This window comes from Bufo bufo, chromosome 3 (assembly GCF_905171765.1).
Source record: "Bufo bufo chromosome 3, aBufBuf1.1, whole genome shotgun sequence".
NCBI classification, from domain to species: domain Eukaryota; kingdom Metazoa; phylum Chordata; class Amphibia; order Anura; family Bufonidae; genus Bufo; species Bufo bufo.
In genome coordinates, this window is record NC_053391.1 from 188,208,176 (window position 1) to 188,784,891 (window position 576,716).

General features: G+C 45.0%; 4 protein-coding genes across 5 annotated transcripts; 2 read left to right on the forward strand and 2 right to left on the reverse strand.

The window, feature by feature from the left end:
* The first annotated feature begins 45,371 nt into the window (after positions 1–45,371).
* CCDC181 (coiled-coil domain containing 181) lies at positions 45,372–98,749 on the forward strand. Of its 2 annotated transcripts, none has more exons than XM_040423840.1 (6): positions 45,372–45,625; positions 79,983–80,122; positions 80,658–81,497; positions 82,942–83,088; positions 93,649–93,800; positions 98,359–98,749. In XM_040423840.1, exons 1-6 carry the CDS (start codon positions 45,616–45,618, stop codon positions 98,513–98,515), a joined length of 1,446 nt encoding a protein of 481 aa, XP_040279774.1. In that variant the 5' UTR covers positions 45,372–45,615; the 3' UTR covers positions 98,516–98,749. The 2 variants fall into 2 exon arrangements, with proteins under 2 accessions (XP_040279774.1, XP_040279775.1); XM_040423841.1 differs by having other exon boundaries at positions 45,372–45,500.
* Positions 98,750–127,690: 28,941 nt separating this feature from the next.
* On the reverse strand, positions 127,691–155,457 carry BLZF1 (basic leucine zipper nuclear factor 1). The gene is made up of 7 exons (XM_040423842.1): positions 155,392–155,457; positions 151,781–151,836; positions 148,656–149,083; positions 131,479–131,678; positions 131,168–131,296; positions 129,002–129,221; positions 127,691–128,794 (listed from the first exon to the last, which is right to left on the reverse strand). Exons 2-7 carry the CDS (start codon positions 151,785–151,787, stop codon positions 128,612–128,614), a joined length of 1,167 nt encoding a protein of 388 aa, XP_040279776.1. The 5' UTR covers positions 151,788–151,836; positions 155,392–155,457; the 3' UTR covers positions 127,691–128,611.
* Positions 155,458–155,504: 47 nt separating this feature from the next.
* On the forward strand, positions 155,505–393,950 carry NME7 (NME/NM23 family member 7). The gene is made up of 12 exons (XM_040423843.1): positions 155,505–155,621; positions 245,175–245,282; positions 256,034–256,200; positions 260,924–261,034; positions 267,383–267,433; positions 304,458–304,665; positions 311,794–311,899; positions 330,780–330,844; positions 334,507–334,575; positions 336,856–336,957; positions 369,304–369,411; positions 393,359–393,950. The coding sequence occupies exons 1-12, from the start codon at positions 155,619–155,621 to the stop codon at positions 393,389–393,391; spliced, it is 1,131 nt and encodes a 376-aa protein (XP_040279777.1). The 5' UTR covers positions 155,505–155,618; the 3' UTR covers positions 393,392–393,950.
* Positions 393,951–394,026: 76 nt separating this feature from the next.
* Positions 394,027–405,067, reverse strand: ATP1B1 (ATPase Na+/K+ transporting subunit beta 1). The gene is made up of 6 exons (XM_040423844.1): positions 404,744–405,067; positions 402,665–402,793; positions 397,549–397,704; positions 396,490–396,674; positions 396,314–396,388; positions 394,027–394,798 (listed from the first exon to the last, which is right to left on the reverse strand). The coding sequence occupies exons 1-6, from the start codon at positions 404,841–404,843 to the stop codon at positions 394,532–394,534; spliced, it is 912 nt and encodes a 303-aa protein (XP_040279778.1). The 5' UTR covers positions 404,844–405,067; the 3' UTR covers positions 394,027–394,531.
* Between the last annotated feature and the right edge of the window lie 171,649 nt (positions 405,068–576,716).

The window sequence follows — 576,716 nt, forward strand, 5'->3', positions numbered from 1 at the left end:
ATAAGTATAGAATAGTTAAACGGTGGAGGAATTGCGTTTTTTACCACTTCCCACTACATTGTATGTCATAATTAATGGTGACATTAGAAAATACAACTAGTCCCGCAAAAAATAAGCCCTCATACAGCCATGTGAACAGAAAAAGTTATGGCTCAAGGAGGATAGGGAAGAAAAATGAAAACGGAAAAAGAAAAAAAAACTCTGGTAGTGAAAGGGTTAATGATCTTGTAGAAGGCTTGCACAGTAAAATATCAATCTTTGCAGATGACACTAAACTGTGTAAAGTAATTAACATGGAAGAGGACAGTATACTGCTACAGATGGATCTGGATAGATTGGAGGCTTGGGCAAAGAAGTGGCAGATGAGGTTTAACACTAACAAATGTAAGGTTATGCACATGGGAAGGAATAATGCAAGTCACCAGTACATACTAAATGGTAAAACACTGGGTAACACTGACATGGAAAAGGACCTAGGAATTTTAGTGAACAGCAAACTAAGCTGTATAAACCAGTGTCAGGCAGCTGCTGCCAAGGCCAATAAGATAATGGGTTGCATCAAAAGGGGCATAGATGCCCGTGATGAGAACATCGCCCTGCCACTTTACAAATCACTAGTCAGACCACACATGGAGTACTGTGTACAGTTCTGGGCTCTTGTAAACAAGGCAAACATAGCAGAGCTGGAGAGGGTTCAGAGGAGGGCAACTAAAGTAATAACTGGAATGAGGGGACTACAGTACCCTGAATGATTTTTAAAATTAGGGTTATTCACTTTAGAAAAAAGACAACTCAGGGTAGATCTATTAACTATGTAAAAATATATCAGGGGTCAGTACAGAGATCTCTCCCATCATCTATTTATCCCCAGGACTGTGACTGTGACTGTGACAAGGGGACATTCTCTGCGTCTGGAGAAAAGAGGTTTGTACACAAACATAGAAGCGGATTCTTTATGGTAAGAGCAGTGAGACTATGGAACTCGCCGCCTGAGGAGGTGGTGATGGTCAGTTCATTAAAAGAGTGCAAGAGAGACCTGGATGTATTTCTGGAGTGTAATAATATTACAGGTTATAGCTATTAGAGAGGAGTCGTTGATCCAGGGAGTTATTCTGATTGCCTGATTGGAGTCGTGAAGGAATTTTTTTCACCTAAAGTGGGGAAAATTGGCTTCTACCTCAGTTATTTTTTTTGCCTTCCTCTGTATCAACTTGCAGAATAAAAGGCTGAAGTGGATGGACAGATGTCTTTTTTCAGTATATAAACGTGGCGGGGAAAAAAATCCTGAATGATCGTGATCGGCGATCATTTAAACGTTTGGTGAAATCAAATCGAAGAAAAACAGTAGAACTTAGGGCTATGTTTAATAGTGAAAGTAAGAGCATTTCCACACGCACAATGCGAAGGGAACTCAAGGGATTGGGACTCAACAGCTGTGTAGCTGTAAGATAATGTAATGACCGACGTCACGCACAGGGAGGATAAAAGGGAAAGCCCTGCCCAAGGGAGAGGGAAAGGTGGTGACCCCTAACTCACCTTGCGGCTGGCACCTGACTGCCCTGACGTCCCTAGACGGGTTCCTCACCCGTGCGGCGATCACGTGCCTAAACCCTGGCTTTCCCTAAAATGAGCCCTAGATAGTGAACGGGCCGGTGGGATCGCTAGTCCGCACCACTATCACTAAGAGGGAAACACTAGGGAGAGGACAGACAAAACAGACAAACACATACACCCAGGTGGGCGATCACAATAGACCACCAAGGTCCAACAGGGATCCGGAGGGTAGCGTTCTGGACCAACTACCAGAGAACGCAGCAACACAGCTCCAGAAGGTCAGAATAGATGTCCAGGCAAGAAGTTCTATCTCTGGCAACCAGAGAAGTGTGAGAGAGGAATATAAGGAGGTTTGGGAGTGCTGGACAAGGAACAGCTGAGGAGAAGGAGCTACGGATCCCTGAGTGAGCCAAAAAGGGTTTGCAAAGCAAACCCAGAAAGCTACCATAAGGAAAACAGCCCTATCTTAAATAGAGCGTGCAGCCAACCGCTGCGACTTCCTGACCCAGGGTATAACGGAGTCAGGCGTGGTTCTCGATACCCTCGTGACAGTACCCCCCTCTCTACGATGGGCCTCCGGACACTCAGGACCAGGTCTCTCAGGATGAGAGGCATGAAAAACCCGAACTAGCCTGTCGGCGTTTACCTCAGACGCAGGAACCCACATTCTTTCCTCGGGACCGTAACCTCTCCAATGCACCAGATATTGAAGAGAGCGGCGGACCCGACGAGAATTAACAATTTTGGATATCTGAAATTCTAGATTGCCATCCACGACAACAGGAGGGGGTGGCAGCGGTGACGGTTCTAGAGGTGGAACATATTTTTGGAGTAACGACTTATGAAAAACATTATGAATTTTAAAAGTCTGAGGTAACTCCAGGCGAAAAGCCACGGGGTTGATGATGGCTACAATTTTGTAAGGGCCAATAAACCTAGGACCCAGTTTCCAAGAGGGAACCTTCAATTTAAGATTCCTAGTAGACAACCACACAGTCATTCACTCCTAGGTCCGGACCTGGCGACCGTCTCTTATCAGCCATGCATTTGTATTTACCTCCCATATTTTTCAAGTTAGCTTGCACCTTCTGCCATACCGATGAAAGAAATGACGAAAACCGTTCCTCTTCGGGAACCCCAGAAGACCCCCCCTCTTTGAAAGTACAGAATTGGGGATGAAAACCATATGCACCAAGAATTGGTGACTTGCCAGTGGATTCCTGACGACGATTATTTATGGCAAACTCAGCTAACGGTAAATATGATGACCACAACTCTTGGTTTTCAGACACAAAACATCTTAGATATGTCTCAAGGTTTTGGTTGGTACGCTCAGTCTGTCCATTCGACTGAGGATGGAAAGCTGAGGAAAAGGACAAGTGTACCCCCAAACGGGAACAAAAAGCTTTCCAAAATTTAGAAATAAACTGGGTACCCCGATCCGAAACAACATCGGAGGGGACCCCGTGAAGCTCCACGATTTCACTGACGAATACCTGAGCAAGAGTCTTAGCATTAGGTATAGCGGGTAACGCAATGAAGTGTACCATTTTGCTAAACCTGTCCACTACTACCAAAATAACAGTTTTACCCGCAGACAAAGGTAAGTCAGTGATAAAATCCATTGACAGATGTGTCCACGGTCTATTGGGAATGACGAGTGGTAATAGAGACCCTGCAGGACGTGTATGTGAAACTTTTGCGCGCGCACAGGTAGAACAGGAAGACACAAAATCCAATATATCCTGACGCAACCTTGGCCATCAAAAACGACGAGACAATAGCTCCAAGGTTGCTTTACTACCCGGGTGCCCAGCAAGTGCCGAACTATGATGTTCCTTTAATAATTAGAAACTTAGGTTCAACGGTCCAAACAATTTCTCTGAGGGGCAAGAGACCGGGGCGTCCCCCTGGGCCTCTAACACCTTCCCCTCCAAAACAGAGTGTACCGCAGAAACAACCACTCCTCTTTGAAGAATGGGCACCGGATCACTCACATTACCCCCTCCAGGGAAACAACGAGATAGTGCATCAGCCTTGGTGTTCTTTGCCCCAGGACGATAGGTAATCACAAAGTTAAACCTGGTAAAAAATAGCGACCACCTAGCCTGTCTAGGGGTGAGACGCTTAGCTGATTCGAGGTACAGAAGATTTTTGTGGTCCGTAATCACAGTGACGGGGTGGACTGCCCCCTCTAAGAAGTGACGCCACTCCTCAAACGCAAGTTTAATAGCTAATAGTTCCCTATTGCCAATATCGTAGCTCTTTTCTGCTGCAGATAGTTTTTTAGAAAAGAAAGCACAAGGACGCCATTTGCCAGGAGACGGACCCTGAGACAGCACCGCCCCCACTCCCACCTCTGACGCATCGACTTCAACAATAAAAGGCTGAGAGACCTCAGGTTGGACTAGTACAGGTGCTGAGGTAAACCTCTCTTTTAGAGAGGAAAAAGCAACTTTCGCGGTCAGACCATTTAGAAAAATCAGTCCCCTTCCTAGTCATGTCAGTGAGCCGTTTTACAATAAGTGAATAATTTTTTATGAATTTCCTATAGAAATTCGCGAAGCCCAAGAACCGTTGTAGTGCTTTGAGGTTCTCAGGAAGATCCCAATCTAAAATTGCCTGGACCTTCCTAGGATCCATACGGAAACCTGAAGCAGATAAAAAATAACCTAGGAATTGTATCTCCTGAACGGCGAAGACACATTTTTCAATTTTAGCATATAATTCATTCGTCCGTAGGACCTGCAGTACTTGTCTGACATGCACCTCATGTGTTTTCAGATCAGACGAATAAATTAAAATATCATCTAGGTATATTACCACAAACCTGCCGATTAGATGACTAAAAATGTCATTAACGAAATGTTGAAAGACGGCAGGAGCATTGGTCAGACCGAAAGGCATAACTAGATTTTCATAATGCCCCTCAGGGGTGTTAAACGCTGTCTTCCACTCATCCCCCTCCTTAATACGAATCAGATTGTAGGCCCCCCTAAGATCAAGTTTGGAGAACCACCTAGCACCCGCAATCTGGTTAAACAGGTCAGGAATTAGAGGAAGAGGGTATGGGTCTCGGATGGTTATCCGATTTAATTCGCGAAAATCTAAGCAAGGACGCAGGCCCCCATCTTTCTTTTTAACGAAGAAAAACCCTGCAGCCACGGGTGAAGAAGAGGGTCTGATGTGTCCCTTAGCCAAGCTCTCAGAGATATAATCTTTCATGGCTTGTCTCTCTGGACCCGAAAGATTATATAACCTGGTCTTGGGTAATTTTGCGCCGGGAATAAGGTTAACCGGGCAATCATAAGGACGATGAGGTGGTAACTTCTGACAACCCTTTTCAGAAAAAACATCCTCAAAACCCGAAATAAATGTAGGTAGGGTAGTTATGGAGGCGACTAAGCAATTGCTATTTAAGCAATTTTCTCTGCACTGCTCACTCCACTCCAATATCTCCCTGGCCTGCCAATCCACTACTGGATTGTGCGCTACCAACCAGGGAAGACCCAGCACTACCGGAGGGGGAAGCCCCTCCAGAACATAACCTGAAAGCATCTCGTTCTGGTGGTCCCCTACCCGAAGGTGTAAATTATGAACAATGTGGGTGAGGTTTCTCTGAGACAGGCGAGCAGAATCAATAGCGAATATGGGAATGGGTCTCTGTAACGTACAGAGAGACAAACTCATAGTGCGGGCAAAATGGGCATCTATCAAATTTACTCCTGCTCCACTGTCTAGAAAGAAAGAAATAGTCTTATCACCAAAAATAATAACCGCTGGCAACACAAATTGCGATGTACGTATGGAGGAAACGTATACCCCCCGGCTGACATCCTCCACACAGCCTGGGGTTAGTAGTTTTTCCGACGGTCTTTTGTTTCTGAGGAAAGAAGGACAGACATTAATGAAATGACCCCTCTCCCCACAAAAAAAACAAACCCCACGCCTATGGCGAGCCTAAGGAGGACGGACCTGACGAGCAGTTCCTCCTAGCTGCATAGGCTCGTCTAAGTCCGTACAGACTAACTGCTGCTTGGGAGGGGTTACCAATTGCTCCGGTTTTTTCAACCTGTCCCTAAGGCGTCTCTCTATATGGATAGAAAGGGACATAACCGCATCAAGGGAAAAGGGGGTCTCATATAATGCAAGCACATCCTTAACCCTTTCGGATAACCCAGAGCAGAACTGACTCCTGAAAGCCGGGTCGTTCCATTGGGTATCCGTAGCCCACCTACGGAATTCAGAGCAATACTCCTCTACCGGCCGCTCTCCTTGTAAGAGTCTCCGTAATCTTGATTCAGCCAACTTGTCCCTTCCCCCAGAAAATCTGTCAGGGAGAGGGACCTTGGGTTCCCCAACAACCTGGTTACCAGTAGCAACCGCTGGGCTTGCGGTCAGTTGTAATCGCTGCTGTTGCTGGAGGACAGACGCCTTCAATCCTGCCACCTCAAAAGACAGGCCATGAAATTGTTTGGACAGAGCAGCAATTTGATCCATACTGGATTCTAAGTAGGTAACATTTTTTTTAAAAAATTTTTACCTACACAAAATAAGGGCCAGAGATAATGGAATGACCGACGTCACGCACAGGGAGGATAAAAGGGAAAGCCCTGCCCAAGGGAGAGGGAAAGGTGGTGACCCCTAACTCACCTTGCGGCTGGCACCTGACTGCCCTGACGTCCCTAGACGGGTTCCTCACCCGTGCGGCGATCACGTGCCTAAACCCTGGCTTTCCCTAAAATGAGCCCTAGATAGTGAACGGGCCGGTGGGATCGCTAGTCCGCACCACTATCACTAAGAGGGAAACACCAGGGAGAGGACAGACAAAACAGACAAACACATACACCCAGGTGGGCGATCACAATAGACCACCAAGGTCCAACAGGGATCCGGAGGGTAGCGTTCTGGACCAACTACCAGAGAACGCAGCAACACAGCTCCAGAAGGTCAGAATAGATGTCCAGGCAGGAAGTTCTATCTCTGGCAACCAGAGAAGTGTGAGAGAGGAATATAAGGAGGTTTGGGAGTGCTGGACAAGGAACAGCTGAGGAGAAGGAGCTACGGATCCCTGAGTGAGCCAAAAAGGGTTTGCAAAGCAAACCAAGAAAGCTACCATAAGGAAAACAGCCCTATCTTAAATAGAGCGTGCAGCCAACCGCTGCGACTTCCTGACCCCGGGTATAACGGAGTCAGACGTGGTTCTCGATACCCTCGTGACAGATAACCACTAATCAGTGAGGCAAACCCCAAAAAAACAAAAAGGCGTATTGGGTTGCTCAACCGAGAGTATAGATGGGTAGGAAAAAAGGCTTTAATTTGCTAGGGAGCATAAAGACTGGACTCTGGAGCAATGGAAGAAGGTCATGTAGTTTGATGAGTCAAGATTTACCCTATTCCAGAGTGATGGGCGGATCAGGGTAAGAAGAGAGGCAGATGAAGTGATGCACCCATCATGCCTAGTGCCTATTGTACAAGCCTGTGGGGGCAGTGCTATGATCTGGGGTTGCTGCAGTTGGTCAGGTCTAGGTTCAGCAACAGTATGTGCTCCAAGAATGAGGTCAGCTGACTACCTGAACATACTGAATGACCAGGTTATTCCATCAATGGATTTTTTCTTCCCTGATGGCACAGGCATATTCCAAGATGACAATGCCAGGATTCATCAGGCTCAAATTGTGAAAGAGTGGTTCAGGGAGCATGAGACATCATTTTCACACATGGATTGGCCACCACAGTGTCCAGACCTTAACCCCATTGAGAATCTTTGGGATGTCCTGGAGAAGGCTTTGTGCAGCAGTCAGACTCTACCATCATCAATGCAAGATCTTGGTGAAAAATGAATGCAACACTGGATGAAAATAAATCTTGTGATATTGCAGAAGCTTATTGAAACAATGCCACAGTAAATGCGTGCCATAATCAAAGCTAAAGGTGGTCCAACAAAATATTTTTGGTGGCGACTTTTTTTTTTGGACGGGCAGTGTATGTATATATAGGAAACTGAACAGGAAAGTAGTGAAAGTATCTTATTGTCAGTGTTTACTAGCACAGGTGCAAATGTCCACAATCGAGTAATCCCAAAAAATATATTGTATTTAGTCGCAGGTTGCTTAAAGGGATATGCCATCATCCTCTGGGACCCCCACGGATCCTGAGAAAGGGACATAGTATCACACAAATTCTGCATACCCTTCATTCTAAATTTTTCTTGCACAGCGGATCAGCAGTGCTCCTGGAAACCTGGCTGTGCAGGGAACTGTGGCTGACCCCATGCACTTGTCCAGGAAAAAAAACAGCATTTACTTAGCTGCCTCTCAAAATTGCATTTATGTCCCATCCTGAAGCTGTGCACTTAAGTGTAGTGCAGATTCCCGGAGAAGAAGACCAGGGAGCGGTGAGTAATACCAATGCTAGGACTAGGAGCACCATACTCACCGCTCCCTGGGCCATGAAAATAAATTGTCCTCCCAGGCCACTTTCTGAATTCAGGCCCCATAGCAGCTGCTTCCCCTGCTTCCATGGTAGCTACATTCCTGCCTACAGATCATAAGGTGACAGCCATCTCTTTATGATATAGAAAAATTGTTAAGTGAAAGATTGGCAGGGTGGCAGGAGTATTTGTTTCCAGGGCCAGTCTTATGCAGACAACTGTGGCTAGTCCTATTCACTTGATTGGATCTAAATAGTTCCTTGGCATAGCCAGGTTGCTAGGGGTTCCTTCAGTTCTTCAAATTCCAAACTATGCACTGCACAATGAGTACCAGACAATTACAAACATTGGAATATCTCACATGAAATAATGATGAGAAGGGCAGATAACATAATAGGATAATTAGCCAAAGAGCATGCAGCTTTATTTTTTCAGCAGAAAATCAACATCTATGCCAGACCTCCATCAAATGCAATTATAGTGAATGGGCTCTGGAGATGTCCGGCTATGCTGGATACGGTTAACTCCAGTAGTCTGTTCTACTACTGGGACAGACTACCTGAGAACAAAACGGAGATGTGAGCAAAGCTGACCATTTCTGCTCATCATAACTTGTCTGAAAAATGTGTGAAGGCAAGTAACCTTATACCACAAGGTCATTATAACGTAAAGATTACTGTTCTAAATTACCAGTTACCCAACACCATGCTACTAGGTCATCTAGGAAGAGGAACAGTGCCTGGCTTACTGTAGGTACTCTCCATAAGGAGATATAGTATTTCCCAGAACTAGATCATCTATTCATTCTGCCAGTGGTTCAAGAGGAACTAGACACCTTCTGGGTCTTCACCTCTACACTGAATCTGGCATGCTGTTATTGCCTACAGCGTAATATATTTTTATAGTGGTCTGGACCAATCATGTGTTTTTAAATTATATAAGTTGCCTCTATATTAATTGTTGTTATATATAGGTAGGTATTAGTTAGGGCCTATGGTCATTATTTATAGGTATATTAGAGAGATATTTTTTCGATAATATTTGACCCCACTATTCTACCTAATATGAATTTTCTTTAATTTTTTGCGGTTAATAAATTGTACAATTATATATTTTATTTGAGTGATTTATCTATGTAACTCTGTGATATATAGTTCCTGTCACCTGCACCTGCACTATTATTGATATTCCTTGAACATACAGCCAGGTCCATAAAGACAAAACTGAAGGGAAAATGCCCCAAGAACAAGCAGGAACTAAAGACAGTTGCAGTAGAGGCCTGGCAGAGCATCACCAGGGATGAAACCCAGCGTCTGGTGCAGGGCCGGACTGGGGATAAAAACCAGCTCTGGAAAAAGTTGCACACCAGCCCCACAGCATTGCGTCATTATTTACTTGTTTATAAAAGGCAAAAGCATTCATTTTAAAACACGTGTGTAAACACGAATATGAATTTTGCCCCACAATAGCTCTTTTGTAGAACCCCCATTGTTTATATTATCACAGTAGACCAGCTTTTCCCAAACAGGATGCGATAACGATATGCAATTCGATATTTTAAGGGAATTGTGCTAGAGGTCTATTTGCAGTGTTATGGGGGATCTGTGGGTGACACTGTTATGGAGGGGATCTGTGGATGACACTGTTATGGAGGGGATCTATGGATGACACTGTTATGGAGGGGATCTGTGGTTGACACACTGTTATGGGGGATCTGTGGATGACACTGTTATGGAAGGGATCTGTCGATGACACTGTTATGGAAGGGATCTGTCGATGACACTGTTATGGGGATCTGTCAATGACACTGTTATGGAAGGGATCTGTCAATGACACTGTTATGGGGGATCTGTGGATGACACTGTTATGGAGGGGATCTGTGGATAGCATTGTTATGGGGGATCTGTGGATGGCACTGTTATGGAGGGAATCTGTGGATGACACTGTTAAGGAGGGGATCTGTGGATGGCACTGTTATGGGGGATCTGTGGATGGCACTGTTATGGGGGATCTGTGGATGGCACTGTTATGGGGGATCTGTGGATGGCACTGTTATGGGGGATCTGTGGATGGCACTGTTATGGGGGATCTGTGGATGGCACTGTTATGGGGATCTGTGGTTGGCACTGTTATAAAGGATCTGTGGATGGCACTGTTATGAAGGATCTGTGGTTGGTACTGTTATGGGAATCTGTGGTTGGCACTGTTATGGGGATCTGTGGATGGCACTGTTATGGAGATCTGTGGATGGCACTGTTATGAAGGATCTGTGGATGGCACTGTTATTGGGGATCTGCGGATGGCACTGTTATGAAGGATCTGTGGATGGCACTGTTATGGGGGATCTGTGGATGGCACTGTTATGAAGGATCTGTGGATGGCACTGTTATGAAGGATCTGTTGATGGCACTGTTATGGGGGATCTGTGGATGACACTGTTATGGAGGGTATCTATGGATGACACTGTTATGGAGGGGATCTGTGGATGACACTGTTATGGAGGGGATCTGTGGATGACACTGTTATGGAGGGGATCTGTGGTTGACACACTGTTATGGGGGATCTGTGGATGACACTGTTATGGAAGGGATCTGTGGATGACACTGTTATGGAAGGGATCTGTCGATGACACTGTTATGGGGATCTGTGGATGACACTGTTATGGAAGGGATCTGTCAATGACACTGTTATGGGGGATCTGTCAATGACACTGTTATGGAGGGGATCTGTGGATAGCATTGTTATGGGGGATCTGTGGATGGCACTGTTATGGAGGGGATCTGTGGATGACACTGTTATGGAGGGGATCTGTGGATGGCACTGTTATGGGGGATCTGTGGATGGCACTGTTATGGGGGATATGTGGATGGCACTGTTATGGGGGATCTATGGTTGGCACTGTTATACAGGATCTGTGGATGGCACTGTTATGAAGGATCTGTGGATGGCACTGTTATGGGGGATCTGTGGTTGGCACTGTTATGGGGGATCTGTGGATGGCACTGTTATGGGGGATCTGTGGTTGGCACTGTTATAAAGGATCTGTGGATGGCACTGTTATGAAGGATCTGTGGTTGGCACTGTTATGGGGATCTGTGGTTGGCACTGTCATGGGGATCTGTGGTTGGCACTGTTATGGAGATCTGTGGATGGCACTGTTATGGGGGACCTATGGATGATGCACTGTTATAGGGGATGTGTGCTATGACACATAGGGCCATGAGGGGGTCCTTCATAAGATGCTATATGTGTGAATGAACGCACATATAGCATATTATGCTGGCCCCTCTCATGGCCCTATGTATCACAGCATTACTTTATTAAAGAGGACCTTTCACCGATCCTGACATTGTGAACTAAGTATACAGACATGTAGAGCGGCGCTCAGGGATCTCACTGCACTTACTATTATCCCTGGGCGCCGCTCCGTTCTCCCGTTATGTCCTCCGGTATGTTTGGGGACTTGGTTATAGTAGGCGTGTTCTGCTGGGCGTCTCCTTCTCCTAGGCTGTAGCGCTGGCCAATCGCATCGCAGAGCTCACAGCCTGGGAGAAAAAAAACAAAGTCTCCGCCTACTATAACCAAGTCCACGAACATACCGGAGGGCATAACGGGGGAACGGAGCGGCGCCCAGGGATAATAGTAAGTGCAGTGAGATCCCTGGGCACTGCTATACATGTCTGTATACTTAGTTCACAATGTCAGGATCGGTGAAAGGTCCTCTTTAATGTCCCCCCATGTGTCCTAAACTACACACATAACTGGCTTTGTATGTAAAGTCTTTATTTACTGCTGAAACAATCGCTCTCCTATTGAAACTCCTATTGATATTGAAAATCACCAGTCTCTCTGTACTCAGCCTCCTACCTGACACACAGCCCTAAACTGCTGGATGACAGCTCTGCACAAGCAGCAGCTAGCAGGCTAAAGAACCTTCTGTGATGTCATGATCATGTGATCAGTCACATGTGTGGGAGGAGTCAGGCTCCGGGCAATGTCCGTGCTGGAGCCTGCTGTTGGGGCCCGGAGGATGGGCTTCTCTCTCTGTCAGTCACTCTGTGTAATATACTGCACCAGCCAAGGAGCCTCCTTGGGGTCGGCACGGCCGGCTGTGCGGCAGTCAAGGCTACCGGCCTAACGGGAATTTTCCCGGTATCCCGGTAGGCCAGTCCGGCCCTGGACTGGTGATGTCTTTGCGTTCCAGACTTCAGGCTGCAATTGATTGCAAAGGATTTGCAACCAAGTATAAAAAAGTGAAAATTTGATTTATGATTATTATTCTGTCCCATTACTTTTGGGCCCTTAACAAGTGGGAGGCACATATGGGGCTGTGCACACGAGCGGTGATTTTCACGCGTCACTTGTGCGTTGCGTGAAAATCGCAGCATGCTCCTCTTTGTGCGTTTTTCACGTAACGCAGGCCCCATAGAAATGAATGGGGCTGCGTGAAAATCGCAAGCATCCGCAAGCAAGTGCGGATGCGGTGCGATTTTCACGCACGGTTGCTAGGAGACGATTGGGATGGAGACCCGATCATTATTATTTTCCCTTATAACATGGTTATAAGGGAAAATAATAGCATTCTGAATACAGAATGCATAGTACAATAGCGCTGGAGGGGTTAAAAAAATAAATAAATAATTAAACTCACCTTAGTCCACTTGATCGCGCAGCCCGGCTTCTCTTCTGTCTCCTTCTTTGCTGATTGCAGGAAAAGGACCTGTGGTGACGTCACTCCGGTCATCACATGATCCATCACATGATCTTTTACCATGGTGATGGATCATGTGATGGACCATGTGACGTCACCACAGGTCCTGTTCCTGCACACAGCTAAGATGAAGACAGAAGAGAAGCCGGGCTCCGCAATCGAGTGGATTAAGGTGAGTTAAATTTTTTTTAATTTTTTTTTAACCCCTCCAACGCTATTGTACTATGCATTCTGTATTCAGAATGCTATTATTTTCCCTTATAACCATGTTATAAGGGAAAATAATACAATCTACAGAACACCGATCCCAAGCCCGAACTGCTGTGAAGAAGTTCGGGTTTGGGTACCAAACATGCGCGATTTTTCTCACGCGAGTGAAAAACACATTACAATGTTTTGCACTCGCGCGGAAAAATCACGCATGTTCCCGCAACGCACCCGCACCTTTTCCCGCAACGCCCGTGTGAAAGAGGCCTAACAGTCACATTAAAATTGGAAAAATCCTCCCAAAAATGTCACTTTTTTATGGTAGATTTTTAACTACTTGATCACCATAGTGTTTATCCCCCTTCCTTACCAGGCCATTTTTTCAGTTTTTGCAAAGGTCGTGTCTAACTGCAAAAAACTATTTATTTTCTGAGCCAACCTACATGTATTTGATATTATTTTTCATAGGACACCTTAGACCTTTCTTTTATCTCATTAGATGACAGATACAAAACTGTGAAAATTATAAAATAAAATGTATATTTTTATATTCTAAGGCTACTTTCACACTGGCGTTTTGAATTCCGTTTGTGAGATCCGTTCAGGGCTCTCACAAACGGTTCAAAACGGATCAGTTTAGCCCCAATGCATTCTGAATGGATAAGGATCCGTTCAGAATGCATCAGTTTGCCTCCGTTCAGCCTCCATTCCGCTCTGGAGCCGGACACCAAAACATGCAGCGTTTTGGTGTCCGCCTGGCGATGCGGAGCCAAACGGATCCGTCCTGACTTACAATGTAAGTCAATAGGGACCGATCCGTTTTCACTGACACAATATGGTGCAATTGAAAACGGATCCGTCCCCCATTGACTTTCAATGTAAGTCAGGACGGATCCGTTTTGACTTCGACTTTTTTTAAAAAGAATAATGCAAACGGATCCGTTCTGAACGGATACAAGCGTTTGCATTATAGGTGCGGATCCGTCTGTGCAGATACCAAACGGATCCGCACCGAACGCAGGTGTGAAAGTAGCCTTAGCAATATTTTTTAGCTGTTACAAAAGATTTCAAGAAAAAAACATGTCTAAAACCATTACTGTATGTGTGTACTATGAAAATGGATGCTATTTGTGAAGTTTACATACTGGCTGGGTGGTTACCACATATCATGAAATTATAGATTTTGGAGACTTAATTTTCTATTGCTGATTTTATGGCACCATACCACCAGAACACATGTTGTACAGTACCACAACCTTACAAAAAAAACACAAAGTGACTACTTTTTAATATGTTGACCCCCTAAGGTATTCATCTTGGGGAAATTTGGACATTTTGCGCTTTTGGCTTTTTAGGAAAATTTAATGAATTTAGGCTACTTTCACACTAGCGTTCGGAGCGGGTCCGTCTGATGTTTCATCAGACGGATCCGCTCCTATAATGCAGACGTTTGCATCCGTTCAGAACGGATCCGTCTGCATTATAACTTAGAGAAAATTCTAAGTGTGAAAGTAGCCTGAGCGGATCCGTTCAGACTTTACATTGAAAGTCAATGGGGGCGGATCCGTTTAAAGATTGAGCCATATAGTGTCATCTTCAAACGGATCCGTCCCCATTGACTTACATTGTAAGTCTGGACGGATCCGCTCGCCTCCGCACGGCCAGGCGGACACCCGAACGCTGCAAGCAGCGTTCAGGTGTCCGCTCGCTGAGCGGAGGCTGAACGCTGGCAGACTGATGCATTCTCAGCGGATCCGCCTCCACTGAGAATGCATTAGGGCTGGACGGCTGCGTTCGGGGCCGCTTGTGAGTCCCTTCAAACGGAGCTCACAAGCGGACACCCGAACGCAGGTGTGAAAGTAGCCTTAGGTGGACAAAATGAAAATGGAATTTTTTTATTTATTTAGTGGCCTATCTTTCACTTTCACTATGTGACCTTGAAGAAACACATATTACCACACATTCATATACTCCTGTAGTTCGGATCAATACTCTATATGTGTTTTTTACAGATATTTGAAGAAGAAGAAGAAGAAAATCCCTTAATTGTCCCTTAGTGGGAAATTTTATGCATAACAGCAGCAATCACATTCACAACAGGAGCAAAAATAAGAGTAATTAGAAATTAAAGAGTAAAAATACAAGAAAAACATAACAGAATTTACTTTAAAAATTCTCTACTGGGTTTTTTGGGAACAGTGGTGGTTATAAATCCTAACCGCTGCTTGGAGGAAGGACCTACAATAACATTCCTTCGTGCACCTAGGATGCTGCAGTCTGTCACTGAAGGAGCTCTCTATATCCACAACAGCTTTATGCTGGTGGGAGACATTGTCTAACAGTGATGTTAATTTTGCTAGAGTAATTTTGTCACCCACCTCTTGCACTGGATCAAGGGGACAACCTAGGACAGAGCTGCCCTTCTTAATGAGCTTATCTAATCTCTGTCTCTCAGCCACAGATAAGCTGCTCCCCCAACAAACCACACCATAGAATATGGCTGATGCCACCACTGAGTCAAAGAAGGTCTTTAGAAGCGTCCCTGCACTCCAAAGGACCTCAGTCTCCTCAACGGATAGAGTCTGCTCTGACCATTTTTGAAAAGAGCATCAGTGTTATGGCACCAGTCCAGTTTGTTGTTCAGGTGAACACCCAGGTACTTATAAGAGTCCACCACCTCAATGTCTGTTCTCTGTATGTTCACCGGAACCAAAGCAGAGAGCTTGTGTCTGCGGAAATCCACCACCAGCTCCTTGGTTTTGCCCGCGTTGATCTGGAGCTGGTTCCGCTGACACCAGTCCACAAAATCCTGTGTCCCCTGTCTGTACTCTGAGTTGTACTCAGCTGTGATAAGGCAGACTATGGCAGAGTCATCAGAGAACTCAACTCTGAGATTTAACAAACTGTGGGCGTTCTGTGAGGTAGTCAAGTATCCAATGTGACATATGGTAGTCCACTCCTGCCATCTCCAGATTGTCCCTCAGAAGTCTAGGTTGGATGGTGTTAAAAGCACTGGAGAAATCAAAAAACATTATCCTCACAGTGCTTCCAGGCCTCTCCAGGTGAGTTAGAGCTCGGTGTAGAAGGTAGATGATGGCATCATCCACCCCGATGCTAGGCTGGTATCTAATGAACACCTCACCGGGGAGCGAAGATGGTCGAGGGTCTTCATCAAGTTTGAGGTCAGTGTTACCGGCCTGTAGCTGCTGAGGTCTTTTGGGTGTGAGGTCTTTGGCACTGGTACCACACAGGAGGTCTTCCACAGCTGTGGTACCTTCCCCAGCCTCAGGCTCATGTTGAACATGTCACCCATAATGCCCCACAGTTGGTCTGAGCAGTACTTCAGGAGCCTGGAGCTGATGCCGTATGGTCCTGCAGCTTTACGCACCTTGATTTTCTGTAGTTCCTTCCTTACCTGGAGTGTGGTGAAGGACAAGGTGGGCAAGTGGGGAGGGGGATGAACGATAGAGTCCTCTGGTGTAGGGGGGCTCACTGAAAGACTTCAAAGGATTCCAGCACATTTTGGAGGCCAACTTTTCTATTGCTGATTTTATGGCACCATAATGCCAGAACACATGTTGTACAGTACCAAAACCACAGAAATAACCACAAAGGGACTACTGTTTAATATTTGACCCTATAAGGTATTCATCTAAGGCCCCTTTCACACGGGCGAGTATTCCGCGCGGATGCCATGCGTGAGTTGAACGCATTGCACCCGCACTGAATACCGACCCATTCATTTCTATGGGGCTGTTCACATGAGCGGTCATTTTCACGCATCACTTGTGCGTTGCGTGAAAATCGCAGCATGCTCTATATTCTGCATTTTTCACGCAACGCAGGCCCCATAGAAGTGTATGGCCTCTTTCACACGGGCGAGTATTCTGCGCGGATGCGATGCGTGAGGTGATCGCATTGCACCCGCACTGAATACCGACCCATTCATTTCTATGGGGCTGTTCACATGAGCGGTGATTTTCACGCATCACTTGTGCGTTGCGTGAAAATCGCAGCATGCTCTATATTCTGCGTTTTTCACGCAGCGCAGGCCCCATAGAAGTGAACGGGGTTGCGTGAAAATCGCAAGCATCCGCAAGCAAGTGCGGATGCGGTGCGATTTTCACGCATGGTTGCTAGGTGACAGTTTATTCACTGTATTATTTTCTCTTATAACATGGTTATAAGGGAAAATAATAGCATTCTGAATACAGAATGCTTAGTAGGTGGTCAATTGAGGGTTAAAAAAAAATAAAAAAATTAACTCACCTTCTCCTCTTGTTCGCGTAGTTCCCGGCTCTTCTTTACTTCTCAAAAGATGAGCTATCGGCTAGGACCTGTGGTGACGTCAGATCACATGCTCCAATCACATGGTCCATCACCACGGTCCATCACCACCTTTAAGGATGTGACAGGGAAAAAACAGTTATCTATCCACAGACAGCTGTTTCAAGAGTTTTGCCCCTCATCAGTGTGGAGTAGGATTCTAGTTAAGGGTACTTTCACACTAGCGTTATTATTTTCCGGTATTGAAATCCGGTAAAGGGTCTCAATACCGGAAAAAAAACGCATCAGTTTTGTCCCATTGCATTCTGAATGGAAAGCAATCCGTTCAGTACGTATCAGGATGTCTTCAGTTCTGTCCCTTGTACGGTATTTGACCGGACAAAATACCGGAACACTACCGCACTTGCCGGATCCGGCATTCATTTCCATTGAAATGTATTAATGCCGGATACGGTACCAAGTGTTCTGGAAATTGCTGCATCGCCGGATCCGGTTTTCCAGTCTGTGCATGCGCAGTTCTTTCTAGCTTTGAAAATATTTAATACCGGATCTGTTATTCCGGATGATACCAGAAAGACGGATCTGGTATTTCAATGCATAAGTCTAACAGATCCGGAAAAAAAAGATATCCATTTGCATGCGGATTTCCGGATTCTTCTAACGCTAGTGTGAAAGTGCCCTAATCGGGAGCAATGCCTTGGAGACTACTCAAACAAAACAATAGCTGATCTAAGGGTACTTTCACACTAGCGTTTTTTGATTCCGTCAGTCCGTGTACAAACGGAAAGCTTGTTTTTCCGGATCCGTTATACGGATCCGATGAAATACTGTATCCATTTAATCTGGTATCATCCAGAATAACGGATCTGGTATTTAAAGATCAAAACAAAAATAGCTCCTCCTATGTCCCGGCGCATGCGCAGACCAGAAAACCGGATCCAGCGATGCAGCATTAGTACCGGATACGGCATTAATACATCTCTATGGAAATTAATGCCGGATCCGGCAAGTGCAGTATTGTTCCGGGATTTTGGCCGGAAAAAATATCTCAACATGCTGCAGTATTTTGTCCGGTCAAATACCGTACAAGGGACGGAATGGAAGACATCCTGATGTATTCTGAACGGATTGCTTTCCATTCGGAATGCATTAGGACAAAACTGATGAGTTTTTTTTTGGTATTGAGACCCTTTACTGGATTTCAATACCAGAAAAAAATAACACTAGTGTGAAAGTTCCCTTAGGCTCAATTCACACCTGAGCGTTTTACAGCGCGTTCCTACGCGCTGTAAAACGCTCAACAAGGAGAAACCAATGCTTCCCTATGGGAATGGTTCTCACCTGGGCGTTTTACAGCGCGTACGATCGCGCTGTAAAACGCCCGACGCTCACACAAGTACAGGAGCGTTTTTTTGGGCGCTTGTCGCGCGTTCCCGTACATAGACTTTCGGGAACGCGCGACACTGTGTGCACACTTGTCTCTGTATGCGCGCTTGTAAACGTCCGTACAATCGCGCATACAGAGCGCTCCTTTCAGAACGCTCAGGTGTGAATTGAGCCTTAGAGAGACCAGCTACGAAAACACTGTGTGAAGCCTCATTTAAGAGTCTCAACACAGCAATCCAAAGTGCAAAGGTCCATGGGAAACAGTAATATGCAAAATAACCGTGGAGCCCCAGTTATGGGTCTTCAACACAGAGAAGGCCAGATATCCCTCCAGGGAAGGAAAACCAAACAAAGGGGTGTCTCCATTATAGAGATCACCAGATCCACCATATTAAATGGGCCCTATGTCAAGACCCAACTCTTTTACAAGCCAGTTATCCATCCACAGACACCTGTTTTGGGGTGTTACCCCCTCATCCGTGTGGAGTAGGATTCTGGCTAACCGGGAGCAATGCTACTATTCAAACAAAGGAATTTCACTGTATTTACTTGACCTTCTCTCCCTATTTTTGCATGACAGTTTAATTCTGCAAACCAGTAAGCTCTGCTAAAAATGTTTATGAAGTCATATGGAAATGTGAGCTTGAAGGGACACTTCCATAATTTTTTTTAAATGACATATTAAAGGAGTTGTCCAGTTTCAGGAGGGAACGGGACAATACAGGGGATCCGGCTACAGATCCTATATTGCCACTCTGGTTCTCACAGCTGGCATGTTTACCTGGCTGCAGCGATGAGCCACATCGACAACACGTAACCGCTACAGCCAATCACTGTCCTCAGCTGTGCACTGCTGTAGCTATATGGTTTATAAAGCCCCAATCATATTTTATAAAATGGCACTAGTGGGTCGTGTTTGGAGACTGGAAAATGTTAAAATTAGAATTCTAACGAAGCAGTTAAATTGTGTAGTTTTAGCTCCAAAATAATGCTGTGGAGTTTCCACTAACATGCCTAATTGGCTTAATAGGAAATTCATCGCTGTGCAGAAAATCTATCTAGATCCCAAATTGGAAGACGTAATAGAAGAGAACAGAAACATGATGCAGAGGGTACTGCATGGCAACAGTAATCTTCCACTTCATAACACAAAGCCTCAGATGAACTGGGCTCTTAGAAATGCTTTAAAGTATTTAAATATGGAAATATCCCTGCTGCAAGCTCCACTATTCATAGGACCTAAACTGTGTTTTATGTAGGCATTACAACATCTTATATACTGTAACATGGATATAAAATTACATGAAATCCATGGTTCATAGGAACGTTCGTTCGATGAACGAGCAACCCCTTTCATATTTTCTCTCCATTAATGAATCCCAGATTTTGGCTGCATGTAACTGAATGCACTGATTTTTAGAACCAGGAAACCTTTATTATCACCATTATCTCCCAACCCTCATAGAAGTAGGATGATCTGACTATAAGTTAGGTAAATTACTGGGTTTGTGCCACTCTCTCCCAAATCATTATGGCCAATGCTAATCAGAAAGCCCTGAACTTCTGTGGTCCAACCTCTAAATATTCTTCTTGCTGGTGTTATACAGTAAAAAAAACACTGATAACTTATGTGTTCTCTATTCTTGTAACTAAATATGACATTTTCCCCAGAAATTGGAGGGATATGCCTAGCACACAGTTGTCTAAGGTATACATGCAGCTTTAGTGCTCATTCAGACGAGAAAGTGTAGAACAGACAGCACACAAACTGAATACTGGACCATTGTAGCCAGTGGACCCATTCACAAGCCCAATTTTCCACACATAAAACTGGAGAAAATCACAGCATGCACTATTTTGGTGCAATTGTTGCGCAAGACTTCAAAACAATGAGTGCGAGATAAAAATGGATGACACACGGACACCATCGTTTTGAGATCCTTAAAAAAAAAATCATTCTTTTGAAGCTTATTGGAGTCCTTAGGGTTTGCATTATAAAATGACTAGTTGATTAAGTAATAGAGACAGGCACTCTGCACTTGTAATCACCCAGAGAGAATATCAAATTGATTCCTATTTAATATTACACATAATATACAAGCCACATCCTAAAATCAGTTCTAAAACATAATTATACATTAATGGAATTTAAAATATACACAAAATATACAGGAAATAATAATAAAAAAATTAAAAAAATAGAGAAGAGGAGAATCAAGTATTTTATAATAAGGGCATTCCAATATATAGGCAATACTTATGCCTCCTATTGATTGATTGGCAAAGACCAAGGCTATAAAGTTGCTCCAATTAATTGGCCCTTAAAAGTAACAATAATAGCTTAATGATGATGTCTGGTTTATAGATATAATGCTATAAATTTGATCTCTATCATGCCCACATTAATTTAGGTTGCACATACAGTACAGACCAAAAGTTTGGACACACCTTCTCATTCAAAGAGTTTTCTTTATTTTCATGACTATGAAAATTGTAGATTCACACTGAAGGCATCAAAACTATGAATTAACACGTGGAATTATATACCTAACAAACAAGTGTGAAACAACTGAAAATATGTCATATTCTAGGTTCTTCAAAGTAGCCACCTTTTGCTTTGATTACTGCTTTGCACACTCTTGGCATTCTCTTGATGAGCACTCTCTAGCGCCGCCCGCACTGCCTGCTGTTTTACCAGAGCTAAGAGTCAAGACAGAGTAAGATATCCAGTAAAGAGATTAGCAATGATTAAAGTTAAAGTTAATGATTTGTTTATAAATGTTCTCCTGTGAGCGTCGGGGAGGGGGATCTGTTGATGGCACTATTTAGGGGAGGGGGATCTGTTGATGGCACTATTTAGGGAAGGGGGATCTGTGGATGGCACTGTTTAGGGGAGGGGGATCTGTGGATGGCACTGTTTAGGGGAGGGCGATCTGTGGATGGCACTGTTTAGGGGAGGGGGATCTGTGGATGGCACTATTTAGGGGAGGGGGATCTGTGGATGGCACTGTTTAGGGGAGGGGGATCTGTGGATGGCACTGTTTAGGGGAGGGGGATCTGTGGATGGCACTGTTTAGGGGAGGGGGATCTGTGGATGGCACTATTTAGGGAAGGGGGATCTGTGGATGGCACTATTTAGGGAAGAGGGATCTGTGGATGGCACTGTTTAGGGGGGAGATCTGTGGATGGCACTGTTTAAGGGAGGAGGATGTGTGGATGGCACTGTTTAGGAGGGAGATCTGTTGATGGCACTATTTAGGGGAGGATGATCTGTTGATGGCACTATTTAGGGGGGAGATCTGTGGATGGCACTATTTAGGGGAGGGGGATCTGTGGATGGCACTGTTTAGGGGGGAGATCTGTGGATGGCACTGTTTAAGGAGGGGGATCTGTGGATGGCACTGTTTAGGGGAGGGGGATCTGTGGATGGCACTGTTTCGGGGAGGGGGATCTGTGGATGGGACTGTTTCGGGGAGGGGGATCTGTGGATGGGACTGTTTTGGGGAGGGGGATCTGTGGATGGGACTGTTTCGGGGAGGGGGATCTGTGGATGGCACTGTTTCGGGGAGGGGGATCTGTGGATGGCACTGTTTCGGGGAGGGGGATCCGTGGATGGCACTGTTTAGGGGAGGGGGATCTGTGGATGGCACATAGGAAGGGGTGGGGTTTAGAGAGAAAGGGGTTTGGCCTTGACAGGAAGGGGTGGGGTTTAGAGAGAAAGGGGTTTGGCCTTGACAGGAAGGGGTGGGTCAAATTTATATTAGGGGGGTGCCCGAGTTTAGTCTCGCCTAAGGCTTCAGCAGTTCTAAGGCTTCAGCGAGAGTCCTTAAGGAATCTCCTGGAGATTGGAAGGGCGTCTGGGCTAAGGGAAGTCTCCCTGCCTCCTTCAGCACCCGTCGGAGCTTGTTGCTTGTAGCCGGCAGCCTTCGGCGTTCCAGGCGCCATTTTAGCTTCCCTTGCCACATATGCAGTAGCAGCCTTCTTAAGGAATTTATCCATTTCTCCGGGCTGGGTCGCCGTTTTAGCAGGACCGGAGTGTTCAGCATTCTTTTGACCTCCGATTTTGACCATTTTCGGTCTGATTAGCTGATGATTAGAGGCTTTGAAGGATATCTAGAATTATAACCCTGTTATAACGGAAAGCCATAACGGACTTCATAACGCTAGTGTCAACCCACCCTAACTGATACAACAGGTTCAGTTTTTTTTATAGGATCCTGTTTTTTTTTTATTTCTCTCTTCTGACGGATCAGAAGAACGGAAAGCTAAACGGTGATGTGAATGCACCCTAAGTTTTACACAATAACAGCATTTTTTTAATCTCCATAGTTTTTTTTATTTTTTGGGCGATTGTCTTAGGGTATCATTTTTTGCGGGATGAGGTGACGGTTAGATTGGTACTATTTTGGGGGCATACGCCTTTTTGATCGCTTGGTGTTGCACTTTTAGTGATGTAAGGTGACAAAAAAATGTTTTTTTAGCACAGTTTTTATAAAAAAAAATTGACGGCGTTCATTTAAGGAGTTAGGTCATGTGGTATTTTTACAAAAAAATGTAACTTTATTTTGGGAAAAGGACGCTTTTTTTTATTTACATTTTTTTTGTAACTTTATTTTTTGTCCCACTCTGCGACTTCAACTTTTGGGGGTCTGATCCCCTTTACAATGCATCAAAATACTTCTGTATTGTAATGCATTGGCTGTAAGTGTATTACAGACTGTAATACACTTACAGCCTGTTTGCCTGTGAGATCCAGGGGGCTGGATCTCAAAGGCTGTCATGGAAGGCAGCGACGATGCCTAAGGAAGCATCGGGCTGCCTTCCCTGCCATCGGGTCCCCGTCACAGCAGCGCGGGGCCCAATGGCTGCTCTTTCACTCCCTCCACACATTGCACGTGCCGCGGTCAGAGGCGACCGTGGCCCATCAAGGGTTAATGCGCCGGCATCGGTGATTTCACCAATGCTGGCGCATGCAGCAGGGGTCCGGCTATCAGTGACTGCCGAACCCCTGCCGCCGATTGGGCGGGTGCATCTCCTGCACCCGCGTGAACACAGTGCCGTACATGTACGGTGGTGGTCCTCAAGTTACGGACATCTGCGCCGTACATGTACGGCGCAGGTCCTTAAGGGGTTAATCCCTTGTAGTTATGCTTACATAGAATCTAGCTGTCATTTTTGTATACATACAGATAGATACATGTACAATACCCTTGTTTACATCTCTTTTAATTGCTAACCTAATCCACTTTACCTAATTTTATAAAACAATGCTTATCCTCTTTCTGTATTTAAAGCCGCTTTCAGAAAGGATACACGCCCAGTACCACAACAAAGCACACCCATTTGCTATCTACTATCACTATGTATTTATAACAGATCTTAATTACCAAGGATAAGTACATAATAATGTATGCCTGTACATCTGCCCATATTTGTATAGTGTGGCTGTAAACACTGGTAGTGCTCTCGGTCAGTACATTCAGTTCTCACCATGTCTCATTTTAGTCAAGTCATTCATTTCAGTGCACCATAAAGGCCTCGGCTTCCTCATCCACCCACAGCTACAGCAGAATACTCAGGCGAAGGAAAAATAATTGAGAGCTGGTCATATGAAAGGTCATATACAAACAGATATTTTCCACATTATGATTGATTTTTCCAAGGAAAATTGTCAGTGTGAGAAATATTGTTTGTTCACATGTTAGGATAATAATGTTTACTATTAACCTCTTAAAGTGGTGCTGCACTTTTTAAAAAAAACTTTCGATATCAGAGGTTTTGATCAGTGGGGTTCTCAGCATAAGATGCTAGAATGAGGAGGAAGAAGTGGTCACATTGCGTTTTGCCTCTTGCGGCTTAAAGGGATTCTGTCACCTCTTTTTAGCTTATAGAGCTGCGGACATGCACGGCTAGATCGCCGCTAGCATGTCCGCAATATACCTGTCCCATAAAGCTGTGTCCTTTTATTGTGTTTAAAAAATTATTTGATAGATATGTAAATGACCCTGGTAAGGAGCCCAAGGGGCTGTACTAACCTTCTTGGAGCCCATGTAAGTAGATGCTTGGGTACGAGCTGCAGGTTACATTTTTTGTAACTGGAAGTAGGGTTTCTACCCCGTTTAGTATGCAAAATAAACTCCAGTACATCAAAAGAGGTTTTTGCTTGGTGCTTTTTATTCAATATGCGGCTAGAGTGTGACGTTTTGGCTTTTCACTGCCTTTTTCAAACTAAAGCGCAAACAGAAAATTGTGTACAATTAGTGACAAAGGTAAGTGTATACATCAACAATATGGTCTCGTATATTGCAGTTCCATTAGTTACACAGATTGATATGTCATAACGGTTGACACATCTACCAGTAGAGTGACCTGCAGAAACACTTAACATGGCATTCGCATAGCATATTCTCTCTTGATACTTTTTTCATAGTTCTCTATGTATCGTGCCATAGATGCAGTCAATAAGTTGTATATAATCTATAATCCATAAGTTCCATGAGAGCAGAGCTCCAAGTCAAAACAGTTGGTTGCCCGAGTTCTGGATCCAGAGTTCAGGAAAGCTATCTGAAAAGGTTCTGTACATTATTGATTAGAGAAATAGTGAAACAAATAACCTACATACATCCTGGGACATGTGCTCTATAATGGGTGGAATGTGACAATACCTGGTGCCGCTCTGTGGTGGAGAGAAGAGGATGGCAGGAGCAGATGTGTGCAACAGCACTGAAGGAAGACGCCATGCCACGCTCGTTTGGTTGGCGCCTATTTAAAGGTAGTTCGCGCTTGTATCCCTAGCTGCTGCGCATGCGCCAGGTCCCTGTGCGTTCCACACCTCGTTTCGCTGGGTAGACGTCTGCATTAGCGCTCAAGATCTCGCGGGAGTATGCACATGGCCAGTGCACATGCGCGAAGTCCCTGTGTGTCATGTGCGTTCCAGGCCTCATTTTACAAAGACGATCGAAGTCTTGCGGTATTACGTGCGTGTATATCATAATGTGTCTGTTACATACCGAGTGCATTAACAGGTATGTGGTGAAGAGTAAGCGGTCATGTTGGTAGTATGAAATACATAAGGCTAGGAAACATGGCATCGGGGAGTCATATCCAGGAAAATAAAATTGGATGACAGATGAAAGAAGGAGGAAAAAGGAAAAAGGGAGGATAAAAAGGAGGGGGGAAAAAAAGAAGGGGGAGAAGAATAGAGATGAAAGAAGAGGAGGAAGGACTTACTATTGGTTATAAAGGATACAGCATCCACGAAGGCACCAGGCAAGCACAATATTCTAAATATTGTGAAATAAATTGATAACATTAGTTTATTATACGTGGTAAGGTTGATTATAAGACATATGTCAAATGCGTATGGTATGAGTGCATCCTAAATATTTATGTCAAACTCTGGATCTCGTAGTCTCTATTCATGCCTTTTGGTTCCAAGGTGTCCAGTCTGTGAATCCAAAAAGCTTCCCTGGTTTTCAACATTTTTACACGGTTTCCCCCTCTCCTTGGTATAGGTATATGTTCTAGTACCTGGAATCTGAGTTGTGAGACAGAGTGGCCTGCTGCGTGGAAGTGCGCCGGTACTGGTTGAAGTAAGTTTTCCCGTCTTATGGTCGATTTGTGTTGGCAAATGCGATCGCTGATTTTTTGTGTGGTTTCCCCTACATATGCCAACCCGCACGGGCATTTAAGTACATATATGACATAGTTCAAATCGCAAGTGAAAAAATCGTTGATCTTGAAAGGTTTACCTGACTGTGGGTGATAGACAGATGACCCTTTTTGTATGTTCGAACATTGAAAACAATGTAGGCAAGGAAAAGTTCCTTTACGTTGGGTGGACAGGACAGTTTGCCTAGTAGTTGATCTTAGGGGCCCGATGTCCGCTCTAAATAACAGGTCTTTCAGGTTTTTGTTACGACGAGTGCAGGGTAGAACCGGATTTTGAAATTCCTCTACTTGAGGGTATGCCTTGTGTAGTAACGGCCAATGAGTTCTAATGCTGTTGAGTATTTTATTGGCTGCTGGGTGAAACGTGTGGACAAACGCTACCTGTTTAGAATTTTCTGGTCTTGGTAAGATTGTTTGGTCTGGAATTTGTACTGCCTTTAGGGGGTATCCTCTGTCCAAAAATCATTTTTGCATCTCTGTGAGCCTTGTCTCGCGTGTAGGGGTTGCTTTCACTATACGTTTGATCCTTGTGTACTGAGATTTAGGTATTGACTTTTTTATGTAAGGTGCATGAAAACTTGAAAAGTGAAGAAGATTGTTGCGATCTGTCGGTTTACGGTAGAGATCGGTATTCAGGGTGCCTGTGGTGGTTTTGAAAACTGTAGTATCTAGGAAGTGGATGGTGTCTGAGTGGTATTGGATGGTGAACTGAAGTTCAGGATAAACTGAATTTAGAGAAGTATGGAACTATAAAAGTGTGTCCAATGTTCCTTCCCAGATACAGAAAACGTCATCGATGTAACGTTTCCATGTCATGACATGGGTGATGAAGTGCGGATTAGAGTATAGGAAAGATTCCTAAAAGCATGCCATGTAACAATTAGCGTAAGGGGGCACCACGTTAGACCCCATTGCGGTCCCCTGCAGCTGCAGGAAAAAGTCGTCGCCGAACAAAAAGAAATTATTGTGTAAGACTATGTGTAATAGGTCCATGCATGAGGATATGGTTTCAGGGCTTAGTGTGGATGTCTGTAGGATCGATCTGACCGCTGCTAATCCCTTATCGTGTTTGATGTGTATAGACTGGTAATGTCCCATGTGACTAGGATGGTATCTTGCTTCAGCGGAGGTAATTTGTCAATGAGTTCCAAGAAAGATGATGTGTCTAGTAGGAATGAACGTGTGTTCTTGACTAAAGGTGTCAAGATTTTCTCTAAGAAAATTGATAGAGGGGCCAGGATTGAGTCTGTAGAGGCTACTATTGGTCGGCCTGGTGGATTGTTCAGGCTTTTGTGGATTTTTGGCAAAATATAAAAGACAGGTGTTATCGGATGCGTGTTGGTGAGAAAGGTGGTGGTGGCGGCATCATCTCTAATGTTAAGGTTCCGGTAGTGTGTCAGTATGGTGTTGATTTTTGTCGCAATGTTAGTGGTGGGATTGTTTTGTAACCTACAGTACACGTTCGGATCTTCGAGTTAGCGGTAAACTTCTCTAGTGTAGGCTTCTCTATCCATGATCACTACTGCGCCCCCTTTGTCTGCTGCTTTAATGACGAGATCTTTCCTTTGTTGTAATGACTTAAGGGCCTGTTTGTCACTATTTTGTAGATTGTGTGTAAATTAGAATTTTCCTCCACTGAGGTCCCTTTGAAATTTGACTAGATCTTTTTTTTTATAAATTTGATGAAAGTTTCAACTGCAGGCTGATTTTTCGGGGGATAAAACGTACTTTTGTTGTGTAAACCCAGGTTACTGATTGAGATCTGTGGTGGGGGGGTAGTGCGATTTGTGCATGAGGTGTTATCTGGAAAGTGTGCTTTTAGACTTATGTTCCTATATAATCTTTGTAGGTCCATTTCAAGTTGGAAAGTATCCACTTGTCTGGATGGACAGAAAGAAAGTCCTCTTTCAAGTAGAGAGAGGTCTGCGGGTCCTAATTTGTGGGATGAGATGTTAACAACCAAAGATTCTACCTGTGATCGCGTACTGGTGCGCTGGACTCCTCTTGAGGTCTGGGGCACTCCAACTCTATGGCCTCTGTTTCCTCTCGGGGGGCGTTGTTCTCCTTGTCGAGATTGTGGATGCTCTGTACTTGAACCTGAGCGTGCAGATTCAGATGATGAGGAGCGCCATCTTGTGGGATTGGGATACTGGTTTTTAGTCTCGGTCCATCTGTAGACTCGTTTGTACCTATAGTCCTCGGTGTAGGAACTTGTTTCTTTTTGTCGTTTCTACTTCTTTTCTATGTTGTGACAGAGTGGATTCGATCCTAGTTTTCAATTGATAAAAACTGTCTGTAGGAAGGAGCCCAGCCACACACCCCTGTGAAGGAGCCCAGCACCTCCTGCGTCCTCCGAATCTCCTCCTTGCTCCCAGTTAGATTGCCGTAATCTTGCGATGTGCGAGCTCGCACAGGGAAGGAACACGATACCCGGCACTGAGTTCACGCATCGCGAGATTATGGCAATCTAACTGTGAGCCAAGGAGGAGATTCGGAGGACGCAGGCGGTGCTGGGCTCCTTCACAGGGGGGCGTGGCTGGGCTCCAAGAAGGTTAGTACAGCCCCTTGGGCTCCTTACCAGGTCAATTACATATCTATAAAATCATTTTTAAACACAATAAAAGGACACAGCTTTATGGGACAGGTATATTGCGGACATGCTAGCGGCTATCTAGCCGTGCATGTCCGCAGCACTATAAGCTAAAACGAGGTGACAGAATCCCTTTAAATAGAAGGTCTATAAGTCTGTCTCGATTCTGTCATTCTGTCTCCTGCTCTGTGTGAGATCTTCTCATTCTAGCGTTCGATGGGCGTCTCAGCACATTGAAACCTTTGATATATCGCTGATATATTGAAAGTTTTTTCAAATTACAGGTAAACTTTGGCCTTAAACGGGATTTCCAGGATTATGGCCCTTTTTAACTGTCCCCCTGCAGTATGTGGTACCTGTTTAAAAACCATACTCACCTGCACCCGCACGCCGCTCTGGCTCCCTTCAGGGGTCTTCTATTCCCTTCCTGTAAACTTCTGGATGCCACTGCTTGCTCACATGTCTCTTGGGAACATGTCACAGCTGAGGCCAGTCATTAACTGTATGGTGTGAACGTGGCCACATCCGTACATTTGGCTGGAAGGAAACAGGCTGAGGTCTCTAAAAGGTGCCAGGGCAGTGTAATGGAGCAATGGGGAGCAGAAGAGTTTTCATTAGGTACCACATGCTCCAGGACATAGTTAAAAAGGCCATTATTTTGGAAGGACCTCTTTAACCTCCTAACAGTCACATAAAATTGGAAAAACCCTCCCAAAAATGTCACTTTTTTTATTGTAGATTTTAAATATGTGTCTGAAGTTAATCTTGTAGGGCCGCACAACCTCAGCGGACAAAATTGCATTTTTTAACCCTATAGTGACATAACTAATTTATCCTTAAAAGGATTGGCCTCTTCATACAGATATTGGTGGGGTACCAGAGTTAGATCCCTCACCAACCTACCATGAGATGAGGCCATCAATATGAAAATCCCAGAAAACCCCTTTAACCTGAGGCCCTCAGGGTCTTACTGTATTAACTCCAAGTCCCCAATGCCTTATTAACCCCTGACTCCAGTCATCCATTGCCATATATCATACTCACTTTGGCTAAAAATACTCCTCAAAAATGCTGAAAGGAATAATTATTACTCTGCTGGAAAAAATATAGTGCGATCTCTGAGTGCAAATTAGATAGCATCCAGAAAAATAATAATGGCGCACAGATTATCAGATTGCCCCACATGGTAATAGTGCCATACACAGTGCTCCCCTAAACATCCTATACAGTAATAGTGACCCCTACATACTAATAATGCCACGCTTGGAGAAGAGTCCATCAAAACTGGTTGTAAAGGAAACCTGGTTAGTTGTCCTAGTAACCAATCAGATTCCAGCTTTTATTTTTCAGAGCTCCTTTGGAAAATAAAGGTGGAATCGGATTTGTTCCTATGGTCAACTAAGCCAGTTTTCCTTTATACTAGTTTTGATAAATCTCCCCTTTTGTGCCACTAATAATGCCCATTATCTCCACACATCAAAAGCGGTCCCTTTGTTGCCCTACAAAGTAATAGGATGCTTTTTGAGCCCCACGTGTCTCCTTTGAATCCCATACATTAATGACTCATTTGTTCCCCCTATAAAGTGTCCCTTTGCGCTCCACCGTATCAGTGCTCCCCACATATTATTGATGTTTCTTTACTGTGCCCCCCTCCGCTGTATTGGTGCCCCCCACAATGTAATTAATGTAGTGTAGTGGCCGTGCCAGCATACTACAGCTCATCTTCTATTCACATGACCACTCAGCCATCACTGCCTTTAGAGGTCATGCATGCATCAATGGAAAATGACTGCTGAGTGCTGTGACTGGCTGAGAGGTCACATGAACGATGGATGTGACATCATCACTTCTGAGCTGACAGAGACCACTGCAACAGAAGGAACCTTAAGATGACTTAAAGAGAACCTGTCCCCTTTCCTGAATAAGAGTTTTTAGTAACTACTTGCAATTCTGTCACGAACCAGCAGGTGTGAACCCACTGTGCCCACGTGTCCCTACCTCCTCTAAGGGCATTGTCTAAGTGACCCCATGATCTCGCAGTAGCCCTGATGGTGAGGATAGACTCACGACTAAACGAAGGATTAGGCAGAGGCGAAGTCAGACAGGCAACTAGGTCAGGGAGGAGTCACAGGTACAGGTCAGGCAATCCGGGTCGGCAAAAGGAGAGTCAAATCAAGCAGGCAGGATCAAACAGGTAGCAGAGTCCAGGAACACAAGTACTGAGTCAGGAACACAAGAGGATATCAGGAATCTTAGCAGGATACAAGGACTTTGACACTATGGCATCTGGGAAGACGGCTGAGCCACTTATATATATATGTATGATCCAACCCATAAAACACAGGAAGTAGATGCTCCGTTCCGGCCCTTAAGGAAATGCTGCAGAAACAAGCAGCAAGCATGCTGTGGCCACGGCTCGCAAGGAAACACTGAAGCAGATCACCGCTGAACACGGCACCCAGGACCGCGGGTGTGAAATCAGGGGAACAGCGACGCACAGCAACCACTGTTATAGTACCCCCCTCTTCTTGAGTCCACGACAAGACAGAACCTTTTTATCAAGTTTGGAGCATGAATGTTCTCGTTCTGGTTCCCAATACCTCTCCTCAGGAACAAAGCCCTTCCAGTCCCAAGATAATAGGTCTTCTTGCCTCGCTTCCTGATGTCCAGAATGTCTTTCACCTCAAATATCTCGTCAGAATCTTCAGATACCGGAGTTGGAGTAGAAGGAGCCATCGAGAAAGCAATTAAAGAACTACTGCTTTAGTAAGGCACACGTGAAAGGCATTAGGAATACACAGAGAGAGGCAGACGTAACTTATATGTCACTTCGTTGATCCTCCTCACTACTTCAAAGGGTCCAAGGAACCTAGGAGCAAACTTGAAACTGGGAACCCTTAGCGGATGTTTTTAGAGAAGAGCCATACCTTATCTCCAGACGAGAACTGAGGCGTTTTTTCTTATACTCTTGTCTGCATTTGGTTTTCATGCGAGTGGACCGCTTTGTTGATGCAGTCCTTGGTGTTACGCCAAACCTTCAAAAAATCCCTAAAAGAGGAATCCGCAGCTGGTTACCCCATAAGATGTAGGACAGGGAGAGGAGTATGAGGGTGTTGTCCATAAACGACAACAAATGGAGAGGTCCGTATACTCAATAGAGTGGTTGTTATAGGAGAATTCCAGTCCAAGGTAGCAATGTACCCAGTTGTGTTGGTCTGAAACAAAATTCCGCAGAGATAGTTATCTCATATATGATTGACCCGCTCTACTTGCCAGTAGTTCTGGGGGATGATAACCGGAAGAGAAGTCCAGCTCAATTTCGACAAGCTGGCAAGAGCCTCTCTAAAGCTTAGAGGAAAACTGGGACTCCGCAAATCGGAAACAATATGCCAAGGTGACTATGCAAGCGAAATATGTGTCTCACAAACAGTTTAGCAAGTTCAACAGCCGAAGGCAGTCCAGCCAAGGAATGCAGTGCGCCATCATGGAGAACAGGTCCACGGACAACCCAGATAGCTGTACATCCGGCAGAAGGCAGATCTGTAACAAAGTCCATAGCAATGTGTTGCCATGGGGTATTAGGAACAGAAAGAGGTAACAGCCCGGGTGGTTTGGTTCTAGAGACTTTATTCTGAGCACAGACGGTGCAGGCAGACACATAATGTCACGGATGATGCGGTGTGGGTGGGAAACGCCACACCGAGCACAGGAGGAAAGGGGACAGGAACTAGGGCTGGAAACTAGGGTAAAGGAGAAGGTCACCTCCTAGAACAACCCTAATCCAAGTCCTGATTAACTATCAGTATGAACTGAGCTCGATGGTAGGAAAGTTCACACAGGAACCTATAGCCCTAACACACCCTGTAGGGCCCTGGTATAGTGACAGGACTTGAAACAACCTATTCCTCCACCAGAAGGATGAAGAGGAGTCTTCCTCAGGCCTAGATACAAAAGACAGGGAATCACAACAAACAAAATACAAATAAGGAAGACAACACTTAACTTCACGTGGAGCAAAGGCAGCGCCAGGAGCTTAACCGAGATCCAACAACCAGCTAGCCCAGAGTCCAGAAACTGAAGCTATAAACTGGACCCCCAAAAGCGGTAAGCAGGAATAAAAAGGGGAGGTTAAATGACCATATCAACAACACCTCAGACAAAGGTGTGGTCATTACCAAAACAACACAGATATAAATTATCCACAAAGAACCAGTTAGATTAACCCACGTGTTACCAGTCTCTCTGATCTCCTGTCACGGGAGCGTTCGTGACAGTACCCCCCTTCTACGGGTGACCTCCGGCAACCCAGGACCGACCAACCCGGGTGAGACCTGTGAAAGGCTTTCACCAAGCGACTGGCATTTACGTCGGATGCCGGTACCCACATCCTCTCGTCCATAACCCTTCCAGTGGACAAGATACTGAAGAGTTTTACGGAGAACTCAAGAGTCGATTATCTTGGTGATCTGAAATTCCAAACTACCATTCCACCATGATAGGAGCGGGTGGCAAGGAAGACGGATCCAAAGGTTCGACATATCTCTTTAACAAAGATTTGTGAAACACATTATGAATTTTCAGGGCTTGAGGAAGTTCAAGATGAAAAGCTACAGGATTAATGAAGGCAGTGATCTTATATGGACCAATAAATCTTGGACCCAACTTCCAAGAAGGTACCTTCAACTTAATTTTTCTTGTGGACAGCCACACAGAATCACCCACACTTAGGTCCGGACCATTCATACTTTTCCTGTCAGCCACACGTTTATATTTGTTGCTCATATTTTTCAAGTTATTTAGAATTTTTCACTATATTGATGACAATGACGTTCTTCCTCAGGGATACCAGAAGTATTAGAACCAGAAAATGTGCCAAACTGCGGGTGAAATCCATAGGCCCCAAAAAAACGGCGACTCACCAGTGGACTCCTGACTACGATTGTTTATGGCAAACTCTGCCAAAGACAAAAAGGAAGACCACTCCTCGTGGTTCTGAGATACAAAACATATCAAGTAAGTCTCCAGACTCTGATTAGTGCGCTCCGTTCGACTGAGGATGAAAAGCCAAAGAAAAGGACAGTTAAATTCCCAGAGGAGTACAGAGCGCCTTCCACAATCTGAAAACAAACTGAATCCCACGATCTGAGACATGAGGGAATGCCATGAAGTTTCAAAATGTTGTCAACAAATACCTGTGCAAGGGTTTTAGCATTAGGTAGGCCTGGTAATGCAATAAAATTTACCATTTTACCAAAAGGCAATCACCCACTGTACCAGCAGAATAACTGTCTTTCCTGAAGAATTACCGTATTTTTCGCCCTATAGGACGCACCGGCCCATAAGACTCACCTAGGTTTTTGAGGAGGAAAATAAGAAAAAAATAATAATTTGAACCAAAAGGCTTTGAACTAATGGTAGCCTGTGAATGACACTATTATGGGGGATCTGTGGATGACACTGTTATGGGGATCTGTGGATGACACTGTTATGGGGGATCTGTGGATGACACTGTTATGGGGATCTTTGGATGACACTGTTATGGGGGATCTGTGGATGACACACTGTAATGGGGGATCTGTGGATGACACACTGTAATGTGGGATCTGTGGATGACACACTGTAATGGGGGGGTCTGTGGATTGCACTGTTATGGGCGTCTGTGGATGGCACTGTTATGGGCGTCTGTGGATGGCACTGTTATGGGCGTCTGTGGATGGCACTGTTATGGGCGTCTGTGGATGGCACATCTGTGGACGGCATGACACTGCTATGGGGGGGATCTGTGGATGACAGATGAATAGCATCTTATGCTATGTGTCATCCACACATATGCCCCATAACAGTGTCCCTGTGTATTGTGAATGACACCCAATACAGGGGGTGGGGGCTGGCATCTACACTAGTTTTGTAATGGCAGCGGGCCCAGTGCAGTCATTGTATTCTATTGCACCGGGCCCCGCTCACTGTACTAATCGTATCTAACTGCAGGCAATGTTTAACTATAGAATATCTTCAATCCAGCAGCCTGTACTTACGTCCGTAGCAAGTAGCAGGCAGGAGACTGGGCGGGTGGGCAGTCACTGGCAGCGTAACTCACTACATCACATGCCCGCGCCGCCTGCTTCATTCATAAAGTGGGCGGAGCAGGCGCGTGACGTAGTGAGTTGTGCTGCCAGTGCCTGTCCACCCGCCCAGTCTCCTGCCTGCTACCTGCTACGGACGTAAGTACAGGCTGCTGGATTGAAGATATTCTATAGTTAAACAAACATTGCCTGCAGTTAGATACGATTAGTACAGTGAGCGGGGCTCGGTGCAATAGAATACAATGACTGCATCGGGCCCCGCTGCCATTACAAAACTAGATGCCGGCCCCCAGCCCCTTCTCCCTCCTCGCTGATACACCTCCGACCACGCTGTGCAGCATGAGGTCGGCGGTGTATCAGTGTAAACGGCAGCATTCGCCCCATAAGACGCACTGCCATTCCCCCCCCCCCACACTTTTGGGAGTGAAAGTGCATCTTATAGGGCGAAAAATAGGGCGAAAAATAGGGTAGGTAGATCAGTGATAAAGTCCATGGATACATGAGTTCATGGTCTGAATGGAATTGGTAACGGAAGTAAAGATCCAGAAGGCTGAGTATGTGTCACCTTGGCACGTGCACAGGTAGTCCAGGCTGACACATAGTCCTTCACACACTTACGCCACCCTGGCCACCAGAATCTATGAGATATGAGGTTGGCAGTGGACCTTCTCCCAGGATGTCCTGTAAGAACCGTACAATGATGTTCCTCCAACACCTTGTGACACAATTCCGGTGGCACAAAGAGTTTCCCAGAGGGACACGAGTCCGGTACATCTCCCTGAGCATCTAACACCTTCACTTCAAGTAATTTAGTAAGACTCCTGTACTCCACTTGGGTTTCAATATAATGCTTTTATTTTGTGCGGTTTCCAGTCAAAAAACGTTTTCAGCTAGACAGCCTTCTTCAGTACAACTGGAAGGGCATATAAGGTATCACAATAAGTGTGCAATAGTCGTACAGCATATCAAGTATCACAATAAGTGTGCAATAGACATATAGCACATAGTATATTGGTTATAATTTTAACAGAAGAAGAAAAACATATTGATATAGCCAGGGCCGTCTTTAATATTGATTGGACCCTGGGCAAAAATTTACTTGGGCCCCCTGGATCCAGCCTTCCCACACCTTAGCAGGCAATCACGCCCTCCACCACAACACACACACAAAAAATCCACACATCTGGTAGAGTACAGTGAATTACTGTAAATACTTCCAGTTCTGAAGACTCCAGCGGCTCAGGGTCAGTGCTCTGGGCAGCTGGGCTCAGGCTGGAAGTGGGCACCGCTCTGCAGGAAGGAGACCAGGGCTCGGCTCACCCTAGTGTTACAGTGCACCCCAGCACCCCACAGTATGCAGTATAGCACCCTATAGTATACAGCAACCCACAGTATGCAGTATAGCACCCTATAGTATACAGCACCACACAGTATGCAGTTTAGCACCCCACACTATACAGTACCCCACAGTATATAGTAGAGCAGTATAGCCCCCCACAGTATACAAGCCCCCACAGTATACAGCCCCCCCCCCACAGTATACAGCCCCCCCATAGTATACAGGCCCCAACAAAGTATACAGCCCACCACACAGTATACAGCCCACCACACAGTATACAGTCCCACACAGTATACAGTCCCCCACAGTATACAGCCCACCACACAGTATACAGTCCCACACAGTATACAGTCCCACACAGTATACAGCCCCCCACAGTATACAGCCCACCACACAGTATACAGCCCACCACACAGTATACATCCCCCCACAGTATACAGGCCCCCACAGTATACAGGCCCCCACACAGTATACAGTCCCACACAGTATACAGCCCCCACAGTATACAGCCCACCACACAGTATACAGCCCACCACACAGTATACAGCCCACCACACAGTATACATTCCCCCACAGTATACAGGCCCCCATAGTATACAGTCCCACACAGTATACAGCCCCCCACAGTATACAGCCCACCACACAGTATACAGCCCATTACACAGTATACAGCCCCCCCACAGTATACAGCCCACCACACAGTATACAGCCCACCACACAGTATACATCCCCCCACAGTATACAGGCCCCCACAGTATACAGGCCCCCACACAGTATACAGTCCCACACAGTATACAGTCCCACACAATATACAGCCCACACAGTATACAGCCCCCCACAGTATACAGCACCCCACTATACAGTAGTTTACAGTATATTAACATAACAGCCCCTGTCACCTTTTTCTGATGTAAACTTCACACAAAAAAGTTCCACAGTTAACTTCTGCAACACTCCACAGGACCTGTGATGACCTCATAGCCATGTGACCAGTAATTGCTAGGTTACTGGTCACATGGTGATGATGTCATTAAGGTCCTAAATCACAACTTTAACACAGTACGATCATGATGCCTGGAATCCTGGTAGAGCTGACAGCCTGACACCCGGGGCAGTGGCTAGCAGGGCTCAAGAGGCAGCTGCCTTGGGCCCCCCAGGAGCAACTGGGCCCGGGGCAGCTGCCCCTTTTGCCCCTTGGTAAAGACGGCCATGGATATAGCATATTGAGAGAACGCAGTCCGTCATCTGGGGACTAGGATCTGCGTGGGTCACTCTGTTTTATCCACTCTGTAGCTGGGAGTGGCTGTGACACGTACAAGTCCAGCCTTGTGTAATTGGAAGAGGGGCAGTCCTTGCCCTGAGAGGGAGAAAATCTTGCCAGTTTCTCCATACCCGTAGGTCATATTAAGAAATAGAGTCCATATTTATAATCAGTACCATTTTACGCATCATCTGATACCATATATGACTGGAAGACAATACAGGGTGCCTGAGAACCGTCATATCTCAGAGAGGGAATTTCCGATTTGTTTGCGGATTTCCAGGAAGGTGTGTTAGAAGAACCAAAACAATCTCTGAAGAGATGGTTCCTTTCATATTTCCCTAACCCATGAAATATTAGGAAAATATGGGAAAAATATAAAGTCTATGGATTGGAGGTGACTTTCAGGTCATCTTCCATCCTGTACCAACCAGCTGTGCGATTAGGATCTGTCCTTTTCTTCTGAATCTCGCTGCCCAGGCTAAAGGTGTGAGACATCCTGCGATGCTGGAGCCACACAGACTGGGAATATGCACGTTTTATGAGGTTTTGTCACGATGATATCTGATTGATGGATGTATCCTGGCATGGGGGCAGGAAGATTCTTTTGGCACGGAGATGCTAAATTTACTCTGATCTCTGAGCTGTGCTAGCAAGGTGAATTACTTCTGGGTTGAAAAAAGATTTTAACTCTTTGTGTGCAGGAGAGGGCTCTTGTGATTTTAAAACCGGACGCATTCGCGATTTCTTCGTATTGCTAAGATCGCGAAGCGTCACAGTAGCTTCACCCAAAGTGTCAGAGGAAGACGATACGTTATGTCATAGAACATCCTGAGAGAGTGGGCCCTTCGATCTCTCTCTTAGGCGTCTATTAATACCTACAGCAAGAGACATAGCGGCTTCCAAAGACTCAGGATTCTCATGAAAGGCCAAAGCGTCCTTCAGCCTCTCAGATAATCCCTAACAGAACTGACTACGGAGAGCTGGATCGTTCCACTCAGTATCCGTAGCCCACCTTTTAAACTCAAAGCAATAGATTTTCGCAGAACGTTCTCCCTGATGCAGGCCGCGTAACTTGGTCTCAGCTAGGGAGGTCCGATCCGGGTCATCATAGATGAGACCTAAAGCTCTGAAAAATTCATCCACCGATCTGAGGGACTGTGATCTGGTCAGCAGAGAAAAATCCTAAGACTTGGCGTCCCCTTTAAGCAACAAAACAATCACACCCACTCTCTGACTCTCATCCCCAGTTAAATGTGTGGACGTAGCTTAAAGTACAATTTGCAAACTTCCCTGAACCGAATTAAATTATCACTTCCCCCCGAGAATCTATCAGGGAGGGCAACTTTAGGTTCAGGACAAACCTGGTAACCAACACTAGGATCAGCAGCCTGTGGTCTCTGAATCTGTGAGATGGTCGTGCGGAGGTCAGCTACCTCCAGAAACTGTCCCTGCAGCTGTCCGGCTAGTGCAGCGATAGCATCCATGGCAGAACTGATACAGACAAACCAAAATGACGGTTATTCTGCGGTTTATAATGTCACGGATGATGCGGTGTGGGTGGGAAACGCCACACCGAGCACAGGAGAAAAAGGGGACAGTAACTAGGCCTGGAAACTAGGGTAAAGGAGAAGGTCACCTCCTAGAACAACCCTAATCCAAGTCCTGACTAACTATCAGTATGAACTGACCTTAATGGTAGGAAAGTTCATACACAGGAACCTAGAACCCTAATACACCCTGTAGGGCCCTGGTATAGTGACAGGACTTGAAACAATCTATTCCTCCACCAGAAGGATGAACAGGAGTCTCCCTTAGGCCTAGATACAAAAGACAGGGAATCACAACAAACAAAATACAAATAGGGAAGACGACACTTAACTTCACGTGGAGCAAAGGCAGCGCCAGGAGCTCAACCGAGATCCAACAATCAGCTAGCCCAAAGTCTAGAAACTGAAGCTATAAACTGCACCCCCAAAAGCGGTAAGCAGTAATAAATAGGGGAGGTTAAATAACCATATCAACAACACCTCAGACAAAAGTGTGATCATTACCAAAACACAGATACAAATTATCCACAAGAAATCAGTCAGATTAACCCACGTGTTGCTAGTCTCTCTGATCTCCTGGCACCTGTCACGGGAGCATTCGTGACACATAATCACGCACATCCTTAGACAGTGTGGGTCACCAGTAGTGGCGAGACAAAAGTTCTGTGGTCTTGCGGATCCCTGGATGACCAGCCAGTTTGGAGTTATGCCCCCAAGCTAGAATACGTTTTCTCTTGGCAGATGGCACGAATGTCTTCCTGGGAGGGATGTCTTTTACCAGGATAGAAGCCACTGTGATCAAGCGAGCAAGGATCTACAATGTACTGGGGCTCCTCCTGCTGGTTGGAGAAATCAAATGACCGAGACAGAGCATCCGCATTGATGTTCTTTTTGCCCAGGCGAAAGTGAAGCTCAAAATCAAAACGGGAGAAGAAGAGTGCCCAACTGGCTTGGCAAGAGTTCAGACGTTGGGCCGTCTGCAGATATGTAAGGTTCTTGTGGTCGGTGAAGATTATCACTGGATGCTGGGCCCCCTCTAATAGATAACGCCACTCCCTCCAAGGCAAGTTTTATGGCCAGAAGCTCTCTGTCTTCTATACAGTTATTCTTCTCAGCAGGGGAGAACAACTTGAAGAAAAATCCACATGTAAACATCTTGCCCTTGGAACCTTTCTGTAGTAAAACAGCACCAACTCCTATGGAGGAGGCGCCCACTTCTAAAAAGAATTGTCAGGAGACATCGGGATGATGCAGAACAGGTGCAGAAGCAAAGGATCTCTTTAATTGGACGGAGGCGGCCTCCGCCTCAGGAGTCCAGACTTTGGCATTCACCCCATTCTTAGTAATAGAAGAGATCGGAGATGTAAGAGATGAAAAAGTCGGGATGAACTGACGATAGAAATTAGCAAATCCAAGGAAGTGCTGTATAGCACGAAGACCCTGTGGGCAGGGCTAGTCCATTACTGCATTCAATTTTTCAGGATCCATCTGCAACCTGGCATCTGAGATTATGTATCCGTGGAACGTTATGGTAAATTTTTCAAATATGCATTTCTCGAGTTTGGCATAAAGTCGATTCTCTCTCAACCACTGTAAAACTAAACGTACATGCTTCCAGTGAGTGGTCAAATCTGGAGAATAGATCAGTATATTGTCCAGGTACACTATCACGCAGACATAAAGCAGGTCCCAGAAGATACTGTTTACCAACTCCTGGAATACTACAGGAGCATTGCACAGACCGAAGGGCATGAAGACATACTCGTAGTGTTGTGGAGACCTTAGCTCCCCGGATCCTGTCAAAGAGTTCTGAGATTAGCGGAAGAGGGTATCGATTCTTGACTGTGACCTTATTCAGACCTCAATAGTCGATACAGGGCCATAAGGATCCATCTTTTTTCCAACGCAGATCCTGACCAGAGTGCCAGTCCAGAACTGGAGTGTATTGACGGAGCCAGGGAAGACCAAGGATAACCGGATTCACGGACGCTGGCAGCACATAGAAGGAGATCTTTTCTGAATGCAGAACCCATATTTGAAACTTAAAGAGGACCTTTCACCGATTCTTACCCTATGAACTAACTATACAGATATGTAGAGCGGCGCCCGGGGATCTCACTGCACTTACTATTATCCCCGGGCGCCGCTCCGTTCTCCTGATATGCCCTCCGGTATCTCCGCTCACTAAGTTATAGTAGGCGGAGATACCAGTCCCTAAGTTATGGTAGGCGGAGTCTGCCCTAGCGCTGGCCAATCGCAGCGCAGAGCTCACAGCCTGGAAGGTTATTTTCTCCAGGCTGTGAGCTCTGCAATGCGATTGGCCAGCGCTAGGGCAGACTCCGCCTACCATAACTTAGGGAACGGAGATACCGGAGGGCATAGCAGGAGAACGGAGCGGCGCCCGGGGATAATAGCAAGTGCAGAGAGATCCCCGGGCGCCGCGCCACATGTCTGTATACTTAGTTCATAGGGTAAGAATCGGTGAAAGGTCCTCTTTAAGGGGCATAGTAACAGAAAGCACAGGTTCGGGAAGTAGCAGTCCATTTACGGAAACCACTGACAGATGCCTTTTTAGATGGATGGCACGAAGCCGGTACTGATGGACCAGAGCTTGCTGAATGAAGTTACCGGCTGACCCAGACTCCTATAATGCAGGCACAGACAGTGTGACTCCCTTGTGAGAGAGTCACCAGAACTGAAAGTTTCGAAGAGGACTTTTCCTTGTCTAGGACCACCTCTCCAACTGACCCTAGACATTGGCGTTTCCAAGCTTCTGTGGATATTTACGCACAAAGTGGGCCTTGTCTCCACAATAGAGACATAAGTTCTCTGCTTTGCGGCGTAAACGTTCCTGATCAGACAATCGAAGGCGCTCTATTTGTGTGGGCTCTTCAGATGGGATGGACACTAGAGGAAGAACTGGACACTAGAGGAAGAACTGGCCTCTGGAAGGATGGAGCCAAACGGGATGGTCTTCTGGTGCCTGCAACCTCCCTAGAACGTTCCCTAAAACGCATGTCTATCCTTGTGGCCAAAGTGATCAGGTCATTCAGAGTAGAGGGACAGTCGTGACCAGCTAATTCATCCTTAATCCGGTCAGAAAGGCCCTACCAGAACACCGCCAGTTGAGCATCATTGTTCCATGAAAGTTCGGCAGCCAGGGTAAGAAACTGAATGGCGTACTGACCCACAGACGAGGAACCCTGTCGTAGACACAGCAGAGCTGATGCAGCGGAGGACGTGCGGCCGGGCTCTTCAAAGACCAACCGGAAGGTAGCCAGGAAAGACTGCAGATTAGTGGTCTCTGGACCTCCATGTTCCCAAATAAGATTTGCCCAAGCAAGAGCCTCATCAGACAGCAGGGACACAATAAAGGCAACCTTGGACCGCTCAGTGGAAAACTTCTGCCCATGCAACTCAAAGTGGATCAGACACTGGTTCGGGAATCCATGACAGGTTTTTGGATCTCCACCATAGCGTGATGGCAGAGGGAGTTGCACACCAGCGGCACACAAATCCGGATTCACCGGTGTGGGAATTGCAGGAGTAGCAGCAACTGACGACCCTGCAGTAGCTGGAGAAAAGATGGCATCCAGACGTGCAGCAACATTTTGCATGAACTGCATCATGACATCCTGACGTTCGCTCTGACGCCTCACTTCATGTAACAATTCCTGAACTACAGGCTTGGGGTGACCAGAGGGGTCCATGGTCTCAGTGTACTGTCACGAACCAGCGGGTGTGAACCCACTCTGCCACGTGTCCTACCTCCTCTAAGGGCGTTGTCTAAGTGAACCCCTCGATATTCACAGTACCCCTGATAGTGGGGATAGACTGTCCCGAGGGGAACACCAGGTCGCTACCTCTTGAGGAGGATAGGCACACGAGGCACCTGGTCCAGGCGGACCAGGAGGTACCTGATAAAGGTACCAGAGGTACAGGCGTTGTCAGCAGGCTTAGTCGTTACCAGGAGCAACAGTACAAGACCGAAGGATGAGGCAGAGGCTAAGTCAGACAGGCAATAGGTCAGGGCAGGCGGCATAGGGCAGGCAATCCAGTTCGGCAACAGGAGAGTCAAGATAAGCAGGCAGGGATCAAACAGGTAGCAGAGTCCAGGAACACAAGTACGAGTCAGGAACACAAGCGGATATCAGTAACCTTAGCAGGACACAAGGACCTTGACACTGAGGCATCTGGGAAGGGGGATGAGCCACTTATATATGTGTAGGAGGGCTAAGATTGGTTGGCGTGGTCACATCCACCCCACCCACCCCATAAAACACAGGAAGTGACGTGTGCCGGCCCTTAAGGAAATGCTGCAGGAAACAAGCAGCAAGCATGCTGTGTCCAGGTCTGAAAGGAAACACTGGCAGCAGAACAACCCTGAACACGGTGCCCGGAACTGCGGCGGTAAGCAGTGGAACAGCAGCGCACAACAGCCACTGTTACACATTCCCCATTTAATACCAATTCTGGAGCATCTATTCTTATGGCTCTATGGTGTACCATTCCTTTATTATTCCTGCTAGAAGTTTACAAATAAATTGCCATCAGTCTGCAGTAAACGAACTGCTGGGTATCAACAGTAGAGGGTGTCTGACTCTGTCTATCAGTGCTGCTGGTGTTAGACTGTGCAGGGACACACCCCCAAATGGTAACAACCTTCTGTACCTTTTCCTGCAAGTTGCTGACAATTAAGAGGACCTTTCATTGTTTTGTATTAATTGCGATAAATACCTTTACTTGGGGGGTACCAACGATGATGCTGCCCCCCTGCCTGATTTCTTTAAATATCGCTCCTACTCCCTGCTGTGCCCCCAGTTTTCGCGCTAAGTAGGCTAATACTGAGCATCGGTACAGGGTGTAGGAGACGCCAGGGTTTCTCAATATGCGTCTCCTTCTCCCTGGCTGTGCCGCGATCCAATCACAGCGGATAGTGTCACAGCCAGGAAGATATTCTCATATTCTTTTAATATGGTGATCCTTTGTACCACCTACTGAAATGACCCTCGGCTGCATGCCATATACTGCATTTACCACTTTGCTGACGTTGTAGGACACATTTACAATAAATAATGGGCCTATGTTATTATGCTGTAGTGGCCAATGCGCCATGTTATTGAACACCTGGGTACCCCTTGTTGGTGATCCACCAGTATCAACAATGTGTCCCAAGGGGTTTATTCCTCCAAATAACTATTATGCACAGATCTTCCATCAGTATGAGGGTTGGAATTAGGGCACATGGAGCGCAAAGGGGAGGACCTCCATTTACCCTCTCCTGAGGCAGGACCTTCTTTTACCCTCTCCATACTGACTCCTGAAGGAGGACCTCCTTTTACCCTCTCCATACTGACTCCTGAGGGAGGACCTCCTGTTACCCTCTCCTGAGGGAGGACCTCCTTTTACCCTCTCCTGAGGGAGGACCTCCTTTTACCCACTCCTGAGGGAGGACCTCCTGTTACCCACAACTGAGGCAGGACCTCCTTTTACCCCCTCCTGAGGGAGGACTTCCTTTTACCCACTCCATACTGACTCCTGATGGAGGACCTCCTTTTACCCTCTCCATACTGTCTCCTGAGGGAGGACCTCCTTTTACCCTCTCCTGAGGGAGGACCTCCTTTTACCCTCTCCATACTGACTCCTGAGGGAGGACCTCCTTTTACCCTCTCCATACTGACTCCTGAGGGAGGACCTCCTTTTACCCTCTCCATACTGACTCCTGAAGGAGGACCTCCTGTTATCCTCTCCTGAGGGAAGAACTCCTTTTACCCACTCCTGAGGGAGGACCTCCTGTTACCCACAACTGAGGCAGGACCTCCTTTTACCCCCTCCTGAGGGAGGACTTCCTTTTACCCACTCCATACTGACTCCTGAGGGAGGACTTCCTTTTACCCACTCCATACTGACTCCTGAGGCGGGACCTCCTTTTACCCTCTCCTGAGGGAGGACCTCCTTTTACCCTCTCCATACTGACTCCTGAGGGAGGACCTCCTTTTACCCTCTCCATACTGACTCCTGAGGCAGGACCTCCTTTTACCCTCTCCATACTGACTCCTGAGGGAGGACCTCCTTTTACCCTCTCCATACTGACTCCTGAGGGAGGACCTCCTTTTACCCACTACATTCTAGCCGGCTTTACATAGGAACAGGCTGACTCCAGAGGGAGGAGCCATTTTACCACTATATTCTCGTCTCACCGCTGCAGGTGCTGACATTATCCCCTACAGGGCAGACCGACCTTCAATTCTCGCGAGAACCCCATGTAACGTCATGGCCTCGGTCTCCATGGGGACGCGACAGCTTTGCTAGGGATGAAATCCCTGTAATCTGCGGCGGCTCCCGGGACACTCATGTGGTGTGGCGGCTGCCGGGACCCTTCCTGCATTACATCGTCACAGACCGTCCGCGGCAGCCAGGCTTCCCAGGTAAGAAGAGAAGCTAGGAGCGGAGAGAGTGGCTGCTTGGGTCGTTGTCATGGCAGCTGTCATTAATGTCCCCAGAGCCCTTATAGCCTAATGGTGAGGGTGTGCGCTTGTGGAAATGACTGTGGGTAAGTAGAACAGCTTACATCTGTATATAGTACGTATATTACATGGCTTACATCTGTATATAGTACGTATATTACATATGTTTTATTTGTATATAGTACAGACATTACATGGCTAAAATTTATATATAGTACAGGTATAATATGGCTTACATTTGTATATAGTACAGGTATTACATGGCTTACATTTGTATATAGTACAGATATTACATGGCTTACATTTATATATAGTACAGGTATTACATGGCTTACATTTGTATATAGTACAGATATTACATGGCTTACATTTGTATATAGTACAGATATTACATGACTTACATTTGTATATAGTACAGGTATAATATGGCTTACATTTATATATAGTACAGGTATAATATGGCTTACATTTATATATAGTACAGGTATAATATGGCTTACATTTGTATATAGTACAGATATTACATGACTTACATTTATATATAGTACAGGTATAATATGGCTTACATTTGTATATAGTAAAGGTATTATATGGCTTACATTTATATATAGTACAGGTATTACATGGCTTACATTTGTATATAGTACAGATATTACATGGCTTACATTTGTATATAGTACAGATATTACATGGCTTACATTTGTATATAGTACAGGTATTACATGGCTTACATTTGTATATAGTACAGGTATTACATGGCTTACATTTGTATATAGTACAGATATTACATGGCTTACATTTGTATATAGTACAGGTATTACATGGCTTACATTTGTATATAGTACAGATATTACATGGCTTACATTTGTATATAGTACAGGTATTACATGGCTTACATTTGTATATAGTACAGATATTACATGGCTTACATTTGTATATAGTACAGGTATTACATGGCTTACATTTGTATATAGTACAGATATTACATGGCTTACATTTGTATATAGTACAGGTATTACATGGCTTACATTTGTATATAGTACAGGTATTACATGGCTTACATTTGTATATAGTACAGATATTACTTGGCTTACATTTATATATAGTACAGATATTACATGGCTTACATTTGTATATAGTACAGGTATTACATGGCTTACATTTGTATATAGTACAGGTATTACATGGCTTACATTTGTATATAGTACAGATATTACATGGCTTACATTTGTATATAGTACAGGTATTACATGGCTTACATTTGTATATAGTACAGATATTACATGGCTTACATTTGTATATAGTACAGGTATTACATAGCTCAGATTTGTATATAATGCATATACCCCTAAGTGAAAATGACCAAATTGTGCCCAATTAGCCATTTTCCCTCCCCGGTACTCGTTAGTGTTACAAAGTCTCAGGTAGGGATGAGCGAATCGACTTCGGATGAAACATCCAAAGTCGATTTGCATAAAACTTTGTTCCAATACTGTACGGAGCAGAAGCTCCGTACAGTATCAGAATGTAATGGCTCCGATGAGCCGAAGGTATTACTTTGCGAAGTCTCTCTAGACTTTGGGTAATAACTTCATAAATTGATTTCTACTGTAAAAAAACATTTCCCGAACTCGGGTTCGGTTCCAAGGTACCACTTGGAACCAAACCCAAGTTCGGGAAATGTTTTTTTACAGTACAAATTAATTTATGAAGTTATTACCTGAAGTCTCGAGAGACTTCGCAAAGTAATACCTTCGGCTCATCGGAGCCAATACATTCTGATACTGTACGGAGCTTCTGCTCCGTACAGTATTGGAACAAAGTATTATGCAAATCGACTTTGGATGTTTTATCCGAAGTCGATTCGCTCATCCCTAGTCTCAGGTGTGTTACATTTGGTGTTATCGCTCTCACACTCTCTGATACTGGTGACTGGTTCAAATTGGTACCTTATGGCAAAGAACTCTCTGAAGATCTGAAAAGAAGAATGGTTGCTCTACATAAAGATGGCCTAGGCTAAAAGAAAATTGCCAACACCCTGAAACTGATCTACAGCACAGTGGCCAAGACCATACAGCGGTTTAACAAGACAGGCTCCACTCAGAACAGGCCTCGCCATGGTCAGCCAAAGAAGTTGAGTGCACGTGCTCAGCGTCATATCCAGAGGTTGCTGCAGAGGTTAAAGGGGTGGGGGGTCAGCCTGTCAGTGCTCAGACCATATGCCGCACACTGCAGCAAATTGGTCTGCATGGCTCTTCTCCCAGAAGGAAGCCTCTTCTAAAGATGATTTACAAGAAAGCCCACAAACTGTTTGCTGGAGACAAGTAGACTAAGGACATGGATTATTGGAACCATGTCCTATGGTTTGATGAGACCAAAAATAAACATATTTGGTTGAGATGGTGTCAAGTGTGTGTGGCGGCAACCAGGTTAGGAGGACAAAGACAAGTGTTTCTTGCCTACAGTCAAGCATGGTGGTGGGAGTGTCATGGTTTGGGGCTGCATGATTGCTGCCGGCTGTGGGAGCTACAGTTCATTGAGGGAATCATGAATGCTGACATGTTCTGTGACATACTGAAGCAGAGCATGATCCCCTCTCTTCGGATACTGGGCTGCAGGGCAGTATTCCAACATAACGACCCCAAACACACCTCCATGACGACCACTGCCTTGCTATAGAAACTGAGGTTAAAGTTGCTGGACTGGCCAAGCATGTCTCCAGACCTAAACCCTATTGAGTATCTGTGGGGCATCCTCAAACGGAAGGTGGAGGAGCGTGAGGTCTCTAACATCCACCTGCTCAGTGAATAGAGCGGTAGCTGCGCTTGCGCGGTGCGCAACCCGTCCGTTTTATTGGGTCTTCTGAAAATAACTGATCTGCTCACCTAGGCACTCCCAAATAAATCAATGGTGGGCAGCTGCGGAGGTACCATGCACCCTCCTTCACTTTGCAGGTTGGGTTCTAGAGATAGTTGTGGATCCCAGAGGTGGCACTCGCACCTATCAGACATTGAGGGTATATCCTAGCAATATTCTATGCCACCAATGAATGAGATGGGCCAACCCCTTTAACTTTAAAGCTTGTCCTTGGAGTGTTGAGTGTAAGACTGTCACGGAACCATGAACCAGACGTACAACAAGAGATAAGTGAAAATAAGAAGGCTTTATTGAAAATAAAGCTGTAAAGCAAAAGTCCAAACGGATGGTGAAACCGAGCAGAGTCTTTGCGAAGCCAGAGGTCAGGAACCAGAAGGGTAGTCAGACGAAGCCAGGATCAGGAACCAGCAGGGTAGTCAGACGAAGCCAGGATCAGGAACCAGCAGGGTAGTCAGACGAAGCCAGGATCAGGAACCAGAAGCAGCAGCAGTCTTAGAAGCATGTGAACACAAGAGGACCAAGCAAGGAACTGAAGCCACAGACCTCCTATATATATGAGCTAGGCATCCAGCTCCTCCCAGTGGGAAGGAGGAGCCGCAGGGTGGAAGGCTACAAGAAACCCAGAAACCAAGATGGCCGCCAGCACATGTCAAACGAAGGAGAACAGCTGGAAGGTAAGACCATGACAGTACCTCCCCCTCAAGGGCCCCTCCTCCGCGGAGCACAAAACGGTTTCTGAGGGAAGCGTGCGTGGAAGGCTCGGAGCAAGGCAGGAGCATGGACATCTGCGGAGGGAACCCAGGAACGCTCCTCTGGACCATAACCACGCCAATGGACCAAAAACTACAACCGACCGCGGACCAGGCGTGAGTCCAGGATATTGCTCACCTCATATTCCTCACGATTGCCCACTTGGACCGGACGAGGCCGAGGAACCGAGGAAGTGAAACGATTACACACCAGTGGCTTCAACAGGGAGACATGAAACACGTTGGAGATCCGCATGCCAGGAGGAAGCGCAAGGGCATAGGCTACCGGGTTTACCCTGCGAAGCACTCGGAAGGGACCAACAAAGCGAGGCGCCAGCTTGGGAGTGGGCACTCGAAGGTTGAGGTTGCGGGTGGACAACCATACACGGTCTCCGACCTGGTAGGAAGGAGCAGGCGCTCGTCTGCGATCAGCCTGGAGTCTCTGGCGCTGCGCAGAGACCTCAAGGGACTTCTGGATCTGTACCCAAGAAGCACGTAGGACGGAAAGGTGATCCTCCACAGCCGGAATATCCTGGGGAGAGAATACCTCCGGTAACACGGCAGGTTGGAACCCATAATTGGCCATGAAGGGAGGCGTCCCAGAGGAAGAGTTCACCGCCGTGTTCCTGGCAAACTCAGCCCAAGGCAGGAGGTCAACCCAATTGTCTTGGTGATCGGAGACATAGCAACGAAGGAATTGCTCCAAGGCCTGATTGGATCGTTCTGCGGCCCCATTGGACTGAGGGTGGTAGGCCGAGGAGAAGGAGAGATGAATCCCCAACTGGGAGCAAAAGGCGCGCCAGAACCTGGACACAAACTGACTCCCCCGATCCGACACAATCTCCTTGGGCAAACCGTGCAACCGGAAGACCTCCCTGGCAAAAATCGTGGCCAACTCTTGTGCAGAGGGTAACTTCTTGAGAGGAACACAGTGGCACATTTTGGAAAACCGATCCACAATCATGAGAATGACCGTATGGCCTCGGGATGCAGGGAGGTCCACAATGAAATCCATCCCCAGGTGTGACCATGGGCGCTCCCCGGTGGCTATGGGTTGCAGAAGGCCCAACGGAAGGTGCCGAGGGGACTTACTCTGGGCACAAACGGAGCATGCCGCTACATATGCGGCGATGTCGGAACGTAGGGAAGGCCACCAGAACAGACGTGAAACAGCCCAGGACAGCTGATTCTTTCCAGGATGCCCCGCGGTCTTGGAGTTATGGTAGGTTCGCAACAACCGAGTGCGCAACTCCTCAGGCACAAATCATCTGCCGTTGGGTCTCCCAGAGGGAGCACCAGATTGAGCCGCCAAAATCTGCTCACCCAGGGGAGAGGTCAGGCTGGTGCGAATGGCGGCCAGGATCTGATTCGGAGGTATGACCGAAGTCGGAATCGACTCCTCCCTGGACAGCTCGGAGTACTGCCGTGATAAGGCATCCGCCCTGATGTTCTTGGAACCGGGTAGGTAGGAGACCACGTAATTAAAACGTGACAAGAACAGAGCCCATCTGGCCTGACGTGGTGTCAATCTCTTGGCCTCAGAAAGGTAGGTCAGATTCTTGTGGTCCGTCAGGATGAGAACCGGAACCACCGAACCCTCGAGCAAGTGCCTCCATTCTTTAAGGGCCTGCACGATGGCCAATAACTCCCTGTCACCAATCTGATAGTTGCACTCCGCGGAAGACAGTTTCCGGGAGTAAAACCCACAGGGAAGCAGAGGACCCTCTGGTGTTCTACGCTGAGACAGAAGGGCGCCTACTCCCGTCTCAGACGCGTCCACCTCGAGGACAAAGGGCAACCCAGGGTTGGGATGCGACAGAATCGGAGCCGACACAAAGGCGGACTTTAGGGCCTCAAAAGCTCGGATGGCCTCGAGCGGCCAGACCTGGGAATTACTGCCCTTCCTGGTCAGATCCGTGAGAGGCTTGGCCAGCATGGAAAAGTCCCTGATGAACTTCCGATAATAATTGGCGAAGCCCAAAAAGCGCTGCAGGGAACGAAGACCACTGGGCTGGGGCCACTGTAAGACAGCCGAAACCTTCTCAGGATCCATGGAGAACCCCTCAGCGGAAATGATGTAACCTAAGAAGGTTACCTGGGATCGGTGAAATTCGCATTTCTCAAGCTTACCGAACAGCTTGTTCTCTCGTAACCGTTGCAACACTCGTCTGACATCCAGAATGTGGGCCTCCATGGATTCAGAATATACCAAGATGTCATCCAAATAGACCACCACACACTGCTGCAACAGGACACGGAAAACATCGTTGATGAATTCCTGAAAGACTGCGGGCGCATTGCACAACCCAAAGGGCATAACCAAGGATTCATAATGACCGGTCCTGGTGTTAAACGCGATCTTCCACTCATCGCCCGCCTTGATCCTTACCAGGTTATATGCCGCCCTCAGGTCGAGTTTGGTAAAGACCGTGGCCCCTTTAAGGCGATCGAACAGCTCGGAAATCAAGGGTATCGGGTAAGCGTTCTTGATCGTGATGCGATTGAGACCCCTGTAATCGATGCAAGGCCTCAACTCACCGCCCTTCTTTTTCACAAAGAAAAATCCAGCCCCTGCCGGGGACGAAGATTTGCGAATGTGTCCGCGTGAAAGCGCCTCCCTCACGTACTCCTCCATGGCCTCATTCTCCGCTACCGACAGTGGATAGACTTTGCCACGAGGAGGAACGGCACCAGATTGTAACTCTATGGCACAATCGTATGGGCAGTGCGGAGGTAGGGCAACCGCGCGCACCTTATCGAATACATCCCGGTACTCCTCGTATTCAGGAGGCAACAGAGAGTCCGAGGAAGTACACAGCAACTTGACAGACCCATGGATGCAACTAGCCCCACACTGCGGTGACCACGAGAGGATCTCGACCGATCTCCAATCGAAAGTCGGATTATGCTTCTGGAGCCAGGGGTACCCCAAGACCACCGAGTAGTGTGGAGACGAAATAACCTGGAGGCAGACCGACTCTCTGTGAACGGCACCAATGGCTATCCCCACTGGAAGGGTCTCATGAGTCACGTGTGGCGGCAGAAGGGGTCTGCCGTCTATCGCCTCAAGAGCCAGTGGGGAACCTCGAGCCTGCAGAGGAATGGAATTGGCGGCAGCGAACACACTATCAATGAACAAACCACCAGCACCAGAGTCCACCAACGCCTGGGTCGTCACCGAGCCCCCGACCCAGGAGAGGACAACAGTGATCAGTGGTTTGTCAACACGGGAAACCGGGGACGAGGAGACTCCACCCAAGATCTGCCCCCGACAGGATCTCAGGTACGAGCGTTTTCCCGGACGGTTCGGACATGCCAACCGAAAATGCCCACCGAGACCACAGTACATGCATCGGCCCTCGCGTCTCCGGAGTGCCCTCTCCCCCTCGGACAGGCGAGCAAACCCCAGCTGCATGGGTTCACCCCCAGACAAGTCATCCCCAGGAGGCGTGGGAGGAGAGGGAGGCACGGGTGGGACAGCAAACGTAGGCACCAATCTGTTAGAAGACCTCCGCAGGTTCTCCTTAAAGGAAGGTCTCTCCCTGAGTCTGGTGTCAATCAAAATCAGGAAAGAAATAAGAGACTCGAGCTCAACTGGTAGGTCCTTAGCTGCAACCTCATCCTTCAAGGCATCCGAGAGACCATGAGAGAAAGCAGCGACCAGAGCCTCATTATTCCAGCCCACCTCTGCTGCCAGGGTACGAAACTCAATGGCGTATTCAGCTACGGATCGTGAACCCTGTCTGATGGACATAAGGAGCTTCGCAGCAGAGGCAGCACGAGCCGGCACATCGAATACCTTCCGAAGAGAAGCAACAAAACCGGAAAACTCGGCAACCACCGGATTGTTGTTCTCCCATAAAGGGCTGGCCCAGGCCAAGGCCTTGTCCGAGAGCAGCGAGATCAAGAAGCCCACCTTTGATCTCTCAGTAGGAAAGGCATGTGGCAGCAACTCGAAATAAATGCCCACCTGGTTAAGGAAACCTCGGCACTGAGTTGGCTCTCCCCCAAAGCGCTGTGGAAGAGGGGCAGAACCGGTCATACCCCGAAACACCGCAGGCGCAACAACAGGTGTCGGGGTAGACTCTGGCGCAACAACCGGAGCGGCAGTAGGAGCGAGCCCAGGAGCGACAACCGACCCATCGGCAACGGGAGCGAAATGAGCCGTGCGTTCAAGCAGGGTTTGCAACGCCACAGCGAACCGACCCAACAGGTGATCCTGCTGATCAAGTCTGGCAACCAGCGTGGGTAGCGAGGATGGCCCTGTACCGTCAGAATTCATGGCTTGGTCCTAATGTCACGGAACCATGAACCAGACGTACAACAAGAGATAAGTGAAAATAAGAAGGTTTTATTGAAAATAAAGCTGTAAAGCAAAAGTCCAAACGGATGGTGAAACCGAGCAGAGTCTTTGCGAAGCCAGAGGTCAGGAACCAGAAGGGTAGTCAGACGAAGCCAGGATCAGGAACCAGCAGGGTAGTCAGACGAAGCCAGGATCAGGAACCAGCAGGGTAGTCAGACGAAGCCAGGATCAGGAACCAGAAGCAGCAGCAGTCTTAGAAGCATGTGAACACAAGAGGACCAAGCAAGGAACTGAAGCCACAGACCTCCTATATATATGAGCTAGGCATCCAGCTCCTCCCAGTGGGAAGGAGGAGCCGCAGGGTGGAAGGCTACAAGAAACCCAGAAACCAAGATGGCCGCCAGCACATGTCAAACGAAGGAGAACAGCAGGAAGGTAAGACCATGACAAAGACGGATAGCACCTGCAGTGAAAACTGACCCAGGAAAGTCAATGGGCAGATTTATCAAAACTGGTGTATAGGAACTCTAGCTTATTGCCCCTAACATCCAATCAGATTCCATCTTTCAGTTTCCTAAGGACCTCTGAAAAATGAAAGGTGGAATCGGTTGCTATGGGCACTAGTTTTGATAAATCTTCCCCAAAGGGTTTATACACATAGGCATTTTTTTTCTCATTCAAGTTCGCTCTGCATTAAAAAAATAAAAATAAAACAGCCTGTTCTTTTCTATAGAATTTTTCAGGCAAGACGGACCCCATGGAAATTAATAGGTCTGTGTGTAAGATGCAAAAAACCCAGCGAATGGTGGTCCTGCTTTTTATTGCACCCAATAGTCTTAATAATTTGGCTATAAATTCCCTAAAGATCCTTGGCGTCTTCGTCCACAAAAGCATTCACACCGTTGAAAATGCACTGCAGCGCCCGTGTGGCCTGCGCTGACGGACTCAAACCCATTCAACTTGAATGGGTCCGCATTCGTGATATGGTGTGCAGGCGGCAGGTTCCTCCTCTATATTGCGGACCCGCTTTTTGCGGGCGGCATTGCGGCCGTCATGAGCCCTTAGATCATGGATCATTGTAGCAAGTGATAAACACAGCTCTGCTGCATTTGTCCTTTATGCTGACTTGTGATCTCTGCTACATCTACACATCCTTGACTGTATTATTTTTTTTTTTACCAAACCATAATGTATCCATAGTGATAAATGCATACAGCCTGTAAACAGTCCTGCTTGTCCTAGCAGCCAATTTGTTTAGACAGATTAGGGAGAGGAAAAGTCATTATTTGATTAAGTGGGTAAGAAATGGAGAGGAAATATTTGAGATAATTTGTGGTTCAGATTACACAGAATAGATCAGGAGGACACAGACTGTGGAAGTAGACTGGGTTGCTTTCCGAGTCCTGAGACCCTCAACATCAAGCATTTCTGGCTCGGGTTCGAGATTAGAAAAGTGCATTCTCTCTTTTTTCCCCCCAGAAACTGCGGCACTGTTGTCCATGGGCTGTGTCTGGTGGTATCTGAGCCTACTTCACTTCATTGAGGTTACAATACCAGGGGAGCAGCTGACAACTCAGGGGGCAGGTGCAAAACTTTGGCGTCCCTGACACCACACTAACTCAAAGTGGATCCAGCTGGACAGCAGCAGGGACTAGCCAGTTCACCGTGTTCGCCCGCAAACACATGCGGGCTGCCATCTTAACCACTTCAGCCCCCCTAGCTTAAACACCCTTAATGACCAGACCACTTTTTACAATTCTGCACTACACTACTTTCACGGTTTATTGCTCGGTCATACAATTTACCACCCAAATGAATTTTACCTCCTTTTCTTCTCACTAATAGAGCTTTCATTTGGTGGTATTTCATTGCTGCTGACATTTTAACTTTTTTTGATATTAATTAAAATTGACCAAAATTTTTGCAAAAAAAATGACATTTTTCACTTTCGGTTGTAAAATTTTTCAAATAAAACGACATTTCTTCATAAAAAAAATTCTAAATTTATTGTTCTACATGTCTTTGATAAAAAAAAAAATGCAATAAGTATATATTTATTGGTTTGGGTAAAAGTTATAGCGTTTACAAACTATGGTACAAAAATGTGAATTTCCGCATTTTGAAGCAGCTCTGACTTTCTGAGCACCTGTTATGTTTCCTGAGGTTCTACAATGGCCAGACAGTAGAAACACCCCACAAATGACCCCATTTCGGAAAGTAGACACCCTAAGGTATTCGCTGATGGGCTCATGGAAGTTTTTATTTTTTGTCACAAGTTAGCGGAAAATGATTTATTTATTGATTTATTTATTTTTTCTTACAAAGTCTCATGTTCCACTAACTTGTGACAAAAAATAAAATTTTACATAAACTCACCATATCCCTCACGGAATACCTTGGGGTGTCTTCTTTCCAAAAAGGGGACACTTGTGGGGTATTTATACTGCCCTGGCATTTTAGGGGCCCTAAAGCGTGAGAAGAAGTCTGGAATCCAAATGCGTAAAAAATGCCCTGTGAAATCGTAAAGATACTCATTGGAATTTGGGCCCCTTTGCGCACCTAGGCTGCAAAAAAGTGTCACATATGTGGTATCGCCGTACTCAGAAGAAGTAGGGCAATGTGTTTTGGGGTGTATTTTTACATATACCTATGCTGGGTGAGAGAAATATCTCTGTAAAAGTCAACTTTTCCCATTTTTTTATACAAAGTTGTCATTTTAGAGAGATATTTCTCTCACCCAGCATGGGTATATGTAAAAAGACACCCCAAACCACATTGCCCAACTTCTCCTGAGTACGGCGATACCACATATGTGACACTTTTTTGCAGCCTAGGTGCACGGGGACTTTGTAAGAAAAAACAAAAAAAAACAATTTCCTAACTTGTTCCAAAAAAAAAAATCTTCTATGAACTCGCCATGCCCCTCAAAAGTGATCTTAATTTTTACGGTGTTTTTGCAGTGATCAGAAAAAAAAAAATTCTGTCACTGCGGTGGAGCGGACTGAACGCAAGTGTGTGCACAAGATCAGGCCTGATCGGGCGAACACTGCTTTTTTTGTTGAGCCTATAGAACATGTCCTATTCTTGTCCGCAATTGCGGACAAGAAAAGGCATTTTCTATATAGTTCTGGCAATGTGTGGATCCGCAAAATGCGGAAAGCACATTGCCGGTGTCCGTGTTTTGCGGATCCGTGGATCCGCAAAACACATACGGACGTCTGAATGGAGCCTTACAGGGGGGTGATCAATGACAGGGGGGTGATCAAGGAGTCTATATGGGGTGATCACCCCCCTGTAAGGCACCATTTAAACGTCCGTATGTGTTTTGCTGATCCGCGGATCCGTAAAACACATACGGACGTCTGAATGGAGCCTTACGGGGGGGTGATCAATGACGGGGGGTGATCAGGGAGTCTATATGGGGTGATCACCCCCCTGTCATTGATCACCCCCCTGTAAGGCTCCATTCAGACGTCCGTATGTGTTTTGCGGATCAATGACAGGGGGGGTGATCAGGGAGTCTATATGGGGTGATCAGGGGTTAATAAGGGGTTAATAAGTGACAGGGGGGGTATAGTGTAGTGGTGTTTGGTGCTACTTTACAGAGCTGCCTGTGTACTCTGGTGGTCGATCCAAGCAAAAGGGACCACCAGAGGACCAGGTAGCAGGTATATTAGACGCTGTTATCAAAACAGCGTCTAATATACCTTTTTGGGGTTAAAAAAATCCCATCTACAGCCTGCCAGCGAATGATCGCCGCTGGCAGGCTGTAGATCCACTCGTTTACCTCCCGTTCCTGTGAACGCGCGCTCCTGTGTGCGCGCGTTCACAGGAAATCTCGCCTCTCGCGAGATGACGCATCGACGCGTCTAGGAGGAATAACACCACTGCCGCCAGGATGCAATCTTGCGTTAGGCGGTCCTGGGGTGGTTAACTCACAAGTCCGGCGATGCACAGGTAAGCCCTTACCTGTGCCTGTGCCGCGAGCCGGTCTGAAACAAATGCGGTCACCGGGAGCAGGCAGTACCGAGAACAGACGCCGGGGGCCTTGATCGGGCTGTTCTCAGAACTGCCTGCTTCCGGTAACCGCATTTGTTTCAGACCGGCTCGCGGCACAGGCATAGGTAAGGGCTTACCTGTGCATCGCCGGACGGGTGAGTCAAGATTGCAGCCCGCATGTGTTCGCGGGCGAACACTGCGAACTGGCCATCACTGCTAATAGCCTTCAACCCCATATCCACGGCACAACTTGTCTTCTGGGTCTGTCCATAACTTCCTGCTGCATCACTGATCCATTGATGCAGAACTGGCAGCCAGGGGCATTACCAAAGCTATAAAAGATCAGGGGCCAAAAAATAATACAGTCACCAAGTAACCATCAGATACCAGCTGTATAAAATGGAAAGTGAATACAGCACAGTGACATTCAGCAATTCACAAGTAACGTCTTCTCCTATTGTAGTCATTCAACTTCCCTTTTCTTCTCTAGCTGGGCCCAGACCACCATGGAGACTTCTTCTGTCTGCTCCTACAACATGGAGACTCACACTAGGATTAACTGTAAGGAATAGTTTGCGTGTATATTATTTATGATTTTACTGCCTGAATAAACGCACATTACGGCCGTAGCACGCGGCCGCTCAAAGCCGCTCTCATATCAAGGTAGCCACTCCCACTGGGCGGAGCTAGTCGGCATGCAGATACGTCACTTGGGGGAGTGGAAAATCAACTTCCTCCGCTCTGCCCATTCTAATTGTGCTGACCACGTGGGACGGGGACGTGGACGTGGGGGTAGTGAGATGGGCAATAGAGGTGGTTTTTTAGGGTCTATGCCAACAACCTCGGAATACCAACTGAGGAACAGGAGGGGCAATTAGAGCCAAAGAGAGAGACCGATAAACTACAAGTGATAAATATCTCTAAACATCCCCTTAGTAGTGTTGAAATGGACGTTTTATGCAAAGGCTTGTCCTTTGTTCCTGATTGCCATTATAACCCATTTAATTGGTTTAAGGATCTCAACTTATTTATAAGGAAGTTAAAATGGCGCAAATCTTTCCTTACGAACGACAAAGAACAATGTCACAAATCAGGCATTGAACCTTAAGAATTACAGGATGTGAGGCTTTTAGCTGGCCTTCTAGATGAAAGTGAGAGAGAAATTGGTCAGGGCCCATTTACAAACCTCCGTCTACCGTCCCGTAGGCCCCCACCAGTTAATGAATATTCTACCTTGGATGCTTTCCTTACTGTGACCACAGAAAAATTGAAGTCACTCCACATGCACAAATCTCATATGTCCAATGTCACAGAAGAGGAAAAAATGGCATTGGATATGTTAAAAAAGGACACCACCATAGTTATCAAACCCTCAGATAAAGGGGGCAATGTGGTTGTCCTGGATGATGATAAATATGTTGAGATGTGCATGCGGATACTGAATGACAGGTCTTGCTATAAGCGATTAGAACACAACCCAATGGAGGTGTTTAAACGTGAACTTAAAGAGGACCTTTCACCGATTCTTACCCTATGAACTAAGTATACAGACATGTGGAGCGGCGCCCGGGGATCTCTCTGCACTTACTATTATCCCCGGGCGCCGCTCCGTTCTCCCGTTATGCCCTCCGGTATCTCCGTTCCCTAAGTTATGGTAGGCGGAGTCTGCCCTAGCGCTGGCCAATCGCATTGCAGAGCTCACAGCCTGGGAGAAAATAACCTCCCAGGCTGTGAGCTCTGCGCTGCGATTGGCCAGCGCTAGGGCAGACTCCGCCTACCATAACTTAGGGACTTGTATGTCCGCCTACTATAACTTAGTGAGCGGAGATACCGGAGGGCATAACGGGAGAACGGAGCGGCGCCCGGGGATAATAGTAAGTGCAGTGAGATCCCCGGGCGCCGCTCCACATGTCTGTATAGTTAGTTCATAGGGTAAGAATCAGTGAAAGGTCCTCTTTAAGGGCATCTTAAGCAAGGCCATGCAGCAGCATCTGATAGACAAGACAGAGTTTGCATTCCTGTTACCTGAATACCCTGTAACAGCAGCATTTTATAGTATACCAAAGATTCACAAGGGGCTGAGCCCTTTAAAGGGTAGACCCATTGTGTCAGGAATCAATGGTTTGACTGAAAAAATCAGTCTTTATGTAGATGAGGTGCTGAGAGCGCTCTTTAGTATAGCCCGATACCCCATGATAGGGGTTGCCAAGCTGTGGGGACATTCCTAGCAGCAAGGGGATCACATCTGGCGAATCATAATGGGTTTGTGATTGAGTTGCTTGAATTTATTCTGAGCCACAATGTGTTCACATTTAGAAACATAGAAACATAGAATGTGTCGGCAGATAAGAACCATTTGGCCCATCTAGTCTGCCCAATATACTGAATACTATGGATAGCCCCCGGCCCTATCTTATATGAAGGATGGCCTTATGCCTATCCCATGCATGCTTAAACCCCTTCACTGTATTTGCAGCTACCACTTCTGCAGGAAGGCTATTCCATGCATCCACTACTCTCTCAGTAAAGTAATACTTCCTTATATTACTTTTAAACCTTTGCCCCTCTAATTTAAAACTGTGTCCTCTTGTGGTAGTTTTTCTTCTTTTAAATATGCTCTCTTCCTTTACCGAGTTGATTCCCTTTATGTATTTAAAAGTCTCTATCATATCCCCTCTGTCTCTTCTTTCTTCCAAGCTATACATATTAAGGTCCTTTAACCTTTCCTGGTAAGTTTTATCCTGCAATCCATGTACTAGTTTAGTAGCTCTTCTCTGAACTCTCTCTAGAGTATCTATATCCTTCTGGAGATATGGCCTCCAGTACTGCGCACAATACTCAAAGTGAGGTCTCACCAGTGTTCTGTACAGCGGCATAAGCACTTCACTCTTTCTACTGCTTATACCTCTCCCTATACATCCAAGCATTCTGCTGGCATTTCGTGCTGCTCTATTACATTGTCTTCCCACCTTTAAATCTTCTGAAATAATTACTCCTAAATCCCTTTCCTCAGATACTGAGGTCAGGACTGTGTCAAATATTCTATATTCTGCCCTTGGGTTTTTACGCCCCAGGTGCATTATCTTGCACTTATCCACATTAAATTTCAGTTTCCAGAGTTCTGACCATTCTTCTAGTTTTCCTAAATCCTTTTCCATTTGGCGTTTCCCTCCAGGAACATCAACCCTGTTACATATCTTTGTGTCATCAGCAAAAAGACAAACCTTACCAGCGAGGCCTTTTGCAATATCACTTATGAAGATATTAAACAAAATCGGTCCCAGTACAGATCCCTGTGGAACCCCACTGGTAACATTACCTTGTTTTGAATGTTCTCCATTGACTACAACCCTCTGTTGTCTGTCACTCAGCCACTGCCTAATCCACTCAACAATATGGGAGTCCATGCTCAATTACTGCAGTTTATTGATAAGTCTTCTATGTGGGACAGTGTCAAAAGCCTTACTAAAATCTAGATATGCGATGTCTACTGCACCTCCACCGTCTATTATTTTATTCACCCAGTCAAAAAAATCTATAAGATTTGTTTGACATGATCTCCCTGAAGTAAACCCATGTTGTTTTTCATCTTGCAATCCATGGGATTTTAGATGTTCCACAATCCTATCCTTTAATAGGGTTTCCATTAATTTGCCTACTATTGATGTCAGACTCACTGGTCTATAGTTGCTCGATTCCTCCCTACTACCTTTCTTGTGAATGGGCACGACATTTGCCAATTTCCAATCTTCCGGGACGACTCCTGTTACTAATGATTGGTTAAATAAATCTGTTAACGGTTTTGCCAGCTCACCACTAAGCTCTTTTAATAATTTTGGGTGTATCTCATCAGGCCCCTGTGACTTATCTGTCTTCACCTTAGACAGCAAACTTAGAACATCTTCCTCTGTAAAGATACATGCATCAAACGATTTAATAGTCATTCTTTCTAGTGGAGGTCCTTCTCCTTTTTCTTTTGTAAAAACTGAACAGAAGTATTCATTAAGGCAGTCGGCTAGCCCTTTATTCTCTTCTACATACCTTCCGTCCTTTGTTTTTAATTTAGTTATTCCTTGTCTTAATTTCCTTTTTTCATTTATATATCTGAAGAATGTCTTATCCCCTTTTTTCATAGACTGAGCTAGTTTTTCTTCTGCCTGCGCTTTAGAAGTTCTTATAACTTGCTTGGCCTCTCTCTGCCTAATCTTGTAGATTTCCTTATCTTCATTGCTCTGGGTTTTTTTATAATTACAAAATGCTAGCTTTTTATTTTAAATGATTTGGGCCACTTCTGCTGAGTACCACATTGGTCTCCTCCTTTTTTTGCTTTTACTGACGAGTCTAATGCAATTTTCTGTTGCCTTCAATAATGCACCTTTTAAGTAGTCCCATTTCTCCTGGACTCCATGTAATCCGTTCCAGTCTGATAAGGACTCATTTATGACTAATTTCATTTTTGAAAAGTCTGTTTTTCTAAAATCTAAAACTTTTGTTTTTGTGTGGTGGGACTCTTTCACAGTTCTTATATTAAACCACACTGACTGGTGATCACTAGATCCCAAGGTTTCGCCTACAATGACATCATATACCGAATCCCCGTTTGTGAATACCAAATCCAAAATGGCCTCCCTCCGGGTTGGCTCCTCAACCACTTGTTGTAGAGATAACCCCAGTAGGGAATTTAGAATATCTGTACTCCTGGTAGAACTTGCTATTTTGGTTTTCCAGTTTATATCTGGAAGATTGAAATCTCCCATAATGATAACTTCTCCTTTCATTGTCATTTTAGCTATTTCTTCAACTAGTAGATCATCTAGTTCTTTAACTTGACCAGGTGGTCTATATATCACACCTACACGAGTTACTGCATGGTTAGCAAACTGCAACGTAACCCAAACTGACTCTATGTTGGCCTCACCAACTTGTATTAGGTTAGATTTAATGCTATCTTTCACATACAGGGCCACTCCTCCTCCTTTCTTGCCTTCTCTGTCTCTTCTGTATAAAGAGTACCCTGGTATGGTTATGTCCCAGTCATTTCTTTCATTAAACCATGTCTCCGTAACAGCCACTAAATCTACATTCTCAGATGCCATTATTGACCCAAGTTCATTGATTTTTTAACCTAAACTGCGAGCATTTGTAGACAGGACTCTGAGCTTATCATTTCTTAACCTCAGTGCTTCTGGCCTGTTCTGGCATTGTTTCGGGGGGCAATTGGACTCTTTTATTTTCACTCTTTTGCCCCCCCTTCCTTCCATTTGATCGAAAGTTCTACCACCAGCTCAGGGGAGTGGCCATGGGAAGTCCATGTGCCCCTACGTTTGCCAACCTCTACCTGGGCTGGTGGGAGAGAGAACATGTATTCAGCGAGACCATGGAACAGTGGACGTCGTCTATTGTCTTATGGCTCAGATTTATAGACGACGTGTTCATCTTGTGGAATGGCACCAGCACGGCTTTTAGTGAGTTTGTAATACAGCTCAATAAAAATGACCTGGGTCTATTCTTCACAAGCGAAATTGATAGAACTCAATTGACTTTCCTGGATCTATCTATATGCATTGATGGGTCCAGAAAAATCACCACTAAGATGTTCCGAAAACCCACTGCTACTAACACATTGCTGAGATGGGAGAGTGCACATCCCACCAAATTTAAGTATGGTATACCAAAAGGGCAATATTTAAGAGCTCGACGCAATTGCTCAGAGTGGGTGGATTTCAAAAAAGCATCCTCTGATTTACAAAAAAGATTTAGTCAGCGAGGGTACCCTGGTCCTTGTCTTGCGGAGGCATATCAGCATGCCTCAGCGAGTAATAGAGATGATCTCCTGGTCCCTAAACAACGGACAACGGATAATAAAATCCGAATCATAGGTACATATGATCAGGCCAATAAGGAGGTCCGGAATATTATCAAGGAGAACTGGGGCATCCTGAAATCAGACCCGGTGATTGGACATCTTGTGGGTGAATCTCCACTCATTACGTATAGAAGAAGGAGTAATTTGAAAGATCAACTGGTGCACAGTCTGTACAGTCCCTCAATACTGTCCACTTGGTTACCCAATAGACCACCCGGTACGTTTAAATGCGGTAAATGTGTTGCATGTAAAGCCATTAAAAAGGGCAATATAGTAAAATGCACCACAACAGGACGGAACTTTGTCATCAGGTCCTCATTAACTGCAAAACGGTAGGGAGGGTCTATGTGGCTACATGTATCTGCCAAAAACAATATGTGGGTAAAACCAAGAGGGAATTTAGGAGACGGATTGGAGAACACTTGCTGAGCATTAGCAATGAGGATGATACTCCAATTGCCCAACATGTTATGGAATGTCACCCGGGAGTTAAACAATGTATTTCCTTTCAGGGTATTGAACATGTTAGAGGCTCTCCGAGAGGTGGGGACATAGACAATCTGCTGCTGCGGAAAGAGGCGCAGTGGACATTTACACTGAGAACTGTAAAACCCTTTGGTCTAAATGACTTTATCTCCTATACATGTTTTATCTAAAAGGAGAATTCCCGTTGATTTATAAAATTGGACATCCCAACGCTTTAGGGATGCATACCACAGTGACCCGCTGTTTGCTAATGGTGATCCCAGACATAAACTGAGGTGAGTACATGATTGAATTTAAAACATCTCATATATATCCCTTTAAAAGACTCTGGTTTATATGTGTCTTATGAGATGTAGACTATTATACCTTCGGGCACATCATATCTCCATTAAATATGTCACCGATTATCTGGGTGACTTTGCTATGTATTGGGGATATGGTTAATAGTCGTAAATGTTAGGTTGTTGTGATTCTTTTCCATTTACCTCCAGGGCGATGCTGCACCTCTCAGTACATCCTCTGATATGGTAGGCAATTTTTCTGCCAAATAAAATAATACCCACTGTAGCGGTCAGCACAATTAGAATGGGCAGAGCGGAGGAAGTTGATTTTCCACTCCCCCAAGTGACGTGTCCGCATGCCGACTAGCTCCGCCCAGTGGGAGTGACTACCTTGATATGAGAGCGGCTTTGAGCGGCCGCGTGCTATGGCCATAATAGAGCCGGAGGCTGTGTATTTGTGTGCTGCACGCGCGCCAACAGGAGCGTGCAGCGTCCATTACCTGCCGGCAGAGTGACAGTATTCGCTGAATAGATGGGGCGAACTGCACTCATGCCAACGTACTACTCTGCTCCTGAGGACATATCACTGTAATCAAAGTGATATAGAAACGCGTCGAGCAGACGCATGAATAGGCAGGGACAGTTCATGTTCATGTAAATAGCAATCGGATCTAACAATAAGTGGGATTGGAAAAGCAGGCTAAAGGGTAGAGCTTTATTAACATCGCTCTCACTGCATTGTTTCCATCCTACTTCGCTATCTACATATGTTGCTGGTGTGATACACTGTTGCAACAAAGTCAGTAGTTGCACTTCAGTGTACAGCTGTTTTTAAAAAGTGTATTCAGCGCACCTTTGAGCAACTATTACAGGGTGTTTGGATATTTGGACAGGGTACTATATAAACCCTGACATATCCAGTTAAACACACTGTTTTATTAAGTGTGGAGGATTAGGCTGTACCCATACAATTGTGGTGTGAGCCACTCCTCCAGACTTAGCCCGATGAGTAATTCATGTGGTGGGTCGCCACTATTTTAAATAAGATATTAATAAAGTTATTTTAAGCGTTTATTAAGGCAGTAAAATCAAATTACAACATGGAGACTCAGAATAAAGTTATTTGTACTTGATACATTCTCATGTAACCATGTCTTTGTGAATTGCACTGCACTCTCTGTACACTTTCTGAGACATGACCAGTCCCTGTAGCTCCTGTCTTTTTGTCTATGGATTGAACATTTCCCATGATGATTGATGGTACAAACGGTTTAGCTTTTTTCCTCTTTAGCTTCATTTTGAACACTGACCTGCATCCTCTGTAAGGTCCATTATCTATCTCCATAGCTACTGGTATCTTATCTCTGGCCAGGGGCAGATTGGCCATAGACCTTACAGGGAAATTGCCCGGTGGGCCGATGCCCAGGGGGCCGCCTGAGCCCTTCTCATGGCTGGCCAGTGGAAGTTTTTGGGGATGTATTTTGTGCTGCTGGCAGTATTTTGTGATGGATTGTAGTATTTGGCTCTATTGGGCTGGTATAATTTGCCACAATATGGTATTGCTGGCCCTGCCTTCCATCAATTCTAGGACTACTTTAAGTTCCCTGTCTCTGGCTATGTGCCTCCCCAGGGATTTTAGTTGGGCCTTAGTATAGGTGATCTTGCCGGTTCGAGGGGGGGGGGGGGGTCCTGTTTGGCTTCTGTCCCGCATTGTCTCTCTTCACCTCCCCAGCCTACCTTGCCGCAGTGTGTCTGTTTGGAAGGCTATGGAATGTGTGGTGAGCATGAATACGTGTGTGTTTGCTGGCCCGTTGGAGTTTGTGGGTAGTTAAGTGTTCGCTGGTCCCCAGCTTGGCATAAGTCATGTTATGTCCCTGGTTTCCCAGATTCAGGTCTGACAGCTGTCCGCCAATTGTGGCCTCTTTGGGCATATCCCACCCAGTAAACATGTCTTCTCAGAGGTGAGGCTTACTGTGACGCCTGAGCGTTCCGTGTGGCGTCCAGACCCAGGATGGTATGCAGTCATCTCACTAGAGGCCTGGCACCCACCATACTGTGTCTGAGCGCCTTAGACTGGATTTCCCTATTGACTTTATCCTATTTGGGGTGTACCTTTCCATGGCATCCTGACCAGTAGCGTCCAGGGACGTCCCATGCTTTGTCCTCTTGTATTCTGTAAGGCTGCTTGTCTGTTTGCTGGTACTAAATTATTGTTTCTGACGGTTGGACCTAATCCATCATGGGAACACTTATTGTTCACACTTTACAATTTTTCTATGTTGTTAGTGGTAAACAGTACAATCATTGCATTGATTTTACTAGTCGGAGAAATATACACGTGGGACAACATACATGGTACCTCTGTTAGGAAATTGATTTGCATTGTGGGAAATTTCACTCCTGTATGTTACTTTCCGAAGTCCTGATTGCAAAAAGAAATAGTAACTTTTACAGTCCAAGAGTATTTGGGTTTCTGTGAATAAATATTAAAGTATACCTAAATGTTCAACTAAAATTTTTGGGAAGTGTTAAAAATACCATAAATTTTTTTTTTCTAATATACTATACTTTACCACCAAAAAAAGGCCCCTGAAGTTCGGGCTTCCTGAAACGCTATCCGTACACCTCAGCCATGTAGGAGGTGTACAGATTCTGATCTGTACAATATGTGCTGTAGTAAGCTCCTCGCTGCATCTGCCTCTACCCTCCACTGAAAGCCCTACCATAGAACATCAATGCAGGATACACTACATCCATGTTCACCACCCAATTAATACCAGACAGAAACAAGTCACAAAAATTGCTGACCCACAAGACGTGGAGCCACTAATACTACCGAAAATTGAACCACAATCTTCACGAGGTGAAAATCGAATAAACTTTATTGACAATGTAAGAAAATTACATACATAATGGTAAAAGGCAGCACAAAAGTGAGATACAAAGATGAGGAACAAGGCCCAAGAGGGGGCCGAGAGGTCAGCACACCAAGAGACCAGGGAAAAGAATGATGCAGGATGAGAAAAATGAAAAGAACCACCAAGACCGCTATAAACAGTAAGCCCCAAGCTATGCATCAGCAAAGGCAAAATATAAGGGCAAAAAGCTTGGTTATTAGAGAAAGATATTCATACCCTGGATGGTGTGTCGATCTCTCAGCCGCCTCCTAACCCAACGCCGTTTCGCCAGTAACCTGGCTTCTTCTGGGGAGTGCCTAATCAATGACCAGACGCAACACCTTGTCATATATTAGGCATACCCTCCAGCAGTCCTTGCGCCTAGACTGAGCTAGTCAGAGCTGCCGTAGATTTCAGTCTTCTTCTACGTAAGAAAACTCACATAAAATAAGATAAACTCATTGGCCACGCCCCCTCTCTGCCCTAACCATGTCCCCTTTCCAGAAAAGTGGCAAGGGTGGTATAGAAATGCCACTTGGCTTAGATTTAGACACAGTGGCATTTAAAAAGTCGCAAACACAAGGTTTGTAACTTTTGTACGCCAGAAAACTGGCATGGGGAAATGATAAATTTCACCCTTGTTGTCTATTTTTTTTAATGGCGATAACTTTTTTTTTAGCTTGTTTTTTTGCAGGGCGACTTGCATTTTTTGTGTCACCATGTTGGAGTACATATAACTTATTGATTAACTTTTTTTAATGTTTTTGAGGTTGTAACGGGAAAATTCCGCCATTGCTTTTTGCCCTTAAAATTCACTGTATTCACGATGCAGCATAACTAACATGTTACTTTTATTTTATGTATCAGTCGAATTACCATGGTACTAAATATGCATAGTTTTATATGTTACTACTTTGGCACAATAATAGCAAGTTTCTTGCAAAAATAATACATTTTTTTTTTTTTTTTTTAATATCACTACATTTCAAGAGCCATAACATTCATTTTTCCACTGATGTAGCTGTATGTGGCTTGTTTTTCACTGGATGAGATGTGGTTTTTAATTATGCCATTTTGATGTAGATGGGACTTTGCATTTTTTTGCTTTTAAATTATGTTATCTTTATTATACAGGTTGCAGCAAACACACTCGTATCATACATGTGTGTGTTTTCTACTACGTTTGCAAAATAAAACTTTATGTAAAAATTATAGTATTTATTTTTAATAAACTTTATTAGGCTAGTTTCACAGTAGCGTCTCAGAACTCCGATAGGCTGTTTTGGCAGTGAACAGCCTGCCAGAACTGTCTGGATCCAGCATTGCGAGACGCTGCCTAATTGCCCGCCAGCCCCATTAACTATAATGGAGACTGGCGGACATCCGGCTACAAACCGGCAAATATGCTGAGAATTGGACGGACTAAAACCACTCTGGAAGGCTGCCAGAACAGCCTGCCGGAGCTCGACAACTCTAGTGTGAACATTGCTTTTATAATGCACTGATATACTCTGTATATCAATGCATTATAGACTATCACTGCAACAGTGACAGGCAATGTATTAGGCTGAGGCTGTGGCACAGTCTAATAGGCATACAGACATGGCAAGCCTTTGGCTGCCATGGAAAATCATCGGGACCCCATGATTGTATTCGCCTGGGCCAATGCTGGTAGAGGGAGCCCCCTGCCTGTGTCTGCCTAGATGCCGCAGCTATTGACAGTGGTATCTAGGAGGATAAGCGGCTGGGATATGAGCTCTTTCCAGTCCCGGTCTTTACAGCAGAAGACTGGCTTCCTTCAGTGCTGGGCTCCCACAGTGATCTGGAGCATTGAATCAACACAGCCTGTGTGGGGTCTGTTCAGTTCCTGCCACCTACGCCTGTATTAATGGTGTGGGTGTCAGGAACTGAACAGACCCCACACAATGAAACACTGTAGAAATATCTTGCAAAGCATGAAATTGCTTATGACTCTGGAGCTTACTGTGCTACGCTCTTTCTATAATTTGTGAAAGAGAGATGGATAGAGAGTGTATAAGTCACGCATAATCTTTTTTTCCAGGATGTCCCTCCATGACAGCACCCACTGGAACTGGAATATGTCCTATTGGTCTCTGTAGGGACAGGAAACGAGAGAGATTAAAAGGCCCCTCCCCACCCCCACTCTCCAGTGTTCTTCCTGTGCCCACGGGGATAGGCGCAGAGAGGAGTCCCTGCTAAGGGATGAAGAAAGAAGATATGTTAGGAAAAGGCTGAGGCTGGGTCGGGGGGTTTATGCCTCTCCTCTCAGCCTCCGGTAGACTAGGCTAGCACCCCTCTGGGAAGGGGTCCCCTAGCTCTTCCCCGATACCTGAGGGTCTGGGGCCATTCCTGGACACCTTCTTCAAACCCCTGTCCGGGTCATGTAAGCCTCAAGTTTGCCGCGGTATCGGGGACGCCGATGCCGCTTCTCCTGCTTTGGGAACTCTGGGCTCGGCTGCGGCTCCTGCGCTCCTCTAGGCGCACACTGGTGGAGGATTGCCGAGTCGGCCCACGTGACCGGAAGTGCGCGTTCGCGTGCGCCGGAAGAAGATGGCGGCGCACATCGCATGATGAAGGCCTCGGTAATCTGAGGCCGCACATGGGGGTTGACTCTTCCTTGGAATGAGTCCCCCAGGAAGAGGAGGCAGAGCTGCATGGCGGTGGGGGGGGGGGACGGACCAAAATGAGGTAAGTCCATTTAAGTGATGATGGCTGAATGTTCAGTTGTGCATCATGGAGGTCCAGATGTCTTTAAAGCAGAAGGCTGGTAAGTAAGTTACACTCCCTGCACTGTTTTGCCCGGTGTTATAGAGAGTTCTATAGTTCTATATGAACCTAGCTCTCTCTCTCTCTTACACCTTAGGCTAAGAAAGAGACAGGACACAAGTCCCATGGGGATTCAAAAAAGAAAGCTAAAAAATGTGCGACATGTCCCAAAAAACTGGAGTCATATAAGAAACCTCTATTTCCGGACTGCTTTTCTAAAATTCTTAAAGAGGAACAACCTTCCTTTATGTCAGAATTAAGAGCTATAATAAGAGAAGAAGTCCAGGCGGCAGAATTAAACCAGGTCCCTACTCCAGTCCCCTCTCCACCACCCTCCAAACGACTCAGGGTTCAGATGGACTCTGATTCTGAGGATGATGGCTTATATTACTTAGAAGAGATGGAAGAAGAATATCTCCTTTCCTCTCTCTCGGATGAACCAGGAAGATACTTCTTTTCTGGAGAAGACCTCCTAACAACAATAAGACAGACGATGGCAGTCGAGGAGGAGGAGCAGGCCCGAACCATTCAAGATGCAATGTTTGGGGGCCTGAGAGCAAAAAAGAAGTTTTTTCCAGTGAACTCAAATCTGAAGCAATAAATAAAAGACGAATAGGAGGAAGCAGAAAATAAACTATATGTTCCACAGGAATTTAAAAGCAGACTGCTCTTTGATCCGGAAGAGACAAAATTATGGGAAGAGATCCCTAAAGTCGATATTCAAGTGGCAAAGAAAACCACAATTCCATTTGAAGATTAATCCCAGTTGAAGAATCCGATGGATCTAAAAATAGACGGCTTATTAAAAAAAGCATGGGAATCTTCGGCTGTATCCATTAACACAAATATTGTGGCCACATCCGTGGCCAGGGCGATGTTTCTGTGGCTTGAACAACTGGAAAATCATCTTAAGCTAAAAACATCCAGGGAAGAAATTTTGGAGTCGCTACCATTATTAAAGATGGCTACTTCTTTCATGGCAGATGCCTCAGCAGAATCCATCTGGTTTTCAGCAAGGAATTAGTCACTAACAAATACGGCAAGACGGTCAGGGGATATAACTTCCAAGAATAGATTATGTGCAATCCCCTTCACTGGCTTTTACCTATTTGGACCAGTCCTGGATTCTATTCTGGAGAGCGCAGCAGATAAGAAAAAAGGCTGTTCAGAGGAAAAATCAAAGAAGCCGCAGCTCTTTCGTAAGCCCTCTAGACAATTCCAAAACACAACGGCTAGAGGGAAGGGTAAGACGGGTAGATGGAGCTATCCTAAGGGAGGAAGAGGATTTCTCTTCAACCCAAATACAAAAACAGGAAAACAATGACACTAATAACTCTAGGTGCGTTTCTATGCACCATAGACTTAAAGGATGCTTACTACCACATCCCCATACATCAGCAGTACCAACAATATCTATGATTTGCAATCAAATACAAGGGAAAAAATTACCATTACCAGTTACACTGCCTGCCGTTCGGGATATCCTTAGCCACACAGTGATCACAGAAATGATGGCCTATTTACGGAAAAACCAGGTATGATAGTACCTTACCTAGACGATTTCTTACTCCTAACATAATCAAAACAGCGTCTGGAGGATCACATTCAACAAACTCTTTTCCTGCTAAAAGAGTTGGGATGGATTATAAATTACAAGAAATTGGACCTGCATCCGGACACCAAAAAAAATTCCTGGGAACCCTTCTAGATTCAGTGGAACAGCATTCCTATCTCCCAGATATAAAACAAGAAAGGATAAGAGAAAGAATAGTATCCTTTAAAAGGAAAGAAAATCATACCTTAAGAGAGTGTATGCAGATCCTGGGCCTAATGACCTCTTGCATCTCTTCTCAATTATACCTTGGCACAGTACCACTCAAGAACATTACAAGACGCAGTGCTCTCATCATGGGATAGAGACCACCGCTCCCTCAACTCCAGGACAATCCTCTCAGAGAAGTTAAAGAACTCCCTATCCTGGTGGGGGAACCCGGAAAATCTAAAGAAAGGAGTTCCCTGGAACATGTCTCCAGGAATAGTAATTACCACAGAAGCGAGTCAGAGAGGCTGGGGCGCCCATTTGAGAGATTGCTTCTTTCAGGGAAAGTGGTCCTTACAGGACAGTCAGAGGTCATCAAATTTCAGAGAGTTGAAGGCGGTACTGGAGACGCTAACAGCAGCAGAGCATCTACTTCAAAGACAACATATCAAGATACTTTCAGACAATATGACCACGGTCTGTTATCTGAAGCGTCAGGGAGGAACAAGAAACCCTCTCCTTCAGAATCTGGCAAACCAAATAATTACATGGGCAGAAAGGAGAATCCTTTCCATCTCAGCTATTCAACTAAAGGGAGCATTCAACTCCACAGCAGATTTCCTGAGCCGACATAAATTCAACCCAGGAGAATGGATGCTTAACAGGGAAGTATTCCAATTGATTTGTCACAGGTGGGGCTGTCCACAAATAGACCTTTTTGCGTCAAAAGAGAATTCTCAGCTGGATTGTTTCTATTCACTAAATCTAAGAGACAATTCGATGGGAGTAGATGCTTTAGCTCAGGGGTAGAATATGGACCTTGGATATGCGTTCCCACCTTTACCTCTGATTCCTGCGGTCTTAAAAAATTGAAAGTGAGTTCAACAATTCTAATCTTGATAGCACCAGTCTGGCCCAAGAGAGGCTGGTTCCCAATTCGGAAGGAGATGTCTATTGTGGATCCAATATCCCTTCCAAAGAGACAAGATCTTCTACAAGGTCCTTTAAAACATCCGGATCTCTATAAGTTGAATCTAACAGCCTGGATCCTGAGAGGCAGACTCTAAAAAAGAAAGGCCTCTCAGACAAGGTAATATCAACATTGCAAAAATGTCGCAAACCAGTAACTTCAGCCATATATAACAAAATATGGAAGAAGTTTACTTCATGTTTGTCTCTTACTCATCCAGATAACACTTCACCTTCAATAGGTTGCATTCTGGATTTCCTTCAGATGGGATTTGATATGGGACTAAAACCCAGTACCCTAAAAGTCCAGATTTCTGCATAAGGTTGTTTTCTAGACACCCCATTGGCAGATCACAGATGGATAAAAAGGTTTGTAAAGGCAGTGTCCAGGATGAGACCTACTTTTAGACAGACGGTTCCTGCTTGGGATTTAAACATAGTTTTAAATGGCCTTTGTAGCCACCCTTTTGAACCAATTGATCAAATTTCGAATAAGATGTTGTCCCTTTAAGCTGTGTTCCTGGTAGTGTAGAATAGGGGAGATCCAAGCCCTGTCAATAATGGAGCCATATTTAAAGACTCTAGACGATTGTGCTGTTCCTTTCATATTGAATTTCTGCACTGTATTATTTCTTGTTTTTACCTATGTTGTTTAAATCTATTGTTCTCTGCTGCCATCTGCTGGCCGGAATTTGTATGCTGCACGCTTCGTTCGTTGTCTATAAAGTTTTCTCTGGGCGTGGTTTTAGCAGCCTTGGGCCTGGTCACTTCCTGTAGCCTTTTTCAGTGCTGCATCCTTTGTGACTGGAGACACACACCTCGGCTTGTGAAGGCATCAGTTTTTGACCAGCAGTTGCCTCAGCAGTTGCCTCAGCAGTTAGCCTCAGAAAAGACATCCACATCACAGCATCTACTGTATTGCATCACTGTATGTCACTGCTCTGGATCAAATAAACCCACGTTTGATTGCATCCTCATGTCTACGTCTGGATCCATCTAACCTGAGCATCTGCCGGTCCGGTCTGCTCCACTGCTTGGATACGAAGGTAGGCCAGTCACAAAGCCATTATCAGTTACACCTTCATTCGCCTTCATGTGGGGACAGAACAGTCAAAAACTGCCTTAAAGCCTTATACCCCAATCAATATCTGTCTGAATGTCCAATGCCCGGCTACAGGTTCCCTCAGAGCCCAGTGCCACACTCAGGAACCTCCTCTGCAACAGGCCCACTCCCAGCAAATCTGCCCAGCAACAGTGCACGTCCCATAAGCCTAAGGGGAAGCACGGCGTGTCCGCAGTAGATATACTCTCGCCTGGAAGTCCTCCACTACTCACCAAGCCACTTTCTACATCCTATATTAACCCTTGCTCGCATGATATAAGAACTGTTCACGCACGCGGGGCCTCCCTTATACCAAAACCCCGCAATTCACTCAAAACACCTTGGGAAACTCATCGGGGTGCCTCATCTGAGCCGCACTGCAATTTTCAGCCCCCAATTCAAAAGTTCATTTTCTTAAAGAGACAGCGCACCTTAAATCAAAATGGCCGAAAAGGACCTCGTACAGTTCCCCAGTGATCAAATAAAGCAAATGCAACCTGATACTGATCATTATGAAGAGCTGGAGGTAGAACCCACACTTCCAGCAGACCAAGTCACGCGACCAAGGCGCTCTCTCAAACCAACTATAAAGATCACAGAAAACTATCACACCATGAAAGATGAGCTATGTGACAACTTGGAAGAGCTATGGGGACGAGTTTCCTCCCTCATATCAGGACTTAAGTCCTCCTCAGGCGACACCACCAGTTTACAAGTTGCCGTCGGGCGGCTGAATGCAGCCCATGAAAGATACAAGAGACTGTCCACAAGGTATATAACCTTTCTAAAAGACTCTAATATTGAAGAAGCCCCATCAGAATTGTGCAAGGCAGAATCAATAGACAGACAAAGAGACGCCATGGTGCTGGACGCTAAAGATAAAGTGGAACTCCGCATCTCTCATTTACAAGAAACCAGATCACACAGATCGCATTCATCAAAACATTCCTCGCGGTCCTATAGATCATCATGCTCTAGAAGCTCCACCCTGAGCGACAGATTACTAGAGGCCCGCATAAATGCAGAGCAATCCAAAGTGAGACGTTCCTTCACCGAAAAAGAAGTCCTTGCGAGGGCAGAAGCACAGACAGCAGCCAAGAGGGCTGAAGCGGAGGCAGAAGCCAAGAGGGCAGAAGCAGAGGCGGCGGCCAAGAGGGCTGAAGCGGAGGCAGAAGCCAAGAGGGCAGAAGCAGAGGCTCGAATAAAGATCCTTGAATCAGAGAGGGAAGAGGAAATTGCATTAGCAAAAGTAAGACTACTTGAGCAAGCATTGAGCCAAGGCCTTGATTCAGTCTGCTTACCACCAGAGGAGATAGACGATCCAGCTGATCGCACCAGCGACTACATACTGAAACAGTTATCTGCACCACCCCCAGTGTGCAGTACTGTCCAAGCCAACAACACTGAAACCTCCAAGTCAGCTCTACCTGCAGGGCCAGTGACACCCACAGCACCCGAGCAATCCAATAACAGTTGCCCAGACGCGCTCTCTCAAGGGCAGTTATTACAGCAAGATGGCTACCAGGTGTTTCCTGGCCTACCTCCACAGCTCAAGCAGCAGTCATCAGAATCTACAGAGGCTAGACCACAGCTCAACCCTGCAGCAACATCATTCTACCCGGAAGCATCTCACCCTTTCACGCCACGCAGCCTATACGCCCCAGGGGCATCACAAGTTGTCATGGCAACAAGCAGTGAGAAATCAGATATGTCTGAGTTTGCCAGGTTTATGGTGAGCAGAGAGCTAATTAACACCAGTCTCTCAAAATTTGATGACCGTGCAGAGAGCTACAGAGCCTGGAAGGCAACCTTCAAAGCCGCCATCGCCAACCTCAACCTAACTGCAGAGCAGGAGCTCGACCTCTTGATCAACTGGCTGGGCCCAGGCTCCACAAATCGGATCAAGAGCCTTAGAACTGTCTATGTGGGACAAGCAGAAGCAGGTCTCGCTGCAGCCTGGCAGAGACTCGAACGCACCTTTGGCAGCGCAGAAGCAATAGAGAAGGCACTATTCAGGAGACTGCAGAACGTCCCCAAGATCAGTCTCAAGGATGTCCATAAGCTTCAGGATTTAAGTGATTTGCTCATGGAACTGGAGCTCGCCAAAAGAGACCCTCGTCTGTCTGGGCTGTGCTACCTGGATACAGCCCATGGGGTGAACCCAATTGTCGTGAAGCTACCATACAGCCTGCAAGAGAAGTGGGCGGCATCAGTCTCAAGGTACAAAAGAGTGCATGACGTCACCTTTCCCCCATTTATTCATTTCTGTAGATTCATCGATGAACAGTCCCAGATGAGGAATGACCCCAGCCTCGACTTCCTGGAGTTCAATACTACAGCCTCAGTGACACCATCATCAAGGTATGAAAGTATTGTACATAAACACAGAGACTTTAAGAGCAGCGTGAATGTTAGAAAGACTAACCTACCATCATCTGCAGTACCCACTGGTAGACAGTACACTACCTCATCAGGAGACAAGGCCTTCAATCGTGAATGTCCCATTCATAAAAAACCACACTCACTGAACAAATGCAGAGGATTTAGATCCAAAACCATACAGGAGCGCAAGAAAGTCCTGACCGAGCTTGGGGTATGTTTCAAGTGCTGCGCTTCATTGGAGCACATGGCTAAGGACTGCAAATCCATTATCAAGTGTGAGGAGTGTCATAGTGATAGACATGCCTCAGCTATGCACCCAACTCCACTCACAAGGGATTCACCTGCTGCCGTCACCACCAGTCCTGCTCAAAGTCATGGCGGGGAGCCCCAGAACCACGCTAACACAGCCACTGCTGTTTCCTGCTCATGCTTGGACGTATGTGGGGAGGGCCAGAGTGAGAAATGTTGTGCCCGCATATGCCTAATCAAGGTCTACCCGGAGGGGCTACCAGAAAAGGCAGTAAAAATGTATGCCATCATTGACGACCAAAGCAACCGCTCCCTAGCAGGACCTAAATTCTTTGAAGCCTTTGGAATAAAGGGACCGTCAGAACCCTACATCTTAAACACCTGCTCGGGTCGCATAGAGACTAGCGGCAGGAGGGCACAAGGATTCATCGCTTGTTCCGTCAGTGGAAATACAGAAATACCTCTACCGACGCTGATCGAATGCGATCAAATACCCAACCATAGGGATGAAATTCCTACCCCGGAAGCTGCATTTCACCATCCACACCTAAGGCACCTAGCCAACGTTATCCCACCTATGGACAACAACGCCGAGATTCTACTCCTGCTTGGCAGAGACAATCTAAGGGTACACAAGGTGCGTCAACAGTGTAATGGTCCCGACTATGCACCATACGCCCAGAGACTGGACTTGGGATGGGTAGTCATAGGAAATGTATGCTTGGATCAACCAAAAATCCGCTCATTCAAAACGTACGTGCGTGGAGATGGACGCACAACTTGCATTAAGCCTTGCCCTCATCACTATGAGGTGAAAGAGAAGCCTCCAGACCTCATACAACCACCTGACGACATTCCTCCCTTTGCTGACAACTTGGGAAGATTAGTCTTTCACACAAGCAAGGACGATGATAAAGTAGCTTTGTCAGTAGAGGACAGAGAATTTATCAAGATAATGGACAATGAGTTCCTTAAAGACGAAACCAATCACTGGGTTTCTCCATTACCCTTCCGAGCTACCAGGGTGAGACTCCCGAACAATAGGGAACAAGCTCTGTCTAGATTTAACTCTCTTCAGCGTACCATGAACAGTAAGCCTGAGATGAGAGAACACATCGTTGCCTTTATCGACAAAATATTCCGCAACAACCATGCAGAACCAGCTCCATCCTTAGGGAAGAACGACGAGTGCTGGTACTTGCCTTCATTTGGAGTGTATCACCCACGGAAACCTAATCAAATTAGGGTTGTTTTCGACTCAAGTGCCAAACATCAAGGTGTATCTCTTAATGATGTCCTTCTCACAGGTCCTAATCTGACGAATAACCTAGTTGGAGTGCTGATGAGGTTCAGAAAAGAGCTCGTTGCCATCACCGCTGACATTGAACAGATGTTCCACTGTTTCGTAGTCAGAGAGGACCACCGGAATTTCCTCAGGTTTCTGTGGTACAAGAATAACGACACCAACGCAGAGATGGCAGAATATCGTATGAGGGTACACGTATTTGGAAACAGCCCTTCACCTGCCGTGGCAACTTACGGCCTTCGGCGAACTGCCTTAGAGGGAGAATCCGAGTACGGTAAAGACGCCAGAGACTTTGTAGAAAAGGACTTCTACGTAGACGATGGACTCAAATCACTACCGACTGAAGAAGCGGCTATCGATCTGCTCAAAAGGACTCAAAGTATGTTGTACCAAGCTAAACTTAGACTACACAAAATTGCTTCAAACAGCCTGGCCGTTATGAGGGCCTTCGAATCAGGCGATCATGCACCAGGATTCAAGGACATTAACTTGGGACTGGACAGTCCACCTGTGCAGAGGAGCTTGGGCCTCAGATGGGATCTCTCGGCTGACTCCTTCGGTTTTCAGATAAGTTGTGCAGACAAGCCATTCACAAAACGAGGCGTCCTATCAGTGGTAAACAGCCTATTTGATCCGCTGGGATTTGTAGCGCCCATCACCATACAAGGTAAATCTTTACTGAGACAGTTTTCTGAAACAGTCAAGGATTGGGATACCCCACTTCCCTCCGTGAAAGAGCAACAAACCGAAAGGATTGACTGGCCTATCGGACTAATTTCAAAGGTTTTCCCTAGCAAGGATGGCAAGGTCCGGAAGGTGGAGTTGAAGATCTTCAGGAAAGGCGAGCTCAAAACGTTCTCAAGACCAATCAACGAACTCATTTTAATATTGCCCATCGAGAACGTCCCTGCAGGGTGAACAGGACTGTATCAAGCTTCGCAGATCTTCTCCATTCCAAGTTGGAAAACAGGACTAATCTTTTTTGCATTCTAACATGTTTTTCTTTTACAGGTTGTTTATATTTTATGGACATTCGTCATAGTGAAATCCCCAAAGTGAATTTCAGACGGGGAGTGTGCTGTTCCTTTCATATTGAATTTCTGCACTGTATTATTTCTTGTTTTTACCTATGTTGTTTAAATCTATTGTTCTCTGCTGCCATCTGCTGGCCGGAATTTGTATGCTGCACGCTTCGTTCGTTGTCTATAAAGTTTTCTCTGGGCGTGGTTTTAGCAGCCTTGGGCCTGGTCACTTCCTGTAGCCTTTTTCAGTGCTGCATCCTTTGTGACTGGAGACACACACCTCGGCTTGTGAAGGCATCAGTTTTTGACCAGCAGTTGCCTCAGCAGTTGCCTCAGCAGTTAGCCTCAGAAAAGACATCCACATCACAGCATCTACTGTATTGCATCACTGTATGTCACTGCTCTGGATCAAATAAACCCACGTTTGATTGCATCCTCATGTCTACGTCTGGATCCATCTAACCTGAGCATCTGCCGGTCCGGTCTGCTCCACTGCTTGGATACGAAGGTAGGCCAGTCACAAAGCCATTATCAGTTACACCTTCATTCGCCTTCATGTGGGGACAGAACAACGATCGTATAATACTGAAACTGGATCCGTTTTTTTTACCTAAGGTAGTTTCGCCCTTTCATAGGGAACAGGAAATAATGCTTCCTTCATTTTGTGCCTCCCCAAAAATGCACAGGAGGAACGATTCCATTGTCTGGATGTTAGAAGAACAATTCTGGCTTACCTTCAAAGGACAAAATCCGGGAGGAGATAGACTAATCAGAGAATCCTACAGACTTCAGAATATAGTCTGCCCTTTAACTATAAAAGCCCACTCAACCAGAGCCATGGCAGCAACATGGGCAGAGAAAGCCGAGGCCTTGGTTAATCAGATTTGCAAGGCCGCAGTCTAGTTTCCTGACTTTTGCTAAACACTATAGGCTAGATGCTCTAGCCAACCAAGACCTGGCATACGGACGGAAGGTCCTCCAGGTGGTGGTTTCCCCCTAGTTGGTAGTTCTCCAGTGGGTGCTGTCATGGAGGGTCGTCCTGGAAACTAAGGTTTAGTCTTACCGGTAAATGGTTTTCCAGGAGTCCGACATGACAGCACCCGGTATTCCCCCCCCCCCATCCCCCATCCCCCCCCCCATTTGCTTTGTTTTTTGTTTGGTTGATCTGACTTTATGTACCAATGCGATGTTAAACATGGTGATTTCAAATAAATAAGTTGCATCCTATCCGGTGTAGTAAGTTGGAAAACACTGGAGAGTGGGGGTGGGGAGGGGCCTTTTAATCTCTCTCGCTTCCTGTCCCTACAGAGACCAATAGGACATCCTCCAGTGGGTGCTGTCATGTCGGACTTTGGAAAACCATTTACCGGTAAGACTAAATATTAGTTTTTCAATTTATGTATTTTTAGGAGAACAGCCTAGTTTATCCAAAAACATGAGCAATCAGGAGGAGTCGGATTCTGATGGGGTTCCAGAGTATGATGATGATTTTGAGAAGGACCTTGACTGGTTAATAAATGAAGAAGATGAAAAATCTAAAAGTTCACAGGTATAATTAACATAATGTTTCAGAATATTTTCATACTTTTTTTATTTTTATTAATCAGCATGACTGCCCTTGGTTTGAATTAGCACATACTGTATGGATGGCCCCACCATATAAAGTATAGCCTGATGACCACATAAAAACATGGGTGTCAATGGCACGTGTGTCACATCTATATCTGTGCCTGTTGAGGGAATACTACAGAGCAAAAGTGTTCCCCCATTTTCTAGTAATAGTTCTGCCTTCCATCTACTTCATGAGAGATAGAGGCGGAGCCTGTGGCCTCTGAGATTATCCACCTGTTCCTTTTGATATCATTGGGGATGGTGGTGCAACATTGAGGTATGTGACTAGATATAATTTATCCATGTTCATTGAGACCCTTTGAACCACGTGGTAACAGCTCTTGACTTTTGGTCACATTTAGCTACGTCTCCTTTGCTATCATGGTTGGTACTTTTTTTTTTAAAACTGACATTTCTGATTTTCACATCACATAGTAATATATTCACTATTTGTATGTTGTGTCTTATTTAAGAGTCAAGAGGAAGAGCTCAGTGATTTGAAACTTGACTCGAGGCACTCAGTCAGAGAGGAAAATAAAAGCGACACGTCTTCAAGCAGTGAAAATGAAATTGTTCATGTTGAGCCAAATACAGTTAGTGAGCTTGCACATGACTCTATGTCTGAATGTGAAGAATCTGACATAGAAGATGAAGAAGCAAAGCGATATATTACAGAGAAGATAGAAGAAGCCAACAAGAAATTGGAAATGGAAACAGTAGATGAAAATCGAGAGAGGAAGCTCAAATTCAAGGAAAATTTGGTTGATCTAGAAGTTCCTCCACTAGACTTCCCCAGCAGTGATAGAACTGAAAGTTTCACAGAAGATGATGTTGTAGATGGCATGTCTCAGTTGCAAGTAGATGAAGCTTCAGCAGATGGCAAGGAACATAATGATAAAAAGGGCGGCACTGGTGAAGAACCTAAGGATGCAAAAGTATTGGTTGAGAAAGATGGAAAGTTTGAACTTGTCAATTTACGAGACATTGAAAACCAATGTTCTTTGCCTCCTATAAATAACACTAAAGACAGCTCCAAATTGTCATCTCATTCAGATAAATTTGTTTCTTCAGCTAATGGCGATAAGAAATATTCAACTATCAATAACGTGAATGGCTTCTTCCCGCAACCTCCTACTGGCCCTAAAGTCAGACCCAACTCTGCTAACCTAACAAAATCTTTGCATAAAGTAAAGCCACAGCGGAGAGTGCAGTCCGCAAGTGTGTCAACCAGAAACACCACATTCAGCCTCTCTCCTGAGCAAAAGGAGCTACAAAAACGGATTCTCGAGAGAAAGGAGAGACTTAGGAGGGAGGTAAATATATAAACCAAATATTAAATATTATTTTTATGCATTTTCAATATTTCATCACCCTTGTTATTTCTAAAGGAGGACATACTAATGGCCAAGGGGGCGGCCATGATGGATAATTTCCTCAAAGAGTCTGCATGTTTAGCATGTGGATTTTGCAGCGCATTTACCATGAATTTCACCCTTCACATTGAATACAAACTGAAAATCTATGGCAATTCTGCCATGCCTGGACTAACCCAAAGGCTACTAAAATCTAGAGACACATAGCACTAACTACAATCATAATAATTTAACATTTATATTGGTAATTCTTGGGAATGAGACTTTCGGGTCATTTATTATACTGAAATACACCTATATTAGGTGTATTTAAGCGCAAATGGCGGTGCAACGTTTAGTTGCGCCGCAATTTCCGACTTCTTATGCCAGGTCTAAAAAAGTAGGCTGGGAAAGGGAAAAGCCAGCAGGCCCGTCTTATTCATCATTTTCTATGCCTGGTTTAGGTGTAGAAAATGGTCTAAATGTAAGCCAGCAAGGAAGCTGGCTTACATTTAGAAGCAGCGCTGGATGCGGCGAGGTTATGTAGAGGCTGTGTCACGAGGGTGTCACAACCTATCGCTGATCCTGTTGTGCCTGCGGTCAGAAGGTCGCAGTGGGTGGCTACGCGCTCGGTTTCTCAAGACATCAATCCATGACCTAATGGTGAGAATAGATTCCGGTCTAGGTTTTCCTGCTTAAGTTTGCGATCCTTTTTGTCCCATTTAGGAATCTGTAGCTTTTCCTTTCAGCTGTTCTCTGTCAGCCACTCCCAGCTACTATATATTCTCCCTTTTTGCTTTCCTTGTTACCAGATATAGACCTTCCTTCCAGATCTTCTATTCTGACCTCAGGTGGACAACTGTTGCTGTTGGATCTCAGGTTCACTCCTGTTGTTGTTGTCTCCCTTCGGGGATTGTTTGTGTTGTTTGTCTTTTCCCTGTTGTCACACTAGGTGTCAGTGGTGAGGACTAGTGCTCCCACTGCCCTACTCACTACCTAGGGCTTATTTCAGGGTAAGCCAGGGACGAGACACGTGATCGGCGTACGGGTTAGTAGCCCGTCTAGGGATGTCAGGGCAGCCAGGTGCCAATGCCAGACGAGCTAGGGGTCACTACTCCTCCCTCTCCCTAGTGGAAGGGTACTCCTCTTCCCTCCCCTCTGCACCTCTCAGACGTGATAGTGATGGTGAACATAACTACATAACTTAGGCAGATCCACCGCCAGCGCAGGGGCTTTATTAAGACTGGCGTCTAAAACACCGGTCTTAATAAATGACCCCTTTTAAATACAAAAGATAGCCCATCAATGTTTTAATCTTGGAAAACAATTTAACTGATTTTGTCAATTAATAGACATTTACATGCAAATTGTAATCATAACCCTAACCAATATCATTTGTGGATAGGATGAAGAGCGCAGAAAAGAACAAGATGAACTAAAAAGGAGAGAAAATGAGATGGCCTTTAAAATGTGGCTACAAAGGAAAAGGTCACAACTTATCGAAGAAAAGAGAGTCCAGCAGGCAAAGGAGATGGAGACAAGCAGCACGCCAGTGAGTTTTGTTATTCAATCTGCATTGTTCTTAAAGGCTATGGACACCTTTGGAGCCATTTTATATAATTGAGTTGAGTTAGATGTATCTTGGGTTAAAGACATAGGAAGGTTTTATTTAAGAAAAATTGGTTTGTTTGACTTCTGCAGCTTCTATGTTTCACATGAGATAGCAGCTGCAGAATGTCATTCTGTGATAAACATTGTCAGACTGTCGGTATTACAGCTCATTCTCCAACCTCTCTCTCTCCACTCCTGAACAATTTTCTAAGTTGATTATTGACAAAATGAAAGTTTAGCTTTGAACTTGTCAGAAATCCGTTTAGAAGATCTTCAGGAGTGGGGAGACAGGGTGCAGAATGAACCATAGGACAGCCATCTACTAATTTTATCACAGAACAACATTCTGCAGCTGTTATGTGCTGTGAAACATAGAAGCTGCAGAAGTCAAATTATTTAAGGGCTTGTTTTTTTTCCATTCACTTGAAAATCTGTAGATCTGTAGTTTTCTTTAGAAGGCAAAAATTGTTCATTTTGAGTGATATTAATTACTGTTCTAATTGCCCTATGTAGTCTTAAAACAAATATATTTCCATACTGATAAATGATTTGATCAAAATATTTTCATGTTAACTTAGAAATGATAGGCAGTTTATGCGCAATAATGTCACATGTATTACTAGAATGCAGCTACAATACAGGCTGTTAACTGACCATTTTATGTCGATGTATGTTTAGTCAATCAGAGGCCAAATGACTGTACTTCAGGCCTCTGTCTGGCTGGTATACATCCTTAGGGCTCATGCACACGAACGTATTTTCTTTCCGTGTCCGTTCCTGTTTTTTTTGAGGACCGTATGCGGAACCGCTCACTTCAGTGGGTCCGCAAAAAAAAGTAAGTTACTCTGTGTGCATTCCGTAAATCTCGCTCCGTTCAGTATTCGGGGCAGGCGCAGTGAGGGAAGGACGCTCGGCGGCTGCTGGCTTCCTCACTGCACCTGCGCCGAATACTGAAGCTGCGAGATTTACACTGCAGACATGGCCAGCGGGAGAAGAACAGCACTGCCTGGCCCTGTCAATCAAGAGCACAAGGGAGTGAAAAGAGGTGGGCAAACGGAGCCTCTAGGAGCAGGTTCAACGCCCCCCATCCTGCTCCTAGAGGCTAATTAGCATATTATAAAAGTTTGTTTTTCTCAATAAAGGCTTTAGGCAGTGAGATGGCAGTAATATAGTTATGTTCAGCTGACATTAGCACATCGCTAATGTCAGCCAGCTTAATACCCATTTTTCAGGTGACAGAAACCCTTTAACCTCTTGCCACACACCTAACGCCGAAAGGCGTCATCGCGGCGGCTCTCCCAGGCTACACTAACGCCGATTGGCGTCATCTCGCGTGAGCCGAGATTTCCTGTGAACGCGCGCACACAGGCGCACGCGTTCACAGGATCGGAAGGTAAGCGAGTGGATCTCCAGCCTGCCAGCGGCGATCGTTCGCTGGCAGGCTGGAGATGCGATTTTTTTAACCCCTAACAGGTATATTAGACGCTGTTTTGATAACAGCGTCTAATATACCTGCTACCTGGTCCTCTGGTGGTCCCTTTTGTTTGGATCGACCACCAGAGGACACAGGTAGCTCAGTAATATGTAGCACCAAGCACCACACTACACTACACCCCCCCCCTGTCACTTATTAACCCCTTATTCACCCCTGATCACCCCTGATCACCCCATATAGACTCCCTGATCCCCCCCCTGTCATTGATCACCCCTTGTAAGGCTCCATTCAGACGTCCGTATGATTTTTACGGATCCACTGATATATGTATCGGATCCGCAAAACACATACGGACGTCTGAATGGAGCCTTACAGGGGGGTGATCAATGACGGGGGTGATCACCCCATATAGACTCCCTGATCACCCCCCTGTCATTGATCACCCCCCTATCATTGATCACCCCCCTGTAAGGCTCCATTCAGACGTCCGTATGATTTTTACGGATCCACTGATACATGGATCGGTTCCGCAAAACACATATGGACGTCTGAATGGAGCCTTACAGGGGGGTGATCAATGACGGGGGTGATCACCCCATATAGACTCCCTGATCACCCCCCTGTCATTGATCACCCCCTTGTCATTGATCACCCCCTTGTCATTGATCACCCCCCTGTAAGGCTCCATTCAGACGTCCGTATGATTTTTACGGATCCACTGATACATGGATCGGATCCGCAAAACACATACGGACGTCTGAATGGAGCCTTACAGGGGGGTGATCAATGACAGGGGTGATCACCCCATATAGACTCTCTGATCACCCCCCTGTCATTGATCACCCCCCTGTCATTGATCACCCCCCTGTAAGGCTCCATTCAGATGTCCGTATGTGTTTTGCGGATCCGATCCATGTATCCGTGGATCCGTAAAAAACATACAGACGTCTGAATGGAGCCTTACAGGGGGGGTGATCAATGACAGGGGGGTGATCACCCCATATAGACTCCCTGATCACCCCCCTGTCATTGATCACCCCCCTGTCATTGATCACCCCCCTGTAAGGCTGCATTCAGATGTCCGTATGTGTTTTGCGGATCCGATCCATGTATCCGTGGATCCGTAAAAAACATACGGACATCTGAATGGAGCCTTACAGGGGGGTGATCAATGACAGGGGGGTGATCACCCCATATAGACTTCCTGATCACCCCTCTGTCATTGATCACCCTTCTGTCATTGATCACCCCCCTGTAAGGCTCCATTCAGATGTCCGTATGTGTTTTGCGGATCCGATCCATGTATCCGTGGATCCGTAAAAAACATACGGACATCTGAATGGAGCCTTACAGGGGGGTGATCAATGACAGGGGGGTGATCACCCCATATAGACTCCCTGATCACCCCCCTGTCATTGATCACCCCCCTGTAAGGCTCTATTCAGACATTTTTTTGGCCCAAGTTAGCTGAAATTATTATTTTTTTTTTTTTCTTACAAAGTCTCATATTCCACTAACTTGTGTCAAAAAATAAAATCTCACATGAACTCACCATACCCCTCACGGAATCCAAATTTTTAGACATTTATATTCCAGACTTCTTCTCACGCTTTAGAGCCCCTAAAATGCCAGGGCAGTATAAATACCCCACATGTGACCCCATTTCGGAAAGAAGACACCCCAAGGTATTCGCTGAGGGGCATATTGAGTCCATGAAAGATTAAAATTCTTGTCCCAAGTTAGCGGAACGGGAGACTTTGTGAGAAAAAACAAAAAAAAATCAATTTCCGCTAACTTGTGGCAAAAAAAAAAAATTCAATGAACTCGCCATGCCCCTCATTGAATACCTTGGGGTGTCTTCTTTCCAAAATGGGATCACATGTGGGGTATTTATACTGCCCTGGCATTTTAGGGGCCCTAAAGCGTGAGAAGAAGTCTGGGATCCAAATGTCTAAAAATGCCCTCCTAAAAGGAATGTGGGCCCCTTTGCGCATCTAGGCTGCAAATAAATGTCACACATCTGGTATCGCCGTACTCAGGAGAAGTTGGGGAATGTGTTTTGGGGTGTCATTTTACATATACCCATGCTGGGTGAGAGAAATATCTCGGTCAAATGCCAACTTTGTATAAAAAAATGGGAAAAGTTGTCTTTTGCCGAGATATTTATCTCACCCAGCATGGGTATATGTAAAATGACACCCCAAAACACATTGCCCAACTTCTCCTGAGTACGGCGATACCACATGTGTGACACTTTTTTGCAGCCTAGGTGGGCAAAGGGGCCCACATTCCAAAGAGCACCTTTCGGATTTCACCGGCCATTTTTTACAGATTTTGATTTCAAACTACTTCTCACGCATTCGGGCCCCTAAAATGCCAGGGCAGTATAACTACCCCACAAGTGACCCCATTTTGGAAAGAAGACACCCCCAGGTATTTCGTGATGGGCATAGTGAGTTCATGGAAGTTTTTATTTTTTGTCACAAGTTAGTGGAATATGAGACTTTGTAAGAAAAAAAAAAAATCATCATTTTCCGCTAACTTGTGACAAAAAATAAAAAAATTCTAGGAACTCGCCATGCCCCTCACGGAATACCTTGGGGTGTCTTCTTTCCAAAATGGGGTCACTTGTGGGGTAGTTATACTGCCCTGGCATTTTAGGGGCCCAAATGCGTGCGAAGTAGTTTGAAATCAAAATGTGTAAAAAATGGCCGGTGAAATCCTAAAGGTGCTCTTTGGAATGTGGGCCCCTTTGCCCACCTTGGCTGCAAAAAAGTGTCACACTTGTGGTATCGCCGTACTCAGGAGAAGTTGGGGAATGTGTTTTGGGGTGTCATTTTACATATACCCATGCTGGGTGAGATAAATATCTTGGTCAAATGCCAACTTTGTATAAAAAAATGGGAAAAGTTGTCTTTTGCCAAGATATTTCTCTCACCCAGCATGGGTATATGTAAAAAGACACCCCAAAACACATTGCCCAACTTCTCCTGAGTACGGCGATACCAGATGTGTGACCCTTTTTTGCGGTCTAGGTGGGCAAAGGGGCCCACATTCCAAAGAGCACCTTTAGGATTTCACCGGCCATTTTTTACAGATTTTGATTTCAAACTACTTACCACACATAAGGGCCCCTAGAATGCCAGGGCAGTATAACTACCCCACAAGTGACCCCATTTTGGAAAGAAGACACCCCAAGGTATTTCGTGATGGGCATAGTGAGTTCATGGAAGTTTTTATTTTTTGTCACAAGTTAGTGGAATATGAGACTTTGTAAGGAAAAAATAAAAAATAAAAAAATCATCATTTTCCGCTAACTTGTGACAAAAAATAAAAAGTTCTATGAACTCACTATGCCCATCAGCAAATACCTTAGGGTGTCTACTTTCCGAAATGGGGTCATTTGTGGGGTGTTTGTACTGTCTGGCCATTGTAGAACCTCAGGAAACATGACAGGTGCTCAGAAAGTCAGAGCTGCTTCAAAAAGCTATAGCTTTTACTCAAACCATTTTTTTTTTTTTACCCAAACATTTTTTTTTTTATCAAAGACATGTAGAACAATAAATTTAGAGAAAGATTTATATATGGATGTTGTTTTTTTTGCAAAATTTTACAACTGAAAGTGAAAAATGTCATTTTTTTTGCAAAAAAATCTGTAAATTTCGATTAATAACAAAAAAAGTAAAAATGTCAGCAGCAATGAAATACCACCAAATGAAAGCTCTATTAGTGAGAAGAAAAGGAGGTAAAATTAATTTGGGTGGTAAGTTGCATGACCGAGCAATAAACCGCTAAAGTTGTGGAGTGCCGATTTATAAAAAAGGGCCTGGTCACTAGGGGGGTATAAACCTGTGGTCCTTAAGTGGTTAAGATCCATTGTATTTGTCACCTTGAAAACAGTAGCTGTGCAACTACTAGAACTTTGTCAAGGACTAGAAAAAGTGTCTGCCTTGTTTTTCCAGAAACAGAGGCATTCTTGTCTATGGGTTCTGTCTGGAATCACAGCTCAGCACTATTGATAAGAACAAGCTAGAGTGCCTATAGTAACTCTTGTTAGCAATGATCTGGCAGTGTAAATGCACCGCCGATTACCCGATAAATTGTATCGTTTGTGCAGCACAAAAAATCCCTGTTTCTCGGTAGCAGATTGTGCTGTGTAAACACGATCTGCTGCCGGGAAACGAGACATTAGCGATCGATCCTCCCCATACTCTGGAGGAGACCTATGCATGTAAATGCACTGGTCTCCTCCGCTAGCAGACTGTCAGCAGATTTTTGGGAAAGAACACTTCCTTCCCAACGATCTGCTTGTACATCGTCCCTTGTAAAGGGACCTAAGGCTAGATGGCAACTTTGGTTGTCCAAGAAGAACATATGTCTGATAGCTCGAGCGACCAAAAATATCTGTGTGATTTGTCAGTGAGTATTTTAGAGTTGCAGTTTGACTGTAAGAAAAGCAAACAAATTGTAGACAGGCCACAAACAAGTAGCAGTCTCAAGCAACTTATATCGCAACGCGTAATAGAAAAGTTGCATGGAACTTGCAGCCAGTAAATCCAGCAGGTTTGGGCAGTCTTGTTGTGGAGGCATTATGTTGCACATAGGCAATCATAATATGCTTGTACGACCAGATCGCAATGTAGCATCCCATCCGCATTCACTTTAGTGGGCCGCAAATGATATGGACATGTGCTGTCCGCATCCGTATGTCCGTTCTGTTGCACCCGCCAAAAAATAGAACATGTTCTATTCTTAAAAAATTATATAAAAGACTGGGCACACCTAAGAAATTTGGTCACTACGTTTAATAGAATTAGATACAATGACATATGGAATGTATAAAATCGCGTATAACTAAAATAAATCTGGCACTCCTATATAGCAATTACAAGTTTGCAATTAAAATGTTGTACAATAAAAAAGGTACCACCTGTAAATGAATCAGTACATCAGTTAATATAATATATAAAGCTGGTGATAAAAATGATAAATAATTCCCAGTTCATGAATGGGGAAAGTTTGTATAGCAGCGTAAATCAAATGTAACAGCGTAAATCAAATGTAACAGCGTGAATCAAGTGTAACAGCACTGCTGGCAACAATAACAGCAAGATAGTTCAAATTCCTATGTTCATTCCAATTGGCAGCAGTAAATAGGATCAAGAACAAAGTCTTCCATATCCATATGACATGCAGCCTACAAGTTTAGGCCATTGAAAGAAGTCACTGGGTCGAGTTATGTCTGAGACAATGCCCGGACTATATGCAGCAGCGTCCCGCTGTGTTACTGACCTAGCGGCGTCCCGCTAGAGATGAGTATTGAGAATTATAGTAACTGAACCAGCTTCAATATCGGAACAATCTTACCGGTAATTTAGACCTCTGCCGTCCTGCGAACCTCAATGGAATATTCTCCTTATGTTCTGCAAGTTGTTTGTTTGCCGCGTTGGTGGATCGATACACGTGAGCCCGCCGGTTTGGATACGGCCTCCGTCTTAATTTCAAACTGGTATTCGGCATTGGTCTTTCACTAGGTCGTTGTGGTGCACTCACATTTAAGTAGGGGGTCTGACCAGACACGTTTCGGGGTTGAAATATCCCCTTCCTCAGTGGTCGATATCCCCTTCTTCAGTGGGGATATTTCAACCCCGAAACGCGTCTGGTCAGACCCCCTACTTAAATGTGAGTGCCCCACAACGACCTAGTGAAAGACCAGTGCCGAATACCGGTTTGAAATCCCGCGGGAGAGGTGATATTAAGACGGAGTCCGTATCCAAACCGGCGGGCTCACGTGTAGCGATCCACCAACGCGGCAAACAAACAACTTGCAGAACATAAGGAGAATATTCCATTGAGGTTCGTAGGACAGCAGAGGTCTAAATTACCGGTAAGATTGTTCCGATATTGAAGCCGGTTCAGTTACTATAATTCTCAATACTCATCTCTAGCGGGACGCCGCTAGGTCAGTAACACAGCGGGACGCCGCTGCATATAGTCCGGGCATCATTGTCTCAGACATAACTCGACCCAGTGACTTCTTTCAATGGCCTAAACTTGTAGGCTGTAACTGCATGTCATATGGATATGGAAGACTTTGTTCTTGATCCTATTTACTGCTGCCAATTGGAATGAACATAGGAATTTGAACTATCTTGCTATTATTGTTGCCAGCAGTGCTGTTACACTTGATTCACGCCGCTACATTTGATTTACGCTGCTATACAAACTTTCCCCATTCATGAACTGGGAATTATTTATCATTTTTATCACCAGCTTTATATATTATATTAACTGATGTACTGATTCATTTACAGGTGGTACCTTTTTTATTGTACAACTTTTTAATTGCAACCTTGTAATTGCTATATAGGAGTGCCAGATTTATTTTAGTTATACGCGATTTTATACATTCCATATGTCATTGTATCTAATTCTATTAAACGTAGTGACCACATTTCTTAGGTGTGCCCAGTCTTTTATATAATTTTTTAAGTCTTTCACTGAGTAGTGGGGTGATACTACTGGACTGTGGGCACCCTGTGCGTCCTACTACCATATACTATTTATATGTTCTATTCTTGTCCATTTTACGGACAAAGATAGGACTGTTCTATAGTGGACAGTATATAGGTATAGAGAGAAAGAAAAAAAATGCGAGGGTTAATCCAATCTAATGGAGAATACCAAAAAGATAGGATATAACTAGAGGCGCCAGTGGATGGAGAACAGGAAAAAAGCAGAGGCAGGAAGAACCGGTGTATCAGGGTAGGCAGCTGGAAGGGGTGTCCACACTGAAAGAAATCAGTGTGTATAGGGAGTAAACAAGAAAGACTTAACAAGTCCAGGAGATTACACCCCTATGAGAATCGCCAAAACCCAAAGTGCATATCAAAGAAATAATTTGTATGTTATAAGGTAATCAAAGGCGAATAGGTTATATAAACATTAGACGTGCACCCTAATTAGCGTACCTATAATTAATAGGTGGAAATAGTCACATAAAATAGCCGTATAACAGTATATTAAAATAGCCAAGGATAATAATTAACTCACTTCACGGGGGGGTGGCCAGCTGGATAAACTCAAGACACTAGCGTGGACCAATAACCCCCCAGCCAGGAGCGCCCGTAGAGTCTTCAAAACTGATGGTTGCCCAATAGGATGGAAAGAAGGGAAATTCACCTCAGTGTTGTTGTTGAAGGCTTTGGCTTCTTTATTGTAGAAAAACTAGTGCATAAAAGGCTCAACGTGTTTCAGGGTGTGCAAACCCCTTCATCAGGAGCAGGTACAGATAAAAAGATGCCTGTAATAACAATAGTGGTATTTACCTGATAGCCCTATATAGGGCTATGAACATGCCAATAAAGTGTCTTTTCGCGCCAAGGAAGAGCGCATGGGACGCCGAGAATAAAGGACCGCCTCCTTCAAAAGCCCGCTCACAGCTTTGACCAGTGAAAGAAGGGACGGAAACTGAACTTCCGGTTTACCATGCGCTCCACCCTGGAACGCATCCATGACTTCCGGTCTATATACGTAAGAATTAGTCAAATTCTTGGTTTTTGGTTTAAGACTAGTCATTTGTGTCTCCTTGAGGACTCTATTTTTGGATTCTTCAATAAGTTGTAGTGGGTAACCCTTGGTCTTGGATGCGTTCCAGGGTGGAGCGCATGGTAAACCGGAAGTTCAGTTTCCGTCCCTTCTTTCACTGGTCAAAGCCGTGAGCGGGCTTTTGAAGGAGGCGGTCCTTTATTCTCGGCGTCCCATGCGCTCTTCCTTGGCGCCAAAAGACACTTTATTGGCATGTTCATAGCCCTATATAGGGCTATCAGATAAATACCACTATTGTTATCACAGGCATCTTTTTATCTGTACCTGCTCCTGATGAAGGGGTTTGCACACCCCGAAACGCGTTGAGCCTTTTATGCACTAGTTTTTCTACAATAAAGAAGCCAAAGCCTTCAACACCAACACTGAGGTGAAGTTCCCTTCTTTCCATCCTATTGGGCAACCATCAGTTTTGAAGACTCTACGGGCGCTCCTGGCTGGGGGGTTATTGCTCCACGCTGGTGTCTTGAGTTTATCCAGCTGGCCACCCCCCCCCCCCCCCGTGAAGTGAGTTAATTATTATCCTTGGCTATTTTAATATACCGTTATACGGCTATTTTATGTGACTATTTCCATCTATTAATTATAGGTACGCTATAGTGGTGTGTTCATCATCCACTCACTCTTCTTCTTTTTAGTCACCCTAATTAGGGTGAACGTCTAATGTTTATATAACCTATTAGCCTTTGATTACCTTATAACATACAAATTATTTCTTTGATATGCACTTTGGGTTTTGGCGCTTCTCATAGGGGTGTGATCTCCTGGACTTGTTAAGTCTTTCTTGTTTACACACTATAGAGGACAGGACATTCCGTTACACAAAATGCGGAACGCACAAGGCGGGTATCCGTGTTTTGCGTATTCGCAGTTTGAGGACCACAATACAAGCTTCGGTCATCTGCGTGAGCACTTAAAGGGGTTATCCCATATTAGACAATGGGGGCATATCGCTAGGATATACCCCCATTATCTGATAGGTGCGGGTCTGGGACCTACACCTACAAGGAGAATGGAGCCGGGAAGAGTTGTGGCTGGAGGACCCCGAGTTTCCTGGGGTCCGTCCACCACCAGGCGCAGCTCCCTGCCTCTCCCATTGAAGTGAATGGGAGCGCACAGCGCATGCGCGGCCACCGCTCCCATTAATTTCTATGGGGCCAACGGAAATAGCCGAGCCAGCGCTCGGCTATTTTCGGCGGCTCCATAGAAATAAATGGAGAGCGGCTGCGGATGCGCAGTGCGCCCTCCTCAACTTTATCCGCTCAGTTCTCCTTGTAGGTGCGGGTCCCAGAGGTGGGCCCCGCACCTATCAGACAATGGGGGCATATCCTAGCGATATGCCCCCATTGTCTAAGATGGGATAACCCCTTTAAGGTGACCAGATGCAAAGGTATGTTAAGATACTATGTATGTCAATGTTTTTGTATTTTTTTTTAATTATTTTCCTTGTTGGCTTTGAAGGATGAAGAGAAAGATGCAGAGCAAGCTTTTGCTCTTTGGCTAAAAAGAAAACATAATGAAAAAATAAAAGATAAAAAGATGGAAGAACTACAAAAACAAGAGTATGAAGCATTTCTCCTGGATAGAAAAGACCGGGAAGGGGCATTTTCACAGTAAGTAGTAGGCAATGTGCATAGGAGGACATCTGGGACAAGCAATCAGAAATGTGATCTTCATTTTTCTTACTCTCTTCCAATTTTCTGTTTTCATCTTCTTGTGTATTGTAGAATCCTTAATCCTCCCCTTTTTTTTTGTTACCTTGGGAACATGGCTGCCGATCACTGCACTCCTGCCAGTAAACCTGCAAGTAGCCCAGTGGTGCCAGAAAGAGCATTTGGACATATAATTCACTAGAAAAACAATCATGGAAGGCTAGGAGATTTTAGCTCTGAACCTTGCAGAATTGTGAATCCAGCTTTTGACGACGGTTTTGACAACTTGGGGGTCAGTTAGCTCAAAGGTATCACCATCTTATGGGTTAAGACAATTGGCAAATGAAGAATTCTGCTTCACGTATAGAATTTCGATTTACCGTAGACTGACCCCAGACAGTTTTATACTTCTCACACAGAAAAAAAATCACAACAACAAAATAAATCCTAGTCCACCCTGCCTCTATTATCACTACCCTCTTTGTTAGGCCCTGAGCCGAGTACCTAGTACCTGAAAACAAACAGCTTGCATACATCATCATCATGGTGGCTCCCACAGGCTTGCCAATGCCTGTCCTTGCCCATATTGGAAGCCCTGTCCTATTTAAAGGAGTCACCTGGCTGGCCTTCATTCAGCCTCATTAGTAACTCAGTTGTTTGAGGATTAGGGCCCATTCACACGACCATAAGGGCTCCGTTCCCTTATTGTGGACTGCAAACTTCGGGTCTGCAATATATGGGCACGGGCCATGTGAACTCCATGGTGCAGATGCAGACACGTTGACTTGAATGGATCCATGATCCGCAAAATACGGAAAAATATATGACATGTCCTTAGTTTTTTGCAGAGCGGAGGCATGGATCGGAAGCCCACAGAAACACTCGGAAGCGCTTCCGTATGCTTTTTGAGTTCTGATCCTATCTTTTGCCGTATTTTGCAGATCGCCGACCCATTTAAGTCAGTGGTTCTGCACCGCAATATGAGAATCACACAGCCGGTGCCTGTGCATTGTGGACCGCTATTTGCAGTCTGCATCACGGGCATGGAACCCTTATGGTCATCTGAATGGGCCCTTAAAAGGAAAGACCCATTTTTCCCAGACTTTTCTTGCCCACCTAGCTTTCCCTGGGCGAGACTTGCAATTTGCATGCCATAATGTATATAACTGTTCCTATAGATCTGTATGGAAACAATAAAATGGTTGAAAATGGCAAGGAACACAAAGAGTAGATCCTCACAGGACACGTGTGCTGCAGAATTGTGTGTAGCAAATCTGCAGAATTTTACAGTAGCAGCAAAGTGGATGATGTTTTAAAAAATCTCATCAACACGCTGCAAAAAAAATTAAAAATCAGCAGCGTAAATGACCCGCGATGTGGATTTTAAATCTGCAGCTTGTCAAATTATGCTTGCGGATTTCACGCTTTGCAGTGCTTAGGTGAAATCTACGGCAAATCTTCACCAGAATCCCCAACAAACACACATGTGGATTTTAAATAGCGGATTTTTCTGCAGAAATGTGTCAAATCCACTGAATAAATTCTCATTTGGATAATAAGCCCAGTGTAGCCGTATGCAAAATCTTCTTCTTAGTTACCACTGCCGGTACAACACAGCGGGTTTTGTAATCCATCATATAGCAATGTGTCTCTGTTGCCATTTGACTCCTTGCTAGCTAATATTGGAAGTACTGAAGCTAGATCTCCACAAGAGTGGGGATTTCTGATTTTGGTCACTGTTAGTGAACACCCAGGACCCTGTTGATCAGCTGTTAGAAGAGGCCAGTGCTTTGTGAGCGTCGCAGCCTCTTCCTAGGCCATGTGACATTACCGTACATTGGTCGCATTGCCTAGTTGCAGCTCAGCCCCATTGAATTGAATTGGGGTTGAGTTGCAATACCACGCACAGCCACTGTACAATGTGCAGCGCTGTGCTTGGAAAGCTTCCGGGAGCCCACAGCACTCCCAAGCAGTGTTGGCCAGTTCGCAGTGTTCGCTAGCGAATACATGCGGGCTGCCATCTTTAGCTGGCGAACACTGCGAACTGACCATCACTGCTCCCCAGAGCTCCAGTGAGCGCGGCTGCTCCCTGTAACAACTGTTCGGCAGGGGTCCCAAAGATAGGTCATCATTATATTTGCCAGGATAACCCCTTTAATTCATGATGAGGTGCACCCCTCCTCATAAATTAAGCACGTCCTCCAGCAGTCTGTGTGTCTAGAATAAAATGTAGCTTGTAGCTGGTGTAGATTTCAGTCATCATTTATGCCAACGAACTGACATAAATGCTGATATCAACAGCCCCTCCCGCACTGTGGTGGTAAAATTGCACAAATACTGTTTAAAAAGTTGCATCCCTGAGATTAGCGACTTTTTAACTCCAGTGTTCCGGGACGATAAATCTCCCCCCGTGTGCTTGCCACCAAAACAACTCCATTCAGATGAATGGAAGTTATTTTCAGTCGCAGAAATTTCTGCAACAAACTCCTTTTGCATGTGAAGGCAGCCCTAGTCCCAGGAGAGGCCTAAGGGTGATGTCACTCATAGCTTTTTGATGCAGTTTTTGCACCAAACCTAGAAATGGATTGGAAGGGAATAGGAAATATAAAGGAAGACTTATACGTTTTTTGGTCTACTTTTTTTTTTAGAACATAAACAAACAAACTGCGGGCACATGTGACATACTGGTCCATAAGAGTTTATGAAACACCTCAAAAACTATGTTTATAAATTATTTCCTGGGATTTTTCTCAAATCTGGGTGTGGGATTTTTTCAGTCATTTTCCATGGACTTCTCTATAGGTATAAGGTCTGAAAAAATGCAACAAAAATTGATATGTGAAAACCCCCCACTAAAAACACATGAATTTCATGGCATTTTGTACAGACCCCCAAAAAACCACAAGAAAACAAAAAACTAGCATGGCAGCACCATTACAGAAGTCATCTCCTTCTCAAAACCACCTTTACAAAGTGCAGATTATTATGATCTGTAGCCTTTGGAGATCTGATCATGTAATCTGTAGCTTTCCAGACGTTGGGAAACGATAACTCCAAGCAGGTCCTCCCAGCCTGTGAACACTTGACCAAACTTTACCTAGCTGACGGACTGATGAGCACTCATTAGGAGCTATTCCTCCAAAGTTCCCATGCACATGCATGCTTGACCTGGCTGAGCACGCAGGACTTGTCAATAGGGAGAGGGGGATAAAGGCTGTATTAGACAAGCAGATTGTCTGCTCGTTAGCGATGATCTGGCAGTGTAATACTGCCGCCGATTACCCGATGAACAAGCAAATACTCGTTCATCAGGGAATCAAACAGGTTTAAAGATCATCGTTTGCAGGCGGCAGATAGTGGTCTGTAACTTACGGTCTGCTGCTGGTAAATAGTCATTCATTATAGTAAACGCCAGTGGCATAGCGATCGCTCCTCCCTATACTGAGGAGGATATCGCTGCATGTAATAGCACCGGTCTCCTCCGCTGACGAGCAGGCGATTCCTGGGAAGAAACTCTTCCTTCCCAGGAATCTAATACAGCATTAGGTCCCTTTCACACGGGCGAGTATTTAGCGCGGATGCGATGCGTGAGTTGAACGCATTGCACCCGCACTGAATCCTGACCCATTCATTTCTATGGGGCTGTGCACACGAGCGGTGATTTTCACGCATCACTTGTGCGTTGCGTGAAAATCGCAGCATGTTCTATATTCTGCGTTTTCCACGCAAAGCAGGCCCCATAGAAGTGAATGGGGCTGCAAGCAAGTGCGGATGCGGTGCGATTTTCACGCACGGTTGCTAGGAGACGATCGGGATGGGGACCCGATCATTATTATTTCCCCTTATAACATGGTTATAAGGGAAAATAATAGCATTCTGAATACAGAATGCTAAGTAAAATAGCGCTGGAGGGGTTAAAAAAAAATATTTTAATTTTTTTTTTTTTAACTCACCTTAATCCGCTTGTTCGCGCAGCCGGCATCTCTTCTGTCTTTAACTGTGAGCAATAGGACCTTTAATGACATCACTACGCTCATCACATGATCCATCACCATGGTGATGGATCATGTGATGGACCATGTGATGAACGCAGTGATGTCATCAAAGGTCCTATTGCTCACAGTTAAAGACAGACGAGATGCCGGCTGCGCGAACAAGTGGATTAAGGTGAGTTACATTTTTTTATTTTTAGTTTTTTAACCCCTCCAGCGCTATTGTACTATGCATTCTGTATTCAGAATGCTATTATTTTCCCTTATAACCATGTTATAAGGGAAAATAATACAATCTACAGAACACCGATCCCAAGCCCGAACTTCTGTGATGTTGAAATTCATCATGTCCGCTCCTTCTTTTCCTGGACATTATCTCTCAGGAAAGAGTGGGCACACCTCTGTACACATATGATAGTCAGCTGGTCCTGCTCTTATGTGTATGGGCACCTGTACATGCTCTTGATTTCTCATTGTGTGCCTTAGATGTATCAATGACAGCTAATCATGCAGCCATCTTTTTGTAGGTGGCTAAGACAAAAACGAATCCAGAAACGCGCTGAACAGCAAGCTGCAATGGAAAGGTCCAGAACACTTTTACTAGAAGCCAGAAGAAGCAAGCAGATCCATAATTTGCTCTACAACATATCTGACTCGAAACCTTTCTGCTACATGGACCGCTAGACTGTGATCACATCAAACACTTTGGTCTGTCACTGAGTAATAATGAATTATATGAAAAGCTCTATTTTTTCTATTGTTCAGTTTATATTTTTCTGGCTCAAGACAATGAGATATTTGGGACATAAACTGGTAAAAATGGCAATACCTGGCTACTTTCACACTGGCGTTTTGGCTTTCCGTTTGTGAGATCCGTTCAGGGCTCTCCGAAGCGGTCCAAAACGGATCAGTTTAGCCCCAATGTATTCTGAATGGAGAAGGATCCGCTCAGAATGCATCAGTTTGCCTCCGTTCAGTCACCATTCCGCTCTGGAGGTGGACACCAAAACGCTGCTTGCAGCGTTTTGGTGTTCGCCTGACGATGCACTGTGTCAGTGAAAACGGATTCGTCCCTATTGACTTACATTGTGTGTCAGGACGGATCCGTTTTCACTGACACAATATGGCACAATAGAAAACGGATCCGTTCCCTATTGACTTTCAATGGTGTTCAAGACGGATCAGTTTTGGCTATGTTACAGATAATACAAATGGATCCGTTCTGAACGGATGCAGACGTTTGTATTATCGGTGCGGATCCGTCTGTGCTGATCCATGACGGATCCGCACCAAACGTGAGTGTGAAAGTAGCTTTAGATTATCAGGGTCAATTCAAAAGTAAAGTAGATCAACTTTTTGTTACAAAAAGTTTGTCGCAACTTTTTGAAACCTAAGATCCACCCAGGAACCTTGTCCCCATTGTGGTTTAGATGCTGCAGCAGTTGAAAATATATGATTGGGTGATTAGGGTCTTTTGGGTCCCACCAATCAATTTTTTCTATATGCATGTAGGACACCATATAACTTTCTGTGTGTGCTACACAAGGATGCCTGTCTGTACTGGGGCATATTCACAGGTACCAGATTTGTTCCAGAAATTTCGGTGACTACCCAATGGGGCTGGCTAAAATGTATGTGTTTACTGCAGAATCCGTTCCATTCAGATGAAAGCAGCTCTGTCACCCGGATTAACCGTACCCTACCAGGCATGTAGCAAGGGGGGCATGATGAAAAGCAGATGGGGTGTCATTATGGAGCACCAGGGGTGTCGCTGGAGTGATGTTTGAACCGAATAAGCCCAATTTCTGGTGCTTGAATAGTTCATTTGCATAATTTTAAAAGTTCACTTTTCTCCGCAACAATACCGCCGACAGACATACTGTAAGCCAGGTATCGTTTTAATCAGCATCAACCCTAGCGGGCTATATGCCTGGTAGGGTAGGGTTGATCTGGGTGACAGAGGCGCTTTAAAGGATTGATTTTCAATCACAAAAATGTCTGCAACAAATCTGCTGTGTGTGAATATCCCCTTAGAAGAGTGGTGCCCTTATCTAATTCATTCAGGTGGGTTTGTACCCACTGGGAAACTATAAAGAACAAATAACAGCATATATGAGGGCATAGACAGCATGACGTGGGCTGAAGTCAGAGAGAGGCCTCCTGCACACGACCGTTTTTCCCCCCCGTCTACTGGCCGTTTTTTGCGTTCCGTATACGGTCCGTATACGGAACCATTAATTTCAATGGTTCCGCAAAAAAAAACGGAATGTACTCCGTATGCATTCCGTTTCCGTATTTCTGTTTTTCCGTTCCGTTTAAAGATAGAACATGTCCTATTATTGCCCGCAAATCACGTTCCGTGGCTCCATTCAAGTCAATGGGTCCGCAAAAAAACCGGAACACATACGGAAATGCATCCCTATGTCTTCCGTTTCCGTTCCGTTTTTTGCAGATCCATCTATTGAAAATGTTATGCCCAGCCCAATTTTATCTATGTAATTACTGTATACTGTATATGCCATACGGAAAAACGGAACAGAAACGGAAACACAACGGAAATAAAAAATGGAACAACGGATCCGTGGAAAACTGACCGCAAAACACTGAAAAAGCCATACGGTCGTGTGCAGGAGGCCAGACAAGTATGCCAGCTATTATCTCTATGGCTTCAGCTGTTTAGGGGGCGTAAATCTGCTGACAGGTTCCCTTCAGTGTAAGTGACGACACCAGGTCTCCACAATCCATCTATCACAGGGATGCCCAGCCTGCAGGACTCCAGCTGTTGCAAAACTACAATTCCCAGCATGCCTGGACAGCCTACAGCTATTAGGGCATGCTGGGAGTTGTAGCTTTGCAACAGCTGGAGGACTGCAGGTTGAGCATGCCTGGTCTAACAGAACAAAGAACTGGAGATATCATTCTAAACAGATACCTGTGTGGCACTAATAGTACCGCTTACCCCAGAGAAAGAATACGTTTCCGCAGCGCATTTAGGCTACAATCACATGAAAAACGGATGTGTGACAGACCTTTTTTTAACAGCCGACACAAGTCCGTTTTAAGAACAATGGTAGTCTATGGGGTTATTCACGGGGCAGTCAAAAAATAGAATATGTTTTTTTCTTGTCCTTTTTCACTGACCGGGAGCCCCTATACCAGGGCTCAGCAATCTTCCGCACTCCAGCTGCCGTGAAACTACAATTCACAGCATGCTTCATTCATTTTTGTGGAAGTTTGGAGAAGAGCAGAGTAAATATGCATGCTGGGAGTTGTAGTTTCACAACAGCTGGAGTGCCGGAGGTTGCCTACCCCTGCCCTATACAACTGAAGGAGACCTATGGCATCTAACACATGAAAGTATGTTAGATGGGATTAGAATCGAGAAGACTGGACACTTTGCTGTTCGTGACACTCCCAGCAGACACTTAAACATAATGTGGAGAGATTAAAATGTTGGTTTCTGTCGTAACCTGTGCTATAGGTGCCACACATTGATATGTATAAAAAAGATCTCATTAGTACCTATATCACTGTTAAAGCAGTTTAGTGAGCATAAAACTTCCCCTTTAAGGAGATGTGCTAGTAGTACTTCTGGTTCCAGTTTTTTGGGTAGAGGGAAATGTCGGTGAGGATAGTCAGAAGGCAAGTATACATGTTATGCACTCAGGAAAAGAGAACATTATCCTATCCATTTCATTCTCCATTATAACGAATTCACTATAATATACTTCTAAACAAAATACTGTTCTAAAAAGCTGACAACCATCAAAAACATATTTCTATTTTAAAATGAATGTTCAGCATTGAACACCATTTTTTTCTAAATAGGTCCTAGATTCTGTGCTACTTCATTTTTACTATATGTTTATAGTAGTCTAGGGCCTGTTTTTCTGATATAGAAATCCAAAGGTCCTGCATGGATATAGATGTAAAAGAGAGTGTTTTGTCTGCTGAAGTCACCACTAGAGGGTGCTGAACACCATTCTAAAACAGCATGCAGTCAACACATTAGCTCCACCAAGTGGTCACTGTTGGCAGCCAGGATGTTATCTTTGAACTTGCCATGCAGGGAATTTTTAGCTCTATATAAGAAAAACTGGGCCCTGACGTCTATAAAGATCTATTAAGAAATTAATCAGCACAGTATTTTGGACCTAAACATTGTGTGATAAGGTGGAGATTCACTTTACAGATGTTACATTCTGCAGTGTTGCCAAAAGAAACAAATATATATGATATTTTAATAACATTTTATATCTTTGATTTAGTACTTTCGACTTGCAGGATGACAGGCCGAACTGGATGGACAAATGTCTTTTTTCGGCCTTATATACTATGGTACTATGTTACTATGTAGTATTTTGTAAAGTTTATTCCTGCAGTGGTAAAATAAAAACTGCATGTGTGCTTTCTTTATGGATTTTGCAGTGTTAGTATATTGGAAAGTGTTGTGATGATATGTTATATGGGATTTAATTGTTCAAATAAAATGATTATTTCTTTTCGAGTTGTAGTGGTTTATAATCTCACAGAAGAAAATATGTGAAAACAATGGTGTGCATCCTGGGTCTCTTCGCATGTTGGGTGTAAGGTGGTTTCAATTCACACCATGTCTTTTTTTCTTCAAAAAACACATTGGGTGAGATTTATGAAATCAGATTACACCTTTCATTTTTCACAGCTTCTTTAGAAAATGAAAGATGGAATCTGATTTCTTTGGGCAACTAAGCCAGTTCTACTTTACACCAGTTTGATAAATCTCCACCATTGTTTCTTGTAGTTTTTTGCTCCCCTTTGTGCATGTCAGAAGTGTGAAAATTTGTCCTGAAACTCCTGCCAGCAAAACGGACTAGTGTTTTGAAGTATTTTATATCATGCATATCACTGTGCACATAAATAATAAAGCATGCAAAGCAAACTAATAGTGCCACGCCTATGAACACTGAACCCACAAAAAAATGCATTCGATTTTCTAAAATAATTATTTATTTTAATCATTAAAAGAATACAAAGCAAATAAGATATAAATATTTTCAGAGAGAGACATACAAATTTAAATAAGTATGATCTTGAGAGCATACAAAGATCAAAAGCCAAAAATAGCTAATACAGCATGATAGTGGAACAAGAAACAGGGGGACGTCATCATAGATGATAGGATTGACTTCAAGTAAGAGCGTGTACACCTCTTCAAGAGAATAATATTAAGACCAAGAGACAATAAAAAAAAAAAACTGTATAAGTCCTAGGCAATAAAGGAGGCTCATAATCAGGAAGCAGAATGTGACTCCCCAGGCAGGGTGGAGGAGAGATCAGGGGGAAGAATCTAATTAAATTGGATCTATGGGGACCAAAGCTTAAAGGGACATACCCATATTTTCACCCAGCCAGCCCTCTGATGTTAGCATCGGAGCATTTTATGCTCCGATGCTCTTCCTTGCCCTGCCCAGGATCGGGCAGGGCAAGGTTTTTTTTATTTACAATAACACACTGCCAGGCGGAGGCTTCCGCCCAGCAGTGTGTTCGGTGACGTCACCGGCTCTGATTGGCTGGCTTTAGCGCCGCCCTAGCCGTTTTACAGGCTAAAACCCGCCCATCAGTGCCGGTGACGTCACCGGGCTCACTGCTGGACGGAAGCCTCCGCCTGGCAGTGTGTTATTGCCTCCGCCTGGCAGTGTGTTATTGCCTCCGCCTGGCAGCCCTAAGAGGAGCCCGGATCTCCTGAAAATGCCTTCAGCTATTCAGTGCAGGGCAAAGGAGAGCATTGGAGCATGCTCTTTACAGGGGGGCTGCCTGGGTGAAAATATGGGTATGTCCGGGTTCAGCTCTGAACCCGGACAACCCCTTTAAGACATCTATCCCTTGTCCTCCTAGACAGACTAGTAAGTTCCTCAAAAAGGCATATTTGATTGACTTTCGAGACCCATTCATGAAAGGAGGGAGGTGATTGGCTAAGCCAGTGAAGGGGAAGAAGGGCTTTAGCTGCCACCAGGAGGTGAGTAATTACATTCCCTTTATAGGATCTGTACATGGGGGTAGGTCTGGCTAGTACTATTGGTTCTATATTAAGGTGGAAGGAAGAAGAACATATCTTCTGTAGTTAGTTTAATACGTTGCCAGTAAGGTTTTATCAGAGGGCACGACCACCAAATATGAGAGAGAGAACTGACGTAGGCATCACACCTCTAAGAGTCCTTAGAACTAGAAAGATTATGTGTAAATAAAAACTCTGTGGTTTTGTACCATCTTGTGAAGAGTTTATAATGACACAAGAAGAGAGGCCATGAAAAGATCATAGAATGACCTGGACGTCTGTTTTAGTTAGGGACACGCCAAGTTCTCTCTCCCAGGAAGAGATGTATAAAGGTCTGTAGGAAGGAGAGGGGGTGAGCAATAAGGAAGACAACCTTCCTAGGCAATTCCATAGGGGCCAATAGGGTGGATTCAAAGGAAAAAGTTAAAAGAATAAGCCTGGAGAAACCTTTCCGACAATTTCTGGAAATGTGTAAAATGAAGCAACGTTATTGCGTAGGTTTTAACAGGTCTCTAAGGATAACTTAAGATGGAACAGTATCTGCACGGAATAAGTCAAATACTAGGACAGAAGTGAGCTTTTCCCAAAAATCCGGATAGAGAGAGACTGCTTTGTTAAGGACCTCAGGAATTAAGATAGAGGGAAGTAATGGTGAGGGAGAGGGAGTAAGTGTATTTCTAGGAGAGTGCCAGACTGAGCATGTGCCCCTAACAACGGGATCAAAGTCGGGTCGTCTAAAAGTCTTGGGGTCAGGCAACAAAAGAACCTCGTAAACCCAAAGATTGCTGAGCCAAAACTTCCAGATCCAATTGTTTACTAGGATTTAGAAGCTCCAGCTTTCTGTTGAGATGCACTGCCTTATAATATGTGGCAACATCTGGCACTCCCAGCCCTCCATTCTAACCTCGCTTCATCTAGAGAGAATACAGTAAGTGTGGTTTACTACCCTTCCAAAGGAATTTGGTGAATGTAGAGCGAATAGAGCCAAAAAATGTGGCAAGTAAGTACATAGTTACCATCAGGAGGGTATATAGGATTTTGGGCATAATGTATGTTTTTAGAAGGTCCAATCAAAAGAGCATGGTCAGCACCGCTACATGTCAGAGCTGTGTTTGGTTTTCAATCTAGTGGAGCTAAGTGGAACAAAGAGGACAAAAGCCGAATCCAATAGAAAGAGAAGAATAGTCACCAGTCCATAAAAATACAATCAGTTTCGAATACACAGATGCTTTTTCAAGGCATGATGGAATAGAGGGTGAACCCACTAATTAGCTCATACATATACAAAATAGCTACACACATGACACATAGGAAAACACATTACAAAAAGGAGGATAAGTCATTCCTCTCAAGACCACGAGGTCCTAGTTCTCCTGTCCGAATGATCCACTCTGCTTCACAGCGGAGGAGACATTTATTCCTATCCACACTGCTAGTGGGTTGCAAGATCCATTTTAATCCTACAAATGAGAGACATTCTGGGTCACTATTTATGTTTCTCCTTACATGTTTGATCACATGTTTTTATAGAATGCTCAGCCTTAGGATACCGGAGGTTTTTTCATTTTTGCTTTCTCATTTTTCTCCCCTATCTTCCTTGAGCCATAACCAGGGCTTTTTTTCTCAGAGAAAAGGTGGTGGAACTCACCCCCCCTCCCCTGGCCACGCCCCTACCCAACCCTAGGACCGCCCCTCCCCGCCCCTAAGACCGCCCCCTACCCACCCCTAGGACCGCCCCCTCTACCCAACCCTAGGACTGCAAGTAAAATGGGGGGGGGGGGGGTATAAAAGTCCAGCCCAGCAAAGAAACCCCCCAGATGGGGATGGCACTGTTAATGGGGGATCTGGGGATGGCACTGTTAATCTGTTAATGGGGGGATCTGAGGATGGCACAGTTATGGGGTGGAGGATCTGGGGATGGCATCCACAGATTCCCCATCCTATAACAGTGCCATCCACAGACCCCCCACCCCATAACAGTGCCATCCACAGACCCCCCCTCCTTAACAGTGCCATCCACAGACCCCCCCACCCCATAACAGTGCCATCCACAGACCCCCCACCCCATAACAGTGCCATCCACAGACCCCCCCACCCCATAACAGTGCCATCCACAGACCCCCCCCACCCCATAACAGTGCCATCCACAGACCCCCCCACCCCATAACAGTGTCATCCACAGACCCCCCATTGCCGCTCCAGTAGAGACTTATAAAATGTGTAATTAAATGAATAATGATTCCTGCTGCCCCTCAGTAAGATAACTTTCAATATATTGTACTCACAGCCGGCTACTGTTATCGTAATGCAGGCGGCCGGGCAGACGAGCGGCAGCGTCACTGACTGACGTCACGTGCGTGCGCCGCCTACTTTATGAATGAAGCAGGCGGCCCAGGCAGGTGACGTCAGTCAGTGACGCTGCCGCTCGTCTGCCCGGCCGCCTGCATTACGATAACAGTAGCTGGCTGTGAGTACAATATATTGAAAGTTATCTTACTGAGGGGCAGCAGGAATCATTATTCATTTAATTACACATTTTATAAGTCTCTACTGGAGCTGGGGGCCGGAGCACAGTGAACGCACCGGCCCCCAGCTCCTCCTCCCAGTCCCTCCCCGCTGATACATCGCAGGCTGCGATGTCAAAAGGTGGCGGAACGCCGTTCCGGTGCGTTCCGCCAGAAAAAAAGCCCTGGCCATAACTTATTTATATTTCTGTTCATATAGCTGTATGAGGGCTTATTTTTTGCGGGACAAGTTGTACATTCTAATGTGGTTGAATTGGAAAAAAAAAATGCAATTCCTCCACCACTTACGGGTTTTGTTCCCGTGCCCTTCATTCTCTGGGTCAGTACGGTTACAAGAATACCCCATATGTATAGGTTTTATATGTCTAAATAGTGTAAAAATAAATGTACGGTAAACTTTGAACAATTTTTTTTTTTTTACATCACCATATTCTGACCCCCCCCAAGACTTTTTTTATAGTTATATCTACTGAGCTGTGTGGGGCTAATTTTTTGCGGGATAATCTGTAGTTTATATTGATACCATTTTGGACTGTGTGTGACTTTTTGATCACATTTTATTACATTTTTTTGGGTAAGAGAAGCAATGAAAAAATTGCAAATTGGCCATTTTGACCCTTTTTCCATTACGCCATTCGCCATATTGGAAAAATATTTTTATATTTTAATAGTACGTGCGTTTTCAGTCACGGTGATACCATGATGTTTACATTTTTTGTTATTTATGTATTTTTTTTTTATTATATGGAAAGGGTGGTGATTTAGACTTTTATATATTTTTTATATATTTTTAACAGTTTTTTTACTTTTTTGTTATGATTTTGAAGCTCGCAAATTTTTTAATTCTGAAGAATCATGGTTTTTTAAAATCCAGTTATTGCTCAGGATTGCTCATTACTTATGTTGGCTTGCTAACTGATGGCCAAAATAAGAAGTACAGCTTTAATACCTTGAGCCTCTTCAGCAAGGCTGAGTGTATTAAAATAAATTACCGGCACCCTCACTGGCCGCAGAAGATGCCTAGAGGGTTTTTCACGCTTTTGATGCCGTGATCTCACTTGATCATGGCATCTAAAGGCTTTAATTACTGCGATCGGCATTATTGGTTCAAACAGCAGAGACCCGCCGGCCATGACGCCTGCTGCACGTGCGAGCAGGTGCCATGTTTGCCCATCGCTGTACATGTATGGCGCTGGTAGCGAAAGGGTTAATGATCTTATATATTGGTCTGATTTATCTTACCAATATAAAAAAAATCTACAAGCGCACAAAATAACGTAAACCAAAAAAATCTAATTTACAAGTAATAAATTGGTGGGCTATAAAAGATACAGATACTAATCTCCATATTTTATCAGTACACATTTGTTTACAAAAGGAACAGTTTCCACATTTATGGTTGCCTGTAGGCAATGATCCCCTAAGCCAATCCTTTTTACCATTGCCAGGAAAATATCCCTGTAGTAGCTCATCTGATTTCTGTGAAGTGCAATAATAGGGTGTTGCTGAGCACAATCTGCCAAATCCTCATCCATGTGGATCAAGTGCCAGTTTTTGCTTATGCAGTGACAGGTGGTTTGGTGACATCAAGCAGTCTGATTATTACTGGATAACCATGCTTTTAGCCCCTCGTTATCAAAGCAAAATGGGACAGTTTTGTCAAGTGCCGTGGAAGGGTTAGCAAAATCAGTAAACTTAGACTTCCCACTTCAACACCCAGGTTCAGGCCTAGCTAAACTCTGGCCTGTCTCCGGCACATACCCTTTTCCTGACCCCATGAACTTCTGGGTAGGCAGACTAGAACGGTGGCCTAAACTAGCCCAGTATGTTATCTTGTCTTCTTTTTTGCCCACCCTCAAGTGTGATCTTAGAGAAGGTTTTCAGCGCGGCGGTAGCATGGTGACACTCAAACAGATCAAGTTGTCCTCTGCCAGTGTCCAAAACATCACTTTTGTCAGAATTAACCAAGCCTGAATTTGGGAGGATTTTCACACTCCTCTGCCTGAGGCCAATATATAGATCTGGCCTTGCCGCATCTTGCTGTCTGCCTGCCTACCATCATGTTCCATAGGGTTGCTGCTACCGCCATCATGCCACCTCTGCTGTCTGCCTGCCAACATGTACTATATGGCTGCGGCTGCTGCCAGCACCACCTCAGCTGGTACTCATCGCTGCTAATCCCCTACTGTAACCATTAGGGCTGCAGCTAACGATTATTTGAATAATCGATTAGTTGTCGATAATTTCATCAATTAATTGGGAAAAAACACCAAAATGTTTGTTCAATTATGTTCAAAGGCCATATTAAAACAAATTTAGGAGTTACATAATTATAAAAATTTTGCATTACAATGTAAAAAAGACAAGTTATGGGGCATCTGTGGATGACACTATTATGGGGGATCTGTGGCTGGCACTGTTATGGGGATATCTGTGGATGACACACTGTTATGGCGGATCTGTGGATGGCACTGTTATGGAGGATCTGTGGATGACACTATTATGAGGGATCTGTGGATGGCGCTGTTATGGGGGGATCTGTGGATGTCACTGTTATGGGGATATCTGTGGATGACACACTGTTATGGGGGATCTGTGGATGACACACTGTTATGGGGGATCTGTGGATGGCACTGTTATGGAGGATCTGTGAATCACACACTGTTATGGGGGATCTGTGGATGACACACTATTATGGAGGATCTGTGGATGACACTGTTATGGGGGATCTGTGGATGACACTATTATGGGGGATCTGTGGATGGCGCTGTTATGGGGGGATCTGTGGATGGCACTGTTATGGAGGGGATCTGTGGATGGCACTGTTATGGGGAGGGGGATCTGTGCAATGCTATGGGGAGGGGGATCTATGTATGGCACTGTTATGGGGAGGGGGATCTGTGGATGGCACTGTTATGGGGAGGGGGATCTGTGGATGGCACTGTTATGGGGAGGGGGATCTGTGGATGGCACTGTTATGGGAGGGGGATCTGTGGATGGCACTGTTATGGGGTGATCTATGGATTACACTATATAGCATCTTATGCTATATGTGTCATCCACAGATTTCCCCCATAACAGTGTCTCCCAATACAGCGGCCCCCGTACATCAGTATTCATATCTAAAGAGTATTCCTTAACCGGCAGTAACTTTTACTTGAACTTTAAATCAGCGCATCTTTATTACCTTACAATGAAGCTCCAGTAACAGGCAGAGCGGGCGGCGGCGTAACGTCACTCACTCACGTGACGCGCCTTCTCCGCCCATTTTAGGAATGAAGCAGGCGGAGCAGGCGCATCACGTGAGTAAGTGATGTTACGCCGCCGCCCGCTCTGCCTGTTACCGGAGCTTCATTGTAAGGTAATAAAGATGCGCTGATTTAAAGTTCAAGTAAAAGTTACTGCCGGTTAAGGACCCGCAGGCATAGCGCCTGACCGCCCGCATAGCAATGAATCGGCTGATTATTCGATAACGGGATTCGTCGACAACGAAAGAACAAAACCCCTAGAGAGGAGATTAGAGACTCAATCCCTTTACTCCGATCTGCTACGGCCTTCCTAGCCGACGCTTCTGCGGAATCTATCTGCTCTCTCAAATGACGCCCGTAGGGCCTTATGGATGAAGGCCTGGTCCGGTGAAAAGGCTTCAAAGGCTAAGATATGTTCAATCCCCTTCTCAGGAGAGTTTGTATTTGGCCCTACACTAGACAAAATATTGGATAAGAAAAAAGGATTTCCGGAGGATAGGGATCCAAAGAAAAAACCCTTTCGACAGTTTCAACCCCATCAGAGATCGTATAGGGGAAAAGGAAAATCGGGCAGATGGAGCTACCCCAAAGGAGGAAGAGGAAGGGGCTTCATCCTTAACCCACAAAACAGACAGTCTAGTAAACAATAACGCCAAGGTGGGGGGCACACTGATAAGGTTTCTATCTACGTGGAAGCAGATCACATCAAATCCCTGGGCACTAAACATCATCGCTCAGGGATACAGGATAGAATTTTCTTCAGTTCCCCCCAAAATATTCCTGACCTCGTCACAAAACAGGTCAGAATTACCCTAGATATGGCAGGGGGTTCAGGGACTTCTAAACTCGGGTGTAATCCAGAGGGTCCCAAATTCAGAAAAGGGGGAGGGTTTCTACTCAAACCTTTTTCTAGTAAAGAAGCCCGACCAGTATTTCCGTACCATAATAAATCTAAAACCGCTAAACAGATCCATTCTGTACAGAAGATTCAAAATAAAATCCATCAGATCCACAATCCCGCTTATACCAAAAGGGGCGTTCATGTCCTCAATAGACCTCAAAGATGCCTATTATCACAATTACCATCCACCAACTCTCACAGAAATTTCTACACTTTACAATAAAAGATCCGAGGTACCCTACACCACTCCTGTTCGGCATCTCTTCCATACCCAGAATATTCACAAAGTTAGTGGTGGAAATGGTCACTTACCTTAGCAGGGAAGGAATAATTATTATCCCCTACTTCGACGACTTCCTGATTATCGGCAGGTCAAAGGAAGAAAATATAGAGGCAACCCAAAGATTCTTAAACGTCCTTGCAAGGTTGGGATGGATTATAAACATAAAGAAATCTTCTCTCACTCCATCCAAAAGGATAAGATTCCTAGGAGTAGAATTAGATTCGGACTCTCAAAAGACCTTCCTACCGCAGAACAAAGCGGAGAGTCTTATACAGAAGATTTTAGGGTTCCAAAGATCTCGCAAATGCTCCATATGAGAGGCTATGAGTCTGTTGGGAAATCTAACTGCCTGTTTGATTTCAGTCCCTTGGAGCCAGGCCCACTCAAGAATAACACAGAGTTGGATCCTGAAAGAATGGAACGGAAATCAGACGGATTTGGACAGGAAGATTCTGATACCACAAAGGGTGAAAACCGATCTCAATTGGTGGAAGCTCAGGGAATAAATTGGTTAAATCAACCAGAGATTCAGGTGATAACAAACGCCAGCGCCTTGGGCTGGGGCGCAAAAATTGGAGACCATTTTTTTCAGGGTACCTGGCCAGAAAACATAAGAAGAAAGACATCCAACTTCAGAGAATTATATGCAGTCCTCAAGACTCTAAAAGAAGGAGAGTGGCTTCTAAAAGGACAACATTTAAAAGTTCTGTCCGACAACATAACAACGGTGGCATATCTAAAACACCAGGGGGGAACAAGATCCAACCCTCTAGGAGAGATGGCAAGGAAGATGTTCTCTTGGGCAGAAGGAAATTCCCTATCGTTATCTGCAATCCACTTAAAGGGTTCTGAAAACATAGAGACAGATTACCTAAGCAGAAGAAGAATAGATGCAGTAGAGTGGTCTCTAAACAGGGGGATCTTGCGGGAAATAGTCTCCAGATGGGGTCGCCCAGAGATAGATCTATTTTCCTCCAAAGAAAATGCTCAGGTAGAGCTCTTTTGTTCCCTAGATCCAAGGGACAAGCCTTGGGCGGTAGATGCCCTTTCAATAAGCTGGAATTGGAGACTGGTATATAGAGATGTCGCGAACATAAAATTTTCCATTCGCGAACGGCGAACGCGAATTTCAGCAAATGTTTGCAAACGGGCGAACCGTCATAGACTTCAATAGACAGGCGAATTTTAAAATCCACAGGGACTCTTTCTGGCCATAATAGTGATTTAAAAGTTGTTTCAAGGGGACTAACACCTGGACTGTGGCATGCCGGAGGGGGATCCATGGCAAAACTTCCATGGAAAATTACGTAGTTGACGCAGAGTGTGGTAAGTTAAATTCGCAATGCGATTAATATAACCTGTATTAATCGCATTGCGATTACAACTTAGATCTGAGTTTCTAATGGTTGTATTGCTAGAATATAACGAAGATTGAGAATATAGTGCTATATTCGTCAATTCTAGCAATACAACACAAAGTAACACAGTACTGTTTGTTAAGTAGTACTATTCCTATCAGTTTAATCCCTGTTACGTTCACTAGTATTATTATTATTATAAGGTGTGTTAAGTAGTACTATTCCTATCAGTTAAATCCCTGTTACATCCCCTATCAGGGGACGTGGATATGGAATCGATTTTAGGAACCGGGAGATGGAAAAAAATGCTTGGTCGGTCCTCCTACTTCAAGTTTGGGGCACTGCGCGTGCAATCTAATGTGCCACCAGATATGAGTGGTGTGTTAAGTAGTACTATTCTTATCAGTTTAATAACTGTTACGTCCCCTATCAGGGGACGTGTATGTGGAATCGATTTTAGGAACCGGGAGATGGAAAAAGATGCTTGGTCGGTCCTCCTACTGCAAATTTGGGGCACTGCGGATGCAATCTAATGTGCCACCAGATATGAGTGGTGTGTTAAGTAGTACTATTCTTATCAGTTTAATCCCTGTTACATCCCCTATCAGGGGACGTGTATATGGAATCGATTTTAGGAACCGGGAGATGGAAAAAGATGCTTGGTCGGTCCTCTTAATTCCAATTTGGGGCACTGCGCGTGCGCTGTGTAATGTACTGTGCAATCCCAATATGTGTGGTGTGTTAAGTAGTACTATTCTTATCAGTTTAATCCCTGTTACGTCCCCTATCAGGGGACGTGTATATGGAATCGATTTTAGGAACCGGGAGATGGAAAAAGATGCTTGGTCGGTCCTCCTACTTCAAATTTGGGGCACTGCGCGTGCAATCTAATGTGGCACGTTTGGGAGATTGCAGGCGATGGGGTTTTTTCAAAGCCTATGGTCGTGCTGAGGTAGTTCAGCGACAATTAAGTGACCCAGAAAACAATGATTCTGCAGTGTGGGCCCATTGTTGGCCTAGTAGGCTTTAATGATCACCTTAGATGATCACAAAGAAAATTAATGTTTTTTCTATGCAAAATTATCCAGCCGATCGCTTTTGGTCTGTTCACAATGAAGCAACGACCTTATCATCTGGGGTGTGCCAACATTGCCATTGCCAACACACTCATAGAGGTGTTCGCTTCATTGTGATACGCAAGCCCCTTCACCACAACAAGGTAGCGATCACGAAGGGGAATTGACACATGTATGTGCCTTTTTTTTTGTTTGGTTTTTGAAGCCACAGTCCAGCACCAGAGGCCAAAAAAATTAGGCATGTACACATGCCTGAAAAATTAGGTGCTGTAGCAGCGGCCAGAAAAATTTATGTTTGTTTCCCAGGCAGAAAGTGCCCTAAAACATTGCGGCTTGAACCCTAGTTGGTGGCGGATAAGTCACGCAAGTTATCCGGCATTCAGAGATAAAATACAGCAGCGTGTGGACCATTTTTAGCCCAAGGCAGCTCATCTCATCAGGCCTTTTTTAGTCGAATGTATCGCCCACTGTCAGTCCCTTCGGGATCCATCCCTCATTCATCTTAATAAAGGTGAGGTAATCTAGACTTTTTTGACCTAGGCGACTTCTTTTCTCAGTGACAATACCTCCTGCTGCACTGAAGGTCCTTTCTGACAGGACACTTGAAGCGGGGCAGGCCAGAAGTTCTATCGCAAATTGGGATAGCTCAGGCCACAGGTCAAGCCTGCACACCCAGTAGTCAAGGGGTTCATCGCTCCTCAGAGTGTCAATATCTGCAGTTAAGGCGAGGTAGTCTGCTACCTGTCGGTCAAGTCGTTCTCTGAGGGTGGACCCCGAAGGGCTGTGGCGATGCGTAGGACTTAAAAAGCTCTGCATGTCCTCCATCAACAACACGTCTGTAAAGCGTCCTGTCCTTGCCGGCGTGGTCGTGGGAGCAGGAGGATTACTTTCACCTCTTCACCTGTCAGATTCCCGTTGTGCTGTGACATCACCGTTATACGCTGTGTAAAGCATACTTTTTAATTTATTTTGGAACTGCTGCATCCTTTCCGACTTGCGGTAATTCGGTAACATTTCAGGCACTTTCTGCTTATACCGGGGGTCTAGTAGCGTGGACACCCAGTGCAGGTCGTTCTCCTTCAGCCTTTTTATACGAGGGTCCCTGAACAGGCACGACAGCATGAAAGACCCCATTTGCACAAGGTTGGATGCTGAGCTACTCATGTCCCGTTCCTTGTCCTCAGTGATCTCACTGAAGGTATGTTCTTCCCCCCAGCCACGTACAACACCACGGGTATCAGATAGGTGACAACGAGCACCCTGCGATGCCTGTTGTGGTTGGTCTTCCTCCTCCTCCTCAAAGCCACATTCCTCCTCTGAATCCTCTTCCTCACAATCCTCTTCCAGCGTTGCCGCAGGTCCAGCAAGCGATGCTGATAAGGCTATTTCTGGTGGTGATGGTGACCACAACTCTTCCTCTTCCTCTTCACGCTCATCTACGGCCTGTACCAGCACTCTTCGCAGGGCACGCTCCAGAAAGAAAACAAATGGGATGATGTCGCTAATGGTGCCTTCGGTGCGACTGACTAGGTTTGTCACCACCTCAAAAGGACGCATGAGCCAACAAATTGCTTCCGTTGTCACACACCACTTTGCCGATCTCCAGTTGGTGCGGAGTCAGCCACTGATCCACCTGTGCGTTCAGGGCGGACAGGAGTGCTGGTCCGGTGTGACTCTCTGCTTTCAGGCAAGTCAACCCCAAGACAGCGTCACACTGCCGTATCTGGGATGTGGAATAGCCCCTGGGGAGCTGGGGGAGTGCCGTTGATGTGGAGCAAGACGCAGCAGCAGAAGAGGACTCAGCCGAGGAGGTTATGGAAGAGGATGGAGTAGGAGGAGTAGAGGAGGTGGCAGCAGGCCTGCCTGCAAGTCGTAGCGGTGTCAACAACTCCTCTGCAGAGCCACGCATTCCATGCTTGGCAGCCGTCAGCAGGTTTACCCAATGCGCAGTGTAGGTGATATACCTGCCCTGACCATGCTTTGCAGGCCAGGTATCAGTGGTCATATGGACCCTTTCCCCAACACTGTGTGCCAGACATGCCATTACTTCCTTTTGCACAATCGAGTACAGGTTGGGGATTGCCTTTTGTGCAAAGAAATTTCGGCCGGGTACCTTCCACTGCGGTGTCCCAATAGCTACAAATTTTTGGAACGCCTCAGACTCCACCAGCTTGTATGGTAAAAGCTGGCGGGCTAAGAGTTCAGACAAACCAGCTGTCAGACGCCGGGCAAGAGGGTGACTTTGTGACATTGGCTTCTTACGCTCAAACATGTCCTTGACAGACACCTGACTTTGGGGAGATGAGCAGGAACTGCTCAAGGCAAGAGACGGAGTGGCGGATGGTTGAGAGGGGGCAAGGAGGACAGCGGTGGTTGACGTGGCTGAAGATGCTGGACCAGGAGGAGGATGGCGGCTTTGAGTTTGTGTGCTGCTTGTACTCATGTGTTGATCCCATAGGCGTTTGTGATGTGCGATCATGTGCCTTCACAAAGCAGTTGTACCTAGGTGGGTGTTGGACTTCCCACGACTCAGTTTCTTTTGGCACAGGTTGCAAATGGCATCGCTGTTGTCAGAGGCAGACATACAAAAAAAATGCCACACTGCTGAGCTCTGCAATGACGGCATTCTGGTGGTGGCAACAGCATGCGTTGATTGGCGTGTTGTCTGGCTGACCCCTGGTGCCGATGCATGCTGTCTGACTGTGCCACTAGCTCCTTGCGACGACCTCCCCCTGCTTCCAACTCGTCTCCTCCTCCTCTCTGTCTCCCCATCAGAACTTTCCCCCTGGTCTTCTTCTCTTCGAGCGGGCACCCACGTGACATCCACGGACACATCGTCATCATCAACCGCTTCACTTGTATCTGACAACTCAGCAAAGGAAGCAGCAGCGGGTACAACATCATCACACCGTACGTCCATGTGTGTAATGCTGCCTGACTGAGACATATCCCTGTTATCTACATCCTCTGGCAATAATGGTTGCGCATCACTCATTTCTTCCAACTGATGTGTAAATAACTCCTCTGACAGATCAAGTGAAGCGGCTGTGGTGCTAGTGTTGTTGGTGGTGGCAGGCGGGCGAGTGGTAACTTGAGAGGTGCCCGAAGCTGAGCTGGAGGAGGATGGTGCGTCAAGGTTCCGAGCGGAAGCTGTAGAAGATTGGGTGTCCTGTGTTAGCCAGTCAACTATGTCCTCAGAACTTTTCAAGTTCAGGGTACGTGGCCTCTGAACACTGGGCATTATTCTAGGGCCAAAGGGAATCACAGCACCACGACCACGACGGCCCCTGCGGGGTGGCCTGCCTCTGCCTGTCATTTTTTTTAGATTCGTTAAGTTGTACTATGCGTGCAAGCTACTGTGACACCAGATATGAGTTGCGCTGGTGACACTATGCACTTGCAGCTGGGCCTTAAACACACAAACACGTGCAGGCAACTGACTGCTATTTATTCACAGTCAAAATTGTTGTTTTTATTTAAATGGAATCGAATGTGACACCAGATATGAATGGCGCTGAAGTGACACTATGCGCTTGCAGCTGGGCCTTAAACACACAAACACGTGTGTGCAACTGACTGCTATTTATTTACAGTCAAAATTGTTGTTTTTATTTAAATGGAATCGAATGTGACACCAGATATGAATGGCGCTGCAGTGACACTATGGACTTGCAGCTGGGCCTTAAACACAAAAAAACACGAGTGTGCAACTGACTGCTATTTATTCACAGTCAAAATTGTTGTTTTTATTTAAATGGAATCGAATGTGACACCAGATATGAGTTACGCTGAAGTGACACTATGCGCTTGCAGCTGGGCCTTAAACACACAAACACGTGTGTGCAACTGACTGCTATTTATTCAGTCAAAATTGTTGTTTTTATTTAAAGGGAATCGAATGTGACACCAGATATGAATGGCGCTGAAGTGACACTATGCGCTTGCAGCTGGGCCTTAAACACACAAACACGTGTGTGCAACTGACTGCTATTTATTCACAGTCAAAATTGTTGTTTTTCTTTAAATGCAATCGAATGTGACACCAGATATGAGTTGCGCTGGTGACACTATGCACTTGCAGCAGGGCCTTAAACACACAAACACGTGCAGGCAACTGACTGCTATTTATTCACAGTCAAAATTGTTGTTTTTCTTTAAATGGAATCGAATGTGACACCAGATATGAGTTGCGCTGGTGACACTATGCACTTGCAGCAGGGCCTTAAACACACAAACACGTGCAGGCAACTGACTGCTATTTATTCACAGTCAAAATTGTTGTTTTTCTTTAAATGGAATCGAATGTGACACCAGATATGAGTTGCGCTGGTGACACTATGCACTTGCAGCAGGGCCTTAAACACACAAACACGTGCAGGCAACTGACTGCTATTTACTCACAGTCAAAATTGTTGTTTTTCTTTAAATGGAATCGAATGTGACACCAGATATGAGTTGCGCTGGTGACACTGTGCACTTGCAGGGCATGAAACACACGCGCGTGCCGGCAACTGACTGCTATTATAGTACAGTCAAAAAAAAGGTTTTTGTTTTTTTAATGCAAGCTACTGTGACACCAGTTATGAGTGGTGGCACTGGGCAAGTGGGCACAGTATACGCTGTGAGCCTGACACACACGCTGGCAGCAGCAGGCAGGCAACTGCAATTAGATTACACAGGAAAAAAAAAAAAAAGCAGACTGATGTTCTAGCCCTAAAAAGGGCTTTTTGGGGTGCTGTCCTGGACTGTAGTGGACACTGAATACACTGGCCTAGCTATCGATTTCCCTATTAAATCAGCAGCAGCTACACGGTCCCTCCTCTCACTAAGAATGCAGCTTCCGAATGAATCTAAAATGGATGCTGTCCAGGAGGTGGGATGGTCTGCTGCTGATTGGCTGGAATGTGTCTGCTGACTGTGAGGTACAGGGTCATTAGGAACCCAGCTCTAAGTTGAAATCGCAATGCGATTAATATAACCTGTATTAATCGCATTGCGATTACAACTTAGATCTGAGTTCCTAATGGTTGTATTGCTAGAATTGACAAATATAATGAATATAGCACTATATTCTCAATCTTTGTTATATTCTAGCAATACAACCATTAGGAATCCAGCTCTAAGTTGAATTCGCAATGCGATTAATATAACCTTTATTAATCGCATTGCGATTACAACTTAGTCAAATTTGTGACACTGCAGCTTCCGAATGAATCTAAAATGGATGCTGTCCAGGAGGTGGGAGGGAGGATTGATGCTGATTGGCTGGAATGTGTCTGCTGACTGTGAGGTACAGGGTCAAAGTTTACACAATGATGACGATTAGGGGGCGGACCGAACATCGCATATGTTCGCCCGCCGCGGCGAACGCGAACAAGCAATGTTCACCGGGAACTATTCGCCAGCGAATAGTTTGGGACATCTCTACTGGTATATGTGTTCCCTCCAATACCCCTTGTCATTCAGAAGATCCAAAGAGAGACTGCTACGATAATCCTGGTAACCCCTCTATGGGCCAAGAGAAGCTGGTTTCCTATCTTAAAACAACTAGCACTGGAGGACCAATGGGAGATTCCTTTCTAGAGGGATATGCTTGTCCAGGGTCATCTAATACATCCAGATCCCCAGATATTCAGGTTAGCTGTATGGATCCTGAGAGCGAAACATTGATAAGAAGGGGCCTTTCTGAAAAAGTAATCCTCACACTTAAAGCTAGTAGGAAAAAGGTTACTTCCTCCATTTACCTCAAAATTTGGAAAAAGTTTTGTTCCTGGCTAGGTGATGACCATCCCGATACTGCCTCTCCCCCTATTAGCAAGATCTTAGATTTCTAACAGAGTGGACTAGAGCTAGGGCTAAGACCCAGTATGCTTAAAGGGCTTCTGTCACCCCACTAAAGTGATTTTTTTTTTTGGGGCTAGTTAAATTAGTTATATAGCGATATATGAAAATATAATTGTGTTACTTACATTGATCCAGCAGTTTATTCAAAAAACAAAGTTTTATCATATGCAAATTCAGTCTCTACCAGCAAGTAGGGCGGCTACTTGCTGGTAGCTGCTGCAGAAATCCGCCCCCTCCTCTTGTTGATTGACAGGGCCAGCCGGGATCTCCTCCTCCGGCCAGCCCTGTCGGCATTTCAAAAATCTTGCGCCTGTGTGGACTCGGCGCAGGCGCTCTGAGATGAGGAGGCTCGTCTCCTCAGAACTCCCTCAGTGCGCCTGCGCCAATGACGTCTTCTATTTCGGTGATGTCATCGGCGCAGGCGCACTGAGGGAGTTCTGAGGAGACGAGCCTCCTCATCTCAGAGCGCCTGCGCCGAATCCACACAGGCGCGCGATTTTTGAAATGCCGACAGGGCTGGCCGGAGGAGGAGATCCCGGCTGGCCCTGTCAATCAACAAGAGGAGGGGGCGGATTTCTGCAGCAGCTACCAGCAAGTAGCCGCCCTACTTGCTGGTAGAGACCGAATTTGCATATGATAAAACTTCGTTTTTTGAATAAACTGCTGGATCAATGTAAGTAACACAATTATATTTTCATATATCGCTATATAACTAATTTAACTAGCCCCAAAAAAAAAATCACTTTAGCGGGATGACAGAAGCCCTTTAAATATCTATCTGCTATGCTGCCTGCAGCTCAGACACCCGATTCAACGTGACAGGTTCCCTTTAAGATGCAGATATCTACTCTGACCACCTTCTTTGACACTAGCCTAGCTGAACATAGGTGGATAAGGAGATTCATCAAGGCAGCTGTTAGATTGAGGCCTACTCTAAGGTCCAGAGTTCCCACGTGGGATCTGAACACGGTACTTGAGGGAATAACAAAGTCTCCCTTTGTTCAATTATCTAATATTTCGATAAAACACCTATCCCTAAAGACGCCCTTCTTAATAGCTATAACTTCGTCTAGACGTATTGGGGAGTTACAGGACCACTCTTGCAGAGAACCATATCTTCAGATTCTGGAGGACCATATTCGTCTGAGATTAGATCCAGGGTTCTTGCCCAAAGTGGTCTCTTCCTTCCACCAAGACCAGAAGATTTTCTTGCCTTCCATTCCCAATTACATGAGAAGGAGGTGGAGGACAAGATGAGACTCCTAGGTTATTCAGTATCTTGAAGTCAGCAGGGAATTCAGGAAGAACGATAACTTGCTGGTCCAATTCTCATGGAAAAATAAAGGGAAGAAACTTACAAGATCCTCTTTAGCCAGCTGGATTAGATCCACTATTGATTGCTGTTATTCCATTCAAAACAAGTCCTGCCCGGGGGTTGTTAGGGCTCATTCTACTAGAACCACTGCCTCCTCTTGGGCAGAAAAAGGTAGAGTATCCCTAGATCAGATCTGTAAGGCCGCAACTTGGTCTAGCGTAAATACTTTCATCAGGAAGGGGTACGATAAACATTCCCTATCTAAACATTATAAAGAGATGCATAATCAGGATCCATCAAGTCTGGTGTTTACGGCACTGGAGAAGGTGGAGAAACACTGGAGAGGCGGTGATTTTATCAGACAAATGTCTAGGATAGAATCCAGACGCATTTATGAATTTGGATCTCTACAACCGAAAGGCCTTAATTCGGAGTTGGAAATTTTTGGATTTATGTAGGTTGGATGTCTCGTGGCCGACGGCACGTCGCATGCTAGGCCGTCTATCGGCGCTGCGACGTGTCCTTGGCTCCGAGATACCCACCCTTCTTTCTCTATCAAATCCGAATAATTGTATCAAACTCTAGGATTCCTATGAAACTTTCAAGATTCCTCACATTTATTATTTTATATTCTTATATTGATATTTTAATCTTGAAAATTTGTTTAATAATATTTTATTATAAAAAGTCATTTTATAAGTGTTGGCAATCAGATATCAAGTTTATATTTCACATAATGATATATCACACCAATTGGGACATCTGGGCCAAAAAACGCATGTGTCCCCAAAAAAACGCATAAAAAACGCATGGAAACTGCAAGAGGAAAAAAAAAAAAAAAAAAATTATATTTTTTTTAAATCAAGGCTGTATAGAATTATCCCTTGATTATGTGGGAGAATTCCCTTGCAAACTGGGAGTAGCATGAACAACAGGTGTCCGAGATTTGGGAAGCAATCAAAGGAATGGATAAAAATGGAGGCAGAGCAGGCAGACACTTGACCACTGAGGAAGGGAGAGTGAATCTACCCGTAACGCGTATGGTGAAACAAGTGATGTACCTGCATTGAAAAGCCTCCGATAATACTGTATGGCCATACAGAAGAAAATCTCTACAGTAAAGGATTAACTATTCTTATCGTCGAAAGCTGCACCAAAGGAAATTGCGGAACAGAGTGGCAACTCCCGCGATCTTTGGAACTCCTGCGAAATTTAAACCAGCTTGCTGTATGGAGCGACTGAATAAGCCGGCAAATATTTAAAGCTCCATTGAAGCAATAGGGAGACAGGAGACGCTAGACGGTAAGCCAAACATCGATTTAAAGTTTTCTCCAATCCAAAGCTCATATCGAGCTTAAAAGGATATGCTATAAGAGACTTTTCACATTATCAGGATTCCTGTGGACACTTTATGAACATATTGCGCTCCCAGTGAATACACCTACAACATTTTCAGTGACATTCAGTTTCCCAAATTGGGATAGAGCGCTAGAAGATAATACCCCCTCTTTCCCAAATAACAGCATATACTTGAAGTTTCTTGGTGTGATATATATTATTGAATTTATCGACACTATTGAGTCATATGAATATAGTGTTGATCATATCTACCACAATATATGTGACTGTAATGTTGTATATTATTGCTACATTGTTCTTATAAATTTTATTACTTGTATTTTATGGGGATATAATAAATACTTTCTGCACATGTCAATCTGGTTGCCAAGTGTATGAGTGCTCGCTCATTACTCTATTACTACATTTGCCTTTAAGAGAGGGTGGGGTGATTCCCTCTATATGAGCTTGCAGCACCATACCTTAACTACATGCTAGTGAGCCACCACAACCTACCACTACTTTCATTAGACACTATCGCCTTAGTCTTCCCGATACTACTGAAATTCAGTTTGGCCGGAACGTCCTACAAGCGATATCCCACTCCGGGTAGTTATTTGTTAGTTCTCATTGTGGCCGTCGTGGTGGATGAGGTGGAAAAACTATAATTAGTCTTACCGGTAATTCCGTTTTCTTGAATCCACCATGACGGCCCATACTAACCCCATCCCAAAAAAAATTAAAAATAAAATAAAAATATTTTGGGAAAAAAAATAAAAAAAATGAGAAAGGAAGGGAGGAATCCTTTTTTTGTGGGTATGAAGTAATATCCTATTTTTCTGTTCACCTACCTTGGTAATTTGTTAAACACTGAGGGGGTGGAGGGATATTTAAATTCTCTCTGTGTGTTTCTGCCCCTACAGGTCAAGGGTCAATCTCTCATTGTGGCCGTCGTAGTGGATTCAAGGAAACGGAATTACCGGTAAGACTAATTACGTTTTTTTTTTTTTTTTTTTAACCTCTCTTGGGACTAGCTTCAAATTACCCTTACACACATGAATTTGGCACTACGCTCTTTTTTAACCTGTTAAAAACATCAGAATAAGGGCTCATGCACATGAACGTATTCTTTTTCCGTGACCATTCCGTTTTTTAATGCGGCCCGTATGAGGAGCCATTCGCGTTAATGGGGCCACAAGAAAAAACGGAAATGACTCCATGTGCATTCTGTGTCTGTATGGCCATTCCACAAAAAATAGAACATGTCCTATCATTGTCAGCATTACGGACAAGGATAGGACTGTTTATTAGGGGCCGGCCATTCCATTCTGTAAAATGCACACGGCCGGTATCCGTTTTTTTGCGGATCTGAAATTTGCAGACCACAGAAGATCCAACATTGTGTGCATGAGCCCTAAGCGTTTTTTTTTTTCCTGGCAGTTTTCACACACAGTGGGGATCATTTACTAAGCGCTCCACGCCAGTTTTGCACCTTTTTTTTTTAATGCCTATGCAACAGGTGTTTTTACGCTGTCCTCGCCACTTGGTCGTGCCAGGGATCAAGTCGGGGCCAGGACTTCAGGCCTGAGAAATTTACCATCTGTTATGTCTGAAGGCAGGCATAGAGGAGTGAAAACTACTCCAGTCAGGGGCTGGAGTACTTTTCATTCCAGGTGCAGGGACTGCCGTAGGTGTGCCTAATTTATGGTGTACCAATGTGCCTTAGACTTTTCCTGACATCAGCGCAGGGCGCACTATGAACAGCACAAGCAGCGCACTATAGCTAAATGATAAAGTACATGGAAGATATACCATATTGGACTGCAGTATTCAGGTTAAATTGCTGCATTGGTACTTTTGCGATAAATAAGTGGGTTTTCGGTTGCAGTTTAGGCCCTCGGTCTGTTAAAAGTTCGCCATCACTGGTGTAATGCAATGATGTGTTATTATACATGCATGAGCTGGAATTGGGATTAGATCTAAGTGATTATGTCTAAATTATGGGACAACCCATGATGTTGACAATGAGCAGAATAAGCCAAAATTCCTGGGAAAGGGCATTTTGCAGTCTACAAACATTATTTTCGCTAATGCAAACAATCTTTACCTTGAGAAGAGAGATTATTATGCCTGCAGGCACAATCTACATTAACAGTTACAATAACCATAGCAAGTACATGAGCGGAGTAATCCCTGGTTCATCCATTTAAAATACCAGATCTATTGTTTCATCTCCAGACTTGACTTCTCAAACTGTATAGGCAGATTTATTAATTCCGAGTCATAAAAATTCTGCGTCTCAATGCTAATGACAAGCATCATAGTCACAGAGCAAGCTTGTCTGCAAGATTAACCCTTAGGATACCAGAGATTTTTTGTTTCTGCGTTTCTTTTCATTTTTCTTCCCCATCTTCCTTGAGCCATAACTTTTTTTATATTTCCATTCGCATAGCTGTATGATGGCTTATTTTTTGCGGGACAAGTTGGACAGTCTAATGCCACCATTAATTGTGGCATACAATGTAGTGGGAAGCGGTAAAGAAATTCCAAATGGGGTGGAATTGAAAAAAAACAAAAAACGCAATTCCTCCACCGTTTTACGGGTTTTGTTCCCACGGCGTTCCGTTTGTGGCAAAACTGACCCATGCCCTTCATTCTCTGGGTCAGTACAATTGCAACCATACCACATATGTGTAGTTTTTTTTTTATGTCTAAATAGTGTCAAAATAAATTCTAACCAACTTTTTTTCAGGACAATCTGTAGTTTTTATTGATACCATGTTGGGGCGTGTGTGACTTTATGATTAAATTTTTTTGGGTAAGAGAAGCAATGAAAAAATAGCAAATTGGCCACTTTGACCCTTTTTTCCGTTACGCCATTCGCAGTATTGGAAAAGTATTTTAATAGTGCGGGCGTTTTGGGTCGCAGTGATACCCATGATGTTTATTTATTTTATTATGTTATTTTATTATACGGAAATGAGGGTTATTTAGACTTTTATATTTTGTTATTGTTTTACAGTTTTTTTTTTACTTTTTTTGTAATGAATTTGAAGCTTGTATTTGAACAAAATCTATTTTTTACTTTTGAACAATCATGGATTTTAAAATGCATTTATTACTGACTATTGCTCATTTCTTATGTTGACCTAGTGGCCAAAATAAGAATTGCATCTTTAATGCCCCCAGCCTCTTCAGCGAGGCTGAGTGCTTTGAAACCAATCACCTGTATGCTCATTGGCCACACAGAGGATGCCAGTAACAAGCCCGGAAGCGAGAGTTTCCAGGTTTTTGACTTGATCACGGCATCTAAAGGCTTTAATTACCGCTATCGCCATTAGTGCCGTTCGCGGTAATTAGCCGCGGGTCTCTGCTGTTTGAAACAGCAGAGACCTGCCGGCCATGACGCCTGCTGCACGTGCGAGCAGGCTCCATGTTTGCCTATCGTTCCAGCGCCGTACATGTCGCTGGTAGCGACAGGGTTAAGAGAGTCTGGGAGTCAAAAGAGCATGCACCACACCTAAAATGGGAAACCTCTGTGTATACTATGGGCAGATTTATTTTAGGGAACCTGTCAGCTCTGATATGCTGCCCTCATTGAAAGCAGCATAGTATAGCGACAGACCAACTGATTTCAGGGCAGCATGTGGGAGCGGATAGGTTCCCAACACACGGCAGACTTTGTCGCAGAAAATTTTCCTATTGAAAGTTTCCATCCACCTGAATTGAACTTGCAGAAATTCATGTGTTTCATGCCAAAACAAACTCATTCAGATGAATGGTACTTTCTACAAAAAATATGTCGTGTGTAACGGCACCCTAAGACTAATATCTATATGCTAGTCTTAAAGGGGTTATCCGAGACAAAAAAAATGCTCCCCCCATATGCCAGGCCCCTCACACCGATTCTACTTACCTGGCAGGCGGTGACTGGGACGAGCCTCCCTAGCGTCACCAGTGATGCTAGGGAGGCTTGTCCCTGTCACCTCCTGCCATTGGATGCCGGATGTTTTCATCAGCGCACGGGCAGAAGCATCAACGGCACTGCGGGGACCAGGAGTGGCGGCAGTGAGCGGGAACCAGGTAAGTAGAATCAGTGTGAGGGGCCTGGCATATGGAGGAGCATTATTTAGTCTTGGATAACCCCTTACTTTTTCTGCCAATTAAAACCAGATAGTGATTGATTTTTTTATGTTGTTTTCTGATGGACTTTGTTTTTATTCTGAGGGCAACCATCTTGTCTGAGCTGTTTGTTAACAGCACCTAGATATGCTTTACGGCAGCCACATGGGCCACAGAAAGAACAGTATGGAGGGGACTCACTTCTATTGGACAGTTTTCTAAGCATGCTCTGTGACCTATGCAGAGGTCATTGTACAGGGAGGCAGTAGATAAGATGTGACATCAGTTATTGTGAATGGTGAATCCTGTGTTATATATACAGAGGTGTGAACTGTCAATCTGCCAGGATGAAAATCACAATGCCTGGGAGGGCAGCCTCAGCAAATTACACGCATAAAATTAGTTTTAAAATCCATGTTCTGACTAGGTGATGAGTGCACCGAGGGTGGGCCGAGCGACTTGGTGCAAACGAGAATGGTGGACTCTGTGTTAAGGCCCCTTTAAATGGCCCGATGGAGCAGACGATTATTGGGAAGGAAGCATTTACATGCAGCGATCTCCTCCATAGTATGAAGAGGAGAAATCGCTAATGCCATCGCTCGTTTTTCAGAAGCAGAGTGGTTTAGACAGCACGATCTGCTGCCAGCAGACAATGATTTAGGTGACCGCACCATGGATCCTATTACCCGATGTGTTCCACTCGTTCATTGTGTAATAGGCAGGACCTTTACACCTTTTCATATGAACGCTTATTAGCAATAATCTCTCCTAACATCGGGCAGTGTAATGGGGCCTTTAGCTATATACAGAGGCGATAGCCGTTACTTTAATCCTGCCGGTGATGGCATTGACGGGAGTGCTGAAAAGAGATCTCTACAGAACGGACAGTATCAGCATATTAATAATCACGTCAGTGGTTTCCATCAGTGATTATGAGCCCAAACTGTGGATCCTACACAAAGATAATGTTTAATGGTTTTTGACTTGTACCTGGTTTTGGCTTACAATCACTCATGGAAGTCACTGAACAAATCACTGAAGCGTAAAAGAGGCCTTAGTAACCGATCTGAAAACTGCAGGAATTTTCTTTTTTCAAATCTAGACCTGGGATATTAAAAATAACAGCGCCAAAAATTCTTAAAAAAATATAAAAACATGATTTAAACAATAGGTGATTTTCTAATGACATGTTTCCTTTAATAGATCGTTGTTGGCCACACAGCGAGAGGAGTAAGAAGTAGAAAATGATGGTGCAAATATGGTGTGCGCCATAATGTACTACTTTGTACGACAACAAAACTGGTGCAAATAAGAAATACTCGCCCCATATGTTACTTAAAACATGAAACTTGTACTAAAAATATGTTCTCCAATGTTTCTCTTTTTGAAAATTCAGAGGCTTCAATCCACACGCCGTCACAACAGGCTCCTAATTATTATTTTAAAGCTCATTGTATTCATGAACAATTTTGCGTTCCTTCGCAGTTTTGTACTTGTATTTTACAGCAGCTTGTGCTTCAGAGTGGTTCTTCCTATTGTAACTGCTGATAAGAAGTGGTGACCAAAGCCAGTCATCGTGAAGTATCACCATGGTCACATATTCACCGCTCTGAAGTACAGCTGTAAGGGCTTAGGCTGCGTCACATCTCCGTAAATATGCTCTAGCTCAGGGATGGCCAACCTGAGGCTCTCCAGCTGTTGCAAAACTACAACTCCCAGCATGCCCAGACTGCCTTCAGTTATCAGCCTACAGCAAAGCATGGTGGGAGTTGTAGTTTTGCAACAGCTGGAGAGCCTCAGGTTGGCCAGCCCTGCTCTAGCTGCCTGATCCAGAACAAAGGCCTTTATGCTGGAAAGCGGCCGCATCCCGACTGGATCCCATCATAGTCAATAGGGATCCGGTGGTGATCTGCTGAATCCGGCGACCACAAGCAGGCTGTTCTCTACTGGAACAGCCTGCAGGAACCATTCACCGGAGATGTGAACGTGGCTTTAGGCTCCATTCACAACACGGTTAGAATGTACATTGGTTCTACTAAACTATACCTTTTTACAGGCTTACAGTTGGATATGTTACCCATAATTCCGATTGTAAAAATAAATAAAAATCTGATATACTGGCCCAACAGAAGCCAAACCTGCCTGCTTGTGGCCTGTTAAGTGAACAGAGTCATGTGGATTTGCTGAGCATACACGTAAATAGGGACTCTAAATCAGACATGAACTAATTCACATGCTACGGTCAAATTAAGGTCTATTGGTGTGTTAACTGCATTAAACCAGGAACTGTAATTGCATTATTAAGCCACAATTTGACAGCACCATGTGAATAGACCCTAAGAAGTGTTTTTTTTAAGCACTTGCAATGAATACTTTTATTTTTGGCATATGTATCAATCAGTTGAAACACTGAGGTTTAGTAAGACCCCTATGAATTCAATGTGTGAGAACACTGCAGAATAAATAATAACGATAAAATAATTTCAATTGTCCCTGGGGAGAAGAATACTGGAAAAAAAATAATACAATTTCATAAAGACTTCAAAATGGAATGACCTAGTTGTGTAAAAGCACCTCAATAAACACTTAAAAAATATCTAGCCTGAAAATCCTGCAACAGCAGAACAGTCATGATTTCCCTCAGTTTTATTGCACTGAGCCGGTGCCTGAGTATAGAGGTTATTGCTATTAGACTAGAATGTTCTTCACCACTGCTAAAAGGAGGGTTGTGCCCATCTATAAAGCAATCAGTTCTCCCTGGCAGTGATTGCAGCAATTGAAGGTGATGTTCTCGTATCTGGTATAGGGGTGAAATCGTCCAATATTTTTTTTTGCCGCTAAGAAGCAAGGTGAGGACTCTGAGAAAGAAATATCTGGAGACGTCTCAGAACATGCGATGGGATCCTGAGCCTTCAGTATCTGAAACATAACAGAAACAGCACAAATGAATATGTCTGGCCACAAAACTGAAAACACTGACCACTTAAAGTGAAGATTCACATATTGTATACCAGAAAATGGAGTATACAGAGGCAGCACTGCAGTAAAAGGAGAACTGGCACTGTTACAGAAAATAAACGACGCCAGTAACATTTCTGGAAAAGAAAGAAAAGTAAGGAAACTTACCATTTCGGCCATTTTTTCTGCAAGAGTACTACAAAATTCAGTTGTTTGCGAAGTATGTTTGGGGCTCTCTGATCCAGTATTTCCAATAAGGTGAGACTTTACAGCCACCGCCAGCTTCAGATTTGCTGCCACCAGTTCATTGGTAGAGTACGGCTGAGCAATGGGGTAATAGGTCTGCTGTCTTCCCCACTGCAGCGAGACGAGAAGCTCTTCTAATACTCTGCAGAAGAAGCATGTTACGGTCAAATAAAACATGCCAACTAGGGGATATTAATAAAACATAGTGCACAATATACAACAGCAGAGCAGCATGCGGACTCTGGTCCAGTCAGAACATCTACTGGAATCCTTGCCCATAGGGTAATGATGGTCATGTCTCCACATAATCAAGGTAGGTAATGTGACCAAAACATATTTTTAATAAATATTGGTATTCTTATTTTCTATGGCTCTATCTATAATAGTAGTAAACTGCAGGATTTCAGGATTATTTTATCGGAGTCCCAGTTCTGTTGAGATCACATTTCAGCAGAGATCATATTATCATCATAGGCTGATTACAATGACAGGTATTATCTATCTAAATACATAAAACACTACACACTATTAACAGGGGGTGATGCAATCAAGCAGGAGCAGGTATCCTGAAGGAGAGGCCATCTTCTGTACATAAATGTAGTAAATAGAGGAATCAATTTTGCTGCTTTCTCTATTTACCCACACAGGTCTTTACCTCCCGAGGTCTTTTAATGACACTTTCGGGGACGTATGTGCCAAAAATAAGTTAAAAAAATATATAAGAAAATGCAAAATAAATAAATAAAAATGTCTATAGTTTATCACTACGTTCAAAATGAGCGATAGAAAATAAGGAACTCCCAGATTATTAAAAAGCCCTCAGTGTCATGTAAGAAAGTCATAAGAATTATTTTTGTACTCCAACAAATTTAAAAATGTAAACCGTTAAACCACCATTATGTTCTAAATCACAAGCAAAGAGTCTAGTATGGTCATTAAACGGGTTTTCCGAGATTTTATACTGATAGATAGGTCATCAGTATCTGCTCGTGGGGGTCTGACACCCGCCACTCCTGCCGATTAGCTGTTCGAGAAAGCAAAGGGACTCGCAGTAGTGACTATGCAACATATGTTTACAACAATAAACTGGGTAGCTTAGTTTGGTCAGTGTACTGTGCCATGTGCCACCTGTGCAGGGGGGGGGGGGGGGGGAAGACGACGACTAGGGGCTCATCTGGGGATTCACCTATTCTTCTGTGGGCTAGTTCAAGTCTGTATATATGTGAAAACTGTTAATTAACAGCTGTTAGCAGAGCTGCATCTCAAGGAAAATGGCTTCCATCATAATCATGTACAGAAAATTGAATAAAAAAGTATAATCAGAAAATGACGGAGAAAAAAAAGTTTCACCATCTCTTCTAAAGTAGGATAAATTATGTAGGTGATATAGTAAACCTGGGAGATATGTTTCACTTAAAGGGGTGCTCTGGATAGGCCATCAATATGAGAATGGACGGGTCTGATTCCCGGGACCACCACCGGTCAACTGCATGAAGAGGCCACAGCACTTTATGGACGTCATGTTCATCAATCACATGGCCTAGGCACAGCCAAATTCACATGAATAGGGCTGAGCTGCAATATCAAGCACCGCTGCTATAAACTGTATGGCACTGTGTGAGGCGGCAGTGGGGCTCACGAGAGCACTGCAACCTCCTCAAACAACTGATTGGTGTGGCTGCTATGAGTCACACCACCGCTGATCTCATATTGATGACTAGGGATGACCGAATCATCCGAAGTCGATTTGCATAAAACTTTGTTCTAATACTGTACGGAGCAGGAGCTCTGTACAGTATTAGAATGTATTGGCTCTGAGTTCGGGAAATGTTTTTTTACAGTACAAATTAACTTATGAAATTATTGCGATTATTATCGAGACTTCGCGAAGCAATAACTTCGGCTCATCGGAGCCAATACAATCTAATACTGAACGGAGCTCCTGCAAAGAACAACGTTTTATGTGAATCGACTTCAGATGTTTCATCCGAAGTCGATTCGCTCATCCCTATTGATGACTTATCCTCAGGATAGGTCCTCAATATATAAATTCTCGAGAAACCTTCTAATAAAACAACAACTTCTTACTTTTGTGTTAGTGACATTTCTTGCCGATATTGGTCTCTTTCACTTAACAAATCTTGAAGCGCACTTTGAGTCTCTCTATTTTGCCTCTGAAGATTTGCCCTTATGTTGGTCAGCTCATCTGCCATAACTCTGCAATACAAAGAGAAGAAACATCAGTATCATTGTGCCAAGGACTTTACACCACAAAGTTTCAACACATAACAAATGGGCCCATGCTTTATAAGGGAGGACTAAAAGGTGTGCACAAACGTTAGACATATGTTTTTCCCACTGTGTAAGTATACGTTCCAGAATCCGTGATCTGACTTTACCGGCTGGCAAGAAACTTGCTTCTCCATACGTCACACTGAATTGACATGCGTTCCAGCTGCTCAGATAGCTGCGCTGTATTCCGTGCCAACGCTTCATTCTCCAAAATGAGTTGGTTCTTTTCTCGAGCAATGCGCTCAAAATGGTACTGTAAATCATCACCAACAGAGGCCACCAGTAACTTCTTCAATTCTCTGTTAACCTTTAAAGAGAAGATAAATAGCTGTTAAAAAACACACTCAAGTAATGATCATAAAGAGCAGGCTGAAACATTTGCTTCCTAAATGCAATATTAAGACATCTAAACAATTTCCTTTAACGGTTTCCAAGCATTTTGTTGCAGTAGAGTATGTGCAACTTCTTGACATAGCTGGTAGAGCTGCTGCTTCTGCTACAAGATCTGACAAAGCACACACTCATTTATGAACACCAGTGTTTTCAGGTGTAAATGTTGGCAAATTTGCCAGGTCAGGCAAATGCGGAATAAACTGGACGTAAAAACAAAAGTGCGAAACGGGTCTTGTAACAATTTTTACGCCAAAAGCGGTTGTAAAAAACGAGTCTGTATGGGGATGAGGGATGGCATTAGTGATCTCTCCTCCCCATACTGTGGAGGAGATTGCTTCCTTCCTGACAATCACCTGCTAAATTGTTCCGTGTAAAGGGATCTTCAGTTGTAGGGAGGGACAGAGGTTGTACAGGAAAGATCCAAGTGGCTGGGAGAGAAATCATCCATGTTACCAAGGAGGTCAGATTACACAAGCAGAAATGTATCAATGTACTTAGGGAGGAATGCAGACAAAAGGCTGTCTTAAAGGGGCCATCAATTTCAGCATACAAAAAAATGCTTTAAGGGGAGAGCCCAGAGGTCCCGTATGAGTGGAGAAAGGGAGACCACCATCAAACATTTCTCAGCTTCACTCTCTGTCAGAAGCTGTGCCAGTGCATGGGGGCAGTGAAAGCAGCAACATGCTGGACACACAGATCTCACATCCATGCAGGCACTACTGTGATCACACAGACCCAGACAGATTCTTCCCAGCGGCACATCCCTATTTACACAGGGCGATTAGCTGCAACAATGATTTTAAGTGACGCATAAAAGATACAATCGCCTGAATGAGCATTTGTGACAGTGCTCATGTTAGACTGTGTTCCATTCAAGCATGGGATAGGAGAACTCCATTCTCATAAGGGCCCGACTGCTCTGCGATAGGTGATAAGTTATCATTCTGGGAGTCTCAGTCTTGACCAGTTAAAACTGCTGACGGCTGGGAGGTAAAGCCGTTTAAACATACCTTGGTGGATGCTCATGCACCTTGCATGACCAAGGAGGAGAGGTTTTAATGCCCCCGGCGATGGTAATGCAAGTGCCATGGGGTGGTACCTTCATGTGCAATGCCCTATGACCTCTGCAATGAAAGCTTCCCCTCTGAGCAATGACTCTAGCATCCAACCAGGAGACCTCTACAGCCGTCCCTTAGAGCAGAGGGGGTGGTATGTTTAGTGCAGAGAGCCAGGGACACTCCACATGAAGGTAAAGCCTCTATGGAACTTGTGATGAATGAGCCGCACCAAGTTTTGTTTAACCCCTTCAGCCACAGTGACGTACCCGGCTGTATCATACAGCAGGCACCCAGCCGCAGTGACAGGAAACCCCATCATTTAACCCCTCAGTGAGGCAAGGCAGAGGGATGCGGCAATGAAATTGCAGGACTTCGATGCTGCTGAAGCCATCCAGGCATCCATAGGTCTCTTTTATGGTGAATAGGACAAGGGAACAAAAGATCCCAGGTTCTAGCTCCCTAAGGCTACTTTCACACTTGCGGCAGAGAGATCCGGCAAGCAGTTCCGTCGCCGGAACTGCCTGCCGGATCAGGCAAAATGTATGCTAAGGCCTCTTTCACACTTGCGTTGTCCGGATCCGGCGTGTACTCCACTTGCCGGAATTACACGCCGGATCCGGAAAAACGCAAGTGTACTGAAAGCATTTGAAGACGGAACCGTCTTCCAAATGCGTTCAGTGTTACTATGGCACCCAGGACGCTATTAAAGTCCTGGTTGCCATAGTAGGAGCGGGGAGCGGGGGAGCAGTATACTTACAGTCCGTGCGGCTCCCGGGGCGCTCCAGAGTGACGTCAGAGCGCCCCATGCGCATGGATGACGTGATCCATGTGATCACATGATCCATGCGCTTGGGGCGCCCTGACGTCACTCTGGAGCGCCCGGGGAGCCGCACGAACGGTAAGTACACTGCTCCCCCGCTCCCCGCTACACTTTACCATGGCTGCCAGGACTTTAGCGTCTTGGCAACCATGGTAACCACTCTGAAAAAGCTAAATGTCGGCTCCGGCAATGCGCCGAAACGACGTTTAGCTTAAGGCCGGATCCGGATCAATGCCTTTCAATGGGCATTAATTCCGGATCCGGCCTTGCGGCAAGTGTTCCGGATTTTTGGCCGGAGCAAAAAGCGCAGCATGCTGCGGTATTTTCTCCGGCCAAAAAACGTTCCGTTCCGGAACTGAAGACATCCTGATGCATCCTGAACGGATTTCTCTCCATTCAGAATGCATTAGGATAATCCTGATCAGGATTCTTCCGGCATAGAGCCCCGACGACGGAACTCTATGCCGGAAGACAAGAACGCAAGTGTGAAAGAGCCCTAACTGATGGCATTAGAAAGACTGATCAGGATCCTGATCAGTCTTAAAAATGCCTGATCAGTCGAAAAAATGCATTGAAATGCCGGATCCGTCTTTCCGGTGTCATCCGGCAAAAACGGATCCGGCATTTATTTTTTCACCTTTTTTTCAGTCTGCGCATGCGCATACCGGAAGGACGGATCCGGCATTCCGGTATTCTGAATGCCGGATCCGGCACTAATACATTCCTATGGGAAAAAATGCCTGATCCGGCATTCAGGCAAGTCTTCAGTTTTTTTAGCCGGAGATAAAACCGTAGCATGCTACGGTTTTCTCTTTTGCCTGATCAGTCAAAACGACTGAACTGAAGACATCCTGATGCAAACTGAACGGATTACTCTCCATTCAGAATGCATAGGGACATACCTGATCAGTTCTTTTCCGGTATAGAGCCCCTGTGACGGAACTCTATGCCGGAAAAGAACAACGCAAGTGTGAAAGTAGCCTAAGGGGGCTAATAGTCATTAAATAAAAAGTTTTAAAAAGTAAAAAATAAAAATTAAAAAAAAATATTAAAAGTTTAAAATCACCTCCCTTTCCCTATTTTACATCTAAAAATATATTAACAATAAAAAAAAAACAACATCAGATATCGCTGCGTCTGAAAACATCTGAACTATTAAAATATTTTAAAAATATTCCTGAAGTGAACACTAACAGAAAAAAAAAGAAAAACACACGATTCGGCATTTTTTTGTCAATCCCCCCCACCCCAAAAAAAAATTCAACAACAGTGATCAAAAATAGTACCAATAAAAACATATGGGGTCATTTATCAAACTGGTGTAAAGTAGAACTGGTTTAGTAGCCCATAGCAACCAGATTCCACCTTTTCCAAAGAAGCTGTCAAAAATTAAAGGAGGAATCTGATTGGTTGCTATGGGCAACTAAGCCAGTTCTACTTTACTTTACTTTTGACCCCAATAGTTCGTCCCACAAAAAAAAAGCCCACATGCAGTTCTGTGGATGGAAATATAAAAAAAGATATGACTGTCAGAAAATGGTGTTGCAAAGAAAATTTAAATTTTTTTCAACAGTTTTTATTTTTTTAAAGTAGTAAAACAAAAAAAAAACAACTATACAAGTTTGGTATCGCTGTATTTGTGTTGAGGTACAGAAGAACATCATATTGAACTAGGGCTGCAGCAAAGGATTATTTTAGCAATCGAGTAATCTACTGATTATTTTTACGTATAATCGAGTACTCTAATAAGAAAAAATGAATTAATAGACTGTTTCCCTTTATAAAAAGTCATCAGACCCCCTGCCATCAGTCCCCAACACCCTTTGTTCCTCCCTGTGCGATCAGCCCAAGTGCCTCTGTTCCCCCCCGATGCCTTCAGCTCTCCCCCACCCCAGTGCCATCAGCCCCTCCATGCCATCCATTGCCATGTCCCCCTTCCCCAGTGCCTCCATGCCATCCACCATGTCCCCCACTCCCCCAGTTCTATCAGATCAGCCCCTCCATGCCATCCATGTCCTGTCCCCCCCTTCTCCAGCGCCATCAGCCCCTCCATGCCATTGCCATCCATGTCCCCCAGCGCCATCAGCCCCTTCAAGTCACAGTGCCCCCTTCATCACAGGTGCCCCCTTACCCCCGCTAACTTTATACTTACCTTTCCTGGCAGTGCGCTGACATGGAGTCCGCAGGAGACGGACCGCATCTTCTTCCCAACATACACTGGGAGGGACCTGACGTCACACACAGCGTCAGCCAGCGCGCTGACAACGTGTGCGCGCAAGGCCCTGGCCAGTGAAGTGCGGTGCCGACGGGAGGCCACGGAGGAGTGAGTAAGGGGCTTCACTTCACTCACGCTCCGTGGTCACGTGATTTAAATGAATCCTTGATGCAGGGAAACTAAATTGAGGATTTTTTTGCATCGATTACATCGAGTAATCGTTGTGGACCTACTTTGAATGCTGTGATGTCAAAACCCCAAAAACCTTGGCGTAATTTTTATTTTATTTTTTCAATTTAACCCCACAAATATTTATTTTTTTTGTTTTCCATTAACAGACATGGTAAATTAAGTGGTGTCCTTAAAGCGAACCTTTCACCTCATTTTCACTTTATAAACTAGCAACAGTACCTTATAGATTATCTTGAGTGTGTTGTTATCCATGTTAGTGCCGCTTTCCTGGGCTCTTTATACTTTAAAAAATCGTCTTATAAACTTCACATTCGGTGCTCCAACAGTCATGCAACCAGTCAAGGGGGTAGTCCTTCCATCTCCTCTGGCCGTACCGCCCCTGCCCTGCCCCTGCACGGGAGGGAGAGCAGACAGGAGAGCAGACAGGCCGGCATCGCGTAAGGCGCATGCGCGATTCTCTTACATGATCGCGCTTTTGTCAGCAAGAAAGACGGGATCGCGCGGCGAATCAGGAGGACGGCGCATGCGCAGGTTTCAGAAGCGCCGTCCCGGCGACTGAGCCGGCTGTCAGTTAGGAGCATAGAGGAGGGGTTAGGGCAGGGGCGGTACGGCCAGAGGAGATGGAAGGGCTACCCTCTTGACTGGTTGCATGACTGTTGGAGCACCGAATGTGAAGTTTATAAGACGATTTTTTAAAGTATAAAGAGCCCAGGAAAGCGGCACTAACATGGATAACAACACACTCAAGATAATCTATAAGGTACTGTTGCTAGTTTATAAAGTGAAAATGAGGTGAAAGGTTCGCTTTAAAAAATACAACTTATCCCGAAAGAAATAAGCCCACGGACCTATGGCTATATGTGATACCTTGGAACCGAACCCGAAAAATGTTTTTTTACAGTACAAATTAATTTATGAAGTTATTACCTGAAGTCTCGAGAGACTTTGCGAAGCAATAACTTCAGCTCATCAGAGCCAATACATTCTAATACTGTACGGAGCTCCTGCTCTGTACTGGAATTAAGTTTTATGCGAATCGACTTCGGGTGACTTCCGAAGTCGATTTGCTCATCCCTAGTAATAAATAATAAATTCATAGCCTCCTTCAAGGTGTCACATAGTCAAATGAAAAGGCAAGGAAACTGGTGCCGTTGCCCTTTCAAGCATTAGAAATGGCGCAATGACATGTTATGTGATTTATTGCTCACTGGGCTGTAAATGCTTCATGACCATTTCACACTTTGTACTGTTCCTGATATTAAATCCACTGCTTAAATGTCATAAATCCTAAAGAATTACAACCATCCAGAACAATGATTCTACGCCGGGGGAGGGGGAATTATGTGGAGGCTTATCAAAAGTGAACTCATGTCAAATGTAGTGTGGAAAAAGAACAGAAACAATGGTAAATGGTGTAAAAAATACTAAGCTGATGACAGAAGGTAACCCGGGCTCTGGTCACACATCATGGAGTCATAAGGTGAACATCAGATGCCAGGACACACGGAATATGATGATTACACTCACCGATAATCGGAGAGAGAGAAAGAGAAAAAGAGAAAAAGAGAAAAAGAGAAAAAGAGAAAAAGAGAAAAAGAGAAAAAGAGAAAGAAAAAGAGAAAAAGAGAAAAAGAGAGAAAAAGAGAAAAAGAGAAAAAAAGAGAAAAAGAGAAAAAAAGAGAGAAAAAGAGAGAGAAAAAGAGGAGAGAAAGAGAGAAAAAGAGAAAAAGAGAAAAAGAGAGAAAAAGAAGAAGAGAAAAGAGAGAGAAAAGAGAGAAAAGAGAGAGAGAGAAAGAGAGAGAAACAGAAAAGAGAAAAAGAGAAAAAGAGAAAGAGAAAAAGAGAGAAAAAGAGAAAAAGAGAAAAAGAGAGAAAAAGAGAAAAAGAGAAAAAAAGAGAAAAAGAGAAAAAGAGAGAAAAAGAGAGAAAAAGAGAGAAAGAAAGAGAGAAAAAGAGAGAAAAAGAGAGAAAGAAAGAAAAAGAGAAAAAGAAAGAGAGAAAGAGAGAAAAAGAAAGAAAGAAAGAAAGAAAGAGAGAGAAAGAATACACCCCCAGGGACAGGAAACCTGCAGAAACTTTCTTTTGTGACACCCAGTGCAACTTAACCAGAGAACCGTGAATAGCAGGGAGGGAATAAGCAAGGGTGCTGTCCGGGGCTGTGGAGTCGGAGTCAAGGAGTCGGAGGCAATTTTGGGTACCTGGAGTCGGAGTCAGCAAAAATGAACCGACTCCGACTAAATTTAAATTGGAATAAAAAAAAGCAAGTTTAAAATGTCCCAATTCACAAAAAGTTATAATTAAAGGGAATTAGTCACCTGCTTTTTAGCATTTTAAGCTTTCAACATTGCCATGTTCAATAAAGTACCTTATTTCCTGCAGTGGTCTTTTTACTTTATTTTGTTTTGTCATTTTGATAAAAAATATATTTTTCTGATATGCTAATGAAGCTCCAAGGTGCCAAGGTGCCCAGAGAGGCGTTTTTTTCCCCTCTCTGGAGCCCAGTGACGCCCCCCTGCAGTGCCCAGCCCGCCTTAATTTGAAGCCCAAGAACGCCTCCTGATCCTGAAATAACCTCCCACAGCCCCGAGAAACGGTTCCGCCCCCTCGCCGCGTCATCTTCTACCTTCAAGAAATGCCCCGTTCTTCTTCTGGTCGGCCACCAGAAATCTCGCGTAGGCGCAGTACCGCCTGCACGATCATCAAGCTCCTGAGGCAACAGCGCTCAGTTTACGTCACTGGGCTTGGTGAGACTTTTGAGGCTTATACTTTCCATTGTGTTGTGTTCCGCTGTTACAGGGAACGCAACGCCCATGGTTAACCTAGCCTCTCACTGATAACTGATTAAGTAAATATGTTTTTTGCAGGACTAGAGACACTTGTATAAGTGAAGGGAATGGATGGTCAATAGCTCAAGACTGAAACTGTAAACCATTTAAAAAACTGCTGTCATTCAGCTAAGGCCTCTTTCACACTTGCGTTGTTGGGATCCGGCATGCACTTCCGTTGCCGGAGGTGCCTGCCGGATCCGGAAAAACGCAAGTGTACTGAAAGCATTTGAAGACGGAACCGTCTTCCAAATGCTTTCAGTGTTACTATGGCACCCAGGACGCTATTAAAGTCCTGGTTGCCATAGTAGGAGCGGGGGAGCGGTATACTTACAGTCCGTGCGGCTCCCGGGGCGCTCCAGAATGACGTCAGAGCGCCCCATGCGCATGGATGACGTGATCCATGCGCTTGGGGCGCCCTGACGTCACTCTGGAGCGCCCGGGGAGCCGCACGGACGGTAAGTACACTGCTCCCCCGCTCCCCGCTACACTTACCATGGCTGTCAGGACTTTAGCGTCCCGGCAGCCATGGCAATGCGCCGAAACGACATTTAGCTTAAGGCCGGATCCGGATCAATGCCTTTCAATGGGCATTAATTCCGGATCCGGCCTTGCGGCAAGTGTTCCAGATTTTTGGCCGGAGCAAAAAGCGCAGCATGCTGCGGTATTTTCTCCGGCCAACAAACGTTCCGTACCGGAACTGAAGACATCCTGATGCATCCTGAACGGATTACTCTCCATTCAGAATGCATTAGGATAATCCTGATCAGGATTCTTCCGGCATAGAGCCCCGACGACGGAACTCTATGCCGGAAGACAATAACGCAGGTGTGAAAGAGCCCTAAGGCTATAAAAACTTGTAAACTCACATTGTTAGCTTAAACTTTAAAACATGACTATGGGATTCTACTAGGGAAATCATGTTTTAAAATAAATGCCCCTTCCTGGATCCTCCCACTGCCCTATCTTCAACAGAAGATCAGCACACAAAGGAGAAGGCAGCAGCTTCTGCCCAACTACCTCTCTCTGATATAAGAGCTTAGAAGAACTTGGTGGAACAGCCGTATGTTACCTTTCTTTCCTTCAAGGAATGTATAAAATACATTTGCATATTAAATACAGAGGAGTCGGAGTCGGGTAGTTGGAAGTACCAAAAACTGAGGAGTTGGAGTATTTATCCAACGACTCCACAGCCATGGTGCTGTCGTGGGGTCTGGAAAATCAGATTAACAGTGAGAGTAATCATAATTTTTCCCTCCCCCCACGACAGCACCACAGAGAGAGATTACAGAGAAAACCCTTCCACATGGGTGGGGTAACCACTTCCAGAACTTTCTTCCCAAACAGAAGATAGAGACAGGATACAGTTGGAGTCGATAGTGACGGTAGAAGGAGAAGACCACGTGGCAGCCTTACAGATTTGTTCAATAGAAACATTAGCCCCCTCAGCCCAAGAGGTAGAGATTGCACAAGTAGAATGTGCCTTCAGGGACAGAGGAGCAGAACTTCTAGAATAGGAGTAAGCCAGATAAATAACCGTCCTAATCCACCTGGCAACTTTTTGAGGCCACCTTACCCCTATTTATGCCAGAAAAAAGAACAAAGCAGAGGACTTTCTCCAGTCCTTGGTTACCTCTAGATAACGCATAAGACTTCTCCTCACATCTAGGCAGTGGAAACCCCTTTCCTCCTGGTTCTTGGGTTTAGCAAAAAAGGTTGGGAGGACTATTTCTTGGAGCCTGTTACGCTTGGGAGGAACCTTAGGTAAAAAAATTAGGATCTGGTCTAAGAATAACCCTATCATCCAGTATAGACATAAAAGGTTGGTTGATAGCGATAACCCTCCTTGCAGAGATTAGTGCTACCAAAAAGACTAGCTTAAAAGGCAAGAAGCTTCACTGAACAGGATGTCAATGGCTCAAAGGGCTCCATAGTTAAAGCATTTAACACTTGGTTTAGATCCCAAGGGGGAAACCTGGGTACTCTGACAGGAGCGATTCTTTCTACTGTCTTGAAGAATCTTACTACCCAAGAGTCAATTGCAAATTTTTCCCCCAGAGTGCAGAAAGGGCCAAAAACCGCACTTTTAGGGTGCTCTTAGTTAACCTCATAGACAACCCACTCTGGAGAAACTTCAGATTCTGAACGACTGAAGTCTCAGAGGGCAAAGAACCTACCTCGATCCCCAAAAATCTAGGAACTTATTCCAAACCCTAGCATAGATGGAAACTGTCACAGCTTTCCTACTTTTTAGTAAGGTAGATACCAGAGCTTCCGAAAATCCCTGTCTAACCAGTAACAACCTTTCACATTTTAGGCCGTAAGGTGCAGACCCCGACATTTGGATGACATAATATTGAGCCCTGCACCAGAAGGTCCGGAATCTCTGGAAGGATCCAGGGATCTGAAACTGACATGGTCCTCAGGAGAAAAAAACATGCCCTCCTTGGGCAGAAGGGGGCTAACAATCATTCTTGCACCCTTGTCCCTGATTTTCCTGAGAGCTAGAGGAATAAGCTGGAACGGAGAAAAGGCCTGGCCTAAGAGGTAATTCCATTTCTGAAGAAAAGCATCCACCCCATCTGGGAATTCTTTTGGGTTGCGAGAGCAAAACCTCCCTACCTTCCTGTTTTCCCTGGTGGTAAAGAGATCGATTGAGGGAGTGCCCCACCGACTGGCTATCTCCGAAAAGACTGAAGGTTCAGGGACCATTCCTCCTTTCTCAACGGATGATGGCTCAAGAAATCCATCTGGAAGTTCTCCTGGCCCCTTATGTGGAGAGCAGAAAGATGAATGACCTTCCCTTCCAGATTCTGGAACAACCGATCTGCCTCCCTCATGAGGGAACCGTATCTTGTCCCCCTCTGATGATTTATGTAGGCTACTGCAGACTGGTTGTCTGGCATTATCCTCACATGTTTTAAATTAATAAAGGGTAACGCTATCTCCAAGGCCAGTCTTATAGCTAGCAGCTCTGTCCTGTTTGAAGAGAAAGTTTTCTGCACTGGCAATCACTGACTATGCAGGATTTGATCTAAACAATGTGCTCTGCATCCCAAAGAGCTGGCATCTGTTGTTAAAACTACTGGATCGGGGTAACTCCAAGGAATCCCCTGACTCAGGTTCGCGCTGACTTCCCACCAGGACAGATCTTCTAACGTCTTCCTGGAGACTACTATCTTTGAGTCCAAAGATCCTCCAGTCTTCCTTAGCGATAGGAGTATTTCTCTCTGTAGCCGTTGAGCATGAAATTGGGCCAATTCTACCGCCGGCATACAGGAGGTCAGTGACCCCAGGACCGCCAGTTTTTGAGCAGATTTCAACATCTGCAACTTTGCATGGACGCGTGATATCTTCTCCTCGGTCAGAAAAACTCTCTGCACTACCAAATCCATGAGAAGACCCAGAAACACCTGACGAGTCCCCTGCACAATTTTGGAGTTTGAGATTTATTATCCATCCTAAATCTTCCAAAATTCTCATCACCCTTTGGGGGGCATATCTGGGGGCCATAGAGAAGCAAAAAAAAAAAAATAAAAAAAAATGAAATTTAAGGTGACGAATTGTTTCCTCGATAGTCACTGCCATTCTGAGGAACTGTTGATGCAAAGGTTGTATGGGGATGTGATAATACGCGTCTTTTAAATCCAAGACCACCATAAAACATCTGGGATACAGTAGATAAACTGCGGATTTTACTGTCTCCATCTTGAATTTCTTGAAGAGAAGGTATTTGTTTAGTTTCTCCAGATTTATAATCGTTTGGAAAGAGTTGTCTGGTTTCTTTACTAGAAACAGAGGAGAGTAGAACCCCTTTCCTTGTTCTGCCACTGGAACTGGAATTAGCACCCGTTTTTCTAAAAGTTTTAAAACTTCCATCTCCATAACCGAAGAACCCTGAGCCTTTGTGACTACGAATTTTCTGGGTGGACTTACACAAAAATCTAATTTTAAACCTTCCCCTATGAGCCTCCTGACCCAATTTCCTGCCATCTTTTCCAATGCGGGGAGGAAAAACTATAGTCTTTCTCCCACCGAACTCCTGCCGTCATTGCTGAGGTGTTTTTTTTTTAGTCTGGGAGAAGGAACCTCCAAACAGAAGACCCTTCCCACAAACCCCTTGGATCTAGGATTCTGGGTTTTTTTCACCGCTAAATTGCCCCCTACCCTGAAATCTAGATGAGGAATGAAAGGGACGCCTGGATCTGTAGAAGGGGCTGAAGAGGAACCAGGAACCTAGAAACCTCTTCTTATCTGCAGCCTTCTCTAGGAGGGAATCTAAGTCGGGCCCAAACAAAAACTGACCCTGACAAGTAATGCTGCACAATCTCTGCTTTGAGGACAAATCCCCACCCCTCCAATTCTTTAACCAGAGGGCTCTGCCAGCAGAATTGGACAGGGAGGAACCCTGTGCAACTAATTTGACAGAATCTACAGAAGCGTCTGCCAAGAAATTGGCTGCCTTCTGTAGAGTAGGCAAAGAGGTTAAAATCTGCTCTCTTGGAACCTTTTCCTTAATCTGACATTCCAAGCGATCCAACCAGATGATCATAGATCTGGCTGTAACCGTAGCTGCAATATTTGGTCTAAACGCGGAAGCTGCTGCCTCCCAGGTGTTTTTAGACAGGAATCAACTTTCTTAGCTAATGGGTCCCTCAGGAACCCCATAGATTTATTATCTTTGACATCCTCCAAGTCCAGAGTGGAACGAATAGCCTTCAACAACTTGTCAGAATCTTCAACTGGAAACAACGATCTACCTTCCATCTCATCTTCCGAGGAAGAGGAATCTTCTGAGTCGTTTGTTTCTAACACTTCCTCACTATCAGCTGAAGAATCCACTTCTGACCCCCCCCAGTGCCCTACGGATCTTTTATGACGCTTTACACGATTTCAAGGAAACTTTCACTTCTGACCCGATAAGTGATTTTATATCCTTCAAAAACCCAGGCGATTCCTCCACCACTGTTTTCTCTATACAATGCTGGCACAGCTTCTCAGCGTATGAGGAAGATAAGGAGCATCTGCACAATGCACATTCTTTATTCTTTCTCTTAGCCAAAACTTTCCTAGACCTTGCATAAAAGAAAGAAATAACCAGATTTCAGTAACATGTCATTTGTTGGGCACTTACCCACTCAATCCAACACAGTACCGGCCCTGGGATCTCTCTTTCTGCCGGCTCGGGTCTCTTTTCCTCCCCCATTGCCTCAGATCAGGATCAATTGTAAGGCAAAGAAAAGGGGCAATCACCAAAATATAGCACTGATGTGGAGGAACACAACTCCTCACCTAGAGGATTACAGAGGTATAAAGAGGAAAGTGGAGGTCAAGGACTTATATATACACTCACCTAAAGAATTATTAGGAACACCTGTTCTATTTCTCATTAATGCAATTATCTAGTCAACCAATCACATGGCAGTTGCTTCAATGCATTTAGGGGGGTGGTCCTGGTCAAGACAATCTCCTGAACTCCAAAATGAATGTCAGAATGGGAAAGAAAGGCGATTTAAGCAATTTTGAGCGTGGCATGGTTGTTGGTGCCAGACGGGCCGGTCTGAGTATTTCACAATCTGCTCAGTTACTGGGATTTTCACGCACAACCATTTCTAGGGTTTACAAAGAATGGTGTGAAAAGGGAAAAACATCCAGTATGCGGCAGTCCTGTGGGCGAAAATGCCTTGTGGATGCTAGAGGTCAGAGGAGAATGGGCCGACTGATTCAAGCTGATAGAAGAGCAACGTTGACTGAAATAACCACTCATTACAACCGAGGTATGCAGCAAAGCATTTGTGAAGCCACAACACGCACAACCTTGAGGCGGATGGGCTACAACAGCAGAAGACCCCACCGGGTACCACTCATCTCCACTACAAATAGGAAAAAGAGGCTACAATTTGCACGAGCTCACCAAAATTGGACTGTTGAAGACTGTAAAAATGTTGCCTGATCTGATGAGTCTCGATTTCTGTTGAGACATTCAAATGGTAGAGTCGGAATTTGGCGTAAACAGAATGAGAACATGTATCCATCATGCCTTGTTACCACTGTGCAGGCTGGTGGTGGTGGTGTAATGGTGTGAAGATGTTTTCTGGGCACACTTTAGGCCCCTTAGTGCCAATTGGGCATCGTTTAAATGCCACAGGCTACCTGAGCATTGTTTCTGACCATATCCATCCCTTCATGATCACCATGTACCCATCCTCTGATGGCTACTTCCAGCAGGATAATGCACCATGTCATAAAGCTCGAATCATTTCAAATTGGTTTCTTGAACATGACAATGAGTTCACTGTACTAAAATGGCCCCCACAGTCACCAGATCTCAACCCAATAGAGCATCTTTGGGAGGTGGTGGAACGGGAGCTTCGTGCCCTGGATGTGCATCCCTCAAATCTCCATCAACTGCAAGATGCTATCCTATCAATATGGGCCAACATTTCTAAAGAATGCTATCAGCACCTTGTTGAATCAATGCCACATAGAATTAAGGCAGTTCTGAAGGCAAAAGGGGGTCCAACACCGTATTAGTATGGTGTTCCTAATAATTTTTTAGGTGAGTGTGTATATATATATATATATATATATATATATATATATATATATATTTATATATTTATGAAAGGGAAGCAGGAGTACCCAGATAATCCAAGATCCAGATGGAGTGCGGGCAAAAGAACCACGCCGGCGTCTCCCGGCCATTTCACTGTGTTTTTAACTGCTCCTAACGCGTCTGGAGCGTAAATCCGGACTCCTTAACCGGAAGTGTGTCACGTGGAACGCACATCTTACTGAAAGTGACGTCCACTTCTCGCGATACCTCCTCCTCTGGACCGCATGCGCAGGAAAACGGCGCTCCGGAAGACCCGAATCCTTCCTGGGTCCTGGCCGCGTGCGGAGGAACACAGTAACCCCCATGGGGCTGCTTCCACTATGTTACCGCGTGGCCTCACTTCCATCGAGGAGCACACACGCACCTGCCGCAAGAGCCCAGGTGGAAGCCCCGGACCTGCCAGCCCAACATATGGGCGATAAACCCCAGCAGGTATGTACCTTATAGCCCTCCAGAGCATCTCTGGGACTTCCATGCTGTTGGTATGAACCTGAAAGAAAACTGCAGGTCTCCCACTCCAGGGACAGGAAACCACTGAGGTGGGAGAGAGGCTCCACCTTTCTATTCTGCAGGTTTCCTGTCCCTGGGGGCGGATCCTCTCTCTGTGGTGGTGTCGTGGGGGAAGGGAAAAACAATGTAATTTTTTTAAAGATGTGCCTCTTTCTACAGCCAGTGAATAGATTTTAGGCCAATTTCATATGAGCGTCTTCACGGTGTGAAAAACGCTCCTTATGGGAGCCTGAATTCCCACAGAGATTTTTGCTCCTTTGTCTGGACTACATGGCATTATAATACGGTGTGTCCCTGCCTGACCTCCGTTGTAATGATATGTACTGATGACATCATGTCGGTAAAGATCATTACAGATGATGTCGGGCAGAGACACACAGCATTATAAATCATTATAAGGGTCCATTCACGCGTCCATAGTGTATTGCGGATCCGCAATACACTCGGCCGGCACCCCCATAGCCTATTGTAATTGCGGACAAGAATAGCACATGTTCTGTTTTTTTCCGGAGCCGCAGACTGGAAGATCGGGTGCGCGCTCCGGAAATGCAGATGCGGACAGCACACTGTCTACTGTCCGCATCGAATCCTGCCCCTTGGAGAATGAATGGGTCCGCACCCGTTCCGCAATTTGCGGAACGGATGCGGACGCATTCTATGGACGTGTGAATGGACCCTAATGCTGTGCGGTCCGGTCAGTGGAGCAGAGATCACTATGGTAATCCACAATTCACGCAAAGAACATGCTTGTCTGCAACTGACCTTACTGCCCTAGAAGCTTTGACTACTCACATATATAACATATAGATTTAACTTAAAGGGATAAGTACAATTAAAAGTACAAGCATAGTCACAGACATATATAGCTATTAAAAGAGAATTCTGGTTGGATACACAGAATAGGGGATAACTATCAGATCAGTGGGGGTCCTATGGCTGGGACCCCCACCAATCACAAGAACGGGGACACAGTACCACCTGCAGCTCCCTTGAAATGACCGAAGCGGGCAGTCGCGCATGTGCGCGGCCGCTCCGTTCATCAGTATAGGAATTCCGGAGATAGCCGAGTATAGCGTTTGGCTATTTCCGGAATTACCATAGAAATTAATGGAGTGGCTGCACACATACCAGACCGGCCGCTCCTTTCGGTACCTGTGGATGGGGGACGTAACTGGAATACCCCTTTAAACGTTACATGGTATTAGGTTAAGATTAAATCAGGATTTTAACCTATGAGAGATGAAAAGAAAATATTGCAATAGGAATATAACTATATACTTATTACATGGATTTGTTTTTTAACGTTTTTTTGCTTACATTTACCCACATACATGCTAAATGTGTACACAGGGGTCCATTAGTCAGATGGCCTCTGTCTGACCAGTATACAGGGTGGCATACATCAAAAGCATCTGTTAAACGTATGCATCACGAACATTTCATAAAGTATCCGTTAAAGGGATGCCAATATAGACTATGGGTGATTCATATTTTTAGAAGCCAGCGGCATAGGTCACCCAAGTGATTCTCGGTGACAGCTGCGTTGCATGCACATTAAAGGGTTTGTCTAGTATTAGCAAAAGCATAGCTGTGTCTTCTAAGGCTACTTTCACACTCGCGTTTTGTGCGGATCCGTCATGGACTGATCCGTTCAGATAATACAAACGTCTGCATCTGTTCAGAACGGATCCGTTTATATTATCTTTAACATTGCCAAGACGGATCCGTCTTATACACCATTGAAAGTCAATGGAGGACGGATCAGTTTTCTATTGTGCCAGATTGTGTCAGTGAAAACGGATCCGTCTCCATTGACTTATATTGTGTGTCAGGACGGATCCGTTTGGCTCAGTCTCATCAGACGGACATCAAAACGCGGCAAGCAGCAGTGTCGTTTTGGTGTCCGCCTCCGAAGCGGAATGGAGACTGAACTGATGCATTCTGAGCGGATCCTTTTCCATTCAGAAGGCATTAGAATGCAAACGCCAGTGTGAAAGTAGACTAAAACAGTGCAGCAATCTAACTGCAGTATTGCACATATTCACTTCAATGGATCTGAGGTGCAATGCCAGGCACAATCCATTTTTGTTATATACTTTATTAGGGAAAGATATTTCTTTGCACTAGAAAACGCTGTAAAGAGTCTTCTTAGAAAAGCTGTGAGCATTGCTAAGGAGAACCTGTCTTCAGTTCTACTGAGCGCTGAAGACGCCTGTGTGTAAGAAGGCAGGGAGAGGGGCAGTAATAGCTGGGGCATATGTATATACTGAGGGACTAGGGAAGGCTGGAAGCCTCTGTATGTTGCACACAGGAGTCTTCAATGCTCAGCAGAACTGAAGACGGAGTCTCCTTACCAAGAGGAGAAAACTCTTTACATCCTATTTTCTAGTATAAAAGAAACATCTTTCCCAATACAGTATATAACATAAATGTTTAACATCCCTGTCCCTACACTCTCTGCCGCCAACAAACCATTACACAGCATGGGGATGAGCTATGGTATTACTGATCACTGCATGCAATAGCAGCGGTCTCCTCCGCTAGGAGGCAGGGAATTGCCGGGAGGGAACGCTTCCTTCCTGATACAGGCTTTATATTTCAACTTTTTGAAGCCCGAATTGTGGAGTACAGGGCTTGATAATCCAGTAGTCTTACCTCAGTCTGGACTTTCAGCTGGTTGGAAAGACCTTCCTTGTCTTGTAGTAACCTCCTCTCTGAATTCTTTAGTTTTTCTAGAGTGCTCTTCATTTCTGAGAGCTGTTTCCATGGCTCAGTTACACAGTTCAGGACTCCGGCTTTACTATGTCCATGGACCTCCTGGGATTTAGCCTGCCTAGTCAGGACCGTGTGGGTTATTGCCGACTTAGGGATGATGAGTCGGACTGCTTCCACCTCTATTGCTTTCTCTGTCTGGATTTTACCCAGCTGAAGAACACCGGGACTTATGGATGGGGCTGGAGAACTTTTTATTTTCGGGCTGTGAGCCGTCTTGGTGTGCGATGCTGTAATTTCGACAGATTTTAAAGTCTCCGCTGTCTCCATCCCATCCCCGGTCCCACGGATAGGCGGAGCCCTTAACATTGCTAAAATAAAGTACAAGAATTCATAGTGAGAACCAAAAAAGTATTTCCGTTTAGTTCCTAAGAGGCTTGATGTTTATGGAAAAGATAAGAAAATGATGGCAGCAATCTTTTGTATAAGGGGCGGTGCATGTGGTGACTGTCCCAAATAATGAAATGTAAGGAAGGATCCCGGCACTCATCAATTCCATTGAAATTTCTTTTCTTACTAATGTGACAGTCTCTGTATGAGTCACCAGTATGCTGTATGAGCTACTGACGCATTTCTGGAAAAGGACCGTGTCACAGCTGCAGCAGCTTTACTGAAGGTTCAGACATCTGAATGGACAATGCCACACAATTCTCTTTCTCAGGGGCTTGCTGCCAATGATGACATCATTATCTATCCTTGCGAGTTGTCACACGTACCGTATAGTTTTGTGACACTTTCATGCTGTCAGTTATTAGTACATGCAGCACTTAACTAGGAACAAGTCTCTGTCCAGCACATAAGACTCTGTTCACATCTCCTTCCTGCTACGTGAGATATACGGTATATTTGAAGCCTGGATATTACACTTTTTGCATTTTTAGGCCTCTTTCACATGAGCGTGACGGATTAGGTCCGGATGCGTTCAGGGTGCGTTCAGTGAAACTCGCACCACTTTGCAAGCAAGTTCAGTCAGTTTTGTCAGCGACTGCGTTCAGTTGTGCAGTTTTTTCCGCGCGGGTGCAATGCGTTTTGATGCATTTTTCACGCGCGTGATAAAAAAACTGAAGGTTTACGAACAACTACTCTTAGAAACCATCAGTGAAAAATGCATTGCATCCGCACTTGCTTGCGGACACAATGCGTTTTCACGGAAGCCCTATTCACTTCTATGGGGCCTCGTGAAAAGCGCAGAATATAGAACATGCTGCGTTTTTCACGCAACGCAGAACTGATGCGTGAAAAAAAACCGCTCATGTACACAGACCCATTGAAATGAATAGGTCAGGATTCAGTGCGGGTGCTATGCGTTCATGTCACGCGGAAAACTCGCTTTTGTGAAAGGGGCCTTAGCTGTTTTATCAATGTCTGTTTCTCCAGTTACTTGCTATAGAATAGTGCTCATTACTCATTATATAAGAGGTGCAGTCTATGGTGCACGCTTTCTTTTCTGTTGGTCTTTTGGGACCCTGTTTGTTGCAGGTTGACTTTCACTCTACTTGCTTTAGTGAATTGGTGTTCACCCGTAGTGCTGGTGTCCTCTGCCCACCTGATCATCACAATCTAACTGTAAATCCTGGAGGGTTAAAGGGTTATTCCATGATTGACTTACCTTTTAAATTCCGCCCAGCTCTGCCGGATTTGTGAAGGGAAGCATACTTAGCTGTTCCCTGCTGCTTGTTCCCACTTACAGTACGGTAAAGCCAGAAACAAGTGGTGGAGAACAGGTATGTATGATTTCCTTCATGAATGTGGCAGGGTGGGGACGGAATTTACAAAATAAGTCAATTTTGGAATAACCCATTAAATAGGACCTGTTACCGTTCCTGACATGTCTGTTTTAGTAAATACTCTTATTCCCCATGAAATAATTTGGGAGCATCTGGTCTGATACCTGTTCATTGTGAATTGACAACTGTGGATGGGGGATAACTTCACATAACTGGAATAACCCTGTTAAAGGGGTTATCTGGGAATAAAATAAAAGTACTGAAAATGCTTAAAGGGAACCTGTCACCGGGATTTTGTGTATAGAGCTGAGGACATGGGTTGATAGATGGCCGCTAGCACATCCACAATATCCAGTCCCCATAGCTCTGTGTGCTTTTATTGTGTAAAAAAAACGATTTGATACATATGCAAATTAACCTGAGATGAGTCCTGTCCCTGACTCATCTCACATACAGGACTCATCTCAGGTTAATTTGCATATGTATCAAATCGTTACACAAAATACCGGTGACAGGTTCCCTTTAAATATTACTTTATAATAAATGTATTTCCAAATACCTTTCAATAGCTATAATGGCTCATTTTGTCTAGGGAGCAATCATCAGAGGAAACAAAATGGCCGCCGTCCTATTAGTACACACAAAACCTGTCCTAATCATTCAGGAGGACAAGATACTTCAGAATTGAGCTAAAGAGCTGCCTCATCCACCTCCTTTTATTCTACAGAAAGGGGGTGATTTAAACTTTTTCATTTATTTTTTTTAAGATTTTGAAACTCGTACTTGAGCCTACAAAATCCCCAATTTTTTTTTTTATTCTGAACAATCATGGATTATTTACATCTATAATTTGTTCAGAATTGCTCATTTCTTATGTTGGCCTGCCACTTGCTGGCCAAAATTAGAATTGCAGCTTTAAGTTCCTGGGTCTCTTCAGCGAGATCCAGCGCATTAAAATAAATTACCGGCATCCTCATTGGCTGCAGAGGATGCCGGTAAGATCACGGCATCTAAAGGCTTTAATGACCGCGATCGGCATTATTGCCGGTCATGGTCATTAGCCACGGGTCTCTGCTGTTTGAAACAGCGAGACCTGCCAGCCATGACGCCTGCTGCACGCGTGAGTGGGCGCCATGTTTGCCCATCGCTCCAGCGCCGTACATGTACGGTGCTGGTAGCAAAGCGGTTAACTATGGAAAATTTATATTTTTTAAATTTTTGCTTCAATGTTTTTTACATTAGATGCAAACTAATATAAAAATTTTACGGTATAATACTTACTCGTCATGGTGTTTTCACACTGTATAATCTGACTGACTGATGAGCTTGATGCCAGGCTGAAACACACAAAAGTGAGATAAAGAAAAATGTCACCAGGTTTATGTTTTCTCAATTAAAAAGTGACAAGTTACTATAAAAGAAAACGTATAAGAGCAAACTATTACAGTAATGCTTTCATACTAAAGCACTAAATAATAAGCAGCAATTATAGCAGATGTCCACTTGTTAGGCTGGGGCTACAGATAATGCTAACTTTTGTAGCTGGCTTAAGAGCAAAATTTCAGAGGCTTTTAATGAAAACGCAGGCATCATAAAAATGCAATCATCATAGACGCAGGTCTCCATCCTCCTCCTTAGGGCCCATTCACACGACCGTATGGCTTTGTGGATCCGCAATTTGATATGAACATGATATTTTCCAAAACTGCCTGTAGAGCTCTTTGCTGATCAAGTGATATGGCATCCAAAATTTATCTTCGCTCCCTGCCTGTCTATTTTTTGGGGAAAGAATTAAAAGAAGTGTTAAAGGATCTCAGTGAGGATAAAGGAAATTCTCTCTGCAAATTCCTGTGAAGAATAAGCAGCAGAGAGGAGGGGAAGACAGTCCTGGGGCTGCAAGCTGCGGTTTTGTGTTCGGTCATCAAAACGGAACAAACCGCATCAGTCACTAAAAACAACGCAAGTCAATGTTACTGGATACATTTTTTTCGGATCTGTCCCCCATTGACTTAGTCTACTTTCACACTGGCGTTTTGGCTTTCCGTTTGTGAGATCTGTTCAGGTCTCTCACAAGTGGTCCACAACGGATCAGTTCAGCCCCAATGCATTCCGCCCTGGAGGCGGACACCAAAACGCTGCTTGCAGCGTTTTGCTGTCTGCTTGACAAAACTGAGCCAAATGGATCCGTCCTGGCACACAATGTAAGTCAATGGGGACGGATCCGTTTTCTCTGACACAATCTGGCACAATAGAAAACTGATCCGTCTCCCACTGACTTTCAATGGAGTTCATGACGGATCGTCTTGGCTATGATACAGATAATACAAATGGATCCGTTAATGACGGATGCTTAGCGGTTGTATTATTGTAACGGATCCGCTCAAAACGCGAGTGTCAAAGTAGCCTTTACACTGTTTTTACTGACGGATCTTGTTTGTTCCATTTCGATTTAACACAAACGCATCCTAATGGAACGGATGCATCCTGAAGTGTTAAATCAAAAGAAACCGTTTTGGTCCAGTTTTGAGATCCTCTGCCGGATCACAAAACCGGAAACCGAAGTGCAGATGTGAAATTTGTCTTATTCTGTCGTTTTTGCTGTTCTGAAGCCAGAAAACAAGTGGCACCTTATTATAGATTGAAGATTTCTAAACAAATTTCTAAAGAAAACCTTCAGAATGGATTCTATAAGATCGGTTACCGCAATTCTCCAACAAGGCAGCTATTGCGCAAAAGTAGATCTGGTCAGGGCATACTTTCATATTCCCATCAGAACAGATCACAGGAAACATCCGAGGACGGCTGATGACTACCACCTCAAACCCTGCATTATCCATTCACCGCCTCCCTTTTAGGCCTCATGCACACGACCGTTGTTTTGGTCCGCATCTGAGCCGCAGTTTTTTGCGGCTCGGGTGCGGACCCATTCACTTCAATGGGGCCGCAAAAGATGCGGACAGCACTCCGTGTGCTGTCTCCGTCCGTTGCTCCGTTCCGTGGCCCCGCAAAAAAAAAAATAACATGTCCTATTCTTGTCCGTTTTGCGGACAATAATAGGCATTTCTACAATGGGTCGCCTGTTCCGTTCTGCAAATTGCGGAAGGCACACGGGCGGCTTCCGTGTTTTGCGGATCCGCAATTTGCGGACCGCAAAAAAAAAGGAACGGTCATGTGCATGAGGCCTTAGGATAACATCGACACCTCATGTGTTCTCCAAGGTCACTTTAGTCTTGGTTGCATCTCCGAGACGGCATGGTATACAGACAGTTCGGTATTTGGACAACTGGCTGATCGGGAGCGCCGTACATTGTAAAGCAGCTGTGTTTTGTATCACGCTCAGCCCTATTCACTTCAATGAGGGTGAGATGTGCCTAGTGTCATCACTTACAGTGATGGCCAGTTCGCATGCGAACATATGCGGGCTGCCATCTTTTTTCACAAGTCCGGTGAAGGCCCCCGGTGGCTGTTCTCGGAACTGCCTGCTCCCGCTGACCGCACTTGTTTTCAGACTGGCTCGCGGCACAGGTAAGGGCTTAACTGTGCCTCTACGGACTTGTGAAAAAAGATGGCAGAACAATGCGAACTGGCCATCACTGATCACTGGTCTAGGAGAAGCTCGAGGCACTACTGTGAGCGCTGTTGTCTCCCCAAACAGGTGATCGCGGGGGTCCTCGGTGCTGGACCCCCCACCGATCAGATACTGATTGCCTAACCCTGAGGAAAACCCCTTTAACTTATCCCCTATCCCGAGTCACCCAAATAAATGGAGTGGCTGGTCAAGCATGTGCGCCATTCATTCTCTATGGGACTGCTGGAGACCACCAAATGCTGCACTGAATGAAAGGTCAGCGAGCATGCTCAGGAGATTCTATCATTAAGAGCTAATTAAAATCCCGAGACCCTGGATTTTCCCACATTCTGTGGATAGGCGATAATTAGCATTCAGCGAACTTGTGTTATAAGTTTGGCGTCTAAAGTTCGGGTTATCGAAGAATCGAGTTATGGATTCTAAATTCCGTTACGGTCCGTGGTAGTGGAATCCATAACGCGATTCTTCGATAACCCGAACTTTAGACGCCAAACTTAAAACACAAGTTTGCTCAACGCTAATTATCGCCTATCCACAGAATGTGGGAAAATCCAGGGTTTCGGGATTTTAATTAGCTCTTAATGATAGAATCAGCTTGTTTACTTACGGCCGGGGTACAAAGAGGGTCATGAGCGCCGCTGCAGCAGTGATCGAACTTGTGTTTTCAAGGTTGACGTACAAGGTTCGGGCTATCTAAGAACTCCGTTATGGATTCCGCTAACTTATGGTCCGTGGTAGCGGAACCCATAACGGAATTCTTAGTTAACCGAACCTTGTACGCCGAACTTGAAAACAGAAGATCGTTCAACACTAGTCACCACTGAAGCCAGTCGTTGGCTGCAGCAGTGCACATGACCCTGTCTATACTTCCCGGAAGATCGCGGAGCAGATGAGTAGGAGTCGTTCCATGTGCTAAAGGGGCAAATTTTGGAAAACCCGCGACTCTGGTTACATGACATGAAGTCGCTCAAAGGCTGTGCGATTTACCTGCGGCTTGCATTTGCGCTTCTACTCTAGTGAGCTGTATGCCGACAAGTAGAAATCCAGCAGGTATCTAGTCGTGGGTCACAATGCGAGAATCATTAGACGCGACATTTCTAAAACTGAATGGAAGCGATGACCATTCAACCAACTTTTCCAGGATCAGATAAACAGATCTGAGAAGACCTTGTCTGAGGGTCCTATGTCTACCACTGGGGGAGGGGTAGTTCTGACACTATATTTCCGCCTCTAAACCCGACAACTAGTTTGGCATATAAAGGCCTGACACAGACGCCACTGTCTCACACCTTCCAGGACTTACGTGGCCGCAGGAAGCCCTCCGCACTCTCTGTTGATACTAGCAGCACGCCGCCGTGCGTCACTTCCGGGAAGGGCTTTCCTGCGTCTGGGGGACGTGATGCGTCTAGTGGGCGGGGCCAGTTTGCTTTCCGGTGTATGGCGGTTGCTAGGGAGACCCTGGACAACTGCAGTTGGCGTCTAGTGCCGGGTTACTGACAACACGACAGCAGAGAGGAGCTCGGATTAACCATGGTGAGTGATGCCAGTGACACCGATAATAACGAGAGAAGGGGGGAACGTGTGAGCTAATGTGTATCAAGTGATAGGGGTTTGGACATATCCTCTATGAAGATACTAATAATTGGTCTCCATCTGTATACAGTGGTTAAAGGGCTTCCCTGGTTTGGTATAAATGATAAAGGTTGATTGAATTGAGCCCCTGGTGTGCTTAAAGGAATTGTCTAGGATGCATGCTTTTATTTTAAAGGGACCCTGATAAACATACGTTCCAACCTGGTTCACAGGCTCCCACAGCCTTAGTCTGATGTTATGATCATGCCATAGTGATGTTGTGTCCATAGCAACATGAGATCACGTGACTGCTCGGTAACATCACGTGACCAATGGTTTGTGCTGGACCTATGAGATGTCATTAACCTGATTAACCTGACCAGGACTGAAGAAGAATTTAGAGGGAGGACCGTATTTCCCCAAATTCTGGAAAACATGTTGTAAAAGTATGATGGTCAGGGTGCAGCTGCTGGCCTTGGCTGGGCGGTGGGCCACGCTTGGGCATCCACTCCATTCCATAGAAGATGGTGGTCTGACAGTCCCAGGGACTACGTAGACGGGGTATGTTGATGCATGTCTGTAGAAGAAGCCTGCACTTGTAAAGGGGGCAATTGCTCAGGAGCCCCTACCATTTAAGGGAATGCACTGCATTCATAAAGTCGGTGCTCCCCCACCTGAATCCTGGATGACCACTGCCAGGCTGTGCACACTACAGAGGCGACATTCTTGCAACGACCGAGCCACACGGCTGAAGTGATTGAGTGAGTGTACTAGTGATGAGGTGCTGAGGATAGTAGTACTCACAGTTAAGTTGTCCCCTGGGGCCCGGCGGTGCAGTGATGAGGAAGACAGCACTAAATCCTCCGGGGCACTCTATTGCAGGGAACACCAGGCAGATGGAAGTTGAGGTGCCCTTGATGGTGGTGATGTTTAGGGTGCTTGTGGCGGCTGGGCCCCTGGTTCGTGATGCCAGCACCGAAAGGTGCAAATGTTGAGTGTAGTAGAGGAAATGATGAGGAGTCAGTTGTTATCAAACAGTTGAACATTTACTAAATCAATTGTCTTCAGGTAGTCAGTACAGACACAGTTCATTTGTAGGATATAAGTGATGACTCAGAAATAAGCTCAATTGTATTCCTTTTATCAGGTTTAGGCAATGGTCACTTGAGGAGTTCTCTTTAGGGTTGACACTTTACAGGCAAGACTTCTGTAATTATTCTAAGTCCAAACTATAGCACTCTGGTACTAAATATGCTGTTTTCTACTTATCTTGAGCTATCCAATAAGGGTGTTCCCCTCGCGGCAGGCAAACTCTCTGCGTCATTATTTGCAGGATGCTCTCCTGAAGGATTCAGGTTTTCTGGTTTCCACTATATCCCGGAAGGCTTCTAGTGAATAAGGACAATTCTGCACACTAATTATCCATTCTTGTCCCGGCACTTGGAAAGTTGCTCTCAGGCACTTGTGCTGGTGAGGTCCATAAGCTAGATTCAGCTGTAACCCTCACTAGGCTTGCTTCATATTTAGACATAGACTCACTGTCTGGTGCTTGGCTGCAGTAACTACTCTTGGTTTGTCCTCTCCAGGATTGATCAGGTCCCAGAGGAAAGGAATTGCAGCTACATGGTGGATAAGGCCTGTTTCTCTCCTCCATACACTTGCTTTCCTCCACTCACTAATTACTTCATTCCCTGTTCTTCTCTGCTCTCTCCTCTACTCTACAGGTCTAAGGCCTCTTTCACACTTGCGTTGTTGGGATCCGGCGTGCACTTCCGTTGCCGGAGGTGCCCGCCGGATCCGGAAAAACGCAAGTGTACTGAAAGCATTTGAAGACGGAACCGTCTTCCAAATGCTTTCAGTGTTACTATGGCACCCAGGACGCTATTAAAGTCCTGGGTGCCATAGTAGGAGCGGGGAGCGGGGGAGCGGTATACTTACAGTCCGTGCGGCTCCCGGGGAGCTCCAGAATGACGTCAGAGCGCCCCATGCGCATGGATGACGTGATCCATGTGATCACGTGATCCATGCGCTTGGGGCGCCCTGACGTCACTCTGGAACGCCCCGGGAGCCGCACGGACGGTAAATATACTGCTCCCCCGCTCCCCACTACACTTTACCATGGCTGCCAGGACTTTAGCGTCCCGGCAGCCATGGTAACCATTCTGAAAAAGCTAAACGTCGGGTCCGGCAATGCGCCGAAACGACGTTTAGCTTAAGGCCGGATCCGGATCAATGCCTTTCAATGGGCATTAATTCCGGATCCGGCCTTGCGGCAAGTCTTCAGGATTTTTGGCCGGAGCAAAAAGCGCAGCATGCTGCAGTATTTTCTCCGGCCAAAAAACGTTCCGTTCCGGAACTGAAGACATCCTGATGCATCCTGAACGGATTTCTCTCCATTCAGAATGCATTAGGATAAAACTGATCAGGATTCTTCCGGCATAGAGCCCCGACGACGGAACTCTATGCCGGAAGACAAGAACGCAGGTGTGAAAGAGCCCTTACACACACCCCAAGCTATATAAATGAGTGGTGCCAGCACCACCTAGGGGCGAATGGGTAAAATGACATTGCCAGCCTGATAAATAGGAAATACCATACAATGCAAATAAATACATAACTAGGCAGATGTTTAAAGTGTCCCTTCTACACACATATGTGGGGGACGCTGCACTTCTCTCAGCTCTGAGGAGGGTGCTCCCATATATACAGTGGACTATTATTAGCTCTTAGGAGTCCACTGTTATTATCAGAGTACTTGTCCTTTTCCTTCTACTTTGAGAAACCCCTTTACGATGGTTTTTCCATCACAGAATGTGATTTCATATCAATGGGAAATGCCATCACTTTCTGATCATGTACCCTACTGATCATCAGAATTAACGAGAATCTCATATTACCCTATGGCTCATTTATTATCCAAGTCATGTCTCAAGGCCTGGTTAAAGGGTTGAACAATGACTTATAGGATAGCTGCCTTACATCTGGTGGCATTAGAGGCAGAGCTAAGAGCTCATTTGCATCGTTTTCTTCCCAGAATTCCAGAGGAGCATTGCCTGGCCTATAAGTCTCCTCAAGCTGATTAAAGGGAACCTGTCACCGGAATTTTGGGTATAGAGCTGAGGACATGAGCTGCTAGATGGCCACTAGCACATCCACAATACCCAGTCCCCATAGCTCTGTGTGCTTTTATTGTGTAAAAAAAACTATTTGATCCATATGCAAATTAACCTGAGATGAATCCTGTCCGTGAGATGAGTCACATACAGGACTCATCTTAAGTTAATTTGCATATGTATCAAATCATTTTTTTTACACAATAAAAGCACACAGAGCTATGGGGACTGGGTATTGCGGATGTCAGGGCTCCAGATGGCGACCAAAATGGTCGCCAATGCGACTTAGAATTTACAAATGGCGACAAGACCCACCGCCGCAGCTCTGCTCAATACAGCAGCGCAGGAGGAGTCTCTCCCTCTCCCCTGTGCTGCGGCTGCCGCCGCCTCCGCCAGTAAGAAGAAACGGGAGGAGGAGGGGAGGAGCTGTGGCCACTGCGCCACCAATGAAGAAAACTGACCTGTAATACAAATACAGGAGGCGGGTGCTGGAATCAAATAGCCGACACCCGACCTTTGTGACAGGGAGCTGCGATCAGCTGCAGTTGAGTTAACCCTTCAGGTGCGGTACCTGAGGGGTTAACTGCCGCTGATCGCAGCTCCCTGTCACAAAGGTCGGGTGTCGGCTATTTGATTCCAGCACCCGCCTCCTGTATTTGTATAAGAAACATTGGTGGCACAGTGCCACCCCCCCCCCCCAGTATAATAAACATTGGTGGTACAGTGGGAAGTGCCAATGAGGGTTAAAAAAATAAATAAAAAATAACTCACCTCCTCCAGTTGATCGCGTAGCTGACGGTCTCCTGTTCTTTCTTCAGGACCTGTGGTGACGTCACTGAGCTAATCACATGGTCCATTACCATGGTGATGGATCAAGTGATGTATCATGTGATGAGCACAGTGATGTCACTACAGGTCCTTTGAGACAGGCCCTGAAGAAAGAACAGGAGACGATCAATTGGAGGAGGTGAGTTAATAATTTTTTTATTTTTTAACCCTCATTGGCACTGCCCACTGCGCCACCAATGTTTATTATATTGAGGGGGGGCGCACTGCGCCACCAATGTTTATTATATTGAACTTCTACTTTGCATTCTGTATTCAGAATGCTATTATTTTCCCTTATAACCATGTTATAAGGGAAAATAATACAGTGAATAGACTTTCATCCTAGCAACCATGCGTGTAAATCGCACCGCATCCGCACTTGCTTGCGATTTTCACGCAGCCCCATTAACTTCTATGGGGCCTGCGTTGCGTGAAAAACGCACAACATAGAGCATGCTGCGATTTTCACGCAACGCCCAAGTGATGTGTGAAAATCACCACTCATGTGCACAGCCCCATAGAAATGAATGGGTCCGGATTCAGTGCGGGTGCATTCCGGTATTCTGAATGCCAGATCTGGCACTAATACATTCCTATGGGGAAAAATGCCGGATCCGGCATTCAGGCAAATCTTCAGTTTTTTTCGCCGGAGATAAAACCGTAGCATGCTGCGGTTTTCTCTTTTGCCTGATCAGTCAAAACGACTGAACTGAAGACATCCTGATGCATCCTGAACGGATTACTCTCCATTCAGAATGCATGGGGATATGACGGATCAGTTCTTTTCCGGTATAGGGCCCCTAGGACGGAACTCTATGCCGGAAAAGAAAAACGCTAGTGTGAAAGTACCCTAAAATATTAAGTTTAAATCCCCCTTTCCCAATTTTACATATAAAATATATAAACAATAAATAAATAAACATATTACATAGCGCTGTCCAAACTATTAAATTATTAAAAAATATCTCCTATGCGGTGATCATTCGCCATTTTTTAGTCACCTTGTCACCCCAAAAAATAGCATAGGACTGTTCTATTATGGGCCGAATGTTTCATAAAATGCTTTTTTTTGGTGTTTTTTTTTTTGCGCGGTATTGAGTATCGCAATACTTTTTTATGGTGACGAAAGCGAATCAAAATTTTGGTTTCAAAACAACCCTACGCCGATCTGATCGGCGTAGCGTTGTCACGACACCAAAATTTTGATTTGGTTTCGATTTGGCGACTAGAAATTGGATTTGGCTCCTAAATTTTTCAGTTCAGGAGCCAATGGCTACTAGGTATTTTTTTTAGTCTGGAGCACTGGATATGCTAGCGGCCATCTAGCAACCCATGTCCTCAGCTCTATACACAAAATCCCGGTGACAGGTTCCCTTTAAGGCACTTTCTCCCCAAGGAGAGAGAGAGTACCCCCCAAATCCTGACTTGGGCCTCTCACCCAGTTAAGCCAATACTCTCTGCTCTGCACTGATGAGAGGCAATCACCCTGTAACAGCTATCTGCAGATGAGGTGCTGGCTTATTTATTATCCAAGTCATGTCTCGAGGCCTGTTTAAGGGGTCGAACATTAACATAAGGGATCATTTGCATTACTTTCTTCCCATACTACCCTAATAATTGAGATAGTGGCAATTTAAATTCAGGCATCTAACATTTACATATTCTGAATCTATCTGGGAGATGTATCAAAACTAATGAGAATGCAACTTTTTTAAAGGGTTTCTACCACCAGAAATACTGTTATGTAGCTGACTGACAGTAGTGATGCGCCAATGTCCGCACTACATAACAGTATGTTTTTTTTACCTTTCTCCCTGCAGCCGTTCTGATAAAATAAGGACTTTTATTATATGCTAATGAGCCTCTAGGTGCTATGTGGGCGTAAAATCAGCACCTAGAGGCTCCGTCTACTCACCCATTATCCCGCCCAGGTCCCCTGTTCTGCCCGTCCCGCTCCTCTTGATTGATGGCACGGTCCGCCGCATCGCTGCCAAATCCCGCGCCTGAGCCGTTCACTTCTGTATTCGGCAAAGTCGCAGTGAGTGAATGATGCGCTCCTGGTGCCGGATTCCTCACTGCGCCTGCGCCGACTACGTCACAGTGAGGAAGCCGGCATCACTGCACCTGTGCAGAATACAGAAGTGAACGGCGCAGGCGCGGGATTTAGTGAGCGATGCTGCGAACTGTGACATCAATGAAGAGGAGCGGGGCGGGCAGAACAGGGGACCTGGGCGGGATAAAGGGTGAGTGGACGGAGCCTCTAGGTGCTGATTTTACGCCCACATAGCACCTAGAGGCTCATTAGCATATAATAAAAGTCCTTATTCTATCAGAACGGTTGCAGGGAGAAAGGTAAAAAAACATACTGTTATGTAATGCTGACATTGGCGCATCGCTCATGTTAGTCAGCTACATAACGGTATTTCTGGTGGTAGAAACCCTTTAACCCGTTCCCACTCCATGCCTTAAATGTATGGCACAGCATGCTGAACATGAACACACTATGCCATACATTTATGCCAGATCAATGGCTCCAGAACTGAGCTGCCGCCATTAGCGGATGTCAACAGTAACATAGAGTTGACTATTGCACTGTGTTGTCCCAGCGAACAGACCATTGTATGTTCAAGTTCCCTTAATATAAAAAAAAAAAAATCCTGTTAAAAAAAAAAAAAAAAAAAAAAATCTTTTTACCGGATCTACTTATTTCTAATTGGCTAAAAAATGAAAAAAATAAAATCAACTACACATAATTGGTACCATCGCTTCTGTAATGACCGGATCATGTTACTCTTCCTACGAGGTAGATGGCGTAAAAAAAGAAAAAGAAATAAAAAAAACATGGTGGAATTGCCATTTTTTCCACTCCCCTCCTAAAAAAATGGTTTTAAAAATGATCAAAAAGTCATGTATACTCCAAAATGGTACCAATAAAAACTACAGCCCTTCCTGCAAAAATAAGCCCTCTCATAGCTGCCTAGACAGAAAAATAAAATTTTTTATTTAAAAAAGTGATTTTTATGATGCAAAAGTAGTAAAACATAAAATAAAAGTAGACGCATCTAGGTTTTACAGGAGGAAAATAAGAAAACAATTTTTTCGTTAGACTTCAGATCAGACCATCAATCAATGTTAATAAGACCCCAATCTGGCCTCAGCTCAGACCCCCAGTGTTAAAGGTGTTGTCTCATCATGGACAATGGAGGCATATCGTTAGGATATGCCTCCATTGTCTTATAGATGCGGGTCCCACAGCTGGGACCCACACCTATATCGAGAACGGAGCCCCGCAAGTGAAGGAGGGCGCACTGCGCATGCGCAGCCGCTCTCCATTCATTTTCTATGGGGCCGGTGAAAATAGCCGAGCACTGGCTTGGCTATTTCCGTCGGCCCCATAGAAATGAATAGGAGCGGGGGCTGCGCATGTGCGGTATGGTCCCATTCACTTCTATGGGGAGCCAGCTGAGTGCTGATATCCTCACGCTGTGCGCAGGTCACAACACAGCGTGAGGACCCCTGCAGGAGAAGACCAGGGAGCGGTGATTACAGAGCTGCATTCACCGCTCCCTGGTCCTCCTGTAATAATGGAAGCACTGATTAGTATTCGCCCCATAAAACGCACTGACATTTTCCTCCCATTTTGGGGGGGAAAATGTGCGTCTAAGGCTTCATGCACACGACCGTTGTGTGCATCCGCGTCCGTTCCGTCATTTTTCACAGTTTAGCGGAGGTCCCATTCGTTTCTATGGAGCTGAGAAAAAAAACTGATAGTCCTCCGTTTTTTCTCCGCGTCCGTGATTCCAGTCCGTCCAAAAAATATAACCTGTCCTATTCTTGTCAATGGAAAACGGAGGACGGACCCTTTCAAGTCAATGGGTCCGTCAAAAAAACGGATGCACAACTAGTAAGTCATCCGTGTCCGTGTCCGCGTCCGTGTCTGTTTTTTTCTACAAGACCTTGGTGCAATAAAATGACACTTTTCATCAACCTTCCTTTTTTTTCCCCTGTCAGACAAAAAAAAGGAAGACACAAGGAAACACAACTGAAGCAAAATCGGACACGGACCACTGAAGCCAAATCACTGACAGTGAAAAAAACACTGTCGTGTGTATGAGGCCTTATAGGGTGAAAAATACAGTATAATAATTTGGTATTGCCATGTTTGTATTTACCTGCAGAATAAATATCATACACCCATATTTTTTGCCCTAAAAGACCACCCCCCCGAGTGGGGGCAAAATGTCAGTGTGTCTTATGGGGCGAATACTAATGAGCACTTCAATTATAGAAGCGCTCAATAGTACAGGAGGACCGGGAAGTGGTGAATGCAGCGCACCCCGGGCTCTGTACTCACCGCTTCCTGGTCTTGGCCGCTCGCTGTGCTGTGACTGCGTACATCTTGAGAAAAACGGCACTCTGTGACCTCACGCTGTGCGCGTCTGGTCACAGCGCAGCGTTCAGTAAGTTGATTTTTTTTATTTTATTTGCGCCGAGCATGGAGTTCTGATCTGAGGTCTGGGGGTCATTCACATTGGGGATCTGATCTGAGGTCTGAATGGGGGGGGTCTTATTCATATTGGGGCTCCTATCTGAGGTCTGTGGGTCATTCATATTGGGGCTCTTATCTGAGGTCTGAATTAGGGTCTTATTAACATTGCGGTCTGATTGGGGCTCTGAGCTGAGGTCTAATGAAATATATTTTTTTCTTATTCTCCTCCTCTCAAACCTACATGCGTCTTATAGAAAAATACAGTATATTAGATGGTGAACCCCATAAAATCTATAAAAAAATATTTTTTTTTACCAACAAAAGCTACAGCTTCTCCCCGAAAGATGAGACCTCTTTCTTCTCACACTACCCTAATAATTGACATAGTAGCAATTTAAATTCAGGCATCTAACGGTTATATATTCTGAATCTATCTGGGATATGTATCAAAACTGGGGAAAATGCAACTTTTTTACCCCTTCACACTCTATACGGTAAATGTATGGCACAGAAAGCTGAACATTAATGCACCATGCCATACATTTATGCCAGAGCAATGGCTCCAGAACTGAGCCGCCGCCATTAGCAGCGGGTGTCAACAGTAACCTACAGCTGACACCCTGCTGCAATGGCTAAGTTTGGTCCCAGCTGTTTGACCCCTTAAATGTCCCAGTTTATAGCGACCGCTGCACCTAAGGAGGTCACAGAGCAAAGGAGTGCCCTTTCTCCCTCATAGAGCCCCTCTCTGGTTTTGTATGGTTGCTTTGGTAGCTAGAGGCCTTGCATGTACGGAATCTTGTCAGGCCCCGCCAGAGGTATGTTCACGTTCCCTTAATATTTAAAAGTTAAAAAAATTGCTTTTTCCCCCGTTTATGCTTATTTCTAATTGGTTAAAAAAAAAAAAAAAAAACTACAAATAAAACCTAGATGGGCAGGTGCGTCTTATAGAAAAATACAGTATACTGGATGGTGAACCCCATAAAGAATAAAAATAAAAAACTATTTTTGGGGGTCAAATATACCCCCAAATGGTACTAATAAAATCTACAGTTTGTCCCCCAAAGATGAGACCTCAAACAGCTCATTCAAATAAAAATTAGAACTGTAATGGGTCTCCACTGTACTGTTACCTCAGAGGTGCTGCAAGTTCTATGTAGCGCCCAAACCCAATCCAATAAAATCTGGGTTTCAAAAGCCAAATGGTGCTCCTTTCCTTCTTAGCCCTGCTGTGTGCCGAAACATTTTTGAGGTGCATTTTATTCTGTTAACCCTTGTTAAAATGAGAATTTTTAAAATAAAATTACATATTGTTTATATGTAATTTTTTATTTTCATTCCCTTATTGTAATAAATTTTATGAAACACCTGTGGGGTCAAAATGCTCACTGCACACCTATATTCCTTGAGAGGTGTGGTTTCCAAAATGGGGCCTTTTGGGGGTGTTTCTTATATTTTAGCACCTCAAGGCCTCCGCAAATTGAAATGGTGTCTGAGAAACATACTAAAAAATGAGGGCACCAAAATTCACAAAGTGCTTCTGCAGTTCTGAGGCCAGTAATAAATGTGTAGTTTTGGTTTCATTTTATCACCTGCTTTGTTTCAAAAATGGGTTAAAATTGAAAATGTGCAAAAAAGGGAATTTTATTTCACCTCGTTTATTCCTGTGGGGTGATTTATAGAAGGTTTCTAATATATACACTAGGCCACTTCAGAGTTGAATCGGTCCCCAAAAAAAAATAGGATTTGAAAGTTTTCTTGAAAATTTGTAAAATTGCTGCTAAATTTATTGGCCTTTTAACCTCTCCAAAAATAACAGTACAATTAAACAATGATGCCAACATAATTAGACATATGGTAAGTATTAATTATTAACTATTTTGTGAGCTATGACTGTGTCTTAACCCCATCCCGACATTTGTCGTACATGTACGGCGGATGTAGAGGCTTTAAAGATGGCACTCGCTCCCAAGTTCCTGCTGTTTCACATAGCAGACATCCGCGACTAATGTGCGCGATCAGCGGTAATGCCAATCGTGGACATTTAACCCCACAGATGCCATGGTCAAATGTGACCACAGCATCTGAGAGGCCGAAAACCCAGAAGCGTGCTTGGTGGGCAGGAATGCCTCCCTCAGGCGGAGATCAGGGAAGGCGTTCCATGTCAGTAATAAGCCACAGCCTGTGCTAGGCCTTTATGCTCATTACTTATATATTACAATTCAGGCCAGCAGGTGGCAGCACTGAATTCTATATGGAGAAAATTCCATTACTCTATTCAAATTGTAATCTGATGATTGCATGATGGGGTCAACTTGGAGACCTAAAAAAAAAAAAAAAAAATAAACGTGAAAAAAAAGTGAAAAAAAATACAAAGATACAAATCAGCCCCTTTCCCCAAAATCAAAATTGTTAATTTAAAAAAAATTAACATCATAGGCATCGCTGCATGCGAAAACGCCCATACTATTAAAATATAATAAAAACTTATCTCATACGATGAATGGCGTAACGAAAAGAAAAATGGTCGATTTGCCATTTTTTTTTTATCACTTTACCACCAAAAGGGTATTAACAAAAACTACAGATTGTCCTGCAAAAAATTCGCCCCCTCACACATGAAATGTTATGGGGGTCAGATTATGGCGATAAGAATTTTTTTTTTTCGCAGCAATCTTACTGACCTGGAGAAGGAAGAGCACAAGTCAGTTTTGCCACATAGTGAATGCCATAAAAACAAGACCCATAAAACTGTCAGAATTGCATATTTTTTTTCCAATTCCACCCAATTTGAAATTTTTATTCAGCTTCCCACTACATTCTATACAATATTAAATGGTGCCATTAGAAGGTACAATTGTTTCCCGCAAAGCACAAGTCTTCAATTGGCTATGTGAATGGTAAAATAAAGGCAACCTAGGCAGCCGCCTAGGGCGCAATTTAGCAGGGGGCGCCGGCCCCGTGCGGTTTTAAAAAAAAAAAAGCGTTGGTTAAGTGGCGGCCGGGCCGGTCCTGCTGCAAGTTTTTTTTTTAAAGTACGGCGGCGGGCCCTCCACTGCATCGGGCAGCTGCGCACTGCTCGGGCTGTCGCGTCTATGATTGTGCACCGCCCGGGCGCAGCCTGAAGAGAGGGACTGACAGAAGGGAAGCGGCTCTAATGTAGCGTGGCCGAGCTCTGTTCGGTCCGCGGTACAGGAGCTTTTGTTTCCTGTACCCGGCTGGACTGACAGGAAGTGCTCACTTTGTGGAAATGAGAGTGACATGGGAGTGGGGGGGGGGGGGGGTGGAAATGAGAGTGACATGGGAGTGGGGGGGGGGTGGAAATGAGAGTGACAAGGGAGGGAGGGGGGGGGGAGAAGAGAGTGACAAGGGAGGGAGGGGGGGAGAGAAGAGAGTGACAAGGGAGGGAGGGGGGGAGAGAAGAGAGTGACAAGGGAGGGAGGGGGGGGGAGAGAAGAGAGTGACAAGGGAGGGAGGGGGGGGAGAGAAGAGAGTGACAAGGGAGGGAGGGGGGGGGAGAGAAGAGAGTGACAAGGGAGGGAGGGGGGGGAGAGAAGAGAGTGACAAGGGAGGGAGGGGGGGGAGAGAAGAGAGTGACAAGGGAGGGAGGGGGGGGGAGAGAAGAGAGTGACAAGGGAGGGAGGGGGGGGGGGAGAAGAGAGTGACAAGGGAGGGAGGGGGGGGAGAGAAGAGAGTGACAAGGGAGGGAGGGGGGGAGAGAAGAGAGTGACAAGGGAGGGAGGGGGGGAGAGAAGAGAGTGACAAGGGAGGGAGGGGGGGAGAGAAGAGAGTGACAAGGGAGGGAGGGGGGGAGAGAAGAGAGTGACAAGGGAGGGAGGGGGGGAGAGAAGAGAGTGACAAGGGAGGGAGGGGGGGGAGAGAAGAGAGTGACAAGGGAGGGAGGGGGGGAGAGAAGAGAGTGACAAGGGAGGGAGGGGGGAGAGAAGAGAGTGACAAGGGAGGGAGGGGGGAGAGAAGAGAGTGACAAGGGAGGGAGGGGGGGAGAGAAGAGAGTGACAAGGGAGGGAGGGGGGGAGAGAAGAGAGTGACAAGGGAGGGAGGGGGGGAGAGAAGAGAGTGACAAGGGAGGGAGGGGGGGGATAGAAGAGAGTGACAAGGGAGGGAGGGGGGGGATAGAAGAGAGTGACAAGGGAGGGAGGGGGGGAGAGAAGAGAGTGACAAGGGAGGGAGAGAAGAGAGTGACAAGGGAGGGAGGGGGGGAGAGAAGAGAGTGATAAGGGAGGGGGGGGGGAGAAGAGAGTGACAAGGGAGGGGGGGGAGAGAAGAGAGTGACAAGGGAGGGAGGGGGGGAGAGAAGAGAGTGACAAGGGAGGGAGGGGGGAGAGAAGAGAGTGACAAGGGAGGTGTAACAGTCCTACAGGCTCACCTGAGTCAGAGGACCGCTGGCTGGAGGTAGGAGTGGAGCCCAGTGGCAAGGACCGCAGGCAGGTAGTAGGTGCAGGAAGTCTGGCAGAGGCGTAGTCGGTAGGCAGGCGGTGGGTCAGGGCAGGCGGCAGTAAGCGTGGTCAGACAATCCGGATGGCAACGGTGGTAGCAGTTCAGTAGGTAGGGACAAGCAGAAGAGTAGTCGGTAGGCAGGCGGTGGGTCAGGGCAGGCGGCAGTAAGCGTAGTCAGACAATCCGGATGGCAACGGTGGTAGCAGTTCAGTAGGTAGGGACAAGCAGAAGAGTAGTCGGTAGGCAATTCCTGGTCAGCAGTGGACTTCCAGTTGTAGCAAGAGCAGCAGATGAGGAGAAGCTTGATCAAGGCTCAGGAGCTCAATAATCAGCAAGCTAGAGTGCAAGGGGCTGGACTTATATAGGGAAGTACCAGGTGTGGGGAATCAAGGGTGATGAGCAAGGCTTGGCAAGACTGAGGTTACATAATAGGTTTCAGGGAGTAATGTCCAGAGAGGACGGTAACCTAGTAAGCAGGGCTACCGCCTGGGATGTGGCTGGTCACGGGTTCGAATCCCGACAGTACTCCCCCCCTTCCAAGGTGACCTCCAGGCACCGCAGGGGCAGGCTTACCGGGGTGCCGTTGGTGGAACTCTTTTACCAGTCTGGGGGCGTGGACATTTTCTTCTGGCTCCCAGGAGTTATCCTCGGGAGGGTAACCCTCCCACCCAATTAGGTATTGTAGTCTTCCCCGGTGGATCCTGGAGTCGAGGATCTTTGCGACAACGTATTCTTCTTCACCCTGTACCCTCACGGGTGGTGGAGGGGGCGAGTGGCGGCCTGTGAAGGTGTTCTCCACGTATGGCTTGAGGAGTGAGCAATGGAAGACAGGGTGCACCCTAATGGAGTCCGGAAGGTCGAGCCGGAACGTGACCTCGTTGATTTGTTCGGTGACCCGAAACGGACCCATGTAACTTTGGGCCAACTTTTTGGAGGGGACCTTCAATCTGAGGTTCCTGGTGGACAGCCACACCTTGTCTCCCACATGGAAGCCCGGGGTGGGTTTGCGACGTCTGTCTGCTCCCTGTTTAAAACGCCTCTGGGCGAGCTGGAGGTTGTCTATAATGTTCTTTTGTGCCTCCTGTAGGGTTGTTAGGCGTTCGGCCACTGCTGGGAGGGTGGAGGCGACGGGCAGGTGGGAAATGAACACCGGGTGCGAGCCTGTGTTAGCAAAGAAAGGGCTGTGCTTGGTTGAGCTATGCTCAGCATTGTTGTAGGCGAACTCAGCCGTGGGGAGATGGTCAAGCCAGTCATCCTGCAGGTGGGAGCTGAAACAGCGTAGGTACTGCTCTAGGGTCTGATTAGTTCTCTCAGTCTGCCCGTTTGACTGAGGGTGGAAAGCGGAGGATAGGTTCACTTTAACCCCGAGTGCCAGGCAGAAGTTCTTCCAGAACTTTGAGGCAAATTGTACGCCTCGGTCGGAGACCACGTCGTCCGGGATCCCATGCAGCCTGAAGACCTCTCTGAGAATTAGATCGGCCGTCTGTTTGGCGGTGGGTATGCCTTTGTAGGGGATGAAATGGGCCATCTTGGTGAGACGGTCGACCACGACCAGGATAGTGTTCATCCCTTTTGAAGGAGGAAGGTCTACCACAAAGTCCATGGAGATCGAGCCCCAGGGGCGGGAGGGAATAGGGAGGGGTTGTAACAGACCCACAGGGGAGGAACGAAGAGTCTTATTGCGGGCACAGACCGCGCACGAGGAGATGTACCTCTTGATGTCCTCCTTGTATGTTGGCCACCAGAAGGAGCGGGAGAGAAGCTCCTGGGTCTTTCTTATGCCAAAATGGCCGGCCAGCTTGGAGTCATGGTTGAATTTGAGCACTTCGAGCCGTGCGATTTCTGGTACATATAGTTGTAGGTCCTGATGAAACCAATGACCGTTCTTAAACGTAAGGCTGATATTCCTTGTGGGGTGGGCGAGGAAGGGGTCATTTTCGTATCCTTCTTTGATTGTGCCCAGGAGTTCTTTAGAGTAGGTGGCCCCTACGACCCTTCTCTCGGGTAAGATGTTATTTTGGCCCTTGTTACTCTGTGAGGGCTCGGAAAACATTCTGGAGAGGGCGTCAGCCTTGCCGTTTTTTGATCCAGGGCGATAGGTGATGAGATAGTTGAAGCGGGAAAAGAATAGGCTCCATCTGGCCTGTCTGGCTGAGAGTCTCTTAGCGCTGCGGATGAACTCGAGGTTCTTGTGGTCAGTTAGTACGATTATGGGGTTGGTGGCTCCCTCCAGCAGGTGTCTCCACTCGGAGAAGGCATCCTTGATCGCCAGCAGTTCTTTGTTCCCGATGTCATAGTTCTTCTCGGAGGGGGACATCTGGCGGGAGAAATATGCGCACGGGTGTAATAGCATCCTCTCCCCTGTCCGTTGTGACAAAACTGCCCCCACCGCAGAGTCTGATGCATCCACTTCGACTGTAAATGGGAGCTCGGGGTTCGGGTGGATTAGGATTGGGGCAGAAGTGAAGAGGAGTTTCAACTTGGTGAAGGCCTCCTGGGCCTCGGGTGTCCAGGAGAAGGGGACTGCCTTCTTGGTGAGTTGGGTGATTGGTGATATGACCTTGGAGAAGTTCCGGATAAACTTCCGATAGAAGTTGGCGAAGCCAATGAATCTTTGTATCTCCTTCTCGTTTTTCGGAATGGGCCAGTTCATCACAGCTTGGACCTTCCCCGGGTCCATACTTAGGCCCTCTGGGGAGATGATGTATCCGAGGAACTGAGTGGTGGTTCGCTCAAACTCGCATTTCTCTAGCTTGATATAGAGAGAGTTCTGTCTGAGTCTCTGCAGTACCCTGCGGACGTGTTCGCGGTGCTGCTCGAGGTCTTCAGAGAAGATCAAGATGTCGTCCAGGTAAACGACTACAAACAGATCCAGCATGTCCCTGAGGACGTCGTTAATGAAGTGCTGGAAGGTGGCGGGAGCATTGCAGAGTCCGAAAGGCATGACCAGGTACTCGAAATGACCATAACGTGTCCGGAAGGCGGTCTTCCATTCGTCCCCAGGGCGGATTCGGACGAGGTTGTAGGCCCCTCGAAGGTCGAGTTTGGTGAAGATCTTCGCTTCCCGGAGTCTCTCAAGGAGTTCGGAAATCAGTGGGAGCGGGTACCGGTCTTTTACGGTTATGTCATTAAGCTTTCTGTAGTCTATGCAGGGACGCAGGGAGGAGTCTTTTTTCTCTACGAAGAAAAAGGGGGCTCCCGCGGGGGAGGTGGAGGGCCGGATGAACCCCTTCCTCAGGTCCTCGTCCAGGTACTCTTTCAGAGCCTTGAGTTCAGGCTCTGAGAGGGAGTAGATACTGCCAAAGGGTATTTCGGCCCCGGGCAACAGTTCTATAGGGCAGTCATAGGGTCGGTGTGGTGGCAGCTTGTCTGCGTTTTTCTTGTCGCAGACATCCTGGAACTCACGGTATTGAGGGGGTAGCAGATCCTTGACGGATAGCTTTGAGATGGTGGTGTCTTCGGGTGGAAGGACGGGTTTGTGGGAGCAATTTAGCGTGCAGAACTCGGATGGGAATCGTATGCAGCGGGTTTCCCAGTCCACCGAGGGGTTGTGGGTGGCCAACCATGGGATGCCCAAGATCACTGGGAACTTCGGGGAGGCGATCAGAGAGAAGTGGATCTTTTCACGGTGATCAGGTTCTATGAGGAGTTGTAGTTCGGTGGTCTCGTGAGTGGCCGGCCCCGAGGAGAGTGGGGATCCGTCGACGGTTTCCAGGTCAACGGGGGCTGCCTTGATTGTCAGTGGAATGTTCTTTTCGCGGGCGAAGGTTAGGTCCATGAAGTTGCCTCCCGCCCCGGAGTCTAACATCGCTGAACAGGGGAGTTGTCGCCCCTCAATGTCGATGAGGATGGGGACGATGAAGTGGGATCCATGAGCCGCCGTGTTGTTATTTTCCGGGGCTGCTGGCGGGGTTGGAGTCTGTGGTTGCTCCTTTAGCTCCGTGACGGCAATAGTCTTTCGGATTTTATGAGGACATTTGATGGCAAAATGACCCGGCTCCCCACAGTAGAGGCAGAGGTTTTCGGCCAGCCTTCTCTCCTTCTCAGCTGTGGATAGAGACCTACGTAGAGCGTCGACCTGCATAGGTTCAGTTACTGACTGGGGGTCGCGCTGGGCGGTGGAAGAGAAGGAGTAAGTGGGTCTGTGGTCCGAGGACCAGAGTCTTTCTTTCTTCCTCTCGGAGAGTCTTTGATCTATCCGGATGCATAACTGAATGAAGTCATCCAGATCGTCCGGGGCCTCAACTCTGGCGAGTTCGTCCTTTATTAATTCTGACAGGCCTCGCCGGAATTGGCTTCTCTGTGCCGCTGGGTTCCAGGTGGTGTCCGTGACCCAACGGCGAAACTCGGTGGTGTATGCGGCGACGGAGCGTCTCCCTTGCCGCAGACCATGTAGTCGCGCCTCAGCTGTCGCACAGCGGTTGGGGTCATCGAAGACTTGGCTCATGGCGGTGATAAAGTTGTTTAGGTTGTCCAGGAGCTGACTGTTAGTCTCCACGTATGGTGATGCCCATGCTAATGCTTCATCCGTCAGGAGATTGACCACGAATAGCACCTTCTTTTTCTCGGTGGTGAAGGGGGCCGGGTACATCTGAAAATAGATGCGGCATTGGTTTAGAAACCCCCGATACTGGCGTCTGTCGCCGCTGAATCTTGATGGGAGTGGCATGCGGGTGTCTGCGGGCGCGCCGCGAACGTCCAGGAGTTGCCTCTGTAGTTCAATAATCTCCCTCTGTTGGCTTTGGACTACGCCTTGGAGCTGGGCAAATTTCTCCTGATATGTAGTACCAAATTCTTGAAGTTCGGAGACCTGCTTACGCAGAGTGGCCATTGCGGACTCCATAGTGTGGCTGATTATTCTGTAACAGTCCTACAGGCTCACCTGAGTCAGAGGACCGCTGGCTGGAGGTAGGAGTGGAGCCCAGTGGCAAGGACCGCAGGCAGGTAGTAGGTGCAGGAAGTCTGGCAGAGAAGAGAGTGACAAGGGAGGGAGGGGGGGAGAGAAGAGAGTGACAAGGGAGTCCCCAGAGCCAGACCAAGAGCCAGACTGAAGCCAGAGACCAGATCATCTTATTGTCCTGGTGGTAAGTAGACAATGCAATATGTTTATTATTTAATTGTTTAGTTATTAATACTACATTGGAAACCAATTGACCTCACATTAAAAGGACACTATAGTCCCAGAACCAGTACAGTTTAATGTAGTGGTACTGGTGTCTATAGCCTGTTCCTGCAGAGAACAGACACTGGGCAGTACTGGTGTTAAAGGAGCACTATAGTGCCAGGAAAACAAACTCATTTTCCTGGCACTATATAGTTGTTAGGAGTGGGGCACCCTTGTGTCCCCCTCCCACTGGGCTGAAGGGGTTAAAACCCCTTCAGCCACTTACCTTTCTCCAGCGCCGGCACTGGGAACTCTTCTCCCCGATCCTCCTCTCAGCTGCGAATGCGCATGTGCACGCATTCAAAACTATGTTCCGTGTCTTCCCACTGTAATTTTCACAGTGAGAATCGCGGAAGCACCTCTAGCTGCTGTCAGGGAGACAGCTACAAGAAGCTTGATTAACCCTAAGGAAAACATAGCAGTTCTTTTAATTTAAATGCTGAGAAAGGGGTGGAACATATGTGATGTCATGATATGGGCAGATCATCTGATAAAGGGGGGGGGGGGCGGCAATTTTTATCTTGCCTAGGGCGCCAAAATCCTTGAACCGGCCCTGGCTCCGGGAAGCTGAATTGCGCAGGGCAAAGCCTTTTTTTTTTAGGAGAGACGGTGATGTACTGGCCTCTCCATAGGGACTGCTTGGCACTAATGGGTGGGTTTTAGTGCTGTCCTAGCTTGTAAAACGGCTAGGGCAGTTCTAGAGCCGGTGATGTCACCAGGAACACAAAAGCTTGAAATGCTCCGATGCTCATATCAGGGGAGCAGGAGCAGTGAAGATGGGGGTATGTCCATGTTCAGCTCTGAACCCCGACAACCCCTTTACGTTTTTGATGATATTGTAATTTATTGAGATGCCCCTCTATCTGTTATCAGAACTAGTCCTAGTTCTTCATACCGTGTCGTTTCTTGAAGCCGTCTTCATTTTTTCTTTTATTACTTTCTGAATGACTTGCTTATTGCTGAGCAGGAGGAGATCTTGTACTAGTTACATGAGAGTAGCCACATACCGGGATACTGAGAGATCATTCTGTTCTCCTTCCTCGATCCAATAAATAATTTCTCCTTAGAAGCTGGGAGACCTTGCTGTAAGGCATTGAGACTACACAAACGTAAAGGAGCAGTTACAAAACACAGCTTTATTTTTTACAGACCCCAGAAGCCAATTTGGTTATACATTTACTGTCTGCTAAAGCCTGCAGGATTCATGTCTCGGAGAGCTGCCAGGGGGCGCTGTAGTTCTTTCTGTAACAATGACATTCATCTTAGAGGTGAAAACCTATGCTGTATTAGCAGCAGGTTTTCCACACTTAGCCAGTGGCCATACACTAAAGCTTTTGAGATGGCTAAAAAGGCCAATTTTCTGCTTACCATGGTGCCTCTTCCTAATAATAACAAAGTAGCAGACGCAATGTCTGTTGAAAAGTTGATCCGCCTTGTTGGATTTTTCTGGTGGCCGAGTAATGGCGGCTCTGCATCCCATTAATGGAAACCCATAATAGGCCAGAAATGAGTAAATCATTGTCTTAACATAATGGCATCTTTCATAGGCCAACCATGACAAGTCATTCAGAAAATTGTTGTCGGACATCCTTAATATTTAGGGCCAGCTTTAGGATGGACGTAACCTTACAAAATGAATGTCGTCACCAGGGGCAGATTGACCATACAACCCTACAGGGAAATTTCCCGGTGGGCCGATGCCCTACAAACTGAATGTCACCAGGGGCAGATTGACCATAAAACCCTACAGGGAAATTTCCCGGTGGGCTGATGCCCAGGGGGCCACTCAAGTCCTCTTGATGGCCTCAGGCCAGGTACACAATGATCTGATGCTCCACGGCCACAAGTGCCCTCCTGAACTGAACTGTATTACGGTCCTCATGAGGGTGATACAGTTGAATACTGTGGTTGGGGCGGCAGTGTTTTGTGCTGTCCTGTGGTATTTGGTTCTGCTGGGGCGGTATTCTGCGCTGCACTACAGTATTGCAGGTCCCATTTACTAAGGTTGTCCCCGCCTACTTGTTTTGGCCCGTCTTCTGTCAGTTTGGACCCACCTACATTTTTTTTTTTTTTTTTCAAGAGCCACTGGTCGTCACTGAACTTGCCAGTAAGTGCAATTCACAAACTATAGGTATTGTATTGCTAATTCATGTTTTATCGGATGCGCTCGTCGTCTGCTGAACAAAAATAATTTAGCCAATAATTAGCGATGGCCAGTTCGCAGTGTTCGCCGACGAACACATGCGATCTGCCATCTTTATTCCCAAGCCCGGCGATGCAGAGGTAAGTCCTTACCTGTGCCTGCACCTTCATCGGGCTGTTCTCGGAACTGCCTGTTCCCGGTGACCGCATGTGTTTCAGAGCGGCTCGCGGCGCAGGCACAGGTAAGGACTTACCTCTGCATCGCCAGGCTTGGGAATAAAGATGGCAGATCGCATGTGTTCATCGGCGAACACTGCGAACTGGCCATCACTGCCAATAATACCTCTCCGTTTGTGGAGTTGGCAAGTAGCGCAGCTTTTAGATGTCAACAACGGAGCTCCCAAAACTGAGCTGGTCTCAGTGCCTTAATACTATGTGCTCATTCAGACAACCCTATCCATTTGTGGTCCGCAAAACACGGATAACAGCTGCGTGGGTTCCGCATTTTGACTGCTCAAGCAGGCTGATTTATGAACTAATTTGATTTTTACAAATCGATTTGCTCATCTCTAGCACAAATATCAGATCGGTGGGAATCTGACACCCAGCACTCCCACTGATCAGTTGTCTTGGTAGCTAAGGTTCTAGAAACTGCACAATGTATGGAGTGGAAGCAGAAGGCTCTGTACACTGAGTAGATTCCGCCGTACTGCAGCTCTGCTCCCATTCAGATGAATAGGACCTGCAGTACTCCACAAGGCCACTATACTGTGTAGAGAGCTGTTTGCTTCCATACGTACACCTGATAGTTTCCGGCACTGACTGTCTCCCTTGTAGCGGTGGTGCGGTGTGATTACAGCTGTTTGTTTCCGTCAAGTGAATAAGGGCTCTTTCACACTTGCGTTCTTGTCTTCCGGCATAGAGTTCCGTCGTCGGGGCTCTATGCCGGAAGAATCCTGATCAGGATTATCCTAATGCATTCTGAATGGAGAGAAATCCGTTCAGGATGCATCAGGATGTCTTCAGTTCCGGAACGGAACGTTTTTTGGCCGGAGAAAATACCGCAGCATGCTGCGCTTTTTGCTCCGGCCAAAAATCCGGAACACTTGCCGCAAGGCCGGATCCGGAATTAATGCCCATTGAAAGGCATTGATCCGGATCCGGCCTTAAGCTAAACGTCGTTTCGGCGCATTGCCGGAGCCGACATTTAGCTTTTTCAGAGTGGTTACCATGGCTGCCAAGACGCTAAAGTCCTGGCAGCCATGGTAAAGGGGAGCGGGGGAGCAGCATACTTACCGTTCGTGCGGCTCCCCGGGCGCTCCAGAGTGACGTCAGGGCGCCCCAAGCGCATGGATCATGTGATCACATGGATCACGTCATCCATGCGCATGGGGCGCTCTGACGTCACTCTGGAGCGCCCCGGGAGCCGCACGGACTGTAAGTATACCGCTCCCCCGCTCCCCGCTCCTACTATGGCAACCAGGACTTTAATAGCGTCCTGGGTGCCATAGTAACACTGAACGCATTTGGAAGACGGTTCCGTCTTCAAATGCTTTCAGTACACTTGCGTTTTTCCGGATCCGGCGTGTAATTCCGGCAAGTGGAGTACACGCCGGATCCGGACAACGCAAGTGTGAAAGAGGCCTAAGAAAGAAATCTGTAATTACACTGCACCGCTGCTAAAACAGTCAGTTTAGGGTACTTTCACACTAGTGTTTTTCTTTTCCGGCATAGAGTTCCGTCCTAGGGGCTCTATACCGGAAAAGAACTGATCAGGCATATCCCCATGCATTCTGAATGGAGAGCAATCCGTTCAGGATGCATCAGGATGTCTTCAGTTCAGTCGTTTTGACTGATCAGGCAAAAGAGAAAACCGTAGCATGCTACAGTTTTATCTCCGGCGAAAAAAACTGACTTGACTTGCCTGAATGCCGTCTTTCCGGTCTGCGCATGCGCAGAACGGTAAAAATGTGAATAAAGATACAAGACGGATCCGTCGGTCCGCATGACAAGCGGAGGGACAGATCCGTTCTTGCAATGCATTTGTGAGACGGATCCGCATCCGGATGCGTCTCACAAATGCTTTCAGTCACATCCAGATCGGCGGATCCGGCAGGCAGTTCCGATGACGGAACTGCTTGCCTGATCACACTGCCGCAAGCAGGGGTGTAACTAGAAGTGCCTGGGCCCCACAGCAAATTTTTGTATGGGGCCCCCCTCTCAATTTTTGATATACAATTTTTACCCCCACCTGTCCTTTTTATTTTTGATAAAAATCTTTATTTATATGCAAATTACTTTCCTACTGTGCCCAAAGGGCTGTCCCTCTGGCCGTTTGTGCCCAGCTGCGTCCATTATCGCCAAGCCCAGCGCCGTCCCGCTATTAATTATTCACTGCTGTCCTATTATTATTTTTTTCTAAGTGTGCCGTAGTCTCGCGCATGCGCCGATGTTACTCACGTGCGGGCCCACGCGGTGTCCTGGCAGTAGCCTCAAGTAATGTAATCGCGCAAGTGCCAGAAAGCGGAGAAAGCTGGCGCATGCGTGATTACGCTACTTGAGGCTGCTGCCAGGACACCGCATGGGCCCGGACGTGAGTAACATCAGCGCATGCGCGAGACTACGGTGCACTTAGAAAAAAAAAAAGACGAGGACAGCAGTGAATAAATAACAGCGGGGCGGTGGTGGGCTTGGCAATAATGGGCGCGGCTGGGCACAAACGGCCGGAGGGACAACCTCTTGGGCACGTTAGGAAGGTAATTTGCATATAAATAAAAAAGATTCAACTTGACTGACACGCTGTCGGGCGCCGGGCCCCTTGTCAGCCTGGGCCCGAAGCAGCCGCTTCCCCGGTATTTACGCCACTGGCCGCAAGTGTGAAAGTAGCCTAACAGAACGGAGAGCACAAGTAAGGTGGTAGACGGAGATGAGGGAGGAGATGTATGGAGGTGCAGCACTGTGGAGAGCTTTGTGGGTGAGGGTGAGAAGTTTGAACTGTATTCTGTCTTGGATTGGCAAGCAGTGAAGTGACTGGCACAGGCTGGTAGCATAGCATAGACTGAAGGGGCAGGAGTTTAGTCAGAGGGAAGCCGATTAGTAATGAATTACAGAATAAGTCAAGGGTGTTTCCACCGTAAGAAAAGGGCGGATCTGGACATATTCTTGCAGACAACAAGAGCGCGCAAGTGATTGGATATAAAGATTGAGAGGAAGAACCGCTCACACCACAACTGCAGCCCCTTCAAGCATCACATTTGGTGGAAATTGCCAGGAGTCGAACCCCTGCTGATCTGATACTGATGACCTATCCTGAGGATCAGTCATCAACATCTGTAGCCTTTTAACAGGAGGATAGGGTGGGGAGCCAATCAGCTGTCTTTCCCATGTAAGTTCCAGCTGCGTCTGGGTCCGAAAAGGATGCTTTTGACTTTTTTACTTCCCCTTTAAATGATAAATACTTGAGAACTGTGACTGTGGCTCTAAATTTTAAAGAGGACCTTTCATCAGTTTTGACATAGGCTAATTAGGGTATTACCTTGTAGGGCGGCCCCCACTGATGCCATGGGTGTTTATTTTTTTTCAAAAGGCCCCCCCCCCGTTCGTTTGCTGTGCCCCCCCCCGATGATTTGGCACGCTGTAGTATAATGAGCAGTAAACTCGCAATAGGGAGGAGACAGTCTTCTGATGTGGGCGTCTCCTCCCTTTCTGTGAGCGCGATCCAATCAGAGTGGACCGCTCACAGCCAGGGAGAAGGAGACGCCCACAGCAGAAGACTGTGTCTCCTCCCCATTGCGAGTTTACTGCTCATTATACTACAGCGCGCTAAATCATCGGGGGGGCCACAGCAGAAGACTCGCAATGGGGGGGGGGGGGGGGGGAACACCCATGGCATCAGTGGGGGTCGCCCTACAAGGTAATACCATAATTAGCCTATGTCAAAACTTATGAAAGGTCCTCTTTAAAGGGGTTATCCAATATCAATAAATGCCCCCCTATGTGTCGGGCCCCTCACAGGGAATATACTTACCTGGGTCCCCGCTCCCTGTGCTGCTCTTGGTCCACGCACTGCCGCAGCTGCTTCTCCCCATGCATTGATGAAAACATCCAGTGTCGGGTGGGAGCAGCCAATGGCAGGCGGGGACGGGGATGAGTCTCCCTAGCGTCACCCGCGATACTAGGCAGGCTCATCTACGTCCCCGCCTGCCATTGGCTGCTCTCCCCCCCCCCCCCCCCCGACATCCGTGTATGGGGAGACCAGGAGCAGTGCAGGGAGCGGGGACCCAGGTAAGTATATTCCCTGTGAGGGGCCCGGCACATAGAGGGGGGGGGGGGCGGGGGGGGGGCTTTATTTATATTAGATAACCCCTTCAAGTATATCTTAACTAATTTATTTTTATATGGTATGACCTAAGAGGATGGTTGCCATTTTTACACCCTATCAAGAGTTGTGTGATCACCAGGGAGCGGCTGCTTCATGTTATGTGTCTACATGGTGATCATGGATGGAGAACAGAACACAGAGCTTCTTCCTTCTCTCTGATGCCTCTGACTTTCATTGATTTCTTTGTTCTATTATTTACTCTCAGACAGTGTAATAAGGTGGCCCCTCAGAATAATCCTCAGGGGATCATTCCTTCTCCTAATGAGAAAAACACAATCTAAACCGTTCTTTTTAGATATTTTGGTTATTTTGGTGTTATGCACTTATGGTACTTTAACCATGAAATACCTGGACAGACTGGCCAGAGTTCATGTGAATGAGCAGCTCTCTGCTCTTGCTAATAGACTGGTGTCCTAAGGGTACTTTCACACTTGCGACAGAACGTATGCAAACTGATGGCAGTTGTCAGACAGATCAGGATCCTGATCCGTATGACAAATACATTGAAATGCCGGATCCGTCTCTCCGGTGTCATCCGGAAAAACGGATCCGTCATTTTTTTTTTTCACATTTTTTGTGGTCTGCGCATGCGCAATATCGGACCCGTTTTGCCGGAACACTCTGGGCCGGATCCGGCATTAATGCATTTCAATGGGAAAAAATGCTGAATCCGGCATTCCGGCAAGTGTTCCAGTATTTTGGACGGAGATGAAACCGCCTGAAAAGGCAAAAAGACTGAACTGAAGCTATCCTGATGCATCATGAACGGATTTCTCACCATTCAGAATGCATTGGGATAAAACTGTTAAGTTCTTTTCCGGTATAGAGCCCCTAGGACGGAACTCAATGCTGGAAAAGAATAATGCTAGTGTGAAAGTACCCTAAGTTAGGAAATTTTCTTCTATGACATCCATATCCACTAATGAGGCATATTCAAAGGAGCTGTCCTGTTAAGAAAACCTATTTCATATAAACCCTTTGCTATGGGTACATTGATGAAGAATTTCACAACGCATTAGTTCCACAGATGACCTTAACATACGCATCTGTATAGACTTAAAGCAAAAGCAAACCCAATGCAACGATACTCTGCAAACACAAATAATCAAGTAAACACACTCACTATAGAAAATATACTAGTGCTAATGCTACATTATAAATGTGAGATTCTTGGCAAATACATTTTGTACAAAATTATTTGTGCCTGTCTGCCAACGACAAGGCGATCTCATTATGACAGGAACCTAAATACTACCTCCTCTGGTGCCAAACTGGCCGCCGTTAAATTCAGGGAATGCAGGTTCCTCATGTATGCGGAGCCCACTCTGTATTTTACCTCTCCTGGTGCCAAATGGCCTCCAAAAAATGCAGGGAGAGCAGGCTACAGCTTTATACAGTGCTTGCACTAATTAAAATCAGCCTATGGGACAGACAGGTTAGTTAGAAGTGGATGACCAATTGAGTCAGCCACACCTCCAGTGCAGACTACAAAGAAAGAAATGGGGGTTAGTCAGCACATCCCAATACGCAGGTGCACGTCACCATGGCTGAAAGCACAAAAGCAAAAACAAACACAATGCAACGGCACTCTGCAATCACAAATAATAAAGTACAATAGTGCCATACTAACTATAGAATATATCCTAACACTACATTCTAAATGTGAGATTCTTGCCGATCTCTTTAGGACAGGAACCTACAGTAAATACTACCGCCTCTGGTGCCATACTGGCCTCCATTAAATTGAGGGAATGCAGGTTCCACATGCATGCTGAACCCACACTGTATTAGGCCTTTTTTGTGTTTGCTTTTGCGCTTTCAGCCATGGCGTCATGCACCTGCACACTGGGATGTGCTGACTAACCCCCATTTTTTTTCTCTATAGACTGTATGTAGCATATAGTGCAGTATACCTTTTACCTGTTGGGTGAATGGGGGTCTATAGATGTTTTCAGAGCTTTTCCGGCACATATGCAAATGTACACTATACACTGCAAACAGTGTGAAAGCAGCATAAAACACCTTGGCCCTTATTTATCAAGACCGGCGTGTGATAGGGTCTGCGCTGCCAGAGGAGGCATGTAATCAATGCGCCAGCCTGAATTCTACTCCTGTTCGTAGCTGGCGTAGATTTCAGTCATTATTTACTCCAGTTTCTGCCATAAATAATGATGAATGTGCCCCCACCACACCCCCTTTTTGGAAACTGGTGAGGATGGTAAAAATGCTAGTTCAAGCTAAAAAAAAAGTGGCATTTAAAGAGTCGCAAGACCGAGGTTTATAACCTTTGGTTATAAAATGGGTTCAGATTTTATCCCACTTGCATAAATCTAAAGAACAAAGGGCAGTTATTGGCAAGATATCAAGTCATTGTGTGAACTGGACGTCCTGATAGTCCTAGGAGATATAGTCAATGATTCACAAGACTCTTTCGCTTCTCCTTCACACTTGTGCCAGTCTCCCCTTTTCTTTTTTTTAACAGCGGGCACACCTGTCACACACATTCTAGGAAAAAATCTGTGACTGAGAAATAGTGTAACATTAAACTCAATTCACACTACTGCCAACTAGGCAGATTTTTGTTTTCACCTTGCAAATACTATATTTTTTGAAAAAAATAAAAATTCTTTCACAAACTTCTACCAGTGAGCAATAATTTTCCTGTTTAAAGTCCTGGCCAAACAAGCGCAGATACCAGAGCTTTATTATCCTATGTCAGCTCAGTATAGTATTGGGGTTCACTGCATCAAGTTTAGTACTAAATCAATCTCTAAGGACTTAGAACCGACTCCCAAAATGGGTGTTTTTATTTAAAGTCCTTTCCCGTTTTTGGATATCTTCATGGAGAGAGAATAATCTATTTGACAGGAATGCTAATATCAACCACATCTGGTGCCTTACTGAAAATATGGTTTCTATGGGCCATGTAGCATCTACCGTAGATCTACACTGTTGGTACCATGGGCCCATAATGTGTATTTGTACCTTCGGCCTGCAAGTGTAATTACCTTCTGTGCGGTGATCATCCTAGAAAATTGAAACAGTGGAATAAATATATTTTGGTCTCCTAAAGCCCTTTTACACAGGCTGAGACAGTGAACTGGACTTGGATTTTTTTTTTTTCCCCTAAAGGCGTTCCACTAGTCATTCTACTGGCTTTCTCAGTTAGAATTTGTGCAAAGAATCTGCGGCATTAAATACTGGGGAATCATGTCTATTAGTCAGCATAATCTGTTTGTCATAGCCAACACAAGGTCAAGAACCTCATAGAGGTAGGATGCTGATTGCAATTACCTGACTGAAGCTATTAGGTGTGATTAAACTGCCTCAGGAGCGGTGTTAGAACAGCATTGTAAGTGACAGACAATAGATGTCAAACCCCATCTCTATTCTAGAGCTTTTCATTGGGTGATGGACAGCACATTACATGGACCAATTATCGTGAACAAGCGTTCTTACGAAGTAAATGTAATGTAAAAGGGCCTTTAAAAAAGTATAAGTATAATTTATAAGTATAAAAGCGGGCAGAGGTTGGTAAATTAGGGTCAGGTGCTAGATTGTACAGTGGCGAGAGTCTCTCTTTCTGCAAACAAATATCTGATGCTTTTGCAGTATGGTGGTGTCTACTGTATACACTAAAGGTACTTTCACACTTGTGGCAGAGGATTCCGGCAGTCAGTTCCGTCGCCGGCAATCCGGATGCAAACTGATGGCATTTGTCAGATGGTTCCGGATGCGGATCCGTCTGACAAATGCATTGCAATACCAGATCCATCTCTCTGGTGTCATCCGGAAAAACGTATCCGGTATAATATTTTTTTGCATTTTTAAAGGTCTGCGCATGCCGGATACTTTTTACAGGAACACTTAGGCCTCTTTCACACGGGCGTCATGTTTTTGGGCCGGATAAGATGCGGGTGCGTCGCTGGAAAATGCAAAATTTTTCTGTGCGAGTGCAAAACATTTTAATGCGTTTTGCACGCGCGTGAGAAAAATCTGCGTGTTTGGTAACCAAACCCGAACTTCTGTGAAGATTGGGATCGGTGTTGTGTAGATTGTATTTCCCCTTATAACATGGTTGTAAGGGAAAATAATAGCATTCTTAATACAGAATGCTTAGTAAAATAGGGCTGGAGGGGTTAAAAAATAAATTTAAAAAAATGTAACTCACCTTAATCCACTTGTTCGCGCAGCCCGGCTTCTTTTCTGTCTTCTTTCTTCAGGAGCTGGGTAAAGGACCTGTGGTGACGTCACTGCGCTCATCACATGGTCCGTCACATGACCCATCACCATGGTGATAGATCATGTGATGGACCATATCACCATGGTGATGGATCATGTGACGGACCATGTGATGAGCGCAGTGACGTCACCACAGGTCCTTTACCCAGCTCCTGAAGAAAGAAGACAGAAGAGAAGCCGGGCTGCGCGAACAAGTGGATTAAGGCGAGTTACATTTTTATTTTATTTATTTTTTAACCCCTCCAGCCCTATTTTACTAAGCATTCTGTATTAAGAATGCTATTATTTTCCATTATAACCATGTTATAAGGGAAAATAATATAATGATCGGGTCCCCATCCCGATCATCTCCTAGCAACCATGCGTGAAAATCGCACCGCATCCGCACTTGCTTGCGGATGCTTGCGATTTTCACGCATCCCCATTCACTTCTATGGGGCCTGCGTTGCGTGAAAAACGCACAAAATAGAGCATTCTGCGATTTTCACGCAACGCACAAGTGATGCGTGAAAATCACTGCTCATGTGAACAGCCCCATAGAAGTGAATGGGTCCGGATTCAGTGCGGGTGCAATGCGTTCACCTCACGCATTGCACCCGCGCGCAAATCTCGCCCGTGTGAAAGAGGCCTTAATACCGGATCCGGCACTAATACACTTCAATGTAAATTAGTGCCGGCAAGTGTTCAGTATTTTTGGCCGGAGAGAAAACTGCAGCATGCTGTGGTATTTTCTCCGTCCAAAAAACATAAGAGGGACTGAACTGATGCATCCTGAACGGATTGCTCTCCATTCAGAATGCATTAGGATAAAACTGATCAGTTTTTTTTTCGGTATTGAGCCCCTGTGACGGAACTCAATATCGGAAAACAAAAACGCTAGTGTGAAAGTACCCTAAGTTGGGACAGTCAGGGGCAACATTTTTATCTTACAATAAAAAGTTTACTGTGGACACCTTTTGTTGTAGAAAAAAATTATTTGTACGTGTATTTGTGGTTAACTTGAGTTTGCATCTGTAATCTTCAATTATTTCCAGAACCCCTGATAAGTGTACAACCTGCCTGTAGTTTCAGAATTCTCTCATGCGGACATGTCCCTCCAAGGAATACACGCTGGATATGAGATCTGTGTGTCCAGGATGATGCTGTCATCTTTATTCATGGACTGTTTTCTTCTCCTCACTTAGGGGGCATTCACATGAATATATAGGTTTTGTGGTTCACGAATTGCGGATCTGCAAAATGTGTAACGACCATGTGTGTTCCGCATTTTGTGGATCAGCACGTCCCAACCTTGGTTCTAAATTATTGTTCTTAAACAGACAAGAATAGGCCGTGTTCTATTTTTTTAGTTTTTTTGTATTGAATGAATGGATCCACATCCGATCCGCAAAAAATGCGTATCGGATGCAGACTGAAAATACAGTTGTGTGAATACCCCCTTATGCTGAGGATTGTGCCATCCCCCTCTATTTGCATAGTTTGCCGTGGGTGCTGTTTTATCCCTTTTACAATCCCCCCTGCAAGCTGCACTGTGTGCTTTCCTTCCTTTTTGCATCCTGTGTGAGCTGCCCTTCTTGGATTCTTTCCCCCTTCTCCACACTACCATCTGCCATGCACAACCCCCGCCCTGTCTTTTTCACTGAATAAATGAAGGTGAAGAGCCGAGAAACAGGAGCAGTGCCCTGATGTATTTTAAATTCTGCAGCACTGCCAGCTACGTGAAGTAGTCGCGCACACTCTGCAGAAAGCCAAACACTCAGAAATGATTAATAAAGACTATTTAGAAAGTTGTTAATTTCGCATTTAGGAAGCAAATGAACAATAAAAAATTCAGTGCAAAGGTGTCTGTAGCTTTTTAATATATCTTTACTCTAAGGCTACATGCACACGACTGTATGTGTTTTGGAGTCCGCAAAAAAAACGGAGACATCCATATGGCATCAGTTTTTTTTTTGTTTTTTTTTGCGGATCCATTGTATATGCCTATCCTTGTCCGCAAAATGGACAAGAATAGGACATGCTCTATTTTTTTGGGGCGGAATGGAACCACGGACAACGGACACGGAAAACAAATGGTTGACTATCCGCATTTTTTAACAGCTCCATAGAAATGAATGGGTCTGCATCCTATCCGCAAAAAAAACAAAGCGTGACGGACGCGGAAACAAAATGCGTTCGTGTGCATGTAGTCTAAAACATATTTAACAGGTGAGAATGTTTGCTCTCTATGAAACTGACGGAACATTTATCTGTACTTATAAAAAAGGGACTGAAAAGATGGACATTTCTTAATAAGGTGAAGGACCTTGGACAAGGCGGTAGGAACAAGGAAAGTCTTTGTACCTGACCTTCCAGTCCTGCACTAGCTGCCTGAGTAGGTGCAAAGTCCCAAGTACCGCCTTGATGTAGTTATCCAAGTATTGTTAGATTTTATGTCTCACTAGAACTGGTAAAAGAATGGCATTTACCCCAGATTTACAACCTTGGATAAATCATTTTATAAATCCTTAAAGGGAGTCTGTCACCAGGGAATTGACTGTTAAAGGGAATCTGTCACCTGGTTTGAGCATATTAAGGTGTTACTACTGCCATGTACAATAAAATACCTTATTTCTTGCTGTAGTCTTCATTTTAAGTTTTATTAGCGATAAAATCTACTTATGTTATGCAAATGAGTGTCCAAGGTGCCCAGAGGGGCGTTATTATCCTTCTCTGGAGCCCAGGAACTCCCCGCACCGTGCCCAGCCGCCTTCCTTTAGAGCCCAAGCACACGCCGAGCCCGGTGACAAATTTAAAGCTATTGCCCTTAGGAGCTTCTACATCGCGCAGGCAGTCCGCGGTACTGCCCCTGCGTGAGATTTCACATAGCGGAGGGGGTCGGCGGCAAAGAGTTTGGGTGTGGGCAGTTACTTATGCTGGAAGAGGCATGCTTGGGCTCTAAAGGAAGGCGGGCTGGGCACGGTGCGGGGGAGTTCCTGGGCTCCAGAGAAGGATAATAACGCCCCTCTGGGCACCTTGGACACTCATTTGCATAACATATAAAGTGGATTTTATTGCTAATGAAACCATGAAACCTAAAATGAAGACTACAGCAAGAAATAAGGTATTTTATTCTACATGGCAGTAGTCCCACCTTAATATGCTCAAACCAGGTGACAGATTCCCTTTAACAGTCAATTCCCTGGTGACAGACTCCCTTTAAACCAGGCACGGTGCCCTGTAGGTCTAGCTCAGCTGAATGTAATGAATAGGTCATCAGTATCTGATTTGTGAGGGTCCGACACCCGGGACCCCACGATCTGCTGTTTTGAGAAGGCAGTGGCGCTCCTGTGAGCACTGCGGCCTTCTCTCAGTTTTTCCTAGGCCAGTGATGACACGTTCATTGGTCACGTGGCCACGTGAATGGGGCTGAGCTGCAATACCAAACACAGCCGCTATACAATGTACGGCACTGTGCTTAGAAAGCTGTGAGTGGCGTTCACAGGAGCGCTGGTGCCTTCTCAAACCAGCTGATCGGCGGGGCTCCCGGGTGTTGGACCCCCACTGATCAGATACTGATGACCTAACCAGAGGATAGGTCATCACTAAAAAGAATCTTGGAAAACCCTTTTAAGTGCACCAAGGTTGGACCCGAGCCACTCTGTGCACCCTTACTCCTCCTGCTTCCCCTGCCAGCCTCTTTCTTGTTTGACAAGACATGTAATATGACTATATAGGACTCTGACTCTGTCAATGAAGAAGGAGAGGGAAGGGTTGGCAGAGGAAGCAGGAGGAGCAAAGGTGCACAGAGTGGTTTGGGCTCGCCCTTGGTGCACTGAGTGCTCATTTGCATATTAAAAGTACTTTTTTCTCTAAAGTGAAGCAACAGATCACTAAGTGAAAGGTATCATTACATTCAGCTAAGCTAGCCCTATAAGGCATTGCGTCTTCCAGGTTGCAGATTCCCTTTAAGGCTGGTCTGTATATACCGTATGTCAGAGGTATAAACCATAGAAAGCGCTCGCCTGCTGCCGTCCTTCACTCACTGCGCCTAATACTAAAATGGATTTGCGTGGCACGGAGGAGACCGAGGATGTCAATCACCTTTACAAGGGCGTGCCAAACGATGAGAGAACGGAGCCTCTAGGTGCTGCAGCAACGCCCCACTAGCACCTAGAGGCTCATTTGCATATAAAAAAAGTCATTATCTAGCACGAACGGCGGCAGGCAGGGAGATACACTGCCTGTCCAAAAAAAAAGTCGCCACCAAAAAAAAGCCTTTAGCTTTGATTACGGCACACATTCGCTGTGGCATTGTTTCGATAAGCTTCTGCAATGTCACAAGATTTATTTCCATCCAGTGTTGCATACATTTTTCACCAAGATCTTGCATTGATGATGGTAGAGTCTGACTGCTGCGCAAAGCCTTCTCCAGCACATCCCAAAGATTCTCAATGGCGTTAAGGTCTGGTCTCTGTGGTGGCCAATCCATGTGTGAAGATGATGTCTCATGCTCCCTGAACCACTCTTTCACAATTTGAGCCCGATGAATCCTGGCATTGTCATCTTGGAATATGCCCGTGCAATCAGGGAAGAAAAAATCCATTGATGGAATAAGGGCTCTTTCACACTTGCGTTGTTCTGTTCCGGCATAGAGTTCCGTCCTCGGGGCTCTATGCCGGAAGAATCCTGATCAGGATTATCCTAATGCATTCTGAATGGAGAGAAATCCGTTCAGGATGCATCAGGATGTCTTCAGTTCCGAACCGGAACGTTTTTTGGCTGGAGAAAATACTGCAGCATGCTGCGCTTTTTGCTCCGGCCAAAAATCCTGAACACTTGCCGCAAGGCCGGATCCGGAATCAATGCCCATTGAAAGGCATTAATCCGGATCCGGCCTTAAGCTAAACGTCGTTTCGGCGCATTACCGGATCCGACGTTTAGCTTTTTCTGAATGGTTACCATGGCTGCCGGGACGCTAAAGTCCTGTTTGCCATGGTAAAGTGTAGTGGGGAGCGGGGAGCAGTATACTTACCGTCCGTGCAGCTCCTGGGGCGCTTCAGAGTGACGTCACGTCATCCATGCGCATGGGGCGCTCTGACGTCATTCTGGAGCGCCCCGGGAGCCGCACGGACTGTAAGTATACTGCTCCCCGGCTCCCCACTACTACTACGGCAACCAGGACTTTAATAGCGTCCTGGCTGCCATAGTAACACTGAACGCATTTTGAAGACGGATCCGTCTTCAAATGCTTTCAGTTCACTTGCGGTGTTAAGGATCCGGCGGGCACCTCCGGCAAATGGAGTACACGACGGATCCAGACAACGCAAGTGTGAAAGAGGCCTAACCTGGTCATTCAGTATGTTCAGGTAGTCAGCTGACCTCATTCTTGGAGCACATACTGTTGCTGAACCTAGACCTGACCAACTGCAGCAACCCCAGATCATAGCACTGCCCCCACAGGCTTCTACAGTAGGCACTAGTTATGATGGGTGCATCACTTTATCTGCCTCTCTTCTTACCCTGATGCGCCCATCACTCTGGAACAGGGTAAATCTGGATTCATCAGACCACAGGACCTTCTTCCATTGCTCCAGAGTCCAATCTTTATGCTCCCTAGCAAATTGAAGCCTTTTTTTTTCTGGTTTGCCTTACTGATTAGCGGTTTTCTTATGGCTACACAGCTGTTCAGTCCCAATCCCTTGAGTTCCCTTCACATTGTGTGTGTGGAAATGCTCTTACTTTCACTGTTAAACATAGCCCTGAGTTCTACTGTTGTTTTTCTTCGATTTGATTTTACCAAACGTTTAAGTGATCGCCGATCACGATCATTCAGGATTTTTTTCCCGCCACATTTCTTCCTTGAATACGATGTGTCCCCACTATCCTTCCAGTTTTTAATAATGCGTTGGACAGTTCTTAACTCAACTTTAGTAGTTTCTGCAATCTCCTTAGATGTTTTCTCTGCTTGATGCATGCCAATGATTTGACCCTTCTCAAACAGACTAACATCTTTTCCACGACCACGAGATGTGTCTTTCGACATGGTTGTTTAAGAAATGAGAAGCAACTCATTGCACCAGTTGGGGTTAAATAACTTATTGCCAGCTGAAAGATAATCGCCCATGCAGTAATTATCCAATAGGAGGCTCATAACTATTTGCTTAGTTAAATCAAGATGGCGATTTTTTTTTTTGGACAGGCAGTGTATAAGTCATACTGTTATGTTCTGCTGACATAGCACATCGCTAATGTCAGCCAGATACCTAACGATTTTTCTGATGATAGAAACCCTTTAAAGTAACACATATCCTTTTTTTCTAATCAGTTTTTATTTTCCGATTACAGATTTTTTAAATCAGTTTTCTGAACATGATTATGGGGGAGGCCATCTTGGCTGACCTGTTCTTAACAGCATTTAGAAAGCATTAAAGGGAATGTGTCATCAGAAAATTACTTAGTGTTTAAATTGTCTTTTTTATGTTTAACATATTTTTAAAGAATTTTTGATGGATATTTTTTCATTTTCCATGTCAATATCTATATTTAACATGTTTTAACTGGCAGATAAAATTTTTGGTGACACATTTCCTTTAAGAAAATTGCTTTACAGCAGCCCCATGGGCCATAGACACAATGGCAGGAGACAGAAGTCAATAATCAGTGACTTCTATGGGAGAGTTTTCTGGGCACACTCTGTGACCTGTGCAAAGGCTACTGTAGAAGGAGAGAATAGAAAAGATTTGACAATCACCTGTTGTGAATGGTGGATCCTATCTTATCTATACATAGAGGTGATATCATTACAGGCAGGATTATAATGACACATAAGCAGGTAACTGCAAAAAAGTAATCTGTACAGACCAAGAAGTGGTTCCTGATATTAGGCTTAGTGACCAGTGCAAAAACTGCCGATTTTTTTTTTTTTTTTTTTTTTTTTGTATACACTACGTGCAGAATTATTAGGCAAATGAGTATTTTGACCACATCATCCTCTTTATGCATGTTCTTACTCCAAGCTGTATAGGCTCGAAAGCCTACTACCAATTAAGCATATTAGGTGATGTGCATCTCTGTAATGAGAAGGGGTGTGGTCTAATGACATCAACACCCTATATCAGGTGTGCATAATTATTAGGCAACTTCCTTTCCTTTGGCAAAATGGGTCAAAAGAAGGACTTGACAGGCTCAGAAAAGTAAAAAATAGTGAGATATCTTGCAGAGGGATGCAGCACTCTTAAAATTGCAAAGCTTCTGAAGCGTGATCATCGAACAATCAAGCGTTTCATTCAAAATAGTCAACAGGGTCGCAAGAAGCGTGTGGAAAAACCAAGGCGCAAAATAACTGCCCATGAACTGAGAAAAGTCGAGCGGGCAGCTGCCAAGATGCCATTTGCCACCAGTTTGGCCATATTTCAGAGCTGCAACATCACTGGAGTGCCCAAAAGCACAAGGTGTGCAATACTCAGAGACATGGCCAAGGTAAGAAAGGCTGAAAGACGACCACCACTGAGCAAGACACACAAGCTGAAACGTCAAGACTGGGCCAAGAAATATCTCAAGACTGATTTTTCTAAGGTTTTATGGACTGATGAAATGAGAGTGAGTCTTGATGGGCCAGATGGATGGGCCCGTGGCTGGATTGGTAAAGGGCAGAGAGCTCCAGTCCGACTCAGACGCCAGCAAGGTGGAGGTGGAGTACTGGTTTGGGCTGGTATCATCAAAGATGAGCTTGTGGGGCCTTTTCGGGTTGAGGATGGAGTCAAGCTCAACTCCCAGTCCTACTGCCAGTTTCTGGAAGACACCTTCTTCAAGCAGTGGTACAGGAAGAAGTCTGCATCCTTCAAGAAAAACATGATTTTCATGCAGGACAATGCTCCATCACACGCGTCCAAGTACTCCACAGCGTGGCTGGCAAGAAAGGGTATAAAAGAAGAAAATCTAATGACATGGCCTCCTTGTTCACCTGATCTGAACCCCATTGAGAACCTGTGGTCCATCATCAAATGTGAGATTTACAAGGAGGGAAAACAGTACACCTCTCTGAACAGTGTCTGGGAGGCTGTGGTTGCTGCTGCACGCAATGTTGATGGAGAACAGATCAAAACACTGACAGAATCCATGGATGGCAGGCTTTTGAGTGTCCTTGCAAAGAAAGGTGGCTATATTGGTCACTGATTTGTTTTTGTTTTGTTTTTGAATGTCAGAAATGTATATTTGTGAATGTTGAGATGTTATATTGGTTTCACTGGTAAAAATAAATAATTGAAATGGCTATATATTTGTTTTTTGTTAAGTTGCCTAATAATTATGCACAGTAATAGTCACCTGCACACACAGATATCCCCCTAAAATAGCTAAAACTAAAAACAAACTAAAAACTACTTCCAAAAATATTCAGCTTTGATATTAATGAGTTTTTTGGGTTCATTGAGAACATGGTTTTTGTTCAATAATAAAATTAATCCTCAAAAATACAACTTGCCTAATAATTCTGCACTCCCTGTAAATCTAGATATTGAAATTGAAAATTAAAAATAACATCAAAAATTCTTAAAAAATATGTGAAACATAAAAACGTAATTTAAACAATAGGTCATTTTCTGATGACACATTCCCTTTAGGGCTTGTTCACACAAACGTATGGGTTCCGTGCATTGGGGCCGCAATTTTCTGAGGCCTCCGGGACTGATCCAGACCCATTCATCTTGAATGGGTCCGCATCCCTCCGTTCCGCAAAAAGATAGGACATGTCCTATCTTTGTGCGGAACGGAAGTACGGAACGGAACCCCACAGAAGCACTCCGTAGTGCTTCCGTGAGTTTCCGTTCCGCGCTTCCGTTCCGCACCGCTCCGCATCTCCGGATTTGCGGACCCATTCAAGTGAATGGGTCCGCATCCGTGATACGGAGTGCCCACGGAACGGTGTCCGTTTATTGCGGATCCGCATATGCGGTCCGCAATACGGCAACGGAACCCATACGTTCATGTGAACAAGCCCTTAATGTGTGCTAAAATGCTGGTTCTGAGACTGAATTTCCAGTAAGGTCCCTACGTCATCAGCGTGGGGAAATATGATGGACCATGTGATGAGAATCAGATATTGCAATATTATAGACATTTTGGCAGCCAGGCATCCTTGCATCATGTCCTTTCCAGAGGATTCTATGCAGATAATATTTGATACTTTATCCTTGTAATAGTTGGTGGGTGTATTTTATCTCTCTGCTCAGGGGTGGGCTTTTAGGGTTGTTATTATATATTGATGTATTTTCAATGTTTTTTTATTCTTAAAGAAGCACTCCCATTTTCTAAACCTAAAGATATGCCCACCCCCACCCCTGAGCGGAGAGATACAAGTATTACTGTTGCTTCATCTCTGCTACAAGTCTCCTTTCTGCTGTCTGGTTTTCCTGTGCTGGTCCGCCATTTATCTGCCTTTTCTCTCTACTATAGTCATTAAAAATGGCTGCTGATCTTTCAAAACCCCTTCCCATGTTGCTGTAGCCTTTCCTACAAGTCCCAGGATACTGCTGTCCTAAGGGGGAGAGTGTAAATTCGGATGAGCGTTTCCTCCATGATGTTGTTGTTTCCACCCACTGATCTTCCTCCTGGCAGTCTCTATTCCCATCATTCTGACCGGACCTTATGATTTCAAATTCCAAATGGGTTGGAGTTGGAAAAAAAACACAATTCCTCCACCATTTTACAGGTTTTGTTCCCATGGCGTTCCATTTGTGGCAAGACTGACCTGTGCCCTTCATTCTCTGGGTCAGTATGATTACAACGATATCACATATGTATTGTTTTTTTTTTCTAAATAGTGTAAAAATAAATTTTTACTTTGAGAAAAAATGTTTTTTACATCACTATATTCTGACCCCCATAACGTTTTTATAGTTATATCTACTTATCTGTGTGGGGGCTCATTTTTTGCTGTAGTTTTGCTGTAGTTTTTATTGATCCCATTTTGAAGTGTCTGTCACTTTTTGATCACCTTTTATTAAATGTTTTTGGGAAAGTGAAGCAATGAAAAAATTCCGTTATGCCATTCACTATATTGGAAAAATATTTTTATATTTTAACAGTACGGGTGATTTTATTTGCGGTGATACCCATGATGTTTATATTTTTTTGTTATTTATGTATTTTTTTTATTATACACAAAGGGGGGTGATTTAAACTTTTATATCTTTTAATTTTTTTTTATATTTTAACAATTTTTTTTAACTTTTTTGTTATAATTTTGAAGCTCGTATTTGAGCGTACAAAATCCAATATATATATATAATAATATATAATTTATATATTTAAATCCTGAACAATCATGGATTTTTAAAATCCATTCATTACTGAAAATTACACATTTCTTATGTTGGCCTGCCATCTGGTGGCCAAAATAGGAATTGCAGCTTTAATGCCTTGAGTCTCTTCAGCAAGACTCAGCATATTAAAATCAATTACCGGCATCCTCACTGGCCACAGAGGATTCCGGTAAAAAGCGCAAGCATGAGCTTTAGATGCCGTGATCTCACTTGATCACAGCATCTAAAGGCTTTAATTACCGCGATCGGCATTATTGCTAGTCGCAGTAATTAGCCCACCAGCCATGACGCCCGCTGTATGTGCGAGCGGTTGCCATGTTTGTCCATCTCTCCAGCGATGTACATGTACAGTACATGTAATGAAAGGGTTAATCTGCACAGGATGGAGAGAAACTGTCTTCCTGGGGCAGAATGGTTAGTCCTATCTAAGCCACATGATGCAGTAACTGAAAATAAAGATGTAAATTTCTGTATAAACTAAGCATCTAAAAATTTTACTTTTCTTAGTAACGAAGGTTTAATATCTATTTGAAATGCAAGTCTGAAAAAACAAAACATGGGAGTGGTCCTTTAACCTTATAACCCTTTCCCTAGTAAACACTAAAAGGAAACCTGTCACCTAAAAAACGCCTTCCAAACCACCAGCATTACCTTAAAGTAGCCAGCAGTATGTTCCTAAAGATCCTTTTCTTCCTCCAGCCAGATGCACCAAAATCTTGAAGAACTAACTTTAAGGGCTCTTTCACACTTGCGTTCTTTTCTTCCGGCATAGAGTTCCGTCGTCGGGGCTCTATGCCGGAAGAATCCTGATCAGTTTTATCCCAATGCATTCTGACTGGAGAGAAATCCGTTCAGGATGCATCAGGATGTCTTCAGTTCCGGCCCGGAACGTTTGTTGGCCGGAGAAAATACCGCAGCATGCTGCGCTTTTTGCTCCGGCCAAAAATCCTGAACACTTGCCGCAAGGCCGGATCCGGAATTAATGCCCATTGGAAGGCATCCGGCCTTAAGCTAAACGTCGTTTCGGCGCATTACTGGATCCGACGTTTAGCTTTTTCTGAATGGTTACCATGGCTCCCAGGACGCTAAAGTCCTGGCAGCCATGGTAAAGTGTAGTGGGGAGCGGGGGAGCAGTATACTTACTGTCCGTGCGGCTCCCCGGGCGCCCCAAAGTGACGTCAGGGCGCCCCACACGCATGGATGACGTGATCGCATGGATCACGTCATCCATGCGCATGGGGCGCTCTGACGTCATTCTGGAGCGCCCCGGGAGCCGCACGGACTGTAAGTATACTGCTCCCCCGCTCCCCACTACTACTATGGCAACCAGGACTTTAATAGCGTCCTGGGTGCCATAGTAACACTGAACGCATTTTGAAGACGGATCCGTCTTCAAATGCTTTCAGTTCACTTGCGTTTTTCCGGATCCGGCGGGCACCTCCGGCAAATGGAGTGCACGCCGGATCCGGACAACGCAAGTGTGAAAGGGCCCTAAGGCTGGTTTCACACGGGCGTTGCGGATTGGGGCCGGATGCGTTCAGGGTGCGTTCAGTGAAACTCGCACTATTTTGCAAGCAAGTTCAGTCAGTTTTGTCTGCGGTTGCGTTTAGTTGTTCAGTTTTTTCCGCGCGGGTGCAATGCGTTTTGATGCGTTTTTCACGCGCGTGATAAAAAACTGAATGTTTACAAACAACATCTCTAAGGCCCCTTTCACACGAGCGAGTATTCCGCGCGGATGCGATGCGGGAGGTGAACGCATTGCACCCGCACTGAATACTGACCCATTCATTTCTATAGGGCTGTGCACACGAGCGGTGATTTTCACGCATCACTTTTGCGTTGCGTGAAAATCGCAGCATGCTCCTCTTTGTGCGTTTTTCACGTAACGCAGGCCCCTTAGAAATGAATGGGGTTGCGTGAAAATCGCAAGCATCCGCAAGCAAGTGCGGATGCGGTGCGATTTTCACGCACGGTTGCTAGGAGACGATCGGGATGGAGACCCTAACCTTATTATTTTCCCTTATAACATGGTTATAAGGGAAAATAATAGCATTCTGAATACAGAATGAATAGTAAAACAGGGCTGGAGGGGTTAAAAAAAATAAAAAATCATTTAACTCACCTTAATCCACTTGCTCGCGATGCCCGTCATCTCCGTCTGACTCTTTTACTGTATAGGACCTGTGGAGAGCATTAACTATAGTTTAAGGACCTGGGATGATTTTTTATTTTTTTTAACCCCTCCAGCCCTGTTTTACTTAGCATTCTGTATTCAGAATGCTATTATTTTCCCTTATAACCATGTTATAAGGGAAAATAATACTATTTACAGAACACCGATCCCAAGCCCGAACTTCTGTGAAGAAGTTCGGGTTTGGGTACCAAACACGCGCGATTTTTCTCACGCGAGTGCAAAACGCATTACAATGTTTTGCACTCGCGCGGAAAAATCGCGGGTGTTCCCGCAACGCACCCGCACATTTTTCCGCAACGCCCGTGTGAAAGAGGCCTAAGGCTACTTTCACACTTGCGGCAGGACGGATCCGACATACTGTTCACCATGTCGGATCCGTCCTGCGGCTATTTCGCCGTGCCGCCGGACCGCCGCTCCGTCCCCATTGACTATAATGGGGACGAGGGCGGAGCTCCGGCGGTGCACGGCGAAAGCCGCTGGACTAAAAAGCCTGACATGCAGTAATTTTAGTCCGGCGGCCTTTCGCCGGAGCTCCGCCCCCGTCCCCATTATAGTCAATGGGGACGGAGGGGTGGTCCGGCGGCACGGCGAAATTGCCGCAGGACGGATCCGACATGGTGAACAGCATGTCGGATCCGTCCTGCCGCAAGTGTGAAAGTACCCTTAGCAACCATCAGTGAAAAACGCATCGCAACTTGCTTGCGGATGCAATGCGTTTTTCACGCAGCCCCATTCACTTCTATGTGGCCAGAGCTGCGTAAAAAAACGCAGAATATAGAACATGCTGCGATTTTCACGCAACGCAGAACTGATGCGTGAAAAACAACGCTCATGTACAAAGCACCATAGAAATTAATTTAGGGATAATAGTAAGTGCAGGGAGAACCCTGGGCGCCGCTTTCCATGTCTGTATGCTTAGTTTAGATTTTTTATTGTAATGAAAGGTCCTCTTTAACTCCCATAGATGTGAAAGGAGGATTCTGGGAGTTGTAGTTCCAGAACAGCTGGAGTGCAGGAGGTTGCTGCTCCCTGGTCTATGCAATGTCTGACAGAAAACGATCTTAGAGAATCAGGGACAATCAGACATCACAATCAAGCTTGTATTCTACTGCCATGGACAGTGAAAGGCTAGAAAGAAGAATTGTGTACAACAGGGAAAGACAGGAAAAGCTGTCAGCAGGGTACTGAGAAGTGAGGAACTGAGTTTGTGTGCACTTGGCAGTGCCTTCTAGCTACAGTTGCTGCCTTATAACACAGCTGCAGCTGCTACAGAACCTCAAAAGCAGCTACCTGCAAGAACATTTATTTTTTCCTACAGAAATACTTTTTTGTGTGTGTGTGTGGGGTGGGGTTTAAGCACAAACCTGTGTAACACATGTTTTACCATCTAGAGCAGGGATGCCCAACCTGTGGCCCTCCAGCTGTTGCAAAACTACAACTTCCAGTATGCCTGGACAGCCTACAGCTATTAGGGCGTACTGGGAATTGTAGTTTTGCAACAGCTGGAGGGCCATAGGTTGAGCATCCCTGATCTAGAGGATAGATAGCATTTGAAATTTCAGTGAAAACACCTGAAAAGCTAGTCAGAAATCTGTATCTGGGCATCTCCAGATAGTTCAGGTTTAGTTATTTTTTATTGTGTGTCTTACAGTAGTGTGGCAGTTTAAAGCTCTGAGTTAAAACGTGAACTAATAATCCAAAATCGATGTCAGGGCATCTGTAGACTGTTACATTTTTTTTGGGGGGGGGGGGGGGGGGGGGTTGTGAAAGTAGCATATATGTGTGTCTGTTACAATACAGAGGGTAGCGGTTTTAATCTTTGAGTAATAACGTGAACTGCAAGGCCGAAATCAGTGTCGGCGCATGTCTAGACAGTTCTTTTATTTTTATTTTGGGTTTGTGAAAATATCAATACACGTGTGTCTTACTATACAAGGGGTAGCAGTTTAAATCTCTGAATGAAAACATGAACTACTAGTCTGAAGTCCATGTCAGGGTATCTTCCTACAATTCAAAATTATAATTTTTTGTTTGGGTTTGGGAAAATAGCATACACGTGTGTCTGATAGTACAGAGGGTAGCTGTTTAAATCTCTGAGTGATAACTTAAAATACTAGGCCGAAATCCGTGTCGATGCATCTCCAGACAGTTCAAGTGTTTGTGTGGGGGAAAGTGGGGAATAATTTCATAGTAGGATGACAACTTTTGTTTTTACACAGCTTTTTTTTCTGAATCTACATATTTAAATGCACATAAGACATTAGGTCCAAATTTGTTAGTGGTGCCGATACTGCATTTTTTCCAAAGTCGGTTTTCAGTGGCAATTTCTTCAGTGTGTTTTTGGAAAGAGAAGGATATTTTATTGCGCCTCCCTGTCTTTAAGTTCCAGAAAACAGATTTGCAAACTGTTCCATACTTGTGTGACTGCATACATTTAGGCCTAAGAATGTCAGGAAGAAGGAAGAGTTCCAAATGAAAGACCCAGAGCCAGAATGTGGATAGTAGCAGCACCAGCTATCCATCCAGAAGTGGTAGTAGTAGGCCTCGGAAGTCCCTGCTGGCTTCAAAAAGCCGCAGCATTATCTTTTATCCACATGACACCCATAACATCATCTGCCCCGATAAGGGACAATTTTTGGAAGTTTGTCAACGCCGTCAAACATGCGTTAACCCCTAGCTAAGTATGTCAGTGTCACTCAGACATCATTTACCATTGCTGTCCTTGTGTTCAAGAGCTTAGGGAGGTGGGAAACAAAAAGCAAAAATTCATAAAAATTAAAAAAAGATAACATGTTTTCCAAAATATTCTAGTCCTAGGAGACTAGAGAGTGTTATATACCAATTTCCAGGGCAATTGAAGCCAATCTGGTTCACCACGAACCGGCTCAGGTCTGAACCAAACTTTTTAAAAAATTCGGCGAACTTGAACCGAGCCGAACCACGACAGGTTCGCTCAGCTCTGAAATACATCCTTGGCTACTGAAGTGCTTCCCTGCCAGAATGTATTAGATATGTCCTTGGCAGGGAAAGGTTTAAAGGGGTTGTCATTATACATACTATCAATGCATGCTTGCACTACTTTTTATATATGGGAAAAGTACCAGTAAATGGCAGTGACATAATAGCACTGTAATTATCTCAGTTTCTAATGAGTTATAGCCTCCAATGTCACTTCTCGGATGCCCACGGTCATAAGAATTCCATAAGTCATGTGTAATGTGATTGGAGGACTATGACTCACATGCCGTATCTACCTATTTATCATCTAGTCTATTACAAGTTTGTTTTTGCCAAGTAAGGGCCCTTTCACACTTGCGGCAGGACGGATCCGACATGCTGTTCACCATGTCGGATCCGTCCTTCCGCTATTTCGCCGTGCCGCCGGACCGCCGCTCCGTCCCCATTGACTATAATGGGGACGGGAGCGGAGCTCCGGCGCAGCACGGCGAAAGCTGCCGGACTAAAAAGTCCTGCATGTCCGACAATATGCATTCACTTTGTATGCTGAAAAAATCCTTTAAATAAATATATTTGGTTTATTAAATAATGTACTTTTATGTCTAAATATAAATTTCATGAAATTAATTAATTACATGATACAAATCAGGACGTTTCGATCCACTTCTGAGAAAGGGATGCTCAGAACCATGAAATGTGTTACACAGTGTGAGACCACAGAGTCTAATTGCAGAGTCTTCTTACCTTTCTATGCCAGTGTACCCAGTGTACCATTCTGGTTTGACTCTGTCTCAGAACAGTCATACAGGTGCATCATTTTGTGTACATTTGATGGGACATCTTTTTTTTTGTACATATATAGCACTTTCCATAAAATTTGGTAGATTTTAGTTTTCAAGGGCGCCGTTCCGGGCGCCGTGTTCAGCAGTGATCTGCGGCCGGTGCTTCCCATTCACCGCTGCAGTCCTGGGCTCTGCTGTTGTTCTGGGATCCGCTCCACAGTTTCCTCTCAGCCCTGGCCACAGCAGGCTTGCTGCTTGTTTCCTGCACTTCCTTAAGGGCCGGCGTGTGTCACTTCCTGGGCTTTATGGGTTAGGTCATGTGACCTCGCTGACCTATCCTAGCCCTCCTGCACATATCTAAGTGGCTCAGCCCCCTTCCCAGATGCCTCAGTGTCAAGGTCCTTGTGTCCTGCTAAGGTTCCTGGTTTCCGCTAGTGTTCCTGACTCGTATCTGTATTCCTGGACTCTGCTACCTGTTAGATCTCTATCTGTTTGCCTTGACTCTCCTGTTGCCGACCCAGATTTCCTGACCTGTACCTGTGCCTCCTGCCCTGACCTTTTGCCTGCACAGTATGGATGAGATTTAAAAAAAATCTCATTCACTTTTTCTACGTTCCCTATCAGTATGTCTTTGGGGTATGGGAGGAAACCGGAGCACCCGAAGGAAACCCACGCAAACACGGGGAGAACATACAAACTCCATGCAGATGTTGTCCTTGGTCGGATTCGAACTTTTGACCCCAGCGCTGCAAGCCACCAGTGCTAACCACTGAGCCACCGGAATCTGTGGGCGGACCTACAGAAGTGCAAAATGCAAAACCGCAGAAGGAGTCCAAGGTTTAGCCTCGGATTTCTGCCACAGATTGCAAGGCACATGTGTCCGATTTTTCCGAAGTGTATTTTGGCTATGTGAATATAGCCTAAAAATAATGGAAGGGGGGGTCAGGTGAAGATTCAGCCTAAGGCTTCATGCACACGAACGTACTTTGTTTTTGCGGATAGGATGCAGACCCATTCATTTCAATGGGTCCGCAAAAAAACACGGACAGTACACCGTGTGCTATCCACATTCGTATGTCTGTTCCGTAGGCAAAAAATATATATAACATGTCCTATTCTTGTCCGTTTTTAGGCATTGTTACAATGGATCCGCAAAAAGAAAACGGATTGCATATGGATGTCATCCTTTTTTTTTTTTTTGGATACGCAAATTTGGCGGACCGCAAATCACATAGGGTCGTGTGCCTGTAGCCAACCTGAATTTTCTCCAGGATTGAAGATTATCTTTTCATTTACAAAAGCTAGCAGAGTTCAGGGACCTGTGTAAAACTGAATGTAAAAGACCAAGGACGAGGTCACACAGCTCCTTATTATGTATTCTTTTTATATCCAGGCTTGTGTTACTGAGATTTTATGCTTTCTCAGTACATTTCCATACCTTGTGTTACTTTATTGATGCTAGCTCTTCAGAAATGTCAGTTCTGACCGGACTGGCAATGATCTTAATGCCCTCTCTGTGACCGGGGCAGGCAATCCCCTCTCGCAGGACTAATGGATCTCGAGGTTCAGTTATCCCAGTCATTAAATCTCTAAGCTGCGTTGTACCTCCAGCCAACTTTCTCCGGCCGTACACTGGTTAGGTCCAGCACGTCATACACGTTGACACGTTAGACCACCTTGATCCATTCACTTTCTTGACCTTCTGTGGAGCCCAGCAGTGACTTCACCAGCTCTGCTCCGCAAGTATTGCCGTCGTATGCTCTCAGTAAGACCGTATTTTATATTTCAGAAGGGTCAGAGCGGGCAGACACAGTAAAGGTCTGTCATTTAACAATCCGCCATGGAATTGAATTATACCATTCAATTTGCATGTTTCCTTAACATAGATCTACTTATTTTCTTCATAATCCTATTCATGTGACTTGGTAATCCCACATAATTACTAATAATGCATTGCAGCGCCTGAGAACACGTTTGAACTTCTCTGCATTTCTTCTCTGTTCCTGTGGTATGTACGGTAATTGTTTTGCAGAAGGCTCGTGTTCTCGTACAGCCCCTCTAGAATACTGTTAAAAACTGATAAATTATGAATTACGCTTGATTGCTTTCCGAGACTTATTAGTAAAATGTCACTTGGTATAAATTATATATTTTTTTTCTACAATTCCAGGCTCTCCTGAGATGGAGTTTTGTATTGCAGAGGTAGGGGGAAAGTGATCACATTTAAGTCTACTGAAGTAACATGCAGAAACTTTGGAGTCAGAACTTCACATTGCTCCCCCACCCTTTAAATGGCACTTTCATGTTCGGGGATTAAAGAATACCTGCCACCTCTCCTGACATGTCTGTTTTAGTAACGACTTATATTCCCCATATAAAAACAATCCTGAAGCATCTATTCATTTGACTCTATGTTGTGCTGTCTGTGAAGGTTTTCATTTATCCAGGTCATGGTATATCTGTAAAGAATAAATCAAGGCAACTGGACTTACTGTAGATTTCTTGAAAACGTTTCACTCGTTCTTCCAACGAGCTTTCTCAATTCTGAGTGACTGTACAAGAAATCTCTGGGAATAAATATGTAACTGAATCAACATCTGGTAATTATACCCAGCATGGGTTCAGAGGTCATTATACCCAGCATAGGGGTCAAAGGTGTTGATTCCATTATCCAAATTGGAGTCAGTAGGTGATAATGACCTCCCAGAAAAAGGTGTCAAGACAGCATTGTATGTGGCAGACAATAGATGTCTAACCGCCCCCCACCCCCGCCTCTATTCAAGCTTGGCTTCTCCATTTTTACGTAGATGGCCTCCTTCACACCTCGTTTGTACCAATCGGCCTCCTTATCCAAAACACGTACTTGACTGTCTTGAAAGGTGTGACCTGTTTCTTTTAGATGTAAGTACACGGCTGAATCTTGACCAGAGGTTTGGGCTTTTCTATGCTGAGCCATACTCTGATGTAGTTGTTGTTTTGTTTCGCCGATATACAGTTCTGAGGATTCCTCATTCCACTGGACTGCGTACACAATGTTGTCCATCTTGTGTTTAGGCGTTGGGTCTTTTGGGTGAACCAGTTGTTGCCTCAGTGTGTTGCTGGGTTTAAAGCAGACAATGATGTGATGTTTATTAAAAATCCTTTTGAGTTTCTCAGACACCCCAGCTACCATATTCTTGCATCTGTCATGCTTCTCGCCCTCACTGGTAGTGCTCTTTCTTCTCCTTCCTTCTGTTTTGACAACAACTACATCAGCGTATGGCTCAGCATAGAAGAGCCAAAACCTCTGGTCAAGATTCAAGTACATGTTTTGGATAAGGAGGCCGATTGGTACAAACGAGGTGTGAAGGAGGCCATCTAAGTAAAAATGGAGAAGCCAAGCTTGAAAAGAGGCAGGGGGGGGGGGGGGGTGTTAGACATCTATTGTCTGCCACATACAATGCTGTCTTGACACCTTTTTCTGGGAGGTCATTATCACCTACTGACTCCAATTAGGATAATGGAATCAACACCCTTGACCCCATGCTGGGTATAATTACCAGATGTTGATTCAGTTACATATTTATTCCCAGAGAATTCTTGTACAGTCACTCAGAATTGAGAAAGCCCGTTGGAAGAACGAGTGAAACGTTTTCAAGAAATCTACAGTAAGTCCAGTTGCCTTGATTTATTCTTTACAGATATATCTATGTTGTGCTTTTCCGCTATTATTCCTAGTAGCCATTTTTGGATGAATTGCCAGCTGTTTGCAATAAAGGTCCAACAGGGTGTGTGTCCCTGCACAATCTGTCACTTGTAGCACTGATTGGATAGTGCCAGACTGTGCAGGGACATCCCCTCCCCCAACTGGACTGTTGGCAGTTCATGCATAAAACTGCTTTTAGGAATAATAGAGCATGCAGCTCTGAAGACAACCTTGACACTTACAGTGCCCAAAACTGGGAAGTGATCTCACCTGTCTCTTCATCTGGAAACTCATTCCTATAAACTTTTGCTAGCTTGTGCCTTGAGCAGTGCAAATCCAGATCTGCCTGTGTGGACGACGCTATGATTTCTATCTGAGCAAGCTAGGCGTGCCCTGTTAGGTGACTGTTTCCTAGTAGGCCAGGTTATGAAGGCACACGTACAGTATATAAATACATTAAACAGCAAAATCACTCCAGTGCTCCAGGACACATAGTAATCAAACTAATCAAAATGCACCCAGCTTATACACTACTCACTCTCCAGTAGAGGGCAGGAGTTAGAGAATCTGCCTATGCCCTTTCTGGTTGGCTGACAGATGATTGATGCAGTGAGGAGAGACTTGTAGAGCTTGATTATGCAGGCAATGTTAAGCACCAATTGGGGGAACAGCCCAATTTATTTATGTCCAAGTAATGGATTTCGGGGGGATAAAGACCTTCCCACTTTATCAGACATGACAGGGCAGCCAATCTAGTCCAGTAAAAGAAGCACTCCCGCATCCTCTGACCTGTTAGAAAGGTACATGATGTAAACTGTAGTGAAGGTAATCTTCTCATCAGTGACTGTGTATTTGTGAGTTATAACCTTCCTTCTAATCCTGAGCTGTGTCATGTGACCAACTCTCTGATCTCCAGCTGACACAGGACAGGAAGTCAGTTACTTGTCTATTCATTCCTATGAGACTGACATTGAGGCTCCCATAGAAATACACAGAAAAACTGGCTTCCTGGCCACACATAAGATGCTGTGTTATTTGGAAAGTCAGAGTGCTGGTCACATGACACGGCTGAGGATCAGAAGGGAGAGGATAATGCACAAATACAGTCACTGTTACGAAAATTACCTTCACTACAGGTTACATCATGTACCTTTCTAACAGGTCAAAGAATACACATTTTTGTGGGAGTGCTTATTTAAATAGTGTTTGCTAATACTAGAAGTGATATGCTGCTCACCAAGGATGGCATGTGATCCACTTACTGGAAATGGGGACCCGATTGGATGTCATTCAGTTCTCTGTGCATTCCACACCATTGACTTTAATGGGAGCATCGCTTTTGTGACTAACTCGGTACACTAGAAAGATGACAAATCTATCTGCTTCCAATGCCGAAGCTTATGCCAAAAACAGCTCATCAGCGGGGGTGCAGGATATTAGACCCCCGCTGATCAGCTAAAAATGGCCTGTCCCAAGGATAAGCATCATAAAGGAAAAGGTGAACAACCCCTTTAATCAATGCAGAATATTTGACCCTAAAATAACATGATGATAAATGATGGGTATTCATAACGTCGGCTGATCCACCACCAGATATTGGGGTTATTAAGACCGGCGTCTAAAATGCCAGTCTTAATAAATGACCCCCTAAGTTCACATATATTTGAATGTATAAAGTGTAGTAGTACCATCTGCTAACATTTAAGCTATACAAGGACCGATAATCCCTCTTGTTGTACCCTTTTTTTAAATTGACCAAATTATAAATAATTTCAGTTCCTCACTTATGTCCTTGATTCTGGCGAATAATTTTTGACAAAATTTCTCTGGAGGCGTAAGGAGTAAGAAGATCCAGTGTTGTGCTCTCACGTGTGACGCAGGAGAGCAGGTCACCACTGTGGGGGAACGTTTGCCCCTTTTAACAGATGTTGTCCTCGGTGCACGTGGGAGTGGAACCGCCAGCCCGGGAGCCTGACAGACCAAATCCATTGGCGGGGATCAGGTGAGCATCACCCCCACCCTGGGTTGGGCAGATCTGGGCCATCCTGTTGGTCTTGGATAACCCCTTTTATAGATTGTGCAAATTAGGGCAAGCGTGGGCCTGGCTCCTCCGCTGTGCCTCCATTGTCAGGGCCAAGCATTCATTCTTGGCGGATACACAGTACCACTTGTGTTCCTGGCCCCACTTCAAAGAAGACTTACTGCACATGTGCTATAGTCTCATTCGCAGCAGGGCCAGGAATATAGGAAGGCTTGTCCATTTGGTAATACTTTTTTACAAAAAAGGATAAGAAAGGCTTAAAAAATAAATAATAGCCATCATACTCTCCTCGCCCTCTCTGCTCCTGTTACAATGCTTCCTGGCTCCTCTGCCAGTCTCTACTTCCGGAAAGTATTCATGTGGATTATGTTTGGCTTTAGATTTTTTTATTTCTCTATGTGAACCTAAAGAGTCTCTAACACTGTCTCATTCATGTAGAGTTACAATTGAGAACCTCGCTATGAGCCAGCTCATCAAGGAACAAGTGAATTAGGAGGGCATTGTAACCTGGCGTTGACGTGGCTGCTTATGCCCATAGTTGTTTTTGTTTGGCAGGGCACGTCATGCCATCCTCTGGCTTCCTACTTGATGTTAAGACTTTTTCACATCATTTCTAAACCCGCTCAGTCTTGTTTAGCCACATATTACTGCCAGGATAGTGTTTGGATTTTGCTTTAGCTGTTTGTTTTGCATTTCACGCAAGACTGCGGTGAGAGGGTTAATCAGATTTCGGCACGGAGATGGCAGAAAGTATAAGGAACAAGAAGAAAGTTTATCCATGAGGCATAAAATGGTTTACTTTATTTATCTTTTCACTGTAGTGTGATTTGATGTGTGGAAATCATTTTGACAGGCGTTTAGGGCACTTTTAGACTATGCTATGTCGTATCTTCAAAACGATACTGCCCATGGACTCCTATGTTAAAAAAACAAAAAAAAAACATATACCACGGATAAAAAGGTATAATGACGTATACTTCCCCTTTGGATTTATGTCTGGTGGATATGAATATGTGCCGGTGTGAAAGTAACCTTATACATGATGATCATCCTCTGGGACCCTCGCTTATCAGGAAAACCTTGTGTCCAATTACCCTATTTGCCAATTCTGGGCTTTGCATGCTCCTTTGAGATGAATGGAGCGGTGGCCATGCACAGTGTTGGGGAGTTACAGAAAGAGTGATGCTTGCTTTCAACCCTTTCGATAAATTCCAAAGAAAATGACCTATTTTTTGAAAAACACACTTTTATGTGAAATCTTTTATTTTTACTTTTTTCAGGTCACTATAATGATTTTTTTTTAATATAATCCTGCAATTTTCACACAGGTTCACTAAATCTAATAATAGGTTATTTTTGCAGTAGCTATCTTATCATCACGGGCAGAAATTACAATGACAGCTATCACCACTATATAGATAACACAGGATCCACCATTGAAAATAGGTGATATCACAGCTTATCAGCTCCCTCCTGACCTCTGCTCACAGAGCAAGCCTAGAAAAATGTCCCATATCAGTCAGTGGATCAGCTCCTCTCCATTGTGACAGAAATGTTTAACATATTTTAGGCCAGTGTGAAAACTAAAGAATTTTATGCATTTGTAAAAAAATGTCGCATGGAAACATTTTTAAAAAGTACCAAAAATTCGAGAAATTTCTATATTTAACACGATTTGAAGGTCATTTTTCTGACGACACATTCCCTTTAAGTAAATGTTAGTTCAGTACATTTATTAATTGCTGCTGCTCTGCTAAGTGTACAACGTTTATTATTTTTCTTCGAACCCCGTCCCTGATTTTCAGGACCCCATTTAATAGTATTCTAGAGTACCTGAAGCCACCACTGTTTTGCTATGAGGGTAGCTACCTGGAGTTGTCACTCAAGCAGGAGTGATTTTCTTAAAGGGAACCTGTCATCAACTTTATGCTGCCCATACTAATGGCAGAATAAAGTAGAGACAGGTGAGTTGATTTCAGCGGTCTGTCATTTATAAGTTAAAAGTAAGTGGTTGCCGAGAACCAACATCACAATCATTGCAGACTGGGCCTAGAAAAGAGTCCCGGCCACGTGAGAAGAGTCCTGGTTATTCAGGAATTCCTGCTCTCCTGCCCACCTGCTAATGACTGACAGTCTTCTACTAGTTGTCTCCCTTTCTCTAGGAGAGAACTGCCAATCAGCAGATGGGTGGGGGTGCGGGAGATTATGAATAACCATGACTCTTCTCATGTAGATTTGACTCTTTTCAAGGCCTGTGCTGCAATGATTATGATGCTACTTCTCAGCAACCACTTACTTTTAGCTCATGAGTGACACACCGCTGACATCAGCATTTCTGTCACTATTTTATGCTGCCCCCACTGAGGTCAGCATAAAGTTGATGACAGGTTCCCTTTAACTCTGATGCAGGTCATTTTTAAGCTGACCATACCCATGCCATGCCTTTTTGGCCTAGCATTGTTTAAAAAAACTAGTGCGATTAATTGCGATGGCCGATGGGCACAAGTTGGTCTGCCAAAGGTGTAATCTGCCTGGTTGGAAAATTTGGTCTAAAATACATGCGTATGACATGATCGGCCAAGTGCATGCGATCATTTGCCATTTGCTCAAGAACCAGGGAGTCCATTTCTCCAAAAACAGATTTGGCCAGTTTACTTTGGTATGTTGTTGGTGGGACCGTTTATACAAATGATCCCTTAAATGACTGACCAGCCACGATGTGACTGATCATTGTATGGTCAGCTTTGGCCATATGCAAACACCACATGCAGCGTCGCACCTATCAAGTATTTATGGTATATCCTGTGGTTATGCCATAAATGCTTTAGGATAGGAATACACTTTTAAATTCATGGACTTAAAAACACTATTGACACTCTTCCATTGGGGCATATATATATGAAACTGTCTAAAAGAGAAGCTGTCAAAAGAAATGAACTGCACTGTGATTGAATGCTATGGGCATCAAAGACAGTTTCTCTTTTAGACAATTTAAACTCCCCACAGACCCTCCTAAACAGTGTTCGTTCAGACAAGTAAGGACAATACAGTTTTGAACAATTACAGTTTGGGAGCTGTGTGGCTGCAGAAGCGGGGGGGGGGGGGGGTGTCACTTCTAAGGACTATTTCTTAGGCTGTGATTGGGCTACAGCTGACAATGTAAGCTTTAAAACAAGACCAAGTTTGCAGCACTAGCCACCAAATATCATATATAAGATTACAGACCTTAGAGATTGATCCCAGTGTGAGATGCATATACCTGCAGGTTTCACCCCTGACCTGATTTCTAAATGCTGTATCTCTAGCTCAGTCTTGGTCTTGTTTTAAAGCTTGTTAGATTGATAGATTGTCAGCTTTCAAACAAGACCAGGATCACATCTGTACCTGATACACAGCCTGAGATATCAAGGGTTAAAGCAGCCTCCCCCTTCAGCCGGCTGCAATCTCAGCCAGCCTAGAGGAGGAGAGGGGGGCGAGGGGTATATGCTAACAAGCAGCATAAAGAGAAAAAAAGACACAGATCCTTCTCTCTCCCTGTCTTAACGTACATGGTACCAGGGGGAGGATAACATGGACTGTGCATTTTATTAATCCCTCTTACCCCATCACTCAGAGAGTATAAGTGCTTTCTGATTGTCAGTTATGGGTGTCTTTTTTTTTTTTTTTTTTTTCAGAATAGGAGAGAGAAGATGAGCACTTGTTCATCTAATCACCCTTCTGTGCCTAGTTAGGCCATTTATTAACACCATGACCGCAAAGTTTAACTGTGAAAAAAGTTGCACAAAACATTTGTAACCCACACACAAACCTCTATAGAGTTCCTATTTTGCACTGTCCCTACCTAATCTTTAGCGTAAAATATGTGTAGTGATCTCCTTTACAAGCTGCAGCAATAGCGATAACGATTATCAATAGAGAAGATTATCTAATGTACACTCATTGACAAAAAACAAAAACAAAAAATAAACCCATTGTACCCAGATAGAAATGTCAGATTGCTGCAAAACTCAACACGCAGTTATGTCTCAGGCAGATACGTAAATGATTACAGATGAGTCTTGCAAAAGGAGGGCATAAAAGTGCTTCCCTCTCTGCCCTATAAAACTTTTGGGTAGCGCACTTCGTGAGAGATCGTTGACTGCTAGACATGCCTCTATGACGCACTTGAAGACATTTTTCCCAGCTGATAGACAGAGGCGAATCACTGGATGGTTATTTCAGTGAATTGCCTGCCATCTAGGTCATTCTGACCTGGCTCTCAGGAGGTGTTCGGAGCAGTGGTTACATGAGGGCACACATGGCGAACAGGCTTCAGACTGCGCCGACTAGCAGAGAGGATCGTTTCATCTGCTGACCCGCATGAGCAGCTCCCATAGCTTTGTCCACCGTCCAGACACAGGAGGCACCTTCATTACACACCCTTGTCTCTGGCTGGACCATTTCCAGGTGCTTAGCAGAAGGAAATTTGCTGTCATGGCTCCTATTACATGTCCTATCATTGATAGCCAGTCGCCGTCATCTTTATTTGCATTGGTGTCGTGAATGAGAAACCTGGGCTGCTATGAACTGGAAGCATGTCATCTTTAGTGAAGAATCCAGGTTCTGTCCGGGACTCCACGATGACCAAATTCAAGTATGGAGGCCTGTTGGTGAGCGCTTCAATGCTGCCTTTGCTGTGGAGCGACTCACTGTCCCCAACTGCTGGCGTGATGATCTGGGGAGCCATCACGTATGACAGTCTAACCCCTAGTTGTGATATGAGGGACACCAACAGCCTCTCATGGCAGGGCTTACAATTAGCATTTTTCAGCAGGATATGTTTCTGACTGATTACAACACTTCCTTGGCCTGCCAGTCACCACATATATTGCCAATTGAGCATCTATAGGACCTATTGCGATGCCAGCTTTGCTGCAGGAAACTATATAGAACCTATACACCTATCTCCATGCCCAACCGTATCTCCGCCAGACTAGAGATAGCCCAACAGGGTATTAGAACTTCCATTCAATTGTATAGTGTTCCCCAATAAACGTATCCTTTCGTCCTAATACTGTAATAACATACATACATTCTTACATATAAAGTTTCATCGATTCCAACAACTCCAACAATTATTTTTTTGTCGGAGTGTATTTCTGACTGATGGAAAAGGTTTCCTTCAGTCAGAAAGACATTTTCTCTTTTTTTTTTCAGTTAGTTTTACAAAATAAACCAGTATGACAAACCAGGGCAAACCAGACTCCTGCGCAGGGCTGCATGGGTCGGGGGCAACCCTGAAATAGGTGTACAGTATTTTTTATGTCCCGCAAAAATTCAAGGTCTCCTATGGCTAAATTGAAGAAAAGGGGTTAAAATACACTCCAGTCACCAGAGTAGTAAGCTCACTTTATTTACGTCAGACATAAATTCAGAATATACAAATCTAAAAAAGTTACATTTTCTGGATTTTTTTTTTCCTTCAAAATTTGATGTGGCTGTTATGGGGTTAATAAATCTCTTATTGTGTTATATTCTGCAATCTTCATTATTGGCTGGAAACCGTGGCCCAAAGTTATGGTATATTTTCTCCAAGGTTTATTTTGATAAATATCAGGTCATGTCTGGCGAGTTTTGTCAAAGTGGTAAGTTCGGCACTATAGTAAGAGAACATTGTTGCCTGCAAATAGAAGTTATTATTTTGTCATAAATTATCAGATGATGTGAAACATCCAAATTCACTGCAAGTTTCAGTTCACCCAGACTTTTGTCACACAAGAACCTATATAAAGTGAGTATGAGGTATTTGGCAGCATCTTAAGATGCCGCCAAACATAGTGCCGCTTATCTCATCTTACTTTGGCTGCACCCGATTCCTCCGATCAACAGCCATTCTTGTAGTACAGGTGACCAACTGCTAGAGGGAGTGTTATTCTTGTAGTACAGATGACCAACTGCTAGAGGGAGTGTTATTCTTGTAGTACAGGTGACCTACTGCTAGGAGGAGTGGTATTCTTGTAGTACCGATGACCAACTGCTAGGAGGAGTGTTATTCTTGTAGTACAGATGACCAACTGCTAGGAGGAGTGTTATTCTTGTAGTACAGATGACCAACTGCTAGGAGGAGTCTTATTCTTGTAGTACAGATGACCAACAACTAGGAGGAGTCTTATTCTTGTAGTACAACTGCTAGGGGGAGTGTTATTCTTGTAGTACAGGTGACCAACTGCTAGGGGAGTGTTATTCTTGTAGTTCAGGTGACCAACTGCTAGGGGGAGTGTTATACTTGTAGTACAGGTGACCAACTGCTAGGGGGAGTGTTACTTTTGTAGTACAGGTGACCAACTGCTAGGAGGAGTCTTATTCTTGTAGTACAGATGACCAACAACTAGGAGGAGTCTTATTCTTGTAGTACAACTGCTAGGGGGAGTGTTATTCTTGTAGTACAGGTGACCAACTGCTAGGGGAGTGTTATTCTTGTAGTTCAGGTGACCAACTGCTAGGGGAGTGTTATTCTTGTAGTACAGGTGACCAACTGCTAGGGGGAGTGTTATTCCTGTGGTACAGGTGACCAACTGCTTTGAGATACAGCAACTACTGACCATACAAGGGGTTGTAGCACAAAGGGAACCTGTATCCATATACCCCGATGGGGCATAGGGACATCATGGGGTAGGGTCCCCTGCTTGGGACCTCCCTTTTTTGAGCCAGAATGGAAAGTCGCTCTGTAAGAACCATGGGAAAGCAGATTACCGTTCATTTCCAGACAACACCTGTACTTGCTGTTATTCCAAGTAAATCAGTCTTACCAATAGACCGTCAGTGAGTTAAAGTAGTGGAAATAACTATAGTACATCACAGAGCCTCCACCACTAAAACGTAACCTTTAATAAACGATAACCAAAAATATACAAACCCCAATGATTAGTATTAGCGTCATGGGGCCTATGGGTGCTGAGAAATACTGTCCCTTTCTGCTATCCCTGAACTTTGCAGGCCCTACCTATAAAACGGAATGGCTGCCCCGATGGGGGCGATCCCTTGCCAGGAACCTCCTGTATATCCTAACACAGAATAAAACCACCACCAAAGAAATATCTGTTATCCCTTTTTCCGTGTGCACCATATCGGATGTGTGTATAAAGACAAGGCTGTATCTACTTGTATCTTGGACTTTAAGAGGGGTTGATGTACCTTATCTTATCTGCTGTTTATGCCATCCGCTGCATACATTAGCAGTTGTCATAGTGTCACAGGAGTGGAGCTTTTGATCATAACCCTTAGTTCTATGGGGGATTGGTATTTGGGTCTGTGACCGTGATGATATCCCCTCTTTTACTATATTATGGGAATTCTTCCCCCTTCCTTTTGGTCCCCTGATGAACTGTAACCAAATTGTCACAGAGAAACGCGTCAGAACTTTGTACATGGGACACGGAACGACATTATGAGTGTTGATCTATCATAATAACCAACACCGGTGAGAGGTTTCTTCATATGTACAGGGTGGGCCATTTATATGGATACACCTTAATAAAATGGGAATGGTTGGTGATATTAACTTCCTGTTTGTGGCACATTAGTATATGTGTGGGGGGAAACTTTTCAAGATGGGTGGTGACCATGGCGGCCATTTTGAAGTTGGACATTTTGAATCCAACTTTTGTTTTTTCAATAGGAAGAAGGTCATGTGACACATCAAACATATTGGGAATTTCACAAGAAAAACAATGGTGTGCTTGGTTTTAACATAACTTTATTCTTTCATGAGTTATTTACAAGTTTCTGACCACTTATAAAATGTGTTCAATGTGCTGCCCATTGTGTTGGATTGTCAATGCAACCCTCTTCTCCCACTCTTCACACACTGATAGCAACACCGCAGGAGAAATGCTAGCACAGGCTTCCAGTATCCGTAGTTTCAGGTGCTGCACTTCTCGTACCTTCACAGCATAGACAATTGCCTTCAGATGACCCCAAAGATAAAATTCTAAGGGGGTCAGATCGGGAGACCTTGGGGGCCATTCAACTGGCCCACGATGACCAATCCACTCTCCAGGAAACTGTGCATCTAGGAATGCTCGGACCTGACACCCAAATTGTGGTGGTGCACCATCTTGCTGGAAAAACTCAGGGAACGTGCCAGCTTCAGTGCATAAAGAGGGAAACACATCATCATGTAGCAATTTCGCATATCCAGTGGCCTTGAGGTTTCCATTGATGAAGAATGGCCCCACTATCTTTGTACCTCATATATCACACCATACCATCAATTTTTTTGTTCCAACAGTCTTGGAGGGATCTATCCAATGTGGGTTAGTGTCAGACCAATAGCGGTGGTTTTGTTTGTTAACTTCACCATTCACATAAAAGTTTGCCTCATCACTGAACAAAATCTTCTGCGTAAACTGAGGGTCCTGTTCCAATTTTTGTTTTGCCCATTCTGCAAATTCAGTGCACCGATCTGGGTCATCCTCGTTGAGATGCTGCAGTAGCTGGAGTTTGTAAGGGTGCCATTTGTTAGTAGCTAATATCCGCCGAAGGGATGTTCGACTAATGCCACTCTCCAGTGACATGCGGCGAGTGCTACGCTGTGGGCTCTTGCTGAATGAAGCTAGGACAGCCACTGATGTTTCTTCATTAGAGACAGATTTCATGCGTCCACATTTTGGCAAATCCAATACTGAACCAGTTTCACGAAACTTAGCAAGCAGTTTGCTAACTGTAGCATGGGAGATGGGTGGTCTCGTAGGGTGTCTGCATTGAAATCTGCTGCAATGACCCGGTTACTGCGTTCACCAGACATCAACACAATTTCTATCCGTCAATGGCTGTAAACAAAGAGAAACTTGTAAATAACTCATGAAAGAATAAAGTTACTTTAAACCAAGCACACCATTGTTTTTCGTGTGAAATTCCCAATAAGTTTGATGTGTCACATGACCCGCTTCCTATTAAAAAAAAAAAAAAAGTTGGATTCAAAATGTCCGACTTCAAAATGGCCGCCATGGTCACCACCCATCTTGAAAAGTTTCCCCCCTCACATATACTAATGTGCCACAAACAGGAAGTTAATATCACCAACCATTCCCATTTTATTAAGGTGTATCCATATAAATGGCCCACCCTGTATATTACTAACTCAATTGGTCCCTGGGGCCACTACATATAGTCACCCAGACTGATGGACATATATTTCTTTGGTGGTGGTTTTATTCTGTGTCAAGGACAATTTAGGGTGTATAGGAGGTTCCTGACTTGGGCCATCCCGTTTTATAGGTAGGGCCTAGATAACAGAGAGGGACAGTATTTCTCTTCTCAGCACCCATAGGCCCTATGGTACTAATACTAATCATTGGGGTTTGCATAGTTTTAGTTATCGTTTAATTTTTTAGGTTACGTTTTACTGCTGGTGGCTCTGTGATATACTATTATTCCAAGTAGCAAGTGCAGATGCAGCCAGGTAATTAGCGCTAATCTGCATGGGGATCCTGGGTAAGGGAAGCCTTAGGGTATGTTCAGGCAGTTTTTTGAGGGCGACTTTGAGCACGGATTTGGTGCCAAAAACCTGGGCCAAATCTCCTCTGAAACCTTCTCCCATTATTTTCAAAGGGAGGCCGCTCCGCAGGTCATGCAGACAAGGATTTATACCACGTGGCTTTCCAGACGGCGCCAAGAATGTACAAGTCCATTATTGTTGGAACCCTCGCAAATCTGCAGCGGGACCTTCCTGCGGTTTATTTCCATTCAGTGGAGCGGGTCTGCACCATACAAAATGAAAACCAACAGCAGAAACCGCAGTGGTTTCTACCATGGGATGCTCGGCAGATTTTGTTGCGGACAAAATCCCTCATGTGAACCTACTGTAGACTCGTGCCGTCCTCAGTATACTCAGTGCAAATTACTTTTTTTATGCCGTTATCAGAACACTGAAGAAACCTTTTTTTTCCCTTTTATGACCTGTCAGTAAGGCAGATCATAAAAGTAAAGGGCCTCTTACACAGGCCGGTTATCGGTCCAAAGGAGTGCTCATTTATTGGCCTTTGGAAAAGGCCCACCAATCAGTCATAAAACGAGCAAACGCCAAATGAAACTTCTATGTTGGCATAAAAATTATCTAATTATTTTTTGTTGGCAGCATGTCTTCCTGTGCAAACTGGGTATGTGCTGTCAACATAACAAATGGCTGCAGAAATAATCCAGTCGTTCATGCAGCTGTTCATTCAAGCAATAATCTGCCTGTGTGAAGGTCTTAAAGGGATCGTCCAGGGTTTTTAAATTTTGTACCCCAGCCTGAAAAACCTGTGGGAAAAAAATCCATACGCACCTGCTTTCCACTGTTTTTTGTTTCAGCTCCCTGCCTCTCTTCAATGGTCTCCTGCACCTCTGAAGCCAATGACCGGCCTCAGCAGTGACTTGTCCCCAAGTAGAGCGTCACTGCAGGGTCACAGTGACGTAGTTCCAGTTGTTCTTTTCATATTTATGGAGAGAGACAGCACACAGTCGTCCTGCTGTCCTCACCAGAACAGGGGTTTGAGGACCCTCATTCTCAACATGCATGGGGGGGATGGGTAACGGGTGTCATCTCCCCTTTACATTACTTCTATGACCCGTCTGATTGACGAATCAGTAGTGTTTGTCATGAGACACCTTCCCCATCAGTTTCTTTGTAGAGTTTGCTTCACCTTGAACCATCTATTATGGTGTCTACCTATGTCCTATGAATTCTTCCTAAATGTTAATATTTAGCATTTTTTTCTTTTTTTAGAAGTAGTGCGTGAAAACCGATCTCAACTGCTTTTCCATTTTACTACTGTGTACTTTTATTTCTCATTAAGATAGTTGTAGCTACCTATTATATACTCTGCCTGAAAAGGTAATAAATGCCCAAGTTAATTATGTTCTTACAATGCGCCCTGCAATATGCACTTTGGAACATTAATGCAAGCTACTTATTTCTGACACTCCCTGGTATCAACCGGTTGAAGGTTACTAGCTGATTAGTGGTGAAGAATGCATTTCTAAGATATATTTCCATGGTTATACCATTAAACCTCAGGTTTCTTACGCTGTACTTTTATAAATCTCTGGCTTGCAGGTGTCGATATGTGTCCACTATGATTTAGGCCTTTAAGTGTACTTAATAATAATAATAATAATAATAAGAAGAAGAATAATAAAATGTATTTATATAGCGCCACCATATTCCGCAGCGCTTTACAAATTCATAGGGTTCATGTACGAAACAAAACTAACTGGCTAATATGCAACTGAAACACTAGGAGTCAGGGCCCTGCTAGCAAGAGCTTACAATCTATGAGGAATGGGGGGTGACACATAAGGTAGTTGATTGTGATAAGTAGGATTTGAGCCATTATTGAACTGACAGGAGTTGTGCCGGCCGATCTTCAGGTTTGGGACTACTAGAGGATCGAGTTTAGGCCAGATGAGTTGGTGGGGGGAGAGGTTTAGTCAGGGAATAGTCAGTTTAGGTAGCTTGATAAGCCTGCCTGAAAATATGTGTTTTTAAGGCACGTTTTAAGGTAGAGAAGTTGTGAATTGACCTAGTATTCCGGGGCAGAGTATTCCAGAGAGTAGGTGCAGCTCGAGAAAAGTCTTGAAGACGGGAGTGAGAGGTACGAATTATGGAGGCTATTAATCCTAGGTCGCTAACAGAACTGAGAGCACGAGTAGGGTAGGTACTTGTGCTGTTTGATATGTTATAGTGACCTATTTGATTGGTGGGGATCAGAGTGCCGAGACCCCCCCCTAATTGCTTAAAGGACTTCTGTCACCCCACTAAACAGTTTTTTAGTTTTTTTTTGGTTACTTAGAATCCCTATACTGCGATTTATGCATACATACTGTAATTAATCATTTTGGTTCAGCAGATTCTGTTAAAAACGTACTTTTAAAATATGCAAATTACCTTGCTACCAACAAGTAGGGCGGCTACTTGCTGGTAGCAGCCGCATCCTCCTATCCTAAAGACGCCCCCTCCGCATGTTGATTGACAGGGCCAGCGGACGGGATCTTTCTCTGCTGGCCCTGTTTGCATTCAAAATCTGGCGCCTGCGCCGTACCTGTCTTCAGTCGGCGCAGGAGTACTGAGAGGCGGCCGCTCCATCCTCAATGCGCCTGCGCCGATGACGTCACATCTACGCCCGGCGCAGGCGCATTGAGGAAGGAGCGGCCGAGCGAGCGTCCTCCTCTCAGTGCGCCTGCACCGACTGAAGACAGGTACGGCGCAGGCGCCAGATTTTGAATGCAAACAGGGCCAGCAGAGAAAGATCCCGTCCGCTGGCCCTGTCAATCAACATGAGGAGGGGGCGTCTTTAGGATAGGAGGATGCGGCTGCTACCAGCAAGTAGCCGCCCTACTTGCTGGTAGCAAGGTAATTTGCATATTTTGAAAGTACGTTTTTAACAGAATCTGCTGAACCAAAATGATTAATTACAGTATGTATGCATAAATCGCAGTATAGGGATTATAAGTAACCAAAAAAAAACAAAAAAACTGTTTAGTGGGGTGACAGAAGCCCTTTAAATTAGGGGAAAGAGGACTTACACATAACACTGTCTCTTCTCACTGCTGAAGGCGGACTCCAAAAAAGTCTATGAGCCCCCTGCACCGAAAAAAGACTTCGCTCTGCATTCCTCCTTGTTTTAGTTATCGGTGAGGGTCCCAATTCTTGGACCCCCATCAATCAAAACTTTTCATATGTCAAAGTACAGGTAGCCTTTAAAGACCATCCTTTTTAAAGGGAACGTGTCATTAACTTTATGCTGCCCTCATTGCTGGCAGCATAAAGTAGCATCTGTCGCTCATGAGCTTAAAGGAGTTGGCCACTTGTGACCAATGTGTGTGTGTGTAAGATGACTGTATCACAATTACTTTGTTGATATTTGGTGCCGTTTTGTCATAAGCCATGCCCCCTTGTTAGGCAAATCTTCTGCGCTGTCTACCTATAGGTCCTGTCCATAAGATCACATGACCCTCCATCAGCAGCCATTTATGGACAAGACCTCTGTGTGGACAGTGCAAAAGACTTTGCAAATAAGGGGGAAACCTTATGAAATATAAAAAATGGTGCAGAATTTCAACAAAGACATTGGTCATCGGTAACCCGAAAGTGGCCAACCTCTTTAATGTAAATGGATGCCATGAACTAGCATTACAACTACCACAGCCCAAAGCAGCGCAAACCAGAAAGACAGGGGAGCGCGACTTCTGCCGTAGGTGGAGAGGAGCCACGGCGCAGGACAGGTAAGAGGAGGTTTTTATTTTAGTCTGATCTGAGGTCTGATGGGGTTCTCACATTGAAGGCTGATCTGAGGTCTGATGGGGGTCTGACATGGAGGGCTGATATGATGTCCTGATAAGGGGGTCAGATGTGATGTCCTGATGTGGGGGCCTAATCTGATGTCTTGATATTTATGGGGGCCTAATCAGATGTCCTGATCTGAGGATCTGATATGAGGTCTGATGCAGTGGCGGATCCAGAGCCTGGTCTCGGGAGGGGCACTTCCAGATTATTTTCTGTCCGCCGCCACAAAACAATGGTGCTTATAGAACAGACTCCACAGTGTGGAGGTATACTGTATATTGTGTGGCACAGTGTATGCTATATGTGTATAACGTAAACATATTTCACATGAAATTACTTGGCTTGGCCCTTGGGGATCTCGGACACCACTTCAACACTTTGGCCGGGGGGCTGATGTGTTTTATCCTATTGAGAAAGATTTCATAATAAGGATTTGGAGAAGGGGCCGAGGGATAGCAGAGCAGGGAGAGGCTGGTGCTGCTACTAGGGGCTCATACCATGGGGGAGTAATAAAGCCCACCATAATCCCCCCCAGTAGAAATAATTCTCCTTATAATGTGACAGTGCAAAAAATACCCCCTTGTAATGCCCCCAGATGAGCTAATGTCCCCATAGTGCCCCCATAATATGCCAGTATAAAATACCCCTATATAGTGCCCCCATAGTGCTCCACACCCTCCTTCCTCCTATTCCCCCCCATAATGTACCAGTATAAAATGCTCCAGTAGATGCCCTCAGTGTCCCCCATAATTTGCAAGTATAAAATACCCCTTCTTAGTGCCCCCCGTAGATGACCCCATAGTACTCCTCTCCCCCCTTCCCCGTAGTACCAACCATAATGTGTCCCAGTATATAAAATTGTACTGTACAGAGCGCCCCATATAAAATACCCCTTCTTTGTGGCCTCAGTAGATGCCCCTATAGTGCCCACAATAATGTGCCAGTAATAACAGCCCCCCCATGTGCCAGTAATAACAGCCCCCCCCATGTGCCAGTAATAACAGCCCCCCCATGTGCCAGTAATAACAGCCCCCCCATGTGCCAGTAATAACAGCCCCCCCATGTGCCAGTAATAGCCCCCCCATGTTCCAGCAGCCTATCAGAGAAAGGTAAAGGGACACTCCTCTCCCTCTCCTGCCTCAGCACAGCCATCTGTATTGCTGTCCTGAGGACGCCGATACAGATGACTATGGAGATAAGCGCTTCCACAATGGCAATTGCCCACCTCCTGGATCCGCCACTGGTCTGATGACATGACTAGGAAGAGGGTTGATTTCTCTGTTTGGTCTGAGGCGGCATTACAAGCCTTTTCTGCTGTGAAGGAATGTTTTGCTTCAGCCCCTATTCTGGTGCAACCGGATGTGTCACAGCCATTCATTGTAGAGGTTGACGCATCCGAGGTAGGGGTGGGAGCAGTTTTGTCGCAAGGTCCTTCAACTAGTAAATGGCTCCCATGTGCTTTTTGTCTCTTTAAAAACTCTCGACTGCTGAAAGAAATTATGATGTGGGTAATAGAGAATTGCTGGCCATTAAGTTGGCCTTTGAAGAATGGCGCCATTGGTTGGAAGGAGCAATTCATCCTATTACGGTAATTACTGATCACAAAAATCTGGCTTACCTTGAGTTGGCTAAACGACTGAATCCAAGGCAGGCCAGATGGTCGCTGTTTTTCACCAGATTTAACTTCATTGTCACCTACCGCCCTGGGGTTAAGAACGTCAAGATGGATGCTTTGTCACGCAGATTTCCTGGGGGGGGGGGGGGGATGATTCTAAAGATCCTAGTCCTATTTTGTCTGTAGGGGTAGTCATATCTGTCCTATATCCAGATCTTAAGGCTAAGGTGTTGGAGGCCCAAGAGGATACACCGAACTCTTGTCCTCCAGGGAAATTGTTTGTTCCTTCAGACTTACGTCATAAGGTTTTTGAGGAACATCACTATACTGTCTTGGCTGGACACCCTGGGAGTAGATCCACTATCATCTCGTGCAGATTTTGGTGGCCGGGGCTGCGTAAGTGTGTTGAGGACTATGTGTCAGCCGGTTGTACCTGTGCTTGTGCGAAGGTGACACATACTCGGCCTTCTGGATCTCTTCTTCCGTTATCCATCCCGTCCAGACATAGGGCGCATTTTTCCATGGACTTTATCACGGATTTACCGAATTCTTCGGGAAAAAACGTGATTCTGGTGGTAGTTGATCGGTTTAGCAAAATGGTGCATTTTATAGCATTGCAGGCTCTACCTAATGGCAAGACTCTTGCACAGGTGTTTGTTGATAACATCGTGAAACTATATGGCATTCCCTCTGATGTGGTGTCTGATCAGGGGACTCAGTTTGTTTCCAGATTCTGGAAAGCGTTCTGTACTCGACTGGGGGTACAATTGTTCTTTTCTTAGGCTTTTCATCCTCAGTTGAACGGACAGACGGAGCGTACCAATCAGAATCTGGAGACTTACTTGAGATGTTTTGTTTTGGAGAACCAGGAGGAGTGGTCTTCATTCTTGTCGTTAGCTGAGTTTTCCATTAATAACCGTAGACCACTGATAAGTCGCCGTTTTTTGGGGCATATGGATTCCATCCGCAGTTTGGCACATTTTCTGGTTCTCAAACTTCGGGTATTCCTGAGTAGGAACGATTTTCCTCTTTGTCTTCGATTTGGTGGAAAATTCAAAATAACCTGAAAAAGATGGGCAACAGGTATAAGCGTGTGGCTGACAGGAGACGTATGAATGGTCCGGACCTGAGAGTGGGTGATTCTGTGTGGCTGTCCACAATAAACATTAAGCTTAAGGTACCTTCTTGGAAGTTGGGCCCAAGATTTATTAGTCCATATAAGATCACTGCCATTGTTAACCCTGTAGCCTTCCATCCTGAACTTCCTCAGGCTTTGAAAATTCATAACATTATTCACAAGTCGTTGTTGAAGAAATGTGTCGAACCTGTTGAGCTGTCCTCCTTGCCTCCCGATCCTGTCATGGTGGACGGTAATTTAGAATTTCAAATCAGCAGGATTGCGGACTCCCAAGTTCTCCGTAGATCCCTCCAGTATCTCGTCCACTGGAAGGGTTACGGACCAGAGGAGAGGATGTGGGTTCCAGCGGCCGATGTTAATGCGAATCGTCTGGTGAAGGCCTTTCACAGAGCCCATCCTGATAAGGTCGGTCCCAGAGGTCATCCGTAGAAGGGGGAGTACTGTCACGGTCCTTCAGGTGACTGATGTCAAGAAATCAAGGAGATTGGCTGAGCATGGAGGAATCTAACAGCCTCCTTGATTTCTCTTAATTCAGTGTTGATATGGTTAATGACCACTTCCCTTTTCTCAGCTGTTGCTCAGTGGTCATCACTTCTACCCTTTATAGTCTGACCCCACCCTGACTATGCGGTAGATAGCTTCATTTGGGTTTGGCTGAGCTGGTGTGAGTTTGTCTTTGGTGTTCCTGCTCGTCTGTCTCTACAGAAGTTGTGTCGTGTTTGTTTGTGTTTGTTATATTCCCTGTTTGTATCTGGGCCTGAGACAGAGACTTCCATTTATCCATCTGGGAAGGAATGGTTGTCTCTGGTCCTAACCTTTTCCAGGGCCTAATAGGGATATAAAGGCCTAGGTATCCTGCATATGAATATTCCTTCCTTCAGGGTCTATTCATATTGATAGATAGTTAGGGCCAGGATTAGGGTTGTCTAGGAGATGACTTGTTTCTTCCCTAGTTTCCAGGCCCAGTTACTGTTCCCCTTCCCTGCTGTGTTCAGTGTGGAGTGTGTCCCCCCCCCTTCCCCCAACACTGATTGTGACAGCTGGGCACAACATATTGGGCACTGAAAGGCCATATATATTGAATAATTGCAATTTTCATTTTACACTGTCTGCTGCACATTAATTTCTGCAAAGTACCTGTGGTGTCAAAATACTCACTCCACTTCTTAAAGAGCACCTTCAAGGACATACTTTCCAAAATGTGGTTACTTCTAGTGGGTTACATTTATTATTTCACTACAGGGCTTCTACAGTTGTCAGTATAAACTATGTAAATCACCACATTGGGCCACAAATGCGTATGGTGCTGTTTTACTCCTGAGCCATGTTGTACGTCCAGGAAAAAGATTAGGACTAACTGTAAGGTGTTTCTAAAACCGGAAAGCACAGCATAAGGGATCATGCACACAACTGTTGCCTGTTTTGCTGCAACTGCAAAACACTGATACTGGCCGTGTGTGTTCCCCATTTTGCGGAATGGAATGGCTGGCGCATAATAGAACTGTCCTATCCTTGTCCGTAATGCAGTCAGAAATAAGACCGGTTCTATATTTCTGCGGATGCCACCCAACGGACAAACAGGTGAGTGAGGCACACTGTGTGCTGTCCGCATTTTTTGCTGCCCGATTGAAGTGAATGGATCCACATCAGACCCGCAAAAAATGCGGATCGCATGCGGACAAAGAATTTATTTGTGTGCAAGAACCCTTATAATTAGAGGGTTTGCTTTTCACATTGGAACACTTTGGACAGAACATATTGTGTCATATGTTTAACCACCTCAGCCCCTATGGCTTAAACACCCTGAAAGACCAGGCCACTTTTTACACTTCTGACCTACACTACTTTCACCGTTTATTGCTCGGTCATGCAACTTACCACCCAAATGAATTTTACCTCCTTTTCTTCTCACTAATAGAGCTTTCATTTGGTGGTATTTCATTGCTGCTGACATTTTTACTTTTTTTGATATTAATCGAAATAAACGATTTTTTTGCAAAAAAATGACATTTTTCACTTTCAGTTGTAAAATTTTGCAAAAAAAACGACATCCATATATAAATTTTGCTCTAAATGTATTGTTATACATGTCTTTGATAAAAAAAAAAGGTTTGGGTAAAAAAAAATGGTTTGGGTAAAAGTTATAGCGTTTACAAACTATGGTACAAAAATGTGAATTTCCGCTTTTTGAAGCAGCTCTGACTTTCTGAGCACCTGTCATGTTTCCTGAGGTTCTACAATGGCCAGACAGTACAAACACCCCACAAATGACCCCATTTCGGAAAGTAGACACCCTAAGGTATTCGCTGATGGGCATAGTGAGTTCATAGAACTTTTTATTTTTTGTCACAAGTTAGCGGAAAATGATGATTTTTTTTTTCTTTTTTATTCTTACAATGTCTCATATTCCACTAACTTGTGACAAAAAAAAAAAAGTTCTATGAACTCACTATGCCCATCAGTGAATACCTTGGGGTGTCTTCTTTCCAAAATGGGGTCACTTGTGGGGTAGTTATACTGCCCTGGCATTCTAGGGGCCCAAATGTGTGGTAAGGAGTTTGAAATCAAATTCTGTAAAAAATGGCCAGTGAAATCCGAAAGGTGCTCTTTGGAATGTGGGCCCCTTTGCCCACCTAGGCTGCAAAAAAGTGTCACACATGTGGTATCTCCGTATTCAGGAGAAGTTGGGGAATGTGTTTTGGGGTGTAATTTTACATATACCCATGCTGGGTGAGATAAATATCTTGGTCAAATGCCAACTTTGTATAAAAAAATGGGAAAAGTTGTCTTTTGCCAAGATATTTCTCTCACCCAGCATAGTTATATGTAAAATGACACCCCAAAACACATTCCCCAACTTCTCCTGAATACGGAGATACCACATGTGTGACACTTTTTTGCAGCCTAGGTGGGCAAAGGGGCCCACATTCCAAAGAGCACCTTTCGGATTTCACAGGCCATTTTTTACAGAATTTGATTTCAAACTCCTTACCACACATTTGGGCCCCTAGAATGCCAGGGCAGTATAACTACCCCACAAGTGACCCCATTTTGGAAAGAAGACACCCCAAGGTATTCGCTGATGGGCATAGTGAGTTCATGGAAGTTTTTATTTTTTGTCACAAGTTAGTGGAATATGAGACTTTGTAAGAAAAAAAAAAAAAAATAATAATCATCATTTTCCACTAACTTGTGACAAAAAATAAAAAATTCTAGGAACTCGCCATGCCCCTCACGGAATACCTTGGGGTGTCTTCTTTCCAAAATGGGGTCACTTTTGGGGTAGTTATACTGCCCTGGCATTCTAGGGGCCCAAATGTGTGGTAAGGAGTTTGAAATCAAATTCTGTAAAAAATGGCCAGTGAAATCCGAAAGGTGCTCTTTGGAATGTGGGCCCCTTTGCCCACCTAGGCTGCAAAAAAGTGTCACACATGTGGTATCTCCGTATTCAGGAGAAGTTGGGGAATGTGTTTTGGGGTGTCATTTTACATATACCCATGCTGGGTGAGAGAAATATCTTGGCAAAAGACAACTTTTCCTATTTTTTTTATACAAAGTTGGCATTTGACCAAGATATTTATCTCACCCAGCATGGGTATATGTAAAATGACACCCCAAAACACATTCCCCAACTTCTCCTGAATACGGAGATACCACATGTGACACTTTTTTGCAGCCTAGGTGGGCAAAGGTGCCCAAATTCCTTTTAGGAGGGCATTTTTAGACATTTGGATACCAGACTTCTTCTCATGCTTTGGGGCCCCTAAAATGCCAGGGCAGTATAAATACCCCACATGTGACCCCATTTTGGAAAGAAGACACCCCAAGGTATTCAATGAGGGCATGGCGAGTTCATAGAAAAAAAAAATTTTGGGCACAAGTTAGCGGAAATTGATTTTTTAGATTTTTTTCTCACAAAGTCTCCCTTTCCGCTAACTTGGGACAAAAATTTCAATCTTTCATGGACTCAATATGCCCCTCAGCGAATACCTTGGGGTGTCTTCTTTCCAAAATGGTGTTATTTGTGGGGTGTTTGTACTGCCCTGGCATTTGAGGGTCTCCGCAATCATTACATGTATGCCCAGCATTAGGAGTTTCTGCTGTTCTCCTTATATTGAGCATACAGGTAATGAGATTTTTTTTTTTCCGTTCAGCCTCTGGGCTGAAAGAAAAAAATGAACGGCACAGATTTCTTCATTCGCATCGATCAATGTGGATGAAAAAATCTCTGCCAAAAAAAGAAAAAGGAGGGGAAAGGCGTCTGCCAGGACATAGGAGCTCCGCCCAACATCTATACCCACTTAGCTCGTATGCCCTGGCAAACCAGATTTCTCCATTCACATCAATCGATGTGGATAAATAAATCATTGCCGGGATTTTTTTCTTTATATATACAAAGTGTTTGCCAAAGCATAGGAACACCGCCACCTCCTCAGCTCATATGCCTCGGCAAACGTATCTTTTACTGCAGAGGAGAAATCTCGTCTTGCAGCGCCGCATACACCGACTTGCGTGTAATCTGACAGCAGCGCAATGCTTCTGTCCGAATGCACATCAGTGCTGCAGCTAGTCGATCGGTTGGTCCACGTGGAAGGTAAAAAAAACAAAACAAAAAAGAAAAAACCAGGCCGCAACGCAATAAATTTATTAACTTTTGAACAGAACATATAAACTTTTTTAACTGGACGTTAACTTTTTTACTTACCGGTATTTTTTTTTTTGTTTAGTTTTTTTTACCTTTATAGAACAAACCTCTCCTTCCCCATGGGACAATGTGCAAAGCGCAAATCTCCCAAAGATGTGGCGAAGTACGTTATGCACTTTTATCCCAGGTGAAAGGAGAGGTTTGCAGCAGCTGTGAGTAAAAGGGCCCTAATAGCCCTGTGTGCCTGTCCTGTGAGATGCAATCCCTATGCTAGGTGTACCTGTGTGTGGTACTTCCGGAAACACTCACCAAAGCATATGGCAGGGTGGTCAGGACAGTCAGGACAGAAATAGTGGGTGTCACGCCTTATTCCACTCCTGCTACAGACACGACATCTTTTTCGAGGTGACGGTTGGGTTGAGGTACCAGGAACGACACTGGGGAAATGTCGCTCGTGTAGACAGCTAACTACACTGGTGGATGGGGCCACGGAACCTCCTGGATACAGGAGGTTCTCAATGATCTCTTCCTGGAATTTGAGGAAGGATCCTGTTCTCCCAGCCTTACTGTAGAGAACAAAACTATTATACAGCGCCAATTGAATTAAATATACAGACACCTTCTTATAGCAGCGTCTGGTTCTGCGGGAAACTAAATACGGAGACAACATCTGGTCATTGAAGTCCACCCCTCTCATGAGCGCATTATAGTCGTGGACACAGAGGGGCTTTTCAATGACACGGGTTGCTCGCTCAATTTGGATTGTCGTGTCTGCGTGAATGGAGGAGAGCATGTAAACGTCACGCTTGTCTCTCCATTTCACCGCGAGCAGTTCTTCGTTACACAAGGCAGCCGTCTCCCCCCTTGCAAGACGGGTGGTAACGAGCCGTTGCTGGAAGCCCACGCGACTAGTTCGCGCGGTGCCACAGGCGCAAATCCGTTCTAGAAACAAATGCCTAAAGAGGGCCACACTTGTGTAGAAATTGTCCACATAAAGATGGTACCCCTTGCCGAATAAGGGTGACACCAAGTCCCAGACTGTCTTCCCACTGCTCCCCAGGTAGTCAGGGCAACCGACCGGCTCCAGGGTCTGATCTTTTCCCTCATAGATCCGAAATTTGTGGGTATAGCCTGTGGCCCTTTCACAGAGCTTATACAATTTGACCCCATACCGGGCACGCTTGCTTGGGATGTATTGTTTGAAGCCAAGGCGCCCGGTAAAATGTATTAGGGACTCGTCTACGCAGATGTTTTGCTCTGGGGTATACAAATCTGCAAATTTCTGGTTGAAGTGGTCTATGAGGGGCTGAATTTTGTGGAGCCGGTCAAAAGCTGGGTGGCTCTGGGACGGGAGGTGGTGTCGCTAAAATGCAGGAAACGGAGGATGGCCTCAAATCGTGCCCTGGACATAGCAGCAGAGAACATGGGCATGTGATGAATCGGGTTCGTGGACCAATATGACCGCAATTCATGCTTTTTAGTTAGACCCATGTTGAGGAGAAGGCCCAAAAAAATTTTAAGTTCGGAAACTTGGACTGGTTTCCACCGGAAAGGCTGGGCATAAAAGCTTCCCGGGTTGGCGGATATAAATTGTGTGGCATACCGGTTTGTCAATGCCACGACTAAGTCCAAGAGCTCCGCAGTCAAGAACAGCTCAAAAAATCCCAGGGCCGAACCGATTTGAGCCGTCTCAACCCGAACTCCAGACTGGGCGGTGAAAGGGGGAACTAAGGGCTCTTTCACACTTGCGTTGTCCGGATCCGGCATGTACTCCACTTGCCGGAATTACACTCCGGATCCGGAAAAACGCAAGTGTACTGAAAGCATTTGAAGACGGAACCGTCTTCCAAATGCTTTCAGTGTTACTTTGGCACCCAGGACGCTATTAAAGTCCTGGTTGCCATAGTAGGAGCGGGGAGCTGGGGAGCGGTATACTTACAGTCCGTGCGGCTCCCGGGGCGCTCCAGAATGACGTCAGAGTGCCCCATGCGCATGGATGACGTGATCCATGCGATCACGTGATCCATGCGCTTGGGGCGCCCTGACGTCACTCTGGAGCGCCCGGGGAGCCGCACGGACGGTAAGTACACTGCTCCCCCGCTCCCCGCTCCCCTTACCATGGCTGTCAGGACTTTAGCGTCCCGGCAGCCATGGTAACCACTCTGAAAAAGCTAAATGTCGGCTCCGGAAATGCGCCGAAACGACGTTTAGCTTAAGGCCGGATCCGGATCAATGCCTTCCAATGGGCATTAATTCCGGATCCGGCCTTGCGGCAAGTGTTCCGGATTTTTGGCCGGAGCAAAAAGCGCAGCATGCTGCGGTATTTTCTCCGGCCAACAAACGTTCCGTACCGGAACTGAAGACATCCTGATGCATCCTGAACGGATTACTCTCCATTCAGAATGCATTAGGATAATCCTGATCAGGATTCTTCCGGCATAGAGCCCCGACGACGGAACTCTATGCCGGAAGACAATAACGCAGGTGTGAAAGAGCCCTAACGGTGCGGCTGAAGTTGGTGACTGCCAATCAGGGTTTGCCAGCACCTTAGGGATTCTAGGGGCTCTACGGGCCTGTCTGTGCGGTGGCTGCGACGGGGTAACTACTGCACGTGCCACCGTACCAGCTTCAACTGCCCTTCTGGTGCTCGCCACGTCACCATGTTGTACGGCAGTGCTGGTACTAGGTCCAGGGAGGGCTGCGCTGCTGGTGTATGCCTCACCACGTGATCCGGCAGCGACAGCCCCACTCTGCTGCTCTTGAAGCGGATCCTGCACAACCTGTGGTCTAGCGACACGGGGCCGGGTACGCCTGGTTCTATCAGGGACCTCCACCTCCTCGTCCGAACTTTGGGTCAGAGAGCCACTGCTTTCTACAGGTTCATATTCTGACCCGCTAGATTCGTCAGATGAGGGTTCCCATTCCTCATCCGACTGGGTCAGAATCCTGTAGGCCTCTTCAGAAGAATACCCCCTGTTTGACATTTTGGACTACTAAATTTAGGGGTATTCCCTGAGACTACCCAAGAAAAAAAGCAAGCCTGTCTTACAAAGGGGAGGCTAGCGAAGTACCGGAGGCCGCTGCGGTTGATAAAAAATATCAAAACTGATTTTTTTATCGCCGCAGTGCGTGTAAAATGAATGTGCAGTGATCAAAAAAATATATATTTTTTGTCACTGCGGTGGGGCGGGCATGGGTGAACGCACGTGTGGGCGACCGATCAGGCCTGATCGGGCAAACACTGCGTTTTGGGTGGAGGGCGAGCTAAGGTGACACTAATACAATTATAGATCTGACCGTGATCAGTTTTGATCACTTACAGATACTATAAAAGTACAAATGCTGATTAGCGATACGCTAAACAGCGAATAAGTGACTGCGGTGCGGTGGGCTGGGCGCTAACTCACGCTAAACTACCTAACCAAGGGGCCTAAACTATCCCTAAAACCTAACAGTCAATGCCAGTGGAAAAAAAAAAGTGACAGTTTACACTGATCACTTTTTTTTCTTTCACTAGTGATTGACAGGGGCGATCAAAGGGGTGATCAAAGGGTTAATTGGGGTGCAGGGGGGTGATCTGGGGCTACAGTGAAGTGTTTGGTGCTACTCACAGTTCAGTCTGCTCCTCTGCTGGATCCAATCGACGAAAAGGACCAGCAGAGGAGCAGAGAAGCCATATAACAGATCATATTTACTAATATGATCTGTTATATGGCTTGTGATTGGATTTTTTGAAAATCGCCAGCCTGCCAGCCAATGATCGTTGCTGGCAGGCTGGTGACGAACTTGTTCTTTAACTTTTGCCGGCCCGCGATGCGCATGCGCGGGCCGGCTTTGAGCGAAATCTCGCGTCTCGCGAGATGACGCGTATATGCGTGACTGTGCGCAGCGCTGCCACCTCCGGAACGCGAATCTGCGTTAGGCGGTCCGGAGGTGGTTAAAAATTGCTATTTTCGCTTTGCACCATCTGCGGTGAATTAATTTTTGCAAAACTGTTGGTAAATATTGTGAGGGGTGTGGTTTCTAAAATAGGGTCAGTTCTTGGGGTTTCTTTCTTTTTTATTTATTTTATTTTATTTCAACTCTGTGTTGTATGAATCACAAAACTGGGCCTCAAATGCACATGGTGCTCTTTCTGAACCCTGCAGTGTGCTCATACAGCAGTTTATAACCACATAGGGAGTACTGTTGTATTTAGCGGAAAAATTACACTACAACATTTGGGGTGCTTTTTCTCCTATTACCACTCGTGAAAATGAAATAGTTGAATCTAAAACTACATATAATTGAAATATGATGTAATGTTTCATTTCATGTCCCAATTTAAAAAAAATCTAGGACCTGGCACCTTTAGGGTCAAGCCAATCACTTTTGCCTAGGTGAATTATTTGATGGGTTTAGTTTCCCAAGTGGGCTAACTTTTTGGAGTTTTACACTGTACTGTTATCTCAGGTTGTCTTCCAATGTGACATATGCCCAAAAACCATTACATCTAAATCTGCCCTCCAAAAGCCACATGGCACTTTTTCCCTTCTGGGCCTTGCTGTGTGCCCATACAGCTGCTATGACCTCATATGAGGTGTTGCCATATTCAGGAGAAAATGCATAATAAATTGTGAGGTTCTTTTTCTCCTGTTACCCCGTGTAAAATCAAATAAATGAGGCTAAAAATCATATTTGACACTACACAACCACTTTAAGATGTCAGATGTCAGTAGCTGATAAATCCATTGTATCGCAACAGAGACAGAAATGTTACTTATTTTCTATTTCTTCTTAAGTCTGGTTGTTGTACATTGAAATTCTCACAAGCATTAGGCCGGCTACAAAGCACCAAAGTCTGCTTCTTAGTTTACATGCTTATAAAACAGAATAAGAAATGCGGGAACATGGTCGGGTGAGGGTTGGTTAGCTCCCGCTGGGTCTTGGTAGAAGCAGAACTATGTAACTTATTTTTGTATTGGTGTGGTCGGTGTTGGGTCACTGTCCGTCTTGCATATCCCTTCAAACCCACCACAGGGCTGAGCTGTAGTGGACAACAGCCATGGAGGTGTCCCTTCCTTGGCTATATATAATACTGACAGGACTGCTGACTCTTTAACCAAGACTGAACTTTATTCTGATTTGTCAGCTGTCTGTCATTGTAGAAACCTCAAATAATCATTTGCAGATAGTATACTGAAAAGTATTTTGTGACAGATATACACTTTGCTTTGTGCTCTATCTTAGTTCAGGTTCATTGAACCTGCCAGTGCCTTTGAAGTCATATATATGGTAAACCTACAGTAACACACATATATATATATATATATATATATATATATACGAATAAAGTGAGAGCTGGTAGCAATCACCATAGCCATTGTAGGTGCTATAGGGGCTGGAGGCTGCTGGGACACTCAGGTGTAGGAATGATGTTCCCTTGTGTGGAGGAAAACAAGGTGGTCCCATACTGCCCAACTTTTTGGGCAGTCAAAGAGATAAATTTATCATTCCTGGAGTGAAGGATTCATTTCCCTGCATATCTATATGCTTCAAAAGTTTTCTTTTATACAATACTGCAAAAAATATCAGAATATAGAAATTTCTAAAATCCAAATTGCATCAAATTATGAAATAATATACAAGGTGGGCTCTAATATATGGAGAGGAACCGGACGAACAATATTGTAAATGTAATAATGCAAATCTATATCTCAGATCAAAAATAGGGACATTTAAGGAGCAAAGAGGGACACAGGGACTTGGGTCAAAACTAGAGACACTTGGGAGGTCTGTGGCCTTGCTGTTCTGTTGTATGAAGTCCTGTGCTGAAGGTCTCCATCATTACACACCCTATGGATCCACTACAAAGCCTTGCAGAACTCTGTAAGAATTGTCTTTCAGAGAGGAACATACTAGGAGGCTTGGGATGCTGCCATCTTTCCCATGTGACTTGCTCTATTTCACCATGGACCTGAAGCTGTCTTACATTTAGAAGAGGCGGTGGATCAGTCAAAGTTATGTAGAGGCTAGGGTTGTTTCGGGTATCGAACTTTCGATACCCAATCGATACTTTTATGCCAGTATCAATTCGGTATTAGGATGTTTGTTTTTTCAGTACTATACTGCGCTAACAATATGGCGTGTGCCGCGCTTGGCAGACAGTGGAGAAGGAGGAAGGGAGGGACAGAGGGAGGGAATCCCTCCCTCCCTTCCATGATGCGGCCGCTGTGAGACCAATGAAGTGAGCCGGCTCTGAAGCTGCCCGCACCACTTCCACGGTGGCCAATAAATGTTTGGCTATTAATGAAAGCAGGAGGAGGGACGGGGGAGGTAAAGTTACCGCTGCGCCGGCTGAGTTAGTGAGCTCAGCAAACGGCAGAATCTTCCTCCTCCTGAGTGCACAGCTCACTGTCAGCCCCAGAGTCAGTGCCCTGAGCGGCCAGCGTAGAAGGTACCCCACACCCGCACAGTGAAAGTCTAGCGTGATTAGCCTGCCTCAAACTAAAGGCAGGCAAAAAACATTTGTATCAGGCAGCCAGTAAGATTGGGGTTAATGTGACTCATTGACCCCAATCTTGCCACTGCCATGTTTTAAACATGATGGGGGTCACTTATTTTTAATGTCGGGCTGGACACATTTGGACTGGACCTCATGTGTCTCACATTATTAGTAAGTGACCCCCAAAGTAGTTTACCATCTCACATAATGGGCAACATGGGGTTAATGTTGGGGTTGAGTTTGTAAAACATAGAATAAATGCTCCAGAATTATTTGCCTAAGGCCTCATGCACACGACCGTGCGGTTTTTTGCAGATCCGCAAAAAACGGAAACCTCCCGTGTGCCTTCCGCAATTTGCGGAACGGGCAGCCCATTGTAGACATGCCTATTCTTGTCCGCAAAACAGACAAGAATAGGACACGCTATATTTTTTTTGTGGGGCCTCGGAATGGAGCAACGGATGCAGACAGCACACGGAGTGCTGTCCTCATCTTTTGCGGCCCCATTGAAGTGAATGGGTCTGCAAAAACTGCGGCTCGGATGCGGACCATAACTACGTTCGTGTGCATGAGGCCTAAAGAGGTGTCGGGCAGGAGAGAGGTGAAGGCTCCTCATTAGCATTGTTGCATTGTCAAATTCAATATCAAATTCTGACAATCTGATATCTGGTGCAGGTTTTTCTGTTTAATTCAATAAATGTTTTGCGTTTAAATAATCAAAAGGCTTTTTTGTGTTTTTATTTTATTTTTGCATGGTATCGAGTCCTATCCAATCCTTTTTTATGGTATCAAAACAAATCAAAATATTGGTATCGAAACAACCCTAGTAGAGGCTGGCGCCTCTACATAACTCCGGCTGATCCACCTCCAGTGCAGGGCCTTATTAACACCGGCGTCTAAAACGCTGGTCCTAATAATTGTGCCCCTAATTGTTTATTTCTTTTAATATTGATGATTCTGGCTTACAGATAATAAAAACCCAAAAATTAGTATCTCAGAAAATTTTAATATTATATAAGACCAATAAAAAATTATTTTTAATACAGAAATATTGGCCTACTGAAAAGTATTTACAGTATACGCATTCTGTACTGCATCAATGCTCCATGGCATGAAGGCGATCAGCCTGTGGCACCGCTGATGTGTTATGGAAGCCCAGGTTGCTTTGTGTCTGGTCTGGGTTGATGACTCCCCAAACCCAGGGCCGGATTAACGTAGGGGCTGATGGAGCTGCAGCTCCAGGCCCCTACCATAAAATAGGCCCATCTGCCAGCCAAAAGGCCGTCGGGAGGGTTAAAAGTCCTCTGTTGTACACAGCGCAGCGTCACATAGCAGCACACAGACAATGCAGAGCCGCTCACCTCACGCTGGCAGCAGGAGCCTGAGGGAGGGACTCGGGAGGAGTCAGTAATATGATCCTAGAGTGGAAGCTGCTTCTGCCAGCCCCTCCCCTCCCCACCCACCAACCAATCAGAGCTGAGGCAAGGCAAGCACTAGCAGCTCTGAGTCATCTGAGTAGTACAGGGAGTCTTCACAGGTCCTGTAAGGGAACTGCACAGTGTAAAGTGTAGTTCCCAGGTTAGAACAGGGCATCTGTCAGGACCTGTGATGACATCATCTTCAACATCACAGGTCCTGCAGAATCTAGCAAAGGAACTGCACCAAAAATGGTGTAGTTCCTAGGTTTGAAAGGTACATCTGCCAGGACCTGTGATGACATCATCACAGGTCCTTCAACCCCTAACAGCAAGTATTAGAAGTTCACAATCAGCTCTGCATTGATCCATACAGACTGGTAAGAGGAGGTCCTCCACTTTTCATCATTTACCCCCCCTCCATGCCCTGTTTTTACTCATTGCTCACTCATGTATAATACTTCAGACAGGTACAGTGACCACTACCTCATGTACTTCACACACACAGTGACTATAATGCATAACTGACCACATATTTCTATAAACACTGCATCTACAGTATTATACCTTGTATGCCTCACATCTATATATATATATACACACACACACACACACACACACTGCATATATTAAACAGTATTATAGATGCAATATGTACAGATATATAATATATATTGCAGTGTACTGATATGTGAGGTACGAGGTATAATATATGCAGTGTGTATAGATATATTGTATATACAGCAGTGTACTGATATGTTAGGTACGAGGTATAATAGATGGTGTGTACAGGTATATTGTATATACAGTATTGGATTGATATGTGAGGTACGAGCTGTAATTTATACCTCATATATCAGTACACCGCTGTATAGACTATATACCTGAACACACTGCATATATTATACCACGTTCCTCACATATCAGTACACTGCTGTATACACTATACATCTGTACACACTGTATCTATTATACCTCTTTTGTAATCCCAATCCGGCCCTGATGGCAAAAATTATAAAACAGCAGCGAACATAGTTCATGGAACAAAGAGAGAGGCCTGGAATGGGTAGTGGGAGGGGCTATACAAGGGGAATGGGGGCCCAATTTAGATTCTTGCTATGGGGCCCAGTGATTTCTATGTACGCCTTTGACAGGAGCAGAGAGATAAGAGAAGTGACAGATGACACAGAGTTTAGATTACAGGTTGAATTAACCCTTTAGGATCAAATTGGCTTCTCAGGAGATATACACTGCTCAAAAAAATAAAGGGAACACAAAAATAACACATCCTAGATCTGAATTAATTAAATATTCTTCTGAAATACTTTGTTCTTTACATAGTTGAATGTGCTGACAACAAAATCACACAAAAATTATAAAATGGAAATCAAATTTTCAACCCATGGAGGTCTTGATTTGGAGTCACCCTCAAAATTAAAGTGGAAAAACACACTACAGGCTGATCCAACTTTGATGTAATGTCCTTAAAACAAGTCAAAATGAGGCTCAGTAGTGTGTGTGGCCTCCACGTGCCTGTATGACCTCCCTACAACGCCTGTGCATGCTCCTGATGAGGTGACGGACGGTCTCCTGAGGGATCTCCTCCCAGACCTGGACTAAAGCATCTGCCAACTCCTGGACAGTCTGTGGTGCAACGTGACGTTGGTGGATAGAGCGAGACATGATGTCCCAGATGTGCTCAATTGGATTCAGGTCTGGGGAACGGGCGGGCCAGTCAATAGCATCAATGCCTTCGTCTTGCAGGAACTGCTGACACACTCCAGCCACATGAGGTCTAGCATTGTCTTGCATTAGGAGGAACCCAGGGCCAACAGCACCAGCATATGGTCTCACAAGGGGTCTGAGGATCTCATCTCGGTACCTAATGGCAGTCAGGCTACCTCTGGCGAGCACATGGAGGGCTGTGCGGCCCTCCAAAGAAATGCCACCCCACACCATTACTGACCCAATGCCAAACCGGTCATGCTGGAGGATGTTGCAGGCAGCAGAACGTTCTCCACGGCGTCTCAAGACTCTGTCACGTCTGTCACATGTGCTCAGTGTGAACCTGCTTTCATCTGTGAAGAGCACAGGGCGCCAATGGCGAATTTGCCAATCTTGGTGTTCTCTGGCAAATGCCAAACGTCCTGCACAGTGTTGGGCTGTAAGCACAACCCCCACCTGTGGACGTCGGGCCCTCATATCACCCTCATGGAGTCAGTTTCTGACCGTTTGAGCAGACACATGCACATTTGTAGCCTGCTAGAGGTCATTTTGCAGGGCTCTGGCAGTGCTCCTCCTGTTCCTCCGTGCACAAAGGCGGAGGTAGCGGTCCTGCGGCTGGGTTGTTGCCCTCCTACGGCCTCCTCCACGTCTCCCGATGTACTGGCCTGTCTCCTGGTAGCGCCTCCATGCTCTGGACACTACGCTGACAGACACAGCAAACCTTCTTGCCACAGCTCGCATTGATGTGCCATCCTGGATAAGCTGCACTACCTGAGCCACTTGTGTGGGTTGTAGACTCCGTCTCATGCTACCACTAGAGTGAAAGCACCGCCAGCATTCAAAAGTGACCAAAACATCAGCCAGGAAAGCATAGGAACTGAGAAGTGGTCTGTGATCACCACCTGCAGAACCACTCCTTTATTGGGGGTGTCTTGCTAATTGCCTATAATTTCCACCTGTTGTCTATCCCATTTGCACAACAGCATGTGAAATTGATTGTCACTCAGTGTTGCTTCCTAAGTGGACAGTTTGATTTCACAGAATTGTGATTGACTTGGAGTTACATTGTGTTGTTTAAGTGTTCCCTTTATTTTTTTGAGCAGTGTATATATGTTAAAGGCATCTCATTCAGTAGCTATATAACTAAGGGTGGGTTCACATCTCCTTTATGGATTCCGTTAAGTGGGGACTGTGGGGACTATTTTATTATCAGCCAGTGACTGTGTTACTGTAATACTGTTATCAGTTCAGCACATAGTTTTCCCTGCATTCACATTTCACTTCACTTGGTTGGTTGTACTACTGTCAGTGTCAGACTGTTGTCACTGTGGGTAACAATGCACAACAGACAACAATGCACACCACAGGGACAGCTCCTGAGTCCTCCTGTCCGGCGTCAGCCTCAGCTTCCCTTCACTATCACTATAATCAATCACTCTTCCTGATCCGGACTCACTCATTAGAGAGCTGAAGAGCCGACTGAGTCAGCAGCAGCAAGTGAATCGAATGGATAGCATCTGCGCATGCGCACCGGCACCTAGAGTCTTCGGTTCACTTGCGAGTCAGTTCAGCAGTCAGTGACTCAGCAAGTGAACCGAAGATCTGATTCATGAACCGATTCATCTGAAAGATCCGAACTTCCCATCACTACTGAGGTCATATTCGGCGGGCCGCGGGATTACAGGAACAGCACCAGCTGCTCTGACGTCCTGCCGCCGTATATATACGTCACAGGATATCCGGCGGGAGGACGTCAGAGCAGCTGGTGCGGTTCCTGTAATGCCGGCCTGCTGGATATGACCTCAGTGCGCCCGCGGTTATCCCTCCTGCACGCTGCGCTGTGTACAACCTGCTCAGCAGTTTCGACCAGCACACGGCCCACAGCGCTCAGCCACACCAGCCCGCGAGACAGCAGGAGCTTCTGGAGCAGGGCAGGTATCAGATAAACTCATCCAGTTGGAAGGGAGGGCAATCATAGTGCTGTTCTGATTTATGGACACAGCTCTCAGCATGCTTAGCCAGCCTTCTATCTGGCTTTGCATCCTGAGAGTCACAGTCCACAGGCTGTTTCTGAGCTTGTGGACTGTGACTCTCAAGAAGCACAGCCAGATAGAAGGCTGGCTAAGCATGCTGAGAGCTGTGTCCATAAATCATAACAGCACTATGAGAATTACTGACTGGCTAAGCATGCTGAGAGCTCAGTCTCTATAACATAACACATTAAAGAAAGTACTGTTTCTAGCTGCTAGTCCACAGTCCACAGCTAGTCCACAGCAGCTAGAAACAGTAATTTCTTTAAAGGGATTCTGTCACCAGGTTTCACCCCTGTCAGCTAAACATATGCTGATGTTCAGGGCGTCTTCACGATTCCTAATGTGGGCTTATAAATGTCATCTGTGGGCTTATTTAGCTAAAAAACAGCTATTACTAACCTGTCAGTCAAACAAATAAGGTGCCCAAGGGGATGTTAATGGGTGCAAGATGCCCGCCGCACCCACCGCCGTTCGTGCCCAGCGCCGCCTTTCCGGACTTCTGCACCGCCTCCTAATCCTCTGTGCCGCCTCTCGCTCTACCTCCCTCCCCCCTCCTTCTGCTGTAAGCTCTCGCGCGTGCGCACAGGGCTCTGCCTGATGCGCCCGTGCAGACTTCTCCATTTGGCTTCTTACAGCGAAGTGCGCATGCGCTGGCACTTCGCTCAACCCCTGTATGCGCGAGATCTTACAGCAGGAGGAGGGGGGAGGGGGGAGAGCGAGAGGCAGCACAGAGGATTAGGAGGCGGCGCAGAAGTCCGGAAAGGCGGCGCTGGGCACGAACGGCGGTGGGTGCGGCCGGCATCTTGCACCCATTAACATCCCCTTGGGCACCTTATTTGTTTGACTGACAGGTTAGTAAAAGCTGTTTTTTAGCTAAATAAGCCCACAGATGACATTTATAAGCACACATTAGGAATCGTGAAGACGCCCTGAACATCAGCATATTTTTAGCTGACAGGGGTGAAACCTGGTGACAGAATCCCTTTAATGTGTGATGTTATTTAGACACAGCTCTCAGCATGCTTAGCCAGCCTTCTATCTGACTGGCTAAGCATGCTGAGTGCTGTGTCCATAAATCATAACACAGCTCTATGAAAATTACTGTTTCTAGCTGCTGTTGTCCACAGTCCACAGCAGCTAGAAAACAGTAATCTTCATAGTCATGTTAAATGATCACTATAGTGTCAGGAAAACAAAGCGGTTTTCCTGAAACTATAGTGCCCTGAGGGTGCCCCACCCTCAGGGTCCCCCTCCCGTGGTCCCCCTCCATGTTGCCAAGATAGACGCCAAATGACGGGGTAGTTGCAGGAACAAAATACTTTAATGGTATCGATAAAATATATATGTAATTAAGACACTGAGTGCAGTTCCATAAAAAGGCCCAGCAAAATCCTCAGCACCAGGCCCATGATGCTCTTAATCCGGCCCTGCCCAAACCATCACTGACTGTGGAAACTTCACACTGGACCTCAAGCAACAGTGTGCTTTTCCACTCTTCCTCCTTACTGTGGGACCTTGATTTCCAAATGAAATGCAAACTTTGCTTTCATCTGAAAACAGGACTTTGGACCACTGAGCAACAGTCCAGTCCTCTTTCTCTTTAGCCCAGGTAAGACTCTTCTAATGTTGTCTCTGGGTCATGAGTGGTGAGACACAAGGAATGTGACCGTTGTAGCCCATGTCCTGGATACATCTGTGTGTGGTGGCTCTTGAAGCACTAACTTCGGCTGCTGTCCACTCCTTGTGAATCTCCCCTGTCCACTGCTGTCCACTTCTTGAATAGCCTTTTCTTGACAGTCCTTTCAAGGCTGAGATGATCCCTGTTGCTTGGGCACCTTTTTCTACCAAATTTTTTCCTTCCACTCAACTTCCCATTAATATGCTTGGATACAGAACTCTGTGAACAGCCAGCTTCTTTAGCAATGACCTTTTGTGGCTCACCCTCCTTGCTTCTGGAAAACTGTCAAATCAGCATTCTTCCCCATGATTGTGTAGACTAGTGAACCAGTCTGAGGGATCATTTAAAGGCTTAGTAAACCTTTGCAGATGTTTTGTGTTGATTAGAGTGGGACACTATGAGTACAATATTGAACTTTTTCACAATTTTGTAATTTTCTGAGATACTGACTCTTCGGTTTTTATTAGCAGTAAGCCATAATCATCAACATTAATAGAATGAAACACTTGAAATAGATCACTCTGCGTGTAATAAATCTGTATAATATGAGATTCAATTTTTGAATTAAATTACTGAAATAAATAAACTTTTCGATGTTCTAATTTATTGAGATGCACCTGTATAGTTTCCAGCACCACAGCTGATTGGTGGGCTTGTTGGACCCCCACTGATCTGATATTAGTGACCGCGGATAGGTCATTCATATCTGTAGCCTGGGCAATCACTTTAAAACATAACCTAATACAGTCCTGATCAAAAGTTTAAGACCACTTGAAAAATGTCAAAAAATATTTTGCATTACTTATGTTCTCTTACATGACCTTAATGAAGAGTCTAGGGAATGAAATCAGACTAGCGCAAAATTAAAAACATACGCTATTTCCCTTCCTAAATGGGAACGTCTAGGTATTCGATAAAATGAGAATCCATATCTGCTCATAAGTAAGGCATTAAAATGGGTATTATGTGGTTTCTTATGTGACTTTCTATGGCCATGAAATGCATGTTATGTTACTTGTATTCGTTTTGAAAAATTGAAAATAAAGAATTTATAAAAAAATATTTTGCATGGCTGGATCTTAACAAGGTTCCAAGTAGAGCTTCAACATGCAACAAGAAGAAATAGGAGTGAGACAAAACTTTTTTTGAGCATTCAATTTAATGAAAACAACGAATAAACTGCAACCGGCTGTTTTTCAGCTGATCAAAAGTTTAGGACCACACCTCCAAAAAAAAAAAACGAAACCCCCCCAAAACAGAAATCCAACTTCCAAACATGAACTCAGTAATGAGTAGCTCCGCCGTTATTGTTTATCACTTCAAAAAATTCGTTTTGGCATGCTTGATGCAAGCGTTTCCATGAGGTGAGTGGGAACATTTCTCAAAGTGGTGAAGACGGCCGCACGAAGGCCATCTACTGTCTGGAACTGTTGTCCATTTTTGTAAACTTCCCTAGCCATCCATCCCCAAAGGTTCTCAATTGGATTTAGATCAGGGGAACACGCAGGATGGGCCGAAAGAGTGATGTTGTTCTCCTGGAAGAAGTCCCTTGTCCTGCGGGCATTGTGTACTGTAGCGTTGTCCTGTTGAAAAACCCAGTCGTTACCACACAGACGAGGGCCCTCAGTCATGAGGAATGCTCTCTGCATCATCTGGACATAGCCAGCGGCCGTTTGATGCCCCTGCACTTCCTGAAGCTCCATTGTTCCACTGAAGGAAAAAGCACCCCAGACCATTATGGCGCCCCCTCCACTCTGGCGCGTAGAAAACATCTCAGGTGGGATCTGCTTGTCATGCCAGTAACGTTGGAAACCATCAGGACCATCAAGGTTAAAAAAAATTCTCTCAGAGAATAAAACTTTCTTCCACCTTTGAATGTCCCATGTTTGGTGCTCTCTTGCAAAGTCCAAACGAGCAGTTCTGTGGCGTTCAAGGAGACGAAGTCTTTGAAGACGTTTTTTGTTTTTGAAGCCCTTCAGTCTCAGATGCTGTCTGGTTATGGGGCTGCAGTCAGCACCAGTAAGGGCCTTAATTTGGGTCGAGGATTGTCGAGTGTCTTGATGGACAGCCAATTAGATCCTCAGGCCCAGTGCTGATGAAAAATTTTTCGGTCTTCCACTTGACTTTTTTGTTCCTTAACCCTCAGGATCATTTAAGAAATTCCAAATGACTGTCTTACTTCGTCCCACCTCAGCAGCGATGGCGCGCTATGAGAGACCCTGCTTATGCAGTTCAACAACCCGACCACGTTCAAAAAGGGAGAGTTTTTTTGCCTTTGCCATCACAACGTGTGACTACCTGACAGAAAATGACAATGAATCCACATCGTTGCACAGATTTGGCCTTTTAAAGGCACGTGGTCCTAAAATTTGGATCAGCTGAAAAACAGCCTGTTTCAGTTTAATCGTTATTTTCAATTAATTGAATGCTCAAAAAATGTTTGGTCTCACTCTCATTTCTTTTTGTTGCATGTTGAAGCTTTACTTGGAACCTTGTTAAGATCCAACAATGTAAAATATGATTTTTTGCCATTTTTCAAGTGGTCTTAAACTTTTGATCAGGGCTGTATTATAAACATTATAATATATCCCAAGAGAGGACATCATAGGGATAATACACCATTATGGCAGAAAAAAGGACAGACATAGAGGGTCTCAAGTTCCTAAAATATCTCTTGTTTATAAGTGCTGTGGGGTTTCGCTCTGGTAGACAGGATTAGCGGACGCAGTATAGAGGCAACAAGTTCTTTGGATCAAACAGTTCAGTGTTTTATTCACACTTTAGGCAAGTGACAAAACAAGCAGTCATAATCAAACAAAAAGTCACCTTGCAGTGTTGGTGTTAATTCACACCATGCAGCAGTTCTGCCTCAAAGAGTCCTTGATGATAGCAGCACCAACCTGTTTTCACGCCAAACAGGTAGCAAGCCTTCATCCAGACACACGGCTCCCAGGTCCCAACACATAGACCTCGCTTCTGAGCCCTACTGCCTAATTTAAAGAGGACTTTTCACCAAAAAACATGTATAGAAACAGTTACATTACCTATGAGAGGACCCCCCCCTTTCGTCCGCTGTGGTCTCCGGTAGTTCTGGCGCCTCATATGCTATAGAGGCGATTCGGTTCGAGTAGGCGGTGACTAGAATTTGTACAGGGCATGGTTTTCTTCTCCTGGCTAAGAGCGCATCCAATCAGAGCGCCGCGCTCTTAGCCAGGGAGAAGGAGCTCAAGTTCTCGCGAGAACTTGAGCTTTTACACATCCTGAGGCGTGCGCCATCTTGGAGTCCACGGCGGAGAGGATCGCAGCGGCAGCAGCATACTGTCAGTAAGTATGAAAACTTACTGACAGGATGCTGCTGCCGCTTATGCCGCCGCTGCGATCCTCTCTGCCGGGGACTCCAAGATGGCGCACGCCTCGGGATGTGTAAAAGCTTGCGAGAACTTGAGCTCCTTCTCCCTGGCTAAGAGCGCGGCGCTCTGATTGGATGCGCTCTTAGCCAGGGAGAAGAAAACCATGCCCAGTAAAAATTCTAGTCACCGCCTACTCGAACCGAATCGCCTCATTAGCATATGAGGCGCCAGAACTACAGGAGACCACAGCGGACGAAAGGGGGGGGGGGTCCTCTGAAAAAATAATAACCGGAAATACATCACTGGGGGCCGCACTGTTAGGTAATGTAACTGTTTCTATACATGTTTTTTGGTGAAAGGTCCTCTTTAAGGATAGCCAAGTGCTGCCAAAACCCAGACCGGCACTCAAAATCCGGTCCGGTATTTGACCTCACCTGGCTGTAAATTAGCCCAGCAGCACATGCTGGGAGGAAAATACCTGCCTTGCCAGACAAAACCTCTCACTGTATCACAGTGCCTATAACGAAATAGCCGCCCTAATGAGGCCGATCTAGTGTCAGGAACCTAAAATGTTGTGCCGTATTCCATCTCTGTCAAAAGTGCCACCACCACACCAAAACCCCTGACTAGATATAATAAGTAGGACGTATTAAAAAACTACCAAATAATAGTGGTTAAAAATCAAGATAACTAAAAACCAGGAAAAATATGAACGTCTTATATCAGGAATGGCCAACCTGCGGCTCTCCAGCTGTTGCAAAACTACAACTCCCAGCATGCCTAGACTGCTTACAGCTTTCAGCCTACAGCAGGGCATGGTGGGAATTGTAGTTTTACAACAGCTGGAGAGCCGCAGGTTGGCCAGCCCTGTCTTATATCATAAAGATATCCCTAGGATAAGCTCATTACACTAAGGGATAAACACAATAGTAGGTGAATGCTTTACATGAAACATAGACTAGTGCATATCAGTAGTCCTGACACGTTTCCCTAGAGCCACTGCTATAGTTGATTTGGAGACTCAGGTTCCTGACGTGAAGGCAGTTATTCCGTTATCAGCTTTTACAAACAAGATATTTTAGGTCAAAACCCTCTGGGCATTTGTCCTTTTTTTCTGCCATAATAGTGTATTATCCCTGACATAACTTTTAATTATTACCATTAAAATGTGTAGACATACTGATGTTCTTTTCTTGACTGTTTTCTGTCATCAATTTCCCGTAGGAACAAATAAAAATTTGTACAGTCTTTTTTCCCTGCCTGTTTTTGGATGATTTATACATAAAAATACTGTATATGTGCTGATCACGCTCAACTAACTAGTTTATTTTCATATTGTGCTCATAGAGTGAAGAGGATAGATACGTGTTCATCGCTGAATGGTATGATCCAAATGCTGCTCTGCAGAGGCGGTACCAGCTCCTATACTATCCCAAGGATGGATCTGTGGAAATGGTGAGTTTTATGTGCACTCAAGAACCAAACCTATTTAAAGGGGTGCTGCACTTTTATCAGCTGAGATATTTGTCTTCTAGAAGAGTTGACAAATGTAAATAAACCAATACTAAGGAAAGCGGTTCATTTCTGTAATCCCCAAAATGCTTGAGGGCATCCACTGCAGTGGAATGTTTGTGACTAAAACACCCTCTGTTATGTACTGAATGGGTTATAAATTGAAGATTAGTTGAGGTCTAGACGTTGTAACCAGCGAGGGCTGAAGATGGAGCCAGGCATATGGTAGCAACAACATCAAACACTGTCATCAATTAATGTCTTGGAAAGTCTATACAGAGAATGGTTGTGGACCAATATCTAAAAAGCTAGGGAGGGGTCAGTGGCCTCTTGTTAGTGTAAAATAGTCGAATATCAATTTCAGAATCATGCTGCACTAAAATGGTGATTAATCGCCCATATAACATATGGTAATCCGAGGCAATCTGTTACTGAGTACTGACTGGGCCCGCCCCTACTTAGCTTAACCACTTCCAGACCGGGCCATTTACCCCCTTCCTGACCAGGCCTAATTTTGCAAATCTGACATGTGTCACTTTATGTGGTAATAACTTTTTTACTTATCCAAGCCATTCAGAGAGTGTTTTCTCGTGACACATTGTACATGTTAATGGTAAATTTGAGTCAATAAGTTTTACCTTTTATTTATAAAAAAAATCCAAAAGTTAACAAAAATGTGAAAAATTTCACTGTTTTCTAAATTTGAATCTCTCTGCTTTTAAGACAGATAGTGATGCCTCATAAAATATTTATTAATTAACATTCCCCATATGTCTACTTTATGTTGGCATCATTTTAGGCTACTTTCACACTAGCGTTCGGAGCGGATCCGTCTGATGTTTCATCAGACGGATCTGCTCCGATAATGCAGACGTCCGCATCCTTTCAGAACGGATCCGTCTGCATTAAAACTTCGAAAATTTTCTAAGTATGAAAGTAGCCTGAGCGGATCCGTTCAGACTTTACATTGTAAGTCAATGGGGAACGGATCCGCTTGAAGATTGAGCCATATGGTGTCATCTTCAAGCGGATCCGTCCCCATTGACTTAGGCTACTTTCACACTAGCGTTCGGGTGTCCGCTCGTGCGCACCGTTTGAAGGGGCTCACGAGCGGCCCCGAAGGCATCCGTCTGGCCCCAATGCATTCTCAGTGGAGGCGGATCCACTGAGAATGCATCCGCCTGCCAGCGCTCAGCCTCCGCTCCGCCTGGCCGTGCGGAGGCGAGCGGATCCTTCCAGACTTACAATGTAAGTCAATGGGGACGGATCCGCTTGAAGATGACACAATATGGCTCAATCTTCAAGCGGATCCGTTCCCCATTGACTTACAATGTAAAGTCTGAACGGATCCGCTCAGGCTACTTTCATACTTAGAAAATTTTCGAAGTTTTAATGCAGACGGATCCGTTCTGAACGGATGCGAACGTCTGCATTATCGGAGCGGATCCGTCTGATGAAACATCAGACGGATCCGCTCCGAACGCTAGTGTGAAAGTAGCCATACATTGTAAGTCTGGACGGATCCGCTCGCCTCCGCACGGCCAGGCGGACACCCGAACGCTGCAAGCAGCGTTCAGGTGTCCGCTCACTGAGCGGAGCGGAGGCTGAGCGCTGGCAGGCGGATGCATTCTCAGTGGATCCGCCTCCACTGAGAATGCATTGGGGCCAGACGGATGCGTTCGGGGCCGCTCGTGAGCCCCTTCAAACGGAGCGCACGAGCGGACACCCGAACGCTAGTGTGAAAGTAGCCTTAGTAATGTAATTTTATTTTTTCAGGACGCTAGAAGGTTTAGAATTTTAGAAGCAATTTTTGAAATTTTTGAGAAAATTTCCAAAGTCAACTATTTTAAGGACCAGTTCAGTTCTGAAGTCACTTTGTAAGGGTTAAATAATAGAACCAACCCATAAATGACCCCATTTTACAAATGACACCCCTCAAACTATTCAAAACTCGTTTTAGAAATGTTAATGCTTTAGGTATTCCACAGGAATTAAAGCAAAATAGAGTTGAAATTTCAAACTTTTTTTGCAGATTTTCAATTTTAATAAATTTTTTCCTGGAACACATCAAGGGTTAACAACAAAACAAACCTCAATTTTTTTTACCTTGATTCTTAAGTTTACAGAAAGACCCCATATGTGGTGTGTACCACTGTATGGGCACACGGCAGGGCACAGAAGGCAAGGAGTGCCATATGGTTTTTGGAGGGCAGATTTTGCTGGAATGGTCTTTGGGCACCATGTTGCATTTGAAGAGGCCCTGAGGTAACCCCACAGTGAAAACCCCCCAAAAATGACCACATTTTGTAAACTACACCACCCAAGGAACTTTTAAGGGGTGTAGCGAGCACTTCTTAACAGCTATTTCATAGAAAACATTTTTTACAAGAAAATTGTGCTTTAGGCCAAAACTTTCTTTTTCACAAAAGATAACAGGAGAATACCCCCTAATTTGCTACCCACTTTCTCCTAAATACAGTAACACCCCAATTGTGGTCGTAAAATGTTATTTGGGGATATGCCAGGGCTCAGAAGGGAGGGAGCGGCATCTGGATTTTCTAACATGGAATTTTCTGTCATGGTTTTTAAGAGCAATAATTTTTTTCATTTTTTGTTGAAGATGCTGCGTGAGGGCTTATTTTGTGCTAGACAAGCTGTAGTTTTTATTGGCACCAATTTGGCTTTCTGGTTGCTTTTGATCTTTTTGGCAGGTGAAGTCACAAAAAAGCTGTTTGTAATATTTTTTTTTTTTTTACACAGTTCACTTGATGGGGTAGATCATGTGATATTTTTATAGATCCGGTCATTACAGATGCAACAATACCAAATATGTCTAGTTTTTTTTTTTTTTTTACGTTTTACACAATCAAAACATTTTTAGAAGAAAAAAAAATGTTTTTGTGTTGCCATTTTCTTAGAGCCATATTTTTTTCATTTTTCTGGCTATAGTCTTGTGTGAGGGCTATTTATTTATTTATTTATTTATTTATTTATTTTTTTGCAGGACGAGGTGACATTTTTATTGCTACCATTTTGGGGTACATACGACTTTTTGATTGATATTATGTTTTTTTTTAGGTGAGCTGACTAAAAGAAACAGTTTGGGCATAATTTAAAAATGCTTTTACACCGTTCACTTCATGGGGTCGAACACGTGATATTTTTGTAGAGCCAATTGTTACGGACGCGGCGATACCAAATATGTCTATTTTTTTTTTTTTTTACATTTTACACAATAAGAGCATTTTTAGAAAAAAATAATCATGTTTTTGTGTTGCAATTTTCATAGAGACTTTTTTATTTTATTTTTCTGGCTATGAGGTGACGTTTTTATTGCTACCATTTTGGGGTACATACGACTTACATAGTAGCCCCAGTTACAGGGGAAATACACACCCCCAGAGAGGCTGTACAGCATAATACAGCGCTGTACAGCCTCAGTGCAGGGCTGATTGAGGTCTATGGAAGATCCGTCAGCTCCTGCACTCACATGACCACTGGGTCGGGACAGGAACAGCGATATACAGCGATCTAGAAGGCAGGGTCTCCGAGGAACAGTCCCTGCCTTCTCTCTGGGGTGCCCTGCGGTCACTGACAGTGGGCCCTCTCCCCCCCCCCCCCCCCCCCCCGCTCGGCAGCTGCACGCTAATCCAGAACGTCCATTCAGAGATAAACCGACCGCCCAAGGATGTTTATAGTCAATAGGTGGTCGGGAAGTGGTTAAAGGGGCTGTGCATGAGTTTTAGATAGGTCATCAATGTCTGATTGGTGGGGGTCTGACACCTGGCACCCCCGCTGATCAGCTCTATGAAGAGGAGGTGGCGCTCCATGTGAGCACTGGTTCCTGTTCATTATACTGCCCATCGTCTCAGAAGTTGTCTCGCTAGAATGGAGCGAGTACTTGTAATTACACTACGCCGCCGCTCCACAGGAGTAGTGTAATGAAGCATGGAGCACCGGCCTCCTCTTCAAACAGCTGATCGGCGGGGGTGCCGGACTCCCAACGATCAGATGTAGGAGGATAGTTCATCAATAAAAAATCCCTGCACAACCCCTTTATTAAGTACTTGTTTTTCAACTCCCTTTTGGACCGCCGCTCTATGTGTGCAATGGCACTCGTTGAAACACTTTGCTACTAGCATTTTCTAGATGCTCTTTGTAAGTTTGTCACTGCTGTACTACACTGCGTGCAGAATTATTAGGCAAATGAGTATTTTGACCACATCATCCTCTTTATGCATGTTGTCTTACTCCAAGCTGTATAGGCTCGAAAGCCTACTACCAATTAAGCATATTAGGTGATGTGCATCTCTGTAATGAGAAGGGGTGTGGTCTAATGACATCAACACCCTATATCAGGTGTGCATAATTATTAGGCAACTTCCTTTCCTTTGGCAAAATGGGTCAAAAGAAGGACTTGACAGGCTCAGAAAAGTCAAAAATAGTGAGATATCTTGCAGAGGGATGCAGCACTCTTAAAATTGCAAAGCTTCTGAAGCGTGATCATCGAACAATCAAGCGTTTCATTCAAAATAGTCAACAGGGTCGCAAGAAGCCTGTGGAAAAACCAAGGCGCAAAATAACTGCCCATGAACTGAGAAAAGTCAAGCGTGCAGCTGCCAAGATGCCACTTGCCACCAGTTTGGCCATATTTCAAAGCTGCAACATCACTGGAGTGCCCAAAAGCACAAGGTGTGCAATACTCAGAGACATGGCCAAGGTAAGAAAGGCTGAAAGACGACCACCACTGAACAAGACACACAAGCTGAAACGTCAAGACTGGGCCAAGAAATATCTCAAGACTGATTTTTCTAAGGTTTTATGGACTGATGAAATGAGAGTGAGTCTTGATGGGCCAGATGGATGGGCCCGTGGCTGGATTGGTAAAGGGCAGAGAGCTCCAGTCCGACTCAGACGCCAGCAAGGTGGAGGTGGAGTACTGGTTTGGGCTGGTATCATCAAAGATGAGCTTGTGGGGCCTTTTCGGGTTGAGGATGGAGTCAAGCTCAACTCCCAGTCCTACTGCCAGTTTCTGGAAGACACCTTCTTCAAGCAGTGGTACAGGAAGAAGTCTGCATCCTTCAAGAAAAACATGATTTTCATGCAGGACAATGCTCCATTACACGCGTCCAAGTACTCCACAGCGTGGCTGGCAAGAAAGGGTATAAAAGAAGAAAATCTAATGACATGGCCTCCTTGTTCACCTGATCTGAACCCCATTGAGAACCTGTGGTCCATCATCAAATGTGAGATTTACAAGGAGGGAAAACAGTACACCTCTCTGAACAGTGTCTAGGAGGCTGTGGTTGCTGCTGCACGCAATGTTGATGGTGAACAGATCAAAACACTGACAGAATCCATGGATGGCAGGCTTTTGAGTGTCCTTGCAAAGAAAGGTGGCTATATTGGTCACTGATTTGTTTTTGTTTTGTTTTTGAATGTCAGAAAAGTATATTTGTGAATGTTGAGATGTTATATTGGTTTCACTGGTAAAAATAAATAATTGAAATGGGTATATATTTGTTTTTTGTTAAGTTGCCTAATAATTATGCACAGTAATAGTCACCTGCACACACAGATATCCCCCTAAAATAGCTAAAACTAAAAACAAACTAAAAACTACTTCCAAAAATATTCAGCTTTGATATTAATTAGTTTTTTGGGTTCATTGAGAACATGGTTGTTGTTCAATAATAAAATTAATCCTCAAAAATACAACTTGCCTAATAATTCTGCACTCCCTGTATAAAGGGAACACTAGTGCTTTTATTTATTTTGTAGCATTTTCACAGCATTACTGGTTTGGCCTTTGGTTGCATTTGTTTATATAGAGCTGTACTGTGTATCTAATACATCCACACCCATTTTGTTTTCATTTTGACCTATGTGCAGTAAAACTTTCATTTTCAATTCCAGAACCTGTTGGACACATGACCTTTTTTTTTATAGAGGTTGTGCAGCGTCATAAGTCATCAATATCAGATCGTTGTGTTGTGTGTTCTACAATGTAGTGGCGGTTCAATATCATTACAGCTGTTTGTATGGGAGAAGAAGCTGTGATTACACTGCACATCCACTACAGTCTAGAAAGCATGCAATTAAACATGAAGGGTCTTGGTCGCGTGACCGATGTTGAGCCCAGGCATCGCAGTGTACCAGGGCAGCTATAAAACTAAACAGGATGGCAGTGTGACTTTCATGTTAACCATGACTATGGCAAATGTGAACCTCAATTTATTTCTGTGGCTGCCCAGCGACATTGCGATTACTTGGGTGTGACACCTGTCAGGCCCAACCCTAAAGAGGACACAGAGCTCACACAAACACAGCGGCCTCTTCAAGGTTTCCTGGAGTTGGACCATGCTGTTCTGATAATGATGACCTGCCTTAAAGAAGCACTCCTACAAAAAAAATTTTATTCTCTGACCTGTTAGGTGCAGTTATCCCTGCACTTCTGATCCTCAGCTTTGTCCAGTTAAAGAAGCACTCCCACAAAATGTTTATCCTCTGACCTTTTAGAAGGGTGCATGATGTAAACTAGTGAAGGTAATATTCTTATCAGTGACTTAGGGGTGGGCGATATGGCCTAAAATTTATATTGCGATATAATTTTAAGCATGTGCGATATATATTGCGATATATTGTTTTCTATATTGGGGGGGGTGTTTAAACTTTTTTTTTTTTACTTTTTATTTAATAACTATTAGCCTCCTTTAAGGGCTAGAACCCTTGTCATATTCACCCTAATAGAGCTCTATTAGGGTGAATAGGACTTTACACTCTCCCTGCTGCCTGTGCTTTGTGCACACAACAGCAGGGAGCTGACCATGGCAGCCAGCCTCTCGTGTGCCCCCCAGCCTCTCGTGTGCCCCCCAGCCTCTCATGTGCCCCCCCAGCCTCTGATCTGCCCCCCCCAGCCTCTGATCTGCCCCCCCCAGCCTCTGATCTGCCCCCCCCCGCCTCTGATCCGCCCCCTATGGTAACTCAAACCCACCCCCCCTCCCTCCCTCCCCAGTATTAATCATTGGTGGCAGTGGCCACAGGGTCCCCCTCCCCCCCCATCATTGGTGGCAGTGGGCAGTTCCGATCGGAGTCCCAGCAGTGTAATGCTGGGGCTCCGATCGGTTACCATGGCAGCCAGGACGCTACTGAAGTCCTGGCTGCGATGGTATGTTAGTGAGCAGCATTATACTCATGTGCGCCATGGCCGCCGGTCGCTCCTTCTTCTCATAGGTCTGTGCGGCGCATTGCTAATGCTATAAGCATTAGCAATGAGCCGCACAGACAGAAGAAGGAGCTCCCGGCGGCCACGGCGCACGTGAGTACAATGCTGCTCACTAACATACCATCGCAGCCAGGACTTCAGTAGCGTGACTCCTGGCTGCCATGGTAACCGATCGGAGCCCCAGCATTACACTGCTGGGACTCCGATCGGAATTGCCCACTGCCACCAATGATGGGGGGGAGGAGGGGGACCCTGTGGGATATGGCCGGCACATTCATTGGTGGCGCAGTGGCCACAGTCCCTCCCTTCCTCCTCCTACTCTGTCCTCATTGGTGTTCAGCGGCAGCCGCGCACAGTGGGGAGGGAGGGACTCCCTCCTTCTCCCTCCACTGTGCCGGCTCAGGAGAAAATGGTGCGCGCAGAGAGCGCGATCATATCGCAGTCCGGCGATATGGCGAAAATCCATATCGTGGCCCAAATTTATATCGCATATCGCCTATATCACCTATACCGCCCACCACTACAGTGACTGTATTTGTGAGTTATAATCTTCCTCCTTATCCTGAGCTGTGTCATGTGACCAACTCTCTGATCTCTAGCTGACCCAGGACAGGAAGTCAGTTACTTCTCTATTCATTCCTATGAGACTGACATTGAGGCTCCCATAGAAATACAGAGAAACTGGCTTTCTGTCCGGACATAAGATTCTAGAGGAGACTGGTGCAAAGGAGAACTGGCTTAGTTGCCCATAGCAACCAATCAGATTCCACTTTTAATTATTCAGAGCTTCTTTGGAAAATGAAAGAATCAATCTGATTGGTTGCTATGGTCCTTTGCACCAGTTTTGATGAAGTGTTATTTGGAAAGTCAGAGTTCTGGTCACATCACACAGCTAAGGATCAGAAGGGAGGTTATAACTCACAAATACAGTCACTGGTATGAAAATTACTTTCACTACAGTTTACAACTTCAACCTTTCTAACAGGTCAGAGAATAAAAATGTTTGTGGGAGTGCATCTTTAAAGGGGTTGTCCGGGTTCAGAGCTAAACCCGGACATACCCATATTTTCAACCAAGCAGCCCCCCTGATGTTAGCATCGGAGCATCTCATGCTCCGATGCGCTCCCTTGCCCTGCGCGATCTAGCTATTTTGTTTGCAATAACACACTGCCGGGCGGAAGCAGTGTGTTCGGTGACGTCACCGGCTCTGATGGGTGTGCTTTAGTGTTGCCCTAGCTGTTTTACTGGCTAGGGCAACGCTAAAGCCCGCCCATCAGTGCCAGTGACGTCACGGGGCTTCCTGGCAGCCCCATGGAGAGCCCCGGTACGACACCGGAACTCCTGAAAATGCCTTTGCCCTGAGCAATTTAGCGCAGGGCAAAGGAGAGCATCGGAGTCAGGGCGAAAATTGAGGTATGTCCGGGTTCAGCTCTGAACCCGGACAACCCCTTTAAGATTAGGTCATCAATAAGTAAGTCTTGGAAAACCCCTTTAAGATTTAATGTTTCTAAAACCTAAATGTTGAAACATTTTTGGATTATGATTATTTTGAACATGTTCCTTTTATTGCAGAATGTATACGATCATAATCTGACCATCCTTTTTAGCACATGAACACACTCCTGTCTTTTCCCTAGCAATATGCTAATGATGAAATATTTGTCATTTATGATTTCTACAATGTGAATTCATGGCTGTGTTGTTGACATGCATGGCTTCAGCATTTTGATTGTATTAGCATAATAATCCCCCTGCTATAGCTTGTGCTACCATTCTCTGTTCACATTTCACATTCGTCTTGGCCTGTTTGGAAAACCGGTGGTTATATTCTTAAAGCTCTCAGTGCCAGGGTTTTTATTATTATTATATAGAGACGTCTTTTAATTACAATGTAAATGTGATGTTGAATGCTGAGGTTTTCATACTGGGAATGATGGACATTCAGATTACAGTACAAAAAGTTACTTAGTGCAGTCTACAAATGTCTTTATAATGAGATAGAACATTGTTGGAGAACTGGCAAGATGGAAATGTGTAACCTACTGTTTAGGCAATTGCTACATATTGAAGGTTGCCTTGCCAGCCAAGGCCAAAGATAATTCATCACATCCAATTGAGCAGTTTGTTCAGTTTTGCTCTAGGCCGATTGCATTTTAGCTTTTTTTGGCTTCTACTCCCTTTCTCTTGTACCTATTTTGCCAATTTGCCGTATTTGTTTGTTATCAGTGATTGTTGGATAGTTATGTCCTAACGGAAGATCTAATTGAGGATGTTCAGTCTCATTCACCACCTATTTGTAGGCCCATCTTTATCCCCAGGTGCTGCAGCACAAGATGAACCATCGGTGTCACATCCACGTGCTCCCATGCCTAACTATTTTATTGACTGACGACGTTGGTCTTGATGGAACATCTTACAATAGATGGAGATGCATCTTCTAAAATAAAGCTTTTTAAAAGACCTGACGTCCTTATGTTTATACTATTAATTATTAGGGCTTCGGTTTGACTTTGTGGCCAGTCCATCTTGGTCCTTCTTACAATGTTCTTGTTGATGTTCATGTCATCTCAAGGTTGTATGTACTGTTAAGACAACCCATGTCGTTCGCTAAAGCCTGTGGAGATGAGGAGCCAAAGTCAATTTTGTCTCATTTTCACTTACAATGAGTGGTTTGCAGGGTCGAACTGGGAACTTAAAGTGGCCCTGGAAATTTTTTTAAATTGATCCCATGTTGTAGGTGGGTTCAAACTGACAGAAGGTGGGGCGACACAAGTAGGCAGGCACAACAGAAGTAGGTGGGGACAGCAAAACTGTAGTGCAGAACAAAATACCACCCCAGCAGAGCCTAATACAACAGAGCAGCATAAAATACTGTCTCAGCAGAACCAAATACCACAGTGCAGCAAAAAATATTGCCTCAACAGAACAACATACCATGAAACTGTATTCTTGTCCTGAGGACAGTAATACAGTTGAATTCAGGAGGGCATCCGTGATGCTAGGGAGGCTGGTCATGGTCGCGGGCTGATATCGCCTGCACCCGCCGGATGTTTTGATCTGCGCAACGGGGAGATGCAGCGATGGCCGTGCTGGAATCTGGAGTGACATTGGTGTCGAGGAGTGGGGTAAGTATGATCTATAGCAGGGGCCCGGGCATTGCGGGGGGCATTTTTAGAATTGGATAACCGCTTCAACTGCTGTTCAACCATCAAGCAAATTCTGTCTAATGCATATGGCCACCTTAAAGAGGAGGTGGGTACCAGTCCAAGGGTCACATCATGCTTCTGTCATATAAGGTATAGGAGCCAAAGATGATGAAGCTCTTGGCCCCATTGTCCATGGGTTGTGATTGTTCAATCGACACATGGTGGAAGGCCTGTCTAGATATGATTGTTGATTTGCTCATCCCTCTTTACCCAAGACCTGGCCCTAATTGTTTGACACTAATGTAATATTTTTGTACCCACAGTATGATGTGAAAAATCATCGTGTCTTCCTGAGGCGCACCAAGTATGATACATTACGTAAAGAAGACTTCTATGTTGGAAATAGAATAAATGTCTTTTCCCGTCAGCTTCATCTGGTCGACTATGGAGACCAATACACTGCCCGTAGGGTTGGTGATAAAAAGGAGAAGTATGTTTTACTCATTCATTATACACAGTAGTTTTCTCAAGTTTCTTGTAAATACAGATAGTCTTAATATTTTCATTTTCAACGCCTGTGTTCATATTCGGCATCAGAAGATCAAATCGGCTTACTGCTTAAATCCTTTTTTGTTTGTCACATTCCTAACAAGTTAGGTCAGTTGGCTTTGTCTCTTGCAGAGGGGCATTTTTAATAATAACTTGTATGGCTCCTCTGTGTATATAAAACAAGCTGTCTCTCATGATACTTTTTATCCAGGCTCCATTTTTTTTTCTTATCACAGATTGGTATGTATAATGCTTTCAAATAATAGCTACAGAATTACATTTTGATGTGCAATGCATAATAATAAAAGCCAGTGGAATGGAATATAGGACATATTTATGAAAGAAAAGAAAACCCAAATTTAGTTTCATATAGGGTTACAAAAATCTGTTTTAGTAACCATGCTGTCCTTTTTTTTTGGACCACATCAAAAATGCAGCCACTGAACACAACAAAAACTGTGTGTTTTTTTTTTATTTGGACAAAACCCAAGCCATATATACACCATTAGACTGCCCAAGCAGGTTTATTGCTGGGAGTAAGGCCACGTCTACGCGACGACATTTGTCGCGCGACATTTTGTTGCACTAATGTCGCGCGACAATTTTTATAAGGCAGTCTATGGTGTCGCACTGCAACATGCTGCCACTGCGACAAAACAGTCGCAGAAAATCCATTCGCAGTCGCAGAATGTTGCAGTGCGACACCATAGACTGCCATTATAAAAATTGTCGCGCGACATTGGTGCAACAAAATGTTGCGCTACAAATGTTGCAGTGTAGTTGTGCCCTATCTGTCGCGCGACTTATGTCGTCGTGTAGACTAAGCCTTAAGCCTGTATTACACTGCCCTTTTTGCCGGCAGATAATCGCTAAGGAGTATTTGCATAAACGCTCGTTACCGATCATCTGGCATTGTTCTACTGCTGCCGATTGTCCGATGAACGATCAAATCCAGGCATTCCAAATCTTTTGACATGTTAAAAAAATTATCGTTTGCAGGTTGTGGTGTCTAATAATGATCTGCCGCTGGCAAGCCATGGGGTCGGGCGATGGCACAACGATCACTGCTCCCCATACTGTGGAGGAGATCGCTGCAAGACTGCTATAATCACAGGACTTTATTAATGGGTTTTGATGTTGATGACCTAGGATGGGAGCTCAGCTGCAGTAACCCAACACAGCAACAACACTTCGAAGCGAGCTGTGGTTCTCAGTGGTAGTTTTATCGTTGCGCTGAAGCACTGCAATAACCAGGCCTGGACAGTGCTGTACAGGTGCATCTCAATAAATTAGAATATCATCGAAAAGTTAATTAGTCTCAGTAATTCAGTTCAAAAAGTGAAAGACATATATAGATTAAATACACACAGAGTGATCTATTTCATTTAATCTTGATGATTATGGCTTACAGCTAATGAAATCCCAAAAGTCAGTATCTCAGAAAATTAGAATATTATATAAGGCCAATTAAAAATGATTTTTAATACAGAAGTGTTGGCCTACTGAAAAGTATGTACAGTATATGCCCTCTGGTCTGGGCTCCTTCTGCAATGATTTACTACTACATCAATGCGGCGTGGCATGGTGGCGATCAGGCAGTGGCACTGCTGAGGTGTTATGGAAGCCCAGGGTGCTTTGATAGTGGCCTTCAGCTCATCTGCATTGTTTGGTCTGGTGTCTCTCATCTTCCTCTTGACAATATGGAGTTTAGGTCAGGTGAGTTTGCTGGCCAATCAAGCACAGTGATACCGTGGTCATTAAACCAGGTTTTGGTACTTTTGGCAGTGCGGGCAGGGGTCGAGTCCTGCTGGAAAATGAAACCAGCATCTCCATAAAGCTTGTCAGCAGAGTGAAGCATGAAGTGCTCTAAAATTTCCTGGTAGATGGCTGCGTTGACTTTGGACTTGATATAACACAGTGGACCTACACCAGCAGATGACATAGCTCCCCAAACCATCACTGACTGTGGAAACTTCACACTAGACCTCAAACAACTTGGATTGTGTGCCTCTCCGCTCTTCCTCCTGACTCTGGGACCTTGATTTCTAAATAAAAAGCTACATTTATTTTTATCTGGAAAACAGGATTTTGAACCGCTGAGCAACATTCCAGTCCTTTTTCGCCCAGGTAGGACGCTTCTCTGGGTCATGAGTGGCTTAAAGCAAAGAATGCGACAGTTGTAGCCCATGTCCTGGATACGTCTGTGTGTGGTGGCTCTTGAAGCACTGACCCCAGCCGCAGTCCACTCCTTGTGAATCTTTCCCAAATGGTATTTTCTTCACAGTCTTTTCAAGGCTGCAGTTATCTCAGCCTTTTCTACCACACGTTTTCCTTTGGGCTCATGCACACGACCGTATGTATTTGGTGGTTTGCAAAAAACGGATCTGCAAAAAATACGGATTACGTCCGTGTGCATTCCGTATTTTGCGGAACGGAAGAGCTGGCCCCTAATAGAACAGTCCTATCCTTGTCCGTAATGTGGACAATAATGGGTCATGTTCTATCCTTTTGTGGAACGGAGATACGGAAACGGAATGCACATGGAGTAACTTCACGTTTTTTGTGGACCCATTGAAATGAATAGTTCCACGTAAAGTCCGCAAAAAAAATGGAACGGACACGGAAAAAAAAATACGTTTGTGTGCATGAGCCCGTCCACTCAACTTTTCATTAATATGCTTGGATGCAGCACTCTGCGAACAGCCAGCTTCTGTCAGTCAATGACTGTCTTCTGGACAACTCTCAAGTCAGCAGTCTTCCCCATGGTTGTGTAGCTTACTGAACCAGACTGAGGGATCATTTAAAGGCTTAGGAAACCTTTGCAGGTGTTTTATGTTGATTGGCAGATTACAGTAGGACACCATGAGTCTACAATATTGAACTTTTTCTCAATATTCAAATTTTCTGAGATACTGACTATTGGGTTTTCATTAGCAGTAAGCCAAATTCATCAACATTACAAGAAATAAACTCTTGAAATAGATCACTTTGTGTGAAATCTATATAATATATGAGTTTCACTTTTTGAACTGAATTACTGAAATAAATTAACTTTCAGATAATATTCGAATTTATTGAGATGTACCTGTATAGTTTTGGTGTTTAGTTCTGGAACAGGAGTTTCTAAAAACCTCAAATTCCCCCCCCCCCCATCTGATATTGATGGCGTATCCTAAGGATAGGTCATCAATATCATCAGCCCAGAAAACCCCTTTAACTCCTTAAAGACCGGCCTATTTTCATTTTTTCCTCCTCCCATTCCAATAGCCAAAACGTTTATTTTTCCGTTCACATGATAACTTATTTTTGCTGGACAAGATGTTTTTGTTAATGCCACCATTTAATTTACCATGTCTTGTATTGGAAAACGGGAGAAAAATTCTTTGTGGGGTAAAATTTGAAAAAATTCCACAAAATTCCGCCAAGGTTTTTGGGGTTTTAACATCACAGCGTTCACTGTGCACTAAATATGGTCCGATGTCCTTATTTTGTGGCTCAATATGAATGCGGCAATACCAAACGTGTGCGGGCGCATAACGCTGTACATGTACTGCATTATGAGTTAAGGGGTTAACTAGCAAGATTCTTTACAGGCATGTACTTACAATTATTAAAGTTAGGCTACTTTCACATCATCATTTTGAAATCTGGCAGGTTTTTCCAGCAGAGGAACAGGCTGCCGGAGTTCACCGTATCTGGCATAGTTTGATCATTCCGTGAACTGCCTGATCCCTATTGATCTGACGGGTATCCGGATGCTTTCTGGCAGGCAGAAATGCTGGCTTTTGACCTCACAAAAAGTCCTGCATGCATGACAAATCTTCGTTCCAAAAAGCTTTCGAAACCTATTGGTATTAAAAAAAAAAAAAATTCATTTATACTGCATTTATATATTCTGCAGCGATGTGCAGATTGTCGTCACTCACATCAGTTTCAGTCCCTAGTGGGAAAACCCCATTAAAGTACAGGGAGAACGTGCAAACCTAGGACCCCAGGGATGCAAGCCCACAGTGCTAACTACTAAGCTACCATGAGGCCTATTCTCTAAGGCTGGGTTCACACTTGAGCGTATTTGATATGCGCGTTTAACGTGCGTTTTTGTTGCGCGTTTTCTGCACGTTTTTGTGCGCGTTTTTGTCCATAGTCAACACGCGTATTACGCGCGTTTGTGTGATTGACAGCAGTGTCCTATGGCCGCAAGCGCGAGACAAAACGCCCTAAAGAAGCTCAAGAACTTTTTTGAGCGTAGGGCGTTTTTCAGCGCGTTCAAACGCGCTGTAAAACGCTCAAGTGAGAACCAGGGCCATAGGTAAGCATTGGTTTTCATATGTTGAGCGTTTTACAGCGCGTTTGAACGAGCTGTAAAACGCTCAAGTGTGAACCCAGCCTAAGACTCCTTGAGATACTGTAGCTATCTGTGTATCTGTTGGTCTCCAGATCATGGCTCATCTCCTTGTTACCGATGTAAGTCTGGGGAAGAACGCCCTATAAAGGACTAATGAACACTAAACCGGCAGAACTGTCAATCATAGAAATAGACACACATGGTTTGCAGTGAGGGACACAAGATTGTACATCTGCTGTTGTGCATTTTCACATATTCAAAGCATTTGTGGTTGCCTAGGTGGTAAGATTTTTCTAACCTGTGGCTCTTGTTCCTTTAGAACTCTGGCGATGATCAAACCTGATGCGGTTCCAAAGATGGGCTCAATCATGGAGTCAATTATAGATACAGGATTCACTATTACCAAAGCCAAGATGGTTTTATTGTCTCGGTAAGTATCTGACTGAGAAATGTCCTGCTTCAAGAGAAAGATTAGTGGAGGAGGAAAATTAGAAAGTGGGATTTATGAAGGTCAGAAAAACCTTGGGCTTTTTTATTGCTTTACTGACAAATTGTATGAAGTGACAAGATTTTCTCTCCGGCCCTGGTCGTATCAGTTGTTTCCTCTTATTGTGGCAAAAAAAATGAGAACGATATGTGCTGCGTTGTCTTCCCTAGGAAATGCTGGTGCTTCTAGGAAACATTTGAAAGCAGCTCTGCATCTGGAGAATATCTTTATTTTATATTTTGTAGTAGCACCAATGTATGTTACCTGTACTGGCCTCAGGCTAGGGGCTGGAAGTACTCCGATCTTGACTCATAGGGAGATACTTGCAATAGGTGGCACTGGTGAGATGGTTCTTTTTCTTGGGAGATACCTCTTTGCCTATTTGTTTTCCATAGAGCATTACTAATAACTCTCCATACCATGGAGTGCTTCCAATAAGTCCCCATACAGGACTAGCTCTTTAAGGAGAATCCACCCACTGCCTAAGCTACTTCCAAGGCATCGCACTGAGCCAGCCTGAATCTTACTCTGTACTGATGAGGGGCAAAGCACCCTGAAACTGCTGTCTATGGATGGATATCTGGCTTGGCTATATTCTTTTTATCAAATTCCAAGACTTGTTGGAAAGTCGGATCTTGACTCATAAGGAGCTATTTCCAATAGGTGGTACTTGTGAGGGTGTTCTCTTTCTTGGGAGATACCTCTTTGTATATACTTTTCCCATGGACCTTTGCCAATAAGTCTCCATACCCTGGAGTACTACCAGTAAGGCCCCTTTCACACGGGCGAGTTTTTTGCGCGGGTGCAATGCGTGAGTTGAACGCATTGCACCCGCACTGAATCCGGACCCATTCATTTCTATGGGGCTGTGCACATGAGTGGTGATTTTCACGCATCACTTGTGCGTTGCGTGAAAATCGCAGCATGATCTATTTTGTGCGTTTTTCACGCAACGCAGGCCCCATAGAAGTGAATGAGGTTACGTGAAAATCGCAAGCAACGGCGGGTGCGGTGCGATTTTCACGCACGGTTGCTAGGAGACGATCGGGATGGGGACCCGATCAGTATTATTTTCCCTTGTAACATGGTTATAAGGAAAAATAATAGCATTCTGAATACAGAATGCTAAGTAAAATAGGGCTGGAGGGGTTAAAAAAATAATAATAATAAAAAATAAAATTTTTACTCACCTTAATCCACTTGCTCGCGCAGCATCTCTTCTGTCTTCATCTGTGAGGAATAGGACCTTTGATGACGTCACTACGCTTATCACATGGATGGTGATGGATCATCTGATGGACCATGTTATGAACGCATTGACGTCTTCAAAGGTCCTATTCCTCACAGATGAAGACAGAAGAAATTCCGGCTGCGCGAACAAGTGGATTAAGTTGAGTTAAATTATTTTTTTATATTTTTTTAACCCCTCCAGTCCTATTGTACTATGCATTCTGTATTCAGAATGCAATTATTTTTCCTTATAACCATGTTATAAGGGAAAATAATACAATCTACACAACCTTGAACCCAAACCTGAACTTCTTTGAAGAAGTTCGGGTCTGGGTACCACAGTCAGTGGTACCCGCGCGATAAAAACTGAACAATGGAACGCAATCGCAGTCAAAACTGACTGCAATTGGGTACCTACTCGCACGGGTTTGCCGCAACGCATCCGGACCTTATCCGGACACGCTCGTGTGAAAGAGGCCTAAGTCTCCATACTGGCCTGCCTAAACAAATACACACTTCTAGGCCGAAGCAAGTATGTATGTGTGTGTATGGGGGAATTAGGAGAGATAGCTGTTTGGCAGACAGCTCTTGAAGGTGTCTGAGCACCTTAGGTCTCTAGGACAGCCAGCTCCATCAACCAACTATCGAGGACCTGTCACAACTCTGGACATGTCTGTTTTAGTAAATAATTATATTCCATATGAAATTACAATTCTGGAGCATCTTTTCTTATAACTGTATGATGTCACTGTATTCTTCCTACAAGAAAATTCTGAATGCATAGACAGCTTGGTGTTACCAGTTGGGATATGTCCCTGCACAGTCTGACATTGTCTAATCAGTGCTAGCAGTAGCAGACTGTGCAGCAACTCATCTCTTTGACAAAGGGAATGGCAACACTCACTTGGCAACTTATCCAAATACTTCTAATAAGAATAACAGAGGAACAGCAAAACTTGTAATTGTGTAAAAAAAAGATGCTCCAAAACTGTTTTTGCATGGGGAATGCAAGTAGTTACTTGAAAAGTCATGTCCTCTTTAAGCATTTCAGTCCATTACTACCTGAGTATGACCTGTGCAGAAACTCGAGCACACAAGTAGAGGACAAGGAAACCCTGCCAAGAGCAGATGAGATTCTACGTGCTATGTCTTCTCACCGGGTGATTAAACCTCAGGCTAAACTATTGTATAGATGATATCCTCTGTAGATAAGATACTTGAGATAAAGATATCAAATCACCTAAACCTTTACATATTTACACACATATCTATCTATCTATCTATCTATCTATCTATCTATCTATCTATCTATCTATCTATCTATCTATCTATCGATCTATCTATCTATCTATTAATGTATTATCTATCAATCATGTATCTATCTATCTATCTATCTATCATGTATCTATCTATCTATCATCTATCTATTTATCATGTATCTATCTATCTATTTCTTTCTGTCTATCGGGATATTGTATGCTATTGTTACATTCATTAATACGTTATACTTATTACACTGTAAGGGCTCATGCACACAAACTTATTTTTTTCTGTGTCCATTCCGTATTTTTTGCAGCCCGTATATGGAACCATTCACTTCAGTTGGGTTGCAGAAAAATGGAAGCAATTCCGTGTGCATTCCACGACTGCATGTCCGTTCCGCAAAAAATTAGAACGTCCTAATATTGTCCGCATTACAGACAAGGATAGGACTGTTCTATTAGGAGCTGGCCATTCCATTCCGTAAAATGCAGCAGGTATCCGTGTTTTGCAGATCCGCAAAACTTCCACTGGTCATGTGCATGAGCCCTAAGGTATACACATAAACGGATATAAAATGTCCTTCTGAAATGACACCTATGAGTTCCACCTAGACAGCAGCATTACTCCTTGGCTCATTGCCTTTTGCAGTAAAATCTGCATATTGCTGTCTCTGCAGTCTTTCACCGAACCTCCATGAACTGCTGTCTTTTTCACTGCCACAGAATTTCTCCTTAAAGGGATTCTATACCCTTTTTCTTACTGATGAGCTATCCATTGGTTTGGCTAACCTCTGGCACTCCAGCTATGGTGAAACTACGACTGCCAGCATGCTCCATTCATTTTTGTGGAGTTCTGAGAACAGCCAAGCAAGTGAGCATCTTGGGAGTTGTAGTTTTACCACAGCTGGAGTGCAGGAGGTTAGCCATCACAGGGTTAGGTCATCTGATCGGCTATTTAATGTGGCCTGGGTGCAGGTCAGCCCCATTGAAGTGAATGAAGCTGCGCTGCGCCCAGACCATGTGACATAGTCGTGACGTCACTGGCCTGTGGGAAGCAGCGAGAAGACCACCTTCTCAAACGATCAATGGAGGTCCCGGGTGTCAAACCCACGATGATCAGAAGCTGATGACTTATCCATCCATATATCTATAGATTATGAGTAAGAAAGGGGTTCTCTGGGGGATGAGGGGGTGCTCTGGCCCTTGCATATACTATACAATATCATTGGTGTGCATTTCTATCAGGCTGCTCAGCCATGATGGTATATCGTAGGCAGGACCAAATTATTACCATCTATTGTAGAGCAATGTAGTGTGTAGTGAGGCCCAACCCCATCATCCCCCTTGGCAGCTCTGCAAGTGGCGACCAGTTCTGCTCACATTCTAGGACAGGTTGCTTGCACCCATTTTAAATCATTCCCAAAGAGACCCTTTAAGGCTACCTTCCACTGCCGTTTCTGGGTTCGCCTGTGAGATCCGTTTCAAGGCTCTCACAAGCGGCCCCAAACGGATCAGTTTAGCCCCAATGCATTCTGAATGGATAAGGATCCGTTCAGAATGCATCAGTTTGCCTCCGCTCCGTCTCCATTCCGCTCTGGAGGCGGACACCAAAACGCTGCTTGCAGCATTTTGGTGTCTGCCTGGCGATGCGGAGCCAAACGGATCCGTCCTGACACACAATGTAAGTCAATGGGGACGGATCCGTTTACATTGACACAAATATGGTGCAATTGTAAACAGATCCGTCCCCCATTGACTTTCAATGTAAGTCAGGACGGATCCGTTTGACTTACGGAGAGAATAATGCAGACGGATCCGTTCTGAACGGATACCAGCGTTTGCATTTATAGGTGCGGATCCATCTGTGCAGATACCAGACGGATCCGCACCTAACGCAGGTGTGAAAGTAGCCTAAGATGTTCCTCTTAATGTTCTGATGTCTGGGAGTGTATTAGTTGTTAGTTGACACATGCAGAGCTCATTGGATCTAATTAGTTTAGTCATATAATGCAAAGCACCTCATTAATCTGGCAGGGATAATTTTGGGCTCTATTTACACCTCTGTCTGTTCGAACAGAAGCAGTAATTGGCCATTGTGTAAAATGAAGATCAGCAGCAAACATTAAAACTATAGCTTCTCATTGATCACAGTAACATTTACACAAGGCATTGTTGTCTAGTATATGGCTGTTGTGACATCCAGCAGAAAAACTTGGGGGTGACTTTAAAAAAAATCACACTATTTAAAGGGACACTTCCAACAGAATAGGGGATTTTTTAAACTAGAAAGCAGAAAAACAGCTGTGAGCGGAAGACAGAATCTGCTAGCATAATAGTAGATGTAGAATTGGGATGACAGCATGACATCACTTGTTGTGTAGCTAGGCCTAGATAAAGATGTCCACAGAAGAGCATTGCATTGACTAGTGTAATGAGTCACACCCCTCCCACTTCTCTGGCTGCAGTGATGGCCTAAGTAAGTTAAGCAAGACTGTTTGTCGCGCTAATAGGCCAAATAAAGAGGAGGTTAAAGAGCCAGAACAGGAAGTAGAGTACCAAAAAATTGGTTGGTAATATGTGATTGAACATTTGATGGAGGTACCCTTTAAAGCTATTTTTAAAGGGGTTGTCTAGCAAGGCAGCATTTTTAGTAAAGTGCTCAGCCAGTAATTGGCTCAACTGACATTACCTGTGTTAAAGTGCTCATGCCATGACTGATGTAAAAATGACACGTCATATAGTACATGACTATCTCTCTCTCTACCAAAGCTAGAACCAGCCCTGTACCTCACATGGATCCAGGGATCTCCCCATTCCTTGCTCCAATTACTCTGCTAGATTTATTTCAGGCTGGCAGCTCAGGGGCTGTGTCCTTTCTGCTGTAGCTCTTTCCATGTAACCACCACAACTTTCTAACAGAAGATATGGCTGGTGGCAGTTGAATATTTAAACTGAGCGCATGCGACCACCACAGGGAGGTGGACGAAAAAAAAAGGAAAATAACAAACAGCAGGTGGCGCTATACAGATACATTTCATTGAATAGCTCAGAGGCTATACAAAGTTTTTATTTACATGCCATTACAAAAGTATTCAGATCCAGGTGCTGGTTTGAAAAATGAAGATTATTTTTCGTGGCACAACCCTTTTAAGATTGGAGGAAGGAGAAGGTCATAGTAAGCATCAGAATGGGAGTTGTGAGGGATCAGTGTAGGTGGATATCATTTTTTTTAACCTTTTTTTTTTAAATATATATAACTTTGAGCACTTTACTTAAAATTTTGCCCCGTTGCAAGACCCTTTAACCTTCCATGCTTTAACACTCCATCCAATCTTCTAGTTATATTGAAGAGAGGGGAGACCTAAGGGCTGTAGGGCCTGTACAGTAAAGCTGGCCCTATACATTAAATTAATGTCAGCCAAACTCACCGATTTCTACCCTACCATTTAACTTGTATTGGGGGGTCCTGACTTTCATCAGATGGGAGAAGTGAGGTAAAAGAAGAGTTGGACCAGCTGGATTTGAACATGCCCAATCCTTTTCTTCTCAAGGGAGGTAAGCCACCACCAGAGGTGTCCAGAGTCTTGGACTAGAGTGCATGTGTATACCCTGGTTGGAACAAATGTCAGCCAACTTAACAGTGAGCATCTCTAGACTGACATTATTTAGTAACTATATTGATTTGTACTGGTTGTAAGATGGAAAGAAAAAATTTCAGTAGAGAGAGAACATACGTGTTAATCCAGGATATTGTTTTGACACAAAAGCAGTTTTAATGGTTTCATGTTTTGTGTTCTAGTGCTGAAGCCATGGACTTCTACAGTGAACATCAAGCAAAATCTTTTTTTAAGTAAGTGGTATTGCTAGCTAAATAAATAGTTCTACCATCCTAGATTTTTATTTATGGTCTAATTCCAAGCAGACACTGTAAATTATAATCTCTGGGACTACCAGAGATGACTACAGGACTTCCACAGAATTGAATGAATGGCCACCACTCCATTCAAATGGGTGAACACAAGGCCCCTGTTCTTGCAGTCAGAGGGGGCTCAAGCGATTGGACCCCGCTGGTCAGACTTGTATTCCCTACCCTGTGGACAACCCCTTTAGTAAAGATTATTTGCAAAGTTATTCAATTTCTTTTTAATCAAAATATATTAGAGAAATTCAGCAAATTAGTTTCAGGGGTAGGCATACCCTTTAGGAATTAGCCCCTTTAAGGTGCTGTAGGAGAGTTCCTAAAACTTTTAACATGGTTGAAAACAAGACAAAAAAGATCATGTACAGGTGAAACTTGAAAAATTTGAATATTGTGCAAAAGTCCATTTATTTCAATAATGCAAATTAAAAGGAATTGCATTAATGCAGCTTAATATTAGAATTTTGTGAAAAGGTTCAATATTCTAGGCTCAAAGTGTCACACTCTAGTCAGATAATTAGTCCATACCCCCTGAGCAAAGGGTACCTGAGATTGTGACTTTGGGGTTTCATAAGTTGTAAGCCATAATGATCCAAATTATATCAAATAAAGGCTTGAAATATCTCGCTTTGCATGTAATGAGTCTATCTCATATATTAGTTTCACCTTTTAAGTTGAATTACTGAAATAAATAAACTTTGCACGATATTCACATTTTTCGAGTTTCACCTGTATATAAAGGCAAGCAATCCAGCATCAGGTACTTGGGTAGACTGTTAAAATGGCAACATTAATTAATTAAAAAGTTTAAAAGCACATATCATAACTCATGGGAAAAGTGGTGCTTTCTTACGCTTTTCAAAAGAAAGTCTTAATTATATTCATTGCTGTGAATTAAAGTTTACATTTTAATAGTCTACCCAAGTACTTGTTGCTGGATTTCTTGCCTTTATGTTTTGGATCCATTGGGATTCAGATTCAGGATTTCTCTGAGTATAAGGCATTTTGACTGAGGACTTATTTGCAGCAGACTCGTGAGCTGAAGCTTCCTATTTTCTTATTAAAAAGAAAAAAAGAAAAAAAAGAAAATGTTGCATTAATAAAAGGGAAATGGTTTGATGACCATTTCCTGTTAAGTCTGTGACCACATTGTGATTTTGTTACCATCTTAGTCTTCCAACCATTTTGTCACTTTTTGAGGTTGGGGAACAGCTCGAAAAGTTTTCTTCATTTTTCTGTTTTTGTGTACGGGAAGGAGTGGGAGGTGCAAGATGCTAGTGACATGAGGAAGAAAGATCACAGCCTGTTACTGCCATCTTTTCCTCTGTGCAGCTTTCCAGTGACCCCAGGGGTCATGTTATCACCCCAATCTCACATGTCACATTTAGTGGGGTCTTTTTTTTTTTTTCTAAAGAGTTACTTGTGCCTTACCACAGCATTTGTCATAGCAGAATTTCAATTTTATTCAATTTTTACAGAACATTATTCCTTGTATTATTTATGCATGATGGCCAAAGTTGGTGGCCCCTGTTGGCCTCTGTGGTCCTATAATGTCAATCTGGGCACTCCCTTTACCACACCACAAAACAAACACCAGAGCACTAAGGACCAAGGAGGCCAAAAGTATGGGAACAAAGTGTATTGCAAAGTTTTTTATTTTAACACTGTATCAGTGAGTTATTGGTTGTAGGAAAACGCTGCAAAAATTATCGAGAAAATGACAGTGTTAAAGAGGCATTACTAAGGATATTTGAGGAATGCCTGATAAGTTCCACTTCTGAAAGTCCCCTCTGCTGTTCACTAACTTAAGGGTTTTCCAAGATTTTATAACTGATGACCTATCCTCTGTGTAATGCATCCATGGCCTAACTGAAACATGGCATCAGTCATGTGACACCCTACACATCATGTCATTTCTGACATTCAGTACGCAACAGTGTTGCATGACATACATGTGCTGCCTCAGCACACTGGGTACATCAATGTGATAAATAGGACTGGTGTTGGAATAATGATTTTTATTGTGCTTATTACAGTAACTACATCACTGTGGTGGCCTGTCTCTATGTGATGTTTAAAATGGCTGCCTATCTCCAGGTGATGTTATATTATTAATAAAGTTTAGTGTAAAAAAAACACAGATCTACTTCTACATAGACACTGACAGACATAATGTTGAGGTGCAGCTGCAGGTAGTAATACTGCAGATACTATGTATGTTCTGCTCTCTAATACACTATAATCCACCTGTTAAATACCTGGGCAGTTAACTGACAGCTAGGTCACATGATACTTTTGAGGGTCACATGACTGCTCACATGACTGCTCACATGACTGATGCCATGTTTAGGTCCTATCCAGCTCTCCTATGAAGGCATTTTACTGGACTCAAACAGGCCGTACTATATATTTTTTTTTCTTTAGGAAGAGACTCCTGTGGGGATATAAAAAAGGACTGTAAGCAAAATTTCAAAAAGTTTTATATTACAAAACTGTTCAGCATCCTATTCTCTAAATAAATAGAGTGGTTTCAGGACTTCAGTTCTCTTGATCCCATAGGAGGCTGTAAATGCTTATGATAGGTTTCCTTTAAAGTGGTATTCTTTTTTGGAGATTCATGCTGCCTGAACCTTGGGCATCATGGCATCCCCACAGGCTCCCTGCTTATAAACAACGATGTTATACCCTGAAACATTGCTGCTTTTCAGAGAAAGAATTGTTAGAAACAAGCCGATTGAGAGGTCTCTATTTGTGTACTGAAAGAGACCTCAATCTAGCTGAGCTGGGCAAGGAGAAACTGGTGGGGAGTCACCCAAATGACTCTACTCCCTGTTTCTGCCTAGTTTGAAACTATGCTTGTAACATGGGCAATTCATATTCCCCGATTACAGTCCTGGTTCGATTGATAAAGGGCATGTGCCCGGAAAATTGCCTGTTATCCATTTGGGAGCAGCAATAAAGTTTTCCGTACTGCCCCACTTGTAAAAATGCGTAAATATATAGGATCGCGCTGCAAAGTATCTTGGAATCCTTTTCTCCACCCAAGGCTCTCCTCACACCATCCGGACATGGAAAGCACACAATTTCCTCAGGTAGCCTCCCCTCCTCCAATGGAACCTGCAGGATATCAAGGGGTTGCGCCGATAGTGAAAGCACTATTTTCACAGTTAAAATCAAATAATTTATTGTACTCACAAACAGCGACTTGTAAAAGGCATATCTCAAACGTTGGGCAACGGGAGGATTTTTATTTGAGATATGCCTTGTACAAGTCGCTGTTTGTGAGTACAATAAATTATTTGATTTTAACGGTGAAAATAGTGCTTTCACTATCGGCGCAACCCCTTGATATCCTGCAGGTTCCATTGGAGGAGGGGAGGCTACCTGAGGAAATTGTGTGCTTTCCATGTCCGGATGGTGTGAGGAGAGCCTTGGATGGAGGAAAGGATTCCAAGATACTTTGCAGCGCCGTCCTGTACATTAACGCATTTGAACTTTAGTGTGAATTAACCCACAACACTTTTGGGACCTGCAGCGCCGAAAGTCCAGGCAACGTATCAGACTGCTTCTGTTATTTACCTTTGCCCCACTTGTACGCCTTGGACTACTGTTGGGTCTTAACAGCAGGACCTTCAGGACGTGCACACCTCACCACCAGGCATTTAGGGTACTGCTACCATCCCAGAGAAACTGTAACAAGGGAGCCTGTCAGGATTTCATGCAGTGCATGGTTCACACATGAATCTTCTGACAGGTTCTCTTTACGTATTTGTCCGATTTTTTTTTTTTTAAGCCTCTCTTGGAACAGCTATAAATGGATATCCCTAATAATGTCATAGATTAGGTCTGCAATGTTTCTCACCATGTGTTCGAGGGCAGAAGTCGGCTAGATGTCGGCACAATCCATACTATGATTTCAAACCACAGCGCGTCCTGTACACTGTCATTATATAGCTTCCTACATATGTCATTCACTGTCTGTGCTCTCTAGCAGACATTTTGTTCTCTTCAATGTCATTGTAGTAAATTATTAAAAAGCCTGAAACTGGAGTTTGAAGGTACAGTTTCTGTTGAATAATAATTTTGTTAAACGAGGCTCATGGTATGCTGACAGGTTTACAGAGTTAAGATGCCAAAGAGGACCCAGGGACTTAACAATACGCTCTTTGTCCTAAAGCATTGACAAACAGGCAGCTTTCCCATGTGAGGATTCCTGTGTCTAATTACATCTATATCAAACTCTGAAGTAGGTTAGTTTAAAATGCCATCCATTATATCATCTCAGACCTGATGGTAATGGCATGGCCAAACACATCACACCACCACCATAAAAAAAATATATAGATTTATTGTAGTATAGCATGCTTATTGTATGGCATTTTTCATTATTGCATACATCAGTATGCATTATTGGTATATTACTGTCCATAATTAGTGCAATTGATCGGGTAACCCCTAATTCAAAGCATTTTATCCCGCAATCAGCTGATCTCCTTGTTTTTGGCCCCGGAAAGTCCTGGCGATCAGCTATTGATGCCAGGGAAGGCTGCCCGGTACTGTTGTAATACATGGTGTCTCAGTGTCCGTATATTTACTAAGGTCACGCAATCTTGCAAGAATTTTTCGAAAACTCTAAGAGGCAAAGTAGCAGTGCCTCACCATCAACAGGGCTTCTGGGAATGTGCATGAATGACTAGGCAACTGCTTCACTTCAACATTCATTTATCATTTTTCGTTTTTTAGTTTTTAGATTCATTTCTTGAGCTGTTTGATAGATACTTCAAACCTGAACTGTAATTAAAAGGGTTATCCCATGATTACTGTAAACATTAAAATCAGACATTATGTAGTATGTGACAATCTTTCTAACAAAGCTAGGACCAGCCCTATACCTCACATGGATCCAGAGCTCTTCCCATCCATCGGAGTTAGTCTGCTAGATTTACTTCAAGCTGGTGGCTCGGGGGGTGGTGGTGCACAGAGTGAGGTGGACAGAGAAATGAGGAAAAGTACAACCAACAGGTGGAGCTATACAGATACATTTTATTGAATAATTCAGTGGTTTTACTGTATTTTTACATGCAATTACAAAACTATTTAGATCCAGGTTTGCTGGTTTGAAAAATTTAGAATATTTTCTGTGCGACAACCGCTTCAAAGAGCTTGAAGGGAACCTGTCACCAGGATTTTGGGTATAGAGCTGAGGACATGGGTTGCTAGATGGCCGCTAGCACATCTGCAATACCCAGTCCCCATAGCTCTGTGTGCTTTTATTGTGTAAAAAAAACGATTTGGTACATATGCAAATTAACCTGAGATGAGTCCTGTCCCTGAGATGAGTCAGGGACAGGACTCATCTCAGATTAATTTGCATATGTATCAATTTTTTTTTTTTTCACACAATAAAAGCACACAGAGCTATGGGGACTGGATATTGCGGATGTGCTAGCGGCCATCTAGCAGCCCATGTCCCCAGCTCTATACACAAAATCCTGCTGACAGGTTCCCTTTAAACTTAAGTCTAAGAACAAAATTCCCTTAAGCAGAAAACCAGGGCTGGGTAGCAAGTTCATCTTAAAGTTGCCCTTACACATTAGACAAACGTTACATAGTTTAGCATGGTTGAAAAAAGACACAAGTCCATCAAGTTCAACCAAGGGATGGAAATTATGGGAAGGAGAGTGCGAACCAGACTTCTACATATTTACTTAAGCATTAATGTTATTGAGTACTAGGTAAATTATCTAAGCCTTTTTAAAACCGTCAACTATTCCTACTGGGACCACCTCCTGATGTAGACTATTTACTGCTCATATGGTGAAGAATCCTTTTTGCCTCTGGAGCGAACTTTTTCTTTTCCAGACGGAGGCAGTGTACCTTTTTATTTTGAGGGGATTTGTTCATGGGACTCTCCCAGTTTTACCCACCCCTAGGACATATGCATGTAGATTATTACTAACCAGATGCATAACTTTACATTTATCCACATTGAACCTCGTTTGCCAAGTGGATGTCCAAACACTCCATAGACTGCACAGTACTACCTACTGTATCTCGGTGTCATGTGCAAAAATTAAGACAGTGCTATTAATCCCATCCTGTATATCATTCATGAATAAGTTAAATAATAGGGGACCCTGCACTGAACTTTGGGGGTACACCACTTATAACCCGGGACCATTCAGAATGGGAATGATTGACTACAACTCTCTGGACACGGTCTTTCATCCACCTTTCAATACAAACTATACTTTTCTAAGACTATAGATCGTATATTACCTATTAAATGTCTATCAGGGACAGTATCAAAGGACTTTGAAAAATTCCAAGAACACTACATCCACAGCCGCCCCTTTGTCCATCCTTCTACTCACCTCCTCATAAAAGCAACTCGGGTTAGTCTGACAACTTCTTTCCTCCGTAAACCCATGCTGGTTATCACTTATGATATTATTTACAGTCACATACTCCTGTATATAGTCCCTTAAGGCTGACTTCACACGGGCGAGATTTCCGCGCGGGTGCAATGCGGGAGGTGAACGCATTGCACCCGCACTGAATCTGGACCCATTCATTTCTATGGGGCTGTGCACATGAGCTGTGATTTTCACGCATCACTTATGCGTTGCGTGAAAATCGCAGCATGCTCTATATTGTGCGTTTATCACGCAACGCAGGCCCCATAGAAGTGAATGGGGCTGAGTGAAAATCGCAAGCATCCGCAATCAAGTGCGGATGTGGTGCGATTTTCACGCATGGTTGCTAAGATGACAGTCTATTCACTGTATTATTTTCCCTTATAACATAGTTATAAGGGAAAATAATAGTATTCTTTAATACAGAATGCTTAGTAGGTGGTCAATTGAGGGTTAAAAAATAATTAACTCACCTTCTCCTCTTGATCGCGTAGCTGCCGATCTCTTCTTACTTCTTTAATCATGAGCTGCCGGCTAAAGGACCTGTGGTGACGTCATATCACATGGTCCATCACCGTGGTGATGGACCATGTGATTGCACCATGTGATATGACGTCACCACAGGTCCTTTAGCCGGCAGCTCATGATTAAAGAAGTAAGAAGAGACCGGCAGCTACGCGATCAAGAGGAGAAGGTAAGTTAATTTTTAATTTTTTTTTTAACCCTCAATTGACCACCTACTAAGCATTCTGTATTAAATAATGCTATTATTTTCCCTTATAACCATGTTATAAGGGAAAATAATAACATCTACACAACACCGAACCCAAACCTGAACTTCTGTGAAGAAGTTCGGGTCTGGGTACTACAGTCAGTTTTTTATCACGCGGGTGCAAAACGCATTGCCGCAACGCATCCGGACCTTATCCGGACACGCTCGTGTGAACTCAGCCTAAGAGTCCTTCAAACATTTTTCCCACAATGAAACTTATATTGGTCTATATTTACCTGGGGAAGATTTAGAGCCCTCTTTGCATATGGGCACCACATTTGCTTTGCACCAGTCATGCCAGTCACTAGAGAATTTCCATAAATCATGAATAGGGGCACAGCAATAACTGAGCCCAGTTCTTAAAGAACTATTGGGTGTAGCCCATCTGGACCCGAAGCCTTGTTTAAATACCTTATTTAATGGTGATTAACACCTTAAGGACCTTGCCATTTTTCACCTTAAAGGGGTTATCCCATCATAATGATCACTGTTAAATCAGTTAATGATTTGACAGTGATCATTTTTGTAAATATACTTGATTAACGAATTCCCACCGTTTAGGAGAAAATTCATCCCCACTTACCTTATTGTTGTGACTCGGTCTCCCCTGGTTACGGCCACCGCTCTTCTCCAGAATCCCGATGGTCGCGCTTGCTCAGAAGACTTCTTCTTTTCTCCCGGCTGGGCTGCTCGCTGTCCTGAACGCGCACGCTGCCGCGCATGCGCGACGGTGACTTCTTCCCGGCCAGAATAGTTCAGAGCTGCAAACGCGCACGCCGGCTCTGTACTATACTGGTCACATGGCGCATGCGCGGCAGCGTGCGCGTTCAGTCCAGCGCGCGGCCCGGCCAGGAGAAGACTTCAATCAAGATGAAGCCCGCCCCCAGCCAGAATCCAGGAAGTGAACGGCGCGGTGGCAGCAGGTAAGTATGAAAAGGGGAAGTGGGATAACCCCTTTAAGAACCAGGCCGTTTTTTGGAAACTTGACATATGTTACTTTATGTGGTGATAACTTCGGAAGCATATACTTATCCAATCCATTCTGAGATTTCTCGCGACACATTGTACTTCATAATAGTGAAAAATTTTAGTCAATATAATTCACCTTTATTTATCAAAAAAATCCAAAATCTACAGAAAATTGGGAAAAATTTGCAATTTTCCAAATTTGAATTTCTCTGCTTTTAAAGGGAATCTGTCACCAGGTTTTAGCATATTAACCACCTCCGGACCGCCTAACGCAGGATCGCGTTCCGGAGATGGCAGCGCTGCGCACAGTCACGCATATACGCGTCATCTCGCGAGACGCGAGACTTCCTGTGAACGCGCGCACACAGGCGCGCGCGCTCACAGGAACGGAAGGTAAGAGAGTTGATCTCCAGCCTGCCAGCGGCGATCGTTCGCTGGCAGGCTGGAGATGTGTTTTTTTTAACCCCTAACAGGTATATTAGACGCTGTTTTGATAACAGCGTCTAATATACCTGCTACCTGGTCCTCTGGTGGTCCCCTTTGTTTGGATCGACCACCAGAGGACACAGGTAGCTCAGTAAAGTAGCACCAAGCACCACTACACTACACTACACCCCCTTCCCCGTCACTTATTAACCCCTTATTAGCCCCTAATCACCCCTGATCACCCCATATAAACTCCCTGATCACCCCCCTGTCATTGATTACCCCCCTGTCATTGATCAACCCCCTGTAAAGCTCCATTCAGACGTCCGCATGATTTTTACGGATCCACTGATAGATGGATCGGATCCGCAAAACGCATCCGGACGTCTGAATGAAGCCTTACAGGGGCGTGATCAATGACTGTGGTGATCACCCCATATAAACTCCCTGATCACCCCCCTGTCATTGATTACCCCCCCTGTCATTGATTACCCCCCTGTAAAGCTCCATTCAGATGTCCGCATGATTTTTACGGATGCACTGATACATGGATCGGATCCGCAAAACGCATCCGGTCGTCTGAATGAAGCCTTACAGGGGCATGATCAATGACTGTGGTGATCACCCCCCTGTCATTGATTACCCCCCTGTAAAGCTCCATTCAGATGTCCGCATGATTTTTACGGATGCACTGATAGATGGATCGGATCCGCAAAACGCATCCGGACGTCTGAATGAAGCCTTACAGGGGCATGATCAATGACTGTGGTGATCACCCCATATAGACTCCCTGATCACCCCCCTGTCATTGATTACCCCCCTGTCATTGATTACCCCCCTGTAAAGCTCCATTCAGATGTCCGCATGATTTTTACGGATGCACTGATAGATGGATCGGATCCGCAAAACGCATCCGGACGTCTGAATGAAGCCTTACAGGGGCATGATCAATGACTGTGGTGATCACCCCATATAGACTCCCTGATCACCCCCCTGTAAAGCTCCATTCAGATGTCCGCATGATTTTTACGGATGCACTGATACATGGATCGGATCCGCAAAACGCATCCGGTCGTCTGAATGAAGCCTTACAGGGGCATGATCAATGACTGTGGTGATCACCCCCCTGTCATTGATTACCCCCCTGTAAAGCTCCATTCAGATGTCCGCATGATTTTTACGGATGCACTGATAGATGGATCGGATCCGCAAAACGCATCCGGACGTCTGAATGAAGCCTTACAGGGGCATGATCAATGACTGTGGTGATCACCCCATATAGACTCCCTGATCACCCCCCTGTCATTGATTACCCCCCTGTCATTGATTACCCCCCTGTAAAGCTCCATTCAGATGTCCGCATGATTTTTACGGATGCACTGATAGATGGATCGGATCCGCAAAACGCATCCGGACGTCTGAATGAAGCCTTACAGGGGCGTGATCAATGACTGTGGTGATCACCCCATATAGACTCCCTGATTACCCCCCTGTCATTGATTACCCCCCTGTAAAGCTCCATTCAGATGTCCGCATGATTTTTACGGATGCACTGATAGATGGATCGGATCCGCAAAACGCATCCGGACGTCTGAATGAAGCCTTACACGGGCGTGATCAATGACTGTGGTTATCACCCCATATAGACTCCCTGATCACCCCCCTGTCATTGATCACCCCCCTGTCATTGATCACCCCCCTGTCATTGATCACCCCCCTGTCATTGATCACCCCCCTGTCATTGATCACCCCTCTGTAAGGCTCCATTCAGATATTTTTTTGGCCCAATTTAGCGGAATTTTTTTTTTTTTTTTCTTACAAAGTCTCATATTCCACTAACTTGTGTCAAAAAATTAAATCTCACATGAACTCACCATACCCCTCACGGAATCCAAATGCGTAAAATTTTTTAGACATTTATATTCCAGACTTCTTCTCACGCTTTAGGGCCCCTAGAATGCCAGGGCAGTATAAATACCCCACATGTGACCCCATTTCGGAAAGAAGACACCCCCAGGTATTCCGTGAGGGGCATATTGAGTCCATAAAAGATTGAAATTTTTGTCCCAAGTTAGCGGAACGGGAGACTTTGTGAGAAAAAAATTAAAAATATCAATTTCCGCTAACTTGTGCCAAAAAAAAAAAATTTCTATGAACTCGCCATGCCCCTCATTGAATACCTTGGGGTGTCTTCTTTCCAAAATGGGGTCACATGTGGGGTATTTATACTGCCCTGGCATTCTAGGGGCCCCAAAGCGTGAGAAGAAGTCTGGTATCCAAATGTCTAAAAATGCCCTCCTAAAAGGAATTTGGGCACCTTTGCGCATCTAGGCTGCAAAAAAGTGTCACACATCTGGTATCGCCGTACTCAGGAGAAGTTGGGGAATGTGTTTTGGGGTGTCATTTTACATATACCCATGCTGGGTGAGATAAATATCTTGGTCAAATGCCAACTTTGTATAAAAAAATGGGAAAAGTTGTCTTTTGCCAAGATATTTCTCTCACCCAGCATGGGTATATGTAAAATGACACCCCAAAACACATTCCCCAACTTCTCCTGAATACGGCGATACCACATGTGTGACACTTTTTTGCAGCCTAGGTGGGCAAAGGGGCCCATATTCCAAAGAGCACCTTTAGGATTTCACAGGTCATTTACCTACTTACCACACATTAGGGCCCCTGGAAAATGCCAGGGCAGTATAACTACCCCACAAGTGACCCCATTTTGGAAAGAAGACACCCCAAGGTATTCCGTGAGGGGCATGGCGAGTTCCTAGAATTTTTTATTTTTTGTCACAAGTTAGTGGAAAATGCTTATTTTTTTATTTTATTTTTTTTTTCATACAAAGTCTCATATTCCACTAACTTGTGACAAAAAATAAAAACTTCCATGAACTCACTATGCCCATCAGCGAATACCTTGGGGTCTCTTCTTTCCAAAATGGGGTCACTTGTGGGGTAGTTATACTGCCCTGGCATTCTAGGGGCCCAAATGTGTGGTAAGGAGTTTGAAATCAAATTCTGTAAAAAATGACCTGTGAAATCCGAAAGGTGCTCTTTTGAATATGGGCCCCTTTGCCCACCTCGGCTGCAAAAAAGTGTCACACATCTGGTATCTCCGTAATCGGGAGAAGTTGGGGAATGTGTTTTGGGGTGTCATTTTACATATACCCATGCTGGGTGAGAGAAATATCTTGGCAAAAGACAACTTTTCCCATTTTTTTATACAAAGTTGGCATTTGACCAAGATATTTATCTCACCCAGCATGGGTATATGTAAAAAGACACCCCAAAACACATTCCTCAACTTCTCCTGAATACAGAGATACCAGATGTGTGACACTTTTTTGCAGCCTAGGTGGGCAAAGGGGCCCACATTCCAAAGAGCACCTTTCGGATTTCACAGGTCATTTACCTACTTACCACACATTTGGGCCCCTAGAATGCCAGGGCAGTATAACTACCCCACAAGTGACCCCATTTTGGAAAGAAGAGACCCCAAGGTATTCGCTGATGGGCATAGTGAGTTCATGGAAGTTTTTATTTTTTGTCACAAGTTTGTGGAATATGAGACTTTGTATGAAAAAAAAAAAAAAAAAAATCATCATTTTCCACTAACTTGTGACAAAAAATAAAAAATTCTAGGAACTCGCCATGCCCCTCACGGAATACCTTGGGGTGTCTTCTTTCCAAAATGGGGTCACTTGTGGGGTAGTTATACTGCCCTGGTATTCTAGGGGCCCAAATGTGTGGTAAGGAGTTTGAAATCAAATTCAGGAAAAAATGAGGAGTGAAATCCGAAAGGTGCTCTTTGGAATATGGGCCCCTTTGCCCACCTAGGCTGCAAAAAAGTGTCACACATCTGGTATCCCCGTACTCAGGAGAAGTTGAGGAATGTGTTTTGGGGTGTCTTTTTACATATACCCATGCTGGGTGAGATAAATATCTTGGTCAAATGACAACTTTGTATAAAAAAATGGGAAAAGTTGTCTTTTGCCAAGATATTTCTCTCACCCAGCATGGGTATATATAAAATGACACCCCAAAACACATTCCCCACCTTCTCCTGAGTACGGAGATACCAGATGTGTGACACTTTTTTGCAGCCTAGGTGGGCAAAGGGGCCCATATTCCAAAGAGCACCTTTCGGATTTCACAGGTCATTTTTTACAGAATTTGATTTCAAACTCCTTACCACACATTTGGGCCCCTAGAATGCCAGGGCAGTATAACTACCCCACAAGTGACCCCATTTTGGAAAGAAGAGACCCCAAGGTATTCGCTGATGGGCATAGTGAGTTCATAGAACTTTTTATTTTTTGTCACAAGTTAGTGGAATATGAGACTTTGTAAGAAAAAAAAAAAAAAATAAATCATCATTTTCCGCTAACTTGTGACAAAAAATAAAAGGTTCTATGAACTCACTATGCCCATCAGCGAATACCTTAGGGTGTGTACTTTCAGAAATGGGGTCATTTGTGGGGTGTTTGTACTGTCTGGGCATTGTAGAACCTCAGGAAACAAGACAGGTGCTCAGAAAGTCAGAGCTGCTTCAAAAAGCGGAAATTCACATTTTTGTACCATAGTTTGTAAACGCTATAACTTTTACCCAAACCATTTTTTTTTTACCCAAACATTTTTTTTTTATCAAAGACATGTAGAACTATAAATTTAGAGCAAAATTTCTATATGGATGTCGTTTTTTTTTGCAAAATTTTACAACTGAAAGTGAAAAATGTCATTTTTTTGCAAAAAAAATCGTTAAATTTCGATTAATAACAAAAAAAGTAAAAATGTCAGCAGCAATGAAATACCACCAAATGAAAGCTCTATTAGTGAGAAGAAAAGGAGGTAAAATTCATTTGGGTGGTAAGTTGCATGACCGAGCCATAAACGGTGAAAGTAGTGTAGGTCAGAAGTGTAAAAAGTGGCCTGGTCTTTCAGGGTGTTTAAGCACTGGGGGCTGAGGTGGTTAAGCTGTCACCATTGGCATGTGCAATAAACGATCTTCTTTCCTGCTGTGGTCTTCTTTTATCGTTTCATGGTGTCATTTTGATAAATTAAAAAAAAAACGCTTTTTATGATATGCAAATGAACCTCCAAGGTGCCCAAAGGGGCGTTATTCTTCTTCTCTTGAGCTCAGTAACGCCCCCTTGCAGTGCCCAGCCCGCCTTAATTTTCAGCCCAAGCACGCCTCCTTATCAAGAAATATCCTCCGACAGCCGAGGTAAATGGCGCCGCCCCCTCCGCTACACCATCTAATACATTCCAGCTATGCCCCTGGCTTCTTCCTTTCGGACACCGAAAATCTCGCGCAGGCGCAGTACCGCCGACTGCCTGTGCGATCATAACGCTCCTGAGGGCAACAGCCTCAAAAGGGTCACTTGGCATGCGCCGAGCCCAGTGATTGCTCGGCGCATGCCCAGTGACACTTTTGAGGCTGTTGCCCTCAGGAGCTTTATGATCGCGCAGGCAGTCGGCGGTACTGCGCAAGATTTCCGGCGGCCGAAAGAAAGAAGCCAGGGGTGTAGCTTGAATGTATTAGTTGACGTAGCAGAGGGGGCGGCGCCGTTCACCTCGGCTGTGGGACGATATTTCATAATGTGTAGGCGTGCTTGGGCTCAAAATTAAGGCGGGCTGGGCACTGCATGGGGGCATTACTGGGCTCAAGAGATGAAGAATAACGCCCCTCTGGGCACCTTCGAGGTTCATTTGCATATCGCAAAAAACACTTTTTTTAAAATCAAAATAAAACCATGAAGAGAAGAAAGAAGACCACTGCAGGAAAGAAGGTAGTTTATTGCACATGGCAATGGTGACAGCTTAATATGCTCAAACCAGGTGACAGATTCCCGTTAAGACAGATAGTGATACATTATAAGAGTTATTACCTTACATTCCCCATATATCCACTTTCATGTTTGCATCATTTTGTAAATGTAATTTTATTTTTTAGGATCTTATAAGGCAAAAACACAGAAATATAGTGGCAATACTGGAGGAGCTGCTCAACCCCTAACACTGTAGCGTGTTTTACATTGGGGGAGCAGCCCCACCGCATGTGGACCGCAGCAAACGACTATCCCCAGCAAAAAATGCATACGGTGGAGGATGTCGGCGCAGTCCACATGCACCACAAGGGCATCCTACACAAAACGGAGCATTGTGCGGATGTAAATACAATCATATAAATCACAGAAAAAATGCACCAAACGGATATGCCACTGACTATACTGGCTAGTCATAAATGCAGATATTAAAAGCTGAGACTTTCGCCAATATATTCCTGTCAGGAAAATATCGGAGCCCATCATTGCACCACGTCACGGTCACTCAGCATGGCAAAGGGTCCTACCACTACGCTACCTATGGTGTGAACACGGTCTGAAGGTGATGTAATCCAGCTCGCAGCCAGGCTTCCACACAAACGCCTAGCAGGACAACTAGTGCAATGTGAACAAAGCCAAGACTGCAAGCCACGCCCATATCAGACCATGTGATGGAGGTCACCAGGTGCAAAAGAGTGTTTGAATGCCAGGTAACGGCACATACACTACATATAAAACAAGACAAAAACACAGAAATATAGTGGCAATACTGGAGGAGCGACTCAACCCCTAACACTGTAGCGTGTTTTTCATTGGGGGAGCAGCCCCACCGCATGTGGACCGCAGGATCTTATAAGGCTTAGAATTTTAGAAGCAAATGTTAAAATTTTTAAGAAAATTTCCAAAACCCACTTTTTTAAGGACCACTTCAATTCTAAAGTCACTTTGTGGGGCTTACATAGTGGAAAAAAACCATAAAGGACCCCATTGTAGAAACTACACCCTTCAAGTTATTCAAAACTGATATTACAAACTTTTTTAACCCTTTAGGTGTTCCACAAGAATTAAAAGAAAAGGAGATGACATTTTTAAATTTCACTTTTTTGGCAGATTCTCCATTTTAATTCATTTTTTCCTGTAACACATCAAGGGTTAACAGCCAAATAAAACGCAATATTTATTACCCTGATTTTGCAGTTTACAGAAACACCCCATATGTGGTCTTAAACTGCTGTACAGGAACACGGTAGAGCGTACAATTTTTGAAATAAAAACAATCATGTTTTTATGTCTCCATTTTCAGAAAGCCAAATCTTTTTTATTTTTTGGGCGACTTTCTTAGTTAGGGTCTAATTTTTTTGCTGGATGAGATGACTGTTTGATTGGTACTATTTTGGGGTACATACTACTTTTTCATCGTTTGTTATTACACTTTTCGTGATGTGTGGTGACAAAAGAATGTATTTTTTGGCAGATACAGCAGGGGCTCGGCTGTCAGTATCAGCCGGGCCCCTGCTGCTGATCGCGGTGTGGTGCAGCCGGTTAACCCTAGGACGAGATTGCTCGTTCTAAGGGGTTAAGTACGGCCAGTTAGGGCGAGCATTCTCGTCCCCGATCGGCAACCTGTTAAAAAAAAAAGGGCGAGTCATAACAAATATTTGTCAGAGGGCATTAAACAATGAGCAGTTGCTTTAGCTGACCAATGACACACTGTCTTCATCTAGAAGGAAGTTAGCCACATTTATATTTTTCATCTGATAGGCGGATGAAAGATCTTTCATTCACTCCACAGGCTAGGCCAGTGATGGCTAACCTCCGGCACTCCAGCTGTGGTGAAACTACGACTCCCAGCATGCTCCATTCATTTCTTTGGAGTTGTGAGAGCAGCCAAGCAAGTGTACATCTTGGGAGTTGTAGTTTTACCACAGCTGGAGTGCCGGAGGTTAGCCATCACAGGGCTAGGCGATAAATATTGGATCGTTGTGGACTCCTCGTGATCATGAGACTGACAGATTCCAGAGATCCTTTCTGAAAGGAGTGGTAGTCGACATGTCGATCCACCACTACCAGGGGCGGATTGGCCATACATCTTACAGGGGAATTTCCTGGTGGGCCGATGCCCAGGGGGCCACCTAAGCCCCTTCTCTGCCACTGCCAGTGAACTGAGTGGTGGATCAACGTGCGCAGAATCGCAGTGGATTCTAGTAGTAGCTCCCTTGTTATCTTGTATTTGTGTGGAGAGGTGATAAATACTGTTCATGGGAAAACTCATTAAATATTGATGATCTTTCCTCAGGATAGGTCATCCTTGTGAGATCAATGGGGGTCAAACTGCTGGTGGCGACACTCAGATGACCCCTGAGGCCTCTTCATAGTGTACCAGTCACAGCACCGTACATTGTATATGGCTGCACTTCATATTGTAGCTCAGTCCTATTGACTTGAATGGAACTGAGCTGCACAAAAGCCATGAGACCAATGGGCGTTAAGTCATAGACCAAAGAAGAAGGCATAACAACATGGCCCCTTCAAACACCTGATCGGCAGAGTGCTGGGAGTCAGGCTTCTACCATTCTGATATTGATGACCTATCCTGAGGATGTTTAAGTCCCAGAAAACCTCTTTTAGATGTGGATATCTGCTGATTTGTATTTAAAGGGGTATTCCCATCAGCAGTTTTCATACTTGCCTGCGGCGAGCGCGACGTTCACTTCCTGGAGTCGGCTGGGCTTGATTGACGTCTTCTCCCGGCCGGGCCGCGCTTGCACAGAAGACTGAAGATTTTCTCGCAATGTCCTGAACGCGCACCCTGCCGCGCATGCGCCATGGTGACTTATTCCTGGCCTGTATAGTACAGCTGGCGTGCGCGTTCGCGGTTCTTCAGTCTTCTGCGCAAGCGTGGCCACAGGATTCGACAGGGGAGACGAAAGACAACAATCAGGTAAGAGGGGACTTATTTTCTCAAAAAGGGTGGGAATTGGGTAATAAAATGTATTGAAATGTAATGATCATTAACAGATTTAACAGTGATCATTGTGATGGGAATACCCCTTTAACCACCTCCGGACCGCCTAACGCAGGATTGCGTTCCGGAGGTGGCAGCGCTGCGCAGAGTCACGCATATACGCGTCATCTCGCGAGACGCGAGATTTCGCTCAAAGCCGGCCCGCGCATGCGCATCGCGGGCCGGCAAAATTAAAAGAAGTATTTCGTCACCAGCCTGCCAGCAACGATCATTGGCTGGCAGGCTGGCGATTTTCAAAAAATCCAATCCAAAGTCATATAACAGATCATATTAGTAAATATGATCTGTTATATGGCTTCTCTGCTCCTGTGCTGGTCCTTTTCGTCGGTTGGATCCAGCACAGGAGCAGACTGAACTGTGAGTAGCACCAACACTACACCTTAGCCCCAGATCACCCACCTGCACCCCAATTAACCCTTTGATCACCCCTTTGATCGCCCCTGTCACTTTTTTTTTTTCACTGGTATTGGCTGTTAGGTTTTAGGGATAGTTTAGGCCCCTTGGTTAGGTAGTTAGCGTCAGTTAGCGCCCACCCCACCGCACCGCAGTCACTTTTATTCGCTGTTTAGCGTATCGCTAATCAGCATTTGTACTTTTATAGTATCTGTAAGTGATCAAAACTGATCACGGTCAGATCTATAATAGTATTAGTGTCACCTTAGCTCGCCCTCCACCCAAAACGCAGTGTTTGCCCGATCAGGCCTGATCGGTCGCCCACACGTGCGTTCACCCACGCCCGCCCCACCGCAGTGACAAAAAATATATATTTTTTGATCACTGCACATTCATTTTACACGCACTGCGGCGATAAAAAAATCAGTTTTGATATTTTTTATCAACCGCAGCAGCCTCCGGTACTTCGCTAGCCTCCCCTTTGTAAGACAGGTTTGCTTTTTTTCTTGGGTAGTCTCAGGGAATACCCCTAAATTTAGTAGTCCAAAATGTCAAACAGGGGGTATTCTTCTGAAGAGGCCTACAGGATTCTGACCCAGTCGGATGAGGAGTGGGAACCCTCATCTGACGAATCTAGCGGGTCAGAATATGAACCTGTGGAAAGCAGTGGCTCTCTGACCCAAAGTTCGGACGAGGAGGTGGAGGTCCCTGGCAGCACCAGGCGTACCCGGCCCCATGTCGCTAGACCACAGGTTACGCAGGATCCGCTTCAAGAGCAGCAGAGTGGGGCTGTCGCTGCCGGATCACGTGGTGAGGCATACACCAGCAGCGCAGCCCTTCCTGGACCTAGTACCAGCACTGCCGTACAACATGGTGAAGTAGCGAGCACCAGAAGGGCAGTTGAAGCTGGTACGGTGGCACGTGCAATAGTTACCCCGTCGCAGCCACCGCAAAGACGGGCCCGTAGAGCCCCTAGAGTCCCTGAGGTGCTGGCAAATCCTGATTGGCAGTCACCAACTTCAGCCGCACCAGTAGTTCCCCCTTTCACCGCCCAGTCTGGAGTTCGGGTTGAGACGGCTCAAATCGGTTCGGCCCTGGGATTTTTTGAGCTGTTCTTGACTGCGGAGCTCTTGGACTTAGTCGTGGCAGAGACCAACCAGTATGCCACACAATTTATAACCGCTAACCCGGGAAGCTATTATGCCCAGCCTTTCCGGTGGAAACCAGTCCAAGTTTCCGAACTTAAATTTTTTTTGGGCCTTCTCCTCAACATGGGCCTGACAAAAAAGCATGAATTGCGGTCATATTGGTCAACGCACCCAATTCATCACATGCCCATGTTCTCTGCTGCTATGTCCAGGACACGATTTGAGACCATCCTACGTTTTCTGCATTTTAGCGACAATACCACCTCCCGTCCCAGAGGCCACCCTGCTTTTGACCGGCTCCACAAAATTCGGCCCCTCATAGACCATTTCAACCTGAAATTTGCAGATTTGTATACCCCTGAGCAAAACATCTGCGTAGACGAGTCCCTAATACATTTTACCGGGCGCCTTGGCTTCAAACAATACATCCCAAGCAAGCGTGCCCGGTATGGGGTCAAATTGTATAAGCTCTGTGAAAGGGCCACAGGCTATACCCACAAATTTCGGGTCTATGAGGGAAAAGATCAGACCTTGGAGCCGGTCGGTTGCCCTGACTACCTGGGGAGCAGTGGGAAGACAGTCTGGGACTTGGTGTCACCCTTATTCGGCAAGGGGTACCATCTTTATGTGGACAATTTCTACACAAGTGTGGCCCTCTTTAGGCATTTGTTTCTAGAACGGATTTGCGCCTGTGGCACCGCGCGAACTAGTCGCGTGGGCTTCCCCCAACGGCTTGTAACCACCCGTCTTGCAAGGGGGCAGAGGGCTGCCTTGTGTAACGAAGAACTGCTCGCGGTGAAATGGAGAGACAAGCGTGACGTTTACATGCTCTCCTCCATTCACGCAGACACGACAATCCAAATTGAGCGAGCAACCCGTGTCATTGAAAAGCCCCTCTGTGTCCACGACTATAATGCGCTCATGGGAGGGGTGGACTTCAATGACCAGATGTTGTCTCCGTATTTAGTTTCCCGCAGAACCAGACGCTGGTATAAGAAGGTGTCTGTATATTTAATTCAATTGGCGCTCTACAATAGTTTTGTTCTCTACAGTAAGGCTGGGAGAACAGGATCCTTCCTCAAATTCCAGGAAGAGATCATCGAGAACCTCCTTTACCCAGGAGGTTCCGTGGCCCCATCCACCAGTGTAGTTAGCCGTCTACACGAGCGACATTTCCCCAGTGTCGTTCCTGGTACCTCAACCCAACCGTCACCCCGAAAAAGATGTCGTGTCTGTAGCAGGAGTGGAATAAGGCGTGACACCCGCTATTTCTGTCCTGACTGTGCTGACCACCCTGCCCTATGCTATGGAGAGTGTTTCCGGAAGTACCACACACAGGTACACCTAGCATAGGGATCACATCTCACCAGGACAGGCACACAGGGCTATTAGGGCCCATTCACTCACAGCTGCTGCAAACCTCTCCTTTCACCTGGGATAAAGTGCATAACGTACTTCGCCACATCTTTGGGCGATTTGCGCTTTGCACATTGTCCCATGGGGAAGGAGAGGTTTGTTCTATAAAAGGTAAAAAAAACTAAACAAAAAAAAAAATACCGGTAAGTAAAAAAGTTAAATGTTCAGTTAAAAAAGTTTAAAAAAAGTTTCTATGTTCTGTTCAACAGTTAATAAAGTTATTGCTTTGCGGCCTGGTTTTTTCTTTTTTGTTTTGTTTTTTTTACCTTTCAGGTGGACCAACCGATCGACTAGCTGCAGCACTGATGTGCATTCGGACAGAAGCATTGCGCTGCTGTCAGATTACACGCAAGTCGGTGTATGCGGCGCTGCAAGACGAGATTTCTCCTCTGCAGTAAAAGATACGTTTGCCGAGGCATATGAGCTGAGGAGGAGGCGGTGTTCATATACTTTGGCAAACACTTTGTATATATAAAAAAAAAAATCCCGGCAATGATTTATTCATCCACATCGATTGATGTGAATGGAGAAATCTGGTTTGCCAGGGCATACGAGCTGAAGTGGGTATGGATGTTGGGCGGAGCTCCTATGTCCTGGCAGACGCCTTTCCCCTCCTTTTTCTTTTTTTGGCAGAGATTTTTTCATCCACATTGATCGATGCGAATTAAGAAATCTGTGCCGTTCATTTTTTTCTTTCAGCCCAGAGGCTGAACGGAAAAAAAAAATCTCATTACCCGTATGCTCAATATAAGGAGAATAGCAGAAACTCCTAATGCTGGGCATACATGTAATGATTGCGGAGACCCTCAAATGCCAGGGCAGTACAAACACCCCACAAATAACACCATTTTGGAAAGAAGACACCCCAAGGTATTCGCTGAGGGGCATATTGAGTCCATGAAAGATTGAAATTTTTGTCCCAAGTTAGCGGAAAGGAAGACTTTTTTCAATGAACTCGCCATGCCCCTCATTGAATACCTTGGGGTGTCTTCTTTCCAAAATGGGGTCACATGTGGGGTATTTATACTGCCCTGGCATTTTAGGGGCCCCAAAGCGTGAGAAGAAGTCTGGTATCCAAATGTCTAAAAATGCCCTCCTAAAAGGAATTTGGGCACCTTTGCCCACCTAGGCTGCAAAAAAGTGTCACACATGTGGTATCTCCGTATTCAGCAGAAGTTGGGGAATATGTTTTGGGGTGTCATTTTACATATACCCATGCTGGGTGAGATAAATATCTTGGTCAAATGCCAACTTTGTATAAAAAAAATGGGAAAAGTTGTCTTTTGCCAAGATATTTCTCTCACCCAGCATGGGTATATGTAAAATGACACCCCAAAACACATTCCCCACCTTCTCCTGAGTACGGAGATACCAGATGTGTGACACTTTTTTGCAGCCTAGGTGGGCAAAGGGGCCCATATTCCAAAGAGCACCTTTCGGATTTGACAGGTCATTTTTTTCAGAATTTGATTTCAAACTCCTTACCACACATTTGGGCCCCTAGAATGCCAGGGCAGTATAACTACCCCACAAGTGACCCCATTTTGGAAAGAAGAGACCCCAAGGTATTTCGTGATGGGCATAGTGAGTTCATAGAAGTTTTTATTTTTTGTCACAAGTTAGTGGAATATGAGACTTTGTAAGAAAAAAAAAAAATCATCATTTTCCGCTAACTTGTGACAAAACATAAAAAGTTCTATGAACTCACTATGCCCATCAGCGAATACCTTAGGGTGTGTACTTTCTGAAATGGGGTCATTTGTGGGGTGTTTGTACTGTCTGGCCATTGTAGAACCTCAGGAAACATGACAGGTGCTCAGAAAGTCAGAGCTGCTTCAAAAAGCGGAAATTCACATTTTTGTACCATAGTTTGTAAACGCTATAACTTTTACCCAAACCATTTTTTTTTTACCCAAACATTTTTTTTTTATCAAAGACATGTAGAACTATAAATTTAGAGCAAAATTTCTATATGGATCTCGTTTTTTTTTGCAAAATTTTACAACTGAAAGTGAAAAATTTCATTTTTTTGCAAAAAAATCGTTAAATTTCGATTAATAACAAAAAAAGTAAAAATGTCAGCAGCAATGAAATACCACCAAATGAAAGCTCTATTAGTGAGAAGAAAAGGAGGTAAAATTCATTTGGGTGGTAAGTTGCATGACCGAGCAATAAACGGTGAAAGTAGTGTAGGTCAGAAGTGTAAAAAGTGGCCTGGTCTTTCAGGGTGTTTAAGCACTGGGGGCTGAAGTGGTTAAGTATGCTACTGTTGGATTTACACAGGCCGATTGTCAGGCAGATTATCAGGGACAAACAGACCGACAATCTGCCCAGAAACTATGCATCTGTATGAGGACTAATGCGATCGCACTTTCTCATACTGTGGAGGAGATCGCTCCATGTAAATGCAGCACTTCACCCCCACTGAACGAGCAACCAGTCCTTGCCGATACTCCGCCTTTAGGAAAGCTTTGGAGAACTCTTGTTCTTTGCTGACAATGAACGTATGAATGGCATTAGATTTTTCTATAAGAAAATATTATGTTACATCTGCATGTCATGGAAAAAAGTAGTCTTGTAATGTTAGAAGAAAAATATCCTCTGGCTGTTCTTTGTCTGTTCTGAGGGTTTCCTGTCACATAAAAAAAAAATATTACAAAATGTGGCTGTGGTATAATCCTTATCAGAAACGGGTGTGAGTGATCACAATCTGTGCACAATTGTTTGGAATATGTTGATGCTATTTAATTAAAAGCCAAAAAATGCTGTAGAATACAGTGGTCTCACGATACGGAATTTTTTGTAACTTACAATGGTTTTTCCTGCGCCATGTTGAAACTAGACTCAACATTCAGTGTCTCACACTCCAATTAATATGGCTGACAGATATGGTTGTGTGCATTAGCCCTTAACAATCGCTCACATCCAAGCTTGATGTGTTGTAGATATGGTGTGTGATCCAGGAATGACGTTGGTCCCTCTTCCTGAAGGATCTTTCAGGTGGCTGCAGGTCGCTGCTGTGGGTTTGACAACATGAATTAAAGCCACAAACTGTCCCTGTCAGGTGCACCTGAGGGGTTAATTGATGGGGTTCGCAGGATCGCCGCACCCTGTCATTGAGGCCGGGTGCCAGCTGTGTGATACGGCCGACACCCGCCGCTTACATTTGTATAAACTGGTTAATCATATTCATTTGTGGCACAGTGCGCCCCCCTCCCCCCTCCAGTATTATATTCATTGGTGCCCCCCCCCATCCTACTCAGTATATTCATTGATGGCAGTGGCAGCTTCCGATCAGAGCCCCATCAGTGAAATCGTGATTTTCCCCCCCAAAAAACAGGATAGTACTGTTCTATTATGGGCAAGATGTTCCATAAAAATGTGGAATGCACGCAGCTTTTTTGTTTGATTTTTTTGCGTGGTATCGAACCGTATTGAGTATCACAATACTTTTTTATGGTATTATTGAAATCGAATCAAAATTTTGGTATCGTGACAATCCTAAAAGGATTAAATTTTTTTTTACAGTAACAGTTCATCTTTATTTCTTGGTTTTATTTCAACATTAAGACTATTATTATTATAATATTATTATATTTTTATTATGTCATTATTTATATTTTTATTTAACCCAGATTCTTTTTTATTGATTAGAAATTATACCTTATTTTTCGCCCTATAAGACGCACCGGCCTATAAGACACACCTAGGTTTTTGAGGAGGAAAATAAGAAAAAAAAATTTTTTTAACCAAAAGGTGTGCTTTTGGTGGGTTTTGAATTAATGGGGGACCTGTGGATGACACTGTTATGGGGGATCTGTGGATGACATTGTTATGGGGTGGGGGATCTGTGGATGACACTGTTATGGGGGGGATCTGTGGATGACACTGCTATATGTCATCCACAGATCCCCCTCATAACAGTGTCCCCCAATACACCGGCCCTCTGCTCACCGAAGTATTTATAAACGTGAATCCTTATCCTGTTATTAAGTTTAACTAACGCTGCGCTCTCACCTGTTCCCCTGTATCCCCATAGCACTTACGAACAAGCTTCAATACAATGCAGAGCGGACAGCAGCAGTAACGTCACTCACTGACGTCGCGCGTCTGCTCCGCCTGCTTCATTCATAAAGTGAGAGGAGCAGGCGCGCGACGTCAGTGAGTGACGTTAGTACTGCCGTCCGCTCTGCATGCTATTGAAGCTTGTTCGTAAGTGCTGTGGGGATACAGGAGAACATGGGAGAGCGCAGCGTTAGTTAAACTTATTAACAGGATAAGGATTAATGTTTATAAATACTGCGGTGAGCGGTGGGGCCCGGTGTAAGAGTACAGTGACTGCACCGAGCCCCGCCCCTAGTTCCGGACTCCAGCCCCTCCTCTCTCCCGGCTCATACATCGCAGTCTGCGATACTGCAGCATCGCAGACTGCGATGTAAAATGGAAGCATTCGCCCCATAAGACGCAGGGGCATTTTCCCCCCACTTTGGAGGGGGGGGGGGATTGCGTCTTATGGGGCGAAAAATACGGTACTTGGTTTCGGGGGGCACTCTGTTATCTAGTGCTGTATGGACTGATATTGGTCGACTTAGGATACAACTGTAAATTTATTAGACAATATTTTGATATAAAACATACATGGATGTGTGGCATTCAACCTGTACATAGGAGCAAAAATACACATACCCTAAAAACAGTTGTTTAACCTCTTGTAATAATAAAAATAGGTAAAACGGAATATGAAGAAATAATAAAATATGAAGAAAAATTATAAAAAATAATAAATAAAAAAGTTTGAAAAAATTAACAAATTTGAAGGCAACTTGATAGATATATAGATGTATATTTAAAAGGATAGTCACTTATGATAATGTCAGTTGAGTCCTCTGGTGTATGAAGCAGGGATATATTAGGATGGTAATGCCAATTGTATCAGTCCTGATGACACATAAATAGCACTGGTATCCCAGTATTGTCTCAACCATCACCTTCAGAGGAGAGAAAGAGAAAACAAGGTCCATTGACAATGAACTTAACCTAGTATGGAAGGAGCTTCTTGAGTTTGATCTGAAGGGATTACCACTGGACTTCGCCTCATCATTGGACATCACTGTGAAGGATTTTGAAACGATCGGAAAAAACAACTGATCGCCTGGCCCAACACCCCTCCAGCTCGAGGAAATACGCTAAAAGCATCAGAACCCTCGGCATCTATATCCCTAACCTGAGAACGAGCAGCGCTGCAGCTCCCGCTCACGGTGAACGCAGCAGATGAAACAGCGGCGGGCATTCGGCAACAGCACAAACTTGAACTCACTAACATCGTGCTAGAAGGACCGGTAATGTATCGGCTGTAAGTCTCAAATACAATGACATTTTACATGCTAAATACTATACGGAATTAGTAGTATATACAAGAGACTAATATCTCTCCACAACAAAGGATATATTGTCTGGGATATAATTGAAAGAACACCAGCCCTGTTGAGACAATACTGGAATACCAATAGATACCAGTGCTATTTATGTGTCATCAGGACTGATACAATTGGCATTACCATCCTAATATATCCCTGCTTCATACACCAGAGGTGACTATCCTTTTAAATATACATCTATATATCCAGTATATATCAAGTTGCCTTAAAATGTTTATATTTTTTTATAATGTTTTTTATTATTATTCATATATTTTTTTTTCTCTCTATATTCCATTTTACCTATTTTTATTATTACAAGAGGTTGATCAAGTTTTAGTGTATGTGTATTTTGCGCCTATGTACAGGGTGAATGCCACACATCCTTGTGTGTTTTATATCCTAAGTATTGTCTAATAAATTTACAGTTGTGTCCTAAGTCGACCAATATCAGTCCATACAGCACTAGATCACTTACCGCCTCCCAAAACCAAGTATATTTTCTAATCCTTTTTAAGCGACATTGGGGTGAGTCGCGGGGCGTGCACCGACCCACAGTTTCCCAGGTTGGTTGAGCCACTGATTCAATCACAATTCTTTTTTATTGATGCCAGTTGTATGTTATTTTCTTTTGCACCTGCCTTTTAATGTAATTTAATACTAAATAGAATCAGGGCACGCCAGAAAGAAGCTGGTATAGCTTATGTTTAGTTTAGGCTATTGAAATCTTCATAGGGTGTCTACACTTTTTATATCCTCTATATAGATCTGTAAGTAAAATTGCTTATGGAGTTATTACAAAGTGCTTACTAATGTTAGTTTTACTACAATCCATTCACCCTAAGGACAATTATGTAATTTTACACCCTTGGCCGTTCATTGTATATTTCTAAGAGGGGAAACTGGGTTCTTTAGAAAGTTATCTGCAAAAAAAGGTTCTTTGTGTGCTATAGTGAGCTATAGTAGAATGACTGGTTTTACAGTGTTCCTATGCATATTTAGTGTAAGGCCTAGTAAGCTGTAAATTCCTCTATGCTGTTGTACTGCATAATCTTCTTTGCAAAATGAATTCTTGAATTATGTACATGTGAAACTCGAAAAATTAGAATATCGTGCAAAGGTCCATTTATTTCAGTAATGCAAATTAAAAGTAGTTGCATTAATGCAGCTTATAGGGGTTCTGCAGTTTGTTTAAACTGATGATCTATCCTCTGGATAGATCATCAGCATCTGATCGGCGGGGGTCTGACCCCCGTTGATCAGCTGTTTGAGAAGGCAGTGGCGCCGCGGCCTTCTCTCTGTTTACCGCAGGCCCAGTGACGTCACGACTAGTATCAACTGGCCTGGGCGCGGCTAAGCTCCATTCAAGTGAACAGAGCTTATCCCCGCCCAAACAGCTGACCCCCGCCGATCAGATGCTGATGGTCTATCCAGAGGATAGATCATCAGTTTAAACAAACTGCAGAACCCCTTTAAAATCAGTATATTGTGAAAAGGTTCAATATTCTAGGCGCAAAGTGTCACACTTTGATCTAACTCCCATAAAAGTGAAAGGAGGATTCTGAAAGTTGTAGTTTCAGAACAGCCGGAGTGCTGGAGGTTGCTGATCCTCATACTACACATTGGTGAGCTTTCCTGTCAGGCTGCTCATCCATGATGGTACATGGTAGGCAGGATTCCATCATTGCCTTCTAGGGTCGAGCGGAGTTCCTAGTAGCAGATATAGAGAGGCCTGCCTCCTCACCGCCCCATAGGCAGCTCAGCAAGTGGAGGCAAACGGGAGTAGGAGATTGGAGCAATAGCTGGACAACAAGGACAGGTCAAGCAATGGATGCAGTGGTTTCATGCTTGAACGAAGAAGGGAATATAGCAGTGGTTAACCAAATGTGTGAAAATGTGTAAGTGCATTGTTGGAAAGTGCAACTTTCTAGTTTCCTCTTTCTGAGACACTCTTATAAGACATGGAAGGGAAGATAGAAGGAAGATAATAGTGGTTGGGAGCTTAGGGAACTTTTGGGTGTTTTTTTTTTTATAGATGTCCATTGAAGGTTAACAAAACAAACATGTCTTTGTGCAATAACATGCAATCATTTCAGCTCTGTTTTTTCTCATCTCAAGGCTAGTGTGTATCTATTTGTATATATAATACTGGAAATCAATGTCTGTTTTCGTGATTTTGAGGCCTTTATCTAGCCGAAGTGTTCCTAGTCTTCTAGATTTTGCTTTAAATGTGTAACCCATAGCTGATGTTTCTGTTTGAGTATAGTGTGAATAGTTTTCATAGAGATAGCTTTGTTTGCATTTGCCATTTTCTATGATATTATTGCAGGCACTGTCCAATGCCTTGTGTAGCCTGTTTTGCAGTACTAACTGAGACTGCTTTTCTGCATAGATCTAGTAGGTGGCATAGACCTAAAGGGCTTCTCTGGGAATTAGGAAAATGAAAATACTTAAATATTACTTTCTGATAAATGTATTCGCCAATACCTTTCATTAGTTATAGTGGCTCGTTTTGTCTGGGGAGCAATCATTAGGAGAAATAAAATGGCCACCCTCTTAGTACACACAGAACCTGTCCTAATCACACATGAGGACAAGTTACTTCACAACACTGAGGTAAAGAGCTGCCTCATCCTCCTCTCTGATCTGATTGTCAGGGATTATGATCCTGAATACAGGTGAATCTCTGCGGTAATGGAGATGATGAGGAGACATGAGAGGAAGGTGGGGATGTGGTAATGAGCAGCAGCACTTATATGCAGTATCCATTACCACAGCTCCATATCACCACAGTCTGTCCTGTCCGTCTTACTGTACTTCATATCTCCTCATTAACTAAATTCCCCAGAGACTCAGCTAAAGTTCTTATCAGCTGTATTCAGGATCATAACCCCTGACAAGTAGAGCAGAAAGGAGGAGGAGGCAGCCCTTTACCTCAGTGTTGTAAAGTAACTTGTCCTCCTGTGTGATTAGGACAGGTTTTGTGTGTAGTAATAGTATGGCGGCCATTTTATTTCCACTGATTGTTCCCTAGACAAAATGAGCCATTCTAACTAATAAAAGGGATTTGGGAATATATTTATTATAAAGTAATATTTAAGTATTTTCATTTTCTTAATTCCCTGAGAACCCTTTAAACCACTCCATAAGGTTTCTGTTTTTGATTACTACATCTTATTTCGAGGACTGGCATTTAAAGGGGTATTGCTAGGAAATGCCATCAGTGTCACATAGGTGCGGGTACCACCTCTGGGACCCCCTCTTATCTCCAGAACTGGTCTCCTGAAGTGATAGGGAGAGCAGCTGTGCATGCACAGCCACCCTCCATTCACTGCTATGGAAGTTCAAGTTTCTGGCAGTTCCATAGCGGTGAAAGGATAGGTGGGTGTGCATTCTCAGTGCGCTCTCAATTCACCGCTATGGGACTTCTGAAAATAGCTGAGGGCGCTCACTCTGCTATTTTCTAAACTTCCATAGCAGTGAATACATGACCAGTGTGCTCTCTTTCACTTCAGGGGCCCCATTCTGGGATAGGAATGGTTCCCAGGACCTGCACCTATCTGACATTGATGGCGTATCCTGAGATGGGAATACCCCTTTAAGTATTGATTGCTTTGTAACTGCAGGTTAGAACATACATATTAAAGGGGTTGTGCAGCCCTTCAATTAGGGGTGTACTAACCTTACCGATTCCCCAACACTCTCGTGGTACCAGTGACTTGCTTCAGCGGTCACATGTCCATCTTGAAAAGTTATCACTGGAGGCCAGTATACAGAGACTAAAAGGGACCCTGGAAATGGTGGCACAGGAATGGAGGGGAATCAGTGATTATTACTAAGTTTGTATTATACCTATCTAAGATCCAAAAATGTATTTTAGGTTGACACCACAGTTTTGCCATACAATTTGCACTTTTCTGTCCTGACAACAAACAGCATCTACACTGCGTGCAGAATTATTAGGCAAATGAGTATTTTGACCACATCATCCTCTTTATGCATGTTGTCTTACTCCAAGCTGTATAGGCTCAAAGGCCTACTACCAATTAAGCATATTAGGTGATGTGCATCTCTGTAATGAGAAGGGGTGTGGTCTAATGACATCAACACCCTATATTAGGTGTGCATAATTATTAGGCAACTTCCTTTCCTTTGGCAAAATGGGTCAAAAGAAGGACTTGACAGGCTCAGAAAAGTCAAAAATAGTGAGATATCTTGCAGAGGGATGCAGCACTCTTAAAATTGCAAAGCTTCTGAAGCGTGATCATCGAACAATCAAGCGTTTCATTCAAAATAGTCAACAGGGTCGCAAGAAGCGTGTGCAAAAACCAAGGCGCAAAATAACTGCCCATGAACTGAGAAAAGTCAAGCGTGCAGCTGCCAAGATGCCACTTGCCACCAGTTTGGCCATATTTCAGAGCTGCAACATCACTGGAGTGCCCAAAAGCACAAGGTGTGCAATACTCAGAGACATGGCCAAGGTAAGAAAGGCTGAAAGACGACCACCACTGAACAAGACACACAAGCTGAAACGTCAAGACTGGGCCAAGAAATATCTCAAGACTGATTTTTCTAAGGTTTTATGGACTGATGAAATGAGAGCGAGTCTTGATGGGCCAGATGGATGGGCCCGTGGCTGGATTGGTAAAGGGCAGAGAGCTCCAGTCCGACTCAGACGCCAGCAAGGTGGAGGTGGAGTACTGGTTTGGGCTGGTATCATCAAAGATGAGCTTGTGGGGCCTTTTCGGGTTGAGGATGGAGTCAAGCTCAACTCCCAGTCCTACTGCCAGTTTCTGGAAGACACCTTCTTCAAGCAGTGGTACAGGAAGAAGTCTGCATCCTTCAAGAAAAACATGATTTTCATGCAGGACAATGCTCCATCACACGCGTCCAAGTACTCCACAGCGTGGCTGGCAAGAAAGGGTATAAAAGAAGAAAATCTAATGACATGGCCTCCTTGTTCACCTGATCTGAACCCCATTGAGAACCTGTGGTCCATCATCAAATGTGAGATTTACAAGGAGGGAAAACAGTACACCTCTCTGAACAGTGTCTGGGAGGCTGTGGTGTCACGGAACCATGAACCAGACGTACAACAAGAGATAAGAGAAAATAAGAAGGCTTTATTGAAAATAAAGCTGTAAAGCAAAAGTCCAAACGGATGGTGAAACCGAGCAGAGTCTTTGCGAAGCCAGAGGTCAGGAACCAGAAGGGTAGTCAGACGAAGCCAGGATCAGGAACCAGCAGGGTAGTCAGACGAAGCCAGGATCAGGAACCAGCAGGGTAGTCAGACGAAGCCAGGATCAGGAACCAGCAGGGTAGTCAGACGAAGCCAGGATCAGGAACCAGCAGGGTAGTCAGACGAAGCCAGGATCAGGAACCAGAAGCAGCAGCAGTCTAGAAGCATGTGAACACAGGAGGACCAAGCAAGGAACTGAAGCCACAGACCTCCTATATATATGAGCTAGGCATCCAGCTCCTCCCAGGGGAAGGAGGAGCCGCAGGGTGGAAGGCTACAAGAAACCCAGAACCCAAGATGGCCGCCAGCACATGTCAAACGAAGGAGAGCAGCAAGCAGGTAAGACCATGACAGTACCTCCCCCTCAAGGGCCCCTCCTCCGCGGAGCACAAAACGGTTTCTGAGGGAAGCGTGCGTGGAAGGCTCGGAGCAAGGCAGGAGCATGGACATCTGCGGAGGGAACCCAGGAACGCTCCTCTGGACCATAACCACGCCAATGGACCAAAAACTGCAACCGACCGCGGACCAGGCGTGAGTCCAGGATATTGCTCACCTCATATTCCTCACGATTGCCCACTTGGACCGGACGAGGCCGAGGAACCGAGGAAGTGAAACGATTACACACCAGTGGCTTCAACAGGGAGACATGAAACACGTTGGAGATCCGCATGCCAGGAGGAAGCGCAAGGGCATAGGCTACCGGGTTTACCCTGCGAAGCACTCGGAAGGGACCAACAAAGCGAGGCGCCAGCTTGGGAGTGGGCACTCGAAGGTTGAGGTTGCGGGTGGACAACCATACACGGTCTCCGACCTGGTAGGAAGGAGCAGGCGCTCGTCTGCGATCAGCCTGGAGTCTCTGGCGCTGCGCAGTGACCTCAAGGGACTTCTGGATCTGTACCCAAGAAGCACGTAGGACGGAAAGGTGATCCTCCACAGCCGGAATATCCTGGGGAGAGAATACCTCCGGTAACACGGCAGGTTGGAACCCATAATTGGCCATGAAGGGAGACGTCCCAGAGGAAGAGTTCACCGCCGTGTTCCTGGCAAACTCAGCCCAAGGCAGGAGGTCAACCCAATTGTCTTGGTGATCGGAGACATAGCAACGAAGGAATTGCTCCAAGGCCTGATTGGATCGTTCTGCGGCCCCATTGGACTGAGGGTGGTAGGCCGAGGAGAAGGAGAGATGAATCCCCAACTGGGAGCAAAAGGCGCGCCAGAACCTGGACATAAACTGACTCCCCCGATCCGACACAATCTCCTTAGGCAAACCGTGCAACCGGAAGACCTCCCTGGCAAAAATCGTGGCCAACTCTTGTGCAGAGGGTAACTTCTTGAGAGGAACACAGTGGCACATTTTGGAAAACCGATCCACAATCATGAGAATGACCGTATGGCCTCGGGATGCAGGGAGGTCCACAATGAAATCCATCCCCAGGTGTGACCATGGGCGCTCCCCGGTGGCTATGGGTTGCAGAAGGCCCAACGGAAGGTGCCGAGGGGACTTACTCTGGGCACAAACGGAGCATGCCGCTACATATGCGGCGATGTCGGAACGTAGGGAAGGCCACCAGAACAGACGTGAAACAGCCCAGGACAGCTGATTCTTTCCAGGATGCCCCGCGGTCTTGGAGTTATGGTAGGTTCGCAACAACCGAGTGCGCAACTCCTCAGGCACAAAACATCTGCCGTTGGGTCTCCCAGAGGGAGCACCAGATTGAGCCGCCAAAATCTGCTCACCCAGGGGAGAGGTCAGGCTGGTGCGAATGGCGGCCAAGATCTGATTCGGAGGTATGACCGAAGTCGGAATCGACTCCTCCCTGGACAGCTCGGAGTACTGCCGTGATAAGGCATCCGCCCTGATGTTCTTGGAACCGGGTAGGTAGGAGACCACGTAATTAAAACGTGACAAGAACAGAGCCCATCTGGCCTGACGTGGTGTCAATCTCTTGGCCTCAGAAAGGTAGGTCAGATTCTTGTGGTCCGTCAGGATGAGAACCGGAACCACCGAACCCTCGAGCAAGTGCCTCCATTCTTTAAGGGCCTGCACGATGGCCAATAACTCCCTGTCACCAATCTGATAGTTGCACTCCGCGGAAGACAGTTTCCGGGAGTAAAACCCACAAGGAAGCAGAGGACCCTCTGGTGTTCTACGCTGAGACAGAAGGGCGCCTACTCCCGTCTCAGACGCGTCCACCTCGAGGACAAAGGGCAACCCAGGGTTGGGATGCGACAGAATCGGAGCCGACACAAAGGCGGACTTTAGGGCCTCAAAAGCTCGGATGGCCTCGAGCGGCCAGACCTGGGAATTACTGCCCTTCCTGGTCAGATCCGTGAGAGGCTTGGCCAGCATGGAAAAGTCCCTGATGAACTTCCGATAATAATTGGCGAAGCCCAAAAAGCGCTGCAGGGAACGAAGACCACTGGGCTGGGGCCACTGTAAGACAGCCGAAACCTTCTCAGGATCCATGGAGAACCCCTCAGCGGAAATGATGTAACCTAAGAAGGTTACCTGGGATCGGTGAAATTCGCATTTCTCAAGCTTACCGAACAGCTTGTTCTCTCGTAACCGTTGCAACACTCGTCTGACATCCAGAATGTGGGCCTCCATGGATTCAGAATATACCAAGATGTCATCCAAATAGACTACCACACACTGCTGCAACAGGTCACGGAAAACATCGTTGATGAATTCCTGAAAGACTGCGGGCGCATTGCACAACCCAAAGGGCATAACCAAGGATTCGTAATGACCGGTCCTGGTGTTAAACGCGGTCTTCCACTCATCGCCCGCCTTGATCCTTACCAGGTTATATGCCGCCCTCAGGTCGAGTTTGGTAAAGACCGTGGCCCCTTTAAGGCGATCGAACAGCTCGGAAATCAAGGGTATCGGGTAAGCGTTCTTGATCGTGATGCGATTGAGACCCCTGTAATCGATGCAAGGCCTCAACTCACCGCCCTTCTTTTTCACAAAGAAAAATCCAGCCCCTGCCGGGGACGAAGACTTGCGAATGTGTCCGCGTGAAAGCGCCTCCCTCACGTACTCCTCCATGGCCTCATTCTCCGCTACCGACAGTGGATAGACTTTGCCACGAGGAGGAACGGCACCAGATTGTAACTCTATGGCACAATCGTATGGGCGGTGCGGAGGTAGGGCAACCGCGCGCACCTTATCGAATACATCCCGGTACTCCTCGTATTCAGGAGGCAACAGAGAGTCCGAGGAAGTACACAGCAACTTGACAGACCCATGGATGCAACTAGCCCCACACTGCGGTGACCACGAGAGGATCTCGACCGATCTCCAATCGAAAGTCGGATTATGCTTCTGGAGCCAGGGGTACCCCAAGACCACCGAGTAGTGTGGAGACGAAATAACCTGGAGGCAGACCGACTCTCTGTGAACGGCACCAATGGCTATCCCCACTGGAAGGGTCTCATGAGTCACGTGTGGCGGCAGAAGGGGTCTGCCGTCTATCGCCTCAAGAGCCAGTGGGGAACCTCGAGCCTGCAGAGGAATGGAATTGGCGGCAGCGAACACACTATCGATGAACAAACCACCAGCACCAGAGTCCACCAACGCCTGGGTCGTCACCGAGCCCCCGACCCAGGAGAGGACAACAGTGATCAGTGGTTTGTCAACACGGGAAACCGGGGACGAGGAGACTCCACCCAAGATCTGCCCCCGACAGGATCTCAGGGTACGAGCGTTCCCCGGACGGTTCGGACATGCCAACCGAAAATGCCCACCGAGACCACAGTACATGCATCGGCCCTCGCGTCTCCGGAGTGCCCTCTCCCCCTCGGACAGGCGAGCAAACCCCAGCTGCATGGGTTCACCCCCAGACAAGTCATCCCCAGGAGGCGTGGGAGGAGAGGGAGGCACGGGTGGGACAGCAAACGTAGGCACCAATCTGTTAGAAGACCTCCGCAGGTTCTCCTTAAAGGAAGGTCTCTCCCTGAGTCTGGTGTCAATCAAAATCAGGAAAGAAATAAGAGACTCGAGCTCAACTGGTAGGTCCTTAGCTGCAACCTCATCCTTTAAGGCATCCGAGAGACCATGAGAGAAAGCAGCGACCAGAGCCTCATTATTCCAGCCCACCTCTGCTGCCAGGGTACGAAACTCAATGGCGTATTCAGCTACGGATCGTGAACCCTGTCTGATGGACATAAGGAGCTTCGCAGCAGAGGCAGCACGAGCCGGCACATCGAATACCTTCCGAAGAGAAGCAACAAAACCGGAAAACTCGGCAACCACCGGATTGTTGTTCTCCCATAAAGGGCTGGCCCAGGCCAAGGCCTTGTCAGAGAGCAGCGAGATCAAGAAGCCCACCTTTGATCTCTCAGTAGGAAAGGCATGTGGCAGCAACTCAAAATAAATGCCCACCTGGTTAAGGAAACCTCGGCACTGAGTTGGCTCTCCCCCAAAGCGCTGTGGAAGAGGGGCAGAACCGGTCATACCCCGAAACACCGCAGGCGCAACAACAGGTGTCGGGGTAGACTCTGGCGCAACAACCGGAGCGGCAGTAGGAGCGAGCCCAGGAGCGACAACCGACCCATCGGCAACGGGAGCGAAATGAGCCGTGCGTTCAAGCAGGGTTTGCAACGCCACAGCGAACCGACCCAACAGGTGATCCTGCTGATCAAGTCTGGCAACCAGCGTGGGTAGCGAGGATGGCCCTGTACCGTCAGAATTCATGGCTTGGTCCTAATGTCACGGAACCATGAACCAGACGTACAACAAGAGATAAGAGAAAATAAGAAGGCTTTATTGAAAATAAAGCTGTAAAGCAAAAGTCCAAACGGATGGTGAAACCGAGCAGAGTCTTTGCGAAGCCAGAGGTCAGGAACCAGAAGGGTAGTCAGACGAAGCCAGGATCAGGAACCAGCAGGGTAGTCAGACGAAGCCAGGATCAGGAACCAGCAGGGTAGTCAGACGAAGCCAGGATCAGGAACCAGCAGGGTAGTCAGACGAAGCCAGGATCAGGAACCAGCAGGGTAGTCAGACGAAGCCAGGATCAGGAACCAGAAGCAGCAGCAGTCTAGAAGCATGTGAACACAGGAGGACCAAGCAAGGAACTGAAGCCACAGACCTCCTATATATATGAGCTAGGCATCCAGCTCCTCCCAGGGGAAGGAGGAGCCGCAGGGTGGAAGGCTACAAGAAACCCAGAACCCAAGATGGCCGCCAGCACATGTCAAACGAAGGAGAGCAGCAAGCAGGTAAGACCATGACATGTGGTTGCTGCTGCACGCAATGTTGATGGTGAACAGATCAAAACACTGACAGAATCCATGGATGGCAGGCTTTTGAGTGTCCTTGCAAAGAAAGGTGGCTATATTGGTCACTGATTTGTTTTTGTTTTGTTTTTGAATGTCAGAAATGTATATTTGTGAATGTTGAGATGTTATATTGGTTTCACTGGTAAAAATAAATAATTGAAATGGGTATATATTTGTTTTTTGTTAAGTTGCCTAATAATTATGCACAGTAATAGTCACCTGCACACACAGATATCCCTCTAAAATAGCTAAAACTAAAAACAAACTAAAAACTACTTCCAAAAATATTCAGCTTTGATATTAATGAGTTTTTTGGGTTCATTGAGAACATGGTTGTTGTTCAATAATAAAATTAATCCTCAAAAATACAACTTGCCTAATAATTCTGCACTCCCTGTATACATATACTGTATTCTGTTACACCATGAAAAGTATGCCTTGATTGTATGGCAAAAATGCTTGCGAACCTAGCCTTATTATGACAATAATTTCATCAGTAAACTTGTTGTTTTTGTATAGTGGAAAAGGACCATGTTTTATGGGTTAAACTTTTTGCGCCTTTTCCTTTTAATGAATTTTTTTTTTTTACTTCCTTAAATGTAAAAATCACATTACTTTTGCAGTGACCTTATCAATTTCATGACCAGTGGACCAATAGTAGCAATGGAAGTAATTGGAGATAATGCCGTATCTGCCTGGAGAAAATTGCTGGGGCCAACAAACTGTAGTGTAGCCCGAAGTGAATCTCCACAAAGCATACGAGCCAGATTCGGCACTGATGGAACTAAAAATGCGGCTCATGGCTCTGACTCCATAACTTCAGCCGCCAGGGTGAGTGCTCTTTACGATCAAGTCTTTTGCTTATCTGTATTTTTTTGTAGGTTAAAGGACTCGTCCACTTTGGACAGTCCCATTATGTTAGAGATGTCCCCCATGATATGATGATCACGAGGTGTCCCACACCTGGGGCTCTCAACAGTTTGTTGGAATCCAAGGGGGAACCTGGGATCAAGTGTTCAGTTTCATTGGGAAATCAGCGGGTTGTCCGTGCTGTGTATGGACATGTCAGGTCCATCAAGACAAGAGATTCTTTTTGAAAAGGTCGGTTTACACAGCCTGATGGAGCAGGTGATTTTTGGGAAGGAAGTGTTCCTTCTCAACAACTGCCTGCTCGTCAGTGGAGGAGAAAGCTATATTTACATGCAGCGATCCCCTCCACCGTGTAGGGACGAATGATTGCTAATACCATCACTCATTCTCATATAGAATCATTGTTCCTGGGCAGCAGACATCACGATCTTCTGCCCTTAAGCAACAATTTAGGTGTCCGCATGAACAATAGCTTACATAGTTACATAGTTGATACGGTTGAAAAAAGACATACGGTAAGTCCATCAAGTTCAACCAAGGGATAGTTGGGGATGCGAATCTCAGAAGGAAGTGAGGCTCAGATTTCCAAAATGTTTTCATAAGCATTAATTAATTAAAACCCTTTTTTAAACTATCCACTGTTCCTGCTGTGACCACAGGAAGTCTATTCCACAGCTTCACCGTTCTTAAAGGGAACCTGTCACCTGGATTTTGGGTATAGAGCTGAGGACATGGGCTGCTAGATGGCCGCTAGCACATCCGCAATACCCAGTCCCCATAGCTCTGTGTGCTTTTACTGTGTAAAAAAAACAGATTTGATACATATGCAAATTAATCTGAGATGAGTCCTGTACGTGACTCATCTCAGGGTAATTTGCATATGTATCAAATCAGTTTTTTTTACACAATAAAAGCACACAGAGCTATGGGGACTGGATATTGCGGATGTGCTAGCGGCCATCTAGCAACCCATGTCTTTAGCTCTAAACAAAATCCCGGTGACAGGTTCCCTTTAAAGAAAATAATCTTTGATGCTTCTGGAGACTGAACTTTTGAGGGCATTTTACATGGAACAGTTTTTATTTTTTGTATGGCCCATTTATATATTTGGATAGGTTAATCATGTCCCCCCTTAGACGTCTCTTATCAAGACTAAATAAATTCAATTATTTTAATCTTTCTTCATAACTAAGACCCTCCATGCTCCTTTATCAGTTTAGTTGCTCTCCTCTGTACTTTTTCCAGCTGTAGTGCATCCTTTCTATGGACTGGTGCCCAGAACTGGACTGCATATTCCAGATGAGGCCGCACCAGCGCTTTGTAAAGTGGTAGTATTACATCCCTGCCCCGCGAATCCATGCCTCGTTTGATGCATGACAATACCCTAGTAGCCTTAGAAGCAGCTGATTGACACTGTATGCTGTTATTTAATCTACCATCTACAAGGACACTCAAATCCTTCTCTATAAGTGACTCCCCCAGTGTTACATCACCTAGGACATATGAAGCACATTTATCCACATTGAACCTTATTTGCCAAGTTGATGCCCAATCACTTAGAGTGTTCAAGTCAGCTTGTAGTTTATGAGCATCTTCTATAGACTGCACAGTTCTACACAGCTTAGTGTCATCTGCAAAAATAGAAATGGTGCTATTGGTCCCGTCCTCGATATCATTAATAGATAAATTAAGTAATAGAGGGCCCAGCACTGAACCTTGGGGTACACCACTTATAACCTGGGACCATTCTGAATAGGAATCATTGACCACAACTCTCTGGACACGGTCCTTCAGCCAGTTTTTAGTCCAATTACAAACTATACTTTCTTAACCTATAGACCTTACTTTACCTATTAAACATCTATGAGGGACAGTATCAAAAGCCTTTTCAAAATCCAGAAACACTACGTCCACAGCCGCCCCTGTCCAGGCTACTACTCACCTCTTCATAAAAAAAAAACAGGTTAGTCTGACAACTTCTGTCCTTGGTAAACCCATGTTAGTTATAACTTTTAATATTATTTACAGTCACATATTCCTGTATATAGTCCCCTAAGAGTCCTTCAAACATTTTTCCCACAACAGAAGTTAAAGGGAACCTGTCATCAACTTTATGCTGCCCATACTAACGGCAACATAAAGTAGAGACAGGTGAGTTGATTTCAGCGGTCTGTCATTTATAAGTTAAAAGTAAATGGTTGCCGAGAACCGACATCACAATCATTACTGACTAGGCCTAGAAAAGAGTCACGGCGACCTGAGAAGAGTCCTGGTTATTCAGGAATTCCTGCTCTCCCTGCCCACCTGCTGATGACTGACAGGCTTCTACCTCGTTTTCTCCCTTTCTCTGTAGGAGAGAACTTCTAATCCTCAGCAGATGGGCGAGTAGAGCAGGAGATTATGAATAACCAGGACTCTTCTCAAGTAGATTTAACTCTCTTCCAGGCCTGGGCTGTAATGATTATGACGCTGGTTCTCAGCAACCATTTACTATTAGCTCATGAGTGACACACCGCTAAAATCTGCATTTCTGTCACTATTTTATGCTGCCCTCAGTGAGGTCAGCATAAAGTTGATGACCGGTTCCCTTTAAACAAACTGGTCTATGATTACCTGTAAAGGACCTAGATCCTTTTTTGAATATGGGCACCACGTATGCCTTGCGCCAAGTACTGTACCAGTACCTAGAGAATCTTTTCCTTATCTTCAGTGGCTACCCCCACTTTACCATTATTTAGGGGAGCTACCTGCTCCGACCTTGGTTTTTTAGCATTTATATATTTAAATATTTTTTGGGGATTTGTTTTGCTCTCTTTTGCCACCTGCTATTTGTTTTGTATTTTTGCTAACTTTATCTCCTTTTTACAAATTTTATTAAGCCATTTGTAATCTTCAAACGCTACAGCTGACCCCTCAGATTTGTATTTTTTAAATGCCCTCTTTTTGTCATTTATTGCCCCTTTTACAGTAGCTGTAAGCCCGGGGGAGGGGTGTTAATTTTAGCCGTTTATACTTGTTACCTAAAGGAATACATTTTTTTGTGCAATTACTCAATGTGGATTTAAAGCTCTCCTATTTATCCTCAGTTTTATTATGCTGACAGTAGCTGCTCCCAGTCTATCCACTGAAATGCTGCCCTCAACCCAGGGAAATTAGCCTTTTTGAAATCTAGTGTCTTTGCTCTACCTGAGTTTGCTTCTTATAGTTTAGGGACAATATAATTATATTGCGGTCACTATTACCTAGTGTTTCTCAAGCAGTAACATTTCCAACAAGCTCTGCATCATTAGAGATTACCAGACCCAACAGAGCATTGCCCCTAGTGGGAGCTTCTACAAACTGGCCCATAAAGTGGTCCTGCAGCAAGTTGAGGAATTTTCTCTCCTTTGCAGTTGAGGCAGAATCATGACCCCAGTCAATGTCTGGAAAGCTTCACCCGATGACGGAGTGTTTCATTCATTCATTGGGTAATAGGCAGCACCTTTACATGGACAGATTTTCGAGAACGAGCATTCGTACAAAAGTTCGGGCCTGATAATCTGCTCGATAATCAGGCAGAATAACAACAGGGCCTTTATGCTTAGTAGATAAGGGTCCTAAATCTGGTCATCTCCTTTAAAGAGGACCTTTCACCACTCTTGACATGCCCGTTTTAATAGCTTCAAGCATTTCCCATGTAATAACAATTTTGGAGCATCTGTTGTTATGACTCTATTTTGTGCCATTCCTTTATTATTACTACTAGAAGGTATGAATGAATTGCTAGAAGTCTGCAGTAAGGGTACAGAGGGGTGGTAACCAGTTGGGGGTGTATCCCTGCACAGTCTGACAATGGCAGCACTGATTGGATAGACTGAGTCTGTGCAGGTACACGCCCCCAATTGGTTACCACCCCTCTGTACCCTTACTGCAGACTGCTAGCAATTCATTCATAACTTCTAGTAGAAATAATAAAGGAATGGTACAAAATAGATTCATAAGAATAGAGGCTTCAGAATTGTTATTACATGGAGAATGCATGAAGCTATTAAAGCAGGCATGACAGGAGTGGTGAAAGGTTCTCTTTAAGTCCATATACTCCAGAGCCAAGAAGCTTCAAAAAGTATAGTTTCAGTACCTTTGGTTCATTTTTGTCCAAAAATCACAGCATGCACTAAAAAACGCATTGTTGTGCATGGCGGGCATTATACTTGCTGAAATTCTATTCATTACTATTAAAAACATTTACGAAGAGATATACGCCACTTTTTGTCCCTATATGTGGCGCAGATTCTGTCACACGCTGTGACTTCTACCCTGCTCAGGCCAGGTCTAAAAAAAGGGGGTGTTACATGCGCGGTGTTAGGGGACAGGCCAGTAGGCCCGTCTCATTCATCATTTTCTATGTCTGGCATAGGCATAGAAAATGGTCTAAATGTCAGATAAGCTGTCATTTAGAGTTGGCGATGGATATACCGAAGTTAAGTAGAGGCTGGTGCCTTTACATAACTTCGGCAATCCACTGCCAGTGCAGGGGCTTATTAAGACCGGCGTCTAAATCACCGGTTTTAGTAAATGACCCCCATAGTGTAGTATTCTGCCCCAGCCTGCTCTAAATGACTGGAAATAGGATGGCTGATATTCTTTTACACACAAGAACCTTTTTACGCATGATCGCAGAGTAAAGATAAAGCTATTTGAAACTGACGGCCATTTAATTATGAGCCATACTGACTGCATATGACATATGTTGATAGCTGTATATAATATAATCACCGAATGTGAGTAAGTAAAAAAAAAATATATAATTTTCTTCATTTTCCATGTAGCCTGAAAGGATTCTTGATGCATCGATTCATACAAATAAATTGGTATGATTAGCTGGGTTTAACCCTTGTATTGCTCTTGCATAGATATGTTGCATGGCTTATGCTTTGAGGTTTATTCTTCATTTTCGTTGGTTTTATTTCCATGGCAGAGACAATAATACATATAAAAAAAGAACAAAAGAATAGTGCTGTTAACCGTAGTTTTCAAAATGCTTATGATGAACAAGATTACGGTTTTTGCTCTTAATTTCAAAGTTTCTTTTTTCTTTGAATCCTGTTCCAATTATTCCTCCTGCGTTGTGATGGCAATCTATACAGTCACGCATGCCTTGTATGCTGCAGGGTGGTCACGGGAGGCACTCGGGTCCTCTCACCATAGCAACATTTCCCATTGTATACTCTGCAGAGTCACTTGAATAGTCACATGCCTGTTATACCTTCCCTGCTGTGACCCTGACTTACGCTGCTCTTTATAGATTGACTCCCATTCTAATCTAGTAGATATTCAATGCAATTATTTCAATGGTTGTAAATCTGCATTTACATTCAGATCTATTTTGCTGGGATGAGAACAGGAAAACTTGTTTCCGCTCTTGTACGAGAAATTCCCGCCAGACACCATTGTAGGTTTTCCCCTCTTATTAATAAATTGTTAGAGTGGGAACATTGTATGCAGATCAGACAGGAAATGAATCCAGTCCTGAATATTCACACATCACTATGGCTGGCTATACGCATCAGATAGCTGTCACCTTCATGCTCGTTCATCCGACAGCTATCCCCCCCCTCCCCCTCCCCCATACACCTGAATGTTCGGCTCAGCCAAACGTGCCTATGTGTTAAATGGGGAGGGAGAAATAAACTGATGCCAGACGCTACTGGCAGCGACTTATATCTGCAGTGAGCAATAGGATCCGTCATGTTAAACCCCAGCTGCCGATCCTTCTTTCTGCTATCAGGGAAGAGCTGGGTCACCGCTATGCACATCAGAAGGTCGGCTGGTTCGGGCAACATTAAAGCGACCCTCCGGTTCAAGTAAAAATATTCACATTAAGGCCTCCTGCACACGAACGTGTGCGCCCAGTGGTCGTGCTGCGGCCTGCACTTTAATGGGTCCGCGATCCGACCATTCCGCAAAAAGATAGGACATGTTCTGTCTTTTTGCGGAACGGAAGTACAGGACGAAACCCCTACGGGAGCACTCCGTAGTGCTCCCGTAGGGTTCCGTTCCGTGCTTCCGTCCCACACCATTCTGCATCTCCGGATTTGCGGACCCATTGAAGTGAATGGGTCCACATCCGTGATGCGGAATGCCCACGGAACGGCACCCCTGTATTGCAGATCCGCAAATGCGGTCCGCAATACGGCAATGGGGCGCACACGTTCGTGTGCAGGAGGCCTAAGGGTGCATTCACACGACCATATCTGTTTTTGCAGATCGCAAATTGCGGATCAGCAAAACATAGATACCTGCCGTGTGCCTTGCGCATTTTGTGGATCGGTATGTCCTGCCCTATGATTGAAATGCCTATTCTTGTCCGCAAAACGGACAAGAATAGGACATGTTCTATCTTCTTTGTGCAGGCCCTGGAACGGACGTATGCTGTCCACATCTTTTGCGGCCCTATTGAAATGAAAGGGTCTGCAACCGATCTACAAAAAATGCGGATCAGATGCGGACCGAAATTACGGTCATGTGAATGGACTCTAAGGTGCATTCACACGCCCGTATTTTTTATTTCTCTGTAGGGTCTATGGCCAGTGCGCCCCTGTCTACTAACACAGACATGCCAGGATAGCAGATCATCAGGGCCACTTTAAGCAGGGAGCACTTTACATAATTCAGTTTTAGCCCCCATGATCCTCCTCTAGGCATAATGGCGCAACTGAATTGTCCTCTAGCCAAAGCCTTAGGCAAGGGCTACACGGCGACACTGGTCACGCGACACCTGTCGGGGCCATGATTGCTGAGTAGTGGTGATCCCATAGAAATAAATGGGATTGCCGCGGCAGTCGCAAGAAATCCAACCCGGCTGTATTCATTTCTATGGGATCACTGCTACTCAGAAATCCTGGCCGTGACAGGTGTCGCGTGACCAGTACCACCGTGTAGCCCTTGCCATAGTAAAAAGACGTCTCAGAGTTGCTGCTGAATAAACCTCTTTGCATCCTGGTATTAGAGTTTAGCCTCTGTAGAGCTTCTCGTGACAGATTGCAGATGTGTTTTTAAAGCTTTTGACAATGGAATTTTATTAATGCTTTTTCTTCTAACCGATGCTAGGAGTTAGAGTTTTTCTTTCCATCCAGCGGAGGCCGCGGACCAAAAAACACAGCCCAATTCACCCAGTGTACCTGCTGCATTATAAAACCGCATGCCGTATCAGAAGGTAGGCATATCTTTGTTTTCTTCTCATTTCACGGAATTCATTTATTTTCAGTGCTTTATCTCGTGTCATTATCGTATTCCAATGTAGAAGCAAAATAAATCGGAAACCACATAGCACCCCCATGTCACATACTGTGGTTTGCAGCGAATAGGATTAAGCCATATTATTGCGCTTGTATTTTACATGGCCGGAGTTTGGCCTTTTTCTATATTTATGCTGTATTTTTGCCATTTTCTTAAACTAAGATAAATATTAATTTTTCATTTTATGTTCTCAGTTACTTTCCAAACAAAACTTTGTTTTTCACGCTGTATTTCCTATTGGGGAGTGACCTTTTGGCCGATATAGTTAGTTGAAACTATCCAGAATATGCTTCTTTGTGTGTCTGGTATACACCAGAGTGTTCAGCCAGATACTGATATGTGTAAAGTTGGACATATACCCCAAAAAAACATTTATCACCCCTATGCAGCTCTCTATATGTTATTTCTGTACTATCCAATACCGCGGAAGCCCTCTCGTCTTGGAGAAAAGAAAGAATAGGCAGCGGGTGCATAGACATTGCCAATGGTTATAGGCCAGCTTCGCTGTAAATTACCTATACCTTCCGTTTTTTATGTGCGACAGCTACATCAGCAATGTTATTTTAGCCTGTATGTGTGCATATCTGTTTAATACTCTACATTTTGTCTGTTTACCTCCATACAGATTGTAGACAGATATTTCTATTGTTCTGGTTCTATACACAGTGTTGTTCTGCAATTATCGCTTCATTTTTGGCATTAAATTATATTTCCCTTTAAGAAAATTTCCAGGATAGGCAATCTAGGTATCTTATCGTTGGGGGTCTGACACCCCGCGCTCCCGCCGCTCGGCTATTCTGCAGTAGCACTGGTGTGTGTATTACACAGCTCCATCCATTGCGTAGTGGACGAAGCTGGTTACTGCAGCACTGCTCCTGTCAGCTGTACCCACCGATTTCGGCTGGAACCCCCAATAGCAGATGTGAAGGATCGAGCAGTTGGATTTTAACATGCTTGATCCTTTTGTTCTTAGGGTAGATAAGCTGCCTCCAGAGCTGTCTAGCAGCAACAATAAAAAATTAAAGGTGGGTTTACACGGGCCGAGGAGCAGCCGATTGTCGGGAAGGAAGCGTTCCTTCCCGACAGTCGGCTGCTTGCTCAGTGAAGGAGACCACTGCATTTACATGCAGCGATCTTCTTGACACTATGAGAAAGACAGATCGCCATTGCGATTGCTTGTCCTCATACAGCTGCACTGTTTCTGGGCAGCAGATAGTTGTTTAGGCCGCACTGCACGATCTGCTGCCCAGAATTGATCATTTACGTGCCTGCACGAACGACAGGATGATCCAATGAACAAGCGTTTTGCTCATGATCGGTGACACATTTAGACGGGCAGATAGTCGGGAACGACCTTTCGCAGGAACTTTGGTTCCCGATAATCTGCCCGAATATTAGACCATGTAAATCCACCTTAAGGCACATCATGTTTTTGTCTTGGGGTACTTTCACACTTGTGGCAGGCAGTTCCGGCGACTGAACTGCCTGCCGGATCTGGCAATCCGAACGCAAACGGATGCATTTGTGAGACGGATCCGGGTGCAGATCCGTCTCACAAATGCATTGCAATACCCGATCCGTCTTTCCGGTTGTCACCCGGAAAAACAGATCCGGTATTTATTTATTTTTCTCATTTTTAAAAGGTCTGCGCATGCGCAGACCGCAAAACCAGATCTGTTTTGCCAGAACACTTGGAGCTCGATCCGGCATTAATGCATTTCAATGGCATGCTGCTGTATTTTCTCCGGCCAAAAAACGTAAGAGGGACTGAACTGAAGACATCCTGATGCATCCTGAACAGAATGCTCTCTATTCAGAATGCATTAGGATACAACTGATCAGTTCTTTTCCAGTATTGAGCCCCTGTGACGGAACTCAATACCGGAAAAGAAAAACGCTAGTGTGAAAGTACTCTTATGTACATTGGGGGAAAAAAGGATACGAAAGCCTAGTACACTACACTTTTCCATCTGCAGAGTCCAATAAAAAACTTTTTTTTTTTTTTTTTAATGGAACTTTATGGTGACAGATGCCACAACGTCTTTTGTATACGTTAAACGTAAGACAAAAACATGATGTGAACCCAGCCAAAGATAAACCAAACGCTCCCTATGATCTGCCATAGGACTGGGGCTCCATGATGACTTTGACCCACAACACACGTCGCACGGCCAGAGATCACAGCAGCGTGATACTGCACCGCAGCTAGTGAAGGTGGATGGGGTAGAGTTGCGACCCACAGGTTGCCATGATTGTGACCCAACAGTCACAAGAAACCCAACCGTGTAGCCCCAACCGAATTTACAGGGAAACCTAAAAACAAATGTTTATTTCACCTACAGCGCTCCCGTACAGAATATGAAGCATTGCACCGTGTCCCTTTAAGTAATTGGGCAATCCATGTAAGGTTCTGTTTATATGGCAGATAAATTGGTCATAATGAGAATTAATTAACAATATAGCAACTATATTTGCAATCTATAGGCAGTAGCAAGGGCATGTGCTGCTAAAGGGACTTTCCATTTGTCACCACATGGCATGTTTGCACTGGGAAATGATTGTAAATGATTGTTCTGGCAGTCAGTGCCCTGTGTAAATGGGCCTTAAAGGGGTTGCGCACATTTGGGGTGCATTTTGGCCAGACCCCCTCATGTCACCGGAGCTGTGGAGGGAAGCAAACTTGCTCACTCCCTTGTGCAGGTTTCCAGCTTATATAGTCCACTGCTGCTGCAGTGCTCTGGTCTCGCTCGCCAACATCTGGTTTGATGCGGGTGACGTCCTGTTGCAACCAATGACTGGCCACAGTGGAACACATCTCCACTGCTGCTACTCATTGGCTGCAGCAGCATATATGACGTCTATCAAATTGGATGCTGATTAGTAGGGCCAGAGCATGGCAGTAACAGCAGGGGGATGGAAGGAGTCGGAACTCTACGGCAGGGAGCAGGCAAGTATGCTTCCCTCTACAGACTAGCCGACATAGGAGGTCTGGCCAAAGGCCTCCAAAGGTGGACAGCCTCTTTAATGGGCAAACATCCTTGGTCCTTCAACAAGATAACCTCTCTATGCACCTGTTAATGAAGGACTGCCTGCTAATAACTGATCATAGGGGATGTCTAAACTACACAACCCTTAAATGCTATGTATAACTTCCAGGCAATTTTTTTTATGGTTGCATTTTACTCTTATTTGGGGCTAAAAATAATTTTTGTAGTTGATCCTTATTAAAAAATATTGAGCTGTTCTGTCACAAAGGGTAACTGTTTTTGTAGCTGTTTGAATGGTACTTTCACTTCGTTCCAGTCATCTAAAACCCTTATCTGTAAATTACTAAAAGGTCATAAACATTTATTTAAGACATTCTTATTAGTAAGATAAGAACAAAGCTGTAATGAGTGTGCGGCGCAGGACTGTAGCCAGGGGTCCTTTTTTAGTGTTTTTGTCGTGAGTCTGACGCCAGTTGCAGTGTAGCAACAAGAGCACAGGGCCCCTTTTAGTGATATGGTGGTAGATGATGGTACCCAGTGTAGGAGTGTCAGAGTGGGGTAGGGCGGCCTAAAATTTACCTTTAAGGTGTTGCACGTGTCACGGTGCTCCTACCTGGATTCGCTGGAACCCCAGGCGCTGTCGTTCGCTGAAGAGCAAATAGGATGAACAATTGAGTGATTTGAAGAAATGATTGAGTCCAGACTTTGTGTTGAAGTTGATAACAGCTTTACTTTGGCAAACGTTTATCCAAACTGTTTAAAGGCGCTGTCTTGGTTCCCAGCAGACTTTGGCATAAATTCTGGCAGGCAAACACACTCGGCACTGCTACATCAGTTCCTCTCTGGCTCTGCTGTTTTATCAGGAATCTTTCCCCTTCTGCTGTACTTTACTCTTGCAGTCTAGTTTGTCTCTTAACTTTATCCAGGGAACTTTCTCCTCCTGGCTTTTAAGGCTCTTTGCTTTGGCCTCTTGTTCCAGCAGAGCTGAAGGTGCTCTGCTGGCTGGGTCACAGCCTTCCCCTTAGAGGGGGTACCGCCTCTCGGCATGTTTGCCGTGCTGTGGGCCGGAACTCATTATAGTCAATGAGGCCGCTTCGGTAGTCCGGGGGTACACGTACACTAGCGGCAGCACGGATCCGACAGGCTGTTCACCCGCGGTACAGTCTGCCGAAGTTCCTTGCCACTAGTGTGAAACTAGCCTTCATTATTGTAGTAGTTTTGTTTTTAATAATTGCTTTTCACAACGTGGTTTTGTATCAACCTTGAACTAAATGACTTCCTTCTTTACTGTGTCTCTATAAAACACTTTCTTGAATGTATGCCATCCTTTAGCTATAAAACAATGCATCTATTTAGCTTTATCTTTTTTAGTACACTAACATAATAGGCTTTTGTGCAACTTTTTATTGGGCTTTTGGCTCTAATTATATAGATTCTTGATTCCCAAGCTCTGTTCATGATACGATTTTTGTGTATTAAGCTAGTCATACACATGAGAATAAAAACAGCCATTTTAGCTGACAATCATTTAAAAGTCAGCAAGAGCGATCATGAAGGCAGATTTTTGTGATCGGCCACCTTGGAAATAATCAGCCACTGTCAGAGAAAACTGCATATCCTGCCATGATCTGCTGAATTCAGCCAATCATTTGCCATTGTGTTCAAGGACCAGGGAGTCAGGTTGGCCATGATATTGCAGTGTGACTACATGGTCACCTATTCATTTGAAATAATGCCATGAAAAAACCACATGGCAACCCTAGAGGAGTTGAAATATGCTGCTTCCTGCAGCCTACCCTCGATTTCCCGCTGCCCGACTTCATTTGAGAAAGGCCCATCCAGATAGGACAATGTCTTAAAATGGTTTATCCCTCGAAAATTATGTAACACCTATCCACAGGGCGGGTTATAAATGTCAGAGTCCACCACTTGAAGCCCGCACAATCTGGAGAACAAAGGGTCCCCGAGTGTCCTCGTAGCACATATATTGGTGCACTGCTCCATTCACTTGTACAGGAATCGGGATTGACATAGACAACACTTTACCAGCCCTATAGAAGTGAATGGAGCAGTAGAAAGACATTTGCACTACCATTCAATTCAGAGAGCACACTCAGGGAACACTTGTTCTCCCCGTCCCTCTCCATATGTTATTTATCACCTATAATGTGGATAAGAACCATACTGTAATTGAATTGTGCCCCAGGTCTGACCATCCTTCTGATGTCTTTGGGGTCTACTGAATTTCCCCAGGTGGGATGGTGTTCTGGGAAGGAAGGCTTAAGAATGTTAAATTTCAGTACATTGAGAGTTGTCCGGCATCAGGTTATTTCCCTCTTATGGAATACACACGCTCCATTGGCCGAGGATGCATGTGTATGGGGAACTATCTTTTAGATGACAGCTGTTCGGAGTACATTTATGGCATTTTAGTAGGATATGCCATAAATGTCCAATAGGTACAGGTCCTACCTCTGGGATTCACTCCTTTCTCAAGAACAGGGCAAAAAGTAATTGTGGCACGCGTAGCCAAACTTCATTCACTGCTATTGGACTTCTGAAAATAGCCGTGCTGTGGTTTGGCCGTTTGAGGAAGCCCATTGCAGTGAATGGAAAGGTGGCCGTGCATGTGTAGCTTGCTCTCCATTCAATGCTATGGAACTTCTGAATTCAGAAGAGGACGCTACACATGTACAATGTGCTCTTTATTCACGACGGGGCCCCATTCTTGACATAGGAGCAGGTCCCAGACGTTGGACCCGTACCCATTGGACATTTATAGCATATCCTATCAATAAACTATACATTTCCAGATGAGACAACCGCTTTAAGACGTGGCATGTTGTTTTCCGTCACTGCAGAATGTGCACTTGCAGCTTTTCTGCATGTAGTCACATTTCTTTGTGGATGGGGTTTCGAAAATCCCATACACATGCATTGTGCCGTAGGTTTCTGCACATTTGTAATGTGGTGCCCTCGCCGCAAATCTGCAGCAATTCCACCACAGCCTAAGGCGTGATTCAAAATGGCCGTGTTGTGGCTAAGAAACATGGGCGATTTTTAATACAGCAGTCCATATGTGGCTCTTTATTGGGCCAGATCTGTGTCTAGTATGTGTATTTATTGTGCAGTGTAATGACTAATTACATGATAATGAGATATGCATAGTCATAAAGGACACAGCAGTGTTTTGCACCTATGCTCTGAGCCTATGAACCTCCTGATCTTAATGATATATAAGAATACAACCGCTGTCTGTCCGTGGTATGACCTTATTAATGTGTAACTATGCGAGCCCTGGCCCTGAATATCTTGTAGATGATTTCCTTTTCTGTGCTATGAGAGGCAATGGAAATTTACCTGTACTATTCATGTGTGCATACCATTGACGGCAGAACCTGTGATTGATAGTGCTGCCTGTAGCTGTAGTGGTGTGACACAGGGGACTGGTGGACACTGTAGCATTTGTTCCTGTAATAACGTGACATAATTACGCTACATACCACAAGTTTTAACCTCTCCTTGCACCTAATAGAGCTTATCGAACTAAAATTTCTTAAGAAGCTCAGTCTTTTACTGAACGGGGTCATGTGACTGGAGTTCCAGTTTCCCGATTCAGCCCACACAGGGAAGTAAAGGATTTTCCAAAATCACTTTTATTTTAGACTGGAAAACCCCTTAAAAGAGGACCTTTCACCACTCCTGACATACCTGTTGGTGTTAAAGGGGTTTTCTCATCTCAGACAATGGGGCCATATCGCTAGGATATGCCCTCATTGTCTTATAGGTGTGGGTCCCACCGCTGTGACTCGCACCTATATCGAGAACGGAACCCCGAAAGTGAAGGAGGGCACACTGCGCATGTGCAGCTGCCCTCCATTCATTTCTATGGGGCCGCCGAAAATAGCCGAGTGCTGGCTCGGCTACTGCTGTCTGCCCCATAGAAATGAATGGGAGCATGGGCCACGCGAGCGCAGCACGCTTCCATTCACTTCTTTGGGAGAGGCGGGCAATAGCGCTTGGTGGTGGACGGACCCCGGGAAATCTTGGGTCCTCCAGCCACAGCGCTCCCCGCTCCGTTCTCGATATAGGTGCAGGTTCCTGCGGTGGGACCCGCACCTATCAGACAATGGGGGCATATCCTAGCGATATGCCTCCATTATCTAAGATGGCAATACCCCTTTAAATAGCGAAGCCGGCCGGTACTCACTTGTATGTGCACGCTTCCACGGGAAGGAGCGAACCCCACCAGTACCGTACGAAAAATCCCAGCAGCAGTGTCTTCATAAATGTATATATTTTATTCTTTGGTTAAATCATGTGTCCCAAACAATCAGGACGCGTTTCGGCAATATGCCTTCATCAACAGATAATCTTTAAACACATTCGTCCAGGTTTACATGTGTCTGACTGCACCAAAAATCTGTCTAAAAGTGGGACAAATTGGCACATCTAGAGTTTCTACACTTTTTCCCGACATGCTTGACAAGGGGGCAAGGCTTATTGTAGGGGGTAGAGCTTTCTGGAAAGGAGTTGGGTTTAAAGTTTAACTGTCATCCTTTTCTTTTTTTTTTTTTTAAACTGTTTTCCGAGATGTTTATACTGATGACCTATCCACCCATCAGTATTTGATCGCTGAGGGTCTGACACCCAGGACTCCCGCTGATCAGCTAGAAGGCATCGGCGCTCCTGCGACCTCCGCTGCTGCCTTCATAAACAACTGATCGGCGGGGGTCCCAGGTGTCAGACCCCTACTGATCAGATACTGATGATCTATCCAGAGGATAGGTCATCAGTATAAAAATCTCGGAAATTCCCATTAATGTGTAGGGGCACATTAATTACTGAAATTGTACATTTATATTAGAAATAGTTCTAAAGCAACGCTCCCTGTCTTCTGTTTACTTAGAGATGTACCCCCACAAAAAAAATGTTTTATTCTCTGACCTGTTAGAAAGGTACAGTGACTGTATTTGTGAGTTATCCCCTCCCTTCTAATCCTGAGCTGTGTCATGTGACCAACTCTCTGATCTCCAGCTGACCCAGGACAGGAAGTCAGTTACTTCTCCATTCATTCCTATGAGACTGACATTGAGGCTCCCATAGAAATACACAGAGAAACTGGCTTCCTGGCCACACATAAGATGCTGTGTTATTTGGAAAGTCAGAGAGCTGGTCACATGACACAGCTGAGGATCAGAAGGGAGAGGATATCTCACAAATACACAGTCACTGATGAGAAGTTTATATTCACTACAGATTACATCATGTACCTTTCTAGCAGGTCATAGAATAAAACTTTTTGCAGTTCTTCTTTTACTGTAGAGACTTGCTCAACACAGACTTTGTTAATTTAACAGAAGACAAGGGAAAGTTGCTAACGCTAAAAATGGGTCACTTTAGAGCTAATAGAAATGTACGGTTTCAGTAACTAAAGTATATTGCAAAAATGGTCAGAATTACTATTGCGATGCAAGGCATGTATGATTTTCATTATCATTTTCATTCTAGAGATCATAGTGAAAATGAAAATATGCTGACAGATCTCTGGAGAATGAGTCATGCTTAATGCTTTCACTAAAATCTATTGAAGCTTTTACTCCAGCGTGTATATATATAGCTCTGCTGATGATGTCAGACTGTGACGCAGCTTGATTCCGTTTTTAGTGTGCTATCTTTTACCTTTCTGTCTGTAAATGACCTCAGAGTTAAAAATAACCTTCTGTGCAGCAGAAAACGTTGAAGCGTATCGCACGGTGCTGTGGTATTTCATTTCGGGTTCACTTTTGCAGCTTCATCTTACGCACAGTCAGGCTGCTTCCACCCTCTACGGTAACATTTAGAAGCTCATCAATAAAACAGGGTTAGGTCTTGATTAGCATCCTTCTGATCTCTGTAAATGATTTTACCAGTAGGAAAAATGATGACTCTGACCTATAGGTAAAAAACTGAAAATCTGTCATTTCACACTCCAGTCTTAAGGTCCTTTTACGCGGACCAATTATCTGTCCGATGATCACGCCCGATCTCTGTCAGATCATCTGTGGAGATGACTGCAGCAATCACCTCCACCGAGTCAGCGATCTCTTGTCCCCATAGAAAATCATTGTTCCAGAGCAGTAGATCGCTGTTTATACACCACAATCTGCAGCACAGGAACAATGATTTTCCATGAAAGTGATATGAAATAATCACCCAATTGCTTGCTCCGTCATCCAGCGACTGCCTACATCTTTTACACTGTCAGATTATTGGGAACGAGCATTTATACAAACACTCTTCCCGATCATCTGACAGATAATCGGTTCGTAGGAATGATCTGACCAATTTATCAACAGGCACATGTGCAGCGAGCCCCCGTGGGAGCCTTTGTAGAGAATGGGAGGGGTAGTGGCCCTGATGTAGTGTACTTGTGTCATGGTGTCCTTCCTCATCCCGTTTCTCCCTGCAGTGAAAGTTGTAGCACTGAAGAATGAGGCCAGAGTTGACCGTAACAAAGTACCTTTTACTAAGGGCAATGTAGAACTTGAAAATACATACAGTTGCAGCAGGCTTTAGTGCAGTTCTTCTCTGGCACCAGCAAGGATATGGAGGCAAGTTGGTTGGTGGCAATTCAGCACTTGTGATACTGGCCTGGTGGTTGTTTGGTGATGAGGGTGTCTTTAGCTGTATTCCCTCACTTCACATCAGTGTCTGTAGAAGCTGAATATAGCAGTTCACTCTGCTGTCTTTATCTTCTCAAGGCTTTACTTGAGGTAAATTAGTGATGGTTCTCTATGGAGAATCCTCTGTAGGAGAAGGAGCGCTGCAGTCAGAAAACTGGCTTAGAGCTATAATAAATGACCCCCATTGTCTGTATATGCAAAGAAGAAGTTTGTGTATGCTTTATGGCAGGTAGCAATTCCTGGGAGTTAATTGTTGTACAAATGGCAATAGACTAAAGACGGTCTCCTACTTTGATGAGACGTCTGTAATATTTGCAGAGTCTGTCAGTGGGATTCATTTAACAAATTTAAAACTATTCTTGTTGCCCATAGGAAGAAATCATTGTACAGTAGATTATTAGATTATAGGTTTCCTGAGCATATGCGGCTGGCATTCCATCTTCTGTTCTGGCAGAGGAATGGAATACCGGAAATGCTGTATCTAGCATAGCCAGAAAACGTGGTGATTCTGTTCAATATAATGATTCCATCGAGTCTCCATCACTAAAGCTGGCATTCTACTGGACAAAAACCCACTGCATGCAGCCTAATAATATGTTGATAGTCTGTGTACTATAACAGATCGTCTTTCAACGGTCATCTTACAGTAACAGATAACACAGGATCCAGCATTTACAATAGGTGAACAATCGCTTATCAACTCCCCCTCCCTGCACAATAACCTCTGCACAGGTCACTGAGCATGTCTAGATAACTCTCCCATAGAAGTCAATAAACTTATCATGTCCAATGTGTATATGGTCCACGTGGTTGCAGTAAAGCGTATTTATACAGGTGAAACTCAAAAAATTTGACTATCACGCAAAGTTCATTTATTTCAGTAATGCAACTTGAAAAGTGAAACTAACATATGAGAGACTCATTACATGCAAAGCGAGATATTTCAAGCCTTTATTTGTTATAACTTGGATGATTATGATTTACAGTTTATGAAAACCCCAAAGTCACAATCTCAGGTACCCTTTGCTCAGGGGGTATGGATTAATTAGCTGACTAGAGTGTGACACTTTGAGCCTAGAATATTGAACCTTTTCACAAAACTCTAATTTTAAGCTGCATTAATGCAATTCCTTTTAAGTTGCATTACTGAAATAAACAAATTTTTCGAGTTTCACCTGTAAATGCTTTTTAACAGCAGCAGATAAATCAAGATGGCTACACTCATAATCATGTACAAAAATGTAATTTAAAAAAATCTGCAATCAGATCATAAAAACAGAACGGAAGAAAGATTATGTAAGGCTAATTTTACCCTGCCTCACTCACGTCCCCCACTGTCAACATCCACTTTGACACCGCTGCAGCCAATAACTGGCCGCAGTGATGGCCTTCTCCCATTGCGTCACGTGACCAATTGACATGATGCAAGGGGAGCTGCAGCTAGCGATTGGCTGCAGCGGTGTCAAAGAGAATGTTGTCATTGAGGGACCCAAATGGCCAGCCCAGGATGGTGAGGGAAGGAGTTGGGACCCAGTGCTGGGGAGCTGGTAAGTATGCTTCTCTTTGCAGGTCTGCACATGAGGGAGGGGAAGGTTCCCAAACCCCTGAATATGACCAACCCCTTTAAGCTACATTACAAACGTTGCTGCTATCATTGCACACTCAGGACATATCATCAGTAATGTCAACCAATAGAAAATAATCCCTAATGACTAGTAATCCAAAACCAGTTCTGAATGGGTTCTTGTTTTAGACCCCTGAGGTGTATTATTGGGGAAGAACCTGGGCTCAGGGGAATATCTTTTTGTACCCTAGTGGCCCATCTACAGCTGATGTTTCGTCTGACAGACATATGGTGCTTTTTTTCCCCCTTTTTGCTGCTCCTGATTGGTTCATTCTGAAATATTATATTTTGTAGTCGAAAACAGGCGCAGGGTATATCGGAGAAAAATAGGAAAACTTCTACCATTTTGTTACCTTTACGAAGAACAGACCCCCTACACACAGTTGTCAAAGTGGTGGAATTATAGCAATGTTCTGTATTACTGCGAGGGGCCGTCCATAAAAAGGCAACAAGAAGGGTGCTGGAAATGATGATCAGTAGACAGAACTGAGACCTGCGTTATATTATAATGTATAGAAAATATCATTAACAATAGCTAAAAATCTGATCTTGTGTAGAAGGAAAAGCAAGTGGTGTTTGGCGGTTAATATAGGATAACAGGATACTATAAGGCGCATGCAGAGCAGAAATTGTTCCCTTGATACAGGGGCTTTGCATCTGAAAATTGTTTAGGTCAGAGGTCAACCTTTTTTGTACGGTGTGTGCTGTGTAATACAGGAAACGTATAACACCAACTGTATGGGAAATAACCGGGGTATATACAAGCTATGTCCCAGAATTCGACACTGCCTGACTTACACGGTTTAAAGAGGTTTCCAACTTTTTTGAAAAATTGCCTTCCAGCAAATATATGGATAATAAAGCATGTCACCACTCATCTGCATCTGCCTAAGGGACTAATATATGAGGGACCAGTATATGGTGACCCCCACCCACCATCCATACACTTAGTGATGGTGGGGGAGAGCAGCCCTCACTCATTTTAACTGACTGAGGGCTTTCTACCCTACCACTGTCCCCCAGAAACTGATGCCCTGTATACGTGTCACCCCCACAATAATAACAATCAGAGCTCACCCCCATGCACCAATCACATCCAGATCTCTACCCCTCAAACAGAGTAATCATATTCACACATAATCTGCCTCCACTATCTCCCCAGCAATCATATTTAGGCTCACCATCCTACTGCCAGCCCCAAATTAGTCATAAAGCTAGCTCCCCAGAATCCCTCCCCCAGCAGTCACATGCAGGCTCACCATCCCCTCCACCACCCCCTAAAGTAGTCAGAAAGCTTGATCCCCATCATCCCCCAATACCCAGGGCCGGATTAAGAGCATCATGGGCCTGGTGCTGAGGATTTTGCTGGGCCTTTTTATGGAACTGCACTCAGTGTCTTAATTACATATATATTTTATCGATACCATTAAAGTATTTTGTTCCTGCAACTACCCCGTCATTTGGCGTCTATCTTGGCAACATGGAGGGGGACCACGGGAGGGGGACCCTGAGGGTGGGGCACCCTCAGGGCACTATAGTTTCAGGAAAACCGCTTTGTTTTCCTGACACTATAGTGATCATTTAACATGACTATGAAGATTACTGTTTTCTAGCTGCTGTGGACTGTGGACAACAGCAGCTAGAAACAGTAATTTTCATAGAGCTGTGTTATGATTTATGGACACAGCACTCAGCATGCTTAGCCAGTCAGATAGAAGGCTGGCTAAGCATGCTGAGAGCTGTGTCTAAATAACATCACACATTAAAGGGATTCTGTCACCAGGTTTCACCCCTGTCAGCTAAAAATATGCTGATGTTCAGGGCGTCTTCACGATTCCTAATGTGTGCTTATAAATGTCATCTGTGGGCTTATTTAGCTAAAAAACAGCTTTTACTAACCTGTCAGTCAAACAAATAAGGTGCCCAAGGGGATGTTAATGGGTGCAAGATGCCGGCCGCACCCACCGCCGTTCGTGCCCAGCGCCGCCTTTCCGGACTTCTGCGCCGCCTCCTAATCCTCTGTGCTGCCTCTCGCTCTCCCCCCTCCCCCCTCCTCCTGCTGTAAGATCTCGCGCATACAGGGGTTGAGCGAAGTGCCAGCGCATGCGCACTTCGCTGTAAGAAGCCAAATGGAGAAGTCTGCACGGGCGCATCAGGCAGAGCCCTGTGCGCACGCGCGAGAGCTTACAGCAGAAGGAGGGGGGAGGGAGGTAGAGCGAGAGGCGGCACAGAGGATTAGGAGGCGGTGCAGAAGTCCGGAAAGGCGGCGCTGGGCACGAACGGCGGTGGGTGCGGCGGGCATCTTGCACCCATTAACATCCCCTTGGGCACCTTATTTGTTTGACTGACAGGTTAGTAATAGCTGTTTTTTAGCTAAATAAGCCCACAGATGACATTTATAAGCCCACATTAGGAATCGTGAAGACGCCCTGAACATCAGCATATGTTTAGCTGACAGGGGTGAAACCTGGTGACAGAATCCCTTTAAAGAAATTACTGTTTCTAGCTGCTGTGGACTAGCTGTGGACTGTGGACTAGCAGCTAGAAACAGTACTTTCTTTAATGTGTTATGTTATAGAGACTGAGCTCTCAGCATGCTTAGCCAGTCAGTAATTCTCATAGTGCTGTTATGATTTATGGACACAGCTCTCAGCATGCTTAGCCAGCCTTCTATCTGGCTGTGCTTCTTGAGAGTCACAGTCCACAAGCTCAGAAACAGCCTGTGGACTGTGACTCTCAGGATGCAAAGCCAGATAGAAGGCTGGCTAAGCATGCTGAGAGCTGTGTCCATAAATCAGAACAGCACTATGATTGCCCTCCCTTCCAACTGGATGAGTTTATCTGATACCTGCCCTGCTCCAGAAGCTCCTGCTGTCTCGCGGGCTGGTGTGGCTGAGCGCTGTGGGCCGTGTGCTGGTCGAAACTGCTGAGCAGGTTGTACACAGCGCAGCGTGCAGGAGGGATAACCGCGGGCGCACTGAGGTCATATCCAGCAGGCCGGCATTACAGGAACCGCACCAGCTGCTCTGACGTCCTCCCGCCGGATATCCTGTGACGTATATATACGGCGGCAGGACGTCAGAGCAGCTGGTGCTGTTCCTGTAATCCCGCGGCCCGCCGAATATGACCTCAGTAGTGATGGGAAGTTCGGATCTTTCAGATGAATCGGTTCATGAATCAGATCTTCGGTTCACTTGCTGAGTCACTGACTGCTGAACTGACTCGCAAGTGAACCGAAGACTCTAGGTGCCGGTGCGCATGCGCAGATGCTATCCATTCGATTCACTTGCTGCTGCTGACTCAGTCGGCTCTTCAGCTCTCTAATGAGTGAGTCCGGATCAGGAAGAGTGATTGATTATAGTGATAGTGAAGGGAAGCTGAGGCTGACGCCGGACAGGAGGACTCAGGAGCTGTCCCTGTGGTGTGCATTGTTGTCTGTTGTGCATTGTTACCCACAGTGACAACAGTCTGACACTGACAGTAGTACAACCAACCAAGTGAAGTGAAATGTGAATGCAGGGAAAACTATGTGCTGAACTGATAACAGTATTACAGTAACACAGTCACTGGCTGATAATAAAATAGTCCCCACAGTCCCCACTTAACGGAATCCATAAAGGAGATGTGAACCCACCCTTAGTTATATAGCTACTGAATGAGATGCCTTTAACATATATACACTGCTCAAAAAAATAAAGGGAACACTTAAACAACACAATGTAACTCCAAGTCAATCACAATTCTGTGAAATCAAACTGTCCACTTAGGAAGCAACACTGAGTGACAATCAATTTCACATGCTGTTGTGCAAATGGGATAGACAACAGGTGGAAATTATAGGCAATTAGCAAGACACCCCCAATAAAGGAGTGGTTCTGCAGGTGGTGATCACAGACCACTTCTCAGTTCCTATGCTTTCCTGGCTGATGTTTTGGTCACTTTTGAATGCTGGCGGTGCTTTCACTCTAGTGGTAGCATGAGACGGAGTCTACAACCCACACAAGTGGCTCAGGTAGTGCAGCTTATCCAGGATGGCACATCAATGCGAGCTGTGGCAAGAAGGTTTGCTGTGTCTGTCAGCGTAGTGTCCAGAGCATGGAGGCGCTACCAGGAGACAGGCCAGTACATCGGGAGACGTGGAGGAGGCCGTAGGAGGGCAACAACCCAGCCGCAGGACCGCTACCTCCGCCTTTGTGCACGGAGGAACAGGAGGAGCACTGCCAGAGCCCTGCAAAATGACCTCTAGCAGGCTACAAATGTGCATGTGTCTGCTCAAACGGTCAGAAACTGACTCCATGAGGGTGATATGAGGGCCCGACGTCCACAGGTGGGGGTTGTGCTTACAGCCCAACACTGTGCAGGACGTTTGGCATTTGCCAGAGAACACCAAGATTGGCAAATTCGCCATTGGCGCCCTGTGCTCTTCACAGATGAAAGCAGGTTCACACTGAGCACATGTGACAGACGTGACAGAGTCTTGAGACGCCGTGGAGAACGTTCTGCTGCCTGCAACATCCTCCAGCATGACCGGTTTGGCATTGGGTCAGTAATGGTGTGGGGTGGCATTTCTTTGGAGGGCCGCACAGCCCTCCATGTGCTCCCCAGAGGTAGCCTGACTGCCATTAGGTACCGAGATGAGATCCTCAGACCCCTTGTGAGACCATATGCTGGTGCTGTTGGCCCTGGGTTCCTCCTAATGCAAGACAATGCTAGACCTCATGTGGCTGGAGTGTGTCAGCAGTTCCTGCAAGACGAAGGCATTGATGCTATTGACTGGCCCGCCCGTTCCCCAGACCTGAATCCAATTGAGCACATCTGGGACATCATGTCTCGCTCTATCCACCAACGTCACGTTGCACCACAGACTGTCCAGGAGTTGGCAGATGCTTTAGTCCAGGTCTGGGAGGAGATCCCTCAGGAGACCGTCCGTCACCTCATCAGGAGCATGCACAGGCGTTGTAGGGAGGTCATACAGGCACGTGGAGGCCACACACACTACTGAGCCTCATTTTGACTTGTTTTAAGGACATTACATCAAAGTTGGATCAGCCTGTAGTGTGTTTTTCCACTTTAATTTTGAGGGTGACTCCAAATCAAGACCTCCATGGGTTGAAAATTTGATTTCCATTTTATAATTTTTGTGTGATTTTGTTGTCAGCACATTCAACTATGTAAAGAACAAAGTATTTCAGAAGAATATTTAATTAATTCAGATCTAGGATGTGTTATTTTTGTGTTCCCTTTATTTTTTTGAGCAGTGTATATCTCCTGAGAAGCCAATTTGATCCTAAAGGGTTAATTCAACCTGTAATCTAAACTCTGTGTCATCTGTCACTTCTCTTATCTCTCTGCTCCTGTCAAAGGCGTACATAGAAATCACTGGGCCCCATAGCAAGAATCTAAATTGGGCCCCCATTCCCCTTGTATAGCCCCTCCCACTACCCATTCCAGGCCTCTCTCTTTGTTCCATGAACTATGTTCGCTGCTGTTTTATAATTTTTGCCATCAGGGCCGGATTGGGATTACAAAAGAGGTATAATAGATACAGTGTGTACAGATGTATAGTGTATACAGCAGTGTACTGATATGTGAGGAACGTGGTATAATATATGCAGTGTGTTCAGGTATATAGTCTATACAGCGGTGTACTGATATATGAGGTATAAATTACAGCTCGTACCTCACATATCAATCCAATACTGTATATACAATATACCTGTACACACCATCTATTATACCTCGTACCTAACATATCAGTACACTGCTGTATATACAATATATCTATACACACTGCATATATTATACCTCGTACCTCACATATCAGTACACTGCAATATATATTATATATCTGTACATATTGCATCTATAATACTGTTTAATATATGCAGTGTGTGTGTGTGTGTGTATATATATATATAGATGTGAGGCATACAAGGTATAATACTGTAGATGCAGTGTTTATAGAAATATGTGGTCAGTTATGCATTATAGTCACTGTGTGTGTGAAGTACATGAGGTAGTGGTCACTGTACCTGTCTGAAGTATTATACATGAGTGAGCAATGAGTAAAAACAGGGCATGGAGGGGGGGGTAAATGATGAAAAGTGGAGGACCTCCTCTTACCAGTCTGTATGGATCAATGCAGAGCTGATTGTGAACTTCTAATACTTGCTGTTAGGGGTTGAAGGACCTGTGATGATGTCATCACAGGTCCTGGCAGATGTACCTTTCAAACCTAGGAACTACACCATTTTTGGTGCAGTTCCTTTGCTAGATTCTGCAGGACCTGTGATGTTGAAGATGATGTCATCACAGGTCCTGACAGATGCCCTGTTCTAACCTGGGAACTACACTTTACACTGTGCAGTTCCCTTACAGGACCTGTGAAGACTCCCTGTACTACTCAGATGACTCAGAGCTGCTAGTGCTTGCCTTGCCTCAGCTCTGATTGGTTGGTGGGTGGGGAGGGGAGGGGCTGGCAGAAGCAGCTTCCACTCTAGGATCATATTACTGACTCCTCCCGAGTCCCTCCCTCAGGCTCCTGCTGCCAGCGTGAGGTGAGCGGCTCTGCATTGTCTGTGTGCTGCTATGTGACGCTGCGCTGTGTACAACAGAGGACTTTTAACCCTCCCGACGGCCTTTTGGCTGGCAGATGGGCCTATTTTATGGTAGGGGCCTGGAGCTGCAGCTCCATCAGCCCCTACGTTAATCCGGCCCTGCCAATACCCACATCAATCACTTGCAGGCTCACCATCCCCTCGACTCCCCCAAAGTCCTCAGAAAGCTTGCTCCCCATCATCCCTCCTGCACTCCCACGAAAGCTCACCATTCCCTCCACCCTCCCCAAAGTAGTCAGAAAGCTTGATCCCCATCATCACCCAATACCCACATCAATCACTTGCAGGCTCACCATCCCCTCGACTCCCCCAAAGTCCTCAGAAAGCTTGCTCCCCATCATCCCTCCTGCACTCCCACGAAAGCTCACCATTCCCTCCACCCTCCCCAAAGTAGTCAGAAAGCTTGATCCCCATCATCACCCAATACCCACATCAATCACTTGCAGGCTCACCATCCCCTCGACTCCCCCAAAGTCCTCAGAAAGCTTGCTCCCCATCATCCCTCCTGCACTCCCATGAAAGCTCACTATTCCCTCCACCCTCCCCAAAGTAGTCAGAAAGCTTGCTCCCCATTATCCCCACATTCCCCCCAGCAATTACCTCGGTGGTAAGACCCCTACCATTCTAATAGTTATCTCCTATTGTGTGGATAAAGGATAAACTTGAAATAACCAGGATATCTCTTAAAATTCTTTGGGAGATAATAAAAACGGTGAACCCCCAACAATCAGCCTTTCGTGGCATTTTTAGGAGGCTCCCCCTCAAAGATATCCCCTTTAATGTCCATTAACAAACCTTTATATTTAACATTTTCCAGTAACATAACATGTACTGTGCATGTATAATATGAGAAACGCGCACTCCATAAGAATACTTGTTTTTCTCTTTTTTTAATTTTTTACAGGCCTAACAGGAAAAGTGATAAACCGTATACTGGATGCAGGCTTTGAAATATCTGCATTGCAAATGGTAAGATTTTATAGATCAGATATTTGTACTTTGGCCTAAAAGAAGGACTAAATAACTGACATTTAGATGGCATTGGCCTGAAATACAGAACTGTTGGATTGGAGGTAATGGGCAGGCACCCTACAGGGAGCCAATTATAGGCAGATAATGGGGGGTTCTGTTTCATTCATTACATGCGAAGATTGGACCGGAGTCGATCATCAGGTATCTCATAGCAGCAGCCTTGTGCACTGTATGATAAAGATCTGCTATCATGCAGGCCATGCTGATCAGTATTTAGGTTGACAATGAGCAATCTTGTTTCTTACCGTTTTTTTCTTCTTCCTGTAAAGATCGTATTTGTTCCTGGAAAGTCCATTATTTTAATGTAAAAAGTTTTTTTTCTGCCGAGACTGGAGCAGTTTTCTTTAAAGAATTGATCATTTCGTAGTAAATGCATTGCCTAGGTTATTGGCAGTGTAATCTTTTACATGATATGCAATGAGATCCTAAATATGGCATTCCATACAAAAGGGGGGAATTTCTGAGGTCAGTTTAGCATTGCTGTTATTTTGGCTAAATGTATCATGAACGTTGAATTTGATGCATCTTTAACATGACCCTTTTTGTCCTGAGTTGTTTCTACAGTTTTTATATGCCACTCCCTACTGGAGTGAGATTGCGACTTTTTAAAGGAATTGTCCAGGACTAGAAAAAGATAGCTTCCAAAAACAGCTCCAGGCCAGCCCACAGGCTATGTGCGGTGTTACAGATCAGCCCCATTCACTTCAAAAATACAACCCATGGACAGATGTGAGCTCGTGGCTGTTTTTGGAATAGAGCAGCCACGTTTTTCTAATCCTGGACAACCACTTAAAGGCTATATACACCTTCATGATTAATTTGTTTTATAATTGCATTTAACTCATTTGGAGCTAAAAATCATTTTTTCGATTGGTCTTTATTAAAAAATATTGAGCCGTTCTGTCACAAAGGGTTAACTGTTTTACCCCCCCCCCCCCCCCCCCCAAAGGTGTACATAGCCTTTAAATAGTTGCAGTTGATAAATGTGGGATGAGCGTCCAGTGTCAAAGTTGTGCACAAAAATGCATTGCGCCAAAATATCCAACTTTTTCCATGAGAGTTCTGCAGCAGATGGAATGAATAATAATAATAAAAAAATTCTCCCAGTCCTCAAGATGTCCAATAATTGGATCTATCATTCAGAAACCGTTGCTTTGTTACATGTTGTTGGTGGCCTGAGGTGAATAATTTGTGTATCTGGGCAGCCTTAAAGGGGTTGCTCAGGATTTCTTGGGCTAAATTTGCAAATGTGGTCTGGTGACAATCGAGGAACTCATTAGTCACAGTACATACAGATCAAAATGAAGAGATCTATACTGCTCCCCACCAGTTCTGGATCCATGGCTCCCAGGTTGTCTTCACTCGACGCCGTGGTTAGCACTGGTGCCTAGCAGCGCTGAGGTCCTAGGTTCGAATCCGACCAAGGGCAACATCTGCATGGAGTTTGTATGTTCTCCCTGTGTTTGCGTGGGATCCTCCAGGTGCTCCGGTTTCCTCCCACACTCCAAAGACATACTAATAGGGACCTTAGATCGTGAGCCCCATTGGGGACAGTTGGATACTAATGTCTGCATGTGACTCTTTGAGATCTTTTCGTAGGTAGTACATGCATAGGCAATTAAAGAAAATAAAAAACTTTTAGCATCAGGGGAGAGCAGTGCACAGATGTCTTTAGTCTGTGCAGCTGAGCGAAATGATCTCTTCTCCCGGGTGTCGGGTCCTTCACTGTGAAGTGCTCTTTGCATTGAGCTATGTCACAGCCCCTGTCCTATGCTGTAGTGGTCTCCTGCTGGGATGCTACAGCTGTAAATCAAAGCAGAGGAGAGCACTTCACAGTGAATGACCAGCGCCTGGTAGAATAAAGGATCGATTTACTCAGCGGTAAATACTAAAGACATCTATGAAGGTCTATGTACTCTGTTCTCCCCTGCCCTTATATTGCATGGTCAAAACTGCTGACAGATTCCATTTAATCAATGTGGAAATAAAGTCTCCCACAAGAAAGGCTTGTTTGTTATAGGTCCAAAACCTGATGACATTAAAGCTGGATTCATACATTGCAACCACAGCGATTGCAGACAAGAATAGGACATGCTCTATCCTTTCCGTGGAGCCGCGGAACGGAACGCATCTTTTGCGGGCCCCATTGAAATGAATGGGTCCGCAACATTGTGGAACAGTTGTGGACCCGTTCATATGGCCATCTGAATGGGCCCTTAATATTTTACAGAAAGTTGGGTTTTGAAGAGGTATTCTGTATTTAATAATTACATTTATTTTGTTTTACATTTATTTATTTTGAGAATAGGACGCCATACAATTGTCTAATATGTATCTATTTAAAATTTTGCTTGCAGACTTTATTATATCTGTGCATTGGCCTCTCTGTAAAGAAAAAAAAAACTATACAGCCTATTTTAGTCCTCTGTGATGCATTCGTCGGAGAGCTGTATATGCATCCGCAGTAGAGATCAATAGGACTAATCATGAGGTTAGTCATGTGACCTTCACACATGTCACGTGACCTCTGGCCCAGTTAAACTGCCCAGGGGCAACATGTGAATAAGCGAATTCATGAGCAGAACATATACAATATTACTACCTGCTGTACCATCTCATCATATCTCTCAGTGTCTGTGTAGAAACATAGCTAACATTGTTTCCCCTGTGTCTCCTCTGTGTGTGTTGTCACACCACCTAGAGACTGGCATCCATTTTAAAACTCACATAGAGACAGGCGGCCATGTAAATGTACCCAGTGATGTAGTTATTGTAATACCTACAATAAAAATCATTATTCCACCACTACAATTATTTAATTATGATATGGATGTGTCCTGTGTGCTGACCCAGCACATATGATATGTGACACTGCTGCTTACTGAATGTTAAGGGTCACATGACTAATGCCATGGATACATTACATAGGACAGATCCATGGGCTCAGTTGCCTGATATAAGCTAGGTATGTAAGCAGAATTTGAAATACATTAAATTACAAAATAGATGATTTTCTATTATGTAAAAAAAAAAATATGAAAAACAAAAACTGGAAAACCCCTTTAAGTATCCTACAAAGATTAGTGTTGTCAGTAAAGACTGACACAACTCTCAGTCTCGTCCTCAAGATCATTAAAAAGATATTAAAGAAAATTGGGCGTGACACAGATCCTTGTGGTACCCCTCTGCTAGCACTGTGGCTAGCATTGTTAAAACCACTTGGGGTATGTATATTTATGTGGCTGATGAATTTGTACAATGTCCGTTTAACAATACTGAACCAAAAGCAGGAATACTCAAGGGTAGTCCATGTAAACTTACTCAGACCATGCAAACTCAACTCAAATAGCTGTACTGTATATGGAAGTACACTGTATGTAAATGTGCATAATACAGGGCACAAAAACACCCTTTGACTACCAGGCTACTGCTATTGCCTGTTCTTCATATTGTTTATGCCACTGTCTCCGGTGTTTCACTTGGTGTCATTGTAAAAGCCCTGAGCCCTTTTCCCTTCTCCACAAATAGATGTAATTCAATAGTTTACACTTCACGTGTAATCTGACGTTGGATTATCTTGTTCTTTGCTTGTGTTTCAGTTTACCATGGAGAAGGCCAATGCTGAAGAATTCTATGAAGTTTACAAAGGGGTTGTAGCTGAGTATACCGTAAGTTGAATGCAAAGACCCACAAACTGCCCCCTCTTCTACCGTCCATGGCGGGGATAAAAAAATATGAAGATCTGTCGTCTGCCCCACTTCTTTCTAACGACCTACAGAAAGAAGAAGAACAGGCAGATGAAGAGAATAAGACATCACACCCAGAGTTTATTTATAGTCCGTAACCATGGAAACACAAGAGTGCATAAGATATATATATATACTGTGCGTGTGTGTTTATGTATATATATATATATATATATATGTGTATATATAAAACAAACGATAAAATAGCAGCACTCCTCAGGTTAGCCAGGTGCAAAAATCCTTGGAGGGATTCTGGTTGGGACAAAGGCTCTATTGAGATGAGCTGAAACATTGCCGTGTGTGTAATAAAAAGATCCACAGACCGGAGTGCTGCTTTGTTCATCTATATATATATATATATATATATATATATATATATATATATTACATACATACACACACAAGTCGTAAGCTCGTATTAACCAATGTTTGCAAGTCTTTAGCTTGCTCTATGGGACTCTCCCCAAAGTTTACCTACAAGAAGGCCACCATCTCAGAGACTTCCTACTGTTGTCCTCTACTAGGCTGCAGTTGAGGTCTGTGTTGGCCACTACAGCCGGTATAGCATTCTCATGAGGTTCTAGAGACTGTTATAATGAGACAATATGTGCATAGATCTTTATAATTATTTCAGACACTGAAAGCACATCTAGTTCTCGTTACCTTTAACCCTTGAATAGAAAGAAAAATGGAGAGTGCACATAGGAAGGACCGCAGGGCAAGAAGCAGAAGGTTGGCTTGTACACCACTCATCTGATTGTGTTGCGCTGAGGGCACGACAACCTGCTGAAGACTGTAAGAAGGTGCTGCTCTCGATCCCCACCAGGCTAGATGCTGGACAGAAACCAGAGTTTAGAAGAGAAGAAAGGGGACTTCAATCAATGGTGCTACCTTCAGAATGTAATCAAGCTACAGTGTAGATGCACAAAATGTTTTTATTAGTTAATTTGCAACACGAAACAGACCTTTTGTCAGGCATTAACATCCTAATTAATCCCTGATGAAGGGTCAATTCTGGACCCGAAACGAGTTGTTATTTAACTAATAAAGACATTTTTAGCATCTTCACTGTACCCTGACTGCATTCTGAAGGTAGTGCTGTTGATTGAAGTCCCCCTTCTATTCTGAACTCCTTTTAACCCTAAAACCACAGACCGTGCTAAACTGGTGTGTGAATACACGCATTAAAATGAATGGGAACGTGTGCTATCCATGGAGAACACGTACAGCACACGTTCATGGAACACTGACGTGTGAATGAGGCTTAAGGGTGTATTAGACTGTCAGATTTTCTGGCAGATGATCGCTAAAGAGTGTTTCTATGAACTCTCATTAGCGATCATCTGGCAGTCTAATACTGCCTCCAAATGCCCGAGTAAACGTTCTTAAAAATCGCCATGGTACTGGAGGCAGGTCGTGCTGTGTTAATAGCGATCTGCTGCTGGCATATCGCTGACCTGCATGGGGATGAGGGATGGTATAGCGATCGCTCCTCCCCATGACATGGAGGTCATTGCTGCATTTAATAGCAGTGGTGTCCTGCACTAGCTATCAGATGATTGCCAGGAGGGAACGCTTCCCTCCTGACAATGGTCTGGGGCATTGGGGTGTCTAATACACCCTTTAGTTCCAGAAACCAATCTATTCTGTTTTATTACAATCAGCGGGATGCATTGACAGGCGTTGAAGAAATGAGATTCATACCTTAAACACCAGACAATCTTAGGCTACATTCACACGACCGTATATGTTTTGCGGTCCGCAAAATGTGGATCCGCAAAACACAGATACCGGCTGTGTGAATGTAGCCGGCCCTATGACAGAAATGTCTATTCTTGTCCGTGATTGCAGACAAGACTAGGAATTGCTCTATCTTTTTTGCGGGGTCGCGGATCAGAACTCCTGATGCAGACAGCACGCGGTGTGCTGTCCGTATCTTTTGCAGCCCCATTGAAATGAATGGGTCCGCACCCATTCTGCAAAATTGCGGAACGGATACGGACCCAAAAATACGGTCGAGTGAGTGCACCATTAATTCTATGCAGTGTACAGTGTTAGTTTTATGGCACAATAGTGTACAGATCGGGTATATGAAATAATAAAAGTTTTATCAGGATTAGAACATACATAATTTTTGGGTTTATTTCTTATGTTTTTGTTATAACACTTTAAGTAACTGGAAAGTATCTTACTTTCTCCTAGGAAATGGTGGTTGAACTATGTGCTGGTCCTTGTATAGCAATGGAAATACAGGCAACGGATGCCCCAAAGTCATTTAGAGAGTTTTGCGGACCTGCAGATCCTGTAAGTAAATAACATGCGGCATTCTGAATGAATTCCAAATAGAGTGAAGACCGTTGCCACTCGCCCATGTGGATTCAAGCTTCTTTTTTGTAACCTAGTCGCATAAAGTGAAAGCCCCCCCCCCCCTCCACACACACACACATTCTGTGACCATGTTACAATAAAGAAGTTTGTATCTACACTAGTGAGTGCCACGTCTTTTGTTCTATTGGAAATTGACACAAGACTGTGTATGTTGTCTGCTGAGCACCACCGACAGTGGCAGAAGGGGGACCAACTTTTTACCAGAGCCACGTTGGATTGTGGCGCGTAGTCCAAGAACCCAGCAGTGCCAGCCTTCTACTATATAGATTTTAAATGATTACGTGTTGCAGTTTATTAGTTGTGAACTGGAAAATCCACCTAAAATGTATTCTCAAACTTGTCAACTGGTCTTCTACAGATGGGTGTCATATTATCTGCTCCACTTGGTCATCCTACCATATTTATCATAGTTGATAGTATGTATCATAGTTTATTATATAGTGAAACCTTTTTCAGACTACCGCTCAAAATTGCATAAAATTTTTTCTTCTACAAGGTTAATATTCCCAAAGAACATGGCCAATGTGCACAGTATATCACAGAACAGGAAATATGAAAAATGTATATAAACATGGGCACCTCTTATACTTGTATACTGACAAGGGTGCAACCTACATAAACACCACAAAGAGGCATGCCAAAGAAAATGGTGCACACCACTAAGAGATAAATGTCAAAAATATATGGCTTTATTGGAGAAACTATATAATAAAATCATAATAAATCATTAAAACCACATACTACACTAAGGAGGTCTCTGTCCAACAATGGATAAAAGAGCATCCAGCCAGAGTGCCCTTTTGGGAGTTGCACTGTGATAGGATGCTCCTTTGTCTGGTGGGCATTTTCTATGGCATGTATCTTTCCAAACAGATAGAACAGGAAATATGGTCTGTGGACATCTCAAGTAGATGGTCTACATGACTATGTCCAGGATGCTGCTGTCTTCACTAGTTCTCGTATAATAGAAAAGCTTCATTCCTGTGCCGATATATGCTTTTGCATCCTATGACAGAGCTTTTCTCCCTTCTCCGACAGTCACAGATGCTGAGAAGTATGTGATTCCCCCTCTCGTGCACCCCTCTGTCTATGCTTGTACATAATGTTTTTCCACTTGCAAACTGCCTTGCATGTGCTTTCATCCGGGTCTACAGCCCTTGTGAGCCGTCCTCCTTGGATGCTTCCCCACTCTCTACATTTGAACCTGCTGTGTACAAGTGAAGGACATACACACAATCTGAAGAAGTGAAAGGGAAATTTTAATAAAAACTATTTAGAAAGTGGTTTAAAGGGAGTATATCCCCAGAAAAGTCACTGTTAGGGATAGTGCAGTGAATGTAATTAAACCTTTCACTGGAGAGTTCTGCATAATCATCTCCCCTGGCCCTGTCAATCAAGAAAGAGAGGGAGAGGTTGGCACTGGAAGCAGAAGTGCACAGAGTGGCTTGGGTCCGCCCTCAGTGCACTCAACTGCTCATTTGCATATGGCCCTCAAGTACTTTTTCTCCAGAATGAAGTAACGGATCACTCAAGGTGGATTTAGACGAGCAGATCATAGGTACGGTTCGAATGCGATCAATGGACGAGAATCGTGGCATGTAAATGTAACTAACGATTGAGCGATCTGATCAGAAACGCTCGTTCAACGTCAAGTACAATCGCTGTTGATGAATTGCATTATGTGAACGTGCATTGTGCTGACGATAGAGAGTCCTGTGTAGGCAGGCGTATCAACAATTATACAATCTGAAAAAAATCTAAATTTTTACATGCTAATCCTTTCACTTAAATGCTAGTTGTTTGCTAGAACGTTCGGTCGGTAGTGGCTCGTGTCGATGATCACTTAAACAATTATCTGCTTGTCTAAATCCACCTTAAATGAAGGGTGTTATTGCATTCAGCTAAGCGAGCCCTGCAAGGCATTGTGTCCTAGTTTAACAGCAAATTTCCTGGTGATTTTGTAATTAAAAGTAAATTGACAATAAAACTGTTGTGCAAAGGTGTGACTGTCCCTTAACAATGGCAATAACAATAGCCCTTGTCCCAATACTTGCTAATCAGTCAGTGCTCTACAAGGTTGTATAGTATGAAAATGAAAATCTGCCAGCTTTAAATCCCATTAACTGATAGAGAATAGTGCCAAGTAATGGTGGCAGGTGCTAAAGCTGATGGCTTTCTAAAAATAAGACCTCGGTCTAGTTGAGAAATTAGACAAATGGATCAGATAGTTTGACAGCGTATACTGTTACTGCTCATAACTCTGGTGACATTGACAACCCAAATCGAGTGTCTTTCTGTAAATGATGTGGATAAACCACATGGTAGGTTAGTAGGCACTAGAGAAACACAAAAACCTGGCCTGTTGCCAGCTGGACTGCTCATAACTGAAACAAAAGCCAGTCAAAGGGAACTAAAGGTGGCTATAGTCCTTAGAAGACCAGCTGACCATCTAGGCCTGTGATGGCTAACCTCCGGCACTCCAGCTGTGGTAAAACTACGACTCCCAAGATGTACACTTACTTGGCTGTTCTCAGAACTCCATAGAAATAAATGGAGCATGCTAGGAGTCGTAGTTTCACCATAGCTGGAGTACCGGAGGTTAGACATCACAGATCTAGTGCATGGGGATGTCCAACTCTCCTCCGACAGCAGATGTTGGAGGAACGAAGAGTCGGGCATATTGGATGTCAACATACTGATCCATTATTCTTAAGGGAGATAAGATGCTGCCAGATTTATACACCTATAAAACCATAGTTTTGGTCCGTATCCGATCCGCATTTTTTGCAGATCCGACACGGGCTAATTCATTTTTATGGGACCACAAAAAGTACAGAGAGGACATGGATGTCATCTGTGTTCTGTCCGCATACGTGTGTCCATCCCGCACGTAATAGAACAGGTTCTATTCTTGTGTTGCGGACAAAAATAGGGGCCCATGGAAAATGTGACATACATATGGCTGGTATCCGTATTTTGTGGATCCGCCGTTTGTGGACCACAAAATACATATGGTTATGCACATGAGGCCTAAAATGCAGTCACTTTCATTGTACTGTAAGTTAGGACACAAGTAAAGAGTAGAAAATAAAAAGTGCAGCAGTTACAGCATAGACCATCGAGAAGCATGAAGCATACTGTTGTGTTCTGTGTAATTTTGGGATGAAATCTTGGTATATGAGTAGCATGAACAGCTATGGCAGTATTGGTAGATTTTATTATCCATGGAATTCAGTGGGTTGGCAAGAAGTTGGGAACAGATGGAGGAGCGAATCATAGCAGGATCAGACCACATAGGGTTCCTTACTGTGGAGATACACGGATCTGCATAGGAGCTGTAGAAAGAAAACGATATGAGTCGTTCCAGAATATTCCAGAATTTCTTTATTTTTCATTTTAGATGCACTGGGTGAATGAAACAAATGGTTGGACAAAGCCATTAAAGGGAGCGTGTCAGCAGTTTTGACCCTGCAAAACTGCTGACAGAGCTAGGTAGGGGTTCGGACCATGATGGGTAATCATACTTTATGGCAGCTTTTATTAGACGTTTTAGATTAGAAAAATAAGAGAAATTTTTTTTTTCATCGAAGCTCCTCTCAGAGCCCCAGTCAGACCCCCAATGTTAATCAGACCTCAGCTCAGAGCCTCAATCAGACCCCCAGTATTAGGGCTCATGCACACAGCCGTTGTCCAGCCATGGCCGTATTGTGGCCCGTACACAGCGGGTCCTCAATACATGGGCACCGGCCGTGTGCACCCCGCATCATGAATGCGGACCCATTCACTTGAGACCCCCAGTGTTAATAAGACCCCCAATCAGACCTCAGATCAGACTCCCAATGTTAATCGGGCCCCTATTCAGACCGCCATGTTAATGAACCCCATATTAATCAGAGCTTAGATCAGAGAAAAAAAAATAAACCAGCTTATCTCTCTCGTTCCGGACGCCGCCATCTGCTCCTCTCATCCACGCTCTTCCTTCTGTGCGCTGTGCAGGACACAGCACAGCGAGCAACTGAGGAAGACCAGGAAGCGGTGAGTACAGAGCCGGGGGACCACTGTATTCACCGCTTCCTGGTTCTCCTGTACTAATGAGTGCTTCCATAATGGAAGTGCTCATTAGTACTTGCCCATAAGATGCACTGACATTTTCCCCCCACTTTGGGGGGGGGGGGGGGGGGGGGAGTGCATCTTATAGGGTGAAAAATACGGGTACATTGCCCGTGATTTTAAATGAAGTGCATGGGTAGCAACTTATTACCTGCCTGCACAGTATTGCTGTTTAATATCTATATGCTTCTTGCCACGTGGTAGACTTATGTTAGAGCATTGCCTAACAAGGATGAGCATACTACATGTGCTATTTGTTCAGCTGCACAGGGGCTCTACAGATAAGGAGACCCACTGTCCCCTTCATACCCTCACCATTGACAGCTTCATACTGTCTATTAGACTTGCATATTAGAGTCTGACCTAATGAATTTCATTGTTGAAAATTAATGGTGGCTTGTTTTTTATTGGATGTTCTTGCATGGTCTTTGCCCACCCTTGCTGCCTTAGGCCTCATTAGACTAGTATCCATCTCTGGGTGGTGCTTATTTGTGCTATCCAAATGCCAGATATTATACTTTTTATCATGGGTTGCCTGTAAACTTGAAAATCAAGTCTTTCCATACCTTGTCCCCATAATCCGTGACATTAAAGGGGTTATGCAATCCCTATAATGACCCCCATTATGGGTGCAGCCAATAGCAGGCCACAACAATGACCACGCTCTCTAGGTGCTAGGAAGGCTGATCACTGTCACGGCCTGCTATTGGCTGCATCCCCTCCGTCGCCGGGTGTTTTGAGATGCAGCTGTGACCGTGCAGGGATCCAGAGGGACGCGGGTGCTGGTGAGCAGGTAAATATGCTCTTGAGGAGGGGCCTGGGCATTTTGTGGGTCATTATAGTTATTGGATATCCCCTTTTAAAGATGTCATGAAAATTGAGTAATCACAATTTGTAGCCCTAAGAGTCTGCTGTGAGCTTATGTTTGGCACCTTAAAGTTTTCCGAGATTTAAATATTGATAACCTATACCAAGGGATCTGACTCTGGCCTCATTTTTGGCCTGTGACGTCTTGTCCATTGGCTACATGACCTTCCGTGCAGATCTGTCCTATTCAAGTGAATGTGATTTTCAAGCACAGCCGCTATACAATGGATGTCATTTTGCTTGTTATACACTGCGTGCAGAATTATTAGGCAAATGAGTATTTTGACCACATCATCCTCTTTATGCATGTTGTCTTACTCCAAGCTGTATAGGCTCGAAAGCCTACTACCAATTAAGCATATTAGGTGATGTGCATCTCTGTAATGAGAAGGGGTGTGGTCTAATGACATCAACACCCTATATTAGGTGTGCATAATTATTAGGCAACTTCCTTTCCTTTGGCAAAATGGGTCAAAAGAAGGACTTGACAGGCTCAGAAAAGTCAAAAATAGTGAGATATCTTGCAGAGGGATGCAGCACTCTTAAAATTGCAAAGCTTCTGAAGCGTGATCATCGAACAATCAAGCGTTTCATTCAAAATAGTCAAAAGGGTCGCAAGAAGCGTGTGGAAAAACGCTTGGCGCAAAATAACTGCCCATGAACTGAGAAAAGTCAAGCGTGCAGCTGCCAAGATGCCACTTGCCACCAGTTTGGCCATATTTCAGAGCTGCAACATCACTGGAGTGCCCAAAAGCACAAGGTGTGCAATACTTAGAGACATGGCCAAGGTAAGAAAGGCTGAAAGACGACCACCACTGAACAAGACACACAAGCTGAAACGTCAAGACTGGGCCAAGAAATATCTCAAGACTGATTTTTCTAAGGTTTTATGGACTGATGAAATGAGAGTGAGTCTTGATGGGCCAGATGGATGGGCCCGTGGCTGGATTGGTAAAGGGCAGAGAGCTCCAGTCCGACTCAGACGCCAGCAAGGTGGAGGTGGAGTACTGGTTTGGGCTGGTATCATCAAAGATGAGCTTGTGGGGCCTTTTCGGGTTGAGGATGGAGTCAAGCTCAACTCCCAGTCCTACTGCCAGTTTCTGGAAGACACCTTCTTCAAGCAGTGGTACAGGAAGAAGTCTGCATCCTTCAAGAAAAACATGATTTTCATGCAGGACAATGCTCCATCACACGCGTCCAAGTACTCCACAGCGTGGCTGGCAAGAAAGGGTATAAAAGAAGAAAATCTAATGACATGGCCTCCTTGTTCACCTGATCTGAACCCCATTGAGAACCTGTGGTCCATCATCAAATGTGAGATTTACAAGGAGGGAAAACAGTACACCTCTCTGAACAGTGTCTGGGAGGCTGTGGTTGCTGCTGCACGCAATGTTGATGGTGAACAGATCAAAACACTGACAGAATCCATGGATGGCAGGCTTTTGAGTGTCCTTGCAAAGAAAGGTGGCTATATTGGTCACTGATTTGTTTTTGTTTTGTTTTTGAATGTCAGAAATGTATATTTGTGAATGTTGAGATGTTATATTGGTTTCACTGGTAAAAATAAATAATTGAAATGGGTATATATTTGTTTTTTGTTAAGTTGCCTAATAATTATGCACAGTAATAGTCACCTGCACACACAGATATCCCCCTAAAATAGCTAAAACTAAAAACAAACTAAAAACTACTTCCAAAAATATTCAGCTTTGATATTAATGAGTTTTTTGGGTTCATTGAGAACATGGTTGTTGTTCAATAATAAAATTAATCCTCAAAAATACAACTTGCCTAATAATTCTGCACTCCCTGTAGTATAAAGAGGCCGCGGTGCTCTGACCATTCAAACAGCTGATTGGTGGGGTTTAACTCAATCAGATACTGATGACTTCTTCTGGGGTTAAAGTCATCAATATTTTGTTCCCAGGAAGCCCCTATAGAGAGTTGGCCCAGGATCTGCCACTCCTGTCCATTGTTTGTGACTGGTTTTGCAGTTTAGTCTTATATATGACACAACAGATGGATGGAAGTGGTGCAGACCTCGTTTTTTTCCCTCATCTTGGACATCCCCTTTAAAGGGGTTGTCTCACTTCAGCAAATGGCATTTATCATGTAGACAAAGTTAATACAAGGCACTTACTAATGTATTGTAATTGTCCATATTGCCTCCTTTGCTGGCTTGATTAATTTTTCCATCTCCTTATATACTGCTCGTATCCAGGGGTTATGACCACCCTGCAATCCAGGAGTGGTGGCCGTGCTTGCACACTGTAAGAAAAAGGACATCTCGCAGCAGCTCCTGTCCTGGCCACCTCACATCTGTGCAGCAGTGGTCGTAACCAATGCAGTGTATAATGTGATGGAAAAATGAGTGAAGGCAGCAAAGGAAGTATGCTTTTGTGCTCTGTATGCAATTGACCATACTAAAGCCACAGATAACATGTAACATACATACTAATGATAATGACATTACACTAAACAGTATACTCCTGATAAAATGTCGTATATCAGAATAACCAACAAGTAAAATGTGCAGGCCAAAAGGATTACTGTAAATCCTCCTAAAAAAATAAATAAATATATATATATATATATATATATATATATATATATATATATATTATTTTTGTTACATTATTTATGAAGATTGGCTTTCCTGCTCTATAATTTATTTATTTTACTTATATAGTGCTAGCATATTCCTTGGCGAATTACAGGCATTATCATTGCTTGCTGTCAGTGGAGTTCACAACGTGGGGGAAACCCACTCAAATACGAGGAGAACATGTAAACTCCTTGCAAATGCTGCCCCATTATAAGAGCATCCCTATTTTTAATTTTTTTTTATTCTTTTTTATTTGTTGGCTAAAACAGTATCATAATGTCTGGGGCGGTAGTATGAACCAGTTAGTGTGTATAAAAGTTTCAGCATTTTCATATACCCTGCGGCTATCCTTGAGCAGCTCTGTGTAGTTCTCTGCTGGGAACACAATCTGGTAGATCCGGTTTCTATAAGGCAGATCTTTTTTTTTACCCTTTCAATGAAGAGTTAATTAGAATAAAGAGGTGCTGTGGCATGTAGTACTATTCAATCTCTCTGTACACACCTTCATTTAAGACTTTCCACATTTGGCTAAGAAAGATTAAGAAGGCGCCTATGTTACCGTTTCCCCCTTTTATTGAGTTTTCTATTATAGCATTACTTGATGTTTTGATGGGGCATTAAAAGAGATTAGGAGGACTCTTTTAGTCCCAGGCATTGGTGTAGAGTGGGACACAAGTGCAATCACTTTCTATCGGGAAAGTGCTAAAAATGCTTAAAGTTAATGGGGTTTTCCCACATGGACATTTATGACATATCCAAAGGATAGCCCATAAATGTCCAATAGGCAGTTCCTCGCCCCTATCTAGAAAATGGGATACCATCTCACACTACTACGAATGGACCACGCATGCACATGCTCTCTCTATTTACTTCTATGGTACTTCACAAACCATGAAAACAGCAGAGTAAGCACTGACTCGGCTATATTTGGAGGTTCTGTAGAAGTCAATGGAGATAACTACACATGTGGAACCTCCTCTCCATTCATGGTGGCACACTTATAGGGTTCTTTTCTTGACTTAAAGGATAACTGTCGTATATATATATTTTTTGGAGTATTGGATTGTGGTGATTAATATCACCTTGGTGGCCCTATTTCAACTTTTCACTGTGTATTCAATTACCCCTTAATTCCACATTTTTGTTTCCTGTACTGCCTACTTTTACCTGTGCTTAAAATAGTGTTGCTAGGCATGGTCCGTCTATCTGTTGAAGGACGGAGGACGCTGCGTGCAAGGTCACATTACTGACAGCCAGGGACTGTAAGTAAATGATTAAAGCCAGGTCCACCCCAGCAGCTGATAACAGTGCCTGGGCTGTGTGCTCTTCTCCCTGTCCCTGCGCTTGGCAGACGCTCCCTCACTCAGCAGAGCTGGAGAATGCAGAGTTGGAGCAGCGCAGACCAGGGAAGGTTAGATCTGCCATCTGCTCAGTGTATAAATGAAAGCAACATGTGGTAAGAGGACCCCTTTGTGCTGCAGGAGATTAACCCTTTAGGGGGAGGGCTCTGGTTACTGACACTTTTGGGGGGCTATTGTTACTGACTAGTGCATGTAAGGAGCTCAATGCATTGTGGGTAGTGAGGGCAGACGGGATTAGCCTCAGGGTGAGGGCAGTGGCGGCCATTTTAACTGAATAGTGAAATTGCAGTTTTATGCAGGGCTGAATCATATTAAATATGGGGTAAGTCAGTCCTAATAGTAACAGATTCTGGAATATCATGTTATTAGTAACTACATATATGAAAATTGAAATTAGGGTCTAAATGTGACAGTTATCCTTTAAGAGCAGTTCCTAGAGGTGGAACTCGCTCCGATCAGACATTTATGGCTTATCCTGTGGGACAACCTCTTTCAGGTGCCCATACTTATTCAATAGTTGGCAGCCAAATGCACCTTCGGCAAATAGCAGTTCTTCTTGACCGTCATCAGGGAGTTCATTCTGATTTTTAGGGTTCTAAAACACTCCATATTGTAGAAAAAAAACATTTGAAACCAGTAGTGATCTAGATAATATACGGTAGATGATATATCATTTTATGGGTTTCTGAGAACTTCCTTGGACAGAAATATAAGATTAAAGAAAACAACTGCACCTAATGACCTGCCCGGTGAATGATTTATTAACTAGAGAGAATATGCTGCTTATTAAGTTGCAGCCTGATACAGTCTTTGAAATGTCAATCAGCAGCGGTATGCATAAGAGGTCTAGCTGGCCAAAGAACAAGATGACAGGTGATAGAACCAGAAAGGAAAACAGAATAGATCCAAGCGGTCTGGAAAAGTGTTGAAATATAAATGAGGCAGTATGGCTTCTCTATACATCTTCATAAGGCCGAATGCATAGCAACCAATGACGCCGTGTGCTCCTGCTCTGAACAGGAATCCAGCCCGGCATACCACGGACTGCTCTCGGCCGCGGAACACGGCCGTGTGCATTCGGCCTAAGGCAGTTTGCTAGTGAAGGTCCATTAATATTCATTAGTTGGATTCCAGGATCCAGATGTATAGACTGTGCCTGCTCCTTGTCACTCCGCTCATGTTGTCTGCCTTCTCTCATTCTATGAAATGTACCTGCTTTGTCGGCTTGAGTCACATGATCATTTTTCTTCACCGGTGACAATACATTATTAAATTTCTGTTTCTATGCCAGAAAATTCTCTGACCTGATTTAGGGTCTGGAGCGGAGCAGTCAATAATGTTACAGCAGATACAGCTGACAAGTGTGCTTCACCGGATGAGCAACCTCACCGCCAACCCAGCCAGCATTCTGATATTTCCTCTTCTGGTACACCCAGTGATAGAAGGGCATGCATAGAAAGAGGTCTAAAGGAGAATAAAAATGATTTTCCACATGGGAAATAATTAACACTTGCTAAATATGAAAAAGATTCACACCACAGTACAATCAAAGGAACTTGCCGTATGCTATTTTATTTTCATATGTTGTCTATTCTGTATATACAGAATTAAAAGGAATTGTCCTGCTAAAATCAGAAATAAAATGTCCTGGATAAATTGGATTAATAATCTTCATAAAATCGTTTTATGCATGGACACATATGTAAATTACATACATTTCTGCAGCAAATGGCTGCCACTAGGGGGAGCAAACTGAAAACATATATATATATACAGTATATATATATATATATATATATATATATATATATATATATATATACAGTACAGACCAAAAGTTTGGACACAACTTCTCATTCAAAGAGTTTTCTTTATTTTCATGACTATGAAGGTATCAAAACTATGAATTAACACATGTGGAATTATATACATAACAAACAAGTGTGAAACAACTGAAAATATGTCATATTCTAGGTTCTTCAAAGTAGCCACCTTTTGCTTTGATTACTGCTTTGCACACTCTTGGCATTCTCTTGATGAGCTTCAAGAGGTAGTCCCCTGAAATGGTCTTCCAACAGTCTTGAAGGAGTTCCCAGAGATGCTTAGCACTTGTTGGCCCTTTTGCCTTCACTCTGCGGTCCAGCTCACCCCAAACCATCTCGATTGGGTTCAGGTCCGGTGACTGTGGAGGCCAGGTCATCTGGCGCAGCACCCCATCACTCTCCTTCATGGTCAAATAGCCCTTACTTTCAAAGTTTTCCCAATTTTTCGGCTGACTGACTGACCTTCATTTCTTAAAGTAATGATGGCCACTCGTTTTTCTTTACTTAGAATTTGTATTATGGCAAGAAAAAAGCAGCTAAGTAAAGAAAAACGAGTGGCCATCATTACTTTAAGAAATGAAGGTCAGTCAGTCAGCTGAAAAATTGGGAAAACTTTGAAAGTAAGGGCTATTTGACCATGAAGGAGAGTGATGGGGTGCTGCGCCAGATGACCTGGCCTCCACAGTCACCGGACCTGAACCCAATCGAGATGGTTTGGGGTGAGCTGGACCGCAGAGTGAAGGCAAAAGGGCCAACAAGTGCTAAGCATCTCTGGGAACTCCTTCAAGACTGTTGGAAGACCATTTCAGGGGACTACCTCTTGAAGCTCATCAAGAGAATGCCAAGAGTGTGCAAAGCAGTAATCAAAGCAAAAGGTGGCTACTTTGAAGAACCTAGAATATGACATATTTTCAGTTGTTTCACACTTGTTTGTTATGTATATAATGCCACATGTGCTAATTCATAGTTTTGATGCCTTCAGTGTGAATCTACAATTTTCATAGTCATGAAAATAAAGAAAACTCTTTGAATGAGAAGGTGTGTCCAAACTTTTGGTCTGTACTGTATATATATATATATATATATATATATATATATATATAATATATATATATAGACAGTTTTTATTTAATTCAAGAAAGTGTCCCCTAGTGGCAACCCTGTGCTATAAATACCTGTGGGTGCAGGGTCACATGGACACCAATCAGAATACAATATTAAATAGTATAAGCTTGGGCTTTAAAACAATGTATTGATAGTGACCAGTGTCAGACTGAGGTTCCTTGGGCCCACCAGAGGAAATGATCCTTGAGACCCAACCCCTATATCATGAATAAAGTCTGATAGGTTTCGAATCAAAGAAATAGACCCTAGTGGCTGCTGATTGGCTCCAAAAGCAGCCAAATAGGTTTGTTTCTCCAAGGAACTTTGGAGCCCACTATTGTATGAGAACCTGGGCCCACCAGAAGATCCTGATGGTGACCCATTCTCATATTTTTTCCACTCCTCATTATTTTTAAGATCGATGCTTGCTGTCAGGGGATGAAAACACTGTAGTCTTCTTTACATATGGACTCTGACAACCTGAATGAGCCTAAGGCTACCTGCTCACGGTGCTGATTTGTATAGACAATCTGTATGAAAACCATATAAAAACCTTATAAAGAAATGCACATATATCTGCACTATTTGTTGCTGTTTGTTTGTGCATTTTTATGCGTTTTTTTTTTGTTCTGGATTTTCTATTTATGTTAGCAAACCCCCTTTGAAGTCTATGGGAAAAACCACTATATGGAATCACACAAACAATTGATATGCTGCATATTTTAAAATTTTTACGTGTACAAAGTACCCAACGTTCATAAAATTTGACAAATCTGGTACAGAAAAATGCAAGTAATCCACAATGTGTGCAGGTGCCCTAGTATTTCTCACAGCTGATGAGATAAAATTGTATTAAAGGGGTTGTCCGGGTTCAGAGCTGAACCCGGACATACCTCCATTTTTACCCCGTCAACTTGAGCATCGGAGCAGAAATCGCGCAGGGCAAAGGCATTTTTGGAGATCCATGGGGCTGCCAGGAAGCCCGGTGACGTCACTGGCACTGATGGGCGGGATTTAGCGCTGCTCTAGCCAGTAAAACGGCTAGGGCAGCACTAAAGCCCGCCCATCAGAGCCGGTGTTGTCACCGAACACACTGCCGGGCGGAAGTTTCTGCCCGGCAGTGTGTTATTGAAAACAAAAGAGACTAAATCGCGCACAGCAAGGGAGCGCCTCAGAGCATCAGATGCTCCGATGCTAGCCTCAGGGGGGCTTTCTGGGTGAAAATAAGGGTTTAACATTTACAATATGAGGACCTTCTCAAGATATCTCCTCTGCCAGTTCTCTGAGGCCAAAACTGCTTTCCCTCACTTCCCATGAACACTTGCTGTAGCCAGCAGCTTCCTGCCAGCCAATCAGATTAGATTACTAAGAGACACGCCTCCTCACTCTGAAGCTTAATGCAGGCATGCAGTGTGAAGGACCGCCCCTCCGTCTTCCTGTCTTCCTGTCTTCTTAGCCAGAGACAGACAAGCCATAGCAACTTTCTTTTAAGGGAGCAGTGGAAAGGGACAGGGGACATTAATGAAAACTGTTATTATAAGGTAATTACAGATCTTTTAACAATCATTGACAGACTAACTCAGGTATACATGCCTAGCTGTAATAAACTAGCAAATAAAAAAAATATGATAGTTGCACTTTAAATCGCAGGACACTAATATTTCCTGATTCTACTAACAAAAAGAAAAAGACAAATGCTTTTGACAATAGTGTAACTTTTATTACCAACTATAGCAAGGAATATAAATATGTGCTATAGTGAGAAAGCATCTATCAGTACTAAAATTTGATGATGATTGGAGTACAAATGCGAACATGGATATAAAGTGTGTAGCACGCAGGGCCCCTACACTGCAACAAAAAATTAGCCCTAGTCTTTTCTATGACCGCCCTGCCCCCAAACCGGTTTGGTTTCACCACAAAGGAAGCTTTAAATGTGGCCAGAATAGATGCATATGTTGCAACTATATGATGGTTACCCAGACAGTTGTTTCTAAGGTGAATCATAAACTATCAAATTAAGCAATATATTAACCCCTTAAAGGATAACTGTCATATTTTCATCAAAAAATCAATTGTAGCATATGGTACTGCTGCAGCAGCATTATGCATAAAGCCATCTTTAGTTTCTTCACTTACCACTGTTTTCCTTGAGTTTTCCCCTTAGTTACGGCTGTTTTGAATCCTACATTATGAGGATCTTCTCGAAATGGCTCCTCTGCCAGTTCTCTGAGGCCAAAACTACATTCCCTCAGGTCACATACAAACTTGCTGTAGCCAGCAGCTCCCTGCCTGCCAATCAGATTGGATTACTGAGAGACACGCCTCCTCACTCTGAAGCCTAATGCAGGCATGCAGTGTGAAGGACCGCCCTTCTGTCTTCCTAGCCGGAGACAGATGAGCCATAGCAACGGTCTTTTAAGGGAGCAGTGGAAAGGGACAGGAGACATTAATGAAAGCTGTTATTATAAGGTAATTACAGATTTTTTGTCAATCATTGACAGACTAACTCAGGTATACATGCCTAGCTCTAATAAACTAGCAGATAAAAAAAAAATATGACAGTTATCCTTTAAGGACCCTGCCATTTTTCACCTTAAGGTCCAGGCCATTTTTAGCAAATCTGACATGTGTCACTTTATGTGGTAATAACTTTAAAACGCTTTTACTTATCCAGGCCATTCTGAGATTTTTTTCTCGTCACACATTGTACTTCATGACAGTGGTATAATTGAGTCAAAAAATTTCATTTTTATTTATAAAAAAATACCAGATTTACCAAAAATTTAGAAAAATTAGCAAATTTCAAAATTTCTATTTCTCTACTTTTATAATAGATAGGAATACCTCCAAAAATAGTTATTACTTTACATTCCCCATATGTCTACTTCATGTTTGTATCATTTTGAAAATGACATTTAATTTTTTGGGGACGTTAGAAGGCTTAAAAGTTTAGAAGCAAATCTTAAAATTTTTAAGAACATTTCCAAACCCCAATTTTGTCAGGACCAGTTCAGTTATGAAGTCACTTTCTGGGGCTTACATATTAGAAACCACCCAATAATCACCCCATTTTAGAAACGACACTCCTCAAGATATTCAAAATTGATTTTACAAACTTTGTTAACCCTTTAGGTGCCCCTCGAGAATTAAATGAAAATGGGAATGAAATTTCTAAATTTCACTTTTTTTTAGCAGATTTTAAATTTTAATATAATTTTTCTGCAACACATCAAGGGTTAACAGCCAAACAAAACTCAAAATCTATTACCCTGAATCAGGGGTTTACAGAAACACCCCATGTGTGCTCAAAAACTGATGTATGGGCGCACAGCAGGCTTCAAAGTGGAAGGAGCACCATATGGCGTTAGGAGAGCGGATTTAGCTGGAATGGTAATTGGGAGCTATGTCGCATGTGAATACACCCTGAGGTGGCCCTACAGTGGAAACCCCCAAAAAGTGACCCTATTCTGGAAACTACACCCCTCAAGGAATATTTCAAGGTGTGTAGTGAGCACTTTGACCCATCGGGCGTTTCACAGAGGTGGAAATGCTTGGCTGTGAAAATGAAAAATAACTATTTTTTCCAGAAAAAGTTGCTTTACACCCACATTTTTCACAAGGGGTAACAGGACAAAATGCACCCCACATTTTGTTCCCCATTTCCCCCCGAATACGCCAACACCCCATAAGTGCTCAAAAAATGATGTATGGACTCATGACATGACTCTAGAGTGAAACAGCTAAATATGGATTTTGCAGACCTGAATTGGCAGACATGTATTTTAGGTGCCATGTCGGAGGTCCCCAGAAATGAAAAACCCCAATAAGTGACCCCATTTCGGAAAGAGCAACCCCATACGAACATTTTAAGTGGTAGAAAGGGGTTAAAGGAGAAAATGCACCCCAGGTTGTGTTCCCCATTTTCTCCCCATTCAGGAAACACCCATATGTGCTTGTAGCCTGCTGTATGGGCGCACAGCAGGCAAATGGCAAAATATGAATTTTGCTGACAGGCCTGAATTGGCAGACATGGATTTTAGGTGCCATGTCACATTAAATAAATTTCCTGATGTCCACAGAAATGAAAAACCCCAAGAAGCGACCCCATTTCGGAAAGAGCAGCCCCGTACGAACATTTTTAAGTGGTGGAAAGGGTACTTTTCAGCAAACATGTGTCTCACAGAAGGCAGAAATACTACAGAAAGGATTTCAAAGCACACATTTGTAAAAATGAAAAATTACTAGCAAACCTAAATTTTTCACTTTCACAAGGGGTTAAAGGAGAAAATGCACCCCAGTATATGTTCCCCATTTTCTCCCCTTTTTGCAAACACCCCATATGTGCTTGTAGCCTGCTGTATTGGCGCACAGCAGGCCGCTACAGGCAAAGTGCAAAATATGGTTTTTGCAGGCCTGAATAAACAGACATGTATTTTAGGTGCCATGTCACATTAAATACATTTCCTGAGGTCAACAGAAATGAAAAACCTCAAGAAGTGACCCCATTTCGGAAAGAGCACCCCGTACGAACATTTTAAGGGGTGGAAAGGGCACTTTTGACCTAACAGGTGTTTCACAGAAATGAATATGTAGTGGTTGGTGAAAAGTGGATATGTAAGCTATGCGGACTAAGGCTACATGCACACGACCGTTCAGTTTTTTGCGGTCCGCAAACCGCGGATCTGCAAAAAACGTAAGCCGCCCGTGTGCCTTCCGCAATTTGCGGAACGGAACGGGCGGCCCATTGTAGACATGCCTATTCTTGTCCACAAAACGGACAAGAATAGGACATGATATATTTTTTTTGCGGGGCCTCGGAACGGAGCAACGGATGCGGACAGCACACGGCCTGGCTTTGAAAAATTAGGGCCTTGATAACCACCTCTTGGAACTGAAGGAAAGTTCCTTTGTGGCCTGCAGAATGAAATAGCACGTACGAATTGCACATTGCCATCTGTACAATGTGTACTACAAGCTTTTTGTACCACACTTTTGTTTTTCATGTGGCACAGTAGGGCTTCATAAGTTGATCTGCAAGATCCAACCCTCCCATGTGCCTGTTGTAGTCCAGGATACAAACTGGTTTGGGGGTAGTGGTTATGGTACCTTGTACAGGAGCAGGGGAGCTGGCATTAGTATGAATGGTGGTTAGTACAAGGACGTCCCTCTTGTCCTTGTACTTAACCACCAGCATGTTCTCATTGCGGAGAGCCCTACTTTCACCCATTCTCAGTTGTTGCCCTACCAGGGATCTAGGGAGGCCTCTGATTTTTGTGCACTGTGCCGCAAGCCACAGTACCTCTGGCAGTTAGGGACCTGAATAGGGGTATGCTGGTATAATAGTTATCCACATATAGGTGGTAACCCTTATCCAGCAGTGGGTGCAGTAAGTCCCACACAATCTTCCCATTAACTCCTAGGACGGACGCCGGGGGGGGGGGGGCACATTCTGTTTTTTTTTATCCTGGAATCTTTTCCTTCATTAAAGGGCTTCTGTCACCCCACTAAACTCATATATTTTTTTTTGTGTACTTATAATCCCTATCTTCTCTTTCGGTGACGTCATCGGCGCAGGCGCACTGAGGGAGTGCTGAGGAGGCGAGCCTCCTTCTCTCAGAGCGCCTGCACCGAATCAACACAGGCACGCAATTTTTTTAAATGCTGACCGGGCCAGTCGGAAGAGGAGATCGCGGCTGGCCCTGTCAATCAACAGGAGGAAGGGGCGTTTTTTTGCGGCTGCTACCAGCAAGTAGACGCCCTACTTGCTGGTAGACAGGTAATTAGCATATTATAAAAGTACGTTTTTTGACATATCTACTGAACGAAAATGATTAATAACATAATGTATAGATATATCACAGGATAGGGATTCTAAGTACACAAAAAAAAAAAAGAGTTTAGTGGAGTGACAGAAGCCCTTTAATGTGGAATTTGTGGGTGTACCTGGAGCAACTCTCTAAGAGTTTGTATATTTTTATGCCATACCTTACCCGTTTGTTAGGCAGGTACTGGCAGAATCTAATCCTCCCTTTGAACAGTAATAGGGACTCATCTACACTGACATTTTTCTCTGAATTGTACACCTCAGCAAACTTGGTGCTGAAGTGGTCAATGACAGGCCTAACTTTGAACAGACGGTCAAATGTTGGGTCGTTTTAGGGTGGGCACTGTGAATTGTCATTGTAGTGTAGGAATTTCCTAATTGACTCAAATCGCTCCCGGGTCATGGTCTGACTGTAAATTGGAGTCTGGTAGAAAATGTCCGAAACTCCAATATTGGCTAACATGAGTTTTTTTTTTACTATGTCCATATGCAGCACGATTAGGGTTCTGGGAAATAAAAAGTAGGGTTCTGGGAAATAAATTGTTGGGCGTATAAATTGTTGGGTTATCAAAAATACCCTAAACTTTGAACATCCTATGGATAGCAGATGGATTTAAAAATGGAAGGAATATGGCACAACTACAGACCTGACAAGGAAGGCTGTCCACCAAAACTTTCAGACCGGGCAAGGAGGGCATAATTCAGAGATTCAACAAAGACACAAATGATAACACTGAAGGAGCCCCAAAGATCCACAGAGATGGAAGTATCATGTGCGTCCACCCTCCATTTTTATATATCGGACTGCTGAAAATAGCTAAGCGCTGGCTCGGCTATCTCTGTCAGTTCTATCGAATTGGAGTATGTTTGTTTGTTTTGTGCCATCCCTTTGTTATTCATTGAAAAATTTGAATAAATTGAGAGCTGGGTGTTACTACTTGGTGGTGTGTCCGTGCACAATCAGTGCTGACCATGGCAGACTGTGTAGGGACACACTTCTGTGACAAAGGGAATGATAACACCCAGGAGGATCAGCATAATGCAGAATTATAAGAAAAGATGCACCTGAATTTTTAATATAATAGACAAGTCATAGTGATAGTTTTCTCTAAGGATGTGGTTAAAGGGGTTATCCCACAAAACAATATTCACTCACTTAGGCCTCACGCACCCGGCCATAGTTTCGTCATCCAATCCACATTTTTTGCAGGTTGGATGTGGACCAATTCATCTCAGTGGGGCCGCAAAAGATGCAGACGGCACACTCATGTGCCGTCTGCATCCGTGAGTCCGTTCCACGGCCCCACGAAAAACCCGAACATGTCCTGTTCTTGTACGTTTTGCGGACAGATATACAACTTTTCTCTAGACAGAGGAAAAAAGGCAGCATGCTCACAGCCGGGATCCATGTTTTGCGGACCGAAAAACACTTAAAAGGAACCTGTCACCGGGATTTTGTGTATAGAGCTGAGGACATGGGTTACTAGATGGCTGCTAGCATATCCGCAATACCCAGTCCCCATAGCTCTGTGTGCTTTTATTGTTTAAAAAAACCCATTATATATATATATATATATATATATATATATATGCAAATTAACCTGAAATGAGTCCTGTACGTGAGATGAGTCAGGGACAGGACTCATCTCAGGTTAATTTGCATATGTATCAAACCGTTTTTTTACACAATAAAAGCACACAGAGCTATGGGGACTGGATATTGCGGATGTGCTAGCGGCCATCTAGCAACCCATGTCCTCAGCTCTATACACAAAATCCCGGTGACAGGTTCCCTTTAAGGACGTGTGCTATGAGGCCTTACCTAGAGGACCTTCTTCCATTTCTATGGGTGGGCAGCAGCTCACATAAGATAATCAAGCACCTGCATCTCCCAGGATACATTGCAGTTAACTCTTCTCCTGTGCATAGAAAATAGCTCCAGAGATACTGTACATATGGTGTGTAATGCCCCCACAATTCCCTTCAGTCTCTAGAGAGAGATATAGCTACAGTATATACATCTATGGATTTAAAAGTTGCAATGAATGAATGAAAAATGTCTGGACTGCTTCCCTAAGGGAGCAGGGAAGCTACTGAGCCTGTTAGAGGAGGAGTAGGCAGTAGTCAGGACTCAGGAGTAGTCAGTAGGGGGCGCTACCAGAGAGAAAAATGGAATGAGAATAAAAACCAAACTATTTTTATTTTATGTATATTGCAATAATACTGTATTTGAAATGCCATATTTATTGGTAGTACTTTCTGTGGGATAGCCCACACTATATCATAATAAATTGACAGTATATATCCTTGCTGCATCATTGGTCCCAGTATAGTCTGTGTTGTACTTACAACTAATCCTTCTCCTTAATCTTATAAATTCATTAAATATACCCCTTCATTAAGAATGAAATGCTGCAGATGATTAAAGTGAGACTTCACCTTTGAGTAAACGTAAAATTTTGAGTCTTTAGTGCAGTTTCTGTACAGTTAATGATAAATATTAATATTGACTATTATCATAAAAAGAATAGTTTCAGTCTGAAATTCTATTATTATTTAACCATAATAAAGATGATAAAATGGGTGAAGAAGAATGGCTAATATTAATAATAAAGGTGATGTAAAACTTTACAGAAGGTGCAGCAGTGCTTCTCAGGGCATTCTGCACCTTCGGCATGCATCGGCAACCAGTATGCAGAGTACGGATCCATAGAAAGTATATACAGGATTAGCAACCTCCGGCACTCCAGCTGTTGTTAAAGTACAACTCCCAGCATGCTCCATTCACTTGGGAGATCTGAGAACATCGAAATATGCTGAGAACAACATGCTGGGAGTTGTAGTTTCACCACAACTGGATTGCCGGTGTTTGCCGATCCCTGATGTATAGGATCCATACTCCGCACGCTAGAAAAGCAGAGGAGAGCCGATGCAAAGTTCTCTCAGAAGAGCTGCTGTACTCTGTGTCCTTTCAGACAAGGTTAAGGTCCCCTTTACATTTTAAAGGGGTTGTCCGAGTTTTTTTTTTTTTGTTCTTTGTATGTTTCTAAGGCTACTTTCACACTCGCATTTTGTGAGGATACGTCATGGACGGATCCGTTCAGATAATACAACTGTCTGCATCCGTTCAGAACGGGTCCGTTTGTACTATCTTTAACATAGCCAAGACGGATCCGTCTAGAACACTATTGAAAGTTAATGGGAGACGGATCTGTTTTCTATTGTGCCAGATTGTGTCAGTGAAAATAGATCCGTCCCCATTGACTGTCCGGTTTGGCTCAGTTTCATCAGATGGACACCATAAGGGCTCTTGCACACGACCGTATGCCCTCCGAGACATACGGTCCGTGAGCGGGCCATATGTCCCGGAGCGGCATACATCGTACGCACGGGAGTGCACAGCATCATAGGTTACTATGATGCTGTGCGCATCGGGCCGCCCGCCAGACTATTGTCCCGCACTCATATGATATTATGAGTGCGGAACAATAGCCCCGCGGGCGGCCCGATGCGCTCAGCATCATAGTAACCTATGATGCTGTGCACTCCCGTGCGCACGATGTATGCCGCTCCGGGACATATGGCCAGCTCACGGACCGTATGTCTCGGAGGGCATACGGTCGTGTGCAAGAGCCCTAAGGCTGCAAGCAGTATTATGGTGTCCGTCTCCAAAGCGGAATGGAGACTGAACTGATGCAAACTGATGCATTCTGAGCAGATCCTTTTCCATTCAGAATGCCTTAGGGTACTTTCACACTTGCGTTAAAGTTTTCCGGTATTGAGTTCCGTCTTCGGGGCTCAATACCGGAAAAAAAATGATCAGTTTATCCTAATGCATTCTGAATGGAGAGCATCAGTTCAGTCCCTCTTACGTTTTTTGGCCGGAGAAAATACCGCAGCATGCTGCAGTTTTCTCTCCGGCCAAAAATCCTGAACACTTGCCAGAATTCCGGATCCGGCATTAATTTCCATTGAAATGTATTAATGCTGGATACGGCCCCAAGTGTTCCGGCAAAACGGATCCGGTTTTGCGGTCTGCGCATGCGCAAACCTTTAAAAATGAGAAAAATATATATACCGGATTCGTTTTTCCAGATAACAACCGGAAAGACGGATCCGGTATTGTAATGCATTTGTGAGATGGATCCACATCCGGATCCGTCTCACAAATGCATCTGTTTGCATCCGGATTGCCAGATCCGGCAGGCAGTTCCGGCGACGGAACTGCCTGCCGCAAGTGTGAAAGTACCCTTAGAATGCAAACTGATCCGTTTTGGACCACTTGTGAGAGCCCTGAAAGGATCTCACAAACGGAAAGCCAAAACACCAGTGTGAAAGTAGACTTACTAGTCAAATAAATCTCCAGTTGCTGGTTTCTCAGATTTGACTGAGGGTCACATGACCTGAGATGTCAGCCTCTTTCCCTGCTCTGATGATGTTTCGTGCACAAAGCCTAAGAGATCAGATATGTGTCTGTACACAAGACGTCACTGGGCTGGTCGCGCCCCCCTGCTCTGCCGTCTGCTGCTGCTCTCTGCCCTTTGTCTCCCTCCCACTAGATACTTCAGGAAAGATAAACCCCTTCAGCTGCACAGACTCAGGGCTGAAGGCTTTACTGAGTAGCGGCAGGCAGTGAGGGGACAAATGCTGGGCACAGGAGCTGACAGACTAGAGGAGTTCTGCACAAGAACAGGTAGGGAGAAGATCCTGTGTGTATCAGCAGTCTCATTGTACATCTGGGACTTGTAGTCCTACACATACAACATGCCGCTGACTCTCCCAGCAGGCAGACATGTCACTCAGGGCAGCACTTATATTCACTCCCTTTGCAGAGCAGGGGGAGGGGCAGAGATGGTTGTTATTGCAGGTAAACAAAGGGCCAGAAGAGAACCAGGGAAATGAGGAAATAGAATTTTTTTTTACCTAAAACTTGCTTAGCTCAGTTATATATTGCTGCCCATCAGATTTACAGTGCTATATATATTTTTTTTCATAACTCGGACAACCCCTTTTAATGGGTCTGTTAAAAAAACACATTTCAATAAGAAATACATTTGGGATGACTTACACTGCAGTAAAAACAAGATCTGTAACACGTGCCACCTGGGCGAACCAACTAAAAACAGATACAGGAGTTGGAACAGTCTTACCTGTTCAGCAAAAATGGAGTCATTTACTATCAGATATATGGCAGTTATTTGAAAGGTTATTTGCACCGCAGTCTGCGACTTTCCCCCGCTCACGCCAGGTCTAAAATAGTGGGCGTGGTGTTTTAGGGTTAGAAAATGGTCTAAATGTAAGACAGCAAGGAAGCTGGTTTACATTTAGACTGGAAGTGGATGCGCCGAAGTTATGTAGAGGCCGGTGCCTGTATACCGCCAGCACTAGGGGTTATTTAGACCGGCGTCTAAAATGCCGGTCTTAATAAATGACCCCCAAAATGTCCAGAGGTCCAAGTTGTGGTGTAGGGTTATAGCGGGTTTCCAATTTGCATCAACATCCTCTAAAATAATCACTGTAACCCCTTTAACCATTCCATGACCAGACTATATTTACTCCTTCATAACCAGCAACTGCTTACCTATATTTGACTGTGTTAGGCTAGTTTCACACCCGCGGTGTGAATTCCAGCAGGCTATTCCGCCAGAGAACAGCCTGCCGGAATTCACTGGATCCGGCACTGCCGGATGCTGACAGAATGCCCGTAGGCCCTATTAAGTATAATATGGTCCGGCGGAGATCCGGCCACATTCTGGCAGACCATTCGGAGAATTGGTTGGACACAAACCGCTGCACACTTCGGTTTGTGTCCGGCAGATAACCGGAATTGTCTGCTAGAACGGCCCCTCACACTGATTCAACTTAACTGGCTCCCCGCTCCCCTCCACTGAAAACATCCAGTGTCGGGGGGAGGGGGGTTTGGTGTTTGGGTGCTAGCCAATGGCAGTCGGCAATGAGGACGAGCCTCCCTAGCGTCACCCGCAATGCTAAGGAGACTCATCCCCGTCATCGCCTGCCATTGGCTGCTCCCCCCAATCTCCGTAGTGCGTACGGGGAGAAGCACCGGCTGGGAGCCAGGTAAGTAGATTCAGTGTGAGGGGTCCGGGCATATGGGGGGGCATTTCCAGGCTCTGATCCTCCTTTAACTGTGCATGATGTATATAAACGTCCTTGCAGTGGTCAGTGCAGTATATGTGGACCGTCTGTGGTCTGCAGGTAGTTAACAATTTTCTTGTCTTTGATTAGCATCTCTACCAAAATCGTAAATGGCAGCTGTTTTTCCTTAGGCCAAATACTATGAGAAAGCTGCAGTGGTCTACTGAGCAGCACATCTACGGTATAATCTAGTGGGGGGAAAAAAATCATTGTGCCTAAAGGCCTGTTTACACTGACCAGTTATCGTGACCATTCACTTCTGTCAGATAATTGGCCAGTGTCACTGTTAATGCAGGAAATGATAACTGATAAAATTATTGTCTATTATTGATCTTCATGAATTGTCCTGTCATAAAAATGATTGATATTAATGGCTTTACATGGAAATGCAACTTTTACATTAGCAGAAGGTACTCCTGCCTAGAATATGGCTCTCATGACAACTTCTCTTAGGCAACAGTGACACTTCTCACCTGTCAGGATGACGCCTGCAACCATGGTACGGATGGAAGAGGAACCTGTACCTATCTGACATTTATGCCATAAATGTCCAGATGGGACAATCCCTTTAAGGGTACGTTCCCACGACTATATTTATTGGTCAGCATCTGCAGAACGTATGCGGGCCTATTCATTTCAATGTGGCCTCAAAAAAATGCTGACAGCTCACCGTGTGCTGTCCGCATCCGTCCCGCAGCCCTGCAAAAAAAATAGAGCATGTCCTATTCTTGTCTGCAATGGCGGAAAATGAATATATTCACCCAATCCTTTTGTTCTCCCAGGAGGTAAGCCACCGCTAGAGGTTTTTGGCAGCAGCTTTCTCCACTCTTCGAGCCGAGAGTGTGTCTTTATGGGGAAGCTGAGAGGGAGTCAGGAGAGAGAGCTTTCGGCCAAACGACTGTTCAGCTGACAACTATTGAATATGTATGCCCAGCTTAAGGCCTCATTCACACCACCATATTTTACATCCATGTCTGATCCGCAATTTTTGTGGATGGCACACGGACCGATTCATTTCTATGGGTCTGCAAAAAAACGGATAGCGCACAGATGTCATCCGTGTACTATCTGCATCCGTATGTCCATTCTACAAGAACATGTCCTATTCTTGTCTGTACTAATAATTTTTAGTAAAAGGAGTGAGAAAAGTGCAAGCAAAAGGTATCCATGCTTTAAGGATCCTTGTTTTGCAGACCTCATTACGAATATGGTTGTGTGCATGAGGCCTAAGTGACATGGAAATGCCTGGCTGTCTAGTATTTGTTTCACGTGGTAGTACCGTAGTAGCAGGTTCTGCCATTGTGGATCCAGTTTGAGTGATACCACCAGCCATTATTATAAGTCTATGTTCACATCCCATTCATGACCACCATTAAAAGTATACGCCATAATATGTACGTTGAACAGATCCCTCTGACAGACGCGGGGCTGCAGAAAGAACATACGGATGCGGACAGCTCATTTTTTGCGGCCCCATTGAAATGAATGCTGTCGTGTGAATGGGGCCTTAAAGGGAACCTGTCATGTGGATATTTGATTATAATCTATACAATCATTAACTACTAAAAAGTGCCTTAGATGTATTCACTTACTGGTGTGACAGATGGTTACCTCATAATATACACACAAAGATGCCACGTGCCGCATGCTAATGAGCTGATTTGAGTCCAGCGTGATGTCAGTGAGTCCAGCGTTTTTTTAATTCAGAGCTATAGCCACTCCCCTGCTCACCTGCTGCTGATTCATATGGAAAATAACTGTCAATCAGCAGCAGGTAGGCGGGAAGAGTCAGGAGCTCATTAATATTCAGGACTTATTATTATCAGCTGGAGCTTTTCAATACAAGATGTTGGCAGATTGACTGGGTCAATTAAAGAAAGTGACCCAGCATTTTGCTAAGAGAATCAGTCACTTATTTATGTTGCCCTTAGTTAGGACACCATAAAACTGGTGACAGGTTCCCTTTAAGTATACAGAGCAAGATGTCAAGATCATTGTAACATATTGGAGGGTCCTGGTCCTGTACCTTGACTTTAACACAATTAAGCAAAATAAACCAGCATAAACATCAGTGCTCAAACTTCTTATATGTCCTTATGGCAAAATAAGCACAGAAACCGACATCCAATAAGAAGCATTTTTATCATGAGCATTTAAAGAGGACCTGTCACCACTCCTGACATGCCTATTTTAATGCATCCCCCATGTAATAACAATTCTGGAGCATATTTTCTTATGGCTCTATGTTGTGCCATTCCTTTATTATTACTATTAGAAGTTATGAATGAATTGCTAGCAGTCTGCAGTAAGGGTACAGATGGGTGGTAACAAGTTGGGGGGTGTCCCTGCAGAGTCTGAAAATGGCAGCATTGATTGGATAGAGTGAGTGGATAGAGTGAGTCTGTGCAGGTACCCCCCCCCCCCCCCCCAACTTGTTACCTCGCCTCTGTACCCTTACTTCAGACTGCTAGCAGTTAATTCATTAGTTCTAGTAGAAATAATAAAGGAATATCACAACATAGAGCAATAAGAATAGATGCTCCAGAATTGTTATTACATGGGGAATGCATGAAGCTATTAAAACAGGCATGTCATGAGTAGTGACAGGTCGTTTTTAAGCATGAACAGGTGCCTGTACACCTTCAATAGCTGTCAACAGCCATATCTCCACACTCCTCCATACACACACGCTCAGTTTAGCATATACAGTTGAAAGAAAAAGTATGTGAACCCTTTGGAATGATATGGATTTCTGCACAAATTGGTCATAAAATGTGATCTGATCTTCATCTAAGTCACAACAATAGACAATCACAGTCTGCTTAAACTAATAACACACAAAGAATTAAATGTTACCATGTTTTTATTGAACACACCATGTAAACATTCACAGTGCAGGTGGAAAAAGTATGTGAACCCTTAGATTTAATAACTGGTTGAACCTTTTTTGGCAGCAATAACTTCAACCAAACGTTTCCTGTAGTTGCAGATCAGACGTGCACAACGGTCAGGAGTAATTCTTGACCATTCCTCAGTTCATTAATATTCTTGGGATGTCTGGTGTGAATCGCTTTCTTGAGGTCACGCCACAGCATCTCAATCGGGTTGAGGTCAGGACTCTGACTGGGCCACTCCAGAAGGCGTATTTTCATCTGTTTAAGCCATTCTGTTGTTGATTTACTTCTATGCTTTGGGTCGTTGTCCTGTTGCAACACCCATCTTCTGTTGAGCTTCAGCTGGTGGACAGATGGCCTTAAGTTCTCCTGCAAAATGTCTTGATAAACATAGGAATTCATTTTTCCTTTGATGATGGCAATCCGTCCAGGCCCTGACGCAGCAAAGCATCCCCAAACCACAGTTGGGATGAGGTTTTGATGTTGGTGTGCTGTGCCTCTTTTTCTCCACACATAGTGTTGTGTGTTTCTTCCAAACAACTCCACTTTGGTTTCATCTGTCCACAGAATATTTTGCCAGTACTGCTGTGGAACATCCAGGTGCTCTTGTGCAAACTGTAAACGTGCAGCAATGTTTTTTTGGACAGCAGTGGCTTCCTCTGTGGTATCCTCCCATGAAATCCATTCTTGTTTAGTGTTTTACGTATCGCAGATTCGCTAACAGGGATGTTAGCATATGCCAGAGACTTTTGTAAGTCTTTAGCTGACACTCTAGGATTCTTCTTTACCTCATTGAGCAGACTGCGCTGTGCTCTTGCAGTCACCTTTACAGGATGGCCACTCCTAGGGAGAGTAGCAGCAGTGCTGAACTTTCTCCATTTATAGACAATTTGTCTTCCCGTGGACTGATGAACAGCAAGGCTTTTGGAGATACTTTTATAACCCTTTCCAGCTTTATGCAAGTCAACAATTCTTAATTGTAGGTCTTCTGAGAGCTCTTCTGTGCAAGGCATCATTCACATTAGGCAATGCTTCTTGTGAAAAGCAAACCCAGAACTAGTGTGTGTTTTTTATAGGGCAGGGCAGCTGTAACCAACACCTCCACTCTCATCTTCTTGATTGGACTCCAGTTGGCTGACACCTCACTCCAATTAGCTCTTGGAGATGTCATTAGTCTAGGGGTTCACATACTTTTTCCACCTGCACTGTGAATGTTTACATGGTGTGTTCAATAAAAACATGGTAACATTTAATTCTTTGTGTGTTATTAGTTTAAGCAGACTGTGATTGTCTATTGTTGTGACTTAGATGAAGATCAGATCACATTTTATGACCAATTTGTGCAGAAATCCATATCATTCCAAAGGGTTCACATACTTTTTCTTGCAACTGTATGTGTGTTTTTAATGGCAAAAGAGAAGCAAGCCATTGCCAGACAGATCCTCAGGTGCTGGAATTCAAAGCACCCAATCCTCTCCTCCGACATTTGTAGAAGGGAGCAGGGAGGCCCCGATACACATTAGATTATTGGCCGGTTCCCACCGAAAACGTTAGGTTTGGCCAAAAACCATTCAACCATTCGCTGATCAGCAGGTTCGTGTTAGCTTCATATTAGTTATATGTAAGTAGCTTAGTTTTATTTTAAACCTTATTTTCAGTGCCCACACCACTGTACCATGTGTGATCATTGAAAAACACGTGCCTCTCACGTATTTTCTCCATGTTTTACAACTGACAACATAAATTTACGGTCGCCACTCTTCAGTCTAATGGAGCGAGTTCATTTTGTTTCTTGTCGAGCGTTACCCGATCTTATCTCCGTCATTGTCTTTTTCTTATCTCGGAAATAAATACAGATCTCATGGTACAGATAGAGGCGCTTCCTGAGTAACTGGACATAGACAATGTGCCTGCTCCGTCCACAGTCACCCCTTTTGGTTCTTCAGCATGGATGAGTAGCTTCTGTCTTGGGATAGTCTCATGTATATCATAGAATCCTGAGCTGAGATTTACGGAGTAGAAGAATACTGTAAAACCCATTTACAATTACAGCATTTCATTAGACAAAGATGAAAAGTAAATGCTTCCTTCTGAAGCAGAATAAATGGCTTTTGATGTGCTTGTGTTGTCTATTTAGCAGTTTACCCCTAACAGTATTTTGTCCTATCGTGGTGCTGCCGAAACAGCGATTTTTAGGCCTGCATAAAAGATGGATCAGGCAACAAACAAGCAAACTTTCATTTGACAGCTGATCGCATCATTTGTGCATCCACAGAATGGTCACTGATCGCTGCCACGTTAACACAGGCCAATATTGGGGAACGAGCATTCTTATGAACGCTCATTTGACGGTTTATCAGACCATGTAAAAGGGCCTGTAGTTAAAGGGGTTTTATACTATACTAATATAATAGTGTCACAGAGAAAACAATCCGTAACGGTTGCAACTTATTTATCTGATTAACATCCCACACTTGGGGTCATTTATCAAACTGGTGTAAAGTAGAACTGGCTTAGTTGCCCATAGCAACCAACCAGATTCCACCTTTCATTTTCCAAAGGAGCTGTGAAATCATTATGGTAGATCATTGTGTTGTTTATTCCCCAAACCATAGGGGATCTGCCATATAGAGGATTATCATATCCTCCGAACCGACCAGCATCGGATTACGATCTCCTTTGCAGATTTGCATCCGAGCACCCAGGGGTGGCAAATATAAGTTTATTTTTGACCCAGTTATTACCGCAGGGTATATACCTGCGACTTCTTCGTTTTTTTTTTTTCCTTGTTGCAATTTTCCCCTGAAGAGTCGACACGGACAGAAACATGCCACGTCGGGAGGTCACTAGGAATTTATTAACTGGCCACTTTCTCTAGATTTAGGGATCAGGTCCGAAGTAGGGACAGGTATCCGGACGGGGTCGCCTCTATCGGGGCGGGTGCTCTGTATAGATAGGTAGAATGAAACTAGCCCCCTTCCCCTCTCATAGGGTCATTTAGGGCACAGTTCTGCTTCAACTTTACAGACGCCACCCCATAGTGTGACCTCGTATCCGTTATATACCTGATGTCCTTGAATAGATCTACCTGGGCACCTTCGCTGATCCCAGTATTTTCATTGGTCTGGTAAGACTGCTCGCACCTCTCACCAGGTGGAGAAGGTTTATTACTTCTCTACCAGTACTAGGGTACCAGGCTTGGACCCCCTATGCTTTATAGATATTGCATCAATGTGGTGTGTTTTAGTTGCATTTTGAATTAAAAGTTATATTTTAGACAGTGATACTCCTCCCCCTCTAGGGGACCTATTCGCCTATTGACACTGGAGTGCTATATAAGCCTACACACGTCTAGAGCTTCTATTGTATTGTTTTTCTATGGGCAACTAAGCCAGTTCTACTTTACACCAGTTTGATAAATGACCCTAAGTGTTTCTATTTCCTTTCCACCATGTGGGGTGAACGAATAGCAGTGGATTGGTAGATAAGCACATCAGGAGTTGTCATATATAGGCATTTCTTAAAATATGACAGGTTGACGGTTGTATGTTAGTAAGTTGCTTCTGTCCTGTTTAATGTCAGTTTAAAGGTGTTTTCCCATTATTAATGGCCAAAAGCCAAAACCAGCCCTGTACCTCACATGGGTCCAGAGATCTCCCCATTGATTGCTCTGCTAGATTTATATCAAGCTGACAGCTAAAGGGGAGTGTCTTTCTGCTGCAGCTAAAGGGGGGCGTGTCCATGCTCTACCTATCACAACTCAGGAGGCAGTTGAAGGGTGAAACTGAGCATGTGCGGCCTTCTTGGTAAGCAGGTCAAAGAAATAGGAAAATGAACAAAGAGCAGGTGGCGCTATACAGATACATTTTATTGAATAACTCAGTGGCTATGCAAAAATTTTAAATGCATTCAATTACAAAAGAATTCAGATCCAGGGACAACCCCTTTAATGGAGAATTATTTTGATCATGAAAACAAATTACATTAACCTTTACGCACATTAGAATATATGAGAGATGGTTGCTAGACAGTGGCAAACTCTTTAAGATGGTTATCAACATTTCATATTTATTTGGTAGGTATAGGGTGTGCCTCATGCTGCCATAATGCAGATGCTAAAATGCAGCCATTTGAATTAGATCTTCAGCTCAAAGTTTTCAACTCTGAGCCCCCACATGAGGAGGTAAGGGTGGGGAGAACATTAGGATTGAATTGGTTGATCAAACTTCTTCCCAAGATTTAGCTCCTGGTGGTCTGTAGGCCATAAACGTGTAAATGCTGATTCTTGTGCCTTCAGATAACCTTGTGGAATAATACCCTCCAGGTTTTTTTTTTGTGAGCAATTTATTTCTCAATGTAGCTTACAACATCATGACAGAGTACACCACACCTTCTGTAGAAATAGTTCAGCTATTTCCTGGTGCAGATACAAATTACAAATTTGGTAAGAGGCCAGGAGTCTTCTCGTACAAGTGAACTGATACAAGTGGCACTTTGTATACAGGTTTTTTTTTTTATCCAGTGTAAGGCCTCATGCACCTTTTTTAAGGTCCGCAAAAACGGGGTCCGTAGGTCCGTGGGTCCGTGATCCGTGACCGTTCTTTCGTCCGTGGGTCTTCCTTGATTTTTGGAGGATCCACGGACATGAAAAAAAGCCAAACATGATCTCTTACAGGGGGCTATGATACCCACAATTAACCCCTCAGGTGCAGCACCTGAGGGGTTAATTGTGCGGATCACAGCCCCCTGTAAGAGATCGGGTGCTGCCAGGCAGCAGGGGGCAGTCATGTACACAGTTCAAAGTATATTCTAACTAGAAGCGTCCCCATCACTATGGGAACACCTCTGTGTTAGAATATACTGTCAGATCTGAGTTTTCACGAAGTGAAAACTCAGCTCTGAAAAAGCTTTTATGCAGACGGATCTGCGGATCCGTCTGTGTGAAAGTAGCCTACGGCCACGGATGCCAATCTTGTGTGCATCCGTGTTTTTTCACGGACCCATTGACTTGAATGGGTCCGTGAACCGTTGTCCGTCAAAAAAATAGGACAGGTCATATTTTTTTGACGGACAGGAAACACGGATCACGGATGTGGCTGCAAAACAGTGCATTTTCCGATTTTTTTTTTCCACAGACCCATTGAAAGTCAAAAAACGGAAAACAGAACAACGGCCGCGGATGCACACAACGGTCGTGTGCATGATGCCTTAGTGAAATATTTTATATGAAACACCTTGGGACAGATTGAATATGTTTTAAATGGATTTGTATTAGAGCAAAATGTGCCTAATTTATTATGAGGCGCACAACCCCATGTCTAGTAATCAGTGAGGTTCACAGTGATCAAACCTTTATCACCATCCAAGGTAATTACTGATAATGAAATGACTACTGACCCTTTCCCAGGCCACGCAATCAAGTGAGCTGCTTCTGGAAAATGTATATTCCTTTCTCATAGCAGCACTTTTTCATGCATCAGCCTACGATTCCAATTATATTTGTATTTTACCTTAGGAAATAGCGCGCCATCTACGACCTAGGACACTCCGTGCACAGTTTGGGAAAAATAAAGTGAAGAATGCTGTCCACTGTACTGACCTTCCAGAAGATGCATTGCTAGAGGTAAGATTTAGTATTCTGGTGACCTATGCAATTATTTCCGTAAGAATTTATCACATCTTTTCTTTTTCTTTTTTCTTTCTTTTTTTTTTTTTTGAGACCCATATTTTTACAATACAGAGAAGTCACAAATTCACTAACATTTGCCAGGTTGTTGGCATACTTTAAGCAGACCTTGGATACAGTAGTAAGCTAGAGGGATAATAAATGTACGTATGTGCCAGTGTGGCACTAGAGGAAGAATTGGCAGACACTTGTTTAATTAAGGTTTCTTCATCACATAATCGCATCAGTCTCCTGAACACATGCCTCTCGAAGCTGAAAGACACATTTACATATTACAAGGCTTGGCTTGTATTCTCAGCGTCCATGAAAGTGTATGAACCTCAAGCGCAGTTGAGTCCAGTTCTTGCAGGAATCAGCCAGATTATGTGCTTCTGCAAAGGTGTGTTAGTTTATGCGTGTGAACCATCCAAGTATGGACTCACCAGCTGGCCATAATCTTTAAAGGATCTCTCACCCTGAACCTCTGTCAGTCATTTTCAACCTTGAGAAGAGAATTATTTCTGCACATATTACAGTTCTTTGTGTCTCAAAATTATTATTTTTTTTATCTCACATTTATACCATTTCAGACCTAGGATGTGCAACAGGACTTGTTTAACTGATTGTGCACATAACCTAAGACAAGGGCCGGCAAACTGGGCAATTGCCCAGGGCCCCGATCCTCTAAGGTGCCCCCTGCTTAAGTCCTGCAGATGGTTGAACAGTCTGGACTCCATATATGAATGTGTCCATATATGGAGTCAGTGTTATGAATATGGAAGGGGTATTCCCAAGCATGGTCATTATGCTTGGGGACACCCTGTGTATATAAATCCAATTTAGACTCTATTTTTGAAATGTTTCTGTGGGGATACGAACTCACAACCATCTACATCAAATAACCACTGGGCTATAGAGCTCAATGCTAAGACATCAGTGAAAAACTTCATAGAAGTTTCTCTTGTATAATACAAGAGAAACTTCTATGCGGTTTTTAACACAAGATAAACTTCTATAAGGTTTTTCAGCAATGACTTAGCATTGAGCTCTATAGCCCAGTGGTTAAGAAGGTTCTTGCCTTTAACCCCCTAAGGACCCTGAGATTTTCCATTATTGCGTTTTTGTTTTTCACTCGCCGCCTTCCCATAGTCTTAACTTTTTTATTTTTCTATTGACATAGCCTTATGAGGGCTTATTTTTTGTGGGACAAGTAGTATTTTCTAATGGCACCATTTACGGTTGCATACCATGTAGTAGGAAGTGGAAAATTTTTTCCAAATGGGGTAGAATTGGGAAAAAAAGCAATTCTGATAAAGGTTTTTATTTTTATTTTTACACTGTACACTATGCGGTAAAATTGACCTGTTATCTTCATTCTCCAGGTCAGTACGGTTACAACAATACCGCAATTGTATAATTTTTCTTGCGTTTTAATGCTGAAAAGAAAATTAAAACCTTTGAGGAAAAAGAAAAAATGTTTATAACCATATTCTGAAACCTATAACTTTTTTGTAGTTATGTGTACGGGGCTTTGTGAGGGCTATTTTTTTGCGGGACGATCTGTTCTTTTCAGTGATACCAATTTAAAGTGTGTGCAACTTTTTGATCACTTTTTATTAAAACATTTATTCGGTAGTTGAAGTAACAAAAAATTGCAAATTGGCTGTTTTTATTTTTTTCCCGTTACGCCATTTGCCGTATGCCATTAATATTGTGATATTTTAATTGTATGGGCATTTTCGCATACGGCGATGCCCATAATGTTTATTTTTTTTATTGGTTAAGTATTTTTATTTTAAGGAAAGGGGGGTGATTTGAACTTTTTTTTATTTTGTAAAAACTTTTTAAACTTTTTTTTTTACTTTTTTAAGTCTCCTTGGGTGACAATAATTGGCAATCATTAGATTGCCCATTGTGTTCATTGATGGCTATATCATTGAACACTTAATTTGCACTATACCAATACAATGCTGCCACCTAGTGGCCTGTATTGGTATATTCCTGAAATAGGCTCCGAAGCCTGCTTGAGGCTTCGGGCTATTTCAGCAATGTAACAGGTTCCCCGATCTCAGCCGGGGAGCACTGTTACCGGAACGGAAGCACGCGACTTCCGCTTCTGGACTGATCAGATGCCGTGGTCACATTTGACCACGGCATCTGAAGGGGAAAATGTATGTGATCAGCTTTATGTCTCTGCTATTTAAAATAGCAGAAACCCGGCTGCTATGGCGCACGCTGCACGTGCGAGCGGGCGCCATGTTTAGGGACTGGACTTCCGCCGTACACATACGGCGAAGGTCCTTAAAGGGTTAATGTAGAAAGGTTGTGAGTTCGAATCCCCACAGAAACATTTCAAGCACATAATGCAATTTTTTTTGTTTCTTTTTATTTTGGGGAATGGGGGTGATTTTAATTTTTAATTTTTTTTTTATATTTTCATAATTTTTTTTATTTACTTTTTACTTTTTGTTAAAGGAAGTCTGTCACCTCCATATGGCTATATACAGTGCTTACATGGCTCTGTAGCACACCTATACAGGATTGTAACGGTACCTTTGTTCTTTTCTTTAGACTTGCACCAGCAGGAAAAGCAAAGTTTAATTCATATGCAAATGAGCACTCGCAAGTGCCCAGGGGCGGCGTTCAGTGTGTAGGTGCCCAGGCTGCTCTGCCTTCTTTTCACTTTACTCCTCCCCAGCCTCTTCCTTTGCCCTATCGATGAGGCAAGAGACTTGGAGGGCGGGCAAAGGAAGAGGCTGGGGAGGAGTAAAGTGAAAAGAAGGCAGAGCAGCCTGGGCACCTACACACTGAACGCCGCCCCTGGGCACTTGCGAGTGCTCATTTGCATATGAATTAAACTTTGTTTTTCCTGCTGGTGCAAGTCTAAAGAAAAGAACAAAGGTACCGTTACAACCCTGTATAGGTGTGCTACAGAGCCATGTAAGCACTGTATATAGCCATATGGAGGTGACAGACTCCCTTTAAGTCCCCCAAGTGGACCACAACTTACAATCATCAGATGTAATTTGCTCCATTGTCTCTTATATATATATAAAAATAAGTTTCTGTCTGTCTAGACGTCTGTCTGGACTTTCTTTATGCACGACCAAACGACTGGACCGTTCTTCACAAAATTTCTCTCTTGGACTTACCGTTCCTGAGATATTCCGAAAAAATACCTGCATTAGCCAATAGAAGCCTGCAAGTCACTCATATCCCAACCCTGCCATACACACGGTCACATGTCCCTTATCAGCCAATAGAAGTCCTATTCCAGGTTGCCATAACAACTGATCACAGGTTTTAGCAGGTCGCAGGTCCTTAAATATTCAGTCATATGAGACGGCACAACTACACTGCTACATGCATTGGGGGCAGGGGCCACTATTAAATGGCCGGGCGCTGTGGAGTTCACTGTTAAAGGGGCAGGCATTGTGAAGGTCACTGTTAAAGGGGCAGGCACTGTGAAGGGCACTGTTAAAGGGGCGGCCACTATGAAGGCCACTGTTAAAGATGTGGTCAATGTTAAAGGGGCGGGCACTGTGGAGGTCACTGTTAAAGGGGTGGTCAATGTTAAAGGGGCGGGCACTGTGGAGGTCACTGTTAAAGGGGCGGCCACTATGAAGGTCGCTGTTAAAGGGGTGGTCAATATTAAAGGGGCGGGCACTGTGGAGGTCACTGTTAAAGGGGCGGCCACTGTGGAGGCCACTGTTAAAGGGGCGGCCACTGTGGAGGTCACTGTTAAAGGGGCAGGCACTGTGCAGGTCACTGTTAACGGAGCGGGCACTGTGGAGGTCATTGTTAAAGGGACTGGGTATTGTAGAGGTTACTGTTATGGGGGATACTGTCGATATCTTTTAACTTCACACACAAACATGAAATAGATGAAATATACCCGTGTGATGCCGGGTCCTTCTGCTAGTTCTGTATAGAAATCACTATATCACAGTTTAGTGCTGCCATCTAGTGGCCTGAACTGGGATATACTAACAATGAGCCTGGAAGCCTAACACAGGCTGCGGCTCATTTTTAGAACAGGGTACTTTCCCCGATCTCCGCTGGGGGAAAGCGCACCTGAAGAGGAATCCCATGCTTCCGGTTTTTAACACTCTAAGATGCCGTGAGTTAGGGAAACTCATTGCTGTGAGGGGAGGTAGCATGTGGCATATTCTGGGGCCATGAGGGTGAAGAACTGTGTGCAGAGCTTTATGGGGTGTAAATCTGTGTTAGTACATTATTACAAGATTTGGGGCCCCACTTTTGATTTTGCCTAGGGCCACATTGTGTCTAAAACCGGCCCTGCCTAAGACAGGTAGCTATTATTAACAAGGGCATCTATAACAGTTAGGGTAGTTTCACATAGAGTTTTTTGGAGGAGGTTTTGAGGTAGATTTTCCTGCAGGTTTTTCAGCCAAAGCCAGAAGCGGATCCAGCAGGAAAGAGTAGTATAAATCCTTCCTTTATATTTGTGATTCTTTTGTAATCCACTTCTGTCTTTGGCTGAAAAAGCTGAAGGAAAATTGCCTCACAACCTCCTCCAAAAAACTCTGTGTGAACCTACCCTAAAACGAGGCTGTAGTGACACTAGTGTCATAGCTACCATTTCGAGATGACAGATCCATTCTAAGATGAATACTAGTAATACCTGACAGACTGCATCATTTTTCATCATTAGCCACATCCCCACCCTCCTCTCTGTACCTCATGTCTCCTCATGACCTCCATTCCTACAGAGATTCAGCTGAAGATCTTATCTGTATTCAGGATCATAATCCCTGACAAGCAGAGCAGAGAGAAGGATGAGGCAGGTTTTGTGTGTACTAATAGGACGGCGGCCATTTTATTTCTCCTAATGATTGCTCCCTAGACAAAACGAGCCATTATAACTAATTAAAGGTATTTTGGAATACATTTATGATAAAGTAATATTTAAGTATTTTCAATTTCTTTATCCCTTCCTGACATCCACCATACATGTAAGGCTCAGCGGGAAGTGCCGCTGTACAGGTACAACACGCTGATAGGGCCGGTGCGGGAACTGTGCTCACCCGATCAGCGGCAGAAGCACGGCTGTTCCTGACAGAGGAGCACCTGCTGTACACGCCGCATCGGTGAATACACTGATGACGGCGCTTTAACCCGTTGTGTGCCGCTGTCAGCGCTGTGTGGAGGGAGGAGGCTCCCTTGCCGTCCCCATCACGTCCCTGTGCTGTGGTGACAGGGACCCAAAGGCTGGAAAGGCAGCCTTATGCTTTCCACAGGCATTGGGGCTTGCCTGCTACGGAAGCCGGCAGGGGCGGATTGGGAAGCTAAAGTGGCCCTGGAAAAAAAATACCTAAAAGTGGCCCCATATTGTAGGAGGGTCTAAATTAACATGAGGTGGGGCAACAGACCCATAGCGCAACATACCACATACCACAGTGCCGCACAATATATTGCCCCAAAAGCTGTCCCTCTAAGTTGGCCATCAATAGAGGCCATTTTCTCTCTTCCTCTTCCAGTTGTCTCTGATTACGATATGGAGCAGGGGGCTTAGGAGGTGAGTTGCAGGCCATAGTTGGATTCAGGAGGACATGTGCGGTCACTGGCTGGGTACGTGATTCTCACAAAGTTAACTACCACTGATAGCTTATTAAGTACCCAGCCAGCCCAGACAGAGAGGAGGGATTGGGCGGCCCCCTGGGCATCGGCCCACCAGGAAATTTCCATGTAATGTCTATGGCCAATCCACCCCTGGAAGCCTTTGAGACCTAGCCCCCTGGGTCTCACAGGCAGGCTGTCTGTGTATTACATGTATTGTAATGCATTGTAGAAGGGATCAGACCGCCAAAAGATATTGTCCCACAGAAGTACAAAAATAAAAAGTAAAAAAAAAGCGTGCCATGTGGCCACATATGGGATGTTCTTGTAAACTGCATATTCAGGGTATTAAAAATAGAGTTTTTTTGGGCTGTTAACCCTTTCTGCCTTACAGGAAAAAATGGATTAAAATGTAAAATTTGAAAAAAAAAAGTGAATTTGTAAAAACAAATTTTACATTTGTAAAATCAGTTTTGAATAACTTGATGGGTGTAGTTTCTAAAATGGGGTCATTTATGGGTGGTTTCTACTACATAAGCCCCACAAAGTCACTGCAAAAATCAGTTGGTCCTTAAAAAGTGGATTTTGGAAATTTCCTTAAAAATTTAAAAATTTGCTTCTAAAAACCTAAGCCTTCTAACGTTTTTAAGAAATAAAATGACTTTCACAAAATGATGCCAACATAAAGTAGACATATTGTGAATATTAATTAATAACTACCTTATGAGTTATCACTATCCGTCTTAAAAGCAGAGAAATAGAAATTTAGAAATAGCAAATTTTTTAAATTCTTCTGTGAATTTAGAATTTTTTAAATAAATAAAGGTAAAACTTATTGACTAAATTTACCTTTAACATAAAGTACATTGTGTCATGAGAAAACAGTCTCAGAATGGCTTGGATAAGTAAAAGCGTTCCAAAGTTATTACCACATAAAGTGACACATGTCAGATTTGCAAAAATAGGCTCTGTCAGAAAGGTGAAAAATGGCAATGTCCTGAAGGGGTTAATTCCTGGAGAACCCATTTAATGATAAGGCCAAGGTATCCATTTTGGACCACTGCTAAAGTGCTTCATTCTTTTAACCAAGATTAAAAAAGAACTAAAAAAATCAAGTATTAAAAAAGAAAAGAAATTGTGATTTATTGGGCTTGACATAAGAAAAAGGATCTGATAGGTTTGCTTCATGAAACATTCCATTTATGTCTGCTCATATCTGTTCATACAAGTGGCCATACGCCTTAAAGAGGACCTGTCACCACTCCCAACATGTCGCATTGAGTAAACAGTTGGGTTCTACATGAAATCACAGTTCTGGAGTATCTTTTCTTATAACTACGAGATATGGTTTGTCATTCCTCTGATATTCCTACTAGAATTTTTGAATAAATTGACAACTGGATGTTATCAGTTGGGGGTATGTCCTTGCATAATCTGACACTGTTCATTCAGTGCTGATAGTGTCGGACTGTGCAGTGACGAGGCCCTTTGACAAAGAGGGATAGTAACACCCAGTCAGTAATTATAGTAAATTTATAGTGGGAATAATAGAGGAACATTGCATAGTTATAAGAAAAGATGCTCCTGACTGGTTATTACACTGGGAATGCAAGTAGTCATTTAAACAGACGTGACAGCACAGGTGACAGGCCCTTCGGCTGAACACGTCTGGCTAACACCTTTTCCTTTGGGGTCCCCCATAGACATGCATGCTCATCTGACTTATCGCTTTGTGAAAAAGAGAATAAAAGTAGCCTTGACCCATGTTAATCATAACTGAACAAGTTACATATTATACTGCTTTCCACCATTTATGCTTTTAAAGATACAAGACGGTTAGAGATTATCTAGAGAAACTTTGGACATTTGAGGCTAATAACAAACCATCTGACTCATTCACTCTCATTACAGTCTTAAAGTGGAACTGTAAGTTATTGTGAAAACTAGGGATGAGCGGATTTCATATTTTGAAATTCGCTTTCGGTTCGTGTTGTGGTATTTACTGAATTGCGTTATGGATTCCATTACCACGGCCCGTAACGCAATTCCATAACGGAAAGCCTTCAGAAGCAATCCGTTATAATAAAAGTCTATAACCAGCATAACGGATCCGTCTAGTCCTCTCCTGCGCAACGGAAACCGGACGGATGCGTTATGCAGGCCATAGGCTTCTATTATGACAGAATGAATAACGTAATGCCTCTAAAGGCATTCCGTTATGCATTCCATCATAGAATTGCGTTATGGTCCGTGGTAACGGAATCTATAACGCAATTCAGCATATACCACAACACGAACTCAGACTTCAAAATATGAAATTCGCTCATCCCTAGTGAAAACCACAGCAAGAATTGACATGGACACCACGCTTGGATTTCGGTGCAGAAGATGCACTTTTGGATTTAAAATGTATACTTTGTAGTTGGTTTGTAAAGGGGGGTTTTGGGACTACAGCATTGATGGCCTATTCACTTAAATGGGATGAGTTGTAGCCCCTTTCTTGCGCGGATTAGGGGGTCCTCAGGGTAACCACTCCCCTCCCCCGAATGATAACACATTAAGGCCTCATGCACACGACCGTATTTTTTCACGGTCCGCAAAACGGGGTTCCGTTGGTCTGTGATCCGTGACCGTTTTTTCGTCCGTGGGTCTTCCTTGATTTTTGGAGGATCCACGGACATGAAAAAAAAGTCGTTTTGGTGTCCTTCTGGCCGTGCGGAGCCAAACGGATCCGTCCTGAATTACAATGCAAGTCAATGGGGACGGATCCATTTGACGTTGACACAATATGGTGCAATTTCAAACGGATCCGTCCCCCATTGACTTTCAATGTAAAGTCAGGAGTTAATATACCATAGGATCTGAGTTTTCTCCAATCCGATGGTATATTTTAACTTGAAGCGTCCCCATCACCATGGGAACGCCTCTATGTTAGAATATACCATCGGATTTGAGTTACATCGTGAAACTCAGATCCGACAGTATATTCTAACACAGAGGCGTTCCCATAGTGATGGGGACGCTTCTAGTTAGAATATACTATGAACTGTGTACATGACTGCCCCCTGCTGCCTGGCAGCACCCGATATTTTACAGGGGGCTGTGATCAGCACAATTAACCCTTCAGGTGCCGCACCTGAAGGGGTTAATTGTGCGTATCATAGCCCCCTGTAAGAGATCAGGGGCTGCCAGGCAGCAGGGGGCAGACCCCCCTCCTTTCCCAGTTAGAATATTATTGGTGGCCAGTGTGCGCCCCCCCCCCCCTATTGTAATATCATTGGTGGCCAGTGTGCGCCCCCCCCCGGCCCCCCCTCTATTGTAATATCATTGGTGGCCAGTGTGCGCCCCCCTTCCCGGCCCCCTTTATTGTAATATCATTGCTGGCCAGTGTGCGGCCTCCGTCGGCCCCCCTCCCCCCCTCTATTGTAATTTCATTGGTGGCCAGTGTGCGGCCTCCCCCCGGCCCCCCCTCTATTGTAATATCATCGGTGGCCAGTGTGCGGTTCCCCCCCCCGGCCCCCCCTCTATTGTAATATCATTGCTGGCCAGTGTGCGGCCTCCATCGGCCCCCCTCCCCCCCTCTATTGTAATTTCATTGGTGGCCAGTGTGCGGCCTCCCCTCTTCCCCCCCCCCCCCCCCCCGCCCGATCATTGGTGGCAGCGGAGAGTTCCGATCGGAGTCCCAGTTTAATCGCTGGGGCTCCGATCGGTAACCATGGCAACCAGGACGCTACTGCAGGCCTGGTTGCCATGGTTACTTAGCAATATTACAATATTAGAAGCATCATACTTACCTGCTGCGCTGTCTGTGACCGGCCGGGAGCTCCTCCTACTGGTAAGTGGACAGGTCTGTGCGGCGCATTGCTTAATGATCTGTCACTTACCAGTAGGAGGAGCTCCCGGCCGGTCACAGACAGCGCAGCAGGTAAGTATGATGCTTCTAATATTGTAATATTGCTAAGTAACCATGGCAACCAGGCCTGCAGTAGCGTCCTGGTTGCCATGGTTACCGATCGGAGCCCCAGAGTGATTAAACTGGGACTCCGATCGGAACTCTCTGCTGCCACCAATGATGAAGGGGGGGGGAGGCCGCACACTGGCCACCAATGATATTAATACAATAGAGGGGGGGGGCGGGGAGAGCCCGCACACTGGCCACCAATGATATTACAATAGGGGGAGGCCGCACACTGGCCACCAATGATATTACAATAGAGGGAGGGGGGGGGGGGGCCGGGGGAGGCCGCACACTGGCCACCAATGATATTCAAACTGGGGAGGGAGGGGGGTCTGCCTCCTGCTGCCTGGCAGCCCCTGATCTCTTATAGGGGGCTATGATATGCACAATTAACCCCTCAGGTGCAGCACCTGAGAGGTTAATTGTGCGGATCACAGCCCCCTGTAAGAGATTGGGTGCTGCCAGGCAGCAGTCATGTACACAGTTCGTAGTATATTCTAACTAGAAGCGTCCCCATCACTATGGGAACGCCTCTGTGTTAGAATATACTGTCGGATATGAGTTTTCACGAAGTGAAAACTCATCTCTGAAAAATCTTTTATGCAGACGGATCTTCGGATCCGTCTGTATGAAAGTAACCTACGGCCACGGATCACGGACGCGGATGCCAATCTTGTGTGCATCCGTGTTCTTTCACGGACCCATTGACTTGAATGGGTCCGTGAACCGTTGTCCGTCAAAAAAATAGGACAGGTCATATTTTTTTGACGGACAGGAAACACGGATCACGGATGCGGCTGCAAAACGGTGCATTTTCCGATATTTCCACGGACCCATTGAAAGTCAATGGGTCTGCGAAAAAAACGGAAAACGGCACAACGGCCACGGATGCACACAACGGTCGTGTGCATGAGGCCTAAAGGGAATTTGTCAGCAGATTTAGGGTGCATTCACACGACCGTAAGTGTTTTGCGGATCCGCACATGGCTGGTGCTATATAGAGAATGCCTATTCTTGTCCGCAACTGCGGACAAGAATAGGACATAAACCATATTTTTTGCGGGGCCGCGAAACAGAACGGATGCGAACAGCACACGGTTTGCTGTCCGCATCTTTTGCGACCCCATTGAAATGAATGGGTCCGCACCCGTTCCGCAAAATTGCGGATCCATTTGTACGGTCGTGTGAATGCACCCTTATGCTGCTAGGTTCTGATAGTCCCAACACATGCCAATGAGTCCTTATATTTATGAGCCTCCAGCTTTCCTGCCACTGAATTAGCAGAAAGGGGCGGAGAAAGTTAGCTCATATATTCAGGACTAATAAAGATGTTAAAGGGGTGTTCTGGCAACAGCTTCTTTATTATAAGCCATCTATTACAGTACAGCACCTTATATTTACTGTACCCTTACTTAACCCCTTAAGGACCTCCGCCGGTCCCCGAACACGGCGCCCGCTCGCACGTGCAGCGTGCGCCATAGCCGCGGGGTTTTAAATAGCAGAGACCCGCGGCACATGTATGCGATCAGCGATAAGGCTGATCGCATACATTTTACTTTTCAGATGCCGTGGTCAAATGTGACCACGGCATCTGATCAGTCCGGAAGCGAAAGTCGCACGCTTCCGTTCTGGTAACAGCGTTCCCCGACTGAGATCGGGGAACCTGTCATATCGCTGAAATACACCGAAGCCTCAAGCAGGCTTTGGTGTCTATTTCAGGAATATGCCAATACAGACCACTAGGTGGCAGCATTGTATTGGTATAGTGCAGAGATGCCCAACCTGCAGCCCTCCAGCTGTTGCAAAATTACAACTCCCAGTATGCCTGGACAGCCTACAGCTATTAGGGAATGCTGGGAACTGTAGTTTTGGAACAGCTAGAGGGCCGCAGGTTGAGCATCCCTGGTATAGTGCAAATGAAGTGTTCAATGATGGCGAAAAAAAAGTTCAAAGTTCCTTAAAATAAAAATACTTCAACAATAAAAAAAAATAAACATCATGGGCATCGCCGCTCATACAATAAAAATAGAACAATATTAATGGCATACGGCAAATGGTGTAACGGGAAAAAAATATTAAAACTGACAATTTGCAATTTTTTGTCACTTCAACCACCCAATAATTTTTTTTTATAAAAAGTGATCAAAAAGTCGCACACACTTCAAATTGGTATCACTGAAAGGAACAGATCATCCCGCAAAAAATTAGCCCTCACACAGCCCCGTACAAATAACTACAAAGAAGTTATAAGGGTCTAATATGGTTATAAAAAACTTTACATTTTTTTCCTCAAAGGTTTAAAAAAAAAAATTCAGTATTAAAACACAAGAAAAAGTGTGGTATCGTTGTAACCGCACTAACCTGGAAAATGAAGATAACAGGCCAATTTTACCGCATAGTGTACAGGGTAAAAAAAATTTTTTTATATAAAATTATATATATATATATATATATATATATATATATATTTACACACACACACCAGTAATAACAGTTTTACAAAAATTGCAACATTGACATGCAAATAACTACACCCCTGCTAACCATCTACTCCCCCACCCCCCACTCTAGTCTGATATAATTTTTTAAGACTATACACATAAGTGTCGGTGTATCCTGCTGATACTATTCCAACTTATACAAGTGCAGCCTCCTGAACCATCCAAGTCCTTTGTTTCCCAGTAGATAAGCGTCATCAGAGGTGTCTGGAAGTAACTTATCCGCCCCTCCCCACGCCAGTAAACATGCCTTCCCAGCCGCCTGTGTGTATGTAAATGGGGGCAGAAGGGAAGATATATTTGTCGACTTAACTATCTTATCTGTGTGGCCAAATTTAGACATAAATTTACTTGTTGCTTTTTGCTTATATGGTAGTTGACGAATTTTACTCTGAGCTGTGAATCAAACACATTACTTGAACTAGCTGAACGCCCACGAGGTTATTGTGCCATAGGCCAGCATTACTCAGATAGGGGATGCCATTTCTAAAAATACCAGAATCCTTTTGGTCTCCATTGATTTAAAGGATACCTCACCCTTGGCTGCTATTGTGGCAGATTTTCAATGTTGTGGTTATGATTAACTGTGCTTTTAAGTAGCTCACCGCAATATAGAAGAACAGAACAATTCTGATTAGAAGGCCTATTTATAGACATAGCAGAGCCTGGTGGGTATAATTGTGGTAAAACTCCTACAGGCCATCTAATGCTCATATGTTAACTGCAGTTATTGTAGTTGAGCACAGCGTAAACCGGAGTAGGCGTTATGGTGATCAGCATAGTAAATTGCTATGTGCTATAAATATCCTCTAAAAGGGTGAATAATACATACACAAGAGATTTTTTAGAAGAGTTTCCACCTACTTCCTTCATTATTGTGAATTAATATCTATAAGAAACTAAGGTATAATGAAAAAGGAAAGGAGTCTTATAAGCAGGTGTGTATTCTATGAAACGTATGGGCAGCATGCTGACCAAGGGCATAATCTGCTCAAAGTTTATATGTTCTCCTCATGTCTGTATGGATTTCCTCTGGATTCTCACATTTCAGCCTAGTGTGTGTGTATATACAGTCAGGTCCATAAATATTGGGACATGGACACAATTCTAACATTTTTGGCTCTATACACCACCACAATGGATTTGAAATGAAGCGAACAAGATGTGCTTTAACTGCAGACTGTCAGCTTTAATTTGAGGGTATTTACATCCAAATCAGGTGAACGGTGTAGGAATTACAACAGTTTGCATATGTGCCTCCCACTTGTTAAGGAACCAAAAGTAATGGGACAGAATAATAATCATATATAAAAACTTTCACTTTTTAATACTTGGTTGCAAATCCTTTGGAGTCAATTACAGCCTGAAGTCTGGAACGCATAGACATCACCAGACGCTGGGTTTCATCCCTGGTGATGCTCTGCCGGGCCTCTACTGCAACTGTCTTCAGTTCCTGCTTGTTCTTGGGGCCTTTTCCCTTCAGTTTTGTCTTCAGCAAGTGAAATGCATGCTCAATCGGATTCAGGTCAGGTGATTGACTTGGCCATTGCATAACATTCCACTTCTTTCCCTTAAAAAACTCTTTGGCTGCTTTTGCAGTATGCTTTGGGTCATTGTCCATCTGCACTGTAAAGCGCCGTCCAATGAGTTCTGAAGCATTTGACTGAATATGAGCAGATAATATTGCCCGAAACACTTCAGAATTCATCCTGCTGCTTTTGTCAGAAGTCACATCATCATGAGTAGTTCCTTTCCTTGTCCATACTCTTCTCTTCCCATCACTCTGGTACAAGTTGATCTTGGTCTCATCTGTCCATAGGATGTTGTTCCAGAACTGTGAAGGCTTTTTTTTAATGTCGTTTGGCAAACTCTAATCTGGTCTTCCTGTTTTTGAGTCTCACCAATGGTTTACATCTTGTGGTGAACCCTCTGCATTCACTCTGGTGAAGTCTTCTCTTGATTGTTGACTTTGACACACATACACCTACCTTCTGGAGAGTGTTCTTGATGTGGCCAACTGTTGTGAAGGGTGTTTTCTTCACCAGGGAAATAATTATTCGGTCATCCACCACAGTTGTTTTCCGGGTCTTTTGGTGTTGCTGAGCTCACTGGTGCGTTCCTTTTTAAGAATGTTCTAAACAGTTGTTTTGGCCATGCATAATGTTTTGGCTATCTCTCTGATGGGTTTGTTTTGTTTTTTTCAGCCTAATGATGGCTTGCTTCACTGATAGTGACAGCTCTTTGGATCTCATCTTGAGAGTTGACAGCAACAGATTCCAAATGCAAATAGCACACTTGAAATGAACTCTGGACCTTTTATCTGCTTATTGTAATTGGGATAATGAGGGAATAACACACACCTGGCCATGGAACAGCTGAGAAACCAATTGTCCCATTACTTTTGGCCCCTTAACAAGTGGGAGGCACATATGCAAACTGTTGTAATTCCTACACCGTTCACCTGATTTGGATGTAAATGCCCTCAAATTAAAGCTGACAGTCTGCAGTTAAAGCGCATCTTGTTCGTTTCATTTCAAATCCATTGTGGTGGTGTACAATGATGGCCAGTTCGCAGTGTTCGCCCGCAAACACATGCGGGCTGCCATCTTGACTCACAAGTACGGCGATGCACAGGTAAGCCGTTACCTGTGCCGGGATCTGGTCGAAAACAAATGCGGTCACCGGGAGCAGGCAGTTTAGAGAACAGCCAGATGAAGGCCCCCGCATTTGATTTCAGACCGGCTCGCGGCACAGGTAAGGGCTTACCTGTGCATCGCTGGACTTTTGAGTCAAGATGGCAGCCTGCATGTGTTTGCGGGCGAACACTGCGAACTGGCCATCACTGGTGGTGTACATAGCCAAAGATGTTAGAATTATGTCAATGTCCCAATATTTATGGACCTGACTGTATGTGTCTCAAATCAGAGACTTTCAGCAAGTGGCATTTATCATGTTAATACAAGGCACTTACTAATGTATTGTTATTATCCATATTGCTTCATTTGCTGGCTGGATTACTTTTTCCATCACATTATACACTGCTCGTTTCCATGGTTACAACCACCCTGCAATCCAGCAGCAGTGGCCGCACTTGCACAATATAGAGAAAAGCACTAGCCTATGCGAGCTCCCATGGTCCTGGCCACCAGAGAGGCTGGCACTTTTAGCTATAGTGGGCAAGTACAGCCACCGCTGATGGATTTCAGGGTGGTTATAACCATGGAAACGAGCAGTGTATAATGTGATGGAAAAATGAATCCAACCGGTGAAGGAAGCAATATGGACAATCACAATACGTTAGTAAATGCCTCGTATTAACTTTCTATGCATAATAAATGCTATTTGCTGAAGTGACAAAACCCCTTTAAGCTGGTAATACACATTAGATGTATGCTGGCCGGATCTGCTGATTTTGGCAGGATTGACCTACTATCTGTTGTGTATGGAAGCCTCACGACTCTTCCCTTGATGGCAGATTGGATTTCAGCATACGCAAATCTATATTCACGGAGAGGTGTTTGACATCTACTTTCTCATTCACATGCATGCTTGGATGAGCTGAGCATGCATATATACAGGAGGAGTGGATTGGGAGAGATAGTTCTACCTTTCAGACCTTCACTACAAGCAGTCATTTGAGGATTATTATTTATATATTTACACAAAATCATTTATCCATTGTGAACAATTGACATGAGTCTAGGGCTACGTGGCGACATGGCGGTAATCGGGCAAAATAAGATCACAGCGTTGCGCTACTACATCACACCTAAAAATAGTGAATGTGTTTCTATTAATGAATAAGGTCACACAGACATCCATGATTACATGCGGCTGGCAGTGCAACATTTGCGATCTGAATGTTGCTGTGTAGCCCTCCCCTTAAAGTTCTGCATTACAAAAATAATAGAAAGCATCCTATATCTTGTTATAGAATTAGTATCTTGATATAGAGTGACCATAAACAACGTACCACGTTTACAAAAAGCGCCACTATGTGGTCAACTACAGGGATGAAAGAGTTGTGTAAGATGATCCCATGTTTACTTTTGGAAAACATTTGGATTAAATATACAGTAGGGCTAAAGACAGGTTAATAATGTACAGCGTCTTTGAAGTGGACTTAAAGGCTATGTACACTTTTGGGTCAGTTTAATTTATGATTTTATTTTGCATTGGGTTTATTAAAAATATTGAGCCATTCTGTCACAAAGGGTTAACTGTTTTTCTAGTTGTGTGAATCTACTTTTTACTTTCATTTTTGCCGGTCATCTAATAAATCTTATCTCTGAATTACTAAAAGGTCATAAACAATCATTTAAGCCACATTCTTATCAGTAAGATTTGAGCTATAAGTAGTGGTTATAAGGTTAGAGGTAAGGAGCCTGTCAGCTAAGCTGCCTGATGGAACAGAGTGAAAATTCAGATCCTGCTATTAGATAAATTCAAGGCTGCACAAAGACAGTGGTTAAACTTTTTTTTTTTAATAAAGACTAAGTTAAATAATTATTTTAGCTCAAAATGAGTACAATGAAATACTTTTAAAAATTTACCCCTAAAGGTGTACATACCCTTTAAAACTATTAAAAGAATGAGAAGCACATGAAGTAATAAAGAGCTGAATTGAAAGCAAGAGCAATTAGATTGTATAGCAGTGTTGCAGTACAGTGCGCTCACCCTAATATACACTCAAATCTGATACAGAACTGCATTAAAAGGGTTTATATCCCTGTTTTTACACAGAGAGACCCTTTTTCTGGAGATTCATTGACTTGCCAGGCTCTCCATGGGTAAAGCTAGATGGAGGCTTCCCCCTAGCAACGATCCCAGTGATGTCACCGGCACTAATAGGCGGGCTTAAAGGGAACCTGTCATGTGGATATTTGATTATAATCTAACTAATTATATACAATTTTAACTACTAAAAAGTACCTTAGATGTATTCACTTACTGGTGTGACAGATGGTTACCTCATAATATACACACAAAGATGCCACATGCCGCATGCTATTGAGCTGATTTGAGTCCAGCGTGATGTCAGTGAGTCCAGCGTTTTTTTTAATTCAGAGCTATAGCCACTCCCCTGCCCACCTGCTGCTGATTCATATGGAAAAAAACTGTCATTTAGCAGCAGGTAGGCGGGGAGAGTCAGGAGCTCATGAATATTCAGCACTCATCATTATCAGTTGGAGCTTTTCAATACAAGATGTTGGCAGATTGACTGGGTCAATTAAAGAAAGTGACCCAGCATTTTGCTAAGAGAATCAGTCACTTATTTATGTTGCCCTTAGTTAGGACACCATAAAACTGGTGACAGGTTCCCTTTAAAGAGGACCTTTCACTAGAATAAAACATCTAAACTAACTATACAGACATGGAGAGCGCCGCCCAGGTATCCCCCTGCACTTACTGTTATCCCAGAGTGCCGCTCCGATCTCCCGTTATAGCCTCCAGTATCTTCATAATTAGGCTCCACCCAGGGGAACCTGCCAGTGTCTCATTCTCCCATGCTGTAGCGCTGGCCAATCGCAGCGCTCAGCTCATAGCCTGAGAGGCTTTTTTCTCTCTCAGGCTATGAGCTGAGCGCTGCGATTGGCCAGCGCTACAGCATGGGAGAAGGAGACCCCGGCAGGTTCCCCTGGGTGGAGCCTAACTATGAAGATACCGGAGGCTAAAACAGCTAGGGCAGAGCTGGAGCCCGCCCATCAGTGCCAGTGATGTCACCAGGAACACTGGTAGCCAGAAGCCTCCACCTAGCAGTGTGAAAATATAAACAAACAGCCCTTGCCCTGTGCTATCGCGCAGGGCAAGGGAGAGCATCGGAGCATGAAGTGCTCATATCAGAGGGTTTATCTGGGTGAAAATGGGGATATGTCCAAGTTCAGCTCTGAACCCGGACAACCCCTTTAATATATAATAATCATTTGTGTATTGGTGTGTCTCATGTTGTATGAAGGAGTTTGACATCCACATTTTAGTCCATATTTTTATGTCCTCATAATGGCTGCAGCACCCATACTGTCCACAATCCTACTGAACTTAAATCACCTTAGGGTTCTGTGGTGATCTAAATTCAGTTCTATTGAGAAAGAGCCTTAAGGCCCCCATACACTTTAGTGTATTGTTGTCTGAACCTGCTGAGAATGATGGTTTTGGCCAACAGTCTAATGTGTTTGTGAAGCTCCTGGCTCTCCTTCAACAGATGATGTCAGAGGAGAGAAGTATCGGGCGAAGTGATTATTTTCCCCTGGTCCTTTTGTTCTCCTAGGAGATAAGCTACTGCCAGAGGTGCCTGATCCAAACATGTATGTACAGTATCTCACAAAGTGAGTACACCCCTGACATTTTTGCAATTATTTTATTATATCTTTTCATGGGACAACACAGAACATAAGACACTTTGACACAAGGTAAAGCAGTCAGTGTACAGCTTGTATAACAGTGTAAAGTTGGTGTGCCCTCAAAATAACTCAACACACAGCCATTAATATCTAAACCTCTGGCAACAAAAGTGAGTACACCCCTAAGTGAAAATGGCTAAATTGTGCCCAAAGTGTCAATATTTTGTGTGGCCACCATTATTTTCCAGCACTGCCTTAACTCTCTTGGGTATGGAGTGCACTAGAGCTTCACAAGTTGCCACTGGAATCCTCTTCCACTCCTCCATGACAACATCAAGGAGCTGATGGATGTTAGAGACCTTGCGCTCCTCCGCCTTCCGTTTGAGGATGCCCAACAGATGCTCAATAGGGTTTAGGTCTGGAGACATGCTTGGCCAGTCCAGCACCTTTACCTTCAGTTTGTTAAGCAATGCAGTGGTCGTCTAGGAGGTGTGTTTTGGGTCGTTACCATGTTGGAATACTTTCCTGAGGCCCACTTTCCAAAGGGAGGGGATCATGGTCTTGTTCAGTATGTCACAGTACACGTCGGCACTCACGGTTCCCTCTATGAACTGTAGTTCCCCACACTCATGCAGCCCCAAACCATGACACTCCCACCACCATGCTTGACTGCAGGCAAGACACACTTGTCTTTGTCCTCCCCACCTGGTTGCCACCACACACTCTTGACACCATATGAACCAAATAAGTTTATCTTGCTCTCTTCAGACCACAGGACATGGTTCCGGTACTCCATGTCCATAGTCTGCTTGTCTTCAGCAAACTGTTTGCATGCTTCCTTGTGTATCATCTTTAGAAGAGGCTTCCTTCTGGGACGACAGCCATGCAGACCAATTTGATGTAGTGTGCGGCCCAAGGTCGAAACACTGACAGGCTGATCCCCCCCCTTTAACCTCTGCAGCAATACTGGCAATACTCATACGTCTATTTTGAGAAGACAACCTCTGGATATGATGCTGAGCATGTGCACTCAGCTTCTATGGTTGACCATGGCAAGGCCTGTTCTGAGTGCAACCTGTCTTGTTAAACAGTTGTATGGTCTTGTCCACTGTGCTGCAGCCTCAGTTTCAGGGTGTTGGCAATCTTCTTCTAGCCTAGGCCATCTTTATGTAGAGCAACAATTCATTTTTTTAAATTTTTTTTTAAGATCCTCAGAGAGTTCTTTACCATGTTAAACTTCTGGTGACCAGTATGAGAGAGTGTGAGAGCGATAACACCAAATTTAACACACTTGCTCCCCATTCACACCTGAGACCTTGTAAAACTAACTAGTCACGTGACACCAGGGAGGGAAAATGGCTAATTGGGGGTGTACTCACTTTTGTTGCCAGTGGTTTAGACATTAATGACTGTGAGAGTTATTTTGAGGGCACACCTAATATACAAGGTGCACACTGACTACTTTACATTGTATCAACGTGTTATATCTTCAGTGTTGTCCCATGAAAAGATATAATAAAATATTTACAAAAATGAGAGGGGTGTACTCAATTTCGTGAGACACTGTATATGGGGGGAGTCGGGAGATCTAGCTGTAGGCCGAACTATCGTTCTGCCAACAGCCATTAAATCTCTATAGCCAGCTTTAGGCTCTGTGCACATGGCCATATATTTTGTGTCAAAGATGGTATCAGGTCAATTCAATTAAATATAGAGCATCTGCAAGCATCCCTTTCTCACACGCCAAAAATGGAGAATTAGAATCTTATCTATATAGTTTCCCTCTCTTCACTGACCACTCCTGACATTGGCTTCACAACTCCTTGTGAGAAAGTACCATGAGGCAACAGGTACTTTGAGAATAGCTAATAGGTAGGGAAGGGAAACTGTAGCAGCTCTACAAATCTTTGGAGTGCAAACACATGGAACTGTTGTGTCACCGTCACAATGTGGCCACACAGGCTGCAGTGGTCTCTAATTAAATTAATTAGGCTGTGTGGCCATTAGCAATACAGATCAACTAAATAGTGCGGTCCTAATTAGTTAATTTGAGCCTGCTGTGGCTGCGTTGTGTGGTTGTACTCTTACAGAGCTAACATACACCTACTTTTTTCTACTTAAATGAAAGTACTTAAAACTTTTTGACCCCCTTCAGGATTCTAAAACTACATCAGATTTTCAAAAAAAAAGTTCTAAAAGTAGATAAAGATAACCAAATCAACCAAACATGTCAAAAATATTAGAGTTGGTCATTTTATTTATTGAACAAAATGATCCAATAGCACATGTCTGTGAGTGGTAAAAGTTTGTGAACCTTTGCTCTCAGTATCTGGTGTGACCCTCTTGTGCAGCAATAACGGCAAATGTTTCTGTTAATTGTTGATTAGTCCTGCACATTGGTTTGGAGGAATTTTAGCCCATTCCTCTTTACAAAACAGCTTCAGCTCTGTTATGTTGTTGGGTTTTGATCCCATTAACTGCTCGTTTCAGGTCCCTCTACAATATTTGTATTGAATTAAAGTCAGGACTTTGATTCAAGGGTCATTGTCTTGCTGTATGATTAGCTCACTGACAGATGTCCTGACATTTTCCTTTAGAATTTGGCATTATAACTTAGAATTAATTGTTCCATTTCTGATGGCGAGCTGTCCTGGCCCAGATGCAGCAAAACAGGCCCAAATGATGGTACTACCAGAACTGTGCGTTACAGAAGGGATGAGGTTTTATGCTGGAATGCAGTGTTGCACTTTCTCAAACATAACGCTTCTCATTTACTCCAAAAAGTTCTGTTTTGGGCCTATCCATCTACAAAACATTGCTCCAGTAGCTTTCTGGCTTGTTCAGGTGATCTTTAGCAAACTGCAGACCGGCAGCAGCGTTCTTTTTGGAGAGCATTGAACTCCTTGCAGTCCTGCCATGGACATCATTGTTGTTCAGTGCCCTCCTGATGGTGGACTCATGAACATTAGCTAATGTGAGAAAGGCCTTTAGTTGCTTCGAGGTTACGTTGTGGACTATTACACACCTTGCTCTTGGCTTGACCTTTGTTGGTCAACCCTTCTGGGGAGGGTACTGATGGTCTTCAATTCTCCATTTGTACATAGTCTGTCTGACAGTGGATTAGGGGAGTCCAAACTCTTTAGAGATGATTTTGTAACCTTTTTGAGCATCAACAACTCTTCTTTTGAGGTCATCAGAAAGCTTTTTTGTTTATATTATAATAAACTTCCTCAAATATGTATTATGAAGCTCAGACTTTGAAAGTTTCCGGTTCTTTAAATAGAATAGATCAACCACTCACACCTGATTATCATTCCATTAACTGAAAACACCTGACTAATTCCACCTTCCAATTATCTACTAATCCTAAAGGTTCACATATTTTTACCACTCACAGACATGATATTGGATAATTTTCCTCGCCTCCACTAACAAGCAGGGAGTTGTTGGGAAGAAACGCTTCCTTCCCGGCAATTATATGCTTGATGGTTGCATGTAAATGCAGCATAATTTACAATGCTTATTTGATTTATCCAAACTAAAGACATGGTAACGGGTTGTGACATTTTCTGAGATTTACACATGCCCATTTCAGCACAGTCACCATCTATAAATACAGGTGAAACTCGAAAAATTCGAATATTGTACAAAGTTAATTTATTTCAGTAATGCAACTTAAAAGGGGAAACTAATATATGAGAGAGATTTATTACATAAAAAGCGAGATATTTCAAGCCTTTATTTGTTATAATTTGGATGATTGGGGTTTCAAAAGCTATAAGCCATAAAGTCACAATCTCAGGTACCCTTTGCTCAGGGGGTATGGATTAATTAGCTGACTAGAGTGTGACACTTTGAGCCTAGAATATTGAACCTTTTCTGAAAATTCTAATTTTAAGTCGCATTACTGAAATCAATGAACTTTTTGCACGATATTCTAATCTTTCGAGTTTCACCTGTACATCTAAATGAGGTTCTGTTATTCCCCATTTACATGCTCCAAAAAAATCTATTTGAAATAAGGGTTGCAATGCAGATTTTATAATCCACAGCATGTTCAATATTTCCTCAAATTCTGCACTAGAAATTCACCTATGAGCTTTACTGCAAATGTGCAGAAGAAAACCTACAGATTTTCAGCAACATCATAACCGTAACATAAAGGGACAGAGTTGTAAAAGTTGGAGTAGAATATAGCAATTTTACCTTACGGAGGAGAAAATAGTCACAGAAATGAGATCACAATGGGGAGATTTACTGTCCAATATGTAGACAGTGCAAACTTGCACCAGGATCCAAGTACTTACTAAGGACTCATGCACACAAACGTATGTATTTTGCGGTCTGCAAAAAATACAGATGACCTCCGTGTGCATTCCGTATTTTGCAGAACAGAACAGCTGGCCCCTAATAGAACAGTACCATCCTTGTCCATAATGGGGACAAAGGACATCTTCTATTTTTTTTGTGGACCCATTGAAGTGAATGGTTCCAGGAAAAAAAAAAAAAGTTTGTGTGCATGAACCCTAAGACACACATATCGGAAGTGTTGATTATGCCTTCAAGACCACCTTTGTGCATATACCACATTAAAAAGGACAGCTGTCAGTAGATCTGTACCTATAAAACTGGATGACCTGTTACATGTGCACTTAGCAGCTGAAGGCATCTGTGTTGGTCCCATGTTCATATGTGTCCACATTGCTGAGAATACTGTTTTAATATATGCAAATGAGCCTCAGTTGCAGAGACAGTGGAGCCTCTAGGTGTAACAACAACGCCCCCGTTGCTCCTAGAGACTCATTTGCATATATTAAAACTTCATTTATCTCAGCAATGCAGGCACATATGAACATGGGACCAACACAGATGTCTTCAGCTGCCAAGTGCACACACAACAGGTCAGCCAGTTTCATAGGTACAAATCTGCTGACAGATGCCCTTTAGGTGTATCGAAATCACAGATGATAGTCTTCTCAGGACCATATCTATTAGGCAGAGTTCACACGAACGTGTGTGACCTGTGCCCGTGCCGCAATGCACGATCGCCGACCGTAGGTCAGCCGCATCGGATCGCGGACCCATTCACTTTAATGGGTCCGCTATCCGGCCGTTCCGCAAAAAGATAGAACATGTCCTATCTTTTTGTGGAACGGAAGTACGGGACGTAACCCCACGGAAGCACTCCGTAGTGCTTCCGAGGGGTCCCGTTCCGTGCGGCCATTCCGGACCCATTGAAGTGAATGGTCCGCATCAGTGATGCGGAATGCACACGGAACTGTGGCCGTGTATTGCGGCCCACAAAACGGCCACGGATCACACACGTTCGTGTGAACTTAGCCTTAGCTGGATGTGTTTGTTATGTTAGTCCATTGAATTCAATGTATGCTGTGCAGTTTTACTTTTTGGCTTCAATGACAAACATGGATGTGTCAGCAACAACTGATCATCGGGGGAGGTCCAGAAACCTGGTGTCCACCTCACAGTTGGAGGAGCTGCAGTACTAATTGTAGATTTTTATTTTTTAGGTGCAATATTTCTTCAAGATTCTCGACAGCTGAAGTGCCACCAAAAGAAAGACAGAAGCAGGAATTGGGTTATTTACTTTATTGTCTGATGTTTTGACGGAAAGAGCACTGTACTCCTTGCAAATATTACATATGTTCCAACAAATGTGCGCACAGTAGACATGTAATACATCCTATGGGATACTGCATTGCATTTTTTTTTAAACTTCTTTAAAATAAATCTTTATTTTTCAACACGTGACTTTGGTTTATTATTTCATACATTACTTTTTCTTGAAGAAAAATAAAAATTGTACAACTGCATAAATATAAAATTCTTCCACCATGAAAATGGTTAAAACATTTGTAAAGAAACAGCACCAAAATGTGATGCTTCCTGAAAAAAAACTAAAAATAAAATATATATATAATGCAAAACAATTAGCCCTATTCCTGGCAAAATTGACAGTCAGACCCAGGCTTCAACACACCTTCATAACATACATAAGAAATAAGGGGGAGGGCTTCATACAAAAAAAAAAAAAAAAAAAAAGCATTAAATACAAAGCAAATCACAACCCATCACCTGTTGTGTAAAGTGAAGCTAAAGAGAAATTTTTTTAAATAAAAACCCCCATCCCCCTCTTACAAAGAAATCTAAATCAATGACACATGAAAGGCTTTATGGAGTGCTATGAAATATTCTCAATGGTTGGCCATCCCACTACCATGCCAGTTTTATTCCCAATACAGAGTATTTACACCTTGGACTAAAAGCTTGCTCACAAAAAAAACTAAACAAAAAAAAACAAAAAAACACATGGCTTGGCGGAAAGTGTAGCGTCTGCACATCTGCTACTGTATAATACACACAAATAAGATAAAATACACAATGTAGCAACATTCTGGGGCCAAAAACATTGCTCACTACATTTTGATTATGGAATCATATTTTACAGCATAACGGGCATCTCCCAAGGTTCAAGTCATTTATTAGTTTCTCTCATTTACAGTAAAATAAATACTTGTTGCTATTGCTACACCTTGATTTTACATTCTAACCCTAGTAAATGCAGAAAGCTAGTGTAAAGCATATATATTTAGTGAAGGTCCCATACATGACAGTTTGTTCAAGACTAAAAGTTTTTTTTCTTTTTAAATTTTAGATTATGGTATTACAGTCAGCGCCTACGATCAGCTTTTTTTAATTTCAACCTTTATATCGAAGCGTCCCTGAAAACGGTCTTTCTCGCTCAGCTTTAGGTTCGCGCCGTATGCCCTGCACTCGATACGAACTTCCGTGTCCATGGTAATGTTTATCAATTGCACAGCAATAAGGGGTTGTAGATACTTGGGTTGTAGCAGCTTTCCATAGTAAGGATAGTAGTTCAAGGGGAATCCAGGGTATCCGCCCATGCCGTAATACTGAATGTCAAAAATGTGGTCTGTATCCTCGGGTCTCTGTAAATAAAGTTGCATCATCACATTGAATGAAATTGCCGCATTGTATCACCCATCCTAGTGGCGATTCTGATGTATAAAAAGGAGGCCATTTCTCTTCCCATTTGCACAAAAAAAAAAAAACTGCCATCATCTTGCAACCTGTGTTTTTTTTGTTTTTAAACACTGCTCCTGCCACTTTTTAAAAGAGGGTGTGGTTAGCAATGTTAATTTATGAAGATTTTTATTTATTTTTTTAAAGAAAACCTGTCACCGGGATTGTGTATAGAGCTGAGGACATGGGTTGCTAGATGGCCGCTAGCATATCCGCAATATCTAAAATGGCAGATTTGCATTTTTTTGGGGTTGCTTCTAGATTACAGGCTATAGCCACTAGAGAGGGGTCCTTGATCCAGGGAGTTATTCTGATTGCCTGATTGGAGTCGGGAAGGATTTTTTTTCAACCTTAAGTGGGGAAAATCGGCTTCTACCCCAGTTTTTTTTTTGCCTTCCTCTGGATCAACATGCAGGATGACAGGCCGAACTGGATGGACAGATGTCTTTTTTCAGCCTTATATACTATGTTACTATATTACTTCTTCTCTCACAATAAATTAGATTTAAAAAAAAACAAAAAACACATTTATAAAAATGATCAAGAGCTGGGAGTAAAAAATAAATAAAAGGGAAAACTACTGTTTTGAAAGGGTTAATAATACAAGTGTTCTGCATGTGTGACCAACAATCCGTTCGCTTCTATGCGACTGCAAGATATAGCCAAGTGCTGAACTCTGTAGTCCCATAGAGGCGAGTTGAGAACACACATGCTCAGCACTACTCCAGTCACACAGGGCGGGGGGGGGGGGGGGGGGGGGGGGTTCAGAGACCCCATTGTTCTGATCAGTGGGGATCCCAATAATTATGCATTTATCTCCTAGGCTGTGGATAGGTAATAAATGTTAAAGGGGTTTTCTACTCATCAGTATCTGATCGGTGGGGGTCCGACACTGAGGACCCCCGCCGATCAGCTGTTTGCTAGCTTTTCCTAGACCAGTGACATCACGTTCATTGGTCACGTGGCTGCCTAGGAGCAGCTAAGCCCCATTCAAGTGAATAGGGCCGAGTGCAACACCAAGCAGAGTCACTATACAACGTACGGCGCTCTGCTTGGTAAGCTGCGAGAAGGCAGTGGCACTCATAGGAGCACAGGTGCTTCCTCAAAGCAGCTGATCGGTGGGGGTTGCAGGTATTGTATCAGATACTGATGACCTATCCAGAGGATGGAGAATCAGTTTAAAAAAAATAAAATCCTGGCAAACCCTTTAATCCAAACCTTTGTACCATGCTAAACCTTACAGGAGTAAACTGTCACTGCTTTTACACCCTAATGCCACAAGTTTACATCTGACCAGGGCAACATCTGCCTGTAGACTGTTCACCCAGTGTCAGTCTGAATACTTTCAGTCCATGTTTTGCTATACAGATGATAACTATCTGCATGTATTAGTATACTAGGGAAATGTCAGCGGATCTTACCCTTCCTGTACAGTAGAGAGGAATGATGTGTTCAGTCAGATTGGCAACGGCAACAGGAACATCTACATTTGTAGGCTGTGACAACAAAATGAAAGTTTTGGTAAATTTTTGCCAGTGTCACATTCTTAAAAGTAAAGGTTTCTACAGTACACTGGCCTAACCTGTAGGACTCTTACCTTTGGTTTAAATCCTACGATCCTGTTAAGTTTCACAATCAGACAGGGCTTGCCTTCGCTAAAGCCAAAGGTTGTATCATTCAAACCAGAGCATTTTCCAAGCCATTCCCTCTTAAATTGACAGGATCTCTTTTCGCCATTATCTGGACTGATTGACCCACGGTCAATGTAGCCTTTAGGTTTATCTGAAATGTGTGAAACTAGATTAGAAAAGTGTTTGAACTAGAGCTACAGACATTATCTCGCTTAGTTTTAACTGCTCGCACTGAATGGCCTGAGATAATTCATGCAAGAATACATACTTAACGTGGTTATTCATACGAGATGGAAGCTGGAGGACCCTTTGTTCCTGTGCGGGATAAGCTACCAACAGTGGCCATTTGTCCTTCTCCCCATTAAGAACATATGCACATCTGGCCAAACTAATCATACATGTACGTAGGGGAGTCTGCGGAATAAGCTGTTGGCTAGGTAAGGTGTGTGACCACCTTACGTAGCAGATATGACAGCTTAAAGGGGTAGTCCCACCTGGAACATTTCTGCCACATCAATAGGATACACCAAAGTGTTAGGTATGAGTTAACCTCTGGGACCCACTAATAGCTCTATAACAGGGCCCCAAAGTGAATGGACAGCACATTGTGTATGCTCGGGGTCCTCTGCATTCAGCACTAGGGGGCTTTCAAAAAAATAGCTGAACCAGCAGTCAGCTATTTTCAGAAGAGCTATAGCAATGAATGTCAGGGGCCTGTGTATGTGCAGCTTGCTTTCCACTCATTCCTGGACCCCGATCTGGAAATAATAGTGGGTCCCAGAAGTGGAACCCGCACCCAACTAACATTTCTGGCATATCCTATCGATATGCCATAAGTAACCCAAACAGGAATGCCCCTTTAACATTCCAAACCATCTTGCTTTTCTTGGAATTATTAAAAGCCCGAATGCCTCCAGCTACCTCTATCTAAGCTGATGACGGGTGATGTAGACGATAGGCTGGCTGCAATAGTTTAAGATCATACAATTGATTCTATAACTGGAATCAGAGTTCTTAATACTCACCACCGCAGTCTTCAAAAACCGCCAAGTCTCCTTGTTGGCTGGAGTTATACTGATTTAATAATTTAGCAATGCTAGCCACATAGTCTTCATAAGAAGATGGTTCGTTCAGGTTAAAGGAGAGTTCTGCCTTCACAGCTCTGGGTACTTGGCTCAATCCTGGAATATCAAAGAAACTATTCAGACCATACTACAATGTTGTATAGACATCCCTAATCCAAATTACACTGCAGAACGTGCTAGAATACCCTTCGTGGTCACTTGAACAAGTACACCTTCGAAAACCTGATAGGACACAGTTCCTCAAGGCCTTCACCGGATCTCTGTTTTCTTTACGCCTATGACGCGTTTATCTTTGTCACACAAGTATGTAACACTACATTGACATAATGGGAACACAAAACCTGTATTCACCAAACTCGGTAACATTTTACAATCTCCAGCTGGTTAGATTTGGTGAGCCAACTCTCTCCGAACTGACAGGGCCCCTCATGCCGTCTTTAGATCAATTTTCTTCCTTATTGTAGAGCTCTACGGTGTGATGGTTTGCACTCTTCTTGTATTACGTTACATGCCTGGCTGATTAGATGGTTGCATCAGGTACATTATATACATGTACTAGGGGTGCACCGAAATTCCGGCGGCCTAATCCATTTCGGCCGATATTGGTACATATCGGCAGAAAATATGGGATTTGTCACCCGCGCCGGGCGGTTTACTTTAAGTCACTGCATCTTTATTTTACCTTACAATCGTGACGCTCCAGTAACAACTCTGCAGGCAGAGCGGAGGGCGGCGTAACGTCACTCACGTGACGCGCCTGCTCCGCCTCCTTCATTCATAAAGTGGGCAGAGCAGGTGCGTCACGTGAGTAAGTGACGTTACGCCGCCCTCCGCTCCGCCTGCAGAGTTGTTACTGGAGCGTCACGATTGTAAGGTAAAATAAAGATGCAGTGAGTGATTAGTCTGCTGTGAGCAGCAGGGCCGGGGCTGTTATGGGTAGGGGGATCGGTCTATGGCACTGCTATGGGGAGGGGGGGGGATCTGTGCACTGTTATGGGGAAAGGGATCTGTGCACTGTTATGCCCATAACAGTGCACATATCCCCCCCTCCATAACAGCGCCACCCACAGATGAATTTCATTCATGAAAAATAATTATTAATAAAATCATTAAAAAAAAAGTATTTTAAAAGTATTTGGGCAAAAAGGCAGTTTTGGTTTTTGGTCAAGGGCATCCTGAATTTTCGGTTTCGGACCAGAATTTTCATTTCGGTGCACCCCTAACATGTACCCGTGAACAACCCTCCTCTTTTCTTGTAGGTCTCAAGAAACTAATCAAAGATCCTCTGAACAGTTGTAAGGCATCCTTGTTGGCAGTATATATTATGCGTTTGTGCCAATGTCCCCAAGCAAATTCCTACTGAACAAAAGGCTAATACAGACCATAAGGCCACATGCACACGACCAAGTACAGTTTGAGGAACATGGGACGTATCATATCAATAATACAGTCGGTTCAGGTCAGAGGAGCCACCATCAGTCTGGAAGAAGTGGCTGACAGGCACATATGGCCTAAGGCCTCTTGCAAACGACTATGGCTTTTTCAGTATTTTGCGGTCCACAAAAACCGGATCCGCAAAAAAAATAAAAATATAAATAAAAATAGATGACGTCCATGTGAATGTTTTTTTGCGGAACCCTGATAGAACAGTACTATCCTTATCCGTTATGCGGACAACAATAGGACATGTTCTATCTTTGAACAGAACAGAAATATGGAAGGCATACAGAGTACATTCAGGGGTTTTTTGTGGATCCATTGAAATGGTTCCGTATACGGTACGAAAATAAAAAATAATTTGTGTGCAAGAGGCCTAATGTTGTCGTTCCGACAGCGTGTCTCCTCCTGTACAGAATATCAGAACCTCAAGCACCACCTGGTTTTGCTGGCTTTGTTTCAGCTTGTGCCCTTGGCACCTTACGCGCCTCCATAATTTATTTACATTACTACAGGGAAGCAGGAACAGCTGAACAGAAAGGGTGTAGGTCCCCAAAAATCTAGAAATATAAGCAAACTGTAGCTGGACAAGGAAGCTACCCCCCACAAGTTGCAGCTCAATCAACAAAAGTCTTCTATTGGTGTCTGAGCCCAAACTGGTGACCTGACAAAAAGCACCAGATCTGGCTGAAGTTGTCCACCAGGTTCACTTTTGCTGAATCAGATAAACCTGCAGCTCAGTAATATAGCATCCAGCCATCATATGATCACTCTATATGAGCAGAAGCGATCTACTGAGAGAAGAGCAAAGCCATAAATATTATTTCTTACCAATCTCCTGCAAATTTGCTTGCGCAATACAGGCAAGGAAGCAGCCTATAGTCTGCCTAAACCTCAGACACAGGCTGTTTAAGAACAATCTATGTCAGCAGAAGGTCATAGGGAATTCCCAACAACCATCCATGGATGAGATGCATCGTAGGGCAAGTTCACATCACCGTTTAGCTTTCCGTTCTTCTGATCCATCAGAACAGAAAAAGAAAAACTCCAAAAAAAAACTGATCCTTTATTTTGACCATCAGTTAGATTCAGTTTCCACTTAAAAAAAAAAAAAAAATACAGATCAGTTTTCTTGAGCATCAGTTATGATCAGTTTAGGTCAGTTCCATCAGAGATCAATTAGGCTAGCTTCACATCTGTGCATTTCATTCTGGCGGGCTGTTCCATCTGCTGGAATGAACCGGCTCAGGCGCTGCCGGATGTCAACGGACTGTCTGCTGGCCCCATTAAAGGTCTGGCAGACAAGCGGAGAACCCGTCTGCAGTTTGTGTCCGGACTATCCTCTGCTTGCCTACCGGAACACGTCTAGCGCAGATGTGAAGGTAGCCTTATTTTTGACAAGAGGAAGAAGGCCTGAAACTGACGCAAGCTGATCATAACTGATGCTCCAAATAAGGGCTCATTCCCACGACCATATGGGCCTCGTGCCCGTGTTGTGGACCGCAAATAGCGGGTCCACGATACACTGGCACCAGCCGTGTGAACTCCGGGCTGCAGATGCGGGTCCATTGACTTGAATGGGTCCACGATTGCAAAACAAATACAGCAAAAGATAGGACATTTCCTATATTTTGTGGAGCAGAGACATGGATCAGAAGCACTTCCATGGACCTCTCTATTGCAGTGCGGGGGACACAAACCCAAGGGGATATGTCCTATCTTTTGCAGATCGCGGACCCATTCAAGTCGATGGGTCCGCACCGCAATACCGGATTTACACGGCCAGTGCATTGTGGTCCGCAACACAGGCACAGCGACTAGTCAGTCTCACAATAGTCCTATCGTTTGGTATGGCAGCTCTATGAGATCCTTGTAGTACAAGCTGAATGAATGCTCCACTCAAAAAGATGCCGGGGGTGGGTCCTCCTTTTGTAAGCACTGGGGATCCCAGCTCAGATACCCACCAATGCCAGGTTGTTAAAATCCATAGGACTACATTTAAGCCCTAATCTATAAATCTCCAGATAAAGTAAATGGATGGATGAGGGATTTGCCATGTAGAGGCTTTTTCTCTAGGGACATTTAATACTAATCTTAGTCTAGTTGCCCATTTTTCGGAGGGATCTATAAAGTGTAGACGATTTAACGGATATTAGAGGAGCTCAGTTTGGCACAGGCCGCATTTAAAGTGAACACAGATGAAAAAGACAAAAAAGAAAAAAAAAAAAACAAAAAAAAAAAAACCCAAGCATGAATCATTAACCACGACAAAAAGTCAAGGTCATGTCTACAGGGGAAGTAGCCGTGATCACTCCTCCTATGTAACACAGGCGTCAGCATGGTGTGCAGAAAAAAGCAGAAATGCACTTCCCTTTTTGGGTATGGAGGCCGCACGTTGTGCAGCGTGTTCACTTTAGATAAGGCAAGTAACTGCTTACACAGTGTTTCCAGGCAATTCACCATATTCCTGTCACCATGAGACCCCAGATCTGACAATGGCTGCAGCCATAGACACTACAAGGTCGGGGGAAACGCATGTCATCGGGCCCGGCTGCTGAATTATTTAGTATTTGCATATGTGATGCTGCCTATTGTGAGAAGGGACAGTCGCCTCCGCTGTCACAAGGAAGGGAATCCTAAACCTATTCCCCATACATAAAACTGAAGCCTCTCCATTTCATCGTATGGATAGAAATCATAGGAAAATACGGCATGCATAGCTGCTGTAGGACTACAAGTCTCAGCATAGGTTGTGCTACACACGACCGTTCTTTCAGATCCCTTCTAAATTGCTGTGAAGCCTCATTCACACATCCGTGTCCTAAAGCCGTGAGCAGATGGTCAGTGATGCATTCGTGTTGGGTCAATGTGTCCGTTTTTCAGGGACACTGAACAGCTAAAAAATAATTTTCAAAGCATCTCTTCTTAAATGATCCGTGAAAGACAGAGGGCATCCGTGGTTTTCACGGACCCATAGACTATAATGGGAGGGAGGGATCTGTGAACACGGACAAAATAGAGCATGCATCCGTGCTAAAAACACGGACCGTGCTAAAATACCGATGTGTGAATACACACATTAAAATGAACGGGGACGCGTGCTGTCCGTGGAGAACACCGACGTGTGAACGAGGCTGGAGAATTAGCTGGCTGTATAATGGAGATGAGACTGTAACTCAATATCCCTGCCTAATCCCATTAGCGATTAACAGAAACTGCTATTATTTACAGCCGGATAACATTTCAGTCTAACTTAATGATAATGCTGCAAATGATATAAATCGCACTGGGGGTGTATATGGCGCTGCGGTTCCCAGCACGCCTCCGACTCTTCATAAAAGGTTGCTGGAAACATTTTTTGCATTTTGAAAGAACATATCCTCAGATGTAGCAGAGCTGGATTATTTAACATCATAACTGATCGAGTTCAGAAAGGTCTCATGTAAAACCACATCTACACAACCTGACAGACTCAGCTCTGCTCAATATGTGACTGTAGATGCAGCCTCCAGCACTGAACCTGTAGTACTGGTGCATTTATAGGAGGAATAAAAAAGGGGGGGGGGGGGGGGGGGTAGGACAAAAAAAAAAATGCCTTTGTCTTTACAGAACACATTACCTGGGGGGGCGACGCGATCCTGATACTTTGGTTCATATACACTGAGGGTCAACAGAAGCACTTGGATGGTCCCAATAAATATACCAGCTAGACAGCCGTAGAAAACCAGATAGAAGAGGAGGATTTTAACTGAAAAACAAACAGTGAAAACAATTATAAATATAAAAAATTAAAATAAATCCTATGTTAATATCCAAAACAAAAATAAAGGGGACATAGAAGTGGTCAACACAATGGCCCAGATCAGATCGCCTTCCTGTTATCCAGGTCCATTTGTGACCCCAAGTGGATCTGGCACTTGAGAGGCGGCCGGCCTCAGCTCTGGTAATTAAAAGCTCAGTGTGCAGCCAGAAGCCGGGATCCAGTGGGGCCTAGCCACGTTCTGCTTGTGCGTCAGGAAGAGGCACCTTCATAGTTAACAGCCGTTTCCAGGCAGCATTGAGCAAGTGTCGGTGACGTCAGGGAGATTTAGACATTTTTTCCACAGCTCAGCCATAGGAGAGAAAAAAAAAAAAAAAAAAAAAAAACAAAAAAAAAAAAACACATTGCTGCTATGCAAACACACTGCGGCGGGCGTCAGGCTCCGCGACTACACGCTTTGTCTATGTAAACATATAGCACACAGACATCCAATACAACAACTCTAAATCATGTTCCTCACATGCCACACCAGGACCTAGCGCTGCCAGTCTATAGCCTCACCAATACAATCCTAGTAGAGCCCGTTACCCAGCTTTCCTAGAGGCCTCAGATGCTCCAGGCGCCAACGTTCAGGAAAGCTGGATGAGGACGCCTGGAGGCATTGTAATGGCGGCCGTGTTTGTTGACACCCTGACAGCTGAGACGTTCAAGAAGCCAAACTAATCCTACGTTATGCGAATACACCAGCAATGTCACCGCCTATAGGCAGAGGCCATCAATCAGTGTGACATGTATGCCACCACAGTCTGCCCGGAGACACCCCGGTTCGCTCCTTCCAAGAAGTCCTTGAGTCGTCCTCTTCTGCTGGGGTGGCACATTGCTAGTCAGCTGGGTGACAGCCAACATATACTCAGCTTTTCTAGGGTCATGTACCAATCACCCAATTACCAGGAAGACCTGCTATTCAGGAGTGTGGGTGACCGCCCCTACAGGAGCCGTAGTGATGGGCACCCAGCTTTCCCAGTAAGATACATTTGAGAAAGAAGAGGACGACTGAAGGACCTGTGGTGGTCTTTTAGTCCCTGCCGCATCCATCACGTGACTAGTCATCCATTGTCACCCTGTGCTTTATAACAAGACATCTTTTGTAACATGTAACAATATAATAAATAAATCATCTGCGATATAAACATCTCATCTGCGATATAAACATCAACATAATATTCCCAAAGATGCCAACGGTCGCCATCCTGCTGGCATGTTAATCCAGTCCTCCAAGGTGGCGACGCCTTTCACCAAGACCAGTCCCGGGCAATCAATAGGCAGCAGAGGCTCCAAGAAATGGCTGCTCTATTAGAAGGCCTAACTCGGGTCCTGGGAAGGTCGTCTCCTAGCAACCGGCGGAAACCTGTTTACTCCGGACCCTTCTTCTCCCTTCCCTCCTGTGTCTCTAGAGATGCCCAGTCTCCATATACCAATGGGCATCCCCTGCGCCGCCAACCTGTCACCTTGACTAACCTTGAGCACTGATGCAGAATTAACCCCTTCCTGAGAGATGCAGCAGCACCCCACAGAGGTTCAATAGCTGGTGTCCTTCCACTCATCCCTTCCCCTCCCCCTCTACTATCTGCCTTCTGCGTATTTTCCATTGCAAGGCAACAACTGCAATGAGCCCCCCCCCCTGGTGCTGGTGTAGTGGGTGACGATGACACAGGGCTTCCCCTCCCTCCCTCTCCTCTTATAGATTGGCTCCATCGCTGTCCTTCAAAATGACCTTTTCCCCCAAAAAACCCCCAGAACAAGTGGCACAAGGATGTGATGGCAGAGAAGAGGAGGACACAGGGACAGCATTACCCGGCGGCCATGATGGCACCCTCCAGCCTTAGGGGCGCCTAACCTTGCCGCATACCCGGGGGGCACCACCGCAGGGATACTTACACCAGCTGCTGCCCGTCCTGCCTATGAACTCCTTCTTCTCGGGGTCCCAGAGAAATTTCTTCCAGCTGCCATCGTTCTCCTTCTTCTTATCTCTGGCCATGGCTTCTTCTTCTTGCGGTGGTCTCTAGCTTAGATACACTCCCGATGCTGGAGACGACAGGAAAAGGTTGTGCTGCTCCCGGGTTCAGTTTAAGGCTTGCGCGGTGGCACGGCTGGCACTGGGGAGGGTAAGGCAGCAATGAAGGGGGGGAGTTTCAATGACAATGGCTGCCGGTGAGAGCACGGGAGGAACTTGGACCCGGCGAGGTCTTGTGTTCTCCACACCTCCTGTTATATCTACCTTCCTGTGTGGGGGGGCGGGCTCTGCTCTAGTCGCGACCAATGCCATTGGAAGGGGGTAGGGGGAGGGGAGGCGCTGTGCAGCCGCAGAGCCGAGTACACGGCGGTGGCGCCGAGCGAGGCCCCGCCCCTCCCCGTGAGGAGAGAGAAAGGGGGGGGGGGGGAAGAGGGAGAGACCCCCCCCCCCCCCCTCTACACTACACCGGCAGACAATAGGTTAATAACGTGAGGTGTTGATGATGGAGGACACCACAGGGCTGAGAACCCCGGGGGGCAACGGGTTAATAGGCCGCTAGTGATGGCGGGCTCCCCTGGCATGGCGGTCGGCACTAGACATGTAAGAAGATGCTGTAGTGCAGTGTTACTGTGCCCATGGCATAAAGGTAGGCACCAGCAGAGGGCCCTGGGAGTGGCTGGCACTAGGATGCTGTGTCTGAGGCCGCAGCTGGTGAAGGTCGTGAGGAGAAGCAGACACCTGTCTCCCAGGTACATCTGCACAGGAGGACAACGCCCAGCTCCCGGCGGGGGGGATGCGCCTCCATGACGGGCCCGGGCACCCGCTCTTCTCTTCACCTATTTGCCCTTCAAGAAGTTTTCTAGCGTTTTTTTTTTTTTTTCCTGCGCCCGCACCACGTGACTCGAGCGCTCAAGCGTTAAACTCTAATAATCCGCGGAGCCCGCCCACCGAGGCGCCGCAGTGCTGCTGAGACGGCCACCTGGGGTTAATGGGGCACCGAGACGTGCCCTGCGCTAATGCCACATCTATCTGGAGCTGCAGTCAGCTCTATGGCATCCCTCAGTTAACCCCAACAGGTGCCTGCAGCCCTGGCCCTGCCATCATCTCCCTGGAGGGCTGGATGGAGGTTTTGGGCCATAAATCCTGCTTAGACCATCCATTTTTTTTTCCACAGCAGTCCTGGCTGTGGGGGCATCCTTGCTTGCCGCTGCCACCCTCCTCCAACACCCACCAGTCTGCCGCTTGGTGGCCAGCGCTGGCAGCCATGGGCCTAATGTGAGGCAATTTTATCAGTTGTTTTAGATGACTTCAAAGAAGAGGTGTGTAACGTGCCAAATGGCCTTGTGTGAACGGTGCTGCCAGTCAGTCCACCGTCTGGTGTAAATGTCACCAGTCAGTCCACCGTCTATTGTATACACTGTCACCAGTCAGTCCACCGTCTGGTGTAAATGTCACCAGTCAGTCCACGGTCTATTGTATACACTGTCACCAGTCAGTCCACGGTCTATTGTATACACTGTCACCAGTCAGTCCACGGTCTATTGTATACACTGTCACCAGTCAGTCCACCGTCTGGTGTAAATGTCACCAGTCAGTCCACGGTCTATTGTATACACTGTCACCAGTCAGTCCACCGTCTGGTGTAAATGTCACCAGTCAGTCCACGGTCTATTGTATACACTGTCACCAGTCAGTCCACCGTCTGGTGTAAATGTCACCAGTCAGTCCACAGTCTGGTGTAAATGTCACCAGTCAGTCCACAGTCTATTGTAAATGTCACCAGTCAGTCCACGGTCTATTGTATACACTGTCACCAGTCAGTCCACGGTCTATTGTAAATGTCACCAGTCAGTCCACAGTCTGGTGTAAATGTCACCAGTCAGTCCACAGTCTATTGTATACACTGTCACCAATCAGTCCACGGTCTGGTGTAAATGTCACCAATCAGTCCACGGTCTGGTGTAAATGTCACCAGTCAGTCCACGGTCTGGTGTAAATGTTGCTGCCGATCAGTCCACAGTCAAGTATAAATGTCGCACTCGGCAGCTGAAGGCATCTCTGTAGGTCCCATGTTCATATGTTCCTGCATTTCTGAGAACAATGATGTTTTAATTTCTACCAATAAGCCTCTAGGAGCAATGGGGGCGTAGCCATTACACCTAGAGGCTCTGCTCTCCCTGCAACCTCTGCGCCCTCTCCACTTTCATTGAAAGGATGATGTTTTCACTGCCTGGCCTTGTCAGTCGAAGTGCAGAGGTGCTTGGCAGTTGCAGAGAGAGCAGAGCTTCTAGGTGTAATGGTAACGCCCTCATTGCTCCTAGAGGCTAATTTGCATATATAAAAACACAATTTTTCTCAGCAATGCAGGCACATATGAACATGGGACCAACAGAGATGTCTTCAGCTGCCAAGTGCACATGTAACAGGTCAGCCAGTGTCATAGGCACAAATCTGCTGACAGATGCCCTGATTAGTATAGTTGCCTATAATGCCCTTGTAAACGGTGACATTGGTCCACATTCTCACCTCATGAAGCAAAAAGTGCTCTGAACGTGGGTGCTCTTGTGGCATAGTGCATGCTAAATCTGTATGACATATGTAGATCGAAGTGTACGTGCCCAAATCCTGACCGCAGCTACACTTATTGTGCCAGGTACCCATACAGTATGTAGTATAATAGTATGGTGCAGAAACGATTTCATGCCAACACACAGAGTTGCCCTCTAGAAATGTTCCCCACTTTGTGATGTGCTGGAGACCTGGCACGTGCACCGTTCTCCGCTGTATTACGCCTCCTGTGAATCATTTCATACAGTGCAAAGGGATTAAAAGACGATGCACACAAACAATTAAAAACAGATAAACAATTGAAAATGTGGCAATCCTGCTCCGATCGCTGACACTCGCAGCCGACTATGTATCGGGCCGGGGCTACACAGCAAGTCTCAGGACTCTACAAGCTATGATATGGCTGTGAGCAATACTGCACAGTTCTACCTCATCTGTACTATTAATCAATGATCTCGCATACATTTTTTAAACAGTGCCTTTAAAAAAGTGGGGAGAACGCCTCCGATTTGCTAATCCTGTCTCAATAAACAGATGGACAATCGGAGAGGAACGTTCCTCAGGATAGGTCTTCAATGTGTGTCCTCCCATGAACTGCACGCTTCAGGTGCTTTTTCAACGTTTCTATTGGATTTAGGTCTTTGACTTGGTCCTTCCAATGCTTTTATTTATTCTTCCTTACCCATTCTTCGGTAGAACGACTTGTGTACTTAGGGTACTTTCACACTAGCGGCAGGACGGATCCGACAGGCTGTTCACCCTGTCGGATCCGTCCTGCCGCTATTTCGCCGTGCCGCAGGAACCGCCACTCCGTCCCCATTGACTATAATGGGGACGGGGGCGGAGCTCCGGCGCGGTGAGAGGCCGCCGGATTAAAAAGTCGGACATGCAGTACTCTTATTCCGGCGGCCTCTCGCCGTGCTGCGCCCCCATACCCATTTTAGTCAATAGGGACGGAGCGGGGGCATGGCGAAATAGCGGCAGGACGGATCCGACAGGGTAAACAGCCTGTCGGATCCGTCCTGCCGCTAGTGTGAAAGTAGCCTTAGGGTCGTTGTCTTGCTGCATGACCCACATTCTCTTAAAATTCCGCTTTTTTCCTTTAGAATTTGCTGAATTTACTGTTCCATCAATTATGGCAAGCTGAACTGGCCTAGATATAGTAAAGCAGGCCCAAACCATGATGCTACCACCATCGTGTTTTACAGAATGTAGTTTCCCTTTCTCCAAATATAACTTTTCTCATCCATCTACAAAGCATTGTTCCAATAGCCTTCTGGCTTGTCCAGGTGATCTATAGCAAGGTTATGGAGAGCAGTGTCTTAGTCCTTGCAATCCTGCCATGCATAGCATTGCTGTTCAGTGTCCTACTGATGGTGGACTCATGAACATTAAGGCACCTTTCACACGGGCGAGAACTCCGCGCGGATGCAATGCATGAGGTGAACGTATTGCACCCACACTGAATCCGGACCCATTCACTTCAATGGGGCTTTGCACATGAGCGGTGATTTTCATGCATCACTTGTGCGTTGCGTGAAAATCGCAGCATGTTCTATATTCTGTGTTTTTCACGCAACGCAGGCCCCATAGTAATGAATGGGGCTGCGTGAAAATCGCATAGCATACGCAAGCAAGTGCGTGCGCACTCGCGCGGGCTTTCCCACAATGCACCCGGCACGCTTCCGGAGCAAATCCGGGACGCCCGTTTGAAAGTGGCCTAAAGAGGACCTTTCATTTTTTTTTTTTTATAAGTTTAGATAAATACCTTTTAGGGCTCGTTCACACGAACGTATTTTGCGTTCCGTATACGGGCTGTTTTTTGTGTTCCGCATACGGTCCGTATACGAAGCCATTCATTTCACTCTGTGTGCTGTCCGCATTCGTTGCTCTGTTCCGTGGCCCCGCAAAAATTATGAGTCCTGTCCTATTCTTGTCCGTTTTGCGGACAAGAATAGGCATTTCTATAATAGGCCTCCTGTTGCGTTCCGCAAATTGCAGAAGGCACCTGGGTGCCATCCGTGTTTTGCGGACTGCAAAAAATGGCACGGTCGTGTGAACGAGTCCTTACTTGCGGAGTAACCCCTGCTGATGCTGCCACCCTGCCTGTTTTTTTCAAATATCGCTCCTACGCCCTGCTGTGCCCCCATGCAGTTTTCCCACTCAGTATGTTAATACTGAGCATCAGTACAGGGAGGAGGAGACGCCAGGGTTTCTCAATGGGCTGTGCCGCGATCCAATCACAGCGGAGAGCCTCACAGCTAGGGAGAAGGAGACGCCCTTTGAGAAACCCTGGCGTCTCCTCCTCCCTGTACTGATGCTCAGTATTAAAGGGATTCTGTCACCAGGTTTCACCCCCTCCAGATAAAAATATGGTTATGTTCAGGGAGCTTTCACGATTCCTAATGTGGTCTTATAAATGTAATCTGTAGGCTCATTTTGCTAAAAAAAACAAAACGCTATTACTAACCTGTCATTCAACAAAATAAGGTGCCCAAAGGGATCTAAATGGATCCAAGCTGCCGCCCGCACCCGCCGCCGTTCGTGCCCAGCTCCGCCTTTCCCGACCTCAGCGCAGCCTTATAATCCTGTGTGACGCCTCCGGCTCTCCCTCCCTCCCCACTCCTTCTGCTCTAACATCTCGCGCGTGCGCACAGGGCTCTGCCTGATGCGCCCGTGCAGACTTCTCCGTTCGTCTTCCTAGAGCGAAGTGCGCATGCGCCGGCACTTCGCTCAACCTCTCGATGACCTGCACACTGGCAGAGCCCTGTGCGGACGCGCGAGATGTTAGAGCAGAAGGAGGGGGGAGGGAGGGAGGGAGGGAGAGCCGGAGGTGTCACACAGGATTATGAGGCGGCGCTGAGGTCGGGAAAGGCGGAGCTGGGCACGAACGGCGGCGGGTGCGGGCGGCAGCTTGGATCCATTTACATCCCCTTGGGCACCTTATTTTGTTGAATGACAGGTTAGTAATAGCGTTTTTTTTTGCAAAATGAGCCTACAGATTACATTTATAAGACCACATTAGGAATCGTGAAAGCTCCCTGAACATAACCATAATTTTATCCGGAGGGGGTGAAACCTGGTGACAGAATCCCTTTAACATACTGAGTGGGAAAACTGCATGGGGGCACACCAGGGCGTAGGAGCGATATTTGAAAAAAACAGGCAGGGTGGCAGCATCAGCGGGGGGTACCCCGCAAGGAAAGGTATTTATCTAAACCAGGGATGCCCAACCTGCGGCCCTCCAGCAGTTGCAAAACGACAACTCCCAGCATGCCTGGACAGCCTACAGCAAGGCATGATGGGAGTTGTAGTTTTACAACAGCTGGAGGGCCGCAGGTTGAGCATGCCTGATCTAAATATAAAAAAAAGACATGAAAGGTCCTCTTTAAAGGGGTTTTCTGATTTTTACTGATGACCTATCCTTAGGTCATCAGTATCTGATCGGAAGGGGTCGGGGACCATCTGATCGAGAAGGCACTGTCTCTCCTGTGAATGCCGTGGCCCTTTCTCTGCTTTTCCTGGGCCAGTGACGTCACATTCATTGTTCACGTCGCCTAGGAGCAGCTCAGCCCCATTCAAATGGGGCTGAGCTGCTATACCAAGCACAGCTGCCATACTATGTATACCACTGTGGTTATTAAGCTGCAAGAAGGCCACGGTGCTCAAATAAGCGCTGGTGCCTTCTTAAAACAGCGGATCGGCGGGTGTCCTGGGTGTTGGACTCCTACCGATCAGATACTGATGACCTATCCAGAGGCAAGGTCATCAGTAAAAAAAATCTCAGAAAACGCTTTTGGCTAATGTGAGAAAGGCGTTTAGTTGCTTAGAGTTTATGTTGGGTTCCTTTGTAGACCCTGCAGACTATTACATGCCATGCGGTTGTTGTGACCTTTGTTGGTCAGCCAATCCTGGTGTGTGTAATGATTGTCTTATTGATTGGTGGAGTCCAATCTTCTTACAGGTGATTTTGTAACCTTTTTCTAGCCTAATGAGCATCAACAACTCTTCTCCCAACTCTGAGGTCCTTAGAAATATCCTTTATTTGTGCCATGACAAACATGTTGTGAAGATTATATTTTGATAGATCACTGTTCTTCAAGCACCACTGTATCTGATTGGTGGGAATCCAACTTCAGGCACCCCCGCCGTTCAGCTATTTGAAGAGGCCGCAGTGCAATCTTGAGTGCAGTCTCTACCTAGGCCGCAGTGCAATCTTGAGTGCAGTCTCTACCTAGGCCAGTGATGTCATGTTCATCAGTCTAATGGCCGAGGCGTTCAAGTGAATGGGGCTGAACTGTAATACCAAGCACAGCCGCTATTAAATGGACGATGCGGAGCTTGGTAAGCCGCAGTTAGGCTGCGGCCTTTTCAAACAGCTGTTTGACTTCCATCAATCAGGTATTAATGACCTACCCTAAGTATAGGTCTCAGTATTAAACACCCAGAAAAACCCTTGAAGGCGTCCATCATGCATTATGGAGTGTGCGCCATATTGATAAAATTTGGTGCAGGTTTGTCTATGGTCTGACAAAAAGTTCCTCGCAGACATAGAGTATCTGGCATTAGGCCTCCTGCACACAAACGTTTTTTTTTTTTTTTTCCGTTTCCGTTTTTTTTTTTTTTGCGTTCCGTATACGGGCCGTGTACGAAACCATTCATTTCAATGGTTCCGCAAAAAAAACGGAATGTACTCCGTATGCATTCAGTTTCCGTTCCGTTGAAAGATAGAACATGTCCTAATATTGCCCGCAAGTCACGTTCCGTGGCTTTATTCAAGTCAATGGGTCCGCAAAAAAAAACGGAACACATACGGAATGTACTCCGTATGTCTTCCGCAGGGCTGTGGAGTCGAGGAGTCGGAGTCAATTTTGGGTACCTGGAGTCTGAGTCGGCAAAAAATTAACCGACTCCGACTCCTACTAGATTTAAATTGGAATAAAAAAAAAAAGCAAGTTTAAATGTCCCAATTCACAAAAAGTTATAATTAATTACCGTATTTTATGGGGGCATCTGTGGGTGGCACTGTTATGGGGGCATCTGTGGGTGGCACTGTTATGGGGGATCATTGTGGGGGCATCTGTAGTAGTTCTGTGGTAATGACATGTATGTTGCCTTTCTTTCCTTCAAGGAATGTATAAAATACATTTGCATATTAAATACAGAGGAGTCGGAGTTGGACCATTTATCTACCGACTCAACAGCCCTGGTCTTCCGTATACTGTATATGCCATACGGAAAAAACGAAACGGAAACAATAAACGGAACAACGGATCCGTAAAAAACGGACTGCAAAACACTGAAAAAGCCATACGGTCGTGTGCAGGAGGCCTTAGACAAAGGAAAGATCAGGTGACCTGACAAGGTCATACACCTTAGCCCTGGAATTCAGACCAATAATGTCTGCGGCATGCACTCATTTCAGGGCCACATAACCAATGACTTCATTCCTTATCTTTACATCCCACAGGACGGTGATTGACAGATGTTGTAAAGGTCACATTGAAGTTTTATTGGCACCGTTGTCCTGTCGAGTAGAAGGGCTAATACAAGGTTGAAAGGTTTATCCTTTTTTTTTTTCTTTTTTTTTCTCAGGTCATGGTCTCCAGAGTAAAGCAGTTTGGGGAGGAGAATAAGAAAGAGAGATTTATCATTAACTACTTACGCAAGGTCAAAACCACAATCAGCTCGGTTTGAGTGCATTTCTTCTATTGCCCTAGGTGGCTTATTTATGCCGTTTATTGCCAGGTAAGGGGTTCACTTTCATTGCAATTGTGATAAAAGTACAGATTGTTCTTCTTGGTTGCCTAGCAGGACAGTAAATGCTTTTACATGATACAACGGTGAAAACCTGTAGTACTCGAGGCACAGAAAAAAGGCCTTAAATCTAAATGTTATCTTCCATGTAATATACTTATTCCCACAGCACGCTCAGCAAGGTCAGAAGCTGCCATCTAGCCACACACTGGAAGATGTAGGAAAACAGCTAGCTCTTGTTCTGGGAGTGAAAGAAGGAAATGGGAATTGTGGAGAAAGAGGTCCATGCTGCTGTGACATAGCAGCCTGGTCAATACTCTGCTTAAAGAGGTTGTCCAAGTTATATTTATTGATGACCTATTCTCAGAATAGGTCATCAATATCAGATCGGCTGGGGTCCAACACCCGGCACCCCCGCCGATCAGCTGTTTGTAGAGACGGCGCGCGCCGGGCCAGCGCTGCCTCCTCTTCATTGTTTACCTGCTCGCCGTTGCATCTGCAGCGGTGAGCAGGTGTAATTACACCCAAGCCGTCCTATTCATTTCAATGGTACGGATTGCTTCTATACACTTTGTATATATAACAATGAAGAGGAGGCAGCGCTGGCACGGTGCGCGCCTTCTCTTCAAACAGCTGATCGGAGGGGCTGCCGGGTGTCGGACCCCCGCCGATCTGATATTGATGACCTATCCTGAGGATAGGTCATCAATAAATAAAACTTGGACAACCCCTTTAAGGTCTCATTCTACATAATTGCCCCCCCCCCCTTCCTGCCTCAAATCTATCCTTAATGCAGCAGCCAGGGTCACCTCTCTGTCCAACAGCTACTCCGCCCTGTGCCAGTCATTGCACTGGTTGCCCATAGAGTATAGAATCCAATGTAAACTGCTAGTTCTCACCCTCAAAGCTCTCCACAGTGCTGCACCCCCTACATCTCTTCCCTCATCTCTATCTACCACCCTTCCCGTGCTCTTCGCTCTGTAAATGATTTACGACTGCCATCCACCATAATCTGAACCTCTCACTCCCGGCTCCAAGACTTCTCCCAAGCTGCACCAGTTCTTTGGAATGCCCTACCCCAAGAATTTAGGTTAAATCACAGTATACACAGGTGTGGCCTATCACATCCCCTGATCTAACTCCTCTCCATATATAGCCCATTTATAATTTTTCTGCACCCAAAAATATATATTGACTGGTGACCGGTTCATACAGCTTTATGTCTGCTGCCCTATTTTCCCAAGATGTCTGGACCATTGTACAAAACAAGCAGTTTTACCTTTTGTGTCACTCCTATCTCCTCATAGATTGTAAGCTCTTGCGAGCAGGGCCCTCATTCCTCTTGTTGTATTTATTGACTGTTGCAATGTTATTTATGACTGTTTGTATATGAACGCCTGCGCTGCGGACTATGTTGGCCCTATATAAATAAAGATTCTTATGCACACGGCCTGTCTGTATTGTGGTCCGCAAACCACAGATACATGTGCATTCTGCATTTTTCTCACTTTCATTACTAGAAATGACTATTCTGGTCTGTATTATGGACATGTTCTATAATTTGAAAAAGACACAGTAAAAAAAAAGACAGCACACGAATAACATCCGTGAACTGTCTGCATCAAAGACCCATAGAAATGAAGGGGCCTATATGCGATCCATAAAAAATGCTGATCAGAGAGGAAGGCAAAATATGGTCGTGTGCATGAGGCTTAAGAAGAAATCACTAATGCTCTCACCTCTGTGTATGTCTACGGCTCTCCATATTTTCCATATCTCCTATAAGAACGCATGTATTTGAAAAGGTTGAAAAGTATAGCTGATGTGAGCGCATCCACACCATGCTAAAAATGTACGTTTAACGTATACGTCCAGTGTAGTTAACTGTATTCTGACCTCTGAGGCAAGAACAGTGTCCTTTTGGCCTCCAAAAGGTTGGTGTATATCAGTCTACTTTTTTCAGCTTAATAGAATGGGGTAGTCAACTAGACCATACTACCCAGAGGCATCCTGCAAAGAAGGTATACCAAGGGGCGATGAATGCTACTGTATGCCTATACCATCTTAAAGGAAATCTGTCACCGGAATCATCACCATTAAACTAAAACTATTGTCTTGTAGCACTTGCTACCTCCTTTCCAGACGTGCTTTTCTTTCCTTGCTGCTTGGTTTCTATCTTGAAAAAAATCCACTTTATTCCTTATGCAAATGAGGCAGTAAGGTGCCCAGAGGGGCGTTATTTTTTTTTCAAAGGATCCCAGGAACACCCCCATTGAGTGCCCAGGCCGCCCTCCAGCAGAGCCCAAGCACGCCTCTCCTCGGCTCATACTCTACACCCCCAGCAGCGCTGTTGTGTCGTCCCCCCCCCCCCCCCCCCCCCCCCCACTATATCACTAATAGCAGATAGCTCCGCCCACCCTTTGCCTTCAGTGTCGCTGACAAATCTCGCTGCGCTTCTTCTCTTCCAGCAGAGGATGAAACCGTCACTGGGCTCGGCGCATGCCCAGTAAAACATTTGAGGCTGATTCCCTCAGTTGAACCGGAAGAGTGGAGGCGCAGGCAGTGTTCGGAACTGAGGGCATCATCCTGGGCTCTTTTGAACAAAAATAATGCCCCTCTGGGCACCTTACTGCCTCATTTGCATAAGGAATAAAGTGGATTTTTTTGAGATAGAAACCAAGCAGCAAGGAAAGAAAAGCACGTCTGGAAAGGAGGTAGTAAGTGCTACAAGACAATAGTTTTAGTTTAATGGTGATTCTGGTGACAGATTCCCTTTAACCATTAGGGCACGTTCAAGTGTTCAGAATTTTTCAAAAACTCCATAGCAGAAATCCAGGGCTGAAACATGGATTTCTGCTGTAGATCTGCCAGCAATTTGCATGTGGATTAGCCCCATTGTGAGCTGCAGTCCTATGTAACACATATAACACAGTGATAGCTCTCTGAGTAAGGCCTCATGCACACGGCCGTGTTCCGCGGCCGAGAGCGGTCCGTGGTAACCCGGCCGGGATTCCTGCTGACAACAGGAGCACACGGCGTCATTGGTTGCTATGACGCCATGCGCTTCATGTCACCGCTGCTGTACAGTGATACACTGGTATGATCTATACGAGTGTATCACTGTACAGCAGTGGCGGCATGAAGCGCACGGCGTCATAGCAACCAATGACGCCGTGCGCTCCTGCTGTCAGCAGGAGTCCCTGCCGGGTTACCACGGACCGCTCTCGGCCATGGAACACGGCCGTGTGCATGAGGCCTTAAGATAATGTAGTAGATGTCACCTGCAGTCCTATGTAACCCCACATATAACACAGTGATAGCTCTCTGAGTAAGGCCTCTTTCACACAACTGTTTTTGTTTTTTTTCCATTTACGGGCCCTTTTTTGCGTTCCGTATACGGAACCATTCATTTCAATGGTTCCGCAAAAAAACCCAGAATGTACTCTGTATGAATTCCATTTCCCTTCCGTTGAAAGATAGAACATGTCCTATTATTGCCCGCAAATCCCATTCCGTGGCTCCATTCAAGTCAATGGGTCCGCAAAAAAAAGGAACCCATACGGAAGTTCATCCGTATGTCTTCCGTATCCGTTCAGTTTTTGTGGAACCATCTATTGAAAATTTTATGCCCAGCCCAATTTTTTCTATGTAATTACTGTATACGCCATACAGAAAAACGGAATGGAAACAAAAAAAAAACGGGAAAACGGATCCGTGAAAAACGGATCGCAAAACACTAAAAAAGCCATACGGTCGTGTGAAAGAGGCCTAATGTAGTAGATGTCACCTGCAGTCCTTTGTAATACCACAGATAATACAGTGATAGCTTTATGAGTAAAGATAATGTAGTAGATGTCACCTGCAGTCCTATGTTATACCACAGATAACAGTGATAGCTTTCTGAGTATAGATAATGTAGTAGATGTCACCTGCAGTCCTATTTAACACCACATACACTCACCTAAAGAATTATTAGGAACACCTGTTCTATTTCTCATTAATGCAATTATCTAGTCAACCAATCACATGGCAGTTGCTTCAATGCATTTAGGGGGGTGGTCCTGGTCAAGACAATCTCCTGAACTCCAAACTGAATGTCAGAATGGGAAAGAAAGGTGATTCAAGCAATTTTGAGCGTGGCATGGTTGTTGGTGCCAGACGGGCCGGGCTGAGTATTGCACAATCTGCTCAGGTACTGGGATTTTCACAAACAACCATTTCTAGGGTTTACAAAGAATGGTGTGAAAAGGGAAAAACATCCAGTATGCGGCAGTCCTGTGAGCAAAAATGCCTTGTGGAGGCTAGAGGTCAGAGGAGAATGGGCCGACTGATTCAAGCTGATAGAAGAGCAACGTTGACTGAAATAACCACTCGTTACAACCGAGGTATGCAGCAAAGCATTTGTGAAGCCACAACACGCACAACCTTGAGGCGGATGGGCTACAACAGCAGAAGACCCCACCGGGTACCACTCATCTCCACTACAAATAGGAAAAAGAGGCTACAATTTGCATGAATTTGGCGTAAACAGAATGAGAACATGTATCCATCATGCCTTGTTACCACTGTGCAGGCTGGTGGTGGTGGTGTAATGATGTGGGGGATGTTTTCAGGGCACACTTTAGGCCCCTTAGTGCAAATTGGGCATCGTTTAAATGCCACGGGCTACCTGAGCATTGTTTCTGACCATGTCCATCCCTTCATGACCACCATGTACCCACCCTCTGATGGCTACTTCCAGCAGGATAATGCACCATGTCACAAAGCTCGAATCATTTCAAATTGGTTTCTTGAACATGACAATGAGTTCACTGTACTAAAATGGCCCCAACAGTCACCAGATCTCAACCCAATAGAGAATCTTTGGGATGCGGTGGAACGGGAGCTTCGTGCCCTGGATGTGCATCCCTCAAATCTCCATCAACTGCAAGATGCCATCCTATCAATATGGGCCAACATTTCTAAAGAATGCTATCAGCACCTTGTTGAATCAATGCCACGTAGAATTAAGGCAGTTCTGAAGGCAAAAGGGGGTCCAACACCGTATTAGTATTGTGTTCCTAATAATTCTTTAGGTGAGTGTATATATACACACACACACACATATTTTGGGTGATTCAAAAAGGTTGGTGCAAAAGTAAAGGCCTGTAGTTAAAATAGGCAAATTCTGCTCTTGAAAAATGAAAGCGGTGCTGTAATTGGTTGCTATGGGGAACATGGATTTCTTGAATCTGCCCATTTCAGTTAGTTTAAACCTGTACACATTGGGGCAGGTTTAAGATGGCAGCATCCCAAGCAAAAGCTTTTTGCATGTTGGAATTTGCAAGAATAGGTTCTGTTGTGACAGTACAGCAAAATTGTCTGAATACATTTGGTAAATGTGCTCTGCATAGAAACTGCATTTCCCATTGGGTGAAGCAATACAAAACTAATGAGTGTTTATGGGAAAACTAGAGACAGTGAACAGGGTTCGAGCCATGTACGAGCATAGTCCTAGACCAGGCTGACTAGTATGGAACTACAAGTGCCACAGCCCACGATCTGGCGTATGTGGAGAAAAAGTCTGCGTTGTAAGCCATTCAGATGACAAATTCTTCAGGAGCTGAAACCGGACAACAAACCGAAACCCTGTGACTTTGGCATTCACTTGCAGGGCAGATTGGAGGAGGAGGAATTCATTGACAGGCTAGTGTACAGCGATGAGGCTACTTTTTACCTCAATGGGAAGGTCAATCGCCACAACTTTAGAATATGGGGCTCAGAAAATCCACGTGCCCTTATCAGTCACATGAGGGACTCTTCCAAAGTAGACATGTTCTGTACAATGAGCCGGCGCAAAGTCTACAGTCCCTTCTCTATTGCCAAGGATACCATCACCGATCTCTCGTACCTGGAAATGCTAAAGTGGTTGTCTCACCTGGAACATTGGCAGCCTATTGCTAGGATATGCCACCAATTTTAGATAGGTGCAGATGCGGCGCTCTTGTCTATTTTCTGAAATCCCATAGAAATGAATGTAGAGCAAACCACGCAGGAAATACCCAAGCCCCTGCTCTGCTATTTTCAGCGCTCCCATAGAGATAAATGAGGGGCGGCCGCACGTGTGTGATGGGCTCTCATTCTCTTTGGGAACTTCATTCTAGAGATAGGTGTAAGCCCAGGTGGTGGGACTTGCACCTATCTGACATTGGTTGCATATCCTAGGGATGTGCCACCAATGTTCCAGGTGAGACAACCCCATAGATACAGTTTCTGCTGAAGCGAACATGTATGTGTATTGGGAGTCGGGAGAGATACAGTACAGACCAAAAGTTTGGACACACCTTCTCATTCAAAGAGTTTTCTTTATTTTCATGACTATGAAAATTGTAGATTCACACTGAAGGCATCAAAACTATGAATTAACACATGTGGAATTATATACATAACAATTACTGCTTTGCACACTCTTGGCATTCTCTTGATGAGCTTCAAGAGGTAGTCCCCTGAAATGGTTTTCACTTCACAGGGGTGCCCTGTCAGGTTTAATAAGTGGGATTTCTTGCCTTATAAATGGGGTTGGGACCATCAGTGGCGTTGAGGATAAGTCAGGTGGATACACAGCTAATAGTCCTACTGAATAGACTGTTATAATTTGTATTATGGCAAGAAAAAAGCAGCTAAGTAAAGAAAAACGAGTGGCCATCATTACTTTAAGAAATGAAGGTCAGTCAGTCAGCCGAAAAATTGGGAAAACTTTGAAATTAAGGGCGATTTGACCATGAAGGAGAGTGATGGGGTGCTGCACCAGATGACCTGGCCTCCACAGTCACCGGACCTGAACCCAATCGAGATGGTTTGGGGTGAGCTGGACCGCAGAGTGAAGGCAAAAGGGCCAACAAGTGCTAAGCATCTCTGGGAACTCCTTCAAGATTGTTGGAAGACCATTCCAGGGGACTACCTCTTGAAGCTCATCAAGAGAATGCCAAGAGTGTTCAAATCAGTAATCAAAGCAAAAGGTGGCTACTTTGAAGAACCTAGAATATGAGATATTTTCAGTTGTTTCACACTTGTTTGTTATGTATATAATTCCACATGTGTTAATTCATAGTTTTGATGCCTTCATAGTCATGAAAATAAAGAAAACTCTTTGAATGAGAAGGTGTGTCCAAACTTTTGGTCTGTACTGTAGCTGTCAGCTGACTGATCATTCGATCTGTTGGACAGCTATTAAAAGTGTATGGCCAGCTTAAAGGCTGTATTACAAATGGTCAGCCAGTTCATCGTTAGCGATGATCTGGCAGTGTAAGGCCTCATGCACACGGCCCTTCCGTGCATACCATAATTTGCGATCCCCAATGCACGGGCAACGGCCTGGACGGACCCAGACCCATTCAACTTGTTCGTGATCCGTCTGCACTGCAAAAAAATAGAACATTTTCTACTTTTTTGTTGTGCGGAGGCACGGACAGAAACCCCACGGAAGGACTCTGTAGTGGTTCCCTTGCCTCCGTTTAGCACCGCAGCTCCGGATTGCGGACCCATTCAATTGAATGGGTCCGCATCCATGATATGAGGAGCACATGGCCGCTGTTTGCGGGCCGCAATACTGCCACGGCCGGGCAACAGCCATGTGCATGAGGCCTTATACTGGTGCCGGTTCCCCGATGAATCTTTCAACAGGTTTAAAAACGTTAGTTTGCCAATGGCAGATCGCGCCGTTTAATCATGATCTGCTGCTGGCAAACAATGATTCAGTATGGGGATGAGCAATGGCATTAGCGATCGCTCCTTTCCATACTATGGAGGCGATGGCCTGCAGGATGGTTTAATCTAATACAGCCTTTAGTCTTGACTGGAATAAGATGTTCGTGTGTATTGCACCCGGAACCAACCAGTAAATGGCAGTTCTAAGGCTTTAATTTAACTGATTGTTTTCTTGGCTGTAAATGAACCTGCACAACAGGAGATCAGTATTATAGTCTTTTAGACTAAGACAAATGGGGGCTTTACCTGTAATGTATATCCCATTACTTTATTGTATGCATTTCCACTCCTTGTTTGTCCAGAACGTTGCAGCCCATTGTATGAACGCTTATCAGAGTTTTACTTTGTTTACTAGGCCATTTCAAAGGCATTCATTTGAAAGGCAAGAGCCATTTTCATGGGGCTACCCAGACTAGTCACATTACATGTTTGGCTCCAAAGTTGAATTGAAAGTCACATTTCATTGTAAAACCAGAGCCATATAATGCAATTCACATTGTAACCACGCCTAATAGTTACAGTATTAGTAATGGCATGCTTGTGAGAAAGTAATGGAACTTAACTTATACTACTTAAAAAAACCTCAGAGCACGGTAAGTGCAATGCAAATGATAGAAGAGCACCGTACATTGTGAGAGTGTGAACTCGTCTTGAGCTTTTTGCCTCACAGGCTCATACCAGCGGGGAGTATTTTAATGTCAGATTTATTTATTATTTTCGCTTATATAGCGCTACTTTATTCCGCAGCGCTTTACAGTCAGTAGCATCAATGAAATGAGAGTAGATGGCATTTTGCGGACCGCACAATAGAAAACTGATCCGTCCTCCATTGACTTTCAATGGAGTTCAAAACTGATCCGTTTTGGCAATGGTAAAGAACTGTTAAAGATAATACAACCGGATCCATTCATAACGGATGCAGATGGTTGTATTATATCAGTAATGGAAGCGTTTTTGCTGGACGCTGCCGGATCCAGCAAAAATGCTAGTGTGAAAGTAGCCATGGCGGACAAGAATAGGACTTGCTCTATCTTTTTTGCGGGGCCGCGGAACGGTCCCACTAAATTACGGAACGGATGCAGACCCATTCATACGGTCGTCTGAATAAGCCCAAAAGGTGCCATTTTAAAATAGATTCATCTTCAAAACCACTTTAGTAACACTGTTAGGATGCATCAGTAATAATTGTACAATTTGATGCTATGTCTTGCTACTGGGACATATTAGGCTACTTTCACACTAGCGTTCGGGGTTCCGCTTGTGAGCTCCATTTGAAGGCTCTCACAAGCGGCCCCAAACGCATTTGTACGGCCCCAATGCATTCTGAGTGGATGCGGATCCGCTCAGAATGCATCAGTCTGGCACCGTTTGGCCTCCGTTCCGCTTAGCAGGCGGAAACCCGAACGCAGCTTGCAGCGTTCGGGTGTCCGCCTGGCTGTGCGAAGCCAAACGGATCCGTCCAGACTTACAATGTAAGTCAATAGGGACGGATCCGTTTGAAGTTGACACAATATGGTGCAATTTTCAAACGGATCCGTCCCCCATTGACTTTCAATGCAAAGTCTGGACGGATCCGTCTGACTTAGGCCTCATGCACACGACCGTTGTGTGCATCCGTGGCCGTTGTGCCGTTTTCCGTTTTTTTTCGCGGACCCATTGACTTTCAATGGTTCCGTGGAAAAAACGGAAAATGCACCGTTTGGCAGCCGCATCCGTGAGCCGTGTTTCCTGGCCGTGAAAAAAATATGACCTGTCCTATTTTTTTCACGGCCAACGGTTCACGGACCCATTCAAGTCAATGGGTCCGTGAAAGAACACGGATGCACACAAGATTGGCATCCGTGTCCGTGATCCGTGGCCGTAGGTTAGTTTTTATACAGACGGATCCGAAGATCCGTCTGCATAAAAGCTTTTTCAAAGCTTAGTTTTCACTTCGTGAAAACTCAGAACCGACAGTATATTCTAACACAGAAGCGTTCCCATGGTGATGGGGACGCTTCTAGTTAGAATACACTACAAACTGTGTACAAGACTGCCCCCTGCTGCCTGGCAGCACCCGATCTCTTACAGGGGGCCGTGATCAGCACAATTAACCCCTCAAGTGCCGCACCTGAAGGGGTTAATTGTGCTGATCACGGCCCCCTGTAAGAGATCGGATGCTGCTAGGCAGCAGGGGGCAGTCATGTACACAGTTTGTAGTATATTCTAACTAGAAGCGTCCCCATCACCATGGGAACGCCTCTGTGTTAGAATATACTGTCGGAAATGAGGTTTCACGATCTCACTCATATCCGACAGTATATTCTAACATAGAGGCGTTCCCATGGTGATGGGGACGCTTCAAGTTAAAATATACCATCGGATTGGAGAAAACTCCGATCTGATGGTATAAAAGGGACTCCAGACTTTACATTGAAAGTCAATGGGGACGGATCCGTTTGAAATGGCACCATATTGTGTCAACGTCAAACGGATCCGTCCCCATTGACTTGCATTGTAATTCAGGACGGATCCGTTTGGCTCCGCACGGCCAGGCGGACACCAAAACGACTTTTTTTTCATGTCCGTGGATCCTCCAAAAATCAAGGAAGACCCACGGATGAAAAAACGGTCACGGATCACGGACCAACGGAACCCCGTTTTGCGGCCCGCAAAAAAATACTGTCGTGTGCATGAGGCCTAACTTTCACACTTAGATTTTTTTGTGAAATATAATGCAGACGGATCCGTTCTGAACGGATACCATCGTTTGCATTATAGGAGTGGATCCGTCTGTGCAGATACCAGACGGATCCGCTCCGAACGCAAGTGTGAAAGTAGTCTTAGTAATTGGTAGCCTGTATTCTAATATGCTAACAACAATGTGCTTACGGACAATGACCCCTTTAAGGTAGAGTTCACATCGCAGTTATTTTTTCGTTCTTCTCATCCGTCAGAAGAACAGGAAAATAAAGAAAATAAACGGACCCTGTGCATCAGTTATGCACATTTTGCATCCATTTAAGCCATTTCCTTTCCGTCTGAAAAAAACTGATCTCATAACGGAAATGCCTCAAATGGATGCCAAATGTGTATAATTGATGCACAGGATCCGTTTTTTTCTTTATTTTTGCAGTTCTTCTGACGGATCTGAAGAACAGAAAAATAATGGTGATGTGAACTTCCCCTAAGATGTGTGAGCAACATTGCTGCACTGATTCTGCTCTGCTCCCCATCAGGCAAGAAAGTGATGATTCCCCTGAGGACCTGGGTGGCACTGCTGCTCACATGCCACTGCTGAGTGTGGCACCTTTAAATGCCGGATGGCAGTGCCGCTTCGGCACATAGCATGAGGGGATAAGAAACTATAAATATGTTCTATTACAAAATTTGCCAAAGTATCATGCCCTCCTGTGGAGTGATTACATGTAATATATTACACAGTAAAGAGTTATGTGTACGTCCCGCCGCCTGCCTTATTTTAGCATCCTCAGGTAAGGTGCACCTCCTCCCCTCACCCAGTGTCCACACAAACTTTATGATTGCATTTATTTATGAAGCAAATGCACCAAAAAATGATCCACTGCAGCTTGCATGTTTCAGTTTTCCAGCTTGACAATGGGGCGACACTTAAAGGGGTTGTCCCACGAAAAATATTCTACAGTTTTCAAACCAGCACCTGCATCTGAATACTTCTGTAATTGCATGTAATTAAAAATTTTGTCTAAACAGTGAGTTATTCAATAAAATCTATCTGTATAGCGCCACCTGCTGTCTGTTCTTTTTCTTATTTCTTTGTCTGATTCACTGAGAAGGCCGCACATGCTCAGTTTCATCCTTCAACTGCCTCCTGAGCTGTGATAGGTAGAGCTGAGACACGCCCCCTGAGCTGTAGCAGAAAGACACTCGCCTTGAGCTGTCAGCCTGATATAAATCTAACAGAGCAATGAATGGGGAGATTTCTGAATCCATGTGAGGTACAGGGCTAGTTCTAGTTTTGTTAGAAAGAGGTTATGTACTATATGATATCTGATTTTAATTTTTTACATTACTAATGGGATAATCCCTTTAATGGAATGGGGGAATGGCTTAATATGCAAACTGAAAAGAATGGCGTGGTATTAAACAAGCAGGAAGTGCTCAAACCCACATGCAGTTGCGCATATATATAGCGGAGCAAATCCTGCACTTGTCGCCCGTTGCTAATGACGATCCCCAGCAAAAATGCATACAGTGGAGGATGCCTGCAGCGAACGACAAGTACCACAATAGACATCCTACACAAGATAGCAATTATGTGAATGTGATAATCAATATAGCAATATAACAAAATAATAGCAGACAGGTGCACTCTGCGGTCTTACTAAACCCTCAAACTGATTTTAAAATTGAGATAATAGCCAACATGTCCTACGGTGTAGGGGATGTCTGAGCCCGAGCACCGCTCCAAGGTTTCTCAAGTAGCTCGGGGACCTAACACTCACCTACCTGTGCCATATGGGCAATACCAGGAGCCAGTGGGCAAATTACAGGAGCATGAGGCCGACTCACAAACAACTCACCAGTTACCTCTAGCATGTAACCATGCTAGCAATGGGAGGAGAGAGGAGTCTGCGAGTCCCACTCAAGACTGGCTGATATGGCCCAGGCCTCACAGGTGCACCTAAATGTAGACTGTAGATGGAAAGCAGGCACATTTAAATTGGAGTTTATACACCTCCAGGCAACTCTATATATACAAACTGAAAAGAATGGCGTGGTATTAAACAAGCAGGAAGTACTCAAACCCACATGCAGTTGCGCATATATATAGGGGAGCAAATCCTGCACTTGTGGCCCATTGCTAATGACGATTCCCAGCTAAAATGCATACAGTGGAGGATGCCCGCAGCGAACCACAAGTACCACAATAGACATCCTACACAAGATAGCAATTATGTGGATGTGATAATCAATATAGCAATATAACAAAGACAGGTACACTCTGCGGTCTTACTAAACCCTCAAACTGATTTTAAAATTGAGAGATTAGCCAAATGTGCCTGCTTTCCATCTACAGGCTACATTTAGGTGCACCTGTGAGGCCTGGGCCATATTAGCCAGTCTTGAGTGGGACTTGCAGACTCCTCCCTCCTCCCATTGCTAGCATGGTTACATGCTGGAGGTAACTGGTAAGTTGTTTGTGAGTCGGCCTCATGCTCCTGTAATTCGCCCACTGGCTCCTGGTATTGCCCATATGGCACAGGTAGGTGAGTGTTAGGTCACCGAGCTACTTGAGAAACCTTGGAGCGGTGCTCGGGCTCAGACATGTCCTACACCGTAGGCTAATCTCTCAATTTTAAAATCAGTTTGAGGGTTTAGTAAGACCGCAGAGTACACCTGTCTTTGTTATTATTTTGTTATATTGCTGAATGGCTTAATATGCAACAAGGTGCTCCAAAATATTGGAGCAAAGTAAGCTAACCAATAGTTGACTTCAGCTGTACACAAGTGAGGTCTTCAGCTGGATTTACACGGCCCATTCTATAATAGCGCTCTACTCTCTCTCTTAGCGCTATACCATCTCCCTACACCAGCACTACACTGTCCAGCGCTGGTGCGTTCTATCACGCATAGTCTCGCTCAGAAGCTTGACACGCACCCTTGTGCGCATGCGCACTAAGGTAAACGCGCTCTTTAAATGCACGCCGCTCCTTCTCACTAGCGGCTCAGTACAGCAGCAGTGCGGATGCACGCTTTCAATTAAGGAGCACTTTGTCGTCCACCACCTACCATCTTACCTGCAACAAGCGGCACCAGGTATCTCCCTAAACCACACCACCGTATTTCTGCATATTCTTTTCTTTTCCTCGTTCCTGCCTCATTATATTGTCACATGTACGCTGAACTTGGCATCCATTTGAATCAATAGATACTTAGTATGCTTTTTGTCACCTCACTACTACCAACAGTTCATTATATATATATTTAGATATATTGTTTGTATAATGTCACCTGCCTACCACTTACGGTTCATTTCACACATACCAGGTATTCCCCTATACTATACCCAGTCATCTAACTACTATTACCCTTCTTCCCTACTTTGCCTGGAGTCTTCAGAACTGTAAGGCCCCTTTCACACGAGCGAGTTTTCCGCACGGGTGCAATGCATGACGTCAACGCATTGCACCCGCACGGAATTCGGACCCATTTATTTCAATGGGGCTGTGTACATGAGCGATGTTTTTCACGCATCACTTGTGCATTGTGTGAAAATCGCAGCATGTTCTATATTCTGCGTTTTTCACACAACGCAGGCCCCATAGAAGTGAATGGGGCTGCGTGAAAATCACGGAGTTTCACGGATGGTTACTAAGGAGACGATGTTAATAAATAGGGATGAGCCATTTACTTTATTATTTTCCATTATAACATGGTTATAATGGAAAATAATAGCAATCTATAATACAGAATGCAAAGTAAAATGTCCATTGAGGGTTAAAAAATTACTCACCTCATCCACTTGATTGCACAGCCGGGATCCTCTTCTTTCTTCTTCTTGCAGGACCTGCAAAAGGACCTTCGCTGACATCATCGCGCTCACCACTGAACAACGCAATCGCAGACAAAACTCACTGAAATTGCGTGCGCACTCGCGCGGGTTTTACGCAATGCACCTGCATCGCATCCGGCCCTCACCCGTGACGCCCGTGTGAAAGAGGCCTAAGTATTTACAGTAATTCACGGTGGAGAGCGTGATTGCATGCTAGGGTGTGGGAAGGCGGAATCCAGGGGGCCCCAAGTAAATTCTTGCCCAGGGTCCAATCAATATTAAAGATGGCCCTGTTTGTACCCATTAAAGTGGGTGACCCGTTTCATGTGCACTTGGCAGCTGAAGGCATCTGTGTTGGTTCCATGTTCATATGTGCCCACATTGCTGAGAAAAATGATTATTTGATATATTTTTCATAGGTACAAATCTGTTGACGGATGCCCTTTAATGATAGGGCGGACTGGCCATAGACCTACAGGGACAATTCCCAGTGTGCCGATGGCCAGGGGGCCACCCAAGCCCTCCTTATGGCTGACAGCCAGTTACATAAAAATCTGATGCTGTCAGCACTAATTCATGTAGGAGCATCAGGCACTTATGCACCTGGACAGTGGCTGCTGTGCCCTCCTGAATTCAACTGTGTTGCCATCCTCGGGATAATGATTCAGTTTCATCTTCAAAAGATAAAAAATTCGGCAGTCACCATAAAATCCTTTCTTTAGTTCATAAATCCACTAATGCACCAAGCAGCCGATTGTCGGGAGGGAACACTTCCTTCCTGACAATTAGCTGCTCCTCGCAGCATCTAAATGCGCCTTTGTCCAGGATTGATAGTATTCATGTAAATGCATCGCTTCACCCCCACTAACGAGCAGGCAATTGTGGGGAGGAGTGCTTCCTTGCTGACAATTGTGTGCTCAATCATTGCATGTAAATGCAAGGTCATGATGACATCATCGCGACCTCTTGTGCTTGGTCTCAGTCCGCGTGATAACATTGTTATGAACACCTGTGCAGGAGATCATGCTGATGTCATCGCGACCCCCTGCGCCAGGATGCAGAAACTCAGATGGCAGTGAGAAACAGGAGCCAGTTGAGTGGGTTTTTTGTTTTAAAACCATACACCGCCACTACTGGAGGGGGAGCAAAGGATCATTATATATACTGCCACTACAGGGGGGCAATATCTACTGGCACCACAGGGGGAGGAAGAGCATTATAACTGGCACCATGGAGGGGCATTATATACTGTATACACGGGCACTACAGGGGAGCATTATATATTGCCACTATGGGGCGCGCGGAGGAGCATTATATACTGGTACTACAGGAGGAGAATAATATGTAGGCACTAAAAGCAGAGACGGAGAAGCATTATATGCAGGCACTACAAGGGGGGTGGGGAGCATTATATACACTGGGTCTTCTGGGGGGTGCATTATACATACCAAAAATATGGGGTAAGCATTATATTTACTGGCACTATGGAGGTCATTATAATACAGGGACAGTGCAGGAGGGGGGCAATACATTTCTGAAAACACTGCAGGTAAACATAAATACTAGGGGCACATTAGGGGGAATTATTATTATTGGGCACAATATAGCAGACATTGCTAATAATGGGGCACTGTTGGGGGAGCATTATCACTATTGGGGCACTATTTCTAATGACAGCATTCTGAGAGATAATTTTTACTACTGTTGGGACTTGTTGAGGAGCACCATTACTATGGGGCGAATATCTGTATGGCACTAATATTTCTGCAGTATATCTGGGGTCATTGGGGAGAACAGTGGTCACAATATTGGTAAGCAACAGGATGATGCTGTTCGGGCACCAGCATGGGGAGTTTGTGTTGAGAAGGTTGGGGGGGGGGGGGGTTGATGGTAAAATAAAGAACCTGAGATTTCTGTGTGAAAGACTTAGCAAAGACGAGACAGGGCTGAAAGAACTACTCATGGTGGTCTGCTCTTAGTAGAGAAGATGAGGAAAGAGAGCATCTACATCAGAGAAGTACATCACTGGATTTAAGAGGTATGTAGTGCTGTGTTCTCCTGTATGTTTGGTAGCGTGAAATGTTATGTCCATCCAAATAAGTCTTTCAATTCATATCCATTTTTGCCTTGTTCAGTAGAGAACCTAGATCATCATTAATTTCAGTACGGAGGTTGGAGTAGATGGAACCTTGTCTTTGTTTCATTTTGTCTGTCTTTTTTTATGTAACTATGTCATTATTTAATTACTGTATGATGGTAATATTTGGTCCTTGTTTAGTGGTGATATTTCCCAACTATATACATTTGGAAGGGGGCATATGCCTTGAGGCTTTTGCTCCTGATCTCTTGAGACCTTAGCAATACTCTGGCATACCGCCATTTAAACTGACTGAATGTGGGTGTGTTACAATATTTTATTTGGGGCCCCTCTTCAGAATTACAGTAATAGCTGTCTATCATTGATAGTTGTGCACAGGGCTGGTCTTAAAGGGGTTCTCCGGGAATTAAGAAAATGAAAATACTTAAAGGGGTTGGCCACTCTGTTAGCACTTATTAAAACTATAAAGAAAGTAGGGACATATTACACTTACTAATATATCTTCTTAAAGGGGTTATCCGGGTTCAGAGCTGAACCCGGACATACCTCCATTTTCCCCCCGGCAGCCCCCCTGACTTGAGCATCGGAGCAGTTCATGCTCCGATGCTCTTCTTTGCCCTGCGCTAAATCGCTCAGGGCAAAGGCATTTTTTGGAGATCCGGTGACATATCAGGGCTCTCCATGGGGCTGCCAGGAAGCCCGGTGACGTCACCGGCACTGATGGGCAGGATTTAGCGCTGCCCAAGCCAGTAAAACAGCTAGGGCAGCGCGAAAGCCCGCCCATCAGAGTCGGTGACGTCACCGAACATACAAGTTTCCGCCCGGCAGTGTGTTATTGAAAACAAAAAAGAGACCTTGCCCTGCATGATTTAGCGCAGGGCAAGGGAGCGCATTGGAGCATGAGATGCTCTGATGCTAGCCTCAGGGGGGCTGCCTGGGTGAAAAGAAGGGTATGTCCGGGTTCAGCTCTAAACCCGGACAACCCCTTTAAGCAGATCTGCCTGGTTTTCATGCTTTTGGCAGCCACGCCCCCTCCTGTCCTGCCCTCACCACGCCCCCTCCTGTCCTGCCCTCACCACGCCCCCTCCTGTCCTGCTCTTACCACGCCCCCTCCTGTCCTGCTCTCACCACGCCCCCTCCTGTCCTGCTCTCACCACGCCCTCTCCTGTCCTGCTCTCACCACGCCCCCTCCTGTCCTGCTCTCACCACGCCCCCTCCTGTCCTGCCCTCACCACGCCCCCTCCTGTCCTGCTCTCACAGATGTCTGTCTTGTCCATCCCTAGCTACCTCGTCCATGCCTGAAGGAGTGCTGCTGTCTGGGTCCTAAAGCACCCTGCTTGTATCAGAGGTGCTTTCTTTCTGTGACTGGCAAATCTCCGTAGAAAAATACACTGCCCAGTTGAAAGAAAAGAAACACTCCCTCTTCAATAGGGACATTAGAGACTTCAAAGAGGGCAAAATCTTTGATTATAGTATTAAACATTCAGATGCCCTTGAGTTAGATACTGAGGTTTCTTCTTCAGAGGGTGAACTGGAGTCAGAGGCTGCTGTTGGCAAGCGAACGGGGCCCCAATCCGCTAGAAGACCATACGGTGGTAGAAACAGGGGTCAGGGCAGAAGAGGACGAGGGGGTAGAGGTCATTACGGCAGGGGGGGTTTTTTAGACGATACCCCGCTGATGTCCCAATACCTACTGAGGAACAAACAATGACATTCCCCCATTCTTCCCAGATGGCATCCCAATTCTTACCCAGGTCAATGAAGAATGAGTTACAAATTATTAACTTATCCTCTCGGGTTCTCACTACTATGGAGACTCAAGTTTTACAAAAGGGCCTTTCGTTTGTTCCTATGCGTAGATTTGATTGTTTTGGGTGGGTGAAAGATTTAAATTTATTTGCGCGCAAACTTAAATGGCGCAAATTCTTTGTCACCCATGATCGTAGGAAATGCGAGGAACTGGGAATTGAGATGGCGGATCTGCCAGACGTTCAAATTTTGTCGGATTTGTTTGCTGAAGGGCAAAGAAATCCAGGGGATGGTCCATTTACCAAGCTTAGGTCACCATTGACCAAAATGCCCCCCATCGGTGACTGCACCCCTATTGACACTTTTGTGTCTGTAGTTTCCAGTAAGCTAAGTCAGATTGATTCTCATGGACTTAGCAGTGACAATTTGAATGAACAAGAGAGAGGGGCCCTCTGGTTGCTCCAGCAGGATAAGGAGCTGGTTATTTAATCGTCAGATAAGGGCGGGAATATAGTCATTCTTGGGCATGAGCAATACCGTAATTTGTGTATGAGAGTGCTCAAGGATAAACTCACATATGAACAACTCCCGTCTGACCCCACTCCAGCCTATAGGATGGAATTGTCCTGTATCCTGAACCGAGCCCTAGAGAAGAAACTCATTGATAGAACTGAGTTAGCCTTTCTTTTACCTGCACACCCAGTCACAGCGGCCTTCTACTGCCTCCCCAAAGTTCACAAGGGGTATGAGCCTTTAAAGGGGAGGCCGATAGTGTCTGGGAACAACTGCCTGACGGCCAATATTAGCACCTATGTGGACACCATCTTGCGTACCTTTGTTAATAGTTTGCCCTCACATGTTAGGGATACTATGGATGTTTTGGGACGTTTGGATGGTGTCCAATGTGACAAGGGGACTTTTTTGGCCAGCCTGGACGTGGAGGCGCTTTACAGCTCGATTCCTCATGAGTTGGGCTGTGGAGCGATCCTCACGTTCCTCCAGCAGAGAGGTGAACAGTGCAGGGATCACAATATCTTTGTCATGGAACTTTTGAGTTTCATACTCAAACACAATGTGTTTTTGTTTGATGGTCGTATTTTCCACCAGCTCAGGGGGGTCGCAATGGGCAGTCCTTGTGCCCCGACTTTTGCGAACCTCTACCTGGGCTGGTGGGAAAGAGAGGTGGTCTTCTGTGAGGATATGGAGCGGTTCACTCATGTGGTCCCCCTCTGGATCAGATACATCGATGATGTGCTGATCCTGTGGGGGGGGGGGGGGGGGGGTGACAGGGAGCTGTTCCTAGAGTTTGTTGCAGTCCTTAATAGGAATACTTTGGGAATTTTTTTCACGTCAGAAATTGATTCCACCACCATTTCCTTCCTAGATCTCGCCATTTCACTTGCTGCTGATGGACGTATTAGTACTAATGTTTTTAGGAAGCCCACAGCTACTAATAATCTGTTGAAATGGGAGAGTGGGCACCCCTTGGCCCTTAAAAGAGGAATTCCGAAGGGCCAATATTTGAGGGTGAGGAGGAATTGTTCCCATTGAGTGACTTCAGGGTGGCTGCGAAAGAGCTTCAGCAGAGGTTTCAGCGTCGTGGTTACCCTCAGCAATGTTTAAAACAGGCCTACCAGCATTCACTGAGTACCAACAGGGACCTGTTGTTGTCCCCCAAAAAGAGGGATACCAGTGATAACATTGTGAGGATCATTGGGACGTATGACAGTGCCCATGAGAGGGTACGCCATGTTCTTGCTGAACATTGGGACATACTCAAATCTGACCCCGATATTGGCAGCATGATTCCATCTAAACCCTCAGTCACATATCGGCGCAGCAACAATTTGCGGGATATGCTGACACATAGCTTATATGCTAGCCCCGACCACAATCATGGTTACGGAACCCGCTTACAGGGACATTTCCTTGTGGATCCTGTAAATTTTGCGGTTTCATTAACAAGTCAAAAAGTTTTGCCAAGAAAAAGTAGGGACATATTACACTTACTAATATATCTTCTTAAAGGGGTTATCCGGGTTCAGAGCTGAACCCGGACATACCTCCATTTTCCCCCCGGCAGCCCCCCTGACTTGAGCATCGGAGCAGTTCATGCTCCGATGCTCTTCTTTGCCCTGCGCTAAATCGCTCAGGGCAAAGGCATTTTTTGGAGATCCGGTGACATATCAGGGCTCTCCATGGGGCTGCCAGGAAGCCCGGTGACGTCACCGGCACTGATGGGCAGGATTTAGCGCTGCCCAAGCCAGTAAAACAGCTAGGGCAGCGCGAAAGCCCGCCCATCAGAGTCGGTGACGTCACCGAACATACAAGTTTCCGCCCGGCAGTGTGTTATTGAAAACAAAAAAGAGACCTTGCCCTGCATGATTTAGCGCAGGGCAAGGGAGCGCATTGGAGCATGAGATGCTCTGATGCTAGCCTCAGGGGGGCTCCCTGGGTGAAAAGAAGGGTATGTCCGGGTTCAGCTCTAAACCCGGACAACCCCTTTAAGCAGATCTGCCTGGTTTTCCTGCTTTTGGCAGCCACGCCCCCTCCTGTCCTGCCCTCACCACGCCCCCTCCTGTCCTGCCCTCACCACGCCCCCTCCTGTCCTGCTCTTACCACGCCCCCTCCTGTCCTGCTCTCACCACGCCCCCTCCTGTCCTGCTCTCACCACGCCCTCTCCTGTCCTGCTCTCACCACGCCCCCTCCTGTCCTGCTCTCACCACGCCCCCTCCTGTCCTGCCCTCACCACGCCCCCTCCTGTCCTGCTCTCACAGATGTCTGTCTTGTCCATCCCTAGCTACCTCGTCCATGCCTGAAGGAGTGCTGCTGTCTGGGTCCTAAAGCACCCTGCTTGTATCAGAGGTGCTTTCTTTCTGTGACTGGCAAATCTCCGTAGAAAAATACACTGCCCAGTTGAAAGAAAAGAAACACTCCCTCTTCAATAGGGACATTAGAGACTTCAAAGAGGGCAAAATCTTTGATTATAGTATTAAACATTCAGATGCCCTTGAGTTAGATACTGAGGTTTCTTCTTCAGAGGGTGAACTGGAGTCAGAGGCTGCTGTTGGCAAGCGAACGGGGCCCCAATCCGCTAGAAGACCATACGGTGGTAGAAACAGGGGTCAGGGCAGAAGAGGACGAGGGGGTAGAGGTCATTACGGCAGGGGGGGTTTTATATGCTAGCCCCGACCATAATCATGGTTACGGAACCCGCTTACAGGGACATTTCCTTGTGGATCCTGTAAATTTTGCGGTTTCATTAACAAGTCAAAAAGTTTTGCCAATAGTACCTCAGATAAAACTTTTTTCACCAGGTCTTTTTACAACTGTAAGTCGGTTGGTGTTGTTTATCTGATGACATGCGTGTGTAACATCAAATACGTTGGCAAAACTATTAGAGAGCTAAGAAGACAGATTGGGGAGCATATTCTGGACATCACGAATCTCAAAGACACTCTTGATCATCACAGAGGGAACACGTCATCGGTCAAATTCCAAGTGATCGACTCTGTGAAGCTTTCGCCCAGGGGTGGCGACTGTGATCGCATTTTGTTGCAAAAAGAGGCGAGATGGATTTTTTCTTTAAATACCATCAAACCATCAGGCCTCAATGATGCGATCTCATTTGTCCCCTTTATATGATGATCATACTGGTTCATATTGGACTCTGTTTAATTATGAGATTCATGTTCATTTAGTAATGCATGTGATTATATGTGGTCGCTCGTTCATATATATCCCACTGTATACTGATGAATAGGTTTCCATGCTGCGGTAACATTATGTGAAGCCGCCTTTTGAATTCCCTTATGTTTAATGCGGCGCTTAGCTCTTCCCCTGAGACCTATTGAGTTCCTCCCTCTGTTCAGCCATTGGTTTACCTTGGACTGAGCCTCCTGGCCGGATTGGCTGTGAGACGGAGGCGTATCTAGCAGGGCGGGGTTTCACCCTGTAAATTTTGGCGTTCTGGGGGCCGCTTCGCGGCCATTACAGCGCCGATCTGTATGCACACTAGCACGCTACGCCTCAACCTAGAGGTGGTTAGCTTAGGCAGGACAGTAGTCTGTTATTGACAACACCGTACCTCACACTAGAGGAACCCGGTGTTAGGCAGGTTATCCTACTGTTATTTGTCGTCCACTGCCTCGGTCTAACATCACAGTAGAGGCTTTGGGCTCTGTTCAAGTATGGTGCACATAGCTCCTGACGAAATGCATTTTTAATGCATAGAAACGCGTTGAGCTTTTACCATAAAGGGGTATGTCAGGGCAATCCTTGCTCCGTATACAACAATTGGAGTGACGGCTTATGCTCTGCCATAGTCCTGCACCATTACTATCTTAGTGCAGTGAGAGTCTGCGCGCTGACACTCACTGTTAGGAGTGTTGTTTGGTGGTTTTCACGGCACCAGACATCCCCCTAGATAGTAGTTTTCACCCGGGTCACACACCTTGTACCCTGTGGTGTTTTGAGCCCCCTGATGTGTTGGTGGGTTTAGTTTGTGAGACTAACATAGTGCTCCAGATGGTTGCGCTGTTTGGAGACACAGTTTCATTCTCACATATCTAGTATTAGTCAGTCGCTGACCGCTGCACTGGCAGGTGGATACCCTTAATTTTTAACCAAATATATAATAAAGCTATTGTTATTTTGTTTTAGCGCCTATCCTCACATTATTTGGTTTGACTGGCACTTCTGGCTGTGCAGGGCTGGCAGGGGCTTAGCAGGGACACGTGTTAAAAGCTAAAATAAAGAAACTTTTGCAGGAGAAAGGGAGACTAAGGGGAAGCTGTGATGGCTGATCTGACTGCAGGCTCTGCCCCCTCTGTTTCTCCTGTACTGAGAGGATCCTGCCAACATGTCAGGATGTAGCAGAGCCAGGGAAGCGCTGTGGACCACAAACTGTGTGCAATCCCAGTGTCTGTCCTGTTTATGGCCCCTCTGCACTGTGTTCTTATCACAGACATGATATTACAGCCAGACCAACAGTTCAGGAGCTTTAACCCATTGTGAGCTGTCAGTATGGCCTCATGCACACGGCCGTGGTGCGGCCGTTCCGTGCATTGGGGACCGCAATTGCGGTCCCCAATGCACGGGCAACATCCGTGCAGTGGGCCGGACCCATTCAACTTGAATCACATGTCATATTTTTTTTTGCGGTGCGGAACAACGGAAAGAAACACCACGGAAGCACTCCGTAGTGCTTCCGGTGTTCCGTTCCGTGACTCTGTTCCGCATCTCCATAATTGGGTCCGCATCCGTGATGCGGGGTGCACATGGCCGGCGGCCGTGGCCATATTGCGGCCCGCAAATGGCGGGTTGGCAATCCACGGCCGCCGGCCATGTGCACTCCGCATCACGGATGCGGACCCAACGGCCGTGTGCATGAGGCCTATGGCTGAGGTCAGTGATATCAGCAGCAGTCACTGGTCTCACCATCTATAAATGTGTGCCCTCTCCTTCCTGCACTCTGTATATGGTGATATGTGACCCCACCACTGCATATAGAGATCCATGACCCCCTGTATACTGTATACAGTGATACGTGCTAACAGTAGCCCACGAGTGCCACCGGAAGTAAATTCACTTTAATGGAGACAGTTCGGAGATGCGGCTGCAGCATGGCAAACATGCCGAGAGGCGGCCAGACAAAAAAACGCAGCGTGCTGGGTATCAGTGAATGTGAACTGGGCCGGAGCGGACTTCCGGCGGCACTTGCGGGATAGCGTTAGCACGGATCCGGCAGGGGAATAGCCTTCCGGACCCTGCTAACGCCAGTGTGAAAGTAGCTTTAGTCGTGTGATGATAGACAGGATGCTCCTCTATATGTGAGCAGATCGATTTTGTACAAATTTATTCATCAGAGCTCTTGGGCAACAAAGATCTGTCCCCCCGCTCAACAGCCCCCCTCCTACGGCAGTCCATGCACCTAAACAAAAATCTATGACAGCTCGGAGCTGCCGTGGATTTCTGGCTTCATTTGAGTCAGAAAACTGGTGAAAATTAACATAAATTTGTTGGGGCGACTGGTCACGCCCCCTCACTGCCATTGTCATCCCCCCCCTTTTTTTTTTTTAAGGCACAGTTAAAAAGTCGCAAACACATAGTTTACAACTTTTTGACGCCACTTTTCAGAAACAAGGGAAATTATAAATCTCCCCCTCTATTCTTTCTGTTCATGGCTTACATCCAGTGGCAGAGCTAGAAATTACTAGGCCCCACAGCAAGTTTATGAACAGGGGCTCCCCCCTCCCCCCAGTAACATACAGTTGTGTTCAAAATTATTCAACCCCCACTGAAATTGAGTGTTTTGGCCAGTTTGACATTGATTTTGATCATTTCAGTCATCTTGTTTACAATTAAATCAAAGAGGCACTTGTAAGTCAGACAAATATAACATAACATTTATAATGAAATAACCACAAATGTCTTTTCTGTGCTCACATCATTATGAGTTTTATTCAACCCCCAAGTGACATTCAATCTTAGTACTTAGTACAACATCTTTTTCCAGTTATAACAGCTTTTGAACGTGAAGCATAGCTTGACACAAGTGTCTTGCAGCGATCTACGGGTATCTTCGCCCATTCTTCATGGGCAAAAGCCTCCAGTTCAGTCACATTCTTAGACTTATGCGCTGCAACTGCTTTCTTTAAGTCCCACCAGAGGTTCTCAATCGGATTTAAGTCTGGTGACTGCGATGGCCACTTCAAAATGTTCCAGCCTTTAATCTGCAACCATGCTCTAGTGGACTTGGAGGTATGCTTGGGATCATTGTCCTGTTGAAAGGTCCAACATCTCCCAAGCTTCAGGTTTGTGATGGACTGTATCACATTTTCATCCAATATCTCCTGGTACTGAAGAGAATTCATGGTACCTTGCACACGCTGAAGCTTCCCTGTACCTGTAGAAGCAAAACAACCCCAAAGCATGATTGACCCCCCACCATGCTTCACAGTAGGCAAGGTGTTCTTTTCTTCATAGGCCTTGTTCTTCCTCCTCCAAACATAGCGTTGATCAATGGGCCCAAACAGTTCTAATTTTGTTTCATCAGTCCACAGAACACTATCCCAAAACTTTTGTGGTTTGTCCACATGACTTTTGGCATACTGCAGTCGACTCTTCTTATTCTTTGGAGACAGCAAGGGGGTGCGCCTGTGAGTTCTGACATAAAGACCTTCATTACGCAGTGTGCACCTTATTGTCTGAGCTGAAACTTCAGTACCCACATCTGACAAATCTTTTTTCAGTTCCTCAGCAGTCACACGTGGACTTTTCTCCATTTTGCGCTTCAGGTAGCGCACAGCAGTCAAAGTCAGCATCTTTTTTCTGCCACGACCAGGTAGCGTTTCAACAGTGCCCTTTGCCTTGAATTTGCGAATGATGCTTCCTATGGTGTCTCTTGGTATGTTTAACATCTTTGCAATCTTCTTATAGCCATTGCCCTTCCTGTGAAGAAAAATCACCTCTTCTCTTGTCTTCCTGGACTATTCTCTTGACTTCACCATGTTTGTAAACACACCAGTAAATGTCTAGAAGGAGCTGAGTATCACAGTCCTTTTAAATCTGCCTAATTGGTGCTTATTATGCTTGATTGCTGCTCCTTGACATCCACAGGTGTTTTCAATACCTGATCGAAAAACACTTGAATGAACCTCTGTTCTTAAGGGTGGTAGTCTTTAAGGGGTTGAATAATTGTGTCAATGAAGAAATCACAAAAAGAACATTTAATACTGTATTACAAAAACAATTGATGTCATTTTAGTTGCATTTGGTTCTTTAAAAAGTCCTTGTAAGATTTCATTCTGAACACAATTACAAATGTACACTAAATTCCCTAAAACCCTTTACAGCATTGGGGGTTGAATAATTTTGAACACAACTGTATGTTTGATAGATTAGCATCATATTCCTGTGTGCTGCTGGGACTGCAGACATCCCAACCTGCAAAAACTCATTTTAGGGAGGTTTTCTTTTTTTTTCTTTCACAAACTTTTTATTACATTTTCCAAACATATGCAGTATCTGCACACTTTGCTCTATGGTGGGGAGGACTGGGCTCATTACCCTGCCCCAAATTATCATATTTATGTATATGATTAAAGGGATTCTGTCACCACCTATAAGTCCTGTGAGCTAAACATATGCTCATGTCCAGGGTAGCATTCTGATTTCTAAGGTGGCCTTATAAAAGCTATTTGTGGCTTTATTCTGCGGAAAAACAGGTTTTACTAACCTGTCAATCATTGAATTAAGGTACCCAAGCAGGGGAGGTCTGTGGATGCATGGTGCCCGGCCGTACGCATCGCCGTTCGTGCCCAGCGCCGCCTTCTACTCCTCTGTGCCGCCTCTCCCTCTCCCTCCCTCCCCCTCCTCCCGCTTTGAGATCCTGCGCGTGCGCACAGGCTCAGCCTGATGCGCCGTTGCGGACTGCTGACATCGGCTTCTTCTTGCACTGTGCGCACGCGCCGAGAAGGGGACACTGCTACAGGTTGCCGGAAAGGTTTACTGCGAGTAAACTAGAGATGGGAAGTTCGGATCTTTCACATGAATCGGTTGATTTGAATCAGTTCATTCAAATGAACAGATTCATGAATCGAATCTTCGGTTCATTCGCTGAGCTGACAAGAAGCAAGTGAACCGAAGCTTAGGTTGCGCAATGCGCATGCGCGGATGCTTCGATTAACTTGCTGACTCGCTGAGTCGGCTCTTGGTCTGAGTCAGGAAGTTTATTCTTTAAAACCCTGTGTGTAATGATCTACCCCACTGTAGGAAAAAAACAAGCATCCAGGGGGTGTGAATTTAACACTGGGGTAAATAATATAATTAAAATGAAGGGTTAAATGTGTAAATGTATTTAAAAAAAATACATCTCTCTCAATAGTTCTATAGCTACTGAATGAGACAGAAGAAGGGATGCCTTTAACATATAGATCTCCTTGAGAAGCCAATTTGACCCTAAAGGGTTAATTCAACCTGTAATCTAAACTCTGTCCTGTCACTTCTCTTATCTCTCTGCTCTGCTATAAGTAAACCTTTCCGGGATATATTGTTTCACATGCGGGAGACTCCCTGAACGTCCGGGAGACTTGAGATCCCTGGGACTGGGGTGTACTTGCTATTGCTATGTCTGTATAGCAGTTATTCTCTGATGACTGAGTTATTGATATTATCTGAGGGGCTCTTGTCTCTACGGAAACACAGGTGGGCGGGGATGTCATGTGATTGCTCCTCTGAACATGCTTGCTGCAATGCATGCTGGGATTTTTACTTTCACTTCATAGCTGCTCCTCCCACACAGCTGGTCTGAGGAGCTCCTCCAGGGAGGCATGTCATGGTGAACAGGTCAGAAATATTATATATAGCCAGTACATGTCACATGATATAAATACTTCATGGTTTTGGCTATTGTCTAGGGCACTTTGGATTTTTGATACTTAGGGTGGTCAACCTCTTTAAATATTACTTTAGTATAAATATATTCTCAAATACCTTTCATTATTTATAATGGCTCGTTTTGTCTGGGGAGCAATCATCAGGGAAAACAAAATAGCCGCTGTCCCATTAGTTCCTACAAAACCTGTCCTGATCACACGAGGGCAAGTTACTTTACAACACTGAGGTAAAGAGCTGCCTCATCCTCCTCTCTACTTGTCAGGGATAATGATCCTGAATACAGATAAGAACTTTAGCTGAATCTCTGGGGAATTTAGTTCATGAGGAGACATGAAGAACAGAGAGGACGGACAGGACAGACTATGGTAATGTGGGGCTGTGGTAACGTAGACTGCATACAAGTGCTGCTGCTCATTACCACATCCCCACCTTCCTCTCATGTCTCCTCATCATCTCCATTCCCACAGAGATTCACCTTTATTCAGGATCATGATTCCTGACAAGCAGAGAGGAGGATGAGGCAGCACTATGGCTCATTGTGGTGAAGTAACTTGTCCTCATGTGTGATTAGGACAGGTTTTGTGTATACTGATAGGATGGCGGCCATTTTATTTCTCCTAATGATTGCTCCCTAGAGAAAACAAGCCATTCTAAGCAATGAAAGGTATTTGGGAATATATTTATTATAAAATAATATTTAAGTATTTTCATTTTTTTAATTCCTGGAGAACCCCTTTAAGTTCTGAAAAAGGATATGTTTAAATATATAAATTACAAGTTATACTGAGTCTTTTCCCCTGCTGCTCTATAGCATGCCGCCTGCACTTTGCTAACATTTCATGGCGACAAGTTCTCTTTATCCTGTTGACAACATTTACTGTACAAGTACAATGGATGTCGTCTCTTTAATGATGGCGCCCGCTCTGAAATGGGATGAGCACCCCAACTGCCAGGTGCCTGTTGTTTTACAAAGCAGACACTCAGGGTTAATGTCTGTGATCGGCAATAATGACCTCAATTGTGACCACAGCATCTGTGGCAGCATTCCGCAGAAGCGTTATGCTTCCGGGGCTCGAACGGCTTCCACTTGCTGAGATCTGGGAAGCCGTTTGTTGCTGTAGTCTGTACGAGGCTACCAGGGCTATGACCGGTATATGCTAATGTTGGCATGCAGGTGCCAGTACCGCATTGGAATATACTGAATGCATTGAATATACGCTAATGCATTAAATCACATTAGTGTGTGGGAAAAGAAACCTAATGATTGCACGTTCATGTTAAAAAAAAAATATTTTTTAATTCAAGTTGTCCCCTTTCTCCATAATAAAAATAAGCAATAAAAAATAAAGATTATATGCACTGCTGCATCCCAAAATGCCCCAAAAACTAGTAAACATATTTATTCCATACAGTGAAATGAAAAATGGAAGAAAAAAAAAATCAATGACCAATTTTTAGTTTTGTTGTTGCTTCAGCTTCTAATAAAATTGAATAAAAAATTATCAAAAAGTCATACACACTCAAAAATTGTAAAAATAAAAACTACAGTTCAGGCTACTTTCACACTAGCGTTCGGGGTTCCGCTTGTGAGCTCCGTTTGAAGGCTCTCACAAGCGGCCCCGAACGGATCCGTACTGCCCCAATGCATTCTGAGTGGATGCGGATCCGCTCAGAATGCATCAGTTTGGCACCGTTTGGCCTCCGTTCCGCTAAGCAGGCGGACACCCGAACGCAGCTTGCAGCGTTTTCGTGTCCGCCTGGCCGTGCGGAGCCAAACGGATCCGTCCAGACTTACAATGCAAGTCAATGGGGACGGATCCGTTTGATGTTGACACAATATGGTGCAATTTCAAACGGATCCGTCCCCCATTGACTTTCAATGTAAAGTCAGAAGTCCCTATTAATATACCATCAGATCGGAGTTTTCTCCAATCCGATGGTATATTTTAACTTGAAGCGTCCCCATCACCATGGGAACGCCTCTATGTTAGAATATACCATCGGGTTTGAGTTACATCGTGAAACTCAGATCCGACAGTATATTCTAACACAGGCGTTCCCATGGTGATGGGGACGCTTCAAGTTAGAATATACTGGGAACTGTGTACATGCCTGCCCCCTGCTGCCTGGCAGGTGCTGCCAGGCAGCAGGGGGCAGACCCCCCCTCCTGTATTTAACTTATTGGTGGCCAGTGCGGCCCCCCCTCCCTCCCCAGTATTAAATGTGACCAGTGCGGCCCCCCTCCCTCTATATTCATTGGTGGCCAGTGCGGCCCCCCCTCCCTCCCCAGTATTAATTGTAACCAGTGCGGCCCCCCTCCCTCTATATTCATTGGTGGCCATTGCGGCCCCCCCTCCCTCCCCAGTATTAATTGTAACCAGTGCGGCCCCCCTCCCTCTATATTCATTGGTGCCCAGTGCGGATTCCCAGTATTAAATATGACCAGTGCGGCCCCCCTCCCTCTATATTCATTGGTGGCCAGTGCGGATTCCCAGTATTGTGACCAGTGCGGCCTCCCCTCCCCCCCTCCCCCCCCCCTAATTAAAATCACCCCCCCCCCCCCCCATCATTGGTGGCAGCGGAGAGTACCGATCGGAGTCCCAGTTTAAATCGCTGGGGCTCCGATCGGTTACCATGGCAGCCAAGAAGCTATTGCAGTCTTGGCTGCCATGGTTACTTAGCAATAAATAGAAGCATTATACTTACCTGCGATCTGCGATGTCTGTGACCGGCCGGGAGCTCCTCCTACTGGTAAGTGACAGGTCTGTGCTATAGGCAATGCGCCGCACAGACCTTTCACTTACCAGTAGGAGGAGCTCCCGGCCGGTCACACACATCGCAGATCGCAGGTAAGTATAATGCTTCTATTTATTGCTAAGTAACCATGGCAGCCAAGACTGCAATAGCGTCTTGGCTGCCATGGTAACCGATCGGAGCCCCAGCTATTAAACTGGGACTCCGATCGGAACTCTCCGCTGCCACCAATGATGGGGGGGGGGGGTGATTTTAATTAGGGGGGGGGGGGAGAGGGGAGGCCGCACTGGTCACAATACTGGGAATCCGCACTGGCCAACAATGAATATAGAGGGAGGGGGGCCGCACTGGTCATATTTAATACTGGGAATCCGCACTGGCCACCAATGAATATAGAGGGAGGGGGGCCGCACTGGTTACAATTAATACTGGGGAGGGAGGGGGGGCCGCACTGGCCACCAATGAATATAGAGGGAGGGGGCCGCACTGGTCACATTTAATACTGGGGAGAGAGGGAGGGAGGGGGGCCGCACTGGCAACCAATGAATATAGAGGGAGGGGGCCGCACTGGTCACATTTAATACAGGGGAGGGAGGGGGTCTGCCCCCTCCTGCCTGGCAGCACCTGATCTCTTACAGGGGGCTATGATTCGCACAATAATTGTGCGGATCACAGCCCCCTGTAAGAGATTGGGTGCTGCCAGGCAGCAGGGGGCAGTCATGTACACAGTTCTTTTAGTATATTCTAACTTGAAGCGTCCCCATCACCATGGGAACGCTTCTGTGTTTAGAATATACTGTCGGATCTGAGTTTTCCCGAAGTGAAAAATCATATCTGAAATAAACAGTTATGCAGACGGATCCGTTCTGAACGGATGCAAGCGTTTGCATTATAGGAGCGGATCTGCCTGTGCAGACACCAGACGGATCCGCTCCTAACGCAAGTGTGAAAGTAAGCTCACCCTGCAAAAAATGAGCAGTATCACAGTTACGTTGATGGAAAGATAAAAAAGTTTTGGGGTCAGAATGCCATATTCTGACCCCAAAACTTTTTTGTCTTTCCATCAACGGAACTGTGATACTGCTCATTTTTTGCAGGGTGAACTGTAGTTTTTATTTTTACAATTTTTGAGTGTGTATGAGAAAAGAGAAAAAAAAAAATCACAATTTTTTTTTTTTTTGTCTTAAAACATAAGAAAAACTATATAAATGTGATATCACTGTAATCCAACTGACCTGGAACATGAAGGGTACAGGTCAGTTTTAGTGCCTATAGTAGTGGTGGCGAACCTATGGCATAGGTGCCAGAGGCGGCACTCAGAGCCCTCTCTGTGGGCACTCACACCCTGGAAAAAGTCTATGGTGTAGCAATATGCCTTAGACTTTTCCTGCTATTCATCAGTGCAGGGCGCACTATGAACAGCACAGGCAGCGCATTGAATGTGGGCAGGCTATTATAGCTAAATTATAAAGTACATGGAAGATATACTATATTGGACTGTAATATTCATGTTACATTGCCGCGTTGGCACTTTGGGATCAATATTTGGGCTTTGGGTTGCAGTTTAGGCTCTCGGGCCCAGAGAAAATATTGTAAAAAGCCCATAAGATTGTGGTGCAATTGAGCTTTTTCTTTCAATTTCACCCCATTTGGAATTTTTTTCAAAACGTCCTACTACATTGTATGCAAAATTAAATGGGAACATTAGAAAGTACAATTTGTTCCGCAAAAGACAAGCCCTCATACAGCTATGTGAACGGAAAGATAAAGAAAATTATGGCCCTGGGAAGACAGGGAGTAAAAAACAAAAAGGCAAAAATGGAAAATCGCCATGTCTTGAAAGGCTTAAAGAGGACCTGTTACTCATGACACATCTGTTTTAGTAACTACATGCATTCCCCATAAAAATACAATTTCTACAGCATCTTTTCTTATTACTCTATGTTGTGCTATAAATTTTTTATTCCTGCTTGAAGCAATGAATGAATTTCTACTAGTTTTCAGTGAAGATCTAGATGGGTTTTACCAGTTAGGGGTGTGACCCCGCACAGTCTGACACTGGCAGCACTGATTGGATAATAGGACCCTAATTGCGCACGGAGATACGCCATGCGAGCAGTCAATTATCGGGACTGTTCCTTCTTGATAACTGCCTGCTTATCAGCGGAAGTAAAGAGCTGCATTTGCATGCAGCGATCACCTCCACTCTACGAGGACGAGCGATGGCAACTGCACTACTACAGATTAGTTGTTTCTGGGCAGCAGACCGCTGCTCATAAACGATGGTTTTGCTTCTTAATTCGGTGACTGGCAGCACATTTACACAGGCAGATTATCGGGAGGGAGCGGTATTAATTCCCCATAGGCTGACCGACAATTGCGCAGTGTAAATCCGTCTGAAGGCTGCCGGTCTGTACTTTAAAGGGACACTGACAGGCCCTATAAACATATTTCGATATTCCTATGCAGTCATAGGTCTATTAAAGTGTATTCCAATGATATAAGAGTACCCCCTGTCCGCATTGTAAACCATGTAAAAACAACTTTATATTCATCTGTCAATCACATTCCTTTGTGCCCAAGGGGCGTTTTTTCTCCTACCTTGGTGCCCAGCCGTGCCCCCAACTGTCGATTCCTACCGCTGCCCAGCTCATTATTATTCACTGCGCTGGGCAGCTCTTACATTCCCCGATCCTGTCAGATCCTGCGCATGCCCGGATCATCTGTACATGCGCCGGATACCTGTATCCGGCACCCTCCCAAGCCTGAAATTTAATGTGCCTGCGTCCCGTTTTCTTCTATGCGGCTGCTCTCTGTGTCTCCTGCTGCGCCTGCGCTGGATCTCTCCTCCTCTCCTCGGGCATGCGTGGGATCTGACAGGATCAGGGAATGTAAGAGCCGCCCAGCGCAGTGAATAATAATGAGCTGGGCGGCGCTAGGAAGCAACAGTTGGGGCGCGTCTGGGCACGAAGGTAGGAGAAAAAATGCCCCTTGGGCACAAAGGAATGTGATTGACAGATCAATATAAAGTTGTTTTTACATGGTTTACAATGCGGACAGGGGGTACTCTTATATCATTGGAATACACTTTAATAGACCTATGACTGCATAGGAATATCGGAATATGTTTATAGGGCCTGTCAGTGTCCCTTTAAACAGTATTAGTAAATCTGTTCCAATGTCCCCTGAGTCTCCACCTGAGCAGGGTTGCCAACCAGATTTTTTCTTTTTTCTGGACAACTTATCCCGAAATCACGGAAAGCCAACATTTTTTACGGACAAATAGGAAAACCATAATGAATGACAAAGATTATAAGTGGCAAATGTCTATAGCTCAATATACTAGTAAGAACTCATTACCAGCATTTACTGTGAGCTGTAAAATGATGATAATTACCACCAAAATAATCTAGTCAAGTACCACCAGCCTCAAAAAAAAAAACAGGAAAAAAGTCGCCTATTTTCACAAAAAAAATTCTGGACGGTTGGCAACCCTGCACCTGAGGAAATGTTCTCAACATCATCATAAAATAGGTGTCTGACAGAACTATTCTGTGATCTAAAGTATCATGTCTCTCCATTGTAGCAGTTAGGGTAAGAGGCTCTGCCAGCTCCTTGGAGCCCTCTGATTCTAATACGCTACTCTGATTTAGCAGTTACCTCTGCTTGAGCTTGACAGACCCTTTAGACAAATGGGTAGGCATCATTCAGTGCCTTTTCTCATCTTGTATTTTCTGCTTCTACAAGCTGGGTACACACATGACTTCCCACCTGAGGCAATCTTACTATACAGAACTCTTTTTCACTATGACATAAAAATTAATAATCGACCATTATGTAAATCCGATACAGCTTAATGTTATCACATATGGCATAAAAAGTAAAACTAAACACAATACTGTCCCAGCAGGGCCAAATACCACAGTGCAGCACAAAATAATGCCCCAACAGCGCAAAAACCCTCCCCAGAAGCTTCCCCTCAGGATGGCAATACAGTTGATTTTAGTAGTCAGGAGGGCACCTGCGGCTTCTGGCCAATTTTATAAGTACGGTACTTGACGCCCCCAGCTTTAATTCACTCTGAGTGTTAGATAATGACCTACTTGGCTAGGGGCCATAAGTGGGATCAACCATCCCCCTGGGCATCAGTTTCCCTATATGGTCTATGGCCACCCTGATATGGGGGCTGCCATCTTGTCTGAGCATTTCGAAAGCATTAAGATAATTGCTTTACCGCAGGCACATGGGTCATAGACACAGTGGTCTTTAGCTGACCTTATTGGGGCACATTTACTTAGACCGGCTTTTTATGCTGGTCTTAGAGTTTTTTCCCTGTGCTGCTGTAAGATATGTCTAATTTTTGAAGAGTTGTGCGCCTCGTGATAAATTAGCTGCATCTGTGGCAATCCTTGCTCCTAGCATAACATTTGCGCCTGTTTCCAGTCATAAATGTTAGTAAATTTTCCGGGGCTGGAGTCCGGGCCCCGGCATGCCCATACTTTCCCTCCGGAAATGGAAAATTAAGAATAACTCATTAAAAAATTATTTATCCCCTTCTACCCCAGAGGTTTTTTTGTTTTTGTCTTTTCGTTTTGCACTCCCTGCCTTCCCAGAGCCATAACTTTTTTATTTTTCCGTTCACGTAGCCGTATGAGGGCTTGTTTTTTGCAGGACAAGTTGTACTTTCCAACGCCACCATTTAATATTGCATATGATGTAGTGGGAAGCAGGAAAATTCCAAATGGGGTGAAATTCGCAAAATAAAGCAGATCCACCACAGTATTACGGGTTTTATATTTAGGACATTCAATGTGTGATAAAACTGACCAGTTACTTTCATTCTACAGGTCAGTATGAATTCGATGATACCTTATATTTTTCTTGCGTTTTGATTTGCTTTTTTCCGTTTCGCCATTTGCTATATGGGGAAGAAATTTTTATAATTTTATACTATGGTCGTTTTCGCATGATGATACCCATGATGTGTATTTTTTTTTATTTTTTTAGTTCTTTTGATTTTATTTTGGGAAAAGGGGTGATTTGAAATTTATTTTTATTTTTTAGAAACTTAATTTTTTTTCTACACTTTTTTATAGTTCTCATAGGGAACTATAACAAGCAATCATTAGATTGCTATTATCATAGACTCCAATGCATTAGCATTGGAGTCTATGAGAAAATTACTACAGTGAACAAAAATATAAACACAACGCTTTCGGTTTTGCTCCCATTTTGCATGAGCTGAACTCAAAGATCCGAAAAATTTTCTACATACACAAAAGACCCATTACTCTCAAATATTGTTCACAAATTTGTCTAAGGGCTCATGCACACGACCATATCCCCACCGAGACATACGGTCTGTGAGCGGGCCATATGTCCCGGAGAGGCATACATCGTGCGCACGGGAGCGCACAGCATCATAGGTTACTATGATGCTGTGCGCATCAGGCCGCCCGCTGGACTATTGTCCCGCACTCATATGATATCATGAGGGCGGGACAATAGCCCCGCGGATGGCCCGATGCGCACAGCATCATAGTAACCTATGATGCTGTGCGCTCCCGTGCGCGCGATGTATGCCTCTCCAGGACATATGGCGCGCTCACGGACCGTATGTCTCAAAGGGCATATGGTCGTGTGCATGAGCCCTAAATCTGTGTTAGTGAGCACTTCTCCTTTGCCGAGATAAACCATCCTACCTCACAGGTGTGGCATATCAAGGTGCTGATTAGACAGCATGAATATTGCACAGGTGTGCCTTAGACTTCCCACAATAAAAGGGCACTCTGAAATGTGCACACTTTTGCCTTACTGAGGGGGGGGGGGGGGGGGGGGCAGAAAACCAGTCAGTATCTGGTGTGGCCACCATTTGCCTCACGCAGTGCAACACATCTCCGTCGCATAGAGTTGATCAGGTTGTTGATTGTGGCCTGTGAGATGTTGGTCCACTCCTCTTCAATAGATGTGCGAAGTTGCAGGATATTGGCAGGAACTGGAACACACTGTCGTATACGCCGATCCATTACATGTCTAGTGAGTATGCTGGCCATGCAAGAACTGGGATGTTTTCAGCTTCCAGGAATTGTGTACAGTTCCTAGCAACACGGGGCCGTGCAGTATCATGCTGCAACATGAGGTGATAGTCGTGGATGAATGGCACAACAATGGGCCTCAGGATCTCGTCACGGTATCTCTGTGCATTCAAAATGCCATCAATAAAATGCACCTGTGTTCGTTGTCCATAACATACGCCTGCCCATACCATAACCCTACTGCCACCTTGGGCCACTCGATCCACAACGTTGACGTCAGCAAACCGCTCACCCACACGACGCCACACACGCTGTCTGCCATCTGCCCTGAACAGTGAAAGCCGTGACTCATCCGTGAACAGAACGCCTCTCCAACGTGCCAGACGCCATCGAATGTAAGCATTTGCCCACTCAAGTCGGTTACGACGACGAACTGCAGTCAGGTCCAGACCCCAATGAGGACGACGAGCATGCAGATGAGCTTCCCTGAGATGGTTTTTGACAGTTTATGCAGAAATTCTTTGGTTATGCAAACCGATTGTTGCTGCAGCTGTCTGGGTGGCTGGTCTCAGACAATCATGGAGGTGAACATGCTGGATGTGGAGGTCCTGGGCTGGTGTGGTTACACGTGGTGTGCGGTTGTGAGGCCAGTTGGATGTACTGCCAAATTCTCTGAAATGCCTTTGGAGACGGCTTATGGTAGAGAAATGAACATTAATTGTACGGGCAATGTAACACCCCAGAGTTGTGTTACTACACGCTTCTACCCCGCTACTATCTTCTAAGCTTTTATATTGTCATCTGATGTAATTTATATTATGTCTTCACAACTGTGCATCTACAACTATGTTAAATACAATTGTTATTGTAATTTTACAGGTTCACCAGTAGGTGGCAGCATCATTGGTAGAAATAGTTTTAATGTTATGGCCGTTCAGAGTGGAACGATCCTGTTCTATTCTGCCGACCCTGCTGAAGAGAGGTGGAGGTTTCCGTCTTCCTGCAGTAAGAGAGAAAAAAAACTGTTAGAACTAGTTGAGTTTGCCCCTGCGTAGGGAAGACAGCAAGGACCAAGTCTCGATCTGAGACGATCAAATTCCCAGTCTGAGCCCTTCAGCCTCAGCTGGATGAAAAGAAGCAGAGAGCCACAGACAACCTCCAGAGTTCCAGGAAGAAAGCACCCCCTGAGAAATCATCTCTGAGTTAAGTCCAGAGACCTAGAAGAAGCCATTCCTCCTCAGCTAGTCTGTCCCCACAAAGCAAAAGCTACAGAAAGGTGCAGAAGATTAGTTTCTGACACAATTACAGAGCTACCAAGCAGACGTCCTATCCTGCAAGCTCCCCACATATCAAGCAGAAGCATTTATTCCTGCCAATGATTGCCAAAACCTGCTGGGACCAGAGACCAAAGCTGTATACTGCTTGTATACAAGTTATCTTCAGTAAAGAAATGTTTGAACTTTATCTAAAGGTCTGGACATCATTTCTGCTGCTATTACTCCTACTATCACTACACTCAAATTTATTGCAAGTGAGCCAAGAGTCCAGCCATACCCAGGTAGGAGACATCGTTGACACAATTATCATCATCCTATAGAGACATTATAGGCCATTACACCACTCTGGCATTCCTAATCTGGAGCGTGCGTTATAACACCTTGGAAGGGCCCTGGGGTAGTACCCTGCGCACGCTGCAATTGGCGTCACAAACAAATACAGACTATTATCCACCCGTATCCTGGCCCACTGCATAAGTGGCGTCAACGTACCCGTTCCTGGTCACTGCATTTTTGGCATCCTACGAACAGAATCGGATTGTGTGCCTATCCCTGCTACAACGGGATCGAATTGTGTATCTACCATTGCTACAAGGCCTAGAAACTGTGTGAAAACCCTGAAAACTGACTTTATTGCTCTTTATTGCGGTGCCAAACAGCGCTACAACGTGCGCACCAGCACTCCAGGGGTTAATTTGCCATGTTTTTGTAATGGCGCTTCATACCCTTTGGAAGCGGGAAAACACAGGAACGCCCTCTCAGGAGCGCGAAAATGCTGACTACGCCCCTATAGAAGCGGGAAACCTAAATCCTGCCCACCAAGAACTTTGCACTGCAAGCCAAGGGAGTGAAGACTCCTCCTCTCAGCCTCCACCCTTACTTCCTGCATCCATCATGACAGAGGAAGCAAGAAAGATGGCCGCCGCCACTCTGGAAACCAACATGGCCGCCGCACTCAAGCCCACTTCCGCGGAGGCTCCGACTCCGACTGAGAAGGCCCCGGAGGGGACAGCTATACTTTTAAGCCTTCACCGCCTGGCCCAGGGACCAGCGCGACAGCGACGGAACAAGCCGCGACCGTGTCCGCAATGACAGCAGCACAGCAGGACGAGGCACTGGAACCGGCCGCAACCTCAGGTAGTAACCAACCTGTTCCCTGAGGCCTCGGTACAGCCCGCAGCTGCCCCTACACCGCGCCCGGTGGTCCCGGAACAGGTCACCAGACCCCGGGAAGTCCCCATAGTGATCCCTGAACTCCCTGCAGCCTCAACTCTACAGGTGGGGCAAATGAATAACTTAGTACTGACTTTCAGTCCCAGAGTACAGGGATACATCCTACCCAGGGAGGTCCGTAAGGTATCACTTATCACGCTGGTTGGCACAGTGGAGATGGCCGGAGCTCCCACTCCGCTGCCCAGAGAAAGAGCTCCTTCCCTGCCGTCACCACCACTGGCGATACCTTTGATAGAGCCACTACAGCCAGGAGTTCTGAGCCCTTCTGCCCGGCAGGAGTTCCCGATGTACAGCAGCTCACCGTAGCTTTGACCAGCCTCACTGCCCAGACAGTACCAGGAACCGCTCCATCACAGCAGCCAGCCTAAACTCCCTCTTGTGCTCCTCAACTGTTCCAGCAGTGATGAGGAGGTCACCTGGCAGGATGACCTTGCCCGATGGAAAGCCCGCAGGTGGAGTATATTACAGGACTTGCTAAAGAGAGCGGAACAACGGAAAACGATAGAGAGGATGTTTAGTGGAGAAGATGTCTTGTCAGAAAGAAGAAAACGCATAAAAACATATAAAGAAATTGTGAAGGAAAAAGAGCACAGAGAAAGGGAATTGTATGAAGCCTCCAAGTCCTCTTCTCAGCCTCCTGCTGAAGACAGCACACCTTATATGACTCTATCAGATCCGGCAGCCACTGAAAGTGACCTACCCACCAGTGTGGAGTCCACTGATACTGCTTCACGCACTCGAGAGCTACCACCGTATCCAGAGCTCCTTGCTATAAAAGACCAGGGGGCCGTCCTTTATTGCTGTCCAGAGAACCTGTCACCAACAAGGAAAAGGCCAAGGCGTACAGAGGATCCTTCAGAAGAGGGTGAAGCTGCAGTTCCAAGTTCTGCCACAGAAAGTCACCAGGGAACCGCAGATGAAGTTTCTGCTGGAGTTACAGCTGCTGAGAGCACACAGTCTAAAGAAGAACTTTTGCGTCCTCAAATATGGGACCCAGGAGGAAGATTTCTAGACTTTCCTGTGAGGAAAACTACCCACTGTGGCAATTACCTACTACCTTGTGTGGATTGCAATTAACATAGTACATAAGGCCGAAAAAAGACATCTGTCCATCCAGTTCAGCCTGTCATCCTGCAAGTTGATCCAGAGGAAGGCAAAAAAAAACTTGTGAGGTAGAAGCCAATTTTCCCCACTTTAGGGTAATAAAATATTCCTTCCCGACTCCAATCAGGCAATCAGAATAACTCCCTGGATCAACGACCTCTCTCTAGTAGCTATAGCCTGTAATATTATTACTCCAGAAATACATCCAGGCCCCTCTTGAATTCCTTTATTGTACTCACCATCACCACCTCCTCAGGCTGAGAGTTCCATAGTCTCACTGCTCTTACCGTAAAGAATCCTCTTCTATGTTTGTGTACAAACCTTCTTTCCTCTAGACGCAGAGGATGTCCCCTCGTCAGAGTCACAGTCCTGGGGATAAATAGATGATGGGATACTCTGTACTGACCCCTGATATATTTATACATAGTAATTAGATCTCCCCTCAGTCGTCTTGTTTCTAAAGTGAATAACCCTAATGTTGATAATCTTTCAGGGTACTGTAGTTCCATCATTTCAGTTATTAATTTAGTTGCCCTCCTCTGAACCCTCTCTAGTGCTGCTATGTCTGCCTTGTTTACAGGAGCCCAGAACTGTACACAGTACTCCATGTGTGGTCTGACTAGCGATTTGTTTCCCGTGGATTGTGACTTTTGTGTGTTTCAAGAGGATTCCAACTTTAAAGCACTTCAAAGAAAAAGGACTCAAGTCATATTTCAGCGTATATTTGAGTGTAGTACCCTGCGCACGCTGCAATTGGAATCACGAACAAATATAGACTATTATTCACCCGTATCCTGGCCCACTGCATAAGTGGCGTCAGCGTACCCGTTCCTGGTCACTACATTTTTGGTGTCTTACGAACAGGATCGGATTGTGTGCCTATCCCTGCTACAACGGGATCGAATTGTGTGTCTACCATAATTGGCGTCACAAACAAATACAGACTATTATCCACCCGTATCCTGGCCCATTGCAGAAGGTGTCTTTTGGCATATAACTATTGAATCCAACATGACAGTAATTGCACTGAGCATATATTTATTGTGATGTATTCAGCATGTATCCATCTTGATGTACTCAGCATTTATTTATTTTTATGTACTCAGCATTTATTATTTTTGGCATTTATAGTAGGTCATTGAATAGACCCGCTTTAGGGCACCCTTATCCAGGTTTGCCCCCTAAAATCCATTTTCAGGGCCATCCAAAAGCTTGTAGGAGGTTCTTGAACACGGGATCGCCCCTATCGGGGTGGTTATTCCGTTCTGTAGGCAGGGCTACATAGCGTAGGTTTTGTAAGTGTATGTGCAACTAAATTACACTGAATATCACAGATATTTAGGATGTGCAAACATTATACAGGAGATGTAGCGCAGGTAATGTCGCTGTCACCAGCGGCCAAACAGTTTCATTAAATGTCACAGATATTTAGGATGCGCAAATGTAACACAACAGATGTAGCAGAGGTTGTGTCACTGTCAGCAGGGGCCAAACAATTGCACGCAATTTAGCGCAGGTTGCGCTAATAATATTTATTGCAGCCAGATAAAACAATAGTCCTTAAAAGGACTTTTGGGTCTCTAACACCTTTCAACACTAAACCCTGCCTAAAAAAACACAACAATTCCTGTCCCTACACTATCTGTCCCTTCTGCTGCAGCTCTCCCTGACTAAGACTGAGCCGAACCACATGTCATTGGGTGCTATATAGCACCCGATGACGCGTTCTGCCCAGCCAATCACTGTAATGCCAGTAACCAACATGGCTACGGCATTACAGTGAGTGCCAGTACTTCCCCGCACATTTATTGGCTGCATAGCAGCCAACAAACGTGTGGGGAGGAGACTCGAGCATCGCGATGCTCAGCACATCGCGGTGTTCGGCCGAACACCGCGTGTGCTCGAGCGCGATGCTCGAGTCTCCTCCCCACACGCATGCTCGCCCAACACTATTAATTAACACATTTAATAGTTGGGTATGGTTGGATGAGAGTCTCTTCGAAATTTCTATATTTACTGCAACGTTCCTATATTTTGATAATTTTAGGTAGACCCAGTTGGCCAGTTGTTCCAGTCTGTATATATGGAATCATTTGTTGATCCAAGGGCTTTCGTTAGAGAACCTTAAAAGCAGGGGCGTCGCTAGGTTAAAACATTTGAGGCCTGGGCCCCGGATGTTTTGTCCCATGCCCCAAATGTCCTGCCTGCCTGCTAGATACAACTGTATTGCTGTACACAGAACAGCAATACAATTGAATCTAATACACTGGGAAGAGCTGAAGGACCTGTTTTGCTGACAGGTCATGTGATCAGCAAAACAGGCTGTGATAGGATGACCTGGATGATGTCACCATCATGTTTACCAGTGCAGGATTGGACCGGAGTGAAGAGGAGAAGGAGCCTAATGGTGATGTCTGTACATGAGGAGAGGTAAGTGAAGGGAGAGGCAGAGCAATGCTGGGAGTTGTAGTTATTTAACTGGGATGTATGTTAGGGAGGGATGTTATTGACATGAAACTGTGTGCTTGAGGTGGCTGGGGGAGGGAGTGATGTTATTTACATGGGACTGTGTGTTGAAAGTGGATGGTGGGGGGGAATGATGTTTATGTACATGGGACTTAATGTTTAGGCTACGTTCACACTTGCAATTGGGGATCCGCTTGTGAGATCCGTTTCAAGGCTCTCACAAGCAGCCCCAAATGCATCAGTTTAACCCCAATGCATTCTGAATAGATGCGGATCCATATCTCTCTACATATCTTAGGCGCATCCACCACCGACCTAAATCTATGCCAGTTCCCTTGCTGATTTACATCATTTTCTAGAAAATGATAAATGAGACAGGCTGGCCGCCCCTTCCCTGCCCATGCCATGGCCCCTTTTATTGAACTGGCGTGAGCAGGTAAAAGTCGCAAATTTTGTTGCAGATCCCCTTTACGACAGATACATTCCAAAAATTGGTGTATATCTAATAATAAATGACCCCCATAATACTTTCCACTAAAGAGAAACTCCGACTTTACTCCCTTTCATCTGCTGTACTTTACATTGTGCTCAAGGATTTGCATAGACAAAGAGGAGGGAGCTCCGTAATGGTTCCAGATGAGCTGTATGTAAACCGCACAGCTGACTTTTCAGCCTAGCAGCGGCAGGTGTTTGCTTTGTAAGCTGGTACATCACAAGGGAAATGTACAGGCACAAAATAAATCCAGGATGAGCTCATCCTGTGTAATCAAAAATGATAAAACACAGAACCGTGTACTTTATAAGAAGTATGCATAAATGTGTGCAGATAAGGAAAGCAAAATAGACTGGAATCCGCTGAGAGTGAACGTTCTTTAATTGCAAATGTATTCAGGCGTTCTCTGAAAGTATACTTTTTTTCCCTGTGTTAATAATTTAGTAATGACATCTGTCACCAGCTTAATAATTAGGTGCCTATTTTTAAAGGAAAAAATAGCAAAAAATTAAATTCATACAAATCAAGAGTTGTCTGAGGACATCTAGAAGCCGCTTGAAAACCCAATTTGTTTCTTGATATACTGTACCAGTTAGGCCTCATTCAGACGTCAGTGTATTCTTCACAAGCAGTACATGTACCCATTGATACATCCATGAAACCCATGGAGACATACACCGTTTTGATCCATGCTGCGGACCAAACATGGCCTTTGAAGTCTATGGGTCCAAGTTTCACAGACTACTGGTAGGAGATGCTTTGGTGCAGTGTGGAGTAAGGATGACACATGGAGAGCAAAAAATGGACACAGACCAAACACAGATCCTCCACAAACATCTTCACAGATGAACCACTGGCCATCTTGTCATGGGTGTCATCACTTACCTGACAGTGTTGGTCTACTATCTTTTTTTAATAAATTAACAAAACAGAACCCCCCCCCCCATAACCCCAGTCCCTCTCCCTCACAATGTCCAAAAGATGCTCTACATCTGCCCCAGTCCCATGGTGTAATGTCGCCACCACAGCGATAACGGGGGCAAATGCTCCTCCTATCCGCACCTCCCCTGCAGTACACAGGAAGTTACCGATAGAATTGTACAGCAATGGTTTCGGTGGGTGTCGGGCTCATCTCGCCTCCACCAAACAAAAGAAATGTAGACACAGAGCCACTTAGAGGACTGCCAACCACAAGCTCAACCTTGGCATAGGTACAAAGTGCCATCTGCAATACCAAGAACACCATATCTCTGAAGTTCCCTGGACGCCAATCCAGAGGCATCGATCCAAGGAGCCCAAAGCTTCTCAAATTTAGCTAGGGCTCCCCTCTTCCTATAAACCACTTGCTCCATTGTAAGTAGCCAGTTAATCTTGGCTATGTATTAGCAGTCAAAAATCCTCCTGACTCATCACAAGCTCTGGACCTCTGCCATGCTTTAGATGTCATTTCTGCTTGTTCAGAGTGGCTGCAGTGTATGTGCATTAACCCACCAGAGTCTTAAGAAGAAGGGCAAAGGGAGCTGTTTTCCATTACAGCAAAGACAAAAGGACGATCATTGAATACCTGTCACATATATAATGATGCAAATGAGCTTCAGTAAAAGATATCCTGGATATGTGGTTCAGTGCTGCCATTGACATACATGTCTTGTCATTTGTTCCTGCCCATGACACAGTTGTCCAGTAGAGAACCTGTCACGTTGAACATGCTATCTTAAGCCTCATTCACACGTCAGTGTTTCATGTACGTGTGCCGTACGTGTTTTCCACGGATAGCACGCGTCCCCGTTCATTTGAATGTGTGTATTCACACATCAGTGTTTTAGCAGGGTCCAAGGGTCCGTGTTTTCAGCACAGATGCATGTTCTATCTTGGTCCATGTTCCCGGATCCCTCACGCCCATTATAGTCTATGGGTCCGTGAAAACATCTGTGTTGCATCCGTGTTTCACGGATCAGTAGGGTACATGCACACGTTCAGGATTCATGTGCGGAGCATCCGCACTGAAATCCGCAGGTGTTCGCAGGCAAATCTGTGCGGTCAACCCGCATCAATTGGTGCAGATTTGCATGCGGTTTCGGTGCGGATTTTTCGCAGGCGGATTTTACTAAGTGAATGAAGAAAATCCGGTCAGGAAAAATAAAATAAATTAGCATGCTGCGGATTTTAAAATCCGCACCGCAGGTCAAAATCCGCGCGGAAAAAAATCTGCATCCTGTGCACCGAGAATTTCAAATTCTCGTAGAATAAAATGTACATGACCCACAGTGCGGATTTTCCGCGCGGAAAATCTGCACGCAATCCTGATCGTGTGCATTTAGCCTTAAGAAGAGATGCTTTGAAAATAATTTTTCAGCTGTTCAGTGTCAGTGAAATACGGACAGCAAAGAACGGACACACGGATGCATCACAGACCACCTGCTCACGGATTTGGACATGGACGTGTGAAGGAGGGCTTTAGGTGCTGGCAGCATGTGTTGAAGCAGGAGAAGCTGAGCAGATTAGTATATGGATTTCCAGCAAAAGATGCAATATAACTTGTAATTTATTCATGTAAATCCCTGCTCTTCCTATGCTTATGGGTCCAATGTGTGGTCCTAGTCAGTGACAGAAATTCTATTGAATCCTTTCCTACAAAAAGATATTCCTGTCTATGCAGTAACTCCTGCTCTGCAACATGCAGCCTCATTACAGGTTCCCTCCATGATGTCCCTGGTGGCCTAATGGGAATAATACCCTGTTAGAATTCCCATGGTGGCCCAAAGGAATTAATGTTTTGTCTGCAATGTTTGCTCAGGTCTTAGGAAATGTTCCGGTTTCGTGTAGTGGTATTGCTTGTCATCCAGCAGCTCTCCACAGAAGGTTGGAGTTGTGGTCATCACCTCTCAGGACCAGCTTCCTGCAATATCTCAGGTAATATTTCTCCTTGTAACCCTTGGCTGTGCAGTCTGAATAGTTTTTAGTTTTTTCATCACACCGGCATCTTGTGGTGCTCAACGTAAAGAACAAAATCAAAAGCTGTAAGAGATGATTGAATATGTGGCATTCACCATCCGGTAAAAAAATCTATTTTCTTTTATTGGCAACAAGCAGGATTATAGCAAATGGATACAACAGTGCACTTCATCTAGCGTATGGGGTAAGAGACAGCAACCCATATTTACTATTGTTAGTAAAGCTAGATTTGTGGTGCAAATTGGCACATCTAGGGTTAAAGAAACTATCGGTGTCTAGCCTGACAAGAGGCGTGGCTTAAAGGGGCATGGCCAAATATGCAGAATTGCAACACCGTTCTGGCATAAAATTCTGGCTTAAACTAAGGCCCTATTCACACAACCATGGGACCGCTATGCCATGTACACTCCGCATTGCAGGGAGGACCCATTAAGTTCAATGGGTCCGTGATCTTCAAGATGCGAAAGATAGGACATGTTCTGTCTTTTGCGCCACAGAGGCATGGACCCAGAAACACACGGGAGCCCATTGGTGTGCTTCTGGTTCCATGACTCTGCACCACAAATGATTGAACATGTCCTATCTTTCGCTGCATCTTGTGGATCGCGGACCCATTGAAGCCAATGGTTCAGCACCGTGATGTGGAGTGCACATGGCTGGTGCCTGTGTTTTGCAGACCCGAGGTTTATGGTCTGCAACAGGGGCACGGCTGTCCCACGTTTGTGTGAACAGGGCCTAAGCAGGAGTTGCCTGGCCAGGGAATTTTCCTGGTGGACCGATGCCCACAGGGCCACCTGAGCCCTCCTCACTGCCACTCGCTGGGTACATTCTACTGGGGGCACTATAGGGGTCATTATTAGAGGAAATCCAGGCAGCAAGCTGAAGGTAGCGCTGGCTTTGTGCTGTGACCCACATCTGACCTCCTAAGCCCCTGCACCATACCTAAATTATAGACAACTGGACGAGGAATACAGAATGTAGCAGCTATTGATGGCCACCACAGAAAGACAAGCTTTTGGGGAGGTATTGTGCTACACTGTGGTATTTGGCTCTGTAGGATGGTATTCTGTGCTGCACTATGGAATTTCTGACCCTGCCAACTTTTATAGGCCGCTTCTACTTGTGTTGACCTGCCTTCTGTCAATTTGGACCCACCTACAACACTGGGGCCACTTTAAAAAAAAATTCCAGGGCCACTTTAAAGTTCCCAGTCTGGCCCTGGGCCTAAGCCAACCAACAGTTGGTATTGAGTTAGACAAAAGTGTGCAGCCCTGAACCAAATTTAGCATCCGGAGGCACTGTGCAGGTCTAGATAGCCCGTCTACGTTTACACCATCTATAGGATTAGTTAATCTGCCCTAGTGCTCATCTCATGGTTTAAATACACTGCACTTGCCCCTGTTACAGCAGGTATTGCTGCATTGCTACATATTACTTCAGCATTATTAATAGTCTTATTCATTTCCAAAATGACTTGTTTTTTAATAGATATCCTTTACTTTTAAAACGGCAAAGTTATTAATTGCATTAACAGTGAATTTCACTTGTCCAATAATCACATATCAAGTAAAATTTTCCATATAACTATTTTTAGAAAATAGTGGAAAATCATCTCTGCTGTGTTGCTTTTTAATTTCTCCGCAGTGTATTAGGAAATATTATTCTTCTATTCAGGTAAATACAGTGTTAAGATGCAGCCAGGGAATTGCGGAATTAGTGTCAGAGTGACTCATATGAGGCGAGTCTAGTATGCTTAACATTTTCTTAAACGGACAATGAGATTATGTGTACTGGAGAGAGTAAGGGCTCTTTCACACGAGCGGATGCCATGCGGGTAATCCGCTGCGTGAAAGAGACCCAAGCCCCGTTCCGGACAGCAGATACACGGAGCATTAACATGATTAATAATGCTCTGTGCCTCTCTGTGACCTTTTTACTACAAAATCACAGTGAGATAAAGTGGTCACTGTGATTTTGTAGTAAAAAGGTCACAGAGAGGCAGGGAGCATTATCAATCATGTTAATGCTCCGTATCTCTGCTGTCCAGAACGGGGCTTGGCTCTCTTTCACGCAGCGGATTACCCACATGGGATCTGCTTGAGTGAAAGAGCCGTAAAGATTCCTTTACACGGGGCCAGGGCTCGAGTCCTGCAGGAACGTGTGGGAACGGCGTTCCTTCACTTTTTTCATATCAGGAACGCCGTTCCCTTTCAGGGCCGTCTTTAAAGGGTTTCTGTCACCCCGCAAAACTCATATATTTTTTTTTGGATAGTTAGATTCCTCATAGTGCGATATAGGAGCATATAATGCTCTTACTTACTTTCATGCGGCCGATTCTTTATAAAACGAACTTTTATAATATGTAAATGAGGGCTCTACCAGCAAGTAGGGCGTCTACTTGCTGGTAGCTGCTGCAGAAATCCGCCCCCTCGCCGTGTTGATTGACAGGGCCAGCCGTGATCTCCTCCTCCGGCCGGCCCTGTCAGTAATTCAAAAATCGCGCGTCATTCGGCGCAGGCGCTCTGAGATGAGGAGGCTCGTCTCCTCAGCACTCCCTCAGTGCGCCTGCGCCGATGACGTCTTCTCTTTCGGTGACGTCATCGGCGCAGGCGCACTGAGGGAGTGCTGAGGATACGAGCCTCCTCATCTCAGAGCGCCTGGGCCGAATGACGCGAGGCGCGCGATTTTTTAATTACTGACCGGGCCGGCCGGAGGAGGAGATCACGGCTGGCCCTGTCAATCAACATGGCGAGGGGGCGGATTTCTGCAGCAGCTACCAGCAAGTAGACGCCCTACTTGCTGGTAGAGCCCTCATTTACATATTATAAAAGTTTGTTTTATAAAGAATCGGCCGCATGAAAGTAAGTAAGAGCATTATATTCTCCTATATCGCACTATGAGGAATCTAACTATCCAAAAAAAAAAAAATGAGTTTTGCGGGGTGACAGAAACCCTTTAACGCCGGGCAAAAGGACCAGGAAGCGGTGAAGGCTGGGGGCTAATAGAGAGGCACTGGGGGCTGATGGAGAGGCACTGGGGTCTGGTGGAGAGGCACTGGGAATACAATAAAATAAAGTCTCTCAAATGTTGTAGGGTACTTTTCGGCGCTGCAGATCCACCGCGTGACGTGGGCCAAGTTCACATAAAGTTCAGGAAAATAGATAATGGTGGTCGCTCTGCCCAGCAATGGAGGTCCGTCAGGTAGAGGTAACTCGGGTTATCAAGCTCTTCACAATGCAGCCACACAATAGAATTCAGGGGTAGGTGCACCAAAGGACATCCAAACCACTGTTACGTAAATTGGCGCAAAATAGTGAAGCTCCACAAGGATCAATTTCCCAGGGATTTTTATTATACTGATGGGGAGTCATTGAGGGCTGGTGGAGAGGCTCTGGGGGCTGATAGAGAGGCACTGGGGGCTGATAGAGAGGCACTGGGGGCTGGTGGAGAGGCACTGGGGGCTGGTGGAGAGGCACTGGGGGCTGGTGGAGAGGCACTGGGGGCTGTTGCAGAGGCATTGGGGGCTGATGGAGAGGCATTGGGGGCAGAGGAGAGGCATTGGGGGCTGATGGAGAGGCATTGGGGGCAGAGGAGAGGCATTGGGGGCTGGTGGAGAGGCACTGGGGGCTGGTGAGAGGCACTGGGGGGGGCTGGTGAGAGGCACTGGGGGCTGATGGAGAGGCACTGGGGGCTGATGGAGAGGCACTGGGGGCTGGTGAGAGCCGCTGGGGGCTGGTGAGAGGCGCTGGGCGCTGGTGGAAAGGCGCTGGGCGCTGATGGAGAGGCGCTGGGTGCTGATGGAGAGGCGCTGGGGGCTGATGGAGAGGCGCTGGGGGCTGATGGAGAGGCACTGGGGGCTGATGGAGAGGCACTGGGGGCTGATGGAGAGGCACTGGGGGCTGGTAAGAGGCACCGGGGGCTGATGGAGAGGCACCGGGGGCTGACGAGAGGCACTGGGGCTGGTAAGAGGCACTGGGGGCTGATGGAGAGGCACTGGGGGCTGATGGAGAGGCACTGGGGGCTGATGGAGAGGCACTGGGGGCTGATGGAGAGGCACTGAGGGCTGGTGGAGAGGCACTGGGGGCTGGTGGAGAGGCACTGGGTGCTGATAGAGAGGCACTGGGTGCTGATAGAGAGGCACTGGGTGCTGATAGAGAGGCACTGGGTGCTGATAGAGAGGCACTGGGGGCTGGTGAGAGGCACTGGGGGCTGGTGGAGGGGCACTGGGGGCTGATGGAGGGGCACTGGGGGCTGATGGAGAGGCACTTGGGGGCTGATGGAGAGCCACTGGTGGTGAGTCACGTGACAGCAGTGACTCACTCACACAGCCAGCCAAACCTGCCACTGCCATACCCCATTATAGCTTAACTACTGAGGGATTATTAGAGAGATGAGACATAAGGGGTTCTCTCTGTCTGCTGAACTGTGGGCTGGGGCCACATTTACTAATCTTTGCTCAGGGGGCCCTCATAAATATAGACCCACATTGTGTGGACTGGTCATTTTTACTAAGGAATATAGTTTAACCGTTTATGTGCAAAAGAAAAAAAAGAAGTCCGCTCCAATCAGATATCTGCACATAGACCAAGTCAGTCTTGGTCTATGTTCAGATATCTGATTGGAGCTGACTTCTTTTTTTTCTTTTGCGCATAAACGGTTAAACTATATTCCTTAGTAAAAATGACTAGTCCACACCATGTGAGTCTATATTTATGTGGATGCTATGAATTGGTGGCACCATCTAAATATTTAGTAATAATGTAGGTAATCTTTGTCAGCTCCCTTTCCAGACTTCTCCGACTCTTTCACATCCAGCTTTCCAAATATTGGGTCCCATAACGTCAACTACTTGTGGACTGTTGTAAAATGTCCACCATGACCACATGTAACACTGCAAGGATGTTCCTTTTTCCATTATGCCTTCTATATGGCAAATTCAGCTCTTACAACCTGCTTCCTGTAGATCAGGGATGGCCAACCTGAGGCTCTCCAGCTATTGCAAAACTACAACTCCCATCATGCCCAAACTGCCTATAGCTATCAGCCTAGAGCAGGGCATGGTGGGAGTTGTAGCTTTACAACAGCTGGAGAGCCGCAGGTTGGCCATGCCTGCTGTAGAGGCATGATCTTTAAGTAGCTACAACCTGCTTCCCACTCTTGTAGCTGCAATGGGGACCCCATAGTATTTATTATATTTAGACAATGGGGGGGGGGGGGGGCGTTTGGTTTGGGGCCTAACCTAAGTGAGGTTACGGCAGGTGTGCAGCCCCTGGCCAGTCCTCCGCACAGCACACTCCGCGGTCACCTCTATGTCATCTCCTAGGACCGGCTATCTGCCTCTCCCCGGCCATCGTCAGCCTGATATAGGGAGAAGGACAGTGCGGTCCCCACTGCCCCCACCCCTGGGCATGTCCCCTGTGCCCGGCGCATTCCTGGCCTCCTCATGTGGCAGACTGCAGTGCTCCTCAGGGCCAGTCACTTACAGCCTTGCAGCTGTCACTGGGGCCGCACTGCATGTGGGACTTCTTATACCTGCTGAAATCACAGCACATCTCAATTCTTCTATGTTATCAAGGGGTTAAAAGTCTATGTCTTGGGAAGGTATGACCACAGTAATACAGCTCTCCTAGACCTGAATGGCAGAGCTACATCTGCAGATGACAACTAATATGGCAGTCATTAAAGGGTTTTATCCGGAATCAACATAGGATAGGGCATACTGAAATACAGCATGTCCTATCATTGGTTTTTCTGGAACTAGCATTGGGAACCCCTTATGACTATGTTCATTGCCAGCTGTATACACAGGTGACCCCCATGGGGGTCATTTACAAAGACCGGCGTTTTACACAAGTTCCCCCCTTTTCTGCTGAAGAATGTGTCCCTTCATAAATTAGGCGCACCTTAGGAAGTCTGTGCACCTAGGGTAAGACTGGGGTAGTTTTTTGCCAACATTTACAATTTGTCGGGGCAGATGTCCCTGCCCCTTCACGCTCCCGCCACTCCCAAATGGCAAGAATGGCGTCAAAACACCTGTGACAAAAAATTGTCGCACACATTTACAAGGGAGTCCTGTATATACCCTGCTGGATTTACCTATTGCCTATACCACATCTTCTAGAATAATTTAGTGATTTACTTGTGTACTGTACTCACTTAGGGTGTCACGCCGCCCCGGAAGGGGAGAGGGAGAGCGTGCACCCACTAGTCTGCCACCCACGCCCCCGTCCCTGCCTACTTGCACTTACCCGTCCTAGGCGACGGAGCGCAACTGGGCGGCGATCCCTAACTTGAGTAAGTGCGGGAGGGACAGAGAAAAGCAGAGACAGGCAACGAGCGGCGTGCGCAACAGGAGCGTACAGCAGTCGAGAAGGGTCAACAAACTAGCCAAGGTCACAATGAGAGGTCACGTCAAACTACGAGGGAGAGGCAAAGACAATACCAATAACAAACCGGAGGTCAAACCTGGAGGTCACGTCAGAGTACAAGGGAGAAGCAGGAGCGTGGTCAAATAACTAGCCGTCGGTCAAATTCAAGAGCAATGGAGCAAAGTTCCAAGAGCCTATATAAACAATATCACAGGCAACCTGTGGCCAGCAGGTTTCCTGCTTATATACTGAAGGGCTGAGGTCATGTGACATGGCCAGCACCACATGATCTGTCCCAGGACTGATAGCTGAGTGCCGAGTGTCCAGCTCGGCGTTCAGCCCACACAGGTATCCTGGCAACAGAGGACGCTGGCTGCACATAGAAGGAACATGCGGCCGGGCGCGCTCCGCCCTCCGTTACCATGGCAGCGGAGACACCGAGCGGCTCCCTGCTCTGCACGGAGGGTGCCTTCTGCAGCTGCCGGAGAGGAACAGGACGTCGGCGCAAGGGGGAGGACGAGCGTCGCCGGCGTCCTGTGACATAGGGCTTCTGGCGCCGTTTATGATGGTCTTTTTCTTCCACATTTTATTTCCCTTACTTGCTGTAGCCTAGCCGACCCCCTTTATTGTAAATTTTTACCACTCACTCTCCCCCTGTAGGTGCCCTGCTTGTAGGTCCATTGACCCTCTTTGGTGTTATCCCGAGAAGGGTTTATGTGACAAACACTCTATCTTTGCTGAAAACCTGCGTTCTCTTTTTTTGCAGTTTTCCTGATTTAATATGCCCGCAGCCCGCCAAGCTGCAGCTTTGAATTACCGGCCACCACCCACCTCTGCGAACCGCTGCTGTCTGCCTGCAAGCCAGAGCCAGGACCCTCCTGCTTCAGACTCCCTGCCAGCTTTGGGGAGTCTGATACCCTGGACTGTGCCCCATCCTACCCTGGACTGTGCCCCCTAAACATACACTGTTGGTGGCACAGTAAAAGGATGTAAAGGGATACACCTGTACTGTGCTTCCTAACCTCTACTATGCCCCCTTATACCCTATAATGTGCCTCCTACCCTGTACTATGCCCTGTTATACCCTCCATTGTGCCCCCTTACCATACCCTGTACTGTGCCCTCTAATACGCTATACTGTGCCCCCTTATACCCTATATCCAGTAATCCAGTCACTGTATGGAGGTGTTATCCAGTGTACGGCGGCGTTGTCCAGTCACTGTATGTAGGTGTTATTATTTGGTTGGAGGGCTAATATATTTACAGTGTATACTGTAGATTCCAGTATATTATGCTGTAGTGTGGCCTGTATTTCCCAGTAGAGTAAATGAGCGAGCGGCACACGGGGTCAGGGAAGGGGGAAGGGGGGTGACTGGCGGCGGGCGGCAGCAGGGAGTTGGTGAGATTGGAGTGGGGTCCGGTTGCTGGTGTTAAGGGGAGTTCTGGGGAAGGGGGGGGGGGGGGCGCCAAAATGTAGCTTTACTTGCGTTGGCAAAAATCCTTGCACCGGCCCTGCCACTAGCACCAAGGTCTGCGATCTGTCTGCTAGCACCCCCAACAACCCCACCACCACAAAGTTTAACCAAGGGACGGTGTATTATATGGTTTATCCATATTATATGGTTTATCCATACCGTTAGCAACATATGAGAAGCACAAGAAACAAATTATATGTTTTCATTCTGTCCTCTTTTTTTCAAATGAGTTTCAGAAAGCAAACTCTGAATTGCTAAGGGAATATTCCACCATGCCACATGGAGTGCATAAGTCAAAGAGGCCAAATGGATACCAGCAAAGGAGAACAAAAGAGGTAATCAATCAAATGTAATCAATCAAAACCTTTGCTGGATCCATGCTCAAGTATGTCAAAAGACCAGATGATGGCCAGGGTTCATCAAAAGACACTGGGCCAATTGATCAAGCTGATTCTTCTGATGCCTTTGCTAGAAAGCTTTCTGCAGAGGAGCAAGAAGTGGAAATTGCAGAATCTGAAGAAGAGCAAGGAGGGGAAATAGAAGAATTTCAAGCAGAAGAGCAAGGAATGGAAATGACAGAATCTGAAGCAGAAGAGAGCGCTGAAAGTGACTCAAGCCATAGTCCTGATACTATGAAAGACATGAGTGCAGTTAATGAGAAAGATTTGCTAATTTTATCTGATGTGTCCTTCTGGGAGATACCGGTTCCAGATAATTTTCGGGTAGAAATTGTGAAAAGAGGAAGTGCTTCTTTCCAGAACCAAGATGGTCCTTTTAGTGTCACAAAAAGGCCCGATGCAAAAGCTGCAGCAAAGGGAGAAGTGCGTCAACTTTCAAAAGTGTGGTTTTACAAGGTCATGCCCAACGGAGAGAAAATTCTGAGGACATGGATGGTTTACTCACCTGTCAGCGGGAATTTACAGTCAGGTCCAGAAATATTGGGACATTGACACAATTCTAACAATTTTGGCTCTATACACCACCACAATGGATTTAAAATGAAACGAACAAGATGTGCTTTAACTGCAGACTGTCAGCTTTAATTTGAGGGTATTTACAACCATCAGGTGAACGGTGTAAGAATTACAACAGTTTGCTTATGTGCCTCCAAAAGGAACCAAAAGTAAAAGTAATGGGACAGAATAATAATAAAAAATTAAACTTTCACTTTTTAATACTTGGTTGCAAATCCTTTGCATTCAATTACAGCCTGAAGTCTGGAACGCATATACATCACCAGACGCTGGGTTTCATCCCTGGTGATGCTCTGCCAGGCCTCTACTGCAACTGTCTTCAGTTCCTGCTTGTTCTTGGGGCATTTTCCCTTCAGTTTTGTCTTCAGCAAGTGAAATGCATGCTCAATTGGATTCAGGTCAAGTGATTGACTTGGCCATTGCACAACATTCCACTTCTTTCCCTTAAAAAACTCTTTGGTTGCTTTTGCAGTATGCTTTGGGTCATTGTCCATCTGCACTGTGAAGCGCCGTCCAAGGAGTTCTGAAGCATTTGGCTGAATATGAGCAGATAATATTGCCCGAAACACTTCAGAATTCATCCTGCTGCTTTTGTCAGCAGTCACATCATCAATAAATACAAGAGAACCAGTTCAATTGGCAGCCATACATACTCACGCCATGACACTACCACCACCATGCTTCACTGATGAGGTGGTATGCTTAGGATCATGAGCAGTTCCTTTCATTCTCCATACTCCTCTCTTCCCATCACTCTGGTACAAGTTGATCTTGGTCTCATCTGTCCATAGGATGTTGTTCCAGAACTGTGAAGGCTTTTTTAGATGTCGTTTGGCAAACTCTAATCTGGCCTTCCTGTTTTTGAGGCTCACCAATGGTTTACATCTTGTGGTGAACCCTCTGTATTCACTCTGGGGAAGTCTCTTGATTGTTGACTTTGACACACATACACCTACCTCCGGGAGAGTGTTCTTGATCTGGCCAACTGTTGTGAAGGGTGTTTTCTTCACCAGGGAAAGAATTCTTCTGTCATCCACCACAGTTGTTTTCCGTGGTCTTCTGGGTCTTTTGGTGTTGCTGAGCTCATCGGTGTGTTTCTTCTTTTTAAGAACGTTCCAAACAGTTGTTTTGGCCATGCCTAATGTTTTTGCTATCTCTCTGATGGGTTTGTTTTTGTTTTTTCAGCCTAATGATGGCTTGCTTCACTGATAGCTCTTTGGATCTCATCTTGAGAGTTTACAGCAACAGATTCTAAATGCAAATAGCACACATAAAATGAACTCTGGACCTTTTATCTGCTCATTGTAATTGGGATAATGAGGGAATAACTATTTTCTATAAAGGACCCTATCTGGGAAGGGTTTATTTATTACACAAACACTACTGCCTAACCGGCTACTAACCACTCTTGTCCCAGACTAATAAAACATAACTTTTACTATTTTATCTTTAAAACTGGTGAAAAGATATTTTGTGAGCTACCTAAAGGGTTAAAAACACTGTGCCCCATGAGAGATGCTGTGAATAAAGGGTCAGTAAGGTGTATAGGTAGGCGGGAGTGCTCTAGCACCGCTCAACCACACACCACCTTCCCCGCTGTATTGAACAGAGTACTATGCTGTGCCTGATGTCTACTTGACCCCCATATTTGGGGTGTAAGTGCCAAAGTGAGATGAGCCTGATGGCAATACGTGTTATTACATCGAGCACATAGGTTGCAGCATTAACTCAATAGGGTCCAGCAGATTAAAACCTAAATTCCGGGGGGGGGGGGGGGGGCGGAGGAAAGTTTAGGTAAAATACGTTATTTTTTGGGATTTTTCCGTTTAATAAAGGGGAAAAAAGCTGCTGACCTCAGTTCTGACATTTTTAAAAAACTAGAAAGTGATGGACTAGACATAATGATGTGCCGCTCTCAGGGTTATGAAAATGCTGGTACTATGGCTGGAATCCATGGAGGTGTACAATCCATTCTGAAAGAAAAAAACAGGAAGGCTATTTTTAATGGATGTGTGGACCATTCCCTTAACTTGTGTGGTCAGCACTCTTTTGTTCAAAATGCATCTTGCGTGACCTTTTTTGGAACTCTGCAGACAATGTTTTCTTTTTTGCTGCTTCCACCCATCGATGGGATGTGTTAATTGACCATGCTGGAGTGTCGGTAAAAAAAGACTATCCACAACACGCTGGAGTGCTCATTATGCTGCAGTTAAGCCAGTAAAAGAAAAATTTGACATGTTTGTGTCGGCACTTGAAGCTCTTTGTGAACCTTGTGAAAATATGGACACAAGAGGAGCAGCACAAGGTCTTCTACCTGCTGTCTGTGACTTTACTTTTCTATGCTACCTGCACTTCTGGTCTAATGTACTGAGGGAAGTTGATGATGCACAGCAGTACCTGCAGACTAAGGGCTTAAGTCTCGATAAAGTGTTGACAAAGCTTGAGACACTAAGACTTTTTCTGTGTGAGGAGCGCAGTCACCTAGTCGAAAATGCAATTCAGCAGGCACTTTTAAAAACTGATGAATATGGAATTGCAGTAGAGAGAAGAGCCAGGTACAAGAAGAGGATGGCAGGGGAACTGACAAGAGATGCTGGAAGCACATGATAAGGTTATTGGGGAATTACCTCGGGTCCTCTACTCCCTCCCAATAGTCCCATGCCCATTTTACCTTACCCATAACCTAAACCCCACCAAGAATGACACGGAGCCGTATATTGGAATTAAATGGCCACAGCAGCCTTTTATTGATACAAACATAACATAAAATCCAATATAAATATATATATAAACATATATATACATAATACCTAGACCTGACAAAGGAGGTCCTAAAAGCCCCGGTTCCAGCTGATGCCCCAAACACCCCGTTAAGCCACCTTGCCTCCAGCCGTATCACTCCAGCTCGGAGACACCGAGTGATGGTCACCCCACTGAAACCAACCAACTTTCCACACCTGGGAGTCCAGCCCCACCAATTGAGGCCCTCCCATCCACAAACACCAAGCCCTACCACCGTCTTCCAGGACCTCCTACCGCCAGACCGCTATGACAGAAATCAGTTTACAAAACAACAACCCAAAATTCACCCTATCCAACAAATCCAACCCTTACTACCCCCTACCCCATTAACCGCAAACAATAGGAGGGTGGGCGGGAGTTTCTCCTCTCTAAAATGGCGCCTCACTTTCCCGCTTTGCCCCCCCTTAAAAACCTAACGCTCCACCCCTTCTACTAACCCGGCCCCCTTCCTCACTTAACCTATTCCTGTCCTCTCCCCACCCGCTTACTAACTCAGCAGTCCCCTCGTCCCCCAAACCTATCATGACAGCCTTCCTTTTAGGCTGTTGCTCTAGTCCGGCTGTACTTGATATGGTTATTGGGGAATTACCTCGGGTCCTCTACTCCCTCCCAATAGTCCCATGCCCATTTTACCTTACCCATAACCTAAACCCCACCAAGAATGACACGGAGCCGTATATTGGAATTAAATCGCCACAACAGCCTTTTATTGATACAAACATAAAATCCAATATAAATATATATATAAACATATATATACATAATACCTAGACCTGACGAAGGAGGTCCTAGAAGCCCCAGTTCCAGCTGATGCCCCAAACACCCGGTTAAGCCACCTTGCCTCCAGCCGTATCACTCCAGCTAGGAGACACCGAGTGATGGTCACCCCACTGAAACCAACCAACTTTCCACACCTGGGAGTCCAGCCCCACCAATTCAGGCCCTCCCATCCACAAACAAGCCCTACCACCGTCTTCCAGGACCTCCTACCGCCACAGACGCGCAACTTGACCTTTACCCTCAAGCTTGCGCGGCCCTCCACACCCCCAAGGCTCGCTTGATCCCTCCTTGCAGACCCAATGACCACAAATCAATGCCCACCGCACTGAGGTGGACCCCGTCTGCCCTCCAAAACTCACCGACTCCAGGCTCCAAATCAAAATGCCGCACCACAACCGCCCCATTCCGCGCCACAAATTTTCCAACCGCCCTGTTAACCTTTATCCGGGCCTTGTTGATCCTCTCCACCGATCACGCCTCCCGCCAACGCCGTCTGGGGACTATATCCGACCACACCACTACCATCCCGGGAAACAACGACCACAGACGTAACAGGTCAAACTTAACGTCCTGAATTAACTCTCTCACCGGCTTCATACCTAAATCGTTCCCTCCCGCATACAGCACCAATACGTCCGGAGGACGATCCAGCTGAACAAAGCGGTGAACCTCCCTCAAAACTTTCCCCCACAACATACCTCGGTAACCCAGCCACCGGATGGCCGCCACCTCCCTATCAAAGCCCAACTGACGACCGTTTGGCCTCACATCCGCCCTCAACGCCCCCCAAAAAACAAATGAATGACCGATAATCCACACCAGAGCCGGGGAAACACCTGAAACGAAACAAGCAAAAACAGCCGCGTTAATACCAAAAAAACCTCAACCCGCCATCCTCACAGACCGCCCAAACGCACATATGAACGAAATCTACCTGACTCCCACCGGCCAATTCTCTTAATAACCTCCTCGCTCATACCCAGGCGGGCTGCCTCCGTCGCCGCTCCAATTCGAAACGAGTGACCCGTATAACACCTCGGATCCACCCCCAACTCACCCAAGCACTTCTTCAACACCGCCACAAACTGGAATCTGGACAAAAAGGACTCGTCCACATGCCTCAAAAACGGGGACGCCCCCGCCCCCCTGCTCCCCCGATACTCCTTCAGACAAACTTCCGGGCACATTGAGCAACCCGGCACCTACACCCTCGCCCCTCCTGATCCATTTTAGACTTGCGCAACCGGACCACCACCCTGTCTTGCAATACCTGCACATCCTCATCCCTTAACCCCCCGGCACAATTAACACTCCTACTAACCAATTCCCCCAACCTAAACGCCCCGAAAAACGCCAGCGAAAAAGCCGCCTTAAACAGTCTCACCTCTACCCCTGATCTACAGACCACCTCCAAACGACCCCCAAGACCCAACAACAACTCGAACGAGACTGGTAACCGCCTGTCCTCCGTCCGATTACCCCGCCGCCAACCCTTCAACACCTGCCGCACCATAAAGGCCTTGGTACAGTTCACCAGCCACCGCCACTTGAAACCAAAAGCTAAACCCGACATGCACTTATTCACCTGAGCCACTGACCACCCCTCTTCCTTTTTCCCCCCCAAAAACAACACCAAGGGCACCTCGCCCGCATCCACCCCTACACCAAGCATGCCACACCAACTCACCCAACTATCCCAAGCTCCCTCATATGCCACCCACGTACCGTCCGACAGAGAAGCCCTGAATAACCGACTCACAGTACCTCCAAGATCTCCCACAGCAGCCCCGGACACTCCAGCCCGATGACCTCCGCCTCTGGCGCCAACTGCCGAAAACGCTCCCACTGCGAACTAGAAAGAGCATCCGCAATACCGTTAGAGACCCCCGGCACATGAACCGCCACCACCCACACATTTAATGCTAAACAATGCAAAACCATATGCTGCAGCAACCTAACCGCCGGAGGGGATGAAGCCGTCAAGCTATTAATAACCTGCACCACCCCCATGTTGTCACAATGAAACCTTACCTTTTTATTGCGGAACATATCCCCCCACAACTCCAATGCTAACACAATAGGAAAAAGCTCCAACAATGCCACATTCCTAACCCAACCTTTTACCCCCCACGACTCAGGCCAGCGATCCGCACACCACTGCCCGTTGCAATAGACCCCGAAACCAACCCCCACTGCCGCATCAGAGAACAAATTAAAATCCACATTATCCACAGCGTCCCCCAAAACTAACCCCTTCCCGTTGAATTCTACCAAAAACTTAGCCCACACATCCAAATCCCGTCGCAGCTCACGCCCCAACCTAATAAAATGATGCGCTGCCGTCACCCCCGCGGTTGCTGCCGCCAACCGCCTGCAAAATATGCGGCCCATGGGCATAATGCGACATGCAGAATTCAGCTTCCCCAACAACGATTGTAAATCCCGCAAACGAATCTTAACCGACCTACTCGCCTTGTCAACCTCCACCCGCAAATCACACAACTTATCCTCCGGCAACCATAGCCACCGTGTCCAAAACAATCCCCAAAAAACTCAACACAGTCGTGGGCCCCACTGTCTTCCCTTCCGCAAGCGGCACGCCTAAGGACGCAAACACTGACTGTAACGTAGAAAGCAACAGTTGACACACCCGCGAATCCGCCGGACCTAAACACAAGAAATCATCCAGGTAATTTAATGACTGACTTACAACCCGAAACGTCTACCACCACCCACTCCAAAAAGGAACTGAAAGCCTCAAAATACGCGCATACCAAGAACAGCCCATCGGCAGACACCTATCCACATAAAACCCCCCATCCCAATAATACCCCAATAGATGTAAGCTATCCGGGTGCACCGGGAGCAGCCTAAAAGCCGCTTCGATGTCCGTCTTTGCCAACAGAGTACCCGGGCCCAAACTCCGCACCTACGCCACAGCCATATCAAACGAGGTATAGACCACCGAACACAATTCAGGATCAATACCCTCATTGACCGACGCCCCTCTCGGAAATGATAAATGGTGGATCAGCCGAAACTTATTCGGCTCCTTCTTTGGCACCACCCCCAACGGCGAAACTTTGAATTCCGCAAACGGCGGAGACACAAACGGACCATCCATCCGCCCCAACAACACCTCCTTTGCCAGCTTCTCCGACACCACTTCCGCATGTTCCCCCGCCGAACGCAAATTCCTCCCCGTAAAAGGGGTCGGCCCGGAGTCCGACGGGATACGAAAACCAAATTTAAAACCTTCCAACAATAACTGAGCCGCCGACCGAACCGGATACCTATTTAAAAACGGCTCCAACCTTCCCACCCGTACCGGCGTCAAACCCTTTTCCACTAGAATCCCCCCCCCTCGGACTACCCCCTCGAAAACATCTGGACGCCACATGGGCCCCCCCACAAGAAGTGCACTCGTGCTTGAACTTGCACTTCGCTCCGAACTTGCAGCTCCCTTCATTAAAAAGGAAGCACAAACCCTTTGCCGCAGCCGTTGACAACCCAGACTGCCCCGCCCCACCACCTGCTTCCCCCCGAAAGGACTGCCCCTGGCGCCGTCACCCACATCCACAAACCAATATCTTTATGGTCCCACCGTATATTCGGGCGGACTGCTTTCCTCTGTCTAAATTGCTCATCATAATGAAGCCAGCCCACGCCCCCGTACACCCGATACGCCTCCCCAATCGCATCCATATAACAAAACAGCGTGGAACAGCACTCCGGCGCTTTTTCCCCAATGACGCTCGTCAAAATGGCGAACGCCTGCAGCCAGTTAGAAAAGGTACGCGGAATCAGCCGATATCTGCGTTTCTCATCCTCCTCTTTCTTCCCTTCTTCCCGCCGCACCCTATCCAACTGAAATCTCTCCAATGGCAACAAGGAAAAAATCTCAATATACTCCCACTTCCAAATCTGCTCCTTCACCTCCATTTTCAAATGCGCCCCCTCTCCCTGCGCCGAATCATCCACCCTCCGTCGCTCCTCATCACCCCCCGCCTGTGTCTGCACTGATACTGACTCCCCCCCCCCCCCCCGCACCTGCGCGCTGGCCACCCCCGACCCCCCTGGAACCGGCACCGTAGGGCCCCCCCCAACCCCCCAGGCAGGCAACGGGGACAACCCCGCTCCCCCAAGACAAGCAACCCAACCCGCCAAGCTCCCCAACAATTGACTCAGCCCTTTGTCTCCCCCCTGCCCCCACCCCCCCCACTAACTACCGCACACAAAGGTCCCACAGAGGTCTTACCTGGCTGCCCGGGCGCTGTGAACCCCGCAGCCGTCACTCCTGACTCCAGCAGATCCATCCTCAGCAAGGCCTCGTCCTCCTGCGCCGACACCACTGCAGACCCACATTCCAGCAAAGTTGGACCTAGAAGAAGTCACAGATTGGCCAGATTTACAAGTTTTGACCTTCATAGCTGAATGGGATTTTATTGAATCTCTCCCACACCTTTTACTATGTCTGAAATTATTTCTCACAGTCTGCGTATCTGTGGCTTCGTGCGAGAGGAGCTTATCAAAAATTATCTGCGATCTACAAGGGAGAGTCTAGGCATTCCGATCTTGCATTGTTGTCAGTTGAAAGCGAATTAGTGCAAACCATGATTTCGATTAAGTAATTAACAGTTTTGCAGCTTTGAAGGCAAGGAAAGCAAAGTTCTGAATTGATTGAGATGTTCTTTAAGTGCACTTGTATTTGTTCCTGTTGAATTTTCTGTTATTTACTTATTTATTTATTATTTGTTCCTGTTGAATTTGTGTTTTTTTTCCCCAGGACTTGACCCGTGCACGGGACAATCTACAAGCAGATTGCCGGCAAGGAAACGTTTCTTCACAACAATCTGCTGATTGCTAGTGAAGGAGATCGGTGCATTTATATGCAGTGATCTCTTCCAGCTCCCCCTGAGTGTGGAGAGGAGCGATCAATAATGCCAACTCTCTTCCCCATACATACTCGTTGTTTTCCGGCAGCAGATCGTGTTTACACAGAACGATCTGCCACTGGGAAACCATAATCTTTTGTGCTGCACTGAAGATCCAATTACCTGATGAACGAGCATTTCGCTCGTTCATCTGGTAATCAGCGATACATTTACATCGCCAGATCATTGCTAACAAGTGTTACTACTCATTACCTTTGATGTTTTCAATTCTCGGCCCATGTAAAGGTCCCTTAAAGGGGTTATCCCATGATTAAGGTAAAAAATTAAAATCAGACATCATATAGTACATCTCTTTCTAACAAACCTAGAACCAGCCCTGTACCTCCCATGGGTCCAGAGATCTCTCCATTCATTACTCTGCTAGATTTATATCAAGCTGACAGCTCAAGGGGAGTGTCCATTCTTCTGCAGCTCAGGAGGCGTGTCCATTCTGCTGGATCTCTCTCCCTATTACAGATCAAGAGGCAGTTAAAGGTTAAAAATGAGCATGTGCGCCCTTCTCAGTGAGCAGGACAAAGAAATAAATAAAATAAAAAAACAGCAGGTGGCGCTATACAGATACATTTTACTAAATAACTCAGTGGTTATGCAAAATTTTTAATTACCGTATATACTCGAGTATAAGACGAGTTTTTTGGCACATATTTTTGTGTTCAGAGCCCACACATCTGATGACATAAAAAAATTGGCAAAGTCTTCTCAAGTTACTTTGGCCGTTATTCCAGCTGGGCTTACATCTGTATTGCAGCCCCTAGATGTGTGTTTAAATAAACCTTTCAAAGACCGCGTGCGAAAGAGGTGGCATAAATGGATGTCATCTGGTCAACCCCGACTGACAAAAGTTGGAAATCTGATGAAGCCCGACATAGAATTGATAGCAACATGGGTTCGTAATGCATGGGAAGAGATTCCAGAGGACATGGTGCAACGCGCCTTCATGAAATGTGGCATTAGTAATGCTATGGATGGCAGAGAAGACAGAGCTTTGTATGAGGACAGCAGTGATGGTGATGACTGCGAACTCAGTGATGATGACAATGTCTACGCTGATAACCTCACACCAGCTACAGTTGAAGCTCTGTTTGGACATACAGACGATGAGGAATCCAGTTTTGAAGGATTTTAACTCTTTTAGCTGTTTTAGCTTTAGTTGGTTTTTGTACTGTTAAAGTTATTGTTGATACCATATTGTTTTTCTTTGAAATAAATATTCAAAAACCTTTAACCTACTGATGCCTCAATTAATGTAATTTTATTGGTATCTATTTTTATTTTTGAAATTTACCAGTAGCTGCTGCATTTCCCACCCTAGTCTTATACTCGAGTCAATAATTTTTCCCATTTTTTGGGGGTAAAATTAGGGGCCTCGGCTTATATTCGGGTCGGCTTATACTCGAGTATATACGGTACATGCAATATCAAAAGTATTCAGATCCATGTGCTGGTTTGAAAACTGTAGAATATTTTTTGTGGGACAACCCCTTTAAGCAAAATGCAGATTTCAATATGTCAAAATAATAGCCTGCTTACTGTATTTTTCACTCCATAAGATAGACCAGACCATAAAAGCCACCTAGGATATAGAAGAGGAAAAAAATATATATTTTTCATAAGAACTCAGATCAGTCCCTCATCAGACCCCCAATACTCCTCAGACCTCAGATTAGACCCCATCAGACCCCAAAATTTCATCAGACCTCTGTATCAGACCCCCTCAGATCAGAACCCAATTCCTCCTCAGACCTCATATCAGACCTTCATCAGATCCCCATCAGACCTTTGTATCAGACTCCCGTTAAACCCCCATTCCTCTTCCAACCTCAGATCAGAACCCCATTCATCCTCAGATCAGACCCCTATCAGACCCCCATTCTTTTCAGACCTCAGTTCAGACACCCAAGCTCCATCAGACAAAAAAAAAAACGCACCTCTCCAACTCCAGACCGTGCTGACACTCACTGCTGGCTGTCTTCTTCCTGCCTGCCCACGCTGCACTGTGTCCTGACGTTGCATGGTGTTAGGTCATGGTGCGCATCTACATGCACTATATCCTGAGACTATACGCAGTCTGAATACATGCAGTTAAGGCTACTTTCACACTGGCGTTTCTGGGTCTGCTTGTGAGATCCGTTTCAGGACTCTCACAAGCGGCCCAAAACGGATCAGTTCAGCCTCAATTCATTCTGAATGGATAAGGATCCGTTCAGAATGCATCAATTTGGCTGCGTTTGGTCTCCATTTCGTTTTTTAGACGTCACTAAAACGCAGCATGCAGCGTTTTGGTGACCGTCTGACTATGCGGAGCCAAAAGAATCCGTCTAGACTTACAATGTAAGTCAATGGGGATGGATCCGTTTTTCACTGACACAATATAGTGCAATTGAAAACGGATCCGTCCCCCATTGACTTTCAATGTAAGTCAAGACGGATCCGTTTTGACTTAGACTTTTTTTTTTATGAATAATGCAAACGGATCCGTTATGAACGGATCCAAGCATTATTGGTGCAGATCCGTCTGTGCAGATACAAGACGGATCCGCACCAAACGCGAGTGTGAAAGTAGCCTAAGTGCCCGGAAGAAGACCAGGAGGTGATGAGTACAGCCAGTGCAGTGCTTCCCTCAACACCCCTCTTGCCTCCTGCATAATAATGACTGCTTCCATAATGGAAGTGATCATTGGCATTTGCACCGTAAGAAGCACTGCCATTCCCCCTTTCCTTCACATTTGGGGGAAAAAGTGCGTATTATAGACCGAAAAATACAGTACAATGTACAGTACAGACCAAAAGTTTGGACACACCTTCTCATTCAAAGAGTTTTCTTTATTTTCATGTCTATGAAAATTGTAGATTCACACTGAAGGCATCAAAACTATGAATTAACACATGTGGAATTATATACATAACAAACAAGTGTGAAACAACTAAAAATATGTCATATTCTAGGTTCTTCAAAGTAGCCACCTTTTGCTTTGATTACTGCTTTGCACAATCTTGGCATTCTCTTGATGAGCTTCAAGAGGTAGTCCCCTAAAATGGTTTTCACTTCACAGGTGTGCCCTGTCAGGTTTAATAAGTGGGATTTCTTGCCTTATAAATGGGGTTGGGACCATCAGTTGCGTTGAGGAGACGTCAGGTGGATACACAGCTGATAGTCCTACTGAATAGACTGTTAGAAGTTGTATTATGGCAAGAAAATAGCAGCTAAGTAAAGAAAACAGAGTGGCCATCATTACTTTAAGAAATGAAGGTCAGTCAGTCAGCCGAAAAATTGGGAAAACTTTGAAAGTAAGGGCTATTTGACCATGAAGGAGAGTGATGGGGTGATGCGCCAGATGACCTGGCCTTCACAGTCACCGGACCTGAACCCAATCGAGATGGTTTGGGGTGAGCTGGTCCACAGAGTGAAGGCTAAAGGGCCAACAAGTGCTAAGCATCTCTGGGAACTCCTTCAAGACTGTTGGAAGACCATTTCAGGGGACTACCTCTGTAAGCTCATCAAGAGAATGCCAAGAGTGTGCAAAGCAGTAATCAAAGCAAAAGGTGGCTACTTTGAAGAACCTAGAATATGACATATTTTTAGTTGTTTCACACTTGTTTGTTATGTATATAAGGCCTCATGCACACGGACATTTTTTTTTTTGCAGTCCGCAAAACGGATTTCCGTTGTTCCGTGATCCGTGACCGTTTTTTCTTCCGTGGGTCTTCCTTGATTTTTGGAGGATCCACGGACATGAAAAAAAAGTCGTTTTGGTGTCCGCCTGGCCGTGCGGAGCCAAACGGATCCGTCCTGACTTACAATGCAAGTCAATGGGCACGGATCCGTTTGACGTTGACACAATATGGTGCAATTGCAAACGGATCCGTCCCCCATTGACTTTCAATGTAAAGTCAGGAGTCCCTATTAATATACCATCAGATCGGAGTTTTCTCCAATCCGATGGTATATTTTAACTTGAAGCGTCCCCATCACCATGGGAACGCCTCTATGTTAGAATATACCATCGAATTTGAGTTAGATCGTGAAACTCAGATCCGACAGTATATTCTAACACAGAGGCGTTCCCATGGTGATGGGGACGCTTCAGGTTAGATTATACTAAAAGAACTGTGTACATGACTGCCCCCTGCTGCCTGGCAGTTGCTGCCAGGCAGCAGGGGGAAGACCCCCACCCTCCCTCCCTCCCTTGTATTTAACACATTGGTGGCCAGTGCGGTCGGCCCCCCCTCCCTTCTATGTAACACATTGGTGGCCAGTGCGGCCGGCCCCTCCCCTCCCTCCCCCCCTAATTAAAATGACCGACCCCCAATCATTGGTGGCAGCGGAGAGTTCCGATCGGAGTCCCAGTTTAATCGCTGGGACTCCGATCGGTAACCATGGCAACCAGGACGCTACTGCAGTCCTGGCTGCCATGGTTACTTAGCAATTTTAGAAGCATTATACATACCTGCGATGTCTGTGACCGGCTGGGCGCTCCTCCTACTGGTAAGTGAAAGCTCTGTGCTATAAGCAATGCGCCACACAGACCTTTCACTTACCAGTAGGAGGAGCGCCCGGCAGGTCACAGACATCGCAGGTAAGTATAATGCTTCTAAAATTGCTAAGTAACCATGGCAGCCAGGACTGCAGTAGTGTCTTGGCTGCCATGGTAACCGACCGAAGCCCCAGCGATTAAACTGGGACTCCGATCGAAACTCTCCGCTGCCACCAATGATGGGGGGTCGGTCATTTTAATTAGGGGGGGGGGGCAGCCGCACTGGCCACGAATGTGTTAAATACAAGGGAGGGAGAGAGGGGGGGCCGGCCGCACTGGCCACCAATGTGTTAAATACAAGGGAGGGAGGGTGGGCCGGCCGCACTGGCCACCAATGTGTTAAATACAAGGGAGGGAGGGGGGGGGGCGGCCACACTGGCCACCGATGAGTTAAATACAGGGGGGGGGGAGGGCACCTCTGTGTTAGAATATACTGTCGGATCTGAGTTTTCACAAAGTGAAAAATCAGATCTAAAAAGCTTTTATGCAGACGGATCAGCGGATCCGTCTGTGTGAAAATAGCCTACGGACAAGGATGATGGACGCGGATGGCAATCTTGTGTGCATCCGTGTTTTTTCACTGACCCATTGACTTGAATGGGTCCGTGAACCGTTGTCCGTCAAAAAGATAGGACAGGTCATATTTTTTGGACGGACAGGAAACACGGATCACGGATGCGGCTGCAAAACGGTGCATTTTCCAATTTTTCCACGGACCCATTGAAAGTCAATGGGTCCGCGAAAAAAAAAGGAAAACAGAACAACGGCTGCAGATGCACACAACGGTCGTGTGCATGAGTCCTATTCCCACATGTGTTAATTCATAGTTTTGATGCCTTCATAGTCATGAAAACTCTTTGAATGAGAAGGTGTGTCCAAACTTTTGGTCTGTACTGTATTTCATGAGAAATATATATTTTGTGTCTTGAAGGTAGGTATATAAAGAGAACAATTACAATAAAATCTATCTAAAAAATGAGGCAGCACTCCAGATTCCCTGGTGAAAAAAAATATGAGGTTCCTTTTGTTAACCTATGCGATGAAGGCAAAAAAAAAAACGTGAGGTAGAAGCCAATTTTCCTCATTTTAGGGGAAGAAAATTCCTTCCGGACTCCAATCAGATAATCAGAATAACTCCCTGGATCAATCCTTCTCCAGAATTCTAGTAGCTATAGCCTGTAATATTATTACACTCCAGAAATACATCCAGGCCCTCTTAAACTCTTTTAGTGAGTTCACCATCACCACCTCCTCAGGCAGAGAGTTCAATAGTCTCACTGCTTTTACCGTAAAGAATCCTCTTCTATGTTTGTGTACAAACCTTCTTTCCTCCAGACGCAGAGGATGTGCCCTCGTCACAGTCACAGTCCTGGGGATAAATAGATGATGGTAGAGATCTCTGTACTGACCCCTGATGTGTTAATACATAGTTATAGATTAATTTTTTTCTAAACTAAATAACCCTAATTTTGGTAATTTTTCTGGGTACTGTAGTCCACCCATTCCAGTTATTACTTTAGTTGCCGTCTTTCTTGTGCACAGGAGCCCAGAACTGTACACAGTACTCCATGTGTGGTCTGACTAGTGATTTATAAAGTGGCAGCACTATGTTCTCATCACGTGCATCTTTGCCCCTTTTAAAGCAACCCATAATCTGATTGACCTTGGCAGCAGCTGCCTGACACTGGTTTCTACAGTTAAGTTTGCTGTCCACTAAAATTTCTAAATCCTTTTCCATGTCAGTGTTACCCAGTGTTTTACCATTTAGTCAGTGGCGTCTCTAGCTTTCAAATTTTGGGGGGGCACACTGGGGGCCAGGACAAAAGTGGGGGGGGGGGGGGGGGCAGCTATAACAATGATACATTTACACAAGTATGCTTAGAAATACTGCAATACTTTACCCAATACCTAAAACCGCAACAGGGAAGAAAAGTCCTGCTGTCTGTGTTTTAAAAAAAAAAACAATCACTCAGATTTCAACATGTCCTAGTTGCCTGTGGATGACACTTTTATAGGGAGGGGGATCTGTGGATGACACTTTTATAGGGAGGGGGATCTGTGGATGACACTGTTATGAAGGGGGATCTGTGGATGACACTGTTATGGAGGGGGATCTGTGGATGACACTGTTATGGAGGAGGATCTGTGGATGACACTGTTATGGAGGGGGATCTGTGGATGACACATCCCGTATATAGCATCTTATGATATATGTGTCATCCCCAGATCCACCCCCTGACAGTGTCATCTCCATTTCCCCCTCCATAACAGTGTCATCCACAGATCCCCCTCCCTATAACAGTGTCATCCACAGATCCCCCTCCCAATAACAGAGTCATCCACAGATCTCCCTCCCCGCCTCTCACAGGAGTATACATTTGACATTTCTAAACTGTAATCCTTATCCTGCAGTAACTTTAACTTTAACCACCTCAGCCCCCAGTGCTTAAACACCCTGAAAGACCAGGCCACTTTTAACACTTCTGACCTACACTACTTTCACAGTTTATTGCTCGGTCATGCAACTTACCACCCAAATGAATTTTACCTCCTTTTCTTCTCACTAATAGAGCTTTCATTTGGTGGTATTTCATTGCTGCTGACATTTTTACTTTTTTTGTTATTAATCGAAATTTAACGATTTTTTTGCAAAAAAATGACATTTTTCACTTTCAGTTGTAAAATTTTGCAAAAAAAACGAGATCCATATATAAATTTTGCTCTAAATTTATTGTTCTACATGTCTTTGATAAAAAAAAAATGTTTGGGTAAAAAAAAAATGGTTTGGGTAAGAGTTATAGCGTTTACAAACTATGGTACAAAAATGTGAATTTCCGCTTTTTGAAGCAGCTCTGACTTTCTGAGCACCTGTCATGTTTCCTGAGGTTCTACAATGCCCAGACAGTACAAACACCCCACAAATGACCCCATTTCGGAAAGTACACACCCTAAGGTATTCGCTGATGGGCATAGTGAGTTCATAGAACTTTTTATTTTTTGTCACAAGTTAGCGGAAAATGATGATTTTTTTTTTTTTTCTTACAAAGTCTCATATTCCACTAACTTGTGACAAAAAATAAAAAGTTCTATGAACTCACTATGCCCATCACGAAATACCTTGGGGTGTCTTCTTTCCAAAATGGGGTCACTTGTGGGGTAGTTATACTGCCCTGGCATTCTAGGGGCCCAAATGTGTGGTAAGGAGTTTGAAATCAAATTCGGTAAAAAATGACCAGTGAAATCCGAAAGGTGCTCTTTGGAATATGGGCCCCTTTGCCCACCTAGGCTGCAAAAAAGTGTCACACATCTGGTATCTCCGTACTCAGGAGAAGTTGGGGAATGTGTTTTGGGGTGTCATTTTACATATACCCATGCTGGGTGAGAGAAATATCTTGGCAAAAGACAACTTTTCCCATTTTTTTTATACAAAGTTGGCATTTGACCAAGATATTTATCTCACCCAGCATGGGTATATGTAAAAAGACACCCCAAAACACATTCCTCAACTTCTCCTGAATGCAGAGATACCAGATGTGTGACACTTTTTTGCAGCCTAGGTGGGCAAAGGGGCCCATATTCCAAAGAGCACCTTTCGGATTTCACTGGTCATTTTTTACAGAATTTGATTTCAAACTCCTTACCACACATTTGGGCCCCTAGAATGCCAGGGCAGTATAACTACCCCACAAGTGACCCCATTTTGGAAAGAAGAGACCCCAAGGTATTCGCTGATGGGCATAGTGAGTTCATGGAAGTTTTTATTTTTTGTCACAAGTTAGTGGAATATGAGACTTTGTATGAAAAAAAAAAATCATCATATTCCACTAACTTGTGACAAAAAATAAAAAATTCTAGGAACTTTCCATGCCCCTCACGGAATACCTTGGGGTGTCTTCTTTCCAAAATGGGGTCACTTGTGGGGTAGTTATACTGCCCTGGCATTTTCCAGGGGCCCTAATGTGTGGTAAGTAGGTAAATGACCTGTGAAATCCGAAAGGTGCTCTTTGGAATGTGGGCCCCTTTGCCCACCTAGGCTGCAAAAAAGTGTCACACATGTGGTATCGCCGTATTCAGGAGAAGTTGGGGAATGTGTTTTGTGGTGTCATTTTACATATACCCATGCTGGGTGAGAGAAATATCTTGGCAAAAGACAACTTTTCCCATTTTTTTATACAAAGTTGGCATTTGACCAAGATATTTATCTCACCCAGCATGGGTATATGTAAAATGACACCCCAAAACACATTCCCCAACTTCTCCTGAATACGGAGATACCACATGTGTGACACTTTTTTGCAGCCTAGGTGGGCAAAGGTGCCCAAATTCCTTTTAGGAGGGCATTTTTAGACATTTGGATACCAGACTTCTTCTCACGCTTTGGGGCCCCTAAAATGCCAGGGCAGTATAAATACCCCACATGTGACCCCATTTTGGAAAGAAGACACCCCAAGGTATTCAATGAGGGGCATGGCGAGTTCATAGAAAAAAAAAAATTGGGCACAAGTTAGCGGAAATTGATTTTTTGGATTTTGTTCTCACAAAGTCTCCCTTTCCGCTAACTTGGGACAAAAATTTCAATCTTTCATGGACTCAATATGCCCCTCAGCGAATACCTTGGGGTGTCTTCTTTCCAAAATGGTGTTATTTGTGGGGTGTTTGTACTGCCCTGGCATTTGAGGGTCTCCGCAATCATTACATGTATTCCCAGCATTAGGAGTTTCTGCTATTCTCCTTATATTGAGCATACAGGTAATGAGATTTTTTTTTTTCGTTCAGCCTCTGGGCTGAAAGAAAAAAATGAACGGCACAGATTTCTTCATTCGCATCGATCAATGTGGATGAAAAAATCTCTGCCAAAAAAAGAAAAAGGAGGGGAAAGGCGTCTGCCAGGACATAGGAGCTCCGCCCAACATCCATACCCACTTAGCTCGTATGCCCTGGCAAACCAGATTTCTCCATTCACATCAATCGATGTGGATGAATAAATCATTGCCGGGATTTTTTTTTTTATATATACAAAGTGTTTGCCAAAGTATATGAACACCGCCTCCTCCTCAGCTCATATGCCTCGGCAAACGTATCTTTTACTGCAGAGGAGAAATCTCGTCTTGCAGCGCCGCATACACCGACTTGCGTGTAATCTGACAGCAGCGCAATGCTTCTGTCCGAATGCACATCAGTGCTGCAGCTAGTCGATCGGTTGGTCCACCTGGAAGGTAAAAAAAACAAAACAAAAAAGAAAAAACCAGGCCGCAACGCAATAACTTTATTAACTTTAGAACAGAACATATTAACTTTTTTTTTAACTTTTTAAACTTTTTTACTTACCGGTAATTTTTTTTTTTTTTATTTTTTTTTTACCTTTATAGAACAAACCTCTCCTTCCCCATGGGACAATGTGCAAAGCGCAAATCGCCCAAAGATGTGGCAAAGTACGTTATGCACTTTATCCCAGGTGAAAGGAGAGGTTTGCAGCAGCTGTGAGTAAAAGGGCCCTAATAGCCCTGTGTGCCTGTCCTGTGAGATGCAATCCCTATGCTAGGTGTACCTGTGTGTGGTACTTCCGGAAACACTCACCAAAGCATAGGGCAGGGTGGTCAGGACAGAAATAGCGGGTGTCACGCCTTATTCCACTCCTGCTACAGACACGACATCTTTTTCGGGGTGACGGTTGGGTTGAGGTACCAGGAACGACACTGGGGAAATGTCGCTCGTGTAGACGGCTAACTACACTGGTGGATGGGGCCACGGAACCTCCTGGGTAAAGGAGGTTCTCGATGATCTCTTCCTGGAATTTGAGGAAGGATCGTGTTCTCCCAGCCTTACTGTAGAGAACATAACTATTGTACAGCGCCAATTGAATTAAATATACAGACACCTTCTTATACCAGCGTCTGGTTCTGCGGGAAACTAAATACGGAGACAACATCTGGTCATTGAAGTCCACCCCTCCCATGAGCGCATTATAGTCGTGGACACAGAGGGGCTTTTCAATGACACGGGTTGCTCGCTCAATTTGGATTGTCGTGTCTGCGTGAATGGAGGAGAGCATGTAAACGTCACGCTTGTCTCTCCATTTCACCGCGAGCAGTTCTTCGTTACACAAGGCAGCCCTCTCCCCCCTTGCAAGACGGGTGGTTACAAGCCGTTGGGGGAAGCCCACGCGACTAGTTCGCGCGGTGCCACAGGCGCAAATCCGTTCTAGAAACAAATGCCTAAAGAGGGCCACACTTGTGTAAAAATTTTCCACATAAAGATGGTACCCCTTGCCGAATAAGGGTGACACCAAGTCCCAGACTGTCTTCCCACTGCTCCCCAGGTAGTCAGGGCAACCGACCGGCTCCAGGGTCTGATCTTTTCCCTCATAGATCCGAAATTTGTGGGTATAGCCTGTGGCCCTTTCACAGAGCTTATACAATTTGACCCTATACCGGGCACGCTTGCTTGGGATGTATTGTTTGAAGCCAAGGCGCCCGGTAAAATGTATTAGGGACTCGTCTTCGCAGATGTTTTGCTCGGGGGTATACAAATCTGCAAATTTCTGGTTGAAATGGTCTATGAGGGGCCGAATTTTGTGGAGCCGGTCAAAAGCTGGGTGGCCTCTGGGACGGGAGGTGGTGTTGTCGCTAAAATGCAGGAAACGGAGGATGGCCTCAAATCGTGCCCTGGACATAGCAGCAGAGAACATGGGCATGTGATGAATCGGGTTCGTGGACCAATATGACCGCAATTCATGCTTTTTTGTCAGGCCCATGTTGAGGAGAAGGCCCAAAAAAATTTTACGTTCGGAAACTTGGACTGGTTTCCACCGGAAAGGCTGGGCATAAAAGCTTCCCGGGTTGGCGGATATAAATTGTGTGGCATACCGGTTTGTCTCTGCCACGACTAAGTCCAAGAGCTCCGCAGTCAAGAACAGCTCAAAAAATCCCAGGGCCGAACCGATTTGAGCCGTCTCAACCCGAACTCCAGACTGGGCGGTGAAAGGGGGAACTAATGGTGCGGCTGAAGTTGGTGACTGCCAATCAGGGTTTGCCAGCACCTCAGGGATTCTAGGGGCTCTACGGGCCTGTCTGTGCGGTGGCTGCGACGGGGTAACTACTGCACGTGCCACTGTACCAGCTTCAACTGCCCTTCTGGTGCTCGCCACGTCACCATGTTGTACGGCACTGCTGGTACTAGGTCCAGGGAGGGCTGCGCTGCTGGTGTATGCCTCACCACGTGATCCGGCAGCGACAGCCCCACTCTGCTGCTCTTGAAGCGGATCCTGCATAACCTGTGGTCTAGCGACACGGGGCCGGGTACGCTTGGTGCTGCCAGGGACCTCAACCTCCTCGTCCGAACTTTGGGTCAGAGAGCCACTGCTTTCTACAGGTTCATATTCTGACCCGCTAGATTCGTCAGATGAGGGTTCCCACTCCTCATCCGACTGGGTCAGAATCCTGTAGGCCTCTTCAGAAGAATACCCCCTGTTTGACATTTTGGACTACTAAATTTAGGGGTATTCCCTGAGACTACCCAAGAAAAAAAGCAAGCCTGTCTTACAAAGGGGAGGCTAGCGAAGTACCGGAGGCCGCTGCGGTTGATAAAAAATATCAAAACTGATTTTTTTTTATCGCCGCAGTGCGTGTAAAATGAATGTGCAGTGATCAAAAAAATATATATTTTTTGTCACTGCGGTGGGGCGGGCGTGGGTGAACGCACGTGTGGGCGACCGATCAGGCCTGATCGGGCAAACACTGCGTTTTGGGTGGAGGGCGAGCTAAGGTGACACTAATACTATTATAGATCTGACCGTGATCAGTTTTGATCACTTACAGATACTATAAAAGTACAAATGCTGATTAGCAATACGCTAAACAGCGAATAAGTGACTGCGGTGCGGTGGGCTGGGCGCTAACTCACGCTAAACTACCTAACCAAGGGGCCTAAACTATCCCTAAAACCTAACAGCCAATACTAGTGAAAAATAAAAAGTGACAGTTTACACTGATCACTTTTTTTCCTTTCACTAGTGATTGACAGGGGCGATCAAAGGGGTGATCAAAGGGTTAATTGGGGTGCAGGGGGGTGATCTGGGGCTAAGGTGTAGTGTTTGGTGTACTCACAGTTCAGTCTGCTCCTCTGCTGGATCCAACCGACGAAAAGGACCAGCAGAGGAGCAGACAAGCCATATAACAGATCATATTTACTAATATGATCTGTTATATGACTTGTGATTGGATTTTTTGAAAATCGCCAGCCTGCCAGCCAATGATCGTTGCTGGCAGGCTGGTGACGAACTTGTTCTTTTAATTTTGCCGGCCCGCGATGCGCATGCGCGGGCCGGCTTTGAGCGAAATCTCGCGTCTCGAGAGATGACGCGTATATGCGTGATTGTGCGCAGCGCTGCCACCTCCGGAACGGGAATCTGCGTTAGGCGGTCCGGAGGTGGTAAAATCAGGATTCAGCGGCCGCTCATCTCTACTAGTACCTTAACCTTACACCACTCAGCTAGCTTCGTTAATAGGTCCAGGCTACAGCCTACAGGCACTGCCTGTTAGTTGTTACCGAGCGACTGCTGATTTCTGCAGGTCAGAGGATACGGATTACAGTTTAGAAGAAATGTACACTCCTGTGAGCAGTCTAGACCAGTGGCGGATCCACAGTGTAGAGGTATACTGTATATTGTGGGGCACAGTGTAGGCTATATGTATATAACAAACATATTTCACATGAAAACTTACAATTACTTGGCTTGACCCTTGGGGATCTCGGACACCACTTCAACACTTGGCCGGGGGCTCGGCGGAGCTGATGTTGTGTTTTATCCTAATGAGAAAGATTTCATAATAAGGATTTGGAGAAGGGGCAGAGGGATAGCAGAGCAGGGAGAGGCTGGTGCTGCTACTAGGGGGTCATATCATGGGGGAGTAATAAAGCCCACCATAATGCCCCCCCAGTAGAAATAATTCTCCTTATAAAGTGACAGTGCAAAAATTACCCCCTTGTAATGCCTCCAGTTGAGCTAATGTCCCCATAGTGCCCCCATAATGTGCCAGTATAAAATACCCCTATATAGTTCCCCCAGCAAATGCCCCCATAGTGCTCCTCTCCCCCCTTCCTCCTAGTGCCCCCCATAATGTACTAGTATAAAATGCCCCATATATTGTGCCCCAGTAGATGCCCTCAGTGTCCCCCATAATTTGCAAGTATAAAATACCCCTTCTTAGTGCCCCCCGTAGATGACTCCATAGTACTCCTCTCCCCCCCTTCCCCATAGTACCCACCATAATGTGTCCCAGTATAAAATGCTACTGTACAGAGCCCCCCATATAAAATACCCCTTCTTTGTGGCCTCAGTAAATGCCCCTATAGTGCCCACCAATAATGTGCCAGTAATAAGTGCCCCCAATAATGTGCCAGTAATAAGTGCCCCCAATCATGTGCCAGTAATAAGAGCCCCCCCATCATGTGCTAGTAACAAGAGCCCCCCCATCATGTGCCAGTAACAAGAGCCCCCCCATCATGTGCCAGTAACAAGAGCCCCCAATGTGCCAGTAATAAGAGCCCCCCATTACGTGCCAGTAACAAGAGTCCCCTTATCATGTGCCAGTAATAAGAGCCCCCCCAATGTGCCAGTAATAAGAGCCCCCCCAATCTGCCAGTAATAAGAGCCCCCCAATGTGCCAGTAACAAGAGCCCCCCCATCATGTGCCAGTAATAAGCCCCCATCATGTGCCAGTAATAAGCCCCCCATCATGTGCCAGTAATAAGCCCCCCATCATGTGCCAGTAATAAGCCCCCAATCATGTGCCAGTAATAAGCCCCCCCATCATGTGCCAGTAATAAGAGTCCCCCCATCATGTGCCAGTAACAAGAGCCCCCCCATGTGCCAGTAATAAGAGCCCCCCATCATGTGCCAGTAATAAGAGCCCCCCCATCATGTGCCAGTAACAAGAGCCCCCCATGTGCCAGTAACAAGAGCCCCCCCATGTGCCAGTAATAAGAGCCCCCCCATCATGTGCCAGTAACAAGAGCACCCCCATGTGCCAGTAACAAGAGCCCCCCATGTGCCAGTAAGAGCCCCCAATCATGTGCCAACCCAGTAACAAGAGCATAGAGCCCCCCCCCCCCCAATGTGCCAGTAACAAGAGCCCCCCTAATGTGCCTGTAAAATTATTGTACATATAAAAAAAAAAAACACTGATACTTACCTCCATGTTAGCGATGCGATGCAGGCCTCTTCCGGCCTGTGTCCCGCACTGTATGGCTCAGGCGGCAAGATGATGTCATCGCGCCGCCTGCGCCGGCCTCTGATAGGCTGCCGGCCTAGTGCCCCCCCGCTGCTCTAGCACAGGCAGATGACTATGGAGATGAGCGCAATGGAAGCCCTCATCTCCCTGGGCCCGGCTGCGGCCGCTCAAATGCGGGGGCACAGCGTGATGTAGGGGGTGCCGTGGCCCCCTCTGGCTCCCCCTTGGCGACACAACTGCATTTAGTATGTACTGGTGACTTGCATTATTCCTTCCCATGTGCATAACCTTACATTTGTCAGTGTTAAACCTCATCTGCCCAAGCCTCCAATCTATGCAGATCCCTCTGTAGTAGTATACTGTCCTCTTCAGTATTACTTTATACAGTTTAGTGTCAAATGCTTTGGAAAAATCAAGATATACGACATCCATTGATTCACCCTGGTCAAGTGTAGAACTTACCTCCTCATAGAAAGTGATTAAGTTAGTTTGACAGAACCGATCCCTCATGGCGCCGTACTGATACGTTGTTATAAGGTTATAAGCTTGTTTTCATTGAGATACTCTGGGATAGCATATCTGAATAAACTTTCAGTTTATCTACAACAGATGTTAGACTTACTAGCCTTTAGTTTCTGGGTCTCTTTTTGACCCCTTTTTAAATACTGGCACCAGATTTGCTAAGCACCAATTCCGTGAAATGCTCCTTGTTATTATAGAGTCTTAATTATCTTAAGATACGGGGGTGCATGGTATCTGGACCCAGTGTTTCGTCTATTTTAATCTTTTTAAGATGCCACTGCACTTCTTCCTGGGTCAGACTGGCCAAATTTAATGGGGAATTTAATTTGACAGTCTGCATTTTATCTGACAGTTCATTTTCCTCAATGAATAGCGTGCAGAAAAAAATAATAAATTAGCTTTCTTCTTCACCCTCTACATCTTCTCCCTCATCACTCCTCAAAGGGCCAACTCTTTCCAGATTAACCACTTCAGTACCAACCCATTTTTCACCTTAAGACCCAGGCCAATTTTTGAAAATCTGACATGTGTCACTTTATGTGGTACTTATTCAAGCCATTCTGAGATTGTTTTCTTGTGACACTTTTTACTTCATGTTAGTGCACATAGAGCCGGGGGAAAAAGCACTAGAGAGGAAGAAGAAGGGGTCTTACATGACCCTGAGAGTAAGTGGGGGGAGGGCTTGCTCTGATTGGCTCCCAGGCCAACAGAATGCCTGGATGAGCCAATCAGTGCTGGAGCAGGCAGGGAGGTGCCATTCTGTGCTCAGCTGTGAATAAAGGCAATGGCTAGGATTACAAAGAAGAAGAAGAAGAGTTGTGTTTGTAGGGACAAGCAGGGAAGCTGTCAGCCAGAGAGGAAGGCTGGAGAAGCTGATTTCACAGAAATTTTCTTCTAAGTGAAAATGGTACAACACATGTTCTACCATCAATCTAGCATAGCATATAGAATACTAGTGAGATCTCTGTGTCAGGTTCTCACATTTAATTATATTTTGGGGGGGTTTCAGTTTGAAAAACCGTATACATCAGTAATTAACAAAATATCAGGGCTAAATCCATTTATTATCTACACACATGCAGTTCAGGTCCAATTTTTATATTTGGGGGGGGGGGGGGGGGGGTGTGGAGGGGTTATTGAATTTTGAAACCAACATACAGGTGATCAGCACACCAATACACATGCTAGGCCTAAATCCGTTTTCCTTAATTTCTATCTCCACAAGGTGTACATTTTTTGGTGGGGTTGTCAAATATATTCAAACCAGCATATGAGTGACTACTACACCAATGCACAGGGTAGCGCACAATATTATCTGAGAGACCCAATTAAGTCAGGGCTATGGAAAAGTTCCAAACAAAAGACCCAGAGTCAGAATGTGGGTTGTAGCAGCACCAGTTATCTGGCAAGAAGTAGTAGCAATAGGCTGCAGTTGTTGCCCTGAGGAGGAGGTGGAGGAGGAGACTACACACCCCAGGCATAGCCGTGTTGGTGGTGGTAGTAGAGGTACTCGTAGCCACAATATTGGCATTGGGGGCAGCAGTTGGGGCAGATCAGGGGAGGGGGGCCAAAGAATCCACCATGATATCCACAGTCTGATAGAAGCGGCAGGGAGAGTGAGGTCTCCGGTGACGATTGTGTGCTGGACAGGACCTAGAAGCCAGATCGGGGTGCTGAGAAGGAGGAAACATCAGAGGAGGAGGGTGATGGTGGCAGCAATAAAGAGCTGAGGCTACGGACTTCCCAAAGATAATTCACAACTAGTGGATAGCTTAGTAAAACATAACATTAAATGATATCAAATAAAATAATAGGCCCTTTAAAAATTAAAAATGTTGCATTTAGTACAACTAGAAAACTGCATAGGTGTCTGTAACTGCAGTATAATCAACGAAAAGGAGGGGACCCAATTGCAGGGATAGCGGTGATATAGAGTGAGAGGAAAAAATAGATAGAAGGACACAATGCTGGGTCGCAAACCCTAGGTGTCCCTAGATCTATCTCCCTCCCCCCTCCCTCACTTTCTAGCCCTGGAGTCACCCTTCCTATACATAGACTGCCCAGCTTCGTCCGACAGATAGAAAAGGTCCAGTCGATCCTGACCCTCTACCAGCCGAAAAAGCAAAAAGACTGACAGAAATGAGGTTGGCTAAACAGTGTCTCTATTTGGCTGGTCTTGGCCTTTAACACTAGAATCACTCAACACTCTAGGGACCTTGTGTTATCCCTAATAGTAGTAATTAAACATGTCCCGACGCGTTTCCTCAGTAGTTACCAATTCCTCAGGGGACCAAGTCAAGTATATACAATGAACACAAGTCAGTTGTACTCAAGCTGACATGGTGTGGTCAGCCCAAGTCCTTGTGACCACAAGATATCAGTCACCAGTCTGATCAAGTGTGTCAGATTATAAATATGACCAATAAGTATCAGGTCTCTGTTCAAATCAGGTATATACAATAAACACAAGTCAGTTGTATTTCAGGCTGCTACAGCATAATCAGCCCAAATTCATGTGACTACAAAGTATCAGGTCACCAGTCAAATTAAGTGTATCAGATAAACACACAATATGATTATAGTCCAAGCTCATATAATGAAATCAGCCCAGATCTAATTCCATTCAATACTCAATCAGGTGTTCACTCCCATGCATTGAATTAGCCATCCTGGTCAAATGTTGCCAGTATTATCAGCTGTTCAATGAAGTGTGCACAAAGCGCTTAACAGCGGTGATACAAGGGCACAGAGTGTCACGAGGGTATCAAGAGCCACGTCTGACTCCGTTATACCCGGGGTCAGGAGGTCGCAGCGGGTGGCTGCGCGCTCTATATCTAAAGATCACGTTGTTTCTTAGTGATTGTTTTCTGTGTTTGCCTTGCTATCCTTTTTGTCTCAATCAGGGATCCGTAGCTTCTCCTCCTCAGCTGTTTCTTGTCTACCACTCCCAACCTCCTTATATTCTCCCCTCACTCTTCTCTAGTTGCCAGTTATAGAGCTTCCTGCCTGGACATCTATACTGACCCACTGGAGTTGTGAAGTTGCGCCCTTACTCCTCAGGTAATGAAGAACAGCGGGTAGGGATTGTCATTTCCCTGCTTCAGGGGGACCCACAATCCTGGGCGTTCTCGTTACCCCCTGGTTCCCAGGCTCTCCGGTCAGTGGAGGGATTTTTTGGGGCTTTGGGTCTCATATATGATGACCCTGACCGAGTCGCCCTGGCTGAGTCGAAGTTACGGAGACTCCTACAGGGAGATCGGTCAGCAGAGGAATATTGCTCAGAGTTCCGTAGGTGGGCTACGGATACTCAGTGGAACGACCCGGCTCTCAGGAGTCAGTTATGCTCTGGGTTATCTGAAAGGGTTAAGGATGCACTGGCGCTGTATGAGACCCCCCTTTCCCTTGATGCTGTTATGTCCCTCTCTATCAGAATAGATAGGCGTCTTAGGGAGAGGTCGAAAATTCCTGAGCAATTGGTTACCTCTCCCAAACAACAATTAGTCTGTACTGACTTAGATGAGCCTATGCAGCTAGGCGGAACTTCTCGTCAGGTCCGTCCTCCTGAGGTTCGCCGCAGGGGGGGGGGCTTGTTTTTTCTGTGGGGGGAAGGGTCATTTCATTAATGTCTGTCCCTCTTTTCTCAAAAACAAAAGACCGTCGGAAAACTACTAACCCCAGGCTGTGCGGAGGATGTCAGCCGGGGGGTATACGTTTCCTCCATACGAACATCTCAATTTGTGTTACCAGCGGTTATTGTTTTTGGTGTTAAGACGGAGTCTATTTCTTTTTTTCTAGACAGTGGAGCAGGGGTAAATTTGATAGATGCCCATTTTGCCCGCACTATGGGTTTGTCTCTCTGCACGCTGCAGAGACCTATTCCCGTATTCGCTATAGATTCGGCTCCTCTGTCTCAGAGAAACCTCACCCACATTGTTCATAATTTACACCTTCGGGTAGGGGACCACCATAATGAGTGTCTTTCATGTTACGTTCTGGAGGGCCTTCCCTCTCCTGTGGTATTGGGTCTCCCCTGGTTGGTAGCGCACAATCCAGTGGTGGATTGGCAGGCCAGGGAGATATTGGAGTGGAGTGAGCATTGCAGAGAGAATTGCTTAAATAACAATTGCTTAATCGCCTCCATAGCTTCCCTACCTACATTTATTTCGGACTTTGAGGACGTTTTTTCTGAAAAGGGTTGTCAGAAGCTACCACCTCATCGTCCTTATGATTGCCCGGTTAACCTGATTCCCGGTGCAAAATTACCCAAGTCCAGGTTGTATAATCTTTCGGGTCCCGAGAGACAAGCCATGAAAGATTATATCTCCGAGAGTCTGGCTAAGGGACACATCAGACCCTCTTCTTCACCCGTGGCTGCAGGGTTTTTCTTTGTTAAAAAGAAAGATGGGGGCCTGCGTCCTTGCCTAGATTTCCGTGAGCTAAACCAGATAACCATCCGAGACCCATACCCTCTTCCTCTCATTCCTGACCTTTTTAATCAGATTGCGGGTGCTAGGTGGTTCTCCAAACTTGATCTTAGGGGGGCCTACAATCTGATTCGTATCAGGGAAGGGGATGAGTGGAAGACAGCTTTTAACACCCCTGAGGGGCATTATGAAAATCTAGTTATGCCTTTCGGTCTGACCAATGCCCCCGCTGTCTTCCAACATTTCGTTAATGATATTTTTAATCATCTCATCGGCAGGTTTGTAGTCATATACCTAGATGATATCTTAATTTATTCGGCTGATCTGAAAACACATGAGGTGCATGTCAGGCAAGTACTGCAGGTCCTACGGACGAATAAATTATATGCGAAAATTGAAAAATGTGTCTTCGCCGTTCAGGAAATACAGTTCCTGGGATATCTATTATCTGCTTCAGGTTTCCGTATGGATCCTGGGAAGGTCCAGGCAATTTTAGATTGGGATCTTCCTGAGAACCTTAAAGCCCTACAACGGTTTTTGGGTTTCGCAAATTTCTATAGAAAGTTCATTAAAAATTATTCAGTGATCGTTAAACCCCTTACCGACATGACTAGGAAGGGGACTGATTTTTCCAAATGGTCTGACGCCACTAAAAATGCATTTTTCTCTCTAAAAGAGAGGTTTACCTCGGCACCTGTTCTAATTCAACCTGATGTCTCCCAGCCTTTTATTGTTGAGGTAGATGCGTCAGAGGTGGGAGTGGGGGCTGTATTGTCTCAGGGTCCGTCTCCTGGCAAATGGCGCCCTTGCGCTTTCTTTTCCAAAAAATTATCTTCTGCAGAGAAGAACTATGATGTTGGAAATAGGGAACTGTTGGCGATTAAACTGGCGCTTGAAGAGTGGCGTCACTTCTTAGAGGGAGCAATCCACCCCGTCACGGTGATTACGGATCACAAAAACCTTCTGTACCTAGAATCGGCTAAGCGTCTCACCCCTAGACAAGCTAGGTGGTCGCTATTCTTTACCAGATTTAACTTTGTAATCACCTATCGTCCTGGGGCAAAAAATACCAAGGCAGACGCGTTATCTCGTAGTTTCCCTGGAGGGGGTAATGTTAGTGATCCGGTACCTATTTTACAAAGAGGAGTGGTTGTCTCTGCTGTACACTCTGTTCTAGAGGGAAAGGTGTTAGAGGCCCAGGGGGACGCCCCGGCCTCTTGCCCCTCAGAGAAATTGTTTGTACCGTTAAACCTGCGTCTTGAATTATTAAAAGAACATCATAATTCGGCACTTGCTGGGCACCCGGGTAGTAAAGCAACCTTGGAGCTATTATCTCGTCGTTTTTGGTGGCCAAGGTTGCGTCAGGATGTAATGGATTTCGTGTCTACTTGCTCTACTTGTGCACGCGCGAAAGTCTCTCATACACGTCCAGCAGGGTCTTTATTGCCACTTTTTATCCCCAATAGGCCATGGACACATCTGTCAATGGATTTCATCACTGACTTACCGTTGTCTGCGGGTAAAACAGTTATTTTGGTAGTAGTAGACAGGTTTAGCAAAATGGTACACTTTATTGCACTACCCGCACTTCCTAATGCTAAAACTCTTGCTTAGGTGTTTATCAGTGAAATCGTGAAGCTTCACGGGGTCCCTTCCGATGTGGTTTCGGATCAGGGAACCCAGTTTATTTCTAAGTTTTGGAAAGCTTTTTGTTCCCGTTTGGGGGTATACTTGTCCTTTTCCTCAGCTTTCCATCCTCAGTCGAATGGACAGACTGAGCGTACCAACCAAAACCTAGAAACATATTTAAGGTGTTTTGTGTCTGAAAACCAAGAGTTGTGGTCATCATATTTACCGTTAGCTGAGTTTGCCATAAATAATCATTATCAGGAGTCCACTGGCAAGTCACCATTCCTTGGTGCATACGGTTTTCATCCCCAATTTTGTACTTTCAAAGAGGGGGGGTCTTCTGGGGTTCCCGAAGAGGAAAGGTTTTCTTCATCTCTTTCATCGGTATGGCAGAAGGTGCAAGTTAACTTGAAAAAGATGAGTGGTAAATATAAATGCATGGCCGATAAGAAACGGTCGCCAGGTCCGGACCTAGGAGTGAATGACTATGTGTGGTTGTCTACTAGGAATATCAAGTTGAAGGTTCCCTCTTGGAAACTGGGCCCTAGGTTCATTGGTCCTTATAAAATAGTAGCCGTTATTAACCCTGTGGCTTTTCGCCTGGAGCTACCTCAGACTTTTAAGATCCATAACGTCTTCCATAAATCGTTACTCAAGAAGTATGTTCCACCTCTAGAACCATCACCGCTGCCACCTCCTCCTGTTATTGTGGATGGTAATCTGGAGTTTCAAATAGCCAGAATTGTTGATTCTCGTCGGGTCCGCCGCTCTCTTCAGTATCTGGTGCATTGGAGGGGTTACGGTCCTGAGGAAAGAATGTGGGTTCCAGCGTCAGAGGTAAACGCCAACAGGTTAATTCAGGCTTTCCATACCTCTCATCCGGAGAGACCTGGTCCTGAGTGTCCGGAGGCCCCTCGTGAAAGGGGGGGTACTGTCACGAGGGTATCAAGAGCCACGTCTGACTCCGTTATACCCGGGGTCAGGAGGTCGCAGCGGGTGGCTGCGCGCTCTATGTCTAAAGATCACGTTGTTTCTTAGTGATTGCTGCCTGGACATCTATACTGACCCACTGGAGTTGTGAATCCTGGTTGTCGTTCCAGAGTGCTACCCTCCGGATCCCTGTTGGGCTTCTTGTTGTCTCCTGTTGTCGCCCACCTGGGATTATATGTTGAGTTTGTATTGTCTGTCCTTCCCTTGGTGTTTTCCTTTAGAGCTAGTGGTGCGGACTAGTGTTCCCACCGCCCTGTTCACTATCTAGGGCTCAGCTTAGGGAAAGCCAGGGCTTTAGGCACGTGATCGGCGTACGGGTGAGGAACCCGTCTAGGGACGTCAGGGCAGCCAGGTGCCAGCCGCTAGGTGAGTCAGGGGTCACCACCTTCCCTCTCACTTGGGCAGGGCCTTCCTTGTTCCCTCCCTCTGCGTCACGTATGTGATAGTCACGCCGACCGTGATACAGAGTCACCATTTACTTATCTGCTCAAATGTTGGATAACCATTGTGCACAGACAGGTGATGCGGATGTCTTTCCTCGGCGTCCTGCGTATGGAAGCAGCAATGAGGATACCTTTGCGGCTCATTTAAAACGTCCCTTTGCATCATGTGACCGGATCACATGTAAGGACATGTGTTCCTCTCCCGGTCACATGACCGAGTGGCTCCAGGAAGCATTCAGGATGTGGGCATATCTTGATTACCAGGCAACCATTCAAACATACAGACGTCACCAATGGGCGGGATCATCATGATGCAATGGGATAGTGCTCCGGATGCCGATACCTATTCAACCGCTCTTGCCTGTCGACGTCATCAGTGGGCGGGCTCTTCGCAATGCATTCAGTTAGACCAATGGGCAATCCTGGTCCTCCTCATACAGTGCTCCGATAGAAGAAATATCCTGGGAGTTTGTCAAGTCCGCAAACCCCAAGGAGGTGTAATGAAGTTTATAAGGTCGATCCTTCTGATTTCTGACATAACAACAACAATTATCTATACAATAACCTAGATTCAGCAGCTATCATAGTTTGGAGCCCAAATAATAGGTAATCATCTGATTTTAAGTGTAAACAGTGGGTCACATCCACATCAGTGGGTGCCAGATGTGATATCACTGGTTACCTACTAGGGTATCAAAAGAGGGCCGGACAAGGTGGGGGGGGAAGTGGAGTAAAGGTGGCGATTGACAGCAATCAGGGACCAATATAACAACTGAATGACAGCTTTTTGAGTACAGTTTTCTAGTTGTACTCAATGCAACATTTTTTATTTTTAAAGGGCCTATTATTTTATTTGATATCATTAAAAGTTAGATTTTACTAAGCTACCCACTAGTTGTGAATTATCATTGGATTTAAGTGTCTAGCCCATATTTGTTAACAGTAGTTTGACCAACTTGACTTGGTTGTGTATAAATACTACGGACTTCCCAAAGAACAACTGGGGCCATGTCTGCTTCAGGATCTGGTGATACTGCTGATGCTGCGGGTGGGTTAAGCCCCAAACGTGCTAAGCCAAGCTCAGCTGCCTCCACCTCTGCTGTGCGAGTATCTCCCATCTGGCAGTTTTTCTCCACGCTGCCAGAAGACAAAAGTATTGCCATGTGCAAGCTGTTCAAGACCAAAATAAGACATGGGCAGGCAAACACAAGCGTAGGCCCCCAAGCTCTATTGAACTGCATGAAGCGGTATCACCCTATACCATGGGCAAACAGAGATGGCAGCCAGCCGGCGCAGCAGTAGTTCCCTTCTTCTCCAGGTCCTCCTTGTGGCAGCCAGGCCGCATCCATGTGCAGTATGGTGTCTTTCATATCATCATCCCTTTCTGCTTGTCTCGCTGATATTCCTCCTCTGCTCCATTGCCAGCCATCGTTAACGGAGTGTGTTACCATGAAACAACTCTACGCGCCCAGAAGACTGAAGTGAACCACTCAAATCTTGAGTGGTTCACTTATTTCTAATGTATACCTTATGCTGGCATCATTTTGTAAATGTCATTTAATTTTTTGAAGACCGTAGAATTTTAGCAGCAATTTTTAAAATTTTTGAGAATTTCCAAAACCCACTTTTTAAAGGATCAATTCAGTTATGAATTGACTTTTAGGGGCTTATAAATGACCCCATTTTAGAAACTACACTCCTTGAGTTAGTCAAAACTGATTTCAAAAACTTTGTTAAACCTTTAGGTGTTTCAGAAGAATTAAATGGAAATGGAGGTGAAATTTCAAAAACCTCAATATTTATTATCCTGATTCTGAAGTTTACAGAAACATCCCATATGTGGTCGTATACTGCTCTAGGGGCACATATTTTGAAAACAAAATAATTATTTTGCAACACCATTTTCTTAGACCCATTTTGTTTTGGTCTTGTGTGGGTGCTCGTTTTTTTGCTGGATGAGTTGATGTTTTCATTGGTACCATTTTGGGGTACACATGAAGTTTTGATCACTCGATGATATGCTTTTTGTGAGGTAAGGTGACCAAAAATTGCTGTTTTGGCACAGTTTTTATATATTTTTTTCACTGCGTTCACCTGAGGGAGTAAAGCATGTGATAGTTTTATTGAGCAGGCCGTTATGGACGTAGCGATACCTGATGTGTCTATTTTCTTTATTTTTGTTCTGTCTGAAAAAAAAAAAATGTTGTCTCCATTTTCTGAGAGCCATATTTTTTAATTTTTCAAAGTCAACTTTTTTATGATTGCATTTTACAAATTTTGAGCTAAAAATATATATATTTTTTATTGGTCTCTATTTAAAATATTGAGCCATTTTATCACAAAGGGTTAACTGTTTGTCTATCTATGTGAATTATATCTTTTGCTTTTACTTTGTGCTAGTCATCTAATAACCTTTATCTCTAATTTACTAAGAGGTCATAAGCACTTTAAGGGCTCTTTCACATGAGCTGATCTCGTGCATGGAATCCACTGCGTGAAAGGGTGCCAAACCCCGTTCCTGACAGCAGAATTTTTTTAATTGGTCTTTATTACAAATATGGAACCCTTTTTTCTGTACACGTCTGAGATGCTCTAATGGAGGCATCTGAATTTTTTCTCTGCTCCGTCAGCCAGCTAATCTGAAGGGCTCCTTATTGCTGCTTTCTGACATTATAAAGACTCATTATAGCCCAGTTCTTATCTTACTGATAAGAATGTGGCTTAGGGCTCTTTCACAAGAGCGCATGCCGTGCAGGTAATCTGCTGCGTGAAAGAGAGCCAAGCCCTGTTCCGGACAGCAGAGACACGGAGCATTAACATGATTGATAATGCTCTTTGCCTCTATGTGATTTTTTTACTACAAAATCACGGTGACAACTTTATTTCACTGATCCAAGGAAGATACAGGCGGCACTCCGCTGTCAGCGATGCTGTGCACGTGTCCAGGGAAGGTCCACAGATACTTGTATAGAAAGGACCGGCACTCGCTATAGTTGTAATTTTCAAATGATTTTAATGGTCACATACAAGGGTAAGTGATGCGTTTCGGCTGCTATGAGCCTTTGTCAAACATGATAGTTTACAGGTAACAAACAAGTTTAAATAGCCCGCGATGGAGCCGGAAATGACGTCGGTAACCATGGTAACGTCGTAAACAAAGGGCACAACAATACAAAAATAACACATTTGCAAAGAAATGTCATTACTTGTCAGGGCACCATGCTTTATAGTGCTATATTTTGCTGCACCTAGTTATAATAGTGTTGAATGCTGAAAGCTGCATGCTGCAAAAAATTTGCTGGAACAATGTCATTAATTAACAGGACACCATGCTTTACACTGCTGTAGCATACTGGGCAATATGATGATGGTACACAATACTAAATAACACTAAATAACAAACACTATATGCTGAATGGTGAACTTGCACCATACTATACTATACTTTATATTGCCAAACACCATGCTTTACAGTGCTGTATTTGGCTGCACGTATAATGCCAGATGCCAAAAGCTATATACTGCAATGAATTTGCAGGAAAAAATGTCATTAATACATAGGACACCATGCTTTACAGTGCGGCAACATACAAAGCATTATTGTGATGGTACAGAATACTACATATTAAGTGCTATATGCTAAATACTATATGCTAAATGGTGAACTTACGCCCTGATCAGGCACTAAGTGACAGAGGTTTTGGAATTCATCAAGTTCTCTGTGGAAGAAAGAAAAAGGGAACATGTTGAAAGGGATTGTTTTACCTGTTGTAAATTTAATAGGTCATTTGGATAGCCTCTGCTGCGGAACTTGTCTACCATTTCATCTTCTCGTATTGTTCTCATGTCGGTGTCAGACACTATCCTGTTCACCCTCTGGAGTTGTGAATGGGGTAGTGATGTTTTTACTGCAGGTGGATGATTGCTCGTGAAGTGTAGCAGACTGTTGCGGTCAGTGTTCTTGGTATATAGGTCTGTGTGTATCTGACCCTTCTCATCCTTTATGACCCACGTGTCCAGAAAATTAATTCTGGACACATCTGAGTGTATGGTGAATTGCAGCTATGTCCAGATAGAGTTCATGTGCTGCATGAATTGTTCGAGGGTTCGAATGTCGCCCCGCCACACGCAGAATATGTCATCGATAAACCGTCGCCAGAAAATGCAGTGATCCTTATATAAATTATTTTCATAGATGTATTCTTTCTCGAACCATGACATATAACAGTTAGCGTAAGGCGGTGCGGCATTCGAACCCATCGCGGTCAGATAGTGTCTGATACTGACATGAAAACAATACGAGAAGATGAAATGATTGACAAGTTCCGTAGCAGAGGCTATCCAAATGACCTATTAAATTCACAACGGGTAAAACAATCCAGTGGAACAGTCAATACAACCAGTGATAAACAACCACGAGTTCCCTTTGTGGTGAAATACCACCCTTGGTAAATAAATGCAGGACCATCATCAATAAGCATTGGAACACCATTAGCAGAGCTTACCCGAATGTTGCGGAATTCCAGTCCTCCCCCCATGTTGTGCTACGAAAGGTCCAAAAATATCCGTGACATCTTGGTTAGAGCTGATGTGGGCAGTGACAGACTAAATCTTCGACAGGCCACACTCTCCACACCTAAAAATGGGACATATCCATGCCTTCAATGCATACATTGCTCCAGTGCCATCAAAGGAGAATACTTCACTCACCCGTACACAGGGGAAAAATTTAAAATAAATGGTTTCTTTACCTGCAATAGTAACTTTGTGGTTTATCTCTTGAAGTGCCCTTGTGGACTTGTGTATGTCGGTGAGACCTCCATGAGGATGAAAGATCGCTTCTGTAAGCACAAATCTACGATTAGAAAGAAAAACCTATTACTTCCAATTCCGTATCATTTTGAGAAACACCGACATGCCATTTCCCAGCTGCGCTTCCAGATAATAGAGCACGTATCACTACCCCGGAGAGGAGGAGACAGGGTTAAAATGCTCAAAAAAAGAGAAGCCTACTGGATTCATCGCCTGCAAACCCTAGAACCTAAGGGGTTAAATCGTGACTATGATCTGAACAGTTTCCTTTAAGATATAGTCTGTAGTTACCCTTTCAACATGTTCCCTTTTTCTTTCTTCCACAGAGAACTTGATGAATTCCAAAACCTCTGTCACTTAGTGCCTGATCAGGGCGTAAGTTCACCATTTAGCATATAGTATTTAGCATATAGCACTTAATATGTAGTATTCTGTACCATCACAATAATGCTTTGTATGTTGCCGCACTGTAAAGCATGGTGTCCTATGTATTAATGACATTTTTTCCTGCGAATTCATTGCAGTATATAGCTTTTGGCATCTGGCATTATACATGCAGCCAAATACAGCACTGTAAAGCATGGTGTTTGGCAATATAAAGTATAGTATGGTGCAAGTTCACCATTCAGCATATAGTGTCTGTTATTTAGTGTTATTTAGTATTGTGTACCATCATCATATTGCCCAGTATGCTACAGCAGTGTAAAGCATGGTGTCTTGTTAATTAATGACATTGTTCCAGCGAATTTTTTGCAGCATGCAGCTTTCAGCATTCAACACTATTATAACTAGGTGCAGCAAAATATAGCACTATAAAGCATGGTGCCCTGACAAGTAATTACATTTCTTTGCAAATGTGTTTTTTTTTGTATTGTTGTGCCCTTTGTTTACGACGTTGCCATGGTTACCGACGTCATTTCCGGCTCCATCGCGGGCTATTTAAACTCGTTTGTTACCTGTAAACTATCATATTTGACAAAGGCTCATAGCAGCCGAAACGCGTCACTTACCCTTGTATGTGACCATTAAAATAATTTGAAAATTACAACTATAGCGAGTGCCGGTCCTTTCTATACAACTTTATCTCACTGGGATTTTGTAGTAAAAAGATTAAACTTTTTAGTTTTCTCCTACTATGTGTCTTACCCCCTCTACAATGAATTACAATACCGGCAGGCTCCAACGTTTGTGTAAGGAATTAGGCTGCCTTAGAAGCCAACCGTCCCCTGTCACCGCAGAGCGGGGGATGGGGGGGGGGGGCTGATGGAGTTAGAGAGGGAGCCCTCTCCATCTGCAAACCCCTTACATGCCACAGTCAGCGTTGACAGTGGCATATAAAGGGTTAATACACCAACATCAGTGTTTTCACTGAAGCTTGTGGATACAGCAGGGGCCCGACTGTCAGTAACAGCTGAGCCCCTGCCGCTGATTGAGCGAGTGCAGCTCCTGCGCCCACCTGATCAGTGCCCGTACATGTATGGCACTGGGACCCTACAGGTTAAACTTTTCACCATTTACAGTCAGGTCCATAAATATTAGGACATCAACACAATTGTAACAATTTTGGCTCTATACACCACCACAATGGATTTGAAAGGAAACAAACAAGATGTGCTTTAACTGCAGACTGTCAGCTTTAATTTGAGGGTATTTACATCCAAATCAGGTGAACGGTGTAGGAATTACAACAGTTTGTATATGTGCCTCCCACTTGTTAAGGAACCAAAAGTAATGGGACAATTGGCTTCTCAGCTGTTCCATGGTCAGGTGTGTGTTATTCCCTCATTATCCCAATTACAATGAGCAGATAAAAGGTCCAGAGTTCATTTCAAGTGTGCTATTTGCATTTGGAATCTGATGCTGTCAACTCTCAAGATGAGATCCAAAGAGCTGTCACTATCAGTGAAGCAAGCCATCATTAGGCTGAAAAAACAAAAAAATCCCATCAGAGAGATAGCAAAGAAATTAGGCGTGGCCAAACCAACTGTTTGGAACATTCTTAAAAAGAAGGAACGCATCGATGAGCTCAGCAACACCAAAAAGACCCGGAAGACCATGGAAAACAACTGTGGATGACAGAAGAATTCTTTCCCTGGTGAAGAAAACACCCTTCACAACAGTTGGCCAGATCAAGAACACTCTCCAGGAGGTAGGTGTATGTGTGTCAAAGTCAACAATCAAGAGAAGAATTCACCAGAGTGAATACAGAGGGTTCACCATAAGATGTAAACCATTGGTGAGCCTCAAAAACAGGAACGCCAGATTAGAGTTTGCCAAATGACATCTAAAAAAGCCTTCACAGTTCTGGAACAACATCCTGTGGACAGAGGAGACCAAGATCAACTTGTACCAGAGTGATGGGAAGAGAAGAGTATGGAGAAGGAAAGGAACTGCTCATGATCCTAAGCATACCACCTCATCAGTGAAGCATGGTGGTGGTAGTGTCATGGCGTGAGCATGTATGGCTGCCAACGGATCTGGTTCTCTTGTATTTATTGATGATGTGACTGCTGACAAAAGCAGCAGGATGAATTCTGAAGTGTTTCGGGCAATATTATCTGCTCATATTCAGCCAAATGCTTCAGAACTCATTGGACGGCGCTTCACAGTGCAGATGGACAATGACCCAAAGCATACTGCAAAAGCAACCAAAGAGTTTTTTAAGGGAAAGAAGTGGAATGTTATGCAATGGCCAAGTCAATCACCTGACCTGAATCCAATTGAGCATGCATTTCACTTGCTGAAGACAACACTGAAGGGAAAATGCCCCAAGAACAAGCAGGAACTGAGGACAGTTGCAGTAGAGGCCTGGCAGAGCATCACCAGGGATGAAACCCAGCGTCTGGTGATGTCTATGCGTTCCAGACTTCAGGCTGTAATTGACTGCAAAGGATTTGCAACCAAGTATTAAAAAGTGAAAGTTTGATTTATGATTATTATTCTGTACCATTACTTTTGGTCCCTTAACAAGTGGGAGGCACATATGCAAACTGTTGTAATTCCTACACCGTTCACCTGATTTGGATGTAAATACCCTCAAATTAAAGCTGACAGTCTGCAGTTAAAGCACATCTTGTTTGTTTAATTTCAAATCCATTGTGGTGGTGTATAGAGGCAAAAATGTTAGAATTGTGTCAATGTCCCAATATTTATGGACCTGACTGTATATTAGAGATGAGCGAACTACTCGAGATTTGTTTTGGTTCTGGTTGGCCGAATTTTTTAAAAAGTTTGGTACAGACCTAAATTGATTCGGGCTGAACCAAAGTGCCTCCAGTTGTCCTGAAAGTTGGTACATAACCCCTCTAGCCTCCTAGGACTCCGAATTTTTAGAAAAACGTCTTATCTCTTTTCATTAATTTTTTTAGATGAATTTTTTTTCCTCCCAAAGCTCTGGAACACAGTGACAGTAATAGTAAATGATGTCTGAATAACACTGACATACATAGCTGTGGGTAAACACATATGACAGTGTTAGCATACAGTGTGTTTAAAAACACACCACGCCAACACAAGTCATATGCTTTTTTATATTCCAAAGCTTTAAAAAATTGTCCCTTATCGGGGGTGGATGATGTTTAAACACACATGGTGTTATTGGGTGAAAAACATTTTAAAAAGTGGCTTGGGGGGCCAAGTGTCCAAAAATTTTGCCTTGACAGGGTCAAAATGCCCACCCATACGACATGCACAAGTGTTGATTGTCAGAAGAAAAAGTGGCTCGTTCTTAACAAACCTAAAACAATTCTCCCTTTTAATTGGGAGCAGCAGCAGTGTAGTGTGGATGTTGAAGGGTACAGTATGGAGCATGATGGAGGGAACAGAATCCTTAGGGAAGATGATGGTCGGCTGGCCTCAGCAGTGGCATGATGGCGGCGGCGGGAGCAGCAGCTGCACAGAGCGTGATAGTAGGCATATTGCAGCATTATTTCAGACTCCGAAACGCATATGGCGTGAATAAGGACTCTACCCGCATTCTACATATGAATAATCGCATGTAATTCCTTTTGTTTCTCCCTGGAAGCGCTTCCAGTCATCACGGCAAACCCTGTCCGCGGATTGGCCAAAACAGGATCGTCACTGTACACGTGGGACGCCAAAAGACTGACGTCTTACTCGCGCTCCTGCCCCACAGCGAGACTAGAGAAGGAGAGCCGGATTCACAAGAGCGGCTACAAGCAGGATAGCCGCCAAGACATCAGACAGGTAACTACAGTTGAGGTTGCTATCGGCGGCCACGTGGGACGCCACGGCTAGCCTGACAACCCACTGCCTGAAAGTTACACTTACCCACCTAACAAGTGCGAATATTACTGTCATCAAACTATATTAACAATATTCAATAGATCGACTGAACTCTATTAACCACTACTAATCCATTGGGACATTGTGCAATATCATCTTTAGTCATCCATTACTGTTGGCAATTATATTATTTACTATATATATATACTATATATATACTAACAACTATAGAAGGACATAATTGTCCAACAGAGGAATGGAGACTACAAGACTACCATAGGAGAAGACACTGGACTTTCTATATCACATTTTTATATATTTTTTTATATATATTTTGTACTCATTTTTCCCTTTTTTGATTTTTCACCAAGAATACTTACACCAACCAATACAACCTCACTAGGATCAATTTGTCCACCAAACAGACTGGACACTACCTCCTCTAAATTACCTTATTTATTTTATATAACATTTTACAATTTTTTTAACCACTTATTTTTCTATTGCACATATGCACTAATTGCACTAGCATTTGCACCAACTGCAACTAAGTTAATATTGAATACATGTCCGTGTCCATGTGGGAATCCCAATGAGCAACTGTATACGCCATTTTATTTGCATCATCTTATATCTTGTGAAATTGGTTATTAGACGGCTCCACCGGGTACCACAGTGGTTTGAGGTGCAGCTGCTGTGACTCACCCAGTCAATAATAAGAAATCTTGAAAAATATAATAGCAGACACTCTCTTATTTGGAGTCATATAATGCTTATAATAATGGACACAGATGATGATGGATTATCAATGTATTGGATATATCATTATTAAAATCACAGGATAAAAATATGCAAATAATTAGTACGACAATATAAAACCAATAAATATTAATAAAATGAATAATAGGCAGTCTCAAATAGAAAAAGGAAGAAATAGTAGTTCCAGGTGTCCAATAATTTGCAGAAAAAGTAGTGTACAAAATAGTAAATCAATCTAGCACATATAGTCCTTTCATTTAAGAAAGTGGTATAATCTCGATTGACATGAAATTCGCTAGCAAATTTTCGGGTTGTAGCTGAGGCCTCTTTCACACTTGCGTTGTTGGGATCCGGCATGCACTTCCGTTGCCGGAGGTGCACGCCGGATCCGGAAAAACGCAAGTGTACTGAAAGCATTTGAAGATGGAACCGTCTTCCAAATGCTTTCAGTGTTACTATGGCACCCAGGACGCTATTAAAGTCCTGGTTGCCATAGTAGGAGCGGGGAGCGGGGGAGCGGTATACTTACAGTCCGTGCGGCTCCCGGGGCGCTCCAGAATGACCTCAGAGCGCCCCATGCGCATGGATGACGTGATCCATGCGATCACGTGATCCATGCGCTTGGGGCGCCCTGACGTCACTCTGGAGCGCCCGGGGAGCCGCACGGACGGTAAGTATACTGCTCCCCCGCTACACTTTACCATGGCTGTCAGGACTTTAGCGTCCCGGCAGCCATGGTAACCACTCTGAAAAAGCTAAATGTCGGCTCCGGCAATGCGCCGAAACGACGTTTAGCTTAAGGCCGGATCCGGATCAATGCCTTCCAATGGGCATTAATTCCGGATCCGGCCTTGCGGCAAGTGTTCCGGATTTTTGGCCGGAGAAAAAAGCGCAGCATGCTGCGGTATTTTCTCCGGCCAACAAACGTTCCGTTCCGGAACTGAAGACATCCTGATGCATCCTGAACGGATTTCTCTCCATTCAGAATGCATTAGGATAATCCTGATCAGGATTCTTCCGGCATAGAGCCCCGACGACGGAACTCTATGCCGGAAGACAATAACGCAAGTGTGAAAGAGCCCTGATCCGAATTTATAGTTCCAATCACAAACACTAGTAGATACTGGTATGAAGTTTAAAATGTTTGATAAAAATACAGAAAACCCTCCTGTCGATTAATACAGTGTAAGAGGGAGTCTGTCAGAGAACTTACGTGCAGGGTGAAAATTTTCAGGTGGCTTGTGCCTTAACGCGGCGTCCCGCGACTTCTTCGGCACCTAAAATCGCTTAGCTCTTTTTTGTTCTCCCCTACGCAGCTCTTTCAGTTGTAGATTGATTATAGCCTTACCCGGACTAGGCCTCTGCATCCCACGTGGAGTCTGGTAGCGCGCTTCGCCTGGATTAGAGGGTACGATTTGTTTGCGCTGTCCTCACCAAATATCCTACACACGTGACCGGAATGTAGTTGAACCGGAAAAAGGGCAAAGCCAGTGACGCAATCAAATCACTGATTATGTGAACTTTCGTGCTGGAGAGCTCCGATTTATTATTTTTTGCTATTGCAATTCGATAAAATCCAGAATAGTTCCAACTCAGGTTGAGGTGATAGTGAGTCCCCAAAACTTTGTTAAACGCGTTTCGGGACGTTATGTCCCTTTATCAGTGAGTAGGGGACTGTGCATGAATGATAGTTTATATAGAGATTGTCCAATTGGGTGGTTTCAATTAGATTTGGTCCACCTGAAGCAATTGTTTTCACCTTGTAAACTTTGGGCCTCCTTTTTAGTAGGATGTATTGCAGGCACCAGTTTTAGGCTACTTTCACACTTGCGTTCAGAGCGGATCCGTCTGTGGTCTGCCCAGACGGATCCGCTCATATAATGCAGACTTGGGATCCATTCAGAACGGATCCGTCTGCATTATATTGTAGAAAAAATTCTAAGTGTGAAAGTAGCTTCAGACGGATCCGTCCAGACTTTACATTGAAAGTCAATGGGGGACGGATCCGTTTGAAAATTGAGCCATATAGTGTCAAATTCAAACGGATCCGTCCCCATTGACTTACATTGTAAGTCTGGATGGATCCGTTTGCCTCCGCACGGCCAGGCGGACACCCGAACGCTGCAAATTTTGAGCGTGGCATGGTTGTTGGTGCCAGACGGGCCGGTCTGAGTATTTCACAATCTGCTCAGTTACTGGGATTTTCACGCACAACCATTTCTAGGGTTTACAAAGAATGGTGTGAAAAGGGAAAAAACATCCAGTATGCGGCAGTCCTGTGGGCAAAAATGCCTTGTGGATGCTAGAGGTCAGAGGAGAATGGGCCGACTGATTCAAGCTGATAGAAGAGCAACGTTGACTGAAATAACCACTCGTTACAACCAAGGTATGCAGCAAAGCATTTGTGAAGCCACAACACGCACAATCTTGAGGCGGATGGGCTACAACAGCAGAAGACCCCACCGGGTACCACTCATCTCCACTACAAATAGGAAAAAGAGGCTACAATTTGCACGAGCTCACCAAAATTGGACTGTTGAAGACTGGAAAAATGTTACCTGGTCTGATGAGTCTCGATTTCTGTTGAGACATTCAAATGGTAGAGTCCGAATTTGGCGTAAACAGAATGAGAACATGTATCCATCCTCTGATGGCTACTTCCAGCAGGATAATGCACCATGTCACAAAGCTCGAATCATTTCAAATTGGTTTCTTGAACATGACAATGAGTTCACTGTACTAAAATGGCCCCCACAGTCACCAGATCTCAACCCAATAGAGCATCTTTGGGATGTGGTGGAACGGGAGCTTCGTGCCCTGGATGTGCATCCCTCAAATCTCCATCAACTGCAAGATGCTATCCTATCAATATGGGCAAACATTTCTAAAGAATGCTATCAGCACCTTGTTGAATCAATGCCACGTAGAATTAAGGCAGTTCTGAAGGCAAAAGGGGGTCCAACACCGTATTAGTATGGTGTTCCTAATAATTCTTTAGGTGAGTGTATATTAATATTATATATATTAATCTTATATCTACATTGTATATTTTTTTACTTTTCTTATACAATGTAGATAGTTCTGCATAAGACCAGATGAGGAGTGCTCGTCTATACAATATATCATAGATTAAAAACTTGCTGATTGGGTGAATCAGATTTTGAGCACCCGATACATGGTTACAATCAGGTGAGCCACCCAAACCAAGTTGTATTATTCAATATTGCAGCATAGGCATGATGGTGGCAGCAGTAGCAGCCGTACAGAACTTGATAGTATGCAAGCTGCAGCAGTGGCATGATGGAGGAGGCAGCAGGAGTCATACAGAACATGATGGTAGGCACGTCGTAGCAATGGCCTGATGGTTGAAGTGGCATGTTGGATAGGGCAGCAGCAGCCGTACAGAATATGATGGTAGGCAGGTTGCAGCAGTGACATAAGAGCGTTGGCGGCAGCAGCCGTACAGAATGTGATAGTAGGCAAGTCGCAGTAGTGGCATGATGGAGAGAGCAGCAGCCGTATAGAACATGAATGTAGACAGGTCACAGCAGTGGCTTGATGGCAGAATGACATGATGGAGGCAGGCAGCGATAGTGGCAAGATGGGGCACCTAAAGTAGGGCCAGATCTACTCATCAGCCTCAGCTGGAGGATTGTGGATATCCTCCTGAATCCAGGCTTGGTTCATTTTGAAAAAATTTATGTTTTGGACACTGGAAGAGGATAAGTTGGTCCGTTTGTGTGTCACCACGCCCCCTGCGACGCTGAAAACCCTCTCTGACACTGGAGACTAAGCAAGAATGAAGAAAGGGAGCATGCTGTGCTAGTTCGAGACACTGTTCCAGTCTGCGTGCTCAGAAATCCATGGGGTCAGGGAACAGGGTATGTGCCAGAGACTGGCCAAAGTTTAGGTAGGCCTAAACCTAGGCAATGAGGTGCTGACTGGCCTCAGCCTTGAGCTGCACGTGGAAAAACTGCTACATTATGTTGGCGAGACTGAAATGGCTGCTGTAGCTTTTGCTGCTTGTGGCGGCATGAGGGGGTTGACTCTGCGATGAGTGGAGAGGGGCCTCCCTTTCAGACACACTGGCGGCAGGCGTCTGCTTGTCGTAAACTGCGGCAAGCTGCGTGCACGATGTTTCTGGGTAATAACCTAATTTTTCCTCCCTTTCTGTGAGAGAAAAAAATTCCCCCATTTGGCTTGGTAGCAAGGGTCTAAAAAGCATTGTTATCCAGTAATCATCAGACTGCTTGATGTCACCGAACCACCTGTCACTGCGTAAGCAAGTAAGCATACAGGTAACCAAATGGCCTGCATACCATTCTTTAGACTTCCGCCCCGCACTGAGACGATTGGGTGTCATGGGTGTCATGGCTGGTATTACTGTCATCATCACCCACTTTCTCCTCCAACTCTGAATCCTCTTCCTCCTCCTCAAGTGGCAGCACTCCCCCATGGGAGTTTCTCACTGTGGTTACCCAACAGCTACAGGGTGGACAGCAAGATGTGTTAGTTGTTCTTTCTCCTACTTCTCTACTTGTTGCATGAGCATCAGCGTCTCTTCAAAAATACATATGAAGGACAGCTGCAGCATGAACAGCATAAGCTGCCACTGCCCAACCTGGAATCAACATATGCTCCCTGCTCAGGTCTGGTGCATGACCAAATTGTTCTCGACTTTCCATTGCTCGTACAGACGCTTGAGCATGTGCAATGTTGAATTCCAGCGAGTTGGAACATAAATTAAACAGTGAGGCTGCAGACATTTCTGATGCTGTAAGTCCAGAAGAACATTTCTCACCACATGAGAATGGCTGAAAAGAAGGACAGTCTCCTGGACATTGCCAGCACCTTGCGCAAGCCAGTGCATTTTTTTTAAAGGCCATGTAGGGAGCATGTGTTACTTCCCCCATGTTCAGGGCAGCCAGGATGTTGCGCCCATTGTCGCTGACTACCTTGCCCAGTTGGAGTCAGCGGGGTGACAGCCAGCAGGATGTTTGCTATTTGATGTACTTTAGCTGAAACTGCTCACCGGTGTAGCTACTGTTGTCCAGGCTGATCAACTTCAACACAGCATGGCAATGCTTGACTTGCCACATCTGATAGGAAGGAGGGGTAGTATGAGCATTGCTGTTCCCTGCTGCTGTTGGGGACGGGACCGTGTCTATGGTGGAGGAGGCAGATAAGTGTCTGCTTTGTGAGCCATATGGTGGGAGGGCATCAAAAGGACTTTGTCTTATTGGGCCTAAGCCACCCACAGTGTCAGTGGCATCACCAGATCCCAAAGCAGACATGACCCTGGCTATTCTTTGGGAGATACGTAGGCTCTGCTCTTTATCGCTTCCGCCACTGCCCTTCACTGATGTTGCCTCCTTCTCATCGCCCCGATCCGGCCCCCAGGTCCTTTCCAGCAGTCTTCATCGGAGTCCTTACCCTTACCTGCCGCTTTTATCAGATGTTCAGATATCATGGTCAGCTCCATAGCTCCCCGCCCCTGCTCTGCATTTTCACGACTGCCACTGTCGCTGCCCCCATTGCAAATGCCGTGGCTACATGTGCCACTATTACCACCACCATCAACAAAGGTATGCATAGGGTCCCCGGTCTCCTCCCCAAACTCCTCCTAAGGGCAGCCAATGGTGACGGCTCTGTCACAAGTCGTCAACAGGGAGACTCTCTTGACAATGTGCCGTAGGGCATGTTTTTTTTTTTCTTGCCACTTCTTAGGAAAAAGGAAGGTGCGGGAGGAACACTGTGACCCCTAACTCCAAGGAATGATGTCGGACTCTAAGGAATGATATCGGACTTCAAAGTCACCTCCACATTATCCTGCTGCGTCTGAAAGGAAGAGTGAGCCATCCAATTCACAATCTCATCCTCTTTCTCCTCAACCATAATGTTACGCCTTTCTGAAGTCAACAAAGACAACTGCGGCCTACTACTAGAGATGGCCCGAACTATCCGACGGCGAACAGTTCCCGGCGAACATAGCTTGTTCGCGTTCGCCTCTGCCGGGCGAACACATGCGATGTTCGGTCCGCCCCCTATACATCATCATTGAGCAAACTTTGACCCTGTACCTCACAGTCAGCAGACACATTCCAGCCAATCAGCAGCATACCCTCCCTCCCAGACCCTCCCACCTCCTGCACAGCATCCATTTTAGATTCATTCTGAAGCTGCAGTCTTAGTGAGAGGAGGGAGACTGTAACTGCTGCTGATTTAATTGGGAAATCGATAGCTAGGCTAGTGAATTCAGTGTCCACTCCAGTCCTGAAAGACTCATCTGATCTCTGCTGTAAGGACAGCGTCCTGACAGCACCCCAAAAAGCCCTTTTTAGGGCTGCAACATTAGTCTGCTTTTTTTTTTTCCTTTATATACATATTGCAGTTGCCTGGCCTGCCTGTGTGTGAGGAGCTGCAGGCCCACAGACTGTAGTGTGCCCACTGCCAGTGCTCACCCCTGTCATTCCGTGTGGCACAGGACTTTGCTTAAAAAAAGGCACTTAATTTTTACACTTTAATCTAAGGTTAGTTGCCTGCCAGTGTGTGTCAGGCTGACTTCCACTGACTGTAGTGTGCCCACTGCCAGTGCCCACCACTCATACCGGCTGGCACAGGACTTTGCATAAAAAAGGCATTTAATTTTTACACTTTAGTGTAATTTCAGCTGCTTGCCTGCTGCTAGTGTGTGTCAGGCCGACTTCAACTGACTGTAGTGTGCCCACTGCCAGTGCCCACCCCTGTCATCCCGTGTGGCACAGGACTTTGCTTAAAAAAAAGGCACTTAATTTTTACACTTTAATCTAAGGTTAGTTGCCTGCCAGTGTGTGTCAGGCTGACTTCCACTGACTGTAGTGTGCCCACTGCCAGTGCCCACCACTCATACCGGCTGGCACAGGACTTTGCATAAAAAAGGCATTTAATTTTTACACTTTAGTGTAATTTCAGCTGCTTGCCTGCTGCTAGTGTGTGTCAGGCCGACTTCAACTGACTGTAGTGTGCCCACTGCCAGTGCCCACCCCTGTCATCCCGTGTGGCACAGGACTTTGCTTAAAAAAAAGGCACTTCATTTTTACACTTTAATCTAAGGTTAGTTGCCTGCCAGTGTGTGTCAGGCCGACTTCAACTGACTGTAGTGTGCCCACTGCCAGTGCCCACCCCTGTCATCCCGAGTGGCACAGGACTTTGCTTAAAAAATAGGCACTTAATTTTTACACTTTAATCTAAGGTTAGTTGCCTGCCAGTGTGTGTCAGGCTGACTTCCACTGACTGTAGTGTGCCCACTGCCAGTGCCCACCACTCATACCGGCTGGCACAGGACTTTGCATAAAAAAGGCATTTAATTTTTACACTTTAGTGTAATTTCAGCTGCTTGCCTGCTGCTAGTGTGTGTCAGGCCGACTTCAACTGACTGTAGTGTGCCCACTGCCAGTGCCCACCCCTGTCATCCCGTGTGGCACAGGACTTTGCTTAAAAAAAAGGCACTTCATTTTTACACTTTAATCTAAGGTTAGTTGCCTGCCAGTGTGTGTCAGGCCGACTTCAACTGACTGTAGTGTGCCCACTGCCAGTGCCCACCCCTGTCATCCCGAGTGGCACAGGACTTTGCTTAAAAAATAGGCACTTAATTTTTACACTTTAATCTAAGGTTAGTTGCCTGCCAGTGTGTGTCAGGCTGACTTCCACTGACTGTAGTGTGCCCACTGCCAGTGCCCACCACTCATACCGGCTGGCACAGGACTTTGCTTAAAAAAGGCATTTAATTTTTACACTTTAATTTATTTCAGCTGCTTGCCTGCTGCTAGTGTGTGTCAGGCCGACTTCAACTGACTGTAGTGTGCCCACTGCCAGTGCCCACCCCTGTCATACGAGTGGCACAGGACTTTGCTTAAAAAATAGGCACTTAATTTTTACACTTTAATCTAAGGTTAGTTGCCTGCCAGTGTGTGTCAGGCTGACTTCCACTGACTGTAGTGTGCCCACTGCCAGTGCCCACCACTCATACCGGCTGGCACAGGACTTTGCATAAAAAAGGCATTTAATTTTTACACTTAGTGTAATTTCAGCTGCTTGCCTGCTGCTAGTGTGTGTCAGGCCGACTTCAACTGACTGTAGTGTGCCCACTGCCAGTGCCAACCACTGATACCGGGTGGCACAGTAGCTTGCCGATAAATAAGGCATTTAATTTTTAGACAGTAGTCTAAATTCAGTTGCTTGCCTGCTGCCAGTGTGTGTCAGGCCCGCTTCCACTGACTGTAGTGTGCCCACTGCCAGTGCCAACCACTGATACCGGGTGGCACAGTAGCTTGCCGATAAATAAGGCATTTAATTTTTAGACAGTAGTCTAAATTCAGTTGCTTGCCTGCTGCCAGTGTGTGTCAGGCCCTCTTCCACTGACTGTAGTGTGCCCACTGCCAGTGCCAACCACTCATACCGGGTGGCACAGTAGCTTGCCGATAAATAAGGCATTTAATTTTTACACTTTAGTGTAATTTCAGTTGCTTGCCTGCTGCCAGTGTGTGTCAGGCCCGCTTCTACTGACTGTAGTGTGCCCACTGCCAGTGCCAACCACTGATACCATCTCCCCGTTCGAAAAATCTATTCAATAAATGGCACCCAGATTGGGGACGTTAGAGGGATTAAACTGATGAGAATAGTACTACAGAAAATACCACTCATATCGGGTGTGACAGTAAATTGCACGGCGCAGACGCAGTCACCGTGGATAAAAACAAAGGGGAGGGAGCCAGCGTTTTTTTAACCATCTCCCCGTTCGAAAAATCAATTCAATTGACCTTTCGGGGACCCTTGGTGTTGTACGTGGCTGGGTGGAGGAAGAAACCTTCAATGACATCACCGGGACGTGGCTAGCTTGGTATCCAACCTTGTGCAAATGGGGAGTTTGCGGTTGTGCAAATGAACTGTTTGCGGTGCATTAAAAGGGGAGTTTGGTCTGTCAATGTCTGTGATGCGGGCGTAACCCTTACACTACCTGATCGATACAACATCATACCTGATCGTATACACACACTGGATGTTTTAAAGCACGTTATTCCAAACAATTTAGGAATGTTAGTTGATTTATGCCCTTTAATGGATTAAAACCCGACTCTGCGTCCACTACGTAATTTTCCATGGGAGTTTTGCCATAGATCCCCCTCCGGCATGCCACAGTCCAGGTGTTAGACCCCTTGAAACAACTTTCTCATCACTATTGTGGCCAGAAAGAGTCCCTGTGGGTTTTAAAATTCGCCTGTCTATTGAAGTCTATGGCGGTTCGCCCGGTTCGCCAGTTCGCGAACATTTGCGGAAGTTCTCGTTCGCTGTTCGCGAACTGAAAATTTTATGTTCGCGACATCACTACCTACTACTACCACTACTTCTGGCCAGATAACTGGTGCTGCAACTACCCACATTCTGGCTCTGGGTCTTTTGCTTGGAACCCTTCCATAGCACTGACATTTTTGGGCCTCTCATATAATGTTGTGCATTACCCTGTTTATTGTTGTAGTAATCACGTATATATATTCTGGTTTAAATTAATTGAACAATCCCAAAAAATAATTAAATTCCAACCGTTTGGAAATATGATTCACAGAAATGGACGCTCAATTTCTTGTTATCACTCATGGGTAGATTGCTGTCCAACCCTGTGTTTTGCTGTAGTAATCATGTATACAGTTGCAAGAAAAAGTATGTGAACCCTTTGGAATGATATGGATTTCTGCACAAATTGGTCATAAAATGTGATCTGATCTTCATCTAAGTGACTACAATAGACAATCATAGTCTGCTTAAACTAATAACACACAAAGAATTAAATGTTACCATGTTTTTATTGAACACACCATGTATACATTCACAGTGCAGGTGGAAAAAATATGTCAACCCCTAGACTAATGACATCTCCAAGAGCTAATTGGAGTGAGGTGTCCAACTGGAGTCCAAGATTGGAGGTGTTGGTTACAGCTGCCCTATAAAAAAACACACACCAGTTCTGGGTTTGCTTTTCACAAGAAGCATTGCCTGATGTGAATGATGCCTCGCACAAAAGAGCTCTCAGAAGATCTACGATTAAGAATTGTTGACTTAAAGAGGACCTTTCACCGATTATGACAATGTGAACTAAGTATACAGACATGGAGAGCGGCGCCCGGGGATCTCACTGCACTTACTATTATCTCTGGGCGCCGCTCCGTTCTCCTGCTATGCCCTCCGGTATCTTCGGTCACAAAATTATGGTAGGCAGAGTCTGCCCTTGTTCTGCTGTAGCGCTGGCCAATCGCATTGCAGAGCTCACAGCCTGGGAGAAAATAACCTCCCAGGCTGTGAGCTCTGCACTGCGATTGGTCAGCGCTACAGCAGAACAAGGGCAGACTCCGCCTACCATAACTTAGTGACTGAAATCTCCGCCTACTATAACTTACTGAGCGAAGATACCGGAGGGCATAACGGGAGAACGGAGCGGCGCCCAGGGATAATAGTAAGTGCAGTGAGCTCCCCGGGCGCCGCTCTACATGTATGTATACTTAGTTCACATTGTCATAATAGGTGAAAGGTCCTCTTTAAATAAAGCTGGAAAGGGTTATAAAAGTATCTCCAAAAGCCTTGCTGTTCATCAGTCCACGGTAAGACAAATTGTCTATAAATGGATAAAGTTCAGCACTGCTGCTACTCTCCCTAGGAGTGGCCGTCCTGTAAAGATGACTGCAAGAGCACAGCGCAGACTGCTCAATGAGGTGAAGAAGAATCCTAGAGTGTGTCACGGCGGGGAGTGGGGGAAACCCCCCACCGTGCGGTGTCAAAGGGTAAGGGGGATCAGCCTGGCCAAAAGGAGTGATAAGGGAGCAGGTCACTCCTACCGCATCCCTAATCCTCTCCCTGACTCCTCACCGTTTGAGCGGACCCCGATGGTAGGATGGCTCATACACGGGATACGTAATATCCTGAGTCGCCCTGGAAATCCCTCACATAGGAGCAGGGGAGAGACTACCTGTTCATCCTCAACACGGAGGAACAGGAGTCTCTAACTAAGGCCAGGCTGCAAGCAGAGGGGAACACATACAGCATATGGAGATGGCAGGTAAGTGAAACCAGACACACTGACTGAAACCCGTGCACAAGTGCTAGTGTCCACACAACATCAAAGGACACAGCACACACCACGAACCACACAGGGACCCAGGACACTCATAGCTGCAATAAATGTGAAACAGGGGAATGTCTAAACAACATGCTGGACACCAAACACTACCAGACATGTAACACCAAAAATAGACATACCAACACCCTGATCAAAACCCACTCCATGCACAAAGGGACAGGAAGGGAAGGAGACACTGTGATAACATTGATGACCACAAGGGTGGCCCTCACTGGACAGATGGAACAGAGAACCACCAGCATACACCAAGGCTGGAGGAACACTGGGCTTCAAGCATCCAGCAGAGACTAAATAAGCCCAAGCACCACACCCCACACACACATAAACCCAGTATTCACAAAACACTAGGAAGGGAGTTAACCCTTCCAACACCAGACAAGGGAAGGCTACAACTCAAAGGGGAAGTGCACACACAAGCATACTAAACCAAATGTTACCACCGGCAACAGCATGCGTGGCAACCATGTCACGGCAATCACCCAGAAGGCCCAAGACACTGCCACCGCATGCTCTCACAGCAACACGTTGCCTCGGGCAACCGCAAGTGTGGCAACAGTGTACACGCGCAAACCAAAGGCCGTGACAGAGTTTCAGCTAAAGACTTACAAAAGTCTCTGGCATATGCTAACATCCCTGTTAGCGAATCTATGATACGTAAAACACTAAACAAGAATGGATTTCATGGGAGGATATCACAGAGGAAGCCACTGCTGTAAAAAAAAAAACATTGCTGCACGTTTACAGTTTGCACAAGAGCACCTGGATGTTCCAAAGCAGTACTGGCAAAATATTCTGTGGACAGATGAAACCAAAGTTGAGTTGTTTGGAAGAAACACACAACACTATGTGTGGAGAAAAAGAGGCACAGCACACCAACATCAAAACCTCATCCCAACTGTGAAGTATGGTGGTAGGGGCATCATGGTTTGGGGCTGCTTTGCTGCGTCAGGGCCTGGACGGATTGCTATCATCATAGGAAAAATGAATTCCCAAGTTTATCAAGACATTTTGCAGGAGAACTTAAGGCCATCTGTCCACCAGCTGAAGCTCAACAGAAGATGGGTGTTGAAACAGGACAACGACCCAAAGCATAGAAGTAAATCAACAACAGAATGGCTTAAACAGAAGAAAATACGCCTTCTGGAGTGGCCCAGTCAGAGTCCTGACCTCAACCCGATTGAGATGCTGTGGCATGACCTCAAGAAAGCGATTCACACCAGACATCCCAAGAATATTGCTGAACTGAAAACGGTTCTGTAAAGAGGAATGGTCAAGAATTACTCCTGACGTTGTGCACGTCTGATCTGCGACTACAGGAAAACATTTGGTTGAAGTTATTGCTGCCAAAGGAGGTTCAAACCAGTTATTAAATCAAGGTTCACATACTTTTTCCACCTGCACTGTGAATGTTTACATGGTGTGTTCAATAAAAACATGGTAAGATTTAATTATTTGTCTGTTATTAGTTTAAGCAGACTGTGATTGTCTATTGTTGTGACTTAGATAAAGATCAGATCACATTATATGACCAATTTGTGCAGAAATCCATATCATTCCAAAGGGTTCACATACTTTTCTTGCAACTGTATATGCTGGTTTATTAAATTGAACAATCCCATATAAAATTAATCTCCAACCGCTTGGAAATGGAATTCACAGAAATGAACAATTGAGGCTTGATGCTCAATTTCATGTTAACACTCACAGGTAGATTGCTGTCCTACCCTGTGTTTTGCTATAGTAATCATGTATATATACTGGTTTAATTAAACTGAACAATTCCCCCAAAAATTAAATTCTAACCATGTGGAAAAGGAATTCACATAAACGGACAATTGAGGCTTGACGCTCAATTTCACATTATCACTCACAGCTAGATTGCTGCCCTACCCTATGTTTTGCTTTAGTAAATTAAATTGAATTTGTTTAATTAAATTGAACAAGTTCCAAAATAAATACAGTATATAATTCCAACCTTACAATTGAGGCGTGACGATTAATATCGTGTTAACACTCACAGTAAAATTGTAACCGTAGTGTGTTGGTATAATGATCACCTATATGCTGGTTTCATTACATTCAATAACATCCTCCCCCTAAAAAAAAATATAAAAAATTGGAACTCAACTGTGTGTGTGGAGATAATAAATGGATTTAGCCCTAATGTTTCATTCTTAATCAATGATGTATATGGTTTTTCAAACTAAAACCAAAATAAAAAATGTAATTAAATATGTGCGATGACCTGACACAAAGTTATCACTAGTATTCTATATGCTATATGCTAGATTGATGGTAGAACACATGTTGTACAGTTTTCTCTTATTCCATCCACTACTCCCCAAAAAAAGGATTTATATGAAAATTAGGAAAAAATTCAAGTATTTCTTTGCAGGTAGCTGCTTTTAAGGTTTGCAGCAGCTGCAGTTCTGTTAGGAGGCTCAGCCAACCTCATCTCCTCTCCTGGCTTGGTCCTAAGTGGTTCACTCACCCTTAAATTATAAATTAAAGAACATTTTGGGGTTAGTTTTACTCTCTTTGGCAATGAGTCTCCCTGTCTATAGCTTGGCTGCCTTTATCTGGCTTTTACATATTATATTTTCTTTATTATAGTTTTTCAATGCTTCTTTCATGTTTTAGTGATTTTAAATACTTTCTTTTTGTCATTTATTGGCCGACTTTACATTTCTATTTATCCACATGTTTCTTGTTCCTCACCCTTTTATTTGCTTTAAAAATATCCCATTTTGTGGATGTATTTTTATTTTTGAGGACATGTCCCAGTTAGTGAGGCTGATAGTCACTCTCCGCTGGTCAATTTAGCTTTTTGGAAGTCTGAGGTTTTTGGGCTTCCCTGAAGAAATTGGAGGTGTGTGTCTGTTGCTCTGTCAAGTCTATTGGTTAAGACCTCATGCACACGACCGTTGTTTTATTCCGTGTCCGTTGCGGCATTTTTCGTGATTTTCTGCGGACCCATTGATTTTCAATGGGTCCGTTGGAAAACTCGGCTAATGCACCCATTTGCCATCCGCGTTCCGTGATCCATGGTTCAGTCGTCAAAAAAATATAACCTGACCTATTATTTTCCACAGAAAACGGTCAAGTCAATGGGACGCCTAAAAAACACGGAGGCACACAACGATTGTCATCCGCATCCGCGTCCGTTTTTTACCTATCATTTGCATGGCAAACCTGTCTTAGACTTTTTTTTTACATTCCTTTATGTCTGGTGGTCCTCCAAAAATAAAGGAAGACACACGGAAACAAAAACTGAAACGGATCACGGAACAACGGAACCCCGTTTTGCGTGTGCATGAGGCCTAACACTAAGTCCAGTATAGTAGGATCCTTAACCATTTGGGAAAGGTAGTTGTCCTTAGTTAATTGCCAAGGATACTGTTTACTTTATGAGATCCAATGGTTTCAGGTTCCCCAGCCTATGGACTGGGTAGTTGAAGTCTTCCCATAATAACAACCTCATTATGATTTGCCACCTTATCTATTTCCCTTAGTAGTAGATTTCCTGTGGACTACCCACAGTGACACCACATGTTAATTTCCCCTCACATTTATCTTCCCAGGGCTTTGTGCTTTAGACAGGACTTTATATAAATTCAAACCCTCCTCCTTTCCAGTTTTTACGATCCTTTCTAAACAAACTGTAACCCGATAAGTCAACTGCCCAGTCATAAAATTATCAAGCCATTGTCTCAGTTATCCCACTTTGTCATAACTCCTCAGACATTACTGATTCCAGTTCACTAATTTTATTGGTACAGGCTTCTGGCATTAGTATTAGTGTTGGGCGAGCATGCTCCGTCTGAACCATCCCCCTCTCCCCCCCCCCCCCCTATTGACTCGAGGCATCGCTTACTCGGCACATTGCGTCGTAGTTAGGCTGGGGGCTCGGGGGGGCCGAATACCGCGTGTGCTCAAGCGCGATGCGCGAGTCTCCTCCCCGCACGTTTGTTGGCTGCTATGCAGCCAATAAATGTGCGGGTAAGTACCTGCCATTCACCTTTAATTGCCGTAGCCATGTTGGCTACTGGCATTACAGTGATTGACTGGCCGAAACGCGTCATCGCACACGTGTTCGGCTCAGTCTTTGTCAGGGAGAGCTAGAGAGCAGAAGGGAGAGATAGTGTAGGGAGTGAAATAGGAATATTTTTGCTTTATACTTGTTATAGACTCCAAAGTCCTTTTAAGGACTATTGCTGTGTGTGGTAACAATATATACTTTTAGCGCAACCTGCGCCAAATTGCACAACTTATTAGAGACCCCAAAAGTCCCTTTTAAGGACTATAGTTGTATATGGCAGCAATATATATTTTTAGCGCAACCTGCGCTAAAAAGCTTGCAATTGTTTGGCCGCTGCAGACAGCGACATTATCGCGCTACATCTCCTGTGTAACGTGTGCGCAGCCTAAAAATATCTTTGACCATCCAGTGTACTTTTTCCGTAGACAGTGTCCACTGCGGACAGTTACATTACCTGCGCTACATCACCTGTATAACGTTTGCGTATCCAAAATATCAGTGACATTAATGCAGTGTCATTTTTTATTAGCCGCTGGTGACAGCTACATTACTTGCGCTATACCTCCTGTTTAACGTGTGCGCATTCTAAAAATATCTGTGACATTCTGTGTACTTTTATTTGCGCATACACTTACAAAAACCTGCTACTACTGTATGTTCTGACATTGTTGCAAGCATATAATACCCTTTTAATATGCGCAAGGCGAGCAATAAGGGACGGGGAAGTGGTCTGCTGCTGATGGTGCACGCAGAGGCCGTAGCCCTGGGCGCGGTGAAACTGTGCCTGCTGCAGAGCACAAGAAACCACACTTACCCCACGATACCTAGCTCATGTCCCAGTTTTGCAGGGCCGGTGCAGGACACCACTCTCGAAGTCAGACAAGTGCGACCAGGTGGTCGTTGGATTACAGCAGATAATGCTTTCGGTTAAGCACCACCCTGTCTTCCACAAAAACTAGTCTCAGTAGCCAAGAGTCTGGTCAACAGAATCCTCACCCTGATACTCCTTCCACCCACCATGCAGAGTCTTGGCAAACAAGTGTTTTCTTCGCCATTCCTTAATTTGGGCCTCTCGCCAAACCCGCTTGAAGAGATCTTGTGCCCTGATTCCCAAACTCTGGAGCATCCACAGTCAGAAGAAGATGACGGTGGGGAACGGCAATTAGTGTTTCACGAGGTGGATGATGATGAGACACAGTTTCCAATAAGTCAACAGCAATTAGTGTCTCAAGAGGTTCATGATGAGGATGAAACACAGTTGTCAATAACTGAGGTTGTTGTTAGGTCAACAAGACAGGAGGATGACAGAGTGAGGAAGTGGAAGAGGGGGTGCTGGACGATGAAGTCACTGACCCAACCGGGAAGTGGCAAGCCGAATGAGGACAGCAGTACAGAGGGCAGGGATCCGCCGCACCGCAACAGCTGGAAAGAGGCAGTGGGGTGGCAAAAGGGAGTAGGCGGGCCACACCCAAACAGGCCTGCAACTGTTACCTGGAGCACCCCCTTGCCAGCCACTCTCCCTTGCAACGAGTAGGTGTTCTGCAGTCCTGGTGCTTTTTTTAGGAAAGTGCGGACCGATAACAGAATTGTCATTTGCAACCCGTGCCGTACCAAAATAAGCAGGGGCGTGAACACTAGCAAACTCACCACCACAGCATGATCCGCCACATGGCATCAAAGCACCCTAATAGGTGGGCCAAAACGCCTGGGTCCACAATTAGTGTCTGCAGGTCACACCACTGCCTGCCTCTTCCCCTGTGTTACGTGCTGGCCTATCCCCTGTCCAAGACGCAGGCCTGGATGCCTCCCGCCATGCACCTGGACCTTTGCAAGCACTATCAGCTTGCACATCCACTTCTGTGTCTCAGCGCAGCGTACAGATGTCTATACCCCAGGCCTTTGAACAAAAGCGCAAATACCCAGCCACCCACCCACAGACCATAGCACTAAATGCGCACCTTTCCAAATTGCTGGCCCTGGTTTGTAGACACTGAGGCTTTCCGCAGTCTGAAGGCGGTGGCTGTCCCGCTGTACTTTGTCCCCAGCCACCAATATTTTTCACGGTGTGCAGTCCCAGCCTTACAACAGCATGTGTCCCGTAACATCGCCCGTGCCCTGACCAAGGATTGCGGGCCCTACTTCCATCAGGGTTTCCGCCACCACCTACGTGAGTGGATGCAACCCCCCCCCTTCTCCTCCTCCGCCTCCACTTTCACCTCTGAATTATCATCTTGCAGCACCAGTCAGATATCAGTCAGTATCTGGAAGCAGTGTAGCACTGCAGTAAGGAATCGGCAACAGGCCGTGCTTAAACTGATCTGCTTAGGTGACAAACAGCACACCGCCGCAGAGCTGTGGCAGGGGATAAGGGACCAGACTCAGCTGTGGCTCTCGCCACTCAACCTAGAACCAGGCATGGTTGTGTCTGATAATGGCGGTAACTTGGTGGTGGCTTTGGAGCTTGGCAAGCTCACACACATACCATGCCTAGCCCACGTGTTCAATTTAGTGGTTTAGCGGTTTCTCAAAACCTACCCCAATTTGCCCGAGCTACTGGTAAAGGTGCGCCGCGTGTGTGTCCATTTCCGCAAGTCAACAACAGCTTCTGCAGGTCTGGCAACGCTGCAGCAGCGCTTGCAATTGCCAGCTCACCGACTGTTGTGCTATGTGAACACGCACTGGAACTCCACATTCCACATGTTGGCCAGGCTTTGTGAGCAGCAGAGGGCAGTAGTTGAATACCAGCTGCAACATGGTAGTCGACTTTCCAGTCAGTTTCCGCACTTTACAAGCGACGAGTGGGCATTGATGTCTGACCTCTGTGAGGTTTTTTGCAACTTTGAGAAATCAACACAGATGGAGAGCAGCGATAACGCTATTATCAGCGTAACCATCCCACTTCTGTGTCTACTCAAACGCTCGCTGCTCACAATTAAGGCGGATGCTTTGCATGTGGAAGAGGTGGAAATGGGGGAAGACAGTACACAGGGTGATAGCCAGACCACCCTCAATTCGTCTTCTCAGCGCAAATTGGATGATGATGAGGAGGAGGAGGAGCAGGAGACGGTTGCCTCCGCTACGGACAGATTGAGAGTCATATTCCTGATGAGGACAGCGAAGTCTTGTCTGTTGGGACTCTGACACACATGGATGACTTTATGTTAGGCTGCCTTACCCGTGACCCTTGCGTTGTACGCATTTTGGCCAACACAGATTATTGGTTGTTCACCCTTCTAGACCCCCGCACAAAGAGAACTTCTCATCTCTCATTTCTGTGGTGGAGAGGACAAGCAAAATGGTGCAATACTAGAAGGTCCTTTTGGAAAAATTGCTCCAAAAATTTCCAGCTGACAACGCTGTCTGCAGAGTACATAGTTCCTTGGCAAACCGAGAAGGGAAGACGAGGGGAACACACAGCAGTTCCAATAGGGGCAGAGCAACACTCTCCAAAGCCTAGGACAGTTTTATGACACCCTCAACCTGATGCGCGGCCTAGTGTCTCAAGGAGGGAAAATTTTTGGAAGGTGGTGAAGGAGTACGTAGCAGACTGTGTGAGCATTTTCAGTGATCCCTTTGTGCCTTACAACTATTGGGTGTCCAAGCTGGACACATGGCACGAACTGGCTCTCTACACCTTAGAGGTGCTGCCCTGCCCCGCCGCCATTTTTTTTCAGAGCGTGTATTTAGTGCTGCTGGGGGCATAATAACTGATAAGCGCATCTGCCTGTCAACTGAAAATGCTGACCAGTTGACTCTTATAAAAATGAACAAGGCCTGGATTGCCCCTGACTTCTCTACTCCACCAGAGGAAAGCGGCTGAACATAAAGGCACTCTAAATGTGGCTTTTATGGTGTATTGGGTAGACTGTATTCCCATGCCCCCCTTCCACCACTAAAAAGGGTATATGGTTCAATCTCCCTTTTTCTCGTCCTTCTCTCCATCATATCAACATGCTTATTAGGCTGTCCTCGCTCCTAATGTTTAGAGGGTCAGCTCAGCAGTAGGCCCTCACCCATAATGTGTTAGAGGGTCACCAACAGGCCCTCGCCCATAATGTTTTTGAGGGTCACCAGCAGGCCCTCAACCATAATGTTTTTAAGGGTCCCCATCAGGCCCCCGCCTATAATGTTTTAGATGGTCAGATCAGCAGCAGGCACTCGCCCCTAATGTTTTAGAGGATCAGCTCAGCAGCAGACCCTCACCCCTAATGTTTTAGATTTTCACATCAGCAGCAGACCCTCACCCCTAATGTTTTAGATGGTCAGCTCAGCAGCAGACCCTCACCCCTAATGTTTTAGATTTTCACATCAGCAGCAGACCCTCACCCCTAATGTTTTAGATGGTCAGTCAGCAGCAGACCCTCACCCCTAATGTTTTAGATGGTCAGCTCAGCAGCAGACCCTCACCCCTAATGTTTAAGATGGTCAGATCAGCAGCAGTCCCTCGCCCCTAATGTTTTAGATGGCCAGATCAGCAGCAGGAACTCACCCCTAAAGTTTAAGAGGGTCAGCTCAGCAGGCCCTCAACCATAATGTTTTTAAGGGTCACCATCAGGCCCTCGCCCATAATGTTTTAGATGGTCAGATCAGCAGCAGGCACTCGCCCCTAATGTTTTAGAGGATCAGCTCAGAAGCAGACCCTCACCCCTAATGTTTTAGATTTTCACATCAGCAGCAGACCCTCACCCCTAATGTTTTAGATGGTCAGCTCAGCAGCAGACCCTCACCCCTAATGTTTAATGGTCAGATCAGCAGCAGGCCCTCGCCCCCTAATGTTTTAGATGGCCAGATCAGCAGCAGGCACTCACCCCTAATGTTTTAGAGGGTCAGCTCAGCAGCAGACCCTCACCCCTAATGTTTTAGAAGGTCAGATCAGCAGGAGGCCCTCACCCCTAATGTTTTAGATGGTCAGATCAGCAGCAGGCACTCACCCCTAATGTTTTAGAGGGTCAGCTCAGCAGCAGACCCTCACCCCTAATGTTTTAGATGGTCAGATCAGCAGCAGGCACTCACCCCTAATGTTTTAGAGGGTCAGCTCAGCAGCAGACCCTCACCCCTAATGTTTTAGATGGTCAGATCAGCAGCAGGCACTCACCCCTAATGTTTTAGAGGGTCAGCTCAGCAGCAGACCCTCACCCCTAATGTTTTAGAAGGTCAGATCAGCAGGAGGCCCTCGCCCCCTAATGTTTTAGATGGCCAGATCAGCAGCAGGCACTCACCCCTAATGTTTTAGAGGGTCAGCTCAGCAGGAGGCCCTCACCCCTGATATTTTAGATGGTCAGATCAGCAGGCCCTCACCCCTAATGTTTTAGATGGTCAGATCAGCAGCAGGCACTCGTCCCTAATGTTTTAGAGGGTCAGCTCAGCAGCAGGCCCTCGCCCCTAATGTTTTAGAAGGTCAGATCAGCAGCAGGCACTCGCCCCTAATGTTTTAGAGGGTCAGCTCAGCAGCAGACCCTCACCCCTAATGTTTTAGATGGTCACATCAGCAGGAGGCCCTCGCCCCTAATGTTTTAGAGGGTCAGATCAGCAGCAGGCCCTCACCCCTAATGTTTTAAATGGTCAGATCAGCAGCAGACATTCGCCCCTAATGTTCTAGAGGGTCAGCAGCAGGCCCTCGCCCCTAATGTTTTAGAAGGTCAGATCCGCAGCAAGCACTCACCCCTAATGTTTTAGATCAGGCATCCTCAAACTGCGGCCCTCCAGCTGTTACAAAACTACAACTCCCAGCATGCCCGAACAGCCTACAGGTATCAGCCTACAGCAGGGCATTGTGGGAGGTCTACAACAGCTGGAGGGTCGCAGTTTGAGGATGCCTGTTTTAGATGGTCAGATCAGCAGCAGGCCCTCGCCCCTAATGTTTTACATGGTCAGATCAGCAGCAGGCACTCGCCCCTAATGTTTTAGATGGTCAGATCAGCAGGCCCTTGCTCCAATAGTTTTTGAGGGTCAACAGCAGGGTGTGTATGATGCCCTACTTTATGTGTAATAAAGGGTGTATTGTAGTGCCGGTTCCTTGTAATTTCTGGCAGCCCTTTCACTTAGTGAATAGGCTTTATGAGTGTAGGAGTCCCACTACCTGAACATTTGTACCATGCGAATGAGGCCCTCCTTTATGTTATATACAGGTTGTATCGGAGTGCCTCTTCCTTGTAATTTTTGGCAGCACTTGCACTTTATATACAAGTAAGTAAATATACAGGAAAGAATATTTCCTAACAATTTTTCCTCTAAAATCGATTATATCTACAGTTTTGTGCGTATTATTGTCAGTCTCTAAAATTGCCGTACTACTCGGACAACATCGTTCTAAGCAGTGACCTGGGAGTCCACAATGCATCCAGACATCCTCCCCATGCTGTTTCCGAACCATTTCAGTGGTGTTTCCATCAATTTCTGACCTTTTCATGTGAACCAGACACCCTCCCCTCTTCAGAGCAGGGGATGCCTGGTTTAATGCTCGGGTGCTCCCATTGCCTTCCATTGTGCTCGGGTGCATCCCAAGGTGTTCTACTCGAGCACCCGAGCACTTTGGTGCTCGACCAACACTAGTTAGTATACATACAATTAAGAAAAGTTTGGATGTTTTTTACCGTACACCTTTCCTTATGACCTGTTCTATTCCTTCCCTTCAATTCCCCCCTCAGTTCCATTACCTCACCCCAGGTCTCTATCTGCACTGATCAGCCATTGATCTAATGTGTATAGGAGCTTCCAAACTCTCCCGCAGTGGCACATGCTGGGAGAAGAAGGATTGGGAATGATTCCAACATGCCTGACATTTTGTACCCATTGGAGATAAGCCACTGCCAGAGGGGTCTGGCAGCAGACTCAGAGGAACATGCATGTGCATGGGTGTAGTTGGGAGAAATGAAACAGCTGTCAGTTGAATGAGCGCTCGGGTGAAAATTATTTAATGTTTATGAGTACATTAAAATTTTTCAAAACAAACAGTAGGGGCAGCACTATAGTGCCTCAAATTACATAGACATGCCCAAACAATATAATGCTGCCTCTATAGTGCTATAGCTCCCTTTTTAATATACAGTTGCAAGAAAAAGTATGTGAACCCTTTGGAATGATATGGATTTCTGCACAAATTGGTCATAGAATGTGATCTGATCTTCATCTAAGTCACAACAATAGACAATCACAGTCTGCTTAAACTAATAACACACAAAGAATGAAATGTTACCATGTTTTTATTGAACACACCATGTAAACATTCACAGTGCAGGTGGAAAAAGTATGTGAACCCCTAGACTAATGACATCTCCAAGAGCTAATTGGAGTGAGGTGTCAGCCAACTGGAGTCCAATCAATGAGATGAGATTGGAGGTGTTGGTTACAGCTGCCCTGCCCTATTAAAAACACACACTAGTTCTGGGTTTGCTTTTCACAAGAAGCATTGCCTGATGTGAATGATGCCTCGCACAAAATAGCTCTCAGAAGACCTACAATTAAGAATTGTTGACTTGCATAAAGCTGGAAAGGGTTATAAAAGTATCTCCAAAAGCCTTGCTGTTCATCAGTCCATGGTAAGACAAATTGTCCAGAAATGGAGAAAGTTCAGCACTGCTGCTACTCTCCCTAGGAGTGGCCGTCCTGTAAAGATGACTGCAAGAGCACAGCGCAGACTGCTCACTGAGGTGAAGAAGAATCCTAGAGTGTCAGCTAAAGACTTACAAAAGTCTCTGGCATATGCTAACATCCCTGTTAGCGAATCTACGATACGTAAAACACTAAACAAGAATGGATTTCATGGGAGGATACCACAGAGGAAGCCACTGCTGTCCAAATAAAACATTGCTGCATGTTTACAGTTTGCACAAGAGCACCTGGATGTTCCACAGCAGTACTGCAAAATATTCTGTGGACAGATGAACCAAAGTTGAGTTGTTTGGAAGAAACATACAACACTATGTGTGGAGAAAAAGAGGCACAGCACACCAACATCAAAACCTCATCCCAACTGTGAAGTATGGTGGTGGGGGCATCATGGTTTGGGGCTGCTTTGCTGCATCAGGGCCTGGACGGATTGCTATCATCAAAGGAAAAATGAATTCCCAAGTTTATCAAGACATTTTTCAGGAGAACTTAAGGCCATCTGTCCACCAGCTGAAGCTCAACAGAAGATGGGTGTTGCAACAGGACAACGACCCAAAGCATAGAAGTAAATCAACAACAGAATGGCTTAAACAGAAGAAAATACACCTTCTGGAGTGGCCCAGTCAGAGTTCTGACCTCAACCCGATTGAAATGCTGTGGCATGACCTCAAGAAAGCGATTCACACCAGACATCCCAAGAATATTAGAGAAAATCAAAAACACTCCTGCGCTCCCATACAAAAAAATCTACCAACCTATAGTTGAAGGTCCGCTGCACAGTGTATATAATGGGCTTTGCTGCTGACGCCCAGGGTCCAAAATTGATTAAATGTTGATTTACCTTACGGTAAAAGCTTACACTGGCGCTGGTAGGTAGAAATGTGACACATAAAATACAGTGGCTGGATGAATATTCCGATTTAGTAAAAGATGGATATCATTGACAATCCAATGAATTAATCACCGCAATGATAATTACCTTTTCTCTGGATGTGGGCTGGAGAAATAGTCTAAGTTCTTTAAATATTTGCACAGTTCCCGTTCCTGTGTGTAGAGGGGTGTGAAGAGAGGCAAGAACTTCACTGCTCACCTGCTAGCATTCACACTGCTCCGGCCGGTAGCTGCGTGGTGCGAGGGAGCAGACTATGGTTTCGGCGTCCAGGATTTTCTGTGCGTGTGACGTCACCGCGAAGTACTACTGGTGCTCCCAGAGATCATTAGGATGAACTTTGATCTCTGGGAGCACCAGTAGTACTTTGCGGTGACGTCACACGCACAGAAAATCCTGGACGCCGAAACCATAGTCTGCTCCCTCGCACCACGCAGCTACCGGCCGGAGCAGTGTGAATGCTAGCAGGTGAGCAGTGAAGTTCTTGCCTCTCTTCACACCCCTCTACACACAGGAACGGGAACTGTGCAAATATTTAAAGAACTTAGACTATTTCTCCAGCCCACATCCAGAGAAAAGGTAATTATCATTGCGGTGATTAATTCATTGGATTGTCAATGATATCCATCTTTTACTAAATCGGAATATTCATCCAGCCACTGTATTTTATGTGTCACATTTCTACCTACCAGCGCCAGTGTAAGCTTTTACCGTAAGGTAAATCAACATTTAATCCCAAGAATATTGCTGAACTGAAACAGTTCTGTAAAGAGGAATGGTCAAGAATTACTCCTGACCGTTGTGCACGTCTGATCTGCAACTACAGGAAACGTTTGGTTGAAGTTATTGCTGCCAAAGGAGGTTTAACCAGTTATTAAATCCAAGGGTTCACATACTTTTTCCACCTGCACTGTGAATGTGGTGTGTTCAATAAAAACATGGTAACATTTAATTATTTGTGTGTTATTAGTTTAAGCAGACTGTGATTGTCTATTTTTGTGACTTAGATGAAGATCAGATCACATTTTATGACCAATTTGTGCAGAAATCCATATCATTCCAAAGGGTTCACATACTTTTTCTTGCAACTGTATATACACATGAAGATATGTACTTTAGTTACGCTAGATTCACATCTGCGGCTGAGGTTCTGTCTAGCACAAAAAAAGTAAAAATATAGCTGCATGCATCGGTATTTTGTCCATCATAGATGTGAACCTAGCCTAACTTGACAGGCATTTCCCATTAGCTACTAAACAGGCCTTTTGACTGTAACTTTACCACAAGTTTGAATCAAAGTTTTGAAACATCAAAAACGTATTCAAAAAAACCTCTAGAGACTAATTCATACATTCATTTTGAACCTAGATGGAAAAAAGTAACCGTTTAGAACAAACTTTTACATTTTTTTTCAATTAAAGAACCTAATCAGCATCTCCAGAGATGGCTGATTGCACCTGTATGCATAATGAATAATGAGGATAACATGGATCCCAAAAGAGCTGCTAAAATCACAAAAGATCACAAAAGATACATCTGTCTTTTATAGCATGAATCCATGTATTTTAACAATCTTTATTTTGCATTAAAGGGGTTATCCAAGGCCACCCATACGCCCGGGCCCCTCACACTGATTTTACTTACCTGGCTTCCCACTCCCTGCGCCTCTCCTGGTCCCGGCACTGCCACCACTGAAAACGTGCGCAGATGAAAACATCCGGTGTCGGGGGGAGGGGGAAAGCCAATGGCAGGTGGTGATGGGGACGAGGCTCCCGAGCGTTACCCACGATGCTAGGGAGGCTTGTCCCCGTCACCGCCTGCCATTGGCTGTCTCCCCCCTCCCCCAAACACGGATGTTTTAATCTGCGCACGGGGAGAAGAAGCTGCGGCAACGCGTGGACCAGGAGCGGCGCGCCAGGTAAATAGAATCAGTTTGAGGGGCCAGGGCGTATGGGGGCCATTTCCAGCCTAGGATAACCTCTTTAAGTAGCAGTTTTTCACTCTCCATCTTCATTGTGCTTCTTTATCCTCTTTAGGTCCCCTCCCCCTCTGTTCCCAGATTGTTTTCCCTGTTACCTAAGTACTTGTACTTGTATATTGCTTTGCAACTTTTGACTGCTATTCTAGGACTGCAAAACCCCCTTACATAAAATTCAAGTACATGGCACACTCTGGATCCTTAGCATGGTTGCCAATGTTATAAACTTTATTTTAAGCAACCATTCAGCACTGAGCCCATCATGAGCATTTCTGCATCTGAGAAGTATGGTGTAATTTGAATTACACAGTGATATGTTGATAATGTAATATATTTTACTAAGTTAATTTTCATTAAATATCTAATATACCATTCTGGAAGTACAATATTGCTAACCTATCCTCAAGATAGATCATTAATATCTGATCAGGGGGATACGACTCCCGGCACCGCTGCCGAATAGCTGTTTGACTAGGCCGTGGCACTCTGGTGAGCACTGCAGTTTCCTCATATGTTACCAAGAACAGTGCTGTACATTGTATAGTGGCTGTGCTTGGTATTGCAGGCCAGGACTATTCACTTGGATGGGGCTGAGCAGCACATAGGCCATGTGACTGATGAACATATCACTAGCCTAGGAAGAGGTAGCAGAAATCAGCGATGAAATAAATAAAAAAAATGCCACCATGTGCAAATTATTAACCCGTCTCTCTGTGCCAGCGATTGTGTCCCTGAACTCAGGTACGGGTGCCAGCCTTCCTCACTCATCCCCGCTGCTGCACACCGTGCTGACAGGCACAGGCAGTGGGGTTCTCTGCTGTGGTCTGCACTCCTGCCGCCTGCATCCCTCTCCTGTTTCTGAGCAGAGCTTGCGCTCTGGCTCAGAGTTCCTTGTGTGCATATAGGGTGTGTGCGGGCATGTCTCTCCACCTTATATGAGGCAGCATGCGCGCGCCTTCTACCTTTCCCATTCTATGGCTGGTCTGCAGGATGTATTTAAAGGCACCTCCTTGTCCAAGTTCCTGTGTGCGAAGGTGTTACTATTTCTGCCATTACTGTGTACCGGACCCTGTATCTTGTTTAAGGGACATTGCCTTACTGCCGCCTGCCCTGACCTTGTATCTTGTCATACGGATTTTGCTATCTTGCCATTTGCCCTGACCTCAGACCTCGTTTACGGACTTTGCCATGTTGCCGCCTGCCCTGCTCTCGGACCCTGTACCCAGATCTTGCCTTGCCTCCGTCTGATGAGCCATCTGGAGGCCAGTCCAGTGGGTCCACACCCAGGTTCTCGTTTCCTCGTATTACAACCCCCCCTCAGAGGTAGGGCCTGATGTATCCCTCAAGAAAGTCTATCCTGACCATGATAGGTATTGTGAAGAACGAGGATTACACTTAGTTATCCCTCTCTGAGGAGGTTTGTCACATGGGACAGCGGGTTCACACGCGCTGACCATTACACACATGGTGGCTTTTTCCCCACTAAACTCAATGGGAAGCTGTTGATGTTTTGAACTTGGATTACGCTGTGGAAAACAGCAGTTTTCTAAGACGGAATCCAAGTGGGATCTTTGCCGTGTGAACATGCCCTCAGAATTTTAATATGAAGGACTGCCACTAGAAATTTGCCACATTACCTTTAGTGAGTGTATTTGTGAGTGATAATTCACAAATACAGTCACTAGTAAGAAAATTACCTTCACTACAATTTACATCATGTACCTTTCTAACAGGTGAGAGAATAACATTATTTGTGGTCATGGCTACGGCCAAGAGGTATCCGAAGAACCCTAGGGAGAGAAACAATGGGAACAACCTGATCCAGCTAGGCGTGTCTTAGCTGACCTGACTAAATGGCTTGTTGTGTGCCCTAAGCCATGATCGTGGATAGGCCTATAAGTGGGAATACCCTGTGGAAATGAGAAGATAAGGGAGGGAGGGTGGGGCACCTGAAAACACGCCTGGAAGTGAGGGTGTGGCTCGTATATGAAGAGCCTCCGCCCCTCCCACAAATGCAGGCTGACTAATCAGCCTTACCAACTTGTGGGAGTGTTTCTTTAAAGGAGTGCTTCTCAGTTTTTCTGCTCATGTACCAAACCTCTGCCTGCCTACTGACTCTGATACTCAGCTGCCCATCCCTTTGACCTGTTTCACATATAATCACGAACTCAGCCAGCCCTGACCGCGGCCTGTTTCCTGGGAGTTAGACAGTAACTACCAGGGTACCACCAGGACAGCGCCCGTAGGTTTAGCCCACAGCAAAACTGGTTAGTTGGCACAGTGGGTCCACACTCACTGTCCATAACAGCTCAGGCCATGGAACCCGCTGTCCTATCCTTTATGCGTCTCCAAGAACTCTTCCAAGAGATGGCCCAGCAGCGGTAACATCAGAACCAAATACTGTCATATCTGTATAATGTCTCCGCCTGCCTAAACTCTCTTTTTACTGCTGCCATGGCAGCACAGCCACCAACAGCAGCCACAGCATCTGTACCACCTCTACAGGCCACTTCCGCTGGAAATCTTGGTCCTAGTCTGTCATCTCTGCCAAATTATATAAACAGTGTATTTGCATTTTTAACTGCTGTCCTATCAATTCCCCACCGACTGGTCTAAGTTGGTCTTTTTAATTTCCCATATAGATCTTCACTTGTGAAAGCGTGCCATGGAAGTGGCACATGAGAGAAGATCCCCACATCTGGTGCCTACATTTCAGAAACCTCTGCATCCTCCTTGACATCAGCTCCTGAATCCATGCAGGTGGAAGAAGTTAGATTCTCTGTTGAGGAATTTCAGCATAGACATACTAATGACCTTTGCCTATATTGTGGAAACAAGGGACATCATGCCAGTGTTTGACTTAATAATCTGGGAAACTCCCAAACCTAGGGTCCATAGGAGAAACGACCTTAGGTGATCACTCATCCGCTCCAAAATTGACTATTTCTGTGGAATTATCCTGTGATGGTATTTGGGTCACTGTGCAGGCTCTCATTGACCCTGGTTCAGCAGGTAGATTCCTGCATCAGGCCTTGGTGGACCAGTACCATATTCCTGTTCGGCGTCTAAAGACCTGTTGATGGGAAGTCTCTTCATGATGCCTTAAATACTCAGGGACCCTCAGCCAATGGCTGGGGAACGATTTGGGATCATCAGGCAGCAACATGGAGAGGATGTCAGCGACCAGGACGCTAGATGACATGGTAAGTGTTGCAGTGTCTACCCCCACACTGATTAGCGGGAGGGCGTTGGATATGGAACCTAACACATTGACCATAAAAATGACCTATCTCCAGTCATATAATCTTTTTTTTTTTTTTGCCCACTTTAATTTTTAGTTACATTTGTGTTCTGTTGACAAATGTTAAAGCCAATGCCCTGTCTTGGTTTTTTGATCTGGCTGACCAGGAGGAGGGTCCACAACACATTATTGATCCAACTAACATAGTTGCAGTTACCTCTTTCCAGCTGAGTAATGTTCCTTCTGGTAAAACTCTTAAATGTTTAGCCATAAGAAGAGATCCTTATCTGCGGGATTGCTCTAAACTTGCCAGACATCCTGCATTATTTAAAACTACTGAATTGATTTTTCGACACTACTGGTGGCTATCTGTTTCTCAAGATATAGGGACTTTGTTGCTGCATATCTTACTTGTGCCCAAAATAAGGTTTCCAGACAAAATCTTTCTGGCCTTCGTCTTCCATTGAGGTACCATGGAAACTCAGCCACGGACTTCCTCACCAACTTTACCTCCTTCCTCGGTATTTACTGTAAAATGGGTAGCGGTGGAGCAGTTATGGCCCACTTCAAAATGGCCCACTTCATACCTTTTGGAAGTGGTCGAAAATGGCCCACTTCATACTTCTACCTGGATTGCCCTCTGCTAACACTCTGGCTAAGTTATTAATTGATCAGATATTCCACCTACATGGTTTGCCTGCTACATGTATCCGAGCAGGGGTTACAATTTACCTCAAAGTTTTGGAGGGCTGTCTGTAAGATCCTTGATATCGTTCAGGATTTCTCAGCTTATTATTATTACCCACTAACCAACAGGCTGGTGGAGTGTGTGAACCAAATACTTGTCAACTACCTGCATCATTTTTCATCCATACACGATGATTGGGCCACTCTGCTTTACAATATTATGTCAGTGAATCGTCTGGAAAATCAGTTTTTTTTATGGTCTATGGTCACCAGATAAGAATCCTTCTTCCTATACCTGTTTCTTCCAGAGTCCCTGCAGTCAACTCTACTAAGGCATTACTGTTAGGCTCCATTCACACATCCGCAATTCCATTCCGCATTTTGCGGAACGGAATTGCGGACCTATACATTTCTATGGGGGCGCACGACGTGCGGCCCCGAACCGGAATTGCGGACCTGCACTTCCGGGTCCGCAATTTCGATCCTGAAAAAAATAGAACATGTCCTATTCTTGTCCGCACTAGCGGACAAGAATAGGCATATTCTCTTAATGCCGGCAATGTGCGGTCCGCAAAATGCGGAACGCACATTGCCGCTGTCCGTGTTTTGCGGATCCGCAAAACACACATGGATGTGTGAATGGACCCTAAGAGACAGATTGCCGATAATCGCAGGCACAGGGTACCTCCTTGAATCTCTCCTGGGGAGTCTGGCTTTCTTCAAGGAACATCAGACTTCCAAGCTGACACCTCGTTTCACTGGACCTTTTAAGGTGCTTAGACAATTGAATTGAATCTTACAAATTACGCCTTCCTGTTTCATTATGCATATCTAATGCCTTCCATGTGTCGCTTCTTAATCCACTGGTACCTAATCAGAACTTCAGTCCAGATATCTTCTTCCAGCTGTCATCTCTAAAAATTTGTATGAGGTGAAGAACACCCTGGATATGAAGAAGGTGGGGGCAAAACATTCTTTCTGGAGGACTGGAAAGGTTTTGGCCTTGAAGATAGGTCCAGGAAAGCCTCTTGAAAACGTTGAAGAAGTTCCTGCAAAGATCCAGTCCTAAGAAGAGGGGGAGTAAGGGGAGGGGTACTGTTGCACAGGCATCTCATGTGTGCCACTGTCCCGCTTCTCCATGCGGGCACAGGCTCCGCATTACTCACACTCCTGGCGTGACAGCATTTTTCTCTGTGACTGCTATGTAGCAGACTGAGATGTGGTCCCTGATCAGCTTAGCCCTATTTCGCTTGAAAATAAAAGTGTCTAAATTCTTTCAAGGAAGAAAGGGATGCAAATGAGTTCTAACAAGCTCTGCCTCTAATGCTACCAGATGTAAGGCAACTTCCTATAAGTCAAGGTCGACCTTTAACAAGGCCTTGAGACAAACTTGGATAATAAATAAGCCAGCACCTCTATCTGCAGTCAGCTGTTTTAAGGTGATTGCCATCATCAGCACAGAGCAGAGAGTATTAGCTTAACTGGGTGAGAGACCTAAATCAGGATTTGGGGGGTACTATCTCTCTTTGGGGAGAGCGCCTTAATCAGCATGAGGAGACTTATAGGCCATAAATGCTCCTCTGGAATTCTGGGAAGAAAGGATGGAAATGAGCTCTATCAAGCTCTGTCTCTAATGCCACCAGATGTAAGGCAGCTATCCTGAGACATGACTTGGATAATAAATAAGCCAGCACCTCATCTGCAGACAGCTTTTTCATGGTGATTGCCAGTCATAAGTGCAAATTAGAGAGTACTGGCTTAACTGGGTGAGAGGCCTAAGTCAGCATTTGAGGGGTACTATCTCTCCTTGGGGACAGCGCCTTACTCGGCATGAGGAGGTTCTTTCAGTCTCTGTAAGATTAGCAAATGGAGGGGTTCAATAACTATGAAAATCAGGATAGTTGGTGTCTTCGGGAGACAGTTTAGGGCTCATGCACGCAATCATATTTTTCTTCAATGTGATGTTTTTTTGCAGGTAGCAGACCCACTAACCGATTAATTTCTATGGTGCCATGCATACATCCATATTTTTGCGGGTTCATGTGGCTGTTCCGCAAATTATAGAGCAGGTCTTACTTTTATATTTGCGGACAAGAATAGCCCTTTCTATTGATGGGAGTGAGAAAAATATGGAATGCACAGGGAAGCTTTTAGTATGTGGATCTGAATTTTGTGGACAAAATACAGACAAGACCATGTGCACAAGGCCTTATTTTTGTAGCAGTAAATAATGTTATGAAGTTAGAAAGATTTATTGCTACTGTGTGATGATTTTTTTTTTTTTATTATTCTCTGCACGGTGTTTGAACCTCTTACAGCATGTACAGCTTTGGATCTGTTCATATGCTGCTGGAGCACATACAAACCTATCAAAAGCTCCTATGCACTCAACATATGCCATACATTGGAGGCTTCCGTCAGAGGTATACTCTCGGCATGTACAGTTGCAAGAAAAAGTATGTGAAACCTTTGGAAAGATATGAATTTCTGCACAAATTGGTCATAAAAATGTGATTGATCTTCATCTAAGTCACAACAATAGACAATCACAGTCTGCTTAAACTAATGTCACACAAATAATTAAATGTTACCATGTTTTTTATTGACACACCATGTAAACAATCACAGTGCAGGTGAAAAAAGTATGTGAACCCCTAGACTAATGACTCTCCAAGAGTTAATTGGAGTGAGGTGTCAGCCAACTGGAGTCCGATCAATTGAGATCAGATTGGAGGTGTTAGTTACAGCTGCCCTGCCCTATAAAAAACACACACCAGTTCTGGGTTTGCTTTTCACAAGAACCATTGCCTGATGTGAACGATACCTCGCACAAAAGAACTCTCAGAAAACCTACGATTAAGAATTGTTGACTTGCGTAAAGCTGGAAAGGGTTATAAAAGTATCAGTCCACGGTAAGACAAATTTTCTCTAAATGGAGAAAGTTCAGCACTGCTGCTACTCTCCTTAGGAGTGGCCGTCCTGTAAAGATGACTTCAAGAGCACAGCGCAGACTGCTCAATGAGGTGAAGAAGAATCCTAGAGTGTCAGCTAAAGACTTACAAAAGTCTCTGGCATATGCTAAGATCTCTATTAGCAAATCTACGATACGTAAAACACTAAACAAGAATGGATTTCATGATAGGATACCACAGAGGAAGCCACTGCTGTCCAAAAAAAAACCATTACTGCACGTTTACAGTTTGCACAGGAGCACCTGGATGTTCCACAGCAGTACTAGCAAAATATTTTTGTGGACAGATGAAACCAAAGTTGAGTTGTTTGGAAGAAACATACAACACTATGTGTGGAGAAAAAGAGGCACAGCACACCAACATCAAAACCTCATCCCAACTGTGAAGTATGGTGGTAGGGGCATCATGGTTTGGGGCTGCTTTGCTGCATCAGGGCCTGGACGGATTGCTATCATCGAAGGAAAAATGAATTCCAAAGTATATCAAGACATTTTGCAGGAGAACTTAAGGCCATCTGTCCACCAGCTGAAGCTCAACAGAAGATGGGTGTTGCAACAGGACAACGACCCAAAGCATAGAAGTAAATCAACAACAGAATGGCTTAAACAGAAGAAAATATGCCTTCTGGAGTGGCCCAGTCAGAGTCCGGAACTCAACCCGATTGAGATGCTGTGGCATGACCTCAAGAAAGTGATTCACACCAGACATCCCAAGAATATTGCTGAACTGAAACAGTTCTGTAAAGAGGAATGGTCAAGAATTACTCCTGACCGTTGTGCACGTCTGATTTGCAACTACAGGAAATGTTTGGTTGAAGTTATTGCTGCCAAAAAAGCTTCAACCAGTTATTAAATCCAAGGGTTCACATACTTTTTCCACCTGCTCTGTGAATGTTTACATGGTGTGTTCAATAAAAACATGGTAACATTTAATTCTTTGTGTGTTATTAGTTTAAGCAGACTGTGATTGTCTATTGTTGTGACTTAGATGAAGATCAGAAATGGTGGACATCCCTGCGTCCGTCCAGGCCCTGCGCCGGACGGAGGTCAGGGAGCCAGAAAACCGGACTGTCCGGCCTAAAACTGGACGTCTGGCCACCCTAATCCTGAAGTTGCTATCTCATGATGTAAGGAAGCCTTTTCTTTGTACCCAGCTGTGACACCTTTCCTTAGGTTTCTTTAGTCGACGTCTTAAAGGGTTTCTGTCACCCCAATTTTCGCTATTAAACAGGCTGACATTATGCATGTGAAAATGTCACCTGAATTAAACTCTGCATTCCCTTATGTCCTACCAGCAGCACAGATGGGGTTAACCACCCCCCGTGGACTGGTAGGACCGGCGGAATTTTAATGAGCCCAAGTAATAATTAAACACTTAAACCTCCCCTATAAAGGAGGGAATCACCTCCAGCCCATTGTGTTTTTTTCTGTCCTCCAGACAGGTGGACTAGGCGGTGGTTCCCCCTCTCTTTAGGGGGAATCTTTTTTTTATTTTATCTGCGGGCTTTGCCTTTGCTTTTACTATATGGCTTGTCCGGCAGCTTACGTGCTGCCGGCGCTGCGCAGCGGTGCTTCGCTGCGGTGAGTTTTTCAACGTCCTCGGTCGCTGAACGCCGCCATCTTCCGGAAGTGATGTTGGAATCTCTGACGTCACTTCCGGAATTTTTCCTTGCGACGCGATTTCGCGTCCTTTTGCGATTTTTTTATATATAATTCATGATTTTTCCTCCGGTTGGAGGTTTTATTGTATTCCTTCCTGGGGGGGGAAGGGGACTTTTTATTTACTGATATGTGTTTTCTCCTCTGGGGCGGGGACTCGATTCTGAGCCCACCCCCTCCCCTATTTAAGGAAGCATTGTGCACCAGGTCGTTCTCTGGCTGCACATGCTTTTTAAGCTAGCTCCCAGAGTCCTGTAAGCTGGTGTTCCTCCACTTATTGGTGCCTTATTTCTGTTCCTCATTTTCAGCTTCGCCGGTCTGCCTTTCTTTTACCTTTCTCCTGAAACATTTATTGGTTGTTTACAAATTGTTTTACTTGTCCTTTTTTTCCCGCAGTGATGTAGTCTCCACGGGATTAGAATGGCAGAAAGGCGGGTTCCAAGCGGAAACATTTATCGTGCTATGATTGTAGCGCGCTTTTGGAGGATAGCTGTCCCTACTCCAGGTGTGACGGCTGCCGTCCGAGGGTCCAACCTTCCACCGAACCTACGATGCAGGATATGTATCAGTGGGTGAAGACCTATGTTGATGGATCCATCAAAGGGGTTATAAGCCTGCTGGATGAGAGGCTTCTTACTCAGACTCTTATGGAGTCTTCAGCTCCAGTAGAGAGACCTTCCGTAGTCTCCTTGGGTTCCTCCTCCTCGGATGAGGAGGAGCTTACTTCATGCTTCATTCCTCCTAATAAGACGCAAAATTTACTTAAGTCCATCAAGTCAGGGGACCATGATGTTGACCTGGGGGAGCCCTCTGATCCCGCTAGCCGGGCACTTTGTGTCTTTAAAGCGGATGAGACACTCCTCTTTGTCATGCGCACAGAGTGGAAGAAACCCGAAAAAGGTCCAATTCTAACTAAAAGATTCAGAACCATGTTTCCGATGGCTAAACCCTTGGTGGAATCGTGGGGTTCCATTCCCAAGGTGGACATGGCTATTGCCAAACTGTCTAAGCGCACTCTGGTTCCTGCGGACGATGGGTCGAGTCTGCAGGATCCCCTTGACAGGAGAGCAGAGTGCACACTCAGGAGAGGTTATACGGCAGCTGCAGCTTCCGCGTCTACGGCCATCGCTGCTACAGAAGTTTCTACCTTCTTCCGGTCTCGATTAAACCAAATCCAGAAGGTTGTGGATCAGAAGGTGTCTCGGGACAACATTCTGGCGGCTTTCAAGACTGTCAACCTGGCGATGGATTTCCTGTCTGATACAGCGCAACAACAGCTGAAGTTGGCGGCCAAAACCATGGCCCTGGTGTCAGCGACCCGCAGGCCTTTGTGGCTTAAGCCTTGGGTCGCTGACAATTCTTCTAAATATAATTTATGTAGCCTTCCCTTTGAGCCCAACCGTTTGTTCAGCTCAGAGTTGGATAAGATTATGGAAGGCCTGTCAGATAAAAAGGGGAAGAGTCATCCCAAACAGTCCTTTCGGGGACAGGGCAGACAAAACCGTGGTGGTAGGTCTGACCAGCTGTCAAGTGCCCGGAGGGACTGAGGAGCGCAGTGAAGAGGTTCGAGGCGCTCTCGTGAAGGAGCCAAGGATATAAAATCCACCTCCTGACTACGGGCCTCCTCGAGGCTCTTGGATGAATCCCGTTACTCCTGCCGTCCTGCCAGAAGACTTCCCCACTCCCCTGCCTCATATTCCCGTCGGAGGTCGACTTTCCCACTTCAAGGACATCTGGATCTGAGAGATTTTGGATCCCTGGGTCCTGAATGTCATCTCAGAGGGGTACTCAATCAATCTTCTTTCTCTGCCTCCTGACAGGTTCATCAGAACCAAACTTCTAAGGACGCAAGGCAGTCGGTTCTGGAGGCTTACATTCAGGATTACATCCACAAGGGGGCTCTGGAGGAGGTTCCGGCAGGGGAATGGGGTTTAGGGATTTTCTCACCATTGTTTCTGGTTCCCAAGGCGTCAGGGGATCTCCGGATAATTATCGATTTGAGATTCTTCAATTGATACGTAAGGAAAGTAAGGTTCCGTATGGAAACCATCAGGTCAGTGGTTCACATTCTCAATCCTGGAGATGTGATGGCAACCCTGGACCTCAAGGATGCATATTTGCACATCCCGATTCATCCTGCTTCCAGGAAATATCTCAGGATCGCGGTCCAGGTGTCGGGTGTCACCAGACACCTTCAGTTCGTTGCCCTTCCCTCCGGCATTTCTTCTGCCCCTCACACTTTCACCAAGGTGGTAGTTTCTGTGGTGGCGGCTCTAAGACTCCAAGGACTGACCATCATTCCTTATCTGGACGATTGGCTTTTAAAAGCCTCTTCCTTTGTGGTCCTGACCCACCATCTTCATGTAGCGATTTCCTTTCTGTTCCGCCTAGGGTGGATCATCAACTGGCAGAAGTCGAACGTGGGCCCGTCGACTTCATTAAGATATTTAGGATTCATAATCGACTCCGTTGGGATGTCTCTCTGGTTGACTCCAGAAAGAAGATCCTGAATACAGAACACGGCAGAATTCCTATCCGTGCCTCGGCAAGTTCCAATTCGGACTCTCATGAAGACGTTGGGGCTCATGTCAGTGTCTGCGGAAATAGTCCCTTGGGCTTTATGGCACCTCCGGCCGCTGCAGTCGGAGGTTCTCTCCAAATGGAATGGCAGCCCCGCCGGGCTGAACTCCCTGTGCTCCCTGTCTTGGCAAACTCGGCATTCCCTCAGATGGTGGAGCCATCTTTTAGACGGGAAGTCTATAACCCAGCCAACCTGGGTCATATTGACAACAGATGCGTCCCAAGTAGTCTGGGGCGCTCATCTAGACGATTCTCTAGTTCACGGATCCTGGTCTCCTCAGGAGCGGCTCCTCTCATTCAATCTCCGCGAGATTCGAGCTATCCGGCTAGCCCTCCTTCACTTCACCCCTCAGATCCGGGGCAAAGCGGTTAAAGTCGAGTCAGACAATATGACTGCGGTACTTTACATCAACAAGCAGGGAGGCACAAGATCACTTCCTCTCTTATCAGAGATCGGGGTGATTCCCTCAATATGATAGCGGATCGGTTGACCTGCGGTCTTCCAACAGTGGAGTGGTCTTTACATCCGGAAATATTCAAGCAGATAGTCCTCAAGTGGGGAATGCTAGAGGTGGATCTTATGGCAACAAGGTTCAACGCCAAGGTGGAGAGGTTTTGCTCCATTTACAGGGAGGACAACCCCCTGGCGATAGATGCTCTGTCAATATCCTGGAGGTTCAGGCTGGCTTACATCTTCCCTCCATTTTCCATGATTCCAAAGGTATTGGTGAAAATCTGTCAGGATCAGGCCTCGGTGATAGCCATCATACCGTTTTGGCTGAAGAGATCCTGGTTTACCCAGCTCACCCAAATGAGTCGAGGGCAATTTTGGAGGCTCCCGCCTCAGCAGACCCTGGTGTCGTGGGACACTCACCTCTGCTCAGATCTGCACAGGTTCAACCTGACAGCCTGGAGGTTTATCAGTCCCTTCCCAGAATAGAAGGGCTTTCACAGTCGGTCCTGAGAACGCTGTCTCATTCAAGAGCAGACTCTACTAAGAGAGCCTACTCACGGATTATGAGGATTGGGATAAACCATCCATCAGTTCCTTCTTTCCAGAATATCAACCAGGTGATATCCCTCCCGATTCTTTCTAGACCTTCTAGCTCCTCCGAGGATGTCTCGAGATGCCTCCGGATCTATGTGGTAAGTTTAAAGGCCATAAGGCATCTAAACCATCCATCAGTCGATGGATTAAGGAGGCTATTAGGGAATCTTTTGTTTCCCAATCTCTAGACCCTCCGGGGTTTGTAAAAGCCCATTCTATAAGGGCTGTAGCTCAAATCTGCCTCCTGGAGCTCTGAATCATCATTCATCTCCCATTATAGACTAGATGCCAGATTATTTATTGGACTTGGTAGGTCCTATCTGAATAAATATATTCTGCATCCTATGGTACAGGTGTTGTGAGTGCTCACTCCCCCTCTTTTTTCTACTATTTTACCATTTGGGTCGGGCACCCGATTTGTGAGCTAGTAGCACCATCATAGCCACTAGGTGAAGAGCCAACCACCCATTTACTTTCAATTTTAGATGCCAGATTAGCTGAGTACTCAGCCTTTGGGCAGACTGTTCTTAGTTCTGCCAGGCATGATGGCTCTCCCTAGGGGTTCTTCTTGCTATCTCCCCATCTGTGCTGCTGGTAGGACGTAAGGGAAATTTGCTCCTTCTAGAGGCATCAAGAGGCATCCTTTGGAGCGTGTGACATTACACTGAAGGTCCGCTCTCGAGTAATCCGTTGCCGGGCCTCCCCTCGTGTGTGCGAGCTGCCGGCCAGGGCTGCACGCTCTAGAAGGAGGAAGCTGGAGTTCTCTGCTCCACAAGCATTATCCAACATCAGGCAGGAACAGAATTATACCAACAACGGCAACTATAAGAGACTTTTTGTTTTTAGAAAATAATTTGTTTTTGTCCAGAGCGGGTACTTTTATTACACTTTATTCTCATTTAACCATTCTTTGGTAGAACTACTTGTATGCTTAGGCCCCTTTCACAGGAGAGAGTTTTCCGCGCTGGTGCAATGCGTGACGTGTACGCATTGCACCTGCACTGAATCCTGACCCATTAATTTCAATGGGTCTGTGTACATGAGCGTTGTTTTTCACGCATCACTTCTGCGTTGTGTGAAAATCGTAGCATGTTCTATATTCTGCGTTTTTCACGCAGCCATGGCCCCATAGAAGTGAATAGGGCTGCGTGAAAAAAAACGCATTGCGTCCGCAAGCAAGTGAGGGTGCGATGCGTTTTTCACTGATGGTTGCTAAGAGATGTTGTTTGTAAACCTTCAGTTTTTTATCACGCGCGGGAAAAACGCATGAAAACGCATTGCACCTGCGTGGAAAAAAACTGAACGCAATCGCAGACATAACTGACTGAACTTGCTTGCAAAATGGTGCGAGTTTCACTGAACACTCCCGGACCTAATCCATCACGCTCATGTGAAACGGGCCCCTTTCACACGGGCGAGATTTCCGTGCGGGTGCAATGCGTGAGGTGAACGCATTGCACCCGCACTGAGTCCGGACCCATTCATTTCTATGGGCCTGTGCACATGAGCAGTGATTTTCACTTATCACTTGTGCGTTGCGTGAAAATCGCAGCATGGTCCTCTTTGTGTGTTTTTCACGTAACGCAGGCCCCATAGAAATGAATGGGGTTGCGTGAAAAATCGCAAGCAAGTGCGGATGCGGTGCGATTTTCACGCACGATTGCTAGGTGACGATCGGGATGGGGACCCGATCATTATTATTTTCCCTTATATACAATGCATAGTAAAATAGTGCTGGAGGGGTTAAAAAAATAAAATATTTTAACTCACCTTAATACACTTGTTCACGCAGCCGGCATCTCTTCTGTCTTCTTTCTTCAGGACCTGGGTAAAGGACCTGTGGTGACGTCACTGCGCTCATCACATGATCCATCACTATGGTGATGGATCATGTGAATGACCATGTGATGAGCGTAGTGACGTCATCAAAGGTCCTTTACCTCACAGATGAAGACAGAAGAGATGCCGGCTGCGCGAACAAGTGGATTAAGGTGAGTTAAAATATTTTTTTAGTTTTTTTTAACCCCTCCATCCCTATTTTACTATGCATTCTGTATTCAGAATACTAGTCCCCAAGCGCGTCTTGATAAATTTTTGCGGTCTCCAACGCCCAAAACCAGGGGGTTCCCAAAAAGCCGGAGGCCACCCTGAATTGGGAGGAAATAAGCCTATTGTTACAATGCCGGCTTCCACGGAGGCTAAGGAGGTTGATAGGGAAGGCCTAGATAGTGTTAATAATAAATTAGCTGAAATTCTGGGGGCAGTGAATATGACTAATAGCACCGTATCTCAATTAACAACTACAATGGCGGCGTTACAAGGGGATATCACCATAATTAGGGATGAATTTACAAAACTAAGAGTAAAGGTGAAAGATTTGGAGTTGGAGACAGTGGTCGTGAAAAAGGAGCTGGGTTTAACAAAAAAATGCCTTGAGGGTGTGGAGCAAGATTGCCTTGGTTTAAAAAACAATTCTCGGAGGAATAACATAAGACTGATGGGGTTCCCTGAGGGGGCGGAACAAGAGAACCTAGCGGACTTTGTGCAAAAGTGGCTGGTGCAAACATTGGGATCGGACTATGATCTATCTACGTTCTGTGTAGAGCGTGCTCATAGAATCTCTCTGAGGAAGCCCGCCCCAGGTGCACCCCCGAGGGCTTTATTAGCTAGATTAGTCTGCTCCAAGGATCGTGATTGGGTACTCAGACGCAAAAGAGAACTCCTTAAAACTGACTTTGAAGGGAACAACATTCAAATATACCCTGATTTTTGTCGTGAGACACAAATTAAAAGGCGTTCCTTCTATGACGTCAAAAAAAGATTAATCTCCGCACACATAAAGTACGCGATGTTGTATCCGGCTAAACTCAGGGTTGTTTATACACCTACAGAGGCTGCACAGGGGCTTGATTTGGCCGGTCTGTAGCCCCCGCTGGAATCTCATAACTCTCTAGATGGGGTCTGTATCTCTACGCGTTGACTACACGGTGGGGTGGAGTGAGGAGTGGGGGTTGAGTGGGAGTGGGGTTGGTGAAGTGGAAGAGGTTGATGGGATAACATTCTCTGTGAGCCAAATGGTGGGTTCGGGTAGTGGTTATGGGTGGGGGGTGGGTCTTTGGGAAAGGCAAGGGGTGGGGGGGTTAGCTGCTGTCGCTGGGCCTAGGGGACCTCTTTCCCCCCTCCTGCCGGTCGGTGGGTGGTTTCGTCTTGTGATAGCTTATAATGATGCGTAGGGTTCTGTGTTGGAATGTGCGAGGGCTGGGGGATAGAATTAAAAGGACAGTGGTGGCTGATGTTATTGCTCGGCATCTCCTGGCAATAGTGGCCTTATTGGAGACGCATGCAATGGTTGAGAAGCTCCCCCAATTAAAGAGGCGATGGGTGAAATTGGAATACCACTCATGCCTCTCATCATATTCGAGAGGTGTGAGTGTGTATATCCATCATGGGGTTGATTTTCATCCGTTGGATGTTAGGGTGGATAGGGTGGGTCGATTTGTCTTCCTCCATGGTCAGTGCAGTGGGCAGGAGACTATTCTAGCTTTTGTGTATGTGCCTCCCCCATTTGTGTCCACTGTTCTATCTTTGCTCTCTACGTTTACTTGTAGAAAACCCCCCTGTCCGCTGTTGCTGGTAGGTGATTTTAACGCGGTCTTGGATCCGGAACTGGATAGGGTATCTCTCTCCTCTGAGCAGAGGCAGACTCGATTTCTTCTGGGCACTCTTACTCAGGATTTGGCATGGGTCGACGTTTGGCGCTATTTGTATGGAGAAAAAAGAGCGTGTTCATGCTTTGGCCGGACGTACAGGTCAATGTCACGAATCGACTTAGCGTTCGCAAATGGGGCTATGTCTGATCAAGTTGAGAAGATGAAATATGAACTGCACGGAATTTCTGACCATTCTCCGGTTCTGCTTCTGCTCAGCGGAGTGGGGTCAAATACGGGTCCTAATAGAGCCTTTAGACTGAATCCATATTGGTTGGAGGTTATCGGTGAGCGGGATCTTATCAATGAAGAGATTCTTGAATTTTGGCATCGTAACGAGGGCTCAACCCATATCCATTTTGTATGGGACGTTTTGAAGGCCTACATTAGGGGGTAATTGCGGTAAAATAAAAAGACAACGAGCGGAGTTCCATAAGCAGGAAAATGCAATGAAGGAGACAGTTAGCAGGTTGCAGGGCGAGCTGATGAAATACGGTACGGACTCTCTTCGCATACAATTGAAAGCCGCTAATCTACAGTATAGGACTCTTATGGTAAATAAGGCCCAACATAAACTTTTTTTTCAAGGACAGAGACGCTTTAGTGAGGAGGGAAAAACAGGGAAACTGTTAGCTGCATTGGTCGCCAATCAAAGGGGTGGGACAAAAATTAAGCATATTAGGAATACTCGGGGCCAGATAGTTAACGATCCAGATCAGATCAGACAGGTATTTGTCAAGTACTACTCCACTATATATAGATCTGAAATGATATGTAGTCCTTCTGAAATCGATGACTATTTAGACCAATTAGAAATGCCTTTTCTCTTGCCTCAGGAAACCGGAATGCTTGATCACCCTATACAACAGGCAGATTTGGAGAATGTATCATGACTGGCGTGTCGATCAGATATGTGACGCAAAGGATGGTAAATGGGAAGGCCCTGTCCAAGGTACAGGGAAAGGTGGTGACACCTAACTCACCTTGAGGCTGGCACCTGACTGCCCTGATGTCCCTAGACAGGTTCCTCACCCGTACGCCGATCACGTGCCTAAACCCTGGCTTTCCCTGAGATGAGCCCTAGGTAGTGAATAGGGCGGTGGGAACACTAGTCCTCACCACTAACACTAAAGGAAAACACCAAGGAGAGGACAGACAAAACATATAATCCCAGGTGGGCGACAACAGCGGACAACAAAAGCCCAACAGGGATCCGGAGGGTAACGCTCTGGAACAACAACCAGGAATCACAGCTCCAGTGGGTCAGTATAGAAGTCCAGGCAGGAAGCTCTATATCTGGCAACCAGAGAAGTGGGAGAGGGGAATATAAGGAGGTTGGGAGTGCTGGACAAGAAACAGCTGATGAGAAGAAGCTACGGATCCCTGAGTGAGCCAAAAAGGATTGCAAGGCAAACCCAGAAAGCTACCATTAAGAAACAGCACTATCTTTAGACATAGAGCGCGCAGCCACCCGCTGCGACTTCCTGACTCCGGGTATAACGGAGTCAGGCGTGGCTCTTGACACCCTCGTGACAGTACCCCCTTTCCACGAGGGGCCTCCGGACACTCAGGACTAGGTCTCTCAGGATGAGAGGCATGAAAAGCCCGAACTAACCTGTCAGCGTTTACCTCAGACGCTGGTACCCACATCCTTTCCTCGGGACCATAACCCCTCCAATGCACCAGATATTGAAGAGAGCGGCGGACCCGACGAGAATCAACAATTTTGGATATTTGAAACTCTAGATTACCATCCACAACAACAGGAGGGGGTGGCAGCGGTGACGGTTCTAGAGGTGGCACATACTTCTTGAGTAACGACTTATGGAAGACGTTATGGATTTTAAAAGTTTGATGTAGCTCCAGGCGAAAAGGTCCACTCCTAGGTCCGGACCTGGCGACCGTTTCTTATCAGCCATGCATTTATATTTACCTCCTATATTTTTCAAGTTAGCTTGCACCTTCTGTCATACAGATGAAAGAGATGACGAAAACCGTTCCTCTTCGGGAACCCCAGAATTGGGGATGAAAACCATATGCACCAAGAAAAGGTGACTTGCCAGTGGATTCCTGACGGCGATTATTTATAGCAAACTCGGCTAACGGTAAATATGATGACCACACCTCTTGGTTTTCAGACACAAAACACCTTAGATATGTCTCAAGGTTTTGGTTGGTACACTCAGTCTGTTCATTCGATTGAGGATGGAAAGCTGAGGAAAAGGACAAGTGTACCCCCAAACGGGAACAAAAAGCTTTCCAAAACTTAGAAATAAACTGGGTTCCCCGATCTGAAACAACATGAATACCTGAGCAAGAGTCTTAGCATTAGGTAGTGCGGGTAACGCAATAAAGTGTACCATTTTGCTAAACCTCTCTACTACTACCAAGATAACTGTTCTACCCGCAGACAAAGGAAAGTCAGTAATGAAATCCATTGACAGATGTGTCCATGGCCTATTGGGAATGACAAGTGGCAATAAAGACCCTGCAGGACGTGTATGAGAGACTTTCGCGCGTGCACAAGTAGAACAAGTAGACACAAAATCCATTACATCCTGACGCAATCTTGGCCACCAAAAACGACGAGACAATAGCTCCAAGGTTGCTTTACTACCCGGGTGCCCAGCAAGTGCCGAATTATGATGTTCCTTTAATAATTCGAGACGCAGGTTTAACGGTACAAACAACCTAACGGGGCAAGAGACCGGGGCGTCCCCCTGGGCCTCTAACACCTTCCCCTCCAGAACAGAGTGTACAGCAGAGACAACCACTCCTCTCTGTAAAATGGGTACCGGATCACCCACATTACCCCCTCCAGGGAAACTACGAGATAATGCGTCTGCCTTGGTATTTTTTGCCCCAGGACGATAGGTGATGAAAAAGTTAAACCTGGTAAAAAATAGCGACCTCCTAGCTTGTCTAGGGGTGAGACGCTTGGCTGATTCGAGGTACAGAAGGTTTTTGTGGTCCGTAATCACCGTGACGGGGTGGATTGCCCCCTCTAAAAAGTGACTCCATTCTTCAAATGCTAGATTAATAGCTAATAGTTCCCTATTGCCAATATCATAGTTCTTCTCCGCTGCAGATAGTTTTTTAGAAAAGAAAGCGCAAGGACGCCATTTGCCAGGAGACGGACCCTGAGACAATACAGCCCCCACTCCCACCTCTGACGCATCTATTTCAACAATAAAAGGCTGGGAGACATCAGGTTGGATTAGTACAGGTGCCGAGGTAAACCTCTCTTTTAGAGAGGAAAATGCAATTTTAGCGGTGTCAGACCATTTAGAAAAATCAGTCCCCTTCCTAGTCATGTCAGTAAGGGGTTTGACAATCACTGAATAATTTTTAATGAACTTTCTATAGAAATTTGCGAAACCCAAGAACCGTTGCAGTGCTTTAAGGTTCTCAGGAAGATCCCAATCTAAAATTGCCTGGACCTTCCTAGGATCCATACGGAAACCTGAAGCAGATAATAGATATCCCAGAAACTGTATTTCCTGAACGGCGAAGACACACTTTTCAATTTTCGCATATAATTTATTTGTCTATGGAGGCGACTAAGCAATTGCTATTTAAGCAATTTTCTCTGCAATGCTCACTCCACTCCAATATCTTCCTGGCCTGCCAATCCACCACTGGATTGTGCGCTACCAACCAGGGAAGACCCAATACCACAGGAGTGGGAAGGCCCTCCAGAACATAACATGATAGACACTCGTTATGGTGGTCCCCTACCCAAAGGTGTAAGTTATGGACGATGTGAGTGAGGTTTCTCTGAGACAGAGGAGCAGAATCAATAGCGAATATGGGAATAGGTCTCTGTAGCGTACAGAGAGACAAACCCATAGTGCGGGCAAAATGGGCATCTATCAAATTTACCCCTGCTCCACTGTCTAGAAAGAAAGAAATAGTCTCCGTCTTAACACCAAAAACAACAACCGTTGGCAACACAAATTGAGATGTTCGTATGGAGGAAACGTATACCCCCCGGCTGAAATCCTCCACACATCCTGGGGTTAGTAGTTCCGACCGGCTTTTGTTTTTGAGAAAGGAAGGACAGACATTAATGAAATGACCCCTTTCCCCACAGAAAAAACAAACCCCATGCCTCCGGCGAGCCTCAGGAGGACGGACCTGACGAGTAGTTCCTCCTAGCTGCATAGGCTCGTCTAGGTCCGTACAGACTAACTGCTGCTTGGGAGGGGTTACCAATTGCTCAGGATTTTTCAATCTGTCCCTAAGACGTCTATCTATTCTGATAGAATGGGACATAACAACATCAAGGGAAAAGGGGGTCTCATACAGCGCAAGCGCATCCTTAACCCTTTCGGATAACCCAGAGCAGAACTGACTCCTGAGAGCCGGGTCGTTCCACTGGGTATCCGTAGCCCACCTACGAAACTCTGAGCAATACTCCTCTGCTGGCCGCTCTCCCTGTAGGAGTCTCCGTAACTTCGACTCAGCCAGGGCGACTCGGTCAGGGTCATCATATATGAGACCCAAGGCCCCAAAAAATTCATCCACTGACCGGAGAGCCTGGGAATCAGTGGGTAAAAAGAACGCCCAGGATTGTGGGTCCCCCTGAAGCAGGGAAGTAACAATCCCCACCCGCTGTTCTTCATTACCAGAGGAGTAAGGGCGCAGCTTAAAATATAACTTACAGGCCTCACGGAACGTCACAAATTTGTCCCTTCCCCCAGAAAATCTGTCAGGAAGAACAACCTTGGGTTCCGCAGCAACCTGGTTACCCATAGCAACCGCTGGGCTTGCGGTCTGCTGCAATTGCTGCTGTTGCTGGATGACTGACGCCTTCAATCCTGCCACCTCAAAAGACAGGCCTTGAAGTTGCTTTGTCAAAGCAGCAATAGGATCCATACTGGATTCTAAATAGGCAGAAAGAAAGAGTATTTTTTTTTTTTCTTTCTTTCTTTCTACCTACACAAAATAAAGGCCAGATATAATATCATGACCGGCGTGTCGATCACATACGTGACGCAAAGGGAGGGAAATGGGAAGGCCCTGTCCAAGGGAGAGGGAAAGGTGGTGACCCCTAACTCACCTTGAGGCTGGCACCTGACTGTCCTGACGTCCCTAGACGGGTTCCTCACCCGTACGCCGATCACGTGCCTAAACCCTGGCTTTCCCTGAGATGAGCCCTAGGTAGTGAATAGGGCGGTGGGAACACTAGTCCTCACCACTAACACTAAAGGAAAACACCAAGGAGAGGACAGATAATACAGACAAAACATATAATCCCAGGTGGGCGATAACAGCAGACAACAAAAGCCCAACAGGGATCCGGAGGGTAACGCTCTGGAAAAACAACCAGGAATCACAGCTACACAGCTCCAGTGGGTCAGTATAGAAGTCCAGGCAGGAAGCTCTATATCTGGCAACCAGAGAAGTGGGAGAGGGGAATATAAGGAGGTTGGGAGTGCTGGACAAGAAACAGCTGAGGAGAAGAAGCTACGGATCCCTGAGTGAGCCAAAAAGGATTGCAAGGCAAACCCAGAAAGCTACCATTAAGAAACAGCACTATCTTTAGACATAGAGCGCGCAGCCACCCGCTGCGACTCCCTGACCCCGGGTATAACGGAGTCAGATGTGGCTCTTGACACCCTCGTGACAGGATGCGCTTCGATACGTTAAATATAATTCTTCCCCTGGGGCAGGTGGTTTGCCATTTGAACTTTATAGATACCATGCTAAAGTACTCCTCCCTATTCTGTTGCAGGTTTTAAATGAATCATGTAGTTATGGCTCTCTCCCCCATCCTTTAGGGAGGCAATTATTACATTAAATAAAATAAAAAGATAAGGATGGTAGCGAGGTTAGGTCTTATAGGCCCATATCACTCCTTAATACAGACTATAAGATTTTCGCAAAATCTTTAGCAAACCGTCTTAAACGGGTAATTGCAGCCCTGGTTCATTCTAACCAAACAGGATTTATACCTGGGAGGCAGATTCAGGCGAATCTATATGGGGTGTATTTGACTGCAATTGCGTACCTACTCGCACGGGTTTGCCGCAATGCACCCGGACGCATCCGGACATAATCCTGACACGCTCGTGTGAAAGAGGCCTTAGAGTTATTGTCTGCATGACCCATGTTCTCTTGAGATTCAGCACACAGACAGATGCCCTGAGAATTTACTTTAGAATTTTTTGGTTTAATTAAGAATTCAGTGTTCTGAACCGTCCTGGCCCAAATGCAGCAAAACTTGCCCAAGCCATGACACTGCTATCATCATGTTTCCCAGTTTGGATGAGGTTTTTATGCTGGAATCCAGGGTTTTCCTTTCTCCAATTATAAAGCTTCTCTAACCAAAATGTTCTATTTTGGTCTCATTCACAAATCATTGTTCCATTAGCCTTCTGGCATGTGCAAGTGATCTTAGCAAACTGTGTTCTTTTTAGAGAGCAGCGGCTTTCTCCTTGCGAACCTGTTGTTCAATGTCATCCTGATGGTGGACTCATGAATAATAACATTAGCATGTGAGCAAGGCTTTTGGTTGCTTAGAGATTACATTGGGTTTCTTTATGACCTCTCAAACTATTACACACATTGCTCTTGGCATGATCTTTGCTGGTCTACCACTCCTCAGAAGGGAAACAATGGTTTTGAATTTCCTCTATTTGTACACAGTTTGTCTGACTGTGGATTAGTGGAGTCCAAACTTTTAAAAATGGTTTTAGAACCTTTTTATAGTCTGATGAACATCAAAAAGGCTTCTTTTGAGGTTCATGTTCATGTCATTATACACTTCTACAAATGTGTTGTGAAGATCAGACTTCAATAGATCCCTGTTAAATAAAATAGGTTGTCCACTCACACCGGATTGCCATCCCATTGATTAAAAACACCGGACTCTAATCTCACCTTCAAATTATCTGCTAATCCTAAAGCGTCACACACTTTTGCTCACAGATGTTATATTTTACAATTTCCCTCACTAAGTAAATTACAAAGCCAAATTTTTTTTTACATAAATATATTTGTTCTTTGACTTGACTATGTTTATCTACTTTTAGAACCTGTGTGGAAATCTCATGTCGTTTTAGGTCAAATTTAATCAGAAATGATAGAAGGGTCTGAAGGGTCTTTAGACAAGTACTTCTTATTGTTTCCCTATTGTGACTACCAGAGACTGTTTAGAGAGCTGTGCTCAGTGGCGTACCGCCCATAGAGGCAGACCACGCCACTGCTATGGGGCCCGCGGCACTGGGGGGCCCGTAGCGCAGAGAAGGCCCCGCCCACACTATTTGGCCCCGCCCACTCATGACCTGCAGCCGGCTAATTGCTTTTTTCTCCCCAGGGCCCAGCCCCAACATCAACTCATCTTTGCCTCGCCGCACCCCCCCCCCCCCCCCCTGACCTGACCTCCTCCTGACCGTCTGCCGGAATCAGGATCAAACACCAGCCTGCATGTGGCGCTCGTGCCGCTGGCCAATCAGCACAAGGCAACTCTGTTGAGGCAGCTGCTGATTGGCCAGTGGCGCAAGGGGGCGGGCGGGAGAATCGGCTCGAACTTCGCCGTCGGGCCGGCCCTTCAACAGAGACGAGTCAGTGCCTGCCCTGAGCTGAGGAGAGAGAGGGAGTCCGGAGGAAGATTCTGAACTCTGAAGCAGTGGTGAGTAGTACTGTGAGTGAGCACTGAGCAGTGCACCGGTTGTGTCCCTGGCTGGCCTGAACTTGAGTCTTGAAGTAAGTCACTCGTCTCAGACTCAGTCAAGTGAAGTACCGTTCGTTCGTCCCACTCCCTGCAGCAGTGCCTGGCCCGGCCGACTAGTCCGAATTCCAAATATATTATAGCACAATGTACACAGAGATATTTACCACTACTGACTCATGGAACCCCAGAAATAGTGCCCCGGCCCCCAACCATCATGGCTGATGTCCCATGTGACAGGTCCCAAAAATCTAGCAGATGTCCCGATTAAAGGGAATCTGTCACTAGCAATTTACCCATTTTTTTTTTTTTTCATGAATCCATGTTTAACAGAGTACCTTTTTTCCATCTGTCTTGTTCTTTTGATTGTCAGTCTTGTCATTTCTTAAAAAAATCGATTCTTATGATATGTAAATGACGCTGTAAGGAGCCCAGAGGGGCGTTCTTCTTTCTCCACGGTGCCCAGGAACGCCCCTCTGAAGTGCCGTGCCCGGCTAAATTTGAAAACTAATAACGCCTCCAAGACATTTTGCGCGGGATTTGGGATGCCGGCGAAAGGAGGATCGGGGTGTTTGCAGCAGAGCGCGGCGCTGAGGAGGGGGGGGTGTTGAGCACTTAGCCACGCCTCTGGGAGGCGATTTAGATGAACTTGTCTTGGAGGCGTTATTAGTTTTCAAATTTAGCCGGGCACGGCACTTCAGAGGGGCGTTCCTGGGCACCGTGGAGAAAGAAGAACGCCCCTCTGGGCTCCTTACAGCGTCATTTACATATCATAAGAATCGATTTTTTGAAGAAATGACAAGACTGACAATCAAAAGAACAAGACAGATGGAAAAAAGGTACTGTGTTAAACATGGATGCATGAGAAATTTATTTTGGGGTAAATTGCTAGTGACAGATTCCCTTTAACAGGGCACCCCAAATAAGGAGACCTGCAGGCTGCAGCAGATATCCCATGTGACAGGTCACCCCCAGGAAACCCCTAGGCTCCATTCACATGTCCGCAATGTGTTTTGCGGATACACGGATCCGCAAAACACGGAAAACGACAATGTGCGTTCCGCATTTTGCGGACCGTACATTGCCGGCACTAATAGAATATGCCTGTTCTTGTCCGCAATTGCGGACAAGAATAGGACATGTTCTATTTTTTGGCGGAAACGGAAGCACGGATGCGGAAGTGCGGATCCGCAAATGTGGATGCGGACAGCACATTCCGGCCCCATTGAAAATGAATAGGTCTGCACCCGTTCCGCAAAATTGCGGAACGGATGCGGATCCATTTTGCGGACGTGTGAATGGACCCTAACAGTTTCTGTAGGTCATGTATAAATTTATTTAATGGGGGTGTGGCACGGGAGGAGCCAGGTCAGGAAGTGGGAGGGGTCATGGTGGGTAGTGGGCGGGGTTAAGGGGCCCAATTCAGATTTTTGCTATGGGGCCCAGTGATTTCTATGTACGCCTCTGGCTGTGCTACTGGTGTATCTCTATTATTACATTTTGTAGATGTCAATTATCACAATACAGCATGTCCTCTTAGAATTCTTCCTTTAAAAAGGATATTTGTTTTGATGTTGCAATTTTCGATATCTATTCATACTAACTGCTATCAGCAATTTCAAACGATTGGACATTAACCCAATGATAATCCGTAGTCATCCATTCACCATAAATAACAATTGTCAGATGAACTACATAAATAGTTGTAAAGCAGCCAAAAATTGTAAAACAAGAAAAAACCTTACCTTATTTTCCCCCACCTCCTGCTTTACTCTGTGAGATAGTGCCATGCTGTTCATTGGGTGGCCATATGTCTATTCAAGTGCTTGGCGATCTGTGACAACTGCAGCAGCCTGTGGTATCAGAAATTGGCAGTGGAGTTGCAAAGCATCTGTTGCAGGGTGGGTGAATAGCAAAGTTTACTGTTTTAGGCTTCTTTTCAGTCACTTATATAGGCCCAGAAACCTACTTAGAATTCATATAGTGCAGAAACAATTGGCTCTGAACCGAAATTGTCCCATTGGTTTGAACAACTGTAGAATGTGAAATTCTATGAATTATATTTGTTACAATTGGAACAATTGTGAACATCATTGGAATCGTGTTCGCATTTATGCCCTTTCCATGACCAGTGTCCCAAAACCAGGGCCATTAAAACACTGGTCAGATCTGGTCTACTTTGGTTGCCTAATGCCAAAGGCAAAATAATGAAGAATGTCTTCAGATACTGCTAACAATTTTAGAAGCTTCTCTAAATTGACCTCTCCCAAGTTAGTCTTACACAAGTTTGAAATGTCAATGTGTGGACTTCACATTTGCTATTCTGAAACCTTGATTCATGTGGTTAAGGATTAACTGGTTTCTTCGGGATCACTGTTATAGAATAATCTCCATTTGTAAATCACCTTTCTCACAACAGAATATTAGGTTGGACATACACATGAGAATGCTCGTTTGTCCATCAGCTGACTCACAGGATCTTTTCATACATAAGCATGCTTGGCTAAGCATGCATGTGGTGTATGGTAAGACGGGAGAAAGCAGTTGCCAGATACCTCTGGCAGTATCTTATCTCAAAAAGAACAAAAGGATTGGGCAGTTGGAATCCAACATGCCCAAATCCTTATATCCCCCTTTCCCCCTGACATTAGCCATCTAAGGGAGGTTCAGGAGGATGCAATACACACAACGGCTCAGTCACACGACCATATGGTCATGGTGCCCATGCTGCTGTAAATAGCAGTCTGCAATGCACGGGCACCGGCCATGTGAACTCCATACTGCGGTATGGACCCGTTGACTAGAATGGGTCCACGATTCGCAGAATACGGCAAAAGATAGAATATGTCCTATCATTTGTGGTGCAGAGGTACAGACCTGAAAGCCCACAGAAAGGCTTCTGAGTGTTTCCGTGGCCTTCCGATCTGTGCCTATGCTCCGTGAAAGAGAGGACATGCCCTATTTTTTGCCGTATTTTGCAGATTGCTAATCCCATTCAAGTTAATGGAGTCACACGGCCAATGCCCGTGTATTGCAGACCCACTGTTTGCGGTCCACAACACGGGCATAGTGACCATACGGTCGTGTGAATGAGCCCTAATTAGATGTTTGTCCAAATCATCAGCTAATACGTATGGCCAGCTTTAGACTTCACATTGTAAGATGGTGAAGACAGGACAACACTATGGCAATGGCAATCTAAGTCTTTATCTTCACCCATGGCAGGTATAGGCTTAGTTCTACTGAACTCTTAAAATTAACCATGCATGCTAAAGCATTTTCTAGCTACAGACTATTTTATCCCTACCCCTACATGATTTCTGTCAAAAGCTCTGGCCCTGATTCATTAAGACTAGCGTCTGCTCCGTCAGTCTTGATAGGATCTGGGCTGCTGGAGGAGGCCTGCAACTCCTCATAAATTACATGTCCCCTCTGGCTCTCCATGCGCCACCAGAGCTGCTGTAGATTTCAGTTATTATTTATACCAGCTTCTGGCTTAAATAATGATGATTCAGCCGACCTCCCACGGCACCCTAGCCACACCACCTTTTCATAAAATTGGTGAGGGTGGCATAAAATGCAAATTGCAACTAGAAAAGTAGCAATTACATTGAAAAGTCGTAAATCCCCTGGATTTTTACACCAAAAAACAGGTTTAGGGTGAATAATGAATTTTCCCCTCTGTTTTTAGATACAACTGATGTCACCTATATGTGTTGAGGTAAAACAAGGATCTACAGAGAATTGTTCTTCCTACTCACTCCTCGGCTATATATCTTAATGTGTGCAATCGGCTTTATAACCCTTCCCTTACAGATGATGAGCATCAGCAGCAATGAGATAATTGCAGATGTTTCTTCTTGGCTTGGTTTAAGCACAAACTTGAATAAACTAGCCCAAACTGATTTTATGTAGAGCTTAGAAGAACTTCCCACTGGTCAGATAATAAAATGTGCCTGACTAGCTGCACCTGGCTGTGTCATAGTTTCTTTTTATATTTGTGCTTACAATTGTACATAAGGTCTTACAAGATCCCCAAACAGCAATAATGCACAATTGCATTTGGGTTTTAAGCAACTGTTGCTGGCACTGATCACGCAAACATGCAGGAAGCATTGCAGAACACTGCTGGTGCCACAGGAGTTTGGTCTTAGTTGACTGATGGGACCAGGAAAGCTATATCTGCCATCTGAGTATAAATTATATTAATAGTTCATGTCAGATAATGGAATATAACACCCTTCCTATAGCAGAGGAGGATGTTATTTTCTGGATAACACTCTTTACTTAGGCTACTTTCACATCTCCGCTTTCCCTTTCCACTATTGAGATAGGATCTCAACAGCGGGGGAAAACACTTGAGTTTTGTCCCCATTCATTGTCAATGGGGACAAAACTGAACAAAACGTTTCCGTTTGGATGCGTCCCCATCGCAGACAGAATAACAGCATTTTTCCGTCCGCGATGTTGTACAGAGCAAGATGGATCCGTCATGACACATAATGTAAGTCAATGGTGGCAGATCCGTTTTCTCTGACAAAAAAAGAAAACGGATCCGTCCCCCATTGACTTACAATTATTATAGTGACGGATTCGTCTGCTATTTTAGAGATAATACAACAGGATCTGTTCAGAACGGATGCAGATGGTTGTATTCAGTGGCGTACACACAATCCATGGGAAACTGATCCACGGGGCCCCCTATCCGCCGCCGCCCCCCTCAGCCTGCCTCCACCCGCCGCGCACGCGTGTGTATGTATATATATATTATATACTGTATATCACTATATACAAGAGGATGATATACGGTATAACAGTATATAGTGATATAGTGGACCACGCTGATGATATAACCTGGGTATCTCCTGTATATAATTATATATGTAGAGCTGGTATAAGTTATACATCTTGTATATAGTGATATGGACCATGCTGGTATAACCTGGGTATCTCCTGTAAATAAATATATATGTACAGCTGGTATAAGTTATACATCTTCTTGTATATAGGGATATAGAGCATGCTGGTATAACCTAGGTATCTCCTTATATGATTATATATGTACAGCTGGTATAAGTTATAAATCTTAATATACCAGAAGATATATAACTTATACCAGGCTAGCTCACATATAATAATATACAGAACATAACAAGGCCAGATAGTAATTCTTACCTGGGCTGGCTCAGGCTAAAAGCTGCTGAATCGACCTGCTGAAAGTCAGTAGCAACTGGCAAGGCTGAATGCTGGAGGCTGGCTGGGCTGTGTTGGGTCTGGCTGGCTGAATGAGTGCTGCTCCTGGGCCTGGCTTAGGCTGGCAGAAATGTCTGGCAGAGAGAGAGAGAATGAGGCGAGGTGGGTGAGTGACTGTAGTATAGAGTCAGACTACTGGGCAAGTGGGCAGTAGCAGACTAGCAGTGGCTCCCGCGTTCCTCTGTTCCCATCTTCCTGCCGGACCTGCAACGCTGATAACTTTGTGACGTCACGTAAGCGCGCAGTGTGATCCGGACATGCTGCCAGGCCCTGCCCCCTGCCATTGGTACTTAAAGTGACTATGCCTGAGCTAGACCCGCCATCCCATCATCCATAACAACAAAAAAGGGGGACTTCTGGCCGTCCTGGCCTTGCTCTGGACCAGGAATCTAAACACCGGATTGTCAGGCCTAAAACCGGACGTCTTGCCACCCTAAGAGGATCAGTGGCAGAGAGACTGAGGCCAGCAGCAGCCATTTCAGTCAGATTAGAGCCAAAGCTGCAGAGTGGCTGTAATCTGACTAAAATGGCTGCTGCTGGCCTCAGATCAGCCCACTCAGCCCCCAATCAGCCCGCTCAGCCACCATCAGACCTCAGATCAGCCCACTCAGCCCCCCAGACACCCAATCAGCCCGCTCAGCCCCCATCAGACCTCAGATCAGCCCACAGACCCCAATCAGACCTCATATCAGCCCACTCAGCCCCCATCAGACCTCATATCAGCCCAAAGACCCCCACTCAGCCCCCATCAAACCTCAGATCAGCCCAAAGACCCCATCAGACCTCAGATCAGCCCAAAGACCCCCATCAGACCTCAGATCAGCCCAAAAAAAACATCAGACCCCCACTCAGCCCCCATCAGACCTCAGATCAGCCCAAAGAACCCCATCAGCCCTCAGATCAGCCCAAAGACCACCATCAGACTCCCACTCAGCCCCCATCAGACCTCAGATCAGCCTAAATACCCCCATCAGACCCCCACTCAGCCCCCATCAACCTCAGATCAACCCAAAGACCCCCACTCAGCCCCCATCAGCCCTCAGATCAGCCCAAAGACCCCCATCAGACCCCCACTCAGCCCCCATCGGCTCAGATCAATCAGCCCCCAACATACTTACCTGTTCTGCACTGCGGCTACTCTTCCTCTCTGGCAGAAGTCGCGCTCCGCTGTCTTCCCGGCCAGCGCTGCACTGTCACCTGCACTTCCTCTAGAGCGCTATACAAGGACTTAGTAACATAACATAACATAACAACCTGACAGCGTGCAGCGCCAGGTCATAGTGCGCGCACTACGTCCTGACGCTGTACGCGCTCAGGACAGTGAAGCGCCGGCCGGGAAGGGTAAGTATATTAAAGGGGTGGGCCGCGCGGAAAAGAGGAGCACTGGGCCCCGGGTACAGCACTACTGCAGGGGCCAGGGGTCCACAAGCGGCCAGGACCCCTGGAGAGCCGGGCCCTGTTGCAACTGCGACCCCTGTATGTACACCAGTGGTTGTATTATTATGACGGAAGCGTTTTTGCTGATCCATGACGGATCCAGCAAAAACGCTGGCGTGAAAGTAGCCTTAAAGGGGTATTCTGGTTATTTTAAATGATCCCCTATTCCTCTATTACAAAACTATAGAATGCTATATAACTATTAGATTGGTGGTGATCCTACCCATGCCCTGCAGAGCCCCTCAAAAATAATGGAGCTCTGTACTCAGCTGTCTCCAGCAGACCTATAAAGATGAATGGAGTGGCAGTGTGCATATCCGATCTGCCACTCCATTCATTTCAGAGGGCACTGCAGGGATTTGGGACCTCCATTCTTGTTTTCAGTGGGGGTCCCAGCAGTAGGACACCCACCAATCTAATAGCTATTGGGGATAACTTTAAATAACCTGAATACCCTTTTAATAGTCTCTATTTTACCCCCACAAAGTAACCAGTACATCATTTTATCCACAATAGATAAAGTCAGGGCCATACATGGGATTTTGCCAGTAGTTGCATATGCACTTGATAGACACAATCAGTGCCATCATTTTAAAGTGAATAAATAATTCACCATATAGTGTACATAAATTATAAGGCAATACAGTACACATATAAATGCCTAATGCTACAATAATGCCATCATATCATAACATAGGAATACACATAGGACACTGTAGAAATAAATGATGCCATTATACAGTATCTAAATAATACACCTATATGATAACAGCCAGAGTGCCCCCATTAACAGTACCCTCATGAAAACCCATCCACAAGAATGAAAGATCGATTCAGTAAGCACAGGTCCACGATCAGAAAGGAGAATTTGCTTCTACCAATACCACACCACTTTCATCGAGCGAGACACAATATATCGCAGTTGCGATTTCAGATCATCGAAGGGGTTAAACAGCCCAGGAGAGGCGGTGATAGGAACTCATTATTGAGAAAGAGGGAGGCCTATTGGATCCGTAGGCTCCAAACTCTGGAACCTATGGGTCTAAACCGTGATTATGAATTAAACAGTTTTTTATGAAAGGATTTCTTTTATTTTATAAATGTTTTTTTCTTCAGTTTTTTCTTTTAATAAAGTTTTCTTTATTTTTTTTTTCAGTTTTGCACTTGATTCTTGCGATTTAAAATGATCGAATTGAGTTGCTGCTAATATTCGTATGAAAATATGGATGGGTTTTCATGATGGTTATGTTTATCCATGCTTCTCTATAGGTGAGGTGATGCGATATTGTGCGGCATCTTGTGAATACGAGCAGGAGAAGATCATATCCAAGCCGAGACTTATTTATTTGTTTAAATTGTGTGTCTACACCTGTTTTTAGGAGGTGTGTCTTATGACATCACGATCATGTGATGCGCACACCTTAATGAAGGGTTGGTCTATTTAATGGTGTTTTTTTTTAATGTGTATATTGCTGTTTGATAAAGACACCTGCGAGTGTCGAAACGCGTCACAGGATTATGTGGCAATAAACGTGAAATTTGCAGACAACTTCAGTGAGTGCCGGTCCTTCCTGTTCTTGTTCTGTGGGATGCCAATCCTAGGACGCGAGCACCACAAACCACTTACCAGCAGTGCCGACCTATCGGACTCTGTATTCCTCTGTTATAGTCATATGGAATAGGGACATGACCCCTCAACTGGTAATGCCCATTTGTCATTTTATTCATATGATATCAGTTTGCAGTACGTTCCTAAAGCTCCCCATACATTTTAAATAGGTGTTAGCCCAAATGTTCATTTGACCAATAGCTGTTCCTATTAACCCTCCATACACCTTGCATGCTCAGCTGACATTAATCCAATGTGTATGGTCAGAATGAGTGTCTGTCTCCTATGATTACAGTCAAAATTAGGGAATTTAAGTCTGTATGAATTTTTTTGTGGTGCTTCAGAATACAAATTTTTATATACTGATTGTCTCCTTTTTTCTATTAATGATTGAATATTAAAAGTTGACTTTTTCTACTATATAACTGCTAATAGCATTTTGATATCCTGGAATGTGATTTGTCAAGTTTTCATATACTGCAGCATATATCAAAACCTTGGCGCATTGGACAGATTTGCACATTGTGAATCCAGGGTGACTTCCGGTTCGTGCATGTCTGTGCAGTTTTGTAGGTAAACCTTGCCATGGAGCTCAGAGAGCTTTGAAGAAATCGTTATCTATGAGAACCAAATTTTTCATTCTGTTCTGTGCATGGTGTATTATGTAAATATGTAGTATTTTTTTTTATAGTATTGTATTAAATCTTGTTGAAAACTTCTCCGTGCCTCTAGGTCATACTCACTTGTGCCCAAGAAGTAGAGGATTGTGCCTGGCCATGACATGGTGGGAATGTTGTGGTTACCTGTGGTTTTCTTTCCTTGGTTAATGCAATGACAACTTTGCATGGTCAAAAATCTCAAGCGGCCTGCAAAGCTAATATTATCAGACCATAGCTTTCCCTGAGTCTGATAATAATAGCTATACCAGCTTATGGAGGCAATATGGACAATCAGACATCACAATACATTAGTAAGTGCCTTGTGTTTACTTTGTCTACGTGAGCATTCGGAATAAAAGGAGGATTCTGAGAGTTATAGTTTCAGAACAGCTGGAGTGCTGGAGGTTGCTGATCCCTGTTGTATGGGGATGAGCTGTCTAAATCCAGCATTGCAGACATGAACAGGACCCAAAGGACCCCAGTGATTATAATGGAGTTTGTTGGATTCTGTCTAGTGACCTGGCATTTTACCTAATGAAAAAGTTCAACATGCTGCACTAGTTTGTCTTGAATTATTGACAGAATATTTAATGGAGGCCACCAATGGAGCCTCCAGTGCAGATGTGAAGGTAGCCTAACAAGGGTATAGCTGTAGAAATGCAGGGAAAAATGAACGATTTGGGCATTTCAATCTCTCCTTGGGGAAAGGATGTTCGCCGGCAGCCGGCTTCCTCACTGCGACGTATTCAGCGCAGGCGAGATTTCCCGGCAGATAGGAGACCAACGCTGGCCTAGCCCTGTCAATCAAGTGTAGAAGGGCGTGGAAAGAGGTAAGCGAACGGAGCCTCTTGCTCCTAGAGGCTCATTTGCATATTATAAAAGTTCGTTTTTTTTAAATAATGGTGGCACATAGTGACATGGGACTAATATAGTTATGTTCAGCTGACATTAGCACATCACTAATGTCAGCCAGGTTAATACCCATTTTGATGATGACAGAGACCCTTTAAAAAGCTCTGCCTCTAATGCCACCAGATGTAAGGTAGCTATCCTATAAGTCAATGTTCAACCCTTTAAACAGGCCTTGAGACATGACTCAGATATTAAATAAGCCAGCACCTCATCTGCAGACAGCTGTTTCAGGGTGATTGCCCCTCATCAGTGCAGAGCACTGGCTTTGAGAGGCCTAAGTCAGGATTTGGGGGGTACTGTCTCTCTTTGGGGAGAGAGCGCCATACATGCTCCTCTGGAATTCTGGGAATAAAGGGATGCAAATGAGGTCTGCCTCTAATGCCACCAGATGTAAGGCTGCTATTCTATAAGTCAATGTTCAACCCTTTAACCACGCCTTGAGACATGACTCTGATATTAAATAAGCCAGCACCTCATCTACAGAAAGCTGTTTCAGGGTGAAGGCACAAACAGGCCAAGTCATTAATGGGAACTCTTATCATCTAAAGCGAGGTGGCTAACTGCTTCAGGTTCTGAAATGAGACTCAGCTTACCATAAAGGTGTAACTAAGAAATGCCATGACTTCTAACTATGTGTCTATCAAATGTTTTTTTTTCATATCCACTCAGGCTAAGTACTATGAATTGTGAGTGCAGTTTTTTTCTATTCAAACTTTAGAACTACTCTTCTGCATTCTGCTACTCATAGTGTTTGTCAAGTACTACCTATATGAAATTATTGTCTCCGTATGAATTGTAGAACCACTTTTACAAGCTGGGGACAAACTAAGACGTTGTACTGAATTAATATGAATTACTATCAATTATTGGGACCCACAGTTTATTTTATTACACAATTCATTTTATTTTGTATATAGTTATATATTTTACTTCGATAAAAGGAATCTTTATTTTGCTTACGGTAAAATCCCATCCAAATATGGTTACAAAAAGTCTTGTCTACGCGTTTCGGGCTACCAGAAACAATTCCAGCCCTTCCTCATGACACAGTAAGAGTCCTTCTTCCTGTCTGCGGCCAGAAAACTCGCGCAGGCGCAGTACCGCCTGCGGCCTGCGCGATCATCAACGTCCTGAGGGCAACAGCGCTCTTGTCACATCACTGGGCTCGGCGCATGCCCAGTGAGACTTTTGAGGCTGTTGCCCTCAGGAGGTTGATGATCGCGCAGGCCGCTGGCAGTACTGCGCCTGTGTCGAGTTTTCTGGCCGCAGACAGGAAGAAGGACGGGGCATTTCTATAAGGTAGACTATGACGTGGGGAGGGGGCGGAACCGTTTGCCGGGGCTGTGGGAGGTTATTTGATGATCAGGAGGCATTCTTGGGCACTGCAGGGGGGCGTCACTGGGCTCCGGAGCGTGAAAAAAACGCCCCTCTGGGCACCTTGGACCCTAATTAGCATAACATAAAAATCGCTTTTTTATCAAAACTACAAAACGAAAATAAGTAAAAAGAAGACTGCTGGAAATAAGGTACTTTAGTCAACATAGCGATGGTGCCAGCTTAAAATGGTAAAAGCAGGTGACAGAATCCCTTTAAGCCAGACTGGTTGCGATTTTTTCTTTTCCTGGTATAGACTGGGACTGACATAGTTTGCGATTGTGGGCGCTCTTCTAGCTGCACATTGGACCCCATCTGCAACTATGTCAGTCCATTCCTTGTCGTATGCCAGGACAGGAAAATGATTTTTAGAATGCAACATATTTGTTTAAACTCTGTACTGTATTGTGTAACAAACAGATTGTTCTTCCTGTTACTATTACTTTTAGAGTTTTTGTTGTAATTTTGGTTTCTGTTAGTAACTGTACTGCGGAGTTCACCCCCCTTCAGCACATTTTCCTGTCCTGGATAAACCAGGGATCCTCTTTCAATAGTTGAAACCTGTCGTATTGCATCCTCAACTTGTTTTGCGCCATAAGCTCTTTTATATAATCTGTGAGCGATATTTTCAGCCTCAGTCAAGAACCTCCCATTAGGCCCATTGTGGCAGGCATTGGGTCATTCTCAGAAAGAATCTCCCAATGGGTTGATTCTATACTCCAACCGCTTATACCACTTATACCTGGTTTTGTTAAAGACACAGCATCCGTTTTACAAATAGTTGAGAAAATTGAATGGTCCTCAAATTATACATGGATCACAGCGGTCGTTGTGTCTTTATAGACTAATTTTCCGCATGAACTGGCCATACGATCTCTAGCCTGGTTCTTAAAGACATATGGGAATATTACTGCAGGCTTGCAGGAATATGTACTTGTGGTGGTGGACTTCCTCCTCAGGTGCAACTTTTTCATGTTCAACAACAAGTTTTATCTTCAGATATCGGGGGTGTCGATGGGTGCTAAGTTCTCTCCCTCCATAGCCAATATATTTATGGCATGGTGGGAGAGGAACTTTCTCCTCATCGACATCCACCCCTTCTGGCATCACATCAGGTGGTATGGCCATTACATTGACGACCTGATCCTAATTTGGACGGGTGATGTGGCGGCCATACCATCTTTCTGTGGTTATATTAACTCCTGTGTGGACACTATTTCTTTTAGTGTCCACCATGATATACGGGAGGTTTCTTTTTTGGATTTGCGCCTGAGGGGGGATCCTTCCACCAATCAAGTCCTCACATGCACTTATTGAAAACCCATGGCAGGGAATACCACACTACCTGCTACATCTTGTCACCCTAAACATGTCATAGCCAATATACCAAGGGGTGAGATAATACGTGCAAGAAGAAACTGCACGGCTGAAAAAAGCTTCTTGACTGAGGCTGAAAATATCTCTCACAGATTATATAAAAGAGCTTAAAGAGAACCTGTCACCAGGATTTTGTGCATAGAGCCTGGGACATGGGTTGCTAGATGGCCACTAGCTCATCTGCAATACCCAGTCCCCACAGCTCTCTGCGCTTTTATTGTATTAAAAAACAAGTTTTGATCCATATGCAAATGACCTGATATGAGTCCTGTATCCGGAGATGAGTCAAGCGGAAAGGAGCCCAGCACCGCCCCGCGTCCTCCGAATCTCCTCCTTGCTGGCTAACGTCACAGAGCTGGAGCGCCGAAATCTCGCGATACGCGAGCTAGCGCATGCGCAGTGTCGGCATCATGTTCATTCCCTGTGCTGGCATCAGCACAGGGAACGAACTACGCATGCGCTAGCTCGCGCATCGCGAGATTTCGGCGCTCCAGCTCTGTGACGTCAGCCAGCAAGGAGGAGATTCGGAGAACGCGGGGCGGTGCTGGGCTCCTTTCCGCTTGACTCATCTCCGGACAAAGGACTCATATCAGGTCATTTGCATATGGATCAAAACTGTTTTTTAACACAATAAAAGCGCAGAGAGCTGTGGGGACTGGGTATTGCGGATGTGCTAGTGGCCATCTAGCAGCCCATGTCCCCATCTCTATGCACTAAATCCAGGTGACAGGTTCCCTTTAAGGCGCAAAACAAGTTAAGGATGCAATACGACAGGTTTCAACTATTGAAAGAGGATCCCTGGTTTATCCAGGACAGGAAAATGTGCTGAAGGGGGGTGAACTCCGCAGTACAGTTACTAACAGAAACCAAAATTACAACAAAAACTCTAAAAGTAATAGTAACAGGAAGAACAATCTGTTTGTTACACAATACAGTACAGAGTTTAAACAAATATGTTGCATTATAAAAATCATTTTCCTGTCCTGGCATACGACAAGGAATGGACTGACATAGTTGCAGATGGGGTCCAATGTGCAGCTAGAAGAGCGCCCACAATCGCAAACTATGTCAGTCCCAGTCTATACCAGGAAAAGAAAAAATCGCAACCAGTCTGGCTTAAGACCAAAGGGAGCTATAGGTGTGGACATCATAAGTGCATCTGTTGCATGCATATGTCGATCTCCAAGACTTTTGTTTCAGCTTCAAATGACAGAGTATTTCAAATGAAATCGTACCTTAATTGTAACACAACTCATGCAGTTTATTTAATTACATGCAAAAAATGTAAGCTGCAATATGTGGGGTGTACCATTAATGCCATCAAAACCAGAATACGCAAACACATTTCTGATGTGCCCCACCATGGCAATCGCAATGTATCTGCAGCCAGTCTGCATTTTGCTGTTTGCCATGGTGGGGACACATCGGATATGGTGGTGCAGGGCATAAAAAGAGTTTTTTTGCCCAAACGTGGAGGAGACCACAGAAGAAAATTACTAAATAGAAAGTACTTCTGGATTTTTGCATTAAATACGCGCCAACAAGATGGTCTGAATAAACGTTTGGACTTAATCCTGCAACAATAATTCACACCTTCAGAGCCCACGTAGCTTCCATATTTTAGGAACATAATCTCTCCTTTTTTATTATATTCTATTATTTTCCTAGCCAGTATATACCTTATGTGTTTTCTTGCATAGTTTCTCTTACTATGTATTGTATGGTTTTTCTCTTTTTTTTATTTTCATGAGAAGAGTTGTTCAGAGGCGTGACACTCTTTTGAGGGCATTTGCAGTCATGTGAACACAATTAGTGAAAACAGGTGCAGTTTCCCTTTTAAAAGGTGCCACTTTTAATGTCTTACTGTGTCATGAGGAAGGGCTGGAATTGTTTCTGGTAGCCCGAAACGCGTAGACAAGACTTTTTGTAACCATATTTGGACGAGATTTTACCGCAAGCAAAATAAAGATTCCTTTTATCGAAGTGGAGCTGGATTTTTTAAATCTTTTTTTGCATCTATGCTACCCGGGCCTGACTCGGGTTTTCCGTGCTCACAGGTGAAGGTGCTGAACTTTCCTTTTTACAGTTATATATTTTAGCTTTACTAGATTGATTTAGCCATCCAAAGAATGCATACAGTTGCAAGAAAAAGTATGTGAACCCTTTGGAATAATATGGATTTCTGCACAAATTGGTCATAAAATGTGATCTGATCTTCATCTAAGTCACAACAATAGACAATCACAGTGTGCTTAAACTAATAACACACAAAGAATTAAATGTTACCATGTTTTTATTGAACACACCATGTAAACATTCACAGTGCAGGTGGAAAAAGTATGTGAACCCCTAGACTAATGACATCTCCAAGAGCTAATCGGAGTGAGGTGTCAACCACCTGGAGTCCAATCAATGAGATGAGATTGGAGGTGTTGGTTACAGCTGCCCTGTCCTATAAAAAAACACACAACAGTTCTGGGTTTGCTTTTTTATAAGAAGCATTGCCTGATGTGAATAATGCCTCACACAAAAGAGCTCTGAGAAGACCTACAATTAAGAATTTTTGACTTGCATAAAGCTGGAAAGGGTTATAAAAGTATCTCCAAAAGCCTTGCTGTTCATCAGTCCACGTTAAGACAAATTGTCTATAAATGGAGAAAGTTCAGCACTGCTTCTACTCTCCCTAGGAGTGGCCGTCCTGTAAAGATGACTGCAAGAGCACAGCGCAGACTGCTCAATGAGGTTAAGAAGAATCCTAGAGTGTCAGCTAAAGACTTACAAAAGGCTCTGGCATATCCTAACATCCCTGTTAGCTAATCTACGATACGTAAAACATTAAACAAGAATGGAATTCATGGGAGGATACCACAGAGGAGACCACTGCTGTCCAAAAAAACATTGCTGCACGTTTACAGTTTGCACAAGAGCACCTGGATGTTCCACAGCAGTACTGGCAAAATATTCTGTGGACAGATGAAACCAAAGTTGAGTTGTTTGGAAGAAACACACACTATGTGTGGAGAAAAAGAGTCACAGCACACCAACATCAAAACCTCCTCCCAACTGTAAAGTATGGTGGTGGGGGCATCATGGTTTGGAGCTGCTTTGCTGCGTCAGGGCCTGGACGGATTGCTATCATTGAAGGAAAAATGAATTCCCAAGTTTATCCAGACATTTTGCAGGAGAACTTAAAGCCATCTGTCCACCAGCTGAAGCTCAACAGAAGATGGGTGTTGCAACAGGACAACGACCCAAAGCATAGAAGTAAATCAACAACAGAATGGCTTAAAGGGACACTGACAGGCCCAATAAGCATATTTAGGTATATATATGACAGTACAGGTCTTATAAAGTGTATTAAAATCATCTAAGTATCCCCCCTGTCCACCTGTAAATACAGTAAACTGAAGTTTTATAACCTGCTTGAATCGTCTTCAATCTGCCCAAGGGCGGCGTTTCACCTCAACTTGCGCCCAGCCAGCCGCCCCCAACTGCCGTTTTGAAGCGCCGCCCAGCTCATCAATATTCACTTCGCTGGGTGGCTACTACTGTCCCCGACTTCACAAGATCCGGCGCATGCCCAATACAATCCTATGGGCATCGGCCTCCGTCTCATCTTCAGCGCATGCGCCCGGCACCCTTACTGGCTGGGATCACATCGCACCTGCGTACAGTCTGCATCTTAGAGGCCGCTTCAGCCTCTGCATTATGCGCATGCGCCGGGCACTGTTCAGCGCAGCGCTTCAGAGCGGGGACAGCAGAAGCAGCCCAGCAAAGTGAATATTGATGAGCTGGGCGGCGCTTCAAAACGGCAGTTGGGGCGAGGCTGGCTGGGCGCAAGTGGAGATGAAACGCCGCCCCTTGGGCAGATTAAAGACGATTCAAGCAGGTTATAAAACTTCAGTTTACTGTATTTATAAGGTGGACAGGGGGGATACTTAGATGATTTTAATACACTTTATAAGACCTGTACTGTCATATATATACCTAAATATGCTTATTGGGCCTGTCAGTGTCCCTTTAAACAGAAGAAAATACGCCTTCTGGAGTGGCCCAGTCAGAGTTCTGACCTCAACCCGATTGAGATGCTGTGGCATGACCTCAAGAAAGCAATTTACACAAGACATCCCAAGAATATTGCTGAACTTAAAGAGTTCTGTAAAGAGGAATGGTCAAGAATTACTCCTGACCGTTGTGCACGTCTGATCTGCAACTACAGGAAACGTTTGGTTGAAGTTATTGCTGCCAAAGGAGGTTCAACCAGTTATTAAATCCAAGGGTTCACATACTTTTTCCACCTGCACTGTGAATGTTTACATGGTGTGTTCAATAAAAACATGGTAACATTTAATTATTTGTGTGTTATTAGTTTAAGCAGACTGTGATTGTCTATTGTTGAGATTTAGATGAAGATCAGATCACATTTTATGACCAATTTGTGCAGAAATCCATATCATTCCAAAGGGTTCACATACTTTTTCTTGCAACTGTATATATTCAATTCAAGTGGACTATATATACAGTAGCTGTCCCACAGATGTTCTTATTTATTAATGTGTCCTAACTAGCTCTCCATTTCATTTATACATATGTATTTACTAATCTATTTTCTCAGTTTCTGTAGGAATAATGTATATTTCTTTATAGCGTGTTTACTTCTAAAAAGCTTAATAGTTGTAGCTATTGGTTGCACTCACACCATGTACACACTGTTTACTTTGAAGTAGTGAGTAACTGTAGACTTTCCCAGTTCACTTGGCAAGAGACGTTCAAGGTCACAAGGAGCTGAAAGATTAAGGCTTATCCAGTAAATTTGCCAGTGATATTTTCAGGATATGACTACTGCATGTGTGCTTGTGCTGGAAAATCCCTTTTAAAATATCCATGATGACTAAAGAAGAAGGGCATTGTAAGAGGAGAGTTATTATGTGTGACAGCTATGTCAGTCTATGGTAATGAATTCAAGCAAAAAGATGTTTACATGCAATAAAGTCATCCAAAATATATGCAAAATTTCCAGTGTAAATGAGTTTGTCTCTAACCCCTAAAAAACACCTGCCAATGTAGGTCACTAAGGAGCTATGACAAAGGTTATCTTGAGTGGGCAACCCCTTTTTATTACTCTACTAGCAGAAGGACCCGACTTTGCACGGGTATATTTCATCTATTTCATTTAATGTTTGTGTATGTCATTAAAAGATATCGACAGTATCCACTATAACAGTGAAATCTACAGTACCCCGCCCCTTTAAATCTGAACTACAGCAGTGAAGAAAAATGGCTGGGTTGTTATGGAAACCTGGTGTAAAAATGGGCGTATTTGGAGACTAAGGGCCTGCGAGCTCTATCGGCTGATAAGGGACATGTGACTGTGTGTATGGCAGTTGGGATATGAAGAGAAAGACCTGCAGGCTTCTATTGTCTAATGTATGTCATGTGATGTGCCATATTTGCATTTTTGGGCAATATCTCAGGGACGGTACGTGCTAGAGAGCTGTGACCCCACAAGATTTATTTCCAGGCAGCAAGGAATGTGTATACTTAGTTTCCTTGAAAATGATGATTGATTTTTTGAGTGATCGCGGAACATACAGTACAGACCAAAAGTTTGGACACACCTTCTCATTCAAAGAGTTTTCTTTATTTTCATGACTATGAAGGCATCAAAACTATGAATTAACACATGTGGAATTATATACATAACAAACAAGTGTGAAACAACTGAAAATATGTCATATTCTAGGTTCTTCAAAGTAGCCACCTTTTGCTTTGATTACTGCTTTGCACACTCTTGGCATTCTTTTGATGAGCTTCATGAGGTAGTCACCTGAAATGGTCTTCCAACAGTCTTGAAGGAGTTCCCAGAGATGCTTAGCACTTGTTGGCCCTTTTGCCTTCACTCTGCGGTCCAGCTCACCCCAAACCATCTCGATT

Excerpts from the sequence above, each read along its gene's own strand:
- NME7 (XM_040423843.1), top strand. Across the intron at positions 261,035-267,382 it reads AAGATGGTTTTATTGTCTCG|TGCTGAAGCCATGGACTTCT; the intron begins GTAAGTATCTGA and ends TTTGTGTTCTAG. Across the intron at positions 267,434-304,457 it reads CAAGCAAAATCTTTTTTTAA|TGACCTTATCAATTTCATGA; the intron begins GTAAGTGGTATT and ends TTACTTTTGCAG.
- CCDC181 (XM_040423840.1), top strand. Across the intron at positions 80,123-80,657 it reads AAAAATCTAAAAGTTCACAG|AGTCAAGAGGAAGAGCTCAG; the intron begins GTATAATTAACA and ends GTCTTATTTAAG. Across the intron at positions 83,089-93,648 it reads TGGAGACAAGCAGCACGCCA|GATGAAGAGAAAGATGCAGA; the intron begins GTGAGTTTTGTT and ends TTGGCTTTGAAG.
- ATP1B1 (XM_040423844.1), bottom strand. The coding sequence starts at position 404,843 with ATGGCCAGAGATAAGAAGAAGGAGAACGATGGCAGCTGGAAGAAATTT. Across the intron at positions 396,675-397,548 it reads GGTTTTTGAAGACTGCGGTG|ATAAACCTAAAGGCTACATT; the intron begins GTGAGTATTAAG and ends CACACATTTCAG. Across the intron at positions 394,799-396,313 it reads CTCTCTACTGTACAGGAAGG|AGACCCGAGGATACAGACCA; the intron begins GTAAGATCCGCT and ends CTTTATTTACAG.
- BLZF1 (XM_040423842.1), bottom strand. Across the intron at positions 131,297-131,478 it reads AGCAAGTTTCTTGCCAGCCG|AGTTATGGCAGATGAGCTGA; the intron begins GTAAAGTCAGAT and ends TTTGTATTGCAG. Across the intron at positions 128,795-129,001 it reads CAGAAAAAATGGCCGAAATG|ATACTGAAGGCTCAGGATCC; the intron begins GTAAGTTTCCTT and ends GTTATGTTTCAG.